The sequence below is a fragment of the Rana temporaria genome, chromosome 5 (assembly GCF_905171775.1).
Source record: "Rana temporaria chromosome 5, aRanTem1.1, whole genome shotgun sequence".
NCBI classification, from domain to species: Eukaryota; Metazoa; Chordata; class Amphibia; order Anura; family Ranidae; genus Rana; species Rana temporaria.
The window spans coordinates 205230328-205782629 of record NC_053493.1 but is presented as its reverse complement, the minus strand read 5'-3'; the positions used below and the strand labels follow the sequence as shown (position 1 = coordinate 205782629).

Below are 552302 nucleotides of genomic sequence, written 5' to 3'. Positions count from 1 at the left end.
ATCCATCCGTTGGAATGGATTCTAGCAGATGGATTTGTTGTGCATGTCAGCAAATATCCGATCTGCTGGAATCCATCCCAGAGGAGATTTCTCCGCGGAAACAGATCCGCTGGCGTGTACACGCCATAGGATCTATCCGCAGAAACCCATTTGCTGGGATTTATCTGCGGATAGATTCTATCGTGTGTATGGGGCCTAAGTGAAGAGGTAATTGTACTATATATTAACCGACAGAAGGAGTTCACATATTCTATGAGCATCTAAAATGGTTGTGAAGTCTTTTCCAGGAATATACTGTATAATGGGGAAATCCTGCAAACAAAACCTTTCTAAAAAAAAAAAATATATATATATATATATATATATATATATATATATATATATATATATATATATATATATATATATATATATATATAAATGATATTATGTTTCTGTGCTAAAGATAATATTGTCATAACAGCCTACATTTATTAGCCAACCTATAATGCTTTTGAATGGTACCAGCACTGCAGAATCTCCAAACCTTCGCATTCACGTTTTGTTCTGGACAACACCTTAATGTTAAAAACAAATGATGCGTACAAGTGACAACTGTACAATGAAATGATTATCCAAAGACAAACCAGAGCAAAGCACAGTTTGGCAACCGCTATATACAGTACAACATTATTTTAATTACAACAGGTGGATGCCAAAAATGAAACAATATTATTACTAAGGAACTGAGTGGCACACAGCCTCCTGAATTACAATTTGTTATGTGTGTATTTACAATGGCATCTACTCTAGCTGGATTTTTTCACCTGTTTTACACATTGACATTTTGTGTTTTTTTTTTATCTCTGTATTCCCTCTGGTATACAATATTTTTTCACCTGCATTTTTCCTGGCGTCCAATGCCTGTATTATTCCTGGTCTAAGTGATCCTGTGTCCTTACTTTTCTTAGTATCTAGTGGTTTGTAATTCCCCAGGAGTCTGGTGAATTTTCTGCTTAGATTAGTATCCTAAATTGTATGTGTATATGTATATTTCAATATTATTATATAGACTGTTTCTATGTTCAGTTTTAAATATTTGTGGTGTGCAACCATAATCAAAGCGAATGTCTCATTAAGCCATTTAAGCCGTTTCACCATTACTAGGCCCATTTATTAAAATAAATTCAGGCTTATTGTTACGCTTAAAATCAAAAATCAAAACTGATCATAAAAACCTGATGTGAAATCATTGGGAAATAGAGATTTTCACTAGTCCAATACTAATGGATTCTCTAATTGTTATTTATATATACATATATATTTTCCATAAAATGGATAATCATATTTATAAATACATAAAAAGAGTTTTACCTGTTTCAAATGGTTTAATCTAATGAATTTAATCTAATCTATTGGATGCATGCTAGGTTATCAACTACACTCTTATGCCTTGTACACACGATCAGGCTTTTGCCTAGCCAAAAGCACATCGGAATTCCAACGGAGTAAAATAGAACATGTTCTGCATTTAAACTCCGATGGAATTCATCGGAATTTCCGATGGAATTTCTCCAATGGGGCATATACGCGGTCGGAATTTCCTATGGAAAAAGTCCGTCTGACTTTTTCCATCAGAAATTCCGATCATGTGTACAGGGCTTTACCGAAGTGTTGCTGCATAGTTATTTTTGTATCTAATATTTAAAAAAGAAACAAATAACAGAATGGGTGGCACCCCACGTTCAAGTATATCACTATGGAACACTAGGCATATTGGCTGGTGTCGTTATAGGAGAAAGGTCAGCAAGCTTGAGGCAGCATGCCCAGAACCTTTTGCGAAATGACAAACATATGAGGACATTTTGTTTCAACATGCATGGCAAGTGCTGGGACTGACATTTCACTGCCAAAACATAAGTAACAAAAGTTCATGCAGGTACCACATTATCTTCAATAAGACACCCAACAAGAAGGAGACAAGTAGATATACTGTAGTATCAAAATCGAATTAATTTGCTCAAGCAGTAAAAAGTGTGGGCCAGATTCAGGTACTTTTCCGGCGGCGTAACGAATCCCGTTTACGTTACACCGCCGCAAGTTTTGGGCGCCCGACGTAATGTTTTGAACAGCGACGTGCGTAACGTACTTTCGTATTCCCGGACGTCTTACGCAAAAAAAAAAATTGAAATTTGACGCGGGAACGACGGCCATACTTTAACATGGATGGTGTCATTTTACACCATCTAAATAGCACTCTTAACTTTACGACGGGAAAAACCGACGTAAGAGAATGCGACGAACGCGCGTACCTTCGTGGATCGCCGTAAACAGCTAATTTGCATACCCGACGCTGGAAAACGACGTGAACTCCACCCAGCGGCCGCCGGAGAATTACACCTAGGATCCGAAGGCGTACGAAGCCGTACGCCTGTCGGATCTATGCCAAAAGCCGTCGTATCTTGGTTTGAGGATTCAAAATCAAGATACGACACAGCAAATTTGAAAGTACGCCGGAGTATCAGCAGATACTCTGGCGTACTTTTTCTGTGAATCTGGCCCTGTGTAGCCATTGCATATATCTAGCTTAACCACTTCAGCCCGGAAGATTTTACCCCCTTCCTGACCAGAGCATTTTTTGCAATTTGGCACTCCGTCAATTTAACTGACAATTGCGCGGTCATGCAATGCTGTACCCAAACAAAATTTGCGTTCTTTTTTCCCCACAAATAGAGCTTTCTTTTGGTGGTATTTGATCGTCTCTATGGTTTTGATTCTTTGCACTATAAACAAAAAAAGAGCAACAATTATGAAAAAAAAAACAATATTTTTTTACTTTTTGCTATAATAAATATCCCCCATTTAAAAATAAATAAATACATTTCTTCATCAGTTTAGGCCAATATATATTTTTCTACATATTTTTGGAAAAAAATCGCAATAAGCATATATTGATTGATTTGTGCAAAAGTTATAGCATCTACAAACTATGGGAAAGATTTATGGCATTTTTATTAATTTAATTTTTTTGAACTAGTAATGGTGGTGATCTGGGATTTTTAGCGGTACTGCAACATTGCGACGGGCAGATCGGACATTTTTAACACTTTTTTGGGACCATTGACAATCATACAGCGATCAGTGCTATAAAAATGATTACTGTGTAAATGTCACTGGCAGGGAAGGGGTTAACACTAGGGGGCGATCAAGGGGTTAAATGTGTGTTCTAACTGTGTGGGGATGGGAGTGACTAGGAGAGGAGACATATCTTTTTTCTTCTTAGTAAGAACAAAAGATATGTTTCCTCTTCCCTGACAGCACAGGAATTTGTGTGTTTACACACACAAATCCTCATGCTGTCGCTTGTGCACGCGATCGCGCATGGCTGGCGGCGATTGTGCCTGCTGGCCAAGCTCATCGTGTTCCCCACCATGCAGCGGGGGCACGTGCGCACCCTCTGGTGGCTGAAAATGAGAGGGACGTACCCATATAGGATTTCACCCAGGGGAACCGGTTAATGAAAAGAATCATTCGAAATCTTACAGTACACAAAAGGGATGACACTAAAATGCAGCCTGCAGAAATTTTGATGTGGACCATGTCATAATCACGGACGTGTACTTTGTTCCTTCTTATGTGGTATTAAAAACACACAGGGAGGCAGAACGGTGTAAACCAGCTCTTACAATACATACTGATCTTTACAATTGTTAACAAATAAAAAAAAAACCTGGACAATTGATTTGGCATTTCAAATGTCAACATGCTGTAATAAAGTAAGGACTTTCTTTGATAGGGTGATCATTTGATGGTTTGTGCAAATAACACACTTTAAAAAGACAGTAAATAACACTTTTTTTTAGTAATGTGATGTGCTTATGATGACAAGGTTTTATCATTTAAAGGCATCATGATGAATACCGGTAGTTTTATACTTGCTTGGACCAATCAAAATTCCTGCCATCACCATGACTAATCACCACTCAGAGGGAAAATGGTGATCAAATGGATTCCAGCCATCTTTTCAATATGGTGGGGTCTGTATAATAAAACGTTCTTTCTAGTTCTACCACTCCTGTAACTAATGTAGGAAGAAAATTCCAGCAACTAAGCTACTGTAACCCTTTCACATTTATTGACAGGCAGCTATGATATATAACAATTGGTTCTTATACATTCATACTTCATTTTAGACTATGACATATATTTGGTTTGAGATGAAGCAGGCTGTTCGCAAAATCATAGACTTCATTTTGCAACATAATTATTTTGTGTGTTCAAATTTATGGCATTTGTTATTTTGGTCTCTGCTACTAAAATGTATCATTTAAAATGCCAACCAATATTGTTGTTACAGAATTATATTTGGAGTATAACTATTTGTAATCCAAACTATTAATAAATTCACAACTTTTGAGTTTAATCATTTTATACAAGTCATTTTAAAGTTAGCTCTGTATCATAAATTTGACGTGCTTCGGATATCAGTTCTATTGTAGTTGGATTCAATCCTGTCTGACATTCTGAAAAGACTATCCATCTCAAACATAATACCAGTGTTTTACCAGCACATGCTTATCAGTGTCATAAAAAATGAGTACAGTACAATGGAATTAGAGCTATACAGTACACCAGGGGTGTCACACTCCATTTCATTGTGGGCCGCATTAGCATTATGATTGCCCTCAAAAGGGCCGGTTGTATCTGTAAGATTTAATTTCCAGCTCATCCCCTCCCCATATATTAGATGTCAAGAGCCACGCCACCATCAGAAGTCCCCCACTCTCCCTTACATCATAGTGCACCCCCCCCCCTTCCTTATGCTGCTGCTGGGAAGAAGCTGGATGCATTGCTTAAATGCAGAAGGTAAAGGTCTGGAAGAGGATCAGAGGAGGGCAGGAGAGGTGCGAGGGCCACATGAAATGGCCCGGAGGGCCGGATTCGGCCCACGGGCCTTGTGTTTGACACCTGTGCTGTACACTATCTTCCTAAAGTGTGCAGATTTTAGGAGCTCAGTGCCCACAAATAATACGGGGCAAATTGCTTATGAACATATTCTGGCATACAGTTTAGCAGAGAATATATAAGTGGTAGATATGTAAAATTGATTGAAATGAGTGTTAAGACATAACAGTTGACTGTCATAGTTAAACTGATAAAAATAACAAACATATTACACTTACCCCCTCTGTGCAGTTGGTTTTGCACAGAGCAGCCCAGATCCACCTCTTCTGGGTTCCCTCTTCGGCGCTCCTGGCCCCTCCCTCCTGTTGAGTGCCCCCACAGCAAGCAGCTTGCTATGAGGGCACCCGATCTGAGTCACAGCTCCCTGTGTCCATTTAGACACGGAAATGCGATAGCTCATAAAATGCATTAAGATATAAAACCTTCTCTCAATAAAAATATTAAACAAGAAGATATAAAATCTTCTGACTTTACAACCCCTTTAAGCTCCTTCTGAAAATGCTAATTACCTGGCAATCACAATGATCAAATGGCTTCAGTGCTTACTAACTCGCTAATCCAGATCATGTATGCAGATCAGTAGTTCCCGCTTCATTTCGAACTTTACTCACTGCATGTTGGTTAGTGACTTGGAACTATTGAAAGCAGGCAGGCAGACAACTAGCATTTTCAGAAAAAAAACAAGCCATGGCTGACCACTCTAGCTGCCCAGTTGCCAGTAGAAAGCAATTACAGGATGAAGCAGCTGTGGCACCCAGGGAAGATTTTTTTTTCTGTACACGTTTTCACTCTGCATGGATTCCTTGCAGACGTGTGCATAAGCCCTGATGGTAAGTAATCCTCAAAGACCATAACAAAGGCTGCATTCACACTTGAGCTAAGCATTTTTGGTTGCTTTGCATGCTTTTTTTTTTGGTGATCGGCAGTCGTTTTAATGGGTATCTGAGGCTTTAGCATTTTATTTTAATTTTTTTTCAGCCAATGGAAAGCTAGTTACCAAGGGAATATGATATATATACAGCCCTCAAAATTTCCACTCGCCTACTAGCATTTGGCGAGTGGATTTAAGCTGGGGGCGAGTGATGACAGGGCTGCATGACCAATCTCCCTCCAATCTGTGCCTACACTTAGAGTCCCGATGAGATTGGCGGCCGAAGAGGAAAGGTGCATGCTCGGGAAAAGTAGTCTGGTGAGCCGCGCACAGGCAGAGCAGTACACAGGTGCTCTACTTACAATTCTCATTAAGCCATGGGACCTAACAGTATGACCTCTCTGAGCCTGCCCCCCTCCCCCCGGGCCCCGACCAATGTAGCTGGAGAGCAGAAAGTAATGAGTGAGGTGGAGGATTGCAAAAATTACCACTGGGTGCAGCGCTCACTGAAAGTTTCCCTGACATGAGAGCGGCAGCCTTCTAGTTTGTGCAGTTTTCTTCTCCTTGTGCTCTATGTAAGTGTCCAACAGTTTAGCCTGAGCACTGTGAACAGACTGGTCTCAATGTGTGCTGTGCGCTGTCAGTGTGCGCTGTGCTATGGTGTCAATGACTGTGCAGTTGTGTGGATCTCAGCGCTGGATTGTACTCCCTCCCACTGTGCTGCAGCTCCTCTCCTCTCTGCCAGCCTGAATAAAAGGGGGAAGTGGGGACATGCAAGCGCGGAGCCGCACACACAGGCTCCTGATGATAAGATGAATGGGAGAGAGAGAGAGGATGGATGGGAGTTGGAGAGGAGACAGCAAGAGAATGGGGAAGAGACCCAGTTCTAGTGCCCTGTCCCTCTGGTCTGCCCCCAGTGCCCTGTCCCTCTGGTCTGCCCCCAGTGCCCTGTCCCTCTGGTCTGCCCCCAGTGCCCTGTCCCATTTTGTTAAAGTTATTGTTGGTAATATTTAATTTTGTAACTTGATTCTGCATAAAACATTGTCATTCCATGAGATAATCTACGAGGGCGTGTTTACGGGTGCAATTAGGCGCAGGGCAGTGTATGAATTAGGTAGGGCAACTGGTGGCGAGTAACTCTTGAGGCCTGGCTAGTAGCTCAGGACTTGAAATTTTGAGCCCTGTATATATATATCTTTACTTTATTTCACACATGCATTTTGCTGGGCATCTTTTTAAGCGCTCCCATTGAAGTCTATTGATGCCAAAAATGCTTGAGCTTGTAGGTCAAAAGAAGTTCATATAACTTTTTTCATATTTGGAGTTGCCAGAGTTTTCAGCAGTTGTGCATGGCAACCAATCAGTTTCTATATTTTATTTTCACAGCTAATCTTTACAAGTTAGAAGCTGATTGGTTGCCATGCACAGCTACTCCAGTTATGATAAATTCCCCTTACCATGCTGAAATCTGAACAGGCACAATTGAAGATCATGGAATTTTGGATGTTCAGTATTTTGGAGCTTTGAGCTATAAAATGCTCATGTGTGAATGGGACCCCTAAGTCCGGTTTCAGGCTATGTTCACACTGTTCTGAAACGGAAGTCAGACGACTTCTGATCCGGCTTTGCCCTGTGACTTTGTGTCCGACTTCCATGCGACTTCAATAAACAGGATCCGACTTTGATCCCACCATACCAGGCCCCTTGAGCCTGGTATGAATCTAAAGTGGGAACCCCAGGCCAAAAAAAAACGGTGTGGGGTCCCCCCCATGACCATACCCAACTTATTAACAAAACTTATGGCCAGTTCACCCAAGAACGCGGTGTCTGAAACCCATTTTTAGTGCGCGTTTCTCTCATCCCATTCAAAGCGCAATGCAGTTGTGATCTGCAGCGAGTGTCAATGTTAAGTTATTGAGATCCCAAATGCAGGGTGCAAACCAAGTGCATTTGCCTGCACTGCATCACATGGTACAGAAGTACCCTGCAATCCAGTTTTTTAAAGTAGTGCTTGCAATAAGTTTGCTGCAGTCTGTTGCGATTCAGCCTATTCAAAATGAATGGGTTCAAATTGCACAGCACTGAGCTGTACGTGAATCGCACTGGAACATGGAGTGTGAACTACGGTAACATTCTGAAATTTATTAAGGCTTGTTTTAAAGTGCTTTTACTGCTTGTTCAGAATATTTAAATACATTTAATGTGCATTATCTGGGCAGGCTAAATTGTAATTAGGACTCGAAAGACTGTAATGAAAACATTATTAGTGCTGAGTGAGGGCAGTGTGCAATACATAAGCAAACATACAAAATAGAATAACATTTTATTATTATTTACAGTATTCGACAAATTCCGGGCGCAAGATCTAAAATAAAACCTGGATGGTTAAACCGTAATGTGAGTAGCCTCATCAAGGAGAAAAGTATGGCCTTTAAAAAATATAAAGGGAATGGGTCACCATCAGCATTCCAGCACTACAAGGAATACAATAAGAAATGTAAAATCGCAATCAGGATGACAAAAAAAGGAAGAGAGTAAAAATAACCAATTTTTTTCAGACATATTAGCAATAAAAATACAAAATCTGAGCACATATTAACAATAAAAATACAAAATCTAAGCACATTGCACACTTAAAAGACAAGGGTGGAAGGATGGTTACAGATGACACAGAGAAGGCAACTGTACTAAATGTACTAAATGCCTTATTCTCCACAGTTTTTTTTTGCAAGAAAAATAAGGGTTTTACAACAACTGTAATGTTAGTGACAAAACACACAAGGCCGGATTCAATGAAAGACTTAATAAACAAATAAATCACCAGGACCAGATGGCTTACACCCGAGAGTCCTCAGAGAACTCAATCAAGTTATAGCCAGGCCATAATTCCTGATCTTTGTGGACAGCATGATGATAGGATTGGTACCAGCTGATTGGAGAAAAGCCAACGTGGTACCAATATGCAAAAAAGGACAGAAACATATTCTTGGAAATTATAGGCCAGTCAGCCTAACATCAATAGTGGGTAAATTATTGGAGGGGATGATTAGGGACTATATATGAGGAGAAGAATATCATTAGTGGTAATCAGCATGGGTTTATGAGAGGACGTTCCTGCCAGACCAATCTGCTAACATTCTACGAGGAAGTGAACAGCCATCTAGATAAGAGGAGACCTGTGGATGTGGTGTATCTGGGCTTTGCAAAAGCATTTGATACAGTCCCCCATAATTTACAAGCTGAGGGTAGTGATAAATAGCATGTGCTCTGACTGGTCTGGAGTGGTGAGTGAGGTACCCCAAGGTTCTGTCTTGGGACCAATTCTATTCAATATATTTATAAATAATATAGAGTATGGGATAACTAGTTCAGTATCAGTTTTTGCAGATGACACAAAGATAAGCAGAGTTATAAACTCGCATCAGGACACAAACATTTTGCAGAAAGACCTGAATATAATAAAGGAGTGGGCAAAAAATGCAAATGAGGTTTAATGTGGAGAAATGTAAAGTAATGCACTTGGGGCCAAAAACATAAATGAAAAATATTCACTAGGCAGAGAACACATGACAGATGACAGATTGAGCAACAGCATACAGTGCCAAACTGCAGCTACCAAAGCAGGCAGAATATTAGCATGCATAAAAAAAGGGATATACTCCAGAGACAAAACTATAATTCAGCCACTTTATAAAACTCTGGTTAGGTCTCATCTGGAGTTCTCTATCCAGTTATGGTCACCAATCCTCTGAAGGGATGTGCTGGAGCTGGAGAGAGTTCAAAGAAGGGCAACAAAACGAATAAGGGGACTGGAGGACTTCAATTACGAGGAACGGCTGCAAATACTACATTTATTCTAGCTGGAGATGAGACTCTTTAAAGGGGACATGATAGCGATCCGCAAATATCTCAATGGGGATCCCATCATAGGAAATGAACAATTCAGTCCTAGAGAGTTTAAAAGGACAAGGGGGTACATAATGAGACTGGAGGAGAAGCGATTTAACCTTAAACTGCGTAGGGGGATCTTCACTGCTAGGACAATAAGGGTGTGGAACTCTCTCCCACTGATGTTGGCTGCAGGGAGTATGGATATGTTTAACCACTTGAGCCCCGGAAGGATTTACCGACTTCCTGACCAAGCCTTTTTTTGCGAAACAGCACTGTGTCGCTTTAACTGACAATTGCGCAGTCGTGCAATGTTGTACCCAAACAAAATTTACGTTCTTTTTTTCCCCCCGACAAATAAAGCTTTCTTTTGATGGTATTTGATCACCTCTATAGTTTTTATTGTTTGCGCTATAAACAAAAAAAGAGCAATATTTTTTACTTTTTAATAAATATGCCAAAATATATATATATAAATATATATATATATATATATATATATATATATATATATATATATATATATATATATATATATAAAAAATCTTCCTCAGTTTAGACCAATATGTATTCTTCTACATATTTTTGGTAAAAAAAAAACGCAATAAGCGTATATTGATTGGTTTGCGCAAAAGTTATCGCGTCTACAGAATAGGGGATAGATTTATGGAATTTTTATTATACATATATATATATTTTTAGTAGTAATGGCAGCGATCTGCAATTTTTATCGTGACTGTGACATTGCGGCAGACAGATCAGATACTTTTGACAGTATTTTGGGTCCATTGACAGTTATACAACAATCAGTGCTATAAAAATGCACTGATAACTGTGTAAATGTCACTGGCAGGGAAGGCGTTCAATACTAGGGGGGCGATCAAGGGGTTAAGTGTGTTCCCTCAGTGTGTTCTAACTGTAGGGGGGATGGACTGGGAGCAGTAGATCCCTGTCATGTTGCTAGGCAGAACAGGGAAATGCCTTGTTTATAAACGCATCTCCCCGTTCCGCCTCTCCGTGCCACGATCGCGGACCACCAGCAGACATTGAGTCTGCGGGATGACGGAGTGACGTATGGGTACGTCGATTTGCACACCCATGCCACTTTGCCGACGTATATCGGCGTGAGCCGGTCGGCAAGTGGTTAAAAGACTCTTAAGCCCTGTACACACGATCGGTTTCCAACGGTGAAAAAAAAATAGAACAAGTTTTAAAATTTTCCTATGGCTAAAAAACAATAGAAAAAAACGATGATCTGTTTGGAAGTCAATCTGTCAAAAATCCATGCATGCTCAGAATCAAGTCGACGCATGCTCGGAAGCATTGAACTTCATTTTTCTCAGCACGTCGTAGTGTTTTACGTAACCGCGTTTGGACACGGTCGGATTTTTGAACGATGGTGTGTAGGCAAGACTGATGAAAGTCAGCTTCATCGGATATCCGACGAAAAAATCCATCAAATTAGATTCCATCAGATATCCGATCATGTGTTCAGGGCTTAAGATGTACATCTTATGCCTTGTACAGACGAGCAAACATGTACGATGAAACCGGTCCGCCGGACCGTTTTCACCGTACATGTCTGCCCGGGGATTTCTGTATGGTGGCTGTACTCACCATCATACAGAAATCCGCGCGTAAACAATACGCTGGGCGATGACGCGGTAACGTGGGCGGCCCTGCCAGTTCAATGCTTCCACGCATGCGTCAAAGTCATTCGACGCATGCGAGGGATGGCGGGCGCTCGGACATGTACGGTAGGTCTGTACAGACGACCGAACATGTCCGAGTGGACAGGATTCCAGCGGGCTGTTTTAAAACAAGTTCAGAAATATGTGCCCGCTGGAAAAAGGCCCGGCGGGCAAATGTATGCTGGAATCCTGTCCGCTCGGGCCTACACACGACCGAACATGTCTGCTGAAACTGGTCCGCGGACCAGTTTCAGCAGACATGTTCGGTCGTGTGTACGGCCCATAACAGGACACAACATACAGGGATATGGGAAATAATTATAGACACTAGGGATGAGCTGTATGTTCGAGTGGAACATGAGTTTGGCTCAAACTTTGCCTGTTCGCCGAATAGCAAACATTATGGGGTGTTCGCGCCAAATTCGAGCGGCGTGGAACACCCCATAATGCACTGGGTGCCTTTGGCCAATTATGGCTCAGGGGGGTAAGTCCACGCCCCACACTCTATGTAAGGCCACCTACATGTCGGCCCTGTGTAGTGTGTTGCTGGCATTGAGAGAGAGAGAGAGAGAGTGTAATTTCATTTAGTTTGAGCAGGCAGGCGATTCAGTTAGCTGCAGTGTATTTAGTATATATATATACATCCAGGCTTTGTATATATATATATATATATATATATATATATATATATATATTGTACAGGACGCCGTGGCTGGGTCCTGGAAGGACGCTTATTTCCCCTCTGTTTGGACTGTGGTCCCTTTAAGGGAACAGAGAGAGTTAACGCACCTGTCCAAGGAAGTGGCTTAAAGCAAGACAGGAAGTTGTAGGTGGGTGTGGAGGAGTATAGTGGAGACTGTGGATGGTGATGGTGGACAGGGAAAAGCTGTAAAAGCTGTGAAAGCTGTGAAAAACTGTGAAAGCACTTGGCAGTGTCCTGCTTGGAAGCCTGCTATCTGGGGAACTTACCTGCATCCTAAAGTAAGGACTGTTTAACTTTGATAGCAGTTCTGAGCTCTACAAGATGGGGGGACTGTTATTTCTTTTGTTTTTGCTGTCCTGACATCTAGCTGGTTCCCCCGAACTTTACAATATATATATATATATATATATATATATATATATATATATATATATATATATATATATACACTGTATCCAGTTTAGCTAGATCTGACTGAAGATCATTCCTGGTGTACTGTTTCTAATCTAATCTACTAGGCAGGTGATTCAGCTAGCTGCAGTGCATATTATATACAGTGGGGATCGAAAGTTTGAGCACCCCAGGTAAAAATTTAATGTGCATAACGAAGCCAAGGAATTACAGATTAGACATTCTTATATGTCAAAAAAAAGTTAGATTTTATTTCCATCATTTACACTTTCAAAATTACAGAAAACAAAAAAAAAGGCGTCTGCAAAAGTTTGGGCACCCTGCAGAATTTATAGCATGCACTGCCCCCTTTGCAAAGCTAAGACCTGCCAGTGTCATGGATTGTTATCAATCATCGTCTGGGTGATGTCAATCTCAAAGGTTTTAAATGCCCAGACTCATCTGACCTTGCCCCAACAATCAGCACTATGGGTTCTTTTAAGCAGTTGTCTAGAAAACTGAAACTGAAAATAGTTGACGCTCACAAAGCTGGAGAAGGCTATAAGAAGATAGCAAAGCGTTTTCAGATGTCAAAATCCTCTGTTCGGAATGTAATTAAGAAATGGTAGTCATCAGGAACAGTGGAAGTTAAAGCAATATCTGGAAGACCAAGAAAAATATCAGACAGAACAGCTCGCAGGATTGTGAGAAAGGCAATTCAAAACCCATGTTTGACTGCACGATCCCTCCAGAAAGATCTGGCAGAAACTTGAGTTGTGGTACACTATTCCACTATAAAGAGATACTTGTACAAATATGGTCTTCATGGAAGAGTCATCAGAAGAAAACCTCTTCTACATCCTCACCACAAAAATCAGCGTTTGAACTTTGCAAATGAACATATAGACAAGCCTGATGCATTTTGGAAACAAGTTCTGTGGACCGATGAGGTTAAAATATAACTTTTTGGCCGGTATGAGCAAAGGTGCGTTTGGAAAAGAAAGGGCATTTTAATTAAATGAAAATAACCTCTGTCCAACTGTTAAGCATGGGGGTGGATCAATCATGCTTTGGGGTTGTATTGCAGCCAGTGGCACAGGGAACATTTCACGAGTAGAAGGAAAAATGGATTCAATAAAATTTCAGCAAATTTTGGATGGTAACTTGATGCCATCTGTGAAAAAGCTGAAGTTAAAGAGAGGATGGCTTCTACAAATGGATAATGATCCTAAACACACCTCAAAATCCACGGGGGATTACATCAAGAGGCGTAAACTGAAGGTTTTTCCATGGCCTTCACAATCTCCTGACCTCAACATAATTAAAAATCTATGGATAGACCTTAAAAGAGCAGTGCGTGACAGACAGCCCAGATATCTCAAAGAACTTGAAGATTTTTGTAAGGAAGAATGGGCAAAGATACCTCAAACAAGAATTGAAAGACTCTTGGCTGGCTACAAACAGCGTTTACAAGCTGTGATACTTGCCAAAGGGGGCAGTACAAGATATTAACTCTGCAGGTTGCCCAAACTTTTGCAGACACCATTTTTTTGTTTTCTTTAATTTTGAAAGTGTAAATGATGGAAATAAAATCTAACTTTTTTGACATATTATAAGAATGTCTAATCTGTAATTTGATGCCTTTTGGAGATTTTTCCATCTTTCCTTGGCTTCGTTATGCACATTAATACAAATTTCTACCTGGGGTGCCCAAACTCTCGATCCCCATTGTATATATACAGGCTTGTGTGTGTGTGTATATATATATATATATATATATATATATATATATATATATATATATATATATATATTTAGTGTCTACTGATCAAGGATGCATGCACTGTCCTGTCAGCATTTGAGGAGGCCACGAGGATGGTGACAGTGCATGCATCAGTGATACTGTCCCTCTTGTCTTCCTGTTGGAGCACACGCTGCATGGAATAATGGACAGGGCACTTGAGGCAGAACAGAGGGAGGAAGAGGTGGACTTCCTTACCTCTCAAGGCCCCCTTTATCCAGACAGTATTCCTGCAGGCCCACCGATCACACAGGAAGAGGAGGAGGATGAGGATTGTGTCAGCATAGAGGTGGAGCCTAGCACTCGGCATCAGCAGCAGTCTTCAAGGGATCGTTTTCAGTCCCCAGAAACCCATGGACTTGTGTGTGGCTGGGAGGAGGTGGCTGCGGATCATGTCGTCCTTAGTGACCCAGAGGACTCCGGACCGAATGCCTCAGCAAACCTACGCTGCATGGCCTCCCTGATCCTGCAAAGCCTGCAAAAGGACCCTCGAATTTGTGGTATTAAGGAGAGGGACCACTACTGTCTGGCAACCCTTCTTGATCCACGTTACAAGGGTAAGGTTGCGGAACTTATCCAGCCTTCGCAGAGGGAGCAGAGGATGAAAAACCTTCGGAAGGCCTTGCAGAAAGGTTTTTGCAATGCATTTCCAGAGCCTGGGAGGTTGCAATTTCCTGGTCCTCCTGGACAATGTGTTGCTGAGGCTTCAGTCAGTCACAGAAGGAGCGGTGGAGAAGGTGGCCGTCTGACCAATGCATTCAGACAATTTTTTAGTCCGCAGCCCCAAGGTCTGATCAGTTCTGGAAACCATCGCCAGTGTCTGATTTACATGGTGCAGGAATACCTAGGGGCAAGACTTGGAGACCTTTCCAACCAAAAATTCACTGGGTTACTGGATCTTGAGGATGGATCACTGGCCAGAGCTTGCACAGAATGCAATTGAGCTACAGGCCTGTCCTGCATCCAGCGTTTTACCTGAATGCACATTCAGTGCTGCTGGAGGCTTTGTAACCGATCACAGAGTACGCCTGTCCATAGACTCAGTTGATTGGCTCACCTTCATAAAAATGTATCAGTTTTGGATGACCAGCTACCAAGCACCTGATGCTGATGTAACCAAATAATTTTACTATGAATGTGAGATGCCTTGAAGACTGCCTATGCTGATGCTGAGTAACTATCCTGTTATGCTGAGTGACTATCCTATTCCTCCTCAAAGTTCATGTTGATAGATTCTAAGAACATTTTTGTTTCTGGTCACCACCACCAGTGGCTAAATTTTTGTGCCTGTTTAACAGGGGCGTGTAATTAAAATTCTTGCTGTATAATTTCACAGCAGGGCTCGTTCCTGTGCACAACTAGAGTACCTGTAAGGGGGTTGCAGTTTTGTGACACCACCACCAGCGTCTAAGGTCCAATTTTTCTGCCCCTGTTTAACCACTTTAATTCCAGGCATTTTCAACCCCTTCCTTCCCAGGCCAATGTTCAGCTTTCAGCACTGTCACGATTTGAATGACAATTGTGCAGTCCTGCGATGTGGCTCCAAAACAAAATTGGCATATTTTTTTCCCCACGAATAGAGCTTTATTTTGGTGGTATTTGATCATGTCCGAGGTTTTTATTTTTTGCGCTATAAACAAGAAAAAGAGCATACATTTTGAAAAAAAAAAACACAATATTTTTTACTTTTTTCTATAATAAATCCCCATTTAAAAAAAAAATAAAGTTTTTTTTTCTCAGTTTAGGCCGATATGTATTCTTCTACATATTTTTGGTTAGAAAATTGCAATAAGCTTATAGTGATTAGTTTGCACAAATGTTATAGCACCTACAATATAGGGGATAGATTTATGAACTTTTTTCTTTTTTTTACTAGTAATGGCTGTTATCTGCAATATTTGTCAGGACTGCCATATTGCGGCAGACAGTTTGGACACTTTTGACAATATTTTGGGACCATTCACATTTTTACAGCAAACAGTGCTATAAATATGCACTGATTACTGTATAAATGTGACTGGCAGGGAAGGGGTTAACACTAGGGGGCTATCAAGGGGTTAAATGTGTTCCCTATGGAGTCAGGGAAGGGGACTGACTGGGGGAGGTGACCCAACATTTTTTTGATCTAATATTTCTCAGCAGGGCCCGTTCTTGCGCTCAACAATTAAAAGAGTATCTGTGAGGCCAAGAGGGGGGGGGGGGGCAACCAAGGTCGGTCATTAAAGGCAAGGAAACAATAGAGATAACAAAATTATATATATTTATTAGAGAAAAAAAAGTTTTTTAACACAGTGTTCAAAAGTTAAAACCATACAGAATGATACAGAGTATGGATAAGGTCCCATGTACGTCTACGCGTTTCGCCGTAAGGCTTCTTCAGGACGAAAAATGTAACAAGAACAGAAACCAAGTCTCACTATCTTGAAATAGACTGGGTATAATGTATATACGTCCGAATATCAGAAAATCTATATTGACGGGGACATTCCACGGGAAGTGTAGTAAAAGTACTTTAAAATATACATTTTTTGTTATCTTTATTGTTTCCTTGCCTTTAAAGTCCAACCTTGGTTGCCCCCCTCTTAGGTAATCTTTTATGCTCCCTTCTGCTATATACAGATGTGGCATTGTTAGTGCTTTTCTTCTAATTTTCATTATCTGTGAGGCTTTACAGTGTTGTGCCACCACCAACACTGCCTAAGGCCCAATTTTCTGTAGAGTATATAGAGCAGGCCGTATAGTATATACAGGTGATCCCCTACTTTCAAACATCTGACTTACAAACTACTCCTACTTACAAACAGAGGGAGACAAGAGGAAGTGAGAGGAAATCTACCCATAGGAAGGGAAATTCTCTCCTGTAAGAGTTAATATGGGAAAAAAGGTGTCTCCACTAATGCTTTTACCAATCCTTGTTTCCCTAATAACCCCAAATTTATAAAATCTAATTTTCATTGGAACAGAAAGTGAGGTGAAATCTACAGGGGCACAGACAGCAAAACAAATGTTACAGGGGTGATAACCCTTCCCTATGCTATCCAAAAAGCTTAAAAATAGATTGTTTTGGCTGGAGCTACACTTAAAAAATTTACCTATTCCAAATTACAAACAGATTCAACTTAAGAACAAACCTACAGTTCCTGTCTTGTTTGGACGGCCTGTATACTGCTGTTCAGAGTATATAGGGCCTGGGGGCCCCACACCTTTTCTTTTTCTAATTTGGGTGTGTGGTTCCCCTTAATATCGATACAAGACCCAAAGGGGCTGGTAATGGGCTCAGGGGTTACCCATGCCGTTTTTCTCAATAATTTTCATCCATATTGCCGGGACCTGACATTACATTACAGCCTCAAGCAGTTTTAAATGACTTTTATTCCTATAAAAATGTAATTTTGTGCAGGGACAGTTCTAAACACGAGAAACACGTGTCACTTCACAGGCATACTATAGACACCCAGGAGGTACAATATTTAAAGGAATATTTCACTTTCATTTTTTCACTTTAAGCATTAATAAAATCACTGCTCCTGAAAAAACTTTAGTTTTTAAAACTTTATTTTGCATTGATACATGTCCCCTGGGGCAGGACCCGGGTCCCCAATCACTTTTAAGGACAATAACTTGCACATTAGCCTTTAAAATTCGCACTTTTGATTTTTGACGTTTGAGTCCCATAAACTTTAACGGTGTTCGAAAGTTTGCACAAACTTTTGGTCCGTTTGCATGTTCTGCCGTAAACCGAACCGGGGGGTGTTCGGCTCATCCCTAATAGACATATATCTATGCGACTGATTCATAGAATCAGTTACGCATAGATAGCCCTAAGATCCGACAGGTGTAATTGACTTACACCATCGGATCTTAGGCTGCAGTACCTCGACCGCCGCTGGGTGGAGTTCGCGTAGTTTTCCAGCGTCGGGTATGCAAATTAGGTTTTACGGCGAACCACAAAGGTACGCGCGTTCGTTACGTCGTCGCAAGTCTTTTTTTCCCGTCGCAAAGTTAAGCCATGTTTTTCATGGCTTAACTTTACACCAGCCATGTTAAAGCATGGCCGTCGTTCCCGCGTCGAATTTGATATTTTTTTTTTTCGCGTAAGTACGTTACGCACGTCGCGATTCACAAACACGTCGGGCCGCCGTAATTTCGCGCAAAGCACGTTGAGAAAATTGCGAACAGAGCATGCGCAGAACGTTCGGCGCGGGAGCGCGCCTAATTTAAATGGTACACGCCCCATTTGAATTAGGCGGGCTTGTGCCGGACAGCTTTACGTTACACCGCTGTAAGTTTACACGCAAGTGCTTGGTGAATCAGGCACTTGCGCTGAAAACTTGCGGCGGTGTAACGTAAAGGACATACGCTACGCCGCCGCAGGTATTGCTGAATCTGGCCCCCCGATTTTAACTTAAAAAATTCTAAGCTCTAGAATTCTGGGCTCCAAAGCTTCTGCAATTAAAAACAGTATTAACCACTTAAGAACTGGAAGGATTTGCCCCCTTAATGACGAGGCCATTTTTGTGATACGGCACTGCTCGCTTTACCTGACAATTGCACATAAGACGCTGTACCTAAACAAATTTACATGCTTTTTTTCCCCCACAAATAGAGTTTTAACCTCTGTTGCTTTTATTTTTTGCGCTATAAACAAAGAGTGACAATTTAAAAAAAAAAATATTTTTTTTTACTTTTTGCTATAATACATATCCCAAAAAAATATATAAAAAAGAAAACATTTATTAATCAGTTTAGTACAATATATATTCTATTCTACATATTTGTGGTAAAAAAAATTGCAATAGGCGTATATTGATTGGTTTGCTCAAAAGTTATCGCGTCTACAAACTATTGGATAGATTTAAGGACTTACATTTTTTTATTGATTTTACTAGGAATGGTGGCCATCTGCGGTTTTTAGCGGGACTGCGATATTGTGGTGGACAAATCTGATCCCAAATGACACTTTTTGGGAACCAATGACATTATTACATTGATCAGTGCTATAAAAATTTACTGATCAATGTAAAAAATACACTGGTATGGAAGGGTTTAACACTAGAGGACGATCAAGGGGTTAAGTGTATTCCCTAGGTGTGTTCTAACTATAGAGGGGATAGGCTCACTGGGACATGACAGAGATCACTGTTCCCAATCACTGGGAATAGTAGATCTCTGACATGTCCCCTGTCAGAACAGGGATCTGCTTGTTTACACTGGCAAATCCCCATTCCGCCTCTGTACTAGGCGTCGCGGGTCGTCGGCGGACATTGAGTCCTCCCGATCCGTGGGCACGCTCCCACAGCATATAGCATATATAGTGAAACCATGCTGCTTCATCGCAGATCAGTGTGATTTCCACAATAAAATCGGAAAAAAGTAGTGCAGTGTCGCAGCAATACGAACGGTTCCATTGCCAGCAATGGGATGTGACTTGACAAATCACACCTGTGTGAATAAGGGCTAAGGCCAAGAGGTTGGGGCTGTAACGCATAAATCTTGCTGTATAAAGGAGTCTTTTATGTTTTAATTGGATACTAATAAATGCTACATGATTTTATCTCAAGTTGGATCTGTGCCAGGCTTTTCACTTTTTCAACCATCAAAATAGTTGGCTAGTGTCTGTATCACTTTAACATATGGATGTAGTAACATACGGAAAAAACACACTGCATATATGTGAAGGGTGCATGCCTGTCCCTTCTATTTAGCATTATACCAAAATGGAGCCCCTGAAGTACTATTCAAAATACAGGTTAAACTAGAAAAATGTGAATATCGTGCAAAAGTTCATTTATTTCACTAAAGCAATTACATGCAATGCAAGATAGTCCAAGCCGTGATTTGTCATAATTGTGGTGAAAATGGCTTACAGCTCATGAAAACCCCAAATCCACAATCTCAGAAAATTTGAATATTGTGAAAAGGTGCAATATTCTAGGCTCAAAGGGCTAGATTCAGCAATGATTTACGCCGGCGTATCCATAGATACGCTGCGTAAATTCAAAGCTGTGCCGGAATATCTTCTTTCTGTATTCTGAAAGCAAGATACGCCGACATTAGCCTAAGATCCCACTGGCGTAAGTCTCTTACGCCGTCATATCTTAGGGTGCATTCTCACGCTGGCCACAAGGTGGCGCTTCCGTCGTTTTCGGCGTAGAGTATGCAAATTACCTAGTTACGCCGATTCACAAACGTACGTGCGCCAGGCGGTATTTTTTTAAGTCGTTTGCGTAAGGCTTTTTCGGCGTAACGTTGCTCCTGCTTTTATGAGGCGCACGCAATGTTAAGTATGGACGTCGTTCCCGCTTAGTTTTTTTGATTTTTTTACATCGTTTGCGTAAGTCATTCGCGAATAGGGCTGGACGTAATTTACGTTCACGTCGAAACCAATACGTCGTTGTGGCGTACTTGGGAGCAGTGCACACTGGGATATGTACACGGACTGCGCATGCGCCGCTCGTAAAAAATGTCAATCACGTCAGGTCATCACACATTAACATAAAAAGCTTATGCTGGCCCCATTTACGCTACGCCGCCGCAACTTACGGAGCAAGTGCTTTGTGAATACTGCACTTGCTCCTGTAAGTTGCGGCGGCGTAGCGTAAATACGATACGCTGCGCCGCCGTAACAATGTGCGCCCCTACATGAATCTAGCCCAAAGTGTCCCACTCTAATCAGCTAATTAAGCCATAACACCTGCAAAGGGTTCCTGAGCTTTTAAATGGTCTCTCAGTCTGGTTCAGTAGGAATCACAATCATGGGAAAGACTGCTGACCTGACAGTTGTGCAGAAAACCATCACTGACACCCTCCATAAGGAGGGAAAGTCTCAAAAGGTAATTGCAAAAGAAGTTGGATGTTCCCAAAGTGCTGTATCAAAGCACATTAATAGAAAGTTATGTGGAAGGGAAAAGTGTGGAAGGAAAAGGTGCACAAGCAGCAGGGATGACCGCAGCCTGGAGAGGATTGTCAGGAAAAGGCCATTCAAAAGTGTTGGGGAGTCAGTGAATCAAGAGCCACCACACACAGACAGATCCTGGACATGGGCTTCAAATATCGTATTCCTCTTGTCAAGACACTATTGAACAACAAACAACGTCAGAAGCGTCTTACCTGGGATAAAAAAAAAGACCTGGTCTGTTGCTCAGTGGTCCAAAGATGCTTGAAGTCCAGTGTGAAGTTTCCACAGTCTGTGATGATTTGGGGAGCCATGTCATCTGCTGGTGTTGGTCCACTGTGCTTCATTAAGTCCGGAGTCAACACAGCCGTCTACCAGGAGATTTTGGAGCACTTCATGCTTCCTTCCGCAGCTCTATGGGGATGCTGTCTTCATTTTCCAGCAGGACTTGGCACCTGTCTACACTACCAAAAGCACCAAAACCTGATTCAATGACCGTGGGATTACTTTGCTTGATTGGCCAGCAAATTCACCTGACCTGAACCCCATAGAAAATCTATGGGGCATTGCCAAGAAAAAGATGAGAGACCGAACAATGCAGAAGAGCTGAAGGCCGCTATTGAAGCATCCTGGTCTTCCATAACACCTCAGCAGTGCCACAGGCTGATAGTTTCCATGCCACGCCGCATTGAGGCAGTAATTGCTGAACAAGGGGCCCAAACCAAGTACTGAGTACATATGCATGCTTCTACTTTTCAGAGGTCCGATATTGTTCTATGTACAATCCTTGTTTTATTGATTGCATGTAATATTCAAATTTTCTGAGATTGTGGATTTGGGGTTTTCATGAGCCATAATCATCACAATTATATTGCTTTGCATGTAACAAGTCTATCTCATATATTAGTTTCACCTTTTAAGTTGCATTAATGAAATAAATTAACTTTTGCACGATATTTAAATTTTTCGAGTTTCACCTGTATTGTGGAATGTTCAACCCACCTCATTATATGCACCCACATGTCATGTGTTCCAGTGCCATTCATTGTGAAAGGCACCCCAATGCACTATAGGGTAGTGGGCAAAGCACCCACAATGCAGCACATCCTAATGCACATTCTATACATTCTAACACATTCTATACATTGTGGTGCACTGCATCAAAAAAAGGTAAAAATGAAGATGCTGCCTTAATGTTATTCATGTTAACTTGCAAAAAAAAGGCATAATATTATACTTGGGGTACTGCAACACAGTGCAAAATTATGATGACAGAAGTGTGAAGCCAAAATGTTTTATTTCATGTCAGTTTTACCCTTTTATGGTAACACAATGCATGGCAAAGCACAGTAGTGATGCAGCCTGCTGCAGTACAGGTATTAACAGGTATTCACACCAGCCTGGTTGGGCAGCATTGTCCAATCCAATCCCAACGCAAACACAAGACAAAAAGCCTTGTTTTTCATAGGGCCTATTCACACCAATGCACCATGTTGGTGTGTATTGTAATAAAATAATTCAGGCACATATTTGATCACAATGCAGCATGTTACAACACTTGTCAACGCATTGCAACATGTAAGAAAAGAAATGGCTGCACATCCAGGAATTCCAATTGCCTTTTATTGTTCAAAGTGATAACACCAAAGACACCAACACGAGGTCACCTAGACGCATTTCACACAAACATCTTGTGCTTAATCATTACTTGGTAAGATGTTTGTGTGAAACGCCTCTATGTGACCTCGTGTTGGTGTCTTTGGTGTTATCACTTTGAACAATAAAAGGCAATCAGAGTTCCTGGATGTGCAGCCATTTCTTTTCTTACATGTTTCCCATGGAGGCGGGTAGGGGGTGGCCCTCTACGAGACATTCCTCAGGTTATCATCATACACCTGGAGCAGCGGCTCTTTTTCTTTGTATAACGCATTTCAACATGCTTCCGTACATACAGTTAATTGTTAGAATAAAATCAAGCACAGCAATGTGTTGTAAATAACCCACCACAGCTTGCATGCATAACACCAACACATGCATAGTCAACAATTCAATTTTTTTTTAAGGGACACCTTTTTCTGTGTGTATAGAAAGCTGTTGCAGGTGAAACATGTACTTTAATTAGGAGTGAGCCATTCATTTAATATGGGTGTAGTTCTACACCGGGCGGTGGTTCTGTTATCCCGACTGCACGTCATATGACGTCTTTCAGGATAACCTGCTGGCGCACACCCATGGAGGCTCGCATCGCGGCAATCGGTGATGCTGTGTGTCACTCTGACACACCGAATCTCTGATCGGGGTAAGGAGCTTCTGATGGAAGCTAGTTTCCACGTGATCAACTGTGACCAATCACAGATGATCACAGCATGAACCAGGAAGTGCCGATAAATGGCTTTCCTCGGTTCGTGCTGACAGGGAGAGCCGATCAACGGCTCTTCCTGTCAGGGGGGGTCTGCGCTGATAATCTGCACATTGATTATCAGTGTAGCCCCCATGAGAGGTGCCCATCAGCTGCCGTTCAGTTCCCATCAGCTGCCAGTCTGTGTCCCATCAGTAACACCTGTCAGTGCCCATCAAAGTGCCAATCAGTGTCCAAAAATGTGTCAATCAGTGCCCAAAAATGTGCCAACTAGTGCCCCATCAGTAATACCTGTCAGTGCCCTTCACATGCCAATCGGTAATGCATGTCAGTAGCTCTTCATCAGTGTTGCCTATCCAGTGCCATCTATCAATGCCCATCAGTTCCACCTATCAGGGCCCATCAGTGTCACTTATCAGTGCCCCCCAGTGCCGCCTATTATTGCCGCCCATCAGTGCCACTTATCAGTGCCCACCAGTGCCACTTATCAGTGCTGCATGCCAGTGTAGCCTGTCAGTGCCCATCAGTGCTGCATATCAGTGACCCCTATCAGTGCCCAACAATTCTACATATCAGTGCCTCCTCATTAGTGCCCATCAGTGCCACCTCATCAGTGCCCATCAGTGAAGAAGAAAACAAAAATTTATAACAGAAAAAAAAATGTTGGTATTTTTTCATTTGTTCAGCAAAAAATAAAAACACCAGTGGAGATCAAATACCCCCAAAAGAAAGCTCTATTTATGGGAAGAAAATTATAACAAATTTGTTTGGGTAAAGTGTTGTATGACCGCACAATTGTCATTCAAAATGCGACAACACTGAAAGCTGAAAATTGTCCTGGGCAGGAAGGGGGAAAGTGCCCTGTATTGAAGTGGTTAATCATATGCGTTCATCAGAGATCTGACAGCAATGAAAGAGTTAATTATGTCTCTAGCTACCAGGGATCTTACTAGTCTAAAATCCCTAGTGGCTAGAGACATGATTAAACCTTTTATTGCTAGTAGATCCCTTTGGGGGCTAGAGACATGATGATTAATCCTTTATTGCGAACAGATTATTCTTACTGCACTGACCACAATGCAGATGTAAGAGAAGTCTGGTCAACAAACGCGCATTGTCATGCAGGCGCGGGCACACCAGCATACGTACAAAGAGAAACATGTATTGGCGCATGCATGAGCGTATGTGGGCGCGAGCCGGTGCACGCTTGCACACATGTGCACATACTAGCTCCAGACAGCCTATTTAAATTGAGAAATGATATACACATTGCTGAGTGCTCTTTCAGCTTGTTCCTGTTGACCTGTAGCCTGATTTGTTCCAGTTTACCTGTGTTTGACCCGGCTTCACCTGTAACCTCCTCTGGACTTCTGCCTGCCTACCTGTGACCTTGGCTTGTGTTTGACTCTGCTCCTGTACCTTGCTGCCCGATTGTGTACTGAACCCAGCAAAGGGGATGAATGGAAGACGGCCTTCTGCACTAGATCCGGACATTATGAGTACCTCGTTATGCCCTTTGGGTTGTGAAATGCTCCAGCAATAGTCCAGCATTTTGTCAACAACATTTTCCGAGACTTCCTTGACCTATTCCTGATTGTATACCTAGACGACATCATTATCTTTTCTAATTCCATCTTACCACAACGTAAACACGTGAAAACGTTTCTCGGACGATTAAGAGACCATGGACTGTACGCAAAGGCTGAGAAGTGTTAATTTTAAAAAGAAACGATCCAATTCTTTGGACTTATTTCCACTTCAGGCATCTCCAAGGATCCCCAAAAAGTTAAATCCTTGAATGGTCCACTCCTACAGACAGAAAGAGCACACAGAGGTTCATAGGATTTGGCAACTTTTATCACAAGTTTTTTTTTAAATTTATCTGCCATCATCTCACCTGTTACCCAGCTGACAAAACAGAATACCCGTTTTCTGTGGACACCTGCAGCACAAGCAGTATTTGATCAGTTAAAGACTCTGTTTACCACAGCACCTATTATCCTATTATCTCACGTTCCTGTACCTGCTCTGCCCGGCTGTTGAAAACCCCCTGGCTGATGTTCCGCTACGCCTCAGCTTGTTGATCCAGCGACACAGAGTTCCAGTTCCCAGTGCCTGTCCTTTGATCTACAGCCATCAAGTTCCTGTCAAGCCTCAGCTGGTGCCACCTGCTATACCGGCCCTCGTGCCTCTCTATGTCCTACACTCCCTGTCATCTCTATCAGGGGCATCGGACAGGAGGTTCAAGAGAAGCCCTCTCTACAGCTTGATCTCCACCAGGTATGTGACAGCGGATGTACAGGATTTTCTGATTGCAGATTGCTTACATATTCTGACAGATAATATAACAGTCTCTGTGCAGAGCCACAGTGCTGTTGTGTCCAAATCGACATACATCTGTGACATCCTGCAGACATGGGCCCCACACTGTCATACACACATACAGCTCTATTCGCTCACTCTGAGCCTCTCAACCACCTGCACCTCACAGAAAGCAGGCCAGGCAAGATCATTGAAGGCCATCAACACCCCCTTCCCTTAGCCCTGCCCAATCATTGCCTTCTTCACAGCAGGTTCTGCCACGGGGGATGTTACACAGCCAGTGAATCCCCAATAGCCACGAGTGATCATTGCTGGAGGGGAGAAGGTAGAGGGAGGGATCTGAATATAATGACCCACTCGGCAGCACGCTGTATCTGAGCTTCTGCTTTTCCTGACTGTCCGTAACCAGCCTTTATTTCCGGGACCGAGCCTGGGACAAGGTCAGATCGGGATATGTTTTAAAAATTCTTTGACTGTCCTCGACAATTAGGAACAGATTACCACAATGTGTGGTACACATGTGCACTTTATGTGTGCCTGTGGGGGGAGGGTATTCTAGTGGATACACCATGCACCTTGGAAATTCACACAGTTCTCAGAGGTGGGGAGTTGTGCAGTGTACAAACACTTATTCTAGTGCTGGTTTTATTGCCGGAAAAGTTTTAATAGATACAAGCTTAAAAGGTTTTATACTATGAGGATTTGTTCCTCTAATGTAAGCAACTGATTTTGAAATTGCAAATGACTAATTGAAGCTGGGGTTAACCAAAGGCAATTTTGGTTCCACAAAAGCTGCATAAGAAAATTTTCTGGAGGTGAAATCAATATGCAGGAGGCAGAGGTGGATCAGTAATATCCCTAGTGGAGATTTAAAAACGTTTTTTTAGCTTACCTATTTAATAAGGGGTCAGATGAGGTCTGGTGAGTAAGTATTTCTATCTGAGGTGTTACCAAGGTGTTTTCATCATGGCAAAAAGGAATTAGACTGAGAGCACAAGAAAACCATAATTAAATAAGCACTGTGGAAGTGGACTTGCTTCAGCATTTATATGATACTGTTTACTTTTGATCATGTGGATTGCTTAAAGGGCACAAATAAATGAGATATGTGGATGTGCATTAAGGTGTACACACACACAAGCAACACAGGATACAAATAAGGTCATCCTATTGAATTTATTTATTTAGTTATTATAATCGCCAAGCACAGATAAGAGGACAGCAGCTAAAACGTATTTAATTTTAAAATGGAGACACAAAGTTCATTTAGAGCAAAGTAATATGCAATATAAATTAAATAAGCATTAATGTCTAACTCATTAGACTTGTGGAGACTGTAATATATATTTAAACTATCAAATCTATTTAAATGAAACTTTAAATGTAACTAAAGCAAGTACTAAAAACCTGTCTTAATATTGTCCTCTTGTTATCTTCTGCACAGTGAAACTCCTGGAACAAAGAGGACATTCAGGCTCTGGTAGAGGCACATGTCCCAACAAGAAGCATACAGACGAAAGGAGAGAGCATAAGCCCCGTACACACGTCCGGTTTTCCAGACGGAGGAGAGCTTTTGGCAAGGAGTCCTGGCCGTGTGTAGGCTCCTCGCAGTTTTTCCGATGGGAAAACTGCCCAAAAACGGCCGGACAGAAAAGAGAACCAGCTCTCTTTTTTCCCGCCGGGAGAACCGGCGGACTTTTGCCCAGTGTTTTTTGGCAGTTTTCCTATGGGAAAAACTGCGATGGAGCATACACAGGGCCGGGATTCCCGACCAAAGCTCCATCGCAGTTTTCCTGTTGGGAAAACCTCTCGTGTGTATGGGGGAAAGACTTTCCCCTCGGGTTTCCCAGCAGAAACCCGTATGTGTTTACAAGGCTTGAGAGATGACTTAATCAGTCTTGTGCTGCTGATTCATTGTCCAATTACCGACTGGGGCAGGAACTATATTGCCTAACTGCAGAAAAGTCACATCAACAATTTAGCTCTGCTGTCTTTTATGGTTGCGTTATTCTGAGAACTAGGGAAACGAAATTTGAAACCCATCTGCAAATAAAACAACACTCTAATATGTACAACATTAGTGAATTGTCTTTAAATCACTATAGCAAAGTGTCTGTCATTAAAGAATAAGAATCAGTATTTAACGTACAGTTTTAGAAATAAAGTAGACCACATTTTTTTGCCAAATTACCAAAATTTCCAGATAGGAAAGGTTATACTAAGCTGACACCTTCTCATTTGTCTGGCAGCATGTTGGCAATGTTCAAGGTATCCTAAGCATCCTCTGCTAAGGGAAGTGATAGCAGCTTGGCTCAAATGCTAGCTAAAAACACACAATTGTTTGATGCTGTGTCCATTGGAACATAGTTATTAAAGTGATATTAAAGTCTTGTTTTTTGTTTTGTTTTTAAATAACAAACATGTTATACTTACCTGCTGTGTGCAATGGTTTTGCACAGAGCAGCCTATATCCACCTCTTCTCGGGTCCCACTCCTGGCCCCTCCCTCCTTCCGGGTGCCTATACAGCAAGCAGCTTGCTCTGGGGGCACTGAAGCAGGCGAGCTCCCGAGCCGTGATTCTGTGTTCATTCATGCATGGAGCCCTGGCTTGGCCCCGCCCCCTCCATCTCCTAATTGTCTCACTGGCTGTGATTGACAGCCAAAAGCCAATCAGGAGAGCGAGTCAAGAGGGGGCTCTGGTAAGTATTAAGGAGGGCTGGGGTGGAGCTGCACACAGAAGGCATTTTTCCTTTATGCATAAAGGAAAAAAAACTTACACTTTACAACCACTTTAACCACTTGCTTATTGGGCACATATACCCCCCTCCTGCCCAGGTGAAATTTCAGCTTCCGGCACTGCGTCGCTTTAACTAACAATTGCGCGGTCGTGCGACGTGGCTCCCAAACAAAGTTGACGTCCTTTTTTCCCCACAAATAGATCTTTCTTTTGGTGGTATTTGATCACCTCTGCGGTTTTTATTTTTTGCGCTATAAACAAAAAAGAAAGACAATTTTGAAAAAAAATACAATATTTTTTACTTGTTGCTATAATAAATATCCCAATTTTTTTTTTTTTTTTTTTAAAAAAATTTTTTTCAGTCTAGGCCGATACGTATTCTTCTACATATTTTTGGTAAAAAAAAAAAAAATCGCAATAATCGACTGGTTTGCACAAAAGTAATAGCGCCTACAAATTAGGGGATAGAATTATTTTTTTTATTATATTTTTTTTAGTAGTAATGGCGGCGATCTGCGATTTTTATTGGGACGGCGACATTATGGCGGACACATCGGACACTTTTGACACATTTTTGGCACCATTCACATTCATACTGCGATCAGTGCTATAAAATATGCACTAATTACTGTATAAATGTGACTGGCATTGAAGGGGTTAACACTAGGGGGTGAGGAAGGGGTTAAATGTGTACCCTGCATAGTGTTCTAACTGTGGGGGAAGGGGGGTGACTGAGGGAGGTGACCAATCTGTGTCCCTATGTACAAGGGACACAGATCGGTCTCCTCTCTCCCTGACAGGACGCTGTCATTGTGAGAGTCGGCAATGAGAGATGATCTCATATGTTTACATATAAGATCATCTCTCATTGGCCGCACAGATCGCCTACCAAACGGCCACTCCGATTGGCCGTCAATTGACGTTCTGTTGGATTTTCAGGTCCGCGCTGTAGCCGTCATCCGGCTATAGCGCGGGCCTCAGGTGGTTAATAAAGGTTCCCTAGTCTACCTCCATCCATAAGGCAAATTACAAAGCACATCAGTCTATGTGGTGTTTGATAGTGGTATAATCATAACACTCTCAGTCCCACCCCTGCACAGAGTTTTTCAAACTCACAGGATTGCAATCTAATGCCGCGTACACACGGTCCTTTTTCGGCATGAAAAAAAATACATTTTTAAAAACGTCATTTAAAATCATCGTGTGTGGGCTTCACAATCGTTTTTCGGCTTCTGAAAAACGACAAAAAAAAATTCGAGCATGCTGCATTTTTTTATGTCGTTTTTTAAAATGTCGTTTTTCGGGTTGTAAAAAATGATCGTGTGTGGGCTAAAACAACGTTTTAAACCCGCGCATGCCCAGAAGCGAGTTATGAGATGGGAGCGCTCGTTCAGGTAAAACTACCATTCATAATGGAGTAAGCACAATTCATCACGCTGTAACGTGAATCATCTTTTACTAACACGGAATCAGCTAAAAGCAGCCCAAAGGCAAATAGAACTTCCCCTTCAGAGTGCCGTCGTACGTGTTGTACGTCACCGCGCTTTGTTCATCATTTTTCAAAAACTATGCTGTGTGGGCAACGTCGTTTTTAATGATGAAGTTGGAAAAACTGTTTTTTGGACATGCTGAAAAATGTCATTTTTTTTTCATGCCGAAAAACGACCGTGTGTACGTGGCATAACTGTCATTAAATTGAAAGTGACCATCACTGGGATAAAAAAATATATTTTTTTGTCTGCTCTGGGTAAAGCCCCTCCATGTGCACCTTATTCCAACTGTTATGAATTGAGGAGTTGCCTTATAGGACACTTTCGGGTACCATTGTGCTATGCTGGGTTTCTGGTGTGTCCCTAAATTTTTTTTGCAAAGAGAGAAAGCCTATTTTAATGTGCATATGTCGCGTGGTGATACCGCGAATGCACCTGTATAAATTGTGCCACCGCCCCGATATATCGAGAATTTGGGTGAGAAACTATTGATTGGGCTTTGAGGGCACACAGTACAATTTGGTATAGAAAACTAAAGATTTATTGAGTATGAAATATCATATAAACTCAAACAGACATAAAATCGAATTTAGGTCAGTGACTAATACTACACGGGTAGTGACAACAATATACAATCTTATTATATACAAGCTTTATCTGACAAGCACAGTTACAAGTATAATGTTGAGTTGTATATCCCATGTGATATTTCCGGAGGTTTACTGGAGGCCTTGCTCTACATGTTACGCGCGTTAGCGCTTCCTCAGGAGCATAAGATATTGCATCTATTAAAACATATATACAGGAAAACAATTAAGTTCACAAGTATACATACATAGGGAAAAAGATTTTTGTGTTATAAACAACACATAGAAAATAACATAAACATAACACGTTATATAAGGAAAATCAAAATATAAAATATAAACACAAAAATTGTGAAATATTTGCACTTGTCAGCGTAGGTGCGGTAGAGCAAAGGGGCAGCGTGTCACCAAAACCCATTAAGATAGATAGAAAGAGAAAGCATCACAGAAATTGGACGCCAGAGAGGAAGGGGGTAAAATAAAAAGGGAAAAGAAAAGAAAAAAGAGAAAAGAGAAAAAGGGGAAGGGTAAAAGAGAAAAAGAAAAAAGAAAAAAGAAAAGAGAAAAAGGGAAAAGAGAGGAAAACAAGGGGGGGGGAAGGAGAAAAGGAATTAATAAGGGGTTGAGAATGAGGTAAAAGGGGGGGGGGAAGGGGGGAGGGGGGGGAAAAAGAACAGAAAAAGAGTACAGGAATGAGGAGTAGAAGAATATAGGGGAAAGAAAATGGGGGAAGAGAAGGGAGGGGAGGGGAAGGGACAGGGTGAGGAGGTAGAAAGAGAGAGGGGAAGGGAAGTGGTTAATGTGAGTAAATAAAAGACATGAATAACTTACAAAATCAGTCGCATTGGGGGTAGACAAGCGACAGTAGTGTCCTAACCCCACAGTGGCTGAGTGGACAGAATCTGTCAATCCAGCCTAACGTGGGGATATTATCTGTGGACAATGAGGAGTTAAATTTTTTGAGTTAAACAGATATTAATATAGTACTTTTATAGAACAGAGTGAGAAAGGAAGGGAAAGGGGGGATTATTTTGTGGGGGGGGTTTTTGTTTGGAAAGAATGATTAAACCTACTGTATCAAGATACCTACTCACCAAAAAACACATAAAGGATTATAAGGAAGGGTGATCAAGCAGTCAGGTGCTGGTAAGCACTTGAATTCAGATCCGGGGATCTACACGTGCGGTATTTCAATGCTCAGTGTGCTGGGCTAGATAGGGTAGATGAAACCATCTAATAACGCAGTCTTTCAATCCTAGGTATGAGTGCCAGAGGATATTGTATAATACTGCCAGAACAAAATCCTAGAAATAAAGCGAGTATATGAAAAAGTGAGTCTTCAATGTAAATGACTAAGAGTCATTATTGGCATTAAGGCCCTATGTTTAGACCTGTGTGGTAAAGTAAAGATGTGTGTACCTGTAGCCTGATCCGCACCTAAATCCGCACGTGTCCCCAGAGGAATGATAGCGCCGATACACCTATATGTTGCAAATTACCAATTTTATAGCACCCTACCTGATTGTAAGAGGCTGTATCAGCTGGAACAACGAGGTCTGTCGCGTCGGTGATGACGTCATCTCCGAGCGTCCATCACGTGACCCAACGTCAAACGTGATGTAGTAAGAGATGGTTGGATAAGGAGGGCGGGCACAGCGAGTACAGCGCCCAATGAGGGAGCTATAAAAGCAAGGCAGGAGGACAATTGGTGCCGTAACTAGTGCAGACAGCGCTGCATCACATGATGATCCTCCACATGGGCTGCAATAGCATTGTTAAGCGACGTCACACATAACGCGCTGTCAGGTCGGCATGGAAACCGCCCAATAGGGCGGGTATATCGCCTAGACTGGCCAGTAGAAAAGGGTTGTCAGGGAGGGGGGAGGAGGAGTATGAAAAACAAGGGGTAAACAACCGTTCACATCGGCTCAGTAGGTCCATATAGAGCAGTGGTTCTCAACCTGCTAGTGCCGTGACCCCTTGATAAAATTTGCCAAGTTGTGAGGACCCCTAACAGTAAAATAATTTTCATAGCGTGGGTTGAAAGCACCCAAGGCAAGACAAGTAATTTGCGCCCCTAACCCTGGGTGCTTTCCACTCGTACAATATTAAAACCCCTTATAGTACATTTTAGGATGTACCACTCTTTCTTTGTTTAACTTTCATCTCTCTCTATCCTAATTCCTTGTTTTTTCCCCCATCCCTCCCTCTAACTGTCTTTCTTGCTCTCTTTTTTTCCTTTCTCCCCCTTTTTCTTTGTTCCTCCCCCTCTTATCTCCCTTCCTGTGAGAACAGTGCAGGCTTCAGGAACAGCCCAGGATTTGGTGACCCCTGGTAAATCATCATTTGACCCCCAAGGGGGTCCCGACCCCCAGGTTGAGAACCACTGATATAGAGGTTATTGGAAGGAGGAGGAAAAAAAAAAAAAAAGGGAAAAAGAAAAAGAAAACAGTGACAGCAGGTTAGATGAAGTGGTTATAACTAAGATGGAAACAAAGTTATATGGAACCATGTCGCAGCCCAATGCTGCACCGCACCGACATAACAAATGCTCTACCACAAATAAACAAAGCACATCACCCCTGGTTGCCAAGGATGGTGCGCTGAGTAAAAAATTAAAATCTTCATCTGAATCAAAAAGATAAAGATAAAGGAGGAATTAAAACGTTTCTCATATTTCAAAAGCTGAAGAAAAATAAAAATAAAATATATTTATATATAATATACAGTTTGTTCTTTCGCCAAAAATGAATATTCATTAACTATTTACCATATTGTATCCTGCATTAGGTATGTATATATGAACATGCATGAATTGTTTATTATCCAAATAGGGTCCAATCGCAGTTCATTATTTTGTGAATTCATTACTCTGAACCAGACTCAATCATCCATGGACAGAGGGCAGAGAGCTCCCAAATTAGGTTTCACAGGGGTGATTAGAAGAGTGAGATTGGGACAGATTGTTCATATAAAATATGTTTAGAAGCCGGGAATTATCCGGCCGGGCCATGAGTCTGAGTCCGCGCCAGAAATAAAAAAGAAGTGAAAAATGAATTAATTAGATCAAATAAGTGAGAAAAGGTTCAAAAAAAGTGCATGCCAAAGAGGCCCATTATGCCTTATATAAGGTCTATTGTGTATCTGAAACACATAAAATAGGTGATTAACGCGTACTAACTAGGTACGATGGTCATATCAGCAATGACCTAAAATTATGAGAAAGAAAAATTGGTTTTTTAGTGAGTGTATTAATAACGTTAAGAAGATACTCCTTTGTCACCTGGAGTAATGAGTATCTATAGTGATATATTGATATTAATGAGTGATAGCGTAGGCACGGACTGAGGTGTCAATGGCCAAATAGTAGCTGGGCGCACCGAAAAAAGAAAAAGGGGGAGAAGGACAAGATGGGAGAAGAGGGAAAGAGAAAGAAAAAATGGGGGGGGGGGGGGTTTGCCCAAGCAAAACTATAGAAAGGGTTTATATGATTGTGTTTCGTTTAATCCAGGGGGTTGGGTGGCATTAAGCCTCTCGACCCAAATTGTCTCCCTTTGGAGAACAAATCTGTCCCATTCACCTCCTCTTGGATTTTGGGGAATAACGGCCAGGGCGGTAAATTTGATACAAGAAGTATCGAAACGGTGGTATAGGTCAAGATGTCTACTAACAGGGGTCAGCATTTTACCATTCCTTGAATAGTATACATGGTCGTTGATCCTTTGGCGGAATTGCCTAACTGTCTTCCCCACGTAGAATGCCCCACAATTACATGTCATCAAATATACTAGGCCCTGTGTGCGGCAATTAGCAGAAAATTTGGGTGTAAAGCTTTCACCATTCGGGAGTTTGATAATTTTACACGGTGCTATCCATTTGCAAAAGGAGCAAGCCCCACAGCAAGAGGTCCCCAGAGGGAGAGATAAGAAGTCTGTAGTTGGTCTAGTATAATGGCTCTTGACTAGTTTGTCACGAATAGACGAAGCTCGTCTGAATATTATTTGTGGGTGAATATTGACATATTTCATTAAGGTGACATCCTCTCTTAACAAGTGCCAATGAGTTTCTAGAATAGATTTAATATTCTCATGTTGGGAACAGAATTTGGTGATAAGTTTCACTGTGGTGTTAGGTGCTCTAGTTTTGTTTGTGAATAACAGAGCATTTCTGGTTTGATTGTTTGCTTTGTTATACGCTTGGCACAGCAATTTCTTGCTATAGCCTCGGGCCAGTAGACGGGTCTGAAGTAATTTGGATTGGATTTGAAAGTCTGATGACAAGGTACAGTTGCGTCTTAAACGGATGTATTGTGCATAGGGTATGCTACGAATTAGGGCTGGAGAATGTGAGCTGGATGCATGTAGTAATGTGTTCCCCGCAGTTTTTTTGCGATATAAATCAGCTGCTAGGGAGTCATCCTCATTTCGAAATACAGTTACATCGAGGAAATTAGTTTTATTACTATTGCATTCAAAGGTGAATTTTAAGTTGAAAGTGTTTGAGTTCAGCCTTAGGACGAATTCGTCCAGCCTTTCTCTTGTGTCTGTCCATACAAAAAAGACGTCATCAATATATCGCATCCAACAGAGGATGCGATCAGTATATTGTGACATGGTGTCATTAGAAAAAAGCTCCCTCTCCCACCCCCCCAGATACAAGTTCGCGTAGGCCGGGGCACAGCAGGTGCCCATAGCCACGCCTTGTATCTGGAGGTATTGGGAGAGGTTAAAGCTGAACCAGTTGTGGGTGAGGATGAATCCCAGCAAGCGAATAATAAATTCATTGTAGGGCCAATGGTGATGATCTTCTTCCATCAAAAAGGTACGTGCCATCCCAACTCCCCCCTCATGAGGGATGCTGGAGTATAGTGCCTCCACATCCAAAGTCACGAGGAGGGAGCTGGGAGGGATCACCATACCATCAATTTGCCTAAGGAAGGCCAAGGTGTCTTTAGTATAGGAGGGTAATGCTAGAACGTGAGGCATTAGTACCGAGTCAACAAGTCGACTTGCGTTTTCCGTAAGGCAACCGATTCCTGAAACAATCGGTCTCCCAGGGGGCAACAAAGGATTCTTATGCACTTTGGGAAGCGCATAGAATGTTGCCACCCTGGGGGACCGAGTGTTCAGGTAATCGTATAGCTCCTGGTCAATGAGGCCCTTAGAAAAAGCATCATTGATGATGTCACTCATTCTTAAATTTGGTGTTTTGGGTAGAAGAGATGGGGCGGTACCAATCCTTGTTCTGGAGAATTTTTAGGCACATGTCCTCGTAGAATACTCTCGTCATCAGAACAATATTTCCACCCTTGTCAGCCGCCTTAACGATGACATCTGGGTGTCTCTGTAGTTTGAGGATGGTTTGGCGCTCATCTCTTGTAAGATTATCATCTTTGAACGGAATGTTTAATCGCTTAATGTCGCTAATGATGTTACATAAGAATGCCCAAGCTTTTGGGCTGGTAGTGAGGTCAGGAAAGTTTTTGGACTTAAGTTTGAATTTTTTTACCGGTTTTGAGATCTGGACTGTGTTTTCCCCGCTAGGTGTACTACTTTCGTTTTCTTCTAATAGGAAAATTAGGTCACGAAGTGCCCTGAATTCTTCCATTTTGAAGTGTTTTATTTTTTCCGAGAATTCCCTTTCCTCTCTTAGTCTGGTCTTGATCAAAAATGAATTTAAAGGTGACATTTCTAATGAACATATATATGTCCTTTATTACTTCGTATTTATCGATCCGTTCTGAAGGGCAGAAACTCAAACCATATCTTAGAACTTTTAATTCATCGGTGGTAAAATGATAAGGGGTGAGGTTAAGAATGTCTTGTTCTATGTTGGAGGTTGGGGAATCCCCAGTGAGGGAAAATTTAGTATTTGAGAACTATTGATGTTGATGTGAGAATCTAGTGTGCTGTTTCCTACACGTTTGTAGTTGAGCTGTGGGATATAAATTTGGTGTATTTGGTATATTGGGTGGTCGACTCTGGGGATCAGTGTCTCCAGAATTGGTTGGTAGTTGTATATTAATGGGACCCAAACCTGAGGGATATAGGTTTGTGTTGTTGGTGGTTTGCTGCTTTGATGCATTTAGTATTTGTAACGCCTGTTGTGCTGTTGCTCCTATGTATTTGTTTTGTGACGTGTCCCCATTAGAATTAGTGGGTGGAACACCGTGACGTGGTGGTGGGTCAAAAGATCTTATCTCACGGTTATCTGATTTTTTCTTTGGGTAAGGTGTGTAGTGCCCATCACCATGTGCTCTCTTACGTCTACCGTTGTGCGCCGTATTTTCACCACTGTGTGCCGTATTCGGTCCTCGTCCTTGTGAGAACTGTAAAGAAGAAGTAGAGATAGATGAGTCTGATTCTGTGTCTTCCTCAAACCCTCTTGTATCATTACCACCCCGATTTTTTTGTTGTTTGTTCACTCGCCTTGGACCTCGCCCTTGAAAGGGGTTCTGCCAGCGATAGGCAAAGCCCTCAACGAAGGCTAGCCTATCTTTCGCCAATTTGCTTTGTTTTTTTAAAATAATATCTTTATTAATTTTAGTGATATAGTCTTTTACTTCTTGCCATTTTTTGTCAAATTGAGCATGGCTTTTTAGGCTTTCGCTAGTGGTTTGTAGAGATATAATCTCTACGTCTAGGCTGTTGAGTTCGGCTTGGTAGTGAGTAATTAAAAGTTTAATGAGTGCATTGCTGCTTTGATTTAATATATTTTCCCAGCAATTTTTTAGTTCAATGCTAACATTTTGGAAAGAGGGAAAAAGTTGAATTCTAAGCCCCAAGGGGCTGATATTCTCGTGGGCATATTGTTGAAGAAAATTCACATGCCAATGTAGGTTGGACTTTTTCTTCAACAGCCTTTTCATTTTATTGATATATTGATTAATTCCTATTTCCTGTCCATTGTTGACATTGCATCCTGTTTGTATTTCATTAACATATCCCAGCCAGGCCGAGCCCACAAAATCCATAATGGTTTAAAGCAAGGAATATTACGTTATATGGCCTAGTATCAAAAAAAAGGGAACAAAGAACTAATAAAACGAAAAGTAAATGAGAAACGAAAAAATATAAAATTACAATTAAGAATACACCTATCACTAAGAACTGGGTGCTACCACCCCATTAGAATATTTTTTGCAAAGAGAGAAAGCCTATTTTAATGTGCATATGTCGCGTGGTGATACCGCGAATGCACCTGTATAAATTGTGCCACCGCCCCGATATATCGAGAATTTGGGTGAGAAACTATTGATTGGGCTTTGAGGGCACACAGTACAATTTGGTATAGAAAACTAAAGATTTATTGAGTATGAAATATCATATAAAATCAAACAAACATAAAATCGAATTTAGGTCAGTGACTAATACTACACGGGTAGTGACAACAATATACAATCTTATTATATACAAGCTTTATCTGACAAGCACAGTTACAAGTATAATGTTGAGTTGTATATCCCATGTGATATTTCCGGAGGTTTACTGGAGGCCTTGCTCTACATGTTACGCGCGTTAGCGCTTCCTCAGGAGCATAAGATATTGCATCTATTAAAACATATATACAGGAAAACAATTAAGTTCACAAGTATACATACATAGGGAAAAAGATTTTTGTGTTATAAACAACACATAGAAAATAACATAAACATAACACGTTATATAAGGAAAATCAAAATATTAAATATAAACACAAAAATTGTGAAATATTTGCACTTGTCAGCGTAGGTGCGGTAGAGCAAAGGGGCAGCGTGTCACCAAAACCCATTAAGATAGATAGAAAGAGAAAGCATCACAGAAATTGGACGCCAGAGAGGAAGGGGGTAAAATAAAAAGGGAAAAGAAAAGAAAAAAGAGAAAAGAGAAAAAGGGGAAGGGTAAAAGAGAAAAAGAAAAAAGAAAAAAGAAAAGAGAAAAAGGGAAAAGAGAGGAAAACAAGGGGGGGGGGAGGAGAAAAGGAATTAATAAGGGGTTGAGAATGAGGTAAAAGGGGGGGGGGGAAGGGGGGGAGGGGGGGGGAAGGGGGGGAGGGGGGGGGGAAAGAACAGAAAAAGAGTGCAGGAATGAGGAGTAGAAGAATATAGGGGAAAGAAAATGGGGGAAGAGAAGGGAGGGGGAGGGGAAGGGACAGGGTGAGGAGGTAGAAAGAGAGAGGGGAAGGGAAGTGGTTAATGTGAGTAAATAAAAGACATGAATAACTTACAAAATCAGTCGCATTGGGGGTAGACAAGCGACAGTAGTGTCCTAACCCCACAGTGGCTGAGTGGACAGAATCTGTCAATCCAGCCTAACGTGGGCATATTATCTGTGGACAATGAGGAGTTAAATTTTTTGAGTTAAACAGATATTAATATAGTACTTTTATAGAACAGAGTGAGAAAGGAAGGGAAAGGGGGGATTATTTTGTGGGGGGGGTTTTTGTTTGGAAAGAATGATTAAACCTACTGTATCAAGATACCTACTCACCAAAAAACACATAAAGGATTATAAGGAAGGGTGATCAAGCAGTCAGGTGCTGGTAAGCACTTGAATTCAGATCCGGGGATCTACACGTGCGGTATTTCAATGCTCAGTGTGCTGGGCTAGATAGGGTAGATGAAACCATCTAATAACGCAGTCTTTCAATCCTAGGTATGAGTGCCAGAGGATATTGTATAATACTGCCAGAACAAAATCCTAGAAATAAAGCGAGTATATGAAAAAGTGAGTCTTCAATGTAAATGACTAAGAGTCATTATTGGCATTAAGGCCCTATGTTTAGACCTGTGTGGTAAAGTAAAGATGTGTGTACCTGTAGCCTGATCCGCACCTAAATCCGCACGTGTCCCCAGAGGAATGATAGCACCGATACACCTATATGTTGCAAATTACCAATTTTATAGCACCCTACCTGATTGTAAGAGGCTGTATCAGCTGGAACAACGAGGTCTGTCGCGTCGGTGATGACGTCATCTCCGATCGTCCATCACGTGACCCAACGTCAAACGTGATGTAGTAAGAGATGGTAGAGCATTTGTTATGTCGGTGCGGTGCAGCATTGGGCTGCGACATGGTTCCATATAACTTTGTTTCCATCTTAGTTATAACCACTTCATCTAACCTGCTGTCACTGTTTTCTTTTTCTTTTTCCCTTTTTTTTTTTTCTCCTTCCAATAACCTCTATATGAACCTACTGAGCCGATGTGAACGGTTGTTTACCCCTTGTTTTTCATACTCCTCCTCCCCCCTCCCTGACAACCCTTTTCTACTGGCCAGTCTAGGCGATATACCCGCCCTATTGGGCGGTTTCCATGCCGACCTGACAGCGCGTTATGTGTGACGTCGCTTAACAATGCTATTGCAGCCCATGTGGAGGATCATCATGTGATGCAGCGCTGTCTGCACTGGTTACGGCACCAATTGTCCTCCTGCCTTGCTTTTATAGCTCCCTCATTGGGCGCTGTACTCGCTGTGCCCGCCCTCCTTATCCAACCATCTCTTACTACATCACGTTTGACGTTGAATCACGTGATGGACGCTCGGAGATGACGTCATCACCGACGCGACAGACCTCGTTGTTCCAGCTGATACAGCCTCTTACAATCAGGTAGGGTGCTATAAAATTGGTAATTTGCAACATATAGGTGTATCGGCGCTATCATTCCTCTGGGGACACGTGCGGATTTAGGTGCGGATCAGGCTACAGGTACACACATCTTTACTTTACCACACAGGTCTAAACATAGGGCCTTAATGCCAATAATGACTCTAAGTCATTTACATTGAAGACTCACTTTTTCATATACTCGCTTTATTTCTAGGATTTTGTTCTGGCAGTATTATACAATATCCTCTGGCACTCATACCTAGGATTGAAAGACTGCGTTATTAGATGGTTTCATCTACCCTATCTAGCCCAGCACACTGAGCATTCAAATACCGCACGTGTAGATCCCCGGATCTGAATTCAAGTGCTTACCAGCACCTGACTGCTTGATCACCCTTCCTTATAATCCTTTATGTGTTTTTTGGTGAGTAGGTATCTTGATACAGTAGGTTTAATCATTCTTTCCAAACAAAACCCCCCCCCACAAAATAATCCCCCCTTTCCCTTCCTTTCTCACTCTGTTCTATAAAAGTACTATATTAATATCTGTTTAACTCAAAAAATTTAACTCCTCATTGTCCACAGATAATATCCCCACGTTAGGCTGGATTGACAGATTCTGTCCACTCAGCCACTGTGGGGTTAGGACACTACTGTCGCTTGTCTACCCCCAATGCGACTGATTTTGTAAGTTATTCATGTCTTTTATTTACTCACATTAACCACTTCCCTTCCCCTCTCTCTTTCTACCTCCTCACCCTGTCCCTTCCCCTCCCCCTCCCTTCTCTTCCCCCATTTTCTTTCCCCTATATTCTTCTACTCCTCATTCCTGCACTCTTTTTCTGTTCTTTTCCCCCCCCCCCTCCCCCTTCCCCCCCCCCCTTTTACCTCATTCTCAACCCCTTATTAATTCCTTTTCTCCTTCCCCCCCCCCCTGTTTTCCTCTCTTTTCCCTTTTTCTCTTTTCTTTTTTCTTTTTCTCTTTTACCCTTCCCCTTTTTCTCTTTTCTCTTTTTTCTTTTCTTTTCCCTTTTTATTTTACCCCCTTCCTCTCTGGCGTCCAATTTCTGTGATGCTTTCTCTTTCTATCTATCTTAATGGGTTTTGGTGACACGCTGCCCCTTTGCTCTACCGCACCTACGCTGACAAGTGCAAATATTTCACAATTTTTGTGTTTATATTTAATATTTTGATTTTCCTTATATAACGTGTTATGTTTATGTTATTTTCTATGTGTTGTTTATAACACAAAAATCTTTTTCCCTATGTATGTATACTTGTGAACTTAATTGTTTTCCTGTATATATGTTTTAATAGATGCAATATCTTATGCTCCTGAGGAAGCGCTAACGCGTGTAACATGTAGAGCAAGGCCTCCAGTAAACCTCCGGAAATATCACATGGGATATACAACTCAACATTATACTTGTAACTGTGCTTGTCAGATAAAGCTTGTATATAATAAGATTGTATATTGTTGTCACTACCCGTGTAGTATTAGTCACTGACCTAAATTCGATTTTATGTCTGTTTGATTTTATATGATATTTCATACTCAATAAATCTTTAGTTTTCTATACCAAATTGTACTGTGTGCCCTCAAAGCCCAATCAATAGTTTCTCACCCAAATTCTCGATATATCGGGGCGGTGGCACAATTTATACAGGTGCATTCGCGGTATCACCACGCGACATATGCACATTAAAATAGGCTTTCTCTCTTTGCAAAAAATATTCTAATGTGGTGGTAGCACCCAGTTCTTAGTGATAGGTGTATTCTTAATTGTAATTTTATATTTTTTCGTTTCTCATTTTTCGTTTTATTAGTTCTTTGTTCCCTTTTTTTTGATACTAGGCCATATAACGTAATATTCCTTGCTTTAAACCATTATGGATTTTGTGGGCTCGGCCTGGCTGGGATATGTTAATGAAATACAAACAGGATGCAATGTCAACAATGGACAGGAAATAGGAATTAATCAATATATCAATAAAATGAAAAGGCTGTTGAAGAAAAAGTCCAACCTACATTGGCATGTGAATTTTCTTCAACAATATGCCCACGAGAATATCAGCCCCTTGGGGCCTAGAATTCAACTTTTTCCCTCTTTCCAAAATGTTAGCATTGAACTAAAAAATTGCTGGGAAAATATATTAAATCAAAGCAGCAATGCACTCATTAAACTTTTAATTACTCACTACCAAGCCAAACTCAACAGCCTAGACGTAGAGATTATGGGCCAGATCCACAAAAGAGATACTCCGACTTAACTGCTGTTCAGTCTGTGTGTAACTTTGGAAACGATCCTCAAAAGGCTTTTTCCAAAGTTAGGCAGAAGATCCGGCATGTGTAATTGAATTACACTGCCGAATCTTAGGATGCAGTACCGCATCCGCCGCTGGGGGCATTTCGAGTCGAAATGCCGTTTCTAGTATGCAAATTAGCACTTAAGGCGATCCACAAAGCTTTCCAGCTTCCTTTTTGCGCCGTAAGTGTTATTTTGCAAGTGTAAAATTAGGGCTGGTTCTACAAAGTGTAAACTAGTCACACCTTGTAAAAGCCCATTCCAGTGACGGCATTTGGTATGCTTTCCCGAGGGAGAACTCCACGGCAATTTGTAAAAACAAAACCGGCATGGGTTCCCCCCCAGGAGCATACCAGGCCCTTAGGTCTGGTATGGGTTGTAAGGGGACCCCCCCTACGCCGAAAAATCGACGTAGGGGGTCCCCCTACAATCCATACCAGACCCGTATCCAAAGCACGCTACCCGGCCGGTCAGGAATGGGAGTGGGGACGAGCGAGCGCCCCCCCCCCCTCCTGAGCCGTGCCAGGCCGCATGCCCTCAACATGGGGGGGTTGGGTGCTCTGGGGCAGGGGGGCGCTCTACGGGCCCCCCCACCTCGGAGCACCCTGTCCCCATGTTGATGAGGACAGGACCTCTTCCCGACAACCCTTGCCATTGGTTGTCGGGGTCTGCGGGCGGGGGCTTATCGGAATCTGGGAGTCCCCTCAAATAAGGGGGCCCCCAGATACCGGCCCCCCACCCTAAGTGAATGGATATGGGGTACATTGTACCCCTACCCATTCACCTGGAGGCAAAAAGTTAGTTAGTAAACACACAACACAAGGCTTTTTAAAATATTTTATTATTCTGCTCCGGATGCCCCCCCTGTCTTCGTTATTAGCTCAATTACCAGGGGGGCTTCTTCTTCCGCTCTCCGGGGGTCTTCCACTCTCCGGGGGTCTTCCACTCTCCGGGGGTCTTCTCCGCTCTCCGGGGGGGCTTCTCCGGACTCCGGGGGGGGCTTCTCCGGACTCCGGGGGGGGCTTCTCCGGACTCCGGGGGGCTTCTTCCATCTTCTCCCCTCTTCCGCTGTTGACTCGGCGAACCCCGGTTCTTCTGCAGATGTCCGGTGCCTTCTTCTTCAGCGCTTGCTGCCTGCTATGTTTGTGTGTTAGCTCAATTTCTAACAGGCAGCCAGCGCGGTCTTCTGTGGTGTCAGGGTCTTCTCTTCCTTTCTTCCGATGTTGCCTCGTCGCCTGTTGTCGCTGTAATGATGGAAGCGCGCCTTGCATCCCATTTATATAGGCATCACCGTCCCATCATGCTCCGGTAGGTACCCACGTGGTGGGTGCACGTGGGTAGGCACCCACCACGTGGGTACCTGCCGGAGCATGATGGGACGGTGATGCCTATATAAATGGGATGCAAGGCGCGCTTCCATCATTACAGCGACAACAGGCGACGAGGCAACATCGGAAGAAAGGAAGAGAAGACCCTGACGCCACAGAAGACCGCGCTGGCTGCCTGTTAGAAATTGAGCTAACACACAAACATAGCAGGCAGCCAGCGCTGAAGAAGAAGGCACCGGACATCTGCAGAAGAACCGGGGTTCGCCGAGTCAACAGCGGAAGAGGGGAGAAGATGGAAGAAGCCCCCCGGAGTCCGGAGAAGCCCCCCCCGGAGTCCGGAGAAGCCCCCCGGAGTCCGGAGAAGCCCCCCCGGAGAGCGGAGAAGACCCCCGGAGAGTGGAAGACCCCCGGAGAGTGGAAGACCCCCGGAGAGCGGAAGAAGAAGCCCCCCCTGGTAATTGAGCTAATAACGAAGACAGGGCGGGCATCCGGAGCAGAATAATAAAATATTTTAAAAAGCCTTGTGTTGTGTGTTTACTAACTAACTTTTTGCCTCCAGGTGAATGGGTAGGGGTACGATGTACCCCATATGCATTCACTTAGGGTGGGGGGCCGGTATCTGGGGGCCCCCTTATTTGAGGGGACTCCCAGATTCCGATAAGCCCCCGCCCGCAGACCCCGACAACCAATGGCAAGGGTTGTCGGGAAGAGGTCCTGTCCTCATCAACATGGGGACAGGGTGCTCTGAGGTGGGGGGGCCCGTAGTGCGCCCCCCTGCCCCAGAGCACCCAACCCCCCCATGTTGAGGGCATGCGGCCTGGCACGGCTCAGGAGGGGGGGCGCTCGCTCGTCCCCACTCCCATTCCTGACCGGCCGGGTAGCGTGCTTTGGATACGGGTCTGGTATGGATTGTAGGGGGACCCCCTACGTCGATTTTTCGGCGTAGGGGGGTCTCCTTACAACCCATAACAGACCTAAGGGCCTGGTATGCTCCTGGGGGGTGAACCCATGCCGGTTTTTTCTTTGAAAATTGGCATGGAGTTCTCCCTCTCAGGAATGCATGCCGAGCGACGCTGTAATTTTTTTTTTTTTTTCCCTGACGCAACTTTTTTAAGCCGTCGCGATCCTCAAAACTCGGCGTAACGTAACTTCGCGCATGCGCAGTACGGCCGGCGCGGGAGCGCGCCTCATTTAAATGGGACTCGCCCCATTTGAATAGGAACGCCTTGCGCCGGCGGAATTTTAGTTACACAGCCTGAAATTTCTAGATAAGTGCTTTGTGGATCAGGCACTTAGGTAGAAACTTTAAGGCAGTGTAACTTAAATGGGATTTTTTAAGTTACGCCAGGTTTTTGTGGATCTGGCCCTATATCTCTACAAACCACTAGCGAAAGCCTAAAAAGCCATGCTCAATTTGACAAAAAATGGCAAGAAGTAAAAGACTATATCACTAAAATTAATAAAGATATTATTTAAAAAAAACAAAGCAAATTGGCGAAAGATAGGCTAGCCTTCGTTGAGGGCTTTGCCTATTGCTGGCAGAACCCCTTTCAAGGGCGAGGTCCAAGGCGAGTGAACAAACAACAAAAAAATCGGGGTGGTAATGATACAAGAGGGTTTGAGGAAGACACAGAATCAGACTCATCTATCTCTACTTCTTCTTTACAGTTCTCACAAGGACGAGGACCGAATACGGCACACAGTGGTGAAAATACGGCGCACAACGGTAGACGTAAGAGAGCACATGGTGATGGGCACTACACACCTTACCCAAAGAAAAAATCAGATAACCGTGAGATAAGATCTTTTGACCCACCACCACGTCACGGTGTTCCACCCACTAATTCTAATGGGGACACGTCACAAAACAAATACATAGGAGCAACAGCACAACAGGCGTTACAAATACTAAATGCATCAAAGCAGCAAACCACCAACAACACAAACCTATATCCCTCAGGTTTGGGTCCCATTAATATACAACTACCAACCAATTCTGGAGACACTGATCCCCAGAGTCGACCACCCAATATACCAAATACACCAAATTTATATCCCACAGCTCAACTACAAACGTGTAGGAAACAGAGCACACTAGATTCTCACATCAACATCAATAGTTCTCAAATACTAAATTTTCCCTCACTGGGGATTCCCCAACCTCCAACATAGAACAAGACATCCTTAACCTCACCCCTTATCATTTTACCACCGATGAATTAAAAGTTCTAAGATATGGTTTGAGTTTCTGCCCTTCAGAACGGATCGATAAATACGAAGTAATAAAGGACATATATATGTTCATTAGAAATCTCACCTTTAAATTCATTTTTGATCAAGACCGTTCCAGACTAAGAGGAAAGGGAATTCTCGGAAAAAATAAAACACTTCAAAATGGAAGAATTCAGGGCACTTCGTGACCTAATTTTCCTATTAGAAGAAAACGAAAGTAGTACACCTAGCGGGGAAAACACAGTCCAGATCTCAAAACCGGTAAAAAAATTCAAACTTAAGTCCAAAAACTTTCCTGACCTCACTACCAGCCCAAAAGCTTGGGCATTCTTATGTAACATCATTAGCGACATTAAGCGATTAAACATTCCGTTCAAAGATGATAATCTTACAAGAGATGAGCGCCAAACCATCCTCAAACTACAGAGACACCCAGATGTCATCGTTAAGGCGGCTGACAAGGGTGGAAATATTGTTCTGATGACGAGAGTATTCTACGAGGACATGTGCCTAAAAATTCTCCAGAACAAGGATTGGTACCGCCCCATCTCTTCTACCCAAAACACCAAATTTAAGAATGAGTGACATCATCAATGATGCTTTTTCTAAGGGCCTCATTGACCAGGAGCTATACGATTACCTGAACACTCGGTCCCCCAGGGTGGCAACATTCTATGCGCTTCCCAAAGTGCATAAGAATCCTTTGTTGCCCCCTGGGAGACCGATTGTTTCAGGAATCGGTTGCCTTACGGAAAACGCAAGTCGACTTGTTGACTCGGTACTAATGCCTCACGTTCTAGCATTACCCTCCTATACTAAAGACACCTTGGCCTTCCTTAGGCAAATTGATGGTATGGTGATCCCTCCCAGCTCCCTCCTCGTGACTTTGGATGTGGAGGCACTATACTCCAGCATCCCTCATGAGGGGGGAGTTGGGATGGCACGTACCTTTTTGATGGAAGAAGATCATCACCATTGGCCCTACAATGAATTTATTATTCGCTTGCTGGGATTCATCCTCACCCACAACTGGTTCAGCTTTAACCTCTCCCACTACCTCCAGATACACAATAGATGTCACAATATACTGATCGCATCCTCTGTTGGATGCGATATATTGATGACGTCTTTTTTGTATGGACAGACACAAGAGAAAGGCTGGACGAATTCGTCCTAAGGCTGAACTCAAACACTTTCAACTTAAAATTCACCTTTGAATGCAATAGTAATAAAACTAATTTCCTCGATGTAACTGTATTTCGAAATGAGGATGACTCCCTAGCAGCTGATTTATACCGCAAAAAAACTGCGGGGAACACATTACTACATGCATCCAGCTCACATTCTCCAGCCCTAATTCGTAGCATACCCTATGCACAATACATCCGTTTAAGACGCAACTGTACCTTGTCATCAGACTTTCAAATCCAATCCAAATTACTTCAGACCCGTCTACTGGCCCGAGGCTATAGCAAGAAATTGCTGTGCCAAGCGTATAACAAAGCAAACAATCAAACCAGAAATGCTCTGTTATTCACAAACAAAACTAGAGCACCTAACACCACAGTGAAACTTATCACCAAATTCTGTTCCCAACATGAGAATATTAAATCTATTCTAGAAACTCATTGGCACTTGTTAAGAGAGGATGTCACCTTAATGAAATATGTCGGTATTCACCCACAAATAATATTCAGACGAGCTTCGTCTATTCGTGACAAACTAGTCAAGAGCCATTATACTAGACCAACTACAGACTTCTTATCTCTCCCTCTGGGGACCTCTTGCTGTGGGGCTTGCTCCTTTTGCAAATGGATAGCACCGTGTAAAATTATCAAACTCCCGAATGGTGAAAGCTTTACACCCAAATTTTCTGCTAATTGCCGCACACAGGGCCTAGTATATTTGATGACATGTAATTGTGGGGCATTCTACGTGGGGAAGACAGTTAGGCAATTCCGCCAAAGGATCAACGACCATGTATACTATTCAGGGAATGGTAAAATGCTGACCCCTGTTAGTAGACATCTTGACCTATACCACCGTTTCGATACTTCTTGTATCAAATTTACCGCCCTGGCCGTTATTCCCCAAAATCCAAGAGGAGGTGAATGGGACAGATTTGTTCTCCAAAGGGAGACAATTTGGGTCGAGAGGCTTAATGCCACCCAACCCCCTGGATTAAACGAAACACAATCATATAAACCCTTTCTATAGTTTTGCTTGGGCAAACCCCCCCCCCCATTTTTTCTTTCTCTTTCCCTCTTCTCCCATCTTGTCCTTCTCCCCCTTTTTCTTTTTTCGGTGCGCCCAGCTACTATTTGGCCATTGACACCTCAGTCCGTGCCTACGCTATCACTCATTAATATCAATATATCACTATAGATACTCATTACTCCAGGTGACAAAGGAGTATCTTCTTAACGTTATTAATACACTCACTAAAAAAACAATTTTTCTTTCTCATAATTTTAGGTCATTGCTGATATGACCATCGTACCTAGTTAGTACGCGTTAATCACCTATTTTATGTGTTTCAGATACACAATAGACCTTATATAAGGCATAATGGGCCTCTTTGGCATGCACTTTTTTTGAACCTTTTCTCACTTATTTGATCTAATTAATTCATTTTTCACTTCTTTTTTATTTCTGGCGCGGACTCAGACTCATGGCCCGGCCGGATAATTCCCGGCTTCTAAACATATTTTATATGAACAATCTGTCCCAATCTCACTCTTCTAATCATCCCTGTGAAACCTAATTTGGGAGCTCTCTGCCCTCTGTCCATGGATGATTGAGTCTGGTTCAGAGTAATGAATTCACAAAATAATGAACTGCGATTGGCCCCTATTTGGATAATAAACAATTCATGCATGTTCATATATACATACCTAATGCAGGATACAATATGGTAAATAGTTAATGAATATTCATTTTTGGCGAAAGAACAAACTGTATATTATATATAAATATATTTTATTTTTATTTTTCTTCAGCTTTTGAAATATGAGAAACGTTTTAATTCCTCCTTTATCTTTATCTTTTTGATTCAGATGAAGATTTTAATTTTTTACTCAGCGCACCATCCTTGGCAACCAGGGGTGATGTGCTTTGTTTATTTGTGGTAGAGCATTTGTTATGTCGGTGCGGTGCAGCATTGGGCTGCGACATGGTTCCATATAACTTTGTTTCCATCTTAGTTATAACCACTTCATCTAACCTGCTGTCACTGTTTTCTTTTTCTTTTTCCCTTTTTTTTTTTTTTTTCTCCTCCTTCCAATAACCTCTATATGGACCTACTGAGCCGATGTGAACGGTTGTTTACCCCTTGTTTTTCATACTCCTCCTCCCCCCTCCCTGACAACCCTTTTCTACTGGCCAGTCTAGGCGATATACCCACCCTATTGGGCGTTTTCCATGCCGACCTGACAGCGCGTTATGTGTGACGTCGCTTAACAATGCTATTGCAGCCCATGTGGAGGATCATCATGTGATGCAGCGCTGTCTGCACTAGTTACGGCACCAATTGTCCTCCTGCCTTGCTTTTATAGCTCCCTCATTGGGCGCTGTACTCGCTGTGCCCGCCCTCCTTATCCAACCATCTCTTACTACATCACGTTTGACGTTGGGTCACGTGATGGACGCTCGGAGATGACGTCATCACCGACGCGACAGACCTCGTTGTTCCAGCTGATACAGCCTCTTACAATCAGGTAGGGTGCTATAAAATTGGTAATTTGCAACATATAGGTGTATCGGCGCTATCATTCCTCTGGGGACACGTGCGGATTTAGGTGCGGATCAGGCTACAGGTACACACATCTTTACTTTACCACACAGGTCTAAACATAGGGCCTTAATGCCAATAATGACTCTTAGTCATTTACATTGAAGACTCACTTTTTCATATACTCGCTTTATTTCTAGGATTTTGTTCTGGCAGTATTATACAATATCCTCTGGCACTCATACCTAGGATTGAAAGACTGCGTTATTAGATGGTTTCATCTACCCTATCTAGCCCAGCACACTGAGCATTGAAATACCGCACGTGTAGATCCCCGGATCTGAATTCAAGTGCTTACCAGCACCTGACTGCTTGATCACCCTTCCTTATAATCCTTTATGTGTTTTTTGGTGAGTAGGTATCTTGATACAGTAGGTTTAATCATTCTTTCCAAACAAAAACCCCCCCCACAAAATAATCCCCCCTTTCCCTTCCTTTCTCACTCTGTTCTATAAAAGTACTATATTAATATCTGTTTAACTCAAAAAATTTAACTCCTCATTGTCCACAGATAATATCCCCACGTTAGGCTGGATTGACAGATTCTGTCCACTCAGCCACTGTGGGGTTAGGACACTACTGTCGCTTGTCTACCCCCAATGCGACTGATTTTGTAAGTTATTCATGTCTTTTATTTACTCACATTAACCACTTCCCTTCCCCTCTCTCTTTCTACCTCCTCACCCTGTCCCTTCCCCTCCCCCTCCCTTCTCTTCCCCCATTTTCTTTCCCCTATATTCTTCTACTCCTCATTCCTGCACTCTTTTTCTGTTCTTTTCCCCCCCTCCCCCTTCCCCCCCCCCCTTTTACCTCATTCTCAACCCCTTATTAATTCCTTTTCTCCTTTCCCCCCCCCCCCTGTTTTCCTCTCTTTTCCCTTTTTCTCTTTTCTTTTTTCTTTTTTCTTTTTCTCTTTTACCCTTCCCCTTTTTCTCTTTTCTCTTTTTTCTTTTCTTTTCCCTTTTTATTTTACCCCCTTCCTCTCTGGCGTCCAATTTCTGTGATGCTTTCTCTTTCTATCTATCTTAATGGGTTTTGGTGACACGCTGCCCCTTTGCTCTACCGCACCTACGCTGACAAGTGCAAATATTTCACAATTTTTGTGTTTATATTTTGATTTTCCTTATATAACGTGTTATGTTTATGTTATTTTCTATGTGTTGTTTATAACACAAAAATCTTTTTCCCTATGTATGTATACTTGTGAACTTAATTGTTTTCCTGTATATATGTTTTAATAGATGCAATATCTTATGCTCCTGAGGAAGCGCTAACGCGCGTAACATGTAGAGCAAGGCCGCCAGTAAACCTCCGGAAATATCACATGGGATATACAACTCAACATTATACTTGTAACTGTGCTTGTCAGATAAAGCTTGTATATAATAAGATTGTATATTGTTGTCACTACCCGTGTAGTATTAGTCACTGACCTAAATTCGATTTTATGTCTGTTTGATTTTATATGATATTTCATACTCAATAAATCTTTAGTTTTCTATACCAAATTGTACTGTGTGCCCTCAAAGCCCAATCAATAGTTTCTCACCCAAAGTGTCCCTGAATTTCCCTTAATTTATTCATTGCTATATACTGTATGTTCCATCATGGAGGCTTTCATAGACTAGAGTTACTGTAGGAACACACTATACAGAGGTGCTTGATAAGGCAGTATGGCATCCACATATATTTGCAAATGTTGTGCAACAAAAACCTTCATTTAATTGCAAATTGTTAGACTGTGTATTTTTTTTCTTGATGTAAGCTTGCTAGTAAGTATGCTGGGAAATACATTGTGTTTTGTGTGCACTGTACAAAACCCTTTCATGTGTACCTAACTCTAAAAACTAGTTATAAATTGAGTGATTGCCATTTTGTTCAATTCCGCAGTTAAATATTTACACTGTCATCCAATTCACAATCTCTGACTTTTAAGAAATGTCTGCAAAATCCACTGACACACAAGCCAGGGATGAGGCAGATTTCAGCATATAGCAGCTTTCTTCAAGAGTCAAGAATTCTTTAAGTTCTGGTTTATAGCATTTAGAGGTTCATTTAGGAGAACAGAGTACAGTACACACCTGTAAAACAGCAGGCCGGGAATGAGAACGAGGCTCATGCAGAGTGATGACATGACGTCCTGTGCGTGGGTCAGGAGAGCTGGTCTTAAGTCCGAGCGTATATATATACTGGTTGTGCCACCCTTGGCGGGAACAACTGCAATCAAGCATTTGCCATAACTGCCAATGAGTTTTTCACATTGCTGTGGAACAATTTTGGTCCACTCTTTGCAGAATTGTTTTAATTCAGCGACATTGGAGGGTTTTGCAGCATGAACGGCCTGTGTAAGGTCATGATACAGCATCTCAATTGGATTTAAGTCCGGGTTTTGACTAGCCCACTCCAAAACCAAAATGTTGCTTTGTTTGAACCATTTGGAGGTGGACTTGCTGTTGTGTTTCAGGTCATTGTCCTGCTGCATAACCCAAGTGCACTTGAGCATGAGCTCACAAACTGATGGCCGGACATTCCTTTCGAATTTTCTGGTAGAGCTCAGAATTCATGGTTCCATCAATTATGGTAAGTCGTCCAGGTCCTGAAGCTGCAAAGTAGCCCCAGACCATCACGCTACCACCACCATGTCTGACTGTTGGTATGATGTTCTTGTTCAGAAATGCTGTATTTGTTTTATGCCAGATGTAGCAGGACGCACACCTTCAAAAAAGTTTTTGTTTCATCAGTCCACAGAATATTTGCCTAAAAGTCTTGGGAAAAATCAATATGTTTTTTGGTAAATGTGAGATGAGCCTTTGTGTTCTTTGTGGTCAACAGTGGCTTTGACCTTGGAACTCTCCCATGGATGCCATTTTTGCCCCGTCTGTTTATTATTGTTGAATCATGAACACTGATCTTACCTGGGGCAAGTGAGGCCTGCAGTTCTTTAGATGTTGTTCTGGGTTCTTTTTATGACCTCCTGGATGAGTCATCGCCGTCGTGCTGTTGGAGTAATTTTTGTAGTCCGGCCACTTCTGGGAAGGTTCACCACTGTTCCAAGTTATCTCCTTTTGTGGATAATGGCTCTCCCCGTGGTTCACTGGAGGTCCAAAGCCTTAGAAATGGCTTTGAAACCCTTCCTAGACCAATACATGTTAATTGAACAAAAAAAGGACAAAGGTGGGACTTTAATTGAGGTATGCACCCCAGGAGATTACGCAATGACAATTGAATATGGCAGGTACCTGATCCAGTAGAACTAAACACATAACATGAAAACATTGCATGACAACAATTGACAATCAGCTATTTAATCATGTAAAAATATAGCAAATACAATAATAACAAAGTATACCTGGTATGATAATCAAAAAATTGGATATTCCATAAATTACGATTAATAATATCAAAATGAAATAACATGGTTAGTTTATACTAGAAACAATAAAAAGAAGCCAATTCATTGGAGCGTGATTCCATGGTAAATAAATATATAATCTTGATACGTTGGTACAATCCAATTGGTATAGAAAAATGGTTGGTGATAAAAATTTCATATATTGACCAGGGGGGCATCTGTTGGCTCCTAATAATACATAATTGGTTCATAATATAGACATGTCTCCTTAATAATTATAGCCATGATTGAATGATAGGTAGGTTCAATCGGTATATGGAATGATAGATGGTGCTGTAACGGTGGGTATGAAGGGGAGCATCTATTGGCTCAACGTGTTTCGTGGCTACTGCCACTCCTCAGGGGCAAGGTATGAGGTAGAAGTCTATGAATATTAAAACAATATCATTTTAGAAAAACATTTATATGGTAGATCCAGTTATGGAGAAAGGAGAAAGGAATAGAGTAGTAACTATTCCCCAAGGTATTTACAGGTTAATAATATCAAAATAAAATAACATGGTTAGATCATACTAGAAACAATAAAAAGAAGCCAATTAATTGGAGCGTGTCTCCATGGTACAATCCAATTGGTATAAAAAAAATGGTTGGTGATAAAAATGTCATATATTGACCAGGGGGGCACCATATAAATTTATTAATTAAAAATATAAAAATATATATATATAAAAAAAAAATATATATATATATATATATATATATATATACATATATATATATATATATATATATATATATATACATACACACCTCAAATCGGCGGTGGAAACAGCAAATGAATGCCCCGCCATCCTACAGAAAATGTAAATAGCTGAAGAGACTACAGCTGATTCCTATAGCTGAAGAAACTACAACTACCCTGTGGGAAAAAAAATCAATTACTGAAAAAATGAAGAATTAAATATGTAAATATATATATATGCAAAGAATGACATTCATATGAATATATATATATATATATATATATATATATATATATATATATATACCGGTACATAAAATGACATTCATATGAATATCCATGGGCAGAGCTACATATAAAAACATGATGATCTAAAAAACCTAATATGGGGAAATGATACCATGTTGGTATCAAGGTTATGTAAATGAGACCCACCTAAATCAGACAAACAGGGTTGGACACCCATGGAATAGGTACCTTTACAGGTTCATTTACAAACATTTAAAATCAACGGCCATCTAAGTGGCTTACATAAACGTATTATATACTTATAAACAAAGAAGGAGAATAGCAGTATTATAGCCCCAAAACATAATTGTGTAAACCATAATGAGAGATGTGATAATGGTATCACAAAGGAAGGAAATTATAAAAATAGGAAGAATAGAAAAAGGCAACAAGATCAAGGAAAGGGGGTCCTAAAGGTGGAATGGGGGTGTTCATGATTTGTTGATGAAGGAATTGATATCTCACTCAACATTCAGGCCCAGTGGTGTATGGGACTGTAACTCGTAGATCCAATAAGTCTTGAGTTGAGACACACCCCCAGTCTTAGGACCACCCTTCCACGGCGGAAAGTATTGATCTATGATTGTAAATTTGGTGACAGTTGGTATAGCTTATAGTGTCTAGGCACCGTATGGTAAATGTCTCCACTGATGATAAAGCGACATGTTCACCAACTCGCACCGAAAACGTGCGAATGGTGCGGCCCGCGTACTGCTTGCCACATGGGCACGTAATAAGATATAGCACATATTTAGTGCCACATGTGCAAAAACGTTTAATTGGATAGGTTTTGCCAGTAATAGTAGAACTAAATTCTAATAGCCAGATTCAGTAAGACTTACGACGGCGTATCAGTAGATACCCCGGCGTAAGTCCGAATCCGCGCCGTCGTATCTTTAAGCGTATTCTCAAACTGAGATACGCTTAACTGTTGCTAAGATACGACCGGCGTAAGTCTCCTACGCCGTCGTATCTTAGCTGCATATTTACGCTGGCCGCTAGAGGCGTGTACGTGGATTTACGCCTAGAATTTGCAAATGAGCAAGATACGCCTATTCACAAACGTATTTGCACCCGATACGCTGTTTACGTAAGGCGTTTTTCAGGCATAAAGATAAACCACCAAAAAGATGGTGCAGCCCATGCAAGGTATGGATGCCGGAAGTGCTGCCAAATTTTACGTCATTTGCGTAAGCGTACGTGAATGGGGCTGGGCGTAGGTTACGTTCACGTCGAAAGCAATGAGTATTTGCGACGCGATTCTGAGCATGCGCGCGCATGCGCCGTACAAACTGCCCTCATTTACATGGGGTCACGGGTAATTTACATGGAGCACGCCCCCTACCTGCCTATTTTGAATTAGGCGGGGTTACGCCGGGCCATTTGCGCTACGTCGACGTAACTTAGGAGGCAAGTGCTTTGTGAATACAGTACTTGCCTCACTATGTTACGTCGGCGTAGTGCAAATAGGATGCGCTACGCCGGCATAAAGATACGTGAATCTGGCTATAAAACTTTACCTTTCCCAAGTACATTGTACTTGCAAACTGTACATCTCTTACAGGGATGGTAACCCACAAGTTGATGGAAAAAACAGGGCCTAACAGGGGGGTAATAATATATGGGGCGATCCTACTCTGAAGGGTGGGTGCGCCGCTAAAAATGACCTTGGCTTGATCGGGTAAAACAGTATTCAGCACACGGTCATTCTTCAAAATCCCCCAGTGTTTGGTCATGATGGCTTTCACTTTTTTATGCTGCATGGAAAAAGAGGTAAGCATGGCCCACTTGAAACTCTTGTCACGCTCCTGTTTTGGTTTTATCTCTAATAAGGAACTCCTATCAACTTCTAATGTTCACCTTAGATCACGTTCAAGGTCCACAGGATTGTAGCCTTTGTCAATGAATCTTTTCTTGAGAACATTGGCTTGGATCTTGAAGATATCCACATCGGAACAGTTTCTGAGTAATCTCAGAAACTGACTACGTGGAACAGACTTTAACCAGGACTGGTCACAACTGGTAATGGGAATAAATCAATTTTTTTAAAAAGTCTGAAATTTAAACTGATGGTAAACGATACTAATTTCTAGATCCAAAAATGTAATCTGCTCTTTACTAGCCACGTGGGTGAGAGAAATCCCTGTCGTTATCATTTAGATGTGTCATAAAGATCTCTAAAACTGCCATCCCAAAGGAGGAGGATGTCGTCTATGTACCTGACCCAGAACACCAATGATGCAGTGTCATAGGCATAGATGACATCCTCCTCCCACTTGGCCATGAAAAGGTTGGCAAGGCTTGGGGCATATAAAAGGTCAAGGCATATTCAATTTAAGTGCCAAGGTGTTCACACAAGATGAGTTATCTGTTTTAGATAAGGGCCTCAAGTTTGCCCCACCTAAGAAGCTGGATAAATTTGGCACTTTTATTGACATTGAGAAATATATATACGTAAAATAAACATACAACACTACCTCATTACCAATCCCATCAGGAATGAGTGCAGAGCAGCTACTTCCGGTACTGTACATTCGAAATTATCCAGCCCCTCATTGTTCAACCCTCCGGTTCCAGTAGCACCCGCTGTCGGCATCTTCTTTTCAGAACACCAATGATGCAGTGTCATAGGCATAGATGACATCCTCCTCCCACTTGGCCATGAAAAGGTTGGCAAGGCTTGGGGCATATAAAAGGTCAAGGCATATTCAATTTAAGTGCCAAGGTGTTCACACAAGATGAGTTATCTGTTTTAGATAAGGGCCTCAAGTTTGCCCCACCTAAGAAGCTGGATAAATTTGGCACTTTTATTGACATTGAGAAATATATATACGTAAAATAAACATACAACGCTACCTCATTACCAATCCCATCAGGAATGAGTGCAGAGCAGCTACTTCCGGTACTGTACATTCGAAATTATCCAGCCCCTCATTGTTCAACCCTCCGGTTCCAGTAGCACCCGCTGTCGGCATCTTCTTTTCAGAACACCAATGATGCAGTGTCATAGGCATAGATGACATCCTCCTCCCACTTGGCCATGAAAAGGTTGGCAAAGCTTGGGGCATATAAAAGGTCAAGGCATATTCAATTTAAGTGCCAAGGTGTTCACACAAGATGAGTTATCTGTTTTAGATAAGGGCCTCAAGTTTGCCCCACCTAAGAAGCTGGATAAATTTGGCACTTTTATTGACATTGAGAAATATATATACGTAAAATAAATATACAACGCTACCTCATTACCAATCCCATCAGGAATGAGTGCAGAGCAGCTACTTCCGGTACTGTACATTCGAAATTATCCAGCCCCTCATTGTTCAACCCTCCGGTTCCAGTAGCACCCGCTGTCGGCATCTTTAGAGATCTGGTTCTTAAAGATCTTGCAGAGATGCCTGTTAATCATTCACAATATCAACCAGTGTCTAATACCGGGCTTAAGTCTTTATGCCAGGACAAGGATCTAGTAATCCGCCCGGCCGATAAAGGGGTGGCATAGTCATCTTGGATAAGTGTGATTATGAAACTGAAATGTATAGGATCCTTCACGAACCTAACACTTATCAGATGCTATTGACCGACCCCACGCTTAGTTTCAAAACTGAGCTTCAATGTCTGGTTAATAGTGGTTTTGATCTAAACATTTTAAACAAGAAGGAGAAAGCTTTTTTAGTCCCCACTGTTCCAAGGATTCCTACGATTTATTATTTACCGAAGTTCCACAATAGGCATGTGCAAAAGGGAAAATTTTGTTTCGTTTTGTTTCGTTTTAATTCGTTATTTAATTAATTTCGTTAAGTTAGGTTCGTTACATGTGTTAAATTCGTTTTCGGAACTCGTTCGTTTTCGACCGAATTTCGAAAAATTTGGTCGAATTCGAAAATATTTCGACTGGATTCGACAACAAATAGTCTCTTTTCAAATATAATTTCGAAATTCGATCGGAATTCGAAAAAAAAAAAAAATTCGAATTCCAAATCGAAAACCCGCGGACGAAATTCGATCGGAATTCAAAAAAAAATTTTTTTTTTCGAATTCCAAATCGAAAACCCGCGGACGAAATTAGAAAAAAAAAAAAATCGAATTCCGATCGAATTTCGTCCGCGGGTTTTCGATTCGGAATCGAAAACTTTCGTTCGGATTCGGTAAATTCATTAATATTGCAATTCGGGAATTCGTATGCATCCGAATGTCCGAATAATGAAAAATTCGTCCGAATTTCGATTCGGAACGAAACAAAATGCACATGCCTAGTCCACAAGAATCCTACCCATCCCCCCGGTCGACCCATTGTGAGTGGAATTGACTCGGTCATATCCAGGGTGGGTCATTACATTGACCATTATTTACAACCCCTGGTGAGACGAGTAATATCCTATTTGGGCGACACAGGTGCGACCATTAGAAAATTGGAGGATGTGGTTATACGGAGTGACCTGATTATGGTTACAGCCGATGTAGCTTCATTATATACATGTATTCCACATGTAAAAGGGTTTGAGGCCATCAATTGCTTCCTTGACAGGGATCCTTCATTGGCTCCCTTTCAAGGGAAATTTATTATGGAATTACTGGAAATTGCTACGAGACATAGTTACTTTTGCTTTAACGACCAATTTTATTTACAACTACGTGGTGTGGCCATGGGGCTAAATATGCCCCAAGCCTCGCCAAACTTTTCATGGCCGAGTGGGAGGAGGATGTCATCTATGCCTATGACACCCCATCATTGGTGTTCTGGGCCAGGTACATAGACAACATCCTCCTCCTTTGGGATGGCAGTTTGGCGTCTTTAGATGGTTTCTTGGTCACGGGGTCATTCTGCCTTTATATCTGTAGAGGGTAGCAGTGGGGGATAACCCCAGACGATGCACTATTTGATGCGAAACGCGTCGGGTGACTCCACCGCTGACACTTTGTACATTTGAAAGCGCTGATCACCTTTTATAATGTAAGTGTTTTTACCTACATTAAACATTGGTACCTTTCAGTATTAAGCTACGTGCCGTTCTCTTCTTCCCCTACATCTCTACATATTGGTTTAAATTTTGACCTACATTGGGTACCCCTGGAAGCGACCTTTTTCCTGATTCGATCCCTGGGTTCCTCTCTGATTGACGTGCGAGACATCTCCATGAGAATTGCAGCCGATGATCCAGGCCTGAGAGTGGTTTATACCCTGCTTTACTGACCCTCTGGGCATATGTCCATTAGGGTACAGTATCTCTGGTAAGCCTTCCTTTCAATGATCGGTGGTGGATTTCTTTACTGCACTTCATTCCGAGGCATTGGGACTATTATCAATAATTTTAATCACATTGGACTTTTTTTTCACATATATTTATTTAGATTTTATATATACACCATCCAGTGTCTATACATATACATCACTTTTTTGGTTGATATATTGTCATCATAATTTTTTCACCATTTGTTTGATGCACTGTTTATTCATCCTTTGATTGGGTGATCTATTAATTTTATGCGCTACACTTTGTTTATTTTGTATTCCACCATTGTCCATTGGTAGTGTGAGCTGCTTACTATTGATAGCGCTAAGTTTTCTGTACCCATTGGTAATGAGGGCGGGATGGAGTCCGCCAATGGACTGGTATACACATCCTAGCAGCATTAATCATGTGCATTGCAACCGACTTAAAGTACCTTTTTTTTTAAATGTTAGTTAGGTGTAAGAGATACTGCGCTGGGCAGAACTCCAATGGGAGCAAAGACACGGTTGTTGTCAATCGTGTACTTTGCGCCAAAAGGATTGGAGCATCGGGCATTCCTACCAGATATGGATGAATGTGCCCAGCTCTTTGCCACATTGCCAGCGTTGATCTGAGATCGCAGGGGAGAATTTATGGACCAGGTCTGGGGTTTTATACCAGCAGGTCTTCAGTTTATAGCCATTTTCCTGAATAGAGACATTGATCCTTTGTGAATGTATAAATGTATACGGTCCCAACTCTCCCTGTCAATCTCTGAGCCCAAGACAGAATTCCAATAGGAGCGTTCCGAGTGTAGGAGCGCAGAGGGCTCCCCAGATAGGGAAGCATAAAGCATGGATATAACATGACTCTGGGGGGCCGACCGAGAACAGAGAGATTCCATAGTTGTAGGGATCCTTGTAAAATCCTTTTTGTGGGACGGGTCATCTAGGAAATGTTTTAGCTGGCGATAGGGCCAAAAAGGGAATGATCCTGTGTCAGAGCGCTCAGCAAGTTCAGTTTGCCTCATAAAGCGGCCCCTTTGGAAGAAGTGTTTGGCCAGCATTTCAGCTTGCGGCCATTCGGATCTCAAAAAGGCTGCGGATAGGCCTGGAGGGAAGTCTGGGACACTTCATGGACAGCGCAGGCTCTGTCAAATTCTTGAAGGGTGACACTAATTAGAGGGTGGGTCAAAGCAACTGGAGGTACGTGTGTTTTAGGGAGCCAAGGGGTATAGCGTAGGTCAGAGTTCACTGTCAAGTTTTCTACGGTCACCCAGTCTTTACATCGGTTATGTACTCTCCATTCGACAGATGTACTGCCCGGTTATAGCGTTGCAGGTCAGGGAGGTCAATTCCTCTGCACGCCTTAGGAAGCACCAGCTTCTTCCAGCCTATCCGTGGAGGTTTATTGCACCAGAGGAAGGTTCTACATATGGACTTGTAGAGTCCAAAAAGGGAAGGTGGTAGACAAATAGGTAGTGTTTGCTTGACGCTTCTTTTTTTTTTTCGGGCCGAGGCCGAGAGTAACTGGCCCCTAATGACACATTTGTGGGCCTCCCATTGTGTCATGGGAGATACATCTGGTGTATTAAAGAATGCTCCTATCTCTTGTCTAAGCATCGCTAGGTCCCCAGGGTCCTCAAGAAGTGATGCATTTAGTTTCCATAATTTGGTGGAGGTGACCATATCAGGAAATTGTAGGGTAATAGTGATAGGGTGATGGTCAGATAGTGTCATGGTCTCGATCGATGCACTGTGAAGATAAGGTAAGTCTGCTTGTGTTATAAATAGTGTTGAGCAGAATATGCCATATTCGATTTCGCGATATATCTCGAATATATATTCGAATATTCGAGATATATTCGCTAAATTCGAATATTCGTGATATTTTATCGAAATTAAATGATTGCGATTTTTCGCTATTGCGAATGCGAAAATAATTGCGATTTTTTGATAACTGCGGTAGGAGCACTCTGATTGGCTCAGAATATTCGTGATATTTTATCGAAATATCGCAACATGCGAATGCGATATTTATTGCGCAATTTCGAGAAATGCTGGAGGAGCGCTCTGATTGGCTCAGAATATTCGTGATATTTTATCAAAATATCGCAACATGCGAATGCGATATTTATTGCGCAATTTCGACAAATGCTGTAGGAGCACTCTGATTGGCTCAGAATATTCGTGATATTTTACAATACAAAATAATTGCGAATATTCGGCAAATGCGGAAGGAGCACTCTGATTGGCTCAGAATATTCTTGATATTTTACAATACAAAATAATTGCGAATATTCGGCAAATGCAGAAGGAGCACTCTGATTGGCTCAGAATATTCTTGATATTTTACAATACAAAATAATTGCGAATATTCGGCAAATGCTGAAGGAGCACTCTGATTGGCTCAGAATATTCGTGATATTTTACAATACAAAATAAAAAGTGTTTTGCATTGGTGGTGATTCTTTACTCTATCCATCTGTCACAGCCGTTTGTCAATCAAACACCTTGAAGATTGAACACGTTCATGCTGCATGCTTTGGACTTTTTTTCACTTCACATATCAAAGACATTTTTATGAAAGATTATTTTTCTATTATTGGGACTATATTTCTTTATATATTTGTTTCACTGTGTATTTCACAAGTTATTTGCGCTTGCTTATTTTATAATTTGCCCACATGTCTTGTCACTAGACATATTTTTTATTCTTGTAGAGCGACTCCATTTTCTGTCTTGTATTAATTTATGTTGTATAACATTTTTGAGTTGCTGCTGTATTCTCCCCTTTTTTAAGGTATGCGCAATTTTTTCCTTCTTACAAAAAATAATAATATCAAACATACAAATATTCATAACATACACATACACAAAGCCCCCCCCTTTTGCATCAGAGACAATCAGAGTTCTCCTACCACAGTTATCGAAAATTCGCAATCATTTTCGCATTCGCAATAGCGAAAAATCGCAATTTTTTTTTTTTTTCAATTTGGCAACATAAAAGGATCGCCTCAGCTTAGCTACTCGGCCCAGGGTCTCTAATCATACAGCAATGCTTTTAGACGTCGATAGGATGTGATCTGTTTTAAAAATCAAATTGAAAAAATGCGAATATTCGGAATTGCGAATATTCACCGCGAAATTCGAAATATAGCGCGATTTCTCGAATATGCTATATTCGAGTCGAATATTCGCAATGCGAATATTCGTGAGCAACACTAGTTATAAATAGGTAATCTAGTCTTGAATACCTGTTGTGCGGCAATGAGAAAAAGGTATAGTCTTTGTCTCGGGGGTAGAGGGTCCTCCAGGAGTCGTGCAGTGTCAGGGATGCAAGCTGTAGCTTGATTTGGCGAAAAGCAGAGTAGGGTAGGGAGGAGGTGCCAGTGGAGGTATCCATTAGGGGGTCAAGAGGTATGTTAAGGTCACCTCCCACAATTAGAACCCCCAATTGAGAACATCTCGCAGAAATGTAACTTGTCTAGAGTTGGGGCAGTACACATTAGCTAACGTTACCGGTCTGCTTTTCCATGAATCTTTGAAGAAAATAAATCTACCCTCCGGATCTAGTAGTTGGTCCTCAATGTCCAACGCTAATCCTTTAGAAAGCAGAATGGATAGTCTTAGAATCAGGGCAGGTGGCATGATAAGCCATGGGGTAGTAATCATTGTGGAAACATGCGACTGAGCCTGATATAAAGTGCGTTTCTTGGATAAAAAGGATTTGTGCTCTAAGTCGGTGTGCTTCTGCCAGGATGCTGCTGCGTTTTTCAGGGATGTTTAGCCCTTTAGCATTCAAAGAGTATACTTTAAGAGAGAGGGGTGTTGAACGTGTCAGATTAGACGACATGGTCAATGTCGAGGTGTAAGTACACTGGGGAGAGCTTGTAAGTGGGTAACTACAGCCTTTATGTGCTGGAGAGAGTAGTGGGGGGAGGAGAAGAACAGGTAGCAGAGGAGATAAGAAGAGTAGAGAGAGAAAGGGAGGAGGGGGAAGCAGGGGAAAAGAAAAAAAACCTGGGGGGGGAGAGGGGGAGAAGCCTCCTAGAGAGAGTAAAGTGTTAACCTCAGAGTAACTACTGGAGGTGGAGACAGGCCTGCTCTTCCACCTAGATGGACCAGGAAAGGGCAATAATGGGATAAAGGAAGAGGGAGCCGGATATTTTCAAAGGGGAACCTGCCACTCTGAGGTGGGGTAGAAGTCCAACACCGGATCAATAGATAGTATCGACAAACCAGGGCTAACAAACTAGAAAACAGTAACATGCAGAACAGCCTCATTAAGAATGGGCAAAGATGGTCGAGAGAAAGATCTTTTAAGTAAGTGGCTTTAGTTATTTATTATGACTTTTTCATCTTTAGATATGAGCCACATAGGTTTTACTTTTAACTTTTTATCACTGTATTGGAAAAGTGTCTCTTTTAAAATTAGGTGTATTTTTCTTTCCAGAATGTGCTTGTTGTTTACAGCTTACATATATAAAAATATATAAAAAAAATATATAAAAAAATATATAAAATAATGTTATGGTCACTGCTATCCAGATGTTCTTTTATATGAACTTTAGTAATAGGCTCTGCATTGCTTGCAATGTCCAGTCCAGCAGAGCTTAATTTCCAGTTCACAAAGAAACACCAGCAAGAAGCGCTACACCATAGGAACGGTAAACCACAGTATTGTCAGTGGTTTAAAAAGTTTCACTAAAACATAAACCCGTGCAGCTGTCAACCACTAAGGAGACATGGGCAAAAAGCTAAAGAACAAAAACATACAGCGCACATGGGTTAAGTGAATGTCACTTTATAGTCTGTAATGGGTGGAAAAACATATATGCATGAAAAAATGAATTTTTTTTTGAAATAGCCACTAATAGCACGCAGGAAAAAAGAACATTAAAATTTTTAAATTACTAATAAAAATAGTCCGCATAACAAAGGCAGCAGTTCACGTGGAGATGGTAGAGTGAAGACACATACACTTCGGGGGAGATGTTAAGAGTGAATCCAAATAGTGTGCTTACACTTGTAGGCAGAGGTAATACAATACCTCGACAAAAGCAGCCGCTTCAACGTCTCAATGCAGGGAGATGGAATCCATAGGTGGGAAGATGACAGCCACACTGGGAGCAGATGTAGAAGTTATTTCATGCAGAGAGGATACTGCCGTTTGGACACCACAAGCTCTGAGGCTGATGGAGAGGAAACCTTCCTCGCAGACAGGGATCTCCAGCGGCAGGGGAAGTCCTAGAGGGGAGCCACCAAGCCGGTTCAGTGACGCAGCCGCGTCACACAGGAGCGAGGAGAGGGGGACGGAAGCCTGAAAGAGTCACACAGAGAGAAGGAGGTGTCCGGACACCATCGATCCAGCGTCAGGTGACTCCAGGCACCAATCAGTGTGGGCAGAAAACGAGCAGTAGAGGTGCTGGCGCTAGTGTCACTAGGAGGATTTCCCGAGTGTCAGCACTACACATCAGCTGCAGTGTGCTTGCTGCAAATGTATAGGGGCATCAAAGATTGTAATGGTGAGCCGTGACTGACATGTTTCGCGTGCCAGGACGCTTGATAAATGTGGGGGGACTCCTGGCTGAAATGGTGGGGGAACTCCTGGCTGCAATGGTGGGGGAACTCCTGGCTGCAATGGTGGGGGAACTCCTGGCTGCAATGGTGGGGGAACTCCTGGCTGCAATGGTGGGGGAACTCCTGGCTGCAATGGTAGGGGAACTCCTGGCTGCAATGGTGGGGGAACTCCTGGCTGCAATGGTGGGGGAACTCCTGGCTGCAATGGTGGGGGAACTCTGGCTGCAATGGTGGGGGAACCCTGGCTGCAATGGTGGGGGAACTCTGGCTGCAATTGTGGGGGAACTCTGGCTGCAATTGTGGGGGAACTCTGGCTGCAATTGTGGGGGACTCTGGCTGCAAATGGGGCCATTTTGCTGCACTGGGGACACATGTTGCATTGGTAGACATGGGTAGGCTGCATTTTTGGGCACGGATAAAGTTGTTGTTAATATTTATTTTTATAACTTAATTCTTAAGTACGCCTTGAGGCCTGGTTAGTAGCTCAGGACTTGAAATTTTGAGCCCTGGGTTTATCATTTCTGCCTTTTTAATGTTTTTCATTACTCCAGTCAATTTCAGGGTAGTTAAAAACTTCCATTATTACCACTGTCCCAGCCCTTGCAGGGTTTGGGGGCTAAAATATTATTTTAGTACATAATATTTGAACCATTTGCTGACTGAGCCATAGCCAGATGATGGCTACAGCTCGGCCGTCTAATTCTTGGAGGGAGTACAATGATGGAGCAATCACTGTCAACAAAACGGCATCATGTCCCGTTCTCTCCTTTCCCCACACTGATCATGGGATCAGAGAAGGGAGAAACTGCAGCGTGAGGCTGCTTGAGTTTTTTTTCTCTATATTCCCCATCAGTGCCACATCTGTGCCCAGCAGTACCACACTGGTGCACATCTGTGCTCCACAGTGCCATATCAGCACCCTACAGGTCCCCATCAGTGCACACCCATGCTCTACAGTGCCCATCAGTAAGTTTATCAGTGCCACCCTATCAGTGGATCCTCATCAGCACCCGTCAGTGCAGTAAAAAAATTGTCAAATGCGTGGAAAATGTGTTTTCTTTCCACATTTTCCAACGACTTGTGGAAAAAAAAATCATTATGCCTCATGGAATGTATGTTGGGGTGTTTTCTTTCCAAAATGTTATCATTTTGTGGGCATTTCCATTGTCCTGGTGCTACAGGGCATTCAAAAGTGTAATAGGTAGTCAGGAAATGCATCTGTTTACAACATGTTCTGACTTTTTTTTTTATTTATGCAAAAAATAAAAACCGAGCTGTGACTAGATACCACCAAAAGAAAGCTCTATTTGCGTTACAAAAAAGGACAACAATGTCATATGGGTACAGTGTTGAATGATTAAGTAATTGTCATTTGAAGTGTGACACCACTGAAAGCTGAACATTTGCCTGGTTAGGAAGGGGGTTTAAGTGCCCAGTGGAAAAATGGTTAATAAACCCCTTCCCCACCCACCCAGCCAGATTTCTGCAGCCATATTTTCAGGTCTGTTTTTTTTGTCCAACAACCAACATAATATTGAATAGAATGAAAGTATCATTTGAAAGAGGCACAACATGATATATACGCACATATCATGCTTCGTCTTTTTCAAATTATGCATTCATTCTATTCAATAATGTATTGATTATATAATGGAAAGATCTCCGATAACATATATAGTGACTAATAAGCCTTTTATACAGTAGAATCTAATCATGTTTGAGCTGTGAATTCGTAAGTATTTTCTTATACTTTTGTGTAAGCACTCGTCATTAATGTAATTTCATCAGATCAGGATTTATGAAATATGGTTTTGTAGAGACTTCAGTTTTATAAACAGAGCAATTTTAGCTCAGATGAAGCCAAACTCCAAATATGGATTGCTTCTCAATTGCTTTACAATGGCCAAATACAGCCTCTCGCGTAAACATCATACACGTTGACTAAGGAGTGTTTTAACAACTTTTATTATGATAGCGATTAGTAGGGATGAGCCGAACACCCCCCCGTTCAGTTCGCACCAGAACCGTCAAACGGACCGAACGTTCACGCAAACTTTTAGAACCCCATTGAAGTCTATGGGACTCGAACTTTCGAATTTAAAATTGCTAATTTTAAAGGCTAATATGCAAGTTATTGTCATAAAACGTGTTTAAGAACCCGGGTCTTGCCCCAGGGAACATGCATCAATGGGTAAAAAAGTTTTAAAAACGGTCACTGGAGCAGTGATTTTAATGATGCTTAAAGTGAAAAAAAAATTGAAAAATTCCTTTAAATATCGTACCTGCTAGGTGTTACTATAAGAAAAAAGTAATTTAAAACTGCTCGCGGCTTTAATGTAATGTCTGGTCCCTGCAATATGGATGAAAATCATTGAGAAAAATAGCATGGGTTTCCCCCCTCCCCCCAGGTCATTACAAGCCCCTTTGGCCCTATATACTTTGAACAGCAATATACAGGCGGTGCAAACAAGACAGGGACTGTAGGTTTGTTGTTAAGTAGAATCTGTATGTAATTTTGAACTGGTACTGTTTTAAAGTGTAGCTCCAACCAAAAAAATCTATTTTTTAAGCTTTTTGGAAAACATTGCGCAGTGAGGTAGGGTAGTACTGTAGTGACGTTGTACAAAACTGCCATGCTATTATCAGATATCAATGCTGTGGTTTTTGATGCCCCTCAGCCTCCTGACTGTGTTTTAAAGGTTCAACTTTTTTTTATTTTATTTTTTAATGCATGGTGCTTTTGTTAGCATGCATTTTTATTATTTATTTTTTTATTCACACACACACACACATTATATATATATATATATATATATATATATATATATATATATATATATATATATATATATATATATATATATATATATATATATATATATATATATATATATATTTTACACACACACACTTACACTGTACAGAGGACACAGACAGTACACCACGTGAAAATACTGCAGCTAGCACAATCACCTGCCTTCCAGTATATTAGGAAGAGCGGATCTATCTAAACTCAATACAGTGTATAAATATATATACACAACACCTGGGATGCATATATATCCTCTACACGCTGTAACTAACTAACTAGCCTGCCTGCCTGCCTGCCTGCTCTGTCTAACTCCAAAAAATGACACTCTCTCTCTCTCTGTAAACAACCAACACACTACACAAGGCCGACTTCCAGGCAGCATTATATAGTGTGGGGCGTGTACTAAACCCCCTGAGCCATAATTGTCCAAAGCCACCCTGGCTTTGGCCAATCATGGCTCACCATTTTTTGCGCACTGTGATTGGCCAAGCATGCGGGTCATAGTGCATGCTTGGCCAATCATCAGCCAGCAATGCACTGAAATGAATTATGGGAAGAGACACGCCACTCGAATTTGTCACGAATGGCCAAAAACGTTCGTAATTCGACGAATGGTCCAACATATGATGTTCGAGTCGAACGTGAGTTTGACTCGAATACGAAGCTCATCCCTAGCAAGCTCTGTCTCTCGAGGTCTTTGTCCTCCAATTCTAGTCAGGATATTTTAGAGCATGTGGATGTTCTGCTAGAGGTCCTTTAAAATTGCAATTAGAAGTCTTTTGAAACTTATTGAATCTGCTGAGATAGTTGTTTCTAGGAGGAGGTGATATGAAATGTGTCTGAAGCTAGCAAATCTGAAGAATTTTAACAAAAGGTGGACTGTGTTCAGTATTGCTCCCTTTGGGTTTCATTATTGTAACAAGTGTCCCTTTGAAAACTGTCAGAGCCTACACCACAAGTCTGTGTCTTATTTTTAAGGGAAAATTAAATAAAGATAATGAATAAAAACCAAATGGAACTGGGCACTAACATCAGTTAGTTCTGGTTAGAGTGAAACTTGTTGGGTTTCCTGTGAACCAGTTGGAACAGTCTGTATGTCAAAGATAATAATAAACTTGAACAAAGCTTTTTAATAGTTAGCAGCTTCCCCTTCTCTTCGGGAGTATTGCTGATGGATTCTTTGGAGCAGTCAGTGACCGCCGGGAGACAGCACTCCGAGTCCGAGGATTTATGAGTAGGGATGAGCCCAATGTTCGAGTCGAACGTAAGTTCGACTCGAACATTGGGTGCTCACCTGTTCCATGAATAGCGAACAATTTGGGGTGTTCGCTGAAAATTCGAAAGCCGTGGAACACCCTTTAAAAGTCTATGGGAGAAATCAAAAGTGATAATTTTAAAGGTTAATATGCAAGCTATTGTCATAAGAAGTGTTTGGGGACCTGGGTCGTGCCCCAGGGGACATGTATCAATGCAAAAAAAAGTTTTAAAAACTGCAGTTTTTTCCCGGGAGCAGCGATTTTAATAATGCTTAAAGTGAAACAATAAAAGTGAAATATTCCTTTACATTTCGTACCTGGGGGATGTCTATAGTATGCCTGTAAATTGGCGTATTATTCCCGTGTTTAGAACAGTCCCTGCACAAAATGACATTTCTAAAAGAAAAAAAGTAATTTAAAACTACTTGCGGCTATAGTGAATTGTCGGGTCCCGGCAATACAGATAAGTCATTGAAAAAAACGGAATGGGTTCCCCCCAGTCCATTACCAGGCCCTTTGGGTCTGGTATGAATATGAAGGGGAACCCCGAACCAAAATAAAAAAAAATAGCTTGGCGGTCCCCCCAAATTCCATACCAGACGCTTCAGGTCTGGTATGGATATTAGGGGAAACTCTGCTCCAAATAAAAAAAAAGGCATAGGGGGCCCCCAAAAATCCATACCAAACCCTTATCCGAGCAAACAACCTGGCAGGCTGCAGGAAAAGAGGGGGGACGAGAGAGCACCTGAACCGTACCAGGCCACATGCCTTCAAGATGGGGAGGCTGTCCCCATGTTGATGGGGACAAGGGCCTCATCCCCACAACCCTTGCCCGGTGGTTGTAGGGGTATGTGGGCGGGGGGCTTATTGGAATCTGGAAGCCCCCTTTAACAAAGGGGAACACCAGATATGTGAATTGGTAACGGGGTAGATTGTACCCCTACCATTTCACAAAAAACGTGTAAAGAATGGTTAAAAAAAAAAAAAAGACAGTTTGGGACAAGTCCTTTATTAAAAAAGAAAAAAAAATCCAGCGATGTAATCCTTCCTCGACCCGGATATGGAAAAACACGCCGCCACAATGCGATTCCACCTCCATGGGAGGCACCCGCCGAATGACGCCAGACCCACCGTGACAGCTCTTAAATAGCTGAGGGCGGGGTCACCCTTGACGTGCGTGGGTGACCCTGCCCCCCTCTGACACCACGGGAAACCCTGTGGCATTAGAGGGGGCGGGGTCACCCATACATGTTACTGGGTAACCCTGCTGCATTTCCTGTTGCGTCAGAGGTGGGCAGGGTCACCACCACTCACCACTGTACCGCCCTGCTCTTCTGTGCCACCGCTGTAACCCCCTGCTCATCTGCCCCACCAATGATCCCCTTTTCTCATCTGCCCCACCACTGTACCTCCCTGCACATCTGCTCCACCGCCGTACCCCCATGTTCTTCTGTCTCACCACTGAACCATCTTCTCATCTGTCCTAACACTGAACTTTTCTGCTCATTTGCCCACCACCGTAACCCCCTTTCTCATCTTCCCCACCACTGTACCTCCTGCACATCTGTCCCACCTCTGTTCCCCCTGCTCATCTGTCCCACCAATCTATGATATGCACGAAATGCAAAGTGGTGAAAGGAAGCAGAGATGAGACACATCTACCTGTCCTGGCACACTCATCCTGCACGGTGTGTAGACACATAGATAACTATATGCAAGCACCCATTATTTGAGACATTTGCACTAGATTGTGTTTATTCATATTGCCATTAATGACTTTTGTTTTAAGGGCTACTTATACCTTATTTAGGCAAGGTCTTGAACTGATCTGTGTCAGTGTGTCTCCAACATAGCAGTTTCGATAACACAACAGTATTTTAACCCTTTTGCTGCCAGGTCTGTACAAGGGACCAGCTTAAAGCAGAACTGTTCAGCAGACTCTTCTGAACAAATCAACAGCTCTGATTAGTGGATGACAATCTGCTGATTGGAGCTATTGACCCAAGATGACCCCCACCCCCACCTGTTGCTGCAACTGCCTCTACCATTTATCCCCCCCCTGCTTCCCCCTCCACATAAACTGCCACGGCTAAATTGCCCCTCCCCAGCCAACACTCAAATGTCCCCCTTCCCAGCAGCACAGATCCCCACTGCACCGATCTTCCCCTCTCCCCCCAGCGCCGTTCATGCCAGAACAGATTCGTTGTGGTTTCCCTGCAGCCACCGGCCACAGAGAAGTAAATTCCATAAGATTTCCATGCCTTCTGTCATCCCAAACCCCCTGCCGTAATCCCCCCTCACCTGATCCCCAGTGCCCCCTCCCTGTAGTGCTGCTGGTCAGCTTTTCCTTCTTCCCTTCCCACTGGTTGCAGCTGCTGCTGGGGCACACGAGGAAGCTGTCAGAATGGAGAGCAGTGTGTGTTTGTGGCAGGGGGGTATATATGTGTTTACCAACCTCTTTCCTTTCCTTAAATGGACACAGGGAGCAATCAGTACCAATCGCTTTGCGCCCATTCATCACTGAAGTATAGTAAATGGCATTACATTTTGAGTGTTACGTACCTGGGTGTGAGCCTGACGCGTGGAGGGAGACCTCCCGTACAACCCCGGCTCGGAGACCACTGGAATGGGGACAGTGGTGGTAGGAGCGCGGTGGGGTACAGGTGCCTGTTCTGGTTGTTGCTGCTGGTGAGATGGGAACCGAGAGACAGGAAGCAGATGATGCAGGTTTGCAGACTTAGTAGATGCAGGTCAGCAGAGCGTGGATGCAGGTCAGCAGAGCCGAGGATGCAGGTTAGCAGAGGCGTGGATGCAGGTTAGCAGAGGCGTGGATGCAGGTTAGCAGCGCAGCAGGTGCAGGTGGGCGGAGTCAGGCAGGCCGGGTCATACACTTGGAGTCATAGCAGAAGCAATAGGCAGAAGAGTAGTCAGTCCAGGCCGGGTCTTGGCAACGGGTATTCAAGCAGGGAACAGAGCAAGGTCAACAAGCCGGAGTCAGGATTGGAGCAGGAAGCAGAGTCAGGAAGCCGGGTCATACACTTGGAACAGAATGCGCGCACGAGCGACGGCTGGTTAGGTACGTTTTGGCGCGTGCGCGAAGGAGCGCGCAACGGCTGCATAGCTGTGTGCAAGGTCCGTGGTTGGCGCATGCGCGTAGGCGCGTGCCGAGGGGAGCGAACAGTACGTCCCTGACATTGAGAATGAATAGGAGTCTTTATACAGACCAGATAAAAAGTGTGTATGAGGGCGCTCCGAGTAGCAGGACCAAGCAGATAAATGTCTATGTATACTGGAGATGCTCAAATGATGAGAGGTCCTCACACACTTATGCCGCATACACACGGTCGGACTTTTGATCGGAAAAAAAGGGATTTTTAATACAGCTTACCTGTAAAATCCTTTTCTTGGAGTACATCACAGGACACAGAGCGACATATTCATTACTATGTGGGTTATATGGAGTACCTTCAGGTAATGGACACTGGCAATCTCAAACAGGAAGTGCCCCTCCCTATATAACCCCCTCCCATAGGAGGAGTACCTCAGTTTTGGAGCAAGCAGTATGCCTCCCAAAATGGTCCCCATAAGAGGGGTGGGAGCTCTGTGTCCCGTGATGTACTCCAAGAAAAGGATTTTACAGGTAAGCTGTATTAAAAATCCCTTTTTCTTTCTCGTACATCACGGGACACAGAGCGGCATATTCATTACTATGTGGGATGTCCCAAAGCAATGCTTACAATGAGGGGAGGGAGAACATCTTCCCAAGACAAAAGGATTTAATTTAGAGATATACTTAAATCATAATAAATCCAACTTAGTTGAGAAAAAAATAATTTTAAATTTTACTCAAAAGGGAGCCCCCCGGAATCCAAGGGTCTCAAACTGCAGCCTGCAGCACTGCCTGCCCAAAGGCTGTATCAGTATTCCTTCTTACGTCCAACTGGTAGAACTTTGTAAACGTGTGGACAGAAGACCAGGTTGCCGCCTTGCAAACTTGAGCCATAGAGATCTGGTGGTGTGCTGCCCAGGAGGCGCCCATGGCCCTAGTAGAATGAGCCTTTAATGATAACGGAGGAGGCAAGCCTTTCAAGCCGTAGGCCTGAGTGATTAACTGTTTAATCCACCTCGAGATGGTGGATTTTGCAGCTGCCTGCCCCTTTTTGGGCCCATCCGGTAAAATGAACAACACGTCTGTTTTCCGGATCTTCTCTGTAGCTTTAATATAGGCCTTCATGGCCCTGACAATATCCAAGGTATGCAGCAACCCTTCCTTTCTGGAAGTAGGTTTAGGAAAGAAGGATGGTAATACCAAATCCTGGTTTAGATGAAAACTGGATATAACCTTTGGTAGGAAGGAAGGATGAGGGCGGAGAACGACCTTGTCCTTATGAAAAATAAGATATGGTTCCTTACAGGATAAGACTGCCAGTTCCGATACTCTTCTGGCGGAAACTATGGCGACCAAAAATACTAACTTCCTTGTCAGTAAAACCAAAGGAATTTCAGCCAACGGCTCAAAAGGTTGTTTCTGTAAACTTGACAGAACAAGATTTAAATCCCACGGACAAAGCGGGGATTTAACTGGAGGATTAATACGTAAGACCCCTTGAATGAAGGTCTTAACCAGCGAGTGGGTGGCCAGCGGCCGCTGAAACCACACTGACAAAGCTGAAATCTGTCCCTTGATTGTGCTTAATGCCAGTCCTTTATCCACTCCTAGCTGGAGAAAACGTAATACTCTATCGATGGTAAATTTGCGAGAAAGCCATCGCTTGGACTCACACCAGCCTACATAGGCCTTCCAGACCCTGTAATAAATCACCCTAGAGACCGGTTTCCTGGCTCTGATTAGGGTAGAGATTACTTTCTGAGACAGACCTCTACCCCTGAGAATCACGGATTCAGCTTCCAGGCCGTCAAATTTAGATGCCGTAAGGCAGGGTGGAGGATCGGACCTTGCGATAGCAGGTCTGGCCGTAGAGGAAGAGTCCAAGGGTCTCCCACTACCATCTTTAGGATTAGTGAATACCATGCCCTTCTGGGCCATGCTGGAGCTACCAGGATAACTGGTATGTGCTCCACCCTGATCCTGCGCAGCAGGCGGGGTAGTAACTGGAGCAGGGGAAATGCATAAAGAAGTTTGAACTGATGCCAAGGGCAAACTAACGCATCGGTTCCGCAGGCCCTGGGATCCCTTGTGCGGGACATGAACCCGTCTAGCTTCTTGTTTAGTCTCGATGCCATGATATCCACGTCCGGCACTCCCCATTTCTGGCAGAGTGTCTGAAAAACTTGTGGATGCAGAGACCACTCCCCCGGCAACAGAGTCTGGCGACTCAAGAAGTCCGCCTGTAGGTTGTCCACTCCGGGAATGAATATAGCCGATATGCAGGGCACATGGGCCTCCGCCCACAAGAGAATTAAGCTCACTTCTCTCTGAGCGGCTAGACTCTTGGTTCCCCCTTGGTGATTTATATACGCCACCGCCGTGGCATTGTCCAATTGTATTCTCACCGGGAACCCCTGTAGTTTGGACGTCCAAGCCCTGAGGGCCAGTCGAGCAGCTCTGAGCTCCAAGATATTGATGGGCAACTGCTTCTCTGCCGCTGCCCAAGTGCCCTGGCGAGTGCAACCATCCAAAATTGCTCCCAGTCCATCAGGCTGGCGTCTGTGGTTACTATCTTCCAGGTCACAGGACTGAAAGTCTTTCCCTTCAGGAGATTCTGAGGGTTTAACCACCAAGATAGACTTTGTCGCACCCTTGGTGAGAGTGGCAAAGGAATATCTAAGGCCTGAGGCCTCTTGCTCCATGCTGACAGGATGGCTGCCTGCAGGATGCGAGTGTGGCTTTGAGCGTATGGAACCGCCTCGAATGTGGCCACCATCTTGCCTAGTAGCCGCATACATAGGCGAACAGTTGGCCTTCTCTTGCTTAGAACTATTTGTATTAGCTCCTTGATGGCCTTGACCTTTAATAAGGGCAGAAACACCTTCTGTTCTGTATCCAATCTCATACCGAGATATTCCAGCTGCCTTGTGGGCAGGAATGCTGACTTGTCTCGATTTAGGACCCAGCCGAACCTCTCGAGGTACTGAACTGTGAGGGCCACTGCTCGCTCCAGGCCAGGAGACGAGTGGTCTACGACCAAGAGGTCGTCCAGGTAAGCCAGGACCGTGACCCCTTGGGTCCTTAGATTGGCTAGGATTGGAGCTAGGACCTTCGTGAATACCCGGGGGGCCGTAGCCAACCCGAAGCGTAGAAATACTTGATGTGGCTGAAAAATTGGCACATGAAGGTAAGCATCCTTTATGTCTATGGACGCCATGAAGTCGTCCTTCTGGAGCACGGCGACAGCTGACCGAATAGTTTCCATCCGGAATGAGCGGACCTTTAGGTACGCATTTACTCCCTTTAAGTCCAAAATTGGCCTGACATCGCCGTTGGGCTTTGGGATGATAAACAGGTTGGAGTAGAACCCCAATCCCTGTTCCCGGACTGGTACTTCTACTATCACCTTCTGGCATAGCAGATGATTCAATGCCGCTATCAATGCGGCTTTTTTCACAGGGTCGCCTGGTACTCTTGACTCCTGGTAATGAGGAGGAGGGATTTTTAGAAACTCTAGTCTGTAACCTGCGGCCACAGTAGACCGGACCCATTCGTCGGGGATGTTGGCTTCCCAAACCTCTGCAAAGAGGTGAAGCCTTCCCCCCACCCTCATGGGTGGGGGCGCCCCTTCATAAGGCAGACTTAGGGGCTGGCTTAGCTGGTTTGCGATACCAAGGCTTCTTGCCGCCAGAGGCCTGTCCCTGCGATTTACTGTTAAAGTTTGATCGTACAGGAGGCCGTCGGTACTGCCTGGAATTTGAGGGCCCCGGAGCCGGAGAAAGCTGCCTTTTAAACGTAGGCCCCCGAAACTTCTTTTTGACTGGTAAAAGAGTACTCTTACCACTCGAAATAGTCTGAATGTATTTATCCAGATCTTCTCCGAAGAGTCGTCCTCCATGGAAGGGAAAACCTGCCAGAAGCCTTTTGCATGGGGGCTCGGCCGCCCAGTTCTTTAACCATAAGAGTCTTCTCATATGCACTAAAAATAGTGATAAACGAGACGCCTGCTGAATAGAGTCTTTTATAGCATCCACCGCAAAGCATAGAGCTCTGGGTATATCAGATAGCTCCTCTGCCTGCTGGGCAGGGATGTCCTTAAGCATCTGTTTAGTCTGGTCTTTTAAAGCTTGACAGACTCCAATAGCAGCAACTGCTGGCTGTACCACTGCCCCTGCCGTAGCAAAGGAAGCTTTTAAAAGAGTTTCCAAACGTTTATCAACCGGGTCTTTAAACATTTGTATGTTTTCTACCGGGCAAGTTAGTGACTTATTCACACAAGAGATGGCAGCATCCACAGCTGGGAGCGCCCATTTTTTGGCAAACTTCTCTTCCAACGGGTAGATAACAGAAATTTTTTTAGGCGGCAGAAAAATTCTGTCTGGTCGTACCCAATCTTGGAAAATTAATTCCTCCAATAGAGGATGGACCGGAAAAACTGCGTTGTTCAAGGGCGCCTTTAAGGAGCCCAAAGAGGAAACTGCCGGACCCCGGAGCTCCGGTAAAGGCAACTTAAATGCTGAGTGAACCATGTCTGTCAAAGACTGGACCCACAGACTCTCCGCTTGGGAGGCTGAGAATGGTTCCTCAACAGTAGATTCCTCAATTTCTGAACCCTCTGGGTTCCCGTCCAATAGGTCCTCCTGAAAATCTAATTCCTCCGGCGAGAGAATTTCAGCATCTGAGGATACACATTTAGGCGAAGGGGATCTAGTCCGTTTCTTGCCTGGTAAAGACTTAGCGAACATAGCCGCCAATCTTTTCTCTAGCCCTCCTAAAGAGGCAGCTAGCATTTCCTCTGTGACAAACACAGGGTTGGGTGGATCTGGGCCAGCCGCCGCACCAGACCCCCCTACTGGCTCAACCAAGGCGGCCACAACTTGGTTAATAGGTGGGGAGAGTACTGGCATAGCCTGACTCGTATCCTCAGAATCCGAGGGGGAGCCCTTTTGTTTTTTGGCATTTTTTGTCCCCCTTGATCCTGAGCCTTTGGGAGCCATGGTACAATACCGAGGTACCCCTGCATGCAACAACTGACTGTTTGCAGCTAGGAAATAGTTAAGATGTTTAGGGAACAGCAGGATTACTAGTGTCCAAAAACCCCTGGTGAGGCCGAGTATGTTTATCAAATAAAGGAAAAAATAAAAATCTTTTTTTTTTTTTTTTTTCAATATGATATCTTTTTTTTTTTTCAATATGATATCCTTTTTTTTTTTTTTTTACAACATACGGCCCCACCAAATCTCTTTGCCAGCCTCCAACCTGCTGCAAAGGGGAATATTTTGGCTTAATAGAAGAAAATAGGCCAAGCCTAGGATGTACTACCCCTTTCTTGCCACCGGGGGTCACCGGAGTGCCGCTCTGCGTCCTCTCTCCTCCAGGTCAGCTCAGACTGAGCCATGAACGTAGCCTGTCTGTTCTTTAACAGAGGCGAAGGCACGCCTCTTCCTGCGCGCTCCCCGCCCCCCCCCCCTCCCGAACGGCACGAAACCTTTCTATTTTGGCGTGCGCGCGCGCCTGTCAGGGGAGAGAGACACATGGAGACGCGCCCCAGGTGGCCCACAGAAGCAGGGAGAGAGGATCGTGCCGACGGCTGCAGGGCGGCAAATTTGAACCCCCGGACAGGTAGGACACAACAGAGACTCTCAGGACTCAGTTTTTTAGTCCAGAATAGGTCTCAAAAACGACCCTATCTGACCAGCAGGGCAGCAGGTAGCCAGCAAAGATTCACTTGGACAGGGGAACCAGAGATGGGGGGGGGGGAAATCAGATCATCCTGTCTACACACAGACATAGTGACCAAGGTGCCCATGCAGAGCATACTCAGGCTACCCCCCCTTTTTGATCACCCCTGGGGAGCCCGATGTCGAACCAAGTTCTGCAGGCTCCCCACTTACCTGCTCCATGCCGCAGGACGTTTGAAAGCAAACACAGTCCAATCTTCTCCTATCTCCGTGGGTAGTGTAGTAGACCATCAGGCACTGGGGTCCTGGAAGGAACCGCTGTCCTGGACCTATATAGCACCCCGGCAAACAGGGTACTTTTGGCTTTGGAAAAAAGCTCCAAGTCCTGGGCCCAGGGTCCAGCCCTCCAGAGAGGGCATTATAGGCAAAACCCCACGGATTTTGGGGCCCGGGTACTGTCCACTTCGGCACTGAGGCACTCTGGACAGATCCGGTTAGCCTGCCAAAATCCTAAGGATATGGAGGCAAGCTATTCCGTGACCAACACCTAAGACACTGGCGAAAAAACTGAGGTACTCCTCCTATGGGAGGGGGTTATATAGGGAGGGGCACTTCCTGTTTGAGATTGCCAGTGTCCATCACCTGAAGGTACTCCATATAACCCACATAGTAATGAATATGCCGCTCTGTGTCCCGTGATGTACGAGAAAGAAATAGAGAACCTGCTCTCTATCTAAAGTCCATGGGAAATTCAGACCGAAAAAGTATACACACAGTCGGAATATCCGATGGAAAGCTCGCATCAGACTTTTTCCATTGGAAATTCTGACCGTGTGTACACGGCATTAGGGCAGCACTCGAAGAGGGGAGTAATCTCCAGTGACAAAATAAACAAAAATAAAGTGCAGAAATAAAAACTTTTAATATCCCAAAGGAATTCAAAACACTTACAAGATGAAGGGATCGCATCATGTGTAAAGTAAGGAAGGTGATCCAGCATCAGGATGGTCCCAGTATGTATCACTGATTCCCAGGGGTGTAACTATACAGCAGCAGAAAGTCCCAGAGGGACCAGCGGATGGAAGCCGCAGCTCTGAAGGCACTGGTGGAGCAATCGCGTTGTCAGAATAGGCGTGCAATGTGAATCCCGAAAGTGACCAGCAACCAGCGTGGACCGCAAAATGGAAGTAGGTCATCAAAATGGGATGTGTGTCAGAACTGCTGATTGGTTCCTTCTTCAAGCCAATGAAGCCATGGCAGTTTATGTGGAGGTGGGGAATCAGGGGTGAGAAATGGCCCACTGTGATTAGTGTTCTGCAGATGGAACTAGAAGTCTTAGTGCCAGACATTTGTCACTCACAAGAGACTTTTGAATGAATAAAAGTAAAAGATTAAACAAATGTTGCAGCACAACAGATTGGGCTCACACTATTTAGAGGCAACGTATTTTAACTGTGCATATGTACAAAACTATTTTCTCAACATCCCTCCCACCCACCTCTAACCCATCTTATTAGGTATTTTTCCCCTTACCTTGTTTTCTAGGTGGGGAAGGAGGGGGGCGCTGATCCAGTGTTGCAATGCCCCCTTGAGACTGTATGTCCACCTACTCCCCTCCATTGACATCCGTCTTTTTCTTGATCCTGAGAGGGCACTGCCATCATCCATTCAATAGGAAAAGTTCACTGACGTGGATGCCCAAAGATGGATCCAAACCAGTAAACTTGTTGGTTTGGATCCAAGACTTGAGCTGGAGAGTTACATGACCACAGCTACAGGTAAGTAAGAGGGACTTTTAAATGAAATCCCCTGGCTCCATTTGGCCACTGGTGCTAGTGGGTTTAGCATTCTTTTTTCCCCCATGCGACTTCCCAGCAGGGGGAGGGAGCATAGGGCCCTGTGCTCCCATCATGCTCCATGAGGCGGCAGAGTTTCTTCCGTCCGCCGGGGGGGAGCAATTCCCCTTGCCTGTGGCATCCCCAAACACTTCCGAACGTTGCGATGCCGCATGCGTGCGGCTTTGCGACGTTTCGCATTTGCGGCGGAAATTACGGCAGCGGCCGGGGATTCAAGTCTTTCTGGGACGCTGAGGGAGCCAAAGAGAGACGCTATTGCGGCTTGGTTTCCTCGGCCTAGCAATGTGTTAATGGGGGCGGGGCGCCTGCGGGAGGGGATCGCATTGGAACACATTTTCCCCATTAAGGGCAGTATACATTTATGCAGAGAGCTAGGTGGATCTTGCCAGGATCAATAGCATCCAACTATGGGCTGTAGGATAGTCTGCAATATGTAAGTATATCTCTCTCCTTTTTTCCATAGGTTGATTGCAATTTTATGCAATCAACACTAGTTCAACTGTGTAGATGTAGTAATAACTTTCCTAAACAATTCAATAGAACATAAATCAATATAATGACATAGTTAAAATTAAAATAAAAACAATTCCATATAACAATATGACAACCACACCAAATAAGCTGATCTAGCATAATTTCATCACTACACTTCACTACCTGTTTTCATTTCACTATAATTTTGTTTTCATTGACTACAACCTTGCTGGTGCATACTTTTGGTACGCCTAGTGCCATACTCCTTTAACATTTCTTTCACTGTATTACACCCATCCCACACTATCTTTTCACCATGTTCACTCATCACTTACCCACCATCACACCACTTATGCACACTAATGTATGTAGGTGTGTTTTTGTATTCCCCTCTTACCTCAGTATTATCACCACCCTCATATAACCCAATTTCATTGTCCTATACCCAATGAATGGGCACCTCTTTCCTTTTATAGGTACATAATTATATATAAGAACACTTATTATATAAATATATACAAAAATAGGATACTTTCTTGGTGAATTTCCGCCTGCACATACCTAATATATAAAACTAAAAACCCATTTAAGTGTATCATACAATGCACGTTATAATATTGTTTCCAATGCTCTGCCGCAGGTGTCCTCCATCTTGTCCATGCATGCCCCGTAGGGGCCATTCTCCTAATTGTGACTCTCTGCAAGTCGCATGTGGCCTATTTGACACTGCATCTTGGGATGACAGGTGGCTGGGGAGCCATCGGGATTTCTTTTAAGGTTTTTTAGTGGAAACTCTGGTCCAAGAAGGTTCCCTTTTATACACAGCTAACTGGTAACTATGTACTTTATATATATTTCTTGCCGTTTTGGAATGTACCTGGGGGCAGGATTTGAAAACTCATTATGTAATCTTTTACAGCAAACCATAAACCTCTGAAGAAGACCCCTAAGGGGTTTAAAACGCATCAGGATTGTATATGCACAGATGCATGTAACATGTCAAGTTGTATAACAATTTTGGTTTTGCACCATTTTGTATGGATTTTTATATTCTTCTTTTTACCAGAGTTTATATTATAATTGTCACGATTCATACCACATGTTTACATTGAATAAAATCTTTTAAACCTAACAATGCATATTATAATTATTGAATATTTGTTTGCCTAAAAACCCCATCGGGGGAACTTTCCTATGTAAAAGGGACTTTAAAATGGGACTTTTTTTTCCCCATCTAGCAATTTAGTTACAGGCTGGTGAGAGGGAGGATTTGATCCCAGAGTTGGGTTTACAGAGGTCAATCTTTAGAACATATTACAAAAATTTCCCAGCACACTTACCATCTAGCCAGCAAAAATAATGTACCATAACAGTGTGTTGCATACCAATGTCTCCAATATGGTGCCTCTAAAAGGGCCACTGCTAGCATATACTGCAGCCTGTGAATTATATGCTTATTCCCATTACCCTCACAGCTAAAAAAAAACATACATATTCAACCATGTCCATCTTTAGCAGGTTATGCTCTGCTTTATCACTTTCTCATCACCAAGTATCGCAAACCAGAGAAGTTAAATAAAAGCGTATTACATTATTTTGTGTTTTTTTTCCTTAAACAAAATCTTTTATTGAACAAAAAGAAAAAATACATACATTAGGCCATCGTGACGAACATCCAACTTAATAAACAGTATTACTTATAAGAAGCATACAGCGACATCCCCTATTATTGTATGTATTAATACGAGACATTACTACCAGTACCATTTACATTGCTTCTGGTTTACTTGTTATCACACAGTAGAGCAACGCCTCTCATTGTCCAATGGTCAGGAACATACACAGTTTTCAGATACAGGGAGAAGATATAGGTGAGATCAGTCCTTCGTGGCTTCTTATAAACCGGGCAAGAGTAGAGGTTGGTCAGCTGTTTCTTTGGATCAGCCGGTCCATTAGTGCTCACAGCATAGACGTGAACTACGGGAAGATTAGTAAACAGCACCTGAAAGTAAAACAGACATCATTATTGTTCATCCAGCCAAAGTTTTTTATTTTATCTTCACTATCCAAAGCTGAACTTCAAGCATTTTAGATTTTTCTAAACCCCTGAAAACCCTGGCTGTATTTCTTTGCAGAGTTCTTCTAGCATAACACTGTTAACTTGCTTACAGGAAGCGAAGGAACATTATCCATTATTCTGCTACTTCTAGATTGGCCAATCAATAGGCTGGGGGCAAAAACATACCAGCAATGTATCGCTTAACTGACTGAAATAGTGGTGTCAGCCCACTGAATATGTAGAAAATAAAAGTGGCCACAGCGAAAACATCAATATGAGTATATATCATAATAAAAGCACACTTACATACAGTTAAGCGAAGGACTGCAAAACTGAGGATGGTTAAGAGCACCATAGCTGGCCAGCACAAACAGCTGTCACGCACGGACTCCAGGACTGACAGGAAGGGAAGGCAGCGTCTGCAGGCTAACTGGATAAGTAGCAACCATTGAGGGTGAAAAGGGGGGCATGTGTAATGCGTTTTAGAGGACCTGCCTCCTTTCTCAAGTATCGTATGAAAAAGGAGGCAGGTCCCCCTGAAACGCATTGTACACACCTCCTTTTCACCTTCAATGGTTGCCACTTTGATCCAGTTAGCCTGAAGATGCTTCCTGCCCTTTCTGGCAGTCCCGGAGTTGGTGCATGACAGCCTTCCTGTTGCATCTCAAAGTCTCTTCTGACCGTGAATCCTTATTCCCAGGTTTAAGGTTTGATGAGCCTGAACTTAGAGTGTAATGAGACTCTTTTTTTTTCTTGTCATCACCCCACTGAATATGCAATGGTGCATGTAAATCACAAAATTGCCTTAACAGAATCACATATTTTGGCAGGTAAAATAGTTGACATGTATGTATTGCATATATGCCTCACATCTATTAGTAGATTTTGTTATCAGGATACATGTACAGTTCACTTTAGGCTTGTTTACAATTGCAAGTCTGCTTTGCACTAGTATTTTGTTATTCCTTTACAAAAAGGCAGATACTGTATTACCAACCCTCAAAATTTTCGCTCGGCTCGCCTGCTTGCATTTGGCGAGTGAAAAAATAAGCAGGGTAAGCCTCACAGCGTGGCCACTTCAATATGAGCAGTTAGCCGCCCGGGACCGCCCCTCTCCACCTCCCTCCTGCCGGACATCCCCGCCCACACAGGCACAAAGAGTGCACTTCCATAGAAGTGTAAGAGACGTCTGGGACCGCCCCTCTCTGCCTCCCACCTGCCGGACATCCCTGCCCAAATATTCACATAGCGTGCACTTCCATAGAAGTGTAAGAGACGCCCGGTAAATGTCTCTGCAAGGCAGTCCTAAGTGGGCAGGCTCAAACCCTCTCGGTCCGCCCTCAGTGTGCACCCTCATGGCTACAAGAGAATGGTAAATATGACTGTGTGCTGGAGGCATTGGTACAATGGAGGATTAAACAAGATATGTGATGGGAGGAAGTAGGGAGGGGAATAAGAGCATAGCTGTGCTGGATTGGGGTGGGGGGGGGTAATTGGAAGCATAGATATGATGTCTGAATCATACCTATGCCTTAATGGGCACTGGTCATGGTTCATTGATGGGTACTGGTTACGGTTCATTGATGGGCACTGGTCACGGTTCATTGACGGGTACAAGTCAAGCTACATTGATGGGCACAATTCACGTTACATTGATGGGCACAAGTCACACTGCATTGATAGGCATTGGTTACACTGCATTAATGTGCACAAATCTGCTGCATTGATGGGCATTCATCAGGCTTCATTGATAGGCACTGGCTACGCTGAATTGAGCACTGGTCAGGCTGCATTCATGGGCACTGGTTACGCTTAATTGATGGGCACAATTCACGTAACATTGATGGCTGCAAGTCACACTGCATTAATAGGCACTGGTTACGCTGCATTGATGTGCACAGATCTGCTGCATTGATGGCCACTGGTCAGGCTTCATTGATGAGCACAGGTTACACTTCATTGATAGGCACTGGCTACGCTGAATTGATGGGCACTGGAAAAAATATATATTGTTGCGCTAAATCCTAATCCACCCTTGAGAGGTAGTAATATGAGTACTTCCGCTAAGGAAGTATCACATGTGCACATACAGTGTAAGAATATTATAAATGGTACAATTTATTATAAATGACCAATGAAAAAATAGTGAACAAATCAAATTCATGAATCACAAGTGTAAAAACAAAACATAAATGTAAATCACACAGTGAAAAAATTAATGGATGGCAACACTAAGGTTCGATTCACACCTATGCATGTTGCTTTTGAGCGTTTTTGCAGTGCTTTTTGCGGTGCTTGCTGCGTTTTTTGACTTGCGTTTTTACTGCGATTTTAATTTTGCGTTAATTTTTTTTTTTACATCAATTTTAATTTTTTTACATTTCATTTAACAGCCAGCTATAAACAGGAATAAAAACGCAAATCACGGCAAAATCGCGGTACTTGCGTTTTGGATGCGGGTCCATTGACTTCTATTACATGCAAAATGCTGCTTTTTGCAGGAAAAAAAGTCCCCGACCCTTTCCAAAAACGCAGAGGCACAATAAAGCATTGATGTGAACATGTTCCATAGGAACCCATGTTAAAAATGTTCCCTGCTTTTCTGCAAAATGCAGCAAAAAAACGCATTAGTGTGAATAGAGCCTAAAAGTGACCATGTATGGTATAAGTCCAAAGCAATAAAAAAAGTCCATTAGTGACTTCAGTGAAAGAAAACACCCATGTGATAATCCAAACAGCTGGACTCTCTTGACAGAGTCTAGAGCCATAGTGAAATCCGCCACCATGTGATAGGTAAACTGCTTACCAGAACCAATGGTCCTGAGGACCTGAACCAGCGTGTATGTAATGCCCAGCGGGCAAATGACAGCAACTGTATCCGCAGTATGGTAGACCATCAGGTAGACTCCACGGCTTTCATGCTCGTTGGTATGGTATATCATGCAAGGAAACAAATGCCTTTTCAGAAGCAAATCATGGTCCAACAGACTTCAGTTATGAACACTCGTGGATACTTGTCAAATATTCTTTCTTTTACCCAGGAAATCCTATGCAGATATCGAAAAAGGTATGAGGCTCCACCATTCAGTGGTGTAAAAGCCTAAATCTGCAGCTCTGGATGATCTGGATGATCTGGAGGATCTGTGACCTTTGTTTTGATGTCCGCTAAGGAGGATGCTGGACTTTCTTCACTAGTTCTCCCAGCTGTGTGCCTTCCTCATCGGATCTCTCCACACACTGGTTATTCCCTGGGGACGATTGTCCTGATCTAGTCCCTGATCTGGGATGATTGGAGTGGATAACAGCAGAAGACAGTGGATCTTTAGAATGACGAGAATGGTAAAAAGGAGTACATTCCTCTAACCACTTAGAAAAATCCTGTGGAGAATCCTTACACCATTTCAGCTTCTTAAAACCACAGTGCAAGGTTGCTTGTAAAATTGGACTTAATGAGCAGAATCTTTACGATTTGTCATCCTGACTGCAAGCTTTGATATGGATAATACAGAAAATATCAATGGAAATGTTTATGGTCAGCCTGTGTGCAGTTGAATATGTAAACAAAACATGGACACGGACATCAGAACAAAGGTCACAGATCGTGACCATCCAGAGCTGCAGATTTAGGCGTTTACACCACTAAATGGTGGAGCCTCATACCTTTTTCGATATCTGCATAGGATTTCCTGGGTAAAAAAGAGAATATTTGACAAGTATCCACGAGTGTTCATAACTGAAGTCTGTTGGACCATGATTTGCTTCTGAAAAGGCATTCGTTTCCTTGCATGATATACCATACCAACGAGCATGAAAGCCGTGGAGTCTACCTGATGGTCTACCATACTGTGGACACAGTTGCTGTCATTTGCCCGCTGGGTACTACATACACGCTGGTTCAGGTCCACAGGACCATTGGTTCTGGTAAGCAGTTTACCTATCACATGGTGGCGGATTTCACTTTGGCTCGAGACTCTGTCAAGAGAGTCCAGCTGTTTGGATTATCACATGGGTGTTTTCTTTCACTGAAGTCACTAATGGACTTTATTGCTTTGGACTTATACCATACATGGTCACATTTAGTGTTGACATCCATAATTTTTTTCACTGTGTGATTTACATTTATGTTTTGTTTTTACACTTGTGATTTATGAATTTGATTTGTTCACTATTTTTTCATTGGTCATTTATGATGAATTGTACCATTTATAATATTCTAACACTGTATGTGCACATGTGATACTTCCTTAGTGGAAGTACTCATATTACTACCTCTCAGGCCTCGTACACACGACAGAGATTCTCGGCAGAATTCACCGAGAAACTCGGTCAAAACCCGGATTCTGCCGAGAATCTCTGTCGTCTGTACAGTTTTGGCTCGATGGAGCCGCCGAGGAACTCGACGAGAAAATAGAGAACATGTTCTCTATTTTCTCGTTGTCCTCGTTCTTCTATGGGAGAAGCCGGCCCGCCGAGCTCCTCGGCGGCTTCATCCCAAAACTCGACGAGGAACTCGACGTGCCAAGCACGTCGAGTTCCTCTGTCGTGTGTACGGGGCCTCAAGGGTGGATTAGGATTTAGCACAACTATATATATTTTTTCCAATTCGTTCACTGTTATGTTTGCAGGTTAGTTGCTGCTTTACAACAAGAGCTTTAGGCTACACTTATTTAATCAGCTTTGTATCCTAGCGCAGTTGTTTCTTTCGATTTCCACTTCTATTGATGGGCACTGGTCAGGCTGCATTGATGGGCACTGGTCAGGCTGCATTGACGGTCACTGGTCAGGCTGCATTCATGGGCACTGGTCACGCTGCATTCCTGGGCACTGGTCACGCTGCATTCCTGGGCACTGGTCACGCTGCATTCCTGGGCACTGGTGAGGCTTTGTAACTGACAGGCAGCACTGAAAAATGTGTTAATATTTATTTTTGTAACTTAATTCTGCATAAAACATTTAAGTGTCATTTCATGAGAGAATTTATGAGGGCGTGTTTAGGGGTGGGATTAGGGAGGGGCATGGTAGGAGTTGGGTGGGGCAGCTGGTGGCGAGTAACCCTTGTGGCCTGGCTAGTAGCTCAGGACTTGAAATTTTGAGCGCTGCTGTATACTATAGGAGTTAAATTGGAACTGAAGGCAAATCTTTGTTTTCATTTTGGATAGAGTACAGGAGGGTTTATCCATTTTTTTTTCTTTTTTTGCGTGTATGTGTCTCATTGTGGAGAGTTCTCTTTACTTCATGTTCCACAGTCATCAGTAAGTGATAAAAAATAGTTCCAAAATGAGAGAACCCCAGGGTCACCAGAACATTGGAAGATTTCTGCTCTATTCCTGTTCTGGTGACAGCCCAAAAGTGTCACTCTCTTGGTGGTAAGGGTAAACAGGGCAATTAGAGAGAACGAATATCCCTAACAGGGGAACAGACAGAAATAACAACATGACAGGTGTTTAAAATAAATTGTGTGAGCATTCACTTTAATTATCGAATCATGTCAAAAGCAACCCCCTGTTTACTTATTTAATCTGCACATGATTAGGTAGGTGAATATACAGTAAAACCTTGGATTGTGAGCATAATTTGTTCCAGAAACATGCTTGTAATCCAAAACACTTGTATATCAAAGCAAATTTCACCATAAGAAATAATGGAAACTCTAATAATTTGTTCCACAACTATTTATTCATAGGTCCTTCAGTTTATAGTCCATATAAAAAGATTATATGTTTTGTAACCATAAAATGTCCATCCACAAATGGAAGTCTCCACAAGGGGATTAGAAGCAAAATCCAGCAGGAGCTACAGAGTATAAAAGAGTAGAGAGGAGTTTCTAAAGCCTCATACACACAATAGTTTTTCTCTGCAAGAACCAGCAAGAAAACTGCTGGCAGAGCTTTCTTGCCGAGAAAACCGAGCGTGTGTACGAGGCTTTCAGGTTTCTCGTTGGGAAATCTGGCCAGAATCTCGACGAGAAAAATAGAGATCCTGCTCTCTATTTTCTCGTCTGGATTCTTGTCGGCCTCTTTCCTGACGAGAAACCCGAGAGTGTGTATACTTACCTATCGCCGTGGAAACCCGCGCATGCTCGAAATGACTTCCATGGCATAGGTAGGATGAAGCAAGATGGCGGCAACGAATGTGACGAGCGCACGCTCGTCGTACGCGATGACGTCACCGCGTTCTTGCCTTTCAAAAGAACCGCGGTTCTTTTGAAAGGCCTGTGTGTACACTCGGGCAGCAAGAGATTCTTGCCAGTGTGTACAAGGCCTAAATGTAGCAACATGTTGCTAAATGTTGTACCTTCATTAAATGTAACCATATTGCTACACTAAGGCCCCATACACACGACTGAACATGTCCGCTGAAACTGGTCCGCGGGCTCTTTTCAGCGGACAAGTTCGGTCATGTGTACGAGGCCTTAGAGGCACCTTTCTTCTCTTTTATACTCAGTTGTGACATGACACTACTCTTATATCAAGACATCGCTTGTATATCAAGGCACGATTTATTAAGAAATTTAGCTTGTCTTGCAAAACACTCTCAAACCAAGGTTTTACTGTATACACAATTTATTGTGTGAAGAGTCTGTACCGTGCTCCTTATCCACAATTTGCCCTGTATTGCCAATTCTTCCCCAAATTGTCAACCATACATATCACTGCTTTCCTTAAGTTTAAATTTACAAAATGGAAACAGTTAAAAAAGTTAGGTGAATAAATTAACACAATTTAGGTGAGCTAACTATTTGAGAACTCTTGGAATACAGTTAATTACAATATAATTGGCCTTATTTATCAAACACCTCTAAACTTAGGATGTCTTTGTCAAAGCGGGCATAGCCTGTCAAAAGACTAGGGGTCTGTGCTATTGTGCAGTACTGTAATGAGATCTTTAAAAAGAAAAAAATCAAGGATTTATTCAACTCCATCTTTGGATGAATCTTTTTTCAAAGACTAAAAATTAGAAAGTATGGTCTGCTTTCCTAGGAAAAAATAAAGGAAAAATCAGTCAATGTGACATTTACCAACTATTCAGTGCAGGTGAATCTTCCTGGTTAGTGTGGGGTAGATTTACTAAAACTGGTGCACTCTGGTTACCATGCACAGCTGCAGATTCAATCAGCTTCTAACCTCAGCTTGTTCATTTAAGCTTTGACTTTAAGCCCACGTTCACATTTGGCCGATTTGACATGTCAAATCGCATGCCAAATTGGCAGCTATTGCCAGCAATGGCACTGTCTGATTCCCAAAAGTAGTTCCTGTGATAGTTTTGGCGACTTTGGGGGGCAATTTGAATAGACATCTGTGCATTAACCCACACAGATGTCTGTCAAATCGCTACCAAAGTCAGACTGCATTGCCGGTTTGAAATCCACTGTCAATGTGAACCTGGGCTAAAGCCTGGAAGCTGATTGATTTCTACACAGAAATTAGCCTGATTTTACACTCTCCAGCTTTAGTAAATAAACCCCTGTATGCTTAACAACTTAAGGACCGCCTCCTGCACATTTACGTCGGCAGAATGGCACGGCTGGGCACATGCACGTACAGGTACGACCGGGACTGTGGGACCTGAAGAACGGGGAGAGCTGTGTGTAAACACAGCTTCCCCGTTCTTCACTGTGGCGGCGTCATCGATCGTGTGATCCCTTTTATAGGGATACACAATCGATGACGTCACACCTACAGCCACATCCCCCTACAGTTGTAAACACACATGAGGTCACACATAACCCCATCAGCACCCCCTGTGGTTAACTCCCAAACTGCAACTGACATTTTCACAGTAAACAATGCATTTTAAATGCATTTTTTGCTGTGAAAATGACAATGGTACCAAAAATGTGTCAAAATTGTCCGAAGTGTCCGCCATGTCTCAGTCACGAAAAAAAATCGATGATCGCCGCCATTAGTAGTAAAAAAAAAAAAAAAATTATAAAAATGCAATAAAACTATCCCCTATTTTGTAAACGCTATAAATTTTTTGCAAACCAACCGATAAACGCTTATTGGGATTTTTTTACCAAAACTAGGTAGAAGAATACGTATCGGCATAAACGGAGGAAACATTTTTTTTAATATATTTTTGGGGGATATTTATTATAGCAAAAAATCTTGCATTTTTTCCAAATTGTCGCTCTATTTTTGTTTATAGCGCAAAAAATAAAAAGCGCAGAGGTGATCAAATACCACCAAAATAAATCTCTATTTGTGGGGAAAAAAGGACGCCAATTTTGTTTGGGAGCCACGTCGCAGGACCGCGCAATTGTCTGTTAAAGCGACGCAGTGCAGAATCGCAAAACCTGGCCAGGTCCTTTAGCTGAATTTTGGTCTGGGTCTTAAGTGGTTAATATACAGTGAATAAGTCACCACCAGTGAATGTTTGGTAAATGACACATTCACTTCTTTATAAATATGGCCCTTAGACGTCAAACAGCAAATCATAACCCAAGTATTCTTGAAAAAAAATATATATTATAGTCCAGCGATAAAGTTTCCTGTGCGTTTTACATGCAGTGTCTCTGGGATCCGATTTGAGCCATGGATTTGTATGGTTCAAATTGCACCGCATTCGCACAAAACTCATGCAGGACCCTTTTTTGTCTGCACCAGAATCAGATCGCATAGGTGTTAAAACCCATGCGATCCGATTCTGCAAATCTCACTGCATGTTTCAGACCTATTTCGGGGGATTATTAACTTAACATGAACGGGTTTCAATTTTGATGTGGTATGGAATCTACAGCAAATTGGCTGTTAATTTGCACCTCATCTAGTGTGAACCAAGACTGACAGTAAAAACTGAGTGCAGAAATGATTTTCTGTACCAACATTCTGTGGTGCCCTTTACAGAACACCTTTACTTTCACACTTTCCCAGCCCAGTGATTGCCAACACTCTAATTTGCCTTAAAACAAGTCTTATGCCGCGTACACACGATTGGTATTTCCGACAAGAAAAGTTTGATGTGTAGGCCCGATAAGACATTTTCCGACAGCAAAAATTTGAGAGCTGGTTCTCAAATTTTCAGACGGGAAAAGTTCTTGTCGGAATCATTGAACTTCATTTTTCTCGGCTCGTAGTAGTGTTGTACGTTACCGCATTCTTGACGTTCGGAATTTCCCACAACATTTGTGTGACCGTGTGATTGCAACACAAGTTTGAGCCAACATTTCGTCAGGAAAAAAATCCACGGTTTTCTTGTCGGAAATTCCGATCGTGTGTACGCGACATTAGGAGTTGTAGTCACTGTGGAGCAATTCATCATAAAAGTTTACAGCAGAGACACCAAAGTCCAGTCTAGCCAGTTTCCTGATATCTCTACTAACCCTACTCTCTCTCATAACAAACTAATGCAAGTATGAAGCATGTACTCCAGTTCTCAACCCTGTTCCCAGGCCATGTTTGCAGGTTTTCCTTTATCTTGCACAGGTGCTTTAAATCAGAGTCAATGGCTTGATATAATGGACAGCTATTAAATATAAGACCCCTTTCACACTGGGCCGTAGCTTGTAGTGGCGATTTACCGCTGTTTAAGCTGCGCTTTTGCACCACTTTTCGGCCGCAAGCAGGGGTTAAAAACTCCAGTTTTGCAGTGCTTTAAAAGCGCTGCTCATTCATTCCAATGGGCAGGGGCATTTTTGGAGCACTGTATACAGCGCTCCCACCCCAAAGATGCTGCTTGCAGGACTTTTATTCCTGTTGCGCAAGCGCACCACCCCAGTGTGAAAAGGCACACTAGAATGAATTTGAGGCGGTTTTCAGGAACTTAGCAGAGACTATTTTTAGTGCTGAAGCGCCTGAAAACCACCCCAGTGTGAAAAGGGGTCTTAGAGAAATTCCCAAAACATGGCCTGTTGGTGGTACTTGAGGAGAGGGTTGAGAACCACTGGTCTTGGGGAGTGAGCAGAGAGAGATAGGCAAGCTGCTAACAACTGAACTAGAACTGGAATTCAGTGCTTCTGCTGTGAAGGATGAATTGCTACAGGGCACTTGCAGCTAGAGAGGTTAGTGAGGACTTTTAATTTAAAACATATTTACTGCTTGAAAAGAATATATAAATAGTTTAGTGTCACTTGTGTGACAACAGGTTCACTTTAATCCTTATTTAAATTATTGACTGTTGATATGTTGGTCCCCTCTTTCTCGTACTACTAAAAATGACAGTCTTTGGCCAAAATTCTTCTCTCTTTCCCTAATCTAACTGACACTTAGGCCCTGTACACACGATCAGTCTAAACCGATGAGAACGGATTAAAGTTCAGTTTCATCGGTTAACCGATGAAGCTGGCTGATGGTCTGATGTTCCTACACACCATCAGTTAAAAAAACGATCGAGTCCAACGTGGTGACGTAAAACACAACGACGTGCTGAAAAAAACGAAGTTCAATGCTTCCAAGCATGCGTCGACTTGATTCTGAGCATGCGCAGATTTTGAACCGATGCTTTTGCATACTAACCGTCGGTTTTAACCTATCAGTTACCAGTCCATCAGTTCAATTTTAAAGCAAGTTCTAAATTTCGGGACCGAAGGATAACTGACTGATGGGGCCCACACACAGTCGGTTTGGACCGATGAAACTGAACTTCAGTCCGTTCGGTTTAGACTGATCGCGTGTACAGGGCCTCAATGTACCGATTAGCTTTGTATACATTTATATACACTAATAACATCATTTTAACTCTATATAAAAATGTACATGCAAAAACAAGCTGGGCAAATTTTTGGGTTCCACAATCTTATTGACAGCATAACATAAAAGGTTATGTTTGTAGAATGCTGTGGCTGCCCATTACTCTTTTGTTTATATATCTCTAGATATCTCTCACTACATAGTTAATCTTTTATCTATGAAATATTCAGTATTTGCCTACTTTGCAATCACCAAGCAGCACTAAAGATAACAGACGATTTCTTTCCAGAGCAGAATATTACTCTGGCTTAGATAATTTTTATTTTTGGTAAAGTTTTTTGCTTTTTTTTCTTGCCAAATTTGTGACTTCTATACTGGATTATTGTGACAAAACTTTTCAAATTAGCGAAAAATACTATTAGAATTACATAGTTTGCCCCTGTTTTACATAAATCAAATCATGAACGACTGCTTACAAGCACATTATATACAAGGAAACAAGAAGAATATCAAGTACTGTATTTGCAGAATTTGGTGTATTTTGTCTTTCATCACATCAGCATCGACTGAAAACAAGGAGCTGCATGTCAGTTGTGCAATTTTCAGAACCCATAGGTGTCACAGCTCTAGGCCTGTAGAAGCAGAGATTGTCACTAAATGAAGTCTCAGCCCAGTTCCTGTCTAAGCTTGTTATATCAAACAGAATGTGACAGTCACAAATGAATAAGAAACTGAAAATGACAGAGTTTAATCATTGAAACTGGTAGTTCATAATCCTTTAAAAAAAAAAATCCTTTTTTTCTTTGCCAAGTTTAGTGATAAGAGCTACATTTTCCAAATTGTACAGAATGCATTGTGTAAGGAACCCAGCATGGTATTTTATTGACAGCACTGTCAACTGAATCACAGTCCTCACACAAATCTTATTTTATGGTTTAGACCAGAAAAATGACGACAGGCACTCAATATTGTGTACTGGAATAACATTTAAAAAGTGTAACTTAACCCAAGAAGAAAAAAAAATGTATATATTGCAGCTTAAAAATCCTTTGATGTGGTGGCTGAATCCATTTTCTTTTTTTCGTTTTTTTTTCTCTTCACTTTCATCGGTGTCCTATCAGTAACATACTTCCTCTCCTGAGTTGACAATACTCACTTACTGTACAGTATCTATGGAGGTGTGGTGTTGTCACCTTAGGAGTGAAAGTGAAGGGGGTGTTCTTTTGTCCACCAAAGAGAATTGTGCTGGGTTGATAACTGATTTCAGTGCTAAGTGAGCACAAAAAGTAACATTAATGCCTTTTACACATGGTCGGACTTTTGACCGTGCAAAAGTCAATCGGAAGTCCGACGGAAAGAAAGAGAACAGGTTCTCTATCCAAGGTCCGTCGGACTTCCGACAAAAAAAGTCCGATGGAGGCTACACACGGCTGGACTTTGAGAAAAAAAGCCTGTCTGACTTTTTTTCTCGGAAAGTCCGGCCGTGTGTACAAGGCAAGTTCATTGGGTTTTTTTTTTTTTGCTTTGTTTTTTTTAATTTCATATACAACATTTTAATTGGTACAACAGACCAAATGGGAGCAAACAAAAGAAGTTAATTGTTAGGGTTTACACACACTAAAGATAGGTGCTAGGGTTTAAAATGGTATATAATCAGAACCTTTTAAAATACTGCCTGAAACATGATGTTTTTAGTGGTCAAACATCATACTTTCTAGCAATGGCATTTTGATGCCTGTTTAGGTGTTTCCAGGACAAATCCCTCATTTGTATACTTTAAAGACAATAAATCCCTTAGGACCTACACATTGTGGTAACGAGTGTTAAAAAACAAAACACACATTTTAACAGGCATTACCGCAATGCACATAGACAAACGCATACTGCAGTGCGGTGTGATACATTGCGGTGTCATTCATTTTGAGTTACAGATTACAAGCAAATTTGAATAGCACCTCAATGCCCCAAGTCAACTTGCATCCAAAACTTGTTGCAGTGCATCACAAAACAAAACACCACAGTGCATTGTGGTTCAGGGTGTTGAAAAATTTGTGTAGGTCCAGTTTTAGGGCTGTTGGCATTGAAATGAATAACTCACAGGCATTACCACACCATATTGGAGCAAATGCTCTTAATGGGCTTCTGTTCTTATTAGTTATAATAGTTAATATTGTTAACTAAATGCAGACATGTTTTCTATCTGACCATGTGTTAGTGCTTAATACAGTGTCATAGGGGTTTCCTCTTTCGGAGCATGCAAACAATTCCAACACACTGGTTACAAAGGTTTTTTTTGTGGTGACAGCTGATCTCGGAGTGGAGCCCTTATGACCATACAGATGGACACTGCTAATAAACCTAAAGTTGACCTGTCATTGGAGAAATATGCAGGCTGCCCTTGCTTATCTATTTCTGGAAATGCTAATCTTCTGGCTCTAATTCTGCCCCTCTCGTCAATCATTTCATTGATCTTAAATAAGCATGCAGACTAGGAGGTTCAGGGAAAGTCAGAACTCCTTATCTGTATACTTTTAGGGCATCTGTAGTTCAAAGTATCAAAGCATCAGGTTTAGTATGACAGCCAGGCAACTAACTTTTGCATAAGGGGAGGTCAGCAATGGCTCTGCCTCCTTGTTTGTCTCAGTGTCCAAGGTGAATTTTACAACAATAATGTATTAATCATCAGTAAAGTATAATTATAATGTAAAGATAACTACAGTAGGACATCAGGGGGTTGATTTTCTAAAATTGGAAAGTGAAAAATCTGATGCAGTTGTGTACAGAAACCAATCAACTCGCAGGATTTTTGGCAAAGCTTAATTGAACAAGCTGAAGTTAGAAGCCGATTGGCTACCATGCACAGCTGCACCAGATTTTGCACTCTCCAGTTTTAGTAAATCAACACCCAGGTGTCTGTGCAACCATTTTGTATGTGCCTTTATGTCTATGCTTTAGCCTGAGGTTCACATTGGAGTGATTTGGCATGCGATTTGACATGTCAAATTGCATGTCAAATCTGCAGCAATTGCTGGGAATGGCACAGTCTTAATTGGTCTGACTCCGCATTCGCGGCGCCGCAACGATTCCCAAAAGTCATTTCTGTACTACTTTTGGCAACTTTGGGGTGCAATTTGTATAGACCTGTGCAGCAACCCGCTCTCTGAAATCGCCCCTGAATTCGGGACTGACATACGGGAATGAAATCATGCAAGTTCAGCTGAACTCGCATGCTTTCATTCCTGCTGTCAGCGTGAACCTGGGATTAACCACCCTGGCGATACGATTGTCAGATTTTTGTGACTCAAAACGGTAAATTGTTTTGCATAGAAATTTGGCTTTTTATATTTTAGGCCTGTAATTCTTAATAATACCTCACTTAAATCTGCCCAAACAAGAGTCTAGTTGATATCCCGGATATGATAAAGTTTGAAACACGAAATCATAAATTATAATATAATAAATAACTATAAATAATTATAAAAAATTGTAATATAATAATAAGAATAAAACTATGTATAGTTAGACCGTTGAACTTGGCTTGCTGATTGGATGGTAAGGAGGAACCTGGTTAGAAATGTTTATTGCTTCACCTGTATTTGAGTTTGTTATCTAATTTATAGCCCCCAAAAAAAACCCCCTTTTTTCTATATTAAATACCCCAGCTTTTTCTGTTAAGTATATATATATATATATATATGTTTACCAAATTTCTTTAATAATGCAATATAGTCATGGACGGTGCATTATTTGAAAGTCTTGAAATTAATAACTTATTCCAGATTTATTATTTTTCCCCCTATCCATTGTAATCTGTTCCCTGCACATGCTTCATTTAAAGTCCCGCTCTCTCTTTCTTTTTTATTAAGAATAAAACTAATTACCCCACAATTCACTATCGCTCAATTCTGCAAGTGTTCTAATTTACTATCACTGTTTTCTAGCTGGTCTAAAACCACTTTTGACGTGAAGGGACACTTTTTGGTTGCTATGGACAATCTCAAGTTTCCAGGCAGAAAGAACAGTATATATAATATAAAAGTACATGCAGGGCACTGGACAAAGCACTAGGGACAAAAAGGATGTAAAATGATTTCATACAGTAATGTAATCTGTAAGATTACAGTGTACTGTATGTGTTATGAATTTAGGACTTTTTGAACTTGCCTCCAGGCTCCGCCCCCATGCATCGCGACGCTCGTAGGGAACAGAGCTCGGCACAGAGGCATCGGCCGGAAAGACACAGCCCGCAGACACAGTGGGGGGGGACATCGCAGGATCCTGGGGACAAGGTAAGTATACTGCACCAGGATTCTGCAATGCAATCCCGAATGTGGCTGGGGGTTACCACTAATGGTACTGAAATTTAACCCCCAGCCACACTCAGGAAAACCGGCAGGGAGGTTAATGCTAGAATCATGATTTAATAAAATGTTTTAATAACTGCAAGAAGTGCAGACTTCCACAGTAACCAATCAGATTTCAGGATGCCTCAGTCTAAGATATAGGGCCAGATCCACATAGCACGGCGCATGTTTCCGTCCGGCGTAGCGTATCTCACATACACTACGCCGCCGTAACTTACAGCGTAATTTCGGTATCCACAAAGAATTTGCGCCGTAAGTTACGGCAGCGTAGTGTAACTGTGTCGGCGTAAGGGCGCGCAATTCAAATCACTAAGTTGTGGGTATGTTTTATGTTAATACGTCTTGACCAGACGTAAATGAATTATTTTTTTAACGTCGCATGCGCCATCCGTGGGGGTATCCCAGTGCGCATGCTCCAAATTAACCCGCAAGAAGCCAATGCTTTCGACGTGAACGTAGTTCTACGCAAAGCCCTATTCGCGAACGTTTTACGCGAACAACGTAAAATTCGACGCTGGCCCGACGTCCATACTTAACATTGAGTACGCCTCATATAGCAGGGGTAACGTTACGCCGGAAAAAGCCTTACGGAAACGACAAAAAAAAAATGCGCCGGCCAGACGTACGTTTGTGGATTGGCGTATCTAGCTAATTTGCATACTAGACGCAGAAATCGACGGAAGCGCCACCTAGCGGACAGCGTAAATATGCACCTTAGATCCGACCGCGTACTAAGATGTACGCCAGTCGGATCTAGCCCAGCTTCAGGCGTATATTGTTTTGTGGATACAAAACAAAGATACGCCGGAGCAACCTAGAAGTTATGCGGCGTATCAATAGATACGCCGTCGTAACTTCTTCGTGGATCTGGCACATAGTATTTGTTTTCGTTGAGATCAAGCACTTTAAACAAAGTTGTTTGACTTGACTTTTAGTATGCAGAAAACTATCTTAAATCATTTTCTTTGATCCTCAGTGTACTTTGTTACTAGCTCTCTAATATTGTGGCTTTACTGTACCCCAGAGCCAAGCCCCATCTCACAATCTATTGGGATCAGTGGCAATAATGGCCATTCTCAGTGGATCGTGAGTGGGGCGTAGCTCTGTAGTCACAGATGTCAAACTCATGTAGTATACTTAGGAGATGTTTTTTCATAATAAAGATTGCAAGTAAAACTTATTAGACTAACTGATTTATATACAATGGACATAAATAATATTTACAAATAGATGAATGCATTTCCCCGATTTACATTTCACTAGATTTAAAGTAGGAATATTGTGATTCTAAACCTGTACATTTACACAGCATGATCGCAAAGTAGTGGTTCTATTTTCAGCTGCAGAGCCAAGGGCTATCTCAAAGTTTATGTATTACTGCTACAGAATAATAGCTGGAATACAGTATATGTAACATCCAACATATGTATTTATAATGTTGTTTAGTATTGGCCTGGGGTAGGCTTAGGTTCATGCATTCTATTATCAAGATAGGTAGGTAACTAAACATTTTTCACTGTAAAGTTGCAGAAATATTAAACTTTTACCAACTTACTGTATTTATGTCTGTCAATACTATAGGTAAGGACAAATTAGGATATGAGGTGGGCTCAATTTTAAGACTTAGAAAACAAGCAATTTTTTATATAATTTTAGAAATACATAAAATGACATACAACCCATATTTGCTTCCACTGTTCCCCTTCCCCCGACTTCTTCATCAAGATCAATGACACAGCCAGTGGCGGCCCGTCCATAGGGACGCACGGGCGCCGCCCCCCTCCCGCAGTCACAAAAAAAAAAAAAAAAAAAACGGGCCCTTTAAGAACTTTTATTCGGCTAAAATGTCATTTTGACATTTTAACCGCAGTTCTGGCGGCCGTCTATAGAGGGCGCTGCAGCACCACCCCCTCTCGCAAATAACACACATTCGTGCATAAATGCACGAATGTATGTTATTGTTGGTTGCCAGCTGCCTGGTCTATTCATATAACCGGACGTGGGTCGCCGGTTACCCGAATAGCGGCAGCTGGTTGGCTGAGGGGGACTGCCTATCAAAGCCAGCGGCTCTGATAGGCTTTTCTAGTACCGCCCTCCGGCTCTCGGATGTCTATACTCGTAGCGCAGGCAACCTGCATTCCTTGCATAAGACTGACGGCCGTTTCAGCCAATCAAATTCCCGGATTCTGGTTATCAGGAACCTGATTGGCTGAAGCTTCACCACGGCGGCAGAAGACATCGAGGGAGGACATGGAAGCTTCAGGTAAGTGCTTTTTACAGGGAAAGGGGCGACAATGGGCACAGTGGCATCATGGGGCACAGTGGTGACAAAGGGCACAGAGGTGACAATTGGCACAGTGGCATCATGGGGCACAGTGGTGACAATGGGTACAGTGGCATCATGGGGCACAGTGGTGACAATGGGCACAGTGGCATCATGGGGCACAGTGGTGACAATTGGCACAGTGGCAACAATTGAGGGGCACAGTGGCTGCGTTTGATGGCATGGCACAGTGGTGACAATTGATGGAACAGTGGCTGCGTTTGATGGCATGGCACAGTGACTGCGTTTGAAGGCATGGCACAGTGGTGACAATTGATGGCACAGTGGCTGCGTTTGATGGCACAGTAGCTGCATTTGATGGCATGGCACAGTGGTGACAATTGATGGCACAGTTGCTGTGTTGCATGGCACAGTGGTGACAATTGATGGCACAGTTGCTGTGTTGCATGGCACAGTGGTGGCAATTGATGGCACAGTGACTGCATTTGATGGCATGGCACAGTGGTGACAATTGATGGCACAGTTGCGGTGTTTGATGGCATGGCACAGTGGCTGCATGTGATGGGCACAGTGAGGCTGCAATTTTTTCTTTTTCATTTGCGCCCCCCCAAAAAAATTTGAGCACCAGCCGCCACTGGACACAGCTATCACTAACCCCCATGCCAGGATTCTGGGTGTAATCCTGGACTCTGACCTCTTATTTTAGCCCCACTTACAAATCTTCCCACCTTAACCTCTGAAACCTCTTCAAAATATGCTCCTTCTTAACTAACACCACCACAAAGTTACTAATTCCCTGGTTATCTCTCACCTCAACTATTGCAACTCCCCCCTCACTGGCCTACTATTACATAGGCTACCATATTTCAGTCCATCATTAATGTTGCTTTCAGACTCATCTACCTTACCAACCATTCAGTGTCTGCCACCCCCCTTTGCTAATTCCTCCACACTAATTTCAATAAATACAATTTGAAATACTAACACAAAAAATCCACAACTCTGCCCTGAAGTACATCGCCGTCCTTTGTCTTAGAATACTAACCAAACTGTCTTCTTCGCTCCTCCCAAGTCATCCTGCTCACTAGCTCCCTGGTCACCTCCTCCCATGCTTGCCTTCAGGATTTTTTCCAGAATCTCCTTACCCTAATCTGTCTGGCTACTTTCTACTCTGTCCACCTTTAGGTGATCCCTAAAAAAAAAAAATATCTCTTGAGGGAGGCATACCCCAACTTTGAAATTGTTGTACTATATTATGTAGCGATATTACACAAAAATAGATGGTAACTACTATTCTGCAGGTTTTCTCAATACAACAAAAACTCCAGTGTGCTTGGGCACAATACCAAACATAGTTCCCTGCAATAAGATTGGAGTTTAAATATCAATTCATGAACAGCTGTTACAACCGCTTCTAACTTTAACACACGCCCGCCAAATGTAGTGACTCATAAGCAGGCTTAAGCTCTACAGTATGACATTTTGCTAATGCTCCGTTAACTGATTTTCAGGCATTAGATATGTTCTGAATTTTGCAGGTGTCTGGAGTCTTGTGTCCAAGTTAAAATGTATAAAACATTCCAACTACATTTGGCTAATCAAATGCAAAATGAAAAACAAAAGGAAAATTACATAAATAAATCAATTAAATAAACTGTTGCTTAAATTATTACTGCTACAGAATAATAGCTGGAATATAGCTGGAGTACAGTACTCCACCAATGATTAACACGTAAATACTACATTGCCACCATCTGCATACTCTACCCTCAAAACATTTATACTCCACCAAAAATTCACATCCATTAAAATAGCCCCTGTATTCTGAACTGGCATGGACAAATTAGGCTGGGGAGAGACAATAGATCACACAACACCAGCAAACTTGAAAACTCAGCTAGTATACCTACTCCCCCAGAAACATTAACTTAATTGGCCTGTCAAACAGAGCTGTTTTAACTGTGGAAGAGAACCCTGGCAGCACAGGGCCATAAAAAGTTTTAAAGGAAACCTGTGAGAAGTTAAGCCGGCCGTAGATGGAACAATTTTCTTTCCTGCAACCACGGGTTGCAGAAAAGAAAATCGGTAGATTCCCCCCATCAACACAGTGTTGATGGGGCAATTCCGCCCATGGAGACATTGTGTTCTCCTGGCGGGGGCGGTGGAAGCTCTCCTTGCCGGGAGAACTCATTAATTACTGCTAGAGTCTAAAATAGCCATTAGCAATAATTGCATGATAACTTTTGACAGGCTGGTTGTACCCAAGTTGATTGATCAATCAACTTGGGTACATTTAACATGCCAATTCGTAGTTTGAATCTTTGTCGGTCCCTGCTGAACCGACTGAAATTCGAACCGTCTATGGCCGGCTTTAGAGGATGCCATTGTGGTAAATGTTAAAGCAGAGTTCCAACCAAAAATGGAACTTCCGCTTTTCAGAATGCTCCCCCCCTCCGGTGTCACATTTGGCACCTTTCAGGAGGGAAGGGGTGCAGATACCTGTCTAAGACAGGTATATACTTCCCGCTCCCCCGCTGTCTCCTGGGAAACACACTGGTCCCAGGAGAGAGCGTGGACCAGTGAGGGCACGCCACACTACTCGCGCATGCGCAGTAGGGAACCGGGCAGTGAAGCCGCAACGCTTTACTTCTTGATTCTCTCACCGAGGATGGCGGCGGAAACAGCCGAGAGACGAGCGATTGCTCGGCCTCGGTTGCCAACATCGCGTGCGCCCTGGACAGGGAAGTGTCAGGCAGCAGCTGCAGTATTTGTAGCTGCTGGCTTTTAAAAAAAAATAAAAAATTTGGGTGGACATCCGCTTTAATTGTGTATCTCTAATTTTGATCCTCTGACTTTTTGTGGCAAATAATTGGGAAAGGCAACTAGCATTTTCAAAATGTCGGTGACTGAGGCCAACAAGGCTAAAAGGATTTTTGCAAAATGTAATGACTGGTAATACTGTTATATCCACTACTATTAAGGAACTATTAGGCTGTCCATAAATCTGAAGATTGTGTCAGGCTTTAGCTCAGGGATAAGCAATTAGCGGACCTCCAGCTGTTGCCAAACTACAAGTCCCATCATGCCTCTGCCTCTGGGTGTCATGCTTGTGGCTGTCAGAGTCTCGCTATGCCTCATGGGACTTGTAGTTTGGCAACATCTGGAGGTCCGCTAATTGCATATCCCTGCTTTAGCTTCTCAGCAGCAAGTACCCCCAATCTGTAACAGATTTGGCCATTGTACAGGGAAAATTGTTCTTAGCCACACATGCAACTCTAGAGAGGATTAAGTGCCTGAATCTATATACCTGATAAAGAATGTTGATGACAGCATAAGGCCTCGTACACATGACCGAGTTTCTCTGCAAAAACCAGTAAGAAACTTGCTGTTTTTTTTTTTTTTTTTGCCGAGGAAACCGGTCGTGTGTACATTTTTCGACGAGGAAACTGTTGAGGAACTCGTCGAGCCAAAAAGAGAGCATGTTCTCTTATTCCTCGACGGGAATGGAGAAAATTGGCTCGCCGAGTTCCTCGACAGCCTAACAAGGAACTCAACGAGCAAAACGATGTGTTTCGCCCGTCGAGTTCCTCGGCCGTGTGTACGAGGCTTCATTTTAAGCAAGAAAGATCTAAAATGAGTCTCTACTATAGATATGGACACTGCTGCAGCTTTAATATTGCTTTCAAACTACCTTTACAGAGGCAACTCTGCTATGATACAAAGTCCTACAATTGCCTGCTTTAGTTTGATGGATGACCCTGTACGAGTAAACCAACAAGAAATATTTTAACATTTCTTCTCAAAACAATAGAAAAGAAATGTTAGTTTAATTGGAGGTTGTGATTTACAAAGGTATTTAACCAGTTGTGGACATTGAACTTGCTACACATGCCAAAACAACTTAATTGATAAACATTGGGTGTACTACACAATTCCAATAAAACTTTATTGAAGTACGCAGACTGTGGACAAACTACACAAGCCCTGTGCTTCTACTCCCATGCCACTACTCTCCACTGCATCTGCCAGAAATTCCCAGCTGTCAAAACGACAGCCAGGAGTTGCTGTGTAAATACAGTAGCTATTACACCGGCTGCTATCAAAGTTTATAAACACTGTTCAGACATGAGATAGAGAGATACAAAATAAAATTGATACATTTATATTTACTATATTTAATTTGTCTTAGGAGAAGGGACAAGCTTCAATCTGCAGTAAATGTCAGTTAAAGCAACCTGACAAATAGTAAAATAAAACGTTTTTTTGGTTTTATATTACATTTGTTCCGATTTACCCCATCCCTAATTAATTCCTTTCACTTTTCCACAGCTAAAATATTTCTTTTTGTTGATTTTTTTTCCAACTATTATGATTTAACTTGTTTTTATTTTTTTTGTTTCATTCATACATTTTTTGTGCTGCATTAAAAAAAAACAACAACATTATTTCATTTGTAAATCATGTTACAATTCTTTTTTTTTCTTACCAGAATGATTTTAGTATAGTTTTAAATTAGACAAGTTACAGAGTAAACTGTAAAGCTTTTTATGCAGAGTAGGTCGTTTTTTAACTAACACTAATCAAAGTAGAACAAGTGTTTTTTTTAGCTTTGTTTTGTAATTTTATAATGTATAGATTGCATTAAAAAGAAAGTCTTGTTTGTCCTAAAAATCTATTATGTATTAGCAGAAATGTAAAAATTGCTCTGGGTCACAGAGGGTTTTTACAGGTGTAAGAACTGAAGTGATACATCATCTAGTGATTGTGTGTTCACATCAGTTGTTCCATGCCAACATTTTTTTTTATAATGTGCCTCCCTGAAAAGTATATAATTTTATGTAAATTCACATACCACACAAGCATGTACACTTGGATGTGTGTTATTTAAAAAAAAGTGCACTGCTGTCAGCACATGATAACGTTTTTACATTCCCAGGATTCAAACTTGTGGCACTGTCTTCATTCCAAAAGCAATTCAAAGCCTTAAAGATTGGCCTCAGGAAATGTTCCCGATATTACACACATGCTGTATGAAAAAGTTCCTTTTGCTCTATTTGTAGTCTTCATTACTTTTTGTTATAATGTGGGCTTTGAAGCTTTATATTTATGTAAACAGAAAATTTCGATTTGCCCCAGGAAATGTTCTTGATAATACACACATGCTGACAGAAAAGTTCATTTTGCTCTATGTGCAGTCTTCATTACTTTTTCACTTTGAAGCTTTATATTCAGTAAACAGAAAATTTAAGGTAAAATTAATGACATTATGTAGAAGATATATCTTGATATAATAATGACTGTGACATAACGGCCTTTCTAAACCCCACAACATGACGGTTTTACATTTACAAGCTCCACAGAAGCCTCTGCAATATTGACTAGAGGGCAGTAAGAAAAATACGTAAAAGGAGTCAGAAGACAGCAACACTCCAGAGTGCCGTTCAGAAGATTTTATTCACCCAGCACATGCCTGCCTTGGTCTCTGGAGACCTTTATATAGCCATCAAGGTCTGCAGGGACCAGCACATTGCTGGGTACTGGCTGAATAAAAATCACTTGAAATGACTCCCCAGGGACATGTTGTCAACGTATTCCTGCATGAAAACAGAGGGGGTCAGACTCCTGAGCGCAAGGCACATCTGAGAAAGGGATGTAAAATATTTCAAACTGCAGGACTCTATTGAGTAAAAGAAAATCTGTCATAGTAATTCTTACCATGGCACATGATTACACCTGTACGAAAGTGTACACGGATAGAAGATGGTGCAAAATTAAATAATTTCTTTTAAACAATAAATCAATGCAACCAGAATTGCAAAATTAAACTAGCAATAGGTTTCAGCCAAACCAATTAACCTCTTGACCACTGGGCACTTAAACCCCCTTCCTGACCAGACCAATTTTCAGCTTTCGGGGCTCTCACAATTTGAATGACAATTACTCCGTCATACAACATTGTACCCATTTGAAATTTTTGTCCTTTTTTTCACACAAATAGAGCTTTCTTTTGGTGGTATTAGATCACCTCTGGGTTTTTTATTTTTTGCGCTATACAAGAAAAACGACCGAAAATTCTGTAAAAAAAAAAAAAAATAACTTGTTTCTGTCATATTCGCAGGTTATTTCTCACACACAGCATATGCATACCACGAATGACACCCCAAAACACATTCTGCTATTCCTCCCGAGTATGGCGATACCCCATGTGTGCAACTTTTACACAGCGTGGCCACATACAGAGGCCCAACATGCAGGGAGCGCCATCAGGCGTTCTGGAGCACCCAGGCCAATTCTGACATTTCTCTCCTACATGGAAAAATCACAATTTATTTGCTAGAAAATTACATAGAACCCCAAAACATTATATATGCGGAGTATTGGGGTATTGCGGAGTATTTGGGTATTGCAGAGTATTGGGGTATTGGGGGTATTGCAGAGTATTGGGGTATTGCGGAGTATTTGGGTATTGGGGGTATTGCAGAGTATTGGGGTATTGCAGAGTATTGCGCAGGGTATTGGGGTATTGCAGAGTATCGGGGTATTGCAGAGTATCGGGGTATTGCAGAGTATCGGGGTATTGCAGAGTATCGGGGTATTGCAGAGTATCGGGGTATTGCAGAGTATCGGGGTATTGCAGAGTATCGGGGTATTGCAGAGTATCGGGGTATTGCAGAGTATCGGGGTATTGCAGAGTATCGGGGTATTGCAGAGTAACGGGGTATTGCAGAGTATCGGGGTATGGCAGAGTAACGGGGTATGGCAGAGTAACGGGGTATGGCAGAGTAACGGGGTATGGCAGAGTATGGGGTATGGCAGAGTATGGGGTATGGCAGAGTATGGGGTATGGCAGAGTATGGGGTATGGCAGAGTATTGCGCAGGGAGGGATGGCAGAGTATGGGGTATGGCAGAGTATTGCGCAGGGAGGGATGGCAGAGTATGGGGTATGGCAGAGTATTGCGCAGGGAGGGATGGCAGAGTATGGGGTATGGCAGAGTATTGCGCAGGGAGGGATGGCAGAGTATGGGGTATGGCAGAGTATTGCGCAGGGAGGGATGGCAGAGTATGGGGTATGACAGAGTATTGCGCAGGGAGGGATGGCAGAGTATGGTGTATGGCAGAGTATTGCGCAGGGAGGGATGGCAGAGTATTGATGGTACTGCAGAGTATTGCGCAGGGAGGGATGGCAGAGTATGGGGTATTGCAGAGTATTGATGGTACTGCAGAGTATTGCGCAGGGAGAGATGGCAGAGTATGGGGTATTGCAGAGTATTGATGGTACTGCAGAGTATTGCGCAGGGAGGGATGGCTGGATCTGTGACTGCAGTTGTCACAGATCCAGCCCACAGCAGCTGCTGACACCCCGCGCTCCCCCCCCTCCTCTCCTCTCCTCTCGCACTGTACCGAACGGTACAGAGAGGAGAGGGAGGAACCGGCGTCATCAAATGACGCCGGTTTGTTTACAAGTGATCGCTCCGTCATTTGACGGAGCGATCACGTGGTAAACAGCCGCGATTCGCGGCAATTTACCGTGATCCGTGATGCGCCGGGTCTTCTAGACCCGGCGAGCACGGACACTTCTGCGAGCGCGCCCCAGGGTATTTTTGCTATAGCGCGGTCGGCAAGAGGTTAATATTGGATTCCTGACTGGTTGTTATGAGTTGCTGCATTTTGCCCATGCTTTGCATTGCTTTATTCGGTAAATAGGAATGACCAGTTTTAACGGATTTATCTGATTTCACGTAGGCTACTGAAGTCGATATCTACAGTTACCTAACCAGAATTTGCCTTAAAGTGTTTGTTACCCCAGAATTTCATATTCCTGATATGTGCATGCATGCATCCCTGGTAATCCTGCCAGTCACTCTGCTTTCCTATTAAAACTGAATATACCAAGCATGAAAACACACTGTGGTCGGTTCTATAGCTGTCCTGAGAACTTGGCCTACTCTTCTTCAATGATCAGACATGCCTTCCCTGCACAGCCATTTACTGGAAAGCTCAGTATGCTACTGCTTCTCCTCCCCCCAGCTCTTACGCAACTGAGAACAGAGGGAATGTAATCACTCATAAAAAAGGGCAAAAGGGATATTTATAATGTATTTTTTATATCTATACACAAATGTTTGCCTTTTATTTAAATTTTAAACTGAATGGGTTGTTTTACAAGGTGATCGTTTACAAATCACTTTAACTCCACTTCCATATTTACACAATAAAAAGGTATTTTCCTAATTATATCAAACTAATAAACTGTACTGTACTGTACTATTCTTTCATCCTAGAAAACGGTTTATGTGCCAGGAAGTCCATGCATATTTGTGGTAAACCTACATTGTCTTAGGCAGACTAATGCCGCGTACACACAATCGGACATTCCGACAACAAAACAGTGGATCTTTTTCCGACGGATGTTGGCTCAAACTTGTCTTGCATACACATGGTCACACAAATGTTGTCGGAAATTCCGATCGCCAAGAACGCGGTCACGTACAACATGTACGATGGCACTAGAAAAGGGAAGTTCAATACCAAAACGCACCACCCTTTGGGCTCCTTTTGCTAATCTCGTGTTAGTAGAAGTTTTGTGAGAGACGATTCGCCCTTTTCAGTCTTGTGCTTTTCAGTCTGTTTCTGCTCCGTTTAGAAGAGCAGTCCGTTAGAAGAGAATGCGCTGCATTAAAAGATTAAAAAATTTGCAGCGTGGTGAATGTGCCATCTCTATTATTAACGCTAGTTTTACCAGACCGAGCGCTTCCGTCTCGTACTTGATTCAGAGCATGCGTGGAATTTTGTGCATCGGAATTGTCTACACACGCTGGGAATTTACGAAAACGGATTTTGTTGTCGGAAAATTTGAGAACTAGCTCTCAAATTTTTTTTGTTGTCGGGATTTTTAGACAGCAAATGTTTGATGGAGCCTACATATGGTCGGAATTTCCGTCAACAAGGTCCAGTCGAACATTGGTTGTCGTAAATTCCAATCGCGTGTACGCGGCATAAGACAAAACAAACTAAACATGTATTTTACACACATTTCAATAGCTATACCCATTTAAAGTGTCTCCATGTTCATATTTTTATATTTGCTCTATAAACTTTACGTTTTTTAATATTCTTTTATCTACTTTGATGCCTAGATATGAGCCTACCTTATCTCTTGTGCCTCTGTAACTGCAATCTTTAACCATATCTTCCTCCCTCCACCATACACACACACACACACACACACACACACACACAGTACTGCTGTACCTTTGGCTGAGCTTCCATAAGCTTTGTGTTTCTACGATCCCAGCCAGCACCATCAAGAAACAATCCGTATATGTAGACTCCACCAATATCAGCTGGAGGAGGGGCATTGACATCTTCTTTCATCATTCTGGTGACATCATTATATAAAATTACAGTGTCTAAGGCCCAGCCTTTTGATAAATTCATGCGTGTTGTTTCTTGTCTCATGGCTGTCAGAAATCCCTGTTTAGGGGGGAAAAAAATATGATGAAACAATTGCATTTTAACATGCTAATCAAAAAGTGGACTGAGATGTATGGAAAATGGTTAAGACAAAATGTTTTATGAACTGTTTTAGAAACACTGTGGCACTATAAAGAACACTCATTATTTGATCTAATCATATAAATCGCAAAAATGCTCACAGGCAAAAAAAAATATATATACTAAAAATTATAAAAAGATTTTAGACATTTTAGGTCTTATTTAACCTCCCTGGGGGTATGATTATTTCAGATTTTAGGTGCTGAAAGTGGTACCATTATTTTGCATGGAAATTTGGCGTTTTACATTGTAGGCCTGTAATTCTTAGGATTAACTCACTTAAATCTGTTCAAACAAGATTCTAGTAGACATCCCGGGTATGATAAAGTTTGAAAAACAAAATCATAAATTATAATAACAAAATAACTCTAAATAATTATTACAAATAATAACATAATTATAATAAAAATTATTCAATAATGAAATCAAATCAAAAAAACTGAAATTTGCTCAGTTGCAGAATTGTCGCTGTCATTACTTTTATTTTTTGATGACGAATTTCCCCACAAATCGCTATCGCTCAATTCTGCAAGTGATTCTAATTTATTATCGCTGTTTTCTAGCTGGTCTAAAACCACTTTTGACATAAAGGGACACTTTTTGGTTGCTATGGACAATCTCCAGTTTCCAGGAAAAGAAAGAACAGTTTTTATTATATAAAAGTACATGCAGGACACTGGGCAGACCACTAGGGACAAAGGGGGTGTGTATTTTTTTTTTTTTTGCCGATCTCCGCCCCCGTGCTTCATAACATCGCAGGGAACGGAGCTCGACGGCACACAGGCACTGTGTGAATCGAGCGAGGACACCGCTCGATCACACAGCAGAGAGGCATCGCAGGCTCCGGGGACAAGGTAAGTAATTCCCTGACTGTGGATGCTGCGAGGCGATCCCGAGTCTGGCTAGTGGGTTACCGCCGGGGGGGTTTGGAAATTCCACCCCGAGCCAGACTCAGTAATACCGCCCAGGGGGGTTAAATGCTATAATTTAAAAGAAAGGTGCAGTAAAGTAAAGTGAGTACAGTACCTGTGGATTAAAGAATCCAGTCATCCAGAACTGATTGGGACGCCCATCAAACAGCCAGCTCCTGAACTGCATATTTCTTTCCAGCAGTTCTGTAAACCAAAAACCTAAGGTGGCAGAATCCCAGGAAATCTTATACCAGAGCTTTGGGATTCTGGCATCAAACATGTTATCCAAGGCATCGCGCAAATCTTCTGACATAATAATGGTACCTGAGAAAAAAAAAAAAAACTATAATTAACATAAGCCATAGACAACAAAAATTATGCAAATGAAACAGCAGAAAAAAAAAATAGTAATACACTGGCTATCATTCATTAAAACAAAGAATTGAACAACCTTGGTGGAGACAGATTTACAAATTAGGGTAAGTTAAAAAATAAAGGCATACAAGAAATGCTATATCCAGAGCAACACTACTAAAAACTAGAAACTAAAAACCATTCACACTGTAGCCAAAGTTATAATGTTTCATATTCTATTAAATCCTTGCTCTGATCTATCAAAATGCCAGAAAACTGAACAGAAAGGTTTTACGTTAAAGCATAGAAGACATATAATTCATGGCAATCCGGTTCTACAAGTGTTGAAATAGGTGATGTTTGAGTGGTTGCAATTGGTTACAGCACATCTCTGCTATTATCACCGCCCAACTATAGGCCAAGATCTATATAAACAGAACAGATGACTTTTTCTGTGCCTTTTCCCCAGAGAGGACTAATACCAACAATGTAAAGATCACCGTTTTAATGTACCTATTTTTGCAATAGGCCATCCCATAAGCAACTTGTGAACCCCGGAGAATTACTGTAAATTAATTAAAGCTGCCTTTTTCCCTGGCAAACACAGTAACCAAAGACGGCACAAATCATGTGTAGGTCTCATCAGATGTGTATATGCCTTTCATTAGGCACTCTGGGACCTCAAAAACGCAATGGAATGCCGACCCAAATGGTGGCTTTCTTGGCAAAAGTTTTGGGCTGACTCACTCCTTTTCTACCTTCCTACATTGATTTTTAAAACAAGGCTTAGGACGAAATGCGTCAGCATTTTGCATAATGTTACTGCTGTAATGCTACAATAAAATTTTCTATGGAGAAGCTGTCAAGTTGCTGGTTTGTACTTGTTATGGATTCTCTGTGAACTCAATTAGCCAGAGCACCAACCACTCTGCACACTAACTACATTATACCGTGGTAGAGATTTATTTTGCTACATTTATTTTTAGATGCTGCTGACAAACATGTTATTGGCCACACAGAGTGGGACTGGTGTAGGCCTGAATCTTCTAAAAAAAAAAAAAAGCGTTGCATATTAGAGCATTCCAGGCTTTAGGTGCTGAGGAACAGAATGTTTGCATTTCATTTAGATAGACAGTCATTTTTGGATATTCTGCTTTAGATTTTTTTTGTATAATTGTGAAAGGCAATGTTATGCCAAATAAATGGATACCAAGCATGTCACGCTTAAAAATTGCACACACTCGTGGAATGGCACCCAACTTCAGTACTTAAAAAACTCCATAGGTGATGCTTTAATTTTCTTTACAGATTACATGTTTACAGTTACAGAGGAGGTCTAGTGCTATAATTATTGGTCTCGCTCTAATGATCGTGGCGTATGTAACCTGTGTGTATCTAGCTCTGATACTAGCCAGTGCCTCACCAGCCACTGACCTCACGACATGTCCCTGGTGAAGATTCTTGTAAAACACGCACTGTTGTTGGGTAGGAAAAAGAAGCACACAAACCATCTAAACAGTGTATAAAAAAAAAAACCTTCATATTGTTATTAAACAGCCAAAAAATCATAATTATATGGTGTCTATGGCATAGAAATTTGCACTGGTACAACTCCATAACAGACATTCACCTTACAAAGGATCACATATCATCCGTGGGCGTTGACATGTGACTTACAAGTAGAAATACTTTGATAAAAATAAATGGAGAATTTATGACTATGTGGGCTGTCTTCCAAGCACAAAAATCCTAGCGTGACTCCAGTAAGTTACAGCCAAGTATTGCAGCAGATAAATAGACTTGCACTCTTCTGAAAATAACAGTCTTATAGTACAGAGGATATGTCCTGGATTCCAATGAACCCTGCCTACTGTGAGAAGTATCTGCTTTATATGGCAGACTGCACAACCCAGAACTCCTAATTGTAAGGACTGCAAAGAATCCAAGATAGTTTTCATATGTAAACACAAGAATACAGTATTACCAAATACATAAGTATCCTTTACTAAACAAGCACAAGGCGATAAGGTTGTAAAATGTAAATGTTTAGAAAAGCATTATCGCACATATAGTCATTGAAGACATCCCGGGATGTAGAGAGGCAATAACATGTGACATTTGACCACAAAAGTGATTATTAGCAAGAATAGTAGAGAGACTTGCCCAAAGAGCTCTATACAAGGACACTTCTGCTAATAGCATTACATTGCCAGGTTTAATTAAGTAATTAGGGATAAAGCATTCTTACATTTCTAATTCTGTATCCATTTATGTATAACACAGAGAAGTAGGTGCTGCTCAGTGCAAGGATGTCACCATATATCGATATGTATACTGTTGTAAATAGACAGTTATCTATCAATTATATTTCAAAGTGTTTTTACGTTATAGGAGCTGCCTGATTCACTGGATGATCCACAGAATAAAAGTAGTCATCAATAAAAGTGATCAGTTAAAATGATGGGAATTACGCAATAGTTGAAGGACAACAGCAAATAAAAAAATAAAAAAATAGCACATGCAATTGCTACACAAGCCATGTTGTAATTTAATGTTATTAAAAATTACCTTTTTCTTTTCAATCTGCTGAAATCTTCTGCATAATTCAATGTGAATATGCAACCTGGAAGTGTTCTATACAACATTGTACAGAACATCCCTATAAATGTAATTTCTTACTTGTGTGATTGGCTAACTGATTACCCAGAATTTAAATTTCATGCACCCTTTGCTATGGGAATAACATTTCTGATGAGATACTCTCCAACAGTTAATTCACTTCTAAAGGAATTAAGACACTGCATGTTTTAATTGTAATAAACCAGTCCCTCCCATTCAGAATCAGTAGCCAAAGGCAGGGCCGCCATCAGGAATTATGGGGCCCCTTACACAGCTTCAGGCATAGGCCCCCTGGAGCAGAGAACCGGGGGGGGGGGTGCTGCCGCCTGGGCTGGGCCCTTTAATTAAAAAAAAGGGACCTCTTAAAACTGGACTCACTGCTGTTGTCTTAACTTACTTACTCTCTAGGGGACCCCCTTTTTTTTCCTTACCATGCCTGCTTTGTTAACTACCCTCCCTTTCCTCAGGTGCCTGCCCTAACTTGATTGCAGAGAATTACAAATCCTTTGGCAGGCAAAACAATTTACATATTTGTATGTAAAGTGCAACTTCACCTTTTCAGAAAAAAATAAAAGGTGATCTAACATCTTAAATCCTAAACACCCCCCCCCCCCCCAAAGCCCCACTGCACTTGCATCTGTGGGTGATACAATTTCACTGTATAAGTGGCCCGATGCAGCGGTCTTATTTCGCTAAAGACACCAGGATGGATCAGAGCAGTTCTATTTGGTCAGCACCAGCACATGGCTGCACTGACCAATCAAACCACTCCGATTTGTCCCGGTGCCCCTAAGGAAAGACGAGGAACAACAGTGCTGTTTTTATATGACAGGACTGCTGCACCAGGCTTCATGGACAGTGAAACTATCACCCACAGAGGTAAGTGCAGCACCTGGGGAGGTGGTGAGGATGTAGGATGTCAGTTCAACTTTTTTCTCAGGAGGTTAGGTTTTTCTCACTAAACTATTTTTGTTTAATCAATACAGTATTTGTCTGAAAAAAATTGGAAGATCAAGACTACGCGCGCTCAGAAACCAAAGAATACATTACAATACAGTACAACACATTAATCAAAAATTCCAGTGATCTAGAATTTTTGCCTCTACATGTGAGGCACTCACATCTAGATCACTGGAATTTTTGATTGACCTCAGCAGCGCCATTTCCCAAATTAATTTTGTCACAATGCCTTTTAAAGCCAACACTGCACCCCACTACCTTGTGTGGCTGCTTTCCTAGCTGTAAATATTCATTACTATCCCCACAACATCTCACTGGATGATTTACTCCTACATCTCCTGGAGACCTTGGTGAGACATCCCCACTGTATCTCTTCCATGCAACACCTGAGCTGTTTATTCTCTTTATGGAGGGTTTTGTTTTGGAGAGAGTGACACCATCATTCTGATGATCTTCAGCTAAAATGCGGTACAGTCTTTTTAGACAAATACTGTATAATGCATATTGGACACTGGATTGAGCCGACAATCACAGGAAGTTACAGTATTAGAGAAAATACAGGAAACATTTGTGCCAGACTGCCTTTAGTAAATCAACCTCATATTGTACATGAGGTTGGATGAAATGTTGGTGAGATATGAATAGCAATTGTATGTACATAGACACAGTCGAGATGCAAGAGAAGCTGACGTGTGTCCTTTTGTAATATTAAACATTTTTCACAAGAGAAGAGAGAAAAACCAGTACAAGGAAAATGGAGAGTTGAGGGAAAGAAAGAGAGGGTACAAGAAAAGAAAGACAGGGTACAGGAAGGGAAAGAGAGAGGGTAGGAGAAGGGAAATTGATAGATAGGGAAAGGGGGAGGTCAAATCACTCACCCCCAACCCAAAGCAACATTATACCCCTGACTACTGCTTTTCTAAAGCTAGATGTAGATCTTGAAGGCAACTTGGGTCCTTGTAAGCTGTCCCAGGGGACCACACTTTTAGGATTTTACCAAGCAAGTTCTGAAACATAGCAGTCAATCATGCCTATTATTCTCTACAAAACTTTCTGGTGATTCAAGGTTTAAGCTCTTGTGATTGACTGGTAAGTGTAAAAGTGGATGAGACATGTTCATGCTGAAATTTGGTTGAAGCATGAACAGGTTTATTATGTAGCTGGGCTTTTCACTGGTGTAATATAGTTCTATTTTTACTGTAAGTGGCATATATGTATCCACAGCCCTAGTAATAGGTTTAACCCAATGGAATCCCCAGGACATAAAAGCCAATATGTGATTTAACTTGCACCTGAATGCATAGGCCCAGATTCTCAAAGGACTTACGATGGCGCAGCGCCATGTACGCCATCGTAAGTCCTAATCTGGGCCGTCGTATCTATGCGACTGATTCAGTTACGCATAGATATCCATTAAATACGACGTTTACGTTAGGCTTTTCCCGGCGTAAAGTTGCCCCTGCTATATGAGGCGCAGCCAATGTTAAGTATGGCCGTCGTTCCCGTGTCGAAAATTTAAAAACGTACGTCGTTTGCATAAGTCGTCCGTGAATGGGGCTGGACGTAATTTACGTTCAGGTCGAAACCAATGACGTCCTTGCGACGTCATTTGGAGCAATGCACACTGGGATATTTTAGGGACGGCGCATGCGCAGTTCGTTTGGCGCGGGGACGCGCTTCATTTAAATGAAACACGCCCCCTACCCGCCTAATTTGAATTCCGCCGGGTGTTTTATGCTACGCCGCCGCAACTTTACAGGCAAGTGCTTTGTGAATAAAGCACTTGCCTGAAAAACTTGCGGCGGCGTAACGTAAATGACATACGTTACGCCGCCACAGAGATACGCACGATGTACCATAATATGGCCTATAATCTGTCTAGACATCTAGACACACCCCAATGAATACACTGCTATCTATCACACATGTGCAGTGGTGAGCCACTTGTAAAATCCATATATTTTCAAACCACATTACAAACCTTCATAAGTGCTTCAAATCATAATTGTGGTCCATGACCATACCATACATGATTTACACAGTCTGCAAAAAGAATATAATCTTTACCTTATAATCTGGTATAATAAAATACAACCACATTAGTTTATTTTATTAGACATTAGTCTTTATGCAGAAAATGTATACTCATCTGCTTATTGTTTTACTGCTTAGTCTTTACAGGGTTTAGAGGGAACACTAAAGGTTCTGACAGGAATTTGGATATGTATATTTGCATTGCACAGTGGCATTCAGAGGCACTAACTGTACCAAAGGATAAAAGTAAGTGTGAATGAAATACATTTATACAGATTAATTTTAAAGCTACTTTTATCGTTTGACCTTCAAAGCCATGCACAGAATTATAGCTTTCTACATAAAGGTACATCTGTTAGCTGCTGAGCTACATTTGGAGCAACTGAGAATTCTGTCACTACAGCTATCTGTCAATGCCTGCAGCCTGAGTCAGTGCTATGGAATGGAACAGCTCAATGCAATTTAAAATGACTAAAGACGAAAGCAAAGAACCTTCAACCTTGGCCATCTTATAGGGGAGTGCAAAAGCAAGTGATTCTTGCTATTCACTCTGTATCCAATATGTTCTTAGATACATTTACATGTTTTTAGGAGCCTGTGTGACAAATAAAGGCCTCTCATTTAAATTATTCATTTATTATTTTGGACACAGAAATACCAATAGACACTGGTCTCCAAAATCCAGACATGTATTTTCAAAGTTTGTTCAGACAAACACATTGACAAATTATAGTACTTGTTCATGGATCCTTCCAAGAAGTGTTCAAAATAAAACCAATAGTATATATATATATATATATATATATATATATATATATATATATATATATATATATATATATATATATATATATATATATATATATATATATATTTTTTTTTTTTTTTTTTTTTTCAAATATCATACTAGATTTGGTTACGTAAAGATCAGCTACAGGTCCAAATACTCGATATCAGGTAAAAATGTTCTTAAAAATGCAAACTTCAAGCAAACATACAGCAAGCTATATTGTTAGAATACATACATGGCAACTGTTTGGCAAATCTGTCCAGCCAATAATGAGATGCAGACAATCTGCCTGCCAGAGAGGCAAGTAAGGCTGGTGACCCAACTTCTATCCACTGCAGTTATCCAGTGATAGGTAGGCCATGCCCCTGTCCCCAGACCATAATTGGACAGTAAAGAGGCAGCAGAAGCTGACTGGTAAGCGCATGTTCCCTGACAACACATTGCTACAGTGCCAAAGCCCGATTGGCTCAGAGTACTGACTCACTTTTTCCTAGTCCGGTTGTGTAGGGGACTGCAGGAGACCGATAACAAGCCTGATAGTCTCAACTTAAAGCAGAACTTCAGCAAAAAGTGATGTTCATCTCATCCTCTTCCTCCCTCCAGACTAACACACTTGCAGTTTTTTTTAACTTACAAGTACCTGCTATCATTATCTCAAACCTGACCTGTGAGAAAAACGTGTGCTTGGCACATCCCCTTTACCCACACTGCCTGTAGCCTCCTGGGACACATCACACATCCCAGGAGGCTGCATAACCAGTCTCATTAGGACCCTTTCTCACGGGAGCCTCAGTTTTGCAGAATCCGTTTGCTCAGCGAGCGATCGTTCCGCTGATTCCTGCTGAGCAGGCAGTTGACAGGTCTGTCTCCGCTCACTGTACAGAGCAGAGGCAGACACAGTCCCACTCTCCTCTATGGGGAAATAGGGTGAAAATGGACCCCCCCCCCCCAGGCCATTTTCATCCAATCCTGTCTGATCCGCCAGATGGATGGAAAATATGACCACCATCCGTCTGGATTAGGCATCTTTCACTGCCATGTCTTGCACATGTGCAGTGGTGAGCCAACTGTGAGACATCATAAAGTCACAACCAGCTCCAAAATCTAACACTGGGTATACACATTCAGTCTTTTTTTTGTTTGTTTAACCAGCGAGTTGAATAAAAAAAATCCCCACACCAACACAACAATGTGTGATGCGAGGATCTCTCCTGCTGTGCTATTGTATTCTGACAGGGGGACTTCCCCCCCTTGCCAGAATATACTGATCAAAATGCTGGTTTTCCAGCTAGATCATTCAACAGAAGCCAATCATTAGAACAGCTTCTGTTGAACAGACAGTGGTACACATATACTCCACAATCCAGCAGACACGATCCATATGGATTTTCCCAGAATAACGAGACACAAGCTCTGTTCTCTGGTTCCAAACGAATGAATACTTGAATGGTAAACTCAGCTCTTCTTATACAGTTAGCAACCAAATATGGACAATGACTCAACTCCACCCACAACATGACACAATGAACTTCAATACACATTCCTTTAGATGCAAGTCAGACTTTCTGGCACCAAATCTACATGAGTCAATTACTATAGCTGACATGGCAGACATCATGACTTTTAGAGTGTGTTAACTCACAACACATATTAGCATCAATAGAACTTTCACACAATACAGGGTTAGTTAGCATAGCACCATGAAATATCTTAGGAGCCAGGCTTAATTAACACAATAGAATGCAATCACAGCAAGCTTTCATCATTACAGCCAGGTAGTTGGAGGCGATTAACATCAATTAACATCTTAACAGTAGCAGACTTAATTAGCACCTCAACAGTCTATGTTCCACATTGAAGGAGACACTCTCCTATTGACCTGTTGTGGTCAGAATTAACAACTTGTAATATTTCAAGATATCCTGCAATACATGAATTATCATTACTGTCCCATCTCATGTAATTCATGATATAATTTCTCAGTCATCCTATGCCCATATTGGACATAGGATGACCCTAGACCCAAGAGTCATTGGTGAAGCTGAAACAGGAGTACCCCACACCCTGCAAGAGCCTCTGGGTCCCACGGGCCCTCCCGTTACAGGGTTGTAAAGGTAAAACATTTTTTCCCTAAATAGCTTCCTTTACCTTAGTGCAGCCCTCCTTCACTTACCTCATCCTTCGATTTTTCTTTTAAATGTCCTTATTTCTTCTGAGAAATCCTCACGTCCTGTTCTTCTGTTGTGTAACTACACACCGTAATGCAAGGCTTTCTCCCTGGTGTGGAGAAAGCCCCTTGAGGGGGGAGAAGCGGGCAGGAGTGTTAGGACGCCCACTAACACACTGCTCCTTTCTCTATCTGCAAAGTAGAGAGTGTCCTGACACTCCTGCTTTCCCCCTCCCCCTCAAGAGGCTTTCTCCACACCGGGGAGAAAGCCTCGCATTACGGTGTGTAGTTACAGCCAGAAGAACAGGAAGTGAGGATTTCTCAGAAGAAATAAGGACATTTAAAAGCAAAATGGAAGGATGAGGTAAGTGAAGGAGGACTGCACTAAGGTAAAGGAAGCTATTTAGGGGAAAACATGTTTACCTTTACAAACCCTTTAAGATGCCAGATCACTGAAGCCTGCAAAGACTCTGCTGCAGAGAGGACAGCGCTGGACTCAATGAAATTCTAACTATTTGTAAAAACTGACTTTTAATCCTTTACAATCAAAGTGAAGTTTAATCCTTTAGTTCATTGAAAGAAAACATGTAAATTATTTTTGCATTATATTGTGTTTTTGGAATTCTGCTATAATACACAGTAAAATATTATCAGGTACAATAACATTTTGGGAAGACTGCCCCCATTCAATGGGGCGGATTTACTGAAGGCAAATAGCCCATGCACTTTGCAAGTGCAGCTGCACTCATTTTCCCCAGAGCTTAGTAAATGTTGTAGAGCCGATTGTTTCCTAAACCCACCAATGTTAGATCAAACAAGTAAAATATATATTTTTGCAAACTTTTACTTTTTTACACTGTAACATAGAGGTAAAGTATGTCACAGCATCCCAATAGTTTGCAAACAAATATACTTTGCTTTGGTTTACTCTAAGGTTTAAAAGAATTAAAAGAAAAATAGATGCCATCTGCCTCCTAGCAGGCCAGTTGTCTGGTATCTTGGCATCTTTTAGATTACTAAGAAAATCTACAGATTACCATATGCTCCAGCTGTCCTGTAGTCAACATTTCCCTGCCCGGCTTCATCTAATCCTTCTAAGCTTTCAGCGTAGGAGGTGAAGGAATGAACAGATCCTCTCCTATTGAGCTCTTTACTTTCTGCATTAGTCAGTGTCAGGTCCAGAGGCATGCTGCCTTCATTCAATTCAAGGCCAACAGTTTGATTCAAACTAGCAATACATCCCTGCCAAGAAGTAAAACTCTGCATCTCCAAGCGATTCAAACTTTGAAGAAGTACAACCATGTAATGATAAAAAAAAAAAAATCACTTTTAATAAGAGAACTTGTTAAAGTATAAGAAACAGTATGATCATATTTTTTCTTTTCTATTCCAAAGCACATTTTTAAGACCAAAATGAGGCAAGAGGAGATTCTGTGTTCATAATATTGGAATGCGCACAAAAAAAGTGTGAACTGACAATCTTTTGCCCTAAACATTCTCTTATAAATTTATTTTTTTCTTCAAACTGGCAATGAAAGGTGGGTATAGTTAAGACACTTTTACTCTTTAGCCATTTTTTTATTTCTCTGGTGTCTTACAAGAACTAAAAATACAATTTTCTTCAGACACAAAGGGGGTGATTTACTAAAACTGCAGAGGGCAAAATATGGTGCATCTGTGCATGGTAGCCAGTCAGCTTCTAACTTCAGCTTGTTTATTAAAGCTTTGAGTAAATAATGGTTTGATTTCTATGCAGAGATGCACAAGATTTTGCACTCTCTAGTTTTAGTAAATCAACCCAATAGCCCCTAGTTTCCCTTCCCATTAAACTGTCCCCATTAATTTTTTGGTCTCAGGTAATATATTGCCGGTACCAGTGTGCATTTGTTCAAAGCATTTGGAATTAATATTGATTACCTGTACACCCTAAAATACATACAGTATATACACTATATTGTCAAATATATTGGGACGCCTGACTTTACACGCACATGAACTTTAATGGCACCCCAGTCTTAGTCCATAGGGTTCAACATTGAGTTGGCCCACCTTTTGCAGCTATAACAGCTTCAGCACTTCTGGGAAGGAAGCCCACAAGGCTTAGGAGTGTGTCTATGGGAAACATTTGACCATTCTGACAGAAACGCATTTGTGAGGTAGGCACTAATGTTGGATGAGAAGGCCTGACTCACAGTCTCCACTCTAATTCATCCCAAATGTGTTCTATTGGGTTGAGGTCTGAACTCTGTGGAGGACAGTGAAGTTCCTCCACCCCAAACTCACTCATCCATGTCTTTATGGACCTTGTTTGTGCACTGGTGAGCAATCATGTTGGAACAGGAAGGGACCATCCTCAAACTGTTCCTTCAAAAGTTGGAAGCATGAAATTGTCCAAAATGTCTCGGTATGCTGATGCCTTAAGAGTTCCCTTCAGTGGAAAAGGGGCCAAGCCCAACCCCTCGAAAACAACCCCACGCCATAATCCCCCCTCTACCAAATGATTTGGACCAATGATTTTTTTCACACAAATAGAGCTTTCTTCTGATGATATTTAGTAACCACTTTATTTTTATTTTTTTTGCTAAATAGACGAAAAGGACCAACAATTTTGAAATGTCTGAGATGGATGTAGATCCAGCAGGAGAGACTGATGTCATGGGCAGTAAAGTCGGGCAGCTGCAGCTAGGAGGGTTGGCAGGGCCTGAAGAGGACTGACTGGGAGTAGTAGTCCACCAAGTTCAGCTAGCACTAAAGACTTTCCTATTTTTGTTGCTACACTAAAGGGGCCCACAGTCCATGCCTGCATATGGCAGTTGCTAAGGCTTGGCCAGAGTCAGGCCTAACCATGTGCTAGCTGTACCAGGAACCAAGTATAGTACAGGAGAGAGAGGAAGAGTCTGCAAATAAGCATTGTGCTGGAGGAAACTGGAACTCTGGTGTAATTAGAGGTTCCATCTGATCACTTTATACTATTAACTTTGGGCATTCCATAATTTCCCTTACCCTATCCAAGTTCAAAATCCCTCAATAAAAACACAAAACAAACATACAGATGTTCATTATCTCAAGAGTGACTGGGGAGGGAATTCCAGGCTGGGCAGGGTGACAGGTACACATTATTCAGCAGCCCCTACGGGGATACCGGCTAAATAATTTTGACCTATACTACAGACATACCAATAGTCACAAACATCCATGAAGGTACATGATTTTACAGCTTAGGGGGAAGAGGTTTAAGGCTCTAAGTAGGCCCCATGCATCTGTTTATTATGATTCCCCTTCAGGATTAGAAAAAAACAGTCACAGCTTATATGAAAACTGTAGAGAATTTGGCCCAGTCAGCATGGTCATGGGTAAGTAGAAGCACTGGGCTAAAAAAAATTGCTTTTATTTCCAAACATTCACAAACAGGCAATCATCATATTCTAGCATTTTCCAAAATGGATTGTTTGTGTGGGCTGGTATGAATTCCAGATGGCTTCTAAACCTTAAATAGCTATTTTTTCTGAAATATTAAAGACAAAAAGTGTCAACTTTCAACAATTCAGATACAAATGTAATATTTCCATGACACTTTCCTAAGATATCTGAAGTTGCACCCTGCATTTCTTTCTCAGTTGCCACATAAAATCAAAGACGGACATGCCATACCCAAAGATGACTGTCCAGACACAAATTTATTCAGAAATAAAGGGATTTATTACCGGTACATGCACCTTTATAATACCTTTTATCCTATTTTTGAATAAATTTGTGTCTAAAAGATAAATTTCTGGTGTGGCGCAGCAATCTAAAGCCATGTACACACGATCGGTTTGTCCAATGAAAAAAGACAGACGGACTGTTTTCATCGGACAAACCGATCGTGTGTGGGCCCCATCGGTCTTTTTTCCATCGGTGTAAAAAAAAAAAATAGAACATGTTTTAAATTTTTCCTATGAATAAAAAACGATAGGAAATTCTGATCGTCTGTGTGGAACTCCATCGTAGAAAAATCCACGCATGCTCAGAATCCGGTCGACGCATGCTCGGAAGCATTGAACTTCATTTTTCTCGGCTCGTCGTAGTGTATTACATCACCGTGTTTTGGCACGGTCAGAATTTAGTCTGATAGTGTATATGCAAGACTGATGAAAGTCAGCTTCATCGGATATCCGACGAAAAAATCCATCGGATTTGATTCCATCAGAAATACAATCATGTGTATATGGCTTTAGACTCTCTGTTACAAACTGAAAGGCTTCACTGCTGGTTTCCCTTACCACGAATGGTGGTGGCAGCACCCGAGAGCCGATCGGAAAGTCGGTTTGGGTGCACACTTTGTAGGATCCTTGGACAGGCAAGTATCCTAATATTAAAAGTCAGCAACTACAGTATTTGTGGCTGCCGACTTTTAATTTTTTGATGTGGGGGGCGGGATCTCCTCTTTAACATTGTGTAACAATCGTAAAATATGGCGATATAGCAGATGTTTTGGGGACTTGAAAGGTCCCTTTATCAAGGCAACATATTGAGGTCTGGTCACTATGCTGACTTGAGAAAGACAAAACCTTTTAAAGTGAAGCCAACATCCTTTTCATGTCAACTCCTTTTGTGCATGGGGTGGTGCCTGGATTCTAGCCAAAGACAGACCAGGCTATAAGCAAGATCCCAAACTTCCCAAATTTAGATTGAACCCTGCCCCTTCTAAGTATTAGTCCTTAGCCCTGCCACTCAAGAGTTCAATGTCAGAACCTCATAGGCCACTAGAGACACAGAAATGTTATAGTTGAATGGATTGTTGGGCAACTTGGATTAGACTTGTACACATCCTAGAATTCAGGGTCATGTGCAAGCATAAAATAATCTCAAGCCAGGCAGTGGTACATCGTAATTTGGAATGTTACACTTTCCAATTTGGTGGCTTTTAATAACATTATATTTTTACTGAGTTGAACCTGTCGATCTATCACTTATAAGTTGCATACTACTTAGGTAACCATTTCAGTTCATTCTGATAAATAAAACAAACTTAACCACCTCCCGCACACGCTATAGCTGAAAGATGACTACAGAGCCGGCCTTAATTGCCGGGAGGGTATCCATGTACATTCTCTCGAGAAGGTGCCGCACACGCACCCCCTTTAGGGTACGCGTGGCACGCTCTGTGATCCGAGAGTGATCACAGATCAGACTAAGGGGCCGATCCCGGCCCCCTACCACCTCAGCCAATGACAGCTGATCACGTGATGATTATGTGATTAGAGGCTTCTGTCATAGGGACATCGGCCTCGATCACAGAGAGCCAGTGCTGCTATGCTTTGCGCACCAGTGCCTGCCAGTTCCACCTATCAATGCTCACCAGTGCCACCTATCAGTGCTGACAAACAGTGCCTCATCATCAGTGCCACCTATCACTGCTGCCTATCAGTGTCACCTACCAGTGCCTATCAGTGCCACTTCTCAGTTCCCATCAGTGCCACCTATCAGTGCAGCCTATCAGTTCCCATCAGTGCCACCCATAAGTGCAGCCTATGAGGCCTGATAGTAATATTTTTCTATAGCAAAGGGAATAATGAATTGATAATCAGGTCAAAAGCAGATTTTGAAATATGTTAGAAAAACTCCATGTCCAATTGGCGATTCATAACTAGTTTATTGGAACTATTCCCACAAGCTTTATCATGGCACTGAACCTTAAACCAACAGTGATGGTGAAATATTAACATCATCACTGAACCAGGATTGAAACCAGTCTCTACACAAATGCATGCTGCTGTGTTTTATATTTAAAAAAAATTTAACGAACGTGTGTGGGCAACATCGTTTTAATGATGAAGTTGGAAAAAAAATATTTTCTTCTAGAGGCTGAAAAACTTTGTTTTTTATATGCCGAAAAATGATCGTGTGTACGCGGCATGACATCATCCAAAAAAATTGGGATAATTTTACTGTTTTTTTATTTTTTATTAATGAAAATGGGTTTGAAAGACCGCTGTGCAAATACTGTGTGACATAAAAAAAAAATCAACAATCTCCATTTTATTCTTGAGGGTCTCTGCTAAATAAAAATGATTTTTTATATATATATATATATATATATAAATTTGACATTTGGTGCTTACAAGTTAAAATTCATATTTCTTGCTAGAAAGTTACTTAGAACCCCCAAACATTATATATATATATATATATATATATATATATATATATATATATATATATATATATATATATATATATATATATATATATATATATATACACACATACACACACACACACATAATGTTTGGGGGTTCTACCAAACATTATATATAAGAACCCCCAAACATATATATATACATAATGTTTGGGGGTTCTAAGTAACTTTCAGCAAAAAATACGAATTTTAACTTGTAAGCACCAAATGTCAAAAATAGGCTTAGCAATGAAAGGGTTAATCATTGACCTTAGTGAGTACACCAAGCAAGAGCCTATGGAGCTTTGACGTTTTTTGCAGCCTATGAAGTTTTCTAAAACATCTGGTCAAACAAAAGCAGTCAAATGGTTAAAAAAATAAGACTGTATTAAAATGTACCACAACTAAATCAAGCCAAACAAAATTAACTATTGTTAAGCAACACCAATCTGAAAAGAAAAAAAACACAACAAACATTCAGCATTACGAGTGCAGAGTACCAAGTGCCTAAAAAACCCAATGAGGTGGTATACAGATTGACCTCTACACCGACTCTTCCTCCTCACTTGTCAATATAAAATTCAGCAGTTCAATACAAGTGTATTCTGACAAGTATCAAGCAGAAGTGTGCATTGACACAAAAACACCTATAACCCCTGTGTCTGCACATAATCTAGAAGAACATTACAGAGGAAAAGAATATATTTCATTTTAAAACAGCTTACACATTTTAATTATGTTATTTTTAGAAAAGTATTATCAGGAAAATAAATGCACGGACATGGATAACTGCAAATTGAGTGAAAATATCAGCAATCTGTAAATAAACACTTTATTAGCTTTCAATTTTATACAATTTTTTTTTCTTCAGTAAATATGTGTCTGCAAAGTTGTGCACACACTACTATCTAAGAAAAAAAAGGAACTGAGATGTTAAAGAGTCTTTCTCCAGCGCATGCATTTCAACATAAGTCTTCCCATAATAATGTATGTGCATTGAACATATATAATGCATGCTATTTACCTGTATAAGCCTCCCTTGTGTACATATTCAAAGATCCCTGAGCCTGGTGCTGGGTACAACCATCTTAAATGTGAAGTCAGAAGAACCAGAGTGGTCATTCGTGCCTCTGCCTTTGAGTGTCACTCTTGTTACATATATAGTTACATAGTATGAGAGGTTGAAAAAAGACCAACCTATGTGTGTGATTTTATGTCAGTATCACATTGTATACCCCTGTATGTTGCAGTCGTTTAGGTGCTTATCTAATAGTTTCCTGTTGATGCTCCCTGCTGAAACCACAGCATGTGGAAGGGAATTCCTCATCTTTGCCGCTCTTACAGTAAAGAACCCTCTATGCAATTTAAGGTTAAACCTTTTTTCTTATAATTTTAATGATTGGCCATGTGACTTATTAAACTCCCTTCTGTGGAAAAGTTTTATCCCTATTGTGGGGTCACCAGTATGGTACAGTAAAACCTTGGATTGCGGGCATAATTCATTCCAGAAACATGCTTGTAATCCAAAGCACTCTTATATGAAAGCAAATTTCCCCATAAGAAATAATGGAAACTCAAATGATTTGTTCCACGACCATTTATTCACAAGTCCTTCAGTTTATAGTCCATATAAAAAGATTATAGCAATGTGACCAGGTTGTGTAACTATAAAATGTCCATTCACAAATGGAAGCCTCCACAAGGGGATTAGAAGCAAAATCCAGCAGGAACTACAGTATAAAACAGAAGAGAGGCACCTCTAAGTGTAGCGATATGTTGCTAAATATTGTACCTTCATTAACCACTTAACCCCCGGACCATATTGCTGGTTAAAGACCAGAGCACTTTTTGCGATTCGGCACTGCAACGCTTTAACAGAAATTTCGTGCGACGTGGGTCCCAAACAAAATTGGCGTCCTTTTTTCCCCACAAATAGAGCTTTCTTTTGGTGGTATTTGATTACCTCTGCGTTTTTTAGTTTTTGCGCTATAAACAAAAATAGAGCGACAATTTTGAAAAAAAATGAATATTTTTTACTTTTTGCTATAATAAATATCCCCCACATATATTTAAAAAACATTTTTTTTACTCAGTTTAGGCCGATTCGTATTCTTCTACAAAAATCACAATAAGCGTTTATTGATTGGTTTGCGCAAAAGTTATAGCGTTGACAAAATAGGGGGTATTTTTATGGAATTTTTATTAATAATTTTTTTACTAGTAATGGCGGTGATCAGCGATTTTTTTCGGTACTGCGACATTATGGCGGACACTTCGGACACTTTTGACACATTTTTGGGACCATTGGCATTTTTATAGCGATCAGTGCTATAAAAATGCATTGGATTACTATAAAAATGCCACTGGCAGTGAAGGGGGTAACACTAGGGGGGCAGGGAAGGGGTTAAGTATGCTTCCTGGGTGTGTTCTAACTGTAGGGGGGTGGCCAGAGAGAATAAGTTCAGTGCTTGTAACTTTTTTTCAAAACTAACATCCTCCAGTCCCTTTATTAGTTTTGTTGCCCTTCTCTGTACTCGCTCCATTTACAGCACATCCTTCCGGAGGACTAGTGCCCAAAACTGCACAGCATACTCCAGGTGCAGCCAGACCAGAGTCTTGTAGAGTGGGACAAGTACCGGTTTATCTCTTGAGTAAATCCCCTTTTTAATGCATGCTTTGTTAGCAGCAGCTTGGCATGGCATGCCATTGCCGAGCCCATCTACTAGGACCCCCAAGGTCCTTTTCCATCCTAGTTTCCCCAGTGGTTCTCCCCAGATTGAGTAGATTGCATTAATATTTTTGCCACACAAATGCATTATTTTTAATTTTTCCACATTAAACCTAATTTTCCATGTAGTTACCCACCCCATTAATTTGTTCAGGCCTACTTCCAAGGTTTCCACATCCTGCGGAAAAGTTATTGCCCTGCTTAGTTTAGCATCATCCGCAAATACAGAGATTAAGCTGTTCACCCCATCCTCCAGGTCGTTTATGAATAAATTAAAGAGTATTGGTCCCAGGACAGAACTCTGGGGGAGCCCACTTTCCATCCCTGACCATTCCGAGTACTCCCCATTTAACCCTAGCCTCTGAACTTCCCTTTGTAGCCAGTTTTCAATCCACATACTCACCCTATGGTCCATGCCAACTGACCTTACTTTGTACAGTAAACGTTTATGGGGCACTGTATCAAATGCTTTTGCAAAATCCAGATACACCACGTCTACGGGCCTTCCTTTATTTAGATGGCAGCTCACCTCCTCATAGAAGGTTAATAGATTGGTTTGACAAGAATGATTCTTCAGGAATCCATGCCGATTACTGCTAATGATATTGTTTTTATTACTAAAATCTTGTATATAGTCCCTTATAATCCCCTTCAAGAGCTTGTATACTATTGATGTTAGACTAACTGGTCTAATTCCCAGGGATTTATTTTGGCCCTTTTTAAAATATTGGTGCTACATTGGCTTTTCTCCAATCAGCTGGCACCATTCAAGTCAGTTGACTGTGAGTTAAAATTAGGAACAATGGTCTGGCAATTACATGACTGAGTTCCCTAAGGACCCTTGGGTGCAGGCCATGTGGTCCAGGTGACTTATTAATGTTATTTTTTTCAAGTCTATCTCTAATTGTGTCATCTGTTAGCCATGAGGGTGCTTTCTGTGATGTGTCATGAGAATAAACTGCAGTTTTGGTTACTGAAGCCCACTTGATTCCTTTGTGAAGACTGAGGTGAAGAATAAAATCGACATCCTTTGTAACCAGGTTCCCTTCCTCATTCTTTATGGGGCCAATAGTAGTTAAGCCATCCAGGACTACTGTTCGTTCTTTTAAATGTATTTCTCAATGGGATGCACTGGCTAATGCCCTTATTTAATATGCTCTTAAAGCCAACCTATCTCTCCTCCGTGTTCTTTGTTCCTAAGATTTTATCCCAATTTATATCTTCTAGCAAGGTTCATAGTTTAGGGAAGTTGGCTCTTTTGAAATTCAGTGTCTTTGTATTCCCCTTATGTTTCCTATTTGTGTGATTTATACTGAAGCTAATTGACCTGTGATTGCCGTTTCCTAAATCGCCCCTTATTTCCACATTCGTGATCAGGTCTGTGTTGTTGGTAATCAGATGGTCTAGTAACGCTTTTTTTCTAGTTGGTGTGTCTACCATCTGACCCAAAAAATTGTCCTGCAAGACATTTAGGAACTTTTGAAACTTAGACGAATGTGTGGTTCCTTCCACCCAGTCTATGTCTTGTGGCTATCAGAGTCTTACTATGCCTCATGGGACATGTAGTTCTGCAACAGCCGGAGGGCCACAGCTTGCATATCCCTGCTCTATAGTATTTCCCTTTGATTCTTTCCCAACAGCTCCATAATATTTTATATATATGAGGAGCAGAGATGCTGTGCCAGTGATTAGAAACTACCAGAAAGGGAAATTAGTAAAGTTACAACAGAATATTACACAATATCCAGTCAATCATAAGAACAGGACTGACTGCCTAGGTTACAAGCAAGGAGGGAGGGGGCTCTGCTAAGTAATTGGCTTTCCTGGAGTAGTTACATTTTCTATCAAGGCACATTGCAGCACATTTTTAGACGTTAAGGAGATTTTTACTTTGACTTCCATTTTTTACTTGCATGTGATTGGGTATACTTTGCAAATTGAATTTTCACTACATTTACCAAGCTAAGAGAAAATACCCTTTCAAAAAGAGCCGCATGTTTGCCTGAAGTAAATATAATAGTGTTATGCAGTGATTTTGTTATATTTGTGTGCTGGGTTGTGCCTTTTGTAAAGCACATGAAGGCCAAGAAGAACTGCAAATGCTAATTTTTCAAGAAAAAGTAGGACATGTAAACTTTCTATTGACAACAATAAAAATGTGCAAGTCTGTACTCATTCATACTGCATACATAACGATTAGTTTACTTCCATGGGAACAAAAAGGATATTGACGTTACTGGGCCTGACAGATTAATCTGCAGTATAGCAATCACCCAAGCACACACATTTGTCAAGCTGTTATTGCTATCATTTACTTCTATTATAATTGCCACAATTAGATTTCTTATTGCAAAGAACATCGATCAAGACATCCTTTCTACATTTCATTACAAGGCAGACATTTTTCGGTTTCATTTACAGGGAAAATCCGTTTAGAAAACATAAGCCTAATACCTCAGATTCCAGTTTACATTTCACTGTGTACAGTTTCTATACAATCATGACATACAGTTAAGTAGCTAAAATTGTTAAGTCAATAGAGTATATTTTCTACAGATTTCCAGAAATAAGGGCTGCTATTACTACCTACTGACATCTTTTTACAAAACGGTTTAAAAAAATTGGACAATTAATTTAATACCATACACTTAAATTGCAAACTACTTGAAACATTTTGTTTCAACAGTATTATGAAAAAACATATACCGTATTTATCGGCGTATACCGCACACTTTTTTGCCCTTAAAATCAGGGCAAAATCGTGGGTGCGCGATATACGCCGATACCCGCTTCCCGTGCTGTGTTTGAACCACTCCGACGACATATACTGAGCGCAGTACACTCGGGTATAGTTGGGCAGGCTCGGTTCTGCTCTCGGTCACGTCCTGTGCGTCCTGTACGTCCTTTACGCGAGAGGAGCCGAGCCTGCCCGAGTATACCCGAGTGTACTGTGCTTGGTATATGTCGGTGGAGTGGTTCAAAAACAAGTGGGGATCGGCTAAAAAACACAGCGGGGAGGACACCATGATGGCCACAGGAGGACACCGGACAAGGCCGCCGATGGATGCGATGGATGCCGGGCAAGACACCGACGAGGGGCATCCAAACTGTAAGTTTTTCTTTTTTTTTCAGGAATTTTCCTTCTAGGTTGGGGGTGCCCGCTATACGCCGGGGCGTGTTATAGGAAGATAAATACGGTAATACACTACATATTGCCCTTTGAGAACACAGACCCTAGAAAAAAAAAAATCCAGCTACCCTGAGCCAATAGTGGCTTAAAGGTAAACTCCAGGCAAATAGTTTAATGCACAGTACAAATAAACACATTTATGCTAAAAAGTTTGTGAACTCACAGGAAGCAACTGATCTTCTGCATGATTAACTCCTAAAACATTATCCAATCTTTATTTAAATTGTAGGTATTAATATAGACAGTCTTACTTAAAAAACACTCACATTCTAAATAGTTTAAACAATTAAATTCAATAATGGGAAAAAAACAGGGTTGGTTATTCAGATCAATAGGTCACACATTCCAGTCAAGTTAGTTGTAGGTTTGGGCAGGGTTCACATTGGTACGACAAACGCTCCGACATTGGGAGCTCATGATGCATGATGTGTGAAAATCAATGTTTCCTTATGGGAGCTGTCTTAACTGGTCTGACTTTGAAAATGCTCCCTGCACTACTTTGGTCCGACTTTGATCCAACTTCAGCCCATTGAATATCACCGAATTTAGATAACAGTCGGATCGCCGTCTTGCCTGATCCGACTTTGGCATAAGACTTGTGCACTGATGATTTTGAAGGGGAACACCACGGTACATTTTAAAAAACAAAAAAACGGCATGGGTACCCCCTCCAAGAGCATACCAGGCCTTTTGGTCTAGTATGGATTTTAAGATTTTAACATCCCTTTTCCAGGAGTCTTCCAGGACAGCCACCGTAGAGAGAGACACAGGCTCCTCCCCTCTTAGGAAACACCGCCTTCCAATTACAGATTTAAACCTCATCCTCCCTCCAGCTCCTCAGTTTTTCCAGAGTACCTCCGGCCAGCTGAGGAGACACAAGAACACGTCATAAAAACCAACACTTCATCTTACCTGACGGCCTCGTATGATGAGTTTTCAGAGATATCCATTAAAAAAGGGTGGCCCGGTGCTGTCCTGAAGACTCCAGGAAAAGGGATGTTACCGGTAAGTAACCCCAATTTTCCCTGTTCGTCTTTCAGGACAGCCACCGTAGAGAGGATAAGCGAGCACCTTACCCTAGGGTGGGACTACTGCCTGTAGTACTTTACGCCCAAAGGCCTGATCTTTGGCTGAAAGCAGGTCCAGTCTGTAGTGTTTCACGAACGTGGAGAAACTGGACCACGTTGCAGCCTTGCAAATCTGCTCCGGGGAAGCACCAGCGCACTCTGCTTGAGAAGCCGCCACTGCCCTGGTGGAGTGTGCCCTGATACCTTCTGGAGGCTCCACCCCCCTTGACACATAGGCCTGAACAATAGATGATCTTAACCACCTGGCTATTGTGTGTTTAGAGGCTCTAGACCCCTTCTTAGACCCCGGAAATAAAATAAAAAAGGAGTCAGACTTTCTGAACTGACTCGTGCTACTTAAGTACTGAAGGACGCACCTCCTAAGGTCCAAGTTATGAAAACTGCGTTCCTGTTCCCTCACAGGATTTGAGCAGAATGTAGGCAAAGCAATTTCTTGGCCTCTATGAAAATTAGACGATACCTTCTGCAAAAAATGGTAAGATCCATTCCAGACCTTGTGACAGTTTCGCCCCCTTCCTCCACCACCAGAGGGACCTCTTGATCTGAACCGCTACCGATATCAGGGAGTCCAGAGACCCTGGGTTGTGGTCCCAGACACATTTAGGATGTACAGTTGTAGGGGACGGAAATACAACCCTGCCCACTACACCGCCGGAAGTGTGGATGTCAGCAAACCCAAGGCTGACATGGCTTTCCTTATTGAAAGCTGAGAGCTGCCCTGAAGGAGCAACATTACCTTGTTCACCTTCTGGACATTTTCTGCTGGAAGAAAACCCATCTGCCTTGTTGAGTCCAACAATTCCCCCAGGAAGGTGACCCTTTGCAAAGGCGTCAGACTGGATTTCTCCAGATTCAAGAGCCATCCCAGGTTCTCCAGGATATTCCTCGTTACCCGGAGGTCCTGGGACAGCTGCTCTGGGGAAGAGGCGAACAACAGAAGATCATCTAGATACACCACTACTGAGATGCCCCTGAGACGAAGGAACGCCAGGATTTCCACCATTACTTTGGTGAAGATGCGGGGGGAAGAGGAGAGCCCGAAGGGAAAAGCTTTAAACTGTAGGTGAAATGTCCGTTCCTTGGATTTCACTGCCAATCTGAGAAACTTCTGATAGCGCTCAGCTATGGGGATGTGTAGATAGGCATCCCCCAGGTCTATTTATGCCATGAAACAGTTTGGAGGGAGAAGCGTCTTTACAGAGTAAATTGAGTCCATCCGGAATCTTTTGTATGTGACTGAGACATTCAGGGGCTTCAAGTTCAGTATGAGTCTGAACTTCCCAGAAGGTTTGCGGACCACAAAGATGTGGGAGTAGAAGCCCCTGCCTGTCTCCTCTGTTGGGACCCGAACTACCACCTCTTGATCCTCCAACTCCTGAAGGGAGGAAAGAAGAGCCGATGATTTTTCTGTACATTTTGGCAGTTTGGTGACCAGAAGTCTGAATGGGGGGGAATTTGAGAATTCCAACTTGTATCCTCGCCTTATGATCCCTAGCACAAACTGATTGCTGGTGATCATTTCCCATTGTGGAAGAAAGGCCCCCAACCTTCCTCCCACTTTGACTCTGTCACTGTGGTATTTAGGAGGGCGAAAAATGGCTCCTCCACGACCTTTGCCCTTCTGCCACCAAAACTTCTTCTTCCCCTCCGGTTTCGTGGCTTCCACCTTCTTCTGAGGCCGAAACTTTCTTTTGGCCTGCTCCCCATACTTCTTCTTAATGGGGAAGGCCTTTTTCTTGTCAGCCGTTCGGTCTAGAACAGCCTCCAAACAGCAGATCTCCTGTAAGGGGGATTCCGCACAGCTTAACTTTAGAGGGGCTATCCCCTTGCCACGTCTTGAGCCATAAGGCCCTCCTTGCCGAATTAGACAAGGCGGCGGATGTTGCAGACATACATACTGACTCTGCAGATGCGTCCGCCAGATACGCCCGCCAGATACGCCACACCTTTTAGTAGTGTTGGGAAAGAAGATAAGTTTCTTTGGGCGTCCCCGTCTCAATGTGTGCCTTAAGCTGTGTGAGCCAATGTTCCAGATTGCGGGCTACCACTGTGGCTGCCATGGCAGGCTTCAGGTTCCCATGTGAAGAATCCCAGGATTTTTTCAGAAGTGAATCCATCCTTCTGTCCATGGGGTCTGAAAGCACCCCCATGTCTTTAAACGCCAGGTCAGTGTGTCTGGACACCTGCGAGAAAGCAGCATCCAGTTTGGGATTCTTATTCCAAACCAGAGCTTGCTCCTCTGAAAAGGGAAACCTTTGTTTCAATGCGTTTGAAAAAAAGGTTTTCTTTCCGGATCTTGCCATTCCTTTTTGATGGCACTGATCAAGACCTCATGGACCGGGAAAACGTCTCTTTTGTTCCCCCAGGCCCATGTACATCCGATCATGGAGCGACAGTGACTTCTTCTCTTCCTGTATCCCCAAAGTAGTGTGAATGGCTCCTAGGAGATCCTCCACCTCTTCGAGAGAAAGTTTATAGCGAGAGGTTTTGGTGGACTCCCCCTCCGTCCCTTTGCCCTCTGACTCCCCCTGGGAGTTGGAAGCGGCACTGTCTGTCTCCTCCTCAGCGTCCTCTCTAATGTCCCCTGGCTTCTCTCCGCTCACGGAGGGAACTGCCGTTGGACTGGGTGGAACCATCAGTTGTGCTGGGGAAGGGCTGCTCTGGGGCAATTGAAAGGTAGCAAAGAGATCCTTAAACGATTGAAAGGTGCTAGAAAGCGCTTTCATAGATGCTGCTAGATCAGACCCCTGCTCTGCTTCCCTCTCTCTAATTAACCCCTCTATGTATTGCTTGCAGAGAGCTTTGTTCCAGTGTTCCCCTAAGGAAATTCTACAGGAGGGACATTTCTTCTTAGAACTTTGGGATGACTTCTCTGTGGCTTTCTGCAGAAAACACAGAGGAGGTGTACGCAAAGTCTCTACTTCTGACATCTCTGTTGAGGATTTGTGGTCACAACGGCTGTATAAGAAGCCCGCACCAGCCCCACGTTTGGTCCTATTTCAAATGCTGCGTCTGGGACCGAGAGACGCATGTCCGGCGGAAGTGCCCGCCCCGACCGGAACTGACGCCACTCATCGTCCGGTCCGGCCTAGCTCCTGGCCGACTGTACTATACAGGGAGCCTGACACGCGGCCTGCAGTGCCACCCCTGGGCGAAAAGATAAATGGACCTCCACGGCTGCGCTCTTCCCCAAGAGATGCTGAGGAACGCACAAACCGCAGCCTGCTCGGTTTCCAGCTCCCTAGCTGACCAGACTGCCTTAACCAGCCTGAGATCTGGAGAGACCTGCTCCCCCTCTCAGGTACATATAGCCTCAGCCTCCCCAGCTGCTTGGCCCTTGGTCCCTCAGCGGCATCTCCCTGCCGGAGGAAACACCATAAACTGAGGAGCTGGAGGGAGGATGAGGTTTAAATCTGTAATTGGAAGGCGATGTTTCCTAAGAGGGGAGGAGCCTGAAAGATGAACAGGGAAAAACAGCTTGGGGTCCCCCCAAAATCCAGACCCTTATCCGAACACACAGCCTGGCAAGTCAGGAAAGGGGGTGGGGAGGAGCGAGTGCCCCCCTTATGAACAATACCAGGCCACATGCCCTCAAAATGAAGGGGTGGTGCATTGGGGCAGGGGAGCCCTGCACCACCCCACCCCAAAGCACCTTGTCCCCATGTTGATGAGGACAAGGGCCTCTTCCTGACAACCCTGGATGTTGGTTTCAAGGTCTACGGGTGGGGGACTTGACGGAATCTGGGAGCCCCCTTTAATAAGGGGGCCCCCAGATCCCGGCCCCCACTCTATGTGAATGAGTATGGGGTACATTGTATCCCCCTACCCATTCACCTAAAAAAAAATTGTGTCAAAATAAAACATAGAACAAAGGTTTTTAGTATTTTATTAAAGCGGTGGTTCACCCTGCAGAACAACATTTTAGCATAACATTCGGCATAGTAGCGCGAGCTACAGTATGCCGGTCTTAATTTTTTTATCGCCGTACTCACAGTGTAATCGTACATAGTAGATTCTGACTGCCCGCGGGGAATGGGCGTTCCTTTCAAGAGGGAGGGTAATTGACGGCCGGCTCTGGCACGTCACGCTCTCCGAAGACAGCCGGAGTAGGTCTCGGCTCTTCACGGCGCCTGCGCACAGACTATGCTATTTCCGGAGAAGCGTGACGCGCCAGAGCCGGCCGTCAATCACCTTCCGTCTGGATTGGAACGCCCATTCCCCATGGGCAGTCGGAATCTACTATGTACGATTACACTGTGAGTACGGCGATAAAAAAATTAAGACCGGCATACTGTAGCTCGCGCTACAATGCCGAATTTTAGGCTAGAAGAATTTTTTTTTTTTTTTTTATAGGGTGAACCCCCGCTTTAAGCAGCTCCGGGGGTCTCTTTCGATTTCTTCTCCCCTCTCCAGCTCTTCTGCCTCCTCCGCTGATGTCTTCTACCCCTCTCTGGTTCTTCTCCCCTCTCCGGCTCTTTTCCGCTCTCTCCGGTTCTTCTCCCTCTGTCCGCTGTCTTCTGCCTGGTCTCCTCCGCTGTCTTCTGCTCTTTTGCTCACTCTTGCCCAGTCTTCTCCTCTGTCTTCTCCCTCTGTTCTTCCTCCGATGTTGACTCAACGCACTCTCCCGCTCCAATGCCGGGTGCGCGGCATGCTACTACTTATATTGGCATGGGACGGAGACACTGTGTGATGTCATGCCGAGGCCCCATCCATTATAACATCACCACCCGGGGCATGATGGGTGGTGACGTCATAAGGGGCGGGCCTCCGGTGACCCCGGATATCTTATATCTGGGAGCTACTAGAATCATGACACAAAAATTAAATGTTAAGCCATGCTGTCTGTGTTTGAACAATTTTTCTACACAGATGTATGTAAAATTGATGAATATTTGGCTCCTTTAGATGTAATTCAAGTTATCTGCTGAACATAAAGAATAAGTGTTCTACTTCTCAAATTAGATGGAATGGTTAGGAAAAATGGGAGTGATACTTTTTAAATTCATAAAACTGTACATATTCCTCTCCTGATATATTGCTACCAAAGTTCCTTGCATCTCTCGTTTTTCAAACCTTTAGTGGTACTAGTTATAAGTTGTGGACTTGCTGTTTTTTTAACTTAAAAAAAGTAAATATAAATACTTACTTCTAAATGAGGTGGAAATAATATTTTGGCAATGCTTATATGTGCGTTGTAACAAAAAATGACATCTTTTAATGAAGCTCTACTGTACCAGACTTCTTGTGACTTTTGGTGCTCATGCCTTCTTGTGCAGTATCAACAAATGTGGTACTCACAGTCAAAAATAGGTGTAAAGCATACCACAATAGTGTTTAAACATATCACACAAAGGTAAAGCATTTATGTTAACCACTTGCCGACAGCCGCGCGATGATATACAGCGACAGAATGGCACGGGCAGGCATATGGGCGTGTATATATATGTCCCTGCCTCCCAGTGGGGCCTGCGGCGGACGGCATCACTGCAGGAGCCATGTTGTATGGCTCCGCGTGTCGGTCTTTTGGTCCGGCGCCGAGGAGGGAAGACATCTCACAGTAAGTTGCACCAACAGACCACTGACACCAGTACACGTAGGCACACAAATCACCCCCAATCACAGTGTCATCGTTTGCGGTGTTCATTTTTTTTACTCATCACAGCATTTGGTGTCATTTGTGACTGTAAAAAGTGTCAGGGCAGTTAGTGGTAGGGTACCCCCCTAACAAAGGTTTAACCCCTTGATCGCCCCCCAGGTAACCCTTTCACCCCCCGTCGCAAGTGTCACCAAGCAATCTTTTTTCTGATCACTGTATTAGTGTCGCGGGTGATGCTAGGTAGCCAGTTAGCTGTTTAGGTTCACCGTCATGTTTTCATAGCGCCGGTTACCCCCATATACTATCTAATAAAGGTTTTAACCCATTGATTGCCCCCTAGTTAACCCTTTCACCAGTGATCGCTGTATCAGTGTTACAGGTGACGCTGGTTAGTTAGTTTGCTTTTTATAGGGCACCCGCCATTTATTACCCAATAGAGGTTTAACCCCCTGATCGCCCGGCAGGTGATATCAATTATGTTTTAGTGTCAGATAGGGTCGGGGTCGCCCCAGACTGCGTCAGATTAGTGCCAGTAGCGCTAACACCCACGCACGCAGCATACACCTCCCTTAATGGTATAGTATCTGAACGGATCAATATCTGATCTGATTAGATCTATACTAGCGTCCCCAGCACTTTAGGGTTCCCAAAAACGCAGTTTTAGAGGGATCAGCCCAGATACCTGCTAGCACCCGTGTTTTGCCTATCCGCCCAGCCCACCCAAGTGCAGTATCGATCGATCGATCAGTCACTTGCAAAACACTAAACACATAACTGCAGTGTTCACAGAGTCAGACCTGATCCCTGCAATCGCTAAGTTTTTTTTGAAGCGTTTGATACAGTTGCTGACAGTCAGGTGTTTTTTTTACCTATGAATCTTACTAGTGTACCAGTAATTTTAGAGCCCAAAATGGCAAATCGAAGGTACACTAGTGAAGCAGCCTACACGTTTCTGAGCATGACAGATAGTGAAGAGGAAGTCACTCATCTGTCAGATTCAGGCTCAGAATACGATCCTGTAGACGACAGCGGCTCCATGACAGATTGCACTGACGACGAAGTTGAGGTCCCTGCCAAGGTCAGGCGTACCTGACCCCATTCTTCTTCTGCTGTTGTTGAGGTGCAAGAACCGCAGGGCTCTTGTATGGAGCAAATAAGTACTGGTGGTGGTCATCCTTCTGGTGAACTGGCAAGCACCAGCAGCCTAGTACACCCTGGTCGTACATCCAGCACTGCAGTGACACTTGGTGATGTGGCGAGTCCCATAAGTGCAGTTCAAGCTGGCGAGGAGGCAAGCACAAGTAGTGTCCCGCTGCCACCAAGAAGAAGACAAAGACAGTCCCATCATGCCCATAGTGTCCTTCCTGCAGAATTCGCAAATCCTAATTGGGAGCCCACTTCAACAAATGTTTTGCAGCCTTGTATACTCCCCATCAAGTTGTCTGCGTTGATGAGTCCCCGATTACATTTTCTGTCCGCTTGTCTTTCAAACAGTACCTTCCCAGCAATCGTGCCAGATATGGGGGTCAAAATGTATAAGCTCTGTGACAGGGCCACAGGCTATACATATAGTTTTATGGTTTACGAGGGAAGAGATAGTCTTGTAGAGCCGGAGAACTGCCCATGTTACATAGGGAGCGCTGGCAAGATAGTGTGGAACTTGGTGTCACCCTTATTCGGAAAGGGGTACCATTTATATGTGGACAATTACTTTTTTGTCATTTGTTTGATCATCAAATTGGCGCATGTGGCACTGTGCGACCTAATCGCGGGGCTTACCCCAGAGGCTTGTAAATTCCCATCTTAGGCTGGGGGAGAGAGCCTGCTCCAAGTGTAATAATTTGCTCGCTGTGAAGTGGAGGGATAATAAGAATGTTTTTGTTCTGTCCTTCCTTCACGCAGACACGACAGTCCAAATTTTAACGGTGACAGGTGTTGTGGAGAAACCCCTCTGTGTCCACGAATATAACCAAAATATGGGAGGGGTGGACCTCAATGACCGGTGGTTGGCGCCGTACTTAGTTGCCTGTAAGGCCAGACGCTGGTACAAAAAAAGTGTCTGTATACTTATTTCAATTGGCTTTGCTGAATGCTCTTGTGCTATACAGAGCTTCAGGACAGACTGGATCTTTCCTTAAATTCCAGGAAGCCATCGTCAGAGCCCTCCTGTATCCAGGCGGTGCTTCACCCCACCATCCCCAATCAAATGCATGAGAGGCATTTTCCATATGTCCTCCCTAGAACCCCTACCCAACGAGCCACCAAAAGAAAATGTTGTGTCTGTAGAAAGAGCGCGGATATAGGCGTGACACCGTTGTCCATGCTGTCCTGACAATCCTGGTCTTTGCATTGGTGAATGTTTTGAACGCTACCACACATTAGTGCAGTATTAGCGTAGGGTACAGCATTTCACAGACTAGGACTCACCTACACAGGGTCTCCCAAGTTGCCATCGCATTTTGAGAGACCCGAACCTGGAACCGAACCGTTACAGTTACAAAAAAAGTGTAAAAAAAAGTAAAAAAAATATAAAATAAAAAAACAAAAATAGTTTTCGTTTTATTGGTCTCTCTCTTGCTATTCTCTCGATCTATTGTTATGCTCTTTTTTTTACTGTATTCTATTCTGTAATGTTTTTTGTTATTGTTTTATCATGTTTGCTTTTCAGGCATATAATTTTTTTATACTTTACTGTTTACTGTGTTTTATTGTTAACCATGTTTTTGTTTTCAGGTACACCATTCAGCTGCAGCACGGATTTATTTATCTTGACAGCCACAGCATTTGCTCCCACAATGTATAAAGCCGTCACTCCAGTGCTGTAGGAGGTGATTTCACCACCACAGTTAAAAAAAGAGCATATATGCTGAAGCATGGGGGCAGCAGAGGCGGAGGAGCGATTTGTTCCTAACTTTTGCAGGGGGATGCCCCCATGCTTCGGCATATATATATTTTAGGCACAGGTTGCGTTAAAAAATGTTTTTATTTTTAGTTTTTTTGTATTTGCTTCGCAGGTATGGTAAGGTCCTACTGCTATACTGAAATGTTACTTTGTTTTAATATTAACCATCATTTGCTTAGCAGGTACACCATTCAGTTGCAGCTCGGATTTATTTATCTTGACAGCAACAGCATTTGCAGGGGGCGGAGGAGCGATTTGCTCCTAAATTTTGCTGGTGGATGCCCCCATGCTTCGGCATATATAAATGGTGCATGTATGCCCATCATTAGAAGTGGGTGGATAAAGGGAAGTATTCTAATGGTGGGCATACCCACCGATCAATCTCTTTTTTTCGTTCAGCCAACAGGCTGCATGAAAAAAAAATTACAATATATGCCCAACAAGGACCAGCAACGTACTGGTATGTCACTGGACTTTGAGTGGTTATACCAGAATGATGCCTGGGGGTTTAGGTATAGTCTTGCTATCATTCTTTTCAGCCAGCAGTCGGCTTTCATGTAAAAGTAAGCCTAGTGGCTAATTAGCCTCTAGACTGCTTTTACAAGCAGTGGAAGGGAATGCCCCCCCCCCCCCCTACTGTATTCCATGGTTTTCTCTGGCTCTCCTGTCCCAACAGGGAACATGAGAATGCAGGCAGTGGTTCCGCCAGCTGACCATAGAGCTGATCAGAGACCAGAACGGCTCCAATCATCTCTATGACCTACGAAACCGGAAGCTACGGGCATTTGCGGGATATAAACAGCGCCATTGGGAAATTGGGAAAGTGTTTTATCACACCGATCTTGGTGTGGTCAGATGCTTTGAGTGCAGAGGAGAGATCTAGAGTCTAATAGACCCCAATTTTTTCAGTTTTTGAGTACCTGTCACTACCTATTGCTATCTTACTATTACATTCCCTTAGATAACAATAAAAATGATAAAAAAAAATAGAAAGAACAGTTTGAAAAAAAAAAAAAAAGCAAAAGAAATAAACAATAATAATAAAAAAAGCAACCCTGTCCCCCCCCTGCTCTCGCGCAAAGGCGAACGCAAGCATCGGCCTGGCATCATATGTAAACAGCAATTGCACCATGTATGTGAAGTATCACCGCAAAGGTCAGATTGAGGGCAGTAATTTTACCAGTAGACCTTCTCTGTAAATTTAAAGTGGTAACCTTTAAAGGCTTTTAAAAATGTACCGTATTTGCCGGCGTATAAGACGACCCCCTAATTTTCCAGCTAAAATGTTGGTTTTGGGATATACTCCCCATATAAGATGACCCCCTTCCTACTAGTCATTACTCGCCTCACCTCACTGTGCCATTACATGCCAGACTGTGCCACCATTACATGCCTTACTGTGCCCAATTACATGCATCACTGTGCCGTCATTACATGCATCACTGTGCCGCCATTACATGCATCACTGTGCCGCCACTACATGCCTCACTGTGCCCCACTACATGCCTCACTGTGCCCCACTACATGCCTCACTGTGCCCCACTACATGCCTCACTGTGCCCCACTACATGCCTCACTGTGCCCCACTACATGCCTCACTGTGCCCCACTACATGCCTCACTGTGCCCCACTACATGCCTCACTGTGCCCCACTACATGCCTCACTGTGCCCCACTACATGCCTCACTGTGCCCAATTACATGCCTCACTGTGCCCAATTACATGCCTCAGTGTGTCACTGCTTACCTTATCCGTGACATGCAGACCGCGGCCGTCCATTTTTTAAAAGCCGCGCCGCCTCTTTCTGCTGTTCCGTGATAGGCGGAACACTCAGCTTCCCAGGAGACACTGTGTTCAGTGTTCCGCCTATCACGGATGCCCTCTCGTCCTCGGTCTCGGACGAGAGGCAGAACACTAAACACAGTGGGGCAGATCCACAAAAGGATTACGCCGGCGTATCTAATGATACGCCGGCATAATTTTAAATTTCCAGCGTTGTATCTTTGTTTTGTATCCACAAAACAAGATACGACGGCATCTTGGATCGATCCGACAGGCGTACGTCTTAGTTACAATTTTTCGGCGGCTGCTAGGTGGTGTTCCCGTCGAAATCTGCGTCAAGTATACAAATTAGCTAGTTACGGCGTTCCACGAACGTACGTCGGCCCGGCGCATTTTTTTCCGTCGCTTGCGTTCGGCTTTTTCCGGCGTATAGTTAAAGCTGTTGTTATGAGGCGTACTCAATGTTAAGTATGGCCGTCATTCCCGCGTACAATTTTTAATTTTTTACGTCGTTTGCGTAAGTCGTTCGCAAATAGGAATTTGCGTAGAATGACGTCACCGTCTTAAGCATTGGCTTGTTCCGGTTAAATTTCGAGCATGCGCACTGGGATACCCCCAGGGACGGCGCATGCGCAGTTAAAAAAAAAACGTTGTTTACGTCGGGTCACAACGTATTTACATAAAACACGCCCCCATCACTTTCATTTGAATCCCACGCCCTTACGCCGCAACAGATACACTACGTCGCCGTAACTTACGGCGCAAATTCGTTGAGGATTCAAACAAAAAAAAAGTAAGTTACAGCGGCGTAGTGTATCTTAGATACGCTACGCCCGGCGCAATAATGCGCTGTTGTCTGTGGATCTACCCAAGTGTCTCCTGGGAAGCTGAGTGTTCCGAACTTCCGCCTATCATGGAACAGCAGAAAAAGGAGGCACGGCTTTTGAAAAATGGACGGCCGGGGTCTGCATTATTAGGTTACCAGCGTATAAGACGACACCCGACTTTTAAGAAGAATTTCAGGGGTTAAAAAGTCATTTTATATGCCGGAAAATACGGTATGTAGTTTGTCGCCACTGCAATTTTAAAGCATGTCGTGTTTGATATCCATGTACTCGGCCTAAGATCATCTTTTTTATTTCATCAAACATTTGGGCAATATAGTGTGTTTTAGTGCATAAAAAACACCCACCATTTTATTCTGTAGGGCCTTTCCTTCAAAAAAAAAATATATATATAATGTTTGGGGGTTCAATGTAATTTTCTTGCAAAAAAAAAAAATATGTTTTCATGTAAACAAAAAGTGTCAGAGAGGGCTTTGTCTTCAAGTGGTTAGAAGAGTGGGTGATGTGCGACGTAAGCTTCTAAATGTTGTGCATTATATGCCAGGACAATTCAAACCCCCCCCAAATGACCCCATTTGGGAAAGTAAACAGCCCAAGCTATTTGCAGAGAGGCATGTCGAGTCCATTGAATATTTTATATTTTGACACAAGTTGCGGGAAATTTTTATTAATTTTTTTGCACAAAGTTGTCACTAAATGACGATATATTGCTTAAACATGCCAAGGCATATGTGGAATTACACCCAAAAATACATTATGTTACTTCTCCTGAGTACGGGGATACCACATGTGTGAGACTTTTTGGGAGCCTAGCTTTGTACAGGACCCCAAAAACTAGACACCGCCTTCAGGCTTTCCAAGGGTGTATTTTTTTGATTTCACTCCTCACTGCCTATCACAGTTTCAGAGGCCATGGAATGCCCAGATGACACAACCCCCCCCCCCCCCCCCCAAAGATCCTATTTTGGAAAGTAGACACCCCAAGCTATTTGCTGAGAGGTATGATGAGTATTTTGCAGATCTCGCTTTTTGTCACAAAGTTTTAAAAAAATAAATAAAAAAAAAATGTCTTCCTTCATTTTCAAAAACAAATGAGAGCCGCAAAATACTCACTATGACTCTCAGCAAATAGCTTGGGGTGTCTACTTTCCAAAATTGAGTCATTTGGGGTGGTTTTGTGCCATCTTGGCATTTTATGGCCTTTGAAACTGTGATAGGTAGTGAGGAGTGAAATCAAAAATTTACGCCCTTAGAAATTCTGAAGGCTAGGCTCCCAAAAAGTCCCACACATGGTAGCCCAAATTTATTTTGGGGTGCAATTCCACATATAACCATGGCATGTGTGAGCAATATATCATTTAGAGACAAGGAAAAACGCATATATTGAGAGTCCAAGGGCCGCACACCCCAAAATGTTGTAGAGACAAAAATGGAGAAATTCCCCCCGGGGGCTTTTAATATATCATTTAGTGACAACTTTTTTTTTGTCATTATTCAATCACTTGGGACGAAAAAATAAAAATATTCAATGGGCTTAACATGCCTCTCAGAAATTTCCTTGGGGTGTCTACTTTCCAAAATGGGGTCATTTGGGGGGGTTTTGTACTGCCCTGCCACTTTAGCACCTCGAGAAATGAGATAAGCAGCCATAAACTAAAAGCTGTGTAAATTCCAGAAAATGTACCCTAGTTTGTAGACGCAACTTTTGCGCAAACCAATAAATATACGCTTATTGACATTTTTTGTTTACCAAAGACATGTAGCTGAATACATTTTGGCCTAAATGTATGACTACAATTGAGTTTATTCGATTTTTCTTATAACAAAAAGTAGAAAATATAATTTTTTAAACAAAATTCCAGTCTTTTTCCTTTTATATTGCAAAAAATAAAAATCGCAGAGGCAATCAAATACCATCAAAAGAAAGCTCTATTTGTGGGGAAAAAAGAACCACTTAATCACCGCCCTATAGACGAAAGACGTCTACAAGGCGGTTCCTTAACTCTGGGAGGACGTCCATGGACATCCTCCCAGAATCGCGCCCCCTGGGGCGCGCACACGAGAATGTCCAATGACGGAGCGATCACTTGTAAACAAACCGGTGTCATGTGATGACGCCGGTTCCTCCCTCCCCTCTCTGTACCGATAGGTACAGTGTGAGAGGAGAGGGGAGAGAGCGGATGCAGCACGAGTGCTGTGGGCTGGATCTGTGACAAATGTAGTCACAGATCCAGCCATCCCTGCCCCATACTAACAATACTCTGCTCCATACCCATACTGTGCAATACTCTGCAATACCTCGCACTACTCTGCAATACCCTGCAATACCCCACACTACTCTGCAATACCCCGCACTACCCTGCAATACCCCGCACTACCCTGCAATACCCCGCACTACCCTGCAATACCCCGCACTACCCTGCAATACCCCGCACTACCCTGCAATACCCCGCACTACCCTGCAATACCCCGCACTACTCTGCAATACCCCGCACTACTCTGCAATACCCCGCACTACCCTGCAATACCCCGCACTACCCCGCACTACTCTGCAATACCCCGCACTACTCTGCAATACCCCGCACTACCCTGCAATACCCCGCACTACCCTGCAATACCCCGCACTACCCTGCAATACCCCACACTACCCTGCAATACCCCGCACTACTCTGCAATACCCCGCACTACTCTGCAATACCCCGCAATACTCTGCAATACCCCTGCAATACTCTGCAATACCCCTGCAATACTCTGCAATACCCCTGCAATACCCCTGCAATACTCTGCTTCCCAGCCTAGAAGTGAGATATGGGGTCTCACTGACCCCATATCTCACTGTAAAGAGGACCTGTCATGCCATATTCCTATTACAAGGGATGTTTACATTCCCTGTAATAGGAATAAAAGTGATCAAAATTTTAAATTTTTTGCGGAAAAACTTGTCAAACTAAAATAAAGTAAAGTAAAGTCAACAATAAAATATATATATTTTTTAAAGCGCCCCTGTCCTTGTGTGCTTGCATGCAGAAACGAACGCACACGTAAGTCCCGCCCACATATGAAAACGGTGTTCAAGCCAGACATGTGAGGTATCGCTGCAAATGTTAGAGCGAGAGCGAGACCAGTAAAAATATTTAAAACGTCGCCTATGGGGATTTTTAAGTAGCGAAGTTTGCCACCATCGCACGAGCGTGTGCAATTTTGAAGGGTGACATGTTGGGTATCTATTTACTTGGAGTAACTTCATCTTTCACGTTATGCAAAAGAATGAATAAAAAATAAAAAATAAAAAATGTGCTAAATTGTATAACAGAAACAAAGAAAAATTCTTTTTTTTTACTGAATTTTCAGTCTTTTTTCTCTTATAGCGCAAAAAATAAAAAACCCAACGGTGATTAAATACCACCAAAAGAAAGCTCTATTTGTGTAAAAAAAAGGACAATAATTTCATGTGGTTACAGTGTTGTATGACTGAGTAATTGTCATTCAAATTGTGAGAGCACCGAAAGCTGAAAATTGGTCTGGTTATTAAGTGGGTTTACGTGCCTGGTGGTCAAGTGGTTAAAGGTTAAATGCAATGAACTGCACAATAGCTTTTTTCATAAATTCATTGAATTATAATGAATTTAGAAACTATGAAAGTTTACTAGGCAGAGATAAGTAAACTTGACAAATTTTGCTTTGCCTTCAATTTGCCCAATTCAAGTCTGCAAATTAAAACTTGTCGTCACTTTTTTTATTTTATATATACACATACACACACACACACACAGTATCTAACAAAAGTGAGTACACCCCTAATTTTTTGTAAATATTTTATTATACCTTTTCATGTGACAACACCGAAGAAATTACACTTTGCTACAATGTAAAGTAGTGAGTGTACAGTTTGTTGTATAACAGTGTAAATTTGCTGCCCTCTCAAAATAACAAAGCAGCCATTAATGTCTAAACCGCTGGCAACAAAAGTCAATACACCCCTAAGTGAAAATGTCCAAATTGGGCTCAAAGTGTCAATATTTTGTGTGGCCACCATTATTTTCCAGCACTGCCTTAACCCTCTTTAGCATCGATTTCACAAGAGCTTCACAGGTTACCACTGGAGTCCTCTTCCACTCCTCCTTGCGCTCCTCCACCTTCTGTTTGAGGATGCCCCACAGATGCTCAATAGGGTTTAGGTCTGGAGACATGCTTGGCCAGTCCATCACCTTTACAATCAGCTTCTTTAGCAAGGCAGTGGTCGTCATGGAGGTGTGTTTGGGGTCGTTATGTTGGAACACCGCTCTGCCGCCCAGTCTCCAAATGGATGGGATCATGTCAATCATAACGACTGACATGACATCGGGGAGGGAAAATGGCTAATTGGGCTCAATTTGAACATTACTTAGGGGTGTACTCACTTTTGTTGTCAGCTGTTTAATGGCTGTGTGTGGAGTTATTTTGAGGGTACAGCACATTTACACAGTTATACAAGCTGTACACCCACTACTTTTCATTGCAGCAAAGTGTAATTTCTTCAGTGTTGTCACATGAAAAGATATAATAAAATAGTTACAAAAATGTGAGGGGTGTACTCACTTTTGTGAGATACTGTAAATATATATAAGAGTAATAAAAATTTTCTGCACAGGTGTAGGCTAAATTGAGTGGATCCGTTAAGGCCCATACACACGGTGTGTACGTTCCATCAGACAAACTTTTTCGGTTTTCATCGGACAAAAAGTCAAGAGTCCGATGGTGCCTAGTCTGACCATGTGTACAGCAAGCAATGGGACTTTTGTACAAAGTACAAACACGCATGCTCAGAAGCAAGGACCCGCCGGAAGCGTTCTGTCTTATAAAACTAGCATTCGTATTTGAAAGAGCACATTCGTGACGCAGCAAGTTCTGAAATCAAGAAAAGCAGCGCACATTCTCTTCTTCTTTTTAATGTGATAATACTAAGGCCGGGTTCACACCTATGCGAACTGAGTGCGGCTTAAACCGCATCAAATTCGCAGAACATTTCTAAATACATTGTTTTCAATGAGGCTGGTTCACATATGTGCGATGCATTCGCACTGCGCATTGCTGAAAAAACGTTTGCGTTTTCTAGGCATTGCGGTGCGGCTCAGGTGCGAATTCAGGCCCATTATCTTCTATGGGAACGCATCTGGTTCGCAGATGTGTTCATTTCTCTTCAGAATTACTCTCATTCTACTCAATACACTTCCCCCCTCCCCATCCCAGGTCTCCAAATTCGCAGCTAAAACGCAGATGATCTGCTGAACAGTTCTCTTATCTCTCTGCAGAGATAACAGAGCTGGAATTCGCACCGCACAAGTGTGAATCCGGCCTAAAAGCTGCTTTGCTGATGATACTGACAGAGTAAAAACAAATGTCTTTACTTTGGATTAGTGTATTTTGGTTATATGAATCAAACATATTTCTATATTATTTTGTGGGTCAAGTTCGCACAACCCCATTGCGCAACATGTCTGCTTTACGAACGGACGTTCAGAAACGAACAAAATTGCACAAAACTGAAAATCGCGAATCCACACAGACGAAACCTCTACTAAGGCCCCATACACACGAGAGAATTTATCCGCGGATACGGTCCAGCGGACCGTTTCCACGGATAAATCCTCTCAAAGATTTCCGCAGATTTCTATGCGATGGAGTGTACTCACCATCGCATTGAAATCCGCGTGGAAATCCTCTGGCGATGACGTGTCGTCGCCGCGATTATGACGCGGCGACGGGCGCGACGCTGTCATATAAGGAATTCCACGCATGCGTCAAATCATTACGACGCGTGCGGGGAATCCCTTTGGACGGATGGATCCGGTGAGTCTGTACAGACGAGCGGATCCATCCGTTGGGATGGACTTCAGCAGATGGATTTGTTGAGCATGTCAGCAAATATTCATCTGCTGGAAATCCATCCCAGGGGAGATTTATCCGCGGATAAAGATCCGCTGGCGTGTACACACCATAGGATCTATCCGCTGAAACCCATTTGCTGGGATTTATCTGCGGATGGATTCTATGGTGTGTATGGGGCCTTACTCTCGATTAGCAGAAGGAGCCCAAAGAGTGATGCCGGAGAATTGAACTTCTTCTTTTAAACTCTCGTCAGTACGTTGAAACGTCCCTACGTTCGAGTTTGTTGCCGAAAAAGTACAAGCGTGTGTATGCTATCGGTGTGCCCGGACAACTCCCTTCGGACAAAAAAAAAAATAAGAAAAGTTTGAAGTCCGATCGTGTGTACGAGGCTTAAGCATGAATAGTCAGAGATCCCTATACTGTGTCTCAACTTACTGTGTATAAGGTGTTCCGGCCTGTCTCTTTAGGACGTCACCTTAGTCTATTGTATTGGATTATCATTTTTTTTCTCGGTGCTTGACAAATGTGGGTGCCGACCATTACAATTTTACCCCAGCAAATAATTCCTCCAAAATTTCCCATTACCTTCACTTGGCATTTATGAACTAAAGTGCAACACAATCACAATTTAAGAAAAGCTCTGGTAATCCATGACAATGACAATCCAATCCTCACCAGTGGGACAGGATACGCTGGGCCTGGTTGGTGTTACGGAGCGCTGATCACTAATAATTTTAAAGAGCTAATACTATTACATTACATCAATGCCTATAAATTATTTCCAACTGAACAGAGACTTCTTTTGTTATGGATCATACAGGATCATTATATGTCCAGTCCAAAAGACATTCTCCCCTGGCATTTATATAATTAATATTGAATCCTATTGTTAGGACTGAAACATGTCTTACTGTGGCATAACATCAAAGAGCCTACAAAATACTTTGAAATGTAATAAAGAAAGAATAAAACACTTGATCAGTAGATAATGGTTTTTATCATTTAGGGTATATTTGGCTACAATTTAATTGCTCTTACATAGTTTAAATGTCACTAAAGTAAATGGCACAAATAGACAAACTGTTCCATATTTTCTCCATAACAGTGTGTAATTGCAATTCAAGCCGCCTGCTAAAATTTCTCTAAAGCACAGTTCCTGCAGGTTTGAACAGGTTTAATGGGTTTTGTTCTATAATTTCCCTTCTCCAGATGGACACCAATATAGTTTGTTGTTTGTCTTTTGAATGTATATAAATACAGCGCCGGAGCCCGCAAACCCAAAAATACAGTAACTCAGGGAGACATGTCGCCGGTCACAGCGGTGTGCGGGGACTGCTGCAATAGCATTGACCTAAGGTACTGTACTTAAGAATTTCATAATCAGCTAGTATGCAATGCATACTAGCTGATTATGCCTTTGTCGTACAGTTTTTTTTTTTTTAGTTTACAACCACTTTAAATGTAGCACTACAGAGGGGTCAAGTCCTAGGGGAAAAAAAGTGTGGGAACTCACCGAATATTCCCCACCAGCCTCAAAAAAAAAAATTTGTGTGTATATATATATATATATATATATATATATATATATATATATATATATATATATATATATATACACACACACACACACACACATACACTACTTTTACATTACACAACCCCCTGCACCCCTTTACATTACCCCCCCCCCACCATGTTACACAGACACCTTCCTCCCCGCTGCATGTTAAATAGACACCTTCCTCCCCTGCATGTTACACAGACACCAAGGTAAAGCCGGCCCAAGGGCCACCAACAGACTTCCTCAGCACTGTTTCTCCATCTTCCACCCAGCTCCCCTACTAGCATGCAATATCATCCAATCTTTAAAGGCTCCCTGCCAGGCCCACTTCCTCTGGATTGGCCAAGGACCTCCAAATATGCAGAGCAGCCCCTTCTAGCCTCTGCCCACTAACTTCTAGAACATTCTCTGATATTCTATAACCAGGGAGAGGCACCAGAGAGCTGCCTGAGTGAGTCATTAAGCCCTAATTTTTAATAACCCTTACCCAGATTGAGTTACTTAGGTTTATCCCAATTCAAAGTGTTCTAAAATAAATGTAGGGATTTCCCCCTTCTTATACACAATCAGTTCTTCAACAAATGTCCATGCAATCCACACTGCTCTGCTGACACGTGCAATTCACCTTCCTATGAGAAATGCTCTGTTTAGTGAACCAAATTTCACCCATGCTCCACACAACTCACCAGAGCCTTAGACCTGAATATAAATATGGGTCATTATACATTTTATATACGATGGTTAATTTCCTCCAAACCACAAGGTTGCCCGTTCTCCTGTCACCGTTTAATGATATAAAAAAACAGCCATAATTGCACACTACATCTATTTTTTTAATACACGTCAGACCACAATAAACAGAGAAGTAATCCACTCATATTAAAAAGGAGCCCACTAGAGCACCTAGAATGCCCAACGTGTATTACATACATGACCGCCTGCTGCTCCGAGCCACCAGAAGCCAGTGTAAATTCCATGGACAGAACAAGAGCGGAAACCAGAAATGACGTGTATTCAAACTCTGCCTTTCTTACCATCTATTGCCAGTTTAAGATCAGTAAGCGTACTTCTGACTCGACTGATCACGCGCTGCATGCGATCGATTTCCTGGCGTAAGAATATATTCATTGGCTGGATTGCACCCATTTTTTGCAGCCGAGCTTTAACCTGTAACAAATGGTTTTATGTTAAATTGGTATAATTAAGAAGAATATAACATCTAGGGATACACTGGTGATTTTAGACTATTGCTACAGAGATGAAAGCATTTTTAACAACCGTCTTTTAGTAGAATATTAATTTCAGTGTACTGAAAATTAGAATACTACCAGCAAGTGGATGGGTTTCTCAGTAGCATCATATTCGCATTACCACATATAGCCAGTCCAAGGAATTATTCCTCCACCAGGTATAATAAAACTGGTAAAAGTCTGCCATGTATGTAATATCGTTTGATAATCAAACTTGGGGAGTTTAGAGCCCCTGTCAGTTTTCACTGTAACACAGAGGTTCCTTATGTCCTCTTACTTTCTGCTCTACTGAATATGTTTTAGCAAAAGGTGAGGGGAACTCTCCAATAGCGACACAGATGGAAATAATGCTTTTATTTAGCTGAGTATGAGAAGGCTATAACCCCTGTCAGATTTTAATTTCTGGGTTACAAATGCAGTTTCCCTCACTTCCTGGCTACTGAAACAGGTATCAGCAGGATATGCTCCCGCTGCACAGCCATTTACTGGGAAGCTCAGTGTGCTGCTGCTTCTCCTTCCCCCAGTTCTTATGCAACTGAGAACAGAGAGAATGTAATCACTTATAAAAAAAAGGGGGGGGGGGGGGAAAGGTATTAATATATATATTTTTTATATCTATACAATAATGTTTTGCATTTTATTTCCAACTCCTTCGCTCTTCTCAGTGTGAGTGCCCTCAAAATACTCACGGAAAATTCACGTATACGCAATGACATTGGCAAGACTAACTGGAAGAACGGTTTTGTAGGAATGGTTGTTTGGTGGGAAGTAAGCATGCAGAGGCAAGGACTATGGTACATGTTTTAATGTATTCTGTACCCAAACTTTATACTGAAATAGATATCCCTCATATAATAATAAATAAAGCACTGTAAGGTAAAAATCAACAGACTTTCTAATAAGCAGCAGATGAAATAACGTAACAGACAACGGTTTATGAAGAACACTAGTATGAATCTACAACTTAAACAAAAATCTGAATTATACACAGTCACTGCTCAGTGTATAACAACTTTTCTTTTATATGTTAGCCATCAATGTCCATTTTTTATAACATCCATTACATTAACCCGTATCGTAATCCCTACATGTTCAAAAACAGGTTTCAGTGCATGTTATGCTTATTGCTCTGAAATTCCAAATGTGTGCCTGCTTAAATAAAAAATAAAAAAAACCTTAACTATATCTGCCAGCGACGAACCGTTTAGTTTCAAAAGTCATAATGAAACTTGATTTTAATATATTCTTTTCATCCTACCTTCATACAATTTGCTCATCTAAATTTTCAACACCTAATTGTGCTCTGTATTTAAATATGACAGGCAACAGACTTTCCTTCTAACTAATACATTCACACTGTTAAATTGCACTGAAAGGCCACCAAAAAGAGATAGAGACAGACAATTTTTCTGTCCTTTTTGCATAAATAATGTATTTGGTATATAAAATTACAAGAATAAAATGTAACATACCGTTTATAAGAAATACTGAAATTAAACTTAATTCTTAAGCAAAGCAATTGTGAAAATCACATTCTGGCCATTAAAAAATATATATATAAATATATATATAAATATAAATATATATATAAATATATATATATATATATATATATATATATATATATATATATATATATATATATATATATATATATATATATATATATATATATATATTTTAGGCTTTGCTTGTACACTATATACAAAAGAGACAGAAAACACCTTTTTTCTTAAACATTAAAATGTTAGTATTTGTTAAAAACATTTTGTGATATGACACCTCCAAAAAAACAAACAAAAAAAAACGCTGTCATTCGCACAAAAAAATACATTTAAAATGAACGCGAGTCCTGCATATTCACCTAGGAATCATTAGTATTGTTGACAAAATACTTTCATGACACCGAGCATCATTCACCCACCCACATCGGATCTTCAGCGACATTGCTCGCTGTACTAATATATCCTATGTGTCACCTAGCGAACATAGCCTTCACACAGCTGCAGAGCGGGACCCTTTCATTTTGCAGCAATTTCTTTGAAGAGGTCCAACACACCCCCTACTGGGTCAGATCCACAGTAAGGATCATGAGCTTTGCTAACTGCACATTTGACTTACAGTAGTAGAAGGTGTCGGACCTCTGTAAATAGACCACAGCTTCCAGGGAACAAAGGGTCCCACTTGGCAGCTGCTGAAAGGGACAGGCTTCTCTATGTATGCTGTGGCTGCTTTGGAAAGAAAATGCACGGTAAGAAATTGAACCTTTTGGTTTTGACATACCTAGAATGTTTTTATCGTATTGTAGCTGAAATTTGGCTTTAGGTTGCACTTTAATAATTCTTCTGCTTTATAGCTTCTAATGTTAAGTCTGTACTCAAAGCAGATACAATTTTATATTTCTATTGGCTTTTTAATAATTGTTTTTTCATTTAGGCCAGAGTTTCAAACAGAATCTATTTTACCTGACCCTACTGTGATTTATAACATTCTCCCATTTCAGCTGCTTAACAATAAGTATGTTAATGCGAAGCATGATTTTTTTGATTGCTAGAAGACCAGGGAAATGATCAATAAGAGAAACATGCATGGGCAATAATTTCTGAAACTCTTTCGAATTGTGTAAATCAATGAAACAATATGATTGGATGGCTCAAGGTCACACATGGAATTCTAGCCTTTGCGAAGATGTTTTTATGTCAAGCGTTTTAGGTTTGGAGCACCATGGCAATATACAGTAATGTTGCTAAAATAAAAGATCAATAAGCAGACTGATGTCAGCAGCAGATGTGTGAAGATATTTACTGGAGGTAATAAAATCATCTTGTTCGATGAACACATGGACAGGCATGCACAGCTGATATTTTACAGTGTGGCACTTACACTTAGCGTAAATTGTTAAATGGGAAGCTAAATGACACAGGCTAGCATGTTATGAGCTTCATAGATCATACCTCATGAGGGATGTAGTCCTCTGGTAATTTATCCAGCATCTCATCTGCTAGTCGCTGCACAATAGTCTCTCTTGTCTCTCCTGCACCTCCTCCACTGTCCTTGGGCTGAATATTGACTATTGTACTTAGTGTCTCATTTGCCATGTTCGTTTGGTAGGTTATATCTGCATTAGGATGCAATCCAAAGACCTATAAAAAAGCAATACAAATACATAAAGCATTAATAACTGTGTAACCCTAATGTAAATATTAGAGTGAACAACATACAGAATGCTTATTGTAAAGCTGAAAACATATTTGGGTGAGAGATAACAAAAACGCGAAGTGCAAATTAGTTAATGTCTGTCTTTACCGGGTATTCGTTTTAAATAAGAAAAACTTTCAGAGAAAAGGTTTATGGATAAATTATATTCAACATAAATTTTCTATGTATGTAGAGCATCAATGAAAGTTGGAGTGTAAACCTCCTTCAACAACATCCTGCCCAACACTGTTTGGGTACAAAACCTGAAATGGCACAAGGGACTTGCAAAGCAAAAGGCATATATTCTTCTTTATTCCATCAAAAGTTGCAGACGTTATTCCTGTCTAGGAAAAGATTTTGTACTGTGTACAGAGTAATTTGTACACTGCTCTGTATGTGATCAACTTTGATGGAATAAAGAAGACATGCTTTTTGAATTGTAAGTCCCCTGTGCCATTTACATTTTTAAACTAATCTTCTATGCAGGCACATTAGTAGCAATCATGAAACAACTATCCTGGGCATCTTTCTGCTTCCTCTACAGTAAGTAGTGCACACATTATCCACATATATGTGCAAAATTATCATAAAATTAGGCAATAGTCATAACATGATGGTTATTTTTCCAAAATCACAAATCCTTCCCGGCACCCATACTTTTTACGACATGAAATATTATAAAATGAGTGGCACACAATGGAAATAACTGTAAACATTCACACTGAAGAATGGTCTTGCCTCTAGCTTTGGTGTCCCTGCTTGTATTGTATTAATGTGGTGTACTGTATGCTACATGTAAAACTAAAGTATGGTTCTGTATTATTGTAAGCCATGGTATAGTTCAGATATCTGATATTATATGCCAAGCGCTATGACAGAATGCAACTAAACATCTGCATTAGCAGTTTGAGTTTAAATTTAGGCACCATCCCAGAACACCTTATCACCACACTCCTAAAGCTGCCTTTGGACTTTATCAGCCTTCAATTTTCAGAATAAATGTGTATGAAGCTTTACAGGTAAACAACATAACATAAGACTGGAGCAGGAGTTTGCTATATAGTTAATAGTTATATATAAAAAAAAAAATGTTTTTACCTCAGGTGTGTCCACCAATGGCAATAGCTCTATATATTGGAGATATTCATCAATTGCTTTGCCTTTAGGGATTCCGTAGCCTTTATAGAAGCAAAACTTGTCAGAAAACATGTGCTCTCCAAACCAGACCCTAGCGAATGTGTTTAACAATGTCTTATCCAAATCATCTGTTACACGACCACCGTACTGAACTTCTCCCAACATGTAACGCAAGCAGCTCCAGTTCACGGGACGTTTAGTGCCCACGTCATCTAAATGGTTTTGGACAAACTGAATACTGGCAGCAAAATCTGCTTGGTTAAATTCATATGGAATGTTCCAACCTAAAGGACCAAACTTTCTTCTCTCCTATAGAAGAAAATACAGTAAATTAACATGTGTGGCAATGTGTGTTTGTTACAACAGTCATAGTTGATATTTTTAATAACTCAAGACAGAAGCATGTCGCTATAAAAGCAAATATTTATGGTATTTTACTCATTTCAATAGTTTCCTTTATAATAATAATAAAGAAAAACTACTTAAACAATACATAAAAATATAACAGTTTCAGCCTTAAAGTGATACTACTTAAATAAAAAAAAGGTTTATACTTTTCTGCTCTATACAAGGATATTGCGTAGAGCGGTCCCTTACCTCTTCTTTTGGGGTTCCCCACAGTCCTGTCTGTTCCTCCTCTCCTGAGTGTACCCCCATAGTAGGTCACTTGGGAGGCACATGTGTGGGTGCGCTCCCAAGCCAGGTTGTGTGTGTCTACATACACACACAGCCTGGCTTGGCCTGCCCCCTTGCTTCCTCCTCACTGGATTTGATTGACAGCAGCCAACTAGCTCTTGAACCCCTTTCACACTGAGGGTGTTTTGCAGGCACTATAGAATTAAAAATAGCGCCTGCAATCCACCCTTAAACTGCTGCTCTATTCACTCCAGTGTGAAAGTCAGAGGGCTTTCACACTGGAATGGTGCGCTGGCAGGGCATCAGAAAAAGTCCTGCCAGCAGCTTCTTTGGAGCGCATTAGCAGCGGTGAACTCACCGCTGGAAATGGGCAGGAGCACAGTGCTGCATGGGCAGTGCCGCCGGCAATACGCCACTGTAGTGGCGCATTGTAGGCGGTATTTACCCTTTCTCGTTGCTATTGGGGGTTATAAAAGCACCCCGCTTGCGGCCAAAATGCACCGCAAATCCGACGGTAAAATAGCAGCATTTTACCGCTATTTTACCACCGATGCTATGGGCGTCAGCAGTGTGAAAGGGGTCTTAGTCTGCTCTGCTGCAGCCAGGCACCATGCTGAATTGAGAGAGAACTCAGAGGGGGAAGGTTTCAGATGGAAGTGAAAGGTTTTGTGCAGTAAAAACTGGTGCAAGCTATCATAGTGCAAATCCAGAGTCTTCTGTCCCTCTCCCATACTCCCACAGCTGAAATCCCTCAATGTTGTGGGGGTTAATACCAGTGATAGACATTTGACAAGAACTTATAAGGAATGCACTATGCCTATGCCTGCCCTTTCTGTCCCCCTTTTCCATTTATAGAAGTTGTAGTATAGCTTCTATAAATGAAAAGCACTCTATGAATAGAGGATAGGCAGATGAAGGAAAAGTCTACAGGAAAGGGAGGGCATAGTCAGCACTTCCGATATGTGTTTTTCACAGGTTCAGCACTGGTATTAATCCCACAGCACCATAAGATTACAGCTGCAGAGGTATGGGAAGTAGACAGAGGACTTTGGGTTTCCACTATGACAGCCAGCACCAGAGCACAAGGGACACTTTGGATCTTTGTAAATAATGTCTCTTGTGTTGATTTAAAAAAAAAAAAAATCAAAACTAAAGCCTAGTACACTGGCCGAATGGCTTCGTCGAAGGGGCATGACTGAAAAAAGTCTGCCGATCAGCACCCTCAGCCATTGGCTGAGAGTGCTGACTGGAGTGTTCTGGTGGGGGACCGTCCCCCTGTCAGAACACAACAGAATAACAGGGGAGATCTCTGTACCAACGTCAGGTTTTTAGCACAATGGCTGTAAAGTTTTTTTTCTTTCTTTTTTTTCTTTTTTTTTTTTTTTTTAGTGTATTTTGTGCGTGTACTCGAGAGAGGAGCCGGACTGCAGGAGTTGGGAGTAGGCAGGCCTCCCCCAGAGGCAATCTGCCACCTTTCTCCAGTTTTTTTTCATTCAGCCCTGCTGGGTTTAAAAAAAAAAAAAAAAACTACTAGTGTATACCAGGTTTTAGGCTTTAACATGTTACAAACTGATTGCACAATCTGAGTAAAATCCTAAATGCATTTACTAACAAATATACTGTATAGTACTATGGTATTCCTGTACAATTCAATTTAAGGTGTGTGCCCAGAGCAAACTTTTTTTAAGTTGTGGATAGAGTGGTGAAGGGTTAGAACCTTTGTTGGGTTTTTATGCTATACAGGGCTCTATTAATGATATATTCCCTCACGTTTTCATCAGACAGGAAATTAAATTAAATTTTCAACAGCAATAGAGTAGGGAAAGGAAAAAACTCTAGTCTGCATTTTATTGCTGTCCAAGTCCCTGTTGGAGATGTTACCTCATTTCCTGTATAGTGAAACCATTGCCACTGTAACAGTAACAGATGGCCATATACTGTGCACGTTTCTGGCTCCTGATGAACTTGGGTAAATTTGTTCTGTGGCTGGACCTTTCAGCCCCATCCTGCCTGATATCCATTGATTCAAAAATTGAAGGAGCTGGGCAGAAAATTGTTAAAATAACAGTGGCTGCATCCAATTAGATACACCCGCTGGTTGGGTATTTTGACAGCAGGTGGGCTTGCTGAAAAAATATACAATACCTGCAAGAGGTGATTCACCCATCCACGCTGTTAAGTGTGGACAAAGTTATATTATATACGTGTATTACCAACTTTAGTAAGGGGGCGTCCAGGATAGCAAAAATCTTGACAGGGGTTCTAAGCCTAAAACATGGTTTGGCTGTATAAACAATTAGGTCAACTAGCCCTTCGCATTACCTTATTGTTAATAATTCAAAATAAGGACAGGAAGAAAGGAGCACAATTCAAAGGATACTTGAACAAAAAAGAGCTGCATGGTTGAGCTGCCAGAAGGAAGCCTTTACTGCGCCAATGCCACAAAAAAGCCCAATGAGGCATATCAAGGTGCCGTTGGGCACATTGTAACCAGGCTTTTTTGTAGAACTTGTACAGTAAAAGCTTCTTCCTGGCAACCTGACCATGTAGATATTTTTTGATCAAGTATCATTATAGTGTGCTACTTAAAAATAACCACACCATCTTTTTTCAGAGCAGCCTGTATTTCTCCTGAGGTTACCTGTGGGGTTTTCTTTGTATCCCTTACAGTTCCTGTGGCAGTTGTGGCTGCAATCTTTCTTGATCTATCTGACCTTGGCTTGGTATCAAGAGATCCCCAAATGTTCCACTTCTTATTAAGTGATTGAACAGTACTGACTGGCATATTCAAGGCTTTGGATATCTTTATATATCCTTTTCCATCTTTGTAAAGTTTCATTACCTTGTTTTTTTTCCACCTCCTCATGGGTCAGTGTCTAGCCTGCTTAGTGCATCCAAGTGAGAGCTAAAACTCATTGACTATTTATACACAGACACTAATTGAGATTTAAAAAGCCACACATGGGGGAAATTAACATTACATTGCATTTTTAACCCGTGTGTGCCACTGTCTGTATTTGTACCAAGGCCAAACATTCCAGGGTATGTAATCTTTTGATCAGGGCCATTTGGGCAATTTCTGTTATCATGATGATTTAAAAATTATCCAAAAAACTGTGATAATAAATGGCTTTGTGTGATTGCTATCCTTAAATAAAAGACAGTTTGTTTGGCATGATCAGTAAAATTTTCAATATTAATGCCAAAATGTCACAATTTATGCCAGGGTATACAAACTTTTGAGCACAACTGTATATAAACACATATTGGCAGGATAGTGAATAAATTATATTTACTACAATATTAATCAAGTTAACAAACAATTAACCAATGCGAACTTTGTAAATCTCACTTATACAAAGCAAACTAATAACTTGAGAAATTGCATCTGTATATTCTCAACTGTCAAAAACAGGATATATTGCATATGTTCACTACAAAAAAACGTATATACCAAAAAATTACAGAGCATGTGAGGACCAAAAATGCACACATATTTCCTAAAATGCACTCATAAGCTCAGACACAATATACATGCAAAAAAATATATAATGCAAGTATAATCGGAAGGATTCGTAAAGGGTGCTGTAGACACCTTTTCAAAATCCGTCAGGGCACAGCACCGAAAGTGTTGGCGCTTACGCTCAGTTCATGTACCCGTTACAGACAGGTACATGGAATTTGTCTGTCTGCACTGAGGAAAGAATCAATGAAGCATATAACAAATTATACAATTTAAGAGGTCTTACTTGCACTGTTGTGTGCAGAAATGCAACAGCATAAAGCAGAGGCTTCCACTGTGGTACATTGGTTACATCCAGTAATTCCTGAGACACTCCAGAATATGTCCTCTTTAATCCTGCTTTCACACCTACAGACAAAGCACAGATAAATCTTTTATTTTCCTATATCTTCTGTTATGTTCTTGAGAGAAAGGAAATTATTCATAAAAATCTGCAATCCATTTTTAAAGAAAGCCTTTTAAATAATAGATGGCTCTATAGATATTTCCTTCTGTTACAAAACAGAGATGATACAGCACCATTACATTAGAAAACTATGCAAATGCAACAAAAAATAATGTATGCAACAAAGTATAAGTCAGGAAAGTGTATGGTTTTATTTTCTGCAAACATCAAAAAAATGTCCATCATCTATTTTTTAATGCTTACTGAAGCCATTATGTTTCTCTGTGCACTCAAGCACTGGGTTTACATGTTTTGACAAATCATAGAATCAAGCATACAGCTAGGTTCATAGATCACTATGAATGTTGTGAAAAAAAGTAAATTAGACAATGGTCTTCAGACCTGGACAGGTCTTATTTAAAGCTCAGCTTAGGCAAAAATCCCCTGCCATAGCTAAATATAAAATAGCAGCTTCAGCAGCAATATTCAGCTTTATTCCGAAACTGCCCCATGCAGTACTTTTTCTTTTTTGCTACAAGATCTCCTTAGTCTTCAAGGAGTATTAGAGCCGGTTCACACAGGGGCGACCTGGGATCCGACTTGAAGTCTCCCCAAGTCGTCCCAAGTCGCACGGTTGAGAAAATCAATGGAAGTGAATGAGAGACGTCTTAATGTACACTACTGAAGTCGCTCCGACTTCAGAAAAGGTTCCTGTACAACAGGGATATGCAATTAGCGGACCTCCAGCTGTTGCAGAACTACAAGTCCCATGAGGCATAGCAAGACCCTGACAGCCACAAGCATGACACCCAGAGGCAGAGGCATGATGGGACTTGTAATTTGGCAACAGCTGGAGGTCCGCTAATTGCATATCCCTGCTGTACAACTTCATTTCGACTTGTATGCAACTTGTACCCATTGATTTCAATGGAAGCTGCCTCAGAAGTCTGATCATTGTCTTAACTGAAGCAACTTTCCAGGAACATAACATACATTTCTCAGGCAAACCCCTCCCACAGAGCTGATTGTTGTTTGATTGGCCACTGGAAAGCCTCCTGTCCTGGGGGCGACTTGAAGTTGCCTTGTACTGTCCAGGAGGCAACTTGAAGTTGCCTTGTAAGTTGCCTGATGATTCATACTCAAGTCGTGTCCAAGTTGCCTCCCAAAGTCGTGCTGCCCCTGTGTGAACCGACTCTTACTCAATCCAGAAAACCGATAATATTTATGTATATGCAAGGTCTCATAGGCCCATCACCTGAGAAAGCATCACCAAGTCATCTTGCATTCATTGCCTATCGATGCATATCAGTAGTCAACAGGAAAAGTATATTGAAAAATAACATAGCATTGCAAGATTTGCTCGCCACCATACCTTTCCATAGGGGAAATGGTTGTGACGATGCGGGTTGATGGAGAAAGCCAATAACATAATTTTGTTTCATCTGCTCGTTAACGCTTTCTACTCATTCTCTTGTTTGTATAGTTGAAAGAACTTTAATAAAATGTATGTAAAAGGGAAAAAAGCATAGCATACACATAGAGCTTCAATGGGACAAAGAGGGCCACATGGTGGGCAGCATGAAGCCCAGAGGAACTCAAGCTTCTTGGGGGGAAAAAAATACCAATATAATCTAATTTAACTTTTACACAATCGATTGTATCCTCAGCACCATCATGTTTTTTGCCAGTGGCATGTAAAACATCACAAACGATCTTCCACTTCTGCTTAAATCAAACCTGATGTGACCTAACCCATGTACATTTATAATAAGGTCATAAAAGTGCTGAAGTGCAAACATAAATTAGGAAAACATGCCCAGTTAAAAGCGTTGCCCCCAATAACAAAAACACATTTGGGGGGCACACCCTCAAATGCGTTTAGATTCAAGATGGTGCTGCTACAGGACCTTGTAGTAGCACCATCTTGAATCTAAACGAATTTGAGGGTGTGCCCCCCAAATATGTTTTTGTATATTGTAGTGACCCTGACCAGGTCTTTTTGGGCTGGAGCACCCCTCTCTCTCATTACCTCCTTATTAGTGGTCACCAGTGCATAGGAGGAATCCCTTCAGTTCTCCCACATAGAGGAGTTTTTCTCCCATGGTTGAGATGCAGGATCTTTCAATCTATTACTAGGGTAGGACCCACTAATTCGGGGTACTTTGCTGCAGTAAGTGGGCTTAGCACTATAAGACCATATAGTGTGACCAAACTCTGTATTTTTTTGAATATGTTGAGGTGTTTTTAACTAGCCTTGCAGGATAAATGTTATTCTTTAATGTGTGCTCTATAATCTGTTTTGCCCCCAATAACAAGGTGCTTCTTTTGAGTTATAAAGTCACCCATAGACATCCAAGCCGTTCGTCAAATTTTCTAAAGGTACTATACTGTATAGAGTATATACTGAAAACACCATGTTTATACAGTGTGTATTATGTGATACGAAAATGAATAAACAAAAGTGTTCAGAAAGAACAATGCCTAATCAGCCTGTACAAATCCCCATTATGACATTCTGCGAGTTTTAAAAATACAAATTTAATAATAGAAATTAAAAATCTGAGCCAGCTTTCCAGGCAAACTGTTTTCTATATATGAAAATTGTTGGTCTGCCTTTGTGGCATATAATGCCTCTAAGTGGACACAGCACAATGCGAAAGTCAGGCTTAATAATGCAATGGTTATTATGTACCTAGAATGGTCTTATTATTCAGAAATAATTGTGCTGTGATGTCTATTGTAACACAACTAGCTTGTGCTGAACCGTAAATGTTGGGAAAGCCTTCCATAGCACAGGCTTTAAATTTCTGCAGAAATGTTTCTGATGGCATTGTATGATTCAGAAAGCATCCCTGTGGCCTTAAAGCAGAACTCTAAGCAAAAATTAAGTTTGTTAAAGTATACCTAAAGGCAAAACTTTTTTCAGTTTCGTATAGAGTGGAGAGGGATTAGAACATCTCTCAGGTTACTATTGCTGTCTGTGCCCCATTAGGGGGATTCATCTACTCTATTTGACCTGTTTACTGTCATCACAGTGGGTGAAGGTGAAATAAATGTCATCAAAAAAAGAAAATCTTTCATTGGGGACACTGGTTCTGGTGACTGACAGCCAGGGATTCTCTCACTTTGGAGGCATTTCATCTAACTTCCTGTTGTGAATATGGGACAGAAAGTGAAGGGGATTTCTCTAATGGAAAACAAATAGCAAAAAATAAAAATAAAATCTGACAAGTTGGCTTTAAACCCATGTTCACATTGGGCCATTTTGACATGTCAAATCGCTGGCTATTGCCGGCAATGGCACCGCCCAAATCGTTGCGATGCCGACCTTTGCAGTCCCGCACATATTCGCAAAAGTAGCTCTTGCACTATTTTACTGATGCAGGATAAGCACTTAAAATATAACTAAAGACAAAAATTATATGGAGTGGAGAGGGATTAGAACACCTGTCAGGTTTTTAGTGTGGTCTTTGTCCCCATTAGGGAGATTCAAGCTCTTCATTTGGCACACTTCCTGTTATCACTGAAAGTGAAAATAGACAAATCCCCAAATTTGGGCTATCCCCAGAATAGGAATAGAGGGGAAATCTTCCTGCAGGGACACTAGTTCTGGTGATCCTGGTGACAACCAGGAATTCTTTCACTTGAGGGATTTCCTCTAACTTTTTGTTGCTGCTATGGGACAGGATGTGATGGAAAATCTCCCCAATGAGAGGACTAAATGAGAGAACTAAAGAAAAACTGTCAGGGGTCATAACTCTCCCTTACTCTGTGAAAAAATAACAACTAACTACCGATCCCTGTGATTTAGTTAGAAACTGAAGCCCTCTTCAAAAGGGATACATTTGTGAACCTTGTAAAAAGAAGAAATCTGCAGCGTTTAGCCTATATCAAAGGTAAATACTACTAAAACAGTAACCCTTGATGTCAGCTGTGAGCTATAATATGCATAAATAAAGCTATAGGAACAGGTACTTGCATGCATAAATCTAGGTTTTTACAAATAACAAATATTAATAAATTAAAAAAGACTAGTAACTAAACACAATGAGACCTGCATATTTAAAGGTTAAGTCTATTTCCACAAAAATATGTTTAAACATACCTTGGGGTGGTTCATTAGTAAATTTTATTGAAGATTGTAGCAGATTTATAGGAAACTTGGGGTGAACTTCTGTGGTAATCCATGTCCGAAACCCATCATGAACAGTTTCTGTAACAGTTATTGTATCCAGTAATTCATCCATAAAATCAAGACCCAAATGGCAGTTCTGAAGAAGTAACCATCCACCATCTTGCATGGACTGACTTAGTAAGCGCCTGGCATGAACTTCTTGACCCTGGCCCATGGAGATTGCACGGCAAGGTGCATTCTGTGGAGAGTTGGACAACAAAAAGATTTATTTCAATCAAAGTTGGCAGAAAATAAAACTTATTGAGTTTACTGATAAATCATTTTGAACGCCCAAACTGAAGACCAAATAATGTCAGCTTAAGGCTACATTATAATACTCTGAGGTTATTCCTAAATTAGTAACATAGGGAACAGTCTGACCTGTTTATTCAAAAGACATACAGTAAAATGTACTTAAATTACTGTAATGCACACACACTGCTTATAGGCCCATAAGAGGTGTGCACTCTTAAGGAGATCCATGTGGACATCAGACATTCATTTTATAGCTGGCCAGCCTTTCTCAACTTCTTTACCTCAGGTCTCAGGGAACCCCTGCTAAAATCAATTTATCAGGGGGACAATGGGAAGAATGCCTCTTACACTGGTGGTCAGTGAGAAGAATGCACCCCTTACTGGGGTAGTCTTAATGCCACCTTTACCAAGAGCAAAAAAAGATCATCAGTATCTTGTCACTTGCTCTGCTTTGTGGCACTGGACACAGAACTATGCAGGTACCATGATGTTAGGTCACACCTCTATTAACCTTTGGAGGGAGCCTAGCTGAGAATGGCTGGAGTAGACCGACAGCAGTACAGGAAGGAAGCTTACCCCTGGTCTTTTTGGGTCCCCCAGCTACTCAGCCAAAAATAGCTCCCCCCAAACATTATCTTGCTTTTGCCCACAAAGCAGAGTTTCCTAGGTTTCCCTCCTGTTAACCCTTATACCTGGTAATGTCCCATGTGTATCTCTGTATTGTCCCTAGTGCAGTGTGTCCTGTTTTGTGTTCTGTAATATTAAGCTATTCTGATTTTCTAACAAGGGGCATCTGGTACATCTAGTGACATGGCACAATTCTGTCCTCTGTAAAATAGCACCTCAAATGGGATGTTATTAGTCTACCTTTTATAACTTCGGTTTATTGTGGTAACAAGCCACCTTTTAAGACATGACAACAATTTATTTTTCTGGTAAGAACCAATTAACTGTGGCAATAAGGCTGTGATTTTACCTGTGTTATGATGCACCTAAATTATGTGGCCTATACATGTCTTTACATTTTTCTACAATAATACGTACAGTATGTATAAAGAATTTAATCCCTGATGTACAGGTAAAAATACAGACAGCAAATATAATAACAATAAACATATGAAATAATGCATGCGTACCCATTTGTACGCAATATGAACAACAATCAACCCTAAAGCCGTGTACACACGATCGGTTTGTCCGATGAAAACAGACCGATGAACTGTTTTCATCGGACAAACCAATCGTGTGTGGGCCCCATCATTTTTTTCCCATTGGTGTTAAAAAATAGAACATGTTTTACATTTTTCCTATGGATAAAAAACCGATAGAAAAATCTGATCGTCTGTGTGGAACTCCATCGGAGAAAAATACATGCATGCTCAGAATCAAGTCGCGCATGATCAGAAGCATTGAACTTAATTTTTTCAGCTTGTCGTAGTGTTTTACATCACCGCGTTTTGGCTCAGTCGGATTTTTGACTGAAGGTGTGTAGGCAAGACTGATGAAAGTCAGCTTCATCGGATATCCAACGAAAGAATCCATCGGATTAGATTCCATTAGATATCCGATCGTGTGTACACGGCTTTAGCCCACCTTGAGCCATATTTAAGTAAATACATACATATCTAAATATGTACATATTATTGCCATTACTCTTTGGTAGTATGACACAAACTCTTGGATGGACTAGCCTTTCAGCTGTATACAGAACCGCCCTCTAATGCAGTAGGGTTAATGCTATAGAGGGGTAAGATCTTAGGGCCAGATTCACAAAAGGGATACGACGGCGTATCTGTTGATACGCCGTCGTATCCCTGTTTCTATCTATGCGACCGATTCATAGAATCAGTTACGCATAGATATCCCTAAGATCCGACAGGTGTAATAGCTTTACACTGTCGGATCTTAGGATGCAGTACCGCGGCCGCCGCTGGAGGGATTTCGCGTCGTAAACCAGAGTCGGGTATGCAAATTAGCAGTTACGGCGATCCACAAAACTTTTTCCCGTCGTTAGGTCGCCGAAAGTGTTAGTTTGCCGTCGCAAAGATAGGGAACCTTTTACAAAGTGTAAACTTAGTACACCATGTAAAAGTATACCCGTCTTTCCCGCGTCGCTTTTGAATTTTTTTTTAAAAAAAAGATTTCCGGCACGTCGTAATTTCGCTCAAAGCACGTCGGGAAATTTGCGTCGGGAGCATGCGCAGTACTTCCGGTGCGGGAGCGCGCCTAATTTAAATGGTAGCCGCCCCATTTGATTTTGGCCCGCCTTGCGCCGGACGGATTTAGGATACACCGCCGCAAATTTAGGTAAGAGCTTTGTGGATCGGGCACTTAGCCAGAAAATTTGCGGCAGTGTAACCTAAATCGGTTACGTTACGCTGTGAATCTGGCCCTTAGAATCACAATTTCCCTGTGTTAACCACTTGCTTACTGGGCACATAAACCCCCTTCGTTCCCAGGCGGAATTTCAGCTTCCGGCACTGCGTCGCTTTAACTGACATTTGCGCGGTCGTGCGACGTGGCTCCCAAACAAAATTGACGTCCTTTTTTCCCCACAAATAGAGCTTTATTTTGGTGGTATTTGATCACCTCTGCGGTTTTTATTTTTTGCGCTATAAACCAAAAAATAGCGACAATTTAAAAAATATATATATATTTTTTACTTGTTGCTATAATAAATATGCCAATTTTTTTTTTAAAAAACAATTTTTTTTCTCAGTTAAGGACGATACGTATTTTTCGACGTATTTTTGTAAAAAAAAAAAAAATCGCAATAAGCGACTGGTTTGCGCAAAAGTTATAGCGCCTACAAAATGGGGGATAGATTTATGTTTTTTTTTTTTTTTTTACTTGTAATGGCGGTGATTTGCGATTTTTTTTGTCAGGGCTGCGATATTGTGGCGGACGTATCGGACACTTTTGACACAATTTTGGGACCATTCACATTTATACAGCGATCAGTGCTATAAAAATGCACTAATTACTGTATAAATGTGACTGGCAGTGAAGGGGTTAACACTTGGGGGTGAGGAAAGGGTTAAATGTATTCCCTGGGTGTGTTCTTACTGTGTGGGGGGAGGGGACTGACTGGGGGAGGTGACCGATGCTGTGTCCCTATGTAAAGGGACACAGATCGGTCTCCTCTCTCCCTGACAGCACGTGGAGCTGTGTTTACACACAGAGCTCCACGTCCTGCTGTGTAACCGACGATGGCGTGTGTCTGGTGGACATCGCGGCCGTCAGGCACTCGCATCGGCTCCCGAACGATGCGCCGGGCACGTTGTTTGCCCGCTGCGCGCCCCCAGTGGCGCGCACAGGGAACAACAACGACAGGACGTCCAGGGACGTCCACCCGGCACTTGAGAGCCATGCTGTGGACGTCTTTCGACCATAGCGCGGATCTCAAGTGGTTAAATTATTTTTCTATGTAAACTGGGAAAGACTCCAGCACAGAGAACTTAATTTTATTACACATAGAAAGTCTCTAGTCCTCATCAGTAGAAAGCAAACGCAATTGTATTCCGTGGAAGCGTTAGTGCTTGTAGATTGAGAGTAACACAGAGTTTATATTCAAAACCCTTTTAAAAAATAAACCTCCAAAATTTTGGAACGTGGTGCAATGATTAATCACAACATGTGGGTACAGCAAGTTCCTACGTATAGTCTTAAAAGCCCAAGAGCAATTTAACCATGCTCTTTGCAGCTATATATTTATATATTGTTACAATTCCTGCCATGTGTTTCTGTGCACAGTGTGCATTTTTGCTTTTTGCTTTAAAGGTCTTTCCATATTACAGGAAACCTTCTGGTGCTGCTGTCACTAGTCAATAAAAAAGAACTCTAAGGCCGGGTACTCACGACCAAACATGTATGGTGAAAGCGGTCCGTCGGACCGTTTTCACCATACATGTCTGCCAGAGGGCTTCTGTACGATGGTTGTACACACCATCGTACAGAAGTCCGCGCGTAAACAATACGCGGGGCGTGTCCGCGGTGTCGCCGCGTCGATGACGCGGTGTCGCCGCGACAATGACGCGGCGACGTGGGCGGCCCGCCTTTAAAATGCTTCCACGCATGCGTCGAAGTCATTCGACGCATGCGAGGGACGGCGGGCGCCTGGACATGTACGGTAGGTCTGTACTGACGACCGTACATGTCCGAGCGGGCAGGATTCCAGCGGACTGTTTTAAAACAAGTCCAGGAATATTTGTCCGCTGGGAAAAGGCCCGGCGGGCAAATGTTTGCTGGAATTCGGCCCGCTCGCGCCCACACACGACCAAACATGTCTGCTGAAACTGGCCTGCGGGCCAGTTTCAGCAGACATGTTTGCTCGTGAGTATGGGGCCTAAGACTGCAATGTGATACCCTTGTTTTTACGCATCTCAACATACAGTACACAGATACCTTCCCGCTATCATTTCAAGAAAACCGATGATGAAATAAAAACCAAAGGCTGCCATTGCTGACCACCTTCTGAAAATGCTGGTTGTCGAGCTGTCAAAATTCCAATTGATTCCTAACTTTATTTTGGTTTTTCTTTTATTCCATTCAGACCTAGAACAATCATGGAGCATAGACCGCTTTCTGTATTTTTAAAGGTCTGGGAATTGAAATTGAAGTTAGAGGAGCAGCAATTTTAGTCAGTAAACTAATATTTTAAGAAGGGTGTCAACAATAACATAATTCTCTGATTGAGAGTTTACTGCAAATTAACTACCTACCACCCACTTTGCTTCAGAAACCCACAACAGTTTTACATGAAACAGATTTACCTATGCCACAGATTTTACTAGTTAAAGTTTTATTTCTTACAAAATATTTCCAGAAAACTGAATATTAAATTACAATACTACATGTAAATGTAGAAGGAATAAAGTCATTGGCTGTTTTTTTTTTTTTTCTTTTTCTTGCTGGCTGGGTGCCTGCTGGGGAGATTCCCCCACTACAGGTCCTGGCGAGTGTTGTCGCAAAATGTTTAAACGGTCACAGAAACAAGTTGTGGTGGAAAATGTTCCAATGGGGAAACCTACCAATATGACAGGGAATTAGGTGGATTGGGATGCAAAAAACAGTGGAGGAAACATGGCGAAAATTACAGCAGGAGGTGGGTTAGTTGGAAAGGAATAATGGCAGAAAGTGGGAAATATTGGACATAGCTGCCCAAAGAGGTGTGTGATGTGTGGCCTCCTGGGAGTGGGGTTTGATGATTTGAATGACTGGGAAAGGATGGGGAGAGCTTAATGACAGCCAGAGAGGAGAGGGTTAAAGCACAAATACCACAGAAAAGTTTGCTGTGACTAAGATTGTCTGAAGTGGTGGTGGGGAGTATTTTTTCAACAGAAATGAGGACATTGCAGAGTGTAAGTAGGAGTAATAAAATAACAGTTAAGGTGGTCAGGGGGCTCTGTGCCCCCCACCCCAAAGCACCTTATCTCCATGTTAATTGGAACAAGGGCCTCTTCCCGGCAACCCCGGGTGTTGGTTGAGGGGGTCTGCAGGATTAAAAACCGTTCTTCTCCACTGCTGCCGTCTTCTCCACCCCCGACCCGGTCCTCCCCTTATGCTGTCTGGCGGTTCTTATATAGCAATCGGGTGTGGCTATCTGGTGCCATCACTGTGAGACCCGCCCCTTGTGACATCATGTGACATCACAAGGGGCGGGTCTAACTGACGCCACCAGCTGGCAAAGTCCCATAGCTATACAAGAACTGTCAGAGAGAGAAGTTGGCACAATGACGGGAGACAGCACCGGAGGAGGACCGGATCAGCGGTGAAGACAGGAGGGAGAAGAAGACGACAGGAGGGAGAAGAAGACGACAGGAGGGAGAAGACGACGACAGGAGGGAGAAGAAGACGACGACAGGAGGGAGAAGAAGACGACAGGAGGGAGAAGAAGACGACAGGAGGGAGAAGAAGACGACAGGAGGGAGAAGAAGACGACACGAGGCAGAAGAAGACGACACGAGGCAGAAGAAGACGACACGAGGCAGAAGAAGACGACAGGAGGGAGAAGAAGACGACAGGAGGGAGAAGAAGACGACAGGAGAAAGAAGATGTCAGGAGGGAGAAGAAGACAGGAGGGAGAAGAAGACAGGATTCCAGATTCTGATAAGCCTCCTGCCCGCAGACCCCCACAACCACCGCCCAGGGTTGCCTGGAAGTGGCCCCTGTCCCTATCAACATTGGGACAAGGTGCAAGAACCCACCCCCCTATTTTGAGGGCATGTGGCCTGGTATAGTCTGGGGGGGGGGGACTCACTAGTCCACCCTTTCTTGACCTTCGGGGATGCATGCTTGCATAAGGGGTTGGTATGGATTTTGGAGGGGACCCCATGCCTTTTCTTTTTGGCGTGGGGTTTTCCCTTTAAAATTCATACAAAATAGAAGAGCCTGGTATGGTCCCGGGGACGGGACCCCACACTGTTTTTTATTTTGGCATGGGGTTCCCCTTAAAGATCCTCAGAGCACGTTCATGATGATCCAACTTGGGTGTGACTTCTATACAAATCGGCTGAAAGTCAGATAATTTAATACGGCTCTCATAGGGAACCACTTATTTTGAATAGAGGCAGAGATACGCTGCTAAAAGTTAATGTGGCTAAGCACGCATTAACGCCAATGCAAAAAGCTACTAAAAGCGTGTTTTTGCAGGCGCTTTTTCTTAGCATTGGTATTGGCTTTGCAGCTCACTTTTTCTAACGCACTCTTTGCATGAGGTGTTAAGCACCAGTGACAACATGGAGGAATTTACATGCATCAGTAAGTTTGGCAACAGTAAATCGACTCCTGCCACAGCCTATCTTCATCTTGGAAATTTGACAGTTCCATAATGATCCAGAAAACACATCAAAATTATTGCATTGCCAGGTCATTTGCAGTAAGTTCCCAAGTGTGTTCGTGACAACTGCATTAGAGGTGATATCTCCTCACTTTGAAAAGATCTCCTCTTTATTTTCACTGTGTTTCTGGAGCGGGAAGTGAAGAGAAATCTTTCTGGTGGAAAACAGCAGCATACAAAACAGACAAGGACCATACCCATTTCTTTTTTTATGCAAAACAAAGTTTGGATATACATACACAGCCCCAGAGGGATTTACCCACTTCCTGACCAGGCCAATTTTTGCTATACGGCACTTTGACAATTGCGCATTCATGTGACGCTGTACACAAACAAAATTGATTTATTTTTTTTCCCACAAATAGCGCTTTCTTTTGGTGGTATTTGATCACCTCTGTGTTTATTTTTTGCTATAAACAAAAAAACAGTGCCAATTTAGAAAGAAAAAAAAGCATATCCATGGACAGACACAGCTCCTTAAATCTTAACAAGTGGGTTATGTTCCTGTTCACAGGAGAGGACTAGACAAACATGTTAAAGTAACATGTATTTAGTTATCTAACAGAGTTGAACAGCCCCGCCCAGGGGGCGGTCCCTCCAGACATAACCCTCCTCCCTGCAGGAGGAGGGGTGGGTGCTATGTCTGTCCATGGACGACAGAGAAAAGGATGGTGGGACGTCCCCAAGCAGGGTAAAAAACGAGGGGTGGGAACAGGATCAGTAAAACCAATTTAACTTCACCCCAAAAACAAGCAGAGCTCCTCAACGGAGGAGTTGCAACCTTAAACCAGCCGCCTGCAAAACCTTGCAGCCGAAGGAAGCATCTGAAGATGAACACACATTAACCTTGAAAAAATTTGGAAAAAGTGTGAACGGACGACCAAGTCGCCGCCTTGCACAGCTGTGAGACAGACGCTTGATGACGGAAAACCCAGGAAGCACCAATTGCCCTGGTCGAAAGTGCCATGACCAGAAAGGGGGCGTCCGCCCCCTAAGAGCATAGGCCTGCATGACAGTCTGCCTGATCCACCGAGTAATGGTGGCTGACAAGACCGCCGGGCCCCTTTTGTGGACCCGACACCGACACAAAAAGTGCGTCAGATCTCCAAAACTGAGCCGTAGCAGGCAGGTACACCCGCAAACCGTGTACAATGCCTAAATAATGAAGCGCAGCCTCCTTAGGATGCGCCGGCCGAGGACATAAAGGATGGAAGAACAAAGTCCTCATTCAGGTGAAAGGCCGAAACCACCTTTGGAAGAAAGGAAGGTTGTGGGCGCACCACCGCCCTATCCATATGGAGGATCAAGTACGGTGATTTGCAATGCAAGGCCGCCAACACAAACCCTTCTGACAGAAGTAATGGCCACCAAAAAGACCACCTTCAGAGATAGTGTCAAGAAGAATCCCTCTGATGTTTACAAAATGAAGGTTCCTGAAGAACTTGAGAGCACAAGAGTCAAAACTCATGGGGGAAGAGGTGGGTCAAGAGGAGGGAAGTCATGACGAAACCCATTGCACAAAAGGTACCCACCAGAGAATGGGCCGTGAAAGGCCACTGAAAAGACACAGCCAAGGCTGAAATCTGCCCCTAACCGGTGCTTAAGGCAATTTCCAGATCCAATCCAGGCTGTAAAAACAGTAGGACCCTGGACACAGAGTACGGCACTCCATCTTTTCGCACACAGATGAAGGCCTTCTAGGTGCGATGGTAGATCCTCCTGGAAGACGACTACGTGCCCTCAGCATGGTTGAGATAACCGAGTCGGACAGACCCCCGTCTCTTAAAACCTGGCTTCCAATAGCCACGTTGTGAAAGCCAGCGACTGTACAACAGGATGAAGTATGGGACCTTGAGACAGAAGGTCCTCCCGCATTGGCAACTGCCAGAGTACATCCGCCACCAGGCGCCCGAGATTGGCGTACCAAGGCGTAATAACCCACAGGGCCCCCAACGCTTCAGACGCGACTGTACATGGATCACTAGACCTGGCCATGAACCTCGACACCTTGCGGTTGAGACGAGCAGCCAGGAGATCCATGCCCTGTGAGCCACACCTCCTGCAAGGGAGTTGAAAAACCTCAGAGTGCCAAGACCAGTCGCCCTGGTCCAGCATCTGGCGACTCAGGTAGTTCGCCTGCCAGTTTACCAGATGGTAGACCTAAGCAGCCACAGCCATGGCTTTGTCTGGCTGAATCCTGATCAGGCGACCTTGCAACCTCCTCGACCACGAGGAAAAGCATAGCCCGATCGCCCGGAGTTCTAGGACATTGATCGGTAGATGGGATTCCGCTAGAGTCCATCCCCCCCAGGGCCACCCGGACGCCCCCCTCAACCCGTGAGGCTGGCGTCCCTTGTAATCACTGTCCACTGGAAGGGAAGAAATGACTCCAACCGAACGAAGAGCCAAAGATCTCAGCAACCAATTCAGAGACTCTGACTAGGTGGCTTACATGAATCTAGTGATCCAGAGACAAAGGAGATTTTAACACTTGGACAGTATCTCCCTCTGCAAACATGAGTGTGGAACTGGGCATACGGTACAGATGCGAAGGAGGCAACCAACAGGCTCAGGACTCGCATGCAAAAAACGGAGATATGACTGATTGCGTGATGCCAACAGCCACACTGCAGCCTGAAAAGTCTGCAATTTCTCCAGGGGAGGAAAGACCTTTGACACCGAGGAGTCCAGAATCAACCCTATGTACTCCAAACGCTGAGTCGGAACCAGGACCGACTTCTAAACGTTTAACAACCACCAAAATCTTGGAGGGTCTGACTGGCTATAGACACATCCTCCTCTAATTCTGAGCCAGAATCTGCTCTCAGAAGAAAGACGTCTAAGTAGCCCACGATGGCGAGCCTCACTGTCCCAGCAAAGCTAGGATCGGTGCGAGCACCTTCTGAAGACACTTTGGTGCGGATGCTAGGCCAAAAAGAGGAGCCACAACTGAGCCACAACCCTACCATGAAGCGCAGAAACCTCTGGTGACCTGCGCAAAGTGTGGTCTGCAAGTATGCATCCTTGACATCCAAGGACGCCAGAAACTCCCCTGGACGAAGCGCAGCTACCACCAAACGAATGGAGTCCCTGCGAAACAACCTAACTCTCATAAAGGCATTTAGGGCTTAGAGGCCCAAGATTGGACGGACCTTCGGGACCAAAAACAGATTTGAATAGCATCCCTGAAACCTCTCGTCCTGCGGGACAGGTAAAATTACCCCACAGCTTATCAAGTCCTACACTGCCCCAGCAAGGCAGAACGACGAGCCGGAAGGAGAGAGACATGAGGGAAGAATCTGTTCTGTGGATAGGAAGAACCCTATCCAGACCACCTCGCAGACCCACTGGTCGGAGATCAGGGAGGTTCACCGAGCTGAGAACCTGCAAAGCCTTTGCCCCACCCATGAGACGGGCCAGGGAAGGCTACATACATAGGCGGGTGTGGGTGCGGCTACGCACCCAGGAACGTACCCATCCCCCAGCTGAGCCTTTGTCGCCTGGGAGGATTACCCCGCGGGCCCTGACTGATGACAAAATACCGCCTCTGAACGGAGAATGAAGGACCCGGAACACGCCCCTTTGCCCAGCTGGACTGAGGGAGGAGAGTGCTCTCACCCCCAGTAACATCTTGATAATGTCATCCAACGAGGTACCAAAAAACCTCCCACCCCTGAAGGGTAAATCAGCCAGGGCTCTTTTGGATGCTTGGTCATCAGACCAGAATTTCAGCCAAATCAGACGGTGCAAAATCACAGCCGAAACAGAGGCTCTGGGCATTGAGGATGCAGCATCCTGTGCCGCATCACAGACCTATACAAGGCCCTTGACCAACAGGTCGGCCAGTCTAAAATGAGGGAGGGGGCTGGTGCTTCTCCACAGTCTTGTGCAAAACCTTGCCCACTCAGTGAGTGTCTTAGACACCAAGGGTGCGGCCGCGATACAGACCCCAGCATAGTAAACATGGAGCGGGTCCAGTGCCTCAGACCTCCTATCAGTAAGGTCCTTGAAGGCAGGGGTCCCTTCTATAGGGAGAGCGGTCACCCCCCACTTAACAGGGGGTCACTACCTGAGGAGATCTTTTTTTTTTTAACTCTCCTCAAAAGGGGTACCGAAACCCCGGATGCTGAGGAACTACAAGGACTTCTGCGGCTTTTCCCATTCCTTATTAATGAACTAGTCAAAGAAAATATAAGGAAAACCTTCACAGAGCGGTCTGATTTGTGCACACAAAAAAAAAGACTGAGCCCTCAGAGGAAACCTCCGCTGTACCAGGCAGCATAAGGGAGTTCCATACAGCACACTGACAAGTGCTCTGCACACATGTCTTTGAAGTGTGGGAGGACACCGGAAAACCCAAACCCACAAAAACGCAATCTCCAGGCAGTTTAGCGTCCGAGTCCGGACTCGAACCTGTGACTCGCCTGCTGTCAGGTGAGGGAGTTGACCATAACACCACCGTGATGCCTGAGGGAAGGGGGCACTATTTAACCCCCTTAACACCCACACGCCGCTCCAACAAAGTGTCCATGAACCACAGGTGCAGGAGCTCCAGCAGCCACCTCTGGCATGTTTTGAGAGGAAGAACCTGACACTGACTACATCTATAACAGGTCTCAGGGACCCAGTTCAGACCTGAAGAAATCCCACCCTCCATGCTGCGCTGACCGGGGGGTTACCCAGGGGACTCACCAATCACCGGAGGAGACCGTTCAGCGCCACTGCCTACCCTTAGAACACAGCATGTGCTTGTGAGGAGAAATGCTGTGCGGTGAATCTGCTCAAAACATCATGAGGAGATCTGTGCTGCACGCTGAGAAGCTTAGCACTAGAGGCAAAATCACATCCAAAATGGCCGCTGGATGCCTCAGAGCAGGAACGGCTACAGAAACATGGCCGCACGCAATAGTAAACCGTGCCATAGCGCGGCCACAACAAAATGGCCGCCAATGAAAATTCCTTATGGAAGCAGCAGGCTACAAAAAAATGTAAATGGCTACGTGACTGAGAAGGCCTAAGGAGGCCCTTCCAAGCAAATACACCCGCACAGAAAAAAAAAAAAAACACAGGCCACACACCCACAGCCCCCTGGTGGGAATATGAACCCCCCCACAGGTCCACCCCGGCAGTAATAGACAGCAGAGGGAAATATGACAGAGCAGGGAAGGGAGAACAGGAGGACCCCCGAACCCCAGGAATGCGCAGCTGTACCAACCCGCCTAAGCGGGAGGGACTGCACTTACCCGTCCAAGCGAGGACCCATTGACGCATTCCTGACAGGCATACAACCGCGTCAGAGGTAGCTGTCGGCCCGGTCCACTGTGAGTGAGACAACACCACAGCCCAGTCATATGTGGAGCAGAAGCTCACCGGCCACCCTAGGAGTCATGGGGTATGTCGTGGCAGACCCAGCCTCTTTGCAAAGGTGTGCTCACGCTCACTGGCTGGACTGAGTAGACTGCAAGGATCTATAATATCCAGCCTGTCTCTCAGCCGACAGTTGATAGAAGATTCTTTCATGAAAAAAATAAAATAAAACAAAATACTATTTTCCTCATGGAGCTGGGCCCAAAGGGAGTCATATGTCCTTCTCCTTGCTAGGCAGAAAGAAACTGAGGCTGCATAATGCATAATCTGTTTAAGTAACATGTATTTAGTTATCCAACATGTTTCTCCCTAGTCCTCTCCTGTGAATAGGCCACTTGTCAAGATTTAAGGAGCTGTGTCCGTCCATGGACGATAAGAGAAATATGCACAGTTATTGTACTGACACTGGCAGGGAAAGGGTTAACATCACGGGCGATCAAAGGGTTAAAGGGGTTGTGAATGCCCCCCAGCCCCCCCCGGTTTACTTACCTGAGCCCGTTTATCTCCTTGGCTGGGATGCGCCGTCCTTCTCTCCATGGGGTCCTGGCTCTTGATTGGATAGATTGATAGCAGTGCAGCCATCGGCTCCCGCTGCTGACAATCAAATCCAATGACGCGTGCCCCGGGTGGCAGGGCCGATTCCGGCATTCGTATCCATGGATGCAAATGCTGGACACGGGAGCGCACCCACAGGGTAACGCCCTCAGGAGAACGCTTCTCCTAGGGGGTCATCTAATGTGGGGAGGATCCCAGAGAGCCACCGGGGGACCCCAGAAGAGGATGTTCGGTGCCACTCTGTGCAAAACGAGCTGCACAGTGGAGGTAAGTATGATATGTTTGTTATTTAAAAAAAAAAAAAAATAACCTTTAGTATCACTTTAAATGTGTTCCCCCAGTGTTTTTCAACTGTGTGGGGGGATGGGTTGCCTGGGACAACACACAGATCCGCCCTCCTGCAAAGAAGGAAGACAAGATCCTGTGTCATCCCCTGTCAGAATGGAGATCTGCCTTGTTTACTTTGGCAGATCCCCATTCTGTCTCTGCAACCCGCTGATTGACTTCCCCCGCTGGCCAATCGACACACGCGTGCCCACAGAACCTTGTGTATGAAACTGACGTACACCTACAGCAATTTGTGCCGCAGAACCAACGTGCCGCAGTATAACTGAGGCGGCTGATCGGCAAGATGTTAAGCTAAAAGTATGATCAAAAACCTATTTTGGTTAATGTGATGATCATCTGCACCTCCTCGATTCATAAAATACCATGCACTCTGCAAAAAGAATACGTTTTTTTCTGAAAGGACAAGCAAGTGACCTCATGTGATATCTGTACTACAGACGTAACTACAAATCTCAGCACTTGGCGTTCAGTGCTTACAGGAAACAAGCTGAATATGGTGAAATATTTATCAAATGCTGCATGAGTAAGAGACGGGGCACACTTTGTTAATGGTCTTTTTTTAACTGTTCAAATATACAAAATTTGTTTCAGCTTCAAAAAATGTATTATTACAAGTGTGCTTGATAATGAGTATGTAAGAAACCCCAATGTGCAGGATGTAAAACATACTGTATAATACACCATACCTTGGACTTGGCTAGGCGCTCAATGTTCTCTGTGGGATCTGATCCCATTGACAGGAAACAGGTCAGGGGAGTTCTGCAATCACTTTCAGCCCACATGGCCTCCATGTCAAGGACGAAACCCTCAGCAAATTTTACACCTAGAGATTCAGCTATATAATGACGGGCCTACAAAAGAAACATAATTAGTTATGACTGTAGTATTTTTAGAAATCATATATGATACATTTTACATTTACGAATTCCATGGGCATTAACATTTGTGCATCTTAAAATTTTGCATATAGATCTGTTACACCTTTTAACAATGACAACACCCCTTTATCCTGTAAACTTCTTACAGTATATGGTGCATTTTACAATGCAACCATTGTGTTGTATCATGGCAAATATTTAAGATATTTTATTACCTGAGCAATTGTTCGATCAGGGCACCAGCTACGAATAAGTAGCAATTTTCTGAAAGTGTCCAACAAACTATCATATCCATCAGGTAATGATGATTCTTCAGGGGCTTCCTTATCGAACCAGATTTTCCATGCCTTCTCATTTCTTGCAACTTGCCCCAAGAGGTTATTAAAGGGAGGCAAGTTTGATAGCTGTACCAGATTGAGCCATGTCATGTCTAGTATCCATTTTTTGGGCTTTGGCTCCACAGAATTTAAATCCAATGTGGCACCCCCTATTTGGAAAGAAGAATAAAGAGTGAATATTAGTCTGCAATATTTAAAAAAATACAAATGTCATTAATGCACAATCCATCCAACACTAGGATTTTAATGTGGGGGGGAAAGCTGGTGTGAGAAATTAATAAATCCACTTTTTCATCACAAAAATGTATCAGCAAGTATTCCTAGTTCCCCATATCAGGTGAAACAATCAGTGGTGTAGTGTGGGTGGTCAGCGCTCAGGACAAGAAATGTGTGCCCCCTAAGCCAGGGACTGTGAATGGAGGGGAAAAAGAGAGAAAACGAGAGAGAAAGAAAGAGAGAGAACTAGAGAGCAAGAGAGAACTAGAGAGCAAGAGAGCGAGAAAAAAAAGAGCGCAAGAAAAAGAGAGCCAGAGAAAAAGAAAGATAGCGAGAGAGAGAGCAAAAAGAGAGAGCGAGAACCCCCTTACATCAAAGTTTCTTGTACAGTACTCACTGGGAGGCCAGATAAAGAAGGGAGGGAGGAGGAGGGCACTTCCCTCATAGTGGATGGATGGATCAGCAAGCTGTGCCTTTCCTCTTCTGGCTGCTGGGCTTCAAACTTGCCACGCACACTTCCCTTTCTCTGAGGCACAACACTGTTGGGGAGTGTGGGCAGTGCAGACACAGGAGGAGAGGGCGGGAGGAGGAGCAGAACTAGCTCTCTCTCTCCTCTGCGAGGAGGGAGCAAACTGTCAGTGCTGGCTCTAGGCTATGAGATAATCTCAGAGCTCAGAGCCCTGCAGCCAATAGGGAGCCATAGTTCAGCCTTCTGACACCCCCCCCCCACACACACACAGTGGTATCAAAGCCGCCCTTGCCTTCCCCAATACTGGAGAGAGCACACAGGTGGCTTCTGCTGGCACAGCGCTCTGCAGTTCTCCTGTGCTTAGCCCATTCTCTCAATCCAGCATGAGCTCACTGTCTGTCATCCATCACCCCTCTAAATGTTGCCTCTGGGGTGATACACCCCCCCCCCCCACGCTACTGGAAACAATACATCAGCTTAACCTCTACAATTTTTCATTGGATATATTTTGGGTTTCTCAACCAACTTGCTGGCAAAAGCTCTTGTATATGTATGTTTATCAAAAATGTACTAACCATAGACCAAAAATGGTCTTGCTGGTTAGACAACACCTCTACTGCTGTAATGGTAGATGATAATATTACTTCTATGTACATATTAACGCTGCCATTTAGTGGTTCCAAATAGTCCCATTTCCTCCTTTTTATCAGTATGAAGATTGCTTGAGCCTTGAACTATAAAGGATCCCCCCCCTTCCTCTTGGGGTTCTAGTATATGATTGTAATTGTTTTCTTTTCTTTGTTTTTTGTACACTGGGTAAAATAGGCCCTGCCCCTGTGTGGGCAGCAATTGCATTGTTTTTATGTATCTATGCTTGTTAAAATCAATTAAACAGATTAAAATACAAATGTTTTGTACCTTTGATGAGAGTCTGAAATTCATTATGGGAGATTTTCTTAGCTTGTAGGTCTATTTTTAAGGCCATTAGCAATGTGAAGAGAAATTTGTGGTCTTCATACAGGCCTCGAGCTGTATACTTAAACACCTCAAAGGTAAGATACTCAATAATGTTTGCAATTCTCTTGGCTGTCAGCTGGGATTTCACAGATTTCTCCATTGACAAGTCAAAGATGCCCAAGAATTGACGGAGGGATGTCTGATACATGACATTCACCAGACTCATTTCCACAATGAGGAAGTACAGGATGCTGCCACGCGTAGCTACAGGACGATATTCCTCACGAGCTGTATTAATCTTCAGTTCAGTTTCTGCTGCAATTGTCAGCTTCTCACTGACCTTAAATGTAACAAGACATGTAGCGTGCATGTTATTCATAGCAATAAATCACAATGAAACATTTAGTGTTTACTCTGTTTAAAGCCCAATAATTTTTAGCTCCAAATGGCTATTTTACTAGACTGTACAGAGGTAAGTCTCCCTATATCCCATCATTACTAGTAACAAAGCCCTATTTAAAGTTACAATATAATTAGTTTAAAAAAATAAGTGCTGTAACAACTGTGTACTGCGTTCTTGCCACATATAATAAAAACATGTATAAAAACACAGATCCAGACACTTTTACTCTGGTATAGTGCTCGCAAATAACTTGCATACTTTTAGTATTAAAACTGCACCATGGCACCTAAAAACATGCACATTTATGAACACCCTTTTCCCTAATAATTTGTCAGTTGGTAATTTAGGAGACAATGCCAAAGCTTAGAGAGTTTTTATATAGCTGTACAGAGATCCTGCCCTAAAACAAATGGTTTATTCATCAGAATTTAACAATACATAACTAGTTATAACTTGTGTATTTATGATCTGCCTTACAGGACAGCCATTACAAAGTCATGTTTATTTTTTTTATATTTGGAGCACATTGCGAAATACATTTTTATTAGAAGTATTAAGGCTAGCATTTAAATAGTATAGGCTTTACCTCCTCTGCTGTGGTCTTTGTTATTCTAAGGACTTCAATCAGAGATTCATCTTCTACAAGAGAACCCTGGGTGCTGGTCAGACGGAACAAGAGATTATCTTCTAGTTCCTGCATTTTCCTCTTGTTTGAAGTTACTTCTTCCATTAACTTGACACGCTCTGCTTCCAACTCCTACCAAAATCATTGAAAGGAAATGGGGATTCAAATAAACTACAAAAACTTCTAAGACATAATCCCAACAATATTTTCATCAATGTAGATATCAGATGTGTCTAAACAATTATATTCAGACAGCTGGCTAAATACAAACATCTCTAAATATATTGTATACACAAATTAAAACTTCCTCTATTGATTTGTGGCCCTTTTTCACAAAGATATCATATAATTAATAGAAGCTCATGCTGAGAGAATTAAGGAGGCTGCCAATGCTGACCTCCTTCTGAAACTGTTTGTCTAGAAATTCTGCTAATCTTCTGACAGTACATTCTAAGGATCTTGATCTGGAACATGCAGGCAGCAATTCAGAACTTAAGATGTGGATACGCGTCTTGGGTCAGTGATAGCAAAATAATTGAAGCCATTAGATATGAATGACAGTCAAGAAACAAGTATTTCAAGAAAGGAAAAGTAAGGACAGTAACCACTATATTTTTGTCAGCATGTGATTAACGTTAAAGGTTTCTAACTGGAAGAGTTTGAATATGTGTTCAACACAAGAATTAATGTCTAAGCACTGACTGAATATTGACTCCAACACCATCTAGTGTCAACAGTTATATAGTTTCCAGTGTATAGCATAAGGTATTTATTGCTCAAGAGATGTATACAGGGGTGACACTAGGGGAAAGCTTACTGACACTACAGCACCTGCATGAATTCCATGAATTTTCCAAAGCACACGATTTCCCTACAGAAAAAATAAGTGTCAGCAAATGTATGACCAATATGTAGATGCCCTCCAATTCTGCATTGGCAGCTCATGTTTGACTATTTTAAAGATTTTTCCTATGATCTGACCTCTGGTGATTAACATGGCACCTAGCACATTTGCTTTTGAAGCTCTTTGCATAAGTACTTCTCTTAATGTCCCAGGCACCATGCTGATCACAGAAGTTTTAAGCGGTGCAGCATCTGCCAATCAAATATGAGCTGTCACTGAAGAACACGGGAGCAGTTGCACATTAAGCTGTTTGCACTGATCTGGCAGAGTGGAGCAGAAGGTACTCTAAAAGATGCAAATAGTGCTTAAAGTAACTATCACATTAGTAAACTAATATTGTAAGAGCTAGTAAGTCTTAAAAGGACAATGCCACTTTGAGTGATTCTGTCTTAAATATACCCCAGACCCCCTCTCAGTGGAGCCATCATCCAAAAATACTCCATCCCCACTCTCGAGTTCTTCAATGTACTGGCCTGCCCAGTGCTGCACAGCCTTTGAAAGAAAAAACACCCCAATCGGGTCCTGGGTTTAGTGAGCACATACTGTAAGTCACAGCTTTACTAATTTCTGTATATGGTCTGCACTTATTGCAGCCATCAGCCATCCAGCAAAATATGGCCCATACACAAAATAAAAGTAACATTTAGGAGATTGATTATTTTCAACAATATAAACTGGAAAATGCATTTTTAATTTCTCTCTAAATCTGACATGACTATTAAAGAAAATCACATTCCCCATAGCCTTATTGCACAAAATAATACATAGCTTAATTTGGCTACTTTAAACTAAACATACATTTCCTTTCTAACTGCAAAAGCTATAAAAATACACAAGTATGCATTTACTGAACAGAGCTGTAACATTGACAATATTTATTATTAAAGCAAAGGGGATATGGATTATATTGCCAGAAGCACTGAACATCACTATGAAGAAATAAGTGGGCAGATGGAGCACCATGGTACACTTTGATCCTTTCCAATTGTTCCGTTACGGAGACAGACCTTTATTACACTGCAGAGGCTACATAAAATGAGGGAAGGGAATAAATACTCAAAGAAAACACTAAGCAATGTTTTGCTAAAATGTAAAGGGCGATCAAGTATTCAAGAGGCAGATTTCTCAGATCTTCGATTACAGAGTACTGTCAAGAGAAAAACATCTATCAGAAACACTTGCAGATGATATTTTGTTTTTAGCATTCTTTATATATCAAATTCCGGAAAGCACACGGAAATCTGTCAAGTTAGATCTTACTGTGATCTGTGGGAGGGGATTCCAGTTATTTAAATGTTTAGAAATAATTAATTTTTTTCAGTTAATTCTTAGCATTTTACAAAAATACCTAATTTAACAGAAGACTTTTGATATATGTAAATACATGTTTTTTTCAAAAGATTCTACTTACTTCTAATTTCATGTGCATTAGGATATAAACATAACATCTGTCAGGTAGACTTAATGGCAAAACATTCCCTTGGCATTGTGACAGAACCCACTATCACTGTGTGTGTTGGAGGGGACTGTGGGCTGGCCACCTACCCAAAGATTTTGACAGAGACTAGAGGACAAAATCGCAATGTTTTGAGTTTCCATCGGTTCTTCCTTGTCCCCCTACCCTCTCTATGACAAGGCAAGGTCTGGCGGAGGTGCCCAGCAGGGGTATCCAAGATCCGTCAAAGGCATATTTCAAGGATTAGAACCTGTCAGGTTTTTATTACCCTCTGTTAGAGCGATTCCCTCTTAGGCCGCATACACACGACCGATCCAAACCGATGAAAACGGACTAAAGTTCAGTTTCATCGGTCCAAACCGACCGTGTGTACGGCCCATCGGTCTGTTGTCCTTCGGACAAAAATTAGAGAACTTGCTTTAAAATCGAACCGATGGACGGCTGACCATCGGTCAAAACCGATGGTTAGTACACAAAAGCATTGGTTTAAAACCCGCGCATGCTCAGAATCAAGTCGACGCATGCTTGGAAGCATTGAACTTCATTTTTTTTCAGCACGTCGTGTGTTTTACGTCACCGCTTTCTGACCCGATCAGTTTTTGAACTGATGGTGTGTACGCACATCAGATCATCAGTCTGCTTCAGTGGTGAACCGATGAAAACGGTCCGTCGGACCATTCTCATCGGATGGACCGGTCGGGTGTACGGGGCCTTACTGTCAGAGAGACAATGACAAAACAAAAAAAAATGCCTTTCAATGAAGGAGAAGGTTAGAATCCCAGCTAACCTTTTATTTTTGTCAGTGCCCATGTTGCACTTTGTCCTCACTTCCTGCTCTATTATTATACAGGATTTATATAGCACCAACAGGTCACGCAGCGCTTTACAATATAAAAGGGAGACAGTACGGTTACAATACAATAAATTACAAGGGGATTAGGAGGGCCCTGCTGATAAGAGTTTACAATCTTATAGGGTGGGGCAAGTGGTACAAAAGGTTGTAACTATGGGGGATGAGATGATGGAAGTGATAAAAGATTAGTTGGAGGCATGATAGGCTTCCCTGAAGGGATGGGTTTTCAGGGATCGCCTGAAGCTAGCCAGACTAGGAGATAGCCAGACAGATTGAGGCAGAGAGTTCCAGAGGCTCTGAAGAAGTCCTGGAGAAGAGCATGGGAGGAGGCAAGGGATCCTGAGAGCAGGAGGTCGGTTTGGGCGATATTTGAAGACAAGATTGATAATGTAGCTTGGGGCAGAGTTGTGAATTGCTTTGTTGTTTGTTGTTAGTATTGTAAATGTAATTCTCTGGGCAATCGAAAGCCAGTGTAGGGATTGGCGGAGACAGGTGGCAGACACTGAGCAGTTGGTAAGGTTGAGGAGTCTGGCAGCAGCATTCAAAATAGACTGAAGAGGGGTTAGCCTAAGGAGAGGTAGGTTTATGAGAAGGGAGTTGCAATAGTCAAAGCAAGAGATAACAAGAGTGAATGAATAGCTTGGTGGCTTCATTAGTTAAACAGAGGCACATTTTAGAGATGTTAAAGATCATTATCTAAGAAATGCTTGATATAGGGGACTACTTTTTTTTACTACTTTAATACTGAACTATTCGTTGTCTTACTACATTGAACCATGAAGTAGCATATCAATAGTGGAAAATGTCCTTCTATAAAACACTCCTATAACAGATCCAATCCGAGAGTTGGATGCAATCAACAGATGGTACTACCTCCTCGTCAAGTTCTGACAGAAGTTTATTTTGGGGAAACAAAGACTGTCCTCTGCTCTGAGATACCAGATGCTACAATAGTATATTATTGAGGCACCTGCCAGTACACACTTTATAACACATACACATAAGGATATAGTCCTTACCTGTTTTTCTGTGAGAATGACACGACCAAGGAGCTGATCTTCCAATCCTTTCATTGTCACAGTAAAGTCAATTACCGCAGTCTTTGCACTAATTTCAGGTGTATATGCTGGGTTTGCCAACTTGGTTGTAATATATAGCGTAAATCCTTTCATGACGTCTACTTCCTTATCACCAACCTTTACCTATAATGACACATAAATCATATTGCAGTCATCAGTCTACATGCCCATAAAATTTGGTGTTTAAATATTTACTAATATAGTTCCTCCCCCCCAGACAAAAGCAAAAAAGCTGCGAGTCTTTCCCACTGTGAAAAAATAATTGTCTAGAGCTCTGCTTTTTTAATCTGACTGTCAGGCCTTGTACACACGGTCGGACTCCGGACCGTTTTCATCGGACATGTCCGCTGCCGGATTTTGGTCTGATGGCTGTACACACCATCAGACCAAATTCCCCGCAGACAGCGAACGCAGTGACGTGGCCGCGACGATGACGCGGCGACGTGCGCGACCCTGGAAGGTCAATGCTTCCACGCATGCGTCGAATTACTTCGACGCATGCGGGGGATTTCGGCCCAGCGGACATGTCCGATGAGTCGTACAGACCATCGGACAAGTCCGACGGACAGGCTTCCAGCGGACATGTTTCTTAGCATGCCAACATTTGTCCGCTGGAAACCTGTCCGCTAGGCCGGGAATCTAGTCCGGTCGGCCGTACACACGACCGAACATGTCCGCGGAAACTGGTCCGTGGACCAGTTTCAGCAGACATGTTCGGTCGTGTGTACGAGGCCTCAGGCAAACAAATAATAATTGTGGCACCTTTGTTAGATATTTATTGCACTTTACAGCACATACAGTCAGGTCCATAAATATTGGGACATTGACACAATTCTAATCTTTTTGGCTCTTTACATCACCCCAATGGATTTGAAATGAAATGAACAAGATGTGCTTTAACTGAAGACTTCCAGCTTTAATTTGAGGGTATTTTCATCCAAATCAGATGAACGGTGTAGGAATTACAACAGTTTGTATATGTGCCTCCCACTTTTTAAGGGACCAAAAGTAATGGGACAGATTAACAATCATAAATCAAACGTTCACTTTTAATACTTGCTTGCAAATCCTTTGCAGTCAATTACAACCTGAAGTCTGGAACGCACAGACATCACCAGACTCTGGGTTTAATCCCTGGTGATGCTCTGCCAGGCCTCTACTGCAACTGTCTTCAGTTCCTGCTTGTTCTTGGGGCATTTTCCCTTCAGTTTTGTCTTCAGCAAGTGAAATGCATGCTCAATCAGATTCAGGTCAGGTGGTTGAATTTGCCATTGCATAACATTCCACTTATTTCCCTTAAACTCTTTGGTTGCTTTTGCAGTATGCTTCGGGTCATTGTCCATCTGCACTGTGAAGCGCTGTCCAATGAGTTCTGAAGCATTTGGCTGAATATGAGCAGATAATATTGCCCAAAACACCTCAGAATTCATCCTGCTGCTTTTGTCAGTAGTCACACCATCACTAAATACAGGAGAATCAGTTCCATTGGATGCCATACATGCCCACGCCATGACACTGCCACCACCATGCTTCACTGATGAGGTAGTATGCTTTGGATCATGAACAGTTCCTTTCCTTCTCCATACTCTTCTCTTCCCATCACTCTGGTACAAGTTGATCTTGGTCTCATCTGTCCATAGGATGTTGTTCCAGAACTGTGAAGGCTTTTTTAGATGTTTGGCAAACTCTAATCTGGCCTTCCTGTTTTTGAGGCTCACCAATGATTTACATCTTGTGGTGAACCCTTTGAATTCACTCTGGTGAAGTCTTCTCTTGATTGTTGACTTTGACACAGATACAGTGGGGATTGAAAGTTCGGGCACCCCAGGTAAAAATGTGTATTAATGTGCATAACGAAGCCAAGGAAAGATGGAAAAATCTCCAAAAGGCAACAAATTACAGATTAGACATTCTTATTATATGTCAAAAAAAGGTAGATTTTATTTCCATCATTTACACTTTCAAAATTACAGAAAACAAAAAAATGTCATGGACTGTTCTCAATCATCATCTGGGAAACCCAGGTGATGTCAATCTCAAAGATTTTAAATGCCCAGACTCATCTGATCTTGCCCCAACAATCAGCACCACGGGTTCTTCTAAGCAGTTGTCTAGAAAACTAAAACTGAAAATAGTTGACGCTCACAAAGCTGGAGAAGGCTATAAGAAGATAGCAAAGCATTTTCAGATGTCAATATACTCTGTTCGGAATGTAATTAAGAAATGGCAGTCATCAGGAACAGTGGAAGTTGAAGCAAGATCTGGAAGACCAAGAAGAATATCAGACAGAACAGCTTGCAGGATTGTGAGAAAAGCAATTCAAAACCCATGTTTGACTGCACGATCCCTCCAGAAAGATCTGGCAGACACTGGAGTTGTGGTACACTATTCCATTATAAAGAGATACTTGTACAAATATGGGCCCAGATTCAAGAAGCACTTGCGCCCGCGCAACCATAGGTTGCGCGGCGCAAGGGCTTACTTGCTCCGGTGTAACGAGTGCTCCTGATTCAGGAACCTTGTTACACCGACTGCAGCCTAGGATGTGACAGACATAAGCCTCCTTATGCCTTCACATCCCAGGCTGCATTCTTGCGTTGGCCGCTAGGGGGGCGCGGCCATTGTGATCGGCGTATAGTATGCAAATTGCATACTACCACCGATTCACAAAAGTTGCGCGGGCCCTGCGCATGCAAGGTACGGAGTTTCCGTACGGCCACTTTAGCATAAGGCTGCTCCTGCTAATAGCAGGCGCAACCAATGCTAAAGTATAGCTGCGCTTCCCGCTCGCGACGTTCAAATTTTACGTCGTTTACGTAAGTGAACCGTGAATGGCGCTGGACGCCATTCACGTTCACTTAGAAGCAAATGACGTCCTTGCGACGTCATTTGCCGCAATGCACGTCGGGAAAGTTTCCCGACGGAGCATGCGCTGTTCGCTCGGCGCGGGAGAGCGCCTAATTTAAATGATTCCCGCCCCCGGCGGGATCATTTACATTAGGCGCCCTTACGCAGGGCTATTTAGCATATCGCCCGCGCAATTTACGGAGCAACTGCTCCGTGAATCGCGGGCAAAGCGCAATATTTGCGTGGGCGCAGAGAAAATTTTTTGCTTTTTGCCCACGCAAATATTGCGCGATTCTACCTGAATCTGGGCCATGGTCTTCATGGAATAGTCATCAGAAGAAAACCTCTTCTACGTCCTCACCACAAAAATCAGCGTTTGAACTTTGCAAATGAACATATAGACAAGCCTGATGCATTTTGGAACAAGTTCTGTGGACCGATGAGGTTAAAATATAACTTTTTGGCCGGAATGAGCAAAGGTACGTTTGGAGAAGGAAGGGCACAGAATTTAATGAAAAGAACCTCTGTCCAACTGTTAAGCATTGGGGTGGATCAATCATGCTTTGGGGTTGTATTGCAGCCAGTGGCACAGGGAAAATTTCACGAGTAGAAGGAAAAATGGATTCAATAAAATTTTCTGAAATTTTGGATGGTAACTTGATGCCATCTGTGAAAAAGCTGAAGTTAAAGAGAGGATGGCTTCTACAAATGGATAATGATCCTAAACACACCTCAAAATCCATGGGGGGATTACATCAAGAGGCGTAAACTGAAGGTTTTGCCAGGGCCTTCACAATCTCCTGACCTCAACATAATTGAAAATCTATGGATAGACCTTAAAAGAGCAGTGCGTGACAGACAGCCCAGAAATCTCAAAGAACTGGAAGACTTTTGTAAGATAGAATGGGCAAAGATACCTCAAACAAGAATTGAAAGACTCTTGGCTGGCTACAAAAAGCGTTTACAAGCTGTGATACTTGCCAAAGGGGACAGTACAAGGTATTAACTCTGCAGGGTGCCCAATCTTTTGCAGACGCCATTTTTTTGTTTTCTGGAATTTTGAAAGTGTAAATGATGGAAATAAAATCTAACTTTTTTTGACATATTATAAGAATGTCTAATCTGTAATCTGATGCCTTTTGGAGATTTTTCCATCTTTCCTTGGCTTCGTTATGCACATTAATACAAATTTTTACCTGGGGTGCCCAAACTTTCGATCCCCACTGTACACCTACCTCCTGGAGAGTGTTCTTGATCTGGCCAACACTTGTGAAGGGTGTTTTCTTCACCAGGGAAATAATTCTTCGGTCATCCACCACAGTTGTTTTCCGTAGTCGTCCGGGTCTTTTGCTGCTGCTGAGCTCACCGATGCGTTCTTTCTTTTTAAGGATGTTCCAAACAGTTGATTTGGCCAAACCTAATGTTTTTTTCCATCTCTCTGATGGGTTTGTTTTGTTTTTTCAGCCTAATGATGGCTTGCTTCACCGATAGTGACAGCTCTTCGGATCTCATATTGAGAGTTGACAGCAACAGATTCCAAATGCAAATAGCACACTTGAAATGAACTCTGGACCTTTTATCTGCTCCTTGTAAATGGGATAATGAGGGAATAACGCACACTTTTGGTCCCTTAAAAAGTGGGAGGCACATATACAAACTGTTGTAATTCCTACACCATTCACCTGATTTGGATGTATATACCCTCAAATTAAAGGTGAAAGTCTGCAGTTAAAGCACATCTTGTTAGTTTCATTTCAAATCCATTGTGGTGGTGTATAGAGCCAAAAAGATTAGAATTGTGTCGATGTCCCAATATTTATGGACCTGACTGTATGTATCCTCAAGAAAACCACACGTCTTAAAGCAGAGTTCCACCCAAAAGTGGAACTTCCACTTATCAGATTCCCCCCCCCCCTCCGGTGCCATATTTGGCACCTTTTTTTTTGGGGGGGGGGAGCGGATACCTGATTTTTACAGGTACCCAGTCCCCACTTCCGAATTATATCAGCAGCTCAGTCCCCCTCCTCCTCCTCTCCTTCTGCTGGGCCAGTGAGACAGTGCAGCACGCTTAACACATGCGCAGTGGGGACCCGGCCGTGAAGCCCAAAGGCTACACTGCCGGGTTCCCTAACCCGCAATGGTGGTGGCAGCACCAGACCAGCCGATATAAACATTGTCTGCAATGTAGACATCGCTGGACTCCAGGACAGGTAAGTGTCCTAATGTTAAGGCTTCATTTCCACTGGCGTTTTTACAGCCACTGTTGTTAGGCTTTTTTACAGCTTAAAAACGCCTGTCCACGCGGTTTAACGTCTGGCGTTTTTACAGCTCTACTCTGGAGCTTCAGAACGCCCTGGTCCTGCGTTTTTTTTACAGCTCAAAAACGCCTATGCCATTTGCAGCTCAAAAACGTCTATGTGGGCATGATGCCATAGAATAACATGGACAGGCGTTTTTAAGCTGTAAAAAACGCTCAGAAAAGTGGCTGTAAAAACGCCAGTGGAAATGAAGCCTAAAAGTCAGCAGCTACAGCTTATGTGTAGCTGCTAACTTTTAATTTTTAAAGGGGCAGGCAGGACTCCGCTTTAAGTACTATAAATTGCCTTGACTAAGGTGTAAACTTAGAAGCCCGTACATTTGTCTTTTTTTTTTTTCAAACCACAGGTTGAATGAAAAAAAAAAAAAAAAAAAAGGACCCAATTCTCACATCCACGCATTCAATGTGGATGGGGGAATTTCTACAGCTGAATTATTGTGTTCTGATGGCAAGGAGACTTGTTAACTACATTGATCAGTGCTGCCAGCTATAGCTGGTGCTGCTTATGCTGAAATTGCCCAAAAGGCTGGTTGTACAGACGCCAACCATTAAATCAACTTCTGTACAACCAGCTTGCCCATATATAGATCAAAATTTATATTTATATATGCTGAACTGTCCGAAATTTGATCCATGTATAACCAGCGTTAACTAGGTGTATTTATCTATTTGCGTGTGTCTACTTTTGTCACTGCTTTTCAGATCCTACTGAAATCTGGTTAATAGATTCTCTCATTCCTGCATCTCACTGAAGCACATCTACACAATATTATGAAATAAAGTTTTCTTACTTTAAATGTTGATCCAGATTTTATGAAGTTTTTCTCAAGAACATTGTCAAGTGCTGGATCGAGCTCCTCCCCGACATCTTCAATCATAAGAGGTCTTCCCAAAGACAAACTATCCTCCAGGTGAGTTCTAAAATACTTGTGATTCAGAGATGTTACCTAAGCAGACACAAAAGGCACAATGTTATTTACAAAGCAAACATGCAGAAACAGTGCTGATAATTTGGGTTCAAAATGTGGCATGTCATTTTTTTTATACAGATTTTTTTTTTAAGAATGTGTAAAAAAGTTAAATGCATTTTTTTTAAATGTACATAAACTATGGGGCAGATCCACAGAGAGAGTACGCCGGCGTATCTACTGATACGGCGGCGTACTTTCAAATTACCCGCGTCGTATCTTTGTTTTGAATCCTCAAAACAAGATACGACGGCATCTGGGTTAGATCCGACAGGCGTACGCCTTCGGATCCAAGATGCAATACTTCGGCGTCCGCTGGGTGGCGTTCCTGTAGTTTTCCGCGTCGAGTATGCAAATTAGCTATTTCCGACAATCCACGAACGTACGAGTGGCCCTCGCATTTTTTTACGTCGTCTCTAGTCGGCTTTTTTCGGCGTATAGTTAAAGCTGCTATTCTGTGGCGTACTCAATGTTAAAGCGGTGGTTCACCCTGCAGAACAACATTTCATCATAAAATCCGGCATAGTAGCGCGAGCTACACTATGCCGGTCTTAATTTTTTTATCCCCGTACTCACGGTTATATCGTACATAGACGATTCCGTCTGCCGCGGGGAATGGGCGTTCCTAGCAAGAGGGAGGGTGATTGACGGCCGGCTCTGGCACGTCACGCTCCCCGAAGACAGCCGGAGTAGGTCTCGGCTCTTTACGGCGCCTGCGCACAGGCTATGCGCAGGCGCCGTGAAGAGCCAAGCCTATTTCGGCTATTTCCGGAGAAGCGTGACGTGCCAGGGCCGGCCGTCAAACACCTTCCCTCTCCAAAGGAACGCCCATTACCCGGAATCTTCTATGTACGATATAACAGTGAGTACGGGGATAAAAAAATACAGACAGGCATACTGTAGCTTGCGCTACTATGCCGAATTTAATGCTTTTTTTTTTTTTATATAGGGTGAACCCCCGCTTTAAGTATGGCCGTCGTTCCCGTGTATAATTTGAATTTTTTTTTTTGATTGCGTAAGTCGTCCGTGAATCGGGATGGACGTAATTCACGTCCATGTTAAAAAAAAAATTACGTCCTTGCGACGTCATTTAGCGAAATGCACGGCGGGAAATTTAGGAACGGAGCATGCGTAGTTCGTTCGGTGCGGGGATGCGCTTGATTTAAATGAAACACGCCCCCTAATCACCGATTTGAATTACGCGCCGTTACGCCGCAAGAGATAGACTACTCCGCCGTAACTTATGGCGCAAAATCTTTATGGATTCGAACCAAAGCCGGGAAAGTTACGGCGGCGTAGCATATCTCTGATACGCTGCGCGGGTGCAGATCTCTGTGGATCTGCCCCTATCTTATTAACTACTAGCGAAGTGCAGCAATCCATACGGTCTCAACAGTTCAGAATTTATCGATTTGATTTAATTAAACTGAAATTTAAATGGCTGCTATGGGCTAATAGATTGTAGATATAAACATGGATCTTTACATTTACATTACGTATTAAATGACCCTGCTTGTTTTTTTTTTTTTTATATCCAGGAATCTAGTGGAAACTCTCTACAGTGAAAAATACAGCAGACAAGTACCAACCAAGTACAGGGAAATCAGAAAATAAGGAAACAATAACACAAATTATCTAGATGCATAGGACTGAGTACAAGTTATTATTTACAGATAACAATTATTTTTTCTGTTTTCTTAAAGTAAAAAAATAAGCATGAATAAATTTGTTACTTGTTCAAATACATCTATCCTGTGTTCCCCATGAAAACACAAACACTATAAAAAGATTTGCAAATAGGTTTATAAAATCATTGAAGTAAAAAGGTATGTCTCCAATACCTATAAAATCATTTCAGCAAAAACAATCTAAAAATAATTTAAAAAATATAAGAACAGTTGTGAGTCTAATCTAAGATTCAGAACTATACCTATTCTTTTACTGCATGTGTCTCAGTTTTAATGTTCTGTAACAAAGACTAATATAAATAAAATGATAATTGGAATTTCATGTTTATTGCATCCCAGCAGATTTATTAACAACATATGGGCCATCACTATACAGCGTTAATTACCAAGCTGCAGGCACATCATTGTTGAGTGTAACAAAAGTTGTTTCTCAGACATACAGGAAGAAAGGGTTATCATCATTATAAAATTACCAGTTGAAGAATTAAAAAGATGTGTGCCAACTAAGCTAACAGAGCATTTTAAAATGTAGTGATAAATTATGGTCACTGGAGTTATGTCCACATTTCAAGCCCTCTTATTCATATAATTTTAACCTGCCTAAACACCGACCATTAGGAGTTCCAATGTTAAAACTGGCTCTTAAGACTCATTGGCTCAGGTAAGTAGGTTAGTTTCCAACCACAGGCAAGAAACCTACTGTGCTACTTTCCCTTCTCCATGCTACTAAAAACATATTCTTACCATCACCACTGTTAAAAAATATTTTGGTGCAGTAGTAATCACGTAGGATTTGGTTTACCTCAAGGAAATAGGGATACAGTTCCCTGCCCCCCCCCCCCCCAATATACCACATCACTATACTATATTGCCCCCTATTCCCACAGGTCTTTACAGCTAAAATCAAAATCACTGTATATAGAAAAGATTATATGGTGCAGTGATAGGGGATACTATTACAGTATAGCACTTAGTTGGCACCCCCTTGTGCCTCTTCAATCAAAATCGCTGAACTTCCTTCTGCCAGTTGTCAAAAAAAAAATTTCTTTCCATAGCCACCTAACCCCATTTAAAGAGAATTTAAAAATAATCAAAAGGGACACTCTGCTTACAGGCAGTCAGATCAACAGCCAATACTGGTAAGTAATTTGAACCATCTGCTCTGGCGCATGTGGCATGTGATCCATTACCAGGGCCACAGCATTGCCAAGGACGTAGATAACACCTATGGAAGTGTAAGGTTGGTCTTATGAAGTGTTCTACCTCCACTAGACATTTAAACACTGCTTTACCACAAATTTCATAAAACAGCAGACATTGTGAAAAAGTAGTAATGTGCAGAGGACTCAGTCTCTGCTACATTACCTAGGGAAGGGCAATGTAGGAAATGGGTGGGGTGGGAAATGGGTGGGTTAGGAGTGGGCTTTGTGTTCCTAACTCAGTTCCTATTAACCTGAACCATCTAAGAAGGGTGCTGATCCTGAAATGTAGTATAATATCAGCAAGTGCATGAATAAAAGACAAAATTATAATTCTTATGTTTCTAAAAATGTATTTAAGAAATAGTTTTTTTTTTAAATAATGTAACAAGGAGCACACCATCCATGTTACTTAACCCCCCTGACGGTAAACCCGAGCGTGACTCGGGGTTGGTTTTTCATGTTAGGATCGGTAAACCCGAGTCACGCTCGGGCTGGACAGGCTTACCTTTCGCTGGATCCACAGGCTTGGTTTACTTACCTTGTCCCTGGATCCAGCGATGCCACCCGCTGTGTGAGCGAGCGGGACCTCCTCGCTCGATTCACAGTCCCCGTGTGACGCCGATCTCCGTTCCCTGCGACGTTACGACGCACGGGGACGGAGAACGGCGCCAAATTAAAAAAAGTAAACAAACACTTTACATACAGTATACTGTAATCTTATAGATTACAGTACTGTATGTAAAAAATACACACCCCCCTTGTCCCTAGTGGTCTGCCCAGTGCCCTGCATGTACTTTTATATAATAAAAAATGTCATTTCTGCCTAAAAACTGTAGATTGACCAAAAGTGTCCCTTTATGTCAAAAATGGTTTTAGATCAGCTAGAAAACAGCGATAATAAATTATAATCACTTGCAGAAATGTGCGATAGCGATTTGCGGGGAAATTCGTCATAAAAAAAATAAAATAATGACAGGGACAATTCTGCAACTGCAAATTTCAGTGATTTTGAGTTGATTACATTATTGAATAATTTTTATTATAATTATATTATTATTTGTTATAATTATTTATAATTATTTATTATATTATAATTTATAATTTTGTTTTAAAAAAAAAAATCATTCCCGGGATGCCTACAAGACTCTTGCTTGGTCAGATTTAAGTGAGTTATTTCTAAAAATTACAGGCCTACAGTATAAAACGCCAATTTCCTTGCAAAATAATTGTACCGCTTTTGGTACGTAATTCCAGACAGAATCATACCGCCAGGGAGGTTAAAATCTTTCCTCCCTTGTCTCAAACCTGTGGTGCTTTTTCATATAGGTCTATATGCTTTGACATCAAGTGAATCTCAGACTGTCTTCACCCAAGCACATTCTGCATCACACAGAAGTTTGATCCAATCCCCAATTTTTTTTTTCCTGATCCAGAAATTAACTATGCATGTGCGGCAAACAATGGGACATTTTACAGAAACTCAAGTAAAACATATTATTATTATATGTCTATATTAACTCTACATTAATTTCCATCTTTCAGATAAAACTGGTTGCTGTTGGTAACTTTCAGGTTTGCACTTGTTTTCTTTACCTTGTCTTTTGAAAACAGCCTAGTATTGCTAATAAACAAGCTTTTTTGAAGTAGAACTTAGGGAAATAGGTGTATATAGAGAATAGACATGACAGCGGCTTGCTCTAGTGCCCCTATTCATGAGGGGCACTAGAGCAATGTATAGACCTGTGCCATGGACAACCCCCTTAAGTGTTGCAGGCTGCAGTTTGTACTCTTGCCTGCATGACTATTAAACTTCTACTAAAAAATAAAAAGAACAATAAATAAAATAAAAAAATCTAACACACACCTATACAGTTAAGCAGCTGGAGGACCACTGAATTTCCTCATTCCCACTACATAGAACTTTTCTGTGAACCTCTTAAATATAGATTTTCCTAATGTGTGTTTTGCTAAGCTAAAATGGATTAAATAGATTAAAAGATGGGGGGGGGGGGGGTTCATGAAAGCATTAGACTAATAAAACATACAGAACAATTTAGTACACAAATGTTATATGTAAGGGAAAGAAAGCAGAAACAGCAAAAATGTTCCTGATTATTTTACCTGTAGTTCATTATTTTTCTCTTTATTTTTAATCCATATTTTCCCTTGACCCTGTGGGTCAATAAGAAGTGAAAAACGAGATGCTTTGGTAACAATAATTCCATTCTGGATAGACAGGTCGTCACTGGGAAGTCCTTGAAGGTTCCATTCACCAATTGTAGCATTGTCCACAAGCATTGAGATAAGGTTCAGATCCTAAACAGTAAATCAAGTTTGTGTTAAACAAAGGCTTGAACTTAGTAAAAGGCAATCACTAAATGTCATCTGCATGGCTGTACAACACGATCGCTTTATTTTTTAACACCACTCTAAATGAGAGCCATTCATTAGACATAATAAATGTAATAAACATGGAATATACAGTATATAAGAAAGAATACTTTTTATATATAAAGTGTTGGGCATGACACCAACCTTTCAATACACATAATGCAGCCTGCAACAGTCAGGTAATAAAGAGTGCATTTAGGATTTGTGAATTCTTTTCATTCATATTAGCTATATATATATATATATATATATATATATATATATATATATATATATATATATATATATATATATATATATATATATACCTAAAATATTAGAAACATTTTAAATTTCTGTTATAAATTACATGTTTCCAATGTAGGTTGTCACTTTAAATGTCCACAGAGCAAGATTATGATGCAAAAAACAAAAACACACCTCTGTTGATGTTATCATTGTTAGGATGGGTGTAGAGTAATTTTAATTTTAAACCTAGAAACATAAGTTTGTATGGCAAGGGATTGAAATGCAATATCGGAAAAATAATTTAAAAACCTATGTGCAATGTAAAGTCTATTCACATTTACAGTATATGTAGATGACAGGTTATAATGACGAATGGTTGTGTGATGCCGCGTACAGACGATCGGTTCGTCTGATGAAAACTGTCTGATGGACCGTTTTTTTTTTTTCAATTCTTTATTTTAATATTTTATTTTTCACAAGGATAATTATAATACATCTTTACAAATAAACCAACTTATGCATACATTCTGCTTATGTTACTTATGAACACATTTCATTTCTTCTGTCCCCCTATTTACTACTTTATCTTTAAACTTATATTATTTTAATTCTATCCTTAATTACATCCTTGTAATTTGACTATCCTTCTAGCCCTTCCACTACGTACTTCCCTCCCCCTCAAGAAAAAAAAAAATCGAGAATATCGGTTTAAACTTAGAATAGTTAAACCCCCCCCACCAAAAAAAAGGGGAAAAAACACAGTCTCTCCTCTTCCTCTCCCGCCTGATGGACCGTTTTCATCAGACGAATCGATCGTGTGTGGGCCCCATCAGTTTTTTTCCCATCGGTGAAAAAACTTAGAACCTGGTTTAAAATTATCTGATGATTAAAAAACCGATAGAAAAAAACGATCGTCTGTGGGGAAATCCATCGCTTAAAAATCAACGCATGCTCAGAATCAAGTTGACGCATGCTCGGAAGCATTGAACTTCATTTTTCTCAGCATGTCGTTGTGTTTTACATCACGCGTTCTGACACGATCGTTTTTTTAACTGATGGTGTGTAGGCAAGACTGATGAAAGTCAGCTTCATCGGATATCCGATGAAAAAATCCATCAGTCCGTTTTCATCGGATGAACCGATCATGTACACAGGGCATAACTGATTATTCAACGACAAAACAAAGTGTAATGTGATACATGTATGATTTTACTATGTGTTTCTTGAGCAATAAAAAAAAAGTTTTATTTAAAAAAAATGATCTTCAAACAAAGTCCTACACAGGAAAAATCAAAAGTGATCATTTAAAACAGTGGTCTCAAACTGGCAGCCCTCCAGATGTTGCGAAACTACAAGTTCCATGAGGTATTGCAAGGTTGACAAGCCCGACTCCCACAGGCAGAGGCAGAGGCATGATGGGACTAGTTTTGCAACAGCTGGAGAACAGCCAGTTTGAGACCCCTGATTGAAAGAAAAGTTAGTCATTTTCTGTTGATGCAAGTTTTTGAAACTTTTCTAAATGGCCTGTTCATTGTATTGCATTTTTGTGAATGCAGTATGCCCAGGTGTATCACAGTTTAACCGATTTAGTTGTTTATACAACAAAATATCAAATAAAAACCATCTTAAAGGAAATCTATTTCTCCATGAAAAGTAAAAGTATGCTTTTTAACCACTTAAGCCCCGGACCATATTGCTGCCTAAAGACCCAAGGGGTTTTTACAGTTCGGGACTGCGTCGCTTTAACAGACAATTGCGCGGTCGTGCGACGTGGCTCCCAAACAAAATTGGCGTCCTTTTTTCCCCACAAATAGAGCTTTCTTTTGGTGGTATTTGATCACCTCTGCGGTTTTTATTTTTTGCGCTATAAACAAAAATAGAGCGACAATTTTGAAAAAAATGCAATATTTTTTACTTTTTGCTGTAATAAATATCCCCCAAAAACATATAGAATTTTTTCTTTTCCTCAGTTTAGGCCGATACGTATTCTTCTACCTATTTTTGGTAAAAAAAAATGCAATAATCGTTTATCGGTTGGTTTGCGCAAAATTTATAGCGTTTACAAAATAGGGGATAGTTTTTTTGCATTTTTTTTTTTTTTACTACTAATGGCGGCGATCAGCGATTTTTTTCGTGACTGCGACATTATGGCGGACACTTCGGACAATTTTGACACATTTTTGGGACCATTGTCATTTTCACAGCAAAAAATGCATTTAAATTGCATTCTTTATTGTGAAAATGACAGTTGCAGTTTGGGAGTTAAACACAGGGGGCGCTGTAACATTTAGGGATCACTGTGTGTGTGTTTACTAGTGTAGGGGGGTGTGGCTGTAGGAATGACATCATCGATCGGATCTCCCCTATAAAGGGGATCACCCGATCGATGCGCCGCCACAGTGAAGCACGGGGAAGCCGTGTTTACACACGGCTCTCCCCGTTCTTCAGCTCCGGGGAGCGATCGCGACGGAGCAGCTAAAAACAAATAGCCGCGCCGTCGTCCCGGATCGCTCCCCGAGCGGACCCGACCTCCGCATGTACTGGGGGGGGGGTCCCGATCCCCCACCCACGTCTAGCAGAGGACGTACAGGTACGTACATGTGCCTGTCCGTGCCATTCTGCTGACGTATATGTACATGAGGAGGTCGGGAAGTGGTTAATGACTGCATTTGACTGGTTTCTGAGCCTAATGCCTGTGTGTACATTTAACAAAATGCTTTTAGGTGCCAACAGGATTAGGCTCGGTTCACATCTAATGCCAATGTGGCTCCCAGCAGGGGTCCGATGCGTACTGTTTCAGGTCCGATTTCAGCCTAAATTTTGAAATCGGACCTGAAACAGACCAAAAGACGCACAGGGCTCCTGTGCAAATTCGCACTGGAGCCGCATCGGAGATATGTGAACCGGCTCCATAGAGAGCCTGTCACAATCTCCTGCTATTGCAAATTGAATGCGGGGATCCTGCATCCAATTCGCAATAGTGTGAGCACAGCCTTAAACTGCCTCTCAAGTGTGCTTACTATGCTTTTACATTGCACTCTTATTGACTTGTGTAGGTAAATACTGTAAAAAGCAACTCGAATTGACATCTGAACAGGACATGCCGTGTTTACATAAATGCAACACAACGCAAGGCAGGGCAACCCAGCACTACCCCATACAATCCGAAAGTTCCAATATAGCAGAGTCTTTGTAAAGCAGGAAAACACAAACTATGTGTGCACAAAACCTAATGGACAATATGCATTGTAAGACATGCTGTATTGTATTGCACAATGCACATCTGTTTGATGATTTTGGGTAAAGAGCTGAAAGAGGAAGTGTTCAGGCAGCTAACAGGAGGAAGGGGAGGGCAGAGACGACCGCAGGTATTTGGGGATGGCCCTTCTTAGACGAGCAAGTAATTGACTTAAAGCGGTTGTAAACCCACATATGGAATAATTTTTTTTACACCTGCAAGGCAAAAGACATACTAGCTCATTATGAAATACTTACCTCGGAACGAGGAGAAGAGAACTTGCCTGGTCCACACCGAGCGAGGTGTCATCTTGACTCGGCATGTCTTCCGGGTATTGCCGCTCCAGCGCTGTGATTGGCTGGAGCGGCAATGTCGTCACTTCCGCGCATGCGCGCGGGAGACTTCAATTCTGCAAGGTCCGGCGGCTGCCGGTCCTTTCGCCGAGGATCCCCCCCTGCGCATGCGCCGCTGTAATCAGTGGCGCATTGCGAGGGGAATATCTCCTAAACTGTACAGGTTTAGGAGATATTCTCTATAGCTACAGGTAAGCCTTATTATAGGCTTACCTGTAGGTAAAAGTTAAAAAAATGGCTTTACAACCACTTTAAGATTTCTGGTAAGAGAGCTCATGCCACAATAACAGCTCAACATATTTACAAATATTTTTCAAAAAAAGTTTAAATAAGCTACTAGGCCATAGCTTTCCTTTAAGACTTCATTTACACAGGGGCAACACAACTTCAGGCACGACTTTGGGAGGCAACTTAGACACGACTTGGGTATGAATCACAGTGCAACATGAGGCAACTTACAAGGCAACTTCAAGTTGCCTCCAGGACAGGAGGCTTTCCAGTGGCCAATCAAACAACAATCAGCTCTGTGTGAGGGGTTTGCCTGAGAAATGTATGTTCTCTTCCTATATTGTTGCTTCTGTTAAGACAGTGACAGTGCATTAAGACGGCTCCATTCACTTACATTGATTTTCTCATGCAGCGCGACTTGGGGTGACTTGAAGTCGTATCCAAAGTAGTCCCTGTGTGAATGGGCTTTAACACATTTACAAAGACCGATCCAATAACATAGTGCACCCAGATAAAAAGTCAAATACGGGGTAAAAAGGCACAAAATAACAACCTTAGTTCTGTTATATTTTTTATATGTCACAAAAGGCCTGACAGTTTTAGTGTACTTTGAGAAGTAGTGGGCTGCAATACTTCAACAAGAACTCAATCTTACAAGTCAGAACTTTTCCATTACATTGTCATTTTTTTTGGTCCATAAACGACAAATGTCATTTATTTGAGTCTTTGAACCATGACAGGTACTCTATGCTTTTGGAACCAAGAAATATAGAACTGACAGAGAGAATTAATTAAAATGTCTGGCTCTTAGAGGAAACCAAAAGTGACAATGAAGCCTGGGCACTCTCAATCACCTTTCTCCAATAAAAAATGACATGGATTGAAGGCTGGGGAGTGTTTACACTGCTTGTAGAATTCAAAATAAACCAGCTCATACACAGAGTTTTATGATTTATGTATTATGCTGTCTGACCACAAAGGGCTGCTTTGAAAAGACAGCTTTACCAAGTCACAGATCCAAATATTGAATTCCTAGATCAAAGAAAATCAAGCAGTTCTTAACCCAATCATGTACTGTGGCTGCCAGCATTTGAATTTAGTCTATAGTGAGACTGTGCTTAGAATATCATACAGTACACCTACCACAACATGCAGTACTATACATAAAAAAGTTTTGGCAAATCATTTGAAATGTGATAAATGTACACAAAAAAAAAAAAAAAAAACTAAAGGAATAGGAAAGGACACAGCATGTGTGCAGGTTAATCTTTTACTTTGAAACACAGATTCTACATGATGTACAGTTGTACTTTTCATATTTTTCTAAAAATAAAGTAGCCATTCTTACGAGTGGGCTGCCGTGCTTTATGGGTGCCCATTAATACTGGAACCAAGATATGTTAGTACTAGGGACATGCTTAGAAACCATCTACAGTAAATCGCTCCTTAGACACCCAGCACTTCTATGAAATATTTATAATAGACTTACTGAAAGGCTAGCCTGACACTTTATTTCACTGAGATTATTCACCTTGGACATGTGAAAAAAAATATTTTTTAGGATAGTTGGGGACCAATGGGAAATTAAATGTGCACAAGTAGCACAACACTTGTCGACAATCAAAATGCCTGGAATGTGTCATTTCATGGGAAAAATAAAACTAAGAAACAATATCAAGAATCTTTGGTCCCTCCCCTGCTCAATGCTGCAAAGGCCCTGATCCCAAAAAATGGCTTCACGTGGAGAAGCCATCTATAAAAGAATGGATACAGAGGGTAGATTATATATCTGAGACGGAGTACCTTTGTAGCAGAGAGCAGGGAAGGGAGGAAAGACATTGATTAATTTGGAAGAAATGTATGTATGTATGTATTTTGCACTGTATGTGAAAATATTCTTAAAATAAAGCAAAGATTTAAAAAAAAAAAAAAAAAACTATCAAGTAATACAAATGGGAACGTGTGCTCAGAAGTACAAATGTATCTTTAGCAAAAGCTGATTTTTAATCTTTTTCTAATATTATGTTTGCTTGCAAAAATACAGATATACTGTATTTTTCGCTCCATAAGACACACCTGGCTATAAGACGCACCTAGATTTTAGAGGAGGAAAACAAGAAAAAAACAATTCTGAACCAAATGGTGTACTAAAATATTTACCAGTGCCCATGAAACGCAGCCTGACCCGTCCCCATGAAACGCAGCCTGACCCGTCCCCATGAAATGCAGCCTGACCCGTCCCCATGAAACGCAGCCTGACCCGTCCCCATGAAACGCAGCCTGACCCGTCCCCATGAAACGCAGTCTGACCCGTCCCCATGAAACGCAGCCTGACCCGTCCCCATGAAACGCAGCCTGACCCGTCCCCATGAAACGCAGCCTGACCCGTCCCCATGAAACGCAGCCTGATCTTTCCTCAAAAAAATGCAGCCTGATCTGTCCCGAAAAAAAAGGCAGCCTGACCTGTGCCTGGCAACTGAAGAGGGCATCATCACGTCCGCCCGTCACTTAGACAGAAGGCTGGGCAGTCCAAGCGGCTGCCGCAGCTGTACTCCATTCAGCGGCTGCTCTGTCTTCTGCGAGTGAAGCCCCATACACACTATCAGTTTTCCTGACGGTTTTCTCTTCAGGTTTACCAAAACCATCTAATATGAGGTCAAACCTCAAGTGTTTCAATTTGTATGCAATCAGGCAGGCCCTTGCACTACATGGTTTTGGTAAACCTGATGAGAAAACTGACAGGAAAACTGATAGTGTGTATGGGGCTTGACAGGCTCAGCCAGGAGATCACTTGACACTCACGGTCGACCCCAATATTGTGACATGGCAGCAGCGGCGATGGACAGGGGGAGGCCTGTGAGTATTCGCTTCATAAGAGGCAGAGACATTTCCCCCCATGGGTAAAAAAAAAAAACAGGCAATAGCTGGGAAAAACAGTTGAGATTGTTCAAATGTGGGGTCTTATTAATTTTGGGGTCTTATTAATTTAAGTATTTAAGAAAAAACATCTATTCCTGCCCTACGCCAATCATTCAGTTGATATTTATTTGAAAAATGTGTACTGCAAAACATGATTGTACATTGGATTACTGTGTGGCAGTGGTTCTTTCCAAGGCTAAAGTATGAGAAAGATGTATAACTCATATGAAAAGTTATTACCTTCCTTTCATTTTCTCACACTATCCTGGAAGAAGATTGTTCTTAAAAATGAATGTGCTCCCAAGACTTCTGTTTCTTTATCAGATGTTGCCTATACAAAGCCCCCTTTCATTTTTTAATAAACATTAAATAAGATTTCTAGACAATTTATTTGGAACTCCCAGAATCTCTCACTCTATCTTAATCCACTTAAAGTAAGGTGCGGGTTTGATAATTGTAAAAGAAAAAAAAGATGAGAATGGTGGGCTTATTCAATAATGTGCCATAAAGTAGTATACTCAAAGAAAAAAATATGATGAGTATCCAAACATACAAATAAATAAATGTGAATAAAGTCCATATAAAGGCAAAAATCTCATAGAGATAACTTGATAGAAGAAAAAACAGATAAAACATCTACCCAAGCATCGACTGTTAAATTTATGAATTGGCCGCTCACCTCCAACAATGACCCAAAGGTTTGATAATGCTCGATTTTGAAATATACTATATTGCTTCACTGTTGATGAGACTCACTGGTGTACATTTGCAATCAAAATGAAACAGTTGGTTTCTATAGAGAAATCCTTAAGTGTAGTAGAACTCTCAGATTTACCCTAACGTTTTACCGCCTACTTTATTGGTTGTATCAATGGCATCACTTTCATAAATGACTTACAGTGGATATAAAAAGTCTACACACCCCTGTTAAAATGTCAGGTTTCTGTGTGGAGGTATACTTAGGTAATACACTTTATAAATTCTCTTCCACAGCCTGTCAGGGACTCAGCAGATTAAAACCCGTTTGAAGTTTTTCTATTAGGCCCTGATCATGTACTTTCTAGTATATAAATCTAGCCTCTTTGAAAGACACCCCTACTTTCCCAAATTATTTTGTTAAATAGGAAAAAGATATTGGTATTATGCTATCTGGGAAAAAAAATGAAATTTAAAGTCTTATGGTTATGTCAGCAGAATTTCAAACTGTCTGCATGATGGCATCTATTCCCTTTGCGTTTGGCATCCATTTCTATGGCTTACTCATGAAGTGTTGTTACAGTCATAATGCAGAAGACACTATTGTACATATGTGGTGGTCATCTCCTGTAATTCACATACATATTTAAGAGGAAGCGCTATTCAAAAGCGTGCAACATGTAGAGCAAGCCCTCCATATCCTCCGGATCACTACTCGGGTTACACATTATAAGATTGTATCTATGATTCTGCTTTATATTTAAGCCTTTGTATATTGAGATCATATAATTATTGTGATAACCTGTGTAAAACCAGCTATTCATTTAATTTCTATTTTGATTTTATGTTTTTAACTGATTTTATCATATTTTCATACCAATACATTTTCTAGTTTTTTCATACGAATTGTACCGTGTGCCTTTAAAGCCCAAACCACTAGTTTTCATTCAAATTCCCTCAATATCGGGGCGGTGGCACACTCCAAGATCGGTGCATTCGCAGTATCACCCTGCGACTAATGCACGTTAAATTAGTCTTTTCCTTTCTCAAATACTCATTCAATTCTGCAATGACTAATATGTTGTGAACAGCTCCACCTCAGATAGATGATATAATGTACTTGGGGGAACTAAGCAGAACAACCATCAGACATTACAATCTAATATGTGGACTCCTTGGTAATCATTTAAGAAAAGACAGATACCACAGTAATATTACATCTTTTTTGTTCAAATGCTAAAACCTTTAAAAAAAAAAAAAAAAGCCTTGCTGTCATGTGACCAAAAATCCCTTGGCTTTAGTTATGTAGAGTGGCGGTTGATGGTGCAAATGGCCAGGAAGGATGGGATGGAGATGGGCGGGGCTCTCCATGATTAAGCCCCAGAGGGCTGGGTGAAACATGTTGGATTTGTGGTCTGGATGAATCGAGTTAAGGCTGCTTTTGAGATGTGTGGCGGCCGGGCTATCTTTTCCCATTTCTGCGGAATGGTATCGAGGTGGGATGAGGGTGGGGTGGTATGGGGGTGGGGGTGGGGCTACTCAGAGCTATGCTGAAATTATTACACAGGCACCGACAATGGCTTCATGAAATTACTGTGAGCAGCCACATTTGGCTGCACAGGCACTCCGTTGTTAGTAAAGCTTAGCAGATTGCTGATTGTCGAACTTAGACTGCTGTTTCTAATCTAGACAATCACCAATAATATAATGCAGAATATAAAAGTTTAAGTTGTTACACATCCCAAGCAAGGGCAAATTTAGATTTCTGGCTGGAATTCCACTTTAATTGATTTACTGAACCTTAGAAAAATACAAAGTTTATTTCACATTAAGCCCCCTTTCACACTGGCTGTCCGATCAGGTTCATCTGTCAGTTTTTTAGGCAGACCTGATTGGATACTCCATTCACCTCTATGAATCGGCGGATGTCAGCGGTGACATGTTCTATGACACCCACTGCTATCCAATCCGATCCTGTCTGAAATCCAGATGGATGGAAACCCTATTTTTCATCCATCTGGCGGATCATCCAATCTCCCCATAGAGGAGCGTGGGACTATATGTCTATGAAATCATGCACAGGGACTGAGACAAACAGGTTTGCTTCAGTTAATTCTAATGAATTCCATTTATCCATGTATAGGTGGAATGCTTACAGTAGGTACAGACTCTAGCATGACGTCATCTTACTCATAGCATATAATTAAATGTTAACCACACAGAGTCCTGTGTTCAGCATAATACTAGTACATTTCACACAGTTCAATATCCAGCTTTTACCAACAAAATATCTGCCAATATAATACAGGTGAAACTCGAAAGATTTGAATATTGTGTACAAGTTCATTTATTTCACTAATGCTTCTTAAAAGGTGAAACTAATATATGAGATAGACTCATTACATGCAAAGCAAGATAGTTCAAGCCGTGATTTGTCATAATTGTGATGATTATGGCTTACAGCTCATGAAAACCCCAAATCCACAAGCTCAGAAAATTTGAATATTGTGAAAAGGTGCAATATTCTAGGCTCAAAGTGACCCCTGCAAAGGGTTCCTGAGCCTTTAAATGGTCTTTCAGTCTGGTTTAGTAGGAATCACAATCATGGGAAAGACTGCTGACCTGACAGTTGTGTAGAAACCCATCATTGCCATCCTCCATAAGGAGGGAAAGCCTCAAAAGGCAATTGCAAAAGAAGTTGGATGTTCCCAAAGGGCTGTATCAAATCACATTAATAGAAAGTTATGTGAAGGGGAAAAGTGTGGAAGAAAAAGGTGCACAAGCAGCAGGGATGACCGCAGCCTGGAGAGGATTTGTCAGGAAAAGGCCATTCAAAAGTGTTGGGGACTTTCACAAGGCGTGGACTGAGGCTGGAGTCAGTAAATCAAGAGCCACCACACACAGACAGATCCTGGACATGGGCTTCAAATGTCGTATTCCTCTTGTCAAGCCACTCCTGAACAACAAACGTCAGAAGCGTCTTATATGGGCTAAAGAAAAACAGACCTGGCCTGTCCTCTTTTCTGATGAGAGCAAATTTTGCATCTCATTTGGAAACCAAGGAGCCAGAGTATGGAGGAAGAATGGAGAGGCACACACTGCAAGATTCTTGAAGTCCAGTCTGAAGTTTCCACAGTCTTTGTTGATTTGGGGAGCCATGTCATCTGCTGGTGTTGGACCACTGTGCTTCATTAAGTCCAGGGTCAATGCAGCCATCTACCAGGAGATTTTGGAGCACTTCATGCTTCCTTCCACAGACGAGCTCTATGGGGATGCTGACTTCATTTTCCAGCAGGACTTGACACATTCCCACACTGCCAAAAGCATCAAAACCTGGTTCAATGACCGTGGGATTACTGTGCTTGATTGGCCAGCAAACTCGCCTGACCTGTACTCTATAGAGAATCTATGGGGCATTGCCAAGAGAAACATGAGAAACATATGAGACAAAACAATGCTGAAGGCCGCTATTGAAGCATGCTGGTCTTCCATAACACCTCAGCAGTGCCACAGGGCGATAGCTTCCATGCCACGCTGCATTGAGGCAGTAATTGCTGCAAAAGGGGCCCAAACCAAGTACTGAGTACATATGCATGCTTCTACTTTTCAGAGGTCCGATATTGTTCTATGTACAATCCTTGTTTTATTGATTGCATGTAATATTCTAATTTTCTGAGATTGTGAATTTGGGGTTTTCATGAGTTGTAAGCCATAATCATCACAATTATGACAAAACACGGCTTGAACTATCTTGCTTTGCATGCAATGAGTCTATCTTGTATATTAGTTTCACCTTTTAAAGCAGAGCTCCACCCTAAAGTGGAACTCCTGCTGATCGGAACCCTCCCCCCCTCCAGTGTCACATTTGACACCTTTCAGGGGGAGGGGGGTGCAGATACCGGTCTAAAGACAGATATTTGCACCCACTTCCGGCCACACAGTCTCGGGCAGACTGCGGGCATGACGTCACCTCCCGTCCCCCCCCTGTTGTGTACTGGGAACACTCGGCTCCCAGTACACAGCGGGAGCCAATCAGCAGGCGTAGCGCGACTCGCGCATGCGCCGTAGGGAACCGAGTAGTGAAGCTGGAGCTCTTCACTTCCTGGTTCCCTCACCGAGGATGGCGGGGGGGCAGCAGAGTGACAAGCGATCGCTCGTTCTCTGCTGTGGACGGCGCTGGACTCCAGGACAGGTAAGTGTCCTAATATTAAAAGTCAGCAGCTGCAGTATTTGTAGCTGCTGGCTTTTATAGCGGATGTCCGCTGAAAAAATAATATTAAAAGTCAGCAGCTACAAATACTGCAGCTGCTGGCTTTTAATATCGGCACACTTACCTGTCCTGGAGTCCAGCTCCATCCGCAGCAGAGGACGAGCGATCGCTCGTCACTCTGCTGCCCCCTCGGTGAGGGAACCAGGAAGTGAAGCGCTCCGGCTTCACTGCCCAGTTCCCTATGGCGCATGCGCGAGTCACGCCTGATTTTTGGCTCCCGCTGTTCTCTGGGAGCCGAGTGTTCCCAGAACACAACGGGGGGGGGGGGGTGATGTCTTGCCCGCAGTCTGTGGCCGGAAGTGGGTGCAAATACCTGTCTTTAGACAGGTATCTGCACCCCCCTCCCCCTGAAAGGTGTCAAATGTGACACCGGAGGGGGGAGGGATCCGATCAGCGGGAGTTCCACTTTAGGGTGGAGTTCCGCTTTAATATTTTTTTTCAGCGGACATCCGCTTTAAGTTTGCATTAGTGAAATAAATGAACTTTTGCACGATATTCAAATTTTTCGAGTTTTACCTGTAGGCAATTTACAAAAGGATTTGAGAATCTTCACACAATACATTGTGTGAATATTCACTTCAGTTATCCAATCATGAGCTTTTCACATGATTTGATTACTTAAGTGAATATTCAAACAATTTATTGTGAAATCATTTATAAATAGACCCCCAAGTGTTTTTCTTTTTAAAAAAACATTCCAAAATTCTTAATATAACTTAGCTGTCTAAGACACTGAAAACATGGTTTCGAGACATGAGATACTAATTTAATTAGACAATGCCAAATATGTTTTAAAAATACTGTGCAGAACTAAACTTCTTGCCTTGAGAGATAAAAACTAATTAATCCAGTAGTTTCTGATGTTACCTAGTGTGACTTTGTCCATGATATGAGTCATACTGAGGTCTTATGACAACCTATTTGTCCCTAGCAAGTGTCACCATTTGTGTTGTTACTAAAGATTTCTGATAGTAGTTGGAGGCATGGATAATGAGTCACTGGCCCAGCTGTTTTCCTGATACAACCACATTGAAACAGAGCAGAGATTTTTAGAAAATCATTGTACCATGACACCATGTAAAAAAAATTCCCACATGCAGCATAGGGAATCTAAGGCCTCGTACACACGACCGTTTTCTTCGACAGAATCCATCAAGTAAACTTGGTGGCAGAGCTTTTTTGCCGAGGAAAACGGTTGTGTGTATGTTTTTCATCGAGAAAATTGACATGGTACTCGACGAGAAAAAAAGAGAACAAGTTCTTTTTCCTCGTTGAGAATCTCAATTTCCTTGTCGGGCTGGTTTTCGACGAGAAACACATTCGTGTGTATGCTTAGAAACCCGCGCATGCTCAGAATAAAGTATGAGACGGGAGCTCACCCTTGGTAAAAGTAGCGTTCGTAATGGAGATAGCACATTTGTCGCGCTGTAACAGACTGAAAAGCGCAAATCGTCTCTTACCAAACTTGATGCTTAGTTTTTTTTTTTTAAGCGATTTCTTAAAATTCTTCAGGATGTATATAACATGTAGGGTTTTAATTTTTTTTTAATAATAAATTATATTAGGAGATATTTCAGATTCACTACAGAAGAGGAAAAATAATGCCCTAAATGACTTTCAAGTCTTTCAGAGCTAAATCATATAATCAGATAAAAAAGTACAATACAAAAAACTGGCAACTTTGGCAATTCTTTACGGATTTCAAAATAAATGTGTCTGCTCCCAAGAAGCTGCTGGATTTTGACCACATGGCATACACAGAGCATTATATATCTGCTGAATTTAGCTTTTAACCACTAGCCGACCAGTCGCCGCAGTTTTACGGCGGCAGGTCGGCTCGGCTGCGCGAAGTTACGCAATATTACGTCATTCCGCATTTAAGACACTATGGGCACGCGCCCCCTGCTCGCCCCTGGTGCCGACGCGCGTGCCCGGCGGGCACAATCACCGCCGGGGACCCGCAATCGCTCGTTACAGAGTGAGAACCGGGAGCTGTGTGTGTAAACACACAGCTCCCGGTCCTGTCAGGGGGAGAAATGACTGATCGCATGTTCATACAATGTATGAACAGCGATCTGTCATTTCCCCTAGTCAGTCCCATCCCCCCTTCAGTTAGAACACACATAGGGAACATAATTAACCCCTTCCTCGCCCCATAGTGTTAACCCCTTCCCTGCCAGTGACATTTTTTGAGTAATCAATGCATTTTTATAGCACTGATCGCTATAAAAATGCCAATGGTCCAAAAAATGTGTCAAAAGTGTCCGCCATAAGGTCGCAGTACCGATAAAAATCGCAGATCGCCGACATTACTAGTAAAAAAAAATATTAATAAAAATGCCATAAAATTACCCCCTATTTTGTAGAGATGCTATAACTTTTGCGCAAACCAATCAATAAACGCTTATTGCGATTTTTTTATGAAAAATATGTAGAAGAATACGTATCGGCCTAAACCGAGGAAAAAAATATTTTTTTAAAATATTTTGGGGGATATTTATTACAGCAAAAAGTAAAAAATATTCTTTTTTTTTTTCCAAAATTGTCGCTCTATTGTTTATAGTGCAAAAAATAAAAACCGCATAGGTGATCAAATACCACCAAAAGAAAGCTCTATTTGTGGGAAAAAAAGGACGTCAATTTTCTTGTGGCCCGGTCATTGACCAGCAAAATTGTCCGGGGCTGAAGTGGTTAACCCTGTTCCTTACCTTTATTGCACTAGGTTCATCAATAATTTTGTTTCCACTATGTAGGACCTGATTAGTTCACTTTGATTGAAGAAAAACTAATATTTTTCATAAAGCTAGCAGATTTTGACACAAAAGTCAATCATTTATGGGCAGCCAAAATTAAAACATTTTTTCATGGTCTGATTAAGATGTTTGGGCCAGTTATATGACAACTATGCTTTGATATCATCAGTCAACTAGATTCTCCATCCTAGCTAATAATCAGATTTGTATTAGCATAAAACCATAGACATATAAAGAGACAACTGGCAATATTGGTCCAGATGTGCTAAAAATTAAAACAAAGATGAACACAACTTAACAGAAATAAGTGATTAATTTGTATTTAAAATACTTACATCACTGTATGGTATCCTATTATGGTTCATTTCCTTCTTCCAAAGCTGCAGCAGTAGAGTCCTATACTCTTGGTTAAATGGTCCACTGTATGATAGGAAACCAGTGGCTAAAAGAACATCCCCAACCAACCTAATAATCTGATTCTGAAAATTTTTGCTGCTTTCGGTCCATCGTATCTAGAGAAAACCAACAATTATTTTTAATATACAAATCATTTGTATACAAAAATATAACATTAGGTCTAGAAAGTTATAAATTAGCACCAATACTGTATATATTTTAATGTCAATAAAGTTCAACAACATACTTTTGGAAAAGTCATCCCTAAGGATCTCTTAGTACACACCATAATTTTTACAGGGGTCTTGGTATTCTATTGGGAAGTGTAAATTAAGCCAAATGATATGCCCTGCAGCCACAAACCCTTGTTTAAATCTTAGCACCAGATGGATACCAAATTTTAATTTGAACAGTTATTTCTAATAGAGGGAGTGACAAAAGGAAAACACACTTTGGTTTCAAAAAGAAAACATACAATTTGTAAACCCTAAATGCCTGAAAAAAATTACGGTACATTTAATATATCAAAATGCAATGTAATGACAATTCATCTGGGCCATTGAAGTTTCCAAAGGAAGGGACTGTAATAATATAAGTATGCTCTTACTTTTTCTCCTCCAAGTCCTTCAATCAGTGCTGTAGCATTGTTCATCTTCCGCCTGCAGGCTTCTGCATCATCAAGAAGAGTTTGTTTCTCTCTCATAGCAGCATCATACATGGCCTGCACATCATCTAGCTCTCTCTGCTTGGCATCAAGTTGGCTCTGTGCATTGTTTAGTTCTGCTTCGGCAACTGCAAGCCTGGCTCCCTGCAGTGCCAAGTTAGCCTAGAAAGGAGACAGAACAAGGTGTTGGAAGATGCTGCAAAAATGCATTTTTTTCTAGGACCTCTAAACAGATGCAATCAATTATCAAAACCATTTAACACAACAAAGCAACTAATTTCAGTCTATTAAATGTAAAAAGTAAATGTCCAATATTTTAGGATCATGTCATTGTCTCTCTTCGGTCTTGCATGACAAGTCCCTAAAAACCTGCATAAGCTCATTTATATATACACAGGGCTGTCTAAAACTACAGAAATCGGAGCTTTGAGAATGATTATACTCATTTACATTAGTATCAAAAATAACCCCCTTCGGGCAGACAATGTATAGTCCAGAGGTAGGCAACCTCGGCCCTCCAGCTGTTTTAAAACTACAAGTCACAAGAGACATTGCAAGACCCTGACAATCACAGGCATGACTCATAGAAACTGAGGCATGATGAGATTTGTAGTTTCACCACAGCTGGAGTGCTGAGGTTGCCTAACCCTGGTATAGTCCCTAGAGTATTTTGATTTAATTACTTCCTGCATCTTACAATAATTTGCGGCTGATGCTGTTCCTGATAGTGTGCGTAAATATTGATTTTACTGCATTACAATGTACAGGTGCTGACAATATAGAAATCACACCAGCAACCAGTTAAAATGGTGAAAAATGTACTCAACCTTTCTGTTGTGTGTCTCTGTGTATCACATGGAGCATGGAGAAAAGAAAGAGCAGCAAATAATTGTCTGAGGATTTGAGAACAAAAATTGTGGAAACGCATGGACAATCTCAAGGTTACAAGATCATCTACAGAGATTTTAACGTTCCTGTGTCCACTGTGCGCAACATTGTCAAAAATTTTACAGCCCATGGCACTGTAGGCAATATGCCTGGATGTAGATAAAAGAGAAAAACAATATTGCAAGGAAGGATTGTTCAAATGTTGGATAAAGAACCTCGATAAACTTCCAGACAAATTCAAGCTGACCTTCAGGCACAGGGTATAACTGTGTCAGCTCGCACTATACGTCGCTATCTGAATGAAAAGGAATGGTAGGGGACCTAGTAGGACCCCACTCCTGACGCAGAAATAAAAAAGCCAGATTGAGTTTGTTTCTAGCAAAAAATATATATATATATTTTAAACTTGTAAACCAGTCTGAAAAATAGGCCCGGTCTTAAAGTGGTTAAGAATGCTAGAATGTTTTCATGTTTTGGTAAAACATATTTTTCTCTGTCTCTCTCACTTGTTGCTGTCCATCTCACAAAAATCTTTAACCAAACTCACACAGGTGTCTTTACAAACCACAAACAATACCATTTCAGATGCAAATTTAAAATTAGCCACAATTTTGTGCGTTATTAAGTATTTCCAAAATAATTAAAGCCAAAAAAAAAAATGTGTACCAACATCAAATCTCATTCCTCAAATTCAGAGGGTGACATCACTATTCTACACTCACACACCAAGAACCACCAAATATCACAGAATAAATCAAGAAGAATAGCTCCTGACTAATGTAATGCCACCACCTATATGTCCAAAGAAATGCAGTATGCATGTGTATTGCTGTATAGGAGGGTTCCACATGTGGCAGCCTAGCAGCAGTGAGGTTCTGGGTTTCTTGGTTCGAATCCCAAACATGACACTTCATGTAGAGAAGTTGTCTGTTCTCCCTATGTTGTTAAACATAGCTTTCTAACTCAGGTCCTTACATAAATTATGTCAAAATGTAGTATTTATGTGTAGGAAGTTTCCACCACCATTGCATGTCATATGTTTTGCACTAATTGCAGCCTCCTACCAAGCCTAAACCCACAAAATGACAGCTGTTTATCTCTCAGCATGCTGACAGTAACCAGCCTTCAAAACAGATGGCATATGCAAGGGAAAAAATGTTCAATGGCTCTCGACAGTACATCTGCATTGATTAACTTCTTGCACCCCTGGGACTTGAGACTGTGACACCACAGAGATTCAGCCTGCATACATGTCGAAGCACAGTGGCTAACTGGTTAGCACTTCTGCCTAGCTTCTTGGTTTTAATCCCAATCCCACTACCTGGCTAGAGCTTTGTATCTTCTTCCTCTGTTGTGGTGTTACATGTTTTTCTTCATCCCAAAGCACCCTTCCCCCATGTTGTGGGCATGTGGCCTGATATGGTTTAGGAGGGACCTGACCTCCAGGCGGCATGCTCGGATAAGGGTCTGGTATGGATTTTGAGAGGGACCCCACGCCATTTTTTTTATTTTGGCGTGGTGTACCCTTTAAAATCTATGCTAGTCTCAAAGGGCCTGGTATAGATTTTGGGGGGGACCCTACGCCAATTTATTTTTTAATCTTGGCATTGAGTTCCCCTTAAAATCTATACCAGACCCGAAAGGACCCTACAACATTTTTTCCAATTGTGTTCCTAATAGCCAATGCCACATCAGCATGAGCATGGTTGTTTCCATAATATTAATGGCTCATTTGCAAAACATTATTGTATAGAAATAAAAACATCAAACACTAGTAAATATATTTTCTGTGCATGATTGTCCGCAGCCCAATAGGCTAGTGGTCAGCTCTTCTACCTTGAAAGACTCAGGCCTTGAAGGACTCATGGGTATGACCTAATAAAATATTGCATTGTACTGCCAAGCTATTGTGCCAAGTACGCTGAGACCTGCATAATAGTGTAGTATGATTAAAGAATGAACATAAATAATTACTGCTTTATAGTCACCTAAATAAAATATAAAAAACATGCAACAGATATACAATGTTCAATATATGTAACTTTACAGAAACGCAGACATTACTCTGCAATACTCATAACTGCATTTGTTAGCAAAAGAAGAAAAAAACTAGGAATACTAATTGGAATATACATAAATAGATGCACACGAGGTAGAGCGCATCTCACATAAAAATGTTTTATTCAGATTCATGGATCATGGTTGCAGTGCAGTGCTATATAAAAACTTGTTAGCAATTGGCACTTGCAGATATGTGGAAAACCCGATTAGCGCATCCAAATTTACTAAGGCAAGTTTGCCACTAATAGCGTGATTTTTCTTTCACATGTTTACCTAGTTGAACACTTAATTGCCTGAAATGGGAGATATTACATGTAGAGCACCCCAGTACTTCCCAGGACTCTTAGTAAATGACCCCCAATATGTCAGTTTCAATATAATAGAACACACTGCTTGATGCTGGAAAAATTTGGGACTAAGCAGCTAGATGTCTGGAAAGTAAACCTAAAATTGGATTCTTGGAATTTTGCTTTACGTATTTTACAGTTTCCCATTTCAACTCCATCAAGAGCTAATTATTCTCATTGTGCACAGCTAACTCCAGCTAATCAGGAGAATATGCCTGGAAACTAGCAGGGGGGAGATGGAACAACATAAATATATTATGAAACTGAACATAACACAATGTTGCACATTTAGCCAAGAGTAAATATATAACTCAAGAATAAAATACAGAATACTAAATAGTTGAGAAACCTGAGAACTGTAACTTAAATGAAGTACTATTTTAAAGTTTACTTTGCATTTTCAAACAATCACATTCATGTCCACATAAACATTTACAGAGTGTAATTACAGATGAGCTTTGCAATCTAATATCTAAACCACAGATATGGAAAACCACACATACTCTCATGATATCAAGCTCAAAAAGGCACAGCAGTTAACCTTACTTGGTGTTTTACTAAATGCTTTAGTGAAAAATAGGCTGTTCACTTAGTAACGTAAATATTCACTTTGCAAGGGAATTTTCACTTAGCTTAAAGTGGAATTTCAGACTATACTTAGCTAATCTTAAAAATGCTTTCTCTATCCCCTTTCTAACACCTATGCTAACTAATCCGTGTAAGAACGATGTATATACTTAACTATTTTTAGGTTACTGCAGTCCAGTCACCTGAAATTCCCAGTGTCGGCCAATGGCAGAGAGCGCACTCAACATCGACTGGTAATGCCTGGAAGTGGTGACATCACCCAAAGGCTCCTATGGCCAATCCATTGTTGGCATTCCCTCCTCTCTTGAAGCAACCGCTGGCTGACAAAGGGGAGCCGAATCAAGTGATTAGAGTGACCTGAAAATTGGGGCTAGAAGCATTTTTAGTTTTTTTTTCAGTATAGCCTTGAATTCCCTTTAATGAATAAGGTGAAGCTTATTCATCCAATCATATACAAGCTTATTTTTTGGGATTGGGTATTGTCTGCAAAATGTATTTTCATCACATTCACTAAGTTAAATTGAAAATCTTTCTGCAAAGTGAAAATTCATATTGAAAAGTGAACTTGCTTAGTAAAATCAACCCTACTGTCTTCACAGAGTGACTTCTTCTAGACCTATTAGACAGGAAATAATTTCCCACACATGGATGGAATCTGGTGACTGTGGAGGCTATTGGAGAACAGCAAACTCATTGTAAAAAAAAAACACATTTGAGATGATTTGAGCTTTGTGACATGGTGCATTATCCTGCTGGAAATAGCCCTCAGAAGATGAGTTCACTGTAGTCATAAAGGGATGGACATGGTCAGCAACAAATACCCAGGTAGGCTGTGTTTAAATTATGCTCAATTGGTACTAAAGGGGCTAAGAATATATACCCCACACCATTACACCACCCACCATCAGCCTGAACCGTTGATACAAGGCATGATGGATAATGTTGTTTATGCCAAATTCTGACCCTACCATCTGAATGTCAAAGCTGAAATTGAGACTCATGAGACTAGGCAACGTTTTTCCAATCTTCTATAGTCCAATTTTGGTGAGCCTGTGTGCATTATAGCCTCAGTTTCCTGTTCTTAGCTGACAGGAGTGGCACCTGATGTGGTCTACTTCTGTTTTAGCCCATCTGCTTCAAGGTTCGATGGTTTGTGCATTCAGAAATGGTATTCTGCATACCCTGGTTCCAACGAGTGGTTATTTGAGTTACTGTTGCCTTTCTATCATCTCAAACCAGCCTGCTCATTCTCCTCTGACATCAACAAGGTGTTTTCGTCCACATAACTGCCGTTCACTGTATATTTTCTTATTTTCGGACCATTCTCTGTAAACCTTAGTGATGGTTGTGCATGAAAATCCCAGTAGTTCAGAAGTTTTTGAAATACTCAGACTAGCCCATCTGGCACCAACAAACATTCCACAACTCACTTAAATCCCCTTTCTTCCCCATTCCGATGCTTGGTTTGAACTTCAGTAAGTCATCTTTACCACATCTAGATGCCTAATTGCATTGAGTTGCTGCCATGTGATTGTCCGATTAGCAATTTGTGTTACCAAGCAATTGAACAGGTGTACCTAATAAAGTGGTCGGTGAGTGTATAATGTGTTCTGTTCAAAAACTTTTTTACTACAGTGAACACAGACTCCATACCTTTAAGGGAAGAACTTCCTTGTTAATTCCATAGAAATATGCCATGGCTTGTGTCCAGGAACAGAGCCCTGCTACATTGCCACACACTTTTTTGGCTGATTCAAGGTTATAGTCTTCCATGTCCAAGTAAGGCTGCAGTAGTTCAACCATTTCCTCTGTGATGGAGTCCTAAATATAACAGGTACAGCATTACAGTTCACATACTAATAATTAAGAAAACAGATCAGGTCAACACTCCATTCACAACAAAATATATATGATTAAGAACAAGATTAGAGGGAAGATTTACAATAGGGACCATCACTGGTGAGCAACATCTAAATAGGCATATGTATAAGAAAAAGCACAGAAATTAAATAGCAATATTTTTTCTGGCACATTTGTATAACACCAAGTAGAACTGTGCCCATAATATCTTGATATAAATAATGTCTTCAGCAAACAACATACATTAGTAATTATGCTACTAAAATTAGTGTGTGCTGTAAGTTGCTTGCAGCATTGTTAATGTTTCTTCATGCTGGAGGCTGCCATTTTGCTGAAGCCCAAAACCACTGAACAGCAGTAAATCTTTAGGCTGTCAGCAGATCGGCCCTAAACAAATTCAGGACTGCCTAAAAATAGAAAGCAACTGAGCATGTGCAGATCAGGGCGAGACAGTATTACTGGATTTTAAACAGTATATGCACTTATTTCTATTGTTTACATAACTATTCCTGCAAAAGGGGCCAGCTTGAAGTGCTATAAAAGGACTTAATTTGCTGACTAAAGATCTACTTTAACCTGCCTGGCGGTATTCCCGAGTCTGACTCGGGGTTAGATTTTCATGCTGCAAGCAGTAACCCCGAGTCAGACTCGGGCTCGCCTCGCTGGATCCACAGGCAGTGTTTTCTTACCTTGTCCCTGGATCCAGCGATGCCACCGCGCTGTGTGAGTGAGCGGGACCTCGCTCGATTCACACAGCGTCCTCCTGTGCCGCGACCTCCGTTCCCTGCGACGTTACGACGCACGGGAGCGGAGAACGGCGCCAAATTCAAAAACGTAAACAAACACATTACATACAGTATACTGTAATCTTATAGATTACAGTACTGTATGTAAAAAATACACACCCCCCTTGTCCCTAGTGGTCTGCCCAGTGCCCTACATGTACTTTTATATAATAAAAACTTTTCTTTCTGCCTGCAAACTGTAGATTGTCCATATCAACCAAAAGTGTCCCTTTATGTCAAAAATAGTTTTAGAGCAGCTAAAAAACAGCGATAATAAATTATAATCACTTGCAGAATTGTGCGATAGCGATTTGTGGGGAAATTTGTCATAAAAATAAATAAATAATGACAGCGACAATTCTGCAACTGAGCAAATTTCAGTGATTTTGATTTGATTACATTATTGAATAATTTTTATTATAATTATATTATTGTTATAATTATTTATAATTATTTATTATATTATAATTTATCATTTTGTTTTTAAAAAAATGTCGTCATACCCGGGATGCCTATTAGAATCTTGTTTGGTCAGATTTAAGTGAGTTATTTCTAAAAATTACAGTTCTACAATATAAAACGCCAATTTTCCTTGCAAATAATGGTACCGCTTTCAGCACCTTTTTTCTGAAAGAATCATACCGCCAGGGAGGTTAAGTATCAGGATGAAGCAGCATCTTTACTTTTCAATAGAGACAATTTAACTGATGGGAAAAAAGGCATGACGTACCACGGACATTAGCATCTCTGTGTCTTAGAACAAGGCCTAGTCATATGTTGTAGAGATGCGAAGATCCAGACATACAATCCATATAAGCCTAGGTTCATACAAGTATTGCTGCAGTCACGCATTTTGTGTGTTTGTGATGGTTCTTAGGCTCTGTTCACATCTATGTAGGTGCGAAGATGCATGCACATTTTTGTGCAACTTCCCATGTAACGTTTAAGGAAGCCCATTCTTTTTAATGGGCTGCCCTATGCAAAAATCACACATAAGAAGTGCATGACCCTTTTTTAAAATTGTGCTTCACCAAAGCACGTGGTATTTTTGTGCGCAAAAAAACATGGCTTAGCAAGGTGCGTTGGGGTGCGATTAACAATTAATGGCACTGCTGTTTACCTGCATAAAGGGGTCTGCATTTTCAGGTGCATAATGCAACACACAAATGTGACAAAGCCTAAATTACAAAACCCTACTAAAATGTAGCAAAAACAAAAGCACATGCATTTTTCATGTGCTCCCTATGAAATATATGGGGCCAAATACACCAAAAGCTGCACATGTACTATTTAAAAGTATGCACTACACCATGTTGCATTGAAGTGAATAGCCACCATGGGGAATAATGTGATTTCCATTGTCATGCATTGCAGTGTGATGACAGATGCAGGAGAAATTGCACTAATATAAAAGGGTCCTAAGCCACCTATCAATTTCTCACCTCTAGTCATGCTGCGCACCAAAAGCCAACTGAAGACCAGAAGTACCACACTGTTAAGAGTTATGTTATTCTAGGAAATATAGGGCCAAATCCTCAAAAGGTATATGCAGGCGGAACTGCTGTTCAGCCTGCGTATCCCTGTGCCTATCTTTGGAACTGATCCTCAGAAGCAGTTTTCCAAAGATAGGCAGAAGATCCGACATCTGTAAGAGACTTACACTGTCGGATCTTAGGATGCAGTACCGCATCCGCCGCTGGGGGCATTTCGAGTCGAAATGCCGCTTCGCGTATGCAAATGAGGACTTACGGAGATCCACAAAGCTTTTCAGCTTTGTGTTTTCTGCGTAAGTTTACGTTTGCATACGTAAAATTAGTTCTGCTTTTACAAAGTGTAAACTAGTTACACCTTGTAAAAACAGACCTTTTTTTTGATCGCCGCGATTTTTTTTAAATTTTAAATTTTTTTTTTCGGCGTGTAACTTTTTTTTTTACCCGACGCAACTTTATTGTCCCGTCGCAATCCACAAAGCCCGGCGTAACGTAATTTCGCGCGCTGCCCGTCGGGAAAATGACGTCACGAGCATGCGCAGTACGGCCGGCGCGGGAGCGCGCCTCATTTAAATTGTCATCGCCCCCTGCAGAAGAGGACCGCCTTGCGCCGGAGACATTTAAGTTACATGGCCTGAAATTTCTAGGTAAGTGCTTTGTGGATCGGGCACTTAGGTAGAAATTTTAAGGCAGTGTAACTTAAATGGGAAAAGATAAGTTAGGCAGGATTTTTGAGGATTTTGCCCATAGTTTATTCCTCAGGCCACACAACACCCTGGGCCAAATCCTCAAAAATCCTGCCTAACTTATCTTTTCCCATTTAAGTTACACTGCCTTAAAATTTCTACCTAAGTGCCCGATCCACAAAGCACTTACCTAGAAATTTCAGGCCGTGTAACTTAAATGTCTCCGGCGCAAGGCGGTCCTCTTCTGCAGGGGGCGATGACAATTTAAATGAGGCGCGCTCCCGCGCCGGCCGTACTGCGCATGCTCGTGACGTCATTTTCCCGACGGCAGCGCGCAAAATTACGTTACGCCGGGCTTTGTGGATTGCGACGGGACAATAAAGTTGCGTCGGGTAAAAAAAAAGTTACGCGCCGAAAAAAAAATTTCAAAATTTAAAAAAAATCGCGGCGATCGAAAAAAAGGTCTGTTTTTACAAGGTGTAACTAGTTTACACTTTGTAAAAGCAGAACTAATTTTACGTATGCAAACATAAACTTACGCAGAAAACACAAAGCTGAAAAGCTTTGTGGATCTCCGTAAGTCCTCATTTGCATACGCGAAGCGGCATTTCGACTCGAAATGCCCCCAGCGGCGGATGCGGGACTGCATCCTAAGATCCGACAGTGTAAGTCTCTTACAGATGTCGGATCTTCTGCCTATCTTTGGAAAACTGCTTCTGAGGATCAGTTCCAAAGATAGGCACAGGGATATGCAGGCTGAACAGCAGTTCTGCCTGCGTATCCCTTTTGAGGATTTGGCCCCCTGTCTTTGATTTTATTGATTGCTAAAAGTTTTACTGGCAATTGGTTTCTGTTTACAGATTATGGTTATGGCATTGTGTAGATGTATCACACTTTCTCTCACTACCTTCTATTGATTTTTTGTAAAAATTGTTGAAGACTCATTATACAGTATTTTATGAATAGATAAACTAAATACAGTGCTAAAAACTAACAATAAAACCGTAGTGCAAAGTAGATAAGTGATAAAGAATTATGTGCTAAAGATCCCCAAACATAGGTGCATAGATGAAAAAGTGAAAAAAATATTCTAAATAAAACTCCCAAAATGAGTACAACTCTATTAAACATTTCCCTGTTCTGCCTAGTGACAGGACACTGATCTACTGCTCCCTGTCATTGGAAGCCATGATTAGTGTCGCTTCACTGGTAGCACAGCCACCACACAGTTAGAATCCCTCCCTAGGACACACTTAACCACTTCATTGCATCCTAGTGTTTAATCCCTTCCCTGCCAGTGTCATTTACACAGTAATCAGTACATTTTTATAGCACTGATCGCTGTATAAATGACAATGGTCCCAAAATAGCGTCAAAAGTGTTTGATGTGTCCACCATAATGTCGCAGCCATGACAAAAATCACCGCCATTAATAATAATAATAAAAAAAAAATGCCATAAAACTATCCCCTATTTTGTAGACGCTATAACTTTTGCGTAAACCAATCAATATACGCTTATTGTGATTTTTTTTTACCAATAATATGTATTACAATACAGATCGGCACAAAAACTGAGGAAAAAATGTTTTATATATATTTTTGGGGATATTTATTATAGCAAAAAGTAAAAAATATTGCCTTTTTTCAAAATGGACGCTCTTCTTTTGTTTATAGCGCAAAAAATAAAAACCGCACAGATGATCAAATACCACCAAAAGAAAGCTCTATTTGTGGGGAAAAAAAGGACATCAATTTTGTTTGGGTGCAACGTCGCACAACCGCGCAATTGTCAGTTAAAGTGTCACAGTGCCGAATCGCAAAAAATGGCCCGGTCATTGGGCAGCCAAATCCTCAGGGGCTGAAGTGGTTAAATATACTACTTTCTGTGGGCAGGATTTAACAGGTTTTGCATCTCTGGTGGTACTAAAAAAAAAAAAAGAAGATCAGAACAACTAGAACATGAAGGTATTATAAGCTAGGCTCTATAAGACATGATGTATAGAACGTATTATTTGCTATTGTATGAAACAGAAATACCATGTACAGTATATACAGTAGCAGAGGATGTAATTATGGCGTACAGTACAGTTGACCTTCAGTAACTGAAGAGCTATTTCCTCTGACAATCTATGAACACAATTTCTTCTTAGTTACATACTGTTATGAAATTCAATATTTCCAATGACCTGATTATCTAATCACTACTACTGAAATAGCAGCCTTAGGCATCAGTTTGATGCATGCACTTCTGCTTTGACAAATCTACAAGTTGACATGATTGGTCTGTGCAACTATAACTGTAGAGGGTTTCAATAGTACACATATGCATTAGAAACAGAATGAGTTAATTTGTTAGTCCATATTTAATTATACAGTATCACAAATCACATGAAGATAACAAATAAATAACATTTTGTTTAAGCAGGTGAAGGTCAGATTTCTGTTGGCACAGCTTTGCAAGCAAGAATGGGCCAGTATCAGCACAATAGTGTGTGAAGTGTGTTGTACCGAAGAGTTATTTCTAGTGGGCACTACCTTGGTGTAGTAAGAGAAATGCTCATTAGACTCAACATATGTCGAAGAGGGTTTTGAGTTTGTCATGTAATGTTTACCACTATATTGTATATTCTGAAGCTATAATTGGCTTCTTATCAAATTAATAATTGTATTGCAACTTCTATACTGTAAATATATCTGCACCTTACAAAATCAATGTGTGAACTCCTTTTTGATTTATAGATTAATACAATTGTCCTGCAATGTGAATATATTAGTCTATTTTCATGGAATAAATCATCTATTATTAGTATGTACTTGACTGTATTTTATTAGGCTTATTATTTATTTCCCATTTCTACTCCATTTAATTCTTATAATATTTTTTACTGCTCAAACTATTCTAAAACCAGTAGTGAGGTACAACCAGTAATCACATCACCCACTCTCATATTATCATTGGTAGCTGAATTGGTTATTACTTGTATTTCCACCAACAACTATTCCGATTATAGTGTGTTATCAAAGCTACTCCAACTACAACAGTCAGGCCTCGTATACACAACCGGTTTCATCGGCAGAATCCATCAAGAAACTTGGTGGCAGAGCTTTTTTGCAGAGAAAACCGGTCGTGTGTACGTTTTTCATCGAGGAAACTGTCGAGTAACTCGACGAGCAAAAAAGAGAGCAAGTTCTCTTTTTCCTCGACGGGAGTCTCAATTTGCTCGTCGTGTTCCTCGTCGAGCTGGTTTTCAACGAGAAACTCGAGCGTGTGTATGCTAAGAAACCCGCGCTTGCTCAGAATAAAGTATGAGACGGGAGTAAAAGTAGCATTTGTAATGGAGATAACACATTTTTCAAGCTGTAACAGACTAAAAAGTGCAAATCGTCTCTTACCAAACTTTTACTTAACACGTAAACACATGAGATTAGCAAAAGCAGCCCCAAGAGTTGTGCAAGTGGAATCGAACTTCCCCTGCCGTTGTATGTGTTGTATGTCACTGCGTTTGAGAACGAGGAGATTTTGTCTTGACCGTGTGTACGCAAAGAAAGCTTGTCGAGTTCCTCGACAAGCCTAACAAGGAACTCGACGAGGTAAAAGATGTGTTTCGACCGACGAGTTCCTCGGTCGTGTGTACGAGGCCTAACTTACTTTTCTAGAAAATGTAGTATTAACACATACACAAGACTCTAAATGCCACAACATTCTTCCATCTCTAAGGTTTGATTCTTACAATTAGAGGGCACTCTATGGAGCTACTCAGAAGTGAGAGTTATGCCGCATACACATGATTGGAATTTCTGACAAGAAAACCATAGATTTTCTTTCCGACGGAATGTAGGCTCAAACTTGTGTTGCATACACACGGTCACACAAATGTTGTCGGAAATTCCAAACGTCAAGAAGGCGGTGAACGTGGTACAACACTATGACGAGCCAAGAAAAATTAAGTTTAATGATTCAGAGCATGCATAGGATTTTTGTGCATTGGAATTGCATACAGACGATCGGAATTTCTGATAAGAACTTTCCCCATCGGAAAGTTTGAGAACCAGCTCTCAAATTTTTTCTGTCGGAAATTCTGACAGAAAATGTCCAATGGGGCCTACACAAGGTCGAACTTTTCTTGTCGGAAATTCCAATCGTGTGTACGCGGCATAAGAGAATGCACAATTTTTAACTAAATATTGTATTTATTTGCCATCACTGTAAATGCAATTTTACTATATAGTAATTTATTTTCCTTTGGGATTTGAGATTTATAGTTACAGATGGTTTCCTTTTGAGTGGGGAGCTCATGAAACAGTGTATTTGTGAATGTCAAGTGGACCTGCAGGACAACCTGTGTTTTTTTTTTTTTTTTTGTAGCGCTCGGGTAAGCATTAGTTTCATCGCTTTTTTTAAGATTTGTATTTGGAGAAGATTTAACAGCCATTGACCAAGGCTTGTAAATACTTGTTGCCAATGCATCACAACACATATAATACAATCTACATCAGGGGTGCTCAACCTGTGGCATGTTGCAAAATTACTAGTCCCATCAAGCCTCTGCCTTTGGGAGTCATGTTTGTACCTGTTAGCCTTGCAATGCCTCATGGGACTTCTACCTGTCAGCATTGCAATGCCTCATGGGACTTCTACCTGTCAGCATTGCAATGACTCATGGGATTTGTAGTTCTACAACAGCTGGAGGGCCACTGGTTGAGCACCCATGATCTACATCAATAGAGCTTTGGTGGCTTGTCCAAACACGTGAAAGAGATTTGTATCTAGGCAAGTCTTAATATTTTTTAGTTTCATGTAATTTGGACTGGATACAGGTGTGGTGTAGTATAAAAAGAAACCAGAAAACAAAACCTGTTAGCATTCCCTCACATTAGTTTTTTTCCCCCCAATAACAATTTTGTATACTAGCTAGGCTATACACAGTACATTTTTAAAAGGCAAATGTCTCAGTTTTCATTTCTTCATGCACTGTTTCACTTAGAAAATGCAGCCACAGACAATTTAATTCTAGTCCATTTTATAGAACACATTTGCACCTCTGAAGGTTTAATTCTGATACCATTTATAAAACAAAGCTTATACATCTGAAACGGTTAGGTATTTACCTTGCGGAACTCCAGCAATGAGTTAAGGAAACCTGAATTGTTCATTAGTTTCAAGGCTTCTCCCCAGGATGGTTTCACACAATTTCGCTCTGGATCAGGCGTCACTGTATCAATCTTTCTTTGGAACAACAACAAACAACAGTCCATGATCCTCATAATTAAATGAGGAGGTCTACCCAGTTTTCGAACTGTTGAAATGTCACCAGGCTTAATAGTCTGAAAAACAAAATATGTTGCCTTAAAGAATGCATGTCTACAAAAAACACAGGCATCATCTAGAAGGGACAGTTATAAAAAAATCTGTTTAATGAAAAGCATTGCCTTTATTACAAAAAGGTATTTTTAATTGATTTGTGCAATAAAATGAAATATATATTTTTAAAAGCATGTAGCAAACAAGCAAATTGTTTGCAATCAGAAGTCTAATATAAAAAATATTAGGATTGCTCGACGCTGCCCTACTGTGCTTTGGCTAAAGCACATCTAACCTATGATTTTCATGCGATTAAGCTGTGCTTTCCCATAGACTTCAATTATGTCCTGCGGTTGTGGTGCGCTTACAGAAAGTGCACCAAAACCACAAGATGTCATTTAAGTCTATGGGAAAGCACAGCTAACTCGCGTGAAAACCATGGGTTAGCTGTGCTTTAGCCAAAGTGCAGGAGGGCAGTGTGAAGCCATCCTTATGGATACGTTTCTAAAGCAGTGAATGTGACATACACCAAGCGTTCACTGAAGGTGAACCAATCACTGCAATTCAAAACATGCATCAGAAGAATACACCCTTAGTAAATGTTTATCACATTTACCGAAACCCGGAATGTGAACACAGAAAATACAGTATAAGTTGTCAAAAAACTGGGCAAGGATTTGCTCTTCCGATAATTGTTACCTGCAAAGCTGCTTCGGCCTCTTCAAGGGCTGGCCTGGCCACTTCCAGTTTCTCTTCAGCAGATGCTTTTGCAATGGCAATTTCATCCACAATGGCTTGGGCTTTGTCTTTTACCTTTTGAACCTGCATCTTTACATTTTCAGCAGCTTGAGCTTTGAGAGTCACTTCCTGCAAAACTTCATCTGCCTTCTTAGAGGCAACAGCCAAATCTTTTTCCTTAACTGCTAGTTCTTTTGACAACTGATTAACAGAAACTTCAGCTTCCATTAATTTTGCCAGACCTTTAAAACAAAAAAACTGAACGTTAAAGAACATACCATAAATCTCAATTTAGGCCTGTCAAAAAAATGATAAGCCCTGTTGGGGCACCCCTGTGACATAAATGGATACTGCCAACATATTGTCCTGAATCAAAGAATGGGAAACTATGTGTTTGGCTTTCAAGAATGTATATTCTATATACTATTCTATTATAGAACTTCAGACAAATGGCTGTACGCAACCACAATGCAGTGGTAGGTATGGGAAACTATGCGGAACATTGGGAAATTATGTGTTTGGCTTTCAAGACTGTATAGTTCAATTGTATCCATATGTAGCTGACACTGCTGATTTTTTTTTAAAAGCATTTCTGGTACAAATTCAGCACATTAAAAAACAAAGGATATGGTAGGTTGGTAGTCAGAAAGACACAATATTGTAGTGCTCTGCCCAGTTTCCAGAGGGTTTAAAATGCCTAATACCAGAAAGTGGCCATATTAACATTAATTTAATGCAGTAATGTAGAAATGTGCCTTAGAAGAGGCCACTTTACCAGCGAGGCCCCTGCACCTACATTCAACTTTTTTTTTACAATCTATACCTTATTATAGAAGAACTTCAGGCATGTTAAAAATGGCTGCATGCAACCACAATGCAGTGGTTGCCAACATTTTACTACCCCCCACCCCAACCTCAAAATCCACCACCACACCACTGACAAAAATGTAAATGGCATTCATATTGCCAATTATACCAATCTAAGAGGTATTCCTGCTTCCACTAAAACCAATGATTGGACAACCCTACCCTCCACTACCACAAAACATTTCTACCCTCAATGCCCCCTCCCTCTGACATCAATCAAAGAAACTAGACGTAGTGTAGGAGGCATCAAGAGTTGCTCGCTTCTAAGTATTCCCCAACTTTGTTAATGAAGTTGGGGGCTATTTATAAGACATGAATTTAATGTTACAAGCATTCATCCAGGCTGCACACATTTTTTACCTACATATTTTCTAATACTGCCTGCTCTAGTGATCAAAGATCTAAAATGTATGTCTGTTAAAGTCACAATAAATAAGAATAGTTTGTAGGTACAAGGACTGGAGTAAATGTGTAGTGTATTTAGTGCATAACAAAATAATCTAGAATACCACTTTGGATGTCTGTGGAACACTATATTCCATTGTGACAATTAACTGTGCTGGGGAGCAGGACAATACATATGCATTATGTAGCCTGGAAGCTTATGGCCCATGATTTTTTGTACCCATATCAAAAATCTGGGCATGTTCCTCAGGGGCATGGATGAAGAAATGCCACTGGGCATAATCGATTCAGCATTTTAAAGGCACTATTGTTTATATTTCTCCACCAGTGATAGATATTTTTTAGTTCTAGGTTACTTGACAACACAAATTTTAGAAAAGAGAGAGTCAAATGAGATTAGAGAGACCAAACATCAAATCAGGCAGAAATAATGAAATAAACAGGTCATAAAAAATGCAAATTCCAATAAAATACCATGTCTCTGCGCTTTTTCCTTATTACACAGGTCAAACAAGGACTCGTGAATTAAAATCCTGAAAGGGGAGCGTCTATGATAACTTCTCAAATGTTGCTTTTATTTCCTAACCAGCAATACATATAACACAGAGACATCTTTATTCCAGATATTTTACACAAGGCCCACGTGGCTCTGCATGTGGCCTCTCCATAAAACATGAAACATCTGATATAGGGGCAGATTCACATAGAATTACGCAGGCGTATCAGCAGATACTCCGACGTAACTCCGAATCTAAGCCCGTCGTATGCTTAAGTGTATTCTCAAACTGAGATACACTTAAACATGCCTAAGATACGACGACCAGCGCCGTCGTATCTTAGGGTGCAATATCTACGCTGACCACTAGGTGGCGCTTCCATTGCGGTCGGCGTAGAATATGCAAATGACTAGTTACGCCGAATCACGAACGTACGCTTGCCCGTCGTAGTGAATTTCCGTAGTTTCCGTAAGAGATACGCGTATCCAATGTTAAGTATGGCCGTCGTTCCCGCATCTAAATTTCTAAATTTTACGTCGTTTGCGTAAGTCGTCCATGAATGGCACTGGACGCTATTTACGTTAACGTCGAAACCAATGACGCACTTGCGACGTAATTTTGCGCAATGCCCGGCGGGAAATTTCGCGATGGAGCATGCGCAGTACGATCGGCGCAGGAACGCGCCTAATTCGCAACTTTACAGTCAAGTGCTTTGTGGATAAAGCACTTGCCCGTAAAACTTGTGAATTCGCAACTTTACAGGCAAGTGCTTTGTGAATCAAGCACTTGCCCGTAAAACTTGCGGCGGTGTAACGTATAGGAGATACGTTACGCCGCCGCAGTTCTACGAGAATCTGCCCCATAGTATTTTAAAAAAAATCTAATGTCTAAATGTAACAATCCTATAAATAACTTTAGCTTTTGGTAATATTTTAGAGAGGAGAAAATCATATGTTTAATATAATATTATATCTGACTATATTAAGTGAAAAAAAAATACAAGCTGCGTTGCTTTAAATCCTATTAACATGATATGCATAAAACATACCTGTCTTCATACGGTTGGACAGATTTCCTACATTTTCATATTTTTCCCCATATATTGCTTTATAGCCACTGATGAAAGACAGGTAAGATTTTGGGGTGACATATGTCTGCCGTCGGAACCTTTCGAAATATTCCACACATTTTTCTGCCACAATGTCCTGAAATGTACCCATTGTGTTCACAACACTTTGCTTCACTTCTTCTGTACATTCTATTTTGTAAGAGGCCAAAAAGTGATGGGCAACAGCAACCAAAGCATCTCGTGGCCACCTCTGGAACCAGTCCATGGTACACCCAGAAATAAGACCAGGGAATTTCAGAGCTCTGGTTCTGAATTTTTCCCCAACTGGAGAGAAGCAAAGCACCACATGCAAGTTACTGCGAACACGAGAGAGGAAGTAATCGTACAGGTTCTCAGCAGTGGGTGCCCGCCGTGGGTATTCTTTCTTCATAGCGGGAATTAAATCTTGTGTGATTTCATCAATCTCATCCCTTGCAAACAGGTTAGACACTTCTCCTGAGGCCAGCACATTATTCATGTACTCTAGAAATGATTCGTCCTTAATCTCGTTGTCCGTAAATATGAAAGTTATTCCTTTTCCTTTTTGCCCAGCTGTACGATACAAAATCTTTAGGTCATCCAGAAGATTATTTGTTCCGTAAGTTCTATAAAAGATGACATAATGTTATAAAAATCAATCTGTTATGAATGAATACATTTAAAGCATTTTTTTTGGTGGTAAATAGGCACATAGGTAAGGTCAAAGACACACACCTCGCCAAGTAATATTGACTTACTATTGATTATTGTATCCTGCTTGTTTGATGTAATTTATGCTTCTGAGTTACTAGTACAGTACTAGTATCTTAACATATCATGCAGAAATTAAACACCAATATGGTGTACATCAGCCATTTTCAGCCAGGGTGCCCAGGCACCCTAGGGTGCCTTGAGGTTTCTTCAGGGGTGCCTTGGCAAAATGCTTAAAAAAAGTCATCAAAAATTGTATATAAGCCAGCAAGTGGATCAAGCCTGCCTTTTAATTACAGAAAGCCACAAGTTTTCATTATGCACCATTACGACTTTCTATACAGCCTAACAACCAATGACATCATCAGTTGATAAGGACAATGTCTGTTGCCTCCATAGCATCCTTGTTTGACCCTCCTGTGCCCCTCTCCCTCAGCACTGGGGTCACACTAGTCAGTACCAGTGTGCAAAAGTGTATTTTCTTTGAAAGAATAAATCACCTCTAATGTTGGGTGTCAACCTGTGGATGTTGCTTTATTATGTAAAACTATTAGAATAGTTTTTTACATTTTAGAATGGGGTACTTCATAGAACCAAGGACACAGACTACAGTGTCTGGCACAACAAAAATATTTGTATAGTGCTCCATAAAGGCAATCTGTCTCAAAGCAAAGGCTGCAACTGCTTGGAAGCATTTTTTCAACTTTGTGCAGCAAGGCTCTGTGCGCCACTTTCAATCTCGGGTGGCTAGACTGTTTTTGCATTTTTTGTTTAATTTTTCACTCACAGCTTTCAGTGACTCCCCAAAGCTTCAGTGACTCCCCATACATCTGTGTACAGGCAGTCCCATTCATGTCAATTGGGATGCAGGGGCTGGACAAGCACAGCTGCTGTTCCCAATTTGACATCCATGCGGGTGTCAGTGATTGATGGTGCGTGTCCCAGAATGCAGACAGTATCAGTTCAGGGACACGCACTAGACAGATATCAAATTGGGAGCAGCAGCTCTATCCCAACTGTCATGAACGGGACTGCCTACAGTTGCATGCACAGAACAAAACGATGTGAACGAGGCCTAAAAAAGCATCTTACACAAAAAATCCAGAGGTTGGCCTCACATTGATCCTTTTGTCCTTTTGGTAACACTTCGTATATCGAATCAACATATACATTTTTTTTGCCTTTAATTAGTTCAAAGGCACCATTTTTTTTATCTTAATGCATTATATCCACTAAGGTAAAAAAAAAATACTTCTGGGTGCAGCTCCCCAGCCCTCCCTTATACTAACCTGAGCCCCATCTCAATTCAGCAATGTGCACGAGAGGAGCGGCTTGCTCTCTTAATTGGCTTACATTGCAGTAAGAGCTTTAAACTGTCAGTTACAGCTAGTGAGCAAATGAGGAGAAAGTGGGTCGCAAGGCCAAGCCACACCATGTGTGTGAATAGACGATGTCCATTCACAGGAGAGTGAGCTTGCGCAAATGGCCCCATAGCAAGAGGCTTGCTATTGGGGGCACTCGGCAGAGGTGGAAGAGCCAGGAGGTGGGGGACCAAAAATGAAGAGGATTGGAGCTGATCTGTGCAAGATCATTGCACAGAGCAGGTAAGTATAACATGTTTGAAATTATTTTATTTTTATTTTTTAAATTACACCCTTTGCAGTCACTGTAGCCTCCCTGGTGGTATGATTATGTCAGATTTTTGAATCTCAAAGCGGCACATTGTTTTGCATAGAAATTTGTCATTTTATATTTTAGGCTTGTAATTCTTAGGAATTACTCACTTAAATCTTTTCAAACAAGAGTCTAGTAGACATCCCGGGCATGATACATTTTGAAACACGAAATCATAAATTTATAATATAATTAAGAACTATAAATAACTATAAATAAATATAAAAAAATGGGGACTGGACAAAGCACTAGGTACAAAAGGGAGGATAAATGATTTGATACAGTAATGTAATCTGTAAGATTACAGTGTACTGTATGTGTTATGTTTTTTGTACTTTTTGAATTTGTCACCAGCCTCCGCCCCCATGCTTCGCAATGCTTGCAGGGAATGGAGCCCGGAACACAGAGCATCGGGCAGATGATCCGGCGGAGGACACAGTGGGGGGACATTGCAGGATCCTGGTGACAAGGCAAGTACGCTGTATCAGGATTCTGAAATGCAATTCCGAGTGTGGCTCGGGGTTAACACTAATATTACTCAAATTTAATTACAAGGAAAACAGAAATGGAAGGCGCGCACACCTAGTGCATTACCAGACATAATTTAATGAGAAGAACTTTTTGAAATGGGCACTCACAAAATGCAACTGACAAAAGGCCATAAACAGTGCATGGACATGAAATTTAACCCCGAGCCACACTCGGGAATACCGCCAGGAGGGTTAAGTTTTTATTTAAGTAATAAGAAGAGAACAGAAAACAGAAGTCATACAGCACGCTAGACATAAGTACAAAGGTAGTATATGTAAGAGGTACCAAATGTAATGCTAAGGGTAAAACATGACATTCAAAAGTTTGGTACATGAGTAAGAGTTTCACTAATTCCAGGTGTTGATTAATGCCTGGGGAGTAAGCCAGTAAGTACATTCTTGCAATTACCTAGAGAAGGTCAGAAGTAAGGTAGAAGCATACACACTAAAAGTAAGGATTACATGAATGCTGTATAGATTAAAGTAGATGTAAACCCTCACATATACCCAGTGAAGTGAACAGCCTCAGATGACACACAGCTGATTGGAGGAAAGGCACAAACCCCCTCTCCTAATAGGTAGAGACTTTTAGCTATGTTTGCTGAATCGTTCAACTCTGTGCTAATCTATTTACAGCATCCTCCCCAACACTCTGGCTGCTTTTATCATATGTGATGGAAAACTTGGAAGTTATCAGGCTGATAACAGAGGAACAGAGCAGGAGAAAGCAAGGGACATGGTGCTTTGAAGAGAGATAACAAAACACTGCAAATATATGTGCCCAGCTCAAATTTCATAAATCTGGTTAACATCCACTTTAAGCTTACATTGCATTAGCTGGCATACATTTTATCACAGCACGTTACAATGAGCAGCTAATGTTCCAAATGTCAGCTATGTATCAAGTTTAACTTCCCTGGCGGTAATCCTGAGTGTGGCTTGGGGTTGAATTTCAGTATCATTAGTGGTAACCCCCGAGCCACACTCGGAATTGCATTTCAGGACCCTGGTGCAGTATACTTACCATGTCCCCTGCTGTGTCTCCACCCAATACCTCTGTATGCCGGGCTCCGTTCACTGCAAGCGTCACAACGTATAGTGACGAAGTTCATCAGCAAATTCAAAAAGTTCAAAATTCATAACACATACAGTACACTGTAATCTTACAGATTGCATTACGGTATGTAATCATTTCACTTCCCTTTTGTCCAGTGCCCTGTATGCATTTATATATTACAGGGCTTGACAAATTTGCTTTGAATCTAGGAGCCAGCTCAAAAAGTTAGGCGCCAGGTTTGGTGACGTCACTAGGGTTGGTATCACCCCCCCCTCCACCAACTATGGTCCCCCCTCCACTAACTACAGACCCCCTCTCTCAGTATAGACCCCCCCACTAAGTCCAGACCCCCCTCCCGCAGTATAGATCCCCCACACTAAGTCCAGACCCCCCTCCTGCAGTATAGATCCCCCTCACTAAGTGCAGACCCCCCTCCCGCAATATAGATCCCCCTCACTAAGTACAGACCCCCTCCCGCAGTATAGATCCCCTCACTAAGTACAGACCCCCCTCACTAAGTACAGACACCATCATTGCAGACCCCCCTCCATCAGTGCAGCCCCCATCATTGCAGACCCCCCTCCATCAGTGTACAACCCCCTCAGTGCAGATCCCCCCATCAATGTAGACCCTCCACAGTGCATCCGCCCTCAGTGCAGGACCCCCATCAGTGAACCCCCCTCCATCAGTGTACACCCCCCTCAGTGCAGATCCCCCCCATCAATGTAGACCCCCCTCTCCATCAGTGTAGGCCCCCACAGTGCAGACCCCACTCAGTGCACTGCCCCCCTCAGTGCAGACCCCCCTCTTACCTCCCATAGCACCCCCCAGCACATGTCTATTTGGACTACATTAAAACATTTACAGACCTCAGAACAGCGTGGGATGGAGCAGCAAGAGAGTGGCACAGCATTAGCTGACACGGTGGGAGGAACGAGTGGCCAGCAGACTGAAGTCCAGCTGGGGATCCTCGGCGGTCTGTCATCCCCGCTGCTGCTGTCGCCCTGCCCCAAGGTATTGCGGGAAGCGACTCAAGAACATCCGTGACCAAGATTTGGTGGATAGGCACAGCGAAGTGTGTCCCTCTGGCCCCCTCCTCCTCCGTAAACAGAGAGGAGAGGGAGGCGGCTTCGGTCCGCTCTGCTGTGTGCTGTGTAGGGGCGAGGACTATGCGACGAGTAGCGTTAACGAGCAGTGCCGCTGCGGCGCTGACCACAGGTGTCACCCGGTGTGGTCCACACCCAACTCCTGGCAACGGCACTGACCCTCCTCTCCTGTGCTCATCCCCTCTCAGACAGTCAGAGGAGCAGGGCGCTCTGGCGCTGGGAAACCACCGAATCCGGGTCCCAGATGTTCTTGAGTCGCTTCCCGCAATACCTTGGGGCAGGGCAACAACAGCAGTGGGGGATGAAAGACCGCCGAGGATCTTCACTCTGCTGGCCACTCGTTCCTCCCGCCTTGTCAGCCGCTGCTGTGCCGATCTCTTCCTGCTCCATCCCCGCTTCCACCGCTAATCATGTTCACGGCCAAGACCCCGCAACCCGCCCTGTAGCAGAGGCACCTGTCACTGATCAAAGCCCAGGCGCCAGGGTGAAATTTCTAGTCGCAATGGCGACCTGGTGCCTGGGATTTGTCGAGCTCTGCCTGGAAAATTTGAGATCCATGGCAAAAGTGGCAAAAGTGGTTTGAGACCAGCTAGAAAACAGCCATAGTAAGTTAGAACACTTGCAGAATTGAGCGATAGTGAATCGGGAGGAAATTTTATTATACTATTTTTTATAATTATTTATAGTTATTTATTATATTATAATTTATGATTTAGTGTTTCAAACTTTATCATACCCGGGATGTCTACTAGACTCGTTTGGCCAGATTTAAGTGAGTTATTACTAAGAATTGCAAGCCTACAATATAAAACGTCAAATTTCTATGCAAAACAATTTACCGCTTTGAGACACAAAAATCTGACATAATCATACCATCATAATAAACGTTAAAAAAAAATCAATAAAAAAAATGTAGGAAGTTTATGTGTAAAAATGCACTGCAGGGCAATATGCATAATGCACACCATAACACCACCCACTGGTATGAATAGACTTTGGGGGGTTGATTTACTAAGGCCAATTGACTGTGCACTTTGAAAAGTGCAATGTCTTCAGAGCTTAGTAAATGAGGTAAAGCTTAATTTTGTAAGAATACCCAATCGCTTACAAGGAAAATAAAGATAAAAACATTTTTGCTTGCACATGATTTGATGATGAGTCAGCAGAGTTTCTGCTTATTACTAAGTTCTGGAACAACTGCTCTTGCAGAGTGCAACTGCACTTTGCAAAGAGCACCGTCTTTCTGTTTTAGTAAATCAACCCAATCATCATGTGTTGGTGCACTGCAGTATACCACACATTGCAAGAAATAAGTTATAATAAGTACCAGCAATCAGTGCCCATCAGTACCAGCTATCAGTGCCCATCAGTACCAGCTATCAGTGCCCATCAGTACCAGCTATCAGTGCCCATCAGCACCACCTATCAGTGCCAGTCATTGCCCATCATTGCTGCCTATCAGAGCGAGTGCCCATCAGTGCCACCTTTCATTACCCTTCTGTGCTGCCCATCAGTGCCAACCAATGCCACCTATCAGTGCCAATCAGTGCTGGCCATCAGTGGTTCCAATCAGTGCCACCTATCATTGCCAATCAGTGCCCACCAGTGCTGCCAATCAGTGCCGCCAATCAGTGCCGCCAATCAGTGCCCACCAGTGACACTAAATGCTGCCCATCAGTGCCAGTCGGTTCCCCCTATCAGTGCCAATCAGTGCTGCCTATTAGTGCAATTAGTACTGCAAATCAGTGCAACCTACCAGTGCCATCCCTCAGTGCTGCCTATCAGTGCAAATCGGTGCTGCCAATTAGCGGCAAAAGCACCACTTATCAGTGCTGCCAATCAGTGCCCTTAGGTGATGCTAATCAGTCCCAGTGATGCCAACCAGTGCCGCTTATCAGTGACCATCAGCACTATGCTGCCAATCAGTGGCCATCAGTGCTACCAAACAACTTGTTGTGTTACTCTGAAAAATAACTGGAGCTTCATTAGTGATGGCTGAAAGGGTCTGCAAACCTATTGATTTATACTGTAGAAATCCTGGTCAGAAACATTTTGCATGTTATAAACTGTTAGTTGACATCACTCATTGCAATTATTCATAGGTTGCACATTTTAAAGCAGAGTTCCACCTAAAAATGGAACTTCCGCTTAACCCACTCCTCGCCCCCTTACATGCCACATTTGGCATGTCATTTTTTTGGGGGGGGGAGTGGGGGCTTCAGGAGAAGGGGACTTCCTGTCCCACTTCCTCCTTCCGCCGAGGGGCTGGAAAGGCGATTAGCTTAATCAACTTTTCACAGCCCCTCCCTGTAGGCGAGCGTTTGTCCAATCGGACGGCGCCGTTCGCGCATGCGCAGTGGGTGCCCGGCCGTGAAACCGAAAGCTGTCACTGCCGGGTGCCCACACTAGGAATGAAGACGCCGGCCGGCGAGGGGGGGGGGCGAGGAGTGGAGCCCCGGCCGGCGCGTCGCTGGAGCCGTGGAGCAGGTAAGTGTCTGTTTATTAAAAGCCAGCAGCTACACTTTTTGTAGCTGCTGACTTTTAATAAACTTAAAAAAAGGCTGGAATACCCCTTTAAGGTTATACAGTTTTAAGATTTTTTAGGCATGTTATGCCACATGTATATAGTACAGTATATAGCAAACTCTAGAGTCTCAGAAAGTACAAGTTGGTTTCTTTTTTGCTTTTGACCATTTCCATGTATTTGTCTGAATATTTTTAGATTTGCCTCATTTGCACAGGCCCCTACTAAAACAGTGGCAATTTAACTGTGTTTCCAATCATAAAAAAACAAGATCTTTATGCACCAAAATCAAAAGAATGTTTGGTATTAAATTGGACAGTGCCTTCATAATCAACAGTAGCACCATTGTCTACATTAATTAATTTCTAAAATGTGTGTTTCTATTAAATATTATTTAAGGCCCCATTCACACCTAGGCGTTTTTACGCCTGAAACGCACTGCTCACGAACGCGGGAGGGCAGATTTAACATTGTTTCCTATGGTGCCTGTTCACACCTGAACGCCTGAACGCCTGAACGCCTGTCGCGCGAAGCTCAAACTAGTCCCGGACCTTTTTTTGTCGCGCGAAGCGCGCGACATAGGCGTTTCCGCGCGTTTTTTTTTACCATAGAAAGTAATGGGAAACGCGCGAATTGAGCGTATCGCGCGACAGCAAGCGTTTTTATGCGCGTTTTTACGCGCGTTTTGACGCCCATACAGCTCCAAAACAAAACAGGAAATGACATATTTTTTTACAGGAACTTGTGAAATCACCATTTTACTTTACTTACAATAAAGAAAAGTCACATTTTTCTCAATGGAGGCCGAATTTGATCGAACCCTTTCGATGCTGGAGCCTGAAAATTTCATCAGGATGGTGAAGGAGCACCCCTGTCTTTATGACAGCAGGGCACCGGGCTACAAAATGAGGACCACCCGTTGGGACGCTTGGTGTTCTATTGGGAGCCAAATCTATGAGAACTGGGCACGGATAAATAAGTCCCATGATAGCAAAGGTAAACTCTATCAAAAAACATAACAGAAATACAAAATGCCACTAATGAAATAATGGAATGATTGTTTGTCGTTACAGTAGGCATTTATTACCGTACCAATATGCTGTTAAGTTTAAAAATGTGTCTTTACAAATATGACTATTGTGCGGTCATGCGACATGGCTTAGAAACATAAATTGCGTTCTCTTCTTCCCACAAATAGAGCTTATTAATGGTGATATTTGATCCCCTCTGTGATTTTTAATAATCCAAAAATTTAGTGACATTTTTCAAAAAAAATATTATTTTACACATCTTTAATCTAAAAATATTAAAAAATTCAATCGACCTAGCGACTACAGCGTCAGGTGGGGACGGGGGCTACACAGGACCTACACTCTGCCTGCAGTGATCAGTAAATATATGTTCACTGCATTCATTGATACTGTGACAAGGGGATGGGGGAGTGGATTGGAGATCCAAAAGGGGATTGTGCCTACGTGTACTGGTGTCAATGTCATCACTTCCCTCTTCCTGTGTTTACACAGGAGGAGAAAGTGACACGCAGGGGGACACATATAGAGCCACTTAACCCCCGGATGTACCCTGGGGGTCCTGATCGGACCCCCAACCCACGTCTAGGCGGTCACTTACAGGCCCTTTATTAGACCACAGAATAAATACATAAACTAAGTTTACAATAGATAGAATGTCACTAATATAAAATGGCACACAATATCATAGGGCTATTGAACACAATGATAAAACTGTATCAAAATAAAATTAGAATGAGACTTCTTAAAACATGAATCATTTTTTATTTTTTTTCCACAAAACAGCATAGTAAAGAATATATTTCACAAAATAAGCGTGTCAAAAGCTGAAAAGTTCAATAAATTAAATGGAATTGAGCTGCCAAGGGACCTGCCCTTCAGGAGAGACAAAGTATGCGGCATACTGTTCACGGACATGTGTCCCCTGTGTGTTCCCACGTACACCAGTCCAATGAGCTCTTTCCAGAGTCTCATGGACTGGCTCCTCGTAATCTAGACCATCGCGCTGCCTGACAAAATTGTGCAAGGCACACGCCGCTTCTACAGCACTAATGGCATTTTGCATGTTGAGCACAATTGGTGTGTGGAGAACCCTCCACTTGTTCGCCAAAATTCCAAAAGCACACTCAACTACGCGGCGTGCTCTGCTAAGCCGGTAGTTGAATATGCGTTTGTCTTCGTTAAGATTATGTCCTGAATAAGGCCGAAGTAGGTGTGTGTTCAGAGCAAAAGCCTCATCACCCACAAAGACACTTGGTAGGGGAGGGCCGTTTGTGCCCGGGAGTGGACTATTTTGTGGAAGGTCCAGACCATCTGTTCGAAGTAATTGCCCAAAAGAGGAGTTCCCAAAAATCGCAGAGTCTGCACTACTTCCATAGGAACCAATGTCAATGTAGGTAAAGCAATAATTGGCATCAGCCACAGCCATTAAGACGAATGAAAAGTATTTCTTATAATTGAAATACTGGCTCCCACTAGCCATGGGCTTAACAATTCTGATGTGTTTCCCATCGATCGCTCCCAGGCAATTCGGAAAGTTACAGCGTTCCCAGAATACTTGGGAAATTTTTTCCCAGTCCTCTGCTGCCGGTTTTTTAAACACAATGGGTTTCAGGACTTCCCAAATGGCACTGCAGGTGTCCCGAATTATATAACTGGCAGTAGATCTTCCAATACGAAACGAGTAATGCAGACTTGCAATCGATTGTCCAGTTGATAGATACCTACAAAGAAAATAATATATATTATTTTATTTTATTTTTTACAGTGAAAATTCTAAAACTCAGATGGAAGAGTATAAGGGACGCCTACGCTCGCCAGCTGAAGGCACAGCGGGAGCAGCGCCGAAGTGGGAGTGGAGCATGTTCGGTGAGAGAATACGTTCATGCAAAGGAATTGGAGTTTCTGAGACCGGTGCTGGATTTGGGGAGGTAAACCATTATCTGTACTTTGCTCGGTAAACCAAATGTTTTAAAATTATTTTTGAATACATGATTTCTTTTTTCAGTACTGAAAGCTGCTGGGACGAGGCTGCCACAGCTGTAGTAGACAGAGAGAGCGTGGCAGAGAGAGGGGACAGAGAGAGCGTGGCAGAGAGAGGGGACAGAGAGAGCGTGGCATCGGGGGATCAAGCGATGGCTACTCTGGAGCCGGAACCGCAGCACTCCGAGGCATCAAATGCTAATGCAACAAGACCACTTGCAGAGCAGCCCCCAGTTAACATTGCGCATATTGGACCTCCGCGTGCTCTGCGTAGGAGGGCTCCTGCTCCGGATCCAGCCCTGGATCGTATGTTGGACATTATGACCAACATGTCTGACCGGATGAGCAATAGATCGTATGGGCAAAATGTAGCAAAATGTCTGGGGGAACTAATCGACAAAGTTCCCCCAAATCTGCAAGCGGTGGTGCTGTCCTGTACGGCTAGATACATCTCGACATTTATACCCCCGACAGACGCTGACGATTTATCCGAACCACCACCACCCTATGGCCCATATGCCAATAAACGGACCGAGCATGTCCCAACACCACCCACGACCCATTTCTCCCCACCACCCGTTACCCTTTGGACAGGACCACAGCTTTCCGACCAACCTCCTCGACCAACACCACCACCGACTTCTGCGCACCATCCTTTCACCACCACTCTAACTCATTTACCTCCTGTGCCAACACCTTCCACTCACACTTCTCTGAATCCTTTTCCTTATTCACAACCTTCTTCTTACCACCCTCATTCTCCTTTTCCTCATCTCTCAACACCACCTGTCACATACAGTACTCTGCCTCCTACAACACTTTCTTCTTACCACCCACCACCTTCTACTTACCCTGCGTTAACGACTACACCTACATCACATTACCCACATCGACCGAGACAATCGACTTTCAGGAATGCCCCAACACGAACACCACCACCACCACAAGCAACACCACCTTCCAATTGGTCAGGGGAAGACAGCACCACCTCCACTTGGCCCCCTTTTGCCCACGCACTGTCGGTCGCCATGTCACCGCACGGGGAAGAGGACTCCTCCCCAAATTTACAGCAATTGTAAATAAGGATTATGTATAAAACATTTTTGTATATTTTGTGTATTTGTGCACTTTGTGTATATTTTCCTAATAAAAAAAAAAAGACCCAATGTTTTGGTTGATTAAAATATTAAAATAATTTTGTTCCTACAGAATTTTTGTTTGGTTTTTATTACACATATATATATATATATATATAATAGAGTGTATTACATTCAAAGCGCTAAATAAAAATTACCTCAGTGTTATGATAAGTCGCTCCACAGGGGGGATACAGTTGCGGAAGTAGGTGTCCATCCTCTGCAATCTGTTGATCAACAATTCCAGCAACTCATCAAAGCTGTAAAGGAAAATGAAATTTAAAATTGGCAATGGATTGGTACTAGGGTTGCCACCTTTCCGGGATTCGCCAGAACAGTTCGGGTTTGGAATCATGTGTCCGGGTTTCAGACTGCCTGACACTCTGACAGATTTTTCTGACCAGAATATGGATTTCCGGCAGGGTTAATGGCTGCAGGGGATGAAAACTTACAACCCAGCAGCCACAGATATACCAGGATGAGATGTGCTATCTGCCAAGGGGTGAGTGAGCTCACCCTCCATCGCTGTCTAACAGAAGCACCCACCCCCTTTCTCTATCCTGCCTCTTGGTGAGTACACTAGGAAAAATCAGAGTTCTCACATTGGAGTCCTCTCCGTACATCAGAGATCTCGGTTTCCCCCTTAGATCATGGTTCACAGAGCATCCCTTATGTCTGAGTATCTTGAGGTCTCGCTTCAATCAGATTATGTTGGTTAACCCATACAGTGAAAGGGAAATCTGGGAGTTGAGATGCAAAAGGGTGACTGTGATGTAAAGGGGGACTCTGTGCACTGTAATGTAAAGGGGGATTCTGTGCACTGTAATGTAAAGGGGGATTCTGTGCACTGTAATGTAAAGGGGGACTCTGTGCACTGTAATGTAAAGGGGGACTCTGTGCACTGTAATGTAAAGGGGTACTCTGTGCACTGTAATGTAAAGGGGGAACTTTGTGGACTCTAATGTAAAGGGGGAACTCTGTGGACTCTAATGTAAAGGGGGAACTCTGTGGACTGCAATGGAAAGGGGACTATTTTTATTATATTCATATGATTAGAAATGTAAAATACTAACAAAATATATGTATAGTTCATAGTATTAAAAAAAATAGTTGTGCACCGCAGAAGTGTACATGTTTGACTTGAAGAAAAGGTGGCAACCCAAATGGTACAATGTAAAAAATAAATGATTCCAGATCATTTTTTACTAACCTTTTTATGGACATTCTGGTGTAGTCCAGAAATTTGTCTTCATGGTCACGGAGGTCTTGGTACATCACCCAAAATTGCCCTCTTTCTTCCCGATCAGCAATGACGGGGTGTATCCAAAATCTGCGTTGCCTCTTCCTTTTTCTCTGCCTCTCGTTTACAAGATATTGGCTAGCAGTGGCTGCTGCCATGAACAAAGCCATCTCGTCATCACTCATTTTCACAATGGAGTCAGAAGCACAAGGATGACCCGGAAGAGGAATTATCACCCAGGAAGAGGAAAAAAAAACCTTTCACATAGCAACAAATGATGACAGAGGTGATCTATTTTACTATTGGTCAAAAAAAAAACAAAAAACGCTGGACGTCGCTCTGCTCAAACGCGCGCAAACGCGCACAAACGCGCGCAAACGCGCACAAAAACGCGCGAAAAAAACGCGCGTAAAAACGCCTGGTAACGCCAACGCCTAGGTGTGAATGCAGCCTAAATGGATACACAGATGCACTGCATGCAGGTCTGAGAATCAATCCATTATATTTTCTTACGTTTCAGCATGCGGCATACAAATTAGTGTCCCTAATAAGTAATTTATATAGTAATTTGTACATTCCGTAAAGAACAACTTTGTATACAGATTTGTTTTGCCTGCATTGTTACATATTTTGTATAAAAGAAACATGATCCTGTATATTCCCTACCTTTTGGTCATATGAGGTTTGTTTTTCATTTAAACTAGCTGAGCAGTTACTCAAAAAAAAAAGTACATTTAAAGAAAGAGAAAGCAGCAAGTCAAATTAGGTTTAAATATTGCATTTTCCTTCGGTATTGAATACTAATCTGATGTTTCATACGTGAACAGTTGACTAGGGTTTAGTTGTCCTTTAAACGACCCTTTAAAAAGTAAAGCATAGTTTTCACTTTCAAACCATTTTATTAAGAAAGCAGGTAAGATTATTTGTCCAAGAGCAAAACTGGTTTGACACTTTCATAAATTCTTGCAACTGTCTCACTGACATATTAATACATGATGAAGGTATACTGAAAATACGGAACATGAAAGCATAATCTAGTTCTACCAAGGTTACAGTCCTCTGCATCAGCATTATTTAAATTCCTCTTATATTCAGAGTATTCCTCTGTATCCCCCATTTTCCTCTCAACTCTACTAAATATCAAGACATGAAAGCACCTTTGAATTGCAAGTCTAATGCACAGAATGTACACTTCTTTCTAAAATTAATCAAGCACTATCTCTAGGGTAAAGAGCAAATGTTCGCATTTAATATTTACTTGAAATGCAAATAAAGAATTTAATACATTCTGCTCTAAAGCCCAAAGGTTTTTGCTGGATGATAAAAAAAATCTCAAATACATCTGTCAAAATGGTGGTAGTTCAAGTTGTTTTGACTATATCATATGTATTAAAATATACAAGGCTGGTATTATCTTGTTAAATAGGTTTTCTGCTTTAGCCAACCATTACATGTGTAACCATGGTCTATTTAACTACCCTACACCCCAATATATAGGTGTGAATTTCTTTGTCTGGACCTACAGTATTCTATGATATTAGTAAAATACAGGGATACACTTTAGTCACTTAAGATATATTCTTGTCTACAAATTAAAGCTAGTCTCCAGGTAGATTTAAAAGGTCACTAGTCAATTCAGTTATGCATTCATTAAAAAAATTATTAAATTAATGCTCAATTGCTTGAGCACCTATATATCCCCTATGTATAAGAGCAATTTTTAGATTGTAGCCCTGGGCCTATTTATTCAGCAATAGGGATGAGCTTCGTATGTTTAACCGTTCGTCAAATTACGAAAGTTTTGGGTCGTTTGCGCCAAATTCGAGTGGCGTGTGACGGCCCATAATTCACTGCGGCATCGCAGTGCATTGCTGGCTGATGATTGACCAAGCATGCACTATGACCCGCATGCTTGGCCAATCACAGCTTGCAAAAAACGGAGAGCCATAATTGGCCAAAGCCTTATGTAGTGTGTTGTGGTGGTTAAGAGAGAAGAGAGAGAGAGAGAGTCATTTTTTGTAGGTAGATAGAGCAGGCAGGCAGGCTAGTCAGTTAAAGGTACAGTGTGTAGAGGATATATATGCATCCCAGGTGTTGTATATATATTTATAAACTGTATAGTTTAGCTAGATCTGCACTTCCTAATTTACTAGAAGGCAGGTGATTGTGCTAGCTGCAGTATTCTCATGTGGTGTACTGTCATTGTCCTCTGCAGTGTGCACCTAAAGCTACGTGGTGTGTGTCATGCCCGTGTCCTCTGCAGTGTGCACCTAAAGCTACGTGGTGTGTGTACTGCCCGTGTCCTCTGCAGTGTGCACCTAAAGCTACGTGGTGTGTGTACTGCCATTGTCCTCCGCAGTGTGCACCTAAAGCTACGTGGTGTGTGTACTGCCATTGTCCTCTGCAGTGTGCACCTAAAGCTACGTTGTGTGTGTACTGTCTGTGTCTGTGCTATTTTCTCAATGATTTTCATCCATATTGCAGGGACCAGACATTACATTAAAGCCGCAAGCAGTTTTAAATTACTTTTTTCTTATAGTAATCTCATTTTGTGCAGGGACAGTTCTAAACACGTGCCACTTCACAGGCATACTATAGACACCCAGCAGGTATGATATTTAACCACTTAAGGACCGCCTCCTTCACATATGCGTCGTCAGAATGGCACGGCTGGACACAAGCATGTACAGGTACGTCCTGTAAGTGCCCAGCCGTGGGTCGCGGGCGCGTCCCCGCGACCCGGTCCGCAGCTCCGTGACTGCAGGACCCGATCGCCGCTGGAGTCACGTGATCGGTCCCCGGAGCTGAAGAAAACTTCCCCTATTTTGTAAACGCTATAAATTTTGCGCAAACCAATTGATAAACGCTTCTTATTATTATTAGAAGAATATGTATCAGCCTAAAATGAGGAAAACATTTTTTTTTATATATTTTTGGGGGATATTTATTATAGCAAAAAGTAAAAAATATTGCATTTTTTTCAAAATTGACACTACCGCAGAGGTGATCAAATACCACCAAAAGAAAGCTCTATTTGTGGGGAAAAAAGGATGCCAATTTTGTTTGGGAGCCACGTCGCACGACCGTGCAATTGTCAGTTAAAGCGACGCAGTGCCGAATCGCAAAAACTGGCCAGGTCCTTTAGCTGCCTAAAGGTCCGGGTCTTAAGTGGTTAAAGGAATTTTTCTTTTTCTTTTTCCACTGCTCCAGAAAAAACGACCGTTTTTAAAACTTTTTTTTCCATTGATACATGTTCCCTGGGGGCAAGACCCGGGTTCTCAAACACGTTTTATGACAATAACTTGCATATTAGGCTTTAAAGTGAGCACTTTTGAATTCGAACGTTTGAGTCCCATAGACGTCAATGGGTTCTAAATGTTCGCGCGAATGGTCGGTCCGTTCGAAGGTTCTGGTGCGAACCGAACGGGGGGGTGTTCGGCTCATCCCTATTCAGCAATGGTTTTTGATTTTACATTTAATTCAAAGACAGGGAGAGGGGAGAAAAACATTGTTTTTTCCAGTTTGACAAGTAGTAGTTTTTAGACAACTAGCATTACTTTAGATGAAAAAAAAAAAACATGACTTTTTTGTACTTATCATAAAATCCGTTTATTGGGGTTATTTAAGGGACATGTAATCATAAGTAAATAAGTGACAGCTGGGCTATAATGCTGCCTACAGGAGGAATTAGACCCTGGCAAACAAAAAATCCATCGGCCAGCCAGGTATAAAAAGCCATTGGCCAGTCAGGTATAACCCCTCCCACTAAAGTTACATTTTACGAAAAAGCAGTAACAGGAATAGGTCACAAACACAGAAGCCTATTAACCACTTCAGCCCCGAAAGATTGTGCTGCTCAATGACCAGGCCATTTTTTCGCTTTAACTGAGAATTGCGCTGTTGTGAAAAAAAAAAATGACGTCCTTTTTTTTCCCCACAAATAGAGCTTTATTTTGGTGGTATTTGATCACCTCTGCGGTTTTTGCACTATAAACAAAAGAAGGGCGATCATTTTGACAAAAAAAAAAAAAGTTGCTATAATAAATATCCAGATTTAAAAAAATCCTCAGTTTAGGCCGATAGGAGGCAACTTAAACAATGTACAGTTACAACAGCTCGCACAGAGGGGGGCAGCCTGCCACAGTATACCTTGCCTTTCATTTTAAGGGACATAGGATCAGAAGTAAATAAGATACAACTGGGACATCCAAAAGCAGTCAAACGTAGGGCTGTGTAGCAACAACAAAACACTAACAAGCCCACACAGCAACAGTAGAGAAACTGGGGGCTGTCTGCAGCTCAAAGAGCTGCCTGTAGGCCCTTACGCCCAAAGCTTGCATTACCTGAAGCCTGAACATTCACCTGGTGAAATTTAGGGAATGTATGAACGAAAGACCAAGCAGCAGCTTTGCAATCCAGGGAAACAGATGCACAAAAGCTTGTCTAAAAGCTTTAATGATGATCTGGAGTCACTGAGATTTGTCAATCTGATGCTTAAGGCTTGGGACACACCAATGTGGTATAGGATCTGACTTGTGAGACCCCAAGTCGGGTGAAATGTGAAATTCAATGTTTCCCTATGGGAGCCATCTTAACTGATACTACACAAGTCTGTCCAACTTTAGAATAGGTTCCTGCACTACATTGGTCTGACTTTGATATGACTTCAATGCCACAGAGTATAAAAAGTCACATCAAAGTCGGACTCCAAAGTTGCACTTTAAGTCACACTAATGTGGGCTAGTGTGAACTGCGCCTACACAATGGAATATCCTAAATAAAAGGAGTCAGTATTTTATTAAGGCAAGAAACAGTGTGATCCACAATTGTAACAGCCCACTACCTAGGGAATGCCTCCTCAAACAGATATTGCTCAACAAAGCATTTGGTTTAGGAAAATAGTTTGTCAGTAGTTCAGCTTCCATATAGAATAGGTTGAAGTAAAGAATGCACTGAAAAAGGTATTGATAGGGTCTTAGGACTTTTAAAGAATAAATTCACTTGCAGACAACAGAAAATAGCAAAAAGCAGGGGGGTGCAGTTAATACCAATAAAAAAAAAAATTTTATTGAAAGAAGGAAACTTGCATGCCAAAAATCACCAATCCACCAGTGGATCGTAACACAGCAGGTTGAATCACCAGAGATGATCAGCTGAAGGTACACAGAGGCAATGGGGATCCACTATGCATGCAGCAGTAGGGGCTCTAAAGCGCCAGTAGGTGGTGTGGAGAAAAAAAGAAAGCCAGTGGCACCTCCTGCTGCACTATGAAGCTGTCAGAATCTTTTGGTGATGTCAGGAGGAGGGAGAGCATAATGTGTTTTCAAGAGACATGGACCTCTTTTTCAAATTCATGCAATTTCATGCAAGAGGGCCGTGTCCCTTGAAACGCATTATGCTCGTTCCCCTCCTGACATCACCAAAGAATGCTGACAGCTGTTATCCTTACAGTACAGCTGGAGATACTGCTGGCTCTTTCTCTGCAAACCACCTGCTGGTGCTATGAAGCCCCTGCAGCTTTATGTCTGATGGCCATCCATTGCCTCTGTGTACCTTCAGCTGATCGGCGCTGGAGGTTTTGTGTAATTTTTACATATGTACTTTTTGCTCTGCTACCCTGATCTAAACTTTCCCATTCTTACCCTCCACAAATCTGTATCAATGTGATCCATCACTCGTGCCCTTCAGAGATTATACAACCCTCACCCTCCACAGACCCTTAGTTGTTAGATATATTGCCTGTAGCAATCAAAGATTTTTTTACATTCCTCACCACACATCTACCTCTCTTGGTGGTTGGCTCCAAGTCTTTTAACTTAGTTGAAAGCTGCATAGAAATCTACTGGAGTGCACTGCACAGGTGTGGCAAACAAAGGAAGTATTTTGGCACATCAGTCTCCCAGCTTGCCAAGTAAAAAAGCTTTTCGGCTTCCATTATTTCTTCACAGTATCAACAAAAGTTAAATGTGCACTAAAAGCAATACATTTGTAAGAACTGTTTTGCATTCTCTTGATTACTTTAGGGAGATATCTAAAATTCAAAATTTAATTTCTGTATATAAGCAATTATACCAGCTACAGGGACACAGAGAAGGAAGTGGATGCCACTAGAAGGTCAATATAAAACATCTGTTTTGCCAATTTGTGCTGTCTCATCATACGGTAAAACACTCAAGAGTCCCCATAGCAAGATACAAAACTGTTCCATTTCCAGTGTGCATTAATAAATATCTTAAAGGAGTTAGACTCATTAGCTGCTAAATCATTACATTGCACAGTGAACTGCGATCGGTCAAGTATCCTTCTTTCTCCCTTTACATAAAATATGTCATCACAACAAGACATATATAGACACCTGCAATTATCCTGTATTCTGCTGAAGGGCCAGCATGCTCATTAAACAGCTGACGGCTCAGCACAGGCATACAACTCTATACAAGCCCTACTGCTCTCCAAGGCCATCTGACAAATAGATTTTGTCGGTCTTATTAAAAGTTGTTGACTTCATGCACAAAAGTGAAGAGGTTTTTGAAGAAAAAAAAAAAAAAGACTGAATACAGTACACACTTACCAAGAAGCTATCAAATGATAATCACATCAATAAAAGGAGTCAGAACAAAGTTAGCAGAGACATTACATTTTTTCCAATGTAACAAAAGCATTATTATTAATTATAGACCTGAGAGACCTTGAGAGTAGGCCTGCTGGTAGACTTTGCTGTGCATGCCACTTGTCTTGATTTCATTTTGTTACCATGGACTAAACATACTTAATTTTAGCACCAAGCCTCATCCGCCTGCCTTTTAAATGTTCAATTTAAGTGCCTCAGTAACCAGTAAGGGCAACCTCAGGCACAGGAATGGAAGGGCTTTGCCCTGACATTAGAATGTCCTTAGAAAAAGTGAAACTATTTTCAGTGGCATTGTCTAGGTAATTAAGGTAATAGCTATCACCTTTTGGTGCCTGCCTTCAGTAAAGGATTTTACTAATAAAAGTTTTAAACGGGTGAAGGATTTGCAAGATAGATAGATACAGTGTTTTGGTACTTTTGAGAAAACATAATGTTCCTGCTAACTGTTTTAAATCCCAAAAATATTGATGTTATTAAAACTGAAATTTGCTGACAGATTTTACAGTTATAAAAATAATAGGATGTAAATATACATACACACAGGCAAACACAGTGGTAAAAGCAAGAAGTATAGTACAAGGAATGTGCAGTAGACATCTTGATGCAAAGTAGTTGCGTTCTGAAGGTGTGTTGTGATGTAATTCACAATGGATTACACCAGAGTACACCAATAAATGTATTATATTTTACGGTGGCAGGGTACACAACATAAATTAAGCCTACCAGAAACCTTGAAGTGCCATTTAATAAGATAGCAGTGTATTGTCAATTCTGGAGCACAAATGCACCTCAACAGCAAAACTGGATTAGGTTGAATTACGCTTTTAAGGAAACCAGGAAGCCTATGTATAAGTTGCTAAATATGAGAGAGCCTAAGACAGTGATGGCAAACCGTGGCACCCCAGATGTTTTGGAACTACTCTGTAGTGTATTTGAGCATCATGGGAAATGTAGTTCCAAAGCATCTGGGGTGCCAAGGTTTGCCATCACTGGCCTAGGATAACCTCTGCTAACAAAGGATAAGTGGGGTCATAAAAAACTGCCAATTGTACAGCAAATGCTGTGGAAGTGGAGGTTACTAACAAATATACAAAGCAGTGACAACAAAGAACAAGTTATAATATCACCAGGGCATCCATAATACATCTTTAAAAATCACAGGGCAGGGAAAAATGGAAATCAATATTTTCAGCACATGCAAAGTACAATTGTGGCCACAATGATCTATGGTATAAAACTGAACAATTTGTATATAAACTATTATGTTTTTTATAGCCTAATTTTATATGAAACATGCTTTATTTACATGCTCCAGAGAACATGGAGCCAGCTTCCAAATTTTAAAATTCATGATGGCAAATATTTACCTTGACAGAGTAATCTGAAAGCTCTGATATCCAGCTATGTAGGAAGCCAGCCTAGTCAAGCTCTGTTTCCCTGAGCCTCCAACACCAACCAGCAAAGCATTTCCTTGTGGAGTCCGGATAATGCGGGAGATTTTTACCAAGTGGATCATTGCATCCTAAACAGTGGAACAAAAATTAAACAGACGGTATAACTGGAATTTATGAGTGTGCTGTGTAAAGAACAACACTAGGTGTTCTATTATTTTTTGTAATCATTGCAAAACAAGGATTTCAAAACTCCTGTCTCCCCCAGATTTAACTACATGTAAGCAAAGATAAAGTAAAGAGGATCTCCATGTAAACACCCAAATACAGAATTAAAATGCATATAAGTTGACAGTTCTAGTTTCCAAAGGATTTGTACTTTTGATCAACCAATCTTACGATAAACAAACCTCTGCTAGTCATTAAAATCACCTTGATACATTGTGGTTTAGGATGATTGGTTCTTGAATCAGCTTTCATCTCATAGCATTTGATGTTATTTGCTGAACCAGAAAAAAAAAATTGCTTAATTGGGAACTATCTGTGCCTTTCTAGTGGTACTGTGTGGAAAATTAGCGTACAAAGCACTAATAGGCATCTTCATGTTTTTTGTCTCTTGTGGGCAGATTCTCCTCACAGTCATGGTCACTATTGTCACTGGGGCAAAAAGTAGGGGTAATCCTAGAATAGGAGTAGAGGGGATATCTACCAATAAGGACACCTGCTTCAGTTACAACTATCAAAAAATTATTATTATCCTCACTTGTCTAAGATTTCTGTTTACTTCCTGTCATATCTGGAACAGAATGTGAAGAAAAAATATCCTTAATGGGGCACAGAGGGCAGTAAACTAAACATAGCATCTATGCTTTCCACACTATACCCTAAGCAATTTTTAAAATTCAAACTCCAGACAGAAATTTGAATACCCGAGAAAGAACAGAAAAAAATGCTTTTTGAATTGTGACCCTTATGGTCTCCCAGTTGCTTATGTTATCAGGCAGCGATAGCAAGCTGTGAATACCCTGAAAAATTGTCGAATTATGGTTTCCTGGATCAATATTCTGCAGACTGTTAAAAAAAAAATATATATATATATATATATATATATATATATATATATATATATATATATATATACACTTAACCTTCAAATACGGCATGACAGCTGCTGCTGCACGGAAGATAAAATAGCATTCTGATTTACACACCATTTTCTTTCTGTTTTACCAGAACAAAAGAAAGCAATGCAGTTTTAAGGAACTGGTTACATACATCTGACTTCCCTGTGTCTGCTATGCTCAGTGTCATGCATTATTTAAAAGCTGCTGCAAGCAGTGTTTTTGTAAAGCATAAGAAAGTCAATCTCAGCTATTTAAAGGATAGAGATTTACTCAGATTTGGCTGCCTCTAAGCCAGGAAAGGGACTTTTGAGAATGCATGCTACGATACAAGAATGTTTATTTTATACTGTTCTATACTGATATGTATTAAATAAATAGCATCATTTATAACAAATATGAGACTGAATATATGTTGATGTACACAGTAATGGTGCAAACCAAAAAAACTGAGCAGTAGATGCATGAGTGATTGGAGTGGTCATTATCCGGAGATTTCATATATGGAACAGTGATTTCTGATGGCTGATTATTTGATACTAAAGTTCCCAACACATCTATCTACAGGTTTGCCTATCTAGCTATCTAGCTATCTGTCTGTCTATCTAACCTATCTAGTTGCATATCTATCTACATGTTTGTCTCTTTATCTACACATCTATCTATCTGCATGTCTACTTATCTATACGCATGTCTATCTGTCTATCTATCTACAAGTCTGTGTATCTATTTATCTGTTTATCTATCTGCATTTCTATCTATCTATCTGCATTTCTATCCATCTATCTGCATTTCTATCCATCTATCTGCATTTCTATCTATCTATTTATCTTCATGTCTATCTATCTATTTATCTTCATGTCTATCTATCTATTTATCTTCATGTCTGTTTATCTATTTGCATGTCTATCTATCTGTATATCTCATGTCCATCTATCTGCATGTTTGTCTTTATATTTATCTATCTATATGCATGTCTATTTATCTGTCTACCTATCTTCATGTCTATTTATCTATCTATCTGCATATCTATCTATCTGCATATCTATCTATCTGCATATCTATCTATCTGCATATCTATCTATCTATCTGCATATCTATCTATCTATCTGCATATCTATCTATCTATCTGCATATCTATCTATCTATCTATCTGCATATCTATCTATCTATCTATCTGCATATCTATCTATCTGTCTGCATATCTATCTATCTGTCTGCATATCTATCTATCTGTCTGCATATCTATCTATCTGTCTGCATATCTATCTATCTGTCTGTCTGTCTGTCGGCCCTATTGCGGGCGAGTGCCGGGGGTGGGGGGTTTTTAGGTTTGTTTGTGCCCCCCAAAAAAATGGAGCACCAGCCGCCACTGACACACACACCTCATCAATCTCAATAAAGGCATGAGCCTCAATCTCAATCAGTACTGTGACCGTACGGTCACCGACAGCTTCCTTGTCACTCAGTGATTAGTGGAAACTGGCAAGATTGGCTCCTCATCATGTTATCACTGTGGCTTCCAACCACTGTGTTCACATGATCAATGATGCCCATGTAACACCTCCCACAATGCAAACCCTTAAAGGATTGGCAGAAGTCATCAGTAAGGGGTTAAAAAATATTTGTGAGTTAAATTAGATATGTCATATTGCACATGTAATTTATTTACCTTGAAAAACACCAGATCCATTCTTGCTCCCCTTACTGCTTCATTGTATTGTTGCATGAACATGTCTAGCCTGTTTGACAGTTGTTCAAATGAAGGGACAGGCTCATAGATTTTAGGTGCTTCAAAATCTGCATCATCTGGTTCATCACCAGTAGCTTCTGGTGCATCTCGTAAGAAGTCTACAAAGTAGGACTCTTTTGATACACTCTGCAACAGCTCTTGTCCATGATCTTCTAAAGCAATCTAAAAGTAAAAACAATAAAAAAAGTTTACAGAAAAAATATCTGGTTTATTCAACGGTCTGGTTTATTGAAAGCCCTATCTCCTAGTTTTATAAATAGCTTTAAAATGTGTCAAAAATAAAAGTAAAAAAATAAAAATTAAAACCTCAGCTCCAGCTTTCAACACTCCAGGAAAGTACAGGTGAAGACACCATGCCTCTCTGCTGTCACATGGCAAGGCTAGACTCTTAAAATCCAACAAAAGTATACCCTAGACAACTGCGAACGCCATCTATCGCCCATCTTTTTCCTATTTTTTTAAGCTATTTATATTTGGGAGGTAGTGAGCAATCATTTTCATAGACTGTGCAAATGATGAATGAAATAGGATACAACCATGCTTTTCTGTTAAATGCCACATAATTCTGAACTTCGCATTTTTGTTTTTAACAGGAACTTAAATGTTTATATATAAAATCACAAAAAGAGAAACAAGCAGCGCCAACCTAAGTGCAGTAATAATGCAATACGTATTTTAATTCAAATAAAAATGCACTCACTCTGAGTATGATAAAAACAGGCACATCATAGTAATGTCTGGTGGGCAGCAGGATGGACAGCAGGGTTCCACAAGACAATCTTCCAGCGCTGTGGGATCTTACCTGGCGGCGCCGGTGGCTTCCGATGTCCCAGGCTAGAGCATGCAGGGCCCGGAGGGGAAGTACGTCACTCAGAGGGTCCCTGGTCGCAGTCAGATGATGCTAATACGTGCACGCATTTGGAACATGCGTGTTCCTTTGTCAGGCATAGCGTTCTGCCATCTTGGATGGGGTTATATAGGGCAGGCAAGATAGGCAGGCCAATCGAATCCCAGCACCGCCCTCTCTTTGGTTCAGTATGATTATCACATCAGAGAAGCCAAGGGGCAGGGATTGAGTGTGGATTGGTTGTGGAATATATCAGTCATTATATGTAAAAAAAAAAAAAAAAAGACAATTACATGATACGAGGGGGAGAAGGGGGGGGTTTGAGAAGAGGGAAAACATGGAAACAAAATAGAATAGACAGGGGACGCATGGATGTCTGTTTGGAGGATAAGTTTCATAGATGCACATATATTCTTACATGCGCATTGTGTGTGTGGGTGCAATCTTAATCAGTACTGTGACCGTACTGTCACCGACAGCTTCCTTGTCACTCAGTGATTAGTGGAAACTGGCAAGATCGGCTCCTCATCATGTTATCACTGTGGCTGCCAACCACTGTGTTTACATGATCAATGATGCCCATGTAACACCTCCCACAATACAAACCCTTAAAGGGTTGGTATATATATATATATATATATATATATATATATATATATATATATATATATATATATATATATATATATATATATATATATATATATATATATATATATATATATATATATATATATATATATATATATATATATATAGTATATACCGTATTTATCGGCGTATAACACGCACTTTTTTACCCTGAAAATAGAGGATAAACTGTGCCTGCGTGTTATATGTCGATATCTGTTTTTTTTTTTTACGGGGGGGGGGGGCAGGGTACGGACGGTCCTCCTCGGGTGCCATCCATTGGGAAGGTGTCAGGCCGGCCACCCCGCCTCTCCTGACCCTGGGACAGCACTGCCAGTAAAAAAAAATTGATTACTGCTAGCCCTTTGTCATATTGCGCCTCCTGTGTCAATCTTTAGACTGATTTACCCTCCAATTACCTCAATAATCGCTGCTCATTGTGGCTGCTCTCCTCCTCGAGTTAGTTTTGATTGGAGGAGGAGAGCAGTCATGTGACCTTTACTGAAAGAGAGGAGAGCAGTCACATGACCGGGTCCAACGTTAATGGAGGTACTGTAGAAGCTTTGATTTAAAATGAAAGTCACACAGGGGGAGCGGTGTATGAGAGAGGCTGATAGTGTGAATTTTTTTAAACTTTAGAGTATGCGGACAGCGCTGTCCCAGGAGACTGGGGGTCTCCTGAGAGTGCAGGGGAGGGGGGGCTTTATAATGTAAGGGGGCTGTGTGTTATACAAGGGTCTGTGTACTATGCAGGGGGCTGTGTGTTATACAAGGGTATGTGTACTATGCAGGGGGCTGTGTGTTATACAAGGGTCTGTGTGTTATACAAGGGTCTGTGTACTATGCAGGGGGCTGTGTGTTATACAAGGGTCTGTGTACTATGCAGGGTGCTGTGTGTTATACAAGGGTCTGTGTACTATGCAGTGTGCTGTGTGTTATAAATACGGTATATATTTTATATACTGTACCTGTTGCCGAGAAAGTGTTTCCAGCACGACAGCATCGTGCTGATTCTCGGCGACAGGGTGCCGACATCTCGCACTCGCTGGAATAGACAAAGCACATTCCAGCGAGCGCGTCATAGAAGCGACAGGGATCCGACTTGGATTCCCGCCAATTCTAGCTGCGGCATTTGGTATGCATCCTGAGAAGGAACTCCATGCCAAATTTTAAATAAAAAACCGGCATGGGTTCCCCCCCAGGGAGCATACCAGGCCCTTAGGTCTGGTATGGGTTGTAAGGAGACCCCCCCTCCTACGCCGAAAAACCAACGTGAGGGGTCCCCCCACAATCCATACCAGACCCGTATTCAAAGCACGCTGCCCGGTCAGGAATGGGGACGAGCGAGCGCACTGCGGCCCCCCCACCCCAGAGCACCCTGTCCCCATGTTGAAAAGGGCAGGGCCTCTTCCTGACAACCCTGGCCGTTGGTTGTCGGGGTCTGCGGGCGGGGGGCTTATCGGAATCTGTCCGGTGCCTTCTCCTTCAGGGCTGGCCGCCGCTATCTTCATGTGTTAGCTCAATTACTAGTGGTGGCCAGCCCTGCTCATCTGTGACGTCTTCTTCTGTCTTCTTCCGATGTTGACACAACGCCTCTTCTCGCTGCAATGACAGGTGCACGGTTTGCATCCGATTTATATAGGCCTCTCTTATGATGTCACAGTCCCATCATGCTCCGGTACCTACCCACGTGGGTAGGTACCGGAGCATGATGGGACTGTGACATCATAAGAGAGGCCTATATAAATCGGATGCAAACCGCGCACCTGTCATTGCAGCGTGAAGAGGCGCACCTGTCAACATCGGGAGAAGAGAAGAAGACGTCACAGAAGAGCCGGGCTGGCCACCGCTAGTAATTGAGCTAACACATGAAGATAGCGGCGGCCAGCCCTGAAGGAGAAGGCACCGGACAGCGAGCGGGAGAAGAACCGGGGAGCGGAGAAGACCCCCCGGAGAGCGGAAGAGAACCAGACGGCGGTGAAGAAGCCCCCCCTGCTAAAAGAGCTAAAGAAGACAAGGGGGCCCCCGGAGCAGACTAATAAATTATTTTAAAAACCCTGTGTCGTGTGTTTATTTACTTTTACACTTTGCCTCCAGGTGAATGGGTAGGGGTACGAAGTACCCCATATTCATTCACTTAGGGTGGGGGGCCGGTATCTGGGGGCCCCCTTATTTAAGGGGGCTCCCAGATTCCGATAAGCCCCCCGCCCGCAGACCCCGAAACGCCGCAGCTAGAATTGGTGGGAATCCAAGTCGGATTTCCCGTCGCTTCTATGACGGCTTTGCCTCCATCGCGGCAAGCGTAGGTGGTCAATCTTGCCGAGAAAGGGAGCGAGATTGACACAATATCGCGGTCACCCACTGTGTGTGTATATGTATATTATATATATATATATATATATATATATATATATTTTTTTTTTTTTTTTTTGTATATAACTTTAACCCAAATTATTTGTTGCACACGTGTTGTGCATATACATATACATATATATATATATATATCTCTTATATGTTGGTATATCATATACTCCCCCAATACCCTTCATTACCAGAGATATGTATACATATAATTGTGTATATATACATATATACACACACACACACACACAAAGGATGTGCATATAAGAATACATGTGCATCTATGAAACGTATCCTCTAAACAGACATCCATGCGTCCTCTGTCCATTCTATTTTGTTTCCATGTTTTCACTCTTCTCAAATCCCCCCCCCCCCCTTCTCCCCCTTGTACCATGTAATGGTCTGTTTTTACATATAATGATTGATATATTCCACAACCAATCCACACCCAATCCCCGCCCCTCGGTTTCTCCGATGTCATAATCATACTGAACCAAAGAGAGGGCAGTGCTGGGATCCGATTGGCCCACCATACAAGGGTCTGTGTACTATGCAGGGGGCTGTGTATTATACAAGGGTCTGTGTACTATGCAGGGTGCTGTGTATTATACAAGGGTCTGTGTACCATGCAGGGGACCGTGTCAAGTTTTTTTTCCTGAAACTTCCCTCTTAAAGTTAAGGTGCGTGTTATACGCCGATAAATACGGTATATATATATATATATATATATATATATATATATTTTTTTTTTTTTGCATATAACTTTCATCCAAATTATTTGTTGCACACGTGTTGTGCATATACATATATATCTCTTATATTTTGGTATATCATATACTCCCCCAATACCCTTCATTACCAGAGATATGTATACATATAATTGTGTATATATACATATATACACACACACAAAGGATGTGCATATAAGAATATATGTGCATCTATGAAACGTATCTTCTAAACAGACATCCATGCGTCCTCTGTCCATTCTATTTTGTTTCCATGTTTTCACTCTTCTCAAATCCCCCCCCCCCTTCTCCTCCTTGTACCATGTAATGGTCTGTTTTTACATATAATGATTGATATATTCCACAACCAATCCACCCCCAATCCCTGCCCCTCGGTTTCTCCGATGTGATAATCATACTGAACCAAAGAGAGGGCAGTGCTGGGATCCGATTGGCCCACCTATCTTGCCTGCCCTATATAACCCCATCCAAGATGGCAGAACGCTATGCCTGACAAAGGAACACGCATGTTCCTAATGCGTGCACGTATTGGCATCATCTGACTGCGACCAGGGACCCTTTGAGTGACGTACTTCCCCTCCCGGCCCTGCATGCTCTAGCCTGGGACATCGGAAGCCACCGGCGCCGCCAGTTAAGATCCCACAGCGCTGGAAGATTGTCTCGTGGAACCCTGCTGTCCATCCTGCTGCCCACCAGACATTACTATGATGTGCCTGTTTTTATCATACTCAGAGTGAGTGCATTTTTATTTGAATTAAAAAACGTGTGGCATTATTACTGCACTTAGGTTGGCGCTGCTTGTTTCTCTTTTTGTGATTTTATATATAAACATTTAAGTTCCTGTTAAAAAAAAAATGTGAAGTTCCCTCATTGGAGCCATGATTCAGGTATGGGGGTCATCTTTTGTATTTAAGGGTTCATCTCAGCAGTAGGTCAGTGCCCCAGATGACGTTCATGAGAACGAAACGCGTCGGGACAACACTTTGACCCTACTGCTCGATTGTTTTTATACGCTTGTCATGTTCATCTGAAATGTGAGTGTAAACGTTTAACTTTTTACTTCAAAGTAAACTTTTTATATGGATTCACGCTATGTGTACCCTCGTTTCTCTTTTTTGCTCCATACACTCAGACATTTGGAATATTTACTATTGGAAGTGCCTATTGATATCATCTGGCTGGTTCCCTATCGATTGGTCCCATATTGAATATATTAGAGCACCTAGGGATTCCATCAACCTGTCCATTATTCAAGTCGTTTGAGTCTGGACATCGTTACCCTATAAGCCTGATTTACCTGATAAGTATATACTTACTTGGGTCTGATCCCTCTGGTAAGCCTCTCATCATTACTAACTGGTGGTGGATCTACTATCAAAATCTCAACACTTAGTCACTTCTAGTTGGAACGTTTTGATTTTCTATATTGACTTTTTACCAATTTTTTTCCACTGTATTTGTGGACTATTTTGGGCACTTATGGGCCCAGATTCAAGAAGCACTTGCGCCCGCGCAACCATAGGTTGTGCGGCGCAAGGGCTTACTTGCTCCGGTGTAACGAGTGCTCCTGATTCAGGAACCTTGTTACACCGACTGCAGCCTAGGATGTGACAGACATAAGCCTCCTTATGCCTTCACATCCCAGGCTGCATTCTTGCGTTGGCCGCTAGGGGCGCGGCCTTTGTGATCGGCGTATAGTATGCAAATTGCATACTACCACCGATTCACAAAAGTTGCGCGGGCCCTGCGCACGCAAGGTACGGAGTTTCCGTACGGCCACTTTAGCATAAGGCTGCTCCTGCTTATAGCAGGCGCAACCAATGCTAAAGTATAGCTGCGCTTCCCGCTCGCGACGTTCAAATTTTACGTAGTTTACGTAAGTGAACCGTGAATGGCGCTGGACGCCATTCACGTTCACTTAGAAGCAAATGACGTCCTTGCGACGTCATTTGCCGCAATGCACGTCGGGAAAGTTTCCCGACGGAGCATGCGCTGTTCGCTCGGCGCGGGAGCGCGCCTAATTTAAATGATTCCCGCCCCCGGCGGGATCATTTACATTAGGCAGCCTTACGCACGGCTGATTAACATATCGCCCGCGCAATTTACGGAGCAATTGCTCCGTGAATCGCGGGCAAAGCGCAATATTTGCGTGGGCGCAGAGAAAAAATTTTGCTCTTTGCCCACGCAAATATTGCGCGATTCTACCTGAATCTGGGCCATGGTGTTTTCATTACTTTATAAGACTCGTTCTTGAAGTCTTTCTCAATTTTTACACTTGTATTTTTAGCGCTGCACTTATTTTCTTTGTTTAACCTGTTTACAAAATTGATCTAATTTTGTGGTGTTGGCTGCCATTAATATACTGTTATTCAGAAGCGTGGTGAATGTATGTACATCTGTATATATTTAATTTGTGGCCCACCTATCTTGCCTGCCATATATAACCACATCCAAGATGGCAGAACGCTATGCCTTCCAAACGCGTGCACGTATTGGCATCATCTGACTGCTACCAGGGACACTCCGAGTGACGTTCTTCCCCCCTACTCCCTGCATGCTCTAGTCTGGGACACCGGAAGCCACCGGCGCTGCCAGGCAAAATCCCACAGCGCTGAAAGATCATCTCGTGGAACCCTGCTGTCCATCCTGCTGCCCACCGGATATTACTATGATGTGCCTAGTTTTATCATACTCAGAGTGAGTGCATTTTTATTTGGATTAAGAAACAGGTTACATCATTACTGCACTTAGGTTGGCGCTGCTTGTTTCTCTTTTTGTATTTCTCCCAAAGGTTTTTCTACCCTTGAGCATGCTGCCTCCTTTTGTGCTAATTTCATATCCCTTTGCTAAAACACCCAGGCTACAGAGTCTCCCCCCCTTTTTAACAAACAATGGGCCAGATTCTCGTACATTTGCGGCGGCGCAATTTAACCCGTTTACGTTACACTGCCGCAAGTTTTCAGTGTAAGTGCCTGATCCACAAAGCACTTACCTGTAAACTTGCAGCAGTGTATCGTAAACACGTCTGGCGCAAGCCTGCCCAATTCAAATGGGGTGGGTACCATTTAAATTAGGCGCGCTCCTGCGCCGGACGTACTGCGCATGCTCAGTTTTAAAATTCCCGCTGTGCTTTGCGCGATGTGACGTCATTTTTTAGAACGGCGACGTGCGTAGCATCCATTCGTATTCCCGGACGTCTTACGCCAAAACAAAAAAAAATTTAAATTCGACCCGGGAACGACGGCCATACTTTAATATGTCTCGACTAAAATTAAGCCATGTTAAAGAAGGCCTAACTTTGCATTGGGAAAAAATTACTAGCGACGACGTAACGACGGGAAAAAACTTTGTGGATCGCCGTAACTGCTCATTTGCATACCCGACGCTGGAATACAACGCAAAATCCCCCCAGCGGCGGCCGAGGTATTGCATCCTAAGATCCGACGGTGTAAGTCAATTACACCTGTCGGATCTTAGGGCTATCTATGCGGAACTGATTCTATGAATCAGCCGCATAGATACGACAGGAGATACGACGGGGTATCAGGAGATACGCCGTCGTATCTCCTCTGTGAATCTGGCCCAATATTCTCACCAGGAGTCATCTTTTAAAACATTTGTCATTTATTGACTATCTGCTGCTGCTTATTACTGCTTGTCCTGACTTTTGACATTTTTAACTCTTCATCCTTATCCTGTATACAATGCAGCTCTGCATATGATTGACATTTTAGCGCAACAATTATTGTTTTTTCCATATTAAAAGCACAAATACTGCTCTGAAAGAATGTTCTAAACCTGTCCCTCAGAACTACTACCACATGATGCTTATGGGAATATTATATGAATAGTATAAATTTGCACATCATTACCTTATGCAGAGTATTTTCGAACCAGTCCTTATCTTTCTGGTCAACAAACCTATCTGCAATCACACGTGTGCATTCATTTTGGAAAAGTGCCACAAGAATGTCAGTGCTGCGACAGACCTCTGATGTAACTGTCAAGATCCCCTGCCAAATACGGCTCAAGTCCCGCAAGTTAAAGATGTAATGAAATTTTGCTGGGGTCGGTAACATCTGCAGAATAGAATTAAATAAATAAAAATAAAAAAACATATCCATACATAGAATAATGTCTTCTTGCCATATTTTTGCTATGAAGGTGAGAGTATTTTGAATCTTTTTCCAGAGACTAAATATGTATATTAGTTTAAAATATTTTAGATTTTGCCTAGTGGGTAAGCTGACTGTACATGTGGGTGGGGATGCAGTAGTAAACATAATGCTGTAAATGGAAAAGGTAAGGAAAGTAAAAAAATTCTTCCAATATTAAAGTCACAGTTAAGGATTACAGTACTTGTGTGTAGTTCTGCTTGATTCTAATCATGGGAAAAGAGCAAGAATTAGTTGTAAAAGAGTGTGAAAGGTTTGTTTACAGCTGTTTACAGAACACTGTTGACAGCAAACTGTTCCAAAGCAAAGGCAACTAAAACACGTAAATTGTATTAATTCATTAAATCTTTAAGGGTCAACTTACTTGCTGTTAAGACCAGTCAATAACTGTTGCGGCACACTTTGTTTTTAGCCACCTCCTTTTCTGTGCAATGGTCTTTAGTGATTTTCATAGAAATGAAAATAACAAAAACGCCCATGCAAGGGGAAAAAATAGTTGTATAGCATAATTAAACGTTTTGGAAAGTGAATACCAACAGAATGACTAAAGTCAACACTCAGAGGCTGACCATGGAGCCAACATGAAGATAGCCAAGATCCAGTGATATCTAGTCATCTTGGTGAGTGCACGCTTTTTAGAGTAAGATAAAGGACATGAAAGGACAAGTAAGCGAGCAGAAGGTACAGCAAGAGAATGGAGAGAAAGAGAGCAAAGAGGTAGGGAAGGGGGAAATGTGGGGTAAATTCCCTACAGACTTGGGTACGAGTTAGGACATCCAGTTATTGATAGCTTAGACTGGACTGGACTAGACTATGCATTACCCTCCACAAAGGGTAATGCCCTGTACACACGACCGGTTTTCCTGACATGCCAAAACCCCAAATTTTTCCCGACTCGATTCCTCTCAAGCCTGCCTTGCATAACACGTTCAGTCAAAAAAACGCTCGACCAAAGCGCGGTGACGTCCAACGCGTATGACGGCACTATAAAGGGGACGTTCCATTCAAATGGCGCAACCCTTCGGGCTGCTTTTGCTGATCCTTGTGTCAGTAAAAGTTTGGTGAGACGATTCACGCGTTTCAGTCTTCGTGCTTTTCAGTCCGTTACAGCGTGACGAATGTGCCATCTCCATTACGAATGCTAGTTTTACCAGAACGAGCGCTCCCGTCTCATACTTGATTCTGAGCATGCCTTTTTTCCCCCCTCGGAAAAGGACACACATGAACGGTTATCGCAACGAGAAAAAGACTGACAGGAAACACGGTGGGAAAAGATAGAGCAGGTTCGAATTTTTTTGAGGGCAGTTTTCTCGTCAGGAAAACTGCTATGGAGCATACACATGACCGGTTTTCCTGACCAATCTAAAAAATTGCAGTTTTCTCACCTGAAAAACCAGTCGTGTGTACGAGGCATAAGGCATAGTTACGCTACAGTTCCCAGGTTTTGAGAAAATTGGAGTAAGAGCCCTTAACCTCCCTGGCGGTATGATTCTTTCAGAAAAAACATGCTAAAAGCGGTACCATTATTTGCAAGGAAATTTGGCGTTTTATATTGTAGGTCTGTAATTTTTAGAAATAACTCACTTAAATCTGACCAAACAAGATTCTAATAGGCATCCCGTGTATTACATTTTTTTAAAAACAAAATTATAAATTATAATATAATAAATAATTATAAATAATTATAACAAATAATAATATAATTATAATAAAAATTATTCAATAATGTAATCAAATCAAAATCACTGAAATTTGCTCAGTTGCAGAATTGTCGCTGTCATTACTTTTATTTTTTTATGACGAATTTCCCCACAAATCGCTATCGCACAATTCTGCAAGTGATTATAATTTATTATCGCTGTTTTTTAGCTGATCTAAAACTATTTTTGACATAAAGGGACACTTTTGGTTGCTATGGACAATCTACAGTTTGCAGGGAGAAAAAAAGGTTTTTATTATATAAAATGACATGCAGGACACTGGGCAGACCACTAGGGACAGGGGGGGGGGTGTTTTTTTTACATACAGTACTGTAATCTATAAGATTACAGTATACTGTGTGTATAGTGTTTGTTTACGTTTTTGAATTTGGCGCCGTTCTCCGTCCCCGTGCGTCGTAACGTCGCAGGGAACGGAGATCGGCGTCACACGGAGGCACTATGTGAATCGAGCGAGGTCCCGCTCGCTCACACAGCGCGGTGGCATCGCTGGATCCAGGGACAAGGTAAGTAAAAAGTGCCTGTGGATCTAGCGAGGCAAGCCCGAGACTGACACGGGGTTACCGATAGTAGCAAGAAAATCTAACCCCGTGTCAGTCTCGGGAAGACCGCCAGGGAGGTTAAGGAAGCTAGACATTTGTTTATTAATCATCAGTGTGGTCATATGGTCTTTGACTTACTGAAAGGGGACCAAGGATTTCTTCCAGGCTTTAGCTGTTACCTGTTTGCCTGCCAAAAATAAGTAGATGACCATTTTCTGTTAATAGGAGAAGAGGCCTGGGATTGGGCAGTGTAGTAAAGCAAACTTGGCATCCTTAGGGATTATTAGAGTTTTACATAGTCCAAAGACTCTAGATCAAAAAACAGTCAGTCTTAGACATGGCCACCAGATGTGGAGGACATCACAACAATGTCCACAGCCTCTGAAGCATCTATCATTATAATTTGGATTCACATAAGCTATGCAGGCAGGGACCTAGTACCACCTGAAGAGAACCTTGTATGTAGATTCAAGAATTGTCATGTTGAAGGTACATTTTGCTATATTCGACCAGGCTTGCGCAAAGGTATATAGGGGTTGCATGATCTCATTCTTGGCCATTCAGCATAGCATATATGACATATAATAGTCTAGGTGATCTGGGAGAGTGTAAACAGGTTTGTTCAAAACTAAAGGCAAAGTCTGAGGCCTTGTACTCACGACCGGATCTGTGCGCTGGAAACTGTCTGCCCGACAGTTTCCGGCGTACAAGGCTGATTTGTGTTTTGTTCCGCTGGCGTGTACACACCAGCGGACCAAATTCCCGTCGTACCGGAACGCGTGCACGTAAACTACGTACGACGTCACTATAAAGGGGAAGACCAAAGTTAATGGCGCCGCCCTCTGTTCCTCTTTTGCTAGTTACGGGTTTGCTCGTGTTAGTGAAGGTTTGGTTAGAGCTGATTCGCGCTTCTCGGTCTCCAGGCTTTGACAGCGTGTATTCACGGGTTCAGTGCGTGTGCTTGCGGTAACGTAGTTGTCATTCGGCTATAGGCAAGCAGGTTGTTTCTGCTTTAGCAGTTGCATCCTGTGCGCTCGTATCTGTTTGTCACGCGTTTGTCGCAGGTAGTGCTGGATTTGCGAGTGCTTTCTGTTTCAGTGTGTTCTTGACTGACCAGCCGGCCGGTTTGAAGCCATGATGGAGCAGCAGCGTCAATTTTCGCGAGTTGGTGCTGTTTATGGGATGGCTGCTGGATATGTTCATTTGTCCAGTACTTTGGCCAGAAACAGGGGGCGGAGGCGTTTCTGGACCAAGAATTGGTTGCGCCAGCGTGACCAGTTCTCACATATGCCTCTGCTTAGGGAACTCCAGGAGAATAATCCTAATGACTTTAGGAATTTTCTCCGCATGACGGACCCCGTATTCAACCGTCTGCTGGATCTTCTGTCCCCCTATATCACGAGGCAGGACACTGTGATGCGCCAAGCCATCACGGCCGAGCAGAGGCTTATTGCCACGTTGCGGTACCTGGCGACTGGGAGGAGCCTGCAGGACCTCAAGTTCTCGACAGGCATCTCTCCGCAGGCGCTTGGGGTCATCATACCGGACACGTGTGCTGCCATCATCAAAGTTATGCATGAGGAGTATATTAAGGTAAGTTTCCTGGCTCTAATAATGTGGCCAACTAACTTTATTTTTATTTTCCCAGATATGCTGTGTGTTTAACTAACGTTACCTTTTCTCCCTATGCATGTTGATATCAGCTTTACATGTTTTATTCTTGGCCTACCTGCATATTTGTCCCTTACCCAATATTAACCTGTCCAGCATGCTATCCTAGGGACAAACCCACCTTGCCATTTTTTCAAACAGGACTTTTTGGTTTTTTTGTCCCCCCCCCCCCCCCTTCAAACTTTTATTGTCCCCATCAGAGGGCTGTGGAGTCTCTTAATGAAGTGGCCCTATATATTTCATTTCCCAAATTCTCCATGCACATTTTTCTAATGCAATTTTAATACTGTGAACTGTCACAAGGATGCTTGTAGGATGTTTTTGTTACAAAGTACTAAATCTCTTTTTTTGTTTGTCCCCACAGCTACCCTCCACACCACAGGAATGGCAGTCTGTGGCTTCCCAATTTGCCCAGCGGTGTGATTTTCCAAACTGCGGTGGAGCAATAGATGGGAAACACGTCCGCATTGTGCCCCCACCCCGCTCGGGGTCCTACTATTATAATTACAAGGGTTATCATAGTATTGTGTTGATGGCGGTGGTGTCGGCACAGTATGAGTTTCTATATGTGGACGTGGGGAAGAACGGCCGGATGTCTGATGGGGGAGTGTTCGCACGGACTGATTTCTATGATCGTCTCCAAGCTGGTGGTCTGGCATTGCCACCAGATGAAGATAATGTGGAAGGACTTCCGTTTGTGTTCCTAGCGGACGAGGCTTTCGGGCTTGGTCCTCACCTCATGCGGCCTTTTCCCCAGAGGACCCTCACCTCAGAGAGGAGTGTGTTTAATTTTCGGTTGGCCAGGGCTCGGAGGGTAGTCGAGAATGCCTTTGGGATACTCACCAACCGGTTCCGCCTGTTCAGGACATCGATACATCTGGCGGAATATAAATTGGACACCGTTGTATTTGCCTGCTGCATTTTGCACAACTTTTTACGCAGGCACTCCCAGACGTACCTACCCGACATCGGTTCTGAGGCAAGACTACCCTCAGATCCCCTTCCCGGGCTGGACACTGGTCGCGCTGGCTTGGCCCCCCAATCAGCTCGTGAGGTACGCGACAAATATGTTGAGTACTTCATGGGTCGGGGGGCCATTGCTATGCCAGATCATATTTCTTTCTAATTCGGCCCCCAAAGAAAGGAATATTCTCAAAAATAATAAATAATTAGACCATTGGACTTTATACAGTTGTTTGTCATTAATGCTTTTTCTCTTTTTCTCTGTCTTCCTGGTTCTCTAACTAACTTCTTCAATTGTAATGCATAATTGATTTCTCCACTTTTAGTAACTAACCACATTTTGCACAGTATTCACTCATCTACAAACAGGGTATTGAGTCTAGAAATAAGAAGCAACTCCATTTGTAAATTTTGAGGTCAAGTATTTTAATTTTTGCTTGTTCATGACCCCAAAAATTATTTTATAGTTTTTTCATTACTCCCTGCTTTTGTACTTAGGAGTCAAAAAAATTTTTTTAAACTTTTTTTTTTTTTTCAGGTAATTCAACCAAAAATATTATGCAGATTATACATTTATTAACAAGTTCACTTTTTTTTTTCTCAAATATAGTTAGATTTATTGTTTACATATATATATATATATATATAGATTATATTTGGTGGGGTGTTTAGCGCCTTAATTTTTTTTTTGGGCATATTTTTTATGCACAAAAAACAATAATTTTTTTAACATTTTTTTTGTTTTTGGTGTGTTTTTCTAAAACTAAATTTTTAGGTGAGAATTTGGAGTCAAATCTCTACTTCACTAAATTCAGTGATTAGAGAGATTTATAATTCTATATATATATTTTTAAAAATTTTTACCGTTGTTTATTCTTTATGGTCTAAACTTTATAGTATCCCAAAATGTTCAACATGGTCAAAAAGTAACAAAATCCAATTCCAAAAATATAAAAACTCACAACAGCAGTCAGTCATGGTGTGCTTTCACACTGGAACACGCCAAAATTGGAAGATACACACATTCAGTGCAAACTCGCCAAATGTCATTGGTTCAACAGACAAATGGCCACATGTGCTATCTGACATCATGGGTGATCAATGTCTGTGTTTTGTGGGAGCAAACCCTTCCTCTCAACTACTTGAGGATGGAGGAGGGGGTTGGACCCACAAAGCACAGACATTAGATATTCTGTGATGGCAGATAGCACATGTTGGCACACTGTGTGTGTATCTTCAAATTTTGGCGTATTCATTATTCAAACTGTAAAAATGTTTGTGGGGGCGGGGGATGGGCTGGGGGTGTTTCAGTCTTTGACACGGCCCATCATGTCAATAATGTTCTTAAAATTAGATTCGATGACCATCATTCTTTGCCGCATATTGTCCATTTCCGTGCTGCATTCCAAAAGCACATTTGTTACATTCTGTTCCATGAGAAACATCCTTTCACGCATATTGTGCATTTCAGTGCTGCACTCCATTACCTGCTGAATAATTATAGCAGCACTTGCACGTGAAAATATTGGCACACCATCCTCCTCCCCTAAAACCAACAAAAAAAAAGGCATTTACAACATTATTTTTCGATGAGGCCTATCTACATATGTTTTTTTGAATCAAGCTAGGGTGACACTGACCTGATGGGCTTCTCCTTTCCACCTCTTCGACATCTTCTATCACTCCTCCTTCTTCCACCACCTCCCCATCATCTTCAATCACTCCTCCTTCTTCCACCACTTCCCCATCATCTTGGACTCCTCCTTCATCCATCAATCCACCTTCTTTCAATTCGCCAAATTGTTCTTCCGCCACTTGCCCTTCATCTGCTATGACTTCTAAGTCCAAAATTACTTCTTCCTCCTCTCTTCCTTCCTCCTTTCTTCCTTCCTCCTCTCCTTCCACATCCTCCTCTCCTTCCACATCCTCCTCTCCTTCCACATCCTCTTCTCCTTCCACATCCTCTTCTCCTTCCACATCCTCCTCTCCTTCCACATCCTCCTCTCCTTCCACATCCTCTTCTCCTTCCACATCCTCTTCTCCTTCCACATCCTCCTCCTCCTCCACATGTTGAGATGGCAGATTTTGGCCTTGTCTGGCCCTCTCTGCCTCCTCCAAATGCTGGCGACTTCTTTCCCCTGAAATAAACCAAAAAAAATGTAGACTCATCAGCACACAGATATTGGAGAGCATAAATCGCACACATTGCTTAGAAGATGCTTTCATTTAGTTACTTTTATCTTTCACCAAACCTACATTTTGCAATTACTTCTATATGGCAAGCTCTGATCCTGCCCCTTTTTAGCAAAGTGACACACATGGATGTCCCCCCTAAACTGTATTTCTGGGAGACCCTACCAAAACCCATTTTTGATTTGTGGAGACACAGGTGCTCTGCATTGCAGATGTGAAAACATCTGCTTTATTACCACTGTTTTTAGAATGAATCCTGTTTGCCTTTCCCATTCTCATACTTTTTTTTTCTAGAACTAGCTTTTACACAATGTTTACAAACAAAGTTTTTGGCCAGTGAGCCATGTCCAGGTGTGTTGTTCCTGGAATAACCGAGCCTTTCTGATAAACTATGTGATGTTACGTTGTTTACTAAGAACACTGTTTGTAAATATGTAGTTATTTATGTCCTAAAAAATAAATGACAACATGTCTTTAAAATTACAAGCAGGCCAAGGAGGCAGATGGTGAAATATACATGGCAACACATTATTGCAGACAATCACCCCCCCCCCCAACCCCAATATATATTTACTTACTTTTACGCAGAATTTTAAGTATTTTCTTCATCTGATGTGGCTCCCTCAATTTTAAGTCTGACCATCGTTTCCTCAGCTGTTCCTTGGACCTGGTGATCCCAAACATCCTCTGCATTCTCCTCGCCACCTTGTCCATAATATGTGCCTTTCGGCGGTTAGGGGTCTTGTATGGCCCTAATTCACCATCATAGTCCTTCTTTCGCATGATGTAAACTAACTCCACCATTTCCTGGAACCGCATATTAGTGGCTTTATATCTTCTTTTCCTTGATCGGGACGTCCCTGCCTCTGTCCCTTCACTTGTGGCATGAGAGCATCGTGCCCGCTCGTGTGACATCGCCATCTTTCCTTTCCCACAGAGATTATGGGCGTGGAAAAGATGAATTCTTACGCCATGGGCGGAGAAGAGGGCGGCGTTTAATACATACGCGGAGTGTAGAGAATGCAAACAACGTGTTTACGTCCGTTACGCGGAGAATCTTCGAGCGCATCCAGAACATACACAGTTAACGCCATATTTCCTAAACTCATTGATTAGGGGCCTCGCAAAGGTGACGAGGGCGGGGTTTCATAAATACGCGGAGTGTTTAAAAGGTTTACGCCGTGATTACGCATCTTACGCGGTAATTAGGCGAGCGTGAGAAACGAGGAGCGAGAGACAGGAAGGTAAGGAAATTAAAAATGTGATCAGCAGAGGCCTTGAAAATGTAGACACATGGGATGGGGGTTTGGGCTGTTGGTTGCACCCTTTTTAAGCTATTCTGTCTATGGGGTACCACAATGTTATTTTGGTATCCAAATGCTTTTGGACACCTCACAAAATAGAGATGTGAACAATGCTGTACCTCATTGACAAGTTTTTGAATGGTGTATTCAGATCAGGCAAAGTATTGTTCAAGTGTTGGTTGTACAGAGGTCATTAGGAAGTGTCTTTTATGTCATCCATTGTCAGGGGCATGAGATTTACACATGAAAGAGTGCCTAGATGAAAACTGTCATTTGTAAGCATTGTTTAATTTTATATATTTAAAATATTTACTGCAATGTGAACAATGGCTCTGCATCTAGCAAATCAATGTTTGGTACAAGCAATGCGGCCGAGCTGCCAATCATTGTTTAAACAAGAGAGACTGTGTTTGGAATTAGATATAGGTAATAAATTTGAAGACACATATTAGATCAAGGTCAACGCTGATCCTTTGGAATATTTATTTTTCTGTGGTTTATGTTTTTGTAATCTAGACTCAAAAAGAAATATAATTTTGCAAAAATTACAATGGACCTCCTACAAAGCAAGGAATCTATAGAGGCCTTACTTCAAAAATACCAGGACACGCCCATCCTGTGGAATTCAAAGCACTCTTTATATTGCAATAAAGAGGTACGAGCGGCAGCACTAGAAGAGCTAGCAAATTATATGCAAACTTGGGTGCCAGGATGCACTGCCAACATGGTGAAGGATAAACTTGCCAACCTCAGAAGCACATACAGGAGAGCATACAAAGCTAATAAAAGCCAAAAATCGGGAGCAGCAGCAAGACAAGCAAAGGAACCCAAACTGTGGTATTATAAACAGATGGCTTTTTTGCGTGACGAAATGGAAGGCAGGAAAACGATGTCCAGTCTTTCTTCCAACCTTTCCTCCATGCTACCTTCCAGCGGACATTCCCCAGATGACCACAGCCCTGCAGAGTCGGAGGAAGAGGGCCTGGCTGACAGAGATGCAGATCTGCCACCCTTCGATGAGGAGGTATAGTAGTTTCCTCTATATTTATGGCGTAAAGAATTCTTGGTGGATTAATGATTAGATATTGTAAAAAAAAAACCAAGCTGGGAAAAAGCAAACAAAAAGGTGTACAGACAAATAGGTGTCAGGGATGACAACTGCAGGGGTCAGAAGTAGAGTGTATTCAAGTAATAATGAACAGAAAATACTAAACGAAAAACATGAAAATGAGTGTGGTTTTATTTAGCGAAATTGTAAAAAAATTCCTTTTTTTTCCACACAGGAAGAAGAGATCAGCCAGGAGGTGGCAGATCCTCAGGTGTCTGTCAGCCAGGAGGAGGCCGGGGTCAGTGGCAGCCAGGAGGAGGCCGGGGTCAGTGGCAGCCAGGAGGAGGCCGGGGTCAGTGGCAGCCAGGAGGAGGCTGGGCCCAGTGGCCTGCAGCAGGTCCACCCGGCCAGGAGAACCACCACCAGCCAGTCTTCTCCCCCCCAGGTGAGGCCATCAGGCCGAAGGAGGCAGTTGAGGCCTGTGGAGGAGGCAAGCCTCCGCATGATCCAGGAGGCAAGCGCCATCATGAGGGCCCCCCTCAACCCCACAGAGGCCTTCAGTGCCTCATTGGCCCATGATTTAAATGAAGGGGAGGAGGACCAGAGAAGACTGGCAAAGGCCCTGATGAACCAGGTCCTTTGGTGGATGCAGAGGGGCCTGCTGACCCCAGACACTGGGCTATGTGACCCGGCCCGGCTTGCGGAACACCATCCTCCTGCTGCCACATCAACCCCACCTGCAAGACCCCGTGTTCGATCCGCTGGAAGGCTGCCTGGAGGGAAGGCTGGAAAGAGGAGGAAACGTTGATTTTCTGCCTTCCATTTCCTTCCACATAAAGGACATCTTGTTTGTACTACCACAGTTTGGGTTCCTTTGTTTGTGTGCTGCTGCTTCATATTTTTGTGTTTGGCTCCTGAGGCTTGGAAGTTTATCCTTCACCATGTTGGAAATGCAAGTTTGCATATAGTTTGCTATCTATTCTAGTGCTGCCGTTCTTTTTATTTTTTGTGATGACATTTGCCTGAATAAAAGGCTTTTTGCTTTCATTTGAAAACATGTCTATTGTTTGATATACTGTGGGGATTATTAGGCAGCAAACCTTTAATAAATATACAATGGGTAATTTACAAAGGACACACTCCTTGGGGGGGGGGGGACATTTGGTGTGCCAACATGGTTTAATATTCTCTAATGAAACACCAAAAAAAAAAAAAAAAAATGAAAAAAACATGTAAAAAAAAATAGTTTAAATGGTGACATAACTAGAAACAAAAAAAAAAATTAAAAAAATGCACATTCCTTTACAAAAATGACTACTCTAAATTATGGAGGACCACCAACCAAAACACACGTCTGGCATAGAAAACATTATTAAAGGATTACATCACAAGCAAGAAATGTGACATTTCAGTATGGGACAACTCTAATGAAATTGCATCAGCAAGAGAACGGGGTTATTCTAGCAAGAGAAGAATTAATAAAACGAGGCTTTAAAATGTGGTTTAGTGCGCCTTTTTAAGACATTGTTCTCTTGCTAGAATAAAAGGTTTCTAATGACGAATGTGCCATATCCCAAAGAAACGCGAGTTTTACCTGAACGAGCGCTCCCGTCTCCTCATTTGGACTGAGCATGCGCGGGGTTTTTGTACGCTGCTTTTGTGTACAGACGAGCGAACATGTCTGACGGACACGATTCCAGCAGACTGTTTTAAAGCAAGACCAGGAAACAGTTGTTCGTTGGAAAACGGTCTGGCCGACGATTGTTTGCTGGAATTCTGTACGTTACTGCCTACACACGAACGAACATGTCCGCTGAAACTGGTCCGCGGACCAGTTTCAGCAGACATGTTTGGTCGTGAGTACGAGGCCTGAGGTTTCATGTAACACCATTATCCAGTGTTGCAGTTGTAAATATCAATCAAATTCTGAAGAGGGCACTTAAAAATGTCTTGTATACAAGCACCACATGAAGCCTCCACCTTTTCAAATAACTTTATATCTATGTACTGGCACTTGGCTGCATTATAGGAACTTAAGCTTCAGTTTATCTGGCCTTAAAATGTAACCATTCCTCAACATGAGTGAGCTAGGAAATGCGAAGTAATTATAAAACATAGAATCTACTGTATCTAGCTGAAAAGAGTAGGTGGCAAAAATAAGACAGATATTATATGTAGTTAACAGAGTTACCCAAGATTGGTATGGGGGTCACTAAATGCTTGTCATGTAACCTAGAGCATGGAGCATAAATGTAGTTATGACCACCAGTAATGTCAGGGCAGGTGGAAAACTGGCAAGGACAAACCATATGATCAAGCAGTCAGATCCAAGGAGTCCAGCAGATCAGAGGACATGAAAATAGTAGGTTCAAGGAAATCAGAAACAGGAATGTAGCAGGTGTGGTAATGGGGGTGTTTAGGCTCAAGTGGATCGATGCATTTTTGTGCAGTGAGTCCACGTCAGACAGGCTTTTATAGTTAAGGGCCGGGTAGCCCACGTTTATTAAACAGAAAAACAAAAAGGTCCATTCAGGATTCCCACACATGGTTTAACTTCATTTAGCAGTCCAAAAATAAGGAAAAACATACCAAGCCACCTGGCTGCCTTGTCAGCAGTTCCTCTGCTTGCTCTCAACAGATTTCACAATTCTTTCCAGCCCCCTGGACTCACTGGCTTCCTCAGTCTCCCCGACTCGAAAGGCTGGCCAGCCTTTACCAGTCCCTGGGCAAAGAATCCACTTTGCATGGGCCGCGGTCTCCCACAGGGCAGACTGCTTTCCTGACTCAGGTCTGTCTACACACAGCAGTAGCAAGCTGTTCACTCTCCACCAGCCTTCTGTTCTCACCAGCCCCTCGTTATATTGGTTGTGTGCACCTGAGCACACACCCTGCTGGCAGCCCACAAGACCCGGACACAGGGTTGGAGATCCCTTTCCACCCAAGTCTCTGCGGGATCACCAAACTACAAAGCCACATCCGAACTTAGCAAAACCTGGAAAAAGCAGCCAAAACAGTTTTCTCTGTTTCACAGCTATGCTCTGTAGTTCTGCAGTCCACTGACATGCAGACTGTCCATTTTTGCTCCCTTTCCAAAAGGACAGGAACTCTCACTATTACACAGGGTATTGGAAGACTGGAGCATGTACTTGCATTGCAAGGTAATACAAATATGGACCAAGCTCATGTTAATGGATAAACAGGGCAGGTTTGCTAATGCTAGAACTAGAAATAGGGTGCAGTAGAATCCTCGGAGAGTTGCAGGAGAGACAGCAGTCATAAGAGCAGCAATCAGCATATAGGAGGACCCAACAAGGACAGAAGAAAAAGCAGTAAGAGCAAAAAGTGGACACCAGGACCCAGGAAAGACAGAAGATAAAACAGCAGTAAACAGTAGAATACTCAACACGAGGATGCTGTAGAGAAAGCAGCGTTGGCTTCACCAGAGCTCTCCCTGGGACAAGTGTTGTAGGCGCCCCACAGCCCTCTCCTGACTGGCCGTCTCTTCAGTCAGTGAGTGACTCACTCGCTGCCTGTCCAGAGCTACTTGATGAGCCTGTGTCTGTGGAGCAAGCCCATCCATCCATCCAGGGGTCTTCTCATCCACTCTGAAGCACAGATGTGTCCCTCACTAAGACTCTTTATTTGAGGATTTTATTATTTTATATCTAATAAAAGACGTTATTGCACCATGAGCCTGTGCGCTCGTATTCCATTTTGTTTTCAAATCCATCAATTTCCCTTTGATTTGATCACTGAGCTGCAAGGAGCATGATGCTGGCCAGATTGTTTCACATTAAGCATTCTCGCTAAGGGATTCCTTGGTCAGTGTGTCATCACTTTGGATTGGACATTTCTAGCGCAAAGACTATTTGTGTTGAATTTTTTTGAAAAGCAAGCATATAATACCCATCAAAGTCCTAATACCAGATTGTGCCACAGAGACAGAAGCAACTTCCAGATGAGTGCCATGAAAACTCACCACAAGCAGGTTCCTGATACTATAATTTCATAGTATCTCATAGAATGAAACAAAGAGGAAGAAAATAAAATGAAAGATCAATAATGACTGTCCTGGACAACATTATCTGTTTGGTAGTTTTTTAAAGAAAGTTACAGTAAACTTTAAATATCCATATTATGCAAGCTATGAAAAACACTGTAATCTATAATCTAAAATTTCAGCATCTGGTACAAAGATAACTTTCATGACTTACCTTAATTTTAGTTGCCTGCCACACTCTGCGTGTAGTAGGGACCAATGCAGATGCCAGATTACACACTTCTAGAAGAAATCCCCTTTCTTCACAGAAATAACCCTCAGCCACAGTCCTAAATATTTTGTCAATAGAGGAGTTTGATGGTAGAGTGCAATTAAAGACTGTGAACTGGCGCTTTAATCGCTGGGGAATGTCATTTCGACCTCCTCCGGGGTGAATCATGGCTGCCGCAAATTGAATGTCAACGACACTAGTGAATTCACCAGGTTTTTCTAGGTTGTAGAAGCCCTTTTGCTCCATGAGTTGCCTTACAATTTCGTTGGTTATCTAGTAATAAAATATTAGAATAATAAAGTATAAAGTTCTAGGCCATTACAATAAAATATAAAGCAATTATATTTATTCAAAATTATAACCTGTGGGTGGCTACTGGGCACCAATGTAAGAGAGTTAACAGGAGAATGTAGGTTAGTTAGAGTCATGCAGTATTTGTGACGCTAGTTCAAAAGCAGAAAATAGATGGAACAGGTTGCTAAAAGCAAATACAACAGACCTCCTAAACATTAGCCTATACATATTTTCTCTAGCACGTTCTGAATCATCAGACTAAAAAAGCCATTCTACAAACATGGTTAAAGCGGAGTTCAGGCCACAATTTCACTTTTTAAATATAAATACCCCTGTAATACACAAGCTTAATGTATTCTAGTAAAGTTAGTCTGTAAACTAAGGTCCGTTTTGTTAGGTTGTTACAGGATTTAGACACTTATAGAATAGAAATTGACTGGGGCCATCTTAAGTGTGGGCATCATGAAGCCAGACTGTATGACTGCCTGGATTTCAGCCTTGCAGATCTCACACATGCTCAGTGCTGCACAAGCAGTGTAATAGGTTTCAGATCAGGTTTCAGCACCTGTACTGTCCAAGTCACATGATTCTTCAAGACTGGGGAGTGCACAGACTCCTGGAAAGTGACACCCACTACATTCCCAGGAGTCTGTGCGGTGTAGGTTAGGAAGCTTAGGCACCTAGGTGCAGGAAGAGGGAAGATTAACTATTCTGCCTAGCAACAACACTTTGAAGGCATCTAAAAAAAAAAATTCTTAAAGGACTAATGACATTTTTTTAAAACTACTGTATGTAATGTTATATTTATGGGTGGAACTCCACTTTTCACGCATTGCAGTAGTCAGCATAATGAGCATTTTTGTAATAGTAGTTTGCCTTTTAGCTCTAAAAATGCCAGCATTCAAAAAACAAGATTTTCCCCTTTTAGACTTTGATGAAATTCATCACTTAGTTCAGGTTAGATGAATTTCAAACAAAATCCATCAAACCCTTGGTGAATTAGATTTACCCATCAATATTCCTTTGGTTAAGTTATAGCATTATGTTTACTCAACTTTTTCTTTCTTTTGAATTGTCTTATCCATTTCCTTTATTGCCTTTGGGCTATGGTACCTTCAACCCTCAAGCTTCCTTACTAACACAACTAGATGGACATTTTCTCTATTCTGGAAACAACCTTCTCTACCATTTGATGAGTGTAATGGTTAAAATTTACAAATGGTAATGCATCATGCCATTGCTATACAAATTCTTCCAAACTATGAGCCCCATTGACATATCCAGCCTCAGTGCCCTCTACCTTTTTCTCTTTTCCATCCCCCCCTACCCATTTTTTCATGGTTTGGCTTAGGGATATTGACAGTACTTGCCCAATTGTTGCATATTTACCCTCATCTGACCCCAGTTCCACTTATATATCCTAAAAAATTGCGAACTTCCTTGGACTCATGTGTTTAGGAACCTCTCTATGGCGGTCACTACTGTTCTGTTAGTATTAACATGTTTTCCAAATAACAAAAAGTCAAAACACTTTTAACCAAATAAGAATGTCTACTAAGTGACTACATACAGTATATTTCTTACCTGATCGCCCCACTCATTAATCACAGGCATATTGATATCATCAATAAAAACTGTCATTTTCTTTCCTGCTGGAGGGCCATATGTTGTTCCCATCCTTTTGTCAATATAACTTTCAATACTCCTCTGGTACATGTTGGGAAGGGTTGCAGAAGAGAAGTTCAATGACTTGGTGACATGAAATTCTGGGTCATATTTACTCATGTAGCCCTGAAAGAAGACACAAGATAGAGTTATACGAACAAACGTAAATGCCCATTGCATTGGTATAATCTCTACAGGTTATACAACAATAACATTTAAATACAAAGCCATCTGAGAATTATCATCAAGTCCTGTTTAAGGTTTGGCATGCCTTCAAGCAAAGAAGGAGGTGGCAATTTGATAATAAAGTGAAGCAGGGCTAGTTAACTCATATATCTTTCCCCCAGAAACAAATTTATGCCAGATGGTTTTCAGATATATTTTTGGAGTATCACAATGCTATGGATTGATTCCAAAAGCACTTTTTGTGCCAGGCTCCAACAGCAGCAGTTTGTTTCAAGTAAAACTTTTCATTTATGCTGCAAGACAAATGCCTAAATGGGAGTAATGCCAATTGGTTATAAATGATAAATACTAAATCCAAAAGGAAGATGGTTTACCCAAGATATCAACTAACAGAACAACGACAATATATCCTTTAGGAACTATAATAAAAACTTGCTGCTTACTAACTGCATCTGAAGATGAAATAGGGAAACATGTACAGTGTTGTTCTTTTGTGTAGTTAGATATACATTAACTCTGCAGCTAAAAAGTGAGTTTGTTTCATGTTATAAATTCAGCACAATATAGCATAATTAAAATGAGAGAAAAAATGTACGTACACTACACTGTACAGCAATGCATTGTTCAAATGATTTGATGTGCATCAATATAGATAGACAAAGGCCACATCTTACTATACAGTTAAGCTGGCCATACATGGATCAAAATTTGTCTGGTTCAGCAGGGACCAGCCAAATTTCAATCCATGTATGGGCAGGCTGATTGTACACGATAGGCTGGTAGGACCCAAGTCAATCATATTTTTGTAAATAGGATTACTGCCAGCAGCTATAACCGCTAGCAGTAAGCATTGTATTTTGAGGGCTCCCTGTGCTCCCCACTGGCAGAATACAATAGTGCTGCGGGAGGCTTTCCCCATCAACACTTTCTGGAAGGAAATACAACCGATTCATCCATGGCCTGTCTTAAAGTAGATGTAATCCCAATGACTGAAATCTTATTACAGGTTTATAGTAAATGTGAACACAAATTTCTGTTTTTCTGTATGTTTAGCATCATGACTCACTTATAAATAAAATATTTTTTAAGCAAATCTTTTCTTGCCTGGAGATACTGAAAGCAACAGCACTTCCTGTTCCGGGTTGACCATGTGCAATCCTTCAGTTGGTTGTTGGGCTACTTTTCAGGCCTGAGCATGCCAACAGAAGACCTGATTGGCAGCCCAACAGTCAACTGAAAAATAGACTATGGATTTCGACACACTTTAACATGTTAATGTCATTTAAAAAGTTGTTGATATTTTTTTAATCTGAAGCTTTCAATACAATACCTGGTGATCCTGCTGTGAAGGTCCTCGTTCAGGAAAATTTGTGTTATGGGGTAACAAGGCTGTGACCCTGTTTCCCAATTGTGCTCTTACGATTAAACTCTTTAATTCAGGTTTCTAATGAAGACTACAAGTGGCCATTTAAATATACATGGACTACTGCGGCTACCTTCAGGAACCAACACCCCCTACCGAATAAATGCCAGATACAAGGGTAATAACAGGGCATGCTGCACAAAACACAGGGAATGTATAGGTTCTAGCAGAATAATTCTATGTTTTAGCAGTTTATGTTCCCTACAAGAATGGTTATTGTACCACAATTCACCACAATAAATTGTGTTCACTCACCTTGATCATAACTGTCTTTGCTGTGCCCTGTTCACCTATCAATAAAACAGCTTTTCCTTGTTTCATAATGGTGTGCATTAGGAAATCTGTACGAACATTGTCAACATTTGGAACTAGGATTGAGGTGTATTCTAGTATGGAGTCTTTTGGATAAATATATTCAGGAACCTGTTTGAAAAACATCAAAATTACAATTACGTTAAACAACGTATAGTATATTTGTATATTGTTATTTCTGTACTTATTTATGAACTGTCACTGTTGAGCACATATTAAATCAACAAATCAACCAAACTGCTAGCAAGACAAAACATCAGCTACTACTAAATGAAATATAAACCACAACTGTTACATGCTATGTTGTAGCAATAAATAAAACATAACTTCTATATCAATGTGTGTTCGTATGATAACAAGGTGAACTTATGATTAAGCCAAACTAAGTGGGGTGTTTGCTCACCCACCAAACCAAAACCTCCGGCTGCAGGTGGAAATAATATATTTAGCAGCAATATTACTACAGCTGGTAAATATAACAGTTTCCTTCTCAGGACTGGTTGCTAGGAAGCCTGGTTGTCAGCATCCTAGCAACCATTGATGAATCCCTGGCCCCATTCTTCTGCCAACAGGGAGATTCCTAGACAGCAGCTGAATGTAAACAAAGAGGTGGCATGCTAGCTGACATCCCTGACCAAATATAGATATGGCCATATTTGTATAATTACGTTAGCCAGCATCCCTGCCACTTTGTTTACAATCAAACTGTCTGTTGGAGAAATGTCATTCATGGCAAGTCTCTGCTGGGAATGGATTGTGTCAGCTCTGTGTATTTTTGGGTTAGCAAGTATAGTTCATTGTGATTGGCAATGGAACTACATTAATGCATGATGTAAATGACAATGGATTTACATTGCGGGACATTGGTTGCTAAAATTGGTCTTAGTATTATATGCTACTGAGCATGGCCAAGATGGCTGCCTCACCATCTGACGCAACAGCAGATAAAAGCGACCTAATTCCCCAAAGAGAAAAGTGCTATAGAAATATTGTATATATATATATATATATATATATATATATATATATATATATATATATATATATATATATATATATATATATATATATATATACACACACATATACAGTGGGGCAAAAAAGTATTTAGTCAGCCACCAATTGTGCAAGTTCTCCCACTTAAAAAGATGAGAGAGACCTGTAATTGTCATCATAGGTATACCTCAACTATGAGAGACAAAATGTGGAAACAAATCCAGACAATCACATTTTCTGATTTGAAAAGAATTTATTTGCAAATTATGGTGGAAAATAAGTATTTGGTCAATATCAAAAGTTCATCTCAATACTTTGTTATATATCCTTTGTTGGCAATGACAGAGGTCAAATGTTTTCTGTAAGTCTTCACAAGGTTGTCACACACTGTTGCTGGTATGTTGGCCCATTCCTCCATGCAGATCTCCTCTAGAGCAGTGATGTTTTAGGGCTGTCTCTGGGCAACACAGACTTTCAACTCCCTCCAAAGGTTTTCTATGGGGTTGAGATCTGGAGACTGGCTAGGCCACTCCAGGACCTTGAAATGCTTCTTACGAAGCCACTCCTTCGTTGCCTGGGCGGTGTGTGTTTTGGGTCATTGTCATGCTGAAAGACCCAGCCACGTTTCATCTTCAATGCACTTGCTGATGGGAGGAGGTTTGCACTCAAAATCTCACGATACATGGCCCAATTTATTTTTTCATGTACAAGGATCAGTCATCCTGTTCCCTTTGCAGAGAAACAGCCCCAAAGCATGATGTTGCCACCCCCATGCTTCACAGTAGGTATGGTGTTCTTTTATTGCAACTCTATCTGCATTCTCTCTCCTCCAAACACGACAAGTTGTGTTTCTACCAAACAGTTCTACTTTGGTTTCATCTGACCATATGACATTCTCCCAATCCTTTTCTGGATCATCCAAATGCTCTCTAGCAAACCTCAGATTGGCCCAGACATGTACTGGCTTAAGCAGGGGGACACGTCTGGCACTGCAGGATCTGAATCCCTGGCGGCGTAGTGTGTTACTGATGGTAGCCTTTGTTATGTTGGTCCCAGCTCTCTGCAGGTCATTCACTAGGTCCCCCCTGTGTGGTTCTGGGATTTTTGCTCACCGTTCTTGTGATCATTTTGACCCCACGGGGTGAGATCTTGCGTGGAGCCCCAGATCAAAGGGAGATGATCAGTGGTCTTGTATGTCTTTCATTTTCTAATTATTGCTCCCACAGATGTTTTTTTCACACCAAGCTGCCTGCCTATTGCAGATTCAGTCTTCCCAGCCTGGTGCAGGTCTACAATTTTGTTTCTGGTGTCCTTCGACAGCTCTTTGGTCTTCACCATAGTGAAGTTTGGAGTGTGACTGTTTGAGGTTGTGGACAGGTGTCTTTTATACTGATAACAAGTTCAAACAGGTGCCATTAATACAGGTAATGAGTGGAGGACAGAGGAGCCTCTTATAGAAGAAGATACAGGTCTGCGAGAGCCAGAAATCTTGCTTGTTTGTAGAGGTGACCAAATACTTATTTTCCACTATAATTTGCAAATAAATCCTTTCCAAATCAGACAATGTGATTGTCTGGATTTGTTTCCACATTTTGTCTCTCATAGGTGAGGTATACCTATGATGACAATTACAGGCCTCTCTCATCTTTTTAAGTGGGAGAACTTGCACAATTGGCGGCTGACTAAATACTTTTTTGCCCCACTGTACATACACACATATATACACACACACACACACACAAAAACATGATTTGCCCACTTCTGATTTTTCATCAAACACATTATTATTACACAAAGATAACCCGAGTAAATACAAAATGCAGTTTTTAAGATATGGTTTCATTTATTAAGACAACATTCTAACCTGCCTGGCTTTATGTGAAAAAGTAATTGCCCCCTAAACACAATAACTGGTTGTGCCACCCTTGGTGGCAACAACTGCAATCAAGCGTTTGCGATAACTGGCAATGAGTCTTTCACATTGCTGTGGAGCAATTTTGGCCTACTCTTCTTTGCAGAATCGTTTTTAATCAGCCACATTGGAGGGTTTTCCAGCATGAACGGCCTGTGTAAGGTCATGCTACAGCATCTCAATTGGATTTAAGTCCAGCCTTTGACTAGGCTACACCAAAACCTAAATGTTGCTTTGTTTGTACCATGGAGGTGGACTTGCTGTTGTGTTTCGGATCATTGTCCTGCTGCATAACCCAAGTACACTTGAGCTTGAGGTCACGAATTGATGGCATTCTCCTTTAGGATTTTCTAGTAGAGCTCAGAATTCATGGTTCCATCAATTATGGTAAATTGTCCAGGTCCTAAAGCTGCAAAGCAGCCCCAGACCATCACGCTACCACCACCATCCATGTCTGACTGTTGATATGATGTTCTTGTTATGAAATGCTGTATTAGTTTTATGCCAGATGTAGCGGGACGCACACCTTAAAAAAGTTACATGTTTGTCTCATCAGTCCACAGAATATTTGCCTAAAAGTCTTGGGGATAATCAAGATGTTTTTTGGTACATGCGAGATGAGCATTTGTGTTATTTCTGGTCAGCCGTGGCTTTGGCCTTGGAACTCTCCAATGGATGCCATTTTTGCCCAGTCTTTTTCTTATTGTTGAATCATGAACACTGATCTTACCTGGGGCAAGTGAGGCCTGCAGTTCTTTAGATGTTGTTCTGGTTTTTTTTATGACCTCCTGGATGAGTCACCGTCGTGCTCTTGGAGTCATTTTTGTAGGCCAGCCACTCCAGGGAAGGTTCACCACTGTTCCAAGTTATCTCCTTTTGTAGAAAATGGCTCTCTCCGTGGGCTCACTGGAGTTCCAAAGCCTTAGAAATGGCTTTGAAACCCTTCCTAGACTGATACAAGTTTGTTTCTAATCTTTCTTGAATTTTTTTAGATTGTGGCATGATGGTTGGCTTTTTATGATCTGTTAGCGTACTTTGTCAGACAGCTTTTATTTATGTTATTTGTTGATTCAACAGGTCTGGCAGTAATCAGGGGTGGATGTGGCGAGTGAAATTTAACTAAGCTTTCCAAAAAAAATGTGGTGAACAGTCTATTCATGATTCAGCATGGGAGGGTGCAATTAATTTTTCACATAGGGCCAGGCAGGTTTGAACAGCTTATTTCCCTTAATAAATTAAATAATTTAAAAACTGCATCTTGTGTTTACTCGGGTTATCTTTGTGTAATATTAAAATTGAGTGAGAAATGCAAAAAAAAATAAAAAATCAGGAAGGAGGCAGTTTTTAAATTTAAGTTTCATTTTTCTTTTGTGAATGAATAACCAAGGTACCATGTACCCCTTACTTTTTCATATATAGCGGCAGTATATTTGGTACCCCTTATTTAACCACTTAAAGCGGTGGTTCCCCTAAAAATAAAGTTTTGACATTGCATTTGCTATAATAATTACAGTTAGAATCGGCTGGTTGTATGTAAAAAATACCTCCGTACGTAGCGTTTGTATTATTCATTCCCACCGCCACTTCCGGGTACGATGCTGGCGGTGGGCGTTCCTTATTGATGGACAGGCATCCGACCGACGCATCCATCGCGTCACGAGATGCCGAAAGAAGCCGAACGTCGTTGCGCATGCGCCGTATAGAGCCGCACCGACGTTCGGCTTCTTTCGGCATCTCGTGACGCGATGGATGCGTCGGTCGGATGCCTGTCCATCAATAAGGAACGCCCACCGCCAGCATCGTACCTGGAAGTGGCGGTGGGAACGAATAATACAAACGCTACGTACGGAGGTATTTTTTACATACAACCAGCCGATTCTAACTGTAAGTATTATAGCAAATGCAATGTCAAAACTTTATTTTTAGGGGAACCACCCCTTTAAGGACCGAGCTTCTTTCTGAGATTTGTTAAAAACATTTATTTTATAACTCCCAAACATTATACATTTTTTTCTAACACCCTAGAGAATAAAATGGCGGTCGTTGCAATACTTTGTCACACCAAATTTGCGCAGAGATCTTACAAGCACACTTTTTGGAAAAAAATACACTTTTTATAATTAAAAAATAAGACAACAGTAAAGTTTGCCCAATTTTTTTTTATATTATGAAAGATAATGTTACACCGAGTAAATTGTCACAAATTGTCACGCTGTCACAAATTGTCACGCTTGAAAATTGCGCCTGCTCGTGGAATGGCGACAAACTTTCACCCTTAAAAATCTCCATAGGCAACTTTTAAAAAATTCTACAGGTTGCATGTTTTGAGTTACAGAGAAGGTCCAGGCTTAGAATTATTGCTTTCGCTCTACTGAAGGCGGCAATACCTCACATGTGTGGTTTGAACTCCATTTTCATATGTGGGCGCTGCTCACATATGCATGTAAACATCTCTTGTAATAGAAAAATAAGCATGACAGGATGTGTTATGCCGCGTACACACGATCGGAAATTCTGATCATGTGTGGGCCCCATCTGACCTTTTTCATTCGGTGTTTAGAAATAGAACATGTTTTATTTATTTCCGATGGACAAAAAAACAATAGGAAATTCCTATCATCTGTGTGCAACTCCGACTGAGAAAAAACCCACGCATGCTCAGATTTAAGTCGACGCATGCTCGGAAGCATTGAACTTAATTTTTCTCGGCTCGTCATAGTGTTTTACGTCACCACGTTTTGGACGGTCGGAATTTGGTCTGACAGCGTGTATGCAAGACAGCTTGAACGGAATTCCGACTAAAAATTCCATCGGATTTTAGGCCATCGTAAATTCCGATCATGTGTACTTGGGATTAAATATGAGATCTGGGGTCAAAAAGACACTTAAATGCAAATAAAAAAATGGCCCTTTAAGAGCTATGGGCAGAAGTGACGTTTTGACACCTCTTCCACCCTGTTATGGTCACTCGTCTCCATACCCAGCCAGAAGGATCCGATCAGCTCCGCCGCTGCCAACAGCTCCGGCCCCTCTCCTGACGCCTATAAAAGTGATCTTGCAGCGAATCCACCGCAGAGACCACTATTATCGGAAACCGGACCGCCCGCTGAAGAAGTGGATACCTGGGTTATGGCAGCTAGCTGCTGCCATAACAAAGGTATCCATCTTCAAACAGCCGACATATATCGGCGTTCGGTGGTCCGGAAGTGGTTAAAGGGGCATCCAAATTTCCCCCACCACAAACCCCCACAACCACCAGGCCAGAGTTGTGGGGAAGAGACTATTGTCCTCGTCAAGAGAAGGCCAGGGTCCTTTGACAGGGGGCCCCCCCTGGCAAGATATCCTCCCTAAGTTGAGGGCATGTGGCCTGGTATGGTTCAAGGTACAAGCTTACTGCCCCCTTTCCTTTCCAGCCAGCTGCATGTTAAGGTTCTGGTATGAATTTGGGGAGGAATCCCATGCTGTTTTTTCAGCGTGGAGTCGCCCATAAGCATTTACTCCAAACCCTCATCTAGGATAAGTGTCTGTTATAAATGAAGGGAATCCCTAGTTGCTTTGGAGTGGCTGGGATATTTCATTTACTGTCAATTTAAATATTTTTTATTTTTTTTGTAACTGTCAGTTTTGCCACTTAAAATACATTTTGCAGTTTTAATGTTTTACTTTAATCATTATTAAAATAACTTTTTCTGGCTAAATATTATATATATATATATATATATATATATATATATATATATATATATATATATATATATATATATATATATATATATATATATATATATATATATATATATATATATATATATATATATATATATATATATATATATATATATATATATATATATATATATATATATATATATATATATATATATATATATATATATATATATATATTTTTTTTTTTTTTTTAATTGGTGCATGTCCGCCATGCCTTTTGTTAGATCTAGGGGGGGTCTACTTGCCGCTTTTCTACAACAAAGAAATACAATAGGTAATTGTTATTCAGTGGCAATTTTTTTTTTCTTTGTAAATGTCACTTTTGCTGTAGTACATCCTACAGGTATGCCAATTCACAAGCCAGTGTAGAGCAATCCCAAGTCTTTGTACGTTATTTAAGGGTATTGCCCCCATTTTAATGTTTCACTTTAAGCAGTATTAAAAGAACTGCTACCTGCTAAATGGAATTTTATTTTTATTTTTTGCATTGGTACATACAGTACAGACCAAAAGTTTGGACACACCTTCTCATTCAAAGAGTGTTCTTTATTTTCATGACTATGAAAATTGTAGATTCACACTGAAGGCATGAAAACTATGAATTAACACATGTGGAATTATACATAACAAAAAAGTGTGAAACAACTGAAAATATATTTCATATTCTAGGTTCTTCAAAGTAGCCACCTTTACTCAAAGTAAAGTAGCCACCTTTTTCAGCAGACACATCTCTAGAACTGTTAAGAGGAGACTGTGTGAATCAGGCCTTCATGGTAGAATATCTGCTAGGAAACCACTGCTAAAGAAAGGCAACAAGCAGAAGAGACTTGTTTGGGCTAAAGAACACAAGGAATGGACATTAGACCAGTGGAAATCTGTGCTTTGGTCTGATGAGTCCAAACTTGAGATCTTTGGTTCCAACCCCCGTGTCTTTGTGCGACGCAGAAAAGGTGAACGGATGGACTCTACATGCCTGGTTCCCACCGTGAATCATGGAGGAGGAGTTGTGATGGTGTGGGGGTGCTTTGCTGTTAACACTCTTGGGGATTTAATCAAAATTGAAGGCATACTGAACATACTGCATGGCTACCACAGCATCTTGCAGCGGCATGCTATTCCATCCGGTTTGCGTTTAGTTGGACCATCATTTATTTTTCAACAGGACAATGACCCCAAACACACTTCCAGGCTGTGTAAGGGCTATTTGACCAAGAAGGAGAGTGATGGGTGCTGTGCCAGGTGACTACCTCTTGAAGCTCATCAAGAGAATGCCAAGAGTGTGCCAAGCAGTAATCAAAGCAAAAGGTGGCTACTTTGAAGAACCTAGAATATGAAATATATTTTCAGTTGTTTCACACTTTTTTGTTATGTATAATTTCCACATGTGTTAATTCATAGTTTTGATGCCTTCAGTGTGAATCTACAATTTTCATAGTCATGAAAATAAAGAAAACTCTTTGAATGAGAAGGTGCGTCCAAACTTTTGGTCTGTACTGTATGCTACAGGGCAGTGCCCAGCTCCCCATGCCCCATGTTTGACAATCCCATGCTGATTAGCCTTAATAATGGGCAGAATGTATTTTAAAATTTGACATTAATGGGGTTTTGATTAACATTTAAACTTCCATTAGTACAGTATGTTCGACTTATTATGTCAAGCTAGCATTACTCCTACATGCAATTGAAAAGAACATGTTGGTCTAAAACAAAATACTTATTAAGCAAACAAGTATTCAACAAAAAAAAGCCACAACTTATTTTCAGCTAAGTGCTGTACAGTGGCATCTACTTTTTTTTTTATGCCAGAAAGAAACATATATTAAAGGTCTTTTATAAAAACTTTGGAAAGATCAGCATTTTAAAAAACCTAAAGATATCAAGAACCAGAACAGTTCTATGAAAAAATACAGGCTTTGTTTTCATAGATGGTCATACAGGCTAAATATACTGATATAATCTGTAGAGCGGGGGTGCCCAACCATTTGCCCGGGGGCCATGTGTGGCCATGTGTGGCCCGCGACCTCCTGCTCTGGGATGGCAAGTTGGCAAGCCCAGATCGTAGGTTGCGGACCTGCCATCATCAGTGTTGTGAATTAAACTGGCGGTAGAGAAAGCAAATGGCTGCTGAACAGAGGCGCATAAGTCAATGCTTTATGTATAGCGCCAACTCCTGTCACAGGTGTAGTGATACCAAGTGCACTTAGTCTGGGACAGCAACAGCTGACATTACCTGAATGGAAGACTTTTATTAAAGGTATGTTTATTACTAAAATCACAATGTATATATGGGCATATCTTATCTGCAGTAGTTACAGGGCTGCTTTCAAACTGATCTGCAGGTGCGGTGCAGTGCAGTGCATCTGCGGGTTACCTGCACTGAGCGATAGAATTCTATTACCTGCGAGTTTGGTGCACTCTATGGCAAAGTGCAGCTAACCCACAGATGCACTACACCCTTGGTGTGGGTAAACCACAGCGCATCAGTGTGAAAGCAGCCTTAGGCCCCTTTGACAGGATCAGTCCAACCCAATCGGACCCTCCAATGACCTCTTTGGAGCAGCAGATGTAAACGGACTTGTGGCCATTTACACCTGCCTACAGTCCGATCCGCAAAAAAAAAAAAACAGGAGATGCGCCCCCTTTCATCTGAGCAGATCCGTGAGCCCATAGAGTACAGCAGGCTATATTTGTTTCCCGCTCTGCATATGCCCACCCCGCTCATTGTTGTCCACGACCGGTTACCAAGTCACTTAGGTGGCTGTCACTCTTCAAAAGGTTAGGCACCCCTGCTGTAAAGCATGAACATGAATCAGATATTTACATACCCTTTTGGACCAGTGCTCCCATTGACCATTATCACTAATGACAAATTCAAACATGGTTTCATCTCCTTTAACAGCAGGAAGCTCAAGAGGGGCAGAGTGTTTGCGGAGGAATATTTCCATCTTCATACGATCCTCAAGTTCCATCAATGCACCTATTGACCACATCAATGCAAAGACAAATAATCGAGCCAGGTGTTCCTGGCTGGGCTGCTTCTCCTCCTTATCTGAAAGAAGACCCTAGAAGAAGATATGTAATTAATAAAAGATAAAGGAGTCATGAAGGAAAACTTCAAGATCATAAGGTAAAAGGGTTGGACTTGAAATTGAAATTTAAGAGGCAAAATACTTTGTGTGACACAAACAATAATTACGACAAAAATAAAATGCATAAGTATTCACCCCTCTCCAAACAAGCCAGAGACAAAGTTCCGGAGAAGAATAGATCAGGGTTAGATTATAAAAAAAATACAAACTTTGAATATCCCACGGAGCACCATTAAATCCAATATTAGAACACAGAACAAATATGGCATCACTACAAAACTAATAAAAGAAAGCATCAAACTCACAGACTAAAAATCTGGGATGCAACAAAAACGCCAAAGATTTTATAACACTGAATGAGTTGCAAAGATCCACAGCAGAGATGGGAATATCTGTTCATATGACCACTTTAAGCTGTAAAATCCACTGAGCAGGGCTTTATGGAAGAGTGTCCAGAAAAGGTAATTGTTTAACCACTTCATTACTGGGCACTTAAACCCCCTTCGTGCCCAGACCAATTTTCAGCTTTCAGTGCTGATGCGTTTTGAATGACAATTGCCTGGTCATACAACACTGTACCCAAATTATATTTTTATCATTTTTTTCCCCACAAATAGAGCTTTCTTTTGGTGGTATTTGATCATCTCTGCGATTTTAATTTTTTGCGCTATGAACAAAAAAAAAAAACACAATATTTTTTACTTTTTGTTATAATAATATCCCAATTTTTTTTCCTCGGTTTAGGCCGATACATATTCTTCTACATATTTTTGTAAAAAAAAAAAAAAATCGCAATAAGCGTATATTGATTGATTTGTGCAAAAGTTATAGCGCCTACAAAATAGGGGATAGATTTTTTTTTTTTTACTAGTAATGGCGGCGATCTGCAATTTTTTTGTCAGGCCTACGATATTGCGGCGGACGTATCCGACACTTTTGACACAATTTTGGGACCATTCACATTTATACAGCAATCAGTGCTATAAAAATGCACTAATTACTGTATAAATGTGACTGGCAGGGAAGGGGTTAACACTAGGGGGTGAGGAAGGGGTTAAATGTATTCCCTGGGTGTGTTCTAACTGTGTGTGGAGGGGGACTGACTGGGGGAGGTGACCGATCTGTGTCCCTATGTACAAGGGACACGGCATCGGTCTCCTCTCTCTCTGACAGGACGTGGAGCTCTGTGTTTACAAACCAAACACTTCCCACCCCCCTGAGAACACCATCTCCACAGTGAAGCATTGTGGTGGCAGAATCATGCTATGGGGATGGTTTTCACTGACAGGGACTGGAAATCTAGTCAGGATTGAAGGAAAGATGAATGGTACTAAACACTAGACATGTGCATACGTTTTCATCCGAATGCATTTTCGTCCGAATTTCGAGGATTTTCGCGTTCGTTTTAACAAACGATAATGAACGCACAGAATCCAAAATCCGACATAAAAAATGCTTTATTTTCATTTTGTTGCGACAACAGTGAGGCCTCGTACACACGGCCGAGTTTCTCGGCAAAAACCAGCAAGAAACTTGCTGCTGGGGGTTTTTTTTTGCCGAGGAAACCGGTCATGTGTACACTTTAACGAGGAAACCGCAGAGGATCTCGTCGGGCCAAAAAGAGAACATGTTCTCTATTTCCTTGACGGCAATGGGAAAATTTGGCTCGCCGAGATTCTCAGCGGCTTCACAAGGAACCCGACGAGCAAAACGATGTGTTTTGCCCATCGAGTTTCTCGGCCGTGTGTACGAGGCCTTAGATATAGATAGAAGATTCGACATGACGGTGACAATAGCAATCTGTGTCTATCGAATATGTGGTCGAATGTGCCTAACCTTACTTTTTTAGTCCAAGATTAATTGGCATAGAGAGAAAAGATTCAACATTATATAGACATAAAGATTTGACGAAACAGCTATAAACATACGATCGCCGTGAGCGGACATTTATGGTCAAATGCTTCGCCCATAGGCTATAGAAGAATTCAAATGTTGGTTGACTAGTAATAACAATAAATATAATTATTACTATACAACATTAGAATTCTACTATACAGTAGCTTGTGGGCGGAGTATTCGACTGGAAATGTACGATTGTGGCGTCATACAGTTTAGGTCCTTCGTCGAATCTTATTAGAACATTCGACAGACACCATAAGCCTTCGAATGACAGATTCAACCTTAATTAATTCGGATTTTCGGACAAACACATTTTTTAACTAAACAAAATAAATAAAAATGAATTTTGGGAGTAACTAAATAAATAAATTTTTCGGACGAAACTGAAATTCCAAAACAAAATATTTCAGTGTGCACATGTCTACTAAATACAGGAAAAATCTTCCAGAAAACGTGTTTCAGTCTGCCAGAGATTTGAGACTGGGGTGGTGGTAAACCATCCAGTAGCACAATGACCCTAAACATACTGCTAAAGCTACACTGGAGTGGTATTCAAAGCCTAGGCGCCAGTCCAGTTGAGAATCTGTGGCATGACTTGAAGTTTGCTGTACACCAACGCAACCCATATGATGAAAGTTTTTCGTCCAATCCCAGTGGCTAGATGTTCTAAGTTAATTGGGACATACCCTAAAAGACTTATAACCAGCGCTGGACTGGGACAAAAATTTGGCCCTGGACTTCATCCAGACTGGCCCACTTTGACAGGTCTCTCCCACAGCGGCCGGACAACTGCCACACCCCCCCCCCCTGGCCACCCAAGCCCCCTCTCGCCCTTCACTAGCCACTAGCCGTTTTACTTTATTAGAGTAGAACGGCTGGTACTGGTACTCTTATAGGAAGTACCAGTGGGAAAGCTAGACATTATTTCTCCCGGAGCAAAGAATCAGTTTGGTGCCCCCCCCCCCCCCTTATGGGACAAGATTAGGCAGAAGTGAGAAACTCCCAGGCCGCTGTCACTGAAGCCGGCCAACTGAGCCATCGGCCCACCGGGAAACTCTGTAGTCCCAATGGCCAGTCCATCCCTGTTCCCAACTGTAATTGCAGAAAATTATCAACTTTTACAGGCAAATATTTAGGCACGCTAAAGAACCTTTTCTTCATTATTGTTTGTGTCTCAGTAAACACATTTTGCATCTTCAAAGTGCACATGGTTATATATGGTTTAACACTCAAGGAATAACAAGCATTTGAAGTGTCAAATGCAATAGAGCAATTAAAGAAAAAACAAAACTAAAATATTGAAAATTAAAATGATTTAGCTGGGTGAAAATATGGTCAAATTAAGGCTGGTATTATATAGGTAGTTTTTAATGCTAGTGCTTTGCAAACTCAGAATACAATTGGGACAATAGTACATTTTTGAGAGCTATTGATGTGCAATATTGTCAAACCTATAGAAAACGTAAAATTAAAAGTCATGTGTGTGGCAGTATTGCATTGCCAAGATGTGTCCATATTTATTTTGCAATCTTATGTGTAGAGAAGAACAACGTTTATGTAATTACCTGGAGGAGATCAATTGCCTGCTTTATATACATACACTCCAATATCTGCATCTTTGGAGATACAGCAGTGAACACAAAATTAATTAAATCCTGCAAACAGAACACAACAGAAAATTGTTACAAGAAGGCTTTCCAGTCAGATGTACATAATTGCCATTGAACGGCATTCTTATTTTAAAATCATTGTACATTTTATTTATGAATTAAGCTAACATCCAACTGCAATTTTGATTATTGAGGAATTAAAAAGTTTCTGAATAGTAAAGCTCACATAGAAGTTGACATTTTATGCTTTATTAATTATCATTTATAACAATATAAAGATTACAATAAAAGATCACTGATATAACACACACACACACACACACACACACACAATCTCCTGACTCTTAGCTTATCAATCAGTGGAATACTTGGACCTTCTCTAAAATTATATTCTACTCACAGATGTCTCCTCACAAAATTATTGCAAGTGCTATAATGTTATAGTGTTAAACATGAACAGCTTGTAGATACCATACAACTAGCTACTTCATTATTCATCTAACAGCTGCACTTTTATGAAGCAATGTACAGTATGCACAGTTTTTACAGTATATCTTTTTTTAGAATGATGTCTTCCTGTTCAGATAACTCCCACTCCCCTTATTTCTTGTAGTGGGGTCACAGTTGTAAAAAGTTAGAAGAAATCACCTTAGTGGGATCGCAAACGCCAATAAGATCCTGAAAGTGATCTTAACTCGGCTCCACTTTATACAACAGGCAAAAAAAAGTTTTAGCTTAAGGCGACCAGTTGGAAAAAGAAAGGAATATGGTGTTAATTTACTAAAGGCAAATAGTATTTTTAAATTGTAAGAGGGGTTACTATGAGACCCTTGACCCGTCATAAGGTCCAGAGCGGAACTTTCATTCATCTGCCCAACCTTCAGCCATTAGAGGACGTTTCATTGCTGAAATCTATAGTACAGATTCTATGAATGGAGGGGGGGGAAGCGGAGGGCATAGTTGGCATTCTTGGCGAGTGCCTATGACAGATTGAGCAACTCATATTAACCACTTAAGCCCCGGACCATTTTGCTGGTCAATGATCCGGCACTGCGTCGATTTAACTGACAATTGCGCAGTCGTGCAACGTGGCTCCCAAACAAAATTGACATCTTTTTTTCCCACAAATAGAGCTTTCTTTTGGTGGTATTTGATTACCTCTGCAGTTTTTATTTTTTGCGCTATAAACAAAAAGAGCGAAATAGTGAAAAAAATTCAATATTTTTTACTTTATGCTATAATAAATATCCCCCAAAAATATATAAAAAACAAAAAAATGTTTTCCTCAGTTTAGGCCGATACGTATTCGTCTACATTATTTTGGTAGAAAGAAAAAAAAAATCGCAATAAGCTTTTATTGATTGGTTTGCGCAAAAGTTATAGCATCTACAAAATAGGGGATAGTTTTATGGCATTTTTATTAATATTTTTTTTTACTAGTAATGTCGGCGATCAGCGATTTTTATTGTGACAGCGACATTATGGCGGACACATCAGACACTTTTGACACATTTTTGGGACCATTGTCATTTTTACAGCGATCAGTGCTATAAAAATGCACTGATTACTGTGAAAATGACACTGGCAGTGAAGGGGTTAACCACTAGGTGGCGCTGAAGGGGTTAAGTATGCCTAGGGATGTGTTCTAACTGTAGGGGAGCTGGGCTGTGTGTGATCGCAGCTTCTGATTACAGGAAGCTGTGTATACTGTCCTGTCACTAGGAAGACTGGGGAAATGTTTGTATAAATCAGCATTTCCCCCTTCTTCCTCACTGTGACACGATCGCGGGTATGCCCGCAGACATAGAGTCCACGGGACCTGCGGTCGGAGTCACAGAGCTGCCGGCGGGCGTGCAAGCCCACAATGCCGGCTTCTTAAAGGGGAAGTATATATAAACGTCCTTCAGCCTGTCTGTGCCCTTCTGTCGACGTATATAGTCGTGCGCTGGTCGGCAAGCAGTTAAACCCTAAAGTACCGGAAGATTACTACAGTGGGGATATACAGGGGGCAGAAGATTGATCTAAATAAAGATAGTGGTCACTAGCAGAAGGGACATTTCTCATTCAAGGCAAGTACTGTCCATTGTGCTGAAAATAACTAATCTGAAGCTTTCAATTCTGTTTATAGTTTAGTAAAACTATAAACACCTCTAGCAACCAAGTGAAGGTGTTCACTATAAAGCTACTACAAAGATCAATGCATTGTTGATTTTCAGCTTGCTGGAATATATTTATTTGATCTACCATGATTAATGTTGCCACTGCATAATGTTAGTAATATTACAGGGTCAGTGCACCTGGTGTACCGAAACCGTTTATTTCCGTAAATTGTAAACAGCGGGGTGTAAAACCACCCACAGGTTCCTAACATCTCTGAGGGACTAAAAATAGAGACCGCCTTCAAACAGTCAAAACAGATGTGTAGATCAGAGAATTCAAATGCAGAGATCTTGCAGCCAGCCAACTCCCAAAAGACATAAGAAGCCAGTTGGAGGTTCAGGAGGCATGTAATTAAATACAACAGTTTTGGTTGTACTGACTTGTTTAGTGCAAAGAAAAGGAAAACAGACACAATATGATATCATGTAAAATAAGCAAAATATCTTACACAGTGATTATTTGGCATTTCGTCTCAGGTTTGAAAAACAAATTTAAAGAATTGAACTATAAGATTAACCACATTACCAACATTCAAACATAATATTCTTAGATATTAACTGATTATGTTCGATCCTAATGTTACCTAGATCTCAAATGTACTGTATGTTTTGCCAAAAAAGCAGCACAAAGCAACACTGTAGAGCTGTATTAGTAATAAAGCCATAACTACTATTTACTATTTGTGTCAATACTACCAAGAATGATAAAATAAATGTACGATTGTTTTTAAAGGGTAAGTTCACCTTTACAGAAAAATCTGTAAGGTGAACTTACACAGGACCCCCTCCTCATCCCTTCTGGTCCCGCTGACCTGGAGTCCAACGATCATCCACACTGACACATCGGGTCACCGCTTCACCGGTCCGGGGCTTAGATATCCCTTGCGGCTCAATCTCCTAAATGTACCTTGTCAGGAGGTACATATAGGAGCATTCTAATTGGTCGGCGCTGACCAATCAGAACCCAGGTAGCCCATCCTGTCACCGCAGACAAAGAGGAGAGAAAGCCGCAGGGATTTCAAATCCCCGGACTGGTAAAGCAGTGATATGATCTGTCAGAACAGAAATCGAGGGTTCCCAGAGCACAACAGGGGGGGGGGGGGGAGGACGGGAGGTGACGTCCTGCCCGCAGTCTTCCTGCAGACTGTGGCCGGAAGTGGGTGCAAATACCTGTCTTTAGACATGTATCTGCACCCCCCTCCCCCCTGAAAGGTGTCAAATGTGACACCGGAGGGGGGAGGGTTCCGATCAGCAGGAGTTCCACTTTAGGGTGGAGCTCCGCTTTAAATCAGTAATAAATGTAAAAGCAAACATTTTATTGCAGCTTACCAGTTTTTAGATCTGATGGCTGCATAACACCCACAGGCTGTTGTACTTACAGAATCACATTTCCACATTGCCTCCCCTATACTAACAGAGCAGAGCTTCTGGGAATTAAAAAAAAAAACAGGTGACCTTCCCAATGTAAAAGTACTTCATTAGCCCTGAATACTGTCATGTGGGGGTCTGACCTGATCCCCATCTAAGATTATACGTTAGCTGCACAAGAGCTTAGACATCTGAGATGTTGCAGGTAGGATGGATAGCAGTATAGCTGATAAGTGTAAAGCCTGGGGGGGGGGGGCTATCTGCAGAAACTACCACTTTGCCCATTAGGGCAAAATGACAGCCTTTCTTTAATATTAAAAAACAATACTGATTACTCAACAATTTATTGTGATCTCTTTGTATTGTCACAATTTTTTTTATTGAACTACACATATATTTATTAGGCCCTCTGATAATTATCAGAATACTAGTCATCTACCTGTACATAACTACATGGAACACATCAAACCTGTTTACACATATAGAAAATGTCTGCACCAACAAATAGACTTTTCTGTACTAAGGCAAAACATAATTTACAATATTCCGTAGTAACCAGCTGGAAATATTCTCTAATATGTCATTCAAAATACTTCTCCAAGCCCCTTTTTATCCAATCCAGAAAATCCTAAATCCAAAGCACATTTGCTATATAGAACCTGTGCCAGAATGATAAGCAATTTTCAGAAATGAAGACACAGGTAGCTCTTACAGGTCTATGGAGCTGAATACAGTATCCGTTACCCTTTATCATTAGGAATATTCTTTCCATTGCTGCTGAAAATCAAACCCTATGATTTATGAGGAATACTCAGTTTTGCTCTTGACTCTTTTCGTTAGATATTATATTAAGGTTGTTTGCCATCTTGTTTTAACTTTTACATTTTTTTGACTGTGAATTTGAATATTTTCTAAAAATGCTTATTTCATACAGTGTAACATTAATAAGCACTGCCCAATAAAACACAATATAGCATAACACATTATGTTTTGCTGATTTTAAAGTATATCACAGAATGAAAGCTTAAAGAAAAGTCTAGAGTGTTTTTTTGTTTTTTTTTACGTTTCCTTTTTAAACTGTGGGGTTCAATAATTTGTACAATATCCAGTTTCCTGAAAGGAAGTTCCCCTGTAGACCACATACTGTACAGTTAAAATATGTGCATCATTTATTACCCAAACACTTTAAAAGACTAATACAAAGGAAACAACTAATGTATACTAAACAACAGGGAGGACTGGGGGTGCCAGATATACGGAAGTACTACTATGCCGTACACCTGAACAGGTTAATAGATTGGAACAGACATTCAGATACTAAACTCTGGGTACAAATCGAACAGTCCCAATCTAAAATGCCATTAGAAAGGGCACCATGGTGGTATGCCTCATTACCCAAAGAAATTAACAAAAACCCGATACTGGGAAACACAGTGAAGATATGTGTAATAGCTTTCTCCATGATGGGTATGGATCCCAGGACTTCCCCATTATATCCAGTAATGGGGAACCCCCTTTTTCCCTTGGGATATGAAGATGGAGCTTTTCGACACCTAAGGGAGGGGGAATGTAGACAAGTAGTGAACTATATCCGAAGGGGAAGATGGCTCACAATAGCTGAATTGATGGAACAAGAGGGCGGATTCCGTCTAAAGTTTTGGAATGCACTCCAGATGGTCCACTTCCTGAACACACTACCAAATCCGGGGGTTTTCGAAAGACCACTCATGAGATTTGAGAAAATGTGTAGCGAGAGGGGAATATTAAAACATACTCTCTCAATAAGCTATGAACTACTTGCACAGTCAGGGAACCACCCTTTGAAGTGTGTCCAGGATTGGGAACAGGAATTAAAAAGGGTATTTAGCATGGAACAGCGACAACGTATATACAAACGAACGCATAAAACATCAATATGTGCAAAGACACAAGAGACAAACTATAAGATTTTTGCAAGGTGGTATAGGACACCGGAGAGATTAAACAAAATCTTCCCAGAGGTGTCAGACAAATGTTGGAGGTGTCAAGGCAGTAAAGGGACGATGTTACACATATTTTGGGACTGTCCCCTGTTAAGGAGCTTTTGGCTGGAGATTAAAAGGGTACTTCAGACCTGTTCAGAATATGAGATACTGGAAGACCCAGAATTTTACCTTTTACACGTGAATCAAATCCAAGAGAAAGCGTATAGGGAGACAAGCTTAGGTCATCTATTAGATGCCGCAAAAGCGTGCATAACAAAGAAGTGGAAGTCACCATCTCCACCCACAATAGAGATGTGGATAAACAAAGTAAAAGAAATCAGTAAATTAGAAGAATTAGTACAGACAGCACAACACCAAAAGGAAAGATATTTAAGAATCTGGACCTCCTGGAAATCCTTTTTGGATTCTAGGGAGGGGGGGGGAGGGGGATTAATATTACAGATGGTAATTTTAACAAGGAGGGGGGAGAGTGGGAATGCGGGACAATGGAGAGAGTGTAGGCGGATTTTACCCCTTTTTCTTTATGTTTATATTATTTTTTTTTGTTAAATTTTTTTTTTTGTTTAATTTTTTTTTTTTTATTATTATTATATTATTTTATTTATTTATTATTATTTTTTTTTCCTCTCCCAGTTTTGTAGTAGTGTTTTGGATGGTACCCACAGGTACCCACAGGTTAGAGGGGACATATGACGGTATGCATTTGCATGATTAGTGGATTTATTTGAGTTGTGTATCATAACAGTATTATGCACTACTACAATTGTATAATGTATTATTATTTTGTATTCAAATAAAAAAGGTTTAAATAAAAAAAAAAAAAACTAATGTCGCCTACACACGACCGTTTTTCGCAACGTTAAAAATGGGCATTGCTCTAAATTTTCGCGTTGTTTTTAACATTGTAGTTTTTAACGTCGTAAAAAATGGTCGTGTGTGGGCTTTAATGACGTGAAAATAACGCGCATGCTCAGAAGCAAGTTATGAGACGGGAGCGCTCGTTCTGGTAAAACTAGCGTTTGTAATGGAGATAGCACATTCATCACGCTGTAACAGACTGAAAAGCACGAAGACTGAAAAGCGCGAATCAGCAAAAGCAGCCCCAAGGGTGGCACCATCCGAATGGAGCATTTTTTTTTTTCACGATCGTGTGTAGGCAAGGCAGGCTTAACAATAATCGGGTTGAAAAAAACGGTGTGTACACGACATTAAAGATCCAAGGCAAAAATTATGTAAAGATAGGAGCTCTAGGCTTTGTGAGGCCTTAGGCAAAACCTGAATTTGAGGCCCCACTCACGCCCTTGGAAAAAATAATTCAAGCGATAAAAAAATTAACTGTATAAATTGCATTTTTTTTTTTAACTTTAAAGTGCTTGTGTCACTGCTTCCTATCTCAGTGCTCTCTATCTTTGTGCTGGTATCAGTGCTTTCTATCTCGGTGCTGGTGTCAGTGAGAGATAGCAGTGGAAAAGCCAATCAGCAGGCAGTACCAGCGCAGGATGCAGAGCACCCAGCCCACCATAGCGGAGGATAAGCACTGGACTGGGACCTCCCAGCAAGCCCCCCCCCGCAGTGGAGCCCTGCATAATCAGGAGGAAGGGAATGGTGGGTGATGGGGCAGGGGTGAATATAAAGGCCAGTGGCTGTGGCTGAGGAATGCTGGAGGAGCAGGGATGGGGGGCCTGGCTCTCTCTCATATACTGATGGTTGCTGGCTGCAGAAAGGGGTTGTGGCATGGAAGCTGTGCCTCTCCCTGAGGCTGGAGCCCTGGATACCACCACGCTGACCGACAGCCCCAGTGAGGTGCGGCCTGGACACCTCTTCTCTCCTACCTTCCCTTCCATTGGCATAAAGCACTGTTAAGGCCTCCTCCATGGGACCCTCCTTCCTCTTCTCCTCACTACTGCATACCAGACGCCAGATGTCCCCTCCGTTGTGTTAACATTTTGCTCCGGCTGCTGGAATTAGTCTCCTCCCCCAGACAACGGTACTGGCCCCGCCTCCTCCCCAAGACACAGCCATGGCTCCATCTCTGTCTCCTCTCTCCACTGCCCGACCATCGAGCTTACAGGCAGCATAAACCCACTGCTGGCTGGAGTGGTGCTGGCAGCACCATTGTCAGCAGAGGCAGCTCTTCAATTAGGCGGTTGCGAGGCCTTAGGCGACCACCTTATTTGCCTAGTTAGAGAGCCGCCTCTAAAAGGCCCTATACAGGGCAAAGCAACAAGTACACTCAATGCCTAACTTCAGGCAGATTTGAGAGGAACAAATTAATGTAGCCATGTATCAAATACATTAGTAAATGGATTTTAAATAAAAGCAATATAATGCACTTAAATTTGGCCTAGATTCAGTCTTTTGCAGACCTTGTACAGCAGAGCTCAGACTGGGGGTGATAGAAACAGCACAAGGAGCCAATCATTTATGCTGCAGCGCAACAGGCATGCAGATCACAGAATATAGCAGAATGACAGAAGAGCTCATCATTCTGCTGCTTTTTTCAAATTTTTTAACACAGGGTGAGGAGGAGACCTGTAAGTGTTACTGAACTGTGTGAATCTCAGATCCTGTTACTTTTCTTTGAAAGGACAGAGTGGAAAAACTTATGAAAGGTACCTGTGAGCAGAAACATTGAAGGATTATGTACCTGAAAGATGCTGTCGAAACAGTTCCATAATACATCATGCTGAGTAGAAGGTAGGGTCTTCAACCAGGCCTTCAGGACAGGTCTCCAGTCCAGAACAGAAGAGCTCATAAAGACCATGCCATTGCGGGATACAGTGGCTGGGGAGGCATTGTCAATGTTGTGTGGTTCAAATATAATTTTACAATTAGGTGCCATTGGAATACGATCGCCATTAGCCAATGTGAGCGTTTTATTGTCATCCAAAACAGAATTCAAATTTTCGATCCATATTGCATCAACAGGTCCATCTAAAACTATCCATATGTGCTCTCCCTGAAACACATTCCAAAAGACATATCTTTAGATGAAAAAGCCAGAGAGTGGAGTTCTTCAAGTGGACAATAACACAAAAATACAGGCAGTGCTCTAGAAAAGCAAAGAAAACCACAAAATGGGCTTTTGATACCTACCTTTTTTGCTTTCAAGGTTTTTCTCCACAAAGTTGAAAATATGCCATCAGTCCAGTCATTTGTGGCCACATCAAGGGTGCCAAACATTTGGGAGGCAGTAATGGCTTTAGGGTTCATTCTCATCTCTTTGTGAGGAGCTCCACAATCTGTCATTGCTTTCATGAGGACATTGATACATTTGGTTTTGCCGGCACCACTAGGTCCAAGTGTCATCATTCCTTAAGAACAAAATTCAAGGCTGTACTTATCACAGGGTAACCTCAGATGAACATAATTATATTGTAGACATAACCAAGTTGAAACGATAGATTAAAAAAGTTGATGATTTTTTATTTTATTTTACCCTTCCCACTATAAATTTAGTAATCTGTATTATTTTAGAAAGAGGACACATAATAAATTATATTGTACTGTAGAAATAAGACATTTTCATTCGAAACCAACTTGATTGTTAAGAAGGTATGAGCAAACATTTTTGTCCTCTTGAACAGCATTTTAAAAAGTAATGTCTATAATTAATTTCTATAAAACACTACCAGTTTCCTTATACGTATTTGTTTACAACACACATAATTTTACTTGCCAACAGCAGAAATTTCTTTAGCTATTGATGAAAGATAATTACTATCCACTCTCAAGGACTTAACAGTTCTTGACAGTACAGCTGTTATGAGTTTTTTTTTAACCAGCATTCTGAAGACCTGGAGCCCTTCATCTAGCACTAAAATATACAGTATATGCCCAAATCATTTCTTAATATAATAAATTATTTTGTATTTATAACTATAGAAGATTACAGTACGTACAATAGAGACCTTCCGCTTTAGGTTAACTACAAGCACACCATACCTCAACCTCTGATTTTCTGCTACTAATCAAGATCTACTCTAAAGCACTTTTCATAATCCCTACTAAGAGCCTCTGATTTTACAAAAAATATACATACAGGGTCTTGTTCCAAATTCCATTTCATACAGGGTTGCTCTAAAGTAAACAATAAAATACTTTGTTTAAAGAAACCTATAGGGATGAGGTAATAATGACACGGTCTAGCTGTGTGCACCACCTGCCAACATTATCAGTCTGTCATTATTAGCCTTAATATTTTATTTGTATGCAGGCAAGCTGTCCTAAATGTCTGTGCATCCCAGCACCCTCACATGTGTATGCAATTTTAGACCCAAAAATATGCAATGTTATCTGAAAGTTCATCATTTACTTTTGAGAAGTTAAGTGTCATTAAAGGAGTTGTAAGAGTCGGTTTACACTAGGGCGACACGACTTCCAGCGCGACTTTCAGAGGCGACTCCGACACTACTTGAACATGAACCACAGGGCGATCTACAACACAACTTGAAGTCGTCTCCAGGACAGGAGACTTTCCAGTGGCCAATAAAACAACAATCAGCTCTGGGAGAGGGAGGGGGGCAGGAGAGGTTTGCCTGAGAAATGTATGTTATCTTCCTGGAAAGTCGCTTCAGTTAAGACAGTGATCCGACTTCTGAGGCGACTTCCATTGAAATCAATGGGTACAAATCGCCTACAAGTCGGATTGAAGTAGTACAGGAACCTTTTCTGAAGTCGGATCGCCTTGAGTCGTGTGTATTAACACCGCTCCCATTCACTTCCATTGTTTTTCTCTACAGCGCGACTTGGGACGACTTGAGGCGACATGAAGTCGGATCGCAAGTCGCCCCAGTGTGAACCCGGCTCTAAAGGAAATATTTTTTTTTTGCTGAAATGACTGTTTACAGGGTATAGAGACATAATAGTTAACTGATTCCTTTTAAAATTGATTAAAAATAGATAAAAATCAATCATATAATGTACCTCTAGTTTCGTTTTTGCATCTAGTTTTGTTTTTGCATGTTATTTCCTGCCTCTGTGCTAGACAGAGCCATAGAGCAGTGATGGTTTGGAAAATGAAACTAGTACTCCCAGTACTGTGGTCATCAGGAAACAGACAACCAGGAAGTGTCCAGAACAGAGAAGGATTACAGCAACATCAGAGCAAAAACGAACAATGAGGACATAAAACCAGGACTGCAGTAAGGTAAAGGAAGCTATTTAGCTAAAAAAAAATTCCTTTAGTGATCCTTTAAAGCAATAAAACACAAGGCTTGGATGATGATGTTTGATGAAAACAAAAGCAATATAATGACACCTGAAATAACATCATAACTAATCAGGGGAGAAACACTTCTCCATAAACTGTGAATGTGACACTAGACCATGTGTCGAATCCTCAAACATGTGCACAGTGATTAGCAAACAAAGTCCCAATCAGGAAAAAACATACGATGCCTTCCTTCACTATGAATGCAAATCCAACACTTCACCGCTGTACCGCTGAACTCAGATGAAGGAGCACTCACAGGCAGGTATGTATATGAAAAGAAGAAAAAGAAAACCTCATTGCGCAATAATCAACATCAGATGGGTAATGCGATCTACTACATCAACATGTGCACTCACGAATCCCCGCTTAGTTTAAGCATGAAACGCCGCTCAGTATGGCTCCTTTGGGAGGAGCCTACGATCGAATCCGAGTCCACCTGATCGAATTGAGGAGATCGCATACTGAGCGGCGTTTCATGCTTAACCTGCCTGGCGGTATTCCAGAGTCTGACTCGGGGTTAGATTTTCCTGCTGCGAGCGGTAACCCCGAGTCAGACTCGGGCTTGCCTCGCTAGATCCACAGGCATGGTTTACTTACCTTGTCCCTGGATCCAGCGATGTCACCGCGCTGTGTGAGCGAGCGGGACCTCGCTCGATTCACACAGTGCCTCCGTGTGACGCCGATCTCCGTTCCCTGTGACGTTACGACGCACGGGGACGGAGAACGGCGCCAAATTCAAAAAAGTAAACAAACACTTTACATACAGTATACTGTAATCTTATAGATTACAGTACTGTATGTAAAAAAAACACACACCCCTTGTCCCTAGTGGTCTGTCCTGTGTCATGCATGTCATTTTATATAATAAAAACGTTTCTTTCTCCCTGCAAACTGTAGATTGTCCATAGCAACCAAAAGTGTCCCTTTATGTCAAAAATTGTTTTCGATCAGCTAAAAAACAGCGATAATAAATTATAATCACTTGCAGAATTGTGCGATAGCGATTTGTGGGGAAATTCATCATACAAAAAAAAATATAATGACAGCAACAATTCTGCAACTGAGCAAATTTCAGTGATTTTGATTTGATTACATTATTGAATAATTTTTATTATAATTATATTATTATTTGTTATAATTATTTATAATTATTTATTATATTATAATTTATAATTTTGTTTTTAAAAAAATGTCATACCCGGGATGCCTATTAGAATCTTGTTTGGTCAGATTTAAGTGAGTTATTTCTAAAAATTACAGACCTACAATATAAAACGCCAAATTTCCTTGCAAATAATGGTACCGCTTTCAGCATGTTTTTTCTGAAAGAATCATACCGCCAGGGAGGTTAAACTAAGCGGGGATTCGTGAGTGCACATGTTGATGTAGTAGATCTCATTACCCATCTGATTTTGATTATTGCGCAATGAGGTTTTCTTTTTCTTCTTTTCATATACATACCTGTCTGTGAGTGCTCCTTCATCTGAGTTCAGCGGTGAAGTGTTGGATTTGCATTCATAGTAAAGGAAGGCACCGTATGTTTTTTCCTGATTGGGACTTTGTTTGCTAAACACTGTGCACATGTTTGAGGATTCGACACATGGTCTAGTGTCACATTCACAGTTTATGGAGAAGTGTTTCTCCCCTGATTAGTTTGTATGTTTGTCACTTATAAGTTAATATCAGCGCATCTATATATATATATCTATTTTCACTGTTTTGTTTTGGTACCACTCAGATAGCTGATATATTATTTAGTTTTTTATTAAGTGCACCTGGAATTATTAATTTAATAGCGCTGTAGTATTTCTTTGAATATGAAATAACATCATGCCTATCACCAAATCTAACTGTTAAGTTTTAAATGCTTGGTGCACACATAAAATTATTTTATTTTTATAGTAGTATTGCAGTGCAAGGAACATGCTGATAATAGGAGAAAGCAGAGTGACAGGGCGCAGAGCTCATTATTATGCATGTTCTACTTTTTTCCCCAAGTCACAAGGATGGAGTGAATGCGAAACTGCAGCAGAGAGAGAAAAAAAAAAGTCGTTCTTCACCGCTAAGCAGGACTATTCTGTCTGGCAAGGCAGGGTGTTAAATCCTAAAATGATTGATTATTAATAATGATAATAAATAATAGTTCCTGGAGTTCAGCTTTAACAGATTAAATACATGGTATAGATATTTTGCATCATATTGCTATATTAAAAACATAAATATAAATAAACAAAAACCAAAAGGTTGACGCTGCGCTAAATTAAATATTGAATTATAAATGTAAATAGCTGCTAGCACTAAATTGTGTACAACAACTTGGTAACATAAAAAAGAAAAAAACAGTGCAGCGCTAATAAAAAAAAACCATAAATATGATTTAGAGAAGACATGCAGGCGTTTTCAGCCGTTATGTTCATCCTGCTCAGTGGCAGATTTGCATGCTTACCATGTCTCACTAGCTGTGTCTCATACAGCTGGATAAGTTTCAGAATCCAAGGAGGATGATGGATAAGACCAGCTTCTTCTGTCTGTTTTTGTATGGCTGCTTCCAGATCAGGATAACCAGCTTTATCCAGCGTTATTCCAGGGAACAAATCATTTATCAGACTCATAAACAATGGCTCGTCTTCATCCACCTAGGAGCACAGTAACATTTTATTGTATTAATGTGTGTAATGGTTCTAATGTATGTCATTTTTCCTGCCATTTTCAGAATATTTTAACATTATGTTATGGGAAAATGCTCTGTGAAAAGGCAGTTTGATAGTTTGAACAAAACATAAGTGTCAGTGATTTTAAACGACACATGATTTACAAAAATAAATTATATGCCACAAAGTTATCTAGGGATAGGCCTTTTTAACCCCCCTGGTGGTATTCCCGAGTCTGGCTCGGGGTAAGATTTTTATACTAAAAGCGGTATCCCTGAGCCAGACTCGGGCTCGCCACACTGCAGCCAGAGACAAAGTTACTTACCTTGTCCCTGGATCCAGCGATGCCACCGCGCTGTGTGAGCGAGCGGGTCCTCGCTTGATTCACACAGTGTCCTCCTGTGCCGCCGATCTCCGTTGCCTGCGACGTTACGACGCGCGTGGGGGTGGAGAACGGCGCCAAATTCAAAAAGGTAAACAAACACCTTACATACAGTATACTGTAATCTTATAGATTACAGTACTGTATGTAAAAAAATACACACCCCCCCCCTTGTCCCTAGTGGTCTGCCCAGTGTCCTGCATGTCATTTTATATAATAAAAACTGTTCTTTCTGCCTGCAAACTGTAGATTGTCCAAAAGTGTCCCTTTATGTCAAAAATGGTTTTAGAGCAGCTAGAAAACAGCGATAATAAATTATAATCACTTGCAGAATCGTGCGATAGCGATTTGTGGGGAAATTCGTCATAAAAAAATTTAAGTGAGTTATTCCTAAGAATTACAGGCCTACAGTATAAAACGCCAAATTTCCTTGCAAAAAATGGTACCGCTTTCAGCACCTTTTTTCTGAAATAATCATACCGCCAGGGAGGTTAAATAGTTTTGCTCTATAAACTGCAACTGGGAAATTTTGACATTTTATTTTTGGCACTCTACTGAAGCCAGATCAGTACAAGAAGCACTTTGTATCATCTTAACCACTTAAGACATGGACCAATATGCAGGTAAAGGACCAGGCCCCTTTTTGCGATTCGGCACTGCATCGCTTTAACTGACAAATGCGCAGTCGTGCGACGTGGCTCCCAAACAAAATTGGCGTCCTTTTTTTTCCCACAAATTGAGCTTTCTTTTGGTGGTATTTGATCACCTCTGCGGTCTTTATTTTTTGTGTTATAAACAAAAATAGAGCGACAATTTTGGAAAAAAATGCAATATTTTTTACTTTTTGCTATAATAAATACCCCCCAAAAATATATAAAAAAAAGTATTTTTTCCTCAGTTTAGGCCGATACGTATTCTTCTACCTATTTTTGGTAAAAAAAAATCACAATAAGCGTTTATTGATTGGCTTGCGCAAAATTTATAGCGTTTACAAATAGGGGATAGTTTTATTGCATTTTTATTAATATTTTTTTTTTACTACTTATGGCGGTGATCAATTTTGACACATTTTTGGGACCATTGTCATTTTCACAGCAAAAAGTGCTATAAAAATGCATTGTTTACTGTGAAAATGACAATTGTAGTTTGGGAGTTAACCACTAGGGGGCACTGAAGGGGTTAAGTGTGACCTCATGTGTGTTTCTAACTGTAGGGGGGCGGGGCTGGACGTGTGACATCATTGATCACCTTTCCCTATATCAGGGAACAGACAAATCAATGACAGTGCCACTGTGAAAAACAGGGAAGGTGTGTTTACACACACCTCTCCCCGTTCTTCAGCTCCTGTGACTGATCGCAGGACTCCGGCGGCGTTCGGGTCCGCGGGTCCCACGGCCGCGTTTACGGAGCTTCGGACCGGGTCGCGGGCGCGCGCCCCCAACCCATAGCTGGGCATTTAACAATCACGTACAGGTACGTGATTGTGCCCAGCCGTGCCATTTTGCTGATGTATATCGGCATTAGGCGGTCCTTAAGTGGTTAAAGTATTGTGCAATCTATATTTGAAGAGGTAATCATTCACTATGGCTCCTTTCCTTTTATAACACTTACACCAAAAAGTAGCAATAGCGGTCAGGCCTATATCATACACAAGCTTTGGAGCATTGTATTATACATTATCTATGTGAATCCCTTGTCAGGATTCACATTTTATATAATGTAACGGTTCAGAAAAACCCATACTGGTACAAATTGACTCAGTTTGTGCCTAATGCCCCGTACACACGATTGGAATTTCCGATGGAAAAAGTCCAACTGACGTATGAATCATGCCTGTAGATGGTACAATACCCATCGGAAATTCCGATCGTGTGTACAGGGAATAAAAGTAGTTTATAGCTGATAATTTATTTTTCATTGATTCTAAAGATTTCACTATAAACAATAATGTAATCCGTATCTTACACTATATCTGTTAGCAATATACATTGTAATGGTGAGATTATTTTTTCTTTTGCTTCAAGTGCATATTCTGTATGTTCTCAAAGTTATTTTCTTATGTAATTTGCAAGCTGACATATGTCAAATGGAGGAAATATTAACATGCAGGATCGTATCTAAAATAGTTATGTCACCCGTTATGCCACCATTATGTCATTTGACTGATTCACCATTTATATAAATATCTACAAGAAAACCAGTGGAACATACAAGCTTTGACAGGTTCATGTCACGTAGAACTCTCATTACTACTGTCTTCTCTGGCTCTTCAGGATTGGATCTTTTCACTGCTCCCAAAGTTCTAAGGACAGAGAGGATATTCCTCAATCCAAAGTCATAATGCACCTGAAAATAAAAATAAGCAATAAAGTATATAAAATATGTACCAAGTTATATTTACTCAAAATGTACCTTGAACATGTGCACCTTTTATATTCAGAGTTGCTAACAAGACCTAATCTTGCTGACTATAATAGGAATGTATTTTCTTATTTATCCAAGAATTTCCCATATTCGATGAATTCGTGGAAAACAAACTATTTACAAATATTTGTAATTATACTTGTCACAGCACTGCACACTTTGTTGTTGGCAAAATATAGGCAAGCAAGAATAAAAAAAAACTAACAAGTACACTAACTACAATAAATTCGAAATACAAAACTTAATTACCAAAGTTAAGTTAGCTTTAAATTACTGATAGTTTGCCATTTCCTTTGTACAGAACAGGGATGAGTGAGAGCATCTCCATAGGGGAACTGTAAATTTATTTCCAAGCCTCCTGCAGCAGATTAGGATGGATTATGTTCCATTCAATGGAGATACGATCTGCAATAAAAACACTAAAGCCTCGTACACACAGACGGACATCCGACAAACTTTCCCTTGGATTTTTGCGTATTTGCACTTTGTACAAAAGTCTGATGGCTTGCTGTACACACGGTTGGACTAGGCACCATCAAACTTTTGTTGTCGTAAAGTTTGTCCGTTTGCAGACCAAACTTTTTGTCCGATGAAACCCGAAAAAGTTGGTCTGATACACACGATCGGACAAATGTGAAAATGTAGAATCTGTCTGCTTTTTTTTTTCTCTGTTTTTACTGGAGCAGTTTACCCTTAGACCCCTTTCACATTAGGGCCACAGCCGTGGTAAAGCAATGTTCATTTTACCGGCGCTTTACTGCTGTTTAAGCAGAGCTTCTGCACCTCTTTTCAGCCGCTAGCGGGGAGCTTTTAACCCTCTGAGCGGTATTCCCGAGTCTGACTCGGGGTGAGATTTTTGGGCTACGATCAGTAACCCCGAGTCAGACTCGGGCTTGCCTCGCAGCATCCATAGGCTTGGTTTACTTACCTTGTCCCTTGATCTAGCGATGCCACCGCGCTGTGTGAGCGGGCGGGACCTCGCTCGATACACAGTGCCTCTGTGTGCCTCCGATCTCCGTTCCCTTCGGCGTTACGACGCACGGGGGCGGAGAACGGCGCCAAATTCAAAAAGGTAAACAAACACAATACATACAGTATACTGTAATCTTATAGATTACAGTACTGTATGTAAAAAATACACACCCTCCCTTGTCCCTAGTGGTCTGCCCAGTGCCCTGCATGTACTTTTATATAATAAAATTGGTTCTTTCTGCCTGCAAACTGTAGATTGTCCAAAAGTGTCCCTTTATGTCAAAAATGGTTTTAGAGCAGCTAGAAAACAGCGATAATAAATTATAATCACTTGCAGAATTGTGCGATAGCGATTTGTGGGGAAATTCGTCATAAAAAAATTTAAGTGAGTTATTCCTAAGAATTACAGACCTACAGTATAAAACGCCAAATTTCCTTGCAAATAATGGTACCGCTTTCAGCACCTTTTTTCTGAAATAATCATACCCCCAGGGAGGTTAACCCCAAAGAAGGGGTTAAAAATGTCTCGTGTTGCGGCGCTTCGGAAGCGCTGCCCATTCATTGCAATGGGCAGGGGCGTTTTGGGAGTGCTGTATACAGTGTTTCCAATCCAATCCAAAGGGGCTACTTGCGGGACTTTTCCGAACGTCTCGCAAGCACATCGCCTGGGTGTGAAAGCACCCATTGTAGAGAATATGAGGCAGTTTTCAGGTGCTCCCAACCAGCCCCAAAGATGTTGCTTGCAGGACTTGTGTGAAAGCACCCATTGCACAAATAGGAGGCAGTTTACAGGCACTATTTCTAGCGCTAAAACGCCTGAAAACTGACTCAGTGTGCAAGGGGTCTTACTTCTAATTTTGGCTATACTCGGTATGTTAAGGAGTAATGGTGTCTCCAGAACCAAGACTGAACGGAAATCTCCCTAAAGAGGAAAAGAGAGTAGTCCATGCAAAACATGTTTTGACCAGGGTTATGTGATCAGCAACTACAACAAAACGTTTGTATACAGTAAAACCTTGGTTTGAGAGTAACTTGGTTTGAGACAAGCTACATTTTTAAAGACATTTTGACTTGATATACAACTGATGTCTTGTCTTAAGTAGCTTCATGTCGCAACTGAGTATAAAATAGAAGAGAGACGCTTCTAAGTGTAGCAATATGGTTACATTTAATGAAGGTACAATATTTAGAAACTCACATGGTTGATGATTAAAATAGGCACCCGGGGTAAAGCTGTCCACTTAGACCATTCTCCTCACTTCCATTGATGTCGTCCTTTCCACAAGCAGTTCAAGTCTCACTTTCAGATCGCTTTACTGCAGGGTAGTCTTCCCGATCACGATTGCAGACCGACAACGGTGACAGCCGGAGGTGAGGATGACGGTCTATGTGGATCGTTTTACCCCGGATGCCTGCATACTTAGATGTGCCTCTTTTAATCATCAATCATGTGAGTTACTAAATGTTGTACCTTCATTAAATGTAACCATATTGCTACACTTAGAGGTGCCCCTATTCTCTTTTTCACTCTGTAGCTCCTGCTGGATTTTGCGTCTAATCCCCTTGGGGAGGCTTCAATTTGTGGATGGACATTTTATGGTTACACAACTTATCACATTGCTATAATCTTTTTATATGGACTATAAACTGAAGGACTATAAACTTATAAATAAATGGTTGTGAAATGAATCATTTGAGTTTCCATTATTTCTTATGGGAAAATTTGCTTTGATATACAAGTGCTTTGTATTACAAGCATGCTTCCATGCTCGCAATCCAAATGTTTACTGTACATACATTGTTTTGTGACTTGTCAAGCACTATTCATTATTCCAAAGAAACCCTATCACAAGAAAAGTATTGGCACCCTATAGTGATCTCCTCTAACAAATGCTAGTTGACTGGCTGTTATTGTGGCATCAACACTTTCTAAATCACTGAACTGGAACATTTAGACATTCCTATATGCATGCTTGCTCCAAGTGAAAGTGTTAAAGTGCTTTTAGCATGACAGCCAAGCAACACAATTACAAGAATGAGATACATGGCAATCTTCATGTTTTTTTCTCAATAGGTTTCCTTTAGGATGGTATCATCGTTCATTAAATGTCTGCATGTTTCACGCACCTGTTTTGATAACTGTTCCTCACACAGCTTGTACAGGGTGTAAAATTTACGACTCAGGATTAGGTTGTCTCGGAAACCAGCACTGGCTAGCTTTACCCTCATAATGATAGCTCGATCTGGTACCATCATAGCCACTGTGCGGAACTGAACTTTCAAATTCTCAGGAAGTTCTTGACGTCCTGCATAGCCTGGATTCTATATAACAAAATAACATTTTATAAACAAATGCATAGCTTAAAATAAAATAAAGTGACAATACATCATATACTGTATTTCAAAAGCAGGTCCTCATTACTCCATGTATTTCTGTGTTTTACATTCTAGACAGTTTTTAATGACTATATCTTATGAAACCCGAAGCTCCTCAGCAGGTGTTTGAGAAACCTACTGGAGATGACACACAGTATACCAGCCCTCAAAATTTGCACTCGCCTCCTCGCATTTGGCGAGGGAATTTATGTGCAGTGCGAGTGAGGAGCAGGGGTGGACCAGCTTCCTGGCTAATCGCTTCTGGCAGAAGCAGTGCAGGCTTTTTTTTTTTTTTTTTAAAAGGACATCAGAGTGGCCAGAGGGGGATTCCCTGATCGATACTGCAACCCCCCCCCCAGGGGCGTACTAAGGGGGTGCGGGGGGGGCGTGCCGCACCAGGTGCCACACACTGGGGGTTGTCAGGCCGGCTCCCGCCCCTCCGCGAATGAAAAAAACACAGCGCCGCCACGGGTTTAACATTGCGCCGATGATAGACTAGATATGTAATGGAGAGCCCGAGCGGAGCAGGTAGTGGCTTTGCGGGGGGGGGGGGGGGGTTGTGAGCTGCACCCGAGCCAGTCGGCACACCCGAGACTGGCGCAACGATCCCCTTCTCTCACGGCTCTGATCAGTCTCGGGGAGCGGTTGTCAGCAGAGAAGCCGCCTCCCCCGCTTCTTTTATGTCTATACAGTGCTCTGCATGCAGGAGGAGAGGGAGGCGGCTTCTCTGCTCAGCTGACATCCGCTGCCCGAGACCGATCAGAGCCGTGAGAGAAGGGGATTGTTGCGCCAGTGACAGATGTGCCAACTGGCTCGGGTGCAGCTGGCAGGGGTGCAGGGTGCTGTGTAATGTAAAGGGGTCCAGAGATGCAGGGTGCAGTGTAATGTAAAGGAGTCCAGAGGTGCAGGGTGCTGTGTAGAGTAAAGGGGTCCAGAGGTGCTGTGTAATGTAAAGGGGTCCAGAGGTGCAAGGTGCTGTGTAATGTAAAGGGGTCCAGAGGTGCAGGGTGCAGTGTAATGTAAAGGGGTGCAATGGTGCAGGGTGATGTGTAATGTTAAGGGGTCCAGTGGTGCAGTGTAATGTAAAGGGGTCCAGAGGTGCAGGGTGCTGTGTAATGTAAAGGAGTCCAGAGGTGCAGTTGTGGAGAGAGGGGTACACAGAATTGACAAAAAGATATTGAAGGATGCAGGGGGCACAGAGGGGTGTTTTTACATTTTAAGGTGGGGGGGTGCCAGATGTAGGATCGGCCCCGGGTGCCAAATGCTCTAGGTACACCCCTGCCCCCCCCCCCCCACCGCTCTGATGTCCTGTACAGAAGCCTGCACTGCTTCTGCCAGAAGCGATCAGCTGGGAGACACAGAGCGTCAGGACGGACGAACTGGGGCTACTTTGAGAGGAGGCTTCAGCGCTTCCCTACCTCTCTCCTCCTCCGTGTGTCACGGAGATACAGGCTGTGTTGCAGAGCCGGGTCTGTGTTCAGCGGCACTGTAGTAAGGTCCCGCCCCCCTAGACCAGCTCTTGTGATAGTAGATTCAATCAGTGTTCAGTCTATCGCACAAGCTGGTCTAGGGGGGCGGGACCTTACTACAGTGCTGCCGAACACAGACCTGGCTCCATGACACACACCGTGGAGAGTGCTTCACTTCGCTTATAATATATTAGCCAAGTTGCCTGGGTCCATGTGCGTACCAATGTGTCTCTGATGTGTTTTGTCACCTGGACTTGGCTTAACCTGCATCTCCATTGATGGGCACAGTGAGTAGCATTTATGGGCACAGTGAGCAGTATTTATGGGCACAGCGTGGCTACGTTTATGGGCACAGTGGGCAGCATTTGTGGGAACAGTGAGCAGCATTTATGGGCACAGTGAGCAGCATTTATGGGCACAGTGAGCAGCATTTGTGGGAACAGTGGGCAGCATTTGTGGGAACAGTGGGCAGCATTTGTGGGAACAGTGGGCAGCATTTGTGGGAACAGTGGGCAGCATTTGTGGGCACAGTGGGCAGCATTTGTGGGCAGCATTTGTGGGCACAGTGGGCAGCATTTGTGGGCACAGTGGGCAGCATTTGTGGGCACAGTGAGGAGCATTTGTGGGCACAGTGAGGAGCATTTGTGGGCACAGTGAGGCTGCATTAATGGGCACAGTGACTCCATTTGATGGGGACAGAGAGGCTGCATTTGATGGGAACAGTGAGGCTGCAATGATGGGCACAGTGTGGCTGCATTCATGGGAACTGTAAAGCTGCATTTAATGGCTAATGGGAGGCTGCACTGATGATTACTGATATGCTTTATGTTAATATTGTTGTTAATATTTATTTTTGTAACTTCATTCTGCATAAAACATTTAACAATGTAATTTCATGAGATCATTTATGAGGGTGTGTTTAGGGGCGGACTTAGGGGCGGGGCAGGGGAGGGGTTGGGTGGGGCAACTGGTGGCGAGTAACTTTCAAGGCCTGGCTAGTGGCTCGTGACTTCAAATTTTGTGCCCTGTCCTAGGGCAGTAGCAAAAAAAAAAAAAAAGCATGCTGGGAGTGGGAGGGGGTTATACTAGGGTTCTTTTGTTTTGTTTGCCAGGGTTCAAAACCTCCTGCAAGTGTCACTATAACCCAATTGTCCTGTATTGCTCAAGAAGAAAGAAAAAAAAGACAAATGTTTTTTGGGTGTACAGATATGTGCACACGGGCAGGGAATACAAGAAAATGTACTCCAGCACTGAAATTGAAAGTAGTTACACCTAGTAGATGTAAACAGAAAAATCTCATATAAGCTTTAACATTATAATATCACCTGGAAAACCTATTTTAATTTTAATAGTTGGCTTTCATGAAAATAACAGCTGGTCTTATTTCCTTATTTAGGCATTTTACTTTTGCCTTCCATCATCTCCCACCTGTTAGTCATCCTGTTACATGCTTTCACAGAGGAAACTATAAGCTTATGTTTTGACGTGTATTGTCCAGGCATATTCCACTGTTGCTACCACTTACAAAAAGCATGTAAAAAAGCTATTGCATTTAGTAAATATGCCCTTTGAATAAACACATGCAGCCTGTTATATCTGTAGTGCATATGTAGCGGCCTGCTCCTGTTGAACAGGCGCTGCTTTAAATTTAGTGGGGTCTGAGCTGTTATTTGGGCTCAGACTAGTGTGATTAATGGTAAATTTAGCCTCTGTTCCAGCCTTGGCTGTGCTGGGAGTGCCACCATTGTTCGCCTGGGGGTGTCATTACCACCCCAGGCCAAGGGTGGCGGCAGCAAGGTCAAGGTGTATTGGGTGTTCCTCTCAGCAGCGAATCAGTGGAAGTAGTCGCCCCACTGTGCATGCTGGGGAGGGGTACTTAAGGGACAGACGCCATTGGCGGGGGGTTCGTCGATCGAGCCTTGTGGCCCGCCTGGCCTGAGGTGCGTGTCCTGAATCCTGACTCTGGGACCACGTTGGTCCGGGGTTGCGGCTTCGCCCGGTAGGCCTAGTAGTCAGCCTGTTTTCTGAAAGTGTGATCCTGTGCTGTCCGTCCTGCGGGAGGAAGCCACTTGATGAAGGAAGCCAGGGGAGGACCTATCCTGAAGAGGGCCATGCAAGAGGCTGGTATCTTGGGAGTAGGCCTGGAAACTTAATCGAAGGATGCACCATACACTGAGAGGCTTGACGATGGTCACCTGTCAGATCTAAGTTCTACAAAAGTTAATCTGGAAAGATCCGGGTGCTGAATCCTGTGGACCAAAAGTGTCTCCTCATAAAGGAAGGTCTGTGGCAGACTGTACTTTATTTTGTGCGCCATCCCGGCTGCTAGGCCAGTGAGAGGGACCTATCTAGGTGAGCAATACCCACCCTGGCTAGAGTGGCGACGAGAACTGTCCTATTTGTGATTATGCACCTGAACCTATCTACCCTTTCCACCCTTTATTTCTTTTCTACTGAAGTTCTGCAAATAAATCCCAGAAAAGGAAGTGCACTGTGTGGACATTGAAATTCTTCAGACTCTCTTTTCACCCTGGACAGCGAGAAGATAGAGGTAAAGTGCCACCTAAAAATACTTGGCAGCTCCTTCGGGGGTAGTGCTACACATATGAACAGTGACAGGCTGTTAAGAAGCTGCAAGACAACAGCAGCCTTAATATGGACCAAATGATGAAAAAAAATTAAAAATCCCTCCATCTTACCACCCCTCAATTCTCTAAGATATGCATTTCAATTCAATCTAGAAAATTCCCACATTTATTCACCGGGAGTGTGAATTTTGAAAATGCAGGATTCACCATAAACCCATCATTGAGCCAAACCTGAATCTCATCGTTATCTCTGCCAGCATGGAAAAATTAACATCAGATTTGTAACATCTTAATTTACTGTAAGACTGTCAAAAGGAGCACATTAATGAGCAGAATAATTTGCAACAAAATCTTTTGAATTCCTTATTATTTCTATATTTCATAACATGATGCAAGCCACAGTGAAGTGTTCTAATCCTTTATGGAGATCTCAGTTTTCACAGTTTTGAACGGATATGCGTGCAATGCCTACAGCAGTGCCACATTTACATATACTCACCATGGTTAAAAATATACCAAATTCTGTGTCCATATCAACCACATCACCATCTGTGAATATGAATTGGTTCTTCTTATTCCTCTTGCACTGTAAGACTATGTAAATCTGCTGTGCAGCCACAGAAAGGACAGGCAACTCAATACGGTTAAATTCGTCAAAACAGCCCCATGCACCAGACTGTGCCAAACCTGTGCCAATTACAGTATAAAGGACAATTTTATTTCACAGCATTACATTTTCCTCATAAAAGAGTAAATCAGGCTGGTATTAAGTACTAACCACCTAATAGATAACTGTGAAGATTTACTGATAATTCTAATGAGAAATGCATCAGAACCAAGAGCACTAAAAACAATCTGAAGTGTATTACAGCTCTGCAATCAGACATCTCATTGTTTACTACAGGCAATGTTGATTATTGGTTCAACACCTGTATATTTTGAAAGACTTGTAAAGGAAAAACAAACTTCACACCCACCAAAAAAAACATAAAATTAACAAGCTCTGAGCAATTATTTGCAAATACATAAACGTGAATGCTAAAAATGAGGTCTGGGTGCCAAATGATATGCATATTCAGACACATAAAAACAATAATACTTTGTTACAGCACAACCTGCAAGCTAGAAATGATTCAAAAGAAAAGCCTACTTACTCAGATACTGAACTTTCTACCAAGAATAAAGAAAAAAAAAACACAAACTTAGATCTAATTAAAAATTGCAATAGTGGCTTCAAATGAAGAAATATAGAAATACGCCCAGCTACTTACCACATATATCTGTATTCTTATACAAAATATTTTCAATGCCCATTGCTCCGTTACAAGTGGGGGGTTACTAAAGCGGGTGCACTGCGAATTTGGTGCCGTTGTGCATAGTAACCAACCAGCTTCTAACTTCAGCTTGTTCAATAAAGCTTTGACAATAAAACCTAGAAACTGATTACTATGCATCATTGCACCAGATTCTGTGTGCACCAACTTTAGTAAATCGCCACCAATAAATTGTTAGCTGTTTATTTTACAGATATAGTGAGGAAAAAATTCTAGCGCACACCCAGGCGGAGTACTTATACAAACCTGTTCTTCAATTACATAGACGTTAGAAGCATTGGCGTAAGGTAAAACATGCTTCATTTATTAGACAGACCTATCTCTTTAATTGTGGTTCTAGAAATTAAGCCCAAGTTAAAGTTCACAACAAACTTAGGGCCAGATTCACATATAATCGCGGCGGCGTAACTTATCCTAGATAAGTTACACCGCCGCAATTTTTCATCGCAAGTGCCTGATTCACCAAGCACTTGTGATGAAAACCTACGCCCGCGGCCTCTGGCGCAAGGCGGGCCAATTCAAATGGGCGTGTGCCATTTAAATTAGGCGTGCTCCTGCGCCGGACCTACTGCGCATGCTCCGTTTCCTAACTCACGCCGTGCTTTGCGCGCCGTGACGTCATTTTTTTGAACGGCGACGCGCGTAGCTTACTTCCGTATTCCCTGACGGCTTAGGCAAACGACGTTGATTTTTAAATTTCGACGCGGGAACGACGGCCATACTTTAGACAGCAATGACTAAAGTTAAGGCACCAAAAAAAAAGTGTAACTTAGCGACGGGAAACTATACTAGCGGCGACGTAGCGAACGCGAAAAACCGTTGTGGATTGGCCGTAACTCCTAATTTGCATACCCGACGCTGGTTTACGATGCGAACTCCCCCCAGTGGCGGCCGCGGTACTGCATCCTAAGATCCGACAGTGTAAAACAATTACACCTGTCGGATCTTCTGGCTATCTATGCGTAACTGATTCTATGAATCAGACGCATAGATAGAAACAGAGATACGACGGCGTATCAGGAGAAACGCCGTTGTATCTCATTTGTGAATCTGGCCCTTACATCTTACATTGTAGACCTAAAAGCAGTTTAATAATTTGGCTGGAAGCAATAGTGCACATTTGTGATGTAACCCTAAAATTGCACAGAATGGGGAAAAACATGAAAAGGTGGAAAAAAAAACTTTGCAGGTTAGCAGAAATTGTTGCATTAAAGACAAAAGGGATTTATAGAGGTTAGTAAACACATGTCTGTGATTGAATGAGTATACAATATAAAAAATAAAAATATATATTAATTGTGCCAGTTAATTATGTTAAAAAATGTAAAAGGCCTTATGCCACAATGAAGTAGTGATACATTTCACAGAGCAGATTGTATGCCAATCCACCTGCACTAAAATTACCAATAAAGCTAGGGTCAAAAATCCACTCTCACAAATGGGCTAATAGGTGTTCGTGTTCTAAAATGTAAATATGACGCAGCACGTGGCTTTATGGGTGCACTTCCATCATCATGAAGTTCTTGCCAATATTGAACTAGGCTTATTTAGACTTTAGCAGGGAAGGCGTTGTTACCAGTTCATCAAACTGAGTGATTCCCCTGTGACAGTGAACCAATCTACTTATCACTAGTGGATAGCATAGGAAACATAATACAGCGGACATCACCTTGGGCACATGGATACCACCTTATTGCAGCATCCTAAATAGAGCATGTTTAGTTGAGCAGAGAAAAGAGAATATGCTCCGCACTGCTCATCTGTACATATTACCCACCACCATACACTCCTCTCCCTGCACATACTACCCATTAACATATACTCTGCACTCCTCTCCTGCACATACTACCCACCACCTTACACTCCGCACTGCACATTCCCTATTTAACATTACTGCATTCTGCACTATGCAAGTTATCTCAGACTATTAAACCACACCCCATTTAGCCACGCCCAACATTTTATCGCAATTTAAGCCACGGCCATTTCACCTCCTTTCTGCCCAGGCCAATTTTCAGCTTTCAGTGCTGTTGCATTTTGAACGACAATTGCAACACCGCATTCAAACACATTTTTTTTCATTTTCTTTTTTTTAAAACAGATAGAGCTTTCTTTTACTGGTATTTAATCCCCACAGTTTTAAAATTTTTTGCTAAACAAACTAAAAAAGACCAAGAGTTTGAGAAGAGAGAAGATGTTCTTAGTTTCTGTCCTAAAATGTTGTAAATAAGTACATTTTTCTCCTTCAAACGGAGCTCCCCCAAAGGGGAAGCTCCGCTTGTTGGCCTCCCCCCCCCCCCTCCACCGCTGCAACATTTGGCACCTTTTGGGGGGAGCGGGTACCTGGTTTAACCACTTAAGGACCGCCTAACACCGATATACGTCGGCAGAATGGCACGGCTGGGCACAATCACGTACCTGTACATCCTCTAAGTGCCCAGCCGTGGGTCGCGCCCGCGACCCGGTTCGAAGCTCCGTGACCGCGGGACCTATGGACCCGATCGCCGTCGGTGTCCCGCGATCGGTCACAGGGGCTGAACGGGGGGAGGTGTGTGTAAACACACATTCCCCGTTCTTCACAGTGGCAGTGTCACTGATCGTCTGTTCCCTGATATAGGGAAAGACAATCAGTGATGTCACAAGTCCAGCCTCGCCCCCCCTACAGTTAGAAACACACATGAGGTCACACTTAACCCCTACAGCGCCCCCTAGTGGTTAACTCCTAAACGGCAATTGTAATTTTCACAGTAATCAATGCATTTTTATAGCGTTTTTTGCTGTGAAAATGACAATGGTCCCAAAAATGTGTCAAAATTGTCCGATGTGTCCGCCATAATGTCGCAGTCATGAAAAAAAATCACTGATTGCCGCCATAAGTAGTAAAAAAAAATATTAATAAAAATGCCATAAAACTATCCCCTATTTTGTAAACGCTATAAATTTGGCGAAAAACCAATCGTTAAATGCTCATTGCGATTCTTTTTTACCAAAAATCGGTAGAAGAATACGTATCGGCCTAAACTGAGGAAAACATTTTTTTTTATATCTTTTTTGGGGATATTTATTATAGCAAAAAGTAAAAAATATTGCATTTTTTAAAAAAATGTTACTCTATTTTTGTTTATAGCGCAAAAAATAAAAACCGCAGAGGTGATCAAATACCACCAAAAGAAAGCTTTATTTGTGGGAAAAAAGGACGCCAATTTTATTTGGGAACCACGTCGCACGACCGCTCAATAGTCAGTTAAAGCGATGCAGTACCGAATAGCAAACAAGGGGCCTGGTCCGTTACCTGCATATTGTTCCGGGTCTTAAGTGGTTAAACAGGTACCCACTCCCACTTCTGGCTCACTTTTACATGGAACTCCTCTTTCAACAACACTGATGGGCACTGATGAAGCTGCACTGATATGCGGCACTGATGGGCACCGATAGGCGGAACTGATAAGCAGTACTGATGGGCCCTGATACTAGCACTGATAGGCATCGTTCATAGGCACTGGCAGGCAGCACTGATGGGCACTGACAGGCAGCACTGATGGGCAATGGGCATAGGTTGACAGCACTTATGGGCCCTGATTAGCAGCGATGGTGTGCACTGTTGGGGCTACACTGATTATTAGAACACTGATTATCAGTGTAGGGGTCCCCTGTGTGGATTGACGCTTATCGTCTCTCCTCATGCGCTGTCAGTGTGAGGAGAAGATTGCTTTTAACCAGCAAATTCTGTTTACACTGTGATCAGCTGTGATACGGCTGGTCACTTGGTAAAGTGCTGCTGTGATTGGCTCTTTACCCCAATCTGTGATCGATCACAGATCACTGCTGATGCACGCTGCAGGGGGCGTGCAGCAAGCGCAATCAAAGGAGGATGTCATATGACAATGCAATGTGTGGCTGTAGCTGTCATTTTGCTATCTTGAAGAGGTTAAGTCCTCTTCCCCTCTTCACCAAATGGCACTGTTTTGGGGGGGGGGGGCAAATACTTGGTTTTGACAGGTACTCCTCTCCCCCTCCCTCCCTGCAGTATTCTGGAACAAGCCATAGGTTCAAAAAGATTACGGGACCATTCACGGAGTGCACCACGCCTCGCACATATGCAGTGGCCACCCAGCTGTGAAGCTGCAAGCTGTCACATTTGGGTGTCCACAGTTGAGATGCCGGGTACAAAGGATCAGGGGAAGGAACAGCCTGGCTGAGCACATGGCTGGATCCTGGGACAGGCGAGTGTCAGTTTATTCAAAATCAGCAGCTACGGATTTTGTAGCGGCTGACTTAATAAACACAATAATGACTGGAGCTCCTCTTTACGTAACATGCACATGTGAAGGATTTAATGTATAACTAAAGGCAAAACTTATTTTTTTGTTTTGGATAGGGTAGAGAGTGATTGAAACACCTGTCGGGTCTCTAGTGCTGCCAGTGCCCCCGTTAGGGAGATTCACACTTTTATTTGTCCGGTTTATTGTTTTCACCGAGAGTGAAAAAAAAAAATTGGGATTTTCATTAGAACAGGAATAGGAGGGAAAATCTTTAAATGGGACACTAGTTCTATTGACCCTGGTCACAACCAGGCCTTCCCTCACTTTGCAGGAATTTTCTCTCATTTGCCTTTTGTATATTTGACCAGAAATATCACAAATGGGGCACAAATGGCAAAAGAAAAAACCAACATGGGTTATAACACTCCCTTGCTCTTTCCAAAAAAAGTTTTGCATTTAATTCTACTTTAAAGCAATAATTTCAAAACCTTAAATGATTACTATTAATTTTCTGGCTTATTTAACCACTTAAAGCTCCACACTACAGCAGGTTTACTGCTACAGGGTGACCATCCTATGCAGAATCACGTGTGTGTGTGTGTGTGTATATATATATATATATATATATATATACACACACACACACACTCACACACACACTCACACACACACACACGTATACACACACGTATACACATGATTCTGCACTTTAGCTTAGGGGGTGTGCGTGCGCCGCAGGGGGGCGGCTTTTGCTGTGATTACTTACAGCAGAAGCTGATGTGCGGGTGCCAGGTAATGAATGTCCACCTGAACCCATCAATCGTTGGGCAGAGACACAGAGCGGAGCTCTGCCTATGTAAGCAAGGCAGAGCTCTGTTCTGAAAGGGCAGAAGTTATGGATTTTGTGTCCCTGCAAAGCAGGGAATAAAATGCAGCATATCCCTTAGTTTAAAGCAGCACACAGTTTACAAAATAATACTGGCTAGGCACACAGTTAACCCTTTGATCCCCCTAGATGTTTAACCTCTTCCCAGCCCATGTCATTAGTACAGTGACATTGTATATTTTTAGCACTGATTACTGTATTAGTGTCACTGGTTCCCACAAAGTGTCAAAAGTGTCCGGTTGTCTGCCGCAAAAAGTCGCTGATCGCTGGCAAAAAATAAGTAAACATTCCAGTATAAACACCACAGTTTGTAGATACTAGAACTTTTTTTTTTGTATATATGTTTTATAGCAGAAATTAAAAAATCATTTTTTTCTTTCAAAATTGTGGGGCTTTTTTGTTTAAAACGTAAAAAGTAAAACTGCAGAGTTCAAATACCACCAAAAGAAAGCTCTATTTGTGAGGGGGGGGGTGAATGACATACATTTTATTTGGGTACAGTGTTGCATGTCTGCGCAGTTGTCAGTTAAAATAACGCAGTGCTGTATCGCAAACAATGGCCTGGTCATAAAGGGAGGTAAATCTTGCAGAGGTCAAGTGGTTAAACAATTCTTACCAATTTAAAAAGACAGCAAAAAAATGTGTAACCACTCACACATTTCTGTTTATTAATTTTCAACACATACCGTACATCATATTCACAAATGCAACCTCATACGAAAGCACTAGTTACTGGTTAAAAATACCCAATTTATCAGTAACATTACCACCCTCTGCTATGTGACAAACCTCATACCCATTATATTTAACAGTCATGATTTTGCCTGGAGAAGATGCACTGGGGATATATGAGAAAATATAAAGCTAGATATTCTTTGCACTCATTCTCTTGGGGATGCATTTTTATGATAACATGACCTTGGACACTTTCTGTTCCTACTAATAACAAGAAGATGGCTTTCCATTCAGTCCTTTGCTTAAGCTCTTAAATACCTTTCAAGCAGACACTTCTTTTTCCTTTACATTAGAACTCCAAAAGCTCAGAATTAATAAATGATTGCAGAGCTTGTTAACCCTTGTAACACAGAAATGTGGTTACCAGCATTATTCACTAAAGTCCCAAAAAGGCTACTCTCAACATAGTATTGTCAGAAGGCTAATGGAAGCAAGTATACTATATTAAGACAGTATGAATTGCAGTAATGTTTATTATTTTAGATCTATCTTACTAAGAATCAATTAGAATATAGTTCTCAATTTTTGCTACAAAAGCCCCATGTATTATTTATCTCTACTGTATAGTAGTCAGTTATATAGTGAACCTCTCTAATGGTACTGGGAAAAACAGGTTTGTAAAGGGTACTAAACAATACAACAATAGATTTGTAACATAGTGTTTAATGTCAACATCTAAATAAAAAACAGTAAAGGGTATATTTTTATTGTATGTTTTTATGTGGCTACTTTCATATTTCATTATGCTGATATAATACATATAGGGGTTTATTTACTAAATCTACTTTTCACTACAAGTGCACTTGGAAGTACAGTCGCTGTAGATCGGAGGGGGACATGCAAGGAAAATAAAAAAAAATGCATTTTTGCTTGTAAATGATTGGATTATAAAATCAGCAGAGCTTCCCCTCATTTCAGATCTACCCCTCTTGTGGATTTGCCTTTCGTAAATCAACCCCATAGTGAAATATTTTGTAGTAGATAGGCCTCATCTACCTGGTTACAAGTATGAACATCACAACATGATGCACTTATATTAGGTACAAAATATGGATCCCTGATCATAAATAGAATATACTGTTGATTAAAAAAAAAAATAACCCTGAGCACTATACTTTTGTATAAAGAACATGGCCTATTTTGTTATGTTTGCCATGATCTAAATTTACAAATTAATTATCGTGAACCTCACCAGCAGTACTTTTAAAATTAAAAAACAGCCTTCCAAACTTTGCTTTGTAATCATCCTCAATACAGCAACTTAAGTATATTCAAATTAAATGCACCATTAATTTATATATGTGCCAAACATTTCAGATTTTCTTTTTCCATGTGTTCTAATTAGTCTAATTAACTCACTTTAATTTCCATAACTAGAGACAAAAAAAGGCAGCTCGCTGCTGACCTGTCGTAGATTGCCATCTACTGGTAACAACCAGTTGTGAGTTGTAATGTTGTAAAAAAGGAAAGTAGTAGTTACTAACAGTTTTGATATTGCTGAGGCTGATTGAGAGATTTTTAAATGATGACAATATACATAGTTTATAAATGTATTTTAAAGCTCTGAAATGAAAATAATATACCTTTGTATATACGACCCAGTCCTCTGTAGTCCATCTGATCAGAGCAGTTGAAAACCACAACATATTTTCCAAGACACTTGCCCATGTCCTTAGTTGTTTCAGTCTTTCCAGTCCCAGCAGGGCCCGCTGGTGCTCCACCCATGCTCATGCCTAGAGCCTGAGACAGGGTAATGTAACACCTGGAAAGTCCAACAAAAAATGTATTTGCAACATAAAAAATGCAAATGCTAACATAAACATCCAAAGAAGGAGATATATTCAGAATAATATCATACACAACCACAAACCATAGTATTTTTTAGAAACCCATAACCCTCCTGACCTCATTTTCTAAATTATATAAACTTATTTTATTGTTCATCCTCAATGGAATCAACAGTCAGTTTGGCTTGCAAGTTTATATTGCAGAACTACATAAATTTTGATCCAGATCTTTCACACGAGTGCACTAATATACTATACTTGCATTATTAAAGATGAAGCTAGGCAAAGTTAAAAGTCACAAATGAATGCAGCTCTTTCTTCCTAATATATAATTACATTTTTTTTATGCAAGTTGTGTGCATATCTCAATGTAACCTGTTATCAGTCAATCAGTTATGCTACATTGTTCATCTGCTAAAAAGGATCATGCTGATAGGAGGAGATGGAGTGACAGAGATGAGCTCAGTTTTCTGCTGCTACTTTTACTTTTCAGCCACATAATGGGAGGGATAACTGCAGCAAAGACTAATCATGCCTTTTCGCTTGCCAGAGAAGGTGTGCGGTGTAGCAGGGTTGTGTAAACTGTAGGACTAGATGAACAGAAATTTAAATCCTTTGGCAGGTAAACAGCTCCCTGTTTAGCAGCTATTTTCACATGTAGCTCTTTTGATGTTGTTGGGCTTTGAGGATGTTTTTACATTTTACACTGCCCCAACCCGCAGGCAGCATGTACATCCTCCTACGAGCCATTACAATGTGCTATCCTGTGCATGCATCGGTGCCTGATATAGTGGTCATGGTAATTTGAAATGGCAGAGGCCTGACCCTGAGGTCTGAATGCATTATTAATAATTTGCAAAGGAGACCTAGGGAGGTTGCATGGAGAATTTAACGTGAACTCTTTAACAGACCTCAAAAATATAACCCAAAAATATGGTTATTACCTATTATAGCATCTTAAAAAAAACTATATTCCATGATTTTATATACCACTGCCAGCAGACAACCGTTTCATATACCTTTTCTGGACTTTGAGGCAACTGGTTTAACCCAGGGGCGGCCCGTCCATCACTGCTTTCCCTATCCATGCGTCTGGCGCTTTTCAGGACTTTGATGCATGAATTCCAATGCGGAGGGGCTGTTTTTTTTTAAAGCACCAATTAGAGCCAGAGGCTATAATAGGCTTCAATATAGGGTGGGCTCGGTTTGCAGAGAGTGCGTTCCAAGCCCACCCAGGTGTCTTGCAACAGTGAATCAATATTCACTGTTGTAACACTGATCCTCCTCCCGGCCAAATCAGGCAGCGGGTTTTGACACCAGTCACCTGATTGGCCAAAAGGACAGGCGATCCTATTGGATGCATAAGAGGGGGAGGAAGGAGCCGCATGACGGAAGCCGCTGTGATGCAGAGAGGACACAGGAGCCGCTGAACATAGGAGCCTGCAACCCCGCCGCTGCCTGCCGCCCGTAGGAGCCCACCCAGCTGCAACCGATGTGGTAAGTGCCGGGGTAGGAGTAGGGTGCTGCTGACCAACCGACCAATTAGGGGGTAGGTTGTTTGCCACCCCCCTAAAAAAAAAAAAAAAAACACCAGCCGCCACTGGTTTAACCCCTTCAAGACCAATGTCCCTGTAGTCAGGGTTTGGTGGTTGTTCCCACCCAAAATTCTTCCAACCTCAAAAAATCAAGGTCCCAAAGAGGACTTTGCAATCAAGAGAGTACTGAAAAACACTCCTCTCTTTTCTAGCTGGGCTACCTCCAACACCCCTCAATCTGCATGGGTGAGAACCCCTAACAACATTCAAAACATCCCGCTTAAAAAGAGACCACAACCTGAAAAGTAGGGAAATATACCTGCAATTCAGGACCCAACCCTGGTGTCCTGTACAATATACAGGCCCAAATTGGTCATAGGGCACGCCTGGCTGAATGTCCTAATAAGAACAGTCTGTTGATGTCTGGGCCCACAGAGCGGAAGGTAAGGAGCAACCGTGGTTCAGACAGGGCTAAGACAGACTGCGAATGCTGCTCAGCTCCAACTGGGTGGCCATACCTGTGTCTCCTCTCCCACTCCACCAATTATCACCTGCTTGTTAATACGATCCAGATCTGCTGCTCCTCCCCGCCCCCTACCCAGCTGATAGGGTGACATCGTCCGTGGGGTGGGGACTCTGGAGAGGACACACAGGCTGCCTTCTGCCAAGGTAGGACTGTGCAGGGGAGGCAGAGAGCAAAAGGGGGCACTGTGATTAGCGAGAAAAGGGGGGACATGACTTCAAGGGGCACTGTGATGGGGGGGTTGTGATTGCTAGGGGCACTGTAATGTAAATGGGCACTGCAATATTAATGGGACTGCACTGCAAAAGGGCACTGTAATCATTAAAGTGCACATCTATGGTGCAATCTCCTTTATATCACAGTGCCCCTTTACATCGCAGTTTGGAGTACCGAACATCCCATCATCAACGCCCCGGTCACAGATCATTGGCAGCACAAGTGACAGCTTCCTGGCAGGCTAGAACATGGATCCTATTAGTCTGAAATGCTTCAGTTCATCACTGCTCAAGAGAACGGCTTGATTGCAATTTCTATTTTTTAATCAGACTGTTAATTTGTGCTACCTAGTCCAGTCTCTTTGGAATCTTTTGCTTGCCAACAATGGTTTTCCCAGTGCCATTTACCCACTTCTCTAGTATTAGCGCACACCTGTGCCAAAATAAATTACTGGATTCATGATAAAATTATACATGTTTGAAAATAGGGTACTTAGCAGCCCAAATATATAAAAAAGTGGTGAGGGAACTCTGCTGTTGATCCAATGGAAGCATGCTTCCTAACTCCTGTGTCCATTACTAAGAGTAACGTAATACTGCAAATCATTAGAGAACTTTTGAAATTAGTGTGTTTTATATACAGTACAGGCCAAAATTTTGGACACACCTTCTCATTCAAAGAGTTTTCTTTATTTTCAAGACTATGAAAATTGTAGATTCACACTGAAGGCATCAAAACTATGAATTAACACATGTGGAATTATACATAACTAAAAAGTGTGAAACAACTGAAAATATATTTCATATTCTAGGTTCTTCAAAGTAGCCACCTTTTGCTTTGATTACTGCTTGGCACACTCTTGGCATTCTCTTGATGAACTTCAAGAGGTAGTCACCTGAAGCAGCACCCATCACTCTCCTTCTTGGTCAAATAGCCCTTACACAGCCTGGAGGTGTGTTTGGGGTCATTGTCCTGTGGAAAAATAAATGATGGTAACTAAACGCAAACCGGATGGAATAGCATGCCGCTGCAAGATGCTGTGGTAGCCATGCTGGTTCAGTAGGCCTTCAATTTTGATTAAATCCCCAACAGTGTCGCCAGCAAAGCACCCCCACACCATCACACCACCTCCTCCATGCTTCACGGTGGGAACCAGGCATGTAGAGTCCATCTGTTCACCTTTTCTGCGTCGCACAAAGACACGGGGGTTGGAACCAAAGATCTCAAGTTTGGACTCATCAGAACAAAGCACAGATTTCCACTGGTCTAATGTCCATTCCTTGTGTTCTTTAGCCCAAACAAGTCTCTTCTGCTTGTTGCCTTTCTTTAGCAGTGGTTTCCTAGCAGATATTCTACCATGAAGGCCTGATTCACACAGTCTCCTCTTAACAGTTCTAGAGGTGTGTCTGCTGCAAAAGGTGGCTACTTTGAAGAACCTAGAATATGAAATATATTTTCAGTTGTTTCACACTTTTTTGTTATGTATAAGTTCCACATGTGTTAATTCATAGTTTTGATGCCTTCAGTGTGAATCTACAATTTTCATAGTCATGAAAATAAAGAAAACTCTTTGATTGAGAAGGTGTGTCCAAACTTTTTGTCTGTACTGTACATCGAGCACAGGTACTTGGAACCAGCAGGGACCCAGAAAGTTGGTAATAAGCAGTTCTTTGACCTAGAGTGGTGTTAAATCTTGCTGTAGAAAAAAAAGCAACAATGACCTGAGTATTGTTTTTCTTTTTTAGGGTGCTATAATAAAATAGCTAGTAATTACATCTTTTGGTTTGGTGTAGCTCTTGGAGAGAATAGTTTTGGTAAACCTCGTCATCGATTGATCATTTTGCTGCCACAAGTTAAAAATTCTTTAGACTACAATGCTAAAATAATGTGTTGCACCCAACACATTATACCTGTCAGTCAGAGGGGTAATGACCAGCCTGTCAGTACAGCCCAAATACTCATTGCAGTAGCTGAATTCCACATCCGTAATCTGGATGATACATTTATCTATATCTTCAATGAAATAAAATCTGGACTGCTTTTCCCATTCAAAATCTGAAGCTGATCTGATGTTCATTCGAACCTGGAGAACAAAACAAACAATGCCATCTTGCATTAATTACTAAATTATTGCATTTTGCATTATATTACATACTTCACATGCTATTAAAATTACTTTAAATTAATTTAATGTATGTTATTAAGAATTTCTAACAAGCAATATTGTAGATATACAATATTAGAAAAAAAGAGAACATTTTCCATAATATTGTGTGTATTTTAAATTACTGGAAATGTCACCTACCAGATCATCAAAGATATCCTTCTGGTGAACATGGATGGTAATTAGAGTCTCATATTTAGTTCTGTCCATTTTGGTCAGCTCCTTTGTTGTCATATCAATCAGATCATTCAACAGATCAAGAAACTTCTGATTGGTTGTCTGCATGACCTTTAAGAACAAAATTCTCATGTTATAAAAAGGGATTGTTATTTGCATCACACACTATAGCTACACAAATTGACAAATTATTTCGATTAACCCCCCTGGTGGTATGATTATGTCAGATTTTTGCGTCTCAAAGCGGTACATTGTTTTGTATGGAAATTTGGCGTTTTATATTATAGGCCTGTAATTCTTAAGAATAACTCACTTAAATCTGTCCAAGAGTCCAGTAGACATCCCAGGTATGATAAAGTTTGAAACATGAAATCATAATATACTAAATAACTATAAATAGTAACAACAATTAATAATAGAATAATAAAATGTATTCAATAATGTAATCAAATCAAAAACACTGACATTTGTTCAGTTGCAGAATTGTCGCTGTCATTACTTTCAGTGTTTGATGACGAATTTCCCCACAAATGCCTATCGCTCAATTCTGCAAGTGTTCTAATTTACTATTGCTGTTTTCTAGCTGGTCTAATACCACTTTTGACGTAAAGAGAGGCTTTTTGGTTGCCATTCTCAAGTTTCTATGCAGAAAGAACAGTATATATAATATAAAATTACATGCAGGGCACTGGACAAAAGGGAGGTAAAATTATTTGATACAGTAATGTAATCTGTAAGATTACAGTGTACTGTATGTGTTATGTTTTTTGCACTTTTTGAATTTGGCGATGGACTCTGTCCCCATGCGTCGCAACGCTCGCAGGGAACAGAGCCTGACACAGTGATGAATCAGGCGGAGGACACAGGCAAGGTAAGTAACTTTCCCAGGATACTGTGATGAAATCCCGAATGTGGCTCAGGGTTACCGCTTTTGGTAATGAGAATTCACCTCAAGCCACACTTACCTGACAACAATATTACTTAGATTGATGTGAAAAAGTAATGAATTTTTAAAAATGTTCTTGTTCTACAAATTTAATCTGTAGAATATAAATCTGTTGTCTTTCCCACTCAGTTTATTATAAACATTGATATTATACCTTTTTGTCTGTTTTTGACATATTTAAGGCTTCTTCTGCATCTCTTGTCCAGATCATCTGAATTCCCAGCAGGCCAATTTGAGCAGGGTACATGGACTGGAAGTCATACAGCTTGAAACCTGAATCACTAATTGCAATGGATGCTTGTCTGATTATGCTGTGTAAAGTCTTCTTAACACCATTAAGCAGAAGACCCAACCATGTCTCCACATTTCCCTAAAAAAATAAATAAAGAACTATGACCTACAGGCTTATTCTATGATTATACTCCAGAGAAAACTCTCACATGTTACAGAGCATCATTCAGTATAAATGTGGCTCATCTGGTCAAATGACCTAAATTGTTGGTGAAGGTATGTGAGTGGTAGTGTGTACTGTGTTTTACTACCCCCAATCAAATCTATAAATATACTATGTACAGTGGTGGAGGGTACCATTTTTTAGCTTCCAAAGTGATAACTTTTTGTACTTTTAAAACATACAATTATGGTGAAGGCATAATTTTGGTTAAAATATCACAACAATTGTATCTACTTTTTAAGAGATTTTATTTGAAAATAATAATTTTAAATGACATACTAATAAAAAAAATTAAAAGCAAGAATATTTACAGTATCTGTATAGTGCTCAAAAGTCTGAGAGCTTGTTTTGGGTGTTATTGTAATTCACCAAATCAAACACATATTGGTCCAGTATTCTGACTGACAGAACTGAGAAGTAGCATAAGCTAAACTTTTCCTCTAAAAGGAGTATTACTGGAATGATTTAAGCCTACATTCACATGGCCCTAAAAAACACATTTACAAGTGTTTTTATATTTATGGATATGAACACAGTTGCATTATTTTAAAAAAGAGATTTTTAATACAGCTTACCTGTAAAATCTTTTTCTTGGAGTACACCACGGGACACAGAGCGGCATATTCATTACTATATGGGTTATATGGAGTACCTTCAGGTGATGGACACTGGCAATCTCAAAAACAGGAAGTGCCCCTCCCTATATAACCCCCTCCCATAGGAGGAGTACCTCAGTTTTGTAGCAAGCAGTATGCCTCCCAAAATGGTCCCCAAAAGAGGGGTGGGAGCTCTGTGTCCCGTGATGTACTCCAAGAAAAAGATTTTACAGGTAAGCTGTATTAAAAATCTCTTTTTCTTTATCGTACATCACGGGACACAGAGCGGCATATTCATTACTATATGGGATGTCCCAAAGCAATGCTTACAATGAGGGGAGGGAGAACATCTTCCTAAGACAAAAGGATTTAATTTAGAGATATACTCAAATCATAATAAATCCAACTTAGTTGAGAAAAAATAAATTTTTAAATTTAACTCAAAAGGGAGCCCCCGGAATCCGAGGGTCTCAAACTGCAGCCTGCAGCACTGCCTGCCCAAAGGCTGTATCCGTATTCCTTCTTACGTCCAACTGGTAGAATTTTGTAAACGTGTGGACAGAAGACCAGGTTGCCGCCTTGCAAACTTGAGCCATAGAGATCTGGTGGTGTGCTGCCCAGGAGGCGCCCATGGCCCTAGTAGAATGAGCCTTTAATGATAACGGAGGAGGCAACCCCTTCAAGCCGTAGGCCTGAGTGATTAACTGTTTAATCCACCTCGAGATGGTGGATTTTGCAGCTGCCTGCCCCTTCTTGGGCCCATCCGGTAAAATGAACAACACATCTGTTTTCCGGATCTTCTCTGTAGCTTTAAGATAGGCCTTCATGGCCCTGACAATATCCAAGGTATGCAGCAACCCTTCCTTTCTGGAAGTAGGTTTAGGGAAGAAGGATGGTAGTACCAAATCCTGGTTTAGATGAAAACTGGATATAACCTTTGGTAGGAAGGAAGGATGAGGGCGGAGAACGACCCTGTCCTTATGCAAAATAATATATGGTTCCTTACAGGATAAGGCTGCCAGTTCCGATACTCTTCTGGCGGAAACTATGGTGACCAAAAATACTAACTTCCTTGTCAGTAAAACCAAAGGAATTTCAGCCAACGGCTCAAACGGTTGTTTCTGTAAACTTGACAGAACAAGATTTAAATCCCACGGACAAAGCGGGGATTTAACTGGAGGATTAATACGTAAGACCCCTTGAAGGAAGGTCTTAACTAGCGAGTGGGTGGCCAGCGGCCGCTGAAACCACACTGACAAAGCTGAAATCTGTCCTTTGATTGTGCTTAATGCCAGTCCTTTATCCACTCCTAGCTGGAGAAAACTTAATACTCTATCGATGGTAAACTTGCGAGAAAGCCATCGCTTGGACTCACACCAGCCTACATAGGCCTTCCAGACCCTGTAATAAATCACCCTAGAGACCGGTTTCCTGGCTCTGATTAGGGTAGAGATTACTTTCTGAGACAGACCTCTACCCCTGAGAATCAGGGATTCAGCTTCCAGGCTGTCAAATTTAGATGCCGTAAGGCAGGGTGGAGGATCGGACCTTGCGATAGCAGGTCTGGCCGTAGAGGAAGAGTCCAAGGGTCTCCCACTACCATCTTTAGGATTAGTGAATACCATGCCCTTCTGGGCCATGATGGAGCTACCAGGATGACTGGTATGTGCTCCACCCTGATCCTGCGTAGTAGGCGGGGTAGTAACTGGAGCGGGGGAAAAGCATAAAGTAGTTTGAACTGATGCCAAGGGCAAACCAGCGCATCGGTTCCGCAGGCCATCGGATCCCTTGAGCGGGATATGAACCTGTCTAGCTTCTTGTTGAGTCTTGATGCCATGACGTCCACGTCCGGCACTCCCCATCTCTGGCAGAGTGTCTGAAAGACCTGTGGATGTAGAGACCATTCCCCCGGCAACAGAGTCTGGCGACTTAAAAAGTCCGCCTGAAGGTTGTCCACTCCTGGAATAAATATTGCCGATATGCAGGGCACATGAGCTTCTGCCCATAGGAGAATCAAGCTCACCTCTCTCTGAGCGGCTTGACTCTTGGTTCCCCCTTGGTGATTTATGTATGCCACTGCCGTGGCATTGTCCGATTGAATTCTCATCGGGAACCCCTGCAACTTGGACGTCCAAGCCCTGAGGGCTAGTCGAGCAGCTCTGAGCTCCAAGATGTTGATGGGCAACTGCTTCTCTGGCTTTGCCCAAGTGCCTTGGCGAGTGCAACCATCCAAAATTGCTCCCCAGCCTGTTAGGCTGGCGTCTGTGGTTACTATCTTCCAAGCCACTGGGCTGAAAGACTTCCCCTTCAGTAGATTCTGAGGGTCTAACCACCAACACAGACTTTGTCGGACTCTTGATGAGAGCGGCAAAGGGATATCTAAGGCCTGTGGCCTCCTGCTCCAGGCTGACAGGATGGCTGCCTGCAGGATGCGAGTGTGGCTCTGGGCGTACGGTACCGCCTCGAATGTGGCCACCATCTTGCCTAGTAACCGCATACATAGGCGAACAGTTGGTTCCTTCTTGCTTAGAACCAGTAGAATTAATTCCTTGATGGCTTTGACTTTTATCAGAGGCAGAAACACCCTCTGTTGTTCTGTGTCTAATCTCATGCCGAGATATTCCAACTGCCTTGTGGGCTGGAATGCTGATTTTTCTCGATTTAGGACCCAGCCGAACCTCTCGAGGTACTGAACTGTGAGGGCCACTGCTCGTTCCAAGCCAGGAGACGAGTGATCTATGACTAGGAGGTCGTCCAGGTATGCTAGGATCGTGACCCCTTGAATCCTTAGATTGGCTAGGATTGGAGCTAGGACCTTCGTGAACACCCGGGGGGCCGTAGCCAACCCGAAGGGAAGCGCCATGAATTGGAAATGACGTAGAGCCACCGAGAAGCGTAGAAATCTTTGATGTGGCTGGTAAACTGGAACATGAAGGTAAGCATCCTTTATGTCTATGGATGCCATAAAATCGTCCTTCTGAAGTGCGGCAACTGCTGACCGCACGGATTCCATCCGAAATGAGCGGACCTTTAGGTATGCATTTACCATTTTTAAGTCCAAAATTGGCCTGACATCGCCGTTGGGCTTTGGGATAATGAATAGGTTGGAGTAGAAACCTAGCCCCTGTTCTTGGACTGGTACCTCTACTATTACCTCCTGAGAGAGTAGATGATTCAATGCCGCTATTAATGCGGCTCCCTTCTTCGGATCGTTTGGTACTCTTGACTCCTGAAAATGAGGAGGAGGAAACTTTAGGAAGTCTAGTTTGTAGCCTGTAGCCACGGAGGACCGTACCCATTTGTCGGGAATGCTGGCCTCCCAAACCTCTGTAAAGAGACGCAGTCTTCCCCCCACCTTCGAGGGTGGGGGCGCCCCTTCATAAGGCCGGCTTGGGGGCTGGCTTTGCTGGCTTGCGAAACCACTGCTTCTTGCCTGTGCCGGCCTGTCCCTGCGACTTGTTAAAATTTGATCTTGCAGGAGGCCGTCGATACTGTTTGGTATTAGAGGGCCCCTGCCCAGGGGAGTACTGTCGTTTAAACGCAGGCCCACGAAACTTCTTCTTGGTGGGCAAAAGAGTACTTTTTCCGCTTGAAATGGTCTGGATGTATTTGTCCAGGTCTTCTCCGAAGAGTCGTCCTCCATGGAAGGGGAACCCTACCAGGAGCTTCTTGCATGGGGGCTCTGCCTCCCAGCTCTTTAACCATAAGAGTCTTCTCATATGGATAAGGGATAACGATAGACGTGACGCTTGCTGGATCGAATCCTTAATCGCATCTACCATAAAGCGTATGGCCCTAGGGACGTCCGAAAATTCTTCTGCCTGCTGGGCAGGAATAAGTTTAAGCATCTGCTTAGCTTGATCCGATAATGCTTGTGCAACCCCAATTGCAGCCACAGCTGGCTGCACTACTGCCCTTGCAGTAGTGAAGGAGGTTTTAAGTAGCGTTTCCAAGCGTTTATCAACCGGATCCTTGAACACCTGTATGTTTTCTACAGGGCATGTTAAAGATTTGTTAACACATGAGATGGCTGCGTCTACAGCCGGGGCTGCCCATCTCTTGGAAAATTTCTCTTCCATAGGATATAAGGCAGAGAATCTCTTTGGTGGTACAAAGATTCTATCTGGCTTGGCCCAATCTTGGAACATAACTTCCTCTAGTAGAGGATGGATCGGAAAAACCACATTGGTTTGAGGCGCTCTTAGTGAGCCCAAAGCTGAGACCGTTGATACTTGGAGATCTGGTACTGGCAAGTTGAACGTCCTATGGACCAAGTCTGTTAAAACTTGAACCCACCAGCTCTCCCCTTGGGAGGCTGCGCCAGACTCCTCCGTACCCGGATCCTCGATCCCTGAACCTACTTGGTCCTTGTCCAAGAGGTCTTCCCATTCCCCTGCGGAAGGGACCTCCTCATCTGAGGGTTCACGCTCGGGCGACGGAGATCTATTCCGTTTTCTGCCCCGCATAGCCTTGGCTATCATTTTTTCCATTCTTTTTTCCATCTCCTTTAGAGAGGTGGACAGTACCTCGTCCGTGACCACCCTAGGGTTGGACTGACCCGTGCCAGCTCCAGCCCCAGATCCCGATGGTCTCACCAAGGCTCCTTCTGGGGAAAGTAGCGGTAAGACTTTGTCCAAGACCTCGGACCCTCTGGGGGAATCCCCACCTTTTGTACCCTCCGAACCAGATGCCATGGTACAATACCGAGGTACGCCCGCTACTTAATGGTGTTTGGGAAAATAAATAGTTGTTGCCCAAAACCCTTTCTGGGGAAAAAAATGCCTTTTCTTATTAATCTTGGTTTGTTTCTTTTTTTTTTTTTTAAACCAAAGAAAGAAAAACCATTCTGTCCCCCTTTAGTAGTATTTGTCAATAAAAACTGCTGAAAAGAAAAAGAAACCCTATCTCTAGGGTAAAAGACAGTCTTTTTGAAGACTGTAATACTCTTCTTTGGCCACTGTGTGTCCTCGGCGCCCCACTCTGCCGCTCTGGTCCTTCCTCTCTCAGTTCCAACACATCACTGAGCTGGGAACTTTTTGGAAGGGCCGCCCCTTCCTTTTACCTACGGGCCCGCCCTTCCCCTTCAGCAAAACGGCGCGAAATTGCGCCCATATCACGGGGACGCGCGCGCCCGCCGGCGGGGGGGGGGCCACACACGAGGAGGTCAGAGGCTGATCCTGCCGTCCAGGCCAGGATCCACAGAGCGGCATTATTTTTCTGCAGCAACCGCCTGGACCTCTCTGAGCAGGCTTGCAGGTAAGAGCATTCACTCCCTTTACATAAGAAACCTCAATAGATTCCCAGGGGCTTCTCTCAGAGAGAATTGTCACTATACACACAGGCCCTTTTCAATGCTTTCTAGCACCAGTTGCAATACTACCAGGGAGGTCACAATTATGGGGAATATATACATATAGAGTCATCCTATCCTAAGATATGTGACTCACCTTGCCAGATGCAGCGCATAAACCATAGGCATGTCCCACTGTGACCTTCCCCCAGAAAAAACCTGCTGCGAACCAAGTTCCGCAAGTTTCCCCTTCACTTACCTGCTCCATGCCGCAGGACTTTGCACAGCAAGAGGTCCAATCTTCCCCCATCTCCGTGGGGCGTCTAGACCTTCAGGCCCTGGGTTCCTATGAAGGATCCACTGTCCTGGGCCCATATAGCACCCTGGCAACAGAAACATTAGGCCCCCAAAGGTTTCTAAGTTCTGGGCCCAGAGTCCAGCTCTCTGTGACAGAAAGCATTATGGGCTATACCCCAATGGTTTGGGGTCCGGTTGCTGACCACTTTAGCACTGAGGCCTTTGGACAGAACCGGTTAGCCCACCTTAATCCCAAGGATGTGGAGGCAAGCTAAACCATGACCAACACCTAAGACACTGGCGTAAAAACTGAGGTACTCCTCCTATGGGAGGGGGTTATATAGGGAGGGGCACTTCCTGTTTTTGAGATTGCCAGTGTCCATCACCTGAAGGTACTCCATATAACCCATATAGTAATGAATATGCCGCTCTGTGTCCCGTGATGTACGATAAAGAAATTAGGAATTCACACAGGTGCATAAAACATGCTTTATGTTCAGATCTGTAACACATGATCAAAAAAACTGCATCTGAGGACACGTATACCAGATGCAAATGCACTCTGGACAAATATAAAAAAAATACTATTTTACATATTTAAAAAATGGATATAAAAGCAAGTATTAATTACACCTGAACTTTTGTATCAAAAACATCAGTAAAATGTATACGGTCATGTGAATGTAGCCCAAAATGTATTGTTTCCCTGCATAAAATTCGTATAGCAGGAAATTGTGACCGGCTCTCTACGGAGCGGGTTCCCAGATCTCCGCAGCGGCTCCGGTGAGAATTGTTCTGGAGCCCTGTGTGTCTTTTGGTCCATTTTAGGTTCGAATTCAGCCCAAAATTCAGGCTGAAATTGGACTTGATATGGTGAATGGAAACGCACCGGACCCCTGTTGTGAGCCACTGCGTGACTGTTGGAACTCAACCAAAGACCTGTACATAAAGCCAAAAGGATTTAATTTTTTTTTTTGTGTAATGTGGAAACCCTTTTAAGATCAAATATTGTTGGAAATCATTAATTATATAGACAATAAGGATATTATTCTATAGCAAATATTCAACTAATACTAATCACAGATATTACCTGAGCATTGACAGGCTCCCCTAGGTTCACTTTTTCCCCTTCTTGAGATTCAAAATACAAAATTTGATCATAGTTCTTCTCGTGAAAGCCAACTCTGTTAACATTGTCAAATAAACTGAGGAGATGAGCCTGAAAATAAAAATTCACAATACTTATTTTACTTAGATTAGCCTTTAAAAAGATTTACAAACAATGCAACTTATTTACTGCATCCACAAATTCAAACACATGTAATCTTTTTTCAGCTATTATTCATATAGATGCACTTTGTTGGTCTGATTTAAAGAGAAATTAAAGGTACAGGGTTAAATGCAAACAAAAGTAATTCCGAATGACATTCATCAAACTATCAAATGTACTGAGGATTTTGGTCCGAATGTTCATGTGAACGTTCGTTTGAAAATCTACAAGTATGTAGCCAGCTTAAGTCCAAAGTTTCTGCTGCCATTAAAATACAGGGAGAGGTGGTAAGAATTCATTGCTCCTGTTGTGAATTATTTAAATCTGTCTTTTAAACATTGCATTTGGATTTGACAAAGACCTTTTTCAGGTCACAGCACATTATCCACACAGTCTTCTGGCACTCGTATGCTTTTTTTTTTAATTGAATAAAGATTTGGATTTTTTTAATCATTGTTTGCTGTTTATTACTTTTTGAATCAGTTATGTTTGTATGTAGGAGAAGGCTGATCTTGTACTTGGTTTTATGAAAAGAGCGTATAGAGGATGAGCTAACTATCTTTTGTGTTCACTTTAAGTCAAAATATGTTTAAAAAACATTAGTGTACAATATATGTTTTACCTGAATAGTGTGTGAATCTGATGCTTGTCCAAGGATTTCCAGAAGAGCTGGATCTGAAACAAAGAAAAACCGAGGAAATACCAAACGCTTCTTTTCCAGGTATCCAGTGAGGGATTTTTGACACATCTCCAGCTGTTCCAGTAAATGTGGCAACAACTGTGCCAATGTTTCATCGCCAACACAGCACTGAACTATATTGGTGGTCTCATGAGCCCTCTGCATAATCTTCTGCCAGGATTTATCAATGTTCTGGAACCGCTTTGCCTCCTAAAATGAGTAAAGTGACAATACAATAACCACCTATCCATGGTATCCTTATTTTTATTAATGATGGCATTATACGTCAAGAACTTGGGAGAGTCATTATGGTTAGCATCCACCTATGCTTTTGTGTTTACAGAAAATATGAGGGAGCACATAAACCTCTGCAATCTGCAGTCTACTCATTTATATTCTCTCCATCGCTCTTCAGAAGATTTAAAATACAGAAATCTTTGTTATTTAGAAAATGATTATCCACCAACATCATCATGGGAATAAACTACACAAGTAATTTTAATTGTTTAGTAGCATAAAATTAACCTTTTGTTGACAAATACCTTACTTGATAGCACACATTGCCTACTTGAAGTAAATTACTTAGAACAAAGTAATTAAAAATCTGATGTGTAGTTTAGTTTTCCCTCTGCAATATTTTAAGCAGATAATTCATATAATCATTTAGAACATACATCCCTGACATTTCTAAAGCCTATTATTTGGCCTTTGAAATACATGTAGGTTTTACCTTGAACATCTCAGTAATTCCACCATTCATTCATTTGTTATGGTCATTTCTAAATATATCACTAAATGTTATATAGTGGTTTACTTACATATACAGTATTTATTTTATCACTTAACATTTTAATAAATTATAACCTTGGATCACTGCAAAATTCATAAATGTGAACCCTTCCACATTAGTCAATAGCCAATGACCTTTCCACTGATTAATATGAAGATGTGGGGGGCTGGGATCAGACTTCCCATCATGCTCCGGTACCTACCCACGTGGGTAGGTAGCAGGTGGGTAGGTACCGGAGCATGATGGGACTGTGAGGCCTATATAAGTCGGATGCAAGCCGCGCACCCGTCATTGCAGCGAGAAGAGCCGGCGGGTCAACATCGGGAGAAGGCTGGAGAAGAGAAGTGAAGAAGATGACGTCACAGAAGAGCGGACTGGCTGCCGCTAGTATAGCGGCGGCCAGCCCTGAAGGAGAAGGCACCGGACAGCGGGAGGAAGAACCGGGGTGCGCCGAGTCAACAGCGGAGAGCGGCGAGTCAACAGGGGTGCACCGAGTCAACAGCGGAGAGCGGCGAAAATAGAAGAAGACTCCTGGAGAGTGGAGAAGACCCCAGGAGAGCAGAAGGAGAGCGGAGGAGACCCCCTGGACAGCGGAAGAATCAGAATCAGCGGAAGAATCAGAGAGCGGAAGAGAACCAGACGGCGGTGAAGAAGAAGCCCCCCCTGCTGAAAGAGCTAAAGAAGACAGGGGGAGCCTCCGGAGCAGACTCATAAAATATTTTAATACCCTGTGTTGTTTATTTGTGTTAACACTTTTCTTGCAGGTGAATGGGTAGGGGTATGATGTACCCCATACTCATTCACTTAGGGTGGGGGGCCGGTATCTGGGGGCCCCCTTATTTGAGGGGGCTCCCAGATTCCGATAAGCCCCCCGCCCGCAGACCCCGACAACCAACGGCCAGGGTTGTCGGGAAGAGGCTCTGTCCTTATCAACATGGGGACAGGGTGCTCAGGGGTGGGGGGGGGGCCCGCAGCACGCCCCCCCCTGCCCCAGAGCACCCGACCCCCCATGTTGAGGGCATGCAGCCTGGTACGGCTCAGGAGGGGGGGCGCTCGCTCGTCCCCACTCCCTTCCTGGCCGGCCGGGTAGCGTGTTTTGGATACGGGTCTGGTATGGATTGTAGGGGGACCCCCTACGTCGGTTTTTCGGCGTAGGGGGGGGGTTTCCCTACAACCCATACCAGACCTAAGGGCCTGGTATGCTCCTGGGGGGGGGGGAACCCATGCCGGTTTTTTATTTAAAAATTGGCGTGGAGTTCTCCCTCTCGGGAATGCATACCAAATGCTGATGCTAGAATTGGCAGGAATCCAAGTCGGATCTCCCGTCGCTTCTATGACGGCTTTGTCTCCATCGCGGCTAGCCAGCTCGGCGCTGGCTCCCGCGATGGGGCTCGTAGGTGCTCAATCTTGCCGAGAAAGGGAGCGAGATTGACACAATATCGCGGTCACCCACTGTAAGTACTCTTAGCTTTTCATTTGCCAATTTTAGAACCACATAGAAAAACCCCTGAAATTAATACACAAAAGTGACTATATGGTGGTTGCTTTTACACAAGAATATGCAAGCCCTTCACCTGTTATTACCTAGACCTGCAGAAAGCTCAGTCAAAACTTGAGGCCTCATTCACATCAGATTTTAACCAATATAAATCTGCACTCCAAAAATACAATTCCAGCCTCCTCACTGCCAAGCAAACCTATTTTATCACTCTCATTAACAAATTATCATTCTGTCCCCGTCAACTCTTCTCTACGTTTAACGCTCTACTTTGTCCTCCACTGCTTCCACCCACTAACTCACTCACTGCCCAGGAGATCGCCAATCACTTCAAAACAGAAGATTAATACAATTTGCGAGGAGAACTCTGCTGTTCAGATACCCTCCACGCTTTACACTTCATGCCCACAGGTACAATCATCACTTCCCTCTTTCAACCCCACTACTATAGACAAGGTTGTTAAAATACTTGCCAACATCCATCTTACCACCTTCTGGCTCTATTCTACAATCACTAACCCACATCTTCAATCTCTCCCTCTCTTCTGGCATCTTTCCCAACTCTCTAAAACATGCACTAGTGCTGCCCCATACTTAAAAAGCCCTCACTGGACCCATACAATTTTAAAAACCTATGCCCTATTTCCTTGCTCCCTTTTGATCCAAACTCCTTGAATGTCTGGTCTACATCTGACTGAGCGACCACCTTGCTGATAATAGCCTTCTTAATCCCCTTTCAAACGATCTACTAATGGCCAAAACCAATGGACATTACTCCTGGACCTCTCTGCTGCCTTTGATATGGTTGACCACCCTTTCCTCCTCCAAAAACTCTATGCCTTTGGTCTCCATGACTGTATTCTTTGGTGGCTCTCTTCCTACTTATCCAACCGCACATTTAGCGTTATTTAAAATTCCACTTCCTTCTCTCCTCTTCCTTTCTCTGTTGGGGTCTCCAAGGGATCTGTTCTTGGACCTCTCCTATTTTCAAATATACACCTCCTCCCTGGGTCCGCTGATATCCACCCATGGCTTCCAATACCACCTCTACTCTGATGACACTGTCTCCTTATGTATCACCAATTTACCAACAGATACAGTTTATCAGTCTAGATGTCACACCACTTCCTCAAACTCAATCTATCCAAAAACCAAACTAATCATTTTTCCTCCCCCATGTGCCCCCTTCCCTGATCTATGTGTCAAAATCGATGGCACAACTATAAGCCCAGCATGCAAAGTTCCTAGGTGTAGTCCTGAACTCTGAACTCTCCTTCAAGCCCCACATCCAATAACTGTCCAAATCTTGCCACCTCTGCAGCATCTAAAAAAAACGCCCCTTTCTTGACATAACAAACCTCTTAATTCACTTCCTGGTCATCTCTTGCCTCAACTACTGCAACTCCCAAGTAAGCTTGTGTTGAAATTGAAACTCGATATGAGGAACTCGCATAACCAATGTGTCTGGGCTGACATGAAATCAAATGTGATTTTTACATATATTCTAAGTGACATAATAGTTTGCTTAGCTACAGATATGTAAATAGTTCTAAATATATGTATCATTATAATTGGTTAATTGAATAAGTAAAGTTAACTTGTAATTTGAACATGTACCCCTTATTGGTGGAAAATTATTAATAACGCCCATATGCTGTGTATTTAAAGCGGGAGTTCACCCAAAAATCAACTTTCTGCAGTTAGATCCAGAATACTGCTGACGTCTTTTTTTTTTTTTGGTACTTATCGTTTTAGCAGTATTTCTTCTATGGCTCCGAGCGGGGATTACTTCCTGGTATAGGCGTTCCCGAAGACAAGCAAGTTGATTGACAGCCTTCGATAGCGCGTCACGGCTTCCGAAAATACACACGAGTGACACTCTGCAATTTACGGCGCCTGCGCAGTCAGCTCTACACGGCAGGCGCAGGCGCCGTAAACAGCCAAGTGTCACCTCGGCTATTTTCGGAAGCTGTGACACGCTATCGAAGGCCGTCAATCAACTTGCTTGCCTTTGGGAACGCCCATTCCCCGAAGGATTCCCCGCTCGGAGCCATAGAAGAAATACTGCTAAAACGATAAGTACCAAAAAAAAAAAAGACCAGCATACTGCAGCTGTCAGCAGTATGCTGGATCTAACTGCAGAAAGTTGATTTTTGGGTGAACTCCCGCTTTAACATCCTGTACAAGCCAAAAATAAACAAACAGTGTGTAGACTTGATCTGTGTTGGTCATTATTATTATATACCCTGTTCCCTGCACAGATCTGGGTGTGGCTAATGGAGTGATGCCAGCAATAAGGTAATGTAATTAGACGATAATAGGGTGAAAGTCAGAACTAGTTGTTATAGGTTAAAGGAATCCCCCTAACAGCCAGTGTGAACTGGAAATGAGGGGGAAAAGAGCTGCAGACATTCACAGCGCTGGATCGAATGAGGCCTCAGGTAAGAGGGAGGGGGGATGCGAATACTTCAACATTGTTTTACTTTAATGCAAGAAATGCATTAAGGTAAAAAAGGTTTAGGCTTTACAACCACTTTAATCTGTTAGGAATCTAACTAACCTTCTGCCATTAAACCGCTTCATGGCAGACAGCAAAACAAACCCAGTTTAGAGTTGTCTCCTGAACATTAGCCATTCAGAAAGTAAACCAAATATTCCAGAAAGTAAACCAAATATTGTCACCTGAACTTTGGAATGTGTAAGTACATATCATTGCAACTACTCAGTGCTCTTTAGGTGAATTATACCTTGTTTTTTATTTTTTTAGAATATATTGGTCCTTCATTTGGTATTAAATGGTAATTGATAGCGCATGATCTCAGGGTTCTCCTGGCTCTTGATCCTTAGTACAAGACCAGGAGCTGTCGGTGATAGCTTGGTCTCTCTGCTGGGAGCATGCCAAGAAATGCGCTTCCAGCATGAACGACAGTGCACATATACAGTATATGGTATCTCAGAAGAAGACCCCGCCAAGAAGCCACATACTGTATCTGAGGCCAGCATAAACAGGTTAATATTTCCCAGTCATATAAATTAAACCTAAAAGGTCAGCCAAACTTGGTTTATGCTTTGGAATAGGGAAGAGTTAACATTTGTCTCTTCACTGTGAACATGTTACCTTAGGGCAGTGGTCTCAAAGTACCGGCCCGCGGACCAGTTATAAATGGCCCCCAGGCAGGGCAGAAGTGGGGGGAGCAAAAAAAAAAAAAAAAATTTTTATTTTTTTTGTGAGCTGGCGCTATTTGGTGGTGAGCCGTTGGTATTACAAGTTATTACCACCAGATGTGAGCTGGCGCCATCTGGTGGTGGCCGTTGGTATTACAAGTTAAGCATTACAAGTTAAACATCAATTCTAATGTCATTTTACACTATTTTCACTGCCATCTTCTTCCCTCTAATTAGAACCCCCAAACATTATATATATTTTTTATCCTAACACCTTAGAGAATAAAATGGCGATCGTTGCAATACTTTCTGTTACGCCGTATTTGCGCAGCGGTCTTACAAGCGTACTTTTTTTGGAAAAAATTACACTTTTTTTTAATTAAAAAATAAGACAACAGTAAAGTTATCCCCATTTTTCTAAATATTATGAAAGATAATGTTACGCCGAGTAAATTCATACCCAATATGTCACGCTTCAAAATTGCGCCCGCTTGTGGAATGCCGACAAACTTTTTTACCCTTTAAAATCTTCATAGGCGACGTTTAAAAAAATCTACAGGTTGCATGTTTTAAGTTACAGAGGAGGTCTAGTGCTAGAATTATTGCTCTCGCTCTACCAATCGCGGCGATACCTCACATGTGTGGTTTGAACACCATTTACATATGCGGGCGCTGCTCGCATATGCGTTCGCTTCTGCACGCAAGCTCGTCGGGACGGGGTGCGTTTTCTGGCTCCTAACTTTTTTAGCTGGCTCCTAGATTACAAGCAAATTTGTCAAACCCTGACTTACACCAGTGCAGGTGGTAATAATGCGCTCGCTGACACTAGTGCTGGGGGTTAATAATGTGTTCGCTGACACCAGTACTGTTGTTTTTGAAGTTTGAAAGTTTGCATGCGGCCCCCCATGGCATATGAAAACTTGTCTTGTGGCCCTCAGGTAATTTGAGTTTGAGACCCCTGCCTTAGGGGTATGGGTATCCCCAAGACAGAAAGAAACAGGCAGCAATTAAAACATTGTCAGAAGTAATAAGCTTTCCCCACTTTACCTGAAATAAAAAATTTTCTTGGTCTCTGACCCTATTAAGAAATGTTTCTCAAATTAGTTAAAAAAGCAAGGGTGCAGAATGTCCACTTTGTGGCAGAACTTGGTGATGAAAGCTTATGGTATGGATCTTGGGGGGGCCGAGTATTTCAGCTCAGGAGGGGGCAAAAGGGTAAGAAGATTTTTGAGTTTCCTTACCCTTTATACATATTGTTGTCTGTTATGAATTCCCACTGGCCACTTCTCCCTGTAAAACTCCATCTAATAAAGTCCAATGCATTTTGCCATGCAATATTTACAGTAACAACCTTGCACAACTGCTAGAATTTAAAAGGCTTCAATTTTAATGACAATGTTCTAACAAACATTAATTTAATTCTCATAAATCTTAGCTTTTTGATATAAATTCTTGGATTTGCAAAGGTTGTATTTCATAGATGTAGTCATTTGGAAATATGTTGTAACCATACATACACTTCAAAGGGGCTTTATCAGTTTCTTGCGTATTAACATCTGTTCATACATTCACACAAATATATTATAGATGCAGTAACCAAGGCAACTTATATCTTTCTTGACAATCACTGGCACAAGAGACATCTACCCTTTGTTCACTGCTGTGTCATGGGCTGTTCCTACAGCGATAACATGTGTGACCGTGCTTACTATTCATATACTCTTTTTTCCCTTCCCTCTATACTAGGGCTAAGCCAGAAATGTAAACATTTGCTGCCAGCGTATACTTTGTATACACTGGTTGCTCCAAAAGAATAAAAATAGCATTTGCATTCATTTGAAAACATTTTAAACATAGCAAAATGCACAAAAGTGTACACAATTTCTAGTCTCAGTGGTGTAAAGATCCACTAAGTGGAGAATTATGTCCTTGTGCATTCTGTTTTTCACAAATTGAATACATCTCATTCTCTTTCATTTTAACGTTCACTAATTATAAAGAGCATCTATAATGTATATAACGCATACAGTATGTATAATTATAACATATCTATGACTAATTTGGTCCAACTAATCCAATTGTGTTTCTCTCTGTACTTTTACACATTCTGCTGTAACTAAAGTAAAACTCCAGGAACAAAAGAGGCCATTATTCCCACTGTCTTTTCGATTATTTAAAATAATTAGCAGTTGTATTTAAATAGATAATATAAGCATCTGAATATAAGGCTCCTTTCACAACGAATGTCGCTGATCCCCGTTAAGCAGGTGGATGACAGGTCTGTCTTCGCTCACTGTGCAGAGTAAACACGGACACAGTTCCACTCTCCTCTATGGGGAAATCGGATGGAAACTGACCATCTTTCCATTTTCATTTGTTCCTATGCGATCCGCCAGACGGATGGAAAATAGGACCACCATTCATCTGGATTTTGTGGGCAGATTCAGATCGGACAGCGGCCAACATCTGCCGATCCATAGGGGAGACAGCAAGGTTCAATCAGGTCCACCTGGAAAAACTGGCAGGTGGACCTGATCGGACAGCCAATGTGAAAGGGCCCCTTTAAAATAAGCATATTTTTATATCTGAACAACAGGGATGCTAATGAGAGTGGAAGTACCGTTAACCATTTATGCATTGCACAGCATTATCAATCTGGGGAACGTGTGACTATGCTGGCAAAAGGCAGGATCAAAGTGGTGACCCCAAAAGAAGGGTGATGGTCTTTTATTATTCCATCAGCAACCTGGGGGCAGCTCAGTGACCAAGTTATATTACCTAAAGTAACAGAGTGAGGGTTAGACCCTCTGAAGTTTTTAATGCTCATTGTGTCTCCATTAGGAAGATACACCCCTGATTGTACTGATGACAGTCCCCATTAAAAGGGATAAGGAAAAACCTTCCACTGGGGACGCTTGTTCCAGGAACTGTCTGGAATTCCCCTCACTAAGATTTTCTCCAACTTCTTTTCTTGTGCCAGAGACGCAACAGGAAGGGAAATGTCCCCAATGGGATACAACAACAAAAAAAACTTGGCAGGGGTTATAACTCTTCTCTACTCCATCTAAAAACGAAATGAAAATGTTTTAGCTGCAGTGGGAAAAAAACAAGATCGCTGTCCCAGCTGTAATGTCCGTCAGGAGGTACCATGCTCACAAGACTGGCTGAACATAATCAACAGCCTTTTGGCAGTTTGGACATGTTTAAAAACAGCAGTGGCACCAATGTAATTTCATTTTATATACTTTAAAATTTAAAATGTTTGCTTTCTAATTAGCATATTTTTATTTAAAATACATAAATATAATGCAGCATTGAAAAATTTATTTATATATTGTTTTGGTACATAAAGCTATGAATATTTGACCAATGGACTAAAAGCTTTGTGTATTTAAGAGCTTTCAGGGAAAAAATGGATATAGTGTTAGCTCAAGCTGGACTGCAATGGTGGACTTCAACTCTACAGCATGTGCCCATTTAAAGAACTCTGAGGCTGATTTACTACATGAGCTGGGAATTCTCACTCCTTTTCCTTAATGTGAAAAGCAAACAGGTAAATCGGAATTTGCCTATTGCTTGGTTTAATAATTAGAGTGAACATACACTAAATTTTTTTGAGTGACTATTTCTAACTCCCTTAGCTCAATTGCATGTTTTTGGTTGATTTTTCTATTCAAACATTTTACTTATATTTGAAGATAAAACCAAATAATTGTTTTAGGGGTTGCCTGTATATCTCAGTTTTACTCTTATGATGATATTTTCTTGCTAAATGTTTGTATTGAACAAACCTGCAATTAAAAAAAAAAAAAAGAAGAATTACCGTATTTTTCTCTCCATAAGACGCACTCCCCCCCCCCCCCCCCAAAAAAAATGGGGGAAAATGTCCCTGCGTCTTATGGAGCGAATACTGACCAGGTTTCCCCCCCGTCACTGCCGCTAGCTTCCGCCGCTATGTCTCGATAGCCGGCTGCTGTCTCCCGCAAGCCTTGAAATCTCCTGGCTAAGCCTGTCACTCACAGAAGACAGCAGCCCCAGTGGCCGAATGGAGTACTGCCGCTCCTGCTGCTCTTTCTTCTATCTGAGCGACAGGCGGATATGATGACGTCCTCGCCAGTCGCCGGGCACAGGTCAGGCTGTATTCTTAATGGGCACCAGTCAGGCTGTATTCTTAATTGGCACAGGTCAGGCTTATTTCTTAACCTCCCTGGCGGTATGATTCTGTCTGGAATTACGTACCAAAAGCGGTACAATTATTTTGCAAGGAAATTTGGCGCTTTATACTGTAGGTCTGTAATTTTTAGGAATAACTCACCTAAATCTGACCAAACAAGAGTCTAGTAGGCATCCCGGGTATGACATTTTTTTAAAAAACAAAATTATAAATTATAATATAATAAATAATTAAAAATAATTATAACAAATAATAATATAATTATAATAAAAATTATTCAATAATGTAATCAACTCAAAATCACTGAAATTTGCTCAGTTGCAGAATTGTCGCTGTCATTATTATTATTTTTTGTATGACGAATTTCCCCACAAATCGCTATCGCACAATTCTGCAAGTGATTATAATTTATTATCGCTGTTTTCTAGCTGATCTAAAACCATTTTTGACATAAAGGGACACTTTTGGACAATCTACAGTTTTCAGGCAGAAAAAAACAGTTTTTATTATATAAAAGTACATGCAGGGCACTGGGCAGACCACTAGGGACAAGGGGGGTGTGTATTTTTTACATACAGTACTGTAATCTATAAGATTACAGTATACTGTATGTATAGTGTTTGTTTACTTTTTTGAATTTGGCGCCGTTCTCCGCTCCCGTGCGTCGTAACGTCACAGGGAACGGAGATCGGCGGCACACGGGGAGACTGTGAATCGAGCGAGGAGGACCCGCTTGCTCACACAGCGGGGTGGCATCGCTGGATCCAGGGACAAGGTAAGTAACTTGCCTGTTGATTCAGTGAGCAGGTAAGGCGCGCCGCTGCACACTCTGCACGTCCACCCCGAGTGTGACTCGGGGATACCGATCCTAACATTGAAAACTTACCCCGAGTCATGCTCGGGTTTACCGCTAAGGGGGTTAATGGGCACAGGTCAGGCTGCATTTCATGGCACTGGTAAATATTTTAGTACACTATTTGGTTCAGAATATTTTTTTCTTGTTTTCCTCCTCTAAAACCTAGGTGCGTCTTATGGAGCGAAAAATACGGTACTTCTTTGGGTCTGTTTACAGTTGTTCATTTCCTGCTGTAAAAAAACGATTTTACTGCATAAAACCCATTCGAAGTAGAAATCCTATTAATTCCTATGAAGCCTCGTACACACGATCGGTTTTCCCGGCAGGAAAACTGCCAGGAGAGCTTTTGGCCGGGGAAAACCGGACATGTGTATTGCTTCCTTGCAGTTTTCCCATCAGGAAAACAGTCGGGAATCCCGGCGGGAAAATGGAGAACCTGCTCTCTATTTTCCCATCGGGATTCCTGGCGTTTTTTTCCCCACCAGATCTACTACTTACCTATGGGAAACACTGCGAGGCAGTGCCGATGGAGCATACACACGGCCGGGATTCCCGTCCAAAGCTATATGGCAGTTTTCCTGCCGGATTCTCTGCTTTCCCCTTGGTTTTCTTGACTTTTTACCGCCGAGAAAACCAAGCGTGTGTACAGTGCTTGAGTGTTTTTAAAGGAAAACTTTACATGCGCATTCACCCTTACATGTGTGCATTACCATACACACTGTAGTTCACGCATAGGCGAGAATGAACCCTAAAAATTGTTATATACCTATCAATATTAAAAAGTATAGCCTATGCTAAAAATAGGATTCCCTGGCCCTATATGTAACAATCCCAAAAAGAACTAGGTCACCAAATCAAGTGTGCCAAAATGAAGATTTCCCGTCTCTTATGCTGCGTACAGACGATCGGAAATTCTGACAACAAAACCGTGAATTTTTTTCCGACGGATGTTGGCTGAAAAACTCGTCTTGCATACACATGGTCGCACAAATGTTGTCGGAAATTCCGAACACCAAGAACGCAGTGACGTACAAGATGTACAACGGCACTATTAAAAGGAAGTTTACGCGGCATAACTGTCCTGTGACCAACCCAAAATGCGGGATTTTCTTTTACTTTCACTCTTGATAATAGAAAACTGGACAAATAGAGAGGATGAATCTCCCCTAATGAGGGCAGAGGTAGCAATAAAAACCGTTGTTCTATTCCCTCTCCACTATGTCCAGAAAAAAATAAAAATGTGCCTTTAGTTATACTTTAGGCTTCCGCAGGCCCTGTAGAAGCATGACATATTAATTTGACACGTCATCTTTGATCTTAAGTATGTCAGCATCCAGGGCTACTTTTCACTTGGTGTTTCCTTTTCTTCTTTGGTGTTCTGTGCACCTGTACTTGAAGTCACCTGATTGCAGTGCCAATGCCACCTTCTGGATTTGCATATAACAAATATTGTTCAGACAGTACACACCTGAGGTAGTTGCTTTGCAATGTCACCACCAACAAACACAGCTTCCAGGTAAATCCAGAGGTTCTGCACATTAAGCCAGCTCTCTATGATCTCTGTTGTGTTGGATAACTTATGCACCCATTGTTGTATGGTTGGCTTAAATGGTGCATTATACCTGTTAAACAAAAATGTCATAAATGATTAAAGAATTATGTAGAGGATTTTTACATGCACATACTGTAAGTCAGTAGATACCCTTGGTCCAAAGGAATCTCAGGTTAATTGGTAATCATGACTGAATTAAGGCTGGACATAGATGACTTTGTTTTCTTCACTCAACCAGTCAATTGAACTAAAAAATTGACCCAATTCACCCATACACACATTTGAGGTGGATAGAGGAATTCTTCCCACTGTGTCATTATATTGTGATAGTGGGGAGACATTCCCGCCATCAGATCCTCCTGTCCAGGGGTCCCACGGCTGCTCCACGCAATAGCTAGCCCCCTCTGGGAAGCGTTCTCCCGAGGGGGTTACCTTCCAGGCGCACTCCTGTGTAATACATTTGGAGTACATAGCCGCATCATTGGATTTGATTGACAACAGTGAGAGCCAATGGCTGCGCTTCCATCAATCTATCCAATGAAGAGCCAAAAAGCCGTGGGGAGAACAATGTGGGGACGCTCTCATGGAAGTTCGGGGCTCAGGTAAGTAAAACGGGGGTTCGGGGGGGCCAGAGAGTGCAAGGTTTTTTTTTACCTTAATGCATAGGATGCATTAAGGTGAAAAAACACAAGGCTTTACAACCTTGTGTAGCATAGCAGTAAATGTTTTTGTGTGAGATTTCATATACTCCTGTATAACAAGCGATACATGAATAGTTTAGTCAACATATTAGCCCCGTCCAGGAAAGGAAAGATCTATCATTTACTTGAAAATAATTTTATATTAGAAAAAAATAAAAGAATGATGGGGTTGGATACATTTCAACATGTTTGTGTTCCTAATTCCAAGCATTTCATAAACATTGATCAGATCTGTACACAGGAATAGAGGTGTCACATAAATGTCAGCTAGTGATAAGTGTACTATTGTTTAGATGCTCTTAACCTGCTGGGAGTTTTACAGTTTTTATCTCTATGTCTGTCCATTTAAAAGCCATTTTATCGATAGGATAGATCCACATTTAAAATGTAACATTAATGTTACAAAGGTCTGCGGTGTGTGCTCCTATTTATGATCGCAGAAATGAAAACTGTAAAGCTTAGATTACACGGAAAATGCTCAACGAGGAAAAATAAAAAGTGCAAAAAATGTTTGCATACAATGGCAAATATTTAACAGCATACCTTAAAGTACCTGCATAGGCCAAACAAAACACTCCAAAGAGATTCAGGTCCACATTTAAGCCACGGAAATTTTTAAAATTGTCTAGAACGGCTTCCACACGTTGTCCTATATTATTTTATCAAACACTCTGCACTAATAGGATAAATATTGGGACAAATGCTTTAGTGGTTATCCGTTTACCTATTACTCATAATGGACCCCAATATCATGAGACTGTCTTCCATCAGAGCGATTTTCTCAGAGGTATCTGACCCTTTCAATAGCAGTTCACCTCTTGTCTTGAACTGGGCAAAAGTGAATATATGGGCACTCCATTCATTAATGACATTTTTCAGTTTTGCTTCAATGTCTTTTTCTTTGACAGCACTGATGCATATGTCCTACAAGGAAAACAAAATAAGACAGGAATAAAATCTTCACATTTCTTACCAATACAACTTTGAGTCCAATGGTTTAATGATTTAAACATCTGTCCAGCTGAAGTATGGTGTAAAAAATCACAAATGGTATATGTTTTCAAAAAACCTACTTCTCATGACTTGGTCACCACTCCACATTGATGATAATTGTTTTCTATGTGCTTTGCTCACACTATAGAGCATAGGCTATAAAGAGTGTATGTATCGTGGGATGAGGGGGTGGTCTGAGCTTCTAAAACATGTTTCAGCTTTTGTGATATGCGCTTCTCTTTCTTCACTAATGCTCCGTTCACATCTAAGTGAGAGTTTGTGCATTAATGCATATTTTACTGTGACAATATGTGTGGCATTAGGGCAGATCATTCATTTGAAGGGGCTGCCCAATGCACTGAAACTGCACCAAAGACATGCACCAGAACACGATACTTTATTACCATGTGTTCCGGTGCACTAGCAAAGTGCATTGAGGTGCCATTAAGAATGAATGCAACTACAATAAGGACACTCATTTTTTGAGCATTGTGGAAATGCACAAGATTTTTATACACATTCCCTTGTGCAGATGTGAAAGGAGCCTTAAAGTATATCTAAACAAAACATTTAGTTTTCATTTAAGATAGACCAAGGAATGGTAAAAATTCCTCCTCTCTGTTCAAACTGCGGCTCTTAGCTTGCCTTTGTTCAGCTCTAGGTGAGCTATTCCTCCCACTGATTCAAGGCACTATTCCTTCCACGGGCACCAACAATAGGACATAATTCCTACCATTGACACCAGTGATGGGACACTATTTCCCTTATACTAATGGGGCACTATTCCTCCCACTAACACCAATGATGGGGCATTGTTTATCCCCATTGACATCGGTCATTTTCTGCTTACACTGGCCATAGTTCGGCCCCCCTTCAAAGTCTTAAGTAAACTGACACTTTGGTTGGAAAGTTTGAGGAACCCTGCTATAGACAAAAAGAACAATTTTTCCAATATGAGGGAAATGACTAATTAAGATGGCTGTATACGGGTAGAATTTCAAATGAAAATTCCTAGGAAAATAATATTCTAAGAAAGTTTGTGCATTTTTCTAATCATTGGTGGGTTAAACTGAGTTACTGTAGTTACAAAAAAAAAATCAAAGGAGCAGGTTTGAAATGTTTTTTCTAATTAATGAATTTCTAACAGTGTTTGGAGTCCATTCATTCTAAAATCAACTGTTCATGCAAATTGAATCTTTCAAATTACATTTGAAAGTTCTGAGAATTTCCATATGAATTTCTTAAGACTTTTCCTAACAATTGTTGTTTAAAATTCAATTGTCACTGGAACAAGAGCACCCACTGGAAGATTTCCTTCTATTCCTATTTCAGAGACAACTCAAAGTTTTGGATTACCCATTACTTTCAGGCCCCGTACACACGACCGACGAACTCGTCGTAAATGAAACATCGTTTTCCTCGACGAGTTACTTGTCAGGCTTGTGGAGAAACTTAACAACCTTTCTTTGCGTACACACTGTCAAGACCAAATCACCTCGTTCTCAAACGCGGTGACGTACAACACATACAACGGCAGGGGAAGTTTGATTCCACTGGCACAACCCTTGGGGCTGCTTTTGCTAATCTCATGTTACTGCGTGTTAAGTAAAAGTTTGGTAAGAGACGATTTGCACTTTTCAGTCTGTTACAGCGTGACAAATGTGTTATCTTCATTACGAACGCTACTTTTACCAAAGATGCGCTCCCGTCTCATACTTTATTCTGAGCATGCGTGGGTTTCTAAGCATACACACGAACGTGTTTCTCGTCAAAAACCAGCCCGACGAGGAACACGACTAGGAAATTGAGACTCCCGTCGAAGAAAAAGAGAACTTGTTCTCTTTCTTTCTCGTCGAGTTCCTCGACAGTTTTCTTGATGTTTTCCTCAAAAGAATCCATCAAGAAACTTGGTGGCAGAGCTTTTTTGCCGAGGAAAACGGTCGTGTGTATGTTTTTCATACACACGACCGTTTTCCTCGGCAAAAAAGCTCTGCCACCAAGTTTCTTGATGGATTCTTTTGAGGAAAACGGTCGTGTGTACGAGGCCTCAGTCCCAGCGACATTGGAATCTCCCATCCCTTGAAAAATAGAAAGAGTGTGCCTCCCTAGAGGAGACACAAACAGTAATAAAAACCTGATTGGATTTTTAACATACTCAAATAAAAACAAAGAAATGTTTTCACTTTAGATGTGTTTTTTTTTTTTTTTTCACAAAGAGTCTTTATTGGGTGAATAATAAAGCATAATACATCAAACACTTACAGAAGCACAATAACTGTGAAGGATTGTATACATCAAAAAAATGAACAATCATAAAGAGGTTGCAAATAATCAATTTCATAAAGGCATATATGTAGCAAAAGTGCCTTCATTATAGAACTAAGATGAGGGAATATAGTTGCTTGGTCAAGCAAATTTGTGAAGGGGGGGGGAATGGGGACAGGAGGGGGAGGGGGAGGGAAAGAGAGAAAAAATAAAAGGTTAGAAGTCCTGAAATGTTTCAATATCTACTCCTATCTATAACTTTATTTTATAATAGATTTGTAATGTTGAGAGTCTTTGAATGTTGACCAGTTAGACCAGGTTGCGTAGAATTTAGTAATTCTTTCATGGGAAATACTAATGAGTTCCTCAACTTTTTCCATGCTATTTATTCTCCTAAACCACTCAGCTTTTGTTGGAGTGTTAGAAGACCGCCAGTGAGAAGGGATATAGTGCCGTGCTGCATTAATCATGAACATGGGGAGTGATTTCAAATACTGATTGTTATGCAACGAACTGAAATGTAATAGATACTGGGCCGGGGTAAAGCTTAGGTTTGACGATGTTACTAATTTAACTGTTTCATGTACCGATACCCAGAAGGACTGAATTAGAGGACATGACCACCAAATGTGTAGCATAGAGCCCTCCTCTCTTTTACATCTCCAACATCTGTCAGACACCAGGGGTGAAATTTTATGAAGAAATGTAGGGGTTCTGTACCATCTGGTGATGATCTTGAAGCCACTTTCTTGTGTGGCCACATTTAGTGATCCTTTGTGTGCGTAAAGATAAATTGTCTCCCAGTCATCTTCAGTCAATTCTATGTCGAGGTCTCTTTCCCATGCTTTACAGGATGAGCTGGAGAAGTCATTGTCGTCTTCAAATAGAGAGTTGTAAACAGTCGAGATAATATGTCTGTGTGGGGATGTTTTAGTGCAGAGATTTTCTAGCGAAGTGAGGGGTCTTCTCCAGTGAAGGATGTTCTCGTTATTGGTTAAAAAGTATCTAATTTGAATATAATTCCATTGAGATAAGAGGGACAGATTGATATCTTTTAAGATGTCTTCTCTAGAGAGTAATTTCCCATGTTTAACAAAGTGTTTTTCTAGGATCTCTTTGTATGGCCATTGATGTGTTGGAAACGATTTTTCCATGCCTGGGGGAAAGTCAGGGTTGTGTTGTAGCGGTGTAAGGGGGCTGAGCCATGGAGACTGATTTTTTACTTTAAAAGTATTACGGAAGCTTTTGAGTGTAGGTCCAATAAGTGGATGTGTTTTTAGGAAGTTTGGGTGATACTTAGGGTTGATCCATGGTAAAGTTTTTAGCTCATGAGGGTATTGCGCTTGTTCTAGGGAGACCCAGTCTTTCACTGTGTGATGTATATTCCAGTCTACAATTCTCGTCAGTAGGGCAGCTTGATGGTACTTCCTAAGGTCGGGTAGGGCAATTCCACCTCTGCTCTTGGGTAAAATTAGTCGCGAGAATTTGATTCTAGGGGATTTACCCCTCCAAATGAATAAGGAGCAAGCTTTTCTGAATGCGGCGAAAAATGACAAGGGGATTTTGATTGGGATTGTCTGCATAATATAGAGAAACCTTGGTAGAATGGTCATTTTAATCAGGGAGGCTCGACCGAACCAGGATACATTTAGGGCATTCCATCTTTTCAAATCTTCCTGTGTTTCTCTTAGAACGGGTTCGAAGTTGAGGCGGAAGAGGTCTTTCATGTTTGATGAGATTTCAATTCCTAAATATGTGATACTGTGGTTGGCCCACCTAAATGGGAAATTTTTCTTGCATAGTTCTACCTTATCATTGGGTAATGAGATGTTGAGGGCGTTGGATTTGGAGTGGTTGATTTTAAAATTTGACAGTAAGTGGAAGTGTTCTAGATCTTTTAGAAGGTTAGGTATGGAAATATGAGGATTCGAGAGAAAAAGAAGCATATCGTCAGCGAAGGCTGCTATTTTATATGTTTTGTCATGAATCTCGATTCCCACGATGTCTCTATTTGATTTAATTTTATTAAGCAGGGGTTCAAGTGTTAGAACAAATAATAGTGGAGATAGGGGACATCCCTGTCTGGTTCCGTTGCGAAGGTTTTAGGCATTCGATAGGTGGCCATTGACCCTGACTCTTGCTGTTGGATTAGAATACAGGACCTTAATATATGATCTCATTTGGGGCAAAAAACCTATATGTTTTAGTACTGCATCGATAAAATCCCAGGCCACTCTATCGAACGCCTTTTCGGCGTCTAGGGACAAGAAGAACTCCTTGTTTCCGCTTAGAGGTTAGCCAATGATTTATGTTAAGAGCTTTTATTGTATTATCGCGACCCTCCCTACCCGGGATAAATCCCACTTGATCTAAAGAAACTAAAGAAGTTAATAAGGGGAGGATCCTATTTGCAAGGATTTTAGCGTAGATTTTCACGTCTACTTTTATTAAGGAGATAGGCCTGTAATTGGTAACCTGGGTCGCGTCTTTACCTTCTTTGGGTATCACCGTAATGTGTGCTTCTAGAAGTTGTTTGGGGGGGTGTTGTTCTGAGTGAAGAGATTGGAACGTCTTTAAGAACCTCGGTTTCAGTATTTCGGTGAAAGTTTTATAGTATTGTAAGGGTAGGCCGTCCGGGCCTGGGGCCTTGCCTATCTTCATTTCTTTGATAGCTCTGTCAAATTCTGGGCCTGAGATGGGATTTTCTAGTTCTTTTGCAGCATTCCCTGAAATTTGGGGAGGGCCATATTGTTCTAGGAAGTCTTGTATAAGTTTCGCTCTTTTATCTGATTTCTGCTGGCATTTAGGATTGGAAGGAATGTTATAGAGGTTTTGGTAATAAAGTTCAAACTGCTTTGCAATCTCATCATTCGAGGAATGCATCTCGCCTTGTTTGTCTCCTATCTGATGAATGGTGTGAGCGGTTTTCTTGTTTTGAACTGCTTTTGCAAGTAATCTGCCGCATTTATTTCCTTGCTCGTAGTATATCTTGTATCTCAATATATACTGTCTTTTAATTTTCATGTTAAGCTCCTCAGACAGGAGTGCCCTAGTGTGCGTTAGCTCGTCGAGTGTGGAGATTGCCAATGTTCGCTTGTGCGCAAGTTCTAGCTGGTGAATGCGTTCTAACAGGGATCTTATTTTGGATTGTTCTTTTTTTATGCTGGTAATTTTTTTAATAAACTCTCCCCTTATGACACATTTGTGAGCTTCCCATTGTGTAGTCAGTGAAGTATCGTCATTTTCGTTGCGCAAAAAATAATCTTTTAATGTCTCCTTAAACTCTAATGTGTCAGAGGGGTCTTTCAGTACCGCCGTGTTGTCTCCAGGTCTTAGTTATGTTGTTCTTTTCTGGGAAAGTCAGAGTCATGGTTACTGGGTGATGATCTGAGAAAGTCATAGGTTCAATTATTGAGTCCGTCAGAAGTGGAAGGTCAGGCTGTGAGAGGAGGAGGTAGTCGATTCTGGAATATTTTTGGTGTATATTGGAGAAGTATGTGTAGTCCTTAGTCTGAGGGTTCAGGATTCTCCATGTGTCATGAAGCATGAGATCTTTAAATTGAATCTTGATTTGTTTTAGGGCCCTGAATGGTAAACTCGATGAACCATTTGAGGTATCTATAAGAGGATTTAAAGGGGTGTTAAAATCCCCTCCAAAAATAAGGGTTCCTGAGACAAACGTTGTTAAGAGTTCTTTGATTTTGCGGAAGAAGGCTACCTGCCTCACGTTTGGGGCATAGACATTGGCGATAGTAATGGGGTGCTGATTCAGCTTCCCTTTCAGAAAAATATATCGACCTTCAGGGTCAATCAAAGTGTCCACAATTTGGAATGGAGTCCGTCTGGATATCAATACCGAAACGCCTTTTGTCTTACCTATCGGATTGGTAGCGTGGAATGAAGTTGGAAATCTTTTATCTCTTATTGTTGGAATCTTATCAGATTTAAAGTGGGTTTCCTGTATAAGAATGATGTTGGCTTTTCGTCTGGAAAATTCGTTGATAAGTTTAGTTCTTTTTTCAGGGATGTTGAGCCCTTTTGCATTTATGGATGATATTTTAAGCGATAAAGGAACAGAGTGAGCTTTGTCAGGAGGCATTTTGTTGACTTGTGAATATCTAGCTTGGTTGTCTGAGAGACAGACAAAGACAAAAAAAAATAAAAAAAAATAAGGGACAGTGGGGGTAAGGGAATGGAAGCGGAGGGGTAGAGTGTGGGGGGAAAGAACCGGGGATGGATGTAGTCTCACTAATCTATCCTAATTATGAGGGTCCGGTTGGATCAAAGGGTAAAGTGGTAATCACCCCTTGTTTGGGTGCGAGGACTGTATAGAACCTGATGGAGCTATATTAAAGATCGTTTTTTAATTTGTTTTTATCCTTTCCTTTCTATTTCTCTCTATCTTTTCTTTTCAAATCTTATCCTACTTTCTTTTTCTATAACTCCTGGTCAGCCTGGCAGTAGTTACAGGCATTTTGGAGCTGCAAGCATAAATAGAGCAATTGGCCGTTAATTAAACATCTGGGGCATATATAGAGAAGATGTACTAGTAAATATTCCCGCAATCTATGTCTATTCTTTATCTGTGTTTTAAGTGCAAGTCTTGACAGATACTCATGTTTACGATGTGAGGTACATATGAAGCCTATTGTCATGCAAACATTTCAATAACTTGAGAGATAACTTATTTTAAATTAACTATGCAATAATGAAGATCCGCCACTAGATGGCAGTATTGTAACAGAGACATCAAATTTGTCTATAAAGGTGTTAACACCAAAGCTTATAATATGGACTCAAGATAGAGTGCCTCTACCTTCGACGACAATGCAGCTTCAGACACTGTAGGTGACGCTTTCAGAACCCCAATCGTGCTTTCAAACATTAAATCAGGGTGACTTGCACCCCACATAGGTGGCTCCAATGCATTATAAAAAGATATTGAGGCCCTTATCAGGCCAGTATGTAAACTAAGTGTTGAGACATTAGGTGAGTGAAGCTGCATTGCATTTTCCCTGTTCTGTCTATATCTAGATAAACCAAACAATTGAACAAAATGAGCTAATAGTGATCTTCCATACCCTGTGGAAAAAAAGGGTTATATGAAACACACAGAACTATATCTGGCTTCAGATCTTGGGTAAAAAGTATATTAAAAAAGAGAAAAAAAAAAGGGGGGGGGAGGACATATCTGGGACCAAGCCCAAGGAAGCCATGCCCAAGAATTACCACACCTCACCAGTTGGCATCACCTTATGCTACGGTCATATATATGTAAAAGATAGCATTGCTTAATGACCATACCGCAGAGAATATGGGCAGGTTCCAACCACCCTTCAGTGTGTCATGTAGAGGGGTTAAAAAGTTCTCCACATGAGGCAGAATACTGTTATAAATGACATCTTGTATGTATGGGACTTGCAGTCTCCTATAGTCCTACATAAGGAATGAAGTCTTCTCGCTTGTCATGGTGGACTAGTTAGGAGCCATGCTGGATATGCATTGTATCCTGTCTTTTCCAACATTGTCCCTCCTCCAGCTCAATTAGATACAGTGTATAGTTCCTGTATCTGAAACGGTAAAAAAACAAAAAAAAAACAACAACGCTACCTGAGATTGTGGAATGGAGGAGGAGGCTTGTATCAATAGGCGAGGTGATATGTCCTGGTGCTGTTCTGTATATATCTGGCGAAAACTTTGGAAGTACCTGTGTTTCAAACAAACTGAAAAACTTTGGGAGACAGATGGGTATGCCCGTGTATTTCGATTAGGGCATTCAGGAATCATGTGTCCATGTGATCTTGACGATCCATACGATCTTTGCGTCTGGGTGGCGAATCACCTTGATTTCCCCGGGCGTCGTTTCTTTTGTTGCGTTGAGGAGTTGTTGATCTGCGCCGACGGTCTCTGTTTCTTTGTGCTCTTGGCGTGTCACTGCCGGAAACTGCAATCCAGGAGTCATTCGTCATAAAGGAGTCGTACCATTCCGGAACCTCTACCACCGGGATATTCAACATATCGCAGAATGGTCTGATGTCATCGGGTGTGCGCAGGAGCGCGGTATGTCCCCTCCATGTCGCTGATAGGCAGAAAGGAAATTTCCATCTATATGGAATTCCCCTGGTGCGAAGCTGATCCGTCATCGGGCGTAGAGCCCTGCGTTGCCTCAGCGTGATATTTGACAAGTCCTGGAATAATTTTATTTCAATCCCATTAAAGATTATTCTGTTTTTTTCTCTTGCTTTTTTGAGGATAGCTTCCTTCAGCGGAAAGTTCACTAGACAGCATATTATGTATCTTGGCGGGTCATTATCTCTTCCCCTGGGTCTGAGGGCTCTGTGTATCCGCTCATATTCAATAGGGGATTCTAGAGGTCTGTCAAGCACATCATTGAATATTGCTGTAGCCGTTTGTTCAACAGGGTTCTGGTCTGCCATTTCAGGGACCCCCCTAATTCTTATATTATGGCGCCTCCCCCTATTGTCCAAATCTTCTAGGTGGCGGGTGATTTCAATCAAGTGGGTCAGATGCATGTCAGTGTGCCTTTGTACCTGTTTGATAGCCTCTGCATTTCTTTTAGTGGCCTGTTCAGTCGCCCCTGTCTTTGCAGCAATGCCCTGAATGTCAGCCCTGATCTCTGTGATGGCTGCAGAGAATGAGGCCTTAATGTCGCTTGCCATAGCCTGCAGGTTTGCCTGCAGGTCGGTGAGGCTGAGGGCTTGTGGGGGCTGTAAGGGAGGAGTATGGGGGCTCTGGGTCCCGCTAGCGGCGATCGCGCCGCTCGTATTGAGGCCTGGAGCGCCGTGCGGGCCGGAAAGTTTAGGCGAGGCTGCGGCTTTTGGGCCTTCCCCCGGCTGGGTCCGGAACATCGCCGGAATAGTGGCTGCGGGCGGATTGTTCGGCTCCATCGGGTGCTGGTGTGATGGGGAGCTGGTCCCACTTACTTTTATGTGCCCTGGGGCTCGTTTAGGCGGCCGATGGCTGAAGATTGCAGCTCCTGTGCCTGCGGACTCGGATTAGGCGTCCATCACGGTCCGATGCCAGGCCACGCCCCCCGATGCATTTTACTTAAAAATTTGGACTGTGTAAGACTGCTACCAAGGAAGCAGCATCCAACCAGTTGGTTACTATTTGGTAATTATTTAATGAATCATATGCATAGAAAGCCCTGTTTGTCGTATGTGACCTAGCCACCAACAGATTGTCAATTACATTTCAATGATTCTATTGTAAATACTTGATAGTGCTCCCCTGATTGCAATAATCATGTGCCATGGATTAGGCAAAATGATTGAATTTATGACAGTGTCATGAGTCACATGTTGCCTAAGGAAGCAAAAATGGTAAATAGGACCCTGAGTTGCAATATAACTTGGCCCTGCATTACAATGTCATTTATTCTGACTGGAAAGCAACTTCAGCAAACTTCTGATATGAACCATAAAAACAATAGCAAAAGCAAATGTTTCAGACCAAGCAAAGTGAAGAAGGGCTTGGTTCTTTTGTATCCAACACTGTTGTTTTTACACTACCTATTTGTCTTACAAATATGTAGAATGTTTATGGCCATTTTATCGGGCTCTATGCATGACCACTCAGTTGCTTTTGTAACATTTGCAATTTTCCCCATTGTGCCTTCTACCAAGATGGAATTAATCATCAGCTTAACCATCTTTCCTCTATGTAATCAATACATTAACATGTTGCAAGCTTCATTTAGCATACTTGTTACTAAATGTGTTGATATCGTGTGACTGCCTCCTATAAATGTCTTTAAAAAATGTATAATTGTTAACACTGGTTCATGTCACTGCTATTCACAATTGTTATATATTCTTGGTTTTTGAAAATGTTTATATTTGTAGTAAATTACAATAGTATAATTTAGTCATTTCAACATAGCTTAGTGCATTTATGTCATATGCCAGTGTATGTTTTAGCAATAATCATGCGTTTCATTTTTCTTTTTTGTATGAATAAAATATTTTTTTATATATTTCATTAGTGTTTTGCCAATTGAAAGTCCCACCTGGGGGTATCCAATCTTTTCTATTTCAACATAGCTAAAACACATTAGAGAGGAAGTTCTAATTAATCACATAGGGAAAAAAAAATCATTATTATTATTAAGCAATTAAAATACATAAATTAGCTGTTTAAATTCTTTGTAGTAAAGATAAAATGTTTTTTTTTTTTTTCTATCCAGGAACCAATATGGGATATTGTATTCCAGCTATAAATTGCTTTGTGGCAATCTTTTTACATGAACGAGAGTCATAAGTGCTGCAATATTGACTCAGAGAATGATTGTGTTTGAACTATTTATGTTAAACAATAGAAATAGCTGCTAACAAAATGGATGGTACACTAAAAATTATCTAGTGAGAAGGTACAGTCATTCTGATGTCCAATTTCTCACTCTTCGTACAAACCAATAGATCTTGACCTTGGGACTTCAAGTAAACACTTTTCAGTAACACTACAGCATAATTAGGATTAGTGTTTAGAATAAACACTCATAAAAGCCATTAGCCATAAATGAATCACTTATTAGTTTTGTCGTGCCTTTAGATCTATTAATTTAATAAAAGAGATATAACCTGCAAATTGCAAACATTTAGGGCCAAATCCATGAAAGAATTACGCCGGCGTATCTCTTGATACGCCGCGTAATTTAAAATTTTGCGCGTCGTATCTTTGTTTTGTATCTACAAAACAAGATACGACTGCATCTCGGATCGATCCGACAGGCGTACGTCTTAGTACGCCGTCGGATCTTAGGTGCAATTTTTCGGCGGCCGCTAGGTGGCGTTTCCATCGAATTCCACATTGAGTATTCAAATTAGCTTGTTACGGCGATCCACGAACGTACGTCCGGCCGTCACATTTTTTTACGTCGTTTGCGTTCGGGTTTTTCCGGCGTATAGTTACCCCTGCTATTATGAGGCATACTCAATGTTAAGTATGGCCATCGTTCCCGCCTCGCATTTTGAATTTAAGTCGTTTGCGTAAGTCGTTCGCGAATAGGGATTTGCGTAGAATGACGTCACCGTCTTAAACATTGGCTTGTTCCGGTTTCATTTCGAGCATGCGCACTGGGATAACCCCACGGACGGCGCATGCGCCGTTAAAAAAAAAACGTTGTTTATGTCGGGTCACAACGTATTTACATAAAACACGCCCCCATTACATCCATTTGAATTCCCCGCCCTTACGCCGCCAAAGATACACTACGCCGCCGTAACTTACGGCGCAAATTCTTTGAGGATTCGAAAAAAAAAAGTTACGGCGGCGTAGTGTATCTTAGATACGCTACGCCCGGCGGATATATGCGCCGAACTACGTGGATCTGGCCCTTAGTGTTTTGTTTGCCTTTTGATGACTGAGAACATTTTTATCTGAACATTTTTCTAATTTTGATTGTCAAATATTGAAGTTCTAACAGCCAAATAATGCATTTAAAAGCGCAAAGCTATTTGCATAGCTAATTGATGTAGGGAAAGAAACAACCCAATATACTCAAGAAGACAAGTAACGCACAGCACAAACAAATGAAGACTTGCACAGCTCATATACTCATTTGTTAGACATAAATATTCATACAACAATTACATCTCCACATGCTTCAATTTGCAGGCAGCAATAGTTCAGTTCTTTCAAAAAACACAACTAATTGATACAGAAGAGGAACAGCCACCTGCAGATTACATTGCTCTTTTTTTTTTTTCCAAACCCACAACCCACACACATACAAGTGGGTCCCTGTGCTATAATGATTGAAGGTTTTACCTGTCTTGAATACAGTTTCCTCCGTCTTGTGACTCATTATATGAGCCACTGGCACCTCTTATAGTTTGTACTACTGAACAATGACAGCCCTTGTTAGAGCTGAAGTCATTCCCTTTCAGCAGTACTCCTGAGATAAAAGCAATGATAAAAAGCAGGAACAATTGTGAACTCTTCTCTGATCTAAGTGTGTGTTACATTCTACATTTTAAAAGTTGTATCATTCTAATGAGCACTGGGCTTAGAGGTAGTGTCTAAAGCAGTACTGTACAAAAAGAAGGGTTTCTTGAACACATATGGACAGAGAAATGGAAGGGCATTTGCAAATAGGACGACCCCCTAATTTCCCAGCTAAAATGTTGGTTTTGGGATATACTCACTGTATAAAACGACCCCTCACTGTGCCATCTGTACCATGCCTCACTGTGCCATCTGTAACATGCCTCACTGTGCCATCTGTAACATGCCTCGACGATCTCCCTACCTTCTCCTGTTTGCAGAGATGTCAGATGGCAGCCATCCATTATTCAAAAGCCACGCCTCCTCCTCAGGCTGTTCCCTGATAGGCGGAACAGTAATTTTCCCAGCAGAGCCTCTGTTCAGTGTTCCGCCTATCACGGATGTCCTCTCGTCCGAGGCAGAGGATGAGAAGGCATCCGTGATAGGCTGAACACTAAACAGAGGCTCTGCTGGGAAAATTAGTGTTCCGCCTATCACGGAACAGTCAGAGGAGGAGGCGCGCTTTTTTAATAATGGATGGCCGACGTCTGACACAGGTACCCGGCGTATAAGACTACCCCCGACTTTTGGGGAATGATTTTACATGCAAAAAGTCGTCTTATACGCCGGAAAATACGGTAGATAGAATTTTGATCAACAATTCTTAGAAGTCTACATGTTCTGGCATTGTGTCTCTCTTTTCTGGATATATATTTTAATCGAGTGGTATAGAGAAGAAACGGTCTACCCCTGAATCCAAAGGTGATGGTCCTGCATAGTTGTTCTTTATTATGCTGTGGAATTGAGGGTGGAAGCAGATTATCCCCCCCAAATCACTTAAGCAGAGTGTTGCGGAGAGCAGTATGAAAATCCTGTCTTACCAGGTATTTATACACCACTGCCTGTTTAGACCCATTAGGCATATGCCGACTGGGTCCACATGTTCCAGTAAGCCTCCTCATGTTTTAGTGGTGGAACCCTTTACAGTGGTGACCCTTAATTGTGACTTTGGAAATTATGAATCATTCTTGGATCATCATCCTGACCATTTTCTTCACCACACTTGTTTGAAGTTTTTTCACAACCCTCTATTTTTATATTGGACTGCACATTCTCCTAGCACAAGCTATATATTGTGGGTATGGGATATTCACTATAATTTTAGGATCAATGATATTTTTATTTAAGATAATCTGTTTATTGGGATGTTATATACTGAGTGTCCTAATCATTAAGTAATGTATGCATGTTTCTAATGTTCAACAATGATACACGTATTCTCTTAATATCATTTTTTTGCACTTTTTTCCGCACTGAATTCCAGTTGTATTAGACTGGGTCTCTGTATATTTATTTTTATTCACTTGATTAGCGCTGCACTTATTTTTCAAGAATGAATACACGCTGACCATTGAAAGCACACCTGTCAGTGTAAAAATGGTTTGTCTTAGCACGTTTACTGCTACTTTAGCTGGGCAGCTATGTCTGTTAAAGTAGGTATAAAAATGGCAGACCTACTAGCTGGATCAACAGGGAAAAAAGGCAAAGAAAAATAATGCAAGCATCACATCTAGGAATTAATAATTTGGAATTGAATACATTTTCTTTTTGAGTTTAATACCACAAGTTTTAATTTACCATACTCTGTAGCAACAGAGGCAGCAATTCTTGCTTGTCTCATTTCCCTGTGGGGGGGGCAGCTTGGACATCATTTATATATTGTACTGTTGCTCATGTGTCTTCCCCCCCCCCCCCCTCTGTGCATTAATTCATACGATTTTTTTTTTTCCCCATTTAACCAGCGGGTTGAGCAAAAAAAAAAAAGTCGATTCCCTTATCTACACAATTCATGTGGGTGGGGGAATCCTTCCTGCTGAGCCTTTACATTCTGACAGCATTAAGCCTTCCCCCTCCATCAAAATACAGTGATCAGTGTTGCAGGCTATAGCTGGCAGCAGCGATCATTCAGGAAAAACCTGACAGGCTGGTTGTATACAAGTTGATTGAAAGATTGACATATGTACAACCAGCCAGGCCATAGATGGATCAAAATTTGGCTGGTCCCCCAGTCATTTTGTCTCAAAACTCTTGTTTGTGTGAGGCGCTTCATAGGGCCCAGTTAAATGTTTGCATTGGGATGTAAGCTGGCAATAGATGGGTAGAATAAAAAAAAAAAAATTCTTAGGAAAAGAATGTTCTAAAAAAAAGTGTCACGTCTACCCCAAACACAGGTGGTCAGACACTATAGCTGGCTACTGTGTTCTTCACCTATAGCAGCCGCCTTTCCCCTAAGGCAAGCAGGCCTACCGGTACTTGGTTGTCCCCAGGTCTTATACACAATGCTATAGTGCCTGGCTACAATGCCAAGACAGGCACAAACTAATCAAAGCAAACAGGTACTTGCGATTGGCAGAGTGGTTCTATGACAGTCGAGGTTAAAGGCAGGCAGAGTTCAGGGCATAGTCCAATATCTGGTGCAGGGTCATACACAGGGAAATCGAAACTAGCAGAGCAAGGCAGACAAGGAGAGTGTTGTGGAGAGTGGTGTGAAAACCCTGTCTTACCAGGTGTTCATACACCCCCACCTGTTTAGACCAATTAGGCTAATGCCCACTGGGTCCACATGTTCCAATAAGCCTCTTCATGCTTTTGTGGTGGCTTTGGGACTCATCAATCATTCTTGGATCATCACCCTGACCATTTGCTTCACCACATATTTGTTTGAACTTTTTTCAAAACCCTCCATTTTTTAAATGGACTACATTTTCTTAGCACAATCTATATATTGTGGGTATGGGATATTCACTATAATTTTAGGATCATTGATATTTGTATTTACCGGTAAGTAAGACAATTTGTTTATTGGGATGTTATTGACTGTATATGAGTGTCCTAATTATTAAGTAATCTATGCGTGTTAATATTCAACATTGATACACGGATTCTCTTAATACCATTTTTTTGCACGCCTTTCCGCACTGAATTTTATTATTTTGCAATTATGATTATGTTTTAATTCTAATAACACATGTATTTTGGAATATTTACTACTGGAATTCCAGTTGTTCTCTTTAGATAGGATTTTTGTATTTTTATTTGTATCCACTTGATTAGCGCTGCACTTATTCTCCATTACTTTTAAACACAAATTTGTCATTTGTGGTGCTGGCTGCTTTTTATTTTTAATTGGCATATCAGCGCTGTATTTTTCTATATATTTGTATTCATTCTTGTAAAACTTTTATCCCAAAAGAAGGACAAAAAACATTGCTGCAACTGCTTCAAAGGTGTTAGAGTCTTGTTTTAATTTGTTAGTCAACCCCAATTAAAATTTACTAGTACATCCCAAACTACTCTCTTCCCTGACTAACAATGCTGCTGTCCAAAGAAGTTTCAGTTGCTCCTCCATCCAGAGTGTAAACATCCTAATACAGGAAGTGTGTTACTGGCCAGATTACCAGGTGAAAGAAAAGGGGGGGGAAAAGGCCTAAAAAAGTAAACTAATGCAGCCACCACATTTATGGTTTGGTAAACTGCAATATATAACCTTTTTATTATTATTTTTTTTGATGTTAAGTACTGCTTCAAACAATATGTTTTGGAATGAAAAAAAAAGCAAGATGAAACAACGAACAAATGCAAAATTGAACATATTTCATTAGATATAGCTTGCAATACTGTCAAACTTAAGCTGGCCAAGCATTTATTATGTAATGCATTTATTATGCACTTTCTGCCCAATCATGAATAATTATTTTGAGGATTATAACAGAAACACATCTTGTTTAGAAGAATTATAATGCAACATAAAAGCGTATGCTCTGTATATAGGAATTGCTTAAAAAAATGATCGACATGCTGATGGTGTCCCAGGTGTTGTGGTTTTCCCCAACATAAGAGGCAATCATTTGTTTCAATGTGCTGGTGCAGTATTTTGAAATTCATTTTATTAATCCCTGCTTTACATTGTTGTAAGGTAAGTGCCCCAGCTTGGATCCAGACCATAGCTATCAGCTTCTTGGCAGTAAACAGTACCTCATGCAAAAAGGTGCGCAGATAAAATGTTTAATTCACCCTTTGTTTTGAAAGTTTACTTGAGCCTACCTTTACTATTGCTTTTATGAACAGACACACTACAAATGCTGATTTTAGAAAAAATGCAATCCTCTTTTCCATACACTGCACTTGTATATATATATTCCGCGGTGGTGCAGTGGTTTAAATTTGTTTACAATGTAAGGTTAGTATTAAGCGCACTGATGGAGTCTTAATATACACAGTAGACACATAAGAGCCTTATTTACAGCGAAGGATGACTTTCTAAATACTATTGGTGTACAATGAACAGGCGGCAAAGACCCTGCAAGTAAAGGTCCCTTAAAAATATGACGAAGCCATGGTCTATAGCAGTGATGGCGAACCTTGGCACCCCAGATGTTTTGGAACTACATTTCCCATGATGCTCAACTACACTGCAGAGTGCATGAGCATCATGGGAAATGTAGTTCCAAAACATCTGGGGTGCCAAGGTTCACCATCACTGGTCTATAGGGTTAAAAGTCCAGAACCACGTGAGTAACTAAAATAACGTTTGTTTCTGTAATGTCTATTTTTAATAAAGGGAAAATAATAATCTAATGTAAGCCACAATTTATACCAGTCCTATAATACTTTACCTCAATGTCTTCTTTATATTTCAGAAGTGAGGCTTCCATTATGTTCCTCAAGGAAAAACTTTCAGACTCCACATCAAAACCGTGACCAGTAAGTTGTGAAATTCTATCCCAGTGTCGCTTCATCATTGCCTGGTGTACAAGAAAAATGGCAGTATAAGACAACATGGAGGTATGAGGCAGCAATCAAAAATGTATTCAAGAAAAAAAATGCCATTTAGCTTTAGAATCAATGAATCACAGCTGGTGAAATATGCCCACATTAGTCCTGGCAATCCAGGGTATAATTTAATTTAAGAAGAAAATCATAAGAGATGAAACAAGATTTGTTTCCAATTTCCAAAAAGTGTGCTTTTTAATAGTAATACTTTCCAAGAATTGTTCAGACAGTCAGAACACTATAACTTGTTTTAGAATCTTTGGCAGAAGGTTGGAAGATTTATGAATTAAATCTTGCTAAAAAATGGATGTGCAAGAAAATTCAATTAGGTACACTAATGCCGAGTACACACGATCGTTTCGTCTGATGAAAACGATCTGATGGACCGTTTTCATCAGATGAACCAATCGTGTGTGGGCCCCATCGGTTTTTTATCCATCGGTGAAAAAAATAGGAACTTGTGATCCTGTGTCTCCGTGCGCCCCCACTGGTAATTGAGCCTGCGGCTTTGCGGCCTTCTGCAGGCCTAAGCTTCCTTCTGTGATCTGGTGCCATCTTGTGGTGGCCATTGGCATTACAAGTAAAACAGCAGTTCTAATGTGCCATCCTCCTTCCCTCTAATTAGAACCCCCAAACATTATATATATTTTTTATTTTAACACCCTAGAGCGGTGATATGCAATTAGCGGACCTCCAGCTGTTGCAAAACTACAAGTCCCATCATGCTTCAGCCTCTGGGTGTCATGCTTGTGGCTGTCAGAGTCTTGCTATGCCTCATGGGATTTGTAGTTCTGCAACAGCTGGAGGTCTGCTAATTGCATATCTCTGCCCTAGAGAATAAAATGGCGGTCGTTTCAATACTTTCTGTCACACCGTCTTACAAGCGTACTTTTTTTGGGGAAAAATACACTTTTTTTAATGAAAAAAATAAGACAACAGTAAAGTTAGCCCAATTTTTTTATATTGTGAAAGATAATGTTATGCCGAGTAAATTGATACCCAACATGCTTCAAAATTGCGTCGTGGAATGGCAACAAACTTTTACCCTTTAAAATCTCCATAGGCGACGTTTAATACATTCTACAGGTTGCATGTTTTGAGTTACAGAGGAGGTCTAGGGCTAGAATTATTGCTCTCGCACTACCAATCACAGCGATACCTCACATGTGTGGTTTGAATACCGTTTACATATGCAGGCGCTACTCACATATGCATTCGCTTCTGCGCGCGAGCTTGGCGTAACGGGGCGCGTTTCCTGGCTCCTAACTTTTTTAGCTGGCTCCTAGATTCCAAGCAAATTTGTCAAACCCTGGTATAAGCAACCATGTTTACTGAATGAAAGAAGCCCTCCATTGTTTACAATTGTCATGTGATCTGCTGTGATTCTGTCATCGGCTGTGTCCGGTGGACACAACTGGGGACAGATGACACTGCAGCATGGCCCGTAGGGTGCGTGCAAGGCGCATTCAGGTAGGAATTCATACAACGTTCACCCAGAACGAACAAGGTCGCACCCAGCCGTCATTTGACAATAGACTGGGTGGGAAGTGGCTTAAAGAAGAACAAGAAATACAATTTTACCAATAATTCAGATGCACAATGGTGTTAAACTGTGCACATGGAGAGTGCCTGCAGTTGTAATGTTGGACATTTATGCAGGAAATATAATAGTGATCTCCAAATAGTTCAATGATTAGAACGACTGGTTTCCCAGTACAATAATCTGCACATGATTCATTGGCTAATGACTGAACAATCTGCGGTATTCTATAACTTCTGTCAAATAGCTAAACACAGTTAAAATACATACTGTATATGCATACATATAACACAAAATAAATTGACTAGCACTGCACACAGTTCATCTACTTGAATACAATTAATGGTATAGTTCTCTTAAATTAAATATTCCAGACGCCAGACTCTGTCTACAACAGAATATTCGGAAGACCGAACCTATGAAATGTAAGCATCTAATGCAAAAATGATAGTCTTACTTTATTTGACATCATTTCAAGCAGAGGACAACTCTCACTGAAATCGTCAATCTTCATCTTCAAGTCATTGAATGCTTGCCACTCCTTTAGTGCTTTGGGCAGCTTGCGAATTCTAAAAGTAGTGAGGCAACATGACTTATGTAAGCATTATTTTAGACATGTAAGCACAACAGATTAGCAATAGTGCATAAAACATTTGTACTTTGGAGACTTCTGGGGAGCGCAATATTGCTTCATTGAAATAATTAAAACACAAGATTATTCTAATACTCCTTATGGACTAACAAATACAAAATATGTAATATCCTAAAAGGCAAGATAGAAATACAAGAAAAAAGCAAATCAACTAAATTTAACAGTTTTAAAAAGGTGTCTTAAATTCAGGCCATTATTTGAACGGAATACAGCCACACACATTAAAAGCACCTCTAGCTCTGAATGCATTGGCAATGGGTGCCATTCAGGTTGTCACCCTAAAATGTCTCCTAGCACACCCAAACAGCAGTTGCCATGGAGACTTGCCAACACTTGATTTAAAGTTCCAGGCCAGCTCAGTTAGTTCCCAGTGGAGTGATATGCCCTTTGCTTTTAACTCCCGCTAGCAGCCAAATTAGGTGCTTTGGAAGCGCTGGCCATTCATTTCAATGGGCGCGCTGTATAAAGTGCTCCAAAGATGCTGCTTGCAGGACTTTTCCCAACGTCCCTCAAGCACACCGCCCCAGTGTGAAAAGTCACACTGAAATGAATGGGAGGTGATTTTCAGGCGCTTTGCAAGCACCAGTTCTAGAGCTAAAACACCTGAAAACCGCCTCAGTGTGAAAGGGGTATAATTGTAAATTTAAAAAATTGTAACTACGGTGTACAAGCAGAGTCGTCTATACGGTTATACTGTATACTGTAATTATTGCTATTTTTCACTGCACCTCAATGTCAATGTTTTTTTACTTCAACTGCTATAACAAACCTACTCATTCTTTCCAAAAGTTTGTAAAATTGTAGCTTTTAAATTATGCTGCTCAATAAAATGTTGTCACAGAAGATAAAGTTAATCCAGGCAAATTTATGTTTTTACATTTGACCAGTTTATAAATCTCTCTTGTTTTTAATGACAGAAGCAGAAGGAATTTCATAAAAGTAATTTCATTGTTTTCTTTATTTCAACACATTTGATTATCAGATTTTGGCTATGTTTTGCTATTTCTTTATGCTGCTTTCAGACATTGCTATGTTCACTTTATCCATTTTAGAATTTTGCTAAATTTCATGTTAAAATAATGCATAGTGGAAATTAAAAAAGCAATTATTATTGATGTGCTTTTGAAGTTAAGAACCTGTGTCATAGGTCTAGTCTTGTGTTGATGGGCAAACGCAACTTGCTTTCAATGCATTCTGTTAAATTTGACATACACCAGTTTGAGATGCTTCCGAGATCATTCACAGTTAATTCACAGGTGCATATGACCTGCTGTGGACCTTCTTCGTGCCTGCTTTTAACTGAAAAGCAGTTGGGTCCCCAAACAAAAGTCCACCAATAAAGACAAATAGCCATCTCCTAGACACTTACATGGGTTACAAGGATTTTATTAAACTTCATGGTAAATTACTATCTGCTGTCATTTGTATTGAAAATTACATATGAATTTGACTAATTTTCTACATCCTGCTACTACTTTCTACTCCCTGAATGCTGAGTGGGGAGATTTTTATATGATGAGCAGGAATTGACACCCTTATACAACCATTTCACGTTTTTGTCCCTTTTTTGTAAATCAAAGATGGCTGCAGTTTTAACAGCAAATTACAAAGATGCTTGTGTAGAAATGAGATATAATTGTTTAAAAAAAAGTTACTGTTTAAGTCCCTACTTTGCCACCACAGATTATACTGAATTTTTAAAAGGTGCTACTAAACTATTCTATATTGACTGACATTGAAAGAAATACTGTAGAGAAATCTCTCATTTCATTTGACGTGATTATGCAGTCCAGTATTAAGAAACCAGCACTTGGCACATAGTTAGATGGGGGTGCCTTCCATCATATGGTCTGGACTTGCTCAACATTTCAGGGTTTTTGAGCACCCATTTTGGAATTTATTAACACAAATGACATAGCACTCAGTTTAGCCCCCAAGGTGTGGATCTTGGGGGTGCTGGATCCTGTAGAGCTGGGCCTCTATGTTAAATTGTTTTAATTGCCTCCTTCTATGTCCAAAGGGAGATCTCCTTAGGTGTAAGGCGCCATTTATTGCCCTTTTGTATCAACCTGGTGTGCAGCAATTAATGCAGTATTACCATTGTACAAACAGATCTATGAAAGCTGTAATTTGCCCTAAGAAAATTTTCAAAAATTAGACAGCGTGGCTAGACTTCTGGGGCACATGACCGTCTCTGCTTAATTATATGTCATTTTTGGCATCTCCCTTTTGCCTACTTCTAGCCTTCCTTTTTCTCCTATTCACCCTCCCCTTCCCTCTTATTCCTTCCTTTCTCCTGCCCCCTCCCCCTTCCCTTGCTGAAATCTTGAGACCTTATTGATGTAACCCCTAGATTTTGCTATACATAGCACCTGCCTTTTATTTTTGGATACTATATGCTATGATGTCTAAGCTGTTCTGATCCAATCAATACATTGTACCATTCACCATATTTTGTTGTGCATCACTGTATTGTTTATACAAGCTGCACTTGATGTACGGATTCTTCTTGCCTCAATAAAACTATACTTGTGAAAAAAGAAACCAGCACTATAAAACAGAACTACATAATGATTATCTTTTGCAAATTCCAATAATGGAGAAATGGCAATGGGTGAAGAGAAGCTGCATGTGAAAATGATTTTCATTTTAAGTTAGAATTCTTAGAACAATTAGAAAAGATACAAACCTGTTTTGGAAGTCCAGCAGCTCATTATTGATTTTCTCAATATCCAGATCAGTCCAGAGGATTTCATAATACCCATTAATGCTATCTATAACAGCATTATAAAGGCCGTAGAGTTTCTGAAGTAATGAGAGTTCCCGTTTAATCCTTTGTAGTTCAGAGTATTCTGAAATTCAACAAAATGTATCAATTTGGGTTTAAGCACTGCTGTTCTTGGATTAAACTATAATGTTTTAAAATACTACCTGTTATTGACAGGCCAAAGAGTTCTTCTCCTCCAGAAAAAGTAATATATTTCCTCCAAAGTTCATCAAACTTGGCCTGGAAAATTTGCAATCTGTCGCTTGCTTCTCTGGGAGGAATACCTTCTATACCAGGTCCCCTATAAAATACATGTGGCATCATTTTCACTTTGCCAAGACAATTAGGCTGCAGGTCAAAGGTGCCCAATATTTGGCCTGCAAACCCTCTGCATGTAGTCTGCCACCTACTGAGCACCAGAGGTCAGCAGTGTGGCAGCAAGGTACCAGGTTCCAAAACATGCTCTGCATTCCAGCACCAGGCACTAAAAGAAAGACTACTGTGAGGCAGAGATAACTCTGCTCGCAGTATCTGTGGACTTAGGGAGAGATGGAGAGTGGGGTGGTAGAGTGTTATCAGGTAAGTAAACACCAATGCTGGGGAGTTATATTTCACTGCCAATTAGAGGGTGGAGTGTTAGAAGGGTGGGGTTATACTAATCAATGGTTAGAAAACACTGACACCAACAACCATAACAACCAATTGGAGTGGAGGGGGGGGTAATGTAGCAATGTTAAATAGCACTATAGTTGGGGATTAACAGCACTGCTAATGACCACTAATGGGGTTCATAGTAATTCCACTGACACCAATGTGACCACTAACACCAATGTTCGAGGTTATTATTGCATCCACATACACCAGTACTGGGGACTATTACTGCATCCACAGACCCCAACATTGGGTGTCACTATTACTGCCATTGACACCAATGATGGGGTTTATTTTATTCCCACATTCTCTGCCATTGACACCAATGATGGGGTTTATTTTATTCCCACATTCTCTGCCATGTGCATTGCAATACCTTGCAGGACCAAAATTTGAGCATGAGGTTCATTTTGAATAGGCATCCTAACTTGACACACTACACCTCAACAATCAAAAATGCGCAGCCCCTCAAAGTTTTGGGGGGGCCACACTTGAGGTACACTGTAATTTTCAAGTTGACCACAAATGTCCTAGACAAATAGCACAAATAGCACATTGCGTGATGATGCACAATACAACTTATAGTGAAACTGAATTATGGTCACAAAATTTTGAATTATACAACTAAAGGAACAAAGTAGACTTAGTAGTTAACATGTATATCACGCAACATTAAATGTGTAGTCAGACACAGCACTGGGATTATATGTTTTCTCTATTTGCTTGAGATATATGTGTGAAATGATGGGAATAACTGGTTCAACACAACTTTTTCTTAGCATGTCTGGTAGTTTTCAGATAAGGGCATAACATGACGTTCATGCATTCGGAAGAAATTGATGCAATTAAATATTCTACTAATATAATTCTGTTGACATTGAATTCAATAGGATATATTAATTATAATAAGTAGGAACTGAAAAACAGATAAAAACCTAATGAAATGATCTATTAATTTAAGAAATCTGCTCTGTATTGTTGGAAATTGCTAATTCCTGGTGAAAATTTGCTTCTAAGTACATTTTCAGCAGAATTTTAACCCATCGGAAGTTTAGTTAACAAAATGAACATTAACAAACTATTTAACCAAACATCTAGCTGAAACTGTTGGCTAAAGACGCATCTTTAGTTCTGTCCAAGCCATTAAACAGTAGCATAGGTATTTTATTTTTTTTCTATTTTTCTATTATTTTTTTTCTATTTTTTCATACAAGTATTTAAGGCTACATAAAAACACAATTTACAATTAGAATTTACAAGGATGGTAGCTAATGAAAAGGCACTAACTTCAACATCAGGAAATGATGATTTAACAAACATGCATTTTACTGCTCATTTGTTTTGTGACCCTGGGGTATGCAATTACAACACAATTAACATTTCAAAAATATACTTACGTTACGTCATAGTCTTTATAAAACTCACTGGCATCAATCTGAAACTTTTTCACACCATCAAGCAAATCTGTCTTCATCTCTGGTTGCACTTTGATGAGTAAATTCTGGGTTTGCACAACCTATAAAAAAGGCACATTAAAACCCTGACCGTATAATTCTGATGTTCATAATTCACACACATTAAGAACTAAGTTTACCTGTGTGTTTAAATTCTTCCAGGCATAAGCTAATCCATCTACACGCTCTGCATTGCCATCTTGAAACAGTAGCTCATATTTTACCAGGAGACTATGGGATTCCTCGATGGGTCCAATCATCATGTCAATCTTAATTTCTGACTCTCTTATTTCTTTTAATGCATCCATAGATCCACGTACATCATCAAGATCATTAATAGGTCTATTGAGTCGCTTACTGAGATTATCAATAAAGGAATAAATCTCATCCATATCCATAGCTGCTTTTTTATTCAAAGCAGAACCAATGGCTCTCTTCCAACGACGACATTCCTGTACCAAAGCCATTTTCAGACAATCGGTTGAGAAGTCAACAGATCCTACAATGCAGTGCCCTGGAAGTTCACTAATTTGGGATTCCAATTGCTGTAAAATAAAATAGTGGGTACAACTTGGGTACAGTATTTGCACAAGTAGTAAAATGTCTATTTGATTGCAACAGAAATGTACTTACTGAGTAATAACTGAGTTGACTTCGGAATTCAGACATTACAGGATTAGTGTCAAGGAACTCTTTAACTTTTTCATCAACATCCTATAAATAACAGAATAAACCAAAATAAATGAGATAAGGTCCTGTGTGCATGGTAGATAACACTACAAATATTTAAAAATGATTGGCACGTGGCAGAACATTGATTTTAAAAATAAATGATACACCAGAATTGTGTTTTTTTTTTATGAATTATTCAGCAGACTGTACAATCTTTCACATATGCATTTTGTTTAATCTCTCCACTTGTAATCACGTCTAAACAAAATGTGGATATACTGCTTAGCTCCATACTCCAATAAAAAGGCTTAAAAAAGTCATATTGCTTAGTTTAGCAATATAATATTTTGTGATATTGTGATTTTGTGGTTCAGGCAAATGCTTGGCCACATATAAATTCATAATACCACATTTTTTAAGTGGTTGTAAAGCTTCTTTTTTCCCTGAAAATAATAAACATGTTATACTTGCTCTGTGAAATGGTTTTGCACCGAGTGGTCCCAATCTTCCTCTTCTGGGGTCGTCCCCTGGCGATTTTGGCTACTTCTCCAAGTGTCCCCAAAACAATCTGCTTGGGGGCACTTGGGCGAGCTTGATCTGGAGCAAGACTGCGTCCAAAGACACACAGAGTGTCACGGAGCTACGCCCCCCCTCCCAATCCCTCCTCCCAGGATTTGGTTGACAGCAGCAGGAACCAATCTCTAAAGCTGCTACGGAGTCTCCTATAGGAAGAGAGAGAGGGGAGAAGAGATGCTGGAGGTGGGAAAATTGCTGAATCGAGATCAAGCTCAGGTAAGTGTTTAAGGGGGGGCTGGGGGGAGTAGCTTTTAAAAGTTTTTTTACGTTAATGCAGAGAATGCATTGAGGTTAAAAAAAAGCCTTCGTCTTTCTAAAAATAAAACAAGGATCTAAAAAGAACTACAGTTAAATAATTAAAACTGCTGCCAAGTATGTTTGTTTGTATAAAATCGATTAAAAAACAATAAAATATAGAATTTAAAAAAAAAAAAAAACTGCTGCCAAACATCCAAGGGCAAAATATTTTCATGGAAATTCAAATATGACACAGCTACAGTGGGTGCAGGAAAGAAAACGATAAATGTTTTACCTGATTCCAGATTCCAGAAAATGTAGTAAAGCTGTTAAGTACATCTGTAGCATCAGCTTTAAGAGACAAGACAATGGAGCTGAGCTGGATAACAACTTTGCTCACATCTTTATGTTCACTGATTTGCTTATCCAAGGGTTTCAGCACAACCATCTTAGTAAGTTCATCTCCCAGATCTCTGGCAGCATTTTGCTCTAGCTGTGGATAAAATGGGAAGAAAGGAATAAAGACATGTACAGGCAAGGTTATCCACTAAGCTCATTTTATTTTTAATAGAGAGTTACAATAGAAAGCCTAGTAGATCATGCTACAGGAAATGGAAAAGCATTCATGGGAATGGTTTGATTAGTGCCAGGTCACAGCTAAACCAATCCTTAGCCTCTACGAAAAATGCAATCCAGGGCTCAAAACATATTTTCCTCATTCATCTCTCCCCTTCACCCCTGGGATTTTCTTTCACTTTCATTCTCAGCGACAATGGTCACTAGGACAAAAAGGGAAGACGATTCTGCCTAATGAGGACACAGACAGCAATAAAAATCTGACAAGTGTTCTAATCCTTTTCCACTCTAATCAAAACTAGGGAAAAAAATCTTTAGTTATACGTAAGACATCAAAGTACTTTGCGATTCTGGGTGAACATTACTATGATAAATTAGTACTTTCAATACAATGTACCTTATAAATTACAAAGTGAAGTATGAGTTATGAGGTGGTTTTGTTTATCTTTTTGTCTTTGGGTGGGAATAAATGTCAGATATATTTCTTATTTTAAATATGAATTTTGGCTTTTTAACATGCATACCTATTTAAAAAAAAAAATGAAAATGATTTGCATAAGTGTGTTGGTATATTCACCTGTGGTACCCACTAATAGTTGTGTATGATACAACGTTATTAATCTTGTGATGCTGGTTACTATAAAAGCATCACAAGATTATCCATATACATAGTTGTGCTCAAATGTATACCTGGCATACCCTGGCAGAAATTGTGAAATTTTGGCATTTATATTGAAAATATGACTAATCATGCCACAAAACTGTCTTTTATTTAAGACAGAGATCACATTAACCCATTTATTATCACATGTTTTTTGTGTTCCTTTAAAGCTAGGGTTCACCCTAAAAACAATTTTCTAACATTACATTGAGCTCACTCTCGACATTGACAGTATGCCGATTTTTTTTTTGCTGTACATACCTCGTATAGCTATTTTCTTACCCGGCTTCCGGGTAGTGCCTCCCGCGGGAGTGGGCGTTCCTATGCAGCATTTAGTGATTGACCTGATGACAAAAACTACCCCCCCCGTCGCATAAGGAGCGTCACGAGTTGCTGAAAGAAGCCGAACGTCGGTGCGCAGGCGCCGTATAGCGCCGACTCAACGTTCGGCTTCTTTCGGCAACTCGTGACGCTCCTTATGCAATGGGGGGGGTAGTTTTTGTCATCAAGTCAATCACTAACTGCTGCATAGGAACGCCCACTCCCGCGGGATTCACTACCCGGAAGCCGGGTAAGCATATAGCGATACGAGGTATGTACAGCAAAAAAAATAAAAAACGGCATACTGTCAATGATCTCAATGTAATGTTAGAAAATTGTTTTTAGGGTGAACCCCCGCTTTAAATCATAACAGAAATCACCCAAATGGCCCTGATAAAAAGTTTACATACCCTGGAATGTTTGGCCTTGGTACAGATACAGAAGGTGGCACACACAGGTTAAAATTGCAATTAAAGGTTAATTGCTCACATTTGTGGCTTTTTAAATCACAACATGGCTTAAACATTTGAAAAGATTTTCCGGAGGAATGGAGACTGACTGGAAGGGGGCAGTATGTGTGCTGGGAGGTAATGTAAAAAGAGACATGCTGTGTGAAGACAGTATAAATTTATCCCAGAGACTACACATATGGAGAATGTTTTGTGATCATTAGCTGATTAGCTGCAAATACTGTAAATATTAACTTTTGTGCCTGGACTTACTCCTGTTTTTTCCAGTGATAAATTTTTACTTCAGTTGCCTAAACTTGCTGTAAGCAACTTAATATAAGTGCAAATATAATAAATATACCAATCTGCACCATATCTTTCACAAAGTGTAAATATGAACACAACAATAAAAATGCACAAACTCAATCTGAGCACCCTTGCACTGAAAATGAACACGCTAGGAGATCCATTAACTGGAAAGTATACAGCTTGCTGAGCAAAGTGACTAATTGCAAAATGTAAAATTATGGCCTGAATAAAGGCTGTTCCACATACAAAATGGAATAATTGGCAAGGATTATGCAAAGCCATCATCATGTGGCTCTATTCTTGTGAATGTTATTTTATATTAATTCATTTAAAATAGACTTAATGGAACAGTATTTTTTTACTTCAGCTTTCACACACTTACCGCTCACTTTACTTTACTTAAACATAATTTGTATTTCTCGTTAATTTAAACATAATTTGTATTTCTAGTCAGAATCGTCTGCAGTTTGATGTAAAGAGAACAGAAAGCTGCAATCGGTCTTTGGTAGCAGAGAAGCGTCAGCTATGCTGAGACTAGACATGACAGGACAAGGCTGAACAATAGCAAGCAGACAATGCCCTGTGGAACTAAATGAGGGATTCAAGAGAGCAAAAGCAGGGCACCTCATCATTACTACATGGCTGTAAATACTGCTGAATTCTCATTTCTCAGTGTTCCACTACAGATTCAAGGTTATTCTACAAAAACTTTTCCTGTGTGTTTAAAAAAAAAAAAAAAATTTTTATAAGTAATCCTACATGAATCTTAAACTAAATTAAAACAAAAATCACTAAAATGTAATTTAAGTTTTAAAAGACTACAGTAATCAAAATATTATTTTAATTATCTTTAAAAAAGCAGCTTTCATAACGGAATACCTAGAGCTCTATGCGTGAAGATCCTTGCTCAGGCACTTCCTGTAATGCAGGGAGCACTATCTCTGTGTTGTTTCCCTGTCAAATGTGCTGATGAAGACTACAAGTGGCCAGGCGAAATACATTAAACATTCTACTGACATCACTATCAGGCAACTTGACCAGAGCAATGATATGCAGCCACCAGTTAGGTGAGTTCCTGCAAACAAGAAGATGCTGAATAAGGTTGACAAAGATTAGAAGCAAAGAAAAAGGAAAAGGATGAAATACATTAAAAAAATGTACCCAATGTATTAAAGAGAAGCTCCAGGCTCCAAATATTGCGGCATTGTATGTATTTCAACAAAAAAAGATATGGCAATATCTAGTGTTTTAGCAAATAAAATGTCTTCCAGTTAGGGTTTGCATCTACTTTAGGCATTAGCCTTCATTCATCTGTCAAGAACCAGATGGAGAACTAAAATGATCGTGCTCGTAAAACAAAGCTGAAAGGTTTTCAGACTAGTCTTTGCAAAAAATAAAAATATAAAAAGACAAAGCAAGACTAAAATTCAAATATAAAAAAAATTGCACTTCAAAAGCCTGTGCAATGTTAAGGGGGCAATATAATTTGTTTAATTTGCTGCTCATCATAATTTTTACTTATTACACCAAAAAATTACTTTAATCTCACCTAAAACTAAAATAAGTTCAGAACAATAAAATCATACTGTTGAAGACTGTAGACTGTGACAATGCTAGGCCCTGCCATAATGTGTGGATAGGCAAGATACACACAGGATTCTCATTAGGTGGAGTGCAAAGCTCCAGAGCCAGACTGGCTAGTCGGTATACCAAGGGTTTTGTAATCCCAGATTGCGGCCTAGCGCTTTAAGGCTTCAAAGTGTCCTGGGTGGAAGAGAGTCAAATCCTGTATCCGGGTCTTGCTGGAGACCTGCAGGCCATGTGGGTGCACAGGTGGGCAGGTTGGCTATAAGCCAGACCTGATCATAGCTTAAGGCTCCCAATCCCGAGACAGAGCCTTTGTGTGTGGAGATAGGCGTGTGCTCCAGCCTGGAGAGATGAACCACTCAGGAAACAATACCCCATGAGGGAGAAATTCCCTACCCACAGGCCTGGGAAAGTTGGGGCAGCTGCATGAGTCAGCAGGACAGAGCGCTGAGGCAACTAGCAAGTCCAGGGGACTGAAGGGGGTCTGTAAGTTTTAGAAGAGGGAGAGAGCCCAGGGTGCTGAGAGAACCCTATCTAGAGGCCAGGAGTGGACCCGTGCAACAAGGTGATGTAACTTAGTCTGAGTGAGCCGGAAGTGGCCGTGATCTGGGAGAACAGAGACAAGAGCAGCTGTGACAGTGAAGAGAGACAGATGGCTTAGAATTTTTTCATTGTTTTGCTGTTAGAAAACCATCGTGTGGTCAAACTGATCAAGATTTTGCTTTTCCTTTTGATAAAAGTTGGTCAGGAAGACCTTAACGCTCACAACTACCGAGCTTAATCACCCCATATCACAAGTGTTTTACCCTGCATGTTGCAAACCTATTGTTTAGTTTAAAGGAAGAGTTTGCAAAAGCACTATCGTAAGAAATCTATAACCAGCTAAGAAACATCCACATGCATATATATTTCAGTTTGAAGAGATCATCAGAAAAATAGCAACCTTCTAATAAAAGTGCACAGTTTTTTACTTTTTTAAATAAAGATCCATAACAGTTTAAAACTGGCCACACAATTGGTTGTTGGTAAAAGTGACCAATCAAAATTCTACTCTTTTAATCTCAGGGAGGGATAAAGGTTTATTGTGTAGGACTGTTTGACCTGTGTGTCATTCTATGGCGATACTGTAACAACAATTGTGCATTACTATTTGTTGAATGTGCCTGCAGAAAATCAATAAAACATTTTCAAAAAAAAAAAATTCTACTCTTTATGATTGGGAGAAAAAAAGTGAGCATATACATCTTTGAGCATGTGGTTAGTTCACTTTAAAATTACAATACTACTACTAGAACACAATTAGTGTGTTATCTAAATTGGTGATCTCCAATATCTACCCTCAGCAGCAGGCAACATTTTAAACTTCTATAAGCTTTAAATCTCTGAAAATCACTTTACTAATGCCACCCTCTGTACTGCTGCTTCCAGGATTACAAATAGGCCTCGTACACACGGCCGAGGAACTCGACGTGCCAAACACATCGAGTTCCTCGGCCAGTTCAGCACTGAAGCCGCCGAGGAGCTCGGCGGGGCGAGAGCTCCCATAGAACAACGAGGAAATAGAGAACATGTTCTCTATTTCCTCGTCGAGCTCCTCGTCGGCTTCCTCGGCCGAAAGTGTACACACGACCAGTTTCCTCGGCAGAATTCAGCCAGAAACTCGGTCGGAAGCTGAATTCTGCCGAGGAAACTGGTCGTGTGTACGGGGCCTCACACTTCCAGTTTTCACCTACATGGCCCTCAGTAAAGTGGAAACTGTTTGTACATTATCCGTGTGCTTTTTTTTTTTTTTACACTTTTTGTATTCCTAGATCCCCAGATAATCTTTTCCTGTAATTTGCTTCACTTGTCATTCAGAAAACCAAGGCTTCTTATACTGTGACATTTGCTATTCATTTATCATCTCCGTTATTTACCATTTAGCACACCTATTTTTGGGATAACTGATCCCCTAGGAACTTTATCATTTGTAGTAAATTGAAGCTGCTTGGCAGGTCCATTCCTTTGAGCAGTCTTCGGGCCATTTCACACTAATGGATCCCGTGAGGATCCGTTCCTTAAAAATCCGCTTGCTCAACAGGGTTCGCTCTGTTGATCCCCGCTGAGCCAGCAGGTGACAGGGCGGTCCCTGCATACTGTGCAGGGACTGCCCTGTCAGATCTCCGCTCTCCTCTATGGGGGGGATCGAATAACCACATGCTCCGATTGGACGCTACAATTAGGGCCGTTTAGTTAAACTGTGTTTAGAGAAAATAGTATTCTGTGCATCCAGGATCCAATTAGAAACTTAAAGCGGAACTTCACCCTATGGGGAAGTTCTGCTTTATGTTCTTCTCCCATCCCCCTTCTTTATCACATTTGGCACAATTTTTTTTTGCACACAACCTTCTGGGACATGTCACAGGACCTAGAAGGCTGTGGTACCATTCACAAAGAGCAGCTTGTGCACGTGCAGTGGCAAGTCACCTGTGAAGCCGCAAGGAGTCGCAGCCGGCTTCCCACAGTAAACATGCCGGCGCCAGAGACCTGAAGACTGGCAAACAAGCCCATTTGAGGACGATGCTGGATCCCTGGGCAGGAAAGTGTCATTTTTAGGGATGAGCTTTATGTTCGAGTCGAACACTGGCTGTTTGCCCGTTCGCCGAATAGCAAACAATTTGGGGTGTTCGCGGCAAATTCAAAAGCAGCGAAACACCCTTTAAAAGTCTATGCCAATTTTAACTGCTTGTTGACCAGCAGCTGCAGTTATACGGCGGCAGGTCGGCTCTGCTGGGCGAGATCACGTAGCTATACGTCACCTCACCTCGCCCCTGACACCGACACACGTGCCCGGTGGTCGCAGTCACCGCCGGGCACCCGTGATCGCTCATTACAGAGCGAGAACCGGGAGCTGTGTGTGTAAACGCACAGCTCCCATTCCTGTCAAGGGGGGGGGGGGGAATTACGTATTGTCTGTTCATACAATGTATGAACAGCGATTTGTCATTTCCCCATGTCAGTCCACCCCCCACCCCCATCAGTTAGAACACACCCAGGGAACATGATTAACCCCTTCCTCGCCCCCTAGTGTTAACCCCTTCACTGCCAGTGGCATTTTTATTGTAATCAATGCATATTTATAGCACTGATCGCTTTAAAAATGCCAATGCTCCCAAAAATGTGTCAAAAGTGTCTGCCATAATGTCGCAGTGCCGATAAAAATCGATGATCGACACCATTACTAGTAAAAAAATAAATATTAAGAAAAAGGACATAAAACTATCCCCTATTTTGCGAACGCTATAACTTTTGCGCAAACCAAACGCTTATTGCGATTTTTTTTTTACGAAAAATATGTAGACAAATACGTATCGGCCTAAACTGAGGAAAAAATATGATTTTTTTTATATATTTTTGGGGGATATTTATTATAGCAAAAAGTAAAAAATATTTATTTTTTTCAAAATTGTCGCTCTATTTTTGTTTATAGCGCAAAAACTAAAAACGCAGAGGTGATCAAATACCACCAAAAGAAATCTCTATCTGTGGGAAAAAAAGGATGCCAATTTTGCTTGGGAGCCACGTCGCACGAGCGCGCAATTATCAGTTAAAGCGACGCAGTGCCGAATCGGAAAAAGTGGCCTGGTCTTTGACCAGCAATATGGTCCGGGGGTTCAGTGGTTAAAGGTTAATATGCAAGTTATTGTCATAAAAAGTGTTTGGGGACCTGGGTCCTGCCCCAGGGGACATGTACCAATGCAGTGGTAGCAGTGATTTCAATAATGCTTAAAGTGAAACAATAAAAGTAAAATATTCCTTTAAAATTCATACCTGGGGGGTGTCTATAGTATGCTTGTAAAGTTGCGCATGTTTCCCGTGTTTGTAACAGTCTATGCCCAAAATGACATTTCTAAAGGAAAAAAGTACCGTAATTATCGGCGTATACCGCGCACCTTTTTCCCCTTAAAATAAGGGGGAAATCGTGGGTGCGTGATATACGCCGATACCCGATTCCCGCGCTTAGCTTGAATGCCTGCACCGACATATACCGAGCGCAGTACACTCAGGTACATTCGGCCAGGCTCGGCTTCGCTCGTAGTCACGCTCTGTGACATTTATGCGTGAGAAGCCGAGCGTGGCCGAATATACCCGAGTGTATTGCGCTCGGTATATGTCGGCGGAGGCTTCAAACTGAGTGCTGGAACCAGGGATTCGACACGGAGACAGCGCGGGAGAAAACACCGAGGCCACAGACGGAAGCCGGACCGGACAAGGCCGCCAATGGACGCCGGGCAAGACACCAAAACTGTAAGTAGTAAAATGTAATAAAATGTTTTTTTTTACAGGATTTTAGGGTCAACATTAGGGGTGCGCGCTATACGCCGGAGCGCAATACCCCAATAAATACGGTAATTTAAAACTACTCGCGGCTATAATGAATTGTTGGGTCCCGGCAATACAGATAAAAGTAATTGAAAAAAAAAAGGGGGGCCTGGTAATGAACTAAGGGGGGAACCCATGCCGTTTTTTTTTTTTTCAATGACTTTTAACTGTATTGCCGGGACCCGACAATTCATTATAGCCGCGAGTAGTTTTAAATTACTTTTTTTCCGTTAGAAATGTCATTTTGTGCAGAGATTGTTATACTTTACAGGCATACTATAAACACCCCCCAAGTACGAAATTTAAAGGAATATTTCACTTTTATTGTTTCACTTTAAGCATTATTAAAATCACTGCTCCCGAAAAAACTTCAGTTTTTAAAAAAAAATTGCATTGATACATGTTCCCTGGGGCAAGACCCGGGTCCCCAAACACTTTTTATGACAATAACTTGCATATTAACCTTTAAAATGATTTTGATTTCTCCCATATACTTTTAAAGGGTGTTCCGCGGCTTTCGAATTTGCCGCGAACACCCCAAATTGTTCGCTATTCGGTGAAACGGGCGAACAGCCAATATTCGACTCGAACATACAGCTCATCCATAAAAATGACACTTAACTGCCCAGGGATCCAGCACCATCCTCAAATGGGCTTGTTCTTTGCCAGTCCTCAGGTTCCTGGCGCCGGCATGTTTACTGCAGGAAGCCAGCTGTGATTTCTTGCAGCTTCACAGCTGACTTGCCACTGCACATGCACGAGCTGCTCTTTGTGAATGGTACCACAGCCTTCTAGGTCTTGTGATATGTCCCAGAAGGTTGTGTGCAAAAAAAAATAACATTGAGTAATCATAATTCCGTTTTTCGGCATGAAAAAAACCTGACATTTTTTAAAATGTCATTAAACATGATCGTGTGTGGGCTTCACATTGTTTTTCAGCTTCTGAAAAACGACAAAAAAAAAATTCGAACATGCTGCATTTTGTAATGTCGTTTTTCAAAATGTCGTTTTTCGGGCAAAAACGAAGTTTTAAACCCGCGCATGCCCAGAAGCAAGTTATGAGACGGGAGCGCTTGTTCAGGTAAAACTACCATTCATAATGGAGTGAGCACATTCATCACGCTGTAACAGACTGATTAGCATCCATTGTGGGCACTGATTGGCATCAATTATTCATTTCTGATTGTCATCCCTGGTGGTCCAGTGTGGGCATCCTTGGGGGGGTTGCGCTGATAATCGATCAGCACAAACCCCTCCTGTCAGAGGAGCAGCCGATCGGCTCTCCTCTACTCGCGTTAACAGACGAGAGTGAGGAAAAGCCAATTACCGGCTTTTCCTGTTTACATCGTGATCAGCCGTGATTGGACACAGCTGATCACGTGGTAAAGAGTCTCCGTCAGAGACTCTTTACCTAGATCGGTGTTGCGGGGTGTCAGACTGACACCCGCAACAATGATCGCCGCGATGCGCACCCAAATATCCTGAAGACGTCATATGACGTCCAGTCAGAATATTGAAACCACTTTGCCGCCGTCATTTTGCTATATGGCAGGCGGCAAGTGGTTAACGGTGTTCGGGTGTTCAAACAATGCCTGTTCGCATGTTCTGTTGCGAACTGAACCGGGGGGGGGCGGGGGGGCGTGTTTGGCTCATCCCTAGTCATTTTATTGAAAGTCAGCAGCTACAAATACTGTACTTTTATTCTTTTCTTTTCTAGGGTGAATATCCTCTTTAATACTAAACTATACTGATGTAAACACATCGAAATGTAACTAAACCTGCTTTAAAGCTGGGAAACCTGCTTGGAAGATGTTTATTCCTCCAAGAGAACTTATTCTGCATTTAGAAAATGCAACCGCAAGTTTTAATTGAAGAAGAGTTAATTTGTTAAAACATTTTCTTTTACCTCAACTGAGCATAAATTTATGACACTGGCATCAGATCCATCTGCTTTTATAGCAAAGGCACAGTATAGCATTACCTGTTGTTGTTTGTGATGTAGATGTGCAAAATTCCAAAGAGGAATGTCCTTGGCTGCTGACAATATAATATTTATAGCTTTGTTCACTGCACTCTGGAAAAAAAAAGAAAGAAAAAGAAAATCACCTTGGAGAATGTAACATGGCTTGTAAAAGAATGCAGTAATCATGTACAAAACAAAGATGCGAAATAAAACTCATCCATACTGTGAGCTTTATTCAGTTAGTAATCCTTACTGTATATTAACTAGTAGTTGCAGGCATTCTTTTATTCATATGACCAGAAACACTTAAAGTGTTACTAAATCCACAACAGTAAAATTAGTCTGTATATGCAGTAAAGCATGCTGGTTATATTCACTGTGGAACTTAAGGGGTTGCTCCTACGTATTGTGTAAATGGAGTTTGATCCCGTCTTCTCTGATCCTCCCCTTCTTCCACTGACCCCAATCCATCTCCTGATAGTACAGAACCTTGGGGGTATTTTGCACATGCTCAGCTTGGTGTGTAATTAGTTTTTAGGGACAAGGGGGGGGGTGTATTTTTTACATACAGTACTGTAATCTATAAGATTACAGTATACTGTGTGTATTGTGTTTGTTTACTTTTTTGAATTTGGCGCCGTTCTCCGCTCCTGTGCATCGTAACGTCGCAGGGAACGTAGATAGGCGGCACACAGACACTGTGAATCGAGCGAGGAGGACCCGCCAAGCGAGGAGGACCCGCCAAGCGAGGAGGACCCGCCAAGCAAGGAGGACCCGCTCGATCACACAGCGGGGTGGCATCGCCGATCACACAGCGGGGTGGCATCGCTGGATCCAGGGACAAGGTGAGTAACTTGCCTGTGAATCCAGCGAGAAGGTAAGCCGCGCCGCGCCGCTGCACACTCTGCACGTCCACCCCGAGCGCTCCCCCGTTAATCGCGCGACAAAAATATTGACGGGTTTGCGTTAACGCCGTTAATATCGCGTTTAACGCACAGCCCTAATATTAACATATCAGTGACCTTGACCCATTATAAAAGCATCCTATAGTGCCCAGCCCAAGTATGTTAACCCCTAAGTGCCCATTCTTATGTGCATATATGATAAACCTTTAACACTTATCACATGTGCATGGTCTCCTCAGTGCTCAATCCCTAGGTATGTATGTTAACCTCTCAGTACCCAGTATTCAGCACCTGAAGTTTGACCCCTTGTAATATGCAGAATATTACAAGAGAGGTAGTCTTTTGAAATGTTCTTCTGCCAGCTATTGGTGGGGCCCTTTAAGAGCGTTGGTGAACTTAACGACAGTGGTATAATGCGGTATAGGTGCAGTCCAGGTGTGAAAAAAAAGGGAATATGAGCGCACTGGCTCATGGTGCAATAACATGTTTTTATTGGATATGAAAGGATAAAATCGATACACAAGTGAAGGTGAATGAACATTGTCAAACAGTATCTCCAATAGAGAGTCTTAAAAAGGGACACATCCATGCTTCAGAATAAATGAGAAGACCGCTGGATGGATAGGCTGGCTCCACAGACACAGGCTCATCAAGCAGCTGCCGACAAGCCGCAAGTGAGCCACTCACTGACTGAAAAGACAGCCAGTCAGGAGCGGGATGTAAGGCCCCCACAACACTTGTCCCAGGGAGATCAACTAGATTACATTTAAGAGCAGCATACAATATGCCTAGGGTATAATCACATATTTTCTCTTGAACAAAATTTAATTCATTGGATTACAATTGCAAATGAAAAATAGCTGGATGATATTAAAAAAATAAAATCATACATTTCAGTAAAATTGGATAGGTAAAATAATAATAAAATTGCTATATAATTCATTCATAGGTTCTTTCTATATACATGCATTTATGTAAACACAAACATATATACAAACACACACACACACACACATACATATATACACACACACACACACACACACACATATCAAGTCGTACTTATATATTAGTTATTTATATTGAATAACTTTAGTTTCCTAATTGATGACTTTTCTTGCTTTTTAACCCTTAGTGTGTTGTAAAGGGAATTTTACATGTTAGTTAACTAGTTGATAGATAATACAACTTCACAAGAGGTTGTATTTGGGCACAGTTGACTAAAAATAATAGATAATAAATACTAATTGAAATATTATATATACAACTATTTTTCATTTGCAATTGTAATCCAATGAATAAAAAATTGTCAAGAGAAAATATATGTAATTATACCCTAGGCATATTTTGTGCTGCTCTTAAATGTAATATAGTTGTCATACTATCCCCTATGTTTTTCAGTAGAAGTTCGATAAATTCTGATTATAGGGTTAAAAAACCCAGACCAATTAATTTTATCTAGAAAAGGGCTCTCTGAATCACAGAAGAAGGAGGCCACGCCCTCCGAAACATGTTATCCTGACAACTACAGTGTCCTCTGTCAGTTGGCGCCATCAGAGCTCTCCATAGGACAAGTGTTGTAAACGCCCCAGAGCCCTCTCCTGACCGGCTGTTTCTTCAGCCATAGAGTGGCTCACTTGCAGCTTGTCGGCAGCTGCTTGATGAGCCTGTGTCTGTGGAGCCAGCCCATCCATCAATCCAGCGGTCTTCTCATCTATTCTAAAACACGGATGTTTCCCTTTTAAGGCTCTCTATTGGAGGAGCTGTTTGATGCTGTTTATTCACTTTCACTTGTGAGTGTATCGCTTTTATCCTTTTATAGCCAAAAAAAAGGATGAAATTGCACCATGAGCCTGTGCACTCATATTCCTTTTTGTTTTCACAGCTTCCAATTCCCGTTTATCACTGCGCTGCAATGAGTATGGTGCTGACCAGATTGCTTCACTCAAAGCTTTCTCATTAAAGGATTATGTGGTCAGTGTGTTATCACTTTGGACTGGACAATTTTAGCGCAAAGGCTATTTTTGTTTAATTTGCAACTCAGGTGTGGATGTGGTATGGATTGGGTACACTTGGCGTCCTGCTCCAAGTGTCTCAGTCCCTGCTTGCAGTACCAGCAATGGGCAAATAACCCTCTCATCAGTCCCTGGGATGCTGCAGTGTAGTGACTGTAGAAGAGGAGCCCTCGGTTTCTCCAGAAAGCCTCTGGTGATCAGTGGTGGATGATTCAATCCCCCTGCGGCAGCGGTGAAGGTGCTGTGATGTTGGCAATGCCTTGTTGCCCCCAGGTGTCCTCACTTCCAGTATCTAGCTCGGATCTCCAATGGTATGGTCTCCTGCTATGGTCTCCTTTCTCGAACAGTTTAAGAAAACTCATCTCTCCATTCCTCCTATTGCGCAGTAGTTAAGGGAATATGTCATTTAAGGATTCTATTTGTCCCATTATATGGCTGCCGTCTCAAACTACAGCTTCCAGTATTCTGCATAGAAGTCTATGGGCTTGCTTGACTTTAGCTCCCCCCTCCCTACTCACCGGAGGAGAATGGAGCAGCATAACATCAATATCTCAGTAGAGGGAATGAAGAATAAAAGACAATGGGGGTCATTTACGAAAGGCAAATCCACTTTGCACTACAAGTGCAAACTACAAGTGCAAAGTGCACTTGAAATTGCACTTGGAAGTGCAGTCACTGTAAATCTGAGAGGTAGATCTGAAATGAGGGGAAGCTCTGCTAATTTTATTATCCAATCACGTGCAAGCTAATGTAGCGCCCTGCTCCCAAATGACTGGGTGCTATGCTAAATTTAGTGGGTGTCTGAGCCGAAAGTGTGGCTCAGACTGTATGAGTGTGGCTCAGACTGTATGATTTATTCTAAATTAGCCTCTGTCCTGGCAGTGGTTGTGCCTGATAGCATTTTACCACTGTTGCCTGTAGGTGGCGATACCACCACAGGCCAGTGTTGGAACAAGGGCAAGCCATAGGTGATTGAGTATATTTCCTCGGGAACAGCCCAGTGGAAGTGGTGCCCCGCTGTGCTTGCCAGGAAGGTATAGTTAAGGGGGCAGATGCCATATTTTGTGGGTCCTTCTCCTCGTGGCCCTCCTGGTGCGAGGTATGTGTTGTGTGGTTTCCAGCCCCGGGACCACGTTGGCCCAAGGCTGCATCTCTACTAGTAGGCCCAGTTATGCTGGCTGGGGCCTACGAATCAAGAGGGATCTTAAGCTGTCCATCTAAGTGAAGGGGGCTACACTTAATGAAGGAAACCAGGGGAGGACCTGCCCTGGAGGAGACCAAGCAGAAGGCTTATGTCTCGGGATAGGCCTGGTGACCTTATTAAGGAGGGATCCACCACTCAAGTTGTCCTACATTTCGCCGGGTCAGCTTAAAGGCACTTTAACTAAGGTTGGAAGCTTGGGTATTACATCCTGTGGCAGAGGATTCCGGACTGTTCAAACTTGTTCTCAATCAGTCTGTGGCAGAGACTGTTGTCGAACTGGTTTGTGCATCATTCCGGCTGCTAGGCCATGTGAGAGGGGTATATGCGGGTGAGCAATACCCACTCAAAAGTGGAATGGTGAATGACTTTGGAGTTTAAGGGGTTTTCCCCAGTGATCTGTACCGTGTACCTGAACCTTCCCTTCCCCTTCAACCTTCTACCTTCTTCACAAGTTTTTCAGCAAAATAATAAAACCTGACAGTTATGCCCTGTACACACGATCAGGTATCTGATGGAATCTAATCCGATGGATTTTTTCGACGGATATCCGATGAAGCCGACTTTCATCAGTCTTGCCTACACACCATCAGTCAAAAATCCGACTGTGCCAAAACGTGGTGACATAAAACACTACGACGTGCTGAGAAAAATGAAGTTCAATGCTTCCGAGCATGCGTCGACTTTATTCTGAGCATGCGTGGATTTTTGACCTATGGAGTTCCACACAGACGATCGTTTTTTTTCTATCGTTTTTTTTATCCATAGGAAATTTTTAAAACATGTTCTATTTTTTTTACCGATGGAAAACAACCCGATGGGGCCCACACACGATCGGTTTGTCCAATGAAAACGGTCTGTTTTCATCAGACAAACCGATCGTGTGTACAGGGCTTTAGAGGTTTTACATCTTGTGTGGACATTGGAATTATTTTAGACTTTCTTCCCCTAGATGATGAATGTTGAGGTAACGTGCAGGCCCAAAACTAACCAGCAGCTCCTACGGGGGTAGTGCTACACTAAAATTCTGTTTTTTACTTTCCTTGCATGTCCCCCTCGTATCAACAGCGACTGCACTTTCAGTGCAATTTCAAGTGTAGTTTGCAATTGTAGTGCAAAGTGGATTTGTCTTTTGTAAATAACCCCCAATGTCTTCTTCCTCATATTGCTGTAGCCCAGCACCTGGCTACAATTACAAACCCTTCTTCACTTTTGGATTATCAGATACAGTACTGTATATCTAGATATAGATTAATTAAATATATTTCCAGATCAAAAGGAGCTCTATGAGGGCACCTGTAGTGCCTATGATATTAGGGGCTCCAGCAGTGGTCTATGAAGGGCACAATGCCAAGGAAAGGTGTGCCGTGGCACTTTATGGTGCCTTCTGTTCACCAGCCTTAGTTTTTACAGGTAGTACAGCTACACGTTAATGAAATATTTTTCACAAAAACGTTTTATAACAGTGTCAGAAATATTCTAACATTTTCTTACCTGTATGTCTTCCAGACTTGGTCGCATGACAACATTTGGAATGGCAAGATGGATCTCAGCTTTGAAAAGTGGGTTTGAGGTATGATCTTTTGCGAGTTTTGTTGTCTGATATTTGGAACTCACTGTGTGCAATCGACGTTTTAAAGTGTCTAATGAAACTTTTGTGCCTATAAAAGAAAAGGAAACAAAACACAACTAATAAATGTGCATACCCAAGAGGCATACATTCATAATACATTCATAGGGGCAGATCCACAGAGATCTGCACCCGCGCAGCGTATCAGAGATATGCTACGCCGCCGTACCTTACCTGGCTTTAGTTCGAATCCAGGAAGATTTTGCGCCGTAAGTTACGGCGGCGTAGTCTATTCTCTGGAGGCGGAATTCAAATCGGCGATTAGGGGGCGTGTTTATTTAAATGAAGCGCGTCCCCGCGCCGAATGAACTGCCCATGCGTCGTCCCGAAATTTCCCGCCGTGCATTGCGCTAAATGACATCGCTAGGACGTCATTTTTTTTTAACATAGACGTGAGTTACGTCCATCCCGATTCACGGACGACTTACGCAAAAAAAAAAAAAATTCAAATGAAATGCGGGACCGACAGCCATACTTAACATGGCAAGTCTAACTATACGCCGCAAAAAAACAGCTTTAACTGTACGCCGGAAAAAGCCGACTTGAGACAACGTAAGAGAATGCGACTGCCGCGCGTATGTTCGTGGATCGTCGGAAATAGCTAATTTGCATACTTGACGTGGAAAACGACGCAAACTCCACCCAGAGGACGCCGAAGTATTGCATCTACGATCCGAAGGTGTACGAAGCCGTATGCCTGTCGGATCTAACCCAGATGCCGTTGTATCTTGGTTTGAGGATTCAAACTAAAGATACGACGTGGGAAATTTGAAAGTACGCCGGCGTATCAGTAGATATGCCGGCGTACTCTCTCTGTGGATCTGCCCCATAGTTTTTAAGATTAACTCTTTTTTGGAAATGCTTTTAAATTTTTTTAAGTCTTGTTCACATAGGGGATGTTCTGTTTTGTCTGCAATATCAGATTGGACCAATTAGCAGTGAAAAATTTACTGTTTTTGCAGAATCTAGAAACTGTTCTCTTTTAGTGCTAGTTAAACACCAGGCACAGATTTCGTTCAGCTCCGTGTGCTTTTTTTTCTGCACTAAAAATGCATGCACAGTGTTTTCCATGCATTCCAATGGCTCTAGTTTACACCAGTGCAGTCAGTTTCTGGTGCAGAAACTGACCAGAACTCAATATATTGGTGCAGAAAAAATGGAACTGCACGGAACTACATCTGGTGTGAACTGGCCCTTAACAAAAGTTCCTATCATTCATCAATCGAAGGATGAAAAACAGGTGCATCCTGGGAACTCCATCTTAGAGGTTGAAAGAAGGAACAATCTATCAGAGTACATGTTGGACTAAAACTTGCATCTGCTTGCATCCCCTAAATGCAGCATCGCTGGTGAGAATTACTTATTAAGCTTCAAAATGATACTCAGTGTGGCTTATTGTAGAATAGGAGGGTTTAGCTGCATTTCGAGCTACACACAGGGAAATGTGTAGTGGGGACGGGACAGAACAGGGAAAATAATTGGACGTATCTGTAAAAAAACAAGGTGTTACATATTGGGATTGATTTACTAAAGCTAAAGAGTGCAAAATCTGGTGCAGCTCTGCATAAAAACCAATCAGCTTCTAGGTTCTTTTGTCAAATGCTTAATTGAACAAGCCAAAGTTGGATGCTGATTGACTATCATGCTCAGGAGCACCAGATTTTGCACTGGTTGTAGTAGTTGTAGTAAATCAACCCCATGGCACATTCCTGTTTCCCAGTGATTATTTCATGATTTTAGGAATGCTTTAATTAGCAAAGAATTATCTTCATTTTTGTATAAATAATAAAAAAAAAAAATAGTGAGCCATGAACTGCTTACCGACTACCTGCCATCATTATACAGGGACAGATTGGCTCTCCTGCGCGAATCGCCATAGCTGTACGTCGGCACGCACAGGCGGTGACCTGCGATCGCCTAGTACAGAGGCAGAACAGGGATCTGCCTTTGCAAACAAGGTGAATCCCCATTCTGACAGGGGACATGACAGATCTACTCTTTGCAGTCATCAGGAACAGAGATTTCTGTCATGTCCCTGGCAGCCCATCCCCCCTACAGTTAGAACACACCTAGGGAACACAGTTAGCCCCTTGATCGCCCCCTAGTGTTAATCCTTCCCTGCCAGTGTAATTTTATAGCGCTGATCAATATAACAATGTCACTGGTCCCCATAAAATGTAATTTCGGGTCAGATTTGTCCGCCGCAAAGTCACGCTAAAATTCGCCCACCATTACTAGTAAAAACAAGGTCCCATAGTTTGTAGACACAATAATTTTTGATCAAATTAATCAATATATGCCTATTGGGTAAGTAACCCCATTTTGGAAAGTAGACACCCCAAGCTATTTGCTGAGATGCATGTTGAGTCCATGGAATATTTTATATTTTGTCGGGTCAGTTGCGGGAAAATGGCAAACTTTATATTGCTCAAACATGCCATAGGCATATGTGGAATTACACCCCAAAATACATTCTGCTGCTTCTCTTGAGTACGGGAATACTACATGTGTGGGACTTTTTGGGAGCCTAGCCGCGTACGGGGCCTCGAAAACCAATAACCACATTCAGGATTTCTAGTAGGGTTGTCCCGATAACACTTTTTTAGGACCGAGTACAAGTACCGATACTTTTTTTCATGTACTCGCCGATACCGAATACCGATACTTTTTTTAAAATGCAGCCTTGTGTCCCCAAATGCAGCCTTGTGTCCCTAAATTCAGCCATGTCTAAAGCTAAAACTTGTACAGTACAGTATACTGATTTCCTCTTCCAGGAGCTCAAGTCCTAGCTTCTGACTTGCCCGATGTATTTGGCAATCTGAGATTTACTGTGGCAAGAAACACAAGAGGGTGTTCTTTGCATATGCCCCAAGTGAATGAACTGGTGTGCAGTGAAGACCTTGAATCGTACTACCCCAAAATCAGGTGCATATGATTATATTCTTGTGGCAGATGTAGTCTACCAGTTGTATCTGCAATTCTGCTTACTTTAATACACAAGCACAAGCACTGTCAGTCTGTCACACACTGTTTCCAGGTTCCAGCTACAGCCAGGCTCATCTAGGTCGCAGCGCCGCCGCCAGCACAGTTCTCTGCACTCCTCTGAGTCCTCCCACCCCCGGCTGTAACTGACGGGCCAGGACTAACGAGGCTCCTCCGTAGGGGGAGTGCACAGTGAAGCACAGCGTGCTGACAGGAAAGAGAGGTGAACGAATTGTTGTGCCGACACTGCCGAGTGCATGATCGCACTCAGCACACTTAGACAGTTTTACAGGTACAGGCAGCAGCGCTGGCAAGTGTGTATAGAGTGACACCTGCGAGTGCGCCCCCCGCCGACATCTAGTTAATGTGCGCTGGGGGAACACAACAGCTTTCATTTGAATAGCTGTGTGTTCCCCGCCGCGCCTCTCATGTATAGACACTCCCCCTGGCCCGGGCACTTTGATAGACAGATCACCCGTCCAATCCTGGGAAGGGTGATCTGTCTTTCAAAGTTTCTGGGCAAGGGGGAGTGTCTATACATTAGAGGACCGGCGGGGAACACACAGCTATTCAAATGAAAGCTGTTGTGTTCCCCCAGCACACATTAACTAGATGTCGGCAGCGGCGGGGAGGACGACTTGGCTTTGTCTTAGGGGACGCAGCCACCACTGGGTGAAAGGGTTAACTAGGGGGCATTTAGGGGGTTAAAATGTATTGTAGTATATGGGGGGTAATTGACACTATAAAAACCTGACGGTGAACCTAAATAACCAACAGGTTAACTAGCGTCACCCGCGATACTAATATGGCGATCAGAAAAAATATTGCTTAGTGACAGTGTCGACAGGGGGTGAAAGGGTTACCTGGGGGCGATCAAGGGGTTAAACCTTTATTAGGGGGTACCCTACAACTAAAGGGGCCTATCACTAACTGCCCTGACACTTTTTTACAGTCACTAATGACACCAAATGCAGTGATCGGTTAAAAAACACTGCAATCGGTGACACTGTGACTGCAGGTGCAGGGGGTGATTGGGGGGGGGGGTGAAAAGTGTGCCTATGTGTACTGGTGTCAGTGTACTGTTGGTGCACTTACTCTGGAATGTCTTCTCTCCTCGGCCCCAGACCAAAAGACCGACACGAGGAGAGTGACATCACTTCCTCTGCATGTGTTTACACTTTCACAGGCAGAGGAAGCTTTTCATTCATCAGGAGCGATCGTGAGGGGGTGGCCATGAATCGTTGGCCTCCCCCTCATCAGGGATCGCTCCTGGAACGATTTCGACAGCTGCAGGTTCCCGGGGGGCCCCGATAGGTACGCCCATCTGCCTGCCCGTGCCATTCTGTCAACGTATATTATCGTGCAGTGGTCGTCAAGAAATGTCTGAACCCAGCACCTATTCTAAAAAACTGTGCATACAAATAAGGAAATGAAAATGTTGGCAATAAGTGGGGTACAGTCATCAACGCATATTAAGAAAGACGTTAAGAAAACAAAAAAACACAGTGGCACTTACATTTCACAAAGGAGTCTGTATTTTTCTGACATAAATTGCCCATAACATTATAGTAACTACAAGGAAGACATTCCTGACAGCGAGTTTTTTGTTTAGCGTCAATATGCAAACAAACAAATGAGTCCTGAAACAAAATCATATAAAAAAAAAATGTAAAAAAATTATTGGTCTTAAAGAAGAATTACAATGCAAACCCCAACAATAAACTTCTCTTATTTGGCCCTTGTGGTGAGTTAAATATACCACTGAAAATGGTTTGTTATATCTGATTAATGAATGCAATCAATACCTGTTGATCTTGCAAGAAATATCACAACTGATAACTGTGTGCGCTCTTGCCTGTGCTGCTGTTTTATCAGTTCTTTGATCACAACTGCAGCAGACAACATCTGGGAGCAGCTGTGCATGGCATCAGCTTCTATCTTTAGCTTGTTCAATTAAGCTTTCAAATTGTAAGATGGAAGCTGATTGGTTACAATGCATAGTTTCCTTCTGCTCGAACTTTGATAAATGTCATGCATTGTTCTCATTTATCTCTAATGCCGCGTACACACGACCGTTTTTCGGGATGTAAAAAAAAATCATAAAAACGATCGTGTGGGGGCTCCAGAGCATTTTTCATGACGTAAAAAATGGCCATTAAAAATTTAGAACATGTTCTAAATGTTCACGTCATTTTTAACGTTGTAAAAAAATGGTCGTGTGTGGGCTTTAACGATGTGAAAAAAACATGCATGCTCAGAAGCAAGTTATGAGACGGGAGCGCTCGTTCTGGTAAAACTAGCGTTCGTAATGGAGATAGCACATTCATCACGCTGTAACAGACTGAAAAGCGCGAATCGTCTCTTACCAAACTTTTACCAACATGAAATCAGCAAAAGCAGCCCCAAGGGTGGCGCCATCCGAATGGAATTTCCCTTTTATAGTGTCGTCGTACATGTTGTACGTCACCACGCTTTGCTAGAGCATTTTTTTTTCACGATCGTGTGTAGGCAAGGCCGGCTTAACAATAATCAGGTTGAAAAAAACGTTTCTAGACCATTAAAAATGGACGTGTGTATGCGGCATAAGTATTAAAAAATTATCTCCCATCTATACAATACAGAAAAAAAGGGAGATTCCTGCAGTCCTGTCCCAGGGTGATAATGCTTCTTCATAAATACAGCATTGTAAATGATCCTTTTTACCCTTGGACAGAATGGTGTTAAATTGGGATATTAAAAGGAAAAAAAGCTTGAAAAATATGAAGGCATCACATCGAAGGATTGGTAAGCTGCAATATATTAAATTTTTAGCCATGAGCATTGGTATGCTCCAATATTTAACATCCTAAATGTAAACCTGCCTTATAAATCTCAGGAGGCACACAGTTAATACCTTGATTGCCCCTCGATGTTAACTCCTTCCTTTATCTACCCATTTACATAATTAAGGATTTTATGAACAAACATCTTATGAAATGTGTTATTGACCTACATATGTCTACTGGTTAATTTTTTTTCTTGTGAGTGTTCTAACTGCTTGATTATATAGGGGTCGAAAGTTGTGAATGACTGATGCTTGTAAGTAAATTGTATGCTCGTTTGAATTTATTTGCAAATCGATTTTTCACACTATAAGGTCTTTTTTCTTCTTATCAGTGGTGGCCGCTCCATTAGAGGTGCCAGATGCATGTATTACAATGTGTTTTTTTTTAAGCACGTGATTAGAGCCGCCGTCAGTCTCCCGTGGGTAGCGGGGGTGATGGCCACCGCCTGTCTCCTGCAAGGGGGGGTGTTAATTTGTGCCGCCCTCTCCCAAAATTTTTAGCACCAGCTAAATAGGAGGATTTCCATAAAGTTTACATTGAGCTGAGACTTTACGGAAAAACATTGTATGACTCACTTTTTATAATGGGTTGTTGAACTCTGCTAAGCTTCCTTTCCACTTGAGGGGTAAGGATGGTGAAAGGATTGATATATCTGAAGATTTTCGGCATAAGAGAACACAGGATTTATATTGTGGTGATGTAGGTGACATTCTCTTTTTGGATTAGAATCAATATTTTATGGGACTTTATTATTGTTTTTCAATTACATAGACACTGTTTATTTCACGATAAGAGGTGTAAACATTTTTAATTTAAATCTGCTTTAAAGCCAGTAGCATTTGTGCCAAATGTGGGTATTTAAGAATATAATATGCAGGAAGTGTCAGAGGTCATTTTATTAAATATAGACACCATCTAATGGATTGGCCTGTATTTCTAGATGTCTTCTATTCCAGGTTTGCATTGAGAATTGAGTACTCGTACACACGATCGGATATCTGATGGAATCTAATCCGATTGATTTTTTCATCGGATATCTGATGAAGCTGACTTTCATCAGTCTTGCCTACACACCATCGGTTAAAAATCCGATCGTGTCCAACGCGGTGACGTAAAACACTACGACGTGCTGAGAAAAATGAAGTTCAATGCTTTGGAGCATGTCGACTTGATTCTGAGCATGCATGGATTTTTGACCGATGGACTTCCCCACAGACGATCATTTTTTTCTATCGGTTTTTTAACCATAGGAAAAATTTTAAACAGGTTCTATTTTTTTTCACCGATGGATAAAAAACCGATGGGACCCACACACGATCGGTTCATCCGATGAAAGCGGTCCATCGGTCCGTTTTCATCAGACAAACCGATCGTGCGTACAGGCCTTTAAAGATAAATGCAAAATTATATTAAAAAGTCTGCTATTGCCACGATTGCTTGATTAAGGAGGACACCTTAATTATTTCTATAAGTTAACAGTAGGAGCCTTGTAGACCTCCTAAGTAGAATTAATTAGTTAGAAAATTGTATGAAAAAAATACCTGCTTGATACCTGACCACTATTTTAGATGATGTGCTGATCAATGATAATCAGTGATAATAAATGTGAACTTATTCACAACACTTTCATATATTTAACAAGCCTGATCATTGGCAGTGCTCCTCACTGACACAATGTATGCAGATGTCACAATAACATGAAAACATTGATTACCTGTAGACTGTTCCTGTCCGAAGGTTTTAGCCTATTCTTTAGGGCATCAATCATTTCATACAAACATAGCTCGACTTGCTTGCTTTGCCTATAATTTATCATAGTAGAAAGAAAGGGTAAACTTAATGAGAAGACGAAATGACTGCAATGTATACATGTACAGTATAGAGAGCAATTTGGGTGTCACAGTTTTTTAAATACAACAGATGTCTTCAGTTCCAGGTGGCTTTTGTGTACTGCAGTCATTACAACAATACCTATTTTACTAATGTAAGTATATACTGTCCTCTATCTGAATATGTAAATGCCTATGAATATTATGCATGTACTTCCTGCCCCTCAGGCATTGGCTTTGAGAGCTTTGAAGGAGCAAGTGGGCAGAGAGAAAGATTCAGCCACATGTCCTGTACAGGCTACTAAATCCTGCACAAAAAGACTATTATACACTACTAGAGAGGGACTAAAGCACATAGTAGATAGGCTGACTCAGATGCCCCATTATCCTCAGGGGCCCCTGCAACTGGACTTTGCTACAGCATCCATCTGGAGGTATGTCTAATAATAACTATATGTACACAATTCTAGGACTTCTAGTAGGCTCTTTGTTGATACACTGGAGATATGTACTTTTATTAATCTCTTCTTATATAAAGCTTGTATACTTGGATCCTCTTGAGAGATTCAGATTTATATAAAAAAAATACCTCCACTGCAACCAACCAACCAACCAACCTAAAGCCCTATAAAGGGCTCCTGGACACCTACCTCCAAAAAGGAAATCCTGGTGCACTTCTACGCAGGGAAAAATCTAGTCCCCTCCTAAATGCCCCCCCCCCTTTTCTTGCTGAAAAAAAAACGTATATAACGCAGCACATGCAAACTAAATCGCCTCTGGGCGCTGTAACCCTTTCGTGGGTGAAACCCCTTGCCCTCAGAAGAGATGGGTTTTAATCTTTCTTCTGAAGGCAAAGTGGTCCCCCTCCAAACGGATGGTGGCTGGGAGAGCGTTCCACAGTCGTGGTCCCTGGACAGCAAACCTTCGATCTCCTTTGGACTTGTATCTGGCTTTGGGAATCTGGACAAGGTTTTGATTGGTGGATCGCAGAATACGATTGGGGTTATGAGCTTTTATTTTTTCGCATAGATATTGGGGGGCGTTTCCTTGAATGCACTTATGCATTAGGCACAGTGCCTTGAAGGAGATTGTCTTTTACCGGCAACCAATGAAGGGCTCTCAGTGAAGGCGAGATTGATTCCCATGTTTTTTTGCCGGTCACTAATCGTGCGGCCGTATTTTGAACGACTTGCAGACGAGTGATTTGGAATTTGTGAAGTCCGAGGTAGAGGGCATTTGCATAGTCAAGTCTGGAATTGATAATTGTTCTCACCACGACTGCAATGTCCTCTTTGAGAGATAAAGGGGGTGAGTCTGCGTAGTAGGCGCAGCAGATGGTGTGAACCGCTGACTACTGACCCTATTTGTGCATCCATTGTCATGTTGGTATCAAAGATGACTCCGAGACTTTTTGCTTTTGGGCTAGGGGTGATAGTTTTACCCAGAATGGGCGGCGGGGGGGGGGGTGACCATGTTGTCGTTGGATGATTTTTCCGGTTGGCTTGAAACAGGAGAAGTTCTGTTTTCGAACCGTTGAGTTTAAGATAACTCGTTGTCATCCAGTTTTCTATCAGAGTAAGGCATTTCTCAAGTCCGTGAGAATGATCCTTTTTGTTGCATATGCGAAAATACAGTTGTGTATCATCCGCATAAGAGTGATAGAGTAACTTCTGGTTGCCGATTCCTCCCCCGACCGTCATCCTCCTCCTTTGGGACAGTCCTTGGCCGTCCTTTTCAGGATAAGCCACGGCTCTATGTCTCTCAGTGAAGTGTAAACTTTATTATCAAACCCACTCTTCCAATCAGAGAATGTTCTGATTCTCTTATTTGCCTACAGGATAAGTGCAATATGCAATTTCTCATAGCCCCCCAAGAAACGGGTACAATAATGCAGCTGGATTGTAAATGCATTTTTAATTATATAGCTGTTGATAATGAATGGCAAACAGTGCCAGCACAAGATATTTTATCACCCAAGACAAAATGTGCCCCCTCCATTAACTGTAAATTTTGCCCTTTTTGCCTTTTGCCTACCCTTTAGCTTGGCCCTGGTGGCAAAGTAACAGATTCACTTTAATGCAGGCCCCATCAACTGCACATACTCACCTTCCATTTGCTTTCCTACCACTTTGTTTGGCCTCAGATAGAGGGGAAGCTCCCATTTATTCCCTACCTCATGTGACAGCAATGAGTGCCTGACTAGCCAGGCACCAGCCCATTCATGTGTAAGGAGGGGGCAATGAATCATATGTTCCCCCAAATCTTTAGTACAATTGTCCTTGTGAATTAAAGCGGAGTTCCGGCCACAATTTCACATTTTAAATATAAATACCCCTGTAATACACAAGCTTAATGTATTCTAGTAAAGTTAATCTGTAAACTAAGGTCCGTTTTGTTAGGTCGTTACAGCATTTAGACACTTTATAGAATATAAATTGACTGGGGCCATCTTAAGTGTGGGCATCATGAAGCCAGACTGTATGACTTCCTGGATTTCAGCCATGCAGATCTCGCACATGCTCAGTGCTGCACAAGCAGTGCAATATGTTTCAGATCAGGTTTCAGCACCTGTACTGTCCAAGTCACATGATTCTTCGAGACTGGGGAGTGCACAGACTCCTGGAAAGTTACACCCACTACATTCCCAGGAGTCTGTGCGGTGTAGGTTAGCACCTAGGTGCAGGAAGAGGGAAGATTAACTATTCTGCCTAGCAACAACACTTTAAAGGCATCTAAAAAAAAAAAAATTCTTAAAGGACTAATGACATTTTTTTAAAACTACTGATGTAATGTTATATGTATGGGTGGAACTCCACTTTAACATGCATTTGATTATTGTAAAATGTAACTGAACATTGAGATGTAGTGCTTTTACATCTTGCTGTACCGTATTTCCATCCCTGTACTATATACAGATTAATAGAATTCTTTTTTAATGCCCATCTTTATGCAAGACATAGTTAGCCCACCTTTGTTAATAAAAGACAGCTGAAATAAAAATCTCATTATTTCTTTCTTAGGTTGACCATTTAACATGCATATCTCTATGGAAAAATAAGAAATGAAACTGAAAATTCTATTGTTTTCCTTTAAAGAAAAAGTCATATTTTATTTGTATGACTATGCTAAACTGCTGAAAGTGATATTTTAACTGTCTACTATAGGTTACTGCACATTTTTGCCCTTTGCAGCACATAAATAAAAATAGACCTTTCATTGCTACCCTTTGAGTCTATCTGTATGTCAGACAAATAGTCAGAAATGAACTGCTGACCTTAGTTAGGAGAGAATATTCCTATTTTTTTAGTCAAATTATATATAAAATATAGACCACAGTGCTGTATATTTAATAAGAGAATAAGAGTGCTTTAAATATGTTTAAGATGATTGGGACTGTTTTGGCATTGGGGCTTGCAGACTCCAGGAACACTTGCCTACATCATTCTGTTAATTACTTTTTTATGCTTCAGAATCATTGTTTATCTATCATTACGCTTGCTGTAGAAAAGATTTTTGTTAATTTTTGAAATGATTTAAAATAAATTGCATTACTACAATGCAAAAATATGGGCTAAACTTAAACACAATATTTTAGAGTGAAAAATAAGCTGTTACAGGGCCTGCAACGATTTAACAGAGGGAATGAGGCAATTTTCAATATAAAAACTGCAACAGATCCCCATTCCCCATCAGGTCGGACCTGTCGTACAGGATGTGAACAACCTGCAGACAGCACACATCCCTCTCACTGATTATACTGCATGAGCAGAGCCTGCAGAGGAATCCTGAGCTTTCCGTTACAGCCAAACTACTCTCTGCGCTGTGTCTGCCACAGACATGACATAGGACAGGAAATAGATTGCTCCTAATTAAGCTGCCTGCACCACTTCTTAATTCCCCCCAATAACTCAAATTAGGTATATTTTTTTCATGTTGTGTATCTGCATATGTAGCCATTTATCAGCTGGGGAGAATGTAGAAAAAAAAGAATAAAGTACTGTAACATATTCTTGGCTGAATTCTCATCAAATCCACCTCAAAATTTTACTTCATCTTAATTGACCCAAAACTACTGCAAAATATAAAGAAAGGCACCGAGGAAAATGTGACAAATTTTTAAGGTTTGAGTTTCTAACCTTAATATTTAAAGGCCCTATTTTGTTCCTTGAAATGCTATACAAAATACTGCGGCATATTCATATAATGTACCATTCTTTTTACAATGATACAAAGTCTTCTCAACTAGTTATACATGGTAGTATTAAAATATTACCTACAATATGTCTGAAATGATCCCAGTACATCTTTCTGTGAAAATATCCTTGCCTCAACATGACTGCAGATCAAGAATGTGGTCTAGGCAAATACAACTAATCAGATTATATACAAGAGGGCAACCATGGAGGTATTTAACGATATATTCTCAGCAGGGGGTCTGAAAGCACAAGTAACCAAGAAACTAGGCTATGCTTTAGCTAGACTATACTTTTTAATTTCAACTGCATCCATTTAACAGTGATTTAAACATTGTGAGTGCCAAACTATATTTTAGCTCATGGACTGGCATACATTATTCCTTGCTTTGGTAATGTTGTCTAGCACAGTGTTTCTCAACCTTTTTTAAGTTACAAACATGTCATACTAACCTCCTCTGTGCAGTTGGTTTTGCACAGAGTGGCCCCGATCCTCCTCCTATGGGGTCCATCAGCGGCACTCCTGGCTCCTCCTCTTCCCGAGTGCCCTGTCCGAGAAGCACTCTCCCTCAGGGCACCTGTGCGGGTGGCGCTCCCGTGTGATGCTGCTGCGTCTATTGACACAGACAGCAGGACTCGACCCCGCCCCCCGTGTCATGGATTTAATTGACAGTAGTGGAAGCCAATGGCTGCGCTGCTATCAATCTATCCAATCAGGACATGAGACATCGGCTGGTGTGCTCGTTCCGGGCGTGGAAAAGACAGGGTTCATGCAAGTAAAACAGGGGGCACTGGGGGGCTGCTACACTAAAGGAGGTTTTGCACCTTAACGCATAGAATGCATTAAGGTGCAAAACCTCAAGTGTTTACAACTCCTTTAAGGCACCCTTTAAAAATCACGGACAATCTCAAGGCACCCTTTAAAAATTAAGGACAGTTTCGGCACCCTTTCAAAAGTATGGACAGTCTAGACTTTTAAATAGTGGACACATATTTAGGCTTTAAAAACAATCAAATGCTGTACTATGACAGTATATTCAAATATATTGCATATGTAAATATTTTGTAAAGTGCAATCTTATTTTCACAAATATACTACTCCTTTCTTTGAACTAGAGCTATTCAAGTGTAAAATGATTGCATTCTTTTAAATTTGCAATCTAAAACATCAGAATACCTACATAGCCAATGTCTCTGCCGCTGCAGCAATAACTTTTTCTGTCCTATCTAGAAAACCCGGTACAGTAATTGCATCATCTTCGGGCAAATCCACCAGTGCTGTTTCTGATATGTCCAATAGTAATTTTTCAATTCGGCACTCCAATATATCTGAGGCGTCCTTACATATCTGCTCTATGTCTCTCAGTGAAGTGTAAACATTTGCAACGTCTGAAATAAAAAAAAGGCATTTTTAAATATATGTAAAATCTTTTAATCACCATTGCTAAATGCATAGTGCGCTCTTGTATACTTTTGTTATTTTAACTTTGCATTAGTGCAGTTAATGTATATATGCTGCGTTGTTTGCCTTGCCTTGTATTGATGGGCTCACATGCTGTGGCTGCAGTTTGTAGTGGCTGGTCAATTCCTCTACGTCCATGTATTGCTTCAGCCAGCCGATCTCTATGCGCCAAGGAGACAGGACAAGTTCCTGTTTCAGGTCACACAGCACTTAAAGGGGTTGTAAACCCTCTGGGTTTTTCACCTTAATGCATTCTATGCATTAAGGTAAAAAACTTCCTGCGATGCATCTGCTCCCCGAGCCCCCCTTTTACTTACCTGAACCCGATCTTTCCAGCGACGTGGACAAGCACAGCAGCTCCAGCCGCTGTCTCGGGTACTCATTGTATAGACTAATAGCGCAGCCATTGGCTCTTGCTGCTGTCAATCAGGCCGAGTCCTGCTGTCTGTCACCGGACGCAGCAGGACACGGGAGCTCGCCTGCACGATTTCCTCTGAGAGAGAGAGCGGCTCTCCAATGGGGCACTCGAGAAGAGGAGCACCACTGAGGGACCCCAGAAGAGGAGGATCGGAGCCACTCTGTGCAAAATCAACTGCACAGCAGAGGTAAGTATAACATGTTTGTTGTTTTTGTTTGGTTTTTTAAAAACAAACCTTTAGATATCCTTTAAGGCATGCCACACCATCCCGTTTGTCAGTGGCAGCAGGTGGGAATTTTGTTGAGGGGGGGTGGCAATCTTCCTCTGCTTGGCGGCAGCTTCCCCTGCTCGGCAGCCTCCCGATCTCCTGCTCTCTACGAGTCATCACGTCGGCTTCTGTTTCCTCCCTCCTCCTCGACAGGATTCTTCTCTTTTCAGCCAATCGTAGAACAGGTCTCACACCCGCTTCTGATTGGCCGGATTGTTAATATTAATTCGCTGTTGTAACACACCTGGGTGGGATCGGGGCGAATTCTCTGTGACCTGAGCCCAACCTATTTTGAACCCTATTCGAGCCTCTGGCTCTAATCAGGTGCTTCAAAAAGAAAAACCCTGACCACTGAAATTAATGTGCCCGATGCCCTGAAAGGGGCTGGACGCATTAATGGGGGCGGCCATGGATAGATTTGTGCTATGCATACATCTATCTATTGCATGGGTGCTCAACCTGTGGCTCTCCAGCTGTTGCAGAACTACAATTCCCATGAGGCATTGGAAGCCGCTGACAGTTACAAGCATGACTCTCGAAGGCAGGGGCATGATGGGACTTGTAGTTCCGCAACAGCTGGAGAGCCATAGGTTGAGCACCCATGATTCTATTGCATATAGGGGGTGGGTTGGCGAGAGGGGACAGGACCCGGGCGCCACTAATGGACGGGCCGTCACTGCCGTTTGTGTTGCACCACAAATGCAGGAGTGCTAATGAATGTAAATGTTATAACACATCATTTAGCTGCATGAGTGAGCTCTGTGTGTCTGAATGCTCTGCCTGCTTGTGTCTACTCATATCTAATTATGGTGTAGCTCTCACCTGCCCAAGCACCAGATTGAAAGAACCAGTGATTGTGGAATATATAGTTTCTTCACAGGGAATGGTAGGTCTTACACTTCAGACAGAGTTAATGCATTAACCTGTGCAGAACCACAATGTTTCAACAAAAACTGAAACTGATAGCACAGGAATGTGAAGATTTACTGTACTATAGGCTGAGCATATAGGGTAACAAAGTACACCATGAAATTAAATAATCAATACAGATCTTATGCAGGTAAATAACATAATGTGCAATTAGGAATGTTTTTAATGCCTGTTTTTTTAGCAAAACTACACTCCCACAAAATGGGAGTTATGGCTCAAAATGATGATCGCAGAATAGCCATGTTTTTCAGTGTTTTTTAACTTTTATCAGGGTTAGATCGTTTTTACTGCTGAAAAACTCCTCTTAAAACCCACTAGTTCTGGGGGGGGGCTTCCAGACAGAAAAACGCACCTGCCAAAAAAACACTGATAACAGCCTGTGTGTGCATGGACACTGGGCAGTTTACTGGCTGCCAAAAAACACATCTGAAGCCAAAAACAGCCTCTGTAAAAAATGTTGAGTGTGCATGAGGCCTAAAGTGTTGTCTGCAAACAAGCTCGGTATACTTACATTTATCAATGTTAAGGGAGGTCCAGGAAAGCTGTGTGAGGCCTGGAGACAGCACCTCCTCAATTTGGGTGATGAAAGGTGACATGAGAGGCTTCAGCAGAGCAGGGATTTTATTAGTAAATGCCTGATAGTCCATTAGCATGTCTTGTAACCTGAAAAGAAAAAAAAACAGTTTGGATTGTAAACATAAGTGATAACGTTTAATAAAAAATATAGCTTTCTGCACACTAAGAGCCGGTTCACACTGCGGCGGCACGACTTCGAGGGCGACTCTGCAAGTCGTCCTAAAGACGACTTCAGAGGCGATTAGCAAAATGACTTCTGTATAGAAGTCAATGCAAATCGCCCCCAAAGTCGTACAAGAACCTTTTTATAAGTTGGAGCGACTTACGTCGCTCCTATTAGAACAGTTCTATTGCATAGAATGGGCCGCGACTAGTCAGGCGGCTGAGCCGCCTGACGAGTCGCCCCAGTGAGAACTGGCTCAGAGGAAAAAATTGCAATGTTTGTAGTTTGAACATAGGTGCTTTGTTGTCACATTTGAGTGCAGTAATTTAGGCATATATTGTGCAAACACAAGACCATACCTGTACATTCAAACACTGGCAGCTAGAAGAGGATGAAGAGGAGAACACATGTATATATGTATGCGCGTTTAAGGACTGCTGCATGTTTATACGCAAAGTCTTTAGAGAACCTAATTTTTTACTCAGGATCTTTCTGCCAGCCTCTATCAGGAAAATTCTGCATGAAAACGTCAGCAAATTATTAAATCCATGTGCAAGAGGCCTAAAAAGTCTCCTAAAGTGTGTTTTCATACTAGCTGACATGTTGACAGGTGCAGTTATCTGCCTGCCACTAGATGGCTTTATTGCCATTGCAGTATGGTAAGGGAAAAATTATAGGCAGGCAACAGCTCCGCTTTTAAGGAAATCTCTCCTCTAGGCATGTAATGGGTGGAGTTAGTGCCCATATAAATGCCAGTGTGGGAAGAGCACTTAGAGAGTGCAGGGCTGAATCCCAAGGAGAAGTGGCACAGATCTTGTGAGGACTAGCTGTAGTCTTCTTGTCTACCCCTGATGTAGTGTGCAGTTTATGGCCCAGATAGGCCTGGACAGAGTCTTCTAAAAGTGACTGATAGTGAAACCTGGGGAATCGTGCCCAAGTCGGACAAAAGTAGTACAGGAAACTTTTTCAAAGTTGAACTGAATTGTGTTGGACGAGTTAAGACGGAAACCATTGATTTATACACGTCATGTGACAAAAGTTGGAGCGCATGTTGCACCAGTGTGAAACAGGCCTAAATGTCAAATAATATACATTTTATTTGCAGTGGCTGTCACTATTTTATTGCAATGACCTCCCTAGAACTTAGCAAGTGTGAAGTACACATTTTTGCCACATAGTAGCCTAGGTATGTAAAGTGTGCTAAATACAGAAATTCTTGTTGCTCAAAGAAATAAAACAAAGGTTCTGACAGATTGCTAAATCTGTACTTCAAAAAAAAAAAAAAACATTTCTTGTTGCCCAAAGCAACCACTGGGATCCCTACTGTCATTTTTGAACATGTTTATTATATCTTTCAGTGAGTCAGAGCTGGTAAGCTTTCACTGAGAGATAGGAACAGAATAATACAACTATTATACAGGATTTATATAGCGCCAACAGTTTGTGCAGCGCTTCTTTACAACATGGGGGCAGACAGTACACTTACAATACAAATCAATACAGGAGGGATCAGAGGGCCCTGCTCGTTAGAGTTTACAATATAGAAGGGCGGGTCAAGTGGAACAAAAAGGTAATAACCGTGGAGGATGAGCTGATGGAGAAAATTAAAACACAGTTAGGTGTGGGTAGGGTAGGCTTCTCTGAAGAGAAGGGTTTTCAGGGAACGTCTAAAAGCGAATAGAGTAGGAGATAATCGGACAGATTGGGGTAAGGCATTTCATAGGATTGGAGAGGCTCGTGAAAAGTCCTGGAGGCAAGCATGGGAAGAGGTGACGAAGGAGCTAGAGAGCAGGAGGTCTTTAGAGGAACGAAGCAACTATTGTACCACTAACTGGGAAGTCCAGAGACAATAGGGTTTATTTACTAAAGCTGGAGAGTGTAAAATCTTGCTCACTTCTGCATAGAAACCAATCAGATTGCAGGTTCTTTTGCCAAAGCTTAATTGAACAAGCTGAGGTTAGACGCTAAATGGTTTCTACACAGAAGTGAGCCTGATTTTGCACTCTCCAGCTTTAGTAAATAAACCCCAATGTTTCAGGAACATGGTACCTGTTTATACAACACATCAAGTATAACAAGTATTGATTTGCCTATTTACACGTTTTTTTAGATTTCATTATCTCTTCTAGATTACAAAGCATACACGTGTGCAAGCTAACAGAATATATGGGAACAAAATCTAACGAGCTTCAATGACACAATTAACCAAAAAGTTTAGGAAACAAGAAACAAAGTTTGGTATTTGTCTATGCAGCACAGTTTATTTAAAAAAAAAATCTAATATTTGCAGTGCTTTCTACTGCAATTCTGCTCAGCTGATGTTGGGTACCAAATTTTAACGTTTGTAATTTATTAACTCTTCTACTGTATTGCAAAATAACAGCATATGTGGGAGCAAAATCTAACAACCTGTGTCAGGACAAGGTCATCCAGTGGCCAGGGCAAAGACATCAAACTGCGCCCCGTTCATGATGTGCAAGCTTAGGGGATCCTACACCCAGCAGTCACTGTCACTTCTCTGGTCAGCCTTGCGACAGAAGGAAGTTGCCCCATCCCTACAGTAAATCATTGCGCCCAGAGCAACCATCCCTCCTACACACCCCTTGTCCCGGCCCTGCTAACAATGCTCAGTGCTATAATTAATTATAAGTATTGCCTTGTACAAATGACTGATTTTCCCGTTGGGAAAACTGCCATGACAGCTTTTGGCCAGGAAAACCGACCATGTGTATGCTCCATTGCAGTTTTCCCGATAGGAAAACCGCCAGGGATACCGGCGGGAAAAATGAAAACACGTTCTCTTTTTTTCCTGCTGGGATTCCCAGCGATTTATAAGCCAGCAGTTAAACCTGCAGAAAACCTGCGGAGGAGCATACACACGGCCGGGTTTCCCCACCAAAGCTCTCATGGCAGTTTTCCTGCCAGAAAACCTGGCCGTGTGTAGGGAGAAAAAGCTACCGAGCAGGTTCTCGGTTTTCCCGGCGGACTTTTTACCACTGGGAAAACCGATCGTGTGTACAAGGCATATGTATATGAATCACAGCAAGTATAGCTTTAATTAAAAAAAATAAACATTTAAAATATAATACTTGTAGTGCATTATACTGCAATTCAGCAACTTATGCTGTTTACCATTTATTTTTAATTTTTTCTAAATGTGATTGATCCATGTTGTCTTTATTGATATTGTTTCCAGGTTTCAGAATCCTTTGTAGGCTACAAAACACACACACACATGCAGCAACATGCACAACATGTGAGCTCAACCTCTTACGAGGTACAATGGCATAACGTTTTCTTTAGCTTTAGCCCTTAAAAAAAAATAATAATAATAATAATAAATGAGATTTTTACATGGAATCAGCATCAAGCTACTCCTGTGCTGACTGCCCTTAGCTCAGCTCATAGGGCTAGTTATTGCTTGAAAGACCAAAAATAACTTTTCTTTAGGTTTGCTCTCCTAACAAGAGTCTCCAAAGTCACAAGTGGAACTGACAGATTCACAGACAGTGCTGTGCTCCTGGCTTCCTGTCAACTGCTAGAACAAGCCGAGTTATCCAGATGAGATGTTACTGTGCTCGTCCCCAGTGGAGGCCAGCAAAGAAGACAGAGTGCTGTTCAGCCCAGTGACCTGAAATTAATTGCAACACTTAGGGAAGTCGCTTTTTCTTCAATAATATTTGTAAACCTGGTAAGTACAGGTCAGAGTTTTCACTGAAAGTCTGCAGCTTTCTTCCCCTTGGTTGCCCACGTCAAGTATAATCAACATCAAGTGGTGTTTGGTACGTCACTAAAATCAGCAGCTCTACGTTCTACTGTACCTCTAAGGGAGAAGCAGTAAGGCTTTTTTAATCACAATTATATTATAAACACTTTATTAAGATCATTTTTTATAAGGGAATAATTAAGTGATATAGAAGCAACAAGTAGATTTAAGACCATCATTTCAATAAAAAGCAACACTTTCTGTTAAATGTTTCATCAGATGTGAGCAAGTAAAGCAAACTGGATAATATGGGACACCGTAATCTAAACATTTGTGCTGTATTGCAAAAAAAAAAAATGATTGTTTCAAATTGTGGATCACCAGTTTTTTGTTTGGCAGTAAAGTGTCCAAGGACATGCTATTATTGCTTCTGGTACATGTATTGTTGTGAAGTAGACCTTAAAGCGGACGTTCAGTCATTTTTTCAACTTTCCATCCAATAAATCTTCTGCCCTTGTTGTTTTAACTTTAGATAGTAAAACTTTTTTTTTCTGCTAGTAAATACCTTATACAGCCCACTTCTGGTTTTTGTCTCGTCATTAGCCTAGGCTTATGACATCATGTACAGCTATTTCACTTTTGTAAGAGTTTGCCAGGAAGGGAGGGGGAATGAGTCATAAGAGGGCCAATGGGAGCTGTAGAGCCAAAGGTGTGCCTCTGTGTAAATCTAGGAAGTGAACAGGCAGCAGCTTCAGCTGCCCAGAGTTAAAATGGATGCAGCCTGACTTAGTGGGAGGAGATTTCTGCAGCATATTTGTTAAGTACAGAATCACAGTATATATAAAATAATATGCAAAGTAGTTGGAGGGAAGCTTCAGAATGGCAAAGATGTTTTTATTACAAGTTATGTGAGCAGACTACAGTTCCTCTTTAACCCCATCCAGTGCAACTAAAACTCTCTCCTGTCTATTTTTTTTTTTTTTAATACACTTTTGGCTAACCCTTAGCACTGATCACGGATAGCACGATCATACACACGATCAGAATTTCCGATGGAAAAAAAGTCAGACAGACTGTGTATGCCCCATCAGAGAAATTCCGATGAATTCCATCAGAGATTACATAGAGAACATGTTCTCTTTTCCTCCGATGGAATTCCGATGCGAGTTTGGCCGGGCTGAAGCCCGATGGTGTGTACAGGGCATTAGCCTTGTCATGTTATGTGCCATGTTATGCTTTCATGGTATAAAGACAAGAAATATATACTGTAGATATGCCACGCTGTCCTGTCACCTGCAAAATAATATTACTATCACAATTAGAATACAAGTTTTTTTTATCCAGTAGCACCTGAGGAAAGGGGGGAGAACCGTCAAGAAAAAGGTGCTTTCATATTTGTGTCTTTAGAAAATATGGCGTGAGACAGCTCAGAGGTGTAAGCGCACAACAGTACTTACATAGAGGATTTTCTGTCCTCACTGATAACAAAGTGAACAGAAAACAAAGCAGCAGATACATTTTCTCTACCTCAGCTAAGCAAAAGTTTGTACAGCAAATCCATCACACTACAGAAAAGTAATGTGCTCAGGTACTCGCCTTAGCTTTCTGGGAAAATAATGTGATGGAGAAGAAACTGCTAAAAGCCAACTGTGAGCCCCTAGCTAAATGTGGACATGACACTCTTGTATTTATTAACAACATAAGACCATTTTTCCCTGTGAAACGATCGGTAAAAACCTAATCATAAAATAAAGATGATTTTAGCCATATGTAATCGTCAGATACCCAACTCCAAAAAGGCATGATTGTTCAACCAGACATATGGAAATTCACCCAGGATGCCATTGTGTAGCATTAGAAACAATATAAAGACTGTCTTCGAAGATGGCCAAAAGTTGTACATTTAAACAGCAGGCAACAAAACTGCTTCATTTCCCCTGATGATTACCAGATGCATGTAAACGGCAAAAGTAAGTGGCTTATGTGTTCTTTCCATTTGTAGTACAACACTATGGTCAGGCGCGGTTGGCTAAAACCTACAGTTTTAGCATATATTTAAAGTGCGATTCCAAGCAACGTGAGCTACTAATACAGTACAGTAATCACAACAACTGTTCCAAAGGCAACTGATTCACATAGCTCCTAACTGTCCCTGATTTGGAACAAAGTCCCTCTTTCCTCCTCATTTGTCCCTCATTTTGGTCTGATTTATATAGTTGTATATAAAATGCACTATTTATCCATCAAAAAGTTTTTCACAATCCTAAACCTTTCATCCAATTTCTAAAATGCTGCATTTGTAAATTTTACAAGCCAGTAGTGGTATAAAAAATGTAACTAATCTTAATCTTCATGGGGGAAGTGGCAGGGGGGGTGTCCTCTGCCTACATACTGTTTCTAATAGGTGTCCCTCGCTCCCATCCTAAAATGTTGGGAGGTATGGATTCATTCAGTTTACCTTAACCACTTAAGGGCCGAGCCTCTTTCTGAGATTTGGTGTTAACAAGTTAAAAACATTTTAGCTGCTCATGTATGCATTCACTTCTGCGCGTGAGCTTGTCGGGACGGGTCGTTTAAAAAAAAAAAAAAATCTTATTTTTTATTCTGACACTTTAAAAAAAAAAAAATGGGTTACTTTTATTCCTATTATAAGGAATGTAACCATGCCTTGTAATAGAAAAAAGCATGACAGGTCCTCTTAAATCTGAGATCTGGGGTCAAAAAGACTCATATTTAGACTAAAATTCAATAAGAAAAAGTGATCTTGCTGCGTATCTGAAAAAGGACCGCCCGCTCTTGAAGAGGGTACCAGGGTTATGGTAGCTAGCTGCTACCTTAACAACGATATTCCTCTTCAAAGTAGCGACGTACAACGACTGTGGGCGGTCTGTAAGTGGTTAAAACAGACCTTCCCCTCTCTCAGTCAAAAAATGTACTATTTTTAATCCTTATGCTGCTAGGATTAGGACATAGGTAGGAAGGTATATCATATTTACTTGTTTTAAACGTTTTCAGTTGCTTCCTGATTTTCAACAGAAAAAATACACACATCCCCCTAATAGCGCTGCAACATGGTATAGCGACACAGTGATATCTATGAGAAATAGTATATGAAACCCAGTGCTGCTGTCAACCACTTGGAGAATGGGCAAAAAAACATACAAACAAAAAAACCCTTCTTTCTCTTATCGTCTATGGACAGACACAGCTCCTTAACCACTTAAGACCCGGACCATTATGCAGGTAAAGGACCTGCCCATTTTTTGCGATTCAGCACTGCGTCGCTTTAACTGACAATTGCACGGTCGTGCGACGTGGCTCCCAAACAAAATTGGCATCCTTTTTTTCCCACAAATAGAGCTTTCTTTTGGTGGTATTTGATCACCTCTGCGGTTTTTTCATTTTTTTGCACTATAAACCAAAATAGAGCGACAATTTTGAAAAAAATTCAATATTTTTACTTTTTGCTATAATAAATATCCCCAAAAAATATATAAAAAAAACTTTTTTTTCCTCAGTTTAGGCCAATACGTATTCTTCTACAAATTTTTGGTAAAAAAATCGCAATAAGCGTTTATTGATTGGTTTGCGCTAAAGTTATAGCGTTTACAAAATAGGGGATAGTTTTATGGCATTTTTATTAATATTTTTTTTTTACTAGTAATGGCGGCGATCATCGATTTTTTTCGTGACTGCGACATTATGGCGGACACATCGGACACTTTTGACACATTTTTGGGACCAGTCATTTTCACAGCGAAAAGTGCTATAAAAATGCACTGATTACAGTGAAAATAACAATGGCAGTGAAGGGGTTAACCACTAGGGTGCGCTAAGGGGTTAAGTGTGCCCTAAGAGAGAGTAATTATTACTGTAGGGGGGCGTGGAGGGACGTGTGAAGTCACTCTCTATAACAGGGAACAGACTATCAGTGACACTGCCACAGAGAAGAATGGGGAAGGTGTGTCTACACTCACCTCTACCCGTTCTTCAGCTCCTGTGACCGATCGCGGGACACCAGCGGCGATCGGGTCCGTGGGTCCCGCAGGCACGGTCACAGAACTTCGGACAGGGTCGTGAGCGCGCCGCCAGTACCTGTACGTGCCTGTGCCCGGCCTGCCATTGTGCCAACGTATATCGGCGTTAGGCTGTCCTTAAGTGGTGAAATCTTTACAAGTGGGTTATGTTCCTGTTCACAGGAGAGGTCCTCTCCAGTGAACAGGAACATAACCCACTTGTCAAGATTTAAGGAGCTGTGTCCGTCCATGGACGACAGAGAAAAGGATTTTACAGTACAAAAAAATCCTATTTTCTCTTATCGTCCATGGACGGACACAGCTCCTTAAATCTTGACAAGTGGGTTATGTTCCTGTTCACAGGAGAGGACCTCTCTCCCATCTTCCTGCTCTGAGTCTGAGCTGTCGGTGGCCATAACGCTAACTGCGCTGCTGCCCGCTCCCTCACCGTCTCCTGCGACCATGAGGTGACTTAGGATCTAGGTGGGGCTATGGGAGAGGAACTTCTAGAAGGAATTGTTGGAGGTTTAACCTCTGCAATTAATTTGAGACCCTTAGAAGGTGGTAGCCATATCATCCCTCACGGATCCAACATTTTTTGCATAAACTGCATCTGACCAGTCTGTCAATGCAAATTTGGCATAGCGGTTCTGTGTATTCCAATGGTATTTTGGTAGAACACTTTGCACACCGCTTTCTGGAAGTGTGCACCCAGTGACACTAGTAACCCCCCTGGTAAGCCCCAGCTTGCTAGTACACCATCACCATCTAGCTGCTGTCCCACTACAACGGATACAAAGGTCACCCACTGGTGCCTACATGCATCCTGCAGCTGCGTCTACGTGTAGCAACACCAGCGTGGCCATCCTTCCTCCCTGCGCCTTTAAGGGAATGGACCAGGTCCTCTGCGCATATCCCCCCCCCCCCCCAGCTTGCCAAGGGGACGCTGCATCGCCACCTCTCTCCACGGCTCAGAGAGGGGATGGATCCAGGACACCTCCCGCCACTGCACAAAGGAGGGTTGCCTGTGGTCTGTAACCCGAGCTCCTCCACCAATAAAAACGGTAAGGATGCACTCACCCCAGCACCAGAAGCTCCCAAAACATCCTCCTTGCTGTAGTCTGAGACCCCTGCCCCAACTTAGCCCTTGGGAGATGGAGCCCCTCAGTGTTTCCTCCATCCGGAGGAGACATGTTGCCAGAGGACCTAAGACTGATCAGGGACCGCCTCTTAAAGAAAATTAAAGGCAAAGTGTTTCCTTTGTGTGAGGAGGAGCTCCATCTCTCAAGGGCTTACCTGGAAGACTGGGGGAAAAAAAAATGATTTTAACTTGTAAACAAGTTTGGAAAATAGGCCCGGTCTTAAAGTGGTTAGTTGAGACAAGTACACACTATAGAGGGATATGCTTTTCATGTCAGAGGTTTAAGAGCACTTTAATCATTCTTTAGTTAATCTTTTCTCCAATTTTTTTGGTTGTGAGTACAAGAGGAGGGCTCACATATGTAAACACTATAGTGTTTACAGCTGTGATCTGTATCTCTGTGACAAATCACAGCAATCACAATGTACAGAACCTCTCAAATAAGCTCTTTACACAGCGTCTGTGAACCTCAGGCATTAATACTATAATACTGTCCTCTCCAAGGTAGGTGTTCTGTAGTCCACATGGAGAACTGGAAACAATGCTACCTGATAAGAGTCAGCAGAGGCAAGGCATAATTTAAAGTGATTGGAAAGATTTTTTTTTTTTTTTATAACAAACATGTTATACTTACCTGCCCCCTGGCTCCCGTGTCAATAGATTTGATTGACAGCAGGAGCCAAAGGCTGTCTGTCCAATGAGGGCCCGCTGGGCTCGTTCTCGTCGCTGGTACCTTAGGGTTCTGGCAAGAAAAAGGGGGGCGCTGGCTAACTTCGTAAGCTCAGAAGATTTTTCACCTTAATGCATATGCATTGAAACTTCACAACTCCTTTAAGATTTCTGGCAGGATCAACAGTTTTTTTAACCCATATGTCGCCTGGTTGAAGGAGTTATACTCGGATAATGCCAGCAGCTACAGGCATAGGTGTGCGCAGCCTTTGGCATTAGGGTGTGCACCCCAAAGCTCAAACACACTCTACCGATCACTCACGATCTTCATTCAGAAAGGGAAGGGGCCGGTAAATGGCATATTTACTGGCCCCTTCCCCTACTCATCCTATAGCATCCACAGCAACAACCGGTGGGAGAGGAGGGAAGCCAGAAGTGCTGTGGGGGGAAAGAGGGGGAGCCAGATCAGTAGGGGGAATCTGTTCTGCACAGGGTGATTAGGGTGTTCCTGGGCACACCTGGCACACCCTGTGCGCACGCCTATGGCTACAGGCATCATCCCAGTATCTTTCTGTTCAGCTGGCGATGGGCTAGAATATAAAATCAATCCTAGTGGAAGCCCCCATAACAACCCCCCCCCCCCCCCCCACTACCACCTTCCTCCGCTGGCTGGCCATAGAAATTATTTAGGACTGGAAAATCCCTGATCATCTCTATGGTCCAAGAAAATCAGAAGTGACTAATATTTTGTCACTTCTGGTCTTGGCTAATGTACCAGTCTGTGAAAGCATTGCATAAAACTGATCTTGGTCTGATCTGATGCATTTAAGAGCAGAGGACAGATCTGGGGTCTAATAGATATCTGTAAATAGTACCAGCCACTGCCCATGCTATGTTGTTCATCCCTTGTAATAAAAAAATTTAAAGCACCCCTTTCACCCCCACGCACAAAGGCAAATGCATACGTATGTCACAAACACATATGTAAATGGTGAGGTATATTGCCATGAATGTTATAGCAAGAGAAATAGTTCTAGCACCAAATTGTCTGTGCATCACTAAACTGGTACCCTGAAAAGGATTGTAAATCATTGCCTATGGAGATTTTTAAGTACCGTACTTTGGTACCATTCCACAAGCAATTTTAAAGTGTGACATGTTGGGTATCTATTTACTCAGTGTATCGTGTTTTATATTTTCCCAAAGAATTGGGTATTATCATGTGTTTTTGCGCATTAAAATTCACTTTGTTCACAAAAAAATTTAGTTTGAAAAATCACTGCGGAAATACAGTGTGACATAAAAAATTGCAATACCCATCATTTTATTCTCTAGGACCCCTGCTTAAAAAATAAATAAATAATTGCCAAGTAATTTTCTAGTATAGTATAGTATTTGAGAAGTATCAGAATTGGCCTGGGGCTGAAGATATATATATAGAAAAACACGTATACGAGATATTTAACAATGGGAGCAAATAAGAAACTGGTTCATTGTTAAGATTTACTAAGTAGAGTCTTCATAGTGCAGTGTGCTAGAAATGTTTAGACATCTTTGTGATCTGTCAAAGGAGGTTTGTGTATATAAGTATCTCTGTTTAATATTCATACAGATACTTTACCCCGCTTTAAATCTAATATAAGTCTAAAGTCAAAAATATATGTTTCCCCTCTAGAAACTGCAATATACCATAAATATTCATGAAAATCCCTGGCATGTGTTAATTACATTCGTTCAGAAAATGCCTCCTCCAGTAGACTGTGTATTGTCATCTACTTAGAAATCACCAACAGGCAGTTTTATTTTGCTGACTACTAGATGTGGTTCTGTGCCTTTGCTTTTTTGGGGGGGGCCTTTTGACACTGCAGTTTTTAACTGTAAAATGCATAAAATTTGAAATGACAAACTGTGGAATGTTTAAATAGATGACTTTATATTTATTTTGCTTCTTCTCTTGCATTTTAGGAAATCTCTAGGGGAGCATCTGTTACATACAGTATGCATTATGTAACATTTCATATCGTCATGACTACTATTAGCCTAATAGTAACAATCAAACATAAATCATAAATGATGTGGTCCACACAAGCTTGTATTTTAGTATAACATGTTATAAGTAAGATAAAGTGTTAAAAAGTTAGAAAAATAATAATAAATGTACAAGTACTTACTTAATTTGTTGGACTTTAATTTGCTGCTCTCTAGTGGCAATGCTGTGTATGACATCTGGCACATCAAAACCCATTTTATGCAAGTACTTTGTTTCATAAAGCACTTCTAGGATTGATGGATCCAAATTAACGAATAACTCCTACATATAAAACAATCACTTTAGACAGAATACATACATACATACACATAGTATATTAAAAAAAAAAAAAAAAACAACACAAACCGATTAATAGAAAAAAAGGAAAACATTTTTACATGGCATATGCAGTTGTAAGGTTTCTATGTTCCAGAGCTCAAAAATAGCTGTAAATACAGTACCGTAATAACTGGGAAAACTTATAGGTATTGGTATTGTGTTTCACCATTTTATATTTGTTTCAGCAGATTTTTATCCAAAACAACTTTTTTTTTTTTGCGATGGAAAATAGCACATAAACCTTGCTATTCCGCATCAAGGGGGAAACAAAAGCAGGGGTTTTCTATTAGCATGCCGTAGCAGTATTAGTGCACTTGCAACAAGAAAAATTTAAGTACTGTCTGATACTTTTTTTATTTGCTCATCTACAATTTCAAGACAAGCTTTCGAAGTGTACCCCCTTCTTTAAGGTCCTAGAGTACTGCGTTGACCTTGAAAAAGGGGACACATCTTAAAAGTTTGGAGGTTAGTGCAAATAAAAAAAGTAAGCCATTAGCTTGCTGAAATTTATAAACGGTCGATGGCATTGGGAACATAAAATTACAGTAGATATAGGGCCTGTGCATTTTGCTTTTGACATCAGTTTCAGATGCTTCTGTGATTCCTTGACAGGTGCATTCAACCTCTTTTTGACTTAAGCCTCGTACACACGATCAGATTTTCCACAGACAAAACATCAGACTTTTGTCCGAAGGGCGTTGGCCATGAACTTGTCTTGCATACAAACGGCACATAATTGTTGGCCAACAAACACGAACGTAGTGACGTACTACGTGACATTTTAAGCTCTTGAGCGCCACCCTTTGGGCACCTTCTGCTAATGTCGTGTTTGGTGAGCATTGATTCCAAACATGTGTGTTTGTACTTTGGACTTTTGTACACACGATCTGAAAATCTGACAACAGACCGTTGTCCGCAGAAAATTTATAACCCTGCCATCCAACATTTGTCGGCGGAAAGTCTGACAATTGTCTGATGGAGCGTACAAACTGTCGGATTTTAGGCCAACAGTCTGTCATCACACAATTTCCATCGGAAAATCAGACCGTGTGTACGAGGCTTTACTCTAAGCTGCTTTTGCAATTATATAGACTTGTATGGGGACAGATCTGAACAAACAGCTTGTGTAGCGTCCCCTGACCCCCAGTATCAGTGAGGGCTGGCATTTCAGTGCTGGTTCCTAAAAATGGTGGGTGTGTATAGTTGCAGAAAAGATGGGCGCCAGTCACATTTAAAATGAACAAGGTGAGTTTATTGCTCACAACAACAAAAAATGCAGGAAGAGAGGGTTAGGGCACAGGACCCCCTTAGGACAGTAGGCAGACAGATTAGCAGACTCCAAAAACAGCCAGGTAGACAGCAATACAGAACAAGGGCCTTAGGCCTGCACCCAATATTCTGTATCTATGTAGAAACCGCTATCTCCTTGGATGAGTCCCTCTTGATGCTTTCCCAGCCTCTCCACAGTGCCCGGCTTGTGGAGGAGTAACCTCTGGTACTACATCTCAGAACTTCATTCCTTTCCTCATGCCTCCAAACAACAAGGCTCCCTCTGGCAGAGCCTCCCTTGTGCCTCCAGGCAATAAACTTGCTCTCTCCGATCAAGCCTCAAGCACATGACCAAGCCTTAGACTCCAGGCCTCATCCAACTCCGCTGTTTCTCGCACATCCACTCCAGGCCAAGGCCTGGGTGGGAGGTTGCAGATCACCTGACTTCCTCCATATATATACTCTCTCCAAGCATGCTCAGTGGCAATGAATCTCCTACTGATTGGCTGAGAGAAATATGCATGTAGCACTACCCCCGAAGGGGCTGCTGGTTAGTTTTGGGTGGCATGTTACCTATATTCCTTCGCCGTCTAGGGTATACGATGAGAGTTGAGAAGAACTGCAATGTGCACACTTTAGGTGTCTTTCTGTGCTTTATTACCCAATGGGGTAAAATATTTAAAAGTAGTAGTTGAAGAGGTAGAAAGAGTAGTAGGTTCAGGTGCATAACTTTGTTCGGAAACAATCCTGCTTCCAGTAATAGAAATGTTGTCGCCACCCTAGCCAGAGTGGGTATAGTGCACCTGGATAGGCCTCTCTCACCAGCCTAGTAGCCAGAATGTCACATGGAAACTTTAGCAAAGTCTCTGCCACAGACTTTCCCAAAGGCGGAGATGTATTCGGTCCAGAATCCTTCTCAACACAGAATTAAGCACCCGGATCTCTCTTGAATAAACTTGTGGACTCAGAACTGACAGGCGACCATCATTCAGCCCCCAAGTAATGGTGCGTCCTTTGATGAAGGCCTCTCCTGAGATACCAGCCTCGTGCTCGGTGCTCTCCAAGACAGGTTCTTCATTGGGTGGCTTCCTCCCTCAGGACGGACAGCACAGGACCACTCTGCGATTGTAGACCCAGTCTGACTACCAGGCCTATTTAGTAGAACATAACCCCCAGGCCAACGTGGTCCCGGAGCCAGGAACACTTGAACACACACGCACCCCCGGCCATGAGGGCCACACACGGGGGGTGGTGGGACAACAGACCAGCGGTCGACGACCATGAACCAATGACGTCTGTCCCTTAAGTACTCTCCCCCAGCATGCACAGCGAAGCGATCAACCCCCACTGATTGGCTGCCGAAGAAAAACACCCAATACGCCCTGACTCGACTGCCGCCACCCTTGGCCTGGGGTGGTACCAACACCCCGGACAGCAATAGTGATTACTTACAGTACAGACATGGCTGGAACAGAGGCCCATATTTGGTAAAACAATACAGCCAGAGGTAATGAAATCTCTGACCACCCTCTAAATTTAAGGCAGCGCCAGCTATGAAAGTAGCAGGGCGCTACATGCATATTCATAACTAGCTTCACTGTAGCTCATCATACTAATTGCAAAGGCAACGGTGCCACCTAATGACAGAAGGGGGGAACCCAGCTAAACCAGGCTTAGGAGAAAACCCAAATGATTACAAAGACTTCAAATCAGCTAGGTTAGTTACCACCTAGCACAGTTAAATTTACAAGTAGCCTTGGTTTAAGGCAAAGTCCCTTTTAAAAAAAAAAAATCATACTTCTACGATGTTCCTTTATCAAGAGAAAAAAAAACTGCTTATGGAATTATGTTACTTTGATATATATTATAAAAATTGGATAATACCTTTGTTTCTGGGTGCCTGACCAGCAAGGATGCATGCAGACCAGTTTTGGCCAGTTCTGCACATTTACACCATCCTCTGTAGTACAATAGCTCAAACTCAACAAGGACGGAAGCCATTTTGTTGTAGCTTCTGATGATCTTTTTCATTTCTTGTCCCTATAGAAGTAAAATAGATAATTTATGGTATATGGTTAAAGTTGTAGTTTACTATGTGCACACGATATTGGTACTTGATAAGCAAACTGAAAAAGCAGAAGTTGTAAATAAAACAAATAAATACAGCTAACAAGCAATTATTGCCCACTTCCTGAGCAATAGTGGTTTAAATACTGGGGTGTCAGGCTATACAACCCCTGCTTGATTAAAAACCTGCTCCCCATTCCTTCCTCATTATTCACAGGTACTAACCCTGTGCTCATGCTATTTAGCAATAAGATATATCATAATAATTATATCAACAAATAGTCATTGCAGTTTAGTGAGTAGAGCCTATAGGCCAGGCCTCAAAATTTCCCCTCGCCCACTCGCATTTTGCGAGTGCAAAATAGTTTCTGGCGAGGAGCTGGGAGTGGGGGGGTGCGGGTACCGCCGGCATGCGGGGATTGATGGGGAGCCGTTCTCCCATCAATCACCCTGGGGAAGAGAAAAGCCGCTGGATTACATAGCTGATAACCCGCTGTTACAGCTTACTTTACAATGCGGCTCCCTCCACTCCCCTCGCGGTTACACACAGCCCCGCCTCCTGACCCCGTGCCTGTATCATACAGACAGAACACGTCCCAGCATTGGACTGGCATTCTGTCAATCTGATACAGGCACAGGGTCAGGAGGCGGGGCTGTGTAAAGTAAGCTGTAACAGTGGGGTATCAGCTATGTGGGGCGTCACTAAATGGCGGCCCGCGGTCCGGTTTCCGGCCCCACTGGCCATTCTACCCGGACCGCAGCCTCGCCTGTGTGTCTCTGTCGCCGGCGCGGCAGGTCTGTGCCTTCTCTGCACTCCCCCCTCCCCACACTGCCTGTCTGTCTTAAGCATACAAACAACATGAAGCACGACCGCGCTGGACAATGGGCAGGACTTTTTAAGTTGAAAAGTGTGTGATTGGTTGCTAGGCAGGGGGCCGGTCCCAGCAATAAATCACTCACTTTTAATGGGTCCCGCCCATTGTCCAGAGCAGCCACGCTTCATGTCCTGTGAGAATAAGGTAGGTTTTCTGTGTGGAGGGGGTGTGCTGTGCAGTGCAGGACAGGGCTTGGGTTTGATATTGAGAGAGAACTGTGATGGGGGGAGTCAGTCTGCGATGGGGGGGGGTCTGTGATTTGGGGTGATCAGTCTGTGATGGGGGGATCTGTGATTATGGGGGGGGGTTCAGTCTGTGATGGGGTGGTCTGTGATTGTGGGGGGTTTAGTCTGTGATTGTGGGGGGGTTTAGTCTGTGATGGGGTGGTCTGTGATTGTAGGGGTTTGTGATGAGGCAGGAGGGATGTGATGTAAGGGGGCGACACTGATGTAAAAGGGGGTCTGTGATTTCTGCACTGGCAAAACACAGGTCTCTGCAAGGGCAAAAGAAAACAATTGTTCACACTGCAACAGCGCCCCTGCGTGCTGAGCAGTGTGGTGCAAAATGCATACTGTTTTTATGCACCGCAACTGATCTGTGGTGCATAAAAATTTATGAAATGTATTTTGACATTTCAATAAAGTCGAAAGAAAAAGAAGCACAAAGTGTGATGTGTGTGGGTCTTAAAGGTGTGTAATCCTGCAGCTTTTCTCTTCTCGATGGCAGAACGGCTCCCAATCAATCCCTGCATGCCGGCGGTACCCGTGCTCCCCCCCACTCCCAGCTCTTCTTCCCGTGGGGCCATCCTCTGCACAGGTGAGCAGAGGCTACAAAGTTTGTAAAGGCTGCTATGGTGGGCAGAGGCTACTATGGTGGGCACAGTGGGCAGAGGCTGCAATGGTGGGCAGAGGCAGCAAAGGTGGGCAGAGGCTGCAAAGGTGGGCACAGTGGGCAGAGGCTGCAAAGGTGGGCACAGTGGGCAGAGGCTGCAAAGGTGGGCACAGTGGGCAGAGGCTGCAAAGGTGGGCACAGTGGGCAGAGGCTGCAAAGGTGGGCACAGTGGGCAGAGGCTGCAAAGGTGGGCACAGTGGGCAGAGGCTGCAAAGGTGGGCACAGTGGGCAGAGGCTGCAATGTTGGGCAGAGGCTGCAATGGTGGGCACAGTGGGCAGAGGCTGCAATGGTAGGCACAGTGGGCAGAGGCTGCAATGGTAGGCACAGTGGGCAGAGGCTGCAATAGTAGGCACAGTGGGCAGAGGCTGCAATGGTAGGCACAGTGGGCAGAGGCTGCAATGGTAGGCACAGTGAGCAGAGGCTGCAATGGTAGGCACAGTGGGCAGAGGCTGCAATGGTAGGCACAGTGGGCAGAGGCTGCAATGGTGGGCACAGGTATGGCTGCACTGATAAAGTTTGTAACTTAATTTGGCATAAAACATGTGTGTCATTTCATGAGATAATTTGAGGGCGTGTTTAGGGGCAGGATTAGGGGTGGTGCAGGGTAGGGATTGGTTGGGTCAACTGGTGGCGAGTAACCCTTAAGGCCTGGCTAGTAGCGCAGGACTTGACATTTTGAGCCCTGCTATAGGCAACCCCTTCTTGACTGTTTATATCTGTATTGTGGCCTCAATTTTGGTCAGCAAATTGCAGCAATACATGACTAATATTTGGGTCCGTTCATATAGCCAGTTATTTTTTTTCTTTAAGGTTAGATCCCATAAACCACAGCAAAATAACATAATCATATTACTTAAATTAATTTCAGGGGAAAAAAACACCAACTTTTGGTGGTTTAGAATGATACAAAACCAGGCTTTACATCAAAAACACAAAGTCTAGGGAAACTTAGACTGTAAATAATGTACAGTTCTGCTGTGACATCTAAAGTCCATGTGCCGATGTACCAATAAAGAGTAGACAAACCTGCAAAAGCTCCATTTTTGTTTTAAGAAACCTCATCGGTTGGTCAATTTTTCTGTACAGTTGCCGAGCCCACATAATTTTCCCTGTTATCTACAGACAAGATTAAAAATAAAAATAAATTAATCTTCCATATCTTGAAACAATTAAAAGAATATGATGCTAAATTATAAACTTGTATTAAGCCATGCAAAATTCTTAAATATTAGTATTGTACTTAGGCATTGTGTGTACTCACCGGGGGTACATTTCGAAGTGTTGGAGGGCTGTCTTTATGCTTCTGGTAAAGTTTTCGCACCATATCCAAGTCTCGACTGTATCTCTGCAGTACTACCATATACTTTTCCCCAAAGTCAAGATGGTTCTTTCCAATTCGCTCAAACTTAAGCAGCAGATTTACCATCTGCTCAGTCTAATTAGAAAGAGAACAAAATTACCATTTAATTTGAAAAGCTTGTAAGTTTTAGAGTATTTCTAGATATCATTCAAAAATAAAAGAAGAAGAAATTTTGAAAAGTCCTGTGATCATTTATACTTAAATAAGGTGCTAGAAACAACTGGTTGTTTTGTTTCCATCTGTAGGCTCTGACTTGTTACCAGTCAGCCACCCAACAAACATAGGAGGTAAAAATATTTTAACATAAAATCTTAAGACCCCTTGCACACTGGAGCCACGGCCGTGTCAGCGCTGCTTTGGCAACCTCTTTTCGGCCGCTAGCAGGGTAAAAACGCCCGTGTTGCAGCGCTTCCGAATTGCTTTTCAGTCAATTTGAAAGTGCTGCCCATTCATTTCAATGGGCAGGGCATTTTGGGAGCATTAAATACAGTGCTCCCAAAATGCCCCAAAGATGCTGCTTACAGGACTTTACCCAATTTACCGCAAGCACACCACCCTGTGCAAAAAGTCACACTGAAATAAATGGGAGGCTGTTTTTCAAGCACTTTACAGGTGCTATTTCTAGCGCTAAAACCATCTCAGTGTGAAAGGGGTCGAAACAGAGTGGTAGAGTAATATTTTCATGTTTGTCACATGTCTACAAGGGCAAATTAGTAATGCAAACCTAGCCAAGTGGTGTTAAAAAGGCATTTAGAGACGGTAAGGGCTTGTTGCACATAGAAAAATATGATTTTTTTCATCATACTTGACTGTAAAATCCTTTTCTTCGAGTACATCATGGGACACAGAGTCAGGCTAATATTCATTACCTGCTGGGACATCCCAGAGCAATAGCCTTGAGGGGAGGGTCACACCCTGCCAAATAATAATAACCACCAGAACTTTATACGGCAGCCTGCAGTATACTCAGGCCGAAAGCCGAATCCTTGGCTGCCCGAACACCCACTTGATCAAATTTTGTGAACGTATGCACTGAAGACCAGGTAGCAGCCTTGCAAATCTGAGCCACAAATATCGGATGATGAAAAGCCCAGGAGGTTCCTATACCCCTGGTAGAAGGAGGTCTCACCCGAAAGGGGGAGCTTTAGGTTTCAGACCATAGGCCTGAATGACCAATTGATGGATCCAAAAAGATTTTGAAAGAAAGATTTGGAAGCCGCTTGCTCCTTATTGGGTCCCTTTGGTAAAACAAAAAAAAAAATAATTCTGATCCTCGGATCTCCGCAGATCTAGACAAATAAACCTTGACTGCCTGGACAACGTCCAAAGAATGCAGTCATCTCTCTTCTGCCGAACGAGGCGGAAAGAAAGAAAAAAGGCAAAATAATGTCCCATTTTAAAATAAAAGGCTGACACCACTTATCAAAAAGGATGGAATGGGTCGAAAAACGACCCTGTCATGGTGAAGGATCAAATATGGTTCCGTAATAGGTTCAACTGGTTGTTTCTGTAATACAGACAGTACCAAGTTAAAGTCCCAAGTACACGTTGGTGACCTAATAGGGGGAAGCAAGACAGTTGCCCCCTGCATAAAGGTTTGGATCAGTGAATGGGAGGCTAAAGGCCTTTGAAAGAATACTGATCGGGCCGAAACTTGACCTCCGATTGTACTCAAAGCCAGTTTGACTTCTACAGCAGACTGTAGAAAAGAGAATTCTCCCAATCGCGTATTTTTGTGGATGCCATCTTTTGGCTTCACACCAAGCAATATAAATCTTCCAGACTTTGATAGATTTTTCTAGTGACAGCTTTTGACTAGGGTAGATATCACAGGTCCTGAGATGCCTGGTCCTTTAACACCCTGGCTTCAATAGACATGCCATCAAATTTTAGAGACTGTAAATTAGAGTGGAATATAGGACCTTGAGACAGTAGGTCGGGGCGCTGTGGAAGAGTCCATGGGCTGTCCTTTGTCAGTCTGACAATCTCTGGGAACTAGGGCCTTCTGGGCCACGCTGGTGCTACCAGAATGACTGGAACCCTCTCTCTCTGAATCCTGTGCAACAAAAGTGGAAGGAGAGGGATCGGAGGAAAGGACATAAGCCAGGGAGTACTGGCTCCATGGAACTATCAGAGCATCTGCTCTAAGTGCCAGAGGATCTCTTGTCCAAGAGACAAATTGTTGTAGTTTATTGTTGAATCTGGATGCCAGTAGGTCGACTTCTGGCCATCCCCAATGCTGGCATTGGGTGTAGGGACCATTCCCCCGGGCAGATCTGCTGGCGGCTGAGATAATCTGCCTTCCAGTTCTCTACTCCCGGGATATGGACTGTCGATATCATTGGCACATATCTTTCTGCCCAGGCAAGAATATAGTTCACCTCCTTTAGAGCTGAACGACTTCTGGTACCACCTTGGTGGTTTATATATGCAACAGTAGTGGCATTGTCAGACTGGACTCTGATAGGATAGTCCTGAAGTTTCAGCGTCCAGGAGTGTATGGACAGGATCTGTTCTGTTCCTGACCATCGCCCCTGAGAGCCCATCTAGGGTTGCACCCTAGACAGAGACTGGTGTCTGTAGTCAGTACTTTGCAGGTTACTGGGAGAAAGGATTTTCCCTTTCGCAGGTTCTGATCTTGGAGCCACCAATTTAGGCTTAAAGATGCCCGAGGGGATAAGCACATTGGATAATCCAGGGCTTTCCTTCCCCTGTTCCAAGCCAACAAAATGCTTTGTTGTAATGGCCTGGAGTGGAACTGGGCATAGGGCACTGCCTCGAAAAAGTATACCATCCTCCCTAGAAGGCTCATACAGAGCCGAATGGAGGGTTGTCTGTTGCCCCTTATCTGCTGTACCTGAGTCTTTATGGTGCAGGTCCTTACTGGTGGCAAGAATACTCTTGCTTGGACTGTGTCTAGGAACAAACCTTGATACTTTATATTCCGAACTGGTCTCAAGTTTGACTTTTCAGCATTTATGATCCAGCCTAAGCTCTTTAAAATATTGTACTGTGTGTATTATGCTCTGTTCTAGAGCCTGTACTGAGTGATCTCTGAGCAGGAGGTTGTCCAGGTTCCCTGAGCACCAGAATCCCTTGGGCTCTTAAAAGGCTCAGTACTGGTGCTAGGACCTTTGTAAATACCCGGGGGGCTGTCACCAGTCAGAAGGGTAGAGCCACAAACTGAAATTGACGTTCCTCTACTGCAAATCGCAGAAACCTCTGGTGAGGCTGAAAAATAGGTATGTCTAAATACGCGTCTTTTATATCGATGGAGGCTTTTGGTCAAGGTCTGGACAAGAAGCCTCTGTGACTGAGAGGCAGACATCTGTTTGATGTCCTCTTGTCCAGACTGCTCGGAATGAGACTCATCTGCCGGGCAGTCCATCAAGTCCTGAGGCTCTAGGCTCTTCCCCATTCTCGAGGGAGGGAGATCTGTCACGCTTCCTTCTACCATGCGGGATGTTGGTGATCATATTAGCAATCCTGTGCTCTAACCCGGCTAGGGCTGAGGACAGTTCATCTTTCGATATAATGGGTGAAGCAACAGCTTTGACTGTGGGCACAATGCAAGATAGGCGCAGCGGCTCAGATTGCCCAGAAGTCTCTGGTATTTCAGGAGATACAGCACTAGGGATACGACTAGGTTCATCAGAAACTACTGATGACATAGGTGTGCCCTTCCCTGTAGTGTTTGTCCCAGTGCTCTTTTTGGAAGACATGATAGCCACAAAGAGTACTTTTGGGTGTGTGTGACAACACCCCTTTTTGAAGGGAGACCCTTTATTAGGGCTCATCAAGCCCCTATGCAACAATCCTGCCAAGCACCTTTATCCTTCCAAGCAATACCTGGTGACTCACGTGACCCAAGTAAGAAGAAATAAACTACTGCATGTGTTTGTTCAGAGCCTGCTCGGTGTCCCACATTGCTTGGCTTACCCAGCTTAAATAAGCAGAGTGTGCGCTGGGATGTTCTATGCGTGCGTGCGCACGCACGTGCGCGGTTACAGCGGAAGGACGTAGCTGTATTTGCATATGACGCAAGCCTCCGTGAGCCAGAAATAAAAGACTACTGTGCACGTGCCATGGCCACCAAACAAACAACTGAATATACAGTGGCGCACTTGCGAACGCCTGTACACCATGGTGAACCAAGTGAAAAAATGTGTACGGTTGTGCGCCATCATACAAGCAAGTAAAAAACAGCTAGACACAAGCAGAAGGTACATTTTGCAAACACCCACAGTTAGCCCAAACTCCCCCGTAAGGTCACCGCACACCAAGCTTGACTGATTGTTACAATTATTGGGACACCCCACAATATTATAATAAAGGGGTTTCACTTACCCATCCAGGCGCAGGGCCTCTTAGAAACTAAGGGCCCAATCTTCACCCTTCACCGTAGGTTCCAGTCACACGGGACCTTCAGGGACTAGGTACCCTTTCAGTTTTAGGGTCCACTCCCTTGGACCTGTATAGCACCCTGCAGGAAATGCCTTCGAGCTGAAGTGTCCAGGATTTCCACTCCACAGGGTCCAGTGCCCAGAGCTTAGCCTGACTGTGTCCCATGATGTATGAAAAAAAAAACTATTGTTTTTTTATGAGCCCCATTCACACCCCAATTCTGGTGTGATGTGTGGTACATTGCAGTGTGGGAAAAATGCAACATGCATTTTTCCACACCGCACTGGATGGCACCATGTGTCAATGCACATCACTACAATACACCATGCTGCTGTGCAGTGACGTGAATGAAGTGTCACTATGTGACACAAATCAGAGGATGAGGACTGCACTCCACTTTGATTACAGAAGGGTGCACAGGGTCCTTCCCTCAAGACAATGGCCAAAGGAATGTTTTGAGTAAGGAACCCTGTGTGGCTGTAAAAAAATTGTCTTACGTGACTGATATTGCACTACAAAAAGAGTGTATATGTTTGCAACGGAGTACTGTTGAAAAAAAAGGCGTTCCAGAAGTGTGAGGCATTGAAACATTGATGCATTGCCGGAATGTACACTCACGCTCCCCTACATGGTAAACGCTGCACTGTAGAAAAATGTCAGCGTTATTCTTTGGGTTTGTTTTGTGACCGAAGTGACAGTTTTAGTTTTACGAGATTATGCGGCTAAATCATTGTTTCACAACTGAGAGCATATTTTACTGATGAAATTCAACCTCATATCTGTCACAGAACTTAAACATGATAAGGGGGCACTTTTTAGACACCTGTAGATATGTTCCTAAATTTATTGCAAAAAAATGTATCCAGAATATAACCGTATTCTTTAAATTGCATTAGAAATAAAAGAAGGCACCGATTAGCAACTGCACATAATTAGAGAGTTTTGATAAACGTGCTGTATTTTATTAAAGAGTATTCCTTGTTATGTATACACTAATAAATAGTATACTTACAGTCAAAGGTTTTTCAAACCAAGAATCCACAAATGCTTGAAGTGATTGGTAAAGACCTTCTATTTGATTCTTGAATTCAACATAGTCTTTATCGAACTGAAAATAAAGATAAAAATGTCATCTTACACACACACACAGTGTATATTTGTAGGGTTGTATAGTAGTTAAGTGACATTCCCACCACCTGGAGCCAGACATACTGCTACAGAAGCAAAGATTTTGACCTATGGGTAAGCAAGCTTGGTGCCATATTATCCTCTCGCACTTCCTATCTATCCGCAAACATATGGAGGAGGAGTAAAAAATTGTACAAAGCGAATATGTAGGATGGTGTTAGGCGGCTGCAGGAAGTTAATTGGTAATACTTGTGTAGCCAGGTCTTTGGCTACAGACAGAGAGATTTAGTACACTGTGCTGCAGTGTTCTCTGCGCTCCCAACAGACTTAATAGGTTAACACAACCTCGTCTCCATCCAACAGGGGCAGATAACAAGCAGAAAGAGATCAAGTGGTCACCAATGCATCAGTGGAAGTACATTAGCCCCCTCATTGCTGAATACCATTAAAAACGTCAGACAGTTAACACAGCTAAGCCACTGTGATACAACACTGCCTTAGGTAGGTTAGATTTGTAGCCTCTGCAAACTTACTTACCAGTACAGATTCCCCCCCCCCCCACAGTACAGATTCCCCCCCCCCATTCAGTAAAAATCCCCACCCCTCCTTCAGTACAGACCCCCCCATTCAGCACAGATCCCCCCCCCCATTCAGCACAGATCCCCCCCCCCCCCCATTCAGTACAGATTCCCTTCCCCCATTCAGTACAGATTCCTTCCCCCATTCAGTACAGATTCCTTCCCCCATTCAGTACAGATTCCTTCCCCCATTCAGTACAGATTCCTTCCCCCATTCAGTACAGATTCCTTTCCCCCATTCAGTACAGATTCCTTTCCCCCATTCAGTACAGATTCCTTTCCCCCATTCAGTACAGATTCCTTTCCCCCATTCAGTACAGATTCCTTTCCCCCATTCAGTACAGATTTCTTTCCCCCATTCAGTACAGATTCCTTTCCCCCATTCAGTACAGATTCCTTCCCCCATTCAGTACAGATTCCTTTCCCCCATTCAGTACAGATTCCTTCCCCCATTCAGTACAGATCCCTTCCCCCATTCAGTACAGATCCCTTCCCCCATTCAGTACAGATCCCTTCCCCCATTCAGTACAGATCCCTTCCCCCATTCAGTACAGATCCCTTCCCCCATTCAGTACAGATCACCCCCATTCAGTACAGATTACCCCCATTCAGTACAGATCCCCCCCCAATCAGTACCATAATGTACCTGTACCTCAGATGATCTGGACATGCACAGACATACATCGGGGACTGGTCGGGTCCCCTGTGTAGACATACAGGAGGAGGGGGAGGCGGGCCGCTTCACTCTGCTTGTACCAAAACTGATCAGAGCCGCGACCACAGAGAGCAGGGCAGGATCTGATGGTTCACGGGTGTCACTCCAGTGCGGCTCGCACCCCCGCAGTCACTACCTCAGGTTCCTCTCTCCGTGAGTCTTCTGGAATTGTGCGCCACTGCCTAATCCCGACCGATGTCTCTGAACCCGCCCGCTCAGCCTCTCTGACTATTCAGTGGGGGGGACGGACGGACGGACGCCTGCTGCTCCGCTGCCTAAACCCGCCCGCTGCCTAAACCTGCCTGCAGTCTCCGCTGAAGGGCAGGGGGAGCACCGGCCTGACAAACCCCCCACCCCCCACTTAGTACCCACTGCATTCCCTCCTATTCTCTGCTCGAGTCCTGCAAAGGGAACGGCGTTCCTGCTGTGAAAAAAGTGCAGGGATGCCGTTCCCATGCGTTCCCGCAGGACTCGAGCCCTGCTCTTTAGGGAGTCTTACATTTCATTGCTGCCATGCATATAGAGTGCAGTCTAATGTGGATTCAGCCTACTGTTTACAGAGGAGTTATAACAGTGTTATCTTTTCTGTTACTGTTTTCTTTTTTTTTTCTTTTTTATTGGAAAAACCGATTTTATTGTAAAAGCATATGCATGGTAAATAAATCGACATAAGCCATTGTGGCCAAAACAAAGGTAATACATAAACTCATTGGATTATCTGAGTGACACAAACATATAATCACAGCAGGGGGGGGTCCAGCACACCCTAAGAAGAGGGGTACAAAGAGGGAAGAGGAGGGGGGGTGAGGGAAAATAACACACCACGCACGTTTCACCATCCGTCAACCATCTGCCCCAGACCTTCTCATACTTAAGCGGACATCCTCTATGGACATAGATCAGCTTCTTGTATGGAAGGGCGTCATTGACCTCTTTTTTCCAGCACTGAACTGTGGGGGGCAGGGCCTGCATCCAAACACGGGCCACCACCTTTCTCGCCAAGAAAAGCGTCTCGTGTAGAAAGGTACGCAGATGTTTGTTAGCGTCAAGTTCCGGCAGCAGACCGAGCAGGCACATCTTTGGGTCTAGAGTGGCAGGAGAGCCCATCTCGTCGTGTAGGAACCGTATTACTTGCATTCAGTATGCTTGGATAACTGGGCAGGACCATATAAGATGATAGAAGGAGGCTGGGGTGTGGTCGCAGAGGCGGCACCCTGGATTGTACATGGGTTTGAAACGCGCTATCCTCTGAGGGGTCAGGTATGTCTTGTGTATAATGTACAACTGTGTGAGACGGTCTGACAGTTTGGGGGAGACTTTTTTCACGTCCTCCAAAATTTCATCCCAATCCTCATCCTCAACTAGTCCAACGTCTACCTCCCACCTAGTCTTGGCAGCATAGGCCAAAGCTGTTGTACTAGGGAGACGGATGGCGGAGTATAAGGTGGAGATCTGTTTGGATGGTGCAGTATCTGTGACTATGTCTACTATGGAGGGAACCACCAGAGATGGGTTGGAGCCAGTGAACTGGGTTAGTACAGCGTGTCGGAGTTGCAAGTATCTAAAAAGAAGGCAATTGGGAGGGAAAATTCATCTTTTAGCTTTTGGAATGTTTTAAGCCCCGTAGCGGTCATGATATGATGTATATACAGGATCCCATAGCGTATCCACACCGCAGGGTCCGGAACAGTCAATAATTCCGGGAGCCGTGTGTTGAACCAAAGGGGGGTATGGGAGTGGACCTGTGGGGTCCCAAGTTTCTGCAGTACTGTCTGCCATACCCTCCGGTGGTGTGTCAGCATGCCTGCTTTGTGTTGAAGGGGACGTCCTGTCAAAGGGGCTCTGAGGACTGACTGGAGCGGAGAGTGGCGGGATCGTCAGGGTGCTCACAGAGCAATAGCTGGTACCTCAATCGCTCCGTTTTATCAAAATGATAAAAATGGGACAATTGGGAGGCAAGGTAGTAATCCTGGAAATCTGGGAAAGCGACTCCACCCAATGTCACAGGGTTCTTCAGAAACCTCCAAGATAATTTGTGTCTGTTGTGACCCCATATAAATGAATTAAGAATAGATTCAATTATCCTGAAGAATTTTTGAGTTATATACAGGGGAGCATGCCATACCAGATAGAGTATCTTGGGGAGGAGTATCATTTTTTTTTTTTTTTAAATCTTTTTATTGAGTATAAAACATACAAACAAACCACATCAGTAAACCTGCCACAGCATTGGGACTATACCCACGCAGGAGTCAGTACCAGCAGGCCATAGGCTGTTTCCATCATTAGTAACATACAGCTGCAGCACGTTTACATGAAGGGACATACAAACAAACAATCTAGTGCAGTAGTGGCTATCGCTCAATTAAAATGTCCAAGTATCAAATTCTTCAGTCGAGGCCCAAGGGACAGCAAAGTATATCCAGCAAACCCATAGCAGTGATTCCAATACCGAAAGAAAAAACAAAACGAGAGAAAAAAAAACAAGGAAAACACAAGTACAAGCTCAGTCAGTCTCCGGTTGCCTCTGCTAGCCATTTGGCCCACACTCTATCATACTTTTTGGGGCATCCTCTATTTTGGTAGGTTCCTTTATAGAGTGGCAGTACCTTATTGACATGTGATTTCCATAGCAGTATGGACGGTGGGGCACGTTTCTTCCAGCAGAGAGTGATCATTTTCCTGGCATAGAATAACAGGAGTCCAATCAGAGTTCTCTCTGCCACCCTGGGGGCCAATTCCTCTACTAAGCCCAAAAGGCATATCTGTGGGGTTGGGGCTATATCTATTCCTACCACCTCTTGTATCACAGATAGTACTTGTGACCAGTAGTGTTTAATTACTGGGCAGGACCAGAAGATGTGTAGGGAGGATTATCATTTTTCTAAGCTGACGCGTCCCATTACGCCCAGGGGTAGTCTGGCCCATGTCTGTGTCTTGGTCTTGATCAGGGTGTATAGGGGTTCAATGTTTAAAAGTGTATAGTCTGTGAGGGATCTGGTGACCTGCACCCCAAGGTACTTAATCAAGGAGACCCTTGGGAGGGCCAGAGGGGGGGACGTGAACGAGGGGGGGAAATGGTCGATCGGAAGGATCTGGGATTTGGACCAATTAATACTTAGACCCGAGTGGCTACCCATACATTCTATGGCTTGGAGAGCTGCAACTAGAGAGGGACCCGAGTCCGCCAAGTAGAGGAGCGCGTCGTCGGCGTACAACCCAATCTTTTCTTCCATGTTCCCTATCTTGAGGCCTCGAATGCCAGTGTTTGCACGAATCAGGATGGCCAGTGGCTCCACCGCCAAGGCGTACAACAGGGGGGAAAGGGGACAGCCCTGTCGGGTCCCCCTCTCTAGCGGGAATTGGTCAGAGAGCCACCCGTTCACAAACACCCTGGCCGTCGGGGACTCTGTTACTGTTTTCTAATGCTATTAATTTTTGCAGATTTTTGTGGATGATCAGGTTTACTCTAATTTAGCTACATAGAACTTTATTTTATGCCTGCTATAGCCTTTTGAAAATATTGTCTAGTGAACTGTGATTGACCTAATCCTTTACTTAGTGCTATTTATTTCAACACTTGACAATATATTGGGTTCATTTACCACTAGTCTGCTTTTTCATACAGAGCCTTGGTTATGTGTAGAGCATCTATATTAGTGCTCCCAGTAGAAGTGCAGTATCCATTTGCTTAACCTGATGTGTCAGTGAGGCAGAGGTTATTCTCAGAGTTGAGGCAAAAGAACAGAAAACCAAATCTACCATGCGGCTCCTGTGGGGGTAGCGCTACACTTGTTCCAGGTTTGCAGGCATCACCCTTCTCCTAGTGTACAGTATATATAGGAAGAGAACAGGGTAATGAGAGGGGAGTGTCCTAGTAAGAACTGAAACAGAGAGGGAGTTTGTAGTTGCAAACCCCATGGGCACTTGTGGGGCCCTGTACTTCAAAAAGTCTAGGTCTGAATCCTGCTGGCAGGGCCTGAAACCGTAATGTTGGTGCTATGTATACTAGACCCCCTGCCTATAAAAATGTATAGTGCTTCCCAACTTGGTACCTAAATTAAACTTGTGTTGACTGTGTGCATGGTTCAGTTTATGAATAGATGAGAATCACATGTTAGTACAAGTAGGCTACTACTGGCTATTTTTTGCTATATTATTTTTCTAAATAAACCATTATTTCCACTATAAGAAATATACATACTTCTTGTTTTCGGTGATCCAGTACATCATACGTCTTTGATTTAGTGTTGGTAACAATTGTTTGGTAACGAATATTGATCTTTTCAATTCCTTCAATTCTAATATTCTGAAGATCCCCCAGACTTTCCAAAACATTGCTCATGTCTGATATCTTCTGAAGCCGCTTACAAAAAGTGTCTAGTTTCCCAAATATATAATTTTCACTGAGGATACAATCGTAAGGAAAGAAAAGGAGAAAATTTATAGGCACATTAAAATGTAATTTTATGCAATTAGGAATTTAATAGTATTTTCAGTCTTGAAATTGGATTATTGAAATCCCATTTATTTATTTAATACCTTTCTCTTTTGTGAATGTATAAATCATTTTTAAATTTAATTTAATAGGTGTTAAAATTCCTTCCTTTAAAGAATATGGGCAAAATAAGGACACCAAGGCTACAGTAATCATTATGCTGCATTTGCAAATTGTTAAACGTAAGCGACGGTAATGCTAGAAAAAATAGTCAGTTCACAATTTATTGCTCTAAAGGCAACAGAAGCATAAAGCAGGAAGAAAATGTGTGTGATTTATGAATTCATGTTTACACTGGAGAAAACATCAACTCCACCAATTCCAGTTGTGTGCATCAAGCAGACTTGGGAGGGGTACTAAGATAAACATTTTTAGCCGGATTCAGAAATACTTACGCCGACGTATCTACAGACACGCCGCGTAAGTGTAAATATGCGCCATCGTATCTATGCGCCGTACCCACAGAACTAGATACGGCTGAAAATAGGCTTCTTCCGACCGACGTAACTTTCCTACGTTGGCGTATCGTGGCCCCATATTTACGCTGGACGCATCTGGCACTCCCATTGATTTCCTAATGAAATATGTAAATAAGGGAGATACGGCGATTCACGAATGTACGTGCGCCCGACGCGGGGTGCGCGTAAGTCGTACGTCCAGCCTAAAGTTAGTCCATCAAAAAGCTGGTTTATCTCAGCACCAGACGTGCACACGTCAGCTGGAGAGCAGCTACAGCAGCACCGTTACGGACGAGCTGAGCAACCCCACTTGCAGGACAACACACCTGTCTGCCAACATGCCAGGGGCAGCCATGGTCATAGCACTACTAATGTGTCCACAGGCACGTAGGAGGGCACGGGAGAGGATATACCGCACGCGCATGAACGTCTTTGGCATGAGTGATTCGGAGGTGTATCGCATCTTCAGATTTAGCCCTGCTGCCATCCTGGAATTAGCCACAGCCCTGCATGATGACATCACCAGCAAGACACAACACTCGCATGCAGTGCAGCCACTGGTCAAGGTACAGGCAAAACTGCATTTCCTTGCAAGTGGATCTTTTCAGCGTACAAGTGGAGTAGTGGCTGGGATGTCACAATCCACCATGAGCAGATGTGTGCACCAGGTTGTCCCCGCAATCCTCACACGCATGTCCCACCACATCATCAGACCCACCCATGAGCACCTGCGGCAGAAGGCAATGCAGGATTTCTACAGGATTTCAGGATTCCCACGCACCGTGGGGGCCATTGATTGCACACGTGGCACTACGGCCCCCCCGTGCCACAGAGCACATATACCGCAATCGTAAGCAGTGGCATTCCATCAACGTACAGGTGATAGCCGATGCCCAATGCCTCATATGGCACGTCCGTGCCAAACACCCAGGGGCCAGCCACGACAGCTACATATACCGTCAAAGCAACATCCCAACGGAATTCGAACAGAACGTGTACAGGGACAGCTGACTGGTTGGTGAGTGACATGGGAGTCAGGCATGACTGTCCGACCTCATGATGCAGACATCATGAGGGGCACATGCACAACTAACATCCTCCTGTCTTTTCCCTTCCAGGTGACTCAGCATATGCACTTGGGCCCCATCTCATGACTTCATTCTGGAATCCCAAAACCAGAGGAGAGAGAAAATAGGATTTTTGTGCTCACCGTAAAATCCATTTCTCTGAGTTCATAGACGGACACAGCCTTCATTGACATTAGGGTTATGCTTCTTCCTACCAGGAGAGTTTAGGCAGAATTTAACAGCACTTAAAGTGTTAAAACCTTTCCTTTGTGCCGCTCCTCCCAGGGGGCGTGGCTCCCCCAGCATAACCCACACCCTGCTCTAGGAGCCTCAGTCCGTAACAAGCAGTATAAAGGAGGGGTGGGTGCTGTGTCTGTCTATGAACTCAGAGAAATGGATTTTACGGTGAGTACAAAAATCCTATTTTCTCTTCCGTTCATAGACGGACACAGCCTTCATTGACATTAGGGACGTCCCCATGCAGTGTCAAAAAATTAGAGGGGTGGGAAAGTAACACAGCAAACCAGGTTACACCCCAAACAAAAACCGGAGTTGCTCAACGGAGAAACTCCAAACATAAACAGCCGCCCGTAACACCTGCGGCTGAGGAAGGCATCAAAAGATGCACACACATCCACCTTGAAACAGCGTGGATTGACGACCAGGATGCATCCTAACACCGCTGTAACACAGAGGCATGATGCCGGGAAGCCCAAGAGACCCCGACCGTCCTGGTCAAATGCGCCATTTACCCAAAAGGGGGGGCGCACGCCCCTTCAGGGCATAGGCCTGAAGCACAATCCGTTGGAACCACCTAGGAACGGTGGCCGACGAGACTGCCAGGCCCTCTTGTAGGGCCAGCCACCGACACGAACAGTGAGCCCGACTTTTGGAACGGAACCGTAACATACAAGTACACTCATAGGGCCCGAACCACATCCAGAGGATGCAAAGTGGCCTCCTCTTGGCATTTCGGCCGAGGACATAAGGATGGAAGAACAATGTCCACATCCAAGTGAAAAGCCGAAACGACCTTAGGGAGAAAAAGCGGCTGCGGCCGCAGCACCACCTCATCCTTACGGATGACCAAGCAGGGAGCCTTGCAAGACAAGGCCGCCAGAACAGACAGACACCCGTCTGATTGAGGTAATTGCTACCAGAAATAAAATCACCTTTTGTGACAATAAACAAAAAACCTCCCGAATGTCCTCAAAGGGAGCATCCCGAAGCACTGAAAGGACTAAATTCAAGTCCCATGGGGGTAATGGAGGGCGCACCGGAGGGGCCACCTGCCAGACCCCCTGACCCAACGTACGCACCCAGGAGTGCGATGCCAAGGGTCGCTGCAAGTAAAAACAGCCAGAGCAGAAATCTGGCTCCTAACCGTACGTAAGGCAAGAGCCTGAACCACTCCCTGCTGCAAAGACAGCAGAATCCTGTACACAACGCATGTACGAGAGTGCCAGTTCATCTCCCCACACACAGAGATGTAGGCCTTCCATGTATGAGGAAAAAACCTACGTGAGGTAGACTTCCGTGTAGGTAGCACGGTAGAGACCACCGAGCCCAATAGGCCTCGGTCCTTAAGCCCCTGGCTCTCAACAGCCACGCCGCTAAGGCCGGTGGCTGTGAAACAGGGTGGAAGATTGGACCCTGTAACAGAAAATCAATTCCCAGGGAAAGACGCTAGGAGGCGTCTGCCACCAGACGCATCAGGTCCGCGTACCAGAAGCGACGCGGCCAATCTGGGGCAATCAGGACTGATAGAATCCCTACAGCTTCCACTCTGCTCAGCAGGCGAGGAAGAAGCTTCCGAGGAGGGAAGGTGTAAAGTAGGCGGCAGTGACCCCAAGTAGCCACCAACGCGCCTGACGCGTCCGCCCACGGGTCCTTAAACCTGGCCACGAACCGTGGCACCTACCGATAGAGACGGGACGCTAGAAGGTCCACGTCCGGAGGGCCACACTTTCGGCACAGACCCCAAAACACCTGCGGGTGGAGAGACCACTCTCCTTGGCCCAGTGCAGTGCGACTTAGGTAGTCGGCTAGCCTATTCCCGGAATGTACCCGGCCGATAGAGCCGGAATGGACCCTTCGGCCCACCGAAAGGATGTGCGTGACCCCCGTCGCTGCAACAGAACTCCGTGTGCCTCCCTGATGATCAACCTATGCCACGGCCATGGTGTTATCGGACAGGATCCTGACCAGTCGGCCCTGTAGATCCAGGGACCACCTGGCAAGGCAAAGCTTGATCGCTCGGAGCTCCAGAACGTTGATCAGTAGGCAGGACTCCACCTGAGTCCAGTGCCCCTGGGCTGACTGGGTGCCCCAAGCGCCCCTCCCCAACCAGAGAGGCTGGCATCCGTCGTGACCACTGTCCAGTGGCCTGCAGAAAAATGACTTTCCGGCCCGAAGCACCGGAAACGCCAGCCACCACACCAGGGGAGACATGATCAGATGATTCAATTGAATCTGGTAATCCCGAGATGACGGAAGCTAGTCCCATCGTGACAGCAGTTCCCTCCATAGTACCCTGGGCATACGGAACCGCCTCGAAAGAGGCTACCAACTGACCCAGAACCTTCCTGCAGAATCGCAGAGATGACCGCTTCTGGGTCGGCAACTGCTGCACATCAGATAGCAGAGTCTGAAGTTTTTCCGTTAGGAGAAAAACACTCCCGCCCCGGCGGAACCCAGGACTAGTCCCAGGTATTCCAGTCCCTGAGACGGAATCAACCCTGATTTCAGGACAATCCAGAAACCAGCCGAACACTCGGAGAGCCTGACAGGTGATAGACACGGCTCCACCAATGCAGAGCTCGAAGAAGCTCGTAGGAGAATGTCATCCAGACATCCCATGATAACAAAACCCCCGGTGTCACAGCCGGGCCAGTATCGGGACGAGCACCTTGGCGAAAACCCGCCGAATGGGAAGGACACCAATTTAAAATGGTCCCCCCCGACCGCAAAGCACAGAATCTCCGGTGGTTTGAGGATATGCAGGTACACGTTCATGACATCCAAGGATGCCAGAAAATCCCCCTGACGGAGTGCCGCTATTACCAAGCGAATCGACACTACCTAAAAGTTTGCACCTTGACAAAACAAACGAGGGACTTGAGGCCCAGGATTGACCGGGCCCCATCCTCCGTGGGGACACAAACAGAATGGAGTAAAAACCCCGAGACCGTTCCAACGAGGGAACTGGCACAATCACTCCCCTGACCAGAAGATCCTGGACAGCCCCTGACAGAGCCAACCGGCGAACTGGAGGAGGCCAGAGGCCGGAGGGAAAAAACCTGTTTGGCAGACAAGAGAGAAACTCAATCTTGTACCCCAAGGAAAACACTTTGCAATGCGAAGCCAGTCTCCCACCCGAGACACGGGCGGGAGCAGACCTTCAGGCGGAAGCAGGTATGTCCGCAGACTTGTTAGGCATGCGGTATCAGGTGCGCTGCTACCCCGCAGCGGGGATTCAAGCACCATGTAGACCTACCCCCACCGCACAGGGCGGGCGAAAAAACGCTCGGAGGTAGGCAAGGAGGGTCCTTGCACAGGGCGAGGTCCCTAGCCCTTCCCAGACCGTGGGAACAGCATGCGCTTACCACCCGTGGCATCCTCAATGATGCCATTCAGGGAAGTCCCAAAAGGACTGTTCACCCTTAACGGCCATCACCAAGGCCACCTTAGAGGACTGTACCTTGCTTCGGGGGGGGGGAAGCAGGATATACTTTTGCGCCGGACGGGCTCATGTCTGGGCGTATTTATGCGCTCAGCGTAAGCCGGTGGGCCGGCGTATCCCAGGAAGTTACGCCGGCGTAGTTGTGAGCATGCGCACAGAGAAGCGATCATACGTCCACGTCACTGCGCATGCTCCGTTCATGATAGGCCGGGAGTAAGCCACTGCTCCACGCTCAGACCATCATTAGCATAACGTCACACCCACTTACACTTACGCCGGCTTACGCCTTCAAATTTACGTTACGCCGGCGCAACGTTGGGAGCAAGGGCTTTGTGAATACTGTGCTTGCCTTTCTGTTTTACGTTGGCGTAGTGCATTTGAGCTGCACAAAGATGCGCCGCTCTACCTGAATCTGGCTATATGCTGTTTAATACATTCTAGCGATTATATAAATTTGCTTAAACTGATCCTAAACCACTCCAATACATTTATGTTTCTGATGCCTAGTTATCTTGTGAACATGAGTTTGACCTGAACCCAGTCTGTTTCCAGTTTAGCGAACAAACTAGCCATATTTGGCCAGTTCACCCACCAAAATCCCTGGCTTATATTTGTAAACAAACCTCAACCAGAAGACTGATAGTTTGCAAAATGACAGGTCCCTGGCTGGCTAGTGTTTGTAAACAGAAGGGTTATAGGATCCTGGGTGGTTATTGACCAAATATGAGCATATAGACATATTTGGTCAATGGCCTCACTCAGTATTCCTGGCCACTTTATTGACATACAACAGTTGTCCAGGGATCTAGCATTCACAGAGGGAGTAGCAGAGGTGGGCCATAATGTCAGTGGGTCATTGTGATGACATGATTGGTGTTGCATTTACATAGGGGGACACTTTTTTTCAAGGTGTGGGTGTTTTTATTTACCTTTTATGAATGAATACTATGTACCCCACACTTATTCATTGGGGAGGCTCGATATCTTGGGCCCCCTTATTCTAAAAGGGGGCTTCCAGATTTCAATAATTCACCCGCATAGACCCCAACATCCCTTTTTCGGAAAGGAATTTTGAGATGAGGCCCTTGTCCCCTCAACATTGGGGACACGGTACTATGCACATTTGTTTTTTGTTTACATGTTTTTCTTAAAATGCAAACACTTTTTTTTTTTTTTTTTATTGTCATGAGTCCCCCTAAACATTCATACAATACCTTTATCCAGGTATACAGCCTGGGTGGCCAAGAAAAAGGGAGGTGTATGTGACCCCCTTCCTAAACCATACCAGGCCATATGCCTTCAACCTTGGGAAGGAACTCTGCGAGAGGTGGCTGGTTTGTTGACAAACAAAAACTGACCAGGGATCTGTAATTTAACAGCTAAATGAGAGATCCCTGTCTGCTATTTGTAGACAAAAAATTACTCTTTTAAAGGTGTATAATGTACTGCTTCACAAGTTTATGTGCTTCACTATGTTTGGTTTAAATGACTTTTTGCTGCGTTTGCCTCCTGCAAACCTAACTTTGCTGGTTTTGTCATCACTAATCCTCAGTTACTAGTTACCATGTTTTCCCGAATGCCTCCCCCATACCAGTACTTGTATTACCACTCTGCAACTGGACAGCTTGGCAGCAGCCAATTCTTGAATACAATTTCAGACCAGTGAAAGAAATGGCGGTAGGTGTTTCTAATATCCTATGTATTCTTAACACAGAAGTGAGCAGAACACTTTGCAGTGAAATAGGGGCTTCACATGAACAGGGAAAGACAAATAAATAAAGTCACGTACATAGTGGTAGACTTACCTGAACTCAAACTGCCTTTCATTTGGGGTTTCTTTAAGTTTCTCTTTCACCTTATGAAAAGAAGCTTGATACTGCTTATTCAGGTACACGCATTCTTGAATTCTCTTCAAAAGTTCCTCCCTATGAAAGAAATATGAATACCTCTAATGTTTTTACCAGACCATAATCATCACTGAAAACTACCCCAAAAAAAACAACTGATCAAATTTTAAAGTGTGCCCACTGGCTTCTATTGTATGGGAAACCGCTGCTGAAAGTGTAAAACAATACAAGGCTAATAAAATATTACGATTGTTACTTTATAAACAAAAGATATTAAATGCATAATACTCCAAAAATAAACGTTATAAAAACATAAAAATAATTTAAAACATATGGGCAAACACAGCAAGTAAAATAAAGCTGTTATAAATGCACAAATGAATGCAGCTAGGTAATAATTGATAAGTCATCAGTGCCCATCAGAGTATCTTATCAGTGGCCATCAGTGCCCACACCTATTCCTACTCAGTCAGGCAGTGAAGCAGGACGCTCTCCAACGAGTCTGCTCTCACTCACTCCCCAGGGTTCCCCAGACAGGCAGGGTTCTCCCAACTCCCTGCCACAGGACCAGAGGACGTTTTTCCCTTCCCCCCTTGGCCTCCCTCTTTACCACGCCAGCTTCACTTCCCAGGAGCAGTTTAAGGTAAGCCCCTGACTCTCAGGGCTATTCCGGGCATTTCCACCTCTCCTGGAACCGTTTGCGACCGTCCTTTTCAGGACAAGCCGCGGCGGCCTAAACACAGCAGGTAAACGGCTTTCTCTACCCCCCCACACCGCCAGCCCATCATCTCCCTGCCTCCGCTCCAGCCATCCATCACCCTCCACAACCCCAGCCTCACGGGAAGACTCGCGGCGGCCACGTTTAGGAAGAAAGTCTGCGGCTTCAGCCGCGGCCTAGTGGCGCGCCGCGCACACACACACACCCAAGCAACCCCCCCCCCTCAAACTTCACTAAACCCCTTGGCCCCAGAAGGATCCCCAGTCTCTCCCCAAACACCCCTGAGCCTCCTCCGCAGGCTGTGCGGTCCCCCCAGACACACAGACCCTGGCTTGGGCCTGATCTCAGCTGGTGGCCATCTTGGTACACCCAGGGGGCCAGCACACTGTCAGTGTCATCCCTACTCAGTCAGTCAGTGAAGCAGGACGCTCTCTAACGAGCCTGCTCTCACTCTTACCCCCCCCCCAGGGCTCCCAGATAGGCAGGGTTCTTCCAACTCCCCGGTAACTAGGATTCTCCAGCACTCACCCCCACTCCCCTTCCAGAACTCAAAGCTTTGGAATTGGCTTCCACCTGTGAACTCAGGAGGGAGTACTCTCCCCCCCCCCATTCTGCCCTAAACAGTTATTTCACACCATCTAGCACTTGATCCAGGGCTCGTCCGATCGCCCCTGAGGGGTCAGGAAGGAATTTTCCCCCCTATCGCTGCATATTGGCATAGCACGACAAGGGTTTTTTTTTCGCCTTTCTCTGGATCAAACAGGGAGGGAGGATTCAGAGGGTTGGGCAACCCACTTGAAATCTTCCTTTCCCATCATCATTGAAAAACCCTCCGGTTAAACAACACCCCCCCCCCCCCGACGTTTCTGCGACTATGGCTAATCTGAGATACTCTGCAGAAACCATTTGGGGCCTAAAACCATTCGCCTCAATACTACCTGCCCCCACCAAAAAAGCTCTAAGAACTGAGCAACTGTTCAGAATCAATCGACGATCGACAGTCAAAAATCACAGACAGTTTCCCCAGCCAAAGCTCATATCGTGCGCTTTGGTCAACACAAGATCGTCAGTAAGACACCGGCAAGAAATCCATGATTTCATTCTACAACACGATCTAGACTTCCTCTTTATCACAGAAAGCTGGTTAACGGCTGACTGCAACACCATTCTAGGAAAACTGGTGCCAGTTAATTACCGCATTCAAACGGAAAACAGAGTGGGGCAAAGAGGAGGAGGCCTGGTGGTGATCCACAAGACTCACCTCTCGATCACCAAACCAGACCTTCAAAACTCCCTTCCATTCATGGAAACCCTCACTCTGCAACTGCAAACAAATCCCCATGACACGGTCCATATTATACTCTGTTATAGACCACCCGGTCCAAAAACGCACCTTCTCACATCATTGACGGAGTTCATCTCCACCTGTTCCCTAAACATCAAACACCTCTTGCTGCTCGGAGATTTCAACCTTTGGACCAACTCCGCGCTGGACCCCGTCGCCAACGTCTGCATCGACCAACTGGAAGTATTAGGTCTGCAGCAACTAGTACAGGGGCCCACTCATGCCTCAGGTCACACGCTTGATCTAATTTTCAAACAAGATCTGGAAATCGACATTCTGGAGATTGAGCCACAACCTTGGACAGACCACCATGCCATTAAATAAACAATTACTAAAAATTCCCCCTCTAAAAAAACGATAAAACCATTGACAACTCACTGGACTAGATCTCAGAAGAAGCTTCACTCGGAACTCTTCAAAACTACATTAGGGAAAAAAATAAATACAAGCCAACAACATCTAACAGCCACAGAAACACTATACGCCATCAACAAGGCGCTACTACAGTCAGCCAAATTAGTAGCACCAAAACACAAAACTTGCATCCGGAAAAATTCCAGCTGGTTTAATGACCAACTATCGATGCTAAAGCAAGAGCGCAGAAAAACAGAAGCAGCTTGGAAAAGAAGCTCTTCAGAGGAAAACCACACCATTTATAAGATAATAACTATGAAATATCAAAGAAATCTTTATGGCCAAAAAAAAATATCACTTTTCCAACATCATTGCAAATGCCCTAAACCGCCCCCGCGAACTCTTCAAACTAGTCTCTCAGACTATGAACCCAGTCTGCTTAGAGGCCCCCAATTCTGATTCACAAGAATTTTGCAACGAATTATCGGATTATTTCATTAATAAAATTGAAAAAATCTGTGAAAGTATTCAGCAAAATAGAACCGTCACATCAACCCCTCCCCAAATCACAAACCGAATTCCCATACAAAATCGCCGCAAACAATTAATTTCACTCTAAAACCCATTTCCATCGATGCTACCAAAAATATCATTGCGACTCTGCGAGACAGCACAGCGCCCAATGATATCATCCCAACCAAATTGCTGAAAGAATGTGCCGATATTTTGGCACCAGCTATCACGCAGCTCATAAACCAGTCGTTCAAGGAGGGCATGGTGCCAACCTTGCTGAAACAAGGCGTAATTAAACCAATTTTAAAAAAAACAACCCTTGACCCCAAAGACCCAAACCACTGTCGACTCATAATAGGCCTAAATGTCTTCTCCAAGATAATGGAGAAAGAAGTTGTACAACAGTTACAACAGCATCTACACACCCATAAATTACTCGATCAGTTTCAATCGGGTTTCCGTCCAGGTCACGGGACAGAAACAGCACTGCTCAAAATATGGGATGACGCTCTAGAGGCAGCAGACAAAGGAGAATCTTGTCTTCTGGTACTGTTGGACCTAAGTGCTGCTTTTCATACTGTTGACCACAAAATATTACTGACTCGGCTAGTTGAAGTAGCCAAAGTTGCAGAATGTGATTTATCCTGGTTCTCCTCCTTTTTGGAAAACCGATCACAAATCGTGAAACTGGGGCCTTTCACTTCTGAAGAACGCACTGTGTCATGCGGAGTCTCTCAGGGATCCCCTTTGTCGCCTGTTCTGTTCAATATCCATCTCCGCCCTCTTTTTGAAATCATCAGTAATCAGAAGCTACTTTACCACTCTTATGCAGATGACACAACTATTTTCGCATCTGCAACAATAAGGATCATTATCTCGGACTAGAGAAATGCCTTACTATGATAGAAAACTGGATGACGAAGAGTTATCTTAAACTCAACGGCTCAAAAACAGAACTTCTCCTGTTTCAGGCCAACCGGAAAAATCATCCAGTAACAACATGGACACAACCGCCCATTCTGGGTAAAACCATCGCCCCCAGCACCAAAGTCAAAAGTCATGTTCGACACCAAAATGACAATGGATGCACAAATAGGGTCAGTGGATCGCACCATCTGCTGCGCCTACTACGCAGACTCACCCCCTTTATCCCAAAAGAAGACATAGCAGTCGTGGTGGGTACAATTATCAACTCCAGACTTGACTATGCAAATGCCCTCTATCCCAGACTCCCCAAATACCAAATCACTCGTCTGCAAGTCATTCAAAATACGGCCGCTCGACTAGTGACTGGGAAAAAACCATGGGAATCAATCTCACCTTCTCTGAGATCCCTTCATTGGCTCCCAGTAAAAGACAGAATCACTTTCAAAGCACTCTGCTTAACGCATAAGTGTATCCAAGGAAACGCCCCCAAATATCTATGCGAGAAAATAAAAGCTCACAAACCCAATCGCGTTCTGCGATCCACCAACTAAAATCTACTCCAGATACCCAAAGCCAGATACAAGTCCAAAGGAGAACGAAGATTTGCAGTCCAAGGACCTAGACTGTGGAACGCTCTACCAACCACCATCCGATTGGAGGTGAACCACTTGGCCTTCTGAAGAAAGATCAAACTAGGGTTGTCCCGATACCACTTTTTTAAGACCGAGTACAAGTACCGATACTTTTTTTCAAGTACTCGCCGATACCGAATACCGATACTTTTTTTAATGTCTATATTGTATGTCTGCTCTTCTGGAGTTATATATTTTATTACATTTATTTCCAAATCACAGTTTTTCTGTTGTTCTATTGACCAAATTCTGTCCACCACAACCTATGCTGACAGTACTGTGCTGTACAAATGACTCAGCAACAGGAATATCCTGGCCACTCAGCTTGTATTGACTTCCAGAGCACCTTGTATTCAAGTCATCATTATACTTACCATCGCTTGAACGTGTTCCAAAGCTGCACTCAAGCTCCTGATTGCTTGCTGAACTTTCAAAGAGCAAACTATCACATTTGTGTGTCAGACAGCCAGAAAACATTTGATCCGCTGTACCAATAGGTGAACTGCCCTCAGTTTCAGTGAGAACTGAAGCATTGCAGCCATCTTCTGTTTGAATAAAGGCACTATTTGCTGGAGATGCGGCCACCATATTTAACTTGCAGGCAACTGATGTTATCTGATTTGTTCTCTTTGGAGAAATAGCACAATATAAGTTGATCTGTTGACCATTTTCTTCTTCAGGTCTGCCTCACCACTTTCAGTCTTTTCCTCCTTAGTGTCATGTGAAATAAACCATTTAATAACCACTGCTGTAGCAGCTGCCAATGTCCCCAAGGCACGAACAAGCGCTGGGATATCCTGGCTCAGTAGGGGAGGTGAGCGGAAGAAGAGGGACAGACATACACGCGGCAGCGCTGGACGTGTTAGCTAAAAAAAAAAAAATCCTCCACGCCTCTGATGCCTGTGTCCGTGTATAATCCTCAGACGGCAGCCATCCAGTGTTCAAAAGCCGCGCCTAATCCTCCTCCTCCTCGTCCGTGATAGGGGAACGTAGTTTCCCAGCAGTGTTAGTGTTCCGCCTATCAGGGACACCCTCTCATCCTCGTCCATGGGATGAGGATGAAAGGGTGTCCGTGATGGGCAGAACACTGACTCACTTGCTGGGAGTGTTCCCCTATCACAGTGTAGGAGGCGCTGCTTTTATACACTGGATGGCTGCCGTCTGAGGATTATACACGGACACAGGCATTACACGCTGCCTGCCTCTCTCTCTCCCAGGTATCGGATCAGGCATCGGTACAACCCTAATCAAAACCCATCTCTTCTGAGATCAAAAAGTTCACTCAGAGAATGCATACTAAGCGACCAGAGGCGATTTAGTTCGCATGTCTTGCGCTATACAAGTTTCTCACTCACTCATTGACTGTGTTTGACTTGCCAGCCTCTTGCAATGCCCTGTAATCAAACTTAGAGAGAGGAGGGCAGCACCAATAGCCAAGCCAGGAGAGCTGCGTGCAAATATGCCGACAAGGAAAACATTTATAGAAGGAGGGAGCAGAATAGTGACATCACCCCTCTGCTGCTTCACCTGTATTATTCAGTCAGCAGTCAGGAAGTGGAGAGGTGACAGCAGAGTAAAAACTGGTGTCACCTTGCTAGCTGTGCTCTCTGCCATGGCTGTGCAAATCTCAGAACTGGGTGAATGAAAAAACAAATCATTTGGTAGGTAAAACAGCTCTTATATGAACAGTATTTTCTCAATGTATTTAGAAGTTTGCTTGAAATTACAGTTTAAGTATCAGTAAATACGTACATAAAATACTACAATAGAAATATTGAAAAGAACATAGTTTAATCATGCTACAAAAACATTAAGAGCCCATCTAAAACTCATATCGAATGGTATTCTAGTAAAGAAAAACAAAATCTACAGCTAATAGAATAAATATATGTTCATGAACTGTTTTACCTGCCAAAGATTTTGTAATTCTTTTGGTCCAGGCCCCTCTTCCAGACAACGATAGCACTTAAAACTAACAGTTCGTGGCACATATTACATGTGATGCAATTGTACAATCTTCTTCACATTTCCCAACAACTGTGGTGTGAGGGCCCACCTACCCAGAAATAAATTGAATGGACTCTTTAGGTAGGTCCTCGCACTTCATAGTTGTTAGTTAATTTGAAAGTTAGAAGATACTAGTTTTGTTCTTCAATCTATCAGCTACCAAATAGGGTAGAAATCCCTTTTATTGATGGACAGTCTCTGGAACAGTTGCTTTAGTAATTACTTCCTCACATTCTTGCTAGTACAAGTAATTTCTTTAAGGTTCATTAGTGACAGTTGTTAACAAGAGAGAATGCCATCAATTGATCACCTCTAAATTACTAACATCTACAACAGCACTGCCATATGCAATGCCAAATTTGTTCTATAAGATTAAGAAACTGATGAACTTGTTCATGCCATCAAGAATGGTGTGAAAAAATAAAAAAAAGTATAAATAATTGTATTTCTTATTTTTGTTAAAGTAGCAAAAATACATTCAACAGAGTTCTGTCCCTTTGTAGAAGGGGTGAGTTTGTCAGTTGCAATGATGGCATGGTGCAAAGTATATAACATTGTCAATTATTTATATTTTTGTAAAATTGTGTGTGCTTTTTAAAGATGTGTTTGCACTAGTATGTGGATTCATTTAATAAATTACAATATCACCTGATTGTGTAATCTCAATAATGATTTGCTCACGACAAAATATCATTTTTTTGTAATTTGCTTATACTCATCCTAAAGTTTAAGCATCTTAAGCTGGAATTCATTTTTCTCCAACCTGTGGGAAAGCTTCCTTCGAGTTGTTTTTAATTAAATTTCTTTGTATCTCTTCTTTCTTTCTTTCTTTCTTTCTTTCTTTGTATCTCAGTGATGCCTTTTTATTGAAGGCAGTCTGTACGATCTTAGGTAGGATAATTCTAAATGATGGTGTGTTATTCTGCATTCTCTGCTATGACTAGGTTCAAAACACACTTGCAGGTTTCTAGTTATTGCTGTGAGTTCAGTTCCTGTTTACTCTTTATGCACTGCATACTCCATGCCTGCCTTTAGAAGATCCACTAGTGACTAAAAATATTGGTGTTGATTTACTAAGGATATAGGCTGTTCACTTTGCAAAATAATTTTCCTTGTGAAATTTCACTTTGCAAAAGATACCCAACCACATTTTTGCTTGCATATGTTTGAATAATGGTAGTAGAGCTTCACCTTATTCATTAAACTCTGGGGAAAATTCACATTCTATTTTCCTTTAGTAAATCAGCCCCATTGTCACTGGCTATAATGGATTCTTCATAAGGAATATTGTTGGATACACTGAAGAAAAGGAAACTAGAAGATCAGCTTGCAATCATTTTCATGATTTCAAGGAGACAGGAAATCAGGGGAATCTTGCCAGCAGGTACACCACAATAAAACATGGGCAATGATCTAACCCTTTCCCAGAATGTGCAGTAGTAATTCTTCCAAATAAAATATTGTATAGTCTTCATATATTATTTAGAACTGTAAAAAAAATAATGATAACTTTTTTATATACCTTCCAAGATCCCAGATTTTCACAACTCCTTGGTTAAGGTAACTCTTGCATGTGCTGACAATTTGATTGGTGACTTTAAGAAAAAGGGAGGTCATATGCTCTGAAGTATTGTAATACTGTGAAGTACTATAGATCATACGAATGTTATTCATCAGGCTTGGTATATGTTCTACCATTGTAGCCTAGAAAGTGGAAACATTCAATCTGTTAAAACATAATCTTCATCATTTTAAATTGCATCTTGTAAAAGATAACCAATAGCATCACCCCTTCTTGTCTTATTGAAGACAGAAACTCTACACCACTATAAGATTTTGGCAAAAGACCGGTGCTAGTTTATGCTGAGAACATATCAAGGCATTTTTCACAACATAAGAACCACACTGACCGAAGACCAGTGTAGCCGAGACCAACCAACAGAATTTTTACACTTGTCACAACAACATTTGTCTTATAATTGGAATACATGCATTAAAGTGCTACTGTGGAACTGATGAACCAGACCCAGCTATCATGGTTGCCTTGGAAGTAGCAACATATTTTCAAGGTCTGGGTGTGTGACCAAGAGTAACTAGACAAACAACTAGCTGCGGTCCGTCCATAGAGGACGCTGGAGCGCTGCCCCCTCTGGGTCTGTACCGCCACTGAAAATAACATACATTCATGCATTGCATGTATGTATGTTATAATTGCCAGCTGCCGCTGGTCTATTCAAGGTGGCCGGACATTGAGCGCCGACCACCTGAATAACGGCAGCTAGTTGGCTGTGCGGAAGTGCCCATCAGAGCCAACGGCTCTGATAGGCTTTCCGTGTACAGCCCTCGTCCTCCCGGATGTCTTATCCAGGGAACGTATGGGGTGCGTTCCTTGGATAAGAAAGACGGCCATCTCAGCCAATCAGGGTCGCCGATTCTGGCACAGTGGTGATAATTGATGGCACAGTGGCTGCGTTTGATGGCATGGCACAGTGGTGACAATTAATGGCACAGTGGCTGCGCTTGATGGCATGGCACAGTGGTGACAATTGATGCCACAGTGGCTGCATTTGATGGGCACAGTGAGGCTGCAATTTTTTGTACGTTTGCACCCCCCCCCCCCCCCCCCAAAAAAAAAAATTTAGCACCAGCCGCCACTGCAAACAACGGTTCACTAATGAGACAAAATATCATCTCATTTGACATGCCCAAATAAACTACAAAGCAATACAGTACTTGAATCAAAATAGGGATGGCAACGTAAGCACCTGTAATAACACAGCGATGTAGAAATATCACAACTCTACGCAGCTTTTTGCCATAATGCCAGAATTGTAAATCACAGTGGGATTTTCTACACTAGTCCACTTTTGTAGGAGGTTTACCCGCATCCTGCCATCTACCTATATGGCTGTGGGTGGCGGGCCCTCTTTGTGTTCTTCTGTTTATTATGTCCCACTTATCTATATGTATCTCTCTTTGTATGTATTTTCTTTCTTACAGAACCTATGGCAGCGTCTAACTAATACTCCCTGAAGAAGACCGCTACTTATAAAAGGTCGAAACGCGTAGGGGTGTTTTTCGCCCATAGTATTTGTATACTTACAGTACTGTTATGCTATGTCTGTACTTGTTCTACCTTGTGTTTTTATTTGCCATGTATGACTTATGTTTTTTACCAAGCTCATATCTTGAGTCCCTACTGTTTGGGGCTTTTTCCGTATAACATATTTAAATAAATTTATACTTTTATATATTTTTTGGTACGTTTCTATTCCTTGCTGCAGCACAAAGCCCCTAGGGGTAATTTTCTCTTTTCTCAAGAATTGTAAATCACATCATTGAAAATAATTTTGTGCATTGGTTTCGAAGTATTCAAAAACACTGTGGGATTGATTTACTATAACTGGAGAGTGCAAAATCTGGTGCAGCTCTGCATAGAAACCAATCAGCTCCCAGGTTTTATTATCAAAGTTTATTTGAACAAGCTGAAGTTAGAAGCCGATTGGCTACCATACACAGCTGCAACAGATTTTGCACTCTCCAGTTTTAGTAAATGAACCCCTGTGATCTTTCAAATTTACTTTAAAATGTAGGTTGTATTTTGAAAAAAATCCTTAGAAAATTCTGTTTAGGGTGTTCTGAAGGGGCAATATCCCAAGCCTTCAATCTCTCCCTACTTTTCTCCAGCATCCTAAGTCACTCAATACTCTTGAGTGCTTTCATCTAAAGACATAGCATATACAGTTCTTGCAACGCAAACAAGATCATTCACATGCCCAATATATTTTCTCCTTAAAAATGGGCCAACAAGGGTAACATGACTCTAGTAATCAAGGCAATGATCCATCACAGATCCAAGAAAGAGTCAGGGAGGAGAAACTCTACCATGGGACCCCATTAAAGGGAAGTGGGATGTTCTCTCTCAGCTTCCTAAACGATATGAGAGCTGAAGTTGAGTCACTGCATTTTACTTACTGGTGAGGCTTTCCCAAGAGGACCAAAGAACCTGTCCAGAGTGTACAAATATTTGACATTGTCTTTTGCTTCATTGGCTGCATTTGTAACATTACAGTCCTGTTAATAATGAATAAAGAACATATAAATAGATATGAATAAACCATATATACTGCTATTAGTAAGCAAGAAAAGTGCTATTGCACTTACTGTTTTCTGCTTAACTTATACTACACAATTTGACAAATTATATCAATACAAAGTGGTAATAAAACTGTCTGATACTACAACACAGTGGTAAAGTTGTCTTTCTGGTGCAATAAATTTGGATGCAGTTATACAGTTTAGCCTAAGCACATTAATTCATGTCCTAGTATGGTATTTCAACTATGACATTGGCTATTGCAATTTTATTGACTGGCAGTGATTCAAGTATAATACAATTTTAGGAAAGCGTTTATTAAAAACAGTGGTATAGAATTGAGGATCTGTCATATCACGTTTTATGATTTTATGGTGCCAAGCAATATCTCAAAACATTTATTTATTCTAAAGATCTGGTTAAAATTACAGTCATATGCAAGGCCAGATGTTACAGCCCCACTACGATGGGTGTGGACAAAGTTGAAAGACAGGATACCCAACGCAGTATCCAAAAAAAACTGTGGGACAGACTCTAGTATTTTGGTTCCATTTGTGTTGCCAAGAGTAGATGAACTGTAAGCAAACAGTGCAATATTCTGGCGATCATAATGAACAAACTTTGCTTTAAAATCAACAAGAAGAGGGCGTGACCGAAAGTCCTCCTGGATGGCAGCATAACCTCCTAGCTCTCTCTCAGCCCCCAACATACTGGCAATTTTGGGGACTTTCCACCCCCATCTATATGGGCGGCTCCAGAAGGACACTTCTTCCTCGGACCTCCGGACCTTTTTTCCACCGTCCGACATGCCGTCAGATGGGACAGACAAGATGGCGCCGGATGCCTCCACAGCCACCATGAGGTCTCCCTCACAGCTCTCCTCCTCTCTATCTGAAGTTGTTGCGGACCGTGTCTGACCCTGGCATCCATGGGGCAGGATACAGCTCCCCAGCCTCTTCGGAAGATTCTGAGGACTTTCCGGCCCTGCCGGGCATGGCCCACCCACAGTACCACCCTTTTGCAACATTTGGGCCTGGGACAAACCGGATCGCCAGTGGGGGGTCTGTGGAGGTGCCTTCCTCCCCCACAAGGCAGCATCAGTCCTGACCAAGAGAGCCCTGCCTCCCTAAGCCCCAGGCAGCCACCTTTGCTTTGTATGCTCAGATGACTGGCTCTCCTGCCCCCTCTCCATCCCCAGGATTTCCTGAGAGGCCCACTCAGCCAGCACAGGCCCGGGCCTGGAATGAGCCCTGGGATCAGCGATCAGCTACCCCAGCTCAGGGTGTCCCACAGCAGGCTCAGGTACAACCTCCACCGCACTGCTTTTTTTACATGCATTTCATTCAAGGATTCTATTGACCTTCAGTGTACAGCTGCTCCGGATTAGGGTTTAGTTTTTGCGCTGTCTGCATCTCTCTATACAACCTCCACCTTACCCTTCTCTCCCTCAACAACCACTGGGCATGCCACCATTTCCACCCATGCCTCCTCAATGGTATTCCTATTTACAAGCGATGTCCACCAAGGATGACTTTAGACAACCAATTGCGGATGTGAAATCCACTTGCAGTTTAGAGATCCAAGCCCTCCAATCGGGCCTTAAACACCTGGCTGACAGGGTGGAGATGGCAGAGAAGGAACTCCAGGAAACCAAACTGGCAGCCCATAGAACCCAAATCCAGGGTGCAGACCACGGCTCCCAGTGGCGTAGCATGGGTTGTCAGCAACCGGGGCAAGGCAAGAAATTTGCGCCCCCCAAACTGCAGACTTAGACACTCCCAGAGTCCCTGACCAACCTGATTACTTTACAGACCATTACATACTACACTGTCCACTACACTACACTGTCCACTACACTGATCACCGTACTACACTACACTGACCACGGATCGCCATACTACACTGACCACCGTACTACACTGATCACCATACTACACCGACCACCATACTACATTAATCACCATACTACACTGTCCACTACACTGATCACCATACTACACTGATCACCATACTACACTGTCCACTACACTGACCACCGTACTACACTGACCATTACACTGATCACCATACTACACTACACTGACCACCACACTGATCATCATACTACACTATACTACACTGACCACCGTACTACACTGATCACCATACTAGACTGTCCACTACACTGATCACCATACTACACTGTCCACTACACTGACCACTGTCCACCGTACTACACTACACTGACCACTGTACTATACTGTCCACTACACTGACCACCATACTACACTGTCCTGCTGCCTACAGTATTCCCTTTCCCCCCTCTCACCCCCCAGGGGCCAGTAACACTAGGGAGTCTCACTTACCTTCTTGTCCAGTCCTGACCTGCATCGGTCTGCATCCTAGCGGAGGAGGCGAAGGCGGAGGAGGAGGAGGCCGCAGCGGTGGAGGAGGAGGAGGAGGCAGCGGAGGAGGAGGAGGAGGCAGCAGTGGAGGAGGAGGAGGAGGCGGCAGCAGCGGAGGAGGAGGAGGAGGCGGCAGCAGCGGAGGAGGAGGAGGAGGCGGCAGCAGCGGAGGAGGAGACGGGTCACATTTTTGCTTGGCGGTAGAGGAGGTGGCGGAGGAGGAGGCAGCGGCGATAGCAGCGGAGGTGCTTAGAGACTTGAGGCTATTCCGCCAGCTCTCTAGACATTACGCTCTTTTTGATGCCTGGTGGGTTTCTCCACCCTGGCGACTGACAGTACACCTTCTACTCAGTCCCCCACCCCACCCACACATTCCGGATAGATTATTTCTTTGTCAACAACTCTTCCCTGCGCCTGACCTGTGCAGCGCAGATGCATTCGATCTCCTGGTCTGACAATGCCCTGGTCCTGTTGACCATAGAACTAGGTACCCCATCTGCAGACCTTATGACTGGCATCTGAATACGTTCCTCCTCCTCCAACACCTTCCCTCGAAATCCGAAATGGAATCCACCTTAAAGTATTACTTTGAGAAAAAAAAACACCCCGGACACGACCCCCTCTACACTGTGGGAAGCCCATAAGGCAGTGATGAGGGGTAAATGCCTAGCCCTGTCGGCGGCCATGAACAAAAATGCACAAGCCCTGAAAATGCGGACAGAAAAGGAGCTTAAGGTCCTGGAACGGCGACTGCAGAGCTCCCCCACCCCGTGCGACTCTTGGTGACCTAGTGATAGGCCTAGTAGAAAAAACCTTAGATTGCAACAGCTGTTCTATGACAAAGGTAATAAGGCTCACTCCCTCCTAGCTAGAAAGATGCAGGACAGTATCAAAACCTCAACGCTACACCAAGTCAAAAATAGCTTGGGATGCCTGGTGTCCCACCCTAGGGAGATAGCTCACTCTTTTGCAGGCTTCTACACATACCTCTACAACAACCCAGACATTCCCAATAACCCCCCCTCTCCTGATCTCTCCCAGCGCATAAGTCAATACTTGGAGCAGAGTGGGGTTTCCTGCCTACAACCCTCAGACCTGGGTTCCCTAAATGCACAGATCTCAATTGAAGAACTGGAACTAACCGTTAAATCCCTACCATCCCTTAAAGGCCCGGGACAAGATGGCTTGCCCTATGAATATTACAAAGCGTTTCTCTCTTTTACTACCTCACATGTGTAAACTGTTTAATGCCTTTCTCCATAATACTTCTGTCCCCGGGGATATGCAGCGCTCCTTTATTACAGTGATATCTAAACCAGATAAGGACCCCTCCCTTTGTGCCAACTACAGGCCTATTGTCCTCTTAAATTAAAATCTAAAGATTTTCACCAAGTTACTTTCCATCCGCCTGAACACTGTCCTCCCCTCCCTTAGTCACAAGGATCAGGTGGGCTTTGTCCCACTCCGCCAAGCCGGGGACAACACCAGGAAAAATATCGTCCTGGTGGAGGTGGCGAACAGGGAGGGCCTGCAGTCCCTGCTTCTTAGCCTAGACGCTGAGAAGGCCTTTGATCGCCTTGGGTGGCCCTTCCTGTTCGCCACGTTACACCACATAGGATTCAGGAGCCCTTTCCTCAGAGCAATCTAACATCTATAAACAAGCCCTTCCTCTTAAGTTAAGACTCCCTTTGCTCTTTCCTCCGCATTCCCAGTGACTAATGGCACTAGGCAGGGATGCCTGCTATCCCCCTTGCTTTTTGCGCTATGCGCAGAACCTCTGGCCGCCACTATTCGTGGGAACCCGGACATCAAGGGCATAATGGTTAGAGATGGGGAGTTTAAAATCTCATTATTCGCCGACGACGTAATCCTTACACTGACCCAGCCTAGAATTTCCCTTCCGAACCTACATGCAGAACTTGACCGATACGGAGCCCTATCGGGATACAAAATAAACGCTTCCAAATCAGAAGCACTCCCGATCAACATTTAAGAAGGGGAAGCAGCCCATCTACGGGCCAATTTCCCTTATACCAGGAACACTACCGCCCTGAAGTATTTAGGGATTCACATCACCCCAAAATATACCAGCCTTTACCAGGAAAACTTACCCCCCCCCCTCTTTCGCTCCAATGGAACAAATAGGATTTTTGTACTCACCGTAAAATCCATTTCTCTGAGTTCATGGAAGAACACAGCAGCATTGACCTTAGGGTTATATATCCTTCCTTTCAGGTGAGACTAGGCAGAAAATACAGCACTTCAAGTGTTAAAACACTTTCCTCAGTACAGCACCTCCCAGGGGGCGGGTCCCCTGGGTACATCCCACTCTCTGACTCATGCAGCTCCAGTTCGTAACAAGCAGTACAAACAAAAAGGAGGGGTGGGTGCTGTGTCCGTCCATGAACTCAGAGAAATTGATTTTACGGTGAGTACAAAAATCCTATTTTCTCTTCCGTTCATGGACGGACACAGCAGCATTGACCTTAGGGACGTCCCCAAGCAGTGTCAAAAAAATTCGAGGGGTGGGAAAAAACAACACAGCAAACAAAGCTTCACCCCAAACAAAACCGGAGTTTCTCAATGGAGGAACTCCAACCTTAAACTGCCACCTGTAAAACCTTGCGGCCAAAGGAGGCATCCAAAGATGCACTCACATCCACCTTGTAAAATTTTGAGAAGGTGTGGATTGACGACCAGGTCGCTGCCTTACACACCTGTAAAACAGACGCTTGATGGCGGAAAGCCCAAGAGGCACCAATCACCCTGGTCGTATGCGCCGTAACCTGAAAGGGAGGCGCCCGCCCCTTTAGGGCATAGGCCTGAAGCAAGACCTGTCCAATCCACCTAGAAATGGTGGCCGACGAGACCGCCAGACCTTTCTTAGGACCAGTCACCGACACGAACAGTGAGTTCGACTACCGAAACGGAGCCATAGCAAGTACACCCGTAGGGCCCGAACCACGTCCAAGGAATGTAAAGTGGCCTCCTTTGAGTTTTTCGGCCGAGGACATAAAGATGGTAAAACAATGTCCTCATTAATGTGAAAAGCCGAAACAACCTTTGGAAGGAATGACGGCTGCGGCCGCAGCACCACCTTATCCTTATGGATGACCAAGTAAGGAGCCTTGCATGACAAGGCCACCAGTTCAGATACCCGTCTGACCAAGGTAATTGCCACCAGAAAAACCACCTTCTGGGACAGTCAACAAGGGTATCTTCCGAACGTCCTCAAACGGGGCCTCTTGAAGCACTGAGAGGACTAAATTCAAGTCCCATGGAGGCAGTGGAGGACGCACAGGAGGGGCCACATGCCGAACCCCCTGCACAAACGTACGCACCAGGGAGTGCGCCGCCATAGGTCGCTGAAAGTAAAACAGCTAGAGCCGAAATCTGACTCTTAACCGTACTTAAGGCGAGAGCCTGATCCACTCCACGCTGTAGAAACAGCAGAATCCGGGACATCACACATGTACGGGGGTGCCATTTCATCTCTTCACACAGAGATGTAGGCCTTCCACGTACGATGGTAAATCTTTCGTGAAGTAGACTTCCGTGCTCGTAGCATGGTAGAGATCACCGAGCCCGACAGGCCTCGGTCTTTCAATACCTGGCTCTCAACAGCCACGCCGTTAAAGCCAGCGACTGTAAAGCAGGGTGAAAGATCGGACCCTGCGACAGAAGATCTTCTCTCAGGGGTAGACGCAGCAGGCGAGGAAGAAGCTTCAGAGGAGGGAAGGTGTAGATTAGGCGATAGTGACCCCATGGCACCACCAACGCGTCTGACGCGTCCGCCCACGGGTCCTTTGACCAGGCCACGAACAGTGGCACCTTCTGATTGAGACGGGACGCCAGGAGGTCCTCGTCAGGAGTGCCCCATTTTCGGCACAGACTCTGAAACACCTCCAGGTGTAGTGACCATTCTCCTTGGTCTAGTGTTTTGCGACTTAGGTAATCGGCTTGCCAGCTTAGCACCCCCGGAATGTATATGGCCGACAGAGCCGGAATGTACCTTTCGGCCACCGGAGGATGTGCGCGACTTCCGTCGCTGCAGCCGAGCTCCGTGTGCCTCCCTGATGATTGACGTATGCCACAGCTGTGGCGTTGTTGGACTGGATCCTGACCGGTCGGTCCTGCAGACCCAGGGACCACTTGGAGAGACACAATTTGATCGCTCGGAGCTCCAGTACATTGATTGGCAGGCGGGACAACTCCCGAGTCCAGCACCCCTGGGCTGACTGGGCACCCCAGACACACCCCCAGCCGGAGAAGCTGGCATCCGTCGTGACCACTGTCCAATGGCACGGCAGAAAAGACTTCCCGGTCCGAAGTACCGGAGACGTCAGCCACCACACTAGGGAAGACTTGACCAGTCGACTCACCCGAATCTGGTAATCCAGAGACAAAGGGAGCTTGTCCCAATGTGACAGAATCTCTTTCTTAAACACTCGGGTGTGGAATTGGGCATACGGAACTGCCTCGAATGAGGCCACCATCAGACCCAGAACCCTCATGCAAAAGCGAAATGACGACCACTTCTGAGTCACCAACCGCTGCACCGCAGATTGTAGTGTCAGAAGTTTTTCCGTTGGGAGAAAAACTCTCGCCTCCGAGGAATCCAGGACTAACCCCAGGTATTCCAGCCGCTGAGACGGTACCAATACGGACTTCTGGACATTCAGTAGCCAGCCAATTTCTCGGAAAGGGTCTGGCAGGTGATAGACACATCCTCTTCTAAATCTGAGCTTGAGGAAGCTCTCAGGAGAAGGTCGTCCAGGTATCCTACGATGGCGATCCCACGCTGCCTCAGCAGGGCCAGAATCGGAGTGAGCACCTTGGTGAAGACCCGTGGTGCCGAGGCCAGGCCGAATGGGAGGGCCACAAATTGAAAGTGGTCCTCCCCGACCGCAAAACGCAGAAACCTCTGGTGCTTTGCGCATATGGGGATATGCAGGTATGCGTCCATGATGTCCAAGGACGCCATAAAATCCCCCTGATGGAGTGCCGCCACTACCGAGCGAATCGACTCCATTCTGAATTTTTGCACTTTGACAAAACAATTGAGGGCCTTGAGGTCCAGGATTGGACGGACCCCTTCCTTCTTAGGGTCTACAAACAGATTGGAGTAAAACCCCTGAAACCGTTCCGTTGAGGGAACTGGTACAATCACTCCCCTGACCAGTAGATCCTGGACAGCCCCTGACAGATCCTTCCGGCGATCCGGAGGAAGCTGGAGGTTGGAAGGAAAAATCAGTTTGGTGGACAAGAGAGAAACTATCTTGTACCCCGAGGAAACTACTTCGCAAACCCAACGGTCGGAAAGAAGAGACCTCCACCGAGCCGCAAATTCGCGGAGTCGGGGCCCCCACCCGAGACGCGGGCGGGGGCAGACCTTCATGCGGAAGCAGGTTTGTCCGCAGGCTTGTTGGGCTTGCGGAACCAGGTGCGCTTCTGCCCTGCAGCTTTTTCCTGACGCATTTGGTGGACAAAAAAACCTCTTGGGGGCAGTAAAGGAGGGCCCTTGCTTAGGACGAGGCTCCTTAACCTTCTCTGATTGTGGGAGCAGCGTGCTCTTACTGCCTGTGGCATCCTTTATGATGTCATCCAGGGATGCCCCAAAAAGCCGTTCCTTTTTTGAAGACTGGTCCGCAGACCAACACTTCAGCCACACAAGGCGGCGTAGTACCACCGCGTAGGCGGAGGCCCTGGAAAGCAAGGGAAGCATATCCAGGGCCGACTCACAGACAAACTTTAGGCCTTGCACTAACTGGTTAGCCAGGTCCACACAGGTTTCAGAAGCATTCTGTGCCTCCAGCTCCTGCAGCAAGGCCTTTGCCCATTCGGTAAGTGTCTGACACCAGAGCCCCGGCCAAAACCGGTCTCACCGCCGACCCCAGCACTGTGAATACATGGAGCGGGCCACAGCCTCAGCTCTCCTATCTGCGGGGTCCTTAAATGCGGGAGCCCCTTCCACAGGTAACGTGGTGGCCTTGTTCAGTCTGGACACCGGAGGGTCCACTGACGGAGGAGAAACCCACTTTTTTTAAAAAGTCCTCCTCAAAGGGGTAACGGACCGCAAAGTATTTTGGAGCAGCAAAAACTTTCTGTGGCTTATCCCATTCCTTGTACAACAGCTTGTCCAGATATGGAACACAAGGAAACACTTTCGCGGTGCGGGGCGGCTTGCGGAACCCAAAAGAAACCGGCATATCCGATGCCTCCGCCAAATCCTCAAATTTTTTGAGTATCCCGCACCGCAGTGATAAGAGCTCCAACAAACGCCTCATCATGCGCTGACCCTGAAGCAGAGTCATCCTCACTGTCCGTGTGGGCTAAGCTTGCATCATCCGACATGACAGAACCAGAGCCAGAGCCAGAAGCAGTAGCAGGGCCTGGTTCCATGTCAGAGCCATCCCCAGGATGGGGCGCTTTTTACCCCCCTTCTGGCTACTTGTCGCTTCAATCCTGGCGGTAAACGCCTCAAGGACTGCCGTCATCGCCTCTACAGAGGCCGCAGGGGCACTAAGGGTTAACTCAGGCATGGTTGGGGTAGAAGCCTCTGGTTCAGACTCCATGTTGACCCATCGCAATGCCGCCCTAATACTGCAAGGCAGAGACCCACAGGTCACCCTCCCGGCCGCAAAACAGAGAGCAGGGGCCCCCCAGGGAACTCACCACCCGACCAGGCTGTAATGGTAGCTGAAGCGCTGAGAGTGCTGTCTGTGCTGTGCCGTCCCTCAGGAAGCAATTTGCGGGCTTCTGCGCCGTTATTCCAGGCACTAGAGGCCGAGACTTTCCCAAGATGGCCGGCGAAATGCAGAAAAAAGCATACGGGCCACACGTGTTTAAAACCAGTAACACACAGCAGAACATAGCCCAGCACACACAGCAACCCCAGTACAATAAAAAAATAGCACCTCACCGCTAGCACAGCCCCCGGTAGTAACAGAGCCCCAGGCGGACCCCAACCCCTTACAGCCGCCACCCAGAATGGTGAAGGAGGGAGAGGAAGGGGAGAGAGGAAAGCAGGGCGGACCCTCATTTAATCTCCCCAGGAACACACCAGCCGCACCACCCTGCCAGGGCAAGGGGACACTACTTACCCATCCTGCGACCACCGGATGGAGGCATTCCAGACAGACCCAACGTCCGCAGCAGATACGGCATGGCTGTCAGCCCTGCACACTGTGACAAGGCCATAGAGACCGGTCATATGTGTGCCCTGGAACATGTAGTTCACCGGCCGCTCCTGGAGCAATGGGGCATGTCGTGGACGGCCTAGCTAAAGGCTGGCACACGCTCGATGGCCGAACATGGGGGGACTACAAGGATCGAGGATACAGCCTGTCACCCAGTCGGCAGTTGATTGTAGATCCCAGGATCCAAAAATGCAGGAAAAATCAAAGAAAAGCGAATAAAAAAAACGCAAAAAGACTCCAGAGCACATGGACTCCAGAAAGGCCATGTCTTCTCCTAACGCTAGGCAGAAAAAAACTGGAGCTGCATGAGTCAGAGAGTGGGATGTACCCGGGGTACCCACCCGGGAGGTGCTGTACTGAGGAAAGTGTTTTAACACTTGAAGTGCTGTTTTTTCTGCCTAGTCTCTCCTGAAAGGAAGGATATATAACTCTAAAGTCAATGCTGCTGTGTCCATCCATGAACGGAAGAGAAAACACCACATCTCCCTCCTGGGGAGGGTGGCGTCGGTAAAAATGACAATCCTCTCGAAAATATTGTACCTGTTCCAAACCTTGCCTATTCCGGTGCCCTAAGCCCATTTGAGAAAACTCCAGACAGATCTGCTCCAGTACACATGGAACTACAAATGGCACAGGATCCCTTGTTCGGTGCTAATTGCATCGCTATCGGATGGAGGGCTGGCATACCCAGACCTTGCTAAATATTAGCAAGCGGCTCAGCTGAGGGCAATATCCTCCTGGTTTACCTTGTGCTCATACAACAAATGGATATATATATGTCAGTAATGTTGTTGCACCAGACTTTGACTTACGCTTGATTTGCAATCATTTTGCCTCAGTGACTCAGTGTATTTTTTTTGTTTGCATATTTGACAAAATTATCTTAATAAAACTGTTATTGGTTAAAAAAAAAAAAAAGCAACAAGAAGGACACTAGCAAAAATAACAGAAAACTTTAATCTTTTACTATACAGGGAATGTGTTACTAACAGTCAGCAACATGCTGTGTGAAAGGGTTCTGCCACCCCTGGCAGCAATGGTAACCTAGGACATGACCTTTATTGGCTATGCAGAAATGTGGCACCCAACCCCTATAAGTTTCTCAATATTAAGCCAAATAAAGCCTATTTGTAGGAGAACCACCTTTTGGGAAGACACAAAATCTTTAAAATGTGGATATAAACAAGGTGGTATTAAAGCGGAGTTCCGGCCACAATATCACTTTTTAAATATAAATACCCCTGTAATACACAAGCTTAATGTATTCTAGTAAAGTTAGTCTGTAAACTAAGGTCCGTTTTGTTAGGTTGTTACAGCATTTAGACACTTTATAAAATAGAAATTGACTGGGGCCATCTTAAGTGTGGGCATCATGAAGCCAGACTGTATGACTTCCTGGATTTCAGCCATGCAGATCTCGCACATGCTCAGTGCTGCACAAGCAGTGTAATAGGTTTCAGATCAGGTTTCAGCACCTGTACTGTCCAAGTCACATGATTCTTCGAGACTGGGGAGTGCACAGACTCCTGGAAAGTTACACCCACTACATTCCCAGGAGTCTGTGCTGTGTAGGTTAGCACCTAGGTGCAGGAAGAGGGAAGATTAACTATTCTGCCTAGCAACAACACTTTGAAGGCATCTAAAAAAAATTTTTTTTTTTTCTTAAAGGACTAATGACATTTTTTTAAAACTACTGATGTAATGTTATATTTATGGGTGGAACTCCACTTTAAAGGTCAGCTATGAAACAAATTGAAAAATACTGAGCCCTTTTATCTGTTACTGTCCACAATGCCTGCCAAGTGTTGCATCTCTGCATAAACCATGAAAATCAGTACATACCAGTTCCTTCCATTGTTTTAACATCCTGGATTTTGCTGCTTGAAGGATACTTAGAACTTTTTTCACTCTTGGGCTTTTAATTTCATCTAAAAGACTGGGAATTAAATTTCATTACAGCTAAAACAAGGTAGGTTTACCATTTATATACAATATATAACAATCGTAACCTGTGCTCTATACTGTGATCAAATGCCACTGATGCAATATTTCTGTGACCATGTGAGGTGACATCTTCATGGCTACTATGAATTGCAATCACCTCCTTCTGCTGTTAGATATTTTGATGAACATTTCATGATTTAGCTTTGTCTAGTTATTTTGGGATGGGTGCTGTAACCACTAGTAAAGATTAAAAATCTGCCGTTTTTATTGTACATTAACACTATTTCACAAGTCCTAAATTATGAACGACATGGTTAACATATCTTGAACTCAAGACAGTTAACAAGTTAAAAGAAAATGTAAATGGTAGTATAAATGGCACTATTTAAATCTATATTTGTGCTCTTTACATTCTTGTTCTATAAATTGGGAATTAACTCTTTTTGCGTCTATGAAGGAGCAAGGATGTGCACAAAGCTAAGGAGATGGTAGAAAGATGGCACAATTCAATAGAAGCATATGGCATTCTTTAGATCTTACACCGAAGATAAGCTATTAGGTAGGGTATAGAAAGAGGAGAGCCTCAATCTCACATGTTAGGAATTGCACTGAATTTCTCACTAAGGCCCCTTTCACACGAACGTTCCAATTGGGCAGGTGGACCCAATTAAAACCTCCATTCTCCTCTATGGAGCGGTGGGTGTAAACAGATATGAGTCCGTTTACACCCGTCTACATCCAGTCAGATCCACTAAAAACAGGAGGATGGGAATCCCCATCCGTTTCCCTTGCATCCAGCGGACCAAATGGCAGTCAGGGGTAAATGGATAAGCGGTCGATTTACAACCGAATATCCATAGAGGAGAGTGGGCTGTGTGCATAAGCAGAGCAGAAACTGAGTTGTCATCCGCCTGCTCAGTGGGGGATCAGTGGACAGATACCTTACTGAGCAAGCAGATCACAGGCCTCGTGTGAGTCTGCCTCGTGTGAAAGGACCCTAAGAATTTAGGGAATGTTTAGCCATAAATCAACACTACTAGATATGCTTAGCCATAAATCAACACTACTAGATACCGTTTAAAAGACAGCAGAAAACCATATTTGCATGAAATTTGCTTTAAGGAATAGCAGTGTTAAAACCTGTTAAATGATGACATGCGTGACTTCCAGTGTTCAAGCTCAGCAGAAGGGCCGATGTCATCTGCTTCTTTCCTCATTTGCTCACTTTCTGCAAGAACCTGTTCAATCTGCTTCATCCACACAGCCAGCATCCCCTCCAGCTTCTCAATCACTTCACTGTTACCTCCTGGAAAAAATAGGTTTTAAAAACAAAATTTTCGTTTTTGACACTAGATAAAAATGAATGATAATTGACCTGGATTAGTTTAGGAGCTGTATATGCTAAAGCATAACATTCTATTTATTTTCTATTAGGAATCTAACAGGGGAAAACAAAAGGTGCCACCAGCATATCATCTTTCTGCTATGGGAGCTAAAATTTTCTGTCAGATAAAAAAATATGTATTCATTGATGTATTCTTTGATGAGTGACTAACTCTAAAAGACTCAGATATTGCTACTGTCATACAAACACAACAGATTATGTTGGGTCATCAAAACAGTGGTGGAGAAGACTGTGGAACAGTCGTAATCAAAGCAGCTACAGGGAATTCAAAGTAATTGTATACTACTCTTCATATTTTCAGTCTATCATCTTATGCAAGGCAAATATTTGCTCATGCCTTGATACTGCTAAAGAATTGTTAGATTTCTGCAGCTAAAGAAAATTGAAAAAAAAAATACATCCAACAAACAGGCTGAAAAATATTTTTTTGTTCAGTTTTACACCAATAAATAATAAACAATGTCACAAACCTGCTGCTATGAAGTCTGAAGGATTTTGCAAGCTATCAAGGAAATTGTCATTGTCTACTTTCTTTAGCTCAATTTTTCCATCCAGATTGCTTTTTGCAGATGACAACGTGGTAACAAACTTGTCCAACGAGTCCAAGAACTCCTGTATTTGTGAATTTTGTAGACCATCTTTGACAGCTCCCCAGTTCTGAATTAGTACAAAATGAAGTAAAAAATAAGAAGAGAAATCTACAGGTAAACTCTAAGTAGATGGAAAAAAACAGCTCAATATTCAGTTATACATCAGTATTTGTGTTACTGCTAACAATGCAAGTACCAAAATTAGGTTTAGTATCAGGCTTCTTTCTACTATCTACTGCAGTGGAAATCAACCCTGTGCTCAAGTACACCCAAAAGGCCACATTTTGGGGAATTTCTCATAGATGATATAGCTGTCTAAAATACCAAACCATCGATTCAGATTTAAAGAACCTGTGCAAAATAAATGGAAACCTGAAAACATGGCCTGTTGGGGGTACTTGTGGATAGAGTTGAGAACCACTGGTCTACTGCACAGCATATTTGAGTGCCATTGATTAAGAGAAAGCACAGTTATGGAGAGATGAGTTCAGCACATCTGCCTTGCAGCACTGGGCTCCCCAGATCACATCTCAGTCAGGACAGAATCACCTGTGCTTGCGTGGGTTTTCTCCAGGTACTCCAGTTTCCAAAAACATACCCTCAAGGTTAACTGGCTTGGGTCTTATATTGGCCCTAGTATCTTAGATTGTAAGCATTTTGATAACAGGGAATGTACAGAATGTAAAGCAATGCGTAAATCAACACAAAAGTATGGCACCAAAAGATTTATCTTTTAGAGGGCTGTTCTTTATTTGGGCTTTTTTTAAACCCCTACGTTAAACAAATGTTCTACAATATTGTGGACAAAGCTGAAGCGAATTAGTTGGTTATTTTTAAAATGCGAAAAATGCATCTATTTTTGAAAACATGTCGTTCATTATAAATATGCCACAAGAATAGCTATGCATTTGTCTCAAAAGTGAGTTGTGAAATTTGTAGGTTTATGCTATATCCAAACATATCCATGAACCTTTATTTATTGCCCAGGTGGATTGCTATTAATTGTTGTCCAGGAGGAAGTCTGTTTTAAATCTAATCTTGCCACATATTGATGATACTGAATACCCACCCCTTCCTAACTAATCTCTATTAATATTATAGCAGATGTGACTGAAAAAGTAGAGATTCAGCATGGCTAGGTATTATCCTCAACTGTAGGATGTGCCGCTCAGCCTCCAGGCCATCAAATGGAAGGTCTGAGGGTTTGGATGCAACACTGGTCCCTGATGGAGCAGATCCTTTTGATCTGGTAGGGGCCAGGGAGGATCTACAGAGGGGCTTCAGAGAGGAAAACCAACTCCTCCTGTGCCACCAGGGGGCAATCAGAACAACTTCTGCCCGGACCTGAATAATTTTCCAAACTACTAGAGGTAAGAGGGGAAAAAGAGGGAAGACGTAGGCCAGAGTGAAATTCCATGGGAAGGAGAGAGCATCCGTCCCCAAGGACTCCGTCTCTCTCCAGTGAGAAGAATGCTGGCAGTTTTCTGTTGAGTCTGGAGGCAAAAAGATCCACTGTGGGAAGACCCCATCTTGGCACAACCTCCCGGAATGTGCCTTGATGTAGTTCCCAACCGCTGGAACTGATGCTCACCCTACTCAGTCCACCAGCGCATTCTCTGACCCCCTGATGTGGTCTGCCCTGGCTGAAGTGACATTGATCTCTGCCCAGGACAAAATCTGCTGTGTTAACATTAGCAGTGACTTTGAACAAGTGCCCCCTTGCTTGTTTAGGTACGCCACAGTTGTGGCATTGTCTGAGAAAATTAATATGTCTCTGGAAGAGAGGGTCTATTCAAAAGACCTAAGAGCTTTCCCCACAGCTAGTGGTTCCCTGAAATTTGAGGAGCGGCCTGCCTCCTCTGGCAACCAGGCTCCCTGGGCCTGTAGCCCTGTGAGTGAGCACCCCAGCCCCACAGACTAGCTTCTGTGGTAATTTTTACGGGAACATGTTGTACCCAGTTCTTTCCTCCCTGCATGCGTTACCGCTGCTCCCACCAGGAGAGATTGAGAAAATCCTCTCTTGGCAGTTGTATTAGCTGATCTAGAGAATTCTTCCTGCGATCCCAATGGAGTAAAAGAAACGCCTGAAGGGGTCTGGAGTGTGTCTGGGCCCAAGGCACCCCTGGGATGGCCGCAGTCATCAACCCTAATAACTGCATGATCCGCCGAAGGGAGGTCTTTTGCCAGAGCAACTTGAAGGCCTGCACGGAGAGAAGAATTTTTAAAATCTTCTCTTCTGGAAGAAAAATCTTTTGGACAACAGAGTCTATTAGGTAACCCAGGAAAATTATGCTCTGGGAGGGCACCAGGCAAGACTTTCACTGGTTGATTTTCCACCCAAATTTCTGAAAGGTCCGTAAAACCAACTGCAGATCCTGAACAAGGGACTCTGTCTCGAGCAAGGATCAAAAAATCGTCTAGATATGGGACAATTGATACACTCTGTATCCGAAAAAAAGGCCACGATTTCGGCTATGTTTTTTGTAAAAATTCTGGGTGCTGCCGAGAGACCAAAAGGAAGGGCATTGAACTGGCAATGACTTGGCCCATTTTCCAAGAGAATCGCAAATCTGAGGGACCTTCAGTGACTCTGACAGATTGGTACATAAACATAAGCGTCCTGGAGATCCAGGGTTATCATGAAAACTCCTGGCAACAGATTCCTTACAGGATAAATATTTTCCATCCGGAAACATCTGTAGACTATTAGCTGGATTCAGAGACGCCGCCGCAACTGAAAGGCGGCGTAGCGTATCGTATTTACACTACGCCGCCTTAAGTCAGAGAAGCAAGTACTGTATTCACAAAGTACTTGCCTCCTAACTTACGGCGGCGTATCGTAAATGGGGCCGGCGTAAGCGCGCCTAATTCAAATTAGGATGAGGGGGCGTGTTTTATGTTAATGGGGGTGACCTGACGTGATTGACGTTTTTTTTTACAAACGGCGCATGCGCCGTCCGTGTACATATCCCAGTGTGCATTGCGCCAAAGTACGCCGCAAGGACGTATTGTCACGGACGACTTACGCAAACAATGTAACATTTTCAAATTTTGACGCAGGAACGACGGCCATACTTAACATTGACTAGGCCAGCTATTTGATGGAATAACTTTACGCCGGAAAACGCCTTACGTAATCGGCGTATCTTTACTGCGACGGGCGCGCGTACGTTCGTGAATCGGCGTATCTAGGCATTTACATATTCTACGCCGAACGCAACGGAAGAGCCACCTAGCGGCCAGCCTAAATATTGCACCCTAAGATACGACGGCGCAGGCTGTCGTATCTTAGCTAGGTTTAAGTGTATGTCAGTTTGAGAATACACTTAAACCTAGGACGGTGCAGATTCCGAGTTAGGTCGGCGTATCTACTGATACGCCGGCCTAACTCTCTCTGAATCTAGCTATCTGAATTTGTTCAGGACGCTTAAATTGCTGACTATACAAAAGCCGCTGGAAGCTTCATTGACCAGAAAGACGTGGGCACCTGCTGGGTGCCCACATTATGAATGGAGGCGCTGGCCGGAGAGGGGGGAGAGGATCGGAGCACCAGGCGGCCGCGTCTCTGGTCCGTGGAGCAGGTAAGTGTCTGTTTATTAAAAGTCAGCAGCTACACTTTTTGTAGCTGCTGACTTTTAATAAACACTAAAAGGTTGGAACTCCCCTTTAACCTCCCTGGCGGTAAGCCAGAGTCTGGCTAGGGGTGGAATTTCAGTACCAATAGCGGTAACCCCAAGCCAGACTCGGGATTGCATCGCAGTATCCAAGCAGGGAGTTACTTACCTTGTCCCCTGGATCCTGCGATGTCTCCCCGCTGTGTGTGCGAGCTGTCATCTCGCTCGATTCACACAGTGCCCCGAGTGCCGCCGAGCTCCGTTCCCTGCGACGTTACGACGCACGGGGGCGGAGATCTGCGCCAAATTCAAAAAAGTTAAAACACAGAACACATACTGTAATCTTACAGATTACAGTACTGTATAAAATAATTACAAAGCCCCTTTTTGTCCCTAGTGGTCTGTCCAGTGACCTGCATGCACTTTTATATTATAAATACAGTTATTTTTTTGCCTGGAAACTGTAGATTGTCCATAGCAACCAAAACGTGTCCCGTTATGTCAAAAGTGGTTTTAGACCAGCTAGAAAAGAGCGATAATAAATTAGAATCACTTGCAGAATTGAGCGATAGTGATTTGGGGGGGAAATTCGTCATCAAACACTGAAAGTAATGACAGCGACAATTCTGCAACTGAGCAAATTTCAGTGTTTTTGATTTGATTACATTATTGAATAATTTTTTATTTGTTATAATTATTTATAGTTAATTATATCATAATTTATGATTTTGTGTTTCAAACTTTATCATACCGGATATCTACTAGACTCTTGTTTGGACAGATTTAAGTGAGTTATTCCTAAGGCCCCATACACACGAGAGGATCGATCCGCTAGAATTCATCCGCGGACCGGCTCCAGCGGATAGATCCCCTGGTGTGTACGATCCAGCAGATCCGTTTCCGTGGATTTTTGTCCCCGGGGATGGATTTCCAGCGGATAAAAATTTCTTGACATGCTAAGAAATCTATCCGCTGGAATCCATTCCAACGGATTGATCCGCTGGTCTGTACAGACTCACCGGATCAATCCGTCCGAATCAATCCCCCGCATGCGTCGTAATGATTCGACGCATGCATGGAATATTCCTTATATGACAGCGTCGCACACGTCGCCGCGTCATCATCGCGGCGACGGCGCGACACGTCACCGCGGACGGAATTCCGCAGGGATTTTGATCTCATGGTTAGTACAACCATGAGATCAAAATCCTCTCGTGTGTACTAGGCATAAGAATTACAGGCCTACAATATAAAACGCCAAATTTCCATGCAAAACAATTACCGCTTTCAGCACCAAAAATCTGAAAGAATCATACCGCTAGGGAGGTTAAGGCAAAGAATTTTTGTTCTTGTTTTGGATGAAGTTGAGAAGGATTGAAACATCTGCCAGGATTTATTGTCATTTGTGCCTTCATTAGGCAGATGTGCCCTCTCTATTGATCAGGACACAGGGGGCAAAAATCTTTACAGTGGTTATGCCATCCAAAATGGAAAAAACAAATAATCTGCCTTTAGTTTATCACTACACATGATTCATTTGTTCTTGCACGGGTATTTAAGAGGCTGATTGAGTCGGAACAAATGTATATTTTTTTTTTAGAAAGTACTTTTTTAGAGTCAATACTAGCTGGGTACACGCCCACCTGCTTGGGTCTGACCTCAGGTTGGCAGCCAAGGTCCTGATCTGGGAAGCAATGATCAGCAGAAACATGTAGCACACAACATGTGTTTCTACTTAATGCTTGATCAAGCTTTTGGAGTAATTCATTGCATTTTCTTCAACAGAGAAGTTGCTTCATTTTTTTTTTATATATATATATATATATACAATTTTTTCAATCCCAATTAAACCATTATTCTCATAGTGAACTTTCTTCTGTTATTTTTTCTCGTCTCCCTATCTTTTTAGCATAGATAAACAGTTTGAAGTGTACTGTAAATAAGCAATTACATATACATATACACTCACTAGACACTTTATTAGGTACACCTGTTCAATTGCTTGGTAACACAAATTGCTAATCAGCCAATCATACGGCAACAACTCAATGCATTTAGGCATCTAGACGTGGTTTGCACTGCTCACCAAAATTGGACAATAGAATATTGGAAAAACTTTGATTTGTCTGATGAGTCTCAGTTTCAGTTGCAACATTCAGATGATAGGGTTAGAATTTGGTGTACACATGAAAGCGTGGATCCATCCTGCCTATCAACAGTTCAGGCTGATGGTGGTGTAATGGTGTGAGGGACATTTTCTTGGCACACTTTGGTTGTGTTTAAATGCCACGGCCTACCCAAGTATTGTTGCTGACCATGTCTATCCCTTTATGACTACAGTGTACCCATCTTCTGATGGCTACTTCCAGAAGGATAATGCACCAGGTCACAAGGCTCAAATCATCTCAAACTGGTTTCTAGAACATGACAATGAGCTCACTCAACTCCAATGTACTTCACAGTCACCAGATCGCAATCCAATAGAGCACCTTTGGGATGTGGTGGAATGGGAGATTTGCATCATGGATGTGCAGCCGACAAATCTGCAGCAACTGCGTGCTGCTATCATGTCAATATAGACCAAAATCTATGAGGAATGTTTCCAACGCCTTGTTGAATCTATGCCACGAAATAATCAAGTCAATTCTGAAGGCAAGTATGGGTCCGAACTGGTACTAGCAAGGTGTACCAAATAAAGTGGCCGGTCAGTGTACAGTATATATGCTGCAATAATATTGTTATGACAGAAAAACATCACTTTGCAGGTGACAGTATGAGCATACCTCTTGACATTTAAGAGCTGGCACCAAAACCTGAGCCAGTAAAATCTCAAGTCCTTGGAGAATGTTCCCATTTGTACATTCAAACATGCTGAAGTTGACCTCCTGTAAGAGATAAAGGTATGAAACTTAAGGGATATAATTCAATTGAATAACTTGGATTCTGTCTTTTGTCTGCAATTGCCCTATTGTATTATTGCTAAAACTAAAAAGGTGTTGTAAAGTTTTTTTGAATAACAAACATATTATACATGCCTCCACTCTGCAGCTCGTTTTCCACAAAGTGGCCCCGGAACCTGGTCTTCTGAGGTCCCTCGGCGGCTGTCTCGGCTCCCCCTGCAAGGACTGAACACCTTAATGCGAGGCCGTTTGCATGGTGTTGAGTTCCTGTGGGCGTGATTCCGTGAAACAGCCAGGGGCTATTGCCACTCACTTTATCACTCGGCCCCGCCCCCGGCGCCCCACGTCATTGGATGTGATTGACAGCAGCGCGAGCCTGTGGCTGCATTGCTTTCAATCCATCCAGTGTAGCCAATCAACGGCCAGGCTGAGTGGCAAAGAGGATATGGGGGGCGAGTGCAGGACTTTCAAGGGGTCAGGTAAGTATAACGGGGGCTCGGAAGTGGGCGGTATTGTTGGATGTTTTTTCACCTTAATGCATAGGATACATTAAGGTGAAAAAATATGAACCTTTGCAACCTCTTTAAAGCGGAGGTTCACCCAAATAACATGTATATAAGGATCAACATGTACAGTATGCCCTTTTTTTTTGGCTGTACATACCTTATTATGGCTATTTTCCACCCGGCTTTTGGGTACTCACTCCCGCGGGAGTAGGCGTTTCTATGCTGTGCCGCAATGTCATCTGGGACTTCGCCCAGATGATTGACGTCCTTGAGAAAAAGTTCCCCGGGGGACGTCAATCATCTGGGCGAAGTCACAGATGACATTGCGGCACAGCATAGAAACGCCTACTCCCGCGGGAGTGAGTACCCCCAAAAGCCGGGTGGAAAATAGCCATAATAAGGTATGTACAGCCAAAAAAAAGGGCATACTGTACATGTTGTATAAAGAATATGATATTATATACATGTTATTTGGGTGAACCTCCGCTTTAAGGTGAAACATTTGCAGAAGGTAAGAAAAAGTGTAACACTGAAGTGGCCTAGAATAGCTTAAGTAGAACTGTATTTGCACAAAATGCTTTAATTAATAGAAGAGACAACTAGCAAAAGAATATTCCATAAACAGAAAGCATGATAAATAGGAGGATTTTAATAACAGCTTACCTTTAAAAATCCTTTTCTTCGAGTACATTACGGGACACAGAGCTGACATAGTAATAACTATGTGGGTTATAGGCCACCTTCAGGTGATGGGCACTGGCACGCCAAAGATGGGAAGTCCCCTCCCCTATATAACCCCTCCCATACAGGTAGTTTTGTAGCCAAGCAATAAGTATCCAAAGAAGAGGGGTGGGACCTCTGTGTCCTGTGATGTACTCAAAGAAAAGGATTTTACAGGTAAGCTGTTATAAGAAAATCCCATTTTCTTTTTCGTACATCACGGGACACAGAGCTGCCATTGTAAAAACTATGTTGGATGTCCCAAAGCAATGCCATATGAGGGGAGGGAAACACAAAAATAAAGCAGGGCGCCAGACGTGAGGACCTATACTGCAGCCTGCAGCACACTGCGCCCAAAGGCAATATCCTCATGCCTTTTTACATTTACCTGATAGAATCTAGTGAATGTATGGACTGAAAACCAAGTTGCGGCCTTGCAGATCTGAGTCATGGAGGCTTGGTGATGCACCGCCCATGAAGCACTAACTGCTGTGGAGTGCGCTCTAAATTGAAAAGGTGGAACCTTCCTTTTCAAGCCATAAGCCTGAATAATAACTTGCAGAATCCATGTAGAAATAGTAGATTTCGACGCTGCCTGCCCCGCCTGTGGCCTTCTGGCAGTACAAACAAAAACATCAGTTTTCGGAATCTGAGCAGTCGCCTTTAGATAGACTTTAACTGCTCTGACTACATCTAGAGAATGTAATGACTTTTCTTTCACAGAACGAGGTTCTGGAAAAAATGAAGGCAGAATATCTTGGTTCAAATTAAAACCTAACACTACCTTAGGTAGAAAGGTTGGATGAGGACGTAACACCACCTTGTCCTTGTGAATAATTAAATATGGCTTTTTACAAGAAAGAGCAGACAATTCTGATACCCTTCTAGCAGAGGATATAGCAACCAGAAAAAAAAAATTCCTTGTCAAATGGACAAAGGGAATATGCCGTAAAGGCTCAAAGGGCTGTTTTTTCAATACCGACAAAACCAAATTCAAATTCCTTGGACACAAGGGTGACTTAACTGGTGGATTGATCCACGTTACCCCTTGTATAAAGGCCCGAACCAAAGAATGCGCAGCAAGCGGAATTTGAAACAATACAGACACCTGACCTTTGATAGTACTCAAGGCCAGCTTAATTTCAACGCCCAACTGTAGAAAGACAAGAATTCTACCTATGACATAATGTATTTTTCGGACCATAAGACAAAATTTTTCCCCCCAAATATATGGGGGAAAAAGTCTCTGCGTCTTATAGTCCGAATATTGAATGGACAGCCCCCCCCCCGTCACCGCCATTTAACATACCGGATAGCAGACAGGCGGGCAGGCGGCGCCATCAGCGGGCTCACGGCGACATGTCGGATTGCTTAACGGCGGCATAGTCAGACTGTGTAATGGCGGCATGTTGGCATGGGAAGCGGGCTACGGAGAAGAAGCCCCAGGAAGCATTGCGCCATGTCCAGTGCACGGAGCAACGCCCACACGGCGTCACTACGTATTGCTCCGTGCACTCAGTGCTCTCCTGAGTCAGCTAACCCCTGAGTGGCATTTAAAAAAACAGTAACTGAATACTGGTAACACTGACCAGGTGCCAGCTCAGCCACACATTACAGGGACCAGGGGCCAGCTCAGCCACCCACAGCAGGGACCAGGTGCCAGCTCAGCCACCCACAGCAGGGACCAGGTGCCAGCTCAGCCACCCACAGCAGGGACCAGGTGCCAGCTCAGCCACCCACAGCAGGGACCAGGTGCCAGCTCAGCCACCCACAGCAGGGACCAGGTGCCAGCTCAGTCACCCATTGCCAGGACCAGGTCACCTCAGCCACCCATTGCAGGGACTTTCTGTCCCTGGGCTTTACCTTGAGTTTTGCCTCTTGAACCTGACGGCAGAGGCCGTCGTGACTGCCTAGAGGCTGATGTCCCTGGCCCGGGAGAGGGACATCTATTCCTTCTTTTAACTGGTAAAAGAGTACTTTTCCCACTTGAAATCTTTTGGATGTATCTGTCCAAATCATCTCCGAACAACCACTCCCCGTGAAATGAAAAACCAGCCAAAAGCTTTTTGCATGGCGCCTCGGCTGACCAGTTTTTTAACCACAGGATCCTACGCATATGCACCAACAGGAGCGTAAGGCGCAAGGCCTGATGAATAGAATCCTTAATAGCGTCAACTGCAAAACATAATGCCTTTGGACAGCTCAGCTAAGTCCCGGGTTAGCTGAGCAGGAACAACCTTGAGAACCTGCTTTACCTGATCTTTCAGTGATTGACAAATGCCTATAGCTGCTATTGCAGGTTGAGTTACAGAAGTTGCCATAGAAAAAGAGGTTTTCAATAAAGACTCCAGCCTCTTATCCTATGGATCCCTAAACATTTGAACATTGTCCACTTGACAAGTTAGACTTTTATTCACACAGGAGATAGCAGCGTCAAATGCTGGCACACTCCACTTCTTGATGAATTCCTCTTCCATGGGATAAAGCACAGAGAACTTTTTAGGAGGAAGAAAATGCTTATCTGGGTGATCCCAGTCCTTATATACAAGTTGTTCCAACAAAGGATTGACAGGAAAGGCATGCAGAGCCTGCAGGGTCTTAAAGAATCCAAGGAAGAAAAAGGCCTTCCAGCTGATTCGGTTAAGGGCAACTTAAACGCAGACTGGACCATTTCTGTAAGGGATTGCACTAGCAATTTTTCAGATTGCAAGGCTGAAAAGGGTTCCTCTACAGTTGATTCCTCAATTCCTCAGCCCCTCTTCCCTGTCCCCTGAGGGTAACTCCTCTGGCCACTGCTGCTCTCTTGCTTGAGGGCTCGGGGCAGGGGAGGGAGACCTACAGCGCTTTCGCCCACTCTGGGAAGAAACTGCGATTAAAGAAGTTAACCGCTCTTCCAACCCTATGAGAGCTGAGGAAATAACTTCCTCAGTAATATAGACAGGGGCTGGAAGGCTGGAGGCGGCTGCAGCACCTGACAGTCCTGATGGCTCACCTTGGCCAGCCACACCTGTTTATTTCTGGGGAGGATGGCACCTCAGAGCCTGATGGTGATGCCTTTGGAGCCTTTTTTGGAGTTTTTGTCCCCGAATTCCTGGAAGGCATAGTCCTAAGCACAAAAACAGAGGTACTAAAGATGCATCCACTGCTGAACTATAGTCCAGCACACTAATGCTGCTATCAATCGTTCAGCCTGATGCAAAGTCAATGTGTCATTGGGAGTGCCTGTATCCACCACTCACATGCCCTCATACCGCTCCTGTGTCCCTCCGTCAGCCCATGCCTCTTCCGAGATAAGGCTTTAAAGATTAGGCAGTCCTGCGCCTGCGCTGTATGAAAACATGGATGCCGAGCCACGCACATGCTGCCGCGCTAAGCCACACCCCTCCTGCCCTCCCCGGGATGCCTTCTGGCTTTATTTAAATCCATACCTCCCGTGAGCGCCGCTTGGGACCTAGCATGGGGGATGGAGGGAGAGACTCTCCATACTGCCACCTCACAGACGGGGACCACGCTGATTGCCGGGGGGAGCCCAAACACTGCAGCCCACTGCTCGAGACCTACAATCCCCCCTCAACATCAACCCCCAAAATGGCTGAGACTGCACCCAGGAGAAAGCCTGCACACAAGCCTGCTGAATCAGGCGACACACTGAGGAGCATGGAACAGGTATGTTGCTTTCACACCCTCTAGTGGCGAAATTTAGGCATGACACATTTACTCATAGAAGAAATCCATAAGTGAACTTAAAGTTCCTTAGGAATCTTCGCTTACCTCTCCTGCAGCAGGATTCTGCTGACAAAACAACCAGAACCAATCTCCACCCATCACGGTGGGCTGTGTCAAAAGATCTTTAAGGCTCGATTCACACTAATGCATTTTTTGGTGCATTTTGCAGAAAAGCAGGGAAATTTTTTAACATGGGTTCCTATGGAACATGTTCACATCCATGCTTTTTTGTGCCTCTGCGTTTTTGGAAAGGGCCGGGGACTTTTTTCCCGCAAAAAGCAGCGTTTTGCATGTAATATTAGTCAATGGACCCTCATCCAAAACGCAAGTACCGCGATTTTGACGCGTTGTTGCCGCGATTTGCGTTTTGCGTTTTTATTTTCATTTTTTTAACCTGCTTTTTAAATGAAATGTAAAAAAATAAAAATTGATGTAAGAAAAAAAAATTAAAACGCAGCAAAAACGCAAGTCAAAAAACGCAGCAAGCACCGCAAAATGCACTGCAAAAACATGCATAGGTGTGAATCGAGCCTAAGGACCAGGTCTCTTAACAGGGCTTCCACTCCCCTGGACCTGTACCGCACCCTGCCAGAAACAACTTTGGTATCTGATGCATAACCAAAAGGACTGTTTTTTCAGGGTCCAGTCCTCCTAAGAGAGGCATTACAGGCAAAACTTTGTTCTTCTTCTCCGAGGCCAGGGTACCATCCACTTTGGCCTCAATGGCACTTTAAATGGATCCGGTTGCATAGCTTGCTTGATCCAGAAGGATCTTTCCAGCGGAGCTCTTCATAGCACTTCTTTAACCGTGACCAACACCTTAGACACTGGCGAGAAAACGGAGGTACTCCCCGTATGGGAGGGGACTTCCTGTCTTGGGCGTGCCAGTGTCCATCACCTGAAGGTGGCCTATAACCCACATAGTTATTACTATGGCAGCTCTGTGTCCTGTGATGTATGAAAAATAAATAAGTATTGTGGCTCACCTGGACAACGTTGGCTGTTGAAATTGCTTTATCTGTTGTGCGCAAAAAGAAAAGGCAGGTCCCTGTCAGTCCCTGAAAGAAAACATACATCAATTACAAACTTAGGTAGACATTAAACACCTTTCCCACAGCATCGGTTAATGGTAAAACCCCTGTAGGGGTGATGAGTTCAAAGCCCCTCCCTACACCTATTTTTCACATGCTATGAAAAATTTACTAATTTATGTTTACTTGTTTCTGTTATTGACCATCAGCAAAAAAATAAGGTATCTATTCTCAAGATTTCTTTTCTTTTCATTTAAATAAATTATACAGACAGAGTTTATTCTTCACCACTTTACAAAGCTTGGCAGTTGCCAATTGCTGTTTATTTTGCAATGAACTGCCTCTGCAGTATAATAAAATCCAAAATACTTAAATAGTAGAATTATAGGCAAATCTTTTGCACTAATTTTGGATAGCGTAAGGGAGGGTTATAACATAGCCAAAATAGGAAGTGAGAAAAAATCCCTGCAAATTAAGGGAATCCACTGGGTCCTTCTGGTCACTAGCACTATTGCCCACATTGGAAAATCCCCCCCCCTCTATTATTGTTTGGGGGACATCCCAAAGTCGGTAAACAGGACAAACACATGTTCTAATCCCTTTCTACTCTGTCCAAAGCTAAAGAAAAATAAGTTTTGCTTTTAGTCATACTTTACACCACACACAGAAACAATTAAATTAAACGAATAATTAAAAATAAAAATATAAAAAAAAACAGTATACTTATGTAGCCGCATGTTTCTCATAAGGATTGCTGTGTTAGTGTTTTGATTATTTTTCAAGATTTTCAATGTACTAAAGGTACTTTCCATGTTGTATTTGTAGCACTACCCACGCAGGAGCCCCTTGTTACTGGTTCCCCCTCTATTCCTGTCCAACCAGGCAACGCGCATTTCCAACTTGCATCCAGACACAAGAGATCAGTCCATGAGCTTTTTTTTGTTATTTTATTGGGGAAAACAACTTGGATAGGGTATAGGAAATATAATGGGATGTCCAACTACTTGAAGAACAGATGTGGAAAAAACTTCTTTCTCCAAGTACAAAAAGAGATGAAGATCCTAGACTGTACTCAGTCTCTATGGATCAGTGGGAAAGTTCTTTACGAACTAGCAACTCTGTCCCCTTTAGTGAAATAGCACAAAATCCCCTCTGTATGCAGTAATATTGCATTTTTTCAGCAGAACCTCACTCCGTTTTGACACTTGAAGATCCTACCAGCCCTCTTAGCTGCTCTGAAGAACTTCCTAGAACATGTTATCAGGATTTAGCACAATGCTGTTTTTGGAAAGTATCCTACGTCTGGCAGTCTTTCCCCATGTATGAGGTACTCGCACCCTCATTTGCTTAAAGCTGCACTGAGCAAGACTCCTGTTCGGACCTCCATCTGATCAGATCTTCCCACGCTAGCCCAGATGTACAAAGGTAATGGAGATTCCTCTCTTAAAGGGGTTGTAAAGGTTCGTTTTTTATTTTCTAAATAGGTTCCTTTAACCACTTGACCACCGGGCCTATTCTGGCACTTCTCTCCTTCATGTGAAAATCACAATTTTTTTGCTAGAAAATTAATCAGAACCCCCAGACATCCTAGGGAATAAAATGGCAGTCATTGCAATACTTTTTGTCACACCGTATTTGCGCAGCAGTCTTACAAGCGCACTTTTTTGGGGAAAAAATCACTTTTTTGAATTAAAAAATAAGACAACAATAATTTTTGCCCTATTTTTTTATATATTGTGAAGGATAATGTTAGGCCGAGTAAAATGATACCAAACATGACACGCTTAAAAATTGCGCCCGCTCGTGGCATGGCGTCAAACTTTTACCCTTAAAAATCTCAATAGGCCACGTTTAAAAAATTCTACAGGTTGCATTTTTTGAGCTACAGAGTAGGTCTAGGGCTAGAATTATTGCTCTCGCTCTAACGATCGCGGCGATACCTCACTTGTGTGGTTTGAACACCGTTTTCATATGCGGGCGCTACTCGCGTATGCGTTCGCTTTTGCGCGCGAGCTCGTCGGGACGGGGCGTTTTTAAAAAAAAAAAATTGTTTTCTTATTTATTTTTATTTATTTTTATAATTTTTTACACTGAAATAAAAAAAAAAAAATATATCACTTTTATTCCTATTACAAGGAATGTAAACATCCCTTGTAATAGAAAAAAGCATGACAGGTCCTCTTAAATATGAGATCTGGGGTCAAAAAGACCTCAGATCTCATATTTAGGCTTAAATGCAAAAAAAGAAAAAAAAATTAAACTGTCATTTTTTTAAATGACAGAAAAAAAATTGTTGCTTTAAGACGCTGGGCGGGACTGACGTTTTGACGTCACTTCCGCCCAGCAGAACTATGGGGACGGGCGAAGGAGATTTTTCCTTCAGTCTCGTCCCCAGTTACTTGCCGAACGGACCCGATTGCCTTCGCCGCTACCGACGGCTACGGTAAGCGGCGGAAGGCGCGGGAGAGCGGCGGGAGGGGGGGGCCCTCTCCCGCCACCGATAACGGTGATCCTGCGGCGAATACGCCGCGGAGACCGCCGTTATCGTTTACAGGACCGTCGGCACTAAAGATGCATACCTCGGTTGTGGCAGCAGCTGCTGCCGTTACCGAGATATATATCTTTAAAAACAGGACGTCTTTTTGACATGAGGCGGTGGGCAAGTGGTTAAGCTAGTGCATTGTTTATTTGTCTGAATTTCTCACTTCCTGTTCCTCCTCAGCAAGGTGTTCAGTAAGCTGTTCTAAATGACTTTCCACCGCTCGGATGATGGTGGAAAGCTTTCTGAGGAGAAACAGGAAGTGAGAAATTCAAACAAAGAAAAAAAATATTTAGAAGGGAAATGGAAGGAAAAGGTAAGTGAACCAACAATGCACTAGCTTAAAGGAACCTGTTTAGAAAAAAAAAAACCCCTTTAAGCTTCCTCTCCCTCTGCTCCCAGCCTGGAGGTAGAGCCCAAGTCCCGGGGTCCCCAGGGGGGAAGAGAGAGAGGGAGGGGGAAAGAGGTAGAGAGGGAGGGGGAAAGAGGTGGGGGGGCGAGGGAGGGGGAAAGAGGTGGGGGGGGCGAGAGAGGGAGGGGGAAAGAGGTGGGGGGGCAAGAGAGGGAGGGGGAAAGAGGTGGGGGGCAAGAGAGGGAGGGGGAAAGAGGTGGGGGGCAAGAGAGGGAGGGGGAAAGAGGTGGGGGGCAAGAGAGGGATGGGGAAAGAGGTGGGGGCTAGAGAGGGAGGGGGAAATAGGTGGGGGGGAGAAAGAGGAGGGCTCCCTTATCCCCCCCCATACCACACCAGGAGACTCTCTCCCACCAAAGAGGCACAAGCACAGCCCGGGACTCTGAACTTCTCTGCCAATTGAGCTACTTCTGGGTTTAGAGACTGCAGCCACCACTGCCTCCTGCTTCCGCTTCGCTCCCCTGTCACCAAACGGTCAGTCTGCCGCCACCCCTAGTGTCACCCCTCTGGCAGGGGTCACCTGGGTGCGGTGCGCACCCCCACAGCCCTGTAGTGATGCAACGGTTTCCCTGCTGCCCTTGTAGTGTCCCCTTCTGCCTGGTCTATACCCCCCTTTCCTGAAAAATGCCTTCCAGAGCAAAAGCCTTGTTTGCCTCGTAGTAGATATGCCCGTGGTCACATGACATATCCAGGACACCCCAGACAATACCAAAAAGTGCCCATGGCCTTGGAAGACAGATCTGGCGCTGGAGTGGGGAAGGTAGGTGACATTTTCAGTCACTTATGTAGTTGCTTTGGATGTTTTTTTGTCTTCATGGTGTAGGTTATGCCACAGTACTGACTCATCAGATGTTTAAACTGCCAGGTATTCTTACTGTAATCAATTGAAACCCTTGAAAATGAATAGGTGCTGCTGGTTGAATGAAGAAAAAAAAGCCTCATCTATGGGCTGCCTTAGATAGAAGTCAGTTATTTTGTATTTTATTGTAATTACATTAATTTGCAAGCTGTTGGCTTCAGCCCATCAATTCCAGTGTACCTTCCATTTCAGGTTATGCATGTGTAGCGCCTGTCTATTTTCATGGCAGGTGCTATTGTAAATTTAGTAGAGGGGGATCAGAGAGTTAATTGACTCTGACCATGTTTATTTAGCTAAATTTGAGGCCTATGTTCCAGCTCTGGCTGTACTGTGTGCCCGTGCTGCTGTATGGGGGACTTCAGGCAACCCCCAGACGGAAGGTGGCAGCAGTAGGAGTCAGGGTCGTGTGGATACTTCTCCTCGGCAGCCAATCAGGAGGGTTGATCGCCTCGCTGAGCATGCTGGGGAGGGGTATTTAGGGGGCAGATGCCATTGGTTGGGCGTCGTCGCCCCACCGCTCTCCACCTGGGCAGTCGTCCCACCACCACGTGTGTGGCCCTCTTGGCCGGGGTGTGTGTCGCAGCGTTCCTGGCTCCGGGACCACGTTGGCCCGGAGCACTAATTTACTTTGTAGACTCGGTAGGCAGACTGAGTCTACAAATTGCAAGTGGTCCTGTGCCATCAGTCCAAATTGGGAGGAAGCCAGTCGATGGAGAACCTGTCTGAGGGACACCGAGCATGAGGCCGGTGTCACAGGAGAGGCGTGTCTGCTCATCGAAGGACACTTCGTATCTGAGAGGCTGGACGATGGTTTCCTGATGTAACTAAAGCTGTAACAAGGAGATCCGGGTGCTAAATCCAGTTGAGAAGGATTTCAGACCGAGATTATCTCCACCTTTAGAAGGGGTCTGTGGCAGAGACTTCAACCTAAAGTTTCCGAGTGACACTCTGGCTGCTAGGCTGGTGAGAGAGGCCTATCCGGGTGTACTATACCCACTCTGGCAAATTAGTTTTGTTTATGGGAGCAGGACTGTTTCCAGTACCAGTTAACCCTGAATCCACCATTCTCATTTCTTTAATCCCTTCACCTACTTCTATCGTTTTTACCAGGCTGGGTATTTTTACACGCTGGGTTCCATTAGAAGAATACAATGCAAAAAGCAGCACAAGCAACAAATCACACTAGGTCTACTAAATAAAGCAGAAAGTTTACCTCACTGGAGTCCATTGTAATAAAAAGTTTCTTCTGGACATGGGGATATGAGGAATTTAGATTTGCTGGATCTGCCCACACAGGAATATTTGCCTTGGTTGGCTAGAAGAGGCAATGAGAAAACATATTTCAATGACAATGTAAACTGACTACTGGGTAATACGCATGAGCAAATAAGAAAACAAAAAAAGGAGGACACATACCTGAGCAACTTCTTGATAAAAGAAGATGAGCTTTTTAGATCCATTTGCAGCAAAGAAATCAGCTAATAAACTGAACTGAAAATGAAAACATTAAAGCTTATTTAGTGTATACTCCTAAATCATGAAACTATAAGACACTGACATTTTGAAAATGATGGAACTCTTCTGAGCACAAAAAAAAAAAAGCTCTTGTCAACATGATTAGTATATTTTGACTGGTCAGTTTATCCGTGATTATTTTTATTTTTTTACTGAAGTTTACATATGCAGATCATATGACTGAGTGGTCAACTGCATATCTACCATACAAGCAGAAAAGGTCCACTTATTTTTAAAATCCCAGGGTTACATGTATAAAACATGTATCACACATTAGAAGATAAATATCTTAAACTCTGGCATCTTCCTATGGCACCTCCGTGCAAGGATGATTACCCTCCCTTCTCAGCAAGTATCAAAAGAAGCGGATCCGAACTCTACAAGAAGACTTTTCAACCATGTGTTCCAGCACCGCGGGTGGAAGCTGGGGTGTAAGAACATTTTTCTCTTAAAATGCTATTTCTTTACACATAACACTGCATTTTTAAGTAGGGGTTTTGGTTCAAAAGCTATCCATTAAGGCTAGGTTTGCACAGCTGCATCAGACTATGTGATGCAGCTTGGGTGTTATTTGGATGTGGTTTGCACATGCTATACAGTCAGAATCATGCTATAATAGCACAGGACCCTTTTCCAAAACGGTGCTGCTCTGCGCTGCATTAAAATGAACAGGCAGCATTTAAAACAATGTGACCCATTGTCATGCAATTATGTGCAACTCAAGTTGCATCTGAAATCGCACTAGTGTGAACCAGGACTAAATGCTAGCAGCCATAAATAATGATTTGTACATTGCATTACTAAAAGAAGGTGGCCCTGCATCTCATAAGCCAAGCCCTGTCCATTGATGGACACATTTCTTTTTGTGCAGCCAATTGTGGCAAGTAGGATGCAATAAAAATAAATAAAAAAAAGAAGCCTAGTTTCGTATCAGGCTAGTTCATACCAATGGTGATGTGTGCTGAAAAAATACAGCATGGTGCAATGCAATCCACTGCGCTGATACCCATCAAACTTAATGAAATGAAATGTACTTGTGACATTTCATTAAAGTTCAAGAAAAAAAAAAGTAAAGAGTGTGATGTGTGGCTGCTGGTGTGAATGAGCCCTAGGGGTCCTTTCATGCCATACTCACCACAACACTTTGAAAATGCATGCACGTCTATTTGCATTTAGAAACCATTTTCATGCACATTGCTTTGCATCTTTTATGCACATTAGCATGAGTTTTCATGTCATCAATTGTGAAGTTACAGGTCCCCAGAAGGGTCCAAATACAATTTTTTTTTTCAGCTTTACTTTCAGTTCTGTTGTGTTTACATGAAATCATGTGTGCTGCGATGTGTTAAAATGCATTTTAGCACAACACGCTGCAATGAGCACTTACACAACATTGTGGTGCAAACAATGCACATAGAAAGCCATTGTTTTCTATGCGTCTTGCAGTGACCTGTCTAGATCCAGTTCGGGCCTCTACACATGGTTTTAAAAAGTCTTATAAGTGTGAAAGACAAATAAGACAATGTTTTTTCCAGTGAACTGTGATAATTTTTACAAAAAAGGTCACTTAATACGATGCTAGTACCAAGCTTTTACCACTAGATGGCAGGATAGCATTAATATTTTACCTTATCATCGGAAATCAGAAAGTCCTCCACTTCATTTTCCCCAATTCCCAGACCATCAGCCAATTTAGAGACCAAATACTTGTGCCTCGCATCCAGCTGAGCTCTCCGTTCATCCTTTGTAACTTTAGCAAGTTTTGCCATTTCTTTTCTGGCTTCATTAGAAAGCACATTATTCTTTTTCCCTGTGGGCTGTAAAAAAAACATTTTATTACATCTGGTAGAATTTTTATTATTTTATTATTTTGTTACAGGCAGCAATCTTAGTCTAATTTTACCAATGGTAAATTTTAATGATATTGTTGAAGTATAAATACAGGTAACAGTTGGTTTTGCAGGATGTACATAAATCTAAGGCTACTTACTGGGATTAATGTAGTCGGAGACGATACGGTATTAGCCGATCCCGGCGCTATGCTAGGTCTTTTTACTGCACCCCTTCGTCTCTGACCTTTTCCCTCTTCTAGAAGGAAAAAAAAAAAGAAAAGAAAGATATAAAGCCTGTATATTTTTAAGACCGAAGGGAAAAAAGTACAACTATGACATTTTTTCACTTTAATTCACACTCGTAAAAAAACATTTGCGAACATTTTATATTTATGGATCTGAACATAGCTGCGTTGATTTCAACTGAGATATTCACATAGGTGCATAAACATGCTTTGAATTCAGATCCGTAACACAAAATCCAAAAATCTGCACCTGAGAACAAAGTTATACATGTATGCCAGATGCAAGTATTAGGGGGGGACAAAACAGGACAATTTAACGCAAGTATTTACTGATCATTTTGCAGGAATTTTTGTACTAGTAAAAAAACATGGCCAATAAGATCAATATAATTATTACATCCATGTGAATGCAGCCTAAAGCTCCAGCTTAATATAAACGCCATTCTTACAGGCGTTCTGCTTTTTTTTTTTGTTGTATGCCTATAAATACACTTCTGTGTTAGTCTATGTGGCAATGCATACATAAGCGTTTACAGGAGTATTTGAACAGCCACCTCTTGTAGAAAAAAATTCTGTAAGGAGCTTTTGAACACCAGAAAAATGCATGTACACGTATAAACGCAACAAAACTTGCATAAAAGCATGCATATGCAGGTAGATGTGTTCCAGTAGCCACAATAAAAACCCCTGTTCATAACGGTATTTCCAGGAACCTTCCAGGACAGCTACTTAAGACAGTGTTTCTCAACTCCAGTCCTCAAGGCACCCCAACAGGTCATGTTTTCCGGATTTCTATTATTTTGCACAGGTGATTTGATCAGTTTCACTGCCTTAGTAATTACCACTGCCATTTCATCTGAAGGAAATCATGAAAACATGACCTGTTGGGGCGCCTTGAGGACTGGAGTTGAGAAACACTGACTTAAGAGATGATTGGCTCCGCCCTCTACAGGAAACACAAATCAGATACAATTTAAAAGGCCCCTGCCTTTCCTCTGGCCCTCAGTTGTTTAGAAGATCAAGCAAACCTCCAAGTGCACTTGGCAGAGGAAAAAACATAAAAACATAACAAAACACCACCACCAGGTGAAAGTAGAATAGGATGGGAATATAGATGATTTCCTGGAAGGTTCCTGGAAATACCGTTACCGGTAAGACTAACGGGGGTTTTCCCCCCTCACCTTCCCGGGACAGCTACTTGAGAGGATAAGCAAGATAGGACCTTAGGGAGAGTCAACAGCCTGAAGCACTTTCCTACCAAAGGAAAGGTCCTGGCAGGAAAGCATCTGAACTCTATAATGTTTGACAAATGCATGAGAGGAGGACCAGACGGCAGCTTTAGAAATTTCTTCCCATTTTTCCTCCCCGCTTTTGCTGCCCACGACGTAGCCATGGATCTCATAGAATGAGGGATAAGACCTGACGCTTTGTAAGCTTCAAATAGCTTTCCTAATCCATCTAGCAATAGAGCTTTTAGACCCCTTCTTGGAGCCACTGGTAGGAACTCCTAAGCCCACTGGATTTCTCTAGGTGAAGCAGAAAGCATCTCTTTACGTCTAAAAAAAACTAAATATTTCCTCCTCTGCATTCTTGGGAGAGGTACAGAAACTAGGCAGGACTACTTCCTGGGACCTATGAAAGTTTGAAGATACTTTGGGCAAATAGAAAGGATCAGGCATAATCACTACCCTGTCCTCTAGAATCCTCAGAAAGGGGTCTTTACAAGAAAGGGACTGCATATCAGAAATCCTTCTCTCTGACGCAATAGCTAAAAGGAAGGAAATCTTTATGGAAATACATTTCAGGGAAGCTTTATGCAAAGGCTCAAAAGGAGCCTTTGTTAGAGCATTTAACACTAATGACAGATCCCAAGGAGGCACATGTTTGACGATCCTGGGGGCATGTCTAGATCTGGCTGAAAGGAACCTCCTGACTAAAGGATCTTCCGCTAGCCTCTTGTCTGAAAACACAGACAGGGCCGCAATCTGAACCCTAAGAGTGCTGACAGATAGACCTTTCTCTACTCCTTTGTACAAAAAAATCCAATACACAGGGAGTGGAAAAAGAATCTAAACTGGATTTCCTTTGTCAGGAAATAAGTTTTCCAAAGTTTCCCATAGATTCTCCTTGTGACCAACTTGCAGCTGTCCAGGACAGTATGAATAACTTTCTCTGAACACCCTCTCAACTGTAAGATTGAGCCTCCAGGCTGTCAAATGGAAGGTCTGAGGGCTTGGGTGCAACACTGGTCCCTGATGGAGTAGACCCTTCAGATCTGGTAGGGGCCAGGGAAGATCCACAAAGAGGGTCTTCAGAGAGGAAAACCAACTCCTCCTGGGCCACCAGGGGGAAATCGGAACCACTTCTGCCCGATCCTGAATAATTTTCCAAACTATCAGAGGCAAGAGGGGAAAAGGAGAGAAGGTGTAGGCCAGAGCGAAATCCCACGGGAAGGAAAGAGCATCTGTCCCCAAGGACCCTGTCTCTCTCTCCAGTGAGAAAAATGCCGGCAGCTTTCTGTTGAGACTGGAGGCAAAAAGATCCATTGCAGGAAGACCCCTTCTTAGCACAATCTCCCGGGAACGTGCCTTGATGTAGCTCCCAACAGCTGGAACCGACGCTCACTCTGCTCAGATAGTCCGCCAGCGTATTCTCTGAACCCCCGATGTGGACTGCTCTGATTGAAGCGACATCGATTTCTGCCCAGGACAGAATCTGCTGTGACAGCATTAGAAGTGACCCTGAACGAGTGCCCCCTTGCTTGCTCAGGTACGCCACCATAGCAGCATTGTCTGAGAAAACCAATAGGTCTCTTGAACAGACCCTCTCTTGCAGAGTCAAGAGAGCTTTACCTACAGCTAGCAGTTCCCTGAAATTTGAGGAGCGGCCTGCCTCCTCTGGCAACCAGGCTCACAGAGTGCGCACCCCAGCCCCACAGACTGGCGTCTGTAGTAACTTTTACTGGAGCATGTTGCGCACAGTTCTTCCCTCCCTGCAGGTGTTCCCGGCTGCTCCCACCAGGAGAGATTGAGAAAACCCTCTCTTAGCAGCTGAACTAGCTGATCTATAGAATCCTTCCTGCGATCCCAACGGCGCAACATAAACACCTGAAGGGCCCTGGAGTGTAATTGGGCCCAGGGCATGGCTGCAGTCATTAATCCTAAAAACTGCATGATCCGCCGAAGCAAGGTCTGTGGGAGCAATTTGAAGACCTGCACGGCGAGAAGAAGTTTCAAAATGTTCTCCTCGGGAAGAAAAATCTTCTGAGCAACAGAGTCTATTAGATAACTCAGAAAAAAGTATGCTCTGGGAGGGTACCAGACAAGACTTCCACCCCAGATTCTGAAAGGTCCACAAAACCAACGGCAGATCCCGGATAAGGGACTCTTTTTTCAGGGTGCTTAAATTGATGACCATCCGGATGACCAATATGAAGGAGGCTTTTTGAACCAAAAAGACGTGGGAATAAAATCCCCGGAATTTTTGATTTTCCGGAACAGGGGAGATGACGCCTTCTGTTTCCCACATGGAAACTAGATTCAACATGGCTTGCTGTCTTTTTTGGTTTCTCAGCAGATGAGTAAGAAAAAAGCTCTGGGGGGAGAACTTTTGAATTCCAACCTGTAACCCCTTTCCAACGTTTGAAGGATAAAGGAATTGTCGGAAATTTCTACCCATTCTTTGACGAAATGGGACAGCCTTCACCCTACCCCTATTCTGGCGTCACTGGGGATTTTTGGAAGGGGCTGAAGGAGTAAAGAGAGTCCCCTTTTTCTGCTTATCTTTGTTAAGACCACTTTTTCTTCACCTGTTGCCTGTTGGTTCCAAAATTAACTTTGTTCTGGAAACAGCGAAAGTCTTCTTATTCTGTGGATTATTCTTTTGAGAAGAAGGGAACCATTTACTCTTCTCAGAGGAACGAGCTAGGACCTCCACCAAGGAGGAACCGAATAAGAACTTGCCTTCAAAAGGAATGCCACAGAGCTTGTTCTTGGAGATAAGGTCCCCCTTCCAAGACTTAAGCCAGATCACTCGCCTGGCTGAAAGAGCATTAGACCTAGCTGCAGCTTTCACAGAGGCTACAGCTGCATCAGCCAAGAAGGCTACTGACTTGGCAATGAGTGGGAGGGACTCCCTAATTTCCTCTTTGGGGGTGTCGGATAAAAGGAGATCACCAAGATGCTGAACCCATACATCCAAATTGCTATCCACACAGGTGGATGCTACAGCTGGACCCAAGGATAAAGCTGAAGCATCTCAGGCCTTACGCAAAGAGTCGGCTTTCCTGTCCATTTGCTCTTTAAGGACCCCTGAGTCTTCAAAGGACAGGTCTGATTTTTTGGAAACTTGTGACATAGGGGTATCTAGCTTAGGACATTTAAAGAAAGTCTTTTCAATTTCAGATTGAAAAGGAAATCTTCTTTTCTGCCCTTTAGACCTTTCAGGTTCTTTCCATTCTGAAAGAATCATATCTTTAAGTGACTGGTGAACCGGAAAAGTCCTAGATTTCTGCCCCTGAACACCCCTATACATTTTCAATCCTGCACAGATTGGATTTGCGGTGGCATCTCAATCTGTTCCGAGGCATAAATAGATGTTAAAAGTTCATCAATATCCTCCGCTGGAAAAAGAAACTTAGGGTTACCCGCCTCCCCCACCGATGCGGAATCCCCATCAGATGAGGAGCTTGGGTTATCCCCTTCCAGATCTGAGGTATAGTGGGAATCACTGATCTCGGACCGAGGAGGGGGTCTAACCGAAGCTGAAGGCTCTTGAGTTCTAGGACCAGAGGAAGAAGACACCAGACCTGCTGCCCTGTCATTAAAAGACCGGAAGGAAGCTACCACCTCCTTCATAGAAGACATTAACTCTTTCAAAAAGGTAGTCTCTGAACTAGCCCTAGATGGAATATAATCTTCACAAAAAAGCCTTTTATATCCATCAGACAGCCTGACTCTACAGTTTCTGCATTTCTTTTTCATCGGTCTATCCTAGAAAAAAACAGAAACAAGAGCCATAAGAAAAGAAGGCCTAAGGGGCGTGACCGGAAGCCAGCCTGGAAGGAAGCAACCCCTGAGAGCTCCTCTCCAGCCCGCAGCTTATAGGCACTAAACCGGGGGTATTCGCCGCCATCCATGGGCGGATCGCGGACCACAAGATCCAGCAAAGCAAGGGGATCATCTCAACCCCCGCCGGGCTCCGCTACGACCCTGCAAAGATACTTTAAAGCGCCCGACATGCCGCCGGGCGGAGGGGACAAAATGGCGCCGGACGCGACCACCCTCAGAACGGGAGCCTCTCCTCCCCGCACCCCCCCGCCTTACCATCCGGAGCCATCCTCAACCCGACCGCGGACCTTCGCTCCATCTCTGGGCCCGGATGGATCACAGCCATGGGTGAGTGGACCACAGCACCCCCGCCCCCCCGCGGAGGACCACGAGGCACAGGCCGCAGCCCCCCCTCCCCTCTCCAGAGCAGGACACCCAATGCACGGGGGCCTTCCCCCGCCTGCTACGTACAGCCCCAGACCCTGAGCAGCAAAGCGGCTCCCAGCTCACCCCCTCACCCACGTTCGAGGAGGATTTTCCGGCCCTACAAGCCTCCACAAGCACCCAGGCCTCTACGGAGCCCTCAGAGCATGGCAGCTCCTCTGCTGGCATCAGACCAGACCCTACCTTCCCTACTGCTCAGGGACAGATCCATCCGGACATCCATCCGGGGATCGGAGCTCAGCAGGGGATCTCTCCCCCATCATATGCCTCCATGGCCACCACCAGCGCTCCCTGGCAGAGGAGGGCCCCTACTCCACCAGTGGATCAGGCTGAGGCCTGGTCCAACTCATGGGACCTACCCCAGCAACCCCCCCTCGAGGCCAGACAGCACAGGGAACCAGCTTCCATCCGCCATCCATCCCCCACTGATCCACTGCAGCCTATGTATGATGTCAGGGGACCTTCATACCATCCCCCCCCCACCATGGCAGTCTTACTTGCAGGCCATTCCCACGAAAGAGGACTTTAAACAGCTTGTTGAGGACGTCAAGGCGACCTGCCGCGCTGAAATTCAAGTATTACAAACGGGCCTCAAACACTTAAATGACAGAATGGAAATGGCTGAGGAAGAGATTCAGGAGACTATACTGGCGGTACACCGTACCCAGACTCAGGCGTCAGACCACCGTCTCATGCTAAGAGACATGCAGCGGCATATGGAAGACCTGGACAACAGGGGGCGCCGCAACAACATCCGCATACGCGGACTCCCTGAAGCGGACGGGGCAGAAGACCTACAGCTCACCCTTCAGAACTTATTCAACGAAATACTGGGGGAACCAACAGACAAGACCATCGAGATGGACAGGGCCCATCGAGCCCTCAAGCCAAAGGGACCAGCCTCCAAACCACGGGACGTTATATGCCGAGTAAACTCATACCCACTGAAGGAAAACATAATGCGCAAAGCCCGTCCCATGCGCAACCTGGTCTTTGACAACAACCCCCTGCAGCTTTACCCGGATCTCTCCTGGATCACTCTGCAGAAACGACGTCTGCTACAACCCCTGCTCCGCACCTTACAGGACAAGGACATTGTGTATCGTTGGGGCTTCCCCTTCAGCCTGTCCGCCAACCACCAGGGGACCTCCGCCACCCTACGCTACCCAGAGGACCTAGACGACTTCTGCAGGACTCTAGACATTCCTGTCCCCGTCTACCGGATTGGGACCTTGTGGCCACACCACCCCCCCCCACCTGTAGTCTGGCAGAGAGTCCCACCGAACAAACGCTCCAGAAGCCGGGACCCTGCCCGCAACTCCCCCAGGCACAAGAACACCTGAGAAGGCTGCCCCGGCCACAAGAGCCGGCGTGAGCGCCACTTGAAGCCCCCCCCTGTTTTGTTTTGTTTCGTTTTTTTGCTTTCGCTCCATCACTTAACCCCCGGTTGCCCCAGCTTCACCCCTACGCCACACATCGGGCTTGCCTCGGCCGAGACGCCGAAGAGGCTGCCCTTCTGATTACGGACCCCCCCATGGCTGATAGCCTGAGAGTTCCTTCTCCCCCAACCCCCACAGTGGAGTTTCTCCACACCACCCCCTTGTCCCCCCGACCCACATTTGTGGACTCTCTGGTCGGGAGGTCTTTAAGGAACTGTTGGGACCTGAGGGCCTTAGGGCCACTTGGGCCCCCGTTGTTGATTGTTGATGTGTTCTCCTTATGTCTTTTTCTTGTTCTCACCTCTTTTTTTCCTTCCAGATATCCCTCCCTCCTCTCCCGTGCAGGCAGGACTCGACGGTGCGCCTTGGAGGCTGTCGGCTCAGCGGCCCCCCCCACTCACCCTCCCGGAACCAGATACAGCGCGCTTGACTCCAGCCAAGTATAACCCACGATCTCTCCACCCACAGTATGGCTAAGTTGCTATCTTTAAATGTACACGGGCTCAACTCCAACAGGAAACGTCATCTAGCACTCAGGGAATTCAGGCAATCAGGGGCAGAGGTCATAATGGTACAGGAGTCGCACTTCTCCAAGGGCGATTCCTTTACATTTGCATCCAGGTACTTTCCCTCAATATACCAGGCCTTCAGCTCACGTAAGCGGGCGGGGGTCGCAATTTTGGTTAAACGGGGCACCCCCTTCACCTGCACAGACTCCTACATTGACCCCCTGGGTCACTTTATTATAGTGAGGGGAACATGGCACTCACGAGATGTAACTTTATGTACCCTATATGCCCCCAATGCACATCAGCACGGATTTCTGAGCCGAGTCTTTGCCCGCCTGGCCAAATCCCCCCACGGCCTACTGGTGGTGGGGGGGGACTTTAACCTACTTCACTCGGTGACCTGGGACCGCCTGGTGGTGAACCCCCGAGCCTCTCAGACAAAGGCCCTGCGGGACTCTAAGCTCTTTCGTCAGTTGACGAGGAAGCACGCTCTGTTCGACGCGTGGAGGGCGCTCCACCCGGGGGATCGCCAGTTCACCTTCTATTCGTCCCCCCACCACACGCACTCACGCATAGACTACTTTCTAGTCAATAACTCGACGTTACGCGTTACTGACTCCGCACAGATTCTGCCCATCTCATGGTCTGACCACGCCCCCATTACCCTGACCCTTGACCTCAACGCTCCCGCTCGCAGGCCCTATAACTGGCGTCTGAATGACTTCCTCCTGAAGCACGCCCCCTCCAAAATGGAAATAGACTCCGCCCTACAACTCTACCACCACACTGTGGGCCGCCCACAAAGCGGTTATTAGGGGACGCTGTATGGCTATCTCCTCGGCCCTTAAGAGGAATGCCGAGTCGGCTAGACAGCTGGCGGAAACGCAGCTCCGAGCCCTAGAGACTCGCCTCCAGGCCTCCCCCTCCATGACGCTCCTTAAACGTATCACCCTAGTACGGTCAACGCTCCGGGACCTCGCGTTAGGTCGAGTCGAGAAAGCCATAGTACGCCTCCGTCAGGTATACTATGACAAGGGAAACAAGGCACAAGCTCTCTTGGCGAGGAAACTAGCGGACCGCTCGCTCGCGTCCACCCCACACCAGGTACAGGACAGTTCGGGCAATATTGTATCACACCCTCAGAGTATCGCGGATGCCTTCGCAGCATTCTACACTGAACTGTATAACAAGTCGGAAATACCCCATAACCCCCCCCCCCCCCCCGACATGCTAGATAGGATGACACAATACCTAACTCGGGCGGGCATCCCCCGACTGCGACCGGACGACCTGGCCTCCCTTAACGTCCCCATTACAGGAGAGGAGCCGACCATGGCCATTAAATCCCTTCCCGCCCATAAATCCCCAGGCCCCGACGGGTTCCCATACGAATACTACAAGACTTTCCTCCCTACTCTTCTACCCCACATGACTAAGCTTTTTAATGCCTTTCTACAGCAGACCCCTATCCCGCAGGATATGCAGCGATCATTCATCACCCTCATCCCTAAACCAGACAAGGACCCTTCACTATGCGCGAGCTACAGGCCGATTGCCCTGCTAAACTCTGATCTTAAGATCTTTACGAAGGTCCTCTCCCTCCGCTTAAATGTAGTATTACCCTCCCTGGTCCATAAAGACCAGGTGGGCTTTATCCCCCTCCGCCAAGCGGGGGACAACACGAGAAAGGTGATTGACCTAATTGACGTGGCGAGCAGGGAGGGTCCGGAATCTTTGCTCCTGAGTCTGGACGCGGAAAAGGCGTTTGACCGCCTTGGCTGGCCCTTCATGCTCGCCACGTTAAGGCATATGGGCTTTGGGGGACCTTTTCTCCGGGCGGTCCGACACCTCTACACCAACCCGATCTCTCAGGTGAAAACGCCCTTTGCCACTTCTTCCACCTTCCCCGTTACTAATGGAACCCGCCAGGGGTGCCCCCTCTCCCCCCTCCTCTTCGCTCTCTGCGTCGAGCCCCTAGCAGCGACGATCCGAGGCAACCCGGACATCCGAGGTATACCAGTACGGGGGAGGGAATTTAAGATCTCCCTCTTTGCCGATGACATCATCCTGACACTGACGTGCCCCCGCATATCCCTGCCCAACCTACACAAAGAACTGGATAGCTACGGGGCCCTCTCGGGTTACAAGACTAACACGTCCAAATCCATGGCCATGCCGATTAATATGCCCGAACCGGAGGTCCTACACCTCCAATCCGTCTTCCCGTACCACTGGGAGCGCGCCTCCCTGAAATACCTGGGGGTTCATCTGACCCCGAGCTTTACATCCCTATACCAGGCCAACTTCCCCCCCTATACAGTTCAATACGGGCGCTGATCCATAAATGGAAGTCCCACCAGATATCCCTTATAGGCCGAATAGCGGCCATAAAGATGGTCGTCCTCCCGAAACTGCTGTATCTCTTTCAGACCCTCCCTGTCCCGGTCCCGTGTGCTCATCTGCGAGCTCTACAAGCCGACCTCCTCCGGTACGTGTGGAATTACAAACGCCACAGGATCCCACGCTCGGTCATGACGGCGTCGCGAACTGAGGGAGGCCTAGCCTTCCCAGACCGGGTCAAATATTACCAGGCTTCACAACTCCGAGCAGTGGCATCATGGTTCCCCCAGAAGTCTTACAATAGATGGACGGAGGTGGAGAAAATCTGGTTGGCTCCGATACATCCCAACAATCTCCTGTGGAACGCAAATGCGACAGTGGACCCCGGACGTTTCACTGGGCTCCATGCGGCAGCTTCAAAGCACCTGGAGGCTAGCCCAAGTCCATCGACTTAAATCCGATAGCTCCCTACTGACCTCCTTCCTCTATAACCCCAAACTTCCGACCAGTCTGACCCACCACATGTAATGGCCCTGGGCCTCGCGAAACTTATTTCACTTTGGCCACCTGGTAGACCCCAGATCCCGCACCCTACGCTCCTTTACTGATCTCCAAGCCAAACACGATATCCCACGACAAGCTCTTTTCAGCTACTTACAGATTAGGCACTATGCCCAAACAATAGCCCCCCGGCTCCTTTTCTCAAAACCAACCCCTTTTGAACGAATCATACTCGAGGGCACGGCCCGAAGAGGCCTCATATCAGACATATACCAAATCCTCAATGAGTACCCCATACAAACCAAAGGTAAACATGCATATATGCTCCGATGGGAGAGGGAGTTGGGGGAGGTGCTCTCGGAGGACGAGTGGAGGGCGGTCTGGAGGCAGGCGGCCAAGAGTTCGATATGCACCCTCTATAAGGAAAACACGTATAAAGTGCTGTTCTTTTGGTACCTGACCCCGGACGTCCTCCACAAGATTTACCCCTCCACCTCTGACCGGTGCTGGCACTGTAACCAAGCCAAGGGCACATTGTTCCATCTGTACTGGGCGTGCCCCTTAATTGTCCCGTTCTGGACTCAAACCCAAGAGCTCCTATCTCGCCTCTTCGAGGTGCCCATACCCCTCTCCCCGAAGCTATTCCTGCTGGGCCTATCCCAACCTCGCATAGCCAAACCCTATAAGAAACTGCTAAGACACATAACCACAGCTGCGAGGTGCCTGCTAGCACTTCATTGGAAGAAACCAACCCCCCCGCCCCAAGAAGCCCTTTATGCTAGGGTCAAGGATGTAGAGCTCATGGAAAAAATGACGGCTCGGATCCGGGACAGGCTAGAGGACCACGATCTGGTGTGGGAGAGGTGGCATGTGTAGGAGGACCCACCGTGAGTCGACGACTGGCCGCCAAGGTACATTACTTTCCCTGACATTCCTGCCTGCCCCCCCCCCTGTCCTCCTCCCCCCTTCCTTTTTCATCTTCCCTCTCCCTCTCTTCACCCCACCCTCTTCCTATACCCCCCCTCTTCTTTGATCTCCAGTTATGTTACATGTTACTGATAGCATAAATAAGTACGAAGCCACTGTGCAAGTCCAGTTAGCTAGAATTCTGTACACCCGCCTTCCTAATGTACTTGAACTGCTGCTATATCTTGTATGGACCTTTTCTGAAAAAAATTGTTATTTAAAAAAAAGAAAAGAAGGCCTATACAAAAAAGCTCCCCTGCTGCATAATCACAGACAAGGTCTTACCTAGGGAGCAGTATTGGAATCGGAGGCTGCCACTGGTTCCATCCGAGTGGGTGCTCCCTCCTCAGGCCTGTCCTCAAGCTCCATTGGTGAGTGGAGATCAGCCGGTGAAAAATAGGCTGCTGTCCCAACCAGCATGTCCTCAGTGTACTCCACCATGTTCCTTATGAACACGGCGCCACAAAGTGCATCACGTGACTTCCGGTTCCAGCATCATCTTGCCGCGTCACCAGAAGTCCTCCGACACCATTTTGGTACACCTCGTTGAAGCTGAGGAAGACAAGGCTTCCACCAGGCAGAGCTGGGGAAAAACCTGAAGGAAGTTGCCACCACTTACACAGGTAAGCAAGTACCTCCAAAAATAGGGACTGAACACACCCAGGACTTGGCCACAACCAGTACTGGATGCGGCCAGAGTAGGGGGGTCCGCCAACCAGTTACCAGACCTAGGGGAAAAAAAAACACGTGTCGGTGCTCCTGGAGTGTCTAGAAACACAAAACTGAGGGTCAGAAAAAATAAAATTAAATTGTATCCGATTTGTGTTTCCTGTAGAAGGCGGAGCCAATCATCTCTCACATAGCTGTCCTGAAAGGTGAGGGGGGGGGGGGGGAGCAATATTTTTTTCCTTTTTGATATAATAAATATCCCCCAAAAATATATATAAAAATAATTTCCTCAGTTTAGGCCGATATGTATTCTACATGTAGCACTACCCCCGGAGGAGCTGCTGGATTTTTGGGCGGCGTATTACCTCATGGCTCCTCCGAAATTCCTAGGGGTGAATGTTGCATATTGCATATAGTAGAAGTAAAGGAATGTCCACGACAGGTGCTCTTTGCAGTGCTCTTTATTACCCAGCCAGGTAAAAACAGTAACTTATGGTGAGGAAAGTAAAGTTGAAGAAGAATGGAGAATAGCATATTCAAGCGTGATAATAAGAAACAGTCCTGCTCCCAAACTTAACCCTTCTTTGCGCCACTCCCGCCGGAGTGGGCTTAGCGTACCCGGACAGGCCTCTCTCACTGACCTGGCAGCCGGAGTATCACTCGGACAATTGTAGGATAAAGTCTCTGCCACAGACCCTCCTTAGTGAACTTGAACTTGAGAAAGTGCCTCTGCCACAGACTCCCCTCAGTGAGACTCCGAAAGACACCTCTGCCACAGGTCCTCTCTGGATTGAATTCTTGGAGATATCCCTCCTTAGATGAGTTACGCCTGGATCTCCTTCAACTTGTTGCCCAGGTGCCGACTGACAGGTGATCAATCCCTCAGTGTGCGGCTACCTTGATCCCCGGTGGTCTGGTCCAGGCCCTTTCCAGCATGCACAGCGAGGACAAACCCTCCTGATTCACTGCTGGGAAATAGCACCCAAACCTTGACTCCACCTGCAGCACCGGGGCTGGAAGAACACCCCAGTACAACAGAATAAGCCCACAGCACAGCCAAGCTGAGACAGAGACCCTGTTTTGCATTTAACAATCTGGATCAGAGTTTAACTACACTCTGATCCAGATCTACCCTTAAATTTAACTAGCACCAATACTATAAAGTACATAGGCGCTACATACATATTACTGGTAAAAAAAAAAAAAAAATGCAATAAGCGTAGATTGATTGGTTTGCGCAAAAAGTTATAGCGTCTACAAAATAGGGGACATATTTGTGGCATTTTTATTATTAAAAAATATGTATCTAGTAATGACACTGGCAGGGAAGGGGTTAACCACTAAGGGTGATGAGGGAGTTATGCGTATCCTAGGGAGTGATTCTAACTGTGGGGGAGCTGGGCTACGAGTGACATGACATTGATCACTGCTCCCAATGACAGGGAGCAGTAGATCACTGTCCTGTTACTAGGCAGAACAGGGAAATGCCTTGTTTACATCGTCTCCGAGAGACGATTGCGGGGCACCCGGTGGACATAGAGTCCGCGGGACCCATGGGCACGCTCACCAAACACGCGGCACATTCAAAGGTATACATGCGACGGTCGGCAAGTGGTTAAGGATGCAGCCAATATCTTTTCTCCTTTAAGGCCATTTCTTTTACTAATAGAGAGTTCAGAAAACGCATGAGTTTCATTTGCAGGGGTTTTTAGCATTGCTCTTTCACACTGATCTGTTTTTCTTCCATTTCTCCCTTACCAAAAACAGAACAGAAATGCATGACCATTAAATCTTATAGAACTCTTCACACCAGTCAGTTATGGGTCAGTTGTGTTTTTAAAAATGCTGCATATTTGGGGCATGTTTAGTGTGGTAAAAAAAAAACAACACACTACCAAAAAGCACAACTTTCCATTGAAACGAATGGAAAACACATCAAAAACGTGGCAAAAACACACCTGCGGTTGCCTTTTTTGGTGAAATTTTTTAGTCACATGTCCTTTTTCACAGGTGTAAAATGCCCCAGAAATGTGAGCAATGGAGCAGTATGAAAGTAGCCTAGTTAAGCCTAGTACAGCTAAGGAGGAGCCACTGTGCCAACTATCTAACGTTAGTACAACGATCTCCCCTGCTGTGCTATTGTGTTCTGACAGAGGGATACCCCTCCCCGCCAGAACATTGTCTGAGAGCGCTGATTGGGAGCCGATCAGAAGACCTTTTTCGTTCAGCTTCTGTCAAACCAACTCCAGTGCGCACAGGCTACTTTCTATTGAAACGGCTGATGCAGCCCGACATTAGGCCCGTGTTTATTAGGCTTTACACTTTAGGCCCTTGTTTGTCTTTTACAGACAGTCTTCAGCCATAACACTTATCAGACCCTTGCTGCTCTGTCTCCCACCTCTCTCCTGGGTGGAATCCTCCTGGCAGAGACCTTCTCTGTCTAGTGGAGTGGCGCTTAGAACCATGGTCAGGTCTTTACAAATAGCCCAGCACACACCTTCCCAATTAGTGTGCTGATGGTTCCCAAAACCAGGACCAGGTCGCTATGAAATCTCCAGGTCCCAAAATGAATTTTAGTAAACAACGAGGAAACTGAAAAGCCAGTTTCTTCTGAATGGCAAAAACCCCTTGGAGCCTCTTAACCTGCCTGGATGAGATTCCTGGGGCGCTAATATCTTTTTACACCCTGGCAAGGCACAGCACAAACTCATTCCATTGATTAGAACATTCATTCATTTACCTGTGTTTATACATGTTCATGCATGATGCTTATGCCAGTAAGCTCCTCTCTGAACACAAGTTTTGGGCGCCATTCAGTTAAAAGGCTGAACGTCAAAAAAAACAAAAAAAACATGGTGCCACTATGCAAAAACTCTAACAGAAGTATTCTTTTTTCTGCATAAGGCCTAATTGTTATTATGTCTGAATTGACATGTACAGTACCACTTGTCTAGCATCTTGGAATGTTCTGTTTGGTCAATATTTTTTTAATACTGTGTGAATTTATAAGCCACCTTTTTTACTGTGTGTGTGGTAAACCACAATTCAGCCACATTCGGTTTCTTCCACAGCTTGTACCACTTTCTTATCGCCCTATAAAAAAAAATCCCCAATTTGAAATCACTAAGGCCTCGTACACACGAGGGGACATGTCCGGCGGACCAGTTTCAGCAGACATGTTCGGTCATGTGTACGAGGGCCTAAGGGCTCATGCACATGGGCTCAGTCACCCTTAGGCCCCTTTTACACAAACTATCATTCGTACGTTTTTCATCCATCTGTTGACAGATGAAAAATCTATTTTCATCTGTTAAAAAAATAGGATTTTTTGTACTCACCGTAAAATCCTTTTCTTTGTCGTACATGGACGGACACAGCACCTTCAATTTTGACTTGTGGGTTATGTCCCTCTCCTATAGAACAGGAAATAACCCACAAGTCAAGATTTAAGGAGCTGTGTCCATCCATGGACGAAAAGAGAAAACAATCGGTTGAAAAACGTATGTTAACTGATAGTTTGTCATCGGTTTTTGCATTGGTAGTGGATGTAAAAAAAAAAAAAAACTGATGAACTGAACTGATAAAATGAACTGTGTCTATATTTGAACACTTAGGAGCATTTCAGTTTATAGTCCATATAAAAAGATTATAGCAATGTGATAGGTCCATCCACAAATGGAAGTCTCCACAAAGGGATTAGAAGCAAAATCCAGCAGGAGCTAGAGAATAAAAGAGAAGAGAGGCGCCTCTAAGTGTAGCAATATGATTACATTTAATGAAGGGACAACATTTAGCAAGTCACATGGTTGATGATTAAAACAGGCACATCTAAGTATGCAGGGATCTGGGGTAAAGCTGTCCACATAGACCATCCTCCGCACCACTGTCTCTCACCGATATCAGTCTGCAATCGTCGCCGGGAAGACTACCCTGCAGTAGAGCGATCTGAAAGCGAGGCTTGAAGCGCTTGTGGAACGCAGCATGGAAGGAATGACGTTGATGGCGGTGCAGAGGACAATCTATGTGGATAGCTTTACGCGGATGCCTGCATATTTCGATGTGTCTCTTTTAATCATCAACCATGTGAGTTGCTAAATGTTGTACCCTCATTAAATGCAACCATATTGCTACACTTTGAGGCATAGGTGTGCACAGCCTATTACATTAGGGTGTGCACCCCAAAGCTCAAACACACATCCCTTTCTCTGCCGCCTCGGCTGCATCGGACAGTGAATGAATGAATGCAAAGTGCTAAGCCCTGTTCACAAACTGAAGAATAGTAAACAGTTTACTATGATTCAGTTATGATTGAACACCATGAGTGAGCATGTTCACTGTGTTCATTTAGAAAAGGAAGGGGCCAGTAAATTACATATTGATTAGCCACTTCCCCCCACTCTCCATCCTGAAACTTCCCCAACAGCCCAGAGGAGAGGAAAGGAGGGAAGTCAGCAGCACCGCAAGGGGGGGCGCGCAACACAAGGGGAAGCCCAGGCAGTAGGGGGAATTGGCACCACACAGAGCGATTGGGGTGTGCCCAGGCACACCCCCTGCACTCGCCTATGCTTAGAGGCACCTCTTCTCTTTTATACTCAGTTGTGACATGACACTACTTGTATATCAAGACATTGCTTGTATATGTATAAGTGAAAATTCATTTAAAAATGTTGCTCGTCTTGCAAAACTCTCCCTAACCAAGTTACGGTACTCTCAATCCAAGGTTTTACTGTATTTGTATTTACATTGGTGGTTGACATTTCATCCTTATCAAATCCAGCAATTTGGAAATCCAAAGTATTCACACATAGGAGAGTGTTTCTAATATCAGTTCTGGTACACTGCTGTTACACATAAACAGTGGCAGTTGCAATTCATGTGGATGCTTGTTTGGATGAGTAAAATGGAAAGCTTTACTACAGCACACATGGCAGTAAATGTGACCATATGGCTACCTTCAAAAGCCAATACCAGCACTTCCAAACTCTCTTTATCGTATGGTATACTGTTGCAATGCATTCACTAGGACTATTCTTTGTAAACATTTACATATTGAAAAATAAATTGCATGACAAGCAGATTTATAATATGGTACCAAAAGGGTCATCTGCATGTCACTGCTTGTCAACAACTGTTTAAAGGGTCACTAAAGGAAAAAAATGTTTTTGCTGAAATGACTGTTTATAGGGTATAGAGACATAAAAGTTAACTGATTCCTTTTAAAAATGATTAAAAATTGATTAAATTCAATCATATAATGTGCCTGTAGTTTCACTTTCGGTTTTAAACTGGTTTCATGTTTATGTGAAATAAAGAGACCCACAGAACAAAAACAAACAAATCCAGGGCAGTGTTTTGTTTTTAAAATGAATCTGATTGGTTCTGAGGAGTTTTAGACACACAGCTTAGACCACAGTGAGAAGCTCCCATGAGTTTCCACAGCAGGAAGTGTGGAGATCACAGCAGAATTACAGCCACTTCAAAGCAAAAATTAACAATGAGGACATGAAACCAGGACTGTAGTAAGGTAAAGGAAGCTATTTAGCTAAAAAAAAAAAAAAAATCCTTTAGTGATCCTTTAAGTCATATACCCACAAACAGGACAAAATAAAGAAAAACATAGGGGGGTCTAAATAAAATGTTTATTTCTAATGATCAATAGTGCCATCTAGTGTCCGTAATGCTGTGTTTTATCCTGATAATTGTCTTGGTTGCAAAAAACTGGACTATTTATAACAGGTAAATTAAATTCTTTATAAATAGAGAGACACTATTGACGCAACAAAAAATGTTGTGTAAGTATTTTTTAATAACTTTTTTCCTTGGTTTTAAAGCATGGACATGTATATGCAACCTTTAGCAACCCAGTAACTATTGAACCGATCCCTGCAAAGTAAAAGGTCTTTATCTTAAAGTAATCAATTATTAGACTGGATGAGCTATTCTTAAACGGAATTGCATAAGTAGACCTACACAGACTAATTTTTGTACATTTTGATGATCATACCATCAAAATGTACAAACATTATAAATACCTTTTCCCCTTTTTTAGAAGCGATCACATTCCCCCTTGTTCTCAGCTACATAAGAGTTGGGGGAGGAGAAGCAACAATACACTGAGCTTCCCAGTAAATGGCTGTGCAGGGAAAGGATCACTTTTCATGGGGCAATAGGTCATATTCTCATTGCCCGTTTAAACTTAGGCCCACACCATTGTGCCTCAACCACCTAAATTACACATGGATGCAGGCCAGTTGTGGTGTGGCCCAATTTGCTTAAATGGGTTGTGTTCGGCCATCGTTTAAGCTTGGCGGAGCAGGTAGTTGAGGGGTGCTAAAACCGTGGCTATTTTTACCCCCACCCCCATATAACAGGCCAGATTTATTTGCCAATATACACCATGGCTTAAAATGGCATGGCTGTTAAAAGGGCCACAAAGCCTTTTAAACATCATGTTGATGGCTGTTGATAGTATGTCACCATTTGTATAAAACATTGCATACTGGTGCCATCTAGCTGGATCCTTGCTATCCCTGCACAGTGTGTGGTGGAATGGTGTACTGTGTATCAACGGTTCACCCACTCTGGGTCCACACACAAAAAACAAACTATTGAAGGAAAAGGATAAGGCCTCATTCGCATTTCACGTAGTGGGAATGCACAACTACTTCCCACTCACTATTTTCTTTGGCCAAATTTATGGCCCTGTGCCAGGCGCATTTTTACATGCGTGTTTCCCCACTATTCTTATATATTTTGTGGCGCAACAATAATGGCAATATGGCATCACGTTTGGTGTGCCATTAGGACGAATTAGCATTTTGCCTTGATTTTAGCATGCTTTAGAATCAAGGGCAGAATCAAACGAATTCTGCCCACAATTCAAAATCACTAAGTATGAACGGGGCCTAACAGTTTGTCTAGTCACTCTGGACAGGAGGATGACAATTGGTGGATCATATGCATCAGATTCAGGGGCGGATCCAGAGTCTAGTCTCGGGAGGGGCACTACCAGAATTTTGTTTTGTTTTTTTGGGGTCAATTTATCAGGGAGATGACTGGTGTTAGCGCTTCAATGATCACGGCACCATGGTTGTTATTGTATCAGGATGATTGAAGCACATTTATATTATTACATTGTAATATAAAATGAAATGGTTCAACTCACCATAATGCCAAATCAGTGGGAGCCCGGAGGTGTCACTTGCCACGCCACCTGCCACCAGATGCAGCTTGTCACCTGCCACATGTTGCGGACTGTCACTTGCCATGTTGCCTGCCACACGTTGTGGACTGTCACTTGCCACACGTTGCGGATTGTCACTTGCCATGTCGCCTGCCACACGTTGTGGACTGTCACTTGCCACGTCACCTGCCACACATTGCGGACTGTCACTTGCCATGTCGCCTGCCACACGTTGTGGACTGTCACTTGCCACATCACCTGTCACAAGTTGCGGATTTTCACTTGCCACAAGTTGCGGATTGTCACTTACCACAACACCTGCCACATGTTGCGGATTGTCACCTGCCACACGTTGCGGATTGTCACTTGCTAAGGTGGTGTTTTGCTTATCAGAGTCAGGCAGCAGAGAGATGATGTTATCTCTCTGCTGCCTGCACAGTGAGGGCAGAAGTTACTGCAGGGATGCAGGACAGGCGCGGGGCGGTGAGAGATGTCATCTCTCTGCTCCCCCGGTCGCCAGCTTGTTGATTGGCCAGCCGTCCGCTCACCCACAGAGCCGACCAGTTGATCGCCCACTCTCTGACTCTCACTCGCTGCAGATCCGCCTGCCCACACTGTCACCTGCCCGCTCTGTCACTTGAACGCGGACTCGTGGAGACGCTCAGACTCTACGGGCATCCGCAACAAGAAATTCGCTAATTTCTCAGGGTGGCAAATGCCCTGTTGCCCCCCCCCCCCCGGATCCGCCCCTGATCAGATCAGGAAACATGAGGTCCTAGTAGTAAAATAAAACTAAATAAGATAAAAGGTAAAGAAGGCTGTATTACACCCAATTGCAGCGCTACTCCACAGGCTACAATTGACCTGCGTTTTTCCACATGTGAATTGTGTTTTTTAAAACACTAGCATTCCGGCTAAGTGATGTGTGAATGGGGCCTTAGAACTTGTTTTTTCTTTAATGGACATGTCATTATTATTTGTTTATTTTTCTTTTATACATGTGTATTTTTAGTACAGTTCTGCTTTATCACCATTCTTGTTTGTGTTATTTTAAAACTCCCTCCAGCCCTGATGCGTTGGATGCCTTTTGCCCAGCTTACCTTAACCAGTTGAACAGTAAAGACTTTGAACCCCTAAGGATTTTTATTTGGTGCTCTCCTTGACCGATTACACTTGGATTCCTTAACACGGGGGAAAATCCTCTCCTGAAGGGTCTCCATCTTCAAGGTGATCCACCAAATACAGGTCATTTGGGCTCAAGTAATGACTTTGTCAAAATATTAGTAGCCCGTGACGATCGGTGTCCAGCATACCTCCACCGCTAACTTCTGGTCTGGTTTGCAGCAAGCTGCTTTGAGTTCCTTTATACACATGGACTTGTGTGGAGAGATAAAGCAGCTCAGGAACAAAAAACATAAATGTATATATTTTCTGCATATCAGCCCCAAATAGATCTGTTCTCTTTAAATGCCACCATATGTAAATGGAAGTGTTTGTTGTGCAGGAAATTGTGAACAACTGGCACAAGAGGTCTTTGGAGGACTATGTGTGAGTTTTAAGATATGGCAATCTTTTTACAATTTTGATTGTGGCATAGAATATGAATAGGAGTTAAAGTTTACCTTTGCTGTTAATGGATACCAAAGGTGGGTTTAGCTGTTCTGCTTCTCCCTTTGATGCAGCGTTGGGAGAGTCAACCTCGGTTTCCTCTTCTATAGTGGGAGGAGGATGTTCTTCCCCCTCCATATCAGTTTTGTTGCCTTCATCCATATGTAATAGACCTGTTGTAAAATATGAATTGTTAAGATCCAGTTTCTGCTAGATGACTTTGGACCCCAGACATCACATGCAAGGAAAAATTCTATACATTTTGACTCCTAAGCCCCATATGACCAAGCGAACTGCAAATCTCATTGCTGATGGTTGGAACACTTGTTTGAAGGGACCTGTGATAAAAAAACAAGCGGAGATTTACTAAAACTGGTGAACACAGAATCTAGTGCAACTGTGCATAGTAACCAATCAGCTTTAAGCTGGCCATACATTATACAATTTTCTTATTCAATTTCCTTTAGATTTACCTTCAACTTTGTAGTTTAAGGGCCTGCCTGATTGCTTACAAATTGAAAGGGTTTAGGTTTGACCTCATATTACATGGTTGCGGTAAATCTAAAGGAAAGTTGATCAAGAAAATTGTATAGTGTATGGCCAGCCTTAGCCCTTTGAAATCGTGCTACTTCAGCATGATTTTATAGCCGTAGATCAGTGCGATTTGTATCTGCGGTATCATTGCAGCTTGCAACTTCATTTAATAGAAGTCAATACAAGTCAGCATGAAAGCAAAAAAAAGTAGTGCAGGAACCTTTTTCAAAGTCGTTGAAGATTTGAACGGTTCCATTGCCGAAAATAGGGTGCAACTTGTCTTGCAATTTTGAACTGACAAATCGCATCGTGAACAAAGGCTTTTTGTCGAAGCTTAATTAAACAAGCTGGCGTTAGAATCCGATTGGTTGCTATGCACAACTGTACCAGATTCTGTGTGCACCAGTTTTAGTAAAGTTTGCCCATATTGTCTAAACAAAGAGGTATTTGTATTCATACTTAAGGCTCCATTCACACCATGGCATTCTGTTTGGTGGGCAGAATCGCAGCGAGTCTGTCCACGATTCGGAAACGCCGCAAATCAGACATCCTTGCGATTCCTGTTACTTTAAATGGCATAAAATTGCGGCGCAATTCTGCCGCAATTGCCATCTGACAATCACGGTAAAATCGCACAGAATCATGGCAAGCTCAACGCCCAAAAGAAGTATAAGTACTTTTTTTGGAGCGTCGTTTGCGTGATTTTCATGATTAGTCAGTAGACAATTGTGGCAGAATCACATCACAATTTGGTGCCATACAAAGTACCGGAGATCGCAAGGGCGCCACGCAATTTGCAGCGTTTCTGAATCGCTTGCAAAATCTGCAATTCTGCCCTTAAAATGGAATGCCATGGTGTGAATGGAGCCAGGAGTCGGTTCACACTAGGGCGACACGACTTCCAGCACGACTTTCAGAAGCAACTCCAACACGACTTGAACATGAACCACAGGGCGATCTGGGGAGATTTACAACACGACTTGAAGTCGTCTCCAGGACAGGAGACTTTCCAGTGGCCAATAAAACAACAATCAGCTCTTGGAGGGGGAGGGAGAGGTTTGCCTGAGAAATGTATGTTATCTTCCTGGAAAGTAGCTTCAGTTAAGACAGTGATCAGACTTCTGAGGCGACTTCCATTGAAATCAATGGGTACAAATCGCCTACAAGTCGGATTGAAGTAGTACAGGAACCTTTTCTGAAGTCGGATCGCCTTGAGTCGTGTGTTTTAACACTGCTCCCATTCACTTCCATTGTTTTTCTCTACAGCATGACTTGGGATGACTTGAGGCGACATGAAGTCGGATCGCAAGTCGCCCCAGTGTGAACTGGCTCTAATCTTTTACTTCTATTTATAAAAAAAAAACGCATAGCAATTCCACCCGTGATATTCACTGGTCTTTACACTCAATCAGTGTGTCAAAAATGAATGTTATTTCCTGTGCTGGTCGAACGTTTTTGTTTATTTAAAATGAAAAAAAAAAAAAAAATACATCTATCCCCTATTTTGTAGACGCTATAACTTTTGCCAATCAATATACGCTTATTGCAATTTTTTACCAAAAATATGTAGAATACATATTAGCCTAAACTGGTGAATACATTTTTTTTATATATTTTTTTTTATACATTTTTTCGGGATATGTATTATAGCAGAAAGTAAAAAATATATATTTTTTTCAAAATTGTCGTTTTTGTTTTTTTTTGTTTATAGCACAAAACATAAAAACCGCAGAGGTGATCAAATACCACCAAAATAAACCTCTATTTGTGGAAAAAAAATTACACCAAGTTTGTTTGGGTACAGCGTCGTATGACCACGCTATTTTCACCTAAAGCGACACACAAAAAATGTCCTGGTCATTAAGGGGGTAAAATCTTCTGGGGCTGAAGTGGTTAATGCCAGTTCTGCATTCAAATAGTTGTATCTGTTTGCATTTCATTGTGTAAGCCTGACCTAAATGTTGCCAATTGATTGCTGGTACTGTCATTGTTGTGTACTGTCTAAATTCTCTAAAAGAAACTGTATGCCTATTCAAATGCCTTCTTTGTTAATGCTTGTTGACCAAACCTTAAAGTGGTAGTAAAGTCATTACTACCACTTTTACCTACAGGTAAGCCTATAATAAGGCTTACCTGTAGGTATAAAAAATATCTCCTAAACCTGTACGGTTTAGGAGATATTCCCCTCGCAATGCGCGCTGATTGCAGCGGGGCATGCGCAGCGGGGAGCCTCGGCTAAAGGGTCGGCAGCCGCCGGACCTTACCGAAGAGAAGTCTCCCGCGCATGCGCAGGAGTGACGACATTGCCACTCCAGCCAATCACAGCGCTGGAGCGGCGATACCCGGAAGACACACCGACGCAAGATGACATCTCGCTTTGACCAAGTAAGTTCTCTACACCTCGTTCCACCTAGCTCATTATGGCTTTTGCCTTTCAGGTGAAAAAAAAAAAAAAAAAATCATTGCGGGTATACAACCGCTTTAAAGCGGAGTTCCTACTAAAAAAAAAATATTAAAAGTCAGCAGCTACAAATACTGCAGCTGCTGACTTTTAATAATCAGACACTTACCTGTCCCAGGGTCCAGCAATGTAGGGGAAAGAAGCCCCGCTCGTCTCTCCCTCTTCTCCGTGGTGCCAGCATAGTCACTGTGGGTGCCCCGGCTGTAGATTTACAGCCGGGCACGCACTGCGCATGCACGAGCCGTGTTGCACACCGTTACTGACCGAGCAATCATCTGGGACCTGTGACGTGTTCCAGATGATTGCAGAGAGGAGGGGGGAGGTAAACTACCTTCTGGTGCTGCGGTGGCCCTGGAGGAAGTGGGAGTTGAACCCTCTAAAAAGAGTGTTTCTGCTCCCCACCCAAAAAAATTACATGCCAAATGTGGCATGTCAGGAGGTCATCTTCCCTTAAAGCGGAAGTTCCATTTTTGGGTGGAATTCCACTTTAATATAGAGATGTCACTAAAGAATTGTGTCTCCTGTTCCATTATTCTCTATTGGCAATAACTGGGGACAACCATCATCAAGCGCCCCATACGAGGGTAGTGCTACATAAGCCATACTTTTGTTACATTTTTCAAAGCTGATTTTATCTTGGGCAATAAAATAAATAATGCCTCAGCCGCTAAGGATTGGGGCGGGGAATGCCTCAGCCGCTAAGGGTTGGGGCGGGGAATGCCTCAGCCGCTAAGGATTGGGGCGGGGAATGCCACAGCCGCTAAGGATTGGGGCGGGGAATGCCTCAGTCGCTAAGGGTTGGGGCGGGGAATGCCTCAGCCGCTAAGGATTGGGGCGGGGAATGCCACAGCCGCTAAGGATTGGGGCGGGGAATGCCACAGCCGCTAAGGATTGGGGCGGGGAATGCCACAGCCGCTAAGGATTGGGGCGGGGAATGCCACAGCCGCTAAGGATTGGGGCGGGGAATGCCACAGCCGCTAAGGATTGGGGCGGGGAATGCCTCAGCCGATAAGGATTGGGGCGGGGAATGCCTCAGCTGCTTATTGGCTCAGGCCAGTGACAGCTTCCAGATGGCTCGCTCAGGTAGGTTTGGACTGAGATCTGAATAATGTCCAACTTGTCCTTACAAAACAAACAAGCAAAAAAAAAACCTCATAATTCCGTATGTGACCTTTAAATAGTCTAATTAATTGGAAAGCCAGTCATCAACATTGTTTTCAATGAAGCTGCTTGGAACAGATTTGCTAGATGGGGGATGGGATGACTCATCAGTATAGTCTTAGGAATAGTGGAACCTTTCTGTGCCACATGGAGCTTAGAAATCTGCCAGCATTTGGTCAGAAAACCTAGAAAAAAATGTGCCTGTTATAAGAAGTCTAGGAGGTCCGGCGTTTATAAAAGTTTTCACCCAACATTCACACACCTTTTACCACTTTCTTTTACAAAAGGTTCTTTTAGAAAAATGGGTGAAAACATTGGTATATGAATTGCCAAAGTTTATTTATTTTTTTTCACTTGAAAGCTGAACCCTTTGTTTGCTAAAGCTTACCATACACTATAAAATCTAATTATACAATTCTCTTTCGATCTGTCATCACTTGTGTGATAAGGGCTTGTATATTGAACACAAACTGAATGGTTTGTTTATATTTGTCCTCATATTACATAATTTTGTTAAAGTGGTTGTAAACCTTAGACATGAAATATGAACAAATCATATCCCTCTATCGCAGCTACCACTAAATGGTGGACCGTGGTCCAGATCCGGATTGAATCACTGTCCAAATCCAGACTGAACATTTTTACCACTTAAGGACCGAGCCTGTTTTTCAGCGGTCATTGCAATACATTTTGTCACACCGTATTTGCGCAGCAGTCTTACAAGCGCACTTTTTTTGGAAAAAAATCACTTTTTTTAAATAAAAAAATAAGACAACAGTAAAGTTAGCCCAATTTTTTTATATTGTGAAAAATAATGTTATGCCGAGTAAAATGATACCCAACATACATGTCACGCTTCAAAATTGCGCCCGCTCGTGGAATGGCGTCAAACTTTTACCCTTAAAAAACTCCATAGGCGACGTTTAAAAAATTCTATAGGTTGCATCTTTTGAGTTACAGAGGAGGTCTATGGCTAGAGTTATTGCGGGGACACCTCACTTGTGCGTTTTTTTTAACACGGTTTTCATATGCGTTCGCTGCCGCGCGTGAGCTCATCAGGACGGGGCGCCTCCTGCACATTTACGTCGGCAGAATGGCACGGCTGGGCACATGCACGTATAGGTACGTCCTGTGCTAGTACCCAGCCATGGGTCGCGGGCCCGCGAAACGGTCCGAAGCTCCAGGACCGCGGGACCAGATCGCTGCTGGAGTCCCGCGATCGGTCCCCGGAGCTGAAGAACGGGGAGAGCTGTATGTAAACACAGCTTCCCCGTTCTTCACTGTGGCGGCTTCATCAATCGTGTGATCCCTTTTATAGGGATACACAATCGATGACGTCACACCTACAGCCACACCCCCCTACAGTTAGAAACACATATTAGGTCATACATAACCCCTTCAGCGCCCCCTTGTGGTTAACTCCCAAACTGCAATTGTCATTTTCACAGTAAACAATGCATTTTTTGCTGTGAAAATGACAATGGTCCCAAAAATGTGTCAAAATTGTCCAAAGTGTCTGCCATAATGTCAGTCACCAAAAAAAAAAAAAAAAAAAAACGCTGATCGCCTCCATTAGTAGTAAAAAAAAAAAAATTATAAAAATGCAATAAAACTATCCCCTATTTTGCTATAAATTTTGCGCAAACCAACCGATAAGCGCTTATTGCCATTTTTTTATACCAAAAATAGGAAGAAGAATACGTATCGGCCTAAACTGAGGAAAAAAAAAACATTTTTTTTATATATTTTTGGCTGATATTTATTATAGCAAAAAGTAAAAAATATTCAATTTTTTTCAAAATTGTCGCTCTATTTTCGTTTATAGCACAAAAAATAAAAACCGCAGAGGTGATCAAATACCACCAAAGGAAAGCTATTTGTTGGGAAAAAAAGACGCCAATTTTGTTTGGGAGCCACGACGCACGACCGCGCAATTGTCTGTTAAAGCGACGCAGTGCCGAATCGCAAAACCTGTCCGGGACCTTTAGCTGCCTAAAGGCCCGGGTCTTAAGTGGTTAAAAAAAATGTGTTTTCTTATTTATTTTACTTGATTTTATTTATTTTTACACTGTTTAAAAAAAAATGGGTCACTTTTATTCCTATTACAAGGAATGTAAACATCCCTTGTAATAGAAAAAAGCATGACAGGTCCTCTTAAATATGAGATCTGGGGTCAAAAAGACCTCAGATCTCATATTTAGACTAAAATGCAATAATAAAAAATAAAAAAAAAGTGTTAAATCGAAAAAATTACAACAAAAATTTGACGTTGCTTCTGCCCTGCTATGCTGTGCTATTGGGTTGGGTGGGGCCATCTTGCTACCATTATCGTTTACAGGACCGGCCACGGAAAAGATGGATATCTTGGTTGTGGCAGCAGCTGCTGCCCTTACCGAGATATTCATCTTTAAAGTGCCGATGTATATGTACGTGAGCCGGTCCTTAAGTGGTTATGAACTGGTTTCTTCCCCTCAGCTGTCGCTAGCGCTGTCATCTTAACAAAGCTGCCATCGGGAGGAAGCACAGTGCTGAATGGAGGGCGGGAGCTGCCGCATGTTAACTGATTGGTTGCTAGGATGCAGGGCAGTCCTAGCAACCAATCACAACCTGGTAACAGAAAAAGTTGTGCAACTCCAGCCCTAAATCCACAATAGTCATGCCCTGTGTATGGTAGGAGAGGGAAGAGGGCTATGTCACTGCTATAAAGGACAGGGGGAAGCCAAAAAAGGGGATGACATGAAGGGGGGGCCGAGGACAAGAATGTGAAGGGGGGCTGGGGACTGCAGTATGAAGATAAAGGGGTGGTGTTAGAAAGGGGGCGAAGACAGGAATGTGAAGAGAAAGGCGATATAAAGGGGGTGGGGACATAAATGTGAAGGGAAAGGCGATATAAAGGGGGTGGGGACAGGAATGTGAAGGGAAAGTCGATATAAAGATATAAAGGGGGTGGGGACAGGAATGTGTAGGGAATGGCGAAATAAATTGGGTGGGGACAGGAATGTGAAGGGGGGCTGGGGGCTGCAGTGTGAATGGGGGTGTTATAAAGGGGGTGAGGACAGGTATGTGAAGGGGGGGGCTAAGGACTGTATTGTGAAGGGGTGGGTGATGTGAAGGGGAGTATAGGACACTGTGGTGAAGGGGGACTGTGATGTAAAGGGGGGGATCATTATGTGAAAGGGAGTTGTGATAAAAAGGATGGGGGTTGCAATATGCAGAATGGACTGAGAACACTGATGTAATAACAGGATTGTGAGGTAAAGGATTTGAGGCTAGGTTCAGTTCATTGTGTCCTTCATTCTGCGAGTAGGCCGCTCATTAATTTCAAAGGGCTGCCTTCTATGCAGAGACGCAGAAAGAGAAAAGTACCTGACCGTTTTTTACCGAGCCATATGGTGCTGCAGGACCATGTGGTTTGGCACTTGCAAAAAATGCACTGCCTTTGCCAATGCGCAGAAGTACGATTAAGAATCAAACATGATTTTGACCACTGCTGGAAGAACAATTTACTAACTGAAACCCTGCAAGTTTTAATGTACCGTATATACTCGAGTATAAGCCAACCCGAATATAAGGCGATGGCACCAAATTTTACCACAAAAAAATGGGAAAACGTATTGACTCGAGTATAAGCCTAGGGTGTCCATGTGCATGCCTCACTGTTCCCATGCCTAGACTGACGTTTTACATGGAAGTCTATGGAAGAGGTGCCCAAGTTTGAAAAATCTGTGCTCCCCAGCCGTAGGTCCCCCAGACAAAAAACTTTGCACACTTGTAGAGGAGAAATGGGGCTATGTGTGCCAAGTTCTGGGTCCAGGGAACCTACGACCCGCCGGTACCGGGTCCCCAAAGTCACCGGAGAAATTACCATTTAACATGTGAGTCTATGGAAGGGGTGCCCGGCTTTGAAAAAAAAAAAAAAACGGTGCTCCCCAGCCGTAGGTCCCCAGGACAACAAACTTTGCACACTTGTAGAGGAAGAGTGGGGCTATATGTGTGCCAAGTTTGGGGTCCAGGGTTCCCAAAGTCTGGGAGAACAGGCGCAAAAAGTTGACTCGAGTATAAGCCGAGGGGGGCATTTTCAGCACAAAAAAATATAGTGTGTACTTGTCTCAACTTATGCCCTGTACACACGATCACTTTTTGTGATGAAAAAAAATGTCATTTTTCCAACTTCATCATTAAAAATGATGTTGCCCACACACCATCGTTTTTGAAAAATGATGAACAAAGTGACGGCACTCTAAAGGGGAAGTTCTATTTGCCTTGAGGCGGCTTTTAGCTGGTTACTTGTTAGTAAAAGACGATTCACGCTTTTTTGTCTGTTACAGAGTGATGAATGTGCTTACTCCATTATGAATGGTAGTTTTACCTCCCGTCTCATAACTTGCTTCTGGGCATGTGCGGGTTTAAAACGTTGTTTTTGCCCACACACGATCATTTTTTATGAAACAAAAAATTACATTTTAAAAAATGACATAAAAAATTGAAGCATGTTCTAATTTTTTTTTGCTCGTTTTTCATAAGACAAAAAAACTATGTTTTGCCCACACACGATCATTTTAAATGACATTTTTAAAAATGTCATTTTATTTCATCACAAAAAGTGATCGTGTACAGGGCATAAGACCCCTTTTACACTGAGGGCGTTTTGCAGGCGCTATAGCATTAAAAATAGCGCCTGCAATCTGCCCTAAAACAGCTGCTCTATTGTCTCCAGTGTGGAAATACGAGGGCTTTCATGCTGGAGTGGTGCGTTGGCAGGGCGTCAGGAAAAGTCCTGCCAGCAGCTTCTTTGGTGCACACTAGCAGCGGTAAACTCACTGCTGCTAATGCGCTCCTGCCCACTGAAATCAATGGGCAGTGCTGCCGTACCGATGTAGCGGCGCATCAGCAGACGGTATTAACCCTTTCTCGGCCACTAGCAGGGGTCAAAAGCACCCCACTAGCAGCCCAAAATGCACCGCAAAAACGATGGTAAAATATGGGCGTCGGTAGTGTGAAATGGGTCTAAGATCACCAAGACCCCTTTCACACTGAGGGTGTTTTGAAGACGGCGAGGGCTTTCACACTGGATCGGTGCGCTGGCAGGGCATCAGAAAAAGTCCTGCCAGCAGCTTTTTTGGAGCGCATTAGAAGCGGTGAACTCACCACTGCTAATGCGCTCCTGCCCATTGAAATCAATGGGCAGCGCCACAGCAACTCTTTCTCAGTCTCTAGCAGGGGGGTAAAAGTGCCCCGCTAGCAGTCAAAATGAGCTGAAAATCCAACGGTAAAATAGCGCCGTTTTACCGCTATTTTACCCCCGGCGCTATGGGCATCGGCGGTGTGAAAGGGGTCCAAGCCATTTCTGCCCACTGCTTCATTCCTCTGCTATCAGCATAAATAATTTCTGACAAGTTTTCCTGACAGAAAAATGGTGACGGGGAGGGACCCTCAGTAGATTGACAGTCTCAGCTCTGTTCATGTGTGCTGCGGGAAGGGGTGGGGGGGTGGAGTGTCTCTTCCCTCCAACCGAGCATCGGGGCCACTGTATGACATGTTTTTTTTTTTTTTTAAAGGGACATTTACATTCTTTAAAGCGGAGCTCCGCTGAAAAAAAATTATTAAAAGCCAGCAGCTACAAATACTGCAGCTGCTGACTTTTAACATTAGGACACTTACCTGTCCTGGAGTCCAGCGCCGTCCGCAGCAGAGCACGAGCGATCGCCTGTCACTCTGCTGCCCCCCCCCCCCCCCCACCATCCTCGGTGAGGGAACCAGGAAGTGAAGCGTTCCGGCTTCACTGCACGGTTCCCTACGGCGCATGTGCGAGTCGCGCTACGCCTGCCGATTGGCTCCCGCTGTGTACTTGGAGCCGAGGGTTCCCACAACACAACGGGGGGGGGGGTGTGTGAGGTCATGCCCGCAGTCTGCCCGAGACTGTGTGGCTGGAAGTGGGTGCAAATATTTGTCTTTAGACAGGGTTCCGGTCAGCGGGAGTTCCACCTTAGGGTGGAGCTCCACTTTAAGTGCTCATTCATTCCAGTTGCCAGAATAAATGATTATTGTGGCCAATGGGATGAATGAATGCCCAAATGCACCTAAGCCAGTTAAAAGAAGATTGTACAGAGATTGGACAATCAGATTGTAAAGTGTATGGTCACCCAAATGCTGGCCATGCACACCTTGATTTTATTATCCAATCGATGTGCTAAGTAATCAAAACGATTTAAGTCACAAGCAATTCAATAACCATAACTTCCCTTCCAACGATTTAGAGTCGGTTCACACAGCAGCGGCACGACTTCGGGGGCGACTCTGCAAGTCGTCCTGAGGACGACTTCAGAGGCGATTTGCAAAACGACTTCTGTATAGAAGTCAATGCAGGTCGCCCCGAGCCGCCCCCAAAGTCGTACAGGAACCTTTTTCTAAGTCAGAGCGACTTGCGTCGCTCCTATTAAAACGGTTCCATTGCATTGAATGGGACGCGACACGTCAGGCGGCTGAGCTGCCTGTCGTGTCGCCCCAGTGTGAACCGGGTCTTATGGTAGCCATACATACTTTGACAAAATTATTTATTTATTTTTTCTGATTGACCTCACCTGATGGGAATAATCGATCTATAGTTGACAACCCATTCGATTCATATGCCACACATGGGGAAGTGGAGTTCAATTGATACTTAAAATACAAACCTAACACATGGAATTTGTCAATCACATCTCTGTTTCTGCCATGTAATCTCATAATCTGCTCGAATGAAATCTGATCCAATTCATGAACAAGTATCTCAGTGCTGCCAATCAATGCAAAATGGCCATTTCCACCCTGGCTGATTGGCCTAGCTTGATCAAATCTGATCTGAATCAAGTCTAATGCCACGTACACACGATCGGTCAAACCGATGAGAACGGTCTGATGGACTGTTTTCATCAGACCAAACCGATCGTGTGTGGGCCCCATCGGTTATTTATCCATAGGTTAAAAATAAACAATCTTGTTTTAAATTTAACCGATGGATACCTAACCGATATAAAAAAAACGATCGTTTGTAGGCACGTCCATCGGTTAAAAATCCGCGCATGCTCAGAATCAAGTCGACGCATGCTTGGAAGCATTGAACTTTGTTTTTCTCAGCACATCATTGTGTTTTACGTCACCGCGTTCTGACACAATCGTTTTTTTAACCGATGGTGTGTAGGCACGACTGACCATCAGTCAGCTTCATCAGTTAACCGATGAAAACGGTCCATCAGACTGTTTTCATCGGATGGACCGATCGTGTGTACAGGGCATAAGGGTACTTTCACACTAAAGCGCTGGGTGCGTCGGCGGTAAAGTGCCGCTATTTTTAGCGGTGCTTTACCATAGTTTTCGGCCACTAGCGGGGTAGTTTTAACCCCCGCTAGCAGCCGGAAAAGGGTTAAACCCGCCCGCAAAAACGGCGCTTTGGAGGCGCTGCCCCATTGATTTCAATAGGCAGGGGCGCTATATTCACCGCTTCTACAGCGCCTCAAAGATACAGCTGACAGGACTTTTTTTACCGTCCTGCCAGCGCAATGCTCCAGTGTGAAAGCCCTCAGGCTTTTACACTGGATATAAAAGAGTGGCTCTTTCAGGGCGATTTGTAGGCGCTATTTTTTATTTTCTTTCCTTCCACCACAGGTTACTGATTGTGTTGATGGGGGAATCCCTCCTGCAGTGCTATTGTGTTCTGCCAGCAGGGAGCCTTCCTTGCCAGCGGTATGCAATCATCAGTGTTGCCAGCTATAGCCAGTGACACTAATCATTCGAGACAGGCTGGCTGTATATGTTTGATCAATAGATCGACAACCAGGGCGCCCATACATTGATCGAAATTCGTCTGATCCTTGCTGAAACTGCCAAATCTCGATCCACGTATGGCCAGCTTAAGGCAGACAATAAATTATGCATGAAAATAAAATGTCTCCATTCTCCCATCAACAGTCAGAATCCAACCCCCCACTGTGCAATTGTATTCTGACAGAGGGATGATACAGCCACCAGCAGTGACTAAGCAAAAAAAAACTTGACAATCTGGTTGTACTGAGATCAATCGATAGATCAACTTCAGTACAACTTTAGTGCAACCAGCCTACCCATACATGGATAAATATTCAGACGGTGAACTAGCTGAATTTCATTCCATCTATGGCTGGCAATGGGCTACATTCAGACTGTAATTTTATCTGCAGATTCTTGTCAGCAGTTGTCACTGTTCCTTGCACACAGCAGGGGCTGTATGATTTGGACAAATCAATGACTGGCGTCATCACTGTTGGCATGTAACCGCTCTTCTGAATGCGAATAAAGCTTCCGACCAAGCCTGGATGCAGCCAGTGCGTCTTTCCGGTATTTTGGCCGCAAAACACTAACTGGCCTCAGTTCATTGGTCAGCCTGCATGCGGCCATAACACAGAACAGCACAGAAGGTTGTTGCATTCAGAGGCAGCAAACTATCCGCAGCTAAACTGCTATGTGAATGTACTGATTGTTTGCAGATTTGATTGTTTCGATCAAATCACACAATACAATTGAAGCGTTTATGGCCACCATTAGACTTGATTGAATTGGATTTAGTCCAATTTCACATTGACTGTGTGAATAAAATCGTGCGAGTTCAGCTGAAGTCGCAAATTTCAAACCCTCATGTCAGTCCCGACTTCGGGGGCGATTTCAGAGACATCTGTGTGGGTTTCTGCATAGATGTCAATGGAAATCACAGCCCGAAATCGCCAAAAGTAGTGCAGAAGCCAATACGGCGTTGCACCGATTCGGATGCTGCCATTGCCGGCATTTGCTGATGATTTTGGCATGCGATTTGACATGCTAAATCGCATTAATGTGAACCAGGGCTCAATCAAACTGAATTCATCAGCCAGGGCAGAAAAATATTGGATTGTTTTGCACCAATCGGCAGCACTGAGATCCTTTGTTCACGAACACGATCATTTTTTGATTGAAAAGATTAGGAGATTACATGGCATTAACAGACGAGGCAGTCACTAATTTACACATTGTAAATTAGGATCATACATTAAATATTAAGCAACATCCACTTTCCTGCATATGGTATATCGATTAAGTGGGTTATTGACTATAGATCAATTATTCCTATCAGAAAAGAAATAAATGATTTATTGCAGCATGTACGGTCATCATAAAAGGAAGCGTTATGTGTGCAGTGACTATATGAGAAGACATACCTTTCTGATGGCTCCTGCCTGGTATGGTAGGTGATCACTGCTCCTCTCACCCTGGCTCAGTCTGTTGCTTGTCTGTTAGATGTTTGTATTCACTTGGTGTTTGGTTAGCATTCTCCTGGTGTCATGGCAACCCTTGTAACCTGATCACTCCTGCTGGTTATAAGTCAGTAAAGATCAATTCATTGGAAGCGGACATCTGACCTGTTAGTCAGTGTCACATTGGGTCCAATCTTCTGGATGTTGCTTGTATTAATTGAATATAGAAGAGTGAATGAACGGTCATGTTGTGTGTACATACCAAGGGTTGCTAGGATACGGGGAGGAGGGCAGTACACACACTCACAAGGGGATCTCTGTATCCCAGCAATAAGCAAACCTCCTCAGGGCACACACAGGACACACCTGCAACCTTTGTGAATGGACGCTTACCTCTGCACTTCCTCAATGATACTTTCACCAATGTGGCATCATATCACACCTGTGATTGCACCCGCTCTCTGATTACATGTGAGAATGGTCAATTAGCTGCATCCTCATCCCTATGGAAGGCAAGGCAGTCTGTGTCCAGGTCCAATCGCTTGCATGTGATCACCGCACGAACCAGCGGGTGCGATCAGTATCCTCCCGCAGCTAATCACAGGAACCTCCATTGGAGTACTTGCATCTAATCAAAAAGCAGATGCATTTTAGGTGTGAATTTATTTAAAGTCCCGCCTGCCCTACTTTTTGCATGTTCCTGTGCGTTTGGCAGCCCATTGAAATAAATGTGCAGGAACGCACGCAAACATTCATGTTACCATGCCCAAAAAAAGGCCATACACTATACAATCTGATTGTACAATCTTCTTTAGATTTACCAAAACTATGCAATGTGAGGACAAGCGTAAAGTGAAAATTAGGCTGGGTTCACACTTGTTCGATCACAGACATCGCATTGATGTGCAGATCACATGCGATGTGAATTCAGCCAGACAAACTGGTCCGCACTGGAATCGGATTGCATGGGTGTTCAACACCTATGCGATCCAATTCCTGCACCATTCAACAGTTCAACACTGCGAACCAATGTGGGGGTGTTATTAAAGCAGAAATATAGCTCACTTGGCTGTACTTCTCCTGTGGATCACAGAAGTGCAGTTCGTTTTGCACTCCTGTGACCAGTTTTCAGCGAGCCGCTGAGAGCCTGAGCTGGCGATTCCCCGCCCCTTCACAGCTCAGAGCTCCAATGAGCGAGGAGGAAGCAGAACGGAGAGCGAGGGTCAGCAGCTCCCTGCTCGGCGAACTATCAGAGCCGAGCGATTGGTGGTGTTCGAGCGCTCGTTTCTCAGTGCAGAGGAATCAGGACCGATACTGCATCCATCTAGGAAAGTAGAAATCTGAAAAAAAAACAAAAATCCAAACCCCATACTTTTATTTTTACATTAATACCCCCAGCGGTTCGCAGATGTCAGTGTGAACCAGTGTGCAATTCTGGTGCCATGCAGGAACTGGCACCAAATCGCAGGGTTTTCCGCATCACACCAGTGTGAACTGGGACTTAAAGAGCCCATACATTTAGTCACTTATTTTTTGTTGAATGAAAACAATCAGTAGATCGACTTACTGTGCAACCAGATTGCCCAAAAATGGATCAAATTTCAGCCAGGCCTAGCTGGTTGTACTAAAGTTGTTTAGCAGACGGTTGCTACTAGTTACTAACATCCACCATATCACCTTGCTGCCAGACTTCCATCTATCACTCTCGAGACAATGAACAGTCATTTGCTTTGTTGTGTTTTGTTTATTGGGGGAAAGGGAATACGGGATGTCCATAGAACAGATTGCTTTGCCATCATATTTAGAGAACTTGTAGAATAGGTTGAGCCTTGAAGAACTGATGAACTCCAATACTTACAATCACTTAGCCATGCAGACTATTGCTCCTCCTCTGCATCAATAGTGTTGCTCACGAATATTCGTATTGCGAATATTCGGCTCGAATATGGCATATTCGAGTATTCGCGATATATTTCGAATTTCGCGGTGAATATTCGCTATTCCGAATATTCGCATTTTTTCAATTTTATTTTTAAAACAGATCACATCCTATCGACGTCTAAAAGCATTGCTGGTATGATTAGAGACCCTGGGCCGAGTAGCTAAGCTGAGGCGATCCTTTTATGTTGACGAATATAAAAAAAAAAAAATTGCGAATTTTCGCGAATGCGAATGCGAAAATGATTGCGAATTTTCGATAACTGTGGTAGGAGAACTCTGATTGTCTCTGATGCAAAAGGGGGGGCTTTGTGTATGTTTCTGTTATGAATATTTGTATGTTTGATATTATTTTTTTTTGTAAGAAGGAAAAAATTGCGCATACCTTAAAAAAGGGGAGAATACAGCAGCAACTCAAAAATGTTATACAACATAAATACAAGACAGAAAATGGAGTCGCTCTACAAGAATAAAAAATATGTCTAGTGACAAGACATGTGGGCAAATTATAAAATAAGCAAGCGCAAATAACTTGTGAAATACACAGTGAAACAAATATATAAAGAAATATAGTCCCAATAATAGAAAAATAATCTTTCATAAAAATGTCTTTGATATGTGAAGTGAAAAAAAGTCCAAAGCATGCAGCATGAACGTGTTCAATCTTCAAGGTGTTTGATTGACAAACGGCTGTGACAGATGGATAGAGTAAAGAATCACCACCAATGCAAAACACTTTTTATTTTCTATTGTAAAATATCAAGAATATTCTGAGCCAATCAGAGTGCTCCTTCCGCATTAGCCGAATATTCGCAATTATTTTGTATTGTAAAATATCACGAATATTCTGAGCCAATCAGAGTGCTCCTAGCGCTGTTGTCGAAATTTCGCCATCAATATCGCATTCGCATTTCGCGAAATTTCGATAAAATATCACAAATATTCTGAGCCAATCAGAGTGCTCCTACCGCAGTTATCGAAATTTCGCAATTATTTTCGCATTCGCAATAGCGAAAATTCGCAATCATTTCATTTCAATAAAATATCACGAATATTCAAATTTAGCGAATATATCTCGAATATTCGACTATATATTCGAGATATATCGCGAAATCGAATATGGCGTATTCTGCTCAACACTATGCATCAACTCCTGCAGACTGTTGCTCCAAGGACTTCTCTCCTACTGCACAAAATTTCAATGTAAACTATTTCATTCTTCCTGTCCCATCATCTTCACTTGACAAGAGATCACTCTGTATAATCCCAGATCATGGCTGTTTGGTGTTTTGTTACTATGCCAGGGGTCTGCAGTACCCCCTCCCTGGCGACCTAGTTGTTTAGCAGCTTGTATTAGTTGGTGGACTACCGCAGGCCGCATCAATTTGACATAAACCCACAGTCTCATCTGGCCTCGCACCCAGCTCCCCTGGCATGCCTCTTCCAGAAATCCACTGTGTCATACTCACGACCTCCTACTGCCCTGAGTCCATGATGAAGAACTTTAACTGGACATGCGATTCAATAGCTTCTCCAGCCCCTCTGTTCCAGCACACCTCCTCCATGACCGTCTAAGGATGAGGCTCCCTCCGAGCTGGTAATAAGGTGGATGGTCCCTCTGTGGCGACAGCGTCCCTTCTACATCCAACCATTGAAAAGATGTCCAGCCGGCAAAACCGTCACTTCTGGTTGGACTGCAGGCTGCAATACCAACCCTGCGCTGCTCTCTTACTTCTGGATATGCCCAGAGACACAGCCTAGAAACCAGATGTCGCCAGGATAGGCCCAATCTCTGGCCTAGCAGCCCGGGCAGTGGGCACACGACACATGTCCACCCAGGCAGCAATCCAGGTGGCACGGAACATATATTACCTGACTCGACCCGAATATATAGGCTCTCCCAGCAGGCCAGGGGATTCAAGAAAACCCCTGCTCATTGGCTGAAATACCCCATATACCAATAACCTGACCTTGAGTTGTCCTGCTCATATCTAGTACCACCAAGTCCCCAGCCACCTAGTGATAGAAGAGAAAAGTACAACCAGGCCAAGCTTAGGGAGAAATCAATGGATCTCTAACAACTGACCAGGGTAACTACTCCTGGTAAGTAAATTTGTGAGGCACATTCCCTGACTAAACCCCAGGGTGCTATATCTGCATTCATAAGACACAGAACAGGGCTCAGCATTGTTCCTGCTCCTTGCCCACTGGCTGTGATTGACAGCAGTCAGAGCTAATAGTTCCTTCTACTGTCTCTCTCCCAATGAGGAGACAGACGCGGGAGAGCAGATGTTTCATGCAGATCAGGTAAGTATTAAAAGGGGGCCACGGAAGGAGCTACAACTGAAGGTAGTTTCTCTTCATACGTAGAATGAATGAAGGTAAAAAACTTCAGCCTTTAGAACCACTTTAACCATCTGAACACTGCCCACATACTGCAGCAGGGCAGCTCTATTGCATGAAACAACTTACCTGTACGTTGTTTCATGCAATATATACTGTGGGCGCACATGCGCCTGCTGGACAGAGGGGGAGCCAATGCGCGGGTCTGGTGGACACGATGTCCGCCAGACACCCGCAATCGCTTCACAGTAAGGCAGAACGGGGATCTGTCTATGTAAACAAGGCAGATACAAATTCTGACAGGGGAGAACAAGGAGATGTCCTGTTCCTAGTAATCAGGAACAGTGATCTGTGTTCTTCCTTGTCCAAAGGGCATTAGCCATGAACTTGTCTTGCATACAAAACGACAAAGAATTGTCAGCCAACAAACACTAAACAGTTTTTTCAGCTCCTCAGTGCCACCATTTGGGCAACTTCTGCTAATGTTCTATGGTTAGCATTGCTTCTGAGCATGCGTGTTTGTACTTTGGCGTTTTGTCCGATGGACTTCTGTACACACGATCGGATAATCCGACAACACACATTTGTTGTGGGAAAATTTTAAACCATGCTAACCCACATTTGTTGGCGGAAAATCCGACAATTGTCTGATGGAGCATACAAACAGTTGGATTTTCCGACAACAGCCTGTCACACAATTCCCGTCTGAAAACCACTGTGTGTATGAGGCTTAAAGTGGAGGTTCACCCTAAAAACGAATTTTTAACGTTAGAGCCAGCATTGTAAGGGCATATACTTTCGGCAGGTTTTTTTTTTTCCGCCGTGCTTACCTTTATATTCTGATTTGGTCCAGGGCTTCCGCATTCTGATGACTCCGGGACCGAGCGTTCCTATCCCTGCCTCAGGGTTCCGATGACTGCGGGACTGGGCGTTCCTATCCTTCCGTTCGATGATTGACGGCTTGTGAAACAGGTGACCTGTCGCAACAACGCACGTCACCAGATGTTGGGAAATAGCCGAGCTGCGAGTCGTCACTATACGGCGCCTGCGTAGTCAGCGCTAGACGGCTGGCGCAGGTGCCCTATAATGGCGACTCCCAGCTCGGCTATTTCCGGAAATCTGGTGACGCGCGTTGTGCGACAGGTCACCTGTTTAACAAGCCGCCAATCATCGAACGGAAGGATAGGAACGCCCAGTCCCGCAGTCATCGGAACCCGGAAGCCCTGGACAAAAACCGAATATAAAGGTATGTACGGAGAAAAAAAAAAAAACCCGCCGAAAGTAAATGCCCTTACTATGCTGGCTCTGCTAGATGTATTACAAAAATATTTTTTGGGTGAACCCCCGCTTTAAGAAAGCACAAACAGTTAACACATTTAACCCTTTGATCACCCATGATGTTTTCCCTTCCCATTTATTTATACAGTGATCAGTACATATTTAAGGGTCCCTTAGACTCCATTAGATTTTCGGCAGATTGTCTTCAGATTTACCAAAACCATATAGTGCAAGAGCCTGCCTGAGGCTTGACCTCATATTATATGGTTTTGGTAAATCTGAAGAAAATCTAATAGTGTGTATGGGGCTTTAAGGTCAGATTTGTCCGCTGCAATGTCGCAGTCCCACTAAAAATCGCTGATCGCCATCATTACCAGTAAAAACAAAATAAATCGATCCCATTTTGTAGACGCTATAACTTTTTCCCAAACCAATTAATATACACTTATTGGAATTTTTGATTTACCAAAAATATGTAGAAGAATACATATTGGCCTAAATTGATGAGAACATTTGTTTTACTTTTTTTCGGATATGTATTAGAGCATAAAGTAAAACATTTTTTGTTTTTTGCAAAAATTGGCGCTCTTTTTGTTTATAGTGCAAAAAATAAAAACCACAGAGATGATCAAAAACCACCAAAATAAGTTTTACTTGGGTATAGCGTTACTTTGACAATTGTGCAGTTGCGCAACGCAGTGCCCTACCGCAAAAAATGGCCTGGTCATAGAGGGGGTAAATCCTTCTGGGGGCTGAAGTAGTTAAAGAGAGACTGCAGACTGCCAACATAATTTGTAATAAAAATATCTGCCATTCTGAAGCTTCCCTCCAACCACTTTGCATATTTATATATACTGTTATTCTGTACTTGTCAAATATGCTGCAGAAATCTCCCTCCACCAAGTCTGACATTTTAACTATGGGCAGCTGAAGCTGCTGTCTGTAAATCCAGGAAGTGAACAGACACACCTGCAGCTCTCATTTGCCCTCTTACGACTCATCCCCCCCCCCTCCCTTCCTGGAAAACTCTCACAAGAGAGCTGTGCATGATGTGTCAAAAGCCCAAGCTTTTTTCCCCAGACAACAGGAAGTGGGCTGTATAAGGTATTTACTGGCAGAAAAAAAAAATATGTTTTACTATCAAAAAGTTAAAACAAGGTGAAGGTCCGCTTTAATATTAGAACTAAAACTCAAATGAATAGAAATGTTTCTACTTTTCTAGCAGTAGAAACATTTGTATCCATTTGGCCAGATTGCATCTTACCACACACCAGCTGAGGCATTACTTGTTACATTGTATACATATGCCATACCTGTAGGACTGCTGTGGAACTGGATTAGGCATCGCTACAATTCTGATTGTAAGGGCCCTTTCACACTGGTGCGTTTTTCCCGCATTTTTGCCGCGTTTTCGGGGTAAAAATATTAAAACGCCCATAAAACGCTCCCCATGCCCCCTCCATTGAAATGAATTAAAAACCGCTGTAAAAACGCGGCAAAAACGGAGCATTAAAATCGCGGTAAAACATGCGGCAAAAACGCACCAGTGTGAAAGGGCCCTAACTGTCATCCAAGTCCTGTGTTGACCGGCTGCTCTGTTGCCTAGTGACCACATGGCACAGACATTTAAAAAACACCTTGCATTTTTCTAAATTATCAACACAACACATAGCGTTTGTGTAAACTTGGCCTTTTGAAAACAATAGATTTCAGTGTGTCATTGGATGTGACAAAGCAGTGCACATGATGTAAACAGGCTCTTAAGCCTCGTACACATGATCGGATTTACCGCAAACAAAGCGGCTGACTTTTGTTTGAAGGGCGTTGGCCAGGAACTTGTCGTGCATGCAAACGGCACACAATTGTCAGCCACCAAACACAAACGTAGTGACGTTCTACGTGGTGTTTCAACTCTTTAGCGCCACCCTTTGGGCACCTTCTGCTAATGTTGCGTTTGGTGAGCATTGCTTCCATGCATGTGTGTTTGTACTTTCGAATTTTGTCTGATGACTTGTGTACACACGATCGAAAAATCCGACAAAAGGCTGCTGTCCACAGAAAATGTTAAAGCCTGCCATCCAACATTTGTTTGTGGAAAATTTGACAACAATCGTCCGATGGAACGCACAACAGGTGGATTTTCGGCCAACAGTCTGTCAACACACAATTCTCATCAGAAAATCTGATCGTGTGTATGAGGCTTAAAGGGGTTGTAAAGGTTTGTTTTTTATTTTCTAAATAGGTTTTTTTAAGCTAGTGCATTGTTGGTTCACTTATCTTTTCCTTCCATTTCCCTTCTAAATGTTTTTTTCCTGTGTCTGAATTTCTCACTTCCTGTTCCTCCTCAGTAAGGTGTTCAGTAAGCTGTTATAAATGACTTTCCACCGCTCGGATGATGGTGGAAAGCTTACTGAGGAAAAACAGGAAGTGAGAAATTCAAACAAAGAAAAAAGATTTTTAATACAGCTTACCTGTAAAATCTTTTTTCTTGGAGTACATCACGGGACACAGAGCGGCATTCATTACTATATGGGTTATATGGAGTACCTTCAGGTGTTGACACTGGCAATCTCAAACAGGAAATGCCCCTCCCTATATAACCCCCTCCCATAGGAGGAGTACCTCAGTTTTGTAGCAAGCAGTATGCCTCCCAAAATGGTCCCCAAAAGAGGGGTGGGAGCTCTGTGTCCCGTGATGTACTCCAAGAAAAAGATTTTACAGGTAAGCTGTATTAAAAATCTCTTTTTCTTTATCGTTACATCACGGGACACAGAGCGGCATTCATTACTATATGGGATGTCCCAAAGCAATGCTTACAATGAGGGGAGGGAGAACATCTCCAAGACAAAAGGATTTAATTTAGAGAAATACTCAAATCATAATAAATCCAACTTAGTTGAGAAAAATAATCTTAAATTTTAAATTTAACTAAAAAAAAGAGGAGCCCCCGGAATCCGAGGGTCTCAAACTGCAGCCTGCAGCACTGCCTGCCCAAAGGCTGTATCAGAATTCCTTCTTACGTCCAACTGGTAGAATTTTGTAAACGTGTGGACAGAAGACCAGGTTGCCGCCTTGCAAACTTGAGCCATAGAGATCTGTTGGTGTGCTGCCCAGGAGGCGCCCATGGCCCTAGTAGAATGAGCCTTTAATGATACTGGAGGAGGCAACCCCTTCAAGCCGTAGGCCTGAGTGATTAATTGCTTAATCCACCTAGAAATGGTGGACTTTGCAGCTGCCTGCCCCTTCTTGGGCCCATCCGGTAAAATGAACAGCACATCTGTTTTCCGGATCTTCTTTGTAGCTTTAAGATAGGCCTTCATGGCCCTGACAATATCCAAGGTATGCAGCAACCCTTCCTTTCTGGAAGTAGGTTTAGGGAAGAAGGATGGTAATACCAGATCCTGGTTCAAATGAAAACTGGATATAACCTTCGGTAGGAAGGAAGGATGAGGGCGGAGAACGACCCTGTCCTTATGAAAAATAAGATATGGTTCCTTACAGGATAAGGCCGACAGTTCCGATACTCTTCTTGCGGAAACTATGGCGACCAAAAATACTAACTTCCTTGTCAGTAAAACCAAAGGAATTTCAGCCAACGGCTCAAACGGTTGTTTCTGTAAACTTGACAGAACAAGATTTAAATCCCACGGGCAAAGCGGGGATTTAACTGGAGGTTTAATACGCAAGACCCCTTGAAGGAAGGTCTTAACCAGCGAGTGGGTGGCCAGCGGCCGCTGAAACCACACTGACAGAGCAGAAATCTGTCCCTTGATTGTGCTTAATGCCAATCCTTTATCCACTCCTAGCTGGAGAAAACTTAAAACTCTATCAATGGTGAATTTGCGAGGAAGCCATAGCTTGGACTCACACCAGCCTACATAGGCCTTCCAGACCCTGTGATAAATCACCCTAGAGACCGGTTTCCTGGCTCTGATTAGGGTAGAGATTACTTTCTGAGACAGACCTCTACCCCTGAGAATCAGGGATTCAGCTTCCAGGCCGTCAAATTTAGATGCCGTAAGGCAGGGTGGAGGATCGGACCTTGCGATAGCAGGTCTGGCCGTAGAGGAAGAGTCCAAGGGTCTCCCACTACCATCCTTAAGATTAGTGAGTACCATGCCCTTCTGGGCCATGCTGGAGCTACCAGGATAACTGGTATGTGCTCCACCCTGATCCTGCGCAGCAGGCGGGGTAGTAACTGGAGCGGGGGAAACGCATAAAGAAGTTTGAACTAATACCAAGGGCAAACCAGCGCATCGGTTCCGCAGGCCATCGGATCCCTTGAGCGGGACATGAACTTGTCTAGCTTCTTGTTGAGTCTCGGTGCCATGATATCCACGTCCCATCTTTGGCAGAGTGCTTGAAAGATTTGTGGATGCAGAGACCATTCCCCCGGCCATAGAGTCTGGCGGCTTAAGAAGTCCGCCTGAAAGTTGTCCACTCCGGGAATGAATATTGCCGATATGCAGGGCACATGAGCCTCTGCCCATAGGAGAATCAAGCTCACCTCTCTCTGAGCGGCTTGACTCCTGGTTCCCCCTTGGTGATTTATGTATGCCACGGCCGTGGCATTGTCTGATTGAATTCTCACCGTGAACCCCTGCAATTTTGACGTCCAAGCCCTGAGGGCTAGTCGAGCAGCTCTGAGCTCCAAGATGTTGATGGGTAATTGCTTCTCTAGCTTTGCCCAAGTACCTTGGCGAGTGCAACCATCCAAAATTGCTCCCCAGCCTGTCAGGCTGGCGTCTGTGGTCACTATCTTCCAAGCCACTGGGCTGAAAGATCTCCCTTTCAGTAGATTCTGAGGGTCTAACCACCAACACAGACTTTGTCGGACTCTTGATGAGAGCGGCAACGGGATATCCAAGGCCTGTGGCCTTCTGCTCCATGCTGACAGGATGGCTGCCTGCAGGATGCGAGTGTGACTCTGGGCGTATGGTACCGCCTCGAATGTGGCCACCATCTTGCCTAGTAACCTCATACATAGGCGAATAGTCGGTTCCTTTTTGCTTAGAACCAGTAGGATTAATTCCTTGATGGCTTTGACCTTCCTCAGAGGTAGAAACACTCTTTGTTGTTCTGTGTCTAATCTCATGCCGAGATATTCCAACTGCCTTGTGGGCAGGAAAGCTGACTTTTCTCGATTTAGTACCCAGCCGAACTTCTCGAGGTATTGGACCGTGAGGGCCACTGCTCGCTCCAAGCCGGGAGACGAGTGATCTATGACTAGGAGGTCGTCCAGGTATGCTAGGATCGTGACCCCCTGGATCCTTAGTTTGGCCAGGATTGGAGCTAGGACCTTCGTGAACACCCGGGGGGCCGTAGCCAACCCGAAGGGAAGCGCCACGAATTGGAAGTGACGCGAGGCCACCATGAAGCGTAGATATCTTTGATGTGGCTGATAAATTGGAACATGAAGGTAGGCATCCTTTATGTCTATGGACGCCATGAAGTCGTCCTTTTGGAGTGTGGCAGCTGCTGACCGCACGGATTCCATCCGAAATGAGCGGATCTTTAGGTATGCATTTACCATCTTTAGGTCCAAAATTGGCCTGACATCTCCATTGGACTTCGGGATGATGAATAGGTTGGAGTAGAAACCTAGCCCCTGTTCCAGGACTGGTACCTCTACTATTACTTCCTGGGAAAGTAGATGATTTAATGCCGACATTAATGCGGCTCCTTTCTCCGGATCGTTTGGAATCCTCGACTCCTGGAAATGAGGAGGAGGAAACTTTAGGAAATCTAATTTGTAGCCCGTGGCCACGGAAGACCGTACCCACTCGTCGGGAATGCTGGCTTCCCAAACCTCTGAAAAGAGTCGCAGCCTTCCCCCCACCTTCGTGGGTGGGGGCGCCCCTTCATAAGGTTGGCTTGGGGGCTGGTTTTGCTGGTTTGCGAAACCACTGCTTTCTGCCTCTAGCAGCCTGTCCTTGAGACTTGCTGTTGAAGCCGAAGTTTGCTTTCGCAGGAGGCCGTCGATACTGTTTGGCATTAGAGGGCCCCTGCCCAGGGGAGTACTGTCGTTTAAACGCAGGCCCCTGAAACTTCTTAGTTGGCAAGAGAGTACTTTTGCCGTTTGAAATGGTCTGAATGTATTTATCTAGGTCTTCTCCGAAGAGTCGTCCTCCATGGAAGGGGAACCCTACCAGGAGCTTCTTGCATGGGGGCTCGGCCTCCCAGCTTTTTAACCATAAGAGTCTTCTCATATGGATAAGGGATAACGATAAACGTGACGCTTGCTGGACAGAATCCTTAATTGCGTCTACCGTAAAACATATGGCCTTAGGGACATCCGAAAATTCTTCTGCCTGCTGGGCAGGAATAAGTTTAAGCATCTGCTTAATTTGATCCGATAACGCTTGAGCAACCCCAATCGCAGCCACAGCTGGCTGTACTACTGCCCCTGCAGTAGTGAAGGAGTTCTTAAGTAGTGCTTCCAAGCGTTTATCAACTGGATCCTTGAATACCTGTATGTTTTCTACAGGGCATGTTAACGACTTGTTAACACATGAGATGGCTGCGTCCACTGCAGGAGTAGCCCATTTCTTGGAAAATTTATCTTCCATAGGATATAGGGCAGAGAATCTTTTAGGTGGTAAGAAGATTTTATCTGGCTTGTTCCAATCTTGGAACAAAACTCCCTCTAATAGAGGGTGGATCGGAAACACTGCATTGCTTTGAGGCGCCCTCAGTGAGCCCAAAGCTGAAACCGTCGATACCTGGAGATCTGGTACTGGCAAGTTGAATGCATTATGGACCAAGTCCGTTAAGGCTTGAATCCACCAGCTCTCCCCTTGGGAGACTGCTCCAGACTCCTCTGTATCCGGATCTTCGATCCCTGAACCTACTTGGTCCTTGTCCAAGAGGTCGTCCAATTCCCCTGAGGAAAGGACCTCCTCTTCTGAGGGTCCACGCTCGGGCGACGGAGATCTACTCCGTTTACTGCCCCGCATAGCTGTGGCTATCATTTTTCCCATTCTTTTCTCCATCTCTCTTAAAGAGGTGAGTAATACCTCGTCCGTGACCATCTTAGGGTTGGACTGACCCGCGCCAGCTCCAGCCCCAGATCCCGATGACCCCAAGGCTCCCTTTGGGGAAAGCAGCGGCATAGCTTTGTCCGAGACCTCAGACTCTCTGGGGGAATCCCCACCTCTTGTACCCTCTGACCCGGATGCCATGGTACAATACCGAGGTACACCTGCCACCTATTGGTACTTGGAACTATAAAAGTTAATTGCCCAAACACCTGTATGGGGGACAAAAAAATGCTTCCTCTTCCTTAGATGACTTTTTTTTTTTTATCTTTTTTCTTTTTTTTTTTTTTCTTTTTGTTTCAAATCCAGGAAAGAAAAAGCATTCTGTCCCCCTGAGTAGTATTGCAAGAAAAAAACTATGAGATGGAAAAGAAACAGCCTATTTCTAGGCTTGAAAACAGTCTTCTGAAGACTGCAATATTCTTTCTGGCCACTGTGTGTCCTCGGCGCCCCGTGCTGCCGCTCTGGTCTTTCCTCCCCAGTTCCAATGTATTGAATGAGCTGTTTGGAACGAAAAAGGAAGGGCCGCCCCTTCCTTAAACCACTGACCCGCCCTTCCCCCCTCAGCTAAACGGCGCGAATTGCGCCTATAACACGTGAACGCGCACGCGCGCCCGCCGTTAGGGGGGGGGGGTTGGGGGGAAAGGAGCCTCTCTGCTCCAGCTGGAACCACGAGGAGGTCAGCGTTCTGCCTGCTTGCAGGCTCTGAGGAGGAAGACTGATGGAGCATCGCCTGGAGGCTTGCAGGTAAGCATAGCTCTCTGACACACACATACACTTTATATTACACAGGCCCCACTCAATGCTTTTCCAACACTACAAGGGAGGTCACTTCTTATGGGGAAAAAATACACATAGAGCCATCCTATCATTAAGATATGTGACTAGTTTGCCAGATGCAGCGCATAACTTTAGGCATGTCCCCTGTGACCCCCCAGAAAAAACCTGCTAAGAACCAAGTTCCGCAAGTTTTCCCCTCACTTACCTGCTCCATGCCGCAGGACTTTGCCAAGCAAGAGGCCCAATCTTCCCCCATCTCCGTGGGGATGTCTAGACCTTGAGGCCCTGGGTTCCTATGAAGGATCCACTGTCCTGGGCCCATATAGCACTCTGGCAACAGAAAACATTAGGCACCCAAAGGTTTCTAAGTCCTGGGCCCAGGGTCCAGCTCTCTAAAAAGAAAAGCATTATGGGCTATACCCCAAGGGTTTGGGGTCCGGTTACTGACCACTTTAGCGCTGAGGCCTTTGGACAGAACCGGTTAGCTCACCTAATCCCAAGGATGCGGAGGCAAGCTAAACCATGACCAACACCTAAGACACTGGCGTAAAAACTGGGGTACTCCTATGGGAGGGGGTTATATAGGGAGGGGCATTTCCTGTTTGAGATTGCCAGTGTCAACACCTGAAGGTACTCCATATAACCCATATAGTAATGAATGCCGCTCTGTGTCCCGTGATGTAACGATAAAGAAAAAAATATTTAGAAGGGAAATCGAAGGAGAAGGTAAGTGAACCAACCATGCACTAGCTTAAAGCAGTGGTCATGAACCCTGTCCTCAGGGCCCACTAACAGGCCAGGTTTGCAAGATAACTGAAATACATCACAGGTGATATCATTTGCTGCTCAGTGATTGCAGTATTCTAGTCTGCATCTCCCCAAAGTAATACATAAAACCTGGCCTGTTAGTGGGCCCTGAGGACAGAGTTGATGACCACTGGCTTAAAGTAACCTAATTTAGAAAATAAAAGACAAACCTTTACAACCCCTTTAAGAGTAATCATCCTGCCTAAAACAGTCCATAGACGTGGTTGTGGGGGGAAGAGGCTCTAGTCCCCATAAACACATGGACAAAGTGCTTTGGGGTGGGGACCAGAGACCCCCCCATGTTAAGGGCATGTGGCCTTGTATGGTTCAGGAGGGGGTGCTCGCTAGTCCCCAACCTTTCCTGGCATGCATGCTAGGATAAGGGTCTTGTATGGATTTTGAGGGGGACCCCACGCCATTTTTTTTAAATGTTGGCATTTGGTTCTCCTCAAAATCCATACCAGACCTGAAGGGTGCAGTTTCATCAGAGCTCTGTGTCGTGGCTGTGACTCCCTCATGCATGTGTAGAAGTGACATTATTGCTGCTTGGCCATTCAAATGATCACAGCCCGTGAACCCGGAAGGAAAACCAGGGGGCGATGGAAGTCCCATCAGCAGTGACAATGTGCAGCTGGAGAGCTTTGTTTCAAGGCAAGTCTTTCATACTGTGCTAGTATATGATGCATACTAACACATTACTGTATGGCTTACATTGCAGCGAGTTATTTTTTATTTATCTTGAACATTTACTACTGCTGGTGCCTGGATCCAAAGCAGATTTAAAGGGGAGTTCCAGGTTTTTTTATGTTTATTAAAAGTCAACAGCTACAAAAAGTGTAGCTGCTGGCTTTTAATAAACAGACACTCACACCTGCTCCACGGTCCAGCGATGCGCCGGCCGGAGCTCCGCTCCTCCCCCCCTCTCCGGCCAGCGTCTTCATTCTTCGTGTGGGAACCAAGCCATGGCGCTCTGAGTGGTGAGACGATCGTCTGGGACCTGTCACGTGTCCCAGGCGATCGACTACAGGGAGGGGCCACCGTAGGCGATATGACGTATCGCCTAAGCGGTCCCTGGGCGGAAGGAGGAAGTGGGACAAGAAGTCCCACTCCTACTGAAGCCCCCCCCCCAAAAAAAAATTAAATGCCAAATGTGGCATGTAAGGGGGCAAGGAGTGGTTTAAGCGAAAGTTCCACTTTTGGGTGGAACTTTGCTTTAACAATCAACTTGGGGCGAGGACAGCGCTGTGTCACTGGTATATTAGCAATCTCAGCCTTTTTTTTTTTTTACAAAGACAGGCATGATTGCATACGTGGGCTGGGTTTATATTCTTTCCAGGATTAGAACTCAGACTTGATGACAGCTTTGCCTGGCAGACAGGAAAAGTCTGGCCTAGGTCAGAAGGGTCCCAGTAGGGGATGGCTCCAGGAGAAAGACAGAAGGTCTCGGAGTCTAAGACTACAGATGGCAGCCTGTGTGTGCACATCTGTAGCAGGCAGATATGGCCTGGGACCGAACAGCACAAAGCTGACTAAGTCAGGAGGCTGACGTTTGTTTATACAGTGATGGTGGAACCCTCTGCGAGGGAAGATTATTGTTTGTTTGGAGACCCCTGTTTAAAGGTAAAGAAAAAGTTCAAACTACGGCCCTCCAGTTGTTCAGGAGCTACAATTCCCATCATGCCTAGTCCTGTCTGAGTGCCAGAGTTTTACAATGCGTCATGGGAGGTGTAGTTCCGCAACAGCTGGAGGGTCGTAGTTTGGAGATCCCTGCCTTCAAATAAAAGTGGGCTGCCATGCCCTAAAAACATAGTCTGGAGTGACAATTCTAGAAAACTGCATGCATGACTTGAACCTAATCGCCCAGATATCTTACACCTTATAATAAAAGTCCGCAGCTACAGTATTTGTAGCTGCTGACTTAATATTTTTGGGAGAGACTGGAGTACCTCTTCAATAGCACCTGATTATGCCTGCCCTTTCTGCCAATCCATTCATAATTTTTGGTTGATGGAAGCTATAGTAGAGCTTTTGTGAATGGAGGAGGCGGTTGGACAGGGTGAGCACAATCACACGCTCTTAATGAGTGCCTGTCACAACTCCGTCAGCTCTTAACCCCCACTGCACCAGAAGATTGTGGTGAGATGGGGGGCATCAGAGAAGGAAAATTAAACTAAAGCAGAAGCTGTCCCATAGGGGAGATTTCCCTTCACTACATGGGTGTGCCCAGGCACACCTTATTCATTCTGTGCAGCACAGATTCCCTCCTACTGCTCTCTCCTTCCCTCCTCTCCTGCCGGCTGTTGCTGCGAAGATGTTTTAGGACGAGTGAGGGAAGAGGCCGGTAAATATGTGTTTATCAGCCCCTTCCCTTTCATAATAAACATGGCGAGTGATGATCAGTAATATGTGTTTGAGCTTTGTGGTGCACACCCTAATGTAATAGGCTGCGCACACCTATGCTTCACTACCCATCCCATAGACGTTAGGAGAAATACATCCAAAATGAAGGAATCCCGATGTGCCACCAGAACTTGTGTCCACAATGGAAAGTTACCCCTCTACCGGTTCCGTCAACCCAAAATGGGATTTGGGGTTGCTGAAAAAAAAAAAAAAGTGTTAACCTCCCTTAGGCCTCTTCCACACTTATGAGACTTGTCCTGCGATTTGGGACTGCAAAGTCACATGACAAGTCTTTCCCCATGATTTTCAATTTTAACCATTCATACATGTGCGACTTCAAGTCGTGCCGACATCAAAGTAGTCCCTGTACTACATTAGTCCGACTTTCATGCGAGTTGAGGTCCATATACAGTACTAGGCATGTGCAATTTTTTAAGTTACGAATACGTTTTCCGTCAATTTTCGTTATTTTAGTTGATTCGTTAACATACGAATGAACGAATGGTTTAGCGCAATTGATAACGAATAACGATATTTTCAAAATAACGAATATGAAAAACAACGAAGATACGAAAGATGAAAGAAACGAAAACATAGAAACAACGAAAATACCGAACCCAAAAAAAAAAAATAATTACGAAAAACAAAATGAACGAAAATGCAAACTTACTAATATTCGAAGACCGAAAAGAAAACGAAATGCCAAACAAAGACTAAAAAACGAAAATCAAAACTAACGAAAAATAAATTACGAATCTTCGGAAAACTGAAATGAAAACAACGAAAATACAAAATAATGTAAATTAGCTTTCGTTAGTACTGAAATATTTCTGGACATTGACCAATAGCCACTGAGCGCTGTCCCTTTCCTCTGAAGAGGTTTGTTCCTTCCCCCAATGAGCTTCTTTCTCATTACCTCCTGGCTCCTTGTGTCTTTTTCTGTGTTAGACTGCAGTGAATCTAATTTCTAGATTTGTATTTGTAATATCTGACATATTTTAGTTTTCTTCTACGTCAGACTTCATTCTAGACAGGGTGTGTGTGCTAACTAAGACAGTCAAGTCAATCACAGTAAAATCCGAATTACAAAATTACGACGAGTAGTGTGTCGAATAAACGTAAAATGTATTCTAACAGAATTACGAATGCAATAAAATCTACAAAAGTACGTTTTTACAATCAAAGGAAATTAGACATGAAAATACGAATGATCATAAAGCAACGAAAATATATTTCTTTACGAAAATACGAATGCGGCATGATGGAAAATATAATGTAAATACGAATAACAAAACAACGAAAATTAAACTAACGTAAAAACGAAGGAACGAATAAAATCATTTTAAAAATACGAACGCGGCAGAATACAAAATATAACGAAAATACGAATCTCGATTCAACGAAAAATAAACTAACAGAAAAAAATGGAAACGGAAAAAAGAGTGTTACGAAAATACTAAAGAGTACGAATACGATAACTAACGTCTTACGAAATTACGACTCGTTACGAATCACGATAAACGAACAGAAACGAAACAGAAATAAACGAAAATTTTTGCTGTGCACATGTCTAGTACCTTAAGTTTACACAGGCATTCAATGAAATTGCAACAAAAAGTTGTGGTAGTGTCAAAGGGGCCCAACAGGGATAGACAGCAGTACAGACAGACAGGTGTTCTAATCCCTCTACCCCCTATTAAAAACTAAAAAAAGTTTTGCTTTTATTTACACTTTAATTTGTTAGTGAAGTCCATCTAAATCTGTACATACAACACTGCTTTCTCCACAGATCCCTAATCCTGCTGACCTCCTTTGCTCCTCCAGTGGAGCAGAGACACCCTTAAGCCTCGTACACACGATGCAATGTTTGGTCAACTGAGCGCCTGATTTTTGTCAAAAGGGTGTGTGCCAGAATCTCGTCTTGCATACCAATGTTACACAATTGTCATGCTACAAAACACGAATGTAGTGATGTACTATGAGGAATTTCAGCTCTTGAGCGCCACCCTTTGGGCCCCTTCTGCCAATATTTCGTGTTTGTGAGCATTGATTCCAAACATGTGTGTTTGTACTTTCGACTTGTTTGATGGATTTGTGTACAGAGAGTCACAGAGCATCCAACGGATAGGAGGAGTGACGGCATGACAGGGTGGGACTGGCTGTAGTATTAGTTAAGCTCCTTTAAGGTAAGGGGAGGGGTTGTAGTGCTGGTAGGTGGGGCTGCAGAGGGCATAGAGCAGAGGAAGTGACGTTGTCGTCACTCCTCCATTTTAGTCAGAGGAAGAAGCTGGGAACATGACGGCCGTCGCAGAGCTAGTGGCTCAATTGCAAGCTGCGGCATCCGCTAAGGGTACCGATTGGATTTGGGCACAGGTTGCCAAGGCATTAGATGACTCAACCACAGCACCCGCCGTCGGGGTAAATCTGGCGCTTGCTCGGCGGTCCAGGCCGCCAGAGCAGTATAGTCCAGCGTCCCCCCCCCCCCCGGGGAGCTGACCGTCACTCACGGAGACCCGCCAGGGGACCTCCGGCTCTGTCTCCGCAGCGGTCACAGCCTGGGCCTGCAGGCCCGTGTGAAAACTAAAAATCGTGTGAAAACTAAAAATTTTCAAGCAATCGTATAATAATCTGATCGTTAGTACAGAGCTTTCGAGAGCTGATCATGACAATTCATGTGAAATTATCCAAAGGGACAAGGGCACCAGGATGGCTGAGTGGTTAAAGTGTTGGACTATACATCCAATGGATGTATATCCTTGTGGGTTCTCCACTCCTGGTATGCATGAAAAGTAACTTCGGAGCGGCGCGCTGTCGTCACCCAAGACCTTCAAATGTTCCCCCAGTGGACAGGTGGCTGGGAATTTGTGTACCAGCTGGCACATCAGATTCGAGGCATTTTTTTGCTGCATTTAAGTGCAATACAACTTTTAATAAATATTTTTTACTCATTTAATGCTCTATGTGGAGCTGTTATTGTTTTTTACATGGTGGGCATTGATGTTGGTGAAGTTTAATCACTTGTGCATGAGACCCAATGTTAAGGATCGTATCTGTCTGAACTGCAAGACTGGGAGTGACTACCTATTATATGCTGTTCATGATCTCCTGTCATTAAGGGATCATGGCGATTTGGTAAGGAGCCAATTTATAGTTCGGTGGAGGATACATCACTTTTCTTTGGATACGTTTTCAACTGATTTTGGAAAATGACACAGAGCACGGGTGTTTTTTATTTCATGTGCTAAACATTTATGGACTTTATTGCCACAATATTTGTTTTATTTATATGTCTATATATATTTTTATTTGGTTAATATTTATTGATCTAATGATATGATATAAAAAACAAAAATGTTCATGTTCATTTATCACTGTTTCACTGTTATTGTGGGACTTGAGTGCTATATAGTGCCCTCTAGTGAATATCAACCTCTCTTGTTTTTTGGTAGATTAGTGATTTATATATACCATCATATATCACATAGTTTATGATTTATATCAACATATATCACATAGTTTTGTGATTCAAACATTTGTTTCACATGGTTTAGAGGTAGCGCGATTTATATATTTTTTCACAATTGTTTTTGCATGATACCAGATCATAGGAATTTTTCGTTTTATCAATACAGTTGTCGTTTGAAAATACATAACTTCCAAATTTTTATTCTGTTATAGGAAAACTGTAAATTAAACTCTTAATTTTTGATAGGAGACTAGCATGCAAAATAAAAAACGGACAATCATTCATCCGATAATCTCATCGTGCATACCAGGTATTCATTTTTAATAGGAGTTCTGTATTTTTGGTTGCCAGACAAAAATATGCTCCATCAGTAAATTTTCCATGTTTTTTTAAGTAAAAAATGCAGCAGGAGGTTGGCAACGCTGATGCCATCTCCATAGAATTTTTGCACGGTCATTTCTGTCTACATAAATGCTTAAAGTGCAAGTCCATCCTAAGGCCTCATGCACACTGGACGTCTGACATTTTTGACTGTAGACACTTTTTGTCCATGCACACATAGGCTGTTAGCAGTTTTAGCGCAACTAGAACCTTCAGGGCCCCAGGGCAAGAAACCATGAAGGGCCCCCACCAGGGTTGTTGCTGGGTCTATAGCCCATAGCATACACATGTCATACACGTGCGTGGTTACATATCTGGGTGCAGAGAGCCTCCCCACTTACATCAGGGTCCCTAAAGTGCCTCCCCACTTACATCAGGGTTCCCAAAGAGCCCCCTCTGACATTTGTGTCCCAGAGAGCCCCTTCTTAGTGTCCCCAGAGAGCCCCCTCTTGAATTAGTGTCCCCAGAGGCCCCCCTCTTACATCAGTATCCTCAGAAGGCCCCTTCCTTACATTAGTGTCCCCAGACAGCTGACACCCCCACCCCCCCTTGCAGAGGTTCCCCTGTACCTTGCTGGTGGAGGTGGGAGGCGGTGATCAGCAGCTCTATGGTGTCCACAGGTAGGTTGATCTCCCTGGGGCTAGTAGTTCTATCCTCGAACGTATACAGTGGAGAGGGGAGGGGCCTCTGACCCAGGCATGTAACAAGCAGAGTGAAACCGATACCTGCCCAGGTCAGAGGCCCCTCCCCTCTCCACTGTATACACTGACACTCGAGAAAGTACTAAAAGCCCCAGGGAGATCCCGCCGCCCACACAGGCATCATAGAGCTGCCGATCGCCACCTCCTCCCACTGCACACTAAACAGCCAGCCAGAAGTGCAGGGGGAGATGTCGGGGCTCCCCACAGCAGTATAACGGAAGAGCCCAGTCGCAAGTGTGACTGCAGTGACCCCTAAAGTTCCGCTACTGGGCAGTGGCGTTTGAACAGTAAAAAAAAAAATAGTGGGTTCTGAGAGGTGTTTTTCAGCTGTAAAAAAAGCTCCAATGCTCCAATACTGATAAAAGTCGATAAACGCTCAAAAACATGGCTCACTGGAGTTTTTGAACATTTTTGATCCATTGAAAAAAAAAAAGCTAAAACCGCCATTACAAAAACATTGAAAAACTCACTGCAAAGCTACTGCCGTTTTTATAACCTTATTTTAACGTCCAGTAGGCATGAGGTCCACACCACTTCCCGTACCCCCCCCCCCGCGCTGTCTTCTGGGAAAAACACTGGTCCCAGGAGACAGCGGGGACCAGTGAGGATGGGCCACACTGCTTGCGCATGCACAGTAGGGAACCGGGCAGTAAAGCCACAAGGCTTCACTTCCTGATTCCCTCACCAAGGATGGAGGCGGGAGCAGCCGAAAGACGAGCACAAGTGTCCATTTATTAAAAGTCAGCAGCTGCAGAATTTGTAGCTACTGGCTTTAAAAAAATTCGGGTGGACCTCCGCTTTAAACTAAAATCCCTGCATCTACAGACATCCATGATCTAACACTAGCCTATCTAGCCCTATAAAGAAGAAATCCGTATACATACCGTTTTGTGAAGGCGATCCAGTCTCCAGCGGCGGAAACTCTGCAGAAGGCACGGCCGACAACGGCTGTGAAAGGAATGGGGAGTGACGTCACCCATAGACTTACTATGGGGCTTTTGTTGTCTGCGGTGTCCTCGGCATCCACATCTACAGTAAAGTCGCAGATGACAGCTCAGCACGGCTTCAGAAAAGGTACGTATACAGATTTCTTCTTTATAGGGTTAGATAGGTTAGTGTTAGATCGTGGATGTCTGTAAATGTAGAGATTTTAGTGTTAAGGTGGACTTCTACTTTAAAAGTGTTACCAAACTTGTTCTACTCACTGTGGAACCTAAGAGGTTAATCCTGTGCATTGAGTAAAACGACTGTTTGATCCTGTCTTCTCTAATCCTCACCTTCTTCCAGAGTCCCCAATTAATCTCCCAGTAGTACAGAGGGTAGGGGAGCTTGGGAGAGTACATGTGATGAGCACAGGGCCAATTGGCACTGTCCAGAGGGTCAGGGGTCCTGCAGTCTTATAGGACAGCTAGAGCAGCATCTAAACTCCTTCTACAAGCTTTAACCAGACACTGATAGAAGTAACAAGACTGCTATATACTGCTGATAAAAGGTATTTAGCAGTTTATATTTACTAAAACGATTGTATTTTGTAGAGCACTGCGTGAATTGTTGGCACTATATAAATAATATTTATATTTTCTGTGTACTCTGGGAGACCAGATATAGCGAATGCAGGGTCCTGGGTTTAGCAACACATTAAAACTGAAAATTGTATCAAATACTTACTGTAATTTTCCTTTCCTGATGCCAAACCATGGCAGCATACTAGCGCTCCGCCTCTTGACCACTCCCTCAGGACCAGTGAATAGCATAAATTAAAGGACTAGTTAGGCCCCACCCTATTCTCTAATTGAGTATTTGATACAGTTTTCAGTTTTTCTGACGTCACCATGGCAGCATATTAGTGATAAATACTAGCTGACAGGATGGGATCTACTTGTCAAACTAATCTTCTAATTAGGATGAGACAGAGGACTTAATAGTGCTTCCTACAAAGTCCCCTGATGACACGGCCCCTGGGTCTCTTCCGTCAAGTTTGAGCAGGAACGTTGGGACGACCATGACACCCCTCTACAGATGGACACCATAGATTTTGTTGAATGTGCGGTCTATGAGGCTTCAACTGCTCTGGTAGAGTGCTCTGCTGCTGCTGAAAGAGGCTCACGATCCCTAGTCCTATATGCACAACTAAGCCTGCTAGGGTCCAGGCAGTAACCTTGATTCCCAGCTGGAATGACAAAGTGTTTAGATGAAAAGGGGCAACTGTGGACAGATACTACTTTAAAGTTCTGAAAATGAACAGTTTGTGTGACTTTGCTGTGTGATGTTCTGGAAAGTTAGGCAATGTCCATCTGATGCAAAGATGCAAGATGACCTACAAGACCCAACTCTACTCTTTCTGGAAAGACAAGACACTTACTTTGAAGCTCCAAGAGCTTGAATCTCCGACAACTTTCTGCTTAAAGTTCTTGCAATTGATACTGCCTTGTAAGTGATGGCCTGAAGCAAACACTGCTCTGTTGGAACAAATGTTTGAACTGATATGAGAACCAGCAACTCCAATGGATCTCTTTTCCTTGGTGACCATCTCCCCACGACTCAAAAGTTGTGCAAACTAAAAGATTCTTGGCCCATTTAAATGTGTTATTGCCGATATAGCCAACACTCGTAAACTAAGAGGGTAGGCTAAGGCCTGGAGGAAGTATAGAACAGCTGACACTGGAAGGGCAGTGGGATCAATGTCTTGCCTTACCAAGAAAAAGCAAACTTGTTCTAGAATTAGGCCTAGATGTTACAAGTAGATTGTTTTCTTGCACACAAAGAACACTCTGGATAAACAAGAGTTGCCCATCCTCCCGTTTTAGCGCCCCTGCTTGCAGCCCCCCAGACTACGTATGTTATGGAGGGGAAAGGCCTTCTGTATCCTGAAATGAGTGGCCAGGGAAATGCTAGCGCTTTCTGGTCAATATGGAGGACTGGTTATGACAACTATGTCCTCCCTTGACAGCCTGAAGAGGAATCTCATTACGGGAAATGTTGGGGGAAAAAATATATATAGGCTAGATTGCAGACCCAGGTAAAGCCCAGAGCATCTGTCCCCTGCGCCTTGGGGTACGGAAACAAAGGCAGACATACCCAAAGTTTGTGATTACTGTGGGAAGGGAGGAGGTCGGTCTGTGGTAGGTAGGCCCCACCTGTGGGACAGCTCAGAGAAGACAAGGATGTAGACCCACTTATGCTCTGGGAAGCTTGCACTTGTTCAAAAAATCCGCTTGAGGTTAACTGCATTATCGGCTATACCTCAGTCCTCTATCTCCAACACAAAATTTAACAATTATTTATCCTCCACAGGGTGCACTATACACCAGAGAAATAATTCAAATGGAAATGTCGAGATACAGACCAATGTCCAAGATGTAAAGGGAGAGTTGCTAATTCAATACACATGCTATGGAGATGCCCTAAACTCCATTGCTTTTGGTCTGTGGTGGCATCTATGATTAATAGTGTACTTGAGATAGGGTTGTTTATAGAGCCTGGGGGATGTCTTCTGGGTATACTGGATGAATCCAATAAATAAAAGTCTATTCCAGGCTCCTAAGCTCATTGCACAAACGTGGTTATTACCACATCCACCTACTGTAGCAGAATGAAAAATACAAGAGCCGGTTCACACAGGCGGCACGACTTGCGGAGCGACTCGGCAAGGCGATCTCAAGACGACTTGAGAGGCAACTTGCAAAATGACTTCTGTATTGAAGTCAATGAAAGTCGCTCCCAAAGTTGTACAGGAACCTTTTTCTAAGTCGGAGCGACTTGCCTA

General features: G+C 42.7%; 2 protein-coding genes across 2 annotated transcripts; one reads left to right on the top strand and one right to left on the bottom strand.

Annotated features, from left to right (window-relative positions):
• Positions 1-81875: 81875 nt before the first annotated feature.
• On the bottom strand, positions 81876-527603 carry LOC120940565 (dynein heavy chain 5, axonemal-like). Its single transcript, XM_040353506.1, has 77 exons — positions 527370-527603; positions 514022-514180; positions 493214-493311; positions 492852-493040; positions 491125-491199; positions 490922-491023; positions 485857-485928; positions 479802-479903; positions 473285-473471; positions 472550-472715; positions 471308-471401; positions 459762-459860; positions 457309-457490; positions 449249-449368; positions 441943-442144; positions 436330-436425; positions 430815-430988; positions 430580-430669; positions 427604-427759; positions 424254-424393; positions 412323-412474; positions 409915-410122; positions 404426-404513; positions 401403-401526; positions 396769-396935; positions 391172-391264; positions 381221-381418; positions 380074-380154; positions 379581-379985; positions 379384-379502; positions 377500-377636; positions 377258-377420; positions 374374-374485; positions 372220-372348; positions 355005-355204; positions 353496-353649; positions 341488-341754; positions 340686-340814; positions 333113-333328; positions 331977-332123; positions 331582-331754; positions 327194-327372; positions 318893-319080; positions 314088-314282; positions 310776-310910; positions 307978-308167; positions 303413-303630; positions 302964-303275; positions 294760-294849; positions 291032-291268; positions 281513-281680; positions 279568-279774; positions 277633-277962; positions 263677-263883; positions 255137-255379; positions 252320-252474; positions 231294-231958; positions 228438-228718; positions 227546-227761; positions 219267-219434; positions 213673-213891; positions 213005-213181; positions 197715-197909; positions 192527-192682; positions 186512-186694; positions 182241-182411; positions 181213-181591; positions 179487-179758; positions 179080-179244; positions 164962-165229; positions 160698-160819; positions 156274-156621; positions 154932-155120; positions 151762-151894; positions 110199-110407; positions 108870-109091; positions 81876-82283 (listed from the first exon to the last, which is right to left on the bottom strand). Exons 2-77 carry the CDS (start codon positions 514167-514169, stop codon positions 82065-82067), a joined length of 13965 nt encoding a protein of 4654 aa, XP_040209440.1. The 5' UTR covers positions 514170-514180; positions 527370-527603; the 3' UTR covers positions 81876-82064.
• On the top strand, positions 241686-243041 carry LOC120940566 (extensin-like). The gene is made up of 2 exons (XM_040353507.1): positions 241686-241893; positions 241971-243041. The coding sequence occupies exon 2, from the start codon at positions 242098-242100 to the stop codon at positions 243022-243024; it is 927 nt and encodes a 308-aa protein (XP_040209441.1). The 5' UTR covers positions 241686-241893; positions 241971-242097; the 3' UTR covers positions 243025-243041.
• Positions 527604-552302: the final 24699 nt, after the last annotated feature.

Coding starts and splice junctions, on each gene's coding strand:
- LOC120940565 (XM_040353506.1), bottom strand. CDS start 514,169: ATGGATGAAGGCAACAAAACTGATATGGAGGGGGAAGAACATCCTCCT. Junction 424,394..427,603: donor TCAGGCACCCAGAAACAAAG/GTATTATCCAAT, acceptor TTTTATATGTAG/GAGTTATTCGTTAATTTGGA. Junction 333,329..340,685: donor GGGAGCCTGTCAATGCTCAG/GTAATATCTGTG, acceptor TTATTTTTTTAG/GGAAATGTGGAGACATGGTT.
- LOC120940566 (XM_040353507.1), top strand. CDS start 242,098: ATGGCTACTCTGGAGCCGGAACCGCAGCACTCCGAGGCATCAAATGCT.